The sequence below is a fragment of the Perna viridis genome, chromosome 5 (assembly GCF_037379345.1).
Source record: "Perna viridis isolate PV_CMFRI_1.1 ecotype Kerala chromosome 5, ASM3737934v1, whole genome shotgun sequence".
Classification (NCBI taxonomy): Eukaryota; Metazoa; Mollusca; class Bivalvia; order Mytilida; family Mytilidae; genus Perna; species Perna viridis.
The window spans coordinates 32,670,154-33,170,608 of record NC_142449.1 but is presented as its reverse complement, the minus strand read 5'-3'; the positions used below and the strand labels follow the sequence as shown (position 1 = coordinate 33,170,608).

At 32.3% G+C, this 500,455-nt stretch overlaps 18 protein-coding genes, 1 long non-coding RNA gene and 2 pseudogenes across 44 annotated transcripts; 12 read left to right on the top strand and 9 right to left on the bottom strand.

The window, feature by feature from the left end:
* Positions 1-21,697: 21,697 nt before the first annotated feature.
* Positions 21,698-29,836, bottom strand: LOC148617148 (uncharacterized; annotated as a pseudogene).
* Positions 29,837-36,613: 6,777 nt separating this feature from the next.
* LOC148617147 (uncharacterized) lies at positions 36,614-52,439 on the top strand. Its single transcript, XM_088584495.1, has 12 exons — positions 36,614-36,830; positions 37,642-37,743; positions 42,668-42,931; positions 43,238-43,342; positions 44,537-44,629; positions 45,242-45,361; positions 45,528-45,638; positions 46,527-46,630; positions 47,628-47,706; positions 48,933-49,028; positions 49,345-49,454; positions 51,188-52,439. Exons 1-12 carry the CDS (start codon positions 36,776-36,778, stop codon positions 51,215-51,217), a joined length of 1,269 nt encoding a protein of 422 aa, XP_088440621.1. The 5' UTR covers positions 36,614-36,775; the 3' UTR covers positions 51,218-52,439.
* A 19,989-nt stretch (positions 52,440-72,428) lies between these two features.
* LOC148617146 (uncharacterized) lies at positions 72,429-89,806 on the top strand. The gene is made up of 12 exons (XM_088584496.1): positions 72,429-72,615; positions 73,119-73,196; positions 78,671-78,928; positions 79,906-80,010; positions 81,390-81,482; positions 81,752-81,871; positions 82,021-82,131; positions 82,987-83,090; positions 84,042-84,120; positions 86,033-86,128; positions 86,471-86,580; positions 88,312-89,806. Exons 1-12 carry the CDS (start codon positions 72,561-72,563, stop codon positions 88,333-88,335), a joined length of 1,233 nt encoding a protein of 410 aa, XP_088440622.1. The 5' UTR covers positions 72,429-72,560; the 3' UTR covers positions 88,336-89,806.
* A 9,699-nt stretch (positions 89,807-99,505) lies between these two features.
* LOC148617145 (uncharacterized) lies at positions 99,506-110,510 on the top strand. 2 transcript variants are annotated; one of them, XM_088584493.1, is made up of 12 exons: positions 99,506-99,735; positions 100,543-100,638; positions 101,985-102,209; positions 102,569-102,673; positions 103,132-103,224; positions 103,509-103,628; positions 104,393-104,503; positions 105,586-105,701; positions 107,659-107,737; positions 107,984-108,079; positions 108,739-108,842; positions 110,310-110,510. In XM_088584493.1, the coding sequence occupies exons 1-12, from the start codon at positions 99,681-99,683 to the stop codon at positions 110,328-110,330; spliced, it is 1,221 nt and encodes a 406-aa protein (XP_088440619.1). In that variant the 5' UTR covers positions 99,506-99,680; the 3' UTR covers positions 110,331-110,510. The 2 variants fall into 2 exon arrangements, with proteins under 2 accessions (XP_088440619.1, XP_088440620.1); XM_088584494.1 differs by lacking the exon at positions 101,985-102,209 and having other exon boundaries at positions 99,507-99,735.
* A 2,018-nt stretch (positions 110,511-112,528) lies between these two features.
* LOC148617144 (uncharacterized) lies at positions 112,529-125,335 on the bottom strand. The gene is made up of 11 exons (XM_088584490.1): positions 125,117-125,335; positions 123,590-123,797; positions 123,171-123,289; positions 122,389-122,594; positions 118,582-118,750; positions 117,946-118,114; positions 117,397-117,491; positions 116,969-117,113; positions 114,229-114,311; positions 113,766-113,931; positions 112,529-112,833 (listed from the first exon to the last, which is right to left on the bottom strand). The coding sequence occupies exons 1-11, from the start codon at positions 125,306-125,308 to the stop codon at positions 112,721-112,723; spliced, it is 1,665 nt and encodes a 554-aa protein (XP_088440616.1). The 5' UTR covers positions 125,309-125,335; the 3' UTR covers positions 112,529-112,720.
* Positions 125,336-126,452: 1,117 nt separating this feature from the next.
* LOC148617143 (heat shock 70 kDa protein 12A-like) lies at positions 126,453-133,013 on the top strand. Of its 2 annotated transcripts, none has more exons than XM_088584487.1 (5): positions 126,453-126,597; positions 127,554-127,927; positions 129,394-129,612; positions 131,070-131,223; positions 131,654-133,013. In XM_088584487.1, the coding sequence occupies exons 2-5, from the start codon at positions 127,619-127,621 to the stop codon at positions 132,706-132,708; spliced, it is 1,737 nt and encodes a 578-aa protein (XP_088440613.1). In that variant the 5' UTR covers positions 126,453-126,597; positions 127,554-127,618; the 3' UTR covers positions 132,709-133,013. The 2 variants fall into 2 exon arrangements, with proteins under 2 accessions (XP_088440613.1, XP_088440614.1); XM_088584488.1 differs by having other exon boundaries at positions 126,455-126,597; positions 127,557-127,927.
* A 2,283-nt stretch (positions 133,014-135,296) lies between these two features.
* Positions 135,297-147,723, bottom strand: LOC148617142 (synapse differentiation-inducing gene protein 1-like). 2 transcript variants are annotated; one of them, XM_088584492.1, is made up of 4 exons: positions 147,705-147,723; positions 140,162-140,301; positions 139,070-139,198; positions 135,297-138,190 (listed from the first exon to the last, which is right to left on the bottom strand). In XM_088584492.1, the coding sequence occupies exons 2-4, from the start codon at positions 140,219-140,221 to the stop codon at positions 138,047-138,049; spliced, it is 333 nt and encodes a 110-aa protein (XP_088440618.1). In that variant the 5' UTR covers positions 140,222-140,301; positions 147,705-147,723; the 3' UTR covers positions 135,297-138,046. The 2 variants fall into 2 exon arrangements, with proteins under 2 accessions (XP_088440618.1, XP_088440617.1); XM_088584491.1 differs by lacking the exon at positions 147,705-147,723 and adding an exon at positions 142,377-142,457.
* On the top strand, positions 147,670-166,989 carry LOC148617141 (uncharacterized). Of its 6 annotated transcripts, none has more exons than XM_088584482.1 (12): positions 147,670-147,811; positions 148,930-149,007; positions 152,128-152,242; positions 152,857-153,002; positions 153,928-155,382; positions 157,294-157,407; positions 161,466-161,519; positions 162,158-162,235; positions 163,357-163,565; positions 164,534-164,648; positions 165,034-165,154; positions 166,447-166,989. In XM_088584482.1, exons 2-11 carry the CDS (start codon positions 148,957-148,959, stop codon positions 165,142-165,144), a joined length of 2,448 nt encoding a protein of 815 aa, XP_088440608.1. In that variant the 5' UTR covers positions 147,670-147,811; positions 148,930-148,956; the 3' UTR covers positions 165,145-165,154; positions 166,447-166,989. The 6 variants fall into 6 exon arrangements, with proteins under 6 accessions (XP_088440608.1, XP_088440609.1, XP_088440607.1 ...); XM_088584483.1 differs by lacking the exon at positions 147,670-147,811 and adding an exon at positions 148,079-148,170; XM_088584481.1 differs by lacking the exon at positions 147,670-147,811 and adding an exon at positions 148,487-148,745.
* Positions 166,990-173,811: 6,822 nt separating this feature from the next.
* Positions 173,812-177,765, bottom strand: LOC148617140 (uncharacterized). Its single transcript, XM_088584475.1, has one exon. It carries the CDS (start codon positions 177,350-177,352, stop codon positions 176,840-176,842), a length of 513 nt encoding a protein of 170 aa, XP_088440601.1. The 5' UTR covers positions 177,353-177,765; the 3' UTR covers positions 173,812-176,839.
* Positions 177,766-181,069: 3,304 nt separating this feature from the next.
* On the bottom strand, positions 181,070-207,662 carry LOC148617139 (uncharacterized). Of its 4 annotated transcripts, none has more exons than XR_015922431.1 (4): positions 207,620-207,662; positions 207,166-207,275; positions 191,476-191,521; positions 181,070-183,274 (listed from the first exon to the last, which is right to left on the bottom strand). It is a non-coding gene; the product is annotated as an uncharacterized LOC148617139 (long non-coding RNA). The 4 variants fall into 4 exon arrangements; XR_015922432.1 differs by lacking the exon at positions 207,620-207,662 and having other exon boundaries at positions 181,070-182,661; positions 183,224-183,274; positions 207,166-207,376; XR_015922430.1 differs by lacking the exon at positions 207,620-207,662 and having other exon boundaries at positions 207,166-207,376.
* On the top strand, positions 196,970-213,765 carry LOC148617138 (U6 snRNA phosphodiesterase 1-like). Of its 4 annotated transcripts, none has more exons than XM_088584479.1 (8): positions 196,970-197,164; positions 198,349-198,488; positions 199,096-199,273; positions 200,216-200,269; positions 200,525-200,630; positions 200,945-201,028; positions 202,806-202,949; positions 213,146-213,765. In XM_088584479.1, exons 1-7 carry the CDS (start codon positions 197,028-197,030, stop codon positions 202,917-202,919), a joined length of 813 nt encoding a protein of 270 aa, XP_088440605.1. In that variant the 5' UTR covers positions 196,970-197,027; the 3' UTR covers positions 202,920-202,949; positions 213,146-213,765. The 4 variants fall into 4 exon arrangements, with proteins under 4 accessions (XP_088440605.1, XP_088440603.1, XP_088440604.1 ...); XM_088584477.1 differs by lacking the exon at positions 213,146-213,765 and adding an exon at positions 204,833-205,083 and having other exon boundaries at positions 202,806-202,846; XM_088584478.1 differs by lacking the exon at positions 213,146-213,765 and adding an exon at positions 204,833-204,968.
* A 1,590-nt stretch (positions 213,766-215,355) lies between these two features.
* On the top strand, positions 215,356-314,575 carry LOC148617136 (adenylate cyclase type 2-like). 8 transcript variants are annotated; one of them, XM_088584464.1, is made up of 26 exons: positions 215,356-215,656; positions 230,970-231,793; positions 233,769-233,915; positions 240,886-241,242; positions 257,434-257,583; positions 264,841-264,968; positions 266,729-266,840; positions 268,414-268,541; positions 284,072-284,230; positions 289,072-289,216; positions 291,397-291,549; positions 294,041-294,058; positions 297,564-297,619; positions 298,964-299,044; positions 299,314-299,478; positions 300,510-300,594; positions 301,998-302,114; positions 302,971-303,099; positions 303,836-303,981; positions 305,130-305,211; positions 306,731-306,889; positions 307,515-307,544; positions 310,003-310,149; positions 310,454-310,691; positions 312,113-312,237; positions 312,966-314,575. In XM_088584464.1, the coding sequence occupies exons 2-26, from the start codon at positions 231,011-231,013 to the stop codon at positions 313,092-313,094; spliced, it is 3,969 nt and encodes a 1,322-aa protein (XP_088440590.1). In that variant the 5' UTR covers positions 215,356-215,656; positions 230,970-231,010; the 3' UTR covers positions 313,095-314,575. The 8 variants fall into 8 exon arrangements, with proteins under 8 accessions (XP_088440590.1, XP_088440592.1, XP_088440591.1 ...); XM_088584466.1 differs by lacking the exon at positions 215,356-215,656 and adding an exon at positions 225,338-225,428; XM_088584465.1 differs by lacking the exon at positions 215,356-215,656 and adding an exon at positions 226,807-226,977.
* LOC148617137 (5.8S ribosomal RNA) lies at positions 304,965-305,108 on the bottom strand (annotated as a pseudogene).
* A 6,333-nt stretch (positions 314,576-320,908) lies between the features above and the next one.
* Positions 320,909-326,614, top strand: LOC148617135 (uncharacterized). The gene is made up of 3 exons (XM_088584474.1): positions 320,909-321,029; positions 322,833-322,930; positions 323,339-326,614. Exons 2-3 carry the CDS (start codon positions 322,858-322,860, stop codon positions 324,661-324,663), a joined length of 1,398 nt encoding a protein of 465 aa, XP_088440600.1. The 5' UTR covers positions 320,909-321,029; positions 322,833-322,857; the 3' UTR covers positions 324,664-326,614.
* A 589-nt stretch (positions 326,615-327,203) lies between these two features.
* LOC148617134 (phosphatidylinositol-3-phosphatase SAC1-like) lies at positions 327,204-356,010 on the bottom strand. Of its 2 annotated transcripts, none has more exons than XM_088584473.1 (17): positions 355,916-356,010; positions 347,168-347,265; positions 346,422-346,621; positions 346,055-346,204; positions 344,474-344,567; positions 342,340-342,527; positions 341,379-341,462; positions 340,053-340,121; positions 338,787-338,866; positions 337,371-337,475; positions 336,291-336,429; positions 335,287-335,356; positions 334,647-334,719; positions 333,460-333,553; positions 332,501-332,602; positions 331,414-331,474; positions 327,204-331,043 (listed from the first exon to the last, which is right to left on the bottom strand). In XM_088584473.1, exons 1-17 carry the CDS (start codon positions 355,939-355,941, stop codon positions 330,868-330,870), a joined length of 1,809 nt encoding a protein of 602 aa, XP_088440599.1. In that variant the 5' UTR covers positions 355,942-356,010; the 3' UTR covers positions 327,204-330,867. The 2 variants fall into 2 exon arrangements, with proteins under 2 accessions (XP_088440599.1, XP_088440598.1); XM_088584472.1 differs by lacking the exon at positions 355,916-356,010 and adding an exon at positions 354,721-355,191.
* A 3,147-nt stretch (positions 356,011-359,157) lies between these two features.
* LOC148617133 (abnormal cell migration protein 13-like) lies at positions 359,158-365,801 on the top strand. The gene is made up of 5 exons (XM_088584462.1): positions 359,158-359,259; positions 360,503-360,772; positions 361,474-361,617; positions 364,175-364,413; positions 365,257-365,801. Exons 1-5 carry the CDS (start codon positions 359,202-359,204, stop codon positions 365,482-365,484), a joined length of 939 nt encoding a protein of 312 aa, XP_088440588.1. The 5' UTR covers positions 359,158-359,201; the 3' UTR covers positions 365,485-365,801.
* Positions 365,802-369,086: 3,285 nt separating this feature from the next.
* Positions 369,087-374,017, top strand: LOC148617132 (carbohydrate sulfotransferase 14-like). Its single transcript, XM_088584461.1, has 2 exons — positions 369,087-370,880; positions 371,476-374,017. The coding sequence occupies exons 1-2, from the start codon at positions 370,715-370,717 to the stop codon at positions 372,513-372,515; spliced, it is 1,206 nt and encodes a 401-aa protein (XP_088440587.1). The 5' UTR covers positions 369,087-370,714; the 3' UTR covers positions 372,516-374,017.
* A 113-nt stretch (positions 374,018-374,130) lies between these two features.
* LOC148617131 (protein IMPACT-B-like) lies at positions 374,131-405,130 on the bottom strand. Of its 2 annotated transcripts, XM_088584459.1 has the most exons (10): positions 404,973-405,130; positions 399,188-399,307; positions 398,730-398,782; positions 392,178-392,240; positions 389,084-389,163; positions 387,418-387,540; positions 381,424-381,518; positions 379,452-379,625; positions 377,738-377,872; positions 374,131-376,785 (listed from the first exon to the last, which is right to left on the bottom strand). In XM_088584459.1, exons 1-10 carry the CDS (start codon positions 404,997-404,999, stop codon positions 376,735-376,737), a joined length of 921 nt encoding a protein of 306 aa, XP_088440585.1. In that variant the 5' UTR covers positions 405,000-405,130; the 3' UTR covers positions 374,131-376,734. The 2 variants fall into 2 exon arrangements, with proteins under 2 accessions (XP_088440585.1, XP_088440586.1); XM_088584460.1 differs by lacking the exon at positions 392,178-392,240.
* A 19,607-nt stretch (positions 405,131-424,737) lies between these two features.
* LOC148617130 (putative tyrosinase-like protein tyr-1) lies at positions 424,738-450,305 on the top strand. 3 transcript variants are annotated; one of them, XM_088584456.1, is made up of 4 exons: positions 424,738-424,924; positions 443,426-443,659; positions 448,591-448,703; positions 449,146-450,305. In XM_088584456.1, the coding sequence occupies exons 2-4, from the start codon at positions 443,429-443,431 to the stop codon at positions 449,891-449,893; spliced, it is 1,092 nt and encodes a 363-aa protein (XP_088440582.1). In that variant the 5' UTR covers positions 424,738-424,924; positions 443,426-443,428; the 3' UTR covers positions 449,894-450,305. The 3 variants fall into 3 exon arrangements, with proteins under 3 accessions (XP_088440582.1, XP_088440583.1, XP_088440584.1); XM_088584457.1 differs by lacking the exon at positions 424,738-424,924 and adding an exon at positions 431,592-431,710; XM_088584458.1 differs by lacking the exon at positions 424,738-424,924 and adding an exon at positions 441,907-441,978.
* Positions 450,306-473,943: 23,638 nt separating this feature from the next.
* Positions 473,944-480,863, bottom strand: LOC148617129 (monocarboxylate transporter 12-like). The gene is made up of 5 exons (XM_088585108.1): positions 480,812-480,863; positions 478,837-478,980; positions 477,463-477,606; positions 476,382-477,167; positions 473,944-475,706 (listed from the first exon to the last, which is right to left on the bottom strand). Exons 1-5 carry the CDS (start codon positions 480,861-480,863, stop codon positions 475,510-475,512), a joined length of 1,323 nt encoding a protein of 440 aa, XP_088441234.1. The 3' UTR covers positions 473,944-475,509.
* Positions 480,864-494,252: 13,389 nt separating this feature from the next.
* On the top strand, positions 494,253-499,677 carry LOC148617128 (ileal sodium/bile acid cotransporter-like). Its single transcript, XM_088584455.1, has 4 exons — positions 494,253-494,596; positions 494,945-495,463; positions 496,916-497,120; positions 498,932-499,677. The coding sequence occupies exons 2-4, from the start codon at positions 495,039-495,041 to the stop codon at positions 499,391-499,393; spliced, it is 1,092 nt and encodes a 363-aa protein (XP_088440581.1). The 5' UTR covers positions 494,253-494,596; positions 494,945-495,038; the 3' UTR covers positions 499,394-499,677.
* The last annotated feature ends 778 nt before the right edge of the window (positions 499,678-500,455 follow it).

Genomic DNA, 500,455 nt, shown 5'->3' with positions numbered 1-500,455 from the left:
TTTACTGTTATGTTATACGATGGTTTACTGGAACCACGGGACTGGAACAAAATGAACGCAAGTAAGCCTAGTCTCTCATTGAACGACTCGGTTTGGTAGGCCTAATTATCTTTATCTCTTCCATATATTGCAAGCATGAAATTAAAGACACCACAGACAGACTTTGATGTTCCTATTATTAACTTCGGAGTTCTATTTGCTTCTGTTTGGCAATGTTCCAACTGCCTGGGCGGATTATCATAGCTTATTCATTTTGCAAGACATGTTGTCACTAAGCCGATTTTCTTTGAAATTAAGGCTAAATGGCTAGCACAGAAACTAAGGTACATGCATATGTTGTCCAAAAGACAGAAGCCGATCGCCGTCACCATGGGCTAGTTCATCGTCCTGCCTATATGTTTTAGAATAACTAATGAAATACATTTGTCGTACGTATATTTTCTTTCTCTTTGTGTGACAATAGCTTCATCGGGTTCAAAGGTGGTTGTCTAGTAGGAAACAGAACTTGCTCACCCTTTCCGGGGCACCTGAGACCATCGTGTTTTTGTTTTTTGTTTTTTGTTTTTGTTTTTGTTTTTGTTTTTGTTTTTTGTTTTGTTTTGTTTTGTTTTGTTTTGTTTTTGGGGGGGAGGTGCGGTTTTATGCTGCTTGACTCTGTACACTGAATGTTTTTCTTTTTTTTCTTCTACCAAACAAAGCAACAAGATCTGATGAGATATGTGCGATTAACTATCGAAATAACAGAACTAAGACTAAATAAAAATATTTGAAAACGAACAATAATAACTTTAAACACCGGACTTCCTCACAAACATACGATTATCGTGTATTTTGAACATACGATTATCATGTATTTTGAAGCCAAAATTAACATATGGGAATCATATGATAACTATATGACTATCATATGTGGCATATTTTACTGTGTACATTGATTGAAAAATAAACATTAACAATAACATATTTTCGCGTAATATATAAAAAAAACTGAACTACATACAGCAAACGTCACCAAACAAAAAATTTGTAAAACGAATCTAAGATCAAATAATAATCAGTGAATGAAAACGAATATATTGTACGTGTAAGACCAAATCAAAGCTATATCATGTATGTTTGGAATCACACATCTATCAGCTAGTTTTCTTTGATAAAAAGTTGTTTGATGAATAACCTCGAAAAAAAATTACAACTTTCTGTGACTAATGATCAACCGCACCATGCAATCTAGAATAGCTTTGAAGAACTCAGTCTGATGTTTATAATGTATTATAAATTATAAAATTGCTTTTATAAAGAAATAAAAAGAGAGCAATACTATTATTAGTAATCCTCTTGAAATAAATTAACACTAAACGTCATTTTCTTGTGAGTGAGTTTTGTATTTGTGACATATTCCCATGTCCTTTCTTTTTCTAAAGACATATTTAAAATATTTGTGTCGGTGCCTCATTCAGTATTATTTTTGTTGGGTTCTCTCCTGTTGAAAGTTTTCATGGGGAGGAAACACAAAAAAAATGTTCCTGCCATGGTTGATGTGCTGTGTATTTAATATATCATTTCCCCATATCCTTTCTTTCTCATGATAGTTTTTTTTTTCACCGAACCCGTCTATTAATGTTATCACTAGGAAAACTGTGATGGTAAAAATAAAAAAAAGGTTTTTTATAGGCCTAGTTGCGAATATTTTTATAATCAAAAACTTTCAGCAACATACATGTATATTTAATTTAATGGTTAATCAAGATGTGTGTCTTTTACTATAAGAATGACATTTTCGAAACCGTACTGGTGATTTTTTTCTTAAAAAATACGACAATATCGCATTTTAATTGTTGTTTTGAATAAAATTCTAACTTGATAATTCGAATTGTAACTGTTAAGTGTAAACTCATGCGAAAAAAAATCGCCAACCACACTTACGGAACGTCGCTTTTAGCGTTATTGAAAACATGATTTTTATGGCGTTGTGACAATTTGTAAGATTAGTAAAATATGCTGTTGTAAGAGTAATAAAATCAGAAATTAAAAGTCTAGGACTTAATGAAAAGCTGAGAAAAATAACATTCAGAAAACAGTTGTTGGAAAACGGAATGCAGCAATGATATAAAAATAAGACGTGAACTTCGCATAAATTGCTCTAATGGGAAAAAAGAGCATGTTTGACATTTTGTAAGACTCAATAAAAGTTGCCGTATTTCGTAAAACTCTGTTTTTCTTTTAAAATATGTTGAAATTTATGATTTTGAGTAAAATAATATTACTTAAATGTAAAAAGAATGTACCTCTGTCCATATATGATACTCCTTTGCTTTGTTTGAATATATTGCTACACCCATATTCTTTAAGAATAATTTATAATTCAATAGATTACTACAGGTTAATTTGTTTTGTCGCATTTTTAATGGTCGATTACGCCGCTATTTTGAAACAAGTACGAACAGCGTGCGTTAAGTCTCAAAATTTAAAAAAAACGAAGTCAAAGTCGGAAATATGAAAAAAGTTCTATTGACACCCCAATCTTAATACATTTTGTAGTTACTGGTCTTTTGAGAGAAACCATATCGAAACACAATTTGAATCGAAGATTTAGTTTGTGGTGTACACCTTCATTCTTTTTTATTTTAATTACGTCGTCAAAAAGGTGAATTTAAAATTAGGTTTCTTACGGTATAACAGTTTTCACTTTATATTATGTTTCTAAAATTTTCTTTTATTCTACAGCAATTGTATATCCATGAAGTCTAATGATAAAAAACATATTTTGTTCTAATTTAAAGTGAAACATTGATAAATCACATCATCATTAAGACAGTTAAACAAAAAATGGCACAGTCATTGACCAAATCACCAATACAAAAATCAGCTGCAGACCTCATCCTTGAAGGAATCTCATCTGCATCTGATCTGATAAGGCGACAAAAAAAAGACAGAATCTTACTGATTCATATGCATTCACAGAAAAGGGAAATCAAGGGAACCAGGGTTCGATCAGTTATCAAATGAACTTATTCAAGGACGACGACAACGATACACGAGTTCATGATGACAACCATAAAACTTCTGTAGTGATGAATTCAATCTTGTAGCAGCATAACCCTGTTCCAGAAGCCTAATTGTAAGAAGTCTAGCGCGATACAAAAAGTCTGCGTAGTAACGGCAAGCTCTGGCATAACGTATATGAGTTGTGATATGAAAACTCCATATGCAGGTGCTGAAGGGATGTTGCCACATATGAAAGGAAAGTTGACAATTCTGAATGAAAAATCATCACGTTTGTCATAAAGTTTGGTCAATAGTTTTCCTTTACCATCGATTTCTAAGTGTAGGTAAAGATATGAGGCTGACTTTACTGTGTCTGTAGTATCCTTTATCTTAAGTTCATTGGGGTAGATGCGATGTATAAAATCCCCGAAACTACGATTGTTTAACAATAACACGTCATCAATATAGCGGAAACTGAGATTAAAGGATCTAGCTAAACAATGTTCTTTTTTTTTGCATTAGATCAGCTATAAAGTCAGCCTCACAAGAGTAACTGAATAGGTCAGCAAGTAAAAGAGCACACCTTGTTCCCATTGGCATGCCAACGTTTTTTGAAAAACGCGTCCACTACACTGGACAAATATGTTGTCGATAAAAAAAAATTACAGCATTATCATCCTCTTCTGTATATTAGGAAGATGATTTGGAATTATTTTTTACAAAGTATAAAGAATCTCTAACAAGAACTATATATTTGTATCAAGGTGTAACGATGTATAATGTTTTTGAATCGGGATTTTTAGAAAGGAAAAATATGACACGGTAATAAGTCGGTTCTTATAGTGCAGATGGACATCTAGTTCATGATGTCGACCATAAAACTTTTTGTAGCGATGACTTTAATTTTGTACCAGTAGTTTGGTCATGAGTTTTCTCTTTCCATTGATCTCTAATAATAGGTCAAGATATATGAGGCTGACTTCTCAGTGTCTCTAATTTCCCTGATCTCTTTTAAGTTCCTTGGAGTAGATGAGATGTTAAAAAACCCTCCAGAATCTAGGATAACTTAGATAAAACATCATCTATATAGGGAAACTGAGATAAGCTCGAAGATCTTGTTAAACGATGTTCAATCTTTTTGATAAGATTAGCATTAAGGTCAGCCTCATAAGAGTGGGAAAAATAGTTTAGGGTAGCGGAGCAAAACTAGTTTGTATTTAGTCCATGGGCTGGGAGGGTCCACCGTGCATCCCCCCACTCATCAACTTCATGGTGTTTTTTTAGGTATCTTTATACTTCACACTACCGAATCAATGTGTCGCCAAAGAATATTCTCGGATTCCTTTTCAGTATAAGCTTAAATTTCCCACTGGGCCAAAAAACCAAGATTTTTGTGAGTCAATTATTCGAGCGTCTAAGCCTTCCTGAGATAGCATGTGTGAACAAACTAAACAAACTTAGATATCATCGTGTATCCCAATGTCGCAGCTTTACATTGGTACTAAGAAAATTGCAAAAACACCTAGGATTTAGCGGTCAAATGAAACAAAAATTACCCCATACCCCGCCGAAATATCGCTTCAATTGACATATTTTTCAATGTCAAAACCCCTAGAGTATTAATGCTTCAGTAAAAATTGGGTTATTTGGTATTTTCTGCTTACTATTATCACAATTTATACTTCAGGTGTTCTTTTGATGATTTTGGACTATTTTTGTAATCAGAATTTATCAAGAAATGCGAAAAATGGGATTTTCAATTTTTCGTTCAAAAGTCACATAAATTCGACTCTACAAATTTTGACTCAAATAAAACTTTTTAAATTTGGTATCACTTAATAGATAATTTTATTTCCTACAGAAACAAACCACGAAAAACTAATTTTCAAGAAAGGATTTTCAAATAATGTTGAAAATATTACTCCTACCCCTAGAAAACTGGTCGCAGTATCAAACAGAATTCTTATTCACGACATACTGACACCGTAAAACTCATATTTTTAGGCATTCATAATTAAGATAATGATTTTCCCAATATGTATGATCAATTAAGGCGTTTAGATTTTCTTTTGGGGGTTACAATAACTATAAAATCGTAGAAAGGGGAATTTTCAGACTTTCAGACTTTTTTCTATATCACACGTTATTTTCCTTTTTTTTTCAGAATACCGTAGTTTAATCAAGATGTTGTGTAAACAGTACATTTATATAGTATCTTAGCTTCAAAATGAGCCCAAGTAATAAGTATTTGAACTTTTCAAAGTCAAATGAGGTGAAAAATTGTCATCCCTACCCATGAAAAAATACCTCAACATGAACCAAATGCTAATTATTGATATATATAAACCGTGTACAATAGACATGTTGGGTACTATTGTTTTAATTATCCATGTATCTAACATATCTTATCATTTCAGGCACGTATTTTTCAGTTTCAATATGACAATAATGAGTTTTTCATAGAAAGGGGAATTTCGGACATTCATTATTCCTTCCATTTCACCTATAATTGGCATTTTTTTCAAATACCGTACTTCAAATAAGCTTGTATATAATGAAATACAATTATATAGTGTCTTAGCTTTGTATTGAGCACAAGCAATAAATATATACACTTTTCTAAGTCCAATTAGGTGAAAAATTACTACTCCACCCATCAAAAGAATACCTAAACATGAACCAAAATGTTAATTTTTAGCACATAATTGATGTAAAAAAGACGTTTTTTTACAAGCATTTTTTTGATAAATTTTGACCACGAAAATTGTCAAAAATGAACAAAATAACCCCAGAAGTTTAAATTGTGATAATACTAAACAGAAAATATCAAATAAGCCATTTTTTACCGAAGCATAAATACTCTAGGGGTTTTGACATTGAAAAAAAAATGTCAATTTAAGCGATTTATCGGCGGGCAAGGAGTATTTTTTTCAAGTGTTACTGTAACTTTCTTGGTACCATTGTAAATTGAGACATTGGGCTACACGATGATATCTAAATTCGTTTAGTTTGTTCACACATGCTATTCCAGGAAGGCTTAGACGCTCAAATAATTGAGTCACAAAAATTTGTCGATATATAGAGTCTCCTTCAGTTTCGAGTGGATTAAAATATCGCATTTTATATATTAGTTTTAACTATTTCAAGTGTTGAAATCTTTTAATCCACGACGAAATTATTATGCGACGGTTGTACAAGCTCAAATACGTTAAAACTGGTACTCTAAATACTAGTAGGTGATGGTTGTACAAGTGAAAATCGGTTTTAAGTTTGAACAAGATCCAATCCAGAGGTCCAATAATACAAGTGCTAAATTGGTATGTAGGTAGCTGCATAATTCAATAATTTCATATGGTAGCAGGAAGTCCAAATCAGAACAACTACGTTGTGCTAGATGGTATCATTTCATCAACAATCACTCTATAAAAGACGATATATTTTAACATAATTCCACAATTTTTAAATAGATGCAGCTTTCGTATTAAGAAACCTTTTTTTATATAAAAAAAAACATATACAGGTATAGATAACCAATGTATTGTTGACTTAATACATGATAATTGTTACTGTACATAATGCACTGCAAATCAGCATTCGGGACTGAATGTCTATTGTCGGTTACAACAGTTTCGTAAAACATAAAAGCCAAGGACATGATATGACATGCGGATGATATTACCAGTTGATGTAGAATTTGGGTTAAGCTCTATGATATTTAGTTATTACCTACTTCAACAGCAACGATCGAGTTCGTTGTTTTCATATAATGATTTTTTCTACGATTTAGTTGTATTCAGGAGCGGAGCGAAGTCATAAGACCACCATTTATAATACCCTCTCCTCATTTTTCGGCATTATGAACCCTTTGTTTAGTGCTTAACACTTGCGTTATATTTGTCACCATAGCGAGTATCATTCGTCGGAAACTGGCGCTCTGTTTTAAAACCGTATAAATATATCAATTGATCTGATTAGAATGTTTTAAGATTAATCGTTCTTATTTACTAATCTGCGAAAGGGGGGTTTCATACCACAACCAATCAGCAACACATGTGATAAATTACCTTTGCCTTTTTATGCACGAATCTAAAAACGTACCTGTTGTTCACAAACAAATCTTCTATTAGATGTAGTACAGGCTCTATATTCAAATTTTGTCATTGCTTTTCTGTATTCCACACAGTCTTTTAAAGATGTGTTGCCTAATTTACAAATAAAACGACTTATGTCACACTTCAGACAATGAACAAATGACAAAACACGCGGAAATAAACAGCATTAATCAGAAATATTGTCGTAAATCATGAGAAAAAAAACACGGGAAAGAATTAAGGACCGGGAATGTCCATGAAATACAGTTACTAAAGAGGGCGACAAATGGAAATAATATCCGAAATGTTCAATCTATTTTTTTTTTTTTTTGAGAAATACCAAATGAGAACTTGTTTTATATCAATGTTTTTCCATTGAAAAAAAAATGAATTAAGAAGTAGTCTTCACTGCAAAATAATAAAGAGGTCGATTTGCATGTAAAGAACAACCTAATTATCAAATTTTATTACTTATTCAGGAACAGTTATAAACCACATAACCAGTCTTATTGTGTCATTCGGTATTGTAATTTCAGTCAGAAATCGAATACATTGTACATGAAATAGACCCTTTTGTGCTAACGATGGGCTAGTCGATGAGCATGAGTAGAGCATGCGCCATAAACAATTCTGCAAGGAAAAACTCTTTTTGTTCTACCCAAGCCCCACCTTGCGGAAGTGTATATTTGCATGCTCATCAACTTACCACAAAATGCTCTATTGGCCCATTGCAAGTGGAATCTCTCTTGATTTTATGTTTGGTTGTACAGAATATAACTATAGTTATAATTATATGAGGTATATAAATCTTTAAAAAAGTTTCATTTGTACTAACAAGATGAAAAATATCAACATTTGACAGGAAGTCTCTATTTGATATCTTAAGAGAAAACTTAGTTGTGATCAAATGAAATATGTACTATATGAAATCGTTTTTACAAAATGAGAAACAGATAGATCGAAAGAGAGAGAAATAAAGATCTAACAGACCGTCAGCTGTCAGTGTGAATGGCTGTCCTGAGCTATTCATCAGCGTAGTCCCTTCTGTTGTTGTATCAGAAGCACCTACCCAGTAGTCATGTGATCCTAAAACAGAAATGTCTGGTTGAAGATGGGAACACAAAGTATAAATAAATCATTTTGTCACATTCAATTTTAAATATCGGATATTTAAAAGATAACATGTATTCATTTAATTGATTTTCTGGTAAAAATCTGTGGTTAGAAGGGTATTTTCAATATTTAAGTACACTTTTGGTGAGTGTAAATTTTGTTCTATTGCTCGGGGATGTTTGGGATCCTTTATTGCATTAGAGGTCGAAAAGAGCATGTTTCAATTTGTTTTTGGATTTCCTGTTGAGATTTTTGGGGTATGCCAGTAAGAATGTTTTTGGCTGGGGTGGCTTTTATCAGTTATGACCAAATACGACCGACATGTTTCATTGTAGTCTTTCTTGGACGCTATAACAAGTACTAACTTCCTTGAACGTCATAAATATCTGCGTAACAGACTCCTGAATCAGGGGTATGGAGAAATGCTTCTTAAAGGTCTCTTATTAAATTCTTTTTTAGATATCAGTCCTTGATTTAAAAATACTAAGTTTCTTCTAAAATAATGAGTAATGATTGTTCTTTTTTTGTAAATCAAAAAAGTGTTTTTTGTGCTGATGTGACCGCTGATTTGCTATTTAATCACCACTGGTATATATTTACGCCGCAATGAAAGAGGGATGTTTAGTGCGCTGAAAAACCTAGATCCAATCCATCATTTCGTTTGAAATGCTCGTTTAGGACTATTGCAGTACCAACTGCTCCGGTTGTGTAATATCTATTTTGCAAGATTTGTTTCGGACTTGACTTGATTATATATCGGATTATTGTTCGCTAATTTTATTGTTACCCTTACTAGAAAAGAGACATACTTGTATAAGATGATTCATACTTTTTTATTCATCATGAAATCTACAACACTATAATGCTATTTCTGTTCTAGAAATCATTAAACAAATTAAATCTATCTAATGTGACAGAATTTTATGCTACCCAAGTCGTCAGAGAAGAAAGCTTCCAGTGATATTTACTTTTATTGTGTGCTTAAATTAAACCAATGAAGCCAAAAAATGTCTTGTAAGATTTTCTGAAAAAAATATTTTGGCTAGGAGACTTAACAAATTGGTAAACTTACCCAATAGAACTAATCATATAATTGTCATGAAATAAAAACTATAACAATTGATACCTAGTATCGCCGCAACAGCAGTGACTTCTTCGTTTGTATTTGGTTCCCACAAAACCAATCCCATATCGCTACAAAATTTCTAAAAAAAATAGCAATTATAAATTAATAATTATAATAAACATTTTAGCAAAAGCATAACGAAGACACATTATTTTGAGAACTAAACGTGAAAACCAAAGATCGAGTACATCACTGGAAGTTGATAAAAAATACAACCTATACAAGTTATGAAGTTACAGTAAATCATTCAGAATTTATGTATAAATAATGGTGTTCATATCAAGAACTTGTTTCACACAATAAATTCAAAATATAATGTATACTTGCCGCAGCAGCAGCCCAAGACTCAATTGTATTAGTAGAAATTAAATAGCAATGGTCTCTTCCGGAGTAGGATACTTTTTGGAGCCCAGAGGAACAAGTAACAGCAGCTGAACAATCGACTGTAATAACAAATAACATAACCGCATGAAATACCGTATAGGTGGTAATTTACACAGGGAGTTAGTATAATTATGAATATTTTAGTGATATGTCAAAAAACGCCAAAATAAATTCTGCAAAAGATTAACTCTCAGCATCAGCCAAGATGAGAATCGACAAAAGTTTTGCATACTTTTCTGCCTCAAAATCGTAAAATTTTACATCCTAGAAAATTAGCCGCAATTCGATACTATTATGGAAGAGATTTTTCTATAAACATTTTTTTCACGGCTGGTGCTTCGTACATATTTTTGCAAGTATTTAAGTTTACTCAGTTTAAACATATTTATTTGCTACAATATCAGCAACGGGATTGGACATAAGTTATACAACATTATCAAGGTCCTCTCCCGGTATATACAATGATTATAGTGGTATACATAATGACGACAATTACATATATAAAAACTGCAACAAAAATCAGATCATTCCTTGACCATAATAGACATACAATATTTACAAGGTGACTGGAGAGAGAGAAGTGTTTTTCATCATGAAAACCGGTTCATATTTTTGATATATGAATGAATACATGAGAAAATATAAACATTTTGATTTACAGTTAAATTTTCATCACCAGATAATATCAATTCAATCGAAATGTCATATTGATTATTTGGGCAAACAATGTTCGTCTATGAATTGTTTGATTTTCGCATTCCAAAAAAGAAAGCAATAGCATCTTCAACAGGGTGGCCATGGCTACAGGACGGATCGTTATTTATATAGACTCGACGGAGATCATACATATATTTCTAAGTCTCGTATGAATTATATTTATCTTTCCACAAATCCAAAGTTTCCAAATCGAAATTCAAAATATTTTCGATAATATGAGGATATTGAGAGGAATATGAGAGGGATATGTCGTCTGCAAACAGCCTTGCAAGACTTAAAAGTTCGTCTGCTATATCCTTGACATATATTAGGAACAACAAGGGCTCTAAAACTGTTCCCTGAGGAACTCCTGCATTGGTGTGTAAATTTGACGATCTAGAGTTTCCTATGAAAACACATTGATTTCTGTTAATTAAATAACTCTCAAACCATCTGTGTAAGTTACCATGAAATCCATAAGCTTTTAATTTGACTAAAAGTCCTGCATTCAAAACCCCGTCAAAGGCTTTGAAATGTCACCAAAAAAAAATCCACTACATTTAAACCTTTCTAAGGACATAACAATTATGTGATGAATTTCTATCAGCTTGGGAGCAGTTGAGTGACCTGGTATAAAGCCAGATTGATACTTATATAATACGTTGCTTGCATGTAAATAGTTAAATACATGTTTAAAAACAACTCTTTTCAAATACCTTGCCAACAGATGATAACATTGATATTGGCCTATAATTTTGAACTTCCGATTTATCTCCCTTCTTAAACAGAGGCATTACACGAGATATTTCCACACATTTGGAAAGCTTGCTTGTGATAAAGAAATATTAAATAGTATTGTAAGGGGAAAACTTATTGTATCGTTGGTATTTTTGAGCATATAATGACTGATACCATCAAGACCCGAAGCTTTTCCAAGTTTAGGAGTTTCAAGGATGTCGCAAATTTCAACCTGAGCAATTTGGAGTTCTTCAAAGGAAGCAAAAGTTCTTTTCTGTAATACCGGTAATCTAGTAACCTTATCATCTTAGTTAGACACTGAGCAAAATTACATATTCAAAAGATCTGCTTTTGTACGATCATCAGCAATTAATTCATCATTTGCGTTTTCTAACTGAGTAATCATAGTCGATTCCCCTGAAAATTTTACAAGTTTTTTTTAATAATTGACCAATAAGATTTAAAATTAGAACAAAAAAATTCATCTAATACACTATCAGCGTTAAGATAAAATTGCTCTTTGGCATGCTTTTTAACATTATTAACATGATTGCGCTGGTTTTTGTATTTTCTAATAGCTAATTCTGACTTAGAATTTCTCGCAGTTGTGTGGAGTCTGTGTCTTTTTCTGATCTCGCGTCGCAATTCAGAATTGAACCACACTTTATCATTTGGACGAATGGTAATCTCCCTTTGAGGGACACATTCGGTAATAAATTTTAAAAAAAAATCATTAAAATTCTGACAATTTTGATCAACATCATTATTCACGGATATAACTGATTCCCAATCAAAGTTAGGGATTTAATCATTACAGTTTTGGAGGTCATCATGTTTATAGTCCCAAATCATCCTTTTAAGAAATTTGGTAGGAAAAGCGAGGTCTGTAAGTAAACAATAGTTGCTTCATGATCACAATATTGTCTATCGACTTGAATGACATGAGAATCTAGAACATTACAATCTTCAGTTACAGGTATTGGGTCCAACAACGATTGACGTGTGTCACACACTCTAGTTGGTTTCTTGATTGTATTCGTAAGACCAGTCAATCGCATAATATCATGTATATTGTGATTTTGAACAGAAAGAAAATCAACATTAAGATCACCTACTATCACAACATAATACGAAAAAACTTATTGCATTATTGCATTCTCAACAGAATTTTGAAAATTTGCCCAAAACGGAAAATTATCACTCGGTTGACGATATATAGTGCAAAGTAACATTTTATAATTAGGAAATTCTATCTCAAACCATATAACTTCCCCATTAAAGGATAGATCTTATCTAACTTTAACATGAAGGTTTTGATTGACATACACAATGATGCCTCCTCCTGAGCTATTCCTAACTTGTAAAAGGGTCTTTATCAATTTGAAGATCTTCATTTTCAACTTCAGCCTTTAGATGGGTTTCTGTTAAACATATAATGTCGGCCTCATCACATGCTTTCAATGTAATCCAATTTATTACGCATGCTTCTTGCATTTAAGTGAAAAATTGAAAATTCATGTTCATTTTTGGGACCTGGGTTAGTTTCTTCATCATTACTAAACAAAATCAATAGCAAAATAATCCTGGTGGTTGCTGAATTCATAAAAATAATTAATACTATACAAAGAATAGCAGTTTACTTTACATTTACACATAAGACATTAAATAGCATAAATTAACAGAAACACAGTTGAATAGTTGTTAATGAAACAAAAAAGCTTTACGTGAATACAAATTATGGGTTTTAAAATAATGCTGACCTATCGAAGATCGATATGAAAGCAGCTCATTACCTATTTTCAAATAATTTAACGGTCAATGCAAAATCAGCCGATAGGTCATAATAACTACAAAGTGTAAACAAACACGTCTCTCCTCCAGTAAAGGTAACAGTGGTGAAAACAGAAAATAGAATTGAGACATAAACAAAATAAATTGAAAGGAAAAGTAAAATAAAGAAATAAACAAAGCTCTTTTCTAAATGGGATTGGGTAATCAGAAAACTAGTTTGAACCGAGAATTCCGCATACAAACCGAAGGTTTGAGACATATTGAAATATTTCGTTTTGCATTTAAGTTTGCGTCATATTGAATGTTACCACATGCTAACCGCCATATATACATATTTGCATTTACTTGATTTCTCAAATAGTTACTGATCGTGATATTTGTGGAAATTAAAACACCACCAAAATAGTAAAATTTCATTATTTGTTTTTATTAGAAAATTACTTTGGAAACGCGACATGTTCCTTAACAATTCTTTCATTACACGATGACAATTTGAATTTTGAACTTGTTTGAAGTTTTAAGGTCAATGGATAATCAAAAATAGCATGGGTTGGCTGCTAAATTGATTTAACACATAATAACTGGCAAATCACTTGCATTAATATTGCCATAGTTATTCTTGAAAATCTATAAGTTTATACTACCTATAACATGAATATTTTGCTGAATTATACTATCAAATCATATATACACAGTACTAGTTGTCAACAATTGTTAGTTTATATTCAAAATAAATATAAAATAATTATGATGTTACGTTATTCATTTATGTTTCTTGTCTTCAATAACTAAATATTTTTTTTAAGGAAAGTGGATGCTTAAGACAGTGAAATATCTGAAAATGTCATTGTAAACCAAACGTTTGTAAACAAAGTGAAACATTCCATTAAAATTAATCAAATATATCTTATTATCCTCTCAGGGAAACGCCTGTATGATTCGACTTCACAAAAAAGTAGTGTGTTATTGCAAAAATGAGGACAAACAATTCAGACTACATGTTATCGTCTCAACCTTGACAAGTCGGCCCAGCAAAACCGTTTGCACAGGTGCAAATTGCTTGCCCAGATCCACCTACTGAACAAGCTCCGCCATTTGAACATGGATTATAAGTGCAGGAATCAACTGAAAAAAAAAAAACAATAATAAATGAAATTTATGAAAGTCAGTCCCTGTAAGAATAAGGCAGTAGGTGAAACATGGTATGAAGAAAAACTATCATTTTGATAGAGTAATTTGACTATTTGTACCATCAGAATAAAAGAAAACAGGCATCATTGACCATATCATGCTGGACAATTGAGTTAAAATTTCATTGAAATGCACTGAAAATGAACATTTCAAGGGCAGATAACTCTGTCAAAAACCTTATTTTTCTAAAATTCTTTTGAAAAAATCTCTGCGCAAAACCAGTGATGCAAAGATCAACTGATGGTCTTTTCAAATGGAGAAAGTATCCTTGAGTAATATTACTTTGTCAGATCGGTGGGATTTTGATAGGCATGTTTCTGATTTTTCCCATTTTGCCTGATTCTTACAATCACCTATACTTAAGTGTACAGTGAAAATTATGTTAACCGAACCTCCTTTTGGACTTGTCTGGTTTAGACAGGTGTTCGGTTTATCAAAATTCAATTTACATTAAAAATTAATTTAAAGGAACTTCAAAGGTGTTAAATTTAGACAGATTTTCAGATTATTCATTGTTTGGTTGAACAGGTTTAACTGTACTGTATTTGTTGTTTATAAAAATCAGAGTCGGAATTGAAGTGTTATAGTCAGCATTCAAGTGTTTAGTGAACCAAGGTAAGGTGTGTGTAGTAACACATATAGATATATTCTAAAGTACCCTTTCGCTGAGTTTTCAATAAATAAACAACGTAAGCATTATACCTAATTTGAAATTTATTTTTTTAGTCCATGGGCACCCCCACTCATCAACTTCACGGAGAATTGCAGGTGTTTTTATACTTTCAATTACCGAATCAATTTGTCGCCAAAAGAATATTCCCGGATTCTTTTTCAAGTATAAGCTTATATAAGTTTATATTTATATAAACTAAATATACAAGAGTATCATAATATAACCCAATGTCTTAGCTTTACAATGGTACCCAAAAGGTTGCAGTAACACGTAGGATTTTGGAGTAAAACGATAAAATATGTACCCCTATCCCACCGAAAAATCGTTTAAATTGACATATTTGCAATGTCTAGACCGATAGGGTATTTATGCGTCAGTAAAATTACTTATTTGGTACTGCTTTATTCTGATTATTATTATCATCACAATTAATACTTCTGGAGTTCTTTTGATAATTTGTGGCGTCTCATACATATCAAGTTAACGTTAGAAAAATCAGAAAACATAAAAATATATTTTTGGTATTGATACCATAAATGTAATTTCTGAATAAATTGTGGTTTTTGGTCTTAGGTAGATCAAACCTGATATTTTCTAGCAAATAGATTTTCCAACATTTTCTCAAAAATGACACTGAATGAACATACTTCAGAATTTAAATGAAAAAAAAAATAGATTACCGAACTTGATTTCAAGATGTTTCAGCCCTAATGAAGGCAATCCTTTACAACATTTTATATGGATTATGTAGGTAATTTCACTTTTCTTAAACCAGTATAAACCGGTATATAAAATTTTCAGAACATTTTCCCGCCAATTATCTCCTCAAGAAAAACACTTTTTTTACCATAGAATTTTACAGTAAAAAATTCTTTAAATGAATTAAAAAAAAATTTGTGCATCATTCAAACACTATAAGTCAACTGGAAATGTATATGTCGGTATAATTTTGCTAGATAACAGAAAAGAATGCTCCGTGTAATAGGAAATGTTAGTCGAGAAAACATTCGACACAGTTATCCATCCTTGTATGATTCGTAAGTGAACCTGTATATGGTACAATTATGTTGGTCCTTTTATCCATATTTAAAAGTACTGAACCGGATTTCATGAATAAATCCATTTAGGATTTTCTTCAATAAACTTCTTGAGATGAATTTTCGGCCAATCAGATCGCCTTATATTGAAGATTTGAGGAGTTCCCACATTTGAGATAAAGCCCTGATCTTACAACATGCATTGCTATATGACCCACATGCTTTCGCGCATGCATTGTTTAGTTTTATCTATATTGTTCTCAGATTTACCTATTGTTTCACATCTAATGCCTGTAAAACCTACAGGACAACTGCACTTTTCAGTCGTGCTAGCCAAGTCAACTAAGCATGACCCACCATTTAGACACGTCACACCGGCACAGGGGTTTCCTGAAGATGGAATTATTATGAAGTTTTAGACAATTGTGTCGTAAATTTACTTGTGTTATCTTGTTAATAACCAAGAGCAGAGAATCATGTAACACAAATATATACACATTCAATATTCATAATGTTACAATTGATAGCTGATCCCACAATTACGCGACGCGTCACAGTCGAAAAATTTGCGAAGTAGAAATTTCAAGTACTTACGTGGTGTTGGGCATGTTGTAACTGCAGGAGTACATACTGGACATTCATTTCTGACTATAGATAGCTCATTCGTTACCAATGCCAAGATTCCCACTAACCCCGACAGAGCTAAAGCTAATAAACATATTTAAGACAAAAGAATAAACTAAAGAGTTATTAGAAAGTTAAAGACGTCAATCAATGAAGCAAATAGGAGAAGGCGGTGTCATGAGGACAGATTGAGCATACAAATCAGTCGGAGAATCACAATATTACCGAGAGTACTGTGAAAGTACTTTAACTCGTGGATACCATTTTTCTTGAATTAGGGAAGAAACACAAGTTCGCCGATTCTTAAATTCGTGATTTTGTGGTTTTCAGTATACACTTCAACGGAAATATACTTTTCGATCGGAAACACACCACGAAAACCACGAAAACAAACAAAAATATTTTCATAGTAATCAAAGGAACAAAGGTTCTACCGGAAATCAAAATAATGTAATCCATGGTCAAAAACCAGATATGGAAAACAGACACGCACAACAAAGAACACAAAACTATCAAAATAATATATGCAATGCAACAAAAGTAAATGAGCAACTCGGACTAATGAGTTCATGGACCAGGTACACCGGTAGTGTAAACTAAATCTATTTATAAGAAAAGATCAACTATGAACATAAACTAAATATTGGAAATGAATGTCATCTAATAATGCATTTAAAAAAGGTAAAAATTTTGAATAGAAGGAATTACATCACTTATTGTTAAACAAATCAAACTGAATACTTACATTAAGCTTTATTATCTTCAGGATAAGTAACTCAGAAATTCATTTTATGGATTAGTTTTTTTTTTTAACTGCGACAAACTTACCAGAAGCCAATGTGTCTATCGAATTAAGTGAACTGTCACGAACTAGGGGCTGAAAAAATGACGGTGATGCCATCTGGTTTCTGAAATCGAAAATTTGAAAAATATATATACCTATGCGTCTCAGAATGTAACGACTCTATTCGTTTAACTGCTCCATTGGACCAAATTGATACAGGGAATATAAAGTAAGCATAGAAGGATCTAAAATATTCCCAACAATGTCAGAACTGTCAAATTTGCTAAGTATATTTTTGGTCGTTCCCTCCGCAGGACGCAAACTCGTACCGCTGTGAAATCTGTAGTAACACCGCATGCACAAAGCTCTAGACCAATCGGCTAGCGAGGCTATACACAAATTCAAGTATACGGCTTTTAGGTGAAAATATAAAGAGTGAAGATCTGTATACACTAGATGCGAAGATTATAAAATAAAATAACACACAAAAACTAAAGACCAGGAAAACAAACCACTAAATAAGAGATAAATTACTTTAATCGATCAAAAACACTGAGAGTGACTTCATGTGAACTGGAAGGGTAAGTATGCCATGCTTCCAAAGTGTCACCGGTCACATTGCAAGAGAGTTAAATCCTGAAAGAACTTAGCTGTAATAATGTAGCTTTCCGGTAAACTATGTCAATGGTGAGACGAAAAGAGGTCCCCCATAAACATACTTTGATATAACCTTTCGTTAATTGGAAACAACAAGCGTATAATTTTACCAAATAGAATATATAGAAATCATAAAGGCAAATATTTAATATTTTAAAGATAGCAAATTCCCCAATCCCAGATTCCCATTTGTAGAAGAACTATTGTAGTTTGATAAAACTTTTACTCGAACACGACCTTTATGTTTGTATTTAACAAATTTTAAGAAATACGAAAATGCAAATAGAATAAAATTGCTTATTGCGGAAGCTATACTTGTGTTTCAAGGAGTAGCCTTTCATCAGCAGCATTAAAATATTTAAGAAGTCCAAGATTAATAAAATGGAAAGCCAAATTAAATGCAAGGACCGATGAGTTCTATCAAAGTATGCAGGAGAAGCTACAATATTATATCAACTAATTCAGGTTAAAAATATTCAAAAGAAAAATGTCCCAAATATTGAACATACAGTATACATGTAACATACGAAACAAAATATTTAGTAGGATTTGGTAACAAGCTTATTTGAGTTTTTTTGTGGCACTGGAATCAATAGAAATAAGAATAAAAGATTTACTGTAAGATTCAGATGCGATTTATTATCATTATTTGTTTTACAATATATCATGAAAAAAAAACATACGAAAAACTACATTTATGTAACATCATTTGTTTCTTCTACTGTTTACGCAAGAATCAAATGCTACATTAACGTTTGTTTTTTTTACATTTACACAGTTCCTGCACTATGTGTTCGATTGACTTTGCTCTGAATGCAGCACAGTTAACATACATGCATAATATTCTGATAAACTAACCAGAAAAAAGATATTTTTTAAATTACATGTAATAGATTGTACATTTGTCAAATGGAATAAAACTTCGATATATTCACAAACCAATATTCTCGATAATTTTAAGTAACTCTAATGATAAAATATATAATGAGGTCACAACAATATTACAAATAAAAATACCAATTAGACAGTTATAGCAAATTTTGGAATGCTGCCATGTGTTTCAGAGAATACACCACAATGGTAATTAAGATTCTGTGCTGTGTTTTAATTTTTCAAACATACTGGATGTGAAAAATTGTTGAATCGTAATCGTGGATAAAATTAAGAGACTGTGCGTACAAAAAAAAGACAAATCCTATGATAGGGTGACACATGGTAAATTTTATCCCACTGTTTTTTTCCAATGTAATGTATATATCATACGTATGTCAATTAGTGTAAAGTTTGTTTCAATTCGACAATGGAAGGCTCAGAAAATGATTTTGATTTTCCCTAACAAAGCAACCAAATTGTGCTCAAATTTAAGAATATTCTCCCTTATTAAATGAATCGAAATGCATTCTATGTAATTTATTGCTCTTTAACCGTCACAGTAAACAAAATTTGTCATGTGTTACCAACTGCCTGGTTTTTACATGGACGCACTCTTAATAAATTATGAATAAATACTACTTTACATAACATTGACTTACCAGATATATCAAAGCATAAAACACAATGTCAAAGACAAATATATACACAGTTTCCAAACAATTTGTCAAAAACGTCGTTGATAAAGCGATCTAACGCAATTATGGCAAGATTTGGTCGCTGTATGTTCACGTATATATCTAGAGATAAAATTGGTCCTCTAGGCTACGATTATAAAACATGTAATTGTACATTATAAATATGATATGTGTTTGATTCAGGATAAAAACTGTCGAGACATACCAAAACTCAGCGCAACAGTCTTGTCCATATTTTCTTTTCACTGGTGTATTTTTTAACCAAGTTTATAACTATATTGTGATAAATCAGATGCTTTTAAGTACATTTGTAATTCGGTAAAAATGACTTGTTGGGTTGTACAAAACCAGTACTTGTATGTAATTACTTCTGTCAGTATGAATTCTAAATTCACTACTCTGCGCTGTAGAGAATTGATATATATGTTAAATGGTATATTGTTAACGCATACACAAGTTTGCAACTCCATTAAACACAATATTGACAAATATTTTACTCCACATTTTCTACAAGTACATATAATAGTAAAATATGGCCACACTATTCTGTCATCTTTAGTACACAAATTAACATTTCTAAATGTTTAATTCAATTATACTAGTCTTGGACAAAGTAATACTTGTTCTTTTAGTGTCATTGTGTTTGTTTGTTTGTTTGTCTGTTTGTTGGGGTTTAACGTCCGAGCAGAAATTTTTCAGCTATATTCAGACGATGAACATGAAATTGATGATAAAATGAACCGGAAATGATGATGAAATGAAAAAGGGATGAGACACAAGGACAATGGGGTCGACAAATTTTGATTGCCACTGGAAATAGGGAGAGGTGGGTAGGGTCGGACAATTTAGCCTAATGTGGCGAAGCCCTATGGTTCCTACTCCGGGAGAATACCACAGTAGGGTTCTTTAACGTGTGAGGAACGCGGCATCTTTCCCAACACGGTGCACCTCTATGGTTTGCGGTCAGGTTTTCCGTATTATAGCCTGACAACCCCAGCATGTAACACGCCAGGGGCACCCCATTCCACCACCTTGGGCACACATCCCAGTTGCTCTGTGGGCAGAGTGCCCTAGCCCCCCGGCTAGGGTTCTGAGCACTATTCAGTCGCCTTTTACGACAAGCCAAGCGCTGCTGCAGGCCTATTCTTTTAACACCCGGACCTGCCCGGGGCAGTGTCATTGTGACTGTCCTTGACTCATTTTATTGTTGTTATGTAGATAGGAAACATGTACTACACATTTCACAATTTGAAGTTATCAAATATATAAGTGTTCAACAGACAAAAGCCAATAGCAGAAAGATCAGAATTTTTTTCCTTTATAGAGGAGGGTAGGGACTTTTTTTGGGGTACAAACAAGTAGGTTACGAAAAAGGGTTAACGCGCAATTTTAGTATGAGGCTTACTAAAATTCACCTGAGTTTTGTACACATATTATTCATTAATCTATTTGCGGACACCTTGCAAATTTTCAATCAAAGAGTCGAGACAGGGAGAGAAAAAAATAATATATTATAAGTTTCACAACAAATAACAACTATAATAATTTAACAATTCCAATATCAGTATCAAGTAATTGTGCACTTTAAACAAATCAAATTTAATGCTATCATACAAATGTATATTAATCATCTAATAAATATAAAATCTATATTAACTGTATTGGCTTACATTAAAGTATCAAGGAATCGAACAACATTGTAAACATTCAGGCTATCAATATAATAAATGGAACATGATTGTAGATATAATAAAATTAAATTATAACAAATAACAAATAACAAGATTTCAATTATTAACAGGAAAAAGTTATCACAGATATTGAAATTGTATCACAGATATTGCTTGTATCACAATTCAATCGTATGTGCAAGATGGGCAAATGTATTCATCAAACCAACTGTCCAAAAATTATCCCTTTTCAAGCAGTAGCTGAAGATTAGACAAATGTGTGCTGAGGAAAATCATGTTGAGGTGTACACAAATCAAAAGTTGCAAGCATGTCCACTCTACAGGAGCCTTTGAAGGTTAATAACACATGTCATACATACGTGTACAAAATGTTTTAATTCGTGATTACCTTAGTGCCAAATTATTACTGTTATTTTCAAGCAATAAATAGAATAAAAAAAAATGCTATTTGTATATTGCTTAAGATATGAAAATAAGTATTTTAATCAATTGATAAATTAAATCTAAATAATCTTGTACATGTACAAAAACATGGTTATTGAAATATGTTATTGTTCCATATCTTCTGGTGGCCAAATCAGTGGTTGACTAAGGTCCCTGTGGTTAAGAATGAAAAAGCACCGAAGACATACATTCCGTGAAAGGGCAGGTTTTGTGCTACATCTGTTATGCACCCACCGATCACACATATCACAATGAAACCAGTCGATGTGTTTGTCTTTCCGAATGGACTTAGGTGGCTGAGTCTCATATCTGTCCCAGGTCTGACCATCAAAATGGAACTTGGCCTCCTTGAAAAGCTTTATACAGTCTGATATTTGCAGGTAGTATTTCTACTAGCTACAAAGCCTTTCAAGTTAGACCAAACCATTTCGATTGGATTGAGCTCACAATGATAAGGAGGTAATCGTAAAACCTCATGGCCATAAGCTGATGCAATGCCGTCAATCACATACTTTGGACGAGGCTTGTTTTGACCCACAATATCACTTAACTCAGCCTTTTTCATTTTCGTATCGTAACGGACATTGTTCTTTTCCAGCAATGTCGAGATGTCTAACTTTTTGGCACGTTTTGTTGGTGTTGGCACCCTAAATTCAGGATCCAAGTGGTTGTGATACGAAGCATTGTTCATTACGACCACAGACTGAGGGGGCAATCTTGGGAGGAGGGTGTCTTTGAACCACTCTGTAAAGTGCTCCTCCTTCTTCATCTCCTCATGATAATCCCGACTATTGGTTTTAGATTCAAAGTTCAGACCACACCCAAGGATGAGGCCTTGACCTTTGTAACCAGCATCAAGTATCATCAATTTGGTACCTTTCCCCGTAGGTATTTTACGAGAACTGCCCTTACAGTGTGGCTCAAAAACTGACATGGAGATACTGTGAACATCCAGCAAATCTCCATTGATCACATGATTTGTATTCAGCCAAGACTCATCCAAATATACGATATTGCGGCCTTGTTGCCTAAACTTACGTATCTTGCGAAGGTATGTATGACGCCACAGCACAATGCCAGGATGCTTTGTAATGAATCTCCGTTCTGATGCATTCTTGTCGAACCTGAAAAAGAAAATAAAATTTTGATAATTACATGTATACCCTAATCACTTCTTCGTGGAGCGCACATGTGCTCTGACTTAAGTGAAATGAGATTGTACCGATAAAAATTATAAGAATAGCTAAAGAGTGATTTCCCTTTAGATCTAAGTTTTATCAAAATAGCAATTTCATGCCAAGTACACAGACAAATAGTAGGGTCAAGGGTATGTGAACTACTATCTGTTGAAAAAATTTGTACATTTGTGCAAAACCTTGATCAAAAAGAATGAGTAAATAAAAGCCTTGAACTCCCCTTTTATATTTATAAAAAGATCAAGAACTACAAATCTTGCAAAGTACTATTTCATATACAGATTCTATCTCAGGATCATGCATTATGATCAACTAAATGACAAACTTGGTTATATGATTTTTATAAATCTATCAGAATTAAAATCAAATATCTGGTTTGTATTTATAGATGCACTACGTGTCCTTCTTTACTGCTAATGATTCATTATCTTACTGTCTTTTAATAAAATTACCGGAACCCCAGTTGTTTCACTGTTCTTGCAGTAGATACTGAAACAACATCTTTCTCCTTCAAGGTAGTGCGGGCATGGTCACAGCCTGTGACTTCTGGTGCATCTTATAAACTATTCTCCTGACCACACCTTTGTCAAATTTACACAACTTCTGCCTGCTAGGAACAGGTTTCTGGGCATTGGCCAGATGAATAGACTTCACCACATCTTGCACAGGGTCGTTCCTCTCCTCATTCTTCTTAAGCCATCCAATAATGGTATTTTTATTAATTCCTGAAAAAAGAAGAACATGTAACCTCCCTGATTGGTAAATACTATGAATATGTTAATGTATACCTAGCTAAGAAAATGTTTCTGGGAAAAGAAGTAGCCACTTCCAGGGTTGGACTCCTGAAGAAAATTTTTCAACGGGTCATAGTTTTCCTTTCCTCGTTTGTCTACCCGGACTTGACTTTTTATGAGCAACTCAGCGGGTGTTTCTAGAAAAGCAGAGAACGCTTACCCTACCGGTGCACCTGGTCCATGCTCCCAGTTTTTAGTGGAGTCCGAGTTGCTCATTTACTATTGTTACTTTGTATGTATGATTTTAGTTACTGTATGTTCTTTGTGGTGTAGGTCTGTTTTCACTGTCTGGTCTTTGTCCCTGGATTACATTCTTCTGATTACCGCTATAACCTTGGTTCCCTTGATTACTCATTCAACCAATTTAAATGGTTTGCAGGGCACAGCTTGACATAACCACAAAGTTCAAACATTGAATAATTAAGTCAAGTATGAACTCTATATATTCAGGCTTAATACCTTTCATAAAGGTTTGGTAGCTCATCTCAAAATCTAGCAGCTATAGGCTACTGAGCAAATGCAATTTTTATCTCTTAAGATACGTATTTGACCAAAATCAAAATGACAACTTTCAACTCTAAAATTGTTCCACGAGTCAGAATACCTGAAATCAATCCTTAAGAGAAATGCCAATTTACATTTGATTTAACTTGTTTTTTCATGTCCATTTGTAAAAAAATGTTATTGATGTTGTTAATATTCCATACATGTATATTTTGTAACTGGGTCATAACCATATTTCTTTTATGAGTTTGTGCCAATAAAGTATTTGTATTTAATTGGGGCGGGACTAGGAACAGATTTTAAAGAAAAAGTTAGGATTGAAGTAGCAAGAAAAACAAGAGGCTCACAGGAGCCTGAATCGCTCACCTGGCCAAAGTTTTATCTGTCCAACCCCTATGTTCTCTTTTTAGTAATGATGTAAATGTTTTTAACAATCAAACATTGAAATAGTCATTTTGTTTAGGATACCCTAAGAAACAAAAATACAAACTTTTTTGGAATTCTGTATTATACCTTCTGAGGAAAAAGATTTTTGAAAGTAATAATATCAAAAGCAGCAAAAAATGTCTAAAAAGGTCAATAACTATAAACATATTTTCACCAAATTTTACAACAGATAGCTACAAAAAAAGTAGAAAATGTGATCAAAGCCCACTCTTTCCATAAATTTCAAATTGTTGTTCTCTTAGTGGTGTAGCATTTTATGGTACAATTTCTGGTCCATTTACTGGTTAAAGTTATCATACAGATGTAAGGAAAATGATTGTTTCTCTGGCCCTTTATTCCCCATATAGGTCAATTCACCACCCCTTTATGACAAGAAACAATAATTAAATAATAAAAATTATAAATCCCAGTTTTTCCTTGGTTTTACAAAAAGGTATGAATAGGAAGTACATTTTGTACATTTTGGTTTATAAAAGAGTTAGGATCAAATTTGAAATGAAAAACCGGAATTTAAGTTTGCAAGAAATAAAAAGGTAGTATTTATTATTGTCTTATTTTGTATATATGTTTATATTTATATTTTTAGAGGAAGACATATAAATTTATATAAAAAAAAAAACAAGATAGAAAATTCTATCTTAGCCACATTTAAATTGAATTGTTACTACATGTATGTGGTCATATCAAACTGAACCATGTGAAACTTCTCTTTTCAAGGATTTTTATGGCTTTCTGCGATTAAAATATGAAATTATGGTTTTTATAATCACCACATGGAATAAACATTGAAATGTTCATTATAGACCCACAGTTTTAGTTTTTTTTATTATGTATGGTACATATGTATGATAAAGATATATGGTGGTGAAATTTGACTCTTAGCGAGAAATCCAAACATGTTTATGACCTTGCAAGAACTTCACGGCGGACTTTTGTATTTTTTGGATTGTTGCTCTACAAATTAACAGTTATAATAACTATAATATAAGAATTCATATTCCAAACAAAAAGAGAGGAAGTGCTTGGCTCAATATTTGACATGAGCAGCATTTATGATATAGGGCATGCTTATCAGATTCTCTTTTAAACCTATGCTTGCTCTTCATTTATTATCTATCAGAGTAAGAAGACAGTCTGATGATTTGACAAAACAAAAAGGTTATTTTTGAGAATGATATTTGCAAATTAATATTTAATCACTGCATTGCATTTCGACTTGCAGGTAAGTATCAATATTTACTTTATGGGTTATTTGGTGATCATTTGCTTCTGAGGGCGCTTGCAAATTTTGTGGAGTCAGAATATTTATTTTTGAAAGTTTGCTGGTCATTTTCTACCATATTGTGCAATGATTATTTAATACCTTTTCGGAATATGAAGTAACTTGACTGAGGTCATAAAATATATAATATATTTATTTTCAGCATAGGAGGTTTTAGGCCAGAATATTTATTTCCATCTATAAGTAAGGGCCAGAATTTTTATTTCCAAAACCTGCACCCCTATCTCAGAATGAAATAGGTTTCTCCTTACTGTACTGAAGTTGTACTTTATAGATTTAGTGACATGATAAATATATGAATAATGAAATATCATTTTCAGTCTATACAGTTTTTGTAACTTGTATGAAAAGATTTCATACAGGTCTGTCTTTTAAAATATGACAAGTTCTGCAATGTATGTACTTGTATTATCAATATTTTAACACAGTCTTATTTACAAAGGGGAAAGTTGCATATTGATTTGATATTAATGCCTGTGATTCTTAAGACCAAGTTGTCTGATAAGACTCTCCGTTTTGATTCATTGTTTTGATTTATACTTGATTTGGAAACTGTATTTCCAGTCACTCAGTTACCGAAATATCATCAATATTGTTAATTTGGAGATTCTCTACCTCAAAATTTCTCCTTCTTTAAACCATTTTCATATACTATGAACTATTTTTAGAAAGGAAACTTGCCTGAAAATATGTCAAACGAGATCAACGATCGCCTTAGACAAAATACACGAACTTAATGGACTTGTCATCTTATAATTTTCCAAGTTTCAAAAAACAGTGGATGTTAGTTCTATCCTTACTAACTGCTGCAGACAGGCCTATTGAGATCTTTAAGTTTAATTGTGTTCAAATCTAATATCATTTTACAATCGGATAAAGTCTCTTAAAAACATTCACCTTTCCGAACTTTGCAAGATTCTTGCATTTTCTAAGAGGGACGACGATGGCGTCTACTGTGAATTTTGAACGGCAGACGCTTTGTGGAGCTTCACGATTTTCCAGGTCATCTTTTTTTATGTCTCGTTCCTAAAACAATATCTTTAAAAATTTCATTTAATAACAACAGTAGCATTACAAAATATTTTGTTAATGCAAAATGATTATTGTTTAATTAATTTATAAACGGTTTTTCATTCGATACCTATAAATAGTTTGAAAAATATATATATTTTTTAAATATTGATTAAATTCAATTTATGAAATGAACATGAAAGAGCAAAAAAAAAAATTCTATTTCGTTATCCATTTCATAGCAAGACTATGATATTCCAATACTTATACGTTATTTCAAGGTATTTTCATAAAACCCTCGGCATGAGCCCGAGTCCCAGTTCTATCTGGAAGAATTAAAAAATGTGGATCCAGGACATTTTGAAGTTTTTATATTTATGTCATTATTTGTATTTTAGCAATGTCATAACCTGTTCTTATCACTATTTCAAATTCTTTAAAAAGACATAAAATTCTATTTATATATCAATTTTTGTCCATCAAGAGTATCGTATATATATAAAATGACAGATCTTAACACTTAGTATGTTATTCCATTAATTAGACTACCACAATCAACGTACGTTTTGTAATACTTTTGTTTCTAGACTTAGTCTTTAAAGAAGGAAATGACAAACATTACCAAACAAACTAATCTTACAATTTATATCATTTTAAAACATTAAAGTCTAACGTACGTTCACCTCTTCAGATACAACAATGCAACTGATTAAATCCTTTTCTCATTAAATACTTCTATAATATTTATTTTGTATTTGTTTTCTGGGCACAATTTGAACAGTAGCTACTTCATTGTACACGCATGCCTACTCTAACGATGCATCTGATCTATACTCCTAGTTTTAAGTGGAGTTCGGGGTATGGCCTTTGCTTTTTATTTATCAAAGTCTCAAAACAAATCGAATCAATGGATTATAGATGAAGTAGTATCATCACACGATGTTTATTTACCATAAAAACAAAATGCCAAAAGGTATGATAGTGACTTTCTGTGAGATAAACATAATTCGATTGATAATAATCATGGACTGATTGCGGCAGGTAAAACCGAAAACTAAAAGATGTAATAGCTTGTGTTAATTTTGAACGGATTCGCTACTCCCCATAATCAATCAAGTTAACCTATAATAAAAAAAGAATTAATAAAAATTGACGATTATATTAGAACTGCAAATTTGTTCGTTTAAAGCAGATGTTCATTTTATACAGGTTCAAATAGTATTGAAATCGACATGAAGGCAAATCAGAGAATGTTTTGTATACGCAGGTAACCGGTCTTTTCAACTTTCGATTTAGATAGGATTCTCTTTAATTTATATTGGCTTTATGCGTTATAGCAAAAATTTAGATATTTTAATTCTTTCTTCGTTTTAGATTCTATGTAAGTCGAGACAAAAACATTCAGGAGTATGCCTATTAAATAATGATAGGCTGTCCATATAAAAACAAGGCAGATCCTATAATATACTTGGCATAGGGCACATTTTACTCCACTGATATTTTTGTTGCAATGAAATGTACCATATGTAAGTAAAATGTGACAACATTTGTTTTAAATCGAAAATTCATTTTAAGTCCTTTTTCTGTAAGGACAGGTCATGTTAAGAGCTGTGCAAAAAGTCCAAAATATAGATATTAAAAGTAAAAAAGTTTTAGGCTTGACTTTTAACTTATAAAAAAAAACTTGTATTGAATTTGTAACATAAATATGGATATTCCCTATGATTCTGTTATAGTGAAACTAACTCAAAAACTGTACTCTTTTAGAAAAAAAAACAATGGTCTAACGTAATAAGTTGATGTTATACCGTTTAGAAGTAGGTCATCGTAACATAATGACTTAAACGGTATTTCATAGGTAAAACTCCGCCAATCACAACATGAAAAAAAGGAGAGATTTAATTATATGGACAACATGGAAAAATATCCATTTAGGGCTACTTTATGCATGGTTATTGGTCTGTTGTAACTTAAAAAAAAATCATATCGATTACTCTCGCCGAATATGTACGCATACGCATGTTAGCTGTATACACTAACACGTATTATTCATTCGAAGAAAAATGAAAAATGCCATAATTCTGCTAGAATCTTGGTTCCCTTGGTTACTCTCCCTTCTATGTAAGAAATCCAACAAGCAGAACTTTTCGGTGATGGACATGGTTTCCCCTTTCGATACTTTTGGTTTAATTGCTTCATGTACACAAATATTTTTTGGACTTAGAGTCTCCTGTATGTTTTATTCTAAAGTTGCTAAAAAAGTAATGTTTCGCATTGTTACGCGTGTACAGAATATCGAAATACATATGTTTGGCATTTTTGTAATTCGAATCCATTGCTGGGGACCTAAAGTTCGCGAGGGTATTCACTAACACTGTAGTTAGACTTTTTTATCATATTTATCAGAATTCGCAATAAAAAAAAATCAAAGTATATAAAACTCAGAGGCTTCGACCCTTGTATTTCACAAGGTAGAAACTATCGGTGATTGATTTGTCTACCTATTTCGATAGTTATGGTTTTCAGTACTTCTTGTGTACAATTATTTATTGGATTAAAATAACCCTATGTATTTGATTCTAATGCTGCTGATGAAAGGTTACTTTTTGAAACGGGTGTACAGCATATCGACATTGGCAATACCTATGATTGGTATTTTTTTAAATAGATCAATCTATTTTTGTAACAATGAGACAGGGAGTCGTGTATCAGTTTAAGTTTACATGCTCGCGTATAATTTTTAAAATACAATAGAAATAATTTATATATCGACGGCATTTTCTGTTATGATATTCTTTCCTAATAGCGAAAATGTAAGTCGGAATATTAAGAAGTTAGTTGGTTAAGCCAAATTGATCTTGTATACACACTCCCGAGGTGACTATGTTTTCCAATAATGTCTTTGTTATTCATATTTTCAAATAGGTGAATATACGTTTATATCAAAACAAAATAAGATAAAAAAAAAACTGGCGCTGCGGGGAACTTACCCGCAGGTAATCCCGTCATTCTACTCGGACGCGATATTTGAGATTATGAACCAGTCGTCAATCTATACCATGTGCCTGTTGGAGCAGCAGTAACTACCGATTTTAATGTCTGGTGTGACTTGTTACTCGACCGGGCATCGAATTAACGTTCATGCGCACTTGAGGCGAGCACGTACACTAGGACCACCGAGGTGGTAACGAACTTATAGAGGTTTCTCCTTTCCAACCCCAAAATATCGTGAATACTTTTTCATTACTTACAGTAACTTTTTAAGCTTTAAATTGAGAGTTAAAGCATTCCTTTTGCTTCCGTAATTCAAACTAGGGTTTGATAATTATGACTCCAGCGGAAATAAAATGTAACCCAGGAACAAAGACCAAAAGAGGGACACAAACAACAAAGTACATAAAATAACCAAAATAATACGTACAAAGAAATAAAAGTAAATGAGCAACTCGGACTCGACTTTAATGTTATGTATACATTTAAAAGAAATATTCTATTTAAATATTTTCGCTCTTACCAATACAAAAAAAAACTATCTGAATGAAACGCTGACCAACCTGAATATCTGTCTAAACAATAAAATGTTTTGTGTCCATTTACATCACTTTTAGAGTATTTTGAATATTGAAAACAAAACACCTGTTTAAACCAAACAAATTTTAAAATCTAAATGGGTTCGGTTTACACAGGTTTTACTGTTTAGTTACTGTGGCAGGACGGCCTACCTCAGTTGTAGTAGGTAGTGAGATTTAAATAGTCAGCTAATTGACTTGGCTAAAGAATTAATTCTTTAGCCGAATCGGTTGGTCACTGGCTTGTCACCGAGCAGTCTAGGTTTCGATCCTCGGTGGCGCAGTATAATTTTGTGAGTCAAATCATGCTCTCCCGTTACAGTTACTGATAGAAAGTTAACACTTGAAGTGTAAAATAATGTAAGTATACACTTTTTTTCTTATGTAACTATGGAAGTGTTACATTAAGTGCACTTCTGTTCTATAAGTAATCACTTTTCATTTCCAATTCCGTGCTAAGTACGATTTATGTAAAAAAAACTATTTTTTTATATGAGAAGTATTTATATATAAAACCTGTATAAACCGACAGGTGTTCTGTTCAACCAAAGTTAAAAATGCGTTTAAACTCATAAAAAAGATGAAAGTATATGACATTTTTTTGTGTCGATAGTTTGTTAAATCATTCAGTTTACACAGGTTTCGCTGGATAGAAAACCACCAAAAAATAATACCCGCGAAATTGATTTTAACATTATTTAACGCTATTTTTTTTAAACCGCGTAATACTCGCAAATATGTTCATTTGACAGAATCTGCAAAAAATAGCAACCGTGAAAATTAATACGTTTACAGTATGTCACAAAATTCTCAATTTACTTGATCAGTTGTTGAGATATTTTTTTACGCGTCGTATTTTTAAAATTTAATTAAATTAATTGAGACAAGTCTGATTTCGTCATTTTAAAATGTGTTGCGTATTTTTATGGTATTCGTGCAATTAAATCCAAAGAAAGTTATTCTAATTTCTGCTCTGACTAAAAGGATATTTCTTTTCATTATACCTGTTTCCCCGCTTGATTTACAAACATATCAATATGAATCATGTGGTTAAAATCATATACAGTGAAAGTACTTTAATTCGTGGGTACTAATTTTCGTGAATTAGGAAAGAGATACAAGTTCGTGCATTCTTAAATTCTTGGTTTTGAGGTTTTCCGTGTACACATCAATGGGAATCTCCTTTTAGTTGGGAACCAAAGATCGTAGTTTTTTCTACCCACAAAAACCATGAAAATTGGTACCCCAAAAACTATAGTATTTTCACAGTATTAGGGTTTACGAACACTATATTGCATATCAAACAAATATAACAAACCACAAATCCCGAGAATGATTTCACGCTACTTTTTACAGGAATATTTTCCGGTAGTAGTCAAGCTCTGAAACTGCATCTGACGTTCATAATTCAATCTAGACGCTGCAGCCAGTCCTCTCAGTGATGTCAAGAATCTTGATTAGTCGGGAAAAAGTTAAAGATTTAACACGACTTTATCCGATTGTCAAAATTAAGTTAGAAAAACCTGTCTGTAGTTGATAGTCAGAGAAGAAAACGAACGACTGCCGCATATTACGGACCAATTTCCGACAATGATTCTTAACAGAGAACATTCCAGATATGGTGTAAATCACACTGTATGTAGAAACGAATTCTAAAAAAACAGGCTTCTGGAACAGGGTTATGTTGCTATAAGATTGAAGTCTTCACTACAGAAGTTTATGGTCATCATCCTGAACTCGTGGATCGTTACGGTGTATCCATCTGCGCTATGAAAACTGATTTGTTCAACGTGTCATAGTTTTTCTTTCCTCTTTCGACTACCCCGGACTTGACTTTTTATGAGCAACTTGGCGGGTGTTTCTAGAAAAGCAGAGGGCGCTTTCCCTACCGGTGCACCTGGTCCATGCTCCCATTTTTTAGTGGTGTCCGAGTTGCTCATTTGCTTTTGTTACTTTGTATGTATGATTTTAGTTACTTTATGTCCTTTGTTGTGTATGTTTTCCATGTCTGTTCTTTGTCCCTGGATTACATTCTTTTTGTTTACCGCTATAAAATGGGTTCCCTTGATTACTGTCCCACAGTATCATTTTGGTAGATTGAGTAATAATTCCATTGAATACCATTTCAAGGGCAAATAACTCTGTCAATAACCTGAAGTTTCTAACATTTTATTGAAAACTTTTTAAGCAAATACAGTGAGTCAAATAGTTGCTTTTTGTCAAATAGAGAAAGATAAAGTGAGTAAAATGTCAGATCGGTCGGCTTTTGATATGCATGTTTCTGATTTTTCCCATTTTGCCTGATTCTTACAAAAACTTACACTGAAGTTTTATTTCAATTGTTTATACTTCAGGATGCGTAAAGTGCAATCCAATAAAAATACAGGAAAACCTTTTTTATGTGTAGAATTCGTTCGCTTTAGAAAGGTACCCAGTTTTCCAAGTTTCAAATTACAATTTAAAAACTGATACGCAATGACTTTAAAAGGGTCTGGACTTAACAAGTTTTCGATATACTGTATTCAGGATTCTGTTCAGACACATTTCAATGTATATGTTTTGATTTAAATATTATAAATAGCACAACGACCCTTTAAGAAATAAATTCTCTTACAATAAAATGAAACTCTTTCTAGCTTAGCAACTGTAATCTGTATAGAAAACTAGTATATATTCAGTTTTAAAATTTTAAGTAGCACTCCAGCTAAGGATCATGCAAAATGTGATTCATGGGTAAAAAGGCTACATATTTTTATTTTTGATATTTCGTTTGAAATGTTATAGTAACAGACATGTGGTTTTTCATAAAACCCGTGCTCTTAGGAGATAAAAATTATATAGAATGCACTGTAGATTTCAAAATTAAGGGAGATAACTCTGTAAATGGCGCTCAAATACAATAGAATCTACTGTATTTTCAATGTCGATTATCTCCTAAGAGCAGGCAGATTCAAATGAATAAATACATTTTATAGTATAGATCCATAAAACAACTTAATTACAAAAATAACAATATGTAGCCTTTTTGGGATGTATCACATTTTTCAGATTTTGCATGATTCTTACAAAAACAGCTACTTGAAAGGTAAAACTAATGAGGCAAAAATACCTTAACAGCATATTGATAATTATAATAGCCGAAGTTTCAAAACAATTATTTTCGCAACGGCATAGAATAAAATGCGTTTTCTTTAAACTAAAAATGATAACAAGAGCATAGTTTGATTTAGAACCCAAACCTTATTTAATTTTCACATATATCAATATGATCAGACTAAATACAAGGGAATAGTTTTTTTTTTAGCTATTGACTTATACAATAAAATTATTGAAATGGAACACACCAAAGGACAATTTTCAATTTACATTATTCAGTTGTTTGTACTTTTGTTCGTTTTGCTTTGTTTTGTTTTGATTTAAAATTTGTGTGTGTTTTTTATGTTTTATTCTTAATGTGCGTATGTTTGTGTATGTGTTAATACGTACAAACGGTAGTTTATACGTTAAACCAAAAAAAAGAAATCATGGTACATCTTTTTCTGACCAAAGGTAATTTTTCTGTGCTTAAGGTATAACGACAAACTTTTCGAAACACGTGTACAGCATACCAAAATTTGAAATATAGATATAATCGGAACTTTATTATTTTGTAAGATGCGAAATAACTATGTTTGTGATGCGTGAAGGATGATCTGTTTTTTTTTTCTTCTAACTCATTAATTCATAAGCAATACGAGTAAAGGACTTTTAAGAACGTAATGCTCTATTTAACTTCGCTAACAATTTTTTTTTCATGATCGACCGTTATTTTTAAGTAAAACTCTCTCAGTATTGACTTCACTTTCGGCTGCGTGGTCTGCAAATCAATGTTTATATATATAAAGAATTTATTTTTGAACAATCTTTTTATCTAAAAAGGCCATTTCAAATCTTGTCAGTAGTAATATCAAGCTTCAGTGATTTTTCAATCAAGCTTTGTAAATGTACTTTAATTTCGGATGCGTTCATGCAGTAAGTACAAAAGTCAATTCATATGACATATATGCCAGGGATTTGTTGAAATTTGTGCTTCACATTTGATCGAGCCTTAGCCTATCTACCGTTTTTTTTGTTTTTGTTTTTGTTTTTTTTTGTTTTTTTTTGTAACAGAGAAACAAAATATTCAAGGAGATCCTTTTTTTAGATATGACTAGTATGAAAATAAAAAAAGAATATTATCAGGCTTAAACCTTATACTTAATGCTCAATTGAAACACAAACACAAACCTGCAACCGAAAAAGACTCTAGTTTATTAAAAGATTCCATTTACAAAACGTATGAGCTTTTATTTGCCTAGTATGCAGGCTATGAGTTCTATTAAGTACCTGTCTATATAAAATCCAGACAATGCCTGTAATAGAGGAGATTCATGGTGTCCTAAAACCCATCGAACAAATAATGTTTTTACGGTCTACATATGCTGTACTTTTATCTAACGATAGTCTGTATTTCGATTTGCATTATTCAGAAAACCATACATTTCCAACCAAAACAAGCAAATCAAACAAAATCAGGACGATAACACCTATAAAGTTTCAATTTCATTACTGTCTGATTTGTATAGATACTGTTCCTGATTTGTACTGATTTGTAAAAATACTGTTCCTGATTTGTATAGATACTGTTCCTGATTTGTATAAGACCATTAATGGGACTAAATGATCATTTCCCTACAGCAATTTTTCTTGTAGCACATTGTATGCTATCCCAGCTTAATTAAGCTCTCATTTTCGAACGTTTTGCTAGAAGAGTTATTTTCAGACGCCTTTTCTTTCATAATCAACTCCAAATATTGGAAAATAAAAAGAATGAAAAGTTTGTTATGTCAAAGTGTATGTCCTATTCAAGGCAAACTTATTTTGGATTTTGAAAGACAATTTAAACGACGGTAGGTGTCAATAAAGTCGTAGAAAATATTTTTATTCAAATTTTAACAGTATGTTATTTATGTGACGCCGAGTATAGGAAACAATCAAAACAGTAGTCAATAAATAACAATTGTTTGTTTTTACCCCGATATTTTCATTTTAAAAGTAAAATATTATTTTACTGATTGTTTGGTTGTTTGTTCATTTTGTCCTCGCCTCCTTTTATATGCAGCTATATTCTTCATAGTTTTCATGAGAATGAAACAGTTTGCTATTTTGCTGCTCAGAGTTTCTAATTTGCTCGATGTTTTTAACTCTTTATTGTTTTACCTATTTCATGCGATTGCTTTCGTATTTATACATTTCTTATCACATGTCATTAATATTATTTTATTTTCAGTGTAGATTAAAGCGACCAAATGGGGTTTTAATCGATAAGAATGTGTCTAGTCCATTTTTTTTTCGCCTTAACGTCATTGGTATTGTGAATGATTACTAACGTTACATGCGCAAAAGGCCAAATCCATAACAGTGAAATGTACTATAAGAAATTAAATTTTCAACCGATTCATCTTTGAAATATATTAAGGACGCAAGATATCATAAAAGTATCGAACGTAAATTGATTTATGTAAGAACGAATAGGAGTTCCCTAATTTAATAAGATTTCATAATCAAATGAATTTTTTTTTGATAATATTGTTGAAATACAAATACAAATGTTTTATTACTAACTTTGATCATGTTAAACAATTCAGAATATTAACATTTACATGGCATAACAGCTAGGTAAGTAATCTGTGCTTTGAATGCAATTAATTATATGCCTTTCCTTTATGTCTTTATCGAATGAAAAATAAATCGTGTAAAAAGCATATTCGCCGGATCACTTTCGTGCATATACCAAAAAAAACTAAACTCGCGAAAATAACTATACTTTTTGTACAAGAAATGTCTTACCTCTTCTATGTTTACCAGAAAAAAGGCCGGACCATACAATACTGCAAAACTTAAATTAATTAAAATATAAGTACACAAAAAAGGAACTCTGATTTATATACAACGACAAACAGAGATCAATTTTGTGGTATATTTAGACCACCCACTTGTATTGTAATCATGCTACATTGTTTATGAAAAAGTAACAACGCTGAAGTTAAATTTAATCAATTTTATCAAAATTTACATACATGTTAATATGAAATAAATGCATTGGGTAGGTCATATACTTGTAACATACAATCATAATAAAAAAATGTAGTTTCGTGTAGGATATGATTCAGATGTTTTTACATTAATTTATGGGTGTATATTGGACTCATTTTCTCTCACGTAAGGTTCGTTTCACACGAAGTTGGAAAGTGTACTATTTCTGATTGGTTATTTGGCATTCCACTACATTGCACTGCAGATATAAGCCATAACTGTACCTGGCCTAAACAGACAGCATCATCCCGGGCAATCAGCAACTATGTCGAAATTACTTCAGACCCTTTTCTTCGCACTTTTGTTATCATCAGCTGTAGGTAAGTGAATTAACTTTTATGTTATTATCCTGTATAGATATTCTTTTCTTTTTCTTTTTGACTGTTTGTTAAAGCCATTGTTTCGATGCACGTCATTATTTACAGAGATAAATTGATAATGCAAGAACCTTGTCATATGTAGTCTATGACAAACACTTAGGTTTCAAAGTCTATTGAGTGTGATTTCAGCTTCAATTATATTGTTTAATATACATTTAATTTATTCATGTACTACATATATTTAAGAACTGAACTTTTTAATTTTGTGTGTTTGTTTGTTTGTTTTTGGTTCATATATTTTCCTGTTTATGTTTACTTTATAACCAAATGTATGACCATTTGTATTATCATTTTTACACATATGAAACTTTAGCAAATGAAGTAAGCAAATGATTGTTTTTATACAGTACCTGAACCGATCTGTGCAACAAAAATTGCGATCGTCATCTATCACCGATCAGTTTTTGGTCAGCCATCAATCCGTCAAACCGATCCACCAAACCGCTGATCGCATCACGTGACGACAGCGAAGTCAATGTAGTTTACGGTTTTTGTTGTTTTCTTTGTAAATTTTATACATATTTACACAATGTAATAGATTTAAACATCAATTAATACTATTATTTCACATTTCTTTATTTTAAAACTTCATTTTACATAACAAAACTGCGATCAGATCGGTCATCGGTCATCGATCTGTCTTTTAAAAGAACATCAAACTGATGACTGGTATATCTTTTCGGCAGATAGCGGTCGAATCTAGATACAAAGCCTGCATAAATAACTATTGTTCCAAATTTATTTTTTAAAGTATTTGGAAAGCCGAAAGATAAACATAAAGATAAACATAGTCATGGTGGTGGACATACAGGATCTTCATCGACTTCAAACGAAAACGACGGAATCGGACGTGGTAAGTTCCGATACAGTAAATTCGTAACCAAGATTGTACCCTTAAATACACCATTCACTCAAAGAGAGAAAAACTTTTAAAAATGAATACAGAATGTGTATTTTAAATTTCTATGCCAGCGACACTTTCCTGGTCCATGCTCCCAGTTTTTGGTGGAGTCCGAGTTGCTCATTTGCTTTTGTTGCTTTGTATGTATGATTTTAGTTACTTTGTGTTCTTTGTTGTGTATGTCTGTTTTCCATGTCTGGTCTTTGTCCCTGGATTGCATTCTCTTTTGATAACTGCTATAACCTTGCTTCCCTTGATTACTCTTTCACATAGTGAGTAAAATCTGGTCAGGGTAAAGTTCGGTGGGTTGTTATCCTGAAAGCCGTGAAATCTAACTGAAGATAATTAGTTCCATCTTTGTATACAGAACTTTTATATCGGCCAATCAAATTGTGATGACGACCATGATCATTTGTAGCGATAACAGGAAGAGAGACCGAGTATATCACTTTCTTAAGTGTCAGTCTCTGTAAGAATAAGGCAGTGGATGAAACATGGTATTAAAACCCGTCATTTTGTAATTTGACTATTTGCACAAACAGATTCAAGGAAAATATTTTTCATATCATGTTCGTGCATTGAGTTTTAATTGCATTGAAATACACTGAAATGACCATTTTAAGAGCAGATAACTCTGTCAGAAACATCATTTTTCTAACATTCTATTGAAAAATTTATGAGCAATGCCAGTGATGCAGAGATCAAATAATGGTCTTTCGAAACAGGGAAAGCATCCTTGGATGATATTACATTGTCAGATCGATGGGTTTTTTGACATGCATTCTTCTGATTTTTCCCATTTTGCCTAATTCTTACAAACACTTACACTAAAAGCTTAGTGGATAGTATTCCAGCTATACAAAAGAAAATCATTGTACAAATCACATTCACGACACTGACAAATCAATTGTGAATTACTGGTACATGCTGCTAAGGAAGGTGACGTTTACCATTGGTAGTCAAAGTCACAATTTTTGTAATTTGTTATATATTTATAGGTGAATGTTTAGGTTTTAAATTGACGAAGTGTATCAGTTGTCTCGTTTATTCAAAGTTCCTTTTTGTAGATCAAATTTTTAAAAAAAAATCTGCAAGAACAATATCCACTTTCGCTTTGCATTATATGCTAATGTTTGAAACATTTCGAGGGTTTTGAATCTGGTATGCCTATAATGCCACTAAGCACATTAAGTCCTTATTTTCAACAAATCACATTTTTAGTCTTTAAAATTGAAAGAAATCTCTCAAAATAACCTAACCCTATCACGCATGATACTACCAAGTGTTCTGTCGAATATCATTTTAAATTAGTCAGGGGAGCTGGATGTATCTCTCTGTCTTTTATGTTTTACAGATTGTCATATAAGAAGAAGCTCTTCATAAAATAAATGTAATTATATAAGATTCTGTTCAAACTCAACTGAGAAATATACTTATTACTCTCAATATATCAACAACCTAATTTGAGCGAATCGATTTACATGTAGCAGAAATACTTTTATCTCGGAAACCATTGCGATGTTTTTATTATTGCAAAAAATGCGACTCACCTTAAATCGCAATAACAAAATTTTGCATTTAGAATCTATTAACATTACTGACGTGGGATTTTTTCCTCTAAAAATCGCGATAATTATAATGGCACTTTTTACTAAAATTAACAAAAAACGCTATTATTAATGCTCGCAAAAAATGTCGAATTTGCAATACATAGATTTGAATTAAAAAAAAACACTTTTGGCAGCACCTAATATTGACGTCATCTTAAGAGTATATTTTTTTATTTCCAAAATGATATAAAGTATGCATTATGTGGAGCTTGTATTTTTCTATTTATTGACAAATACAGGTAATACAATGGGGAAAATTTCATTTTTGTAATGCATGTCTGTCAGTTTTTATTGATATTCTTCACGAATGATACGGACAACACTATTAAGGTCTGACTATACTTGTGTATTCAAAATTAGAATTTGTAACCATTGTAACCACTTTAAAATATTTGTTTATCAGTGATTCTTATTTCAATTTCCTCTCTTGAAAAAAATACAAAATCAATCACGTGATGTTTTATATATAGTCAAGAAGTTCAGTACTTACAGTTGGACGTGAAAAATAAAGACTGCAAAAATTAATTACCCCTATACATATAGGTAATCGCAAATTTGACACCCAAGAAGAAAAAAAAAACACTTCACGGTATAAAAATGTAAATACGTGTCAGGGCCTCGTGATAAAATTAGGCGTTTAATATATTTCGTTGCTGCTTTTTTTTCTTCGATTCAATTTGTTAAAAACTGCTGGGCAGCGGTAAAGCAAACTTATGTCTCTATCGATATAAATAAGAACAGAAAGTACATCATAAACAAATCTAATATCCATTTCAGAAGTCTTTTTTGTAGATTTGAATGAGTCGAAACTTACCAAAACGCTTTTATAGAGTTCATTTATAAAACAGATGGGTTTCTGTTTCATTTGTGTTATCGCGTGGGTGTTTAAAGTGCTGTGTTTATTATCAAACTAAATAATTTGTCAACTTTTACAGTGTTTCTTTCTTCTCTGTTGAGATAGAAACTGCACCGTAAATATACGCATGCGTAAAGTATATTGATGTCTAGACAGTACCTAGGCCTAATAAATGTGTAAACCACCAAAACAACTAATATATAGTGGAATATGTCTAACTAAACCACGTATAATCCGTAAACTTGTCTAAATTAGACACTTTCAAAGGTGCTTTGATACTATAGTTGAAATTTATTTTGAACATTTGGAAACCGAACGCCTGTCTAAACTGAACAAATTAGAATTTCCAAAAGGGAACAGTTTTGACAGGTTTCACAGTAGAAAGTCATTTGTTTTTTTTTCTGCTGTTTATGAACATATTTTAAGTGTATCTTAAATTGCGTACAAGTAGGTGCATATTATACTATTCAAGCTTTCTAGTACTAAACATGTGCAATTTTTTTGTAAAAATATATTCTGATATATGTCATGCTTTGTCTATTTAAACAATTTTTGTAACATTTTTTAGTCTATGAAGAAATAACCATGATGTGGTTTACATGAAATAACTTGCGATGCGTATTATTTTCAAGTGTGCACAATATTAGGTAATTTTAAATAGGTCGTAATTATTCTTTCAAATCATTCCTAATAATGTAATATATTTCATCATTTGACCAGGTTATCAATAAACATCGTTTTATGACGTTACAACTACGTGGAAAAATAACGCTGAAAAAAGAAAAAAACAGTGTCAAACAATCAGAAGAAGAGACATAACATTTAAAATTGAATTAGTTCTGAATAAACATGAATGTACTTTCTTTCAAAACATTGTAAGAACTGTCTAATTTGTGGTTTTTGTCGTTCATACTCGTACGGTGACAAAATACTAAAAACGCAAGTGTTTTTAAGACTGAAAACTGGTTGCTAGTACAAAATTGTAATGTTGTGGGTAACAGGGGAAAATGTTTAAAAGACTCCATTATTTTGTTAATTCGAAAAATCGGGAGAATCAGGATTCGAACAATTATTAAAAAAATACAATAATCACGGGATAAACATTAAAGACTAGACATGAAAACAGACATACACAGCAAAGAACATAAAGTAACTAAAATCATACATACAAAGTAACAAAAGCAATTGAGCAACTCGGACTCCACTAAAAACTGGGAGCATGGACCAGGTGCAACTGTAGGGTAAGCGTCCTCTACTTTTCTCGAAACACCAATTATTAACTGGCTTTAAAAGTATGTGATGACTATTAATAAAACATTTTTTACCACAAGTCTATATAATGGTGACGTACACTGTGAAACTGGAATGTTGAGATTGGCTTTTCTAAACAGAGTGTAATGAAGTGAATGGTTTATAGTAGAGTGTAGTGAGAATTTGATGAAGTCAAAGAAGTTTTTGTATGAAATAAAGAAAACCACTCACCGAAACAGCATTTACTGTTTAGATGCAAAAGTCATGCTCCTTGTTCGTTATGGATTGTTGTCGAACCAATTCATCACATTTACGTTGTTGTTGTACTGGCTGAAACGATTTCTATGCATTCACAAGGTATTGCAGTACTAGTCATCGTATCCAGTATTAATCTCTTTCCTTACGGTTGTATTTAGTCGGGGTAGAACTGTTCGTTGAATCGTATATCTTATCAAGAACGCGGACTTGCATTGAAGGATAGAATGGTCTTGTTGATTAAAATGTTGACTACTACGGAAAGTTTGTCGGTGTTAAGTCTCGAACGATTGCACATTCGTTTTTTTATCTTTCTTGTTTCTTGTTTCGCCGACAACACACAAACTTCAAAGACTATCTTAAAAGCTTCCTTTGGACTATTTTGTGTGGTTTTGTCAGAAGTTGGATGTAAAATATTTTAAACACCAAGTATTTTTCAATGTCATTACGATATAATATTAATTGACAATCGTATAGGCAGCCAACTTGTGAAGGAGACTATCAACAAGAGAAAATACAAAGCTGCACTCGCTTCGTCCCGCACTGAGATCACTTGATAAAAAATTTGTACTGCAGTTCAAAGAAATAAAATGTCTATAGATCGAATAAAAAATGTATTTAACAAATACGCCCCACTTGTTTTTGTGTTCTTATAGTGGTCACTTGTTAGAGGACATTGCTCCGTGAAATATAATTCTCGTTCATAATGTAGAACAAAAAACAGTGAAACCTGTTCGAAGGATAAATGTATGTACACAAAATATAACACAGCTACATTCGGCGTCTATGGTACTTTGGAAAAATAGATACCGTTTTGTTACATATATTTTAAACGTTTAAAAACAAACTATGTTGTTGAATTTGATATAGAAAAAAAAATGTTTTTATTTCTTTAACATTTTAGAAGACTTGAAATGTGACTATGATGGCTCTGTAACATTGTCTTGTGAAGAAGGTTACGTCATTGAGTTATCAAACACACAATTAAGTAAAGGTCGGTGGAGATGTTACGATGAAAAATTAGATGAAAGAATCAAAACGAAATGCGATGGAAAAACAGAGTGCACTTTGAGTTGCAGCGATGACGATTTGTATAATGACCTCGACTGCCCTAATTATATTGAAAGCGCAAAACCAAAATTGAAAGGTTCTTATATGTGCAGACCAGGTATGTAAAGCCTTTTAAAAAATATCTAAAAAGGGTAACTCTTCATATTCCTAACTCCACATTCTAAATTCCTATTCGGTAGTTATATATTTTTTTAAACACGTTCTCCTCTCATTAGATTGTGGGCTATATTGCAATCACCTTGTCCAACCATCAGTCTATCTTTTACAATTTTCTCAAACATATTTGTCGGTTTCTATTTGATACATTGCTTTACGCGATCATTACTACCATTTTTCTCCTCCTCGTTTGAGTTGATGGTAATTTTTTATCACGACGTAGCTTGCAACATCTTGTTTTTTACAGATCCATGTAGTAATCACTACTGTGCTAATGGCGGCAGTTGTCTAGCTGTAGGTCTCATACCAACCTGTGAATGTCTTGGTGACTGGAAAGGTGAACGCTGTGATGGTAAGAATACTTTGAAATCAGCATGTTCTAGACTGATTAAAAGTCAGCATGCTTGCAGGTATTGTCTCCACTATACAGTGACAGATCAATAAATTTGCAATGGGGGTTCGATTCAGAAATGTACAAAATGGTTCGAGGTCAAGGCAATTTGAGTCCAGCTTTCTTATTTGCTTTCGTTTCTATGTGCATGTTACCTCATGCTATTGGTTGTTGTAGGTGTGTCTTTTACATTATCTATTTTTGTTATGTTTTTTTTTGTTTTGTTTACTCGCTAACTCTGGCTTATATTCGTTTTAATTAACGTACGAATCCTGGTTCCCACTAACAGAATTTTACAATAAAATTGGGGTTTTCGTAGCTTCGATCCCTCTTTCCCATTTGCGACTGCCGATACTATTTTAAGCATACACAATTTATTTCAGCTTCAACAAATATGTTTTTTGGATTAAAAAGTGTATTTACTGATGTGTTGCATGCGTCTGAAATATTTATAAATGGCATGATGTGACTTCTGAGTATAACCCGGTTCACTTCAATCTTTTTTGCCGATTAAATTACAAGTTTAAGGTTTGCTGTATTTCACCCGGCTACGTTTTTCAAATATTCTAGGTTTGAACATATTTTTCTTTCGAGTGCCAAAAAATTCTTCAAAAAATGAGCAAAGCCTTCACCGTTATCCTAATTTCATTTAGATAAGAAGTTAAGTAATCCATGATTATAACAAATTCATTATCAGCAACTCTCTATAAGGACCTAAATGAGTGTTCTGGGCTATACCACACATTTTCGTAGAACTTGGCAGCAGAAAATTTTAGAAAGTCTAAAAAAAACATACATTTGAGACAGATCTAATTGTTTTATGATAAATGTGAAACCTCTCTAAACCAAACTTATTTCGAACTGTAATATTTTATCGGTTCAAAATATAGTTAAGTTGATGTAAATTGATTTAAATATCGACCGGTTTAGACGGATACTCAGATTATTCAGGGTTAGACTGGTTTCACTGATTTCTGCTGCGTTTTTTGAAACCTTAGGCTACAACACATGTAATATACTTACACGTTAATTATACTTACGTTGTATCTCAATTATTTGATCTTTTTTATTTTGATTAATTGTCATTTTTTTGTGCGGAAATCATCAGAAAAAAATATATCAATTTTTACCATTTTATTTTTTGTTTCGTTTCAGTCAGCCCATGTGAAGGCTTTGACGGATGTGAACCTGGGGAAAGCTGTCGTGTAGATACAGATGATGGGACTCCCAAATGCTGTCCCGGTGAAGGTATAGACAAATTAACTTTTAACAGCTTAAGTTTGATACATCAATGATTCAACATTGATTGAACATCTAATTGACCCATAAGCATACACATGTCTGCGAAAATATATGTTTATCATGTTTTTCATCTGTTTAGGAGCAACATGGAAAGTATATGTTTTCATATGTTTTTGACTAATGAATTAATTCGTGACAAACAGTTAAATACTAATCATATGTTATTTATATTTTTTTTCAATATAATTTCATATGTAAAAAGCATATTTCAAAAGGACAACATTACACATTTACCATACTGGTCCTAAACATGTTTCCATATTTTTTTTAAAACATATGAAAACATACATTGCTATTGTTCCTGTGTATACAAAGTCATACCCATCTGCGGTAACTAAATTTCTTCAATCGTTTGTCCCAAGGTTTGTTACTTCAAATCTTCCCAAAATGCTTCGATATTGTTTTTAAAAATATATTTGGTGAAACACATCGATTCGTGAAATATGAAATGATAATACAAGTACTGTATATTCGCTAAACCGCTGTTTCAAAAATAGCACTTGAATACCAATAAAAATACCCCATAACGAAAGACAAATTTCCTTCTGTCGGTTTCAGTGAACCCATGTGAATCGATTACTTGTGGAAATGGTGGATCATGTTTGCTTGACTGGTCAGATTGGTCTGGCAAATGTTGTTGCACAGACGGATACCGGGGGATAAATTGTGAGATTAAAAGTAAGATCAACCCTAAACTTTTAATTTTGTAACTATGTTTATATGAGTACAAAAGAAATACTGTGGTCTACCATACAAATCTATACATTTTTTTGCATTTGTAATTCACATAGTTAATTCAAGATTTGGAATATATCCATTGACTTGAAAATTTTGTTCATTTCAGTTGATGCGTGCACCGATAATCCATGTAAGAACGATGGGGTTTGTACGGTCGACACGAATGGCGAAGCCAAGTGTTCCTGTGAGGGCGATTTTGCCGGACCAACTTGTGATGGTAAGTAAAGTGTATATTGCAGGAGAAGATGTCATTCACTCTATTATCAAATTTACCCAGAACTCTCAAAAGTATATGAAAGCAAACATTGATTATCATCTTTGTTAATTTCATCTGTTTCCCCTGATATTATCATTCTTGAAAATCCGTCAGTCACAGACAAATGACAAGAAAGATACAGCAAATTAAATACACACAGAGAGACGAAAAGCTCAAACCTTATCACAAAATTGGGAGTAAACTCAGATGCTCTTGAAGGGTGGGCAGTTCTTGTTTCTTGCAGGACGCCCGTCGAGTTGGTTGATGAAGGTCCTGTCTCATAAAAAGGACAAAAAGCTTCGACAAATGTAGTTTATAAGTAATACTATGTAAGCTAATATGTAAAAAAGACACAAAAAATGGGGTCAACGGATGCTGATTAACAATGAATTAAGTTGTCGGAATTAGTTTATTTAAAAGTCGAGTGCAGGAAGGGTCGTACTGTTCAGTTTTTAGTAAAGTATACATGGTTTAACTTTCGACGGGAGCTTACTGTTGCGTATCTAAGCGGACTGTATTAAAACACCAGAACGTGTTAAAGCACTTAATGGACAACCTAGTCAAAAAGGCTTACGATTTTTTTTTTTTTTTTTGTATACATATTCCCTCAATATCGGAAAATTTTACACCCGCAAAACTCACCCTCCATACAGTAAAAATTTGCTTTCATTTTGTCTTTACCCCAATTTTTTTAATTGTTCAAATAATTAATCAAATATTTTCGACTTTGTTTGTCGTAATGAGCAACGTTCATAACAAACAAATTTAATATTGAAATTCAAAGAGATTATATTTAAAACTTAAAATTATATTTACAAAGTAAAAACAAAAGCATCAATATTTTTATAGTCGATTGTACTGAAGCAGTAATCTGTCCTGCTGATACGATAACCATCTCTGGTTATTGTTATCACATATCTACAGATACAGCAGAATCCTGGCTGGCTGCCAAGGTTAGTAGACCAAATCATAATTTAGACAACAAAGCCGAAAAGTCTTGACATAATTCTGATATATAGGGAAGTGGCTTAGATAATAGAATTCTTTGACAAACATCTCCACTGGTTCGAGCCAAAATACAAAGAAAATAATGAAAATAAAATGTCAGTATACTGTCTACTTGTTTCCAGTAGTGACCCATCCAAATAATTTGTTTGAAGACTACAAATCAAATAGCAGTAAACAGCCAAAAGTACCACAGACTTTGGTCATTTGGTTTGAGAAATATGGTTACTATATGCATCAAGTACATTATGATAATTTACATATGATTACTGCATGATTATCATGATAATCATATGTTTACACCAACATGTGATACCATGTCTTTACAAGAAAAAAAAACATGTGATAACCATATGACTACTATTTGTAAACGATAATCATATGTAAATGATCATATGATTATGACATATGATAACATATGTGTAAGATGCAGGAGCAGCCAATCTATTTATTGTATTGTAGTTCGTCCGGCTTGTCTCTGTATGACTGTATTGTTTAGTTTCACTATGATACGTGTGACATGATATTTATCTTATTTTGGTTTCCATGATTAGTTATCGTATTTATTCTTTACATTTTTCAGGAAGAAAACGATCATATTGTTAACCTTGATAATATAATTCTCAAAGTTACGTTTTTTGCAAATACTGAAATTGTATTTCTTTTAAATAAATATTTTTTTGACGGCTCAAATATCAATTTGGTAATGAAATACTAGTTTACCTTTTACATTCAATGAAACCTAAATAACAGGAAATCTATGTAAACCAGAAATCTTATGAATTAGTTTCAAAACGTATTGAATATGTATAAACATAAAACATACCTTAACCGAACGAAACATTTAGTCCAAAAGTGGTCTGGTTTAGTCAAATATACAGGAAAAAAAAGACGCACACTGCAAAAGAAAGTAGTGAAAATACTTTGCTTTTTTTTAATTTAAAGGCTGTATGTGAAAGTAAAGGACTGACATTATGGGAACCAAATCATGATAATGAGAAAAATGCTGTCGCTGCGCAACTTGGTAAGAGTATCATAAATGTTTGGTAATGTTGTCTTTAGAAATTGGTAAAATTATCAGTATGATTTGGTAAAATTATCATTACTATTTGATAAGTTTATCACAGTTACTGATCATATAACCAGTCTTCGTTTTTCATTTGGTTGTATGCTTTTGAAAAAAAAATTATATGTTGTACATGAAATTTGCACATTGGAAGAGTTATCGTTCTTGATTTGGCTTGATTTGATTGAAATTAGTAGGTGATGAATGTATGATATTCTTAAAAGTGCAGATCTGAATGCAGACAAAGATTGCTGTTATATGAAAGTTAAGCATATGTAGACTGAAAAAAAACATCGTTTGTTTCGCTGGTTTTTCTTCACCACGAATCAGGTTACCATGGGCAGTGTCTGAATTTTATGTGGACTGTTACTTATAATTTGTTTATATCAATTTAAAGGTACGTTGAACCTGGGTAATCGGAATACATGTTTAGGCTGAATCAATTTACAGGGGTTTGGCTGAGACAGATTTCACTTTATTGTATGAATCTAAGTAGGATAGAAATCTATTTGTTTTCAATATTTTTGTCATATCTTCTGCGCTTATGATTGACCATTGTCAGATGAAATGTTTTAGGGTAGTAAAATGGACTATTAACAGGGAAATATAAATTATATTTTTATCATTTAATATGTATTTCAATTTAATCTTGATAGAAAGTTTAAATCCATTCGTCAACAAATCTCATCCATCTCAATTATGTTTGTATTTTTTTATCTTCATATAATAATAGGATAATTAATTGGAAAGAGTGAATAACCAAAATATAATCACGAGTGCCGAAGAACGCTTCTATGCGTACTTGGCACGATTGATCATATTTTAGTTATTCCAATAACCAATTGATTATCCTATGTATTATATAGATTTCCTCCATTATTCACGGCTAATCTCAATATGAAATTTATGTTTTGTGAACGGCGGATCTATATTCGCGTTGCGAAGTTTTGGCGGGAGAAAGTGCGATAGTGAAATTATCGAATTTATTTCACACTGTCAGTTATCGATTTTTTTTACAATGAGAACATTCGGTAAATCACTGCTATCTATATAATAACTCAAGCATTCTATCCTTAAACACTGATACTAATCTTATTATTTGTGTTCAATACTTTTTGTAACACAGTTTGTTTAGGAATCCGATAACACAATTGAATTCTAAATATTGAAAGTTTTTTATTCAGAAAACGAAAAATACTGGACTGGCGCAACTGACATGCAGGTAGAAGGAACAACAATATTTACTGGATCCGGAAATCCGATCTTTATAGATATTAACGGTAAAATTAGTTTAACATAATGAAATGAACTGCTACAAATATTGACTTGTATTAAAAGTGTTTGGTATCAAGGACATAGGCGTTTACAAGGCTCATGACCAGACGCACCCAAGGTTGGCGGTTTCCTTTTGTTCTTTTTTGTCAGGCAGAACAAAACTGCAAATTAATTTAATGCAACGACAAAAAATAAAAAAAACAATAATCTTTGACAGTTAAATTGTATATTTGCAGTGTTATGACCACAATAATTACTAATTATGTAGTTATAACACCGTCATTTTAAAAAATGTAGACACGTTTTCTTTAATTATCACAGGTTCCAATACTGCTCAAAAGGACTGCGTTGAACTAATCAAGTCTGGTAGCGGCAATGTCTTTGAGTACCGTGATTGCACTACAGTTAGAAGATATGTTTGTGAACAGCTAGTGAGTATTTTTGTGAAAAAAATGAAATTATTAGTATCACAAACATTTTTTTCATCATTAATATTTTTTTCTATTCAAATAGAAGTACTGTTGTTGTTTTTCATAAAAGTCGTTAAGTTAGTCGTAGGTTATGGCGTCATAAAATATCAAAGTACTGTGACGCCATAACTTACGACTAATTTTAATCTTACGGAAAGGGCTGCAGGAACCGTGTGAGTCATTAAATGTATTTTTAAAATATGCATGACTTGACGTTTGTACAAGAGGTTTTAAGAAATATACCATTAAAGTTTTAAATTCCTTGTTGGCTAACTTTGCCAAATGCCATAGGAACTATTGCCAGAACTTGGCGTCCGTTGTTGTCGTCGTTAAAAATGAGAAAAAAACCTTTTTCCTCCGACACTACCTGATTATTTGGAACAAAACTTGGTATGAATGTTCCATGGGGTATTCGGCATAGAACTGACGTGAAGATTTTTTATCCGTTGAAAAGTATGGCCGCCGTTGCTAAAAAAGAGGTCATGGCGGAAAGATAGTAGTTTTTCTCATATATTTTCAAAACCGTTAGGTTTTGAGTTGTTGTCCTTTTTGATGTTTTATCCCTATTTGATCAGTGGAAAAACATGGCCACTGTAACTAAAAAGAACAAAGGGTTCAATCAGAACTTTTCCCCATATATCTCCAAAACCGTTAGTTTTAGCCGAATTCTTTTATTGGCTAAATAATCCTTATTATAAGACCTACAGAAGTTTGCGATGATCAAAGTTTTCAGACGACTCCCTTAAAAGGTAGTAAAAAAATGATGTTTTAGCAGTTTTCAGCCAAAAACTATAGATAAAAACTTTCAGTGTATGAAATGATCCTTATGATAAGTCCTTCCAGTCTTACTGAGCCAAAATTGACGGACAACTCCTCTTTAGAGTTATTCCCCTTGAAAGGCAATAATGTAACGAGGCGAGCGATTTCAGGCTCTTTGGAGCCTCTTAATGGGATAGCAGAACAATTTTTTTTAAATTAACACGTGTTTAGATACTGACTTGTAAACCACAATTTCCGAATGATTAAAATAAAACTTGGGGAAAAATCATCGCAAGACAATAACACCTGTTATTTGTATCTAATGTCTTCTTTCACTTTGGTGGGAGACTTGTTTTTTTCCCTGTCAGTCTGTTTGTCCGTGATAATTGTTTTAGTGCAACTCATCAAAAACTGCTTCACCGAACTTCATTTGACTTTGTAGGTTATAAGGGCATGATATGCCGGTGTGAACAATTGCAGAAATTAACGATTCATTTAATGTTGTGCGAGCTATTTCCCCTTGAACTTTTGAACCGGAGAGGAATACCTTTTTACAGGCACAATAAACTTTAATTTCCACAGTCTTACATAATTTATAGGAATTTTACAAAATAACAATCAAAGTGGTCACAAGATACCTTTGCCCTCCTTTCTTACAGAATCAAACTGATTGTCCAGTTTCATATGCAATATGCATTTTGACCAATTTAAATCAACCCGATATAAGTAGTTGAAAAATGAAGCACAAAAAATAGAAATTTATTAAATAACAACTGCGGACAAAATCCACTTTCACTATGTGATCGTTCATTTAATTTACACTCGATAATCCTTTATTGAATTTGAACTGAGTGACAATTTAATTTGTTTTATTTAGAAGCGTGTATCAAATAAAAGGAGAAGTGCAATATTTATACTTTGCTTTACTTTAACAGAATCCATGTGACGGTCCACCTACACGCTGAAGAATTTAGTAGTAAGCTGATCATCATCCACATTCTCTGCGCAACAGTTTTTGTTAATACTATTCTTTTAAAGTGTTTGAATCTGTAAGAATCATGCAAAATTGAAAATCAATTATCCATCGTTAGAAAAAACACACAAATTTGACAATGCGGGGATATAGTTTTGGTCTATAGGAGGCAATTTGACAGTTTGTTCGTCTTAGAAGTGTCAGAGAATGCAGAAAAGTGAATTAAAACTTACAATTGTGATTGGGATTGTCTTCCTTTGATAATGAAAGTGCAATCCATTTTTATCATTTCTACTTCCAATTACTGAAACTTAGAATCGAAATGAAAAGAACTGCAAATTCTGGATTTTAGATAACATTCAAAATTAAGATTTCATGTAAAGACGTGTGTGTGTTTTTCACACCATGGTTCACCAGCTACCTGATTCTTTCAGAAACAGCACTTATCTTCATTATATTACAGATTGAAGTAATTGTATATAAGTGTAGACATTTGCTTTGAGTCATCTATCCAGCTCAACTTTGTAACTTTTTTTTCTCACAAATGAACATTAGTGATTCCCGAAGATCAATTTCTTAACATTAATTGTCTGGAGTAAATCACAACTTCCCATTCTATGTATATTTGGGCCTGGAAATCGGGTTAAAAAATAGGAGATAAGGATTCTGAATGCGGAAAGTGAGGAAATCTTTTATTGTTATATTAAAAACAAAAGTTAATTTTTTGAATATAAAAAAAATATGTATAATTTAGTTTAGCAATGTAATAATACGACACACAAGAAAATGCAATGGTGATTTATGTGGAGTGGGGATAAGAAAATGAGAAAAGTGTGTTATAGCGGTTAAAGACTAACATGGTATATTGAATAATCTAGATTATGTAAGATAATTTAGTCATCGAAAATTTCCGATTTGGCCAGTCGATCAATAAAACGATAACAACATTCAAGAGTTTATACTGATTACACATTTTATTATAATATAATATATTTATCATATAAAAGCTAAATTTATTTTAATTCGTTTGATTATTACCATTATTTTATGAGCTCTTCTTAGTTATCAGTATTCTATGTAATGTAAGTCTCCTGTTTATGAGGCAAAGTGTCTTCTGTATCACATTAACCTAATGCCAATAACCTTAATAAATTACTTTCTTTTCTGTAAGAACGTATTACATTTAGTGTCATGAATAAAATGTTTCTTTCAAAGCGTCATTTAGCATTGATGTGGTGGCTCTTAAACTTGTCAAGAAGTCATTGACAGGATGTTCAATTTTTAGATGTGTCCACTGAAAATTTCAAATGATTTTTGAAATAAATCAGTAACAAAATACCAAAACGTCAAACAAGGGTCAATTCAGATACGTCACAATCCACGTACATGGGCTGAACGTAAAAGCGTAAAAATCAAAAACAAAGACGATAAGAATAAAAAAAAAATACATATAAAAATGAAGATAAGGAAACAAGACAGCACGCAAAAGCTTAAAGCACTAACAATATGATCTCCTTCAGAAAAATAAAAGTGGCATTAGGTGCTCCGGAAGGGTAAGATTGTCCTTCGTCGCAAGCGACACTTATCACATCTAAGTACTTTATATTCCAGTAATAGTCCAGCTCTCAAAAATGGCACTCAATTAAAAAGGAAATATATATTGTTCAGCAGTTGAAGCAGTATGCAAACGATAATCCCTGTGTAATGTTATTTTGAAACACTTATGCCCCCACTCTCCCCATGTAAATGACCATATAACGCAATTAAGATATGACCTATTTTTTAAACTAATATCTATAATATTTATGTCCCAAAAGTTTTATAGAACTGATGTGGGGATCGTTGATCCGTCGAAAACATTCCCGCCGTTCATAAATCTAAAACTTAGGGGTCAGACAGCCGTTTTTTTTTTGTTTTTTTTTGGGGGGGGGCATATATCTCCAAAACTGTTAGGTTAGATTTCTGATATGGAATTAATGTGTTTAGCATTAATTGGAACCAAATTTGATATGAACGTTCTTTAGGGTATTTTTTCAATAGGAATATTGTAGACATTTTTGATCCGTGGAAAAACATAGTTGCTGTAACTACAATAGAACAAAGGGGTCAGTTAGAATGTTTTTCTCTATATCTTCAAAACCGTTAGTTTTAGCAAAATTCTTTCAGTTGCTGAAATGATCTTTATTATAAGGCCAACAAAAGTCTCAAAGGGATCAAAAGTCTGACGACCCCATGTAAGAGTTATTGCCATTGAAAGGTGAAAAATGACGGGGTTGTTTTTAGAGTTTTCAGCAAAGATCTCGAAATTAATGATAGATAAAATGAAACTTTCAGTTGATGTAGTAATCCTAATGATAAGGCCTACAAAGGTTTGTAGGGATCAAAGTTTTCGGACGACTCTTTGTTAGAGTTATTGCCCTTGAAAGAAAAAAAAAACACTTAATAAAACTAGATAAACCTTTCACATATTTTTTTTTTGACATGATGCCATTGTGCATTTTCTATTATTGTCATTCATCTGAATTTCTTAAATGGCTTATGTATCTCCTATATATATTTTTTGGGGGGGAGGGGTCGGGTTGTATCGGCAAGTGGGTTTTGTTCACAATTCTCTTAGTCAAAAATTAAATGATCACATTGAGTTCTGGTCCAACACATGTCCACGTTGTCAGATCCCTATCCTAGCCAAAAGGTGTCATCATCTTTCAGGCTGTAATAAAGGGCTTTTTTACCACATGATCCTTTCTAATTTGCGAAGAAAGTCCATTTTAGCTAAATGGTTTCAAATCACGCTGTCGGTGGAAAGGTTCTACAGCGGTTGTGTTAACTGTTAACTTGTACACGCATGTGTTTTCTTCGACGTTAGACGAAACTTACAGGTAGAAACCCACTTTCTTTCTTATGCATATTATCAATAGTTTAACACGCCGAACATGTTAAACTTAATGTACCTAACAATAAACATATCCATTTATCCATTTTTAATTTTCGCTATTTTCGCGATGGTCAGAAAACCGCCAAAAATTGTACCCACGAAATTATTTTTAACACTATAGAACGCCAAACCTTTTTTCTGAAATTGCGAAAATTGATACCCGCAAATACGTTCGCTTGACATAATCTGCGAAAATTAGCAACCGCGAAAATTATTACGTTTACAGTATTCAACAGAGGACCTAGAACAACAAACTACGTAGAGGGTTGGCATAGTAAGCTACCACAATAACTCCTCGAATCACCCCAATTAAATATCTCTTACATGGCAGTAAACTAGATACCCTCAAGACAAGATAACGTAGCCAAGAGATCCGTATATCACTTCTGATACATATTTTCTGAAGTCTTATGAATTTGACCTTAACTGTTTGTTGTTGAAAAAAATAAATTTGTACTTAAAAGACGAAAAATACCATTATTTGATAAGAGGTTTCTATTTTGATATCTTAAGTGAACAACTTAGTTGTGAACAAATGAAATATGTACTATATGAAACCGTATTTACAAAATGGTAAACAGATAAAGATCTAACAGGCCTTCAGCTGTCAGTGTGAATGGCTGTTCTGCGCTATTTATCAGCTTAGTAACTTCTGCTGTTGTATCAGAAGCTCCATCCCAGTAGTCATGTGATCCTAAAACAGAAGTATCAGGTTCAAGATGGGTACACAAAGTGTACATAAAGCCATTTCGTCATATTCAATTTTACATATCGAATATTAAACATATAACAGGTCTTCATTTAATTGATTTTCTTGTAAAAATCTTTGGTTAGAAGGGTATTTTCAATATTTAAGTATACCTTTAGTGAGTGTAATTTGAGTTGTCCTGTTGTTTGGGGATGTTTGGAATCCTTTATTGCAATAGAGGCCGAGGAGAGCATGTTTCAAGTTGTTTTTTGTTTTTTGTTTTTGTTTTTGTTTTTATTTGTTTGGTTTTTTTTTGGAGGGGGTTTCCTGTTGAGATTTTTGGGTATGCCAGTAAGAACCACTTTGGCGGGGATGGATTTTATCAATTGCTATATTCCCTTTAACGCCCTAAATATCTGCATAACAGACTTCTGAATCAGGGTATGAAAAAATGCTTTCTAAAATGTCTCTTACAAAAGTCTATTTTAAGATATCAGTCTTTAGTTGAAAAATATTTAGTATCTTCTAAAATATTTTTTTTTCTTTTTTCTTTCTTTTTTTTTTTTTTTTTGTAAACTATTCTTTGTGCTGATGTGACCGCTGATTTACCGATTATGATGCAATAGCATGTAAATGCTACCACTGGTATATATTTACGCCGCAATGAAAGAGGGGGGTTTAACGCGCAGTAAAACCTAGATCTAATCCACCATTTCGTTTGAAATGCCTGTGACAAGTCAGGAACATTGGGTTCCAGCTGCTTCGGTGGTGTAATATCTATTTTGCAAGACTTATTTTGGACTTGACTTGATTATGGATCGGATTATTGTTCGGTAATTTTGATGTTACCCTTATTGGAAAAGAGACGTAAGTTTGAAAGATTATTCATATTTGTATTCAACATGACATCTATAACACTACAATAATTTTTTTGTTCTTGAAATCATTAAACAAATTCAATCTATCTAATACAACAGAATTTTATGCGTATCTTAGTCGACAAAGAAGAAAGTTTCTAGTAAAATTTACTTTTTTGTGCGCTTAAATGAAGCCAAAATAATTGTTTTCTAAGATTTCTGAAAACAATGTAGCAGGGAGCCTTAATAAATTGGTAAACATACCCAAAAAATAAAAACAATATAAAAAAAAACTACAATAATTATATCATAATATGGTATCATAATAACAGCGGTGACTTCTTCGTTTGTACTTGGTTCCCACAAAACCAATCCCATATCGCTACAAAATTTCTACCCTTCGTTTTAAGTTCTTTAATTGTTTATACATTGTCAAATAACATTTTGATGAATGTAAAATACACTGTGCATGTAGCAATAAAATTACTAATTTGAAAAAAAAAATGTACAAAAAATACAGCCCATTGTTAAACCGATTTTTATTTAACATGTGTCATCAAAATGTTTATTTTTGTTTGTTTGTTTGTTTGTTTGTCATTCGTCGCCATTTTGACAAAGTGTAATCGTTAATCATTAAAATAAACATCATTACAAAAACAAAACGAGGAAGCAAAGAGTACATCACCGGAAGTTCACAAAAAATACAAGCAATACAAGTTATGACGTTACAATAAATACTGTGAAAGGACTTTAATTCGTGGATGCCAATTTTTGTAGATTTGGAAAGATACACAAGTTCTTGGATTCTTTAATTCTTTGTTTTGAGGTTTTCAGTATACACAATATTAGGAATGTCCTTTTCGTTGGGAACTAAATTTCGTGGTCTGGCTCACCCATGAAAATTGTTACCCCAGCAAAAATAAAATTTTCACAGGATTTATATATAAATAATATTGTACATATCAAGAACTTGTTTCACACAATAAATTAAAAAATATAATGTATATTTGCCGCAGCAGCAGCCCAAGACTTAATTGTATTAGTGGAAATTAAATAGCAATGATCTCTTCCTGGTTAGGATACTTTTTGAAACCCAGAGAAACAAGTAACAGCAGCTAAACAACTGCAATAACAAATAATATAACGGCATGAAATATCGTATTGTTGGCAATTTTCACAGGGAGTTAGTTTTTGCATATTTTATTGATCTGTCAAAAAACCCAAAATAAATTCTGAAAAATATTAACTCTTAGCATCAGCCGAACTTTTTGCATGCCTTTCTGCCTCAAAATCGTAAAATTTACATCCTAGAAAATTAGCCGCAATTCGTTACTATTATGGAACAGATTTTTCTAAAAACATTTTTTTTTGGACACCGATGGTTCTCATATATTTTTTACAAATATTTAAGTTTGTGATATATTGAATGTTACCACATGCTAACCGCCATACATGTATATTTGCAATTACTTGATTTCTCGAATATTACTGATCGTGATATTTGTGCAAATTAAAACACCATCAAAACAGTAAAATTGCATTATTTTTTTATTAGAAAATTACTTTGGGAGCGTGACATAGAGATTACATTGATGCATTCTGGGTAACGAACAAATTTATTTTAATTAGTCAAGCTTTTTAACAATTCATTCCATTCACGATGACTATTTGAATGAAAGTTTTTATTTTTTTCTGCAAGAAATCAAGATCACTAGATAATCAAAAACAGCATTGGTTTGCTGCTAAATTGATTTAACACTTCGAATAACTGGCAAATCACTTGCATCAATATTGCAATGATTATTCTTGAAAATCTCTAAGTTTATACTACCTATAACATGAATATTTTGCTGAATTATACCATCAAATAATAAAAGCACAGTACTAGTTGTTAACAATAGTTTATATTCAAAATAAATATAAAAAAATAATGATGTTACGTTATTCATTTATGTTTCCTGACATCAATAACTTCACATTTTTTCAGCGAAAGTAGATGCGTATGACAATATGCTCCAGTGAAATTTATGTGAAAATATCAATATCGAACTAACTGTGAAACATTGCATTAAAATTAATCGAACATATTTCATTATCTTCTCAGGGAAAAACCTGATAAATTCGACTTCAGAAACAAGTAAAATGAGGACACACTATTCAGATTATATATTATCAACTCATCCTTGACAAGTCGGCCAACAAAACCGTAAAATTTATGTTTCTAAACTTAGTCCTTGAAGTTGGAAAGGACAAACCTTAAATACCAAGTTAAAATAACAATTTATATCATTTAAAGACAAATCACACTACTGTATATGCGCATTGCAGGGCTCAAAATATTATTTCGTCGTCTATTTGTGGCGTCGCTTTTTGGGCCAAATTTGTGACTTATCTCCCTTTAACGGTAGAAGCAATATGACGTCGAGATTCAAGGGCTGCTTTGGAAAATTTTCCGCAAATGCTAGGCGTCTGTCCTACAGACTACAATTTCACAACGGATTCCAAGGAAACCTCAAATTTGGTTATCAAACATTTTAGCGAAGGTCGGTAGGAGATATGGAACAATGTTCTTTTCTTTGAGAATGTGAGCTAGTTTTCCCAATCCCCAAAAAAGTGTTGAACTTGGGAATATCAAAGATAGTCCCGTATTATTGCAAATAAAACACAACTTTCCAGTTCATTTGCTGAGGAAAAAATGTAGAAATAGTTTCACGCGGAGTTTGTAATTCAGGCGCGGATGCACAGGGGTAGATCCGGTTAATGCCCCTCCCCAGAATCCGGGGATATATGGTTGTGCGCGAAATCATGATTTTTTAAAAAATATATCCCACCAAATGTTCTTGCTTCGCTTCCTTCGGTCTTTAAGTTTTAGCCCACTTGAATTCTAGATTTCATGCATATGATTGATTGTCATCCATTTGCAAAAAAAATATATGCAGTATCAGGTTAGCAACACCGGAAACTAAATAATATAGCCTTACATCAAGGATGTATGTTTACTGCCAATTTATTCTCTTGATCAAGCTTTTTCGAAAAATCAAAATGGATGATCTAAATTCTTTATTACAGTATAAGGCGGGTCATGTTTTTTTATCATTTTAAACGGTAGGTCATAATTTCCCCCTCCTTTGCAAGGAAGTTTGTTCCTTATACTTAATCAAAACAAAATAAGAAATGGGAATATAGGATTTGCCATTAAATAATAGGGATTCCTAAATCTACTTAGGGAGGGACCATTTATATTTTCGGGGGGGGGGGGTTAGGATCAAATTTTATGTCCTGTCTTTTTGTTTTAAGAAAACTTTTTTCTTCACATATATAGCTATTGCCATCACTTGGCGTCCGCCGTCGTCGTCGTTAACAATTTTCAAAACTCTTCTCCTCTGAAACTACTCGACCATTTTGAACCAAACTTGGTATGAATGTTTCTTTGGGCATCCTGCATAGAATTGATGTGGGGATTTTTGATCCTTCGAAAAACATGGCCGCTAAAAATAGAACGTAGGGGTCAGACAGTAGTTTTTCGCATATATCTCCAAAACCGTTAGGTTTAGCCATTTTCTGACTAAGTAAAAGTGTTCAGCATGATGCGATCTATCTGCGGGCAAATTTTCATTTTAATCTATTAAGCCATGTTGCAGTTATTGCCCTCTTTCAACGTTTTTTACTTTTTTTGAATGTGATTTCTTTCAAAAATTTTCTCCTCTGAAACCATCTGACCAATTGGAACCAAACTTGGTATGAATGTATCTTGGGGTATCGTGCATAGAACTGATGTGAGGAATTATGATCCGTAGAAAAACATGGCAGCTGTTACTAAAAATTGAACATTGGGGTCAGACAGCAGATTTTTGCATATATCTCCAAAACGGTTAGGTAAACGTTTTAAGTAGGTCAATGAGTGCCAAGGCTACATCAGTTTTCAAAGACCTCGATGTAGCAAAAACATTGTCTACTATACATGACAAATATGTAGTCGTACCAGCAGACAAAGCCCAAAACAACATTGTTTTTGTCTGCAAAACGTTTTATATCCAATGTTTATCATCAGAGGTAGACGTAGAAAATAATAGCAGTGATAAGACCGACACTGCTAACACTCTCTCCAAGGAAGAGATTGTGGAAAACCATAATTCTGTGCTATCCTCTTTTGGTCTCTCTACCAAGGACGATGATTGTGATTTACCGTCTATGTACTGGATTCCTAAACTCCACAAGAATCCATACAAACAACGTTTCATAGCTGGATCTGCAAAATGTACCACCAAACCTCTTTCAAAACTTTTCACTTCTATACTCACAACTGTCAAAGAATGTCTACAGTCCTACCACAACACTTGTTACTCCCGTAGTGGCATTAATTCAATGTGGATCCTGAAAAATTCGAAAGATCTTTAGGAGACAATCAGTTCGACTATTATCTGAATATAATAGCATTAAAACCTATGATTTTTCAACGCTGTATACTTCTATTCCCCATACTCAGTTCAAATCTTGACTTAAAAACATTATACATCGTTGTTTTTCCAAAAAAAGACGGTACACCTAGATACACATATATAGTTCTTGGTAGAGATTCCTCATACTTTGTAAGAAATAATTCCAAATCATCTTCCAAATATACAGAGGAAGATGTTTACAAAATGCTGGAATTTTTAATCGACAACTTATTTGTCCAGTGTGGTGGACGTGTTTTTCAACAAACGGTCGGCATTCCAATGGGAACAAATTCTGCTCCTTTACTTGCTGACCTATTCCTTCACTATTATGAAGCTGACTTTATAGCTGATCTGAACAGAAAGAAAGAATATCGTTTGGCTAGATCCTTCAATCTCAGATTCCGCTATATAGATGACGTATTATCTTTAAACAATCCTAATTTCGGGGATTTGATACATCACATCTACCCAAAAGAACTTGAGATAAAGGATACTACAGACACTGTGAAGTCAGCCTCATATCTTTACCTACACTTAGAAATCGATGGTAAAGGAAAACTATTGACCAAACTTTACGACAAAAGTGATGACTTTTCACTCAGAATTGTCAACGTTCCTTTCATCTGTGGCAACATCCCTTCGGCTCCTGCATTTGGACTGTTCATATCACAACTCATACGTTATGCCAGAGCTTGCCGAAACTACGCAGACTTTTTGTATCGCACTAGAACTTTAACAAATAGGCTTCTGTAACAGGGTTATGTTGCTACAAGATTGAAGTCATAACTACAGAAGTTTTATGGTCGTCATCATCGTCATGGTGTATCCATCAGCACCATGAAAACTGATTTATTCAACGGGTCATAGTTTTCCTTTTCTCGTTTGTCTACCCCGGACTTGACTTTTTATGAGCAACTCGGCGGGTGTTTCTAGAAAAGCAGAGGACGCTTTACCTATCGGTGCACCTGGTCCATGATCCCAGTTTTTAGTGGAGTCCGAGTTGCTCATTTGCTTTTGTTACTTTGTATGTATGATTTTAGTTACTTTATGTTCTTTGTTGTGTATGTCTGTTTTCCATGTCTGGTCTTTGTCCCTGAATTACATTATGTTGCTTACCGCTATAACCTTGGTTCTCTGGATTACTCTTTAACCAAACTCTGACATGGGGGTATAATTATTCAGCACGAAGAGATTTATCTGTGGTCAAATTTTGGTGAAAACTTGTTGACCTATGATGGAGTTATTGCCCTATTTGGACATTTTTTTTCTGTTTATGATGTTATTACTTAAAAAAACATCTTCTCCTCAGAAACTGCTGTACAGAATTCAATGAAAGTTGACATTTTTGTTTTATAGGGTATCCTTAACGAAATGATAGAGTTTTGATCGCTGAAAAAAACAAGGCTGCCGTTTCTAAAAATAGAACAATGGGGTCAGACAGCACATGTTTGCATACATCTCCAAATCTGTTAGGTTTAGCCAGTAGCTTTCAATTGCTCTAATGATCCTTATTATAAAGCTTACAAATGTGTCCAATGAATCAAATGGAGTCAATATTGTCTGACAACTCCTTGTTAGAGTCTTTGCCCTTAAAAGGCAAAACATTAACCAGGTGAGCGATTCAGGCTCCTGAGAGTCTCTTATTTCATGAAAATTTCATTTCTGATTTTTTATTTTAAATTTAATACAAAGTACACCACAAGAAGACACAAACTTGTACAAATACAAATAGTAGGTATAATATGTGGACTCTCTTACATGAAAAAAATACTTCACCGGCGGCTGTCGTGCGACATTCTCTTCCTAAAATATTATTATTAACTCTTGAAATGCTCCACGTACATTTGTAAATGTTGAACTTTAGATCCAGATAAATCATTCAAAGTATAAATAAGCATTGTGGTAACTTAAAATATGAATACGAATTATCAAAGGGGTAAAGCGAACGACCGTAACGGCCGTTACGATCATCCCAAGATGGAGGATGGAAATTCGGGTCAGAATGTTTTTCTTTAACAAAGTTGTCTATTCAAGTTATTCAAGTTATTCAACAAACGAAATATGACAAATAGTTAGTCATTCATCAATGCTTGATCTTTGAAGCGGGAATCATATGGGTAAAATGTATGATTTATGAGAAATTACAAGGTAAAATATCGGCGGAATGACCGTAACAGATAAAGAGACTAACGAACGGGATGACCGTAACGGGTTTATTTGATACGAAATACGAAATATTGACCAAAATTTTGTAAAAGATATTTCTATGGGTAAAATAGTTACTGATTTGATCTAATAGGTTTGGTGTTTATCCACAACTAAAAATAGACTGGGAAAACAGAAGAAAACTACATCATTCTTATACTTGTTGAAATTAATATTTGAGAGTTTTTGTGCGTTTAAATTTATTATTAAAAAAATCTTCCTTTTCTGTCTTTTGTTTTGTATTTTTTTTTTACTTTAATTGTGCACAACTAAGACATGATAGTTTAGCGGCATTTAAACAAAAATACCATAACAAATGTACTAGGGTCGGCAAAAAAATATTAAGTCGGTAATGTCACATTTGACAAAGACTTTTTTTCTTGGCCATAAGATGCCATCAAAGTTAATAAAAGTTCGCAATATATAATGTCAATCAGAAAATAATTGGTAGAAAGTCAGCAATTTCAATTTTAATAGCATATTTTGTAACATGCATTCTGACACTTTTACATACAATTATACTAACTTGAACCAATAGATTTGTAGCAAGTACATTGACGACTTGAATCTGTTGAATCACAAAAATCTCTGCTACTTAATATTCTCATATCATTTGATATGAACAAATGTTTACCTCTTGTGTCTATTTTCTTTATTATAGATGTTTCTCATTTCTCTTATATGATCATATTCATAACAGTTCAGATCGCACATGAAATTAAATAATTAAATTAGAAATTATACATGTATGCCACACATACACTCCCTGCCGTATGCAAGCCAACAGTATTGCCTACCGCACGCGGCAGCCATTCATGTACATTATCACAATGTGTCTGCATAACTTAACACGGAGGTACATGTTTTACTTTGCTGTTCGACTGTTAAGTATAGGATTTTTGCTCCACGTGAAGATCAGGAAATTCGGGATCGCCGAATCCATAGATTCAACTTGTTTATTGTTTTCAGTATTTTTTACAAAACACTGCATGTAGTAGAAGCCATTTGGAATGAATTTATCAAGAACATGTATATCAATTTTAACGAAATTCCTAACGTCAGAAGTGGTTATAGTTGTATTTTTCTTGAAATACACTAAAGCGTAACGTACGTTCACTTCTTTACAGCAATGCAACTGATAAATTATTTGTCTTGTTATATACTTCTAGAATATTTACTTTGCATTTGATTTCTGGTTAAAATTTGAACGGTTGCTACTTCTTTGTTCTTAAATGCCTACCCTATCGATGCACTAGATATTTCCTCCTAGTTTTAAATGAAGTCCATGTTGCTCAAATACTTTTTTGATATGTAATTGCTATGTTAGTTATATCATGTTCTAAGTCGTACGTGTCGTCTGTTTTGTTTGTTTAGTTGTTACATAATGTTCCATTTGATAAGAGTTCAATCCTGGCGTCGAATTCACCAAAAAGTCGTAAGAGTGAAGTTGATGGTAAGTAATGACGTCATAAAAGAAAATAGCATTGTGACGTCGTAATTTACGATCAATGTCACACTTACGACTTTTTGTGAATTCGACGCCTGGTTCCTTTGATTTACCTTGGACATCATGTAAATGGCAAATAAAATTTGAATAGATTCCTCAAGCATATTAAGGATGGTTATTATTTTTTTTTCAAAGCTAATTTTTGTATCCGTTATCTATCATTTTTCCACATATAATTATTTATATATAATTGATAATAGTTTAAGTTCAATTAACAACGTGGCAAGTTATTGTGTATTCAATGTTACTAAGGTCTGTTGTCAAGTTCAATTGCACCTCTCTATGGCTAAACTTCTTGTTTTAAATGATAAACTTTATGAATGTTTTGCTAATAACGTTTGAATCTTTTGTATTTTTGATTTTATGATAAGTTCAAATATTTGGGTTTGTAATTAGTTCTTACAATTATGCTTATCGTTCCTTTTTAAGGATGAGAGGTTACTCCTCAAATCAATTGTACATCATAGCAAAATTGGCAATTAGGATATAAGTATCTTTTTTTTTTATTTATTTATATATTTCTGAATGCTCTTTCTTTCACATTTCCTCTATATACAAAAACTAACATGGATGAGTGCCAGAAATGGCTCAAATGCTCGAGACGAGACAGGTTGTTGAGCAAATATTAAAAGGATAAGGTACAACAAGGGCATTTTTAGCACCCGCTTCAAATAACTTTATATTTTCCATATTAAATGCAAGGTATAGAAGTCCTCTAAAATGACCATTTTTTTATTTATGAAATTGGTTGCCTAGTAACGGATTTTAATGTATACCATGATACTTGGGGAAACCCCTTCTTAATTTTAGATATTGGCTAATATCAATGGATCATGTCCTGCTACCATAATATATGGCAACTACCTTAATGTGGAGTAATAATTGGATCTTGTCAACGACATTTACAACAAAGAATCATTTGTCCCCCGAAGACCCGTTCTTTTGCATAGCAACCATTCATTTTCATGGCAACCAACCATCATTTCTTTCATGTTGCCTACATATTTTTATTGAGTGTTAAACACTGAATTTTTATTACATCAGTCTTACTAAGATAGTCTAAACTCCTATTTACTTTGTAAAAAAACTATTCCTATGAACAAGGTGTTCCATATTTACCAAAACGATTGCATAGCAACCATTAATTATCATAGCAACGAACCATTATTGTGGTATATTTTCGCATGTTCTAAGATTGAATAAAGCTTTATGATGTATTCTTATAAGATATCAATATCTGAAGATATAATTCTATTGTTCAAAGCTATACCTAGCAACATTGGTTTCCATGGTGACCAGAAAAAAATCTCCACAGCAACCATGAGTATATTTTCTCAATAATTGTTTTATCTAATCATATGCTGAAAACATTCTTTTTTATTTGGTCAGATAATATCACATGGATTAAAGACCTGCAAATTCTTGAAGATTGTTTTGAAGAGCTATCGGAGACATACAATACATGTATTATATGCATTGCACAGTAAAATTCACGATTCATTAAATGACCAATTCCATTTACAAAACTCCTTGATCATGTTGATACATAACAAGTATCGGTCAATACTTGGTATTTGGTTGATAAAAATATTAAAATTGACTCAATATTTATGGTTGAGTTACATTTTCCCCTGACCGTATGTAACTATGTATTTTGCTAATTTGAAAAAGGAGGTTATGGAGTACATATGCATGTGACAACGACTCACACGATACAGTGATACATAAGAATTATACAACATATCAAAGAACGTCATATTTACATGTATTTGATTAGCTTAGTTAATGGTTGAACACTTGAACAGTTAAATGTATGGAAATAATAACAAAATAGGACAAAATTGTACTATAAGAAACAGACAGACAGACAGAAAAAATATTTGCCCTAAAATTAATTCCTTACAATATCTTTACAGCATGGTAATCTACATGCAACAGAATTGAACAACACAATTCGGACAGACGGACATACAGACTGTTCGATGGATAGACAGATCGGGTGAAACCCATTACTCTCCAAAAGTTCGTTTGCGAGGATAAAGTGATTTGTTTAGAATATTTCAATGACCAAAGATAATCCAATACACGTCTTAGTTTGTATTATCATTCCAAGTCTCAAAGTATTTTTTTAAATACATTACCTGTATTGATAAACCTCAATTTGAAAAAAAAAATAAAAAATGAAAGTCAGGAAGGGTCTTGTTGCCTGAACCCAATATCTTGAAAATGATGGATCGAACAGACCCCCATCAGGGAAATTCACAAGTGTTAATGAACGTATAAGGTGATTACCATTGAGCACGGACTGCAGTCGACGGGGTCTTTAAATTAGATCGCAAAATATACTATTTATGTTCATATAAGACCGAATATAATTTGCCATTTATAGCATCTTCCAATCAAACTTCCAATTGAATTAAACTTCCCACGGTTTTAGCAACATTTGAATTAATCAGGAACAAAATTGTAATGCTTCATATAATTTTTTTTCGGGTGAGGGGGGAGCCAAAGTAACAAAACAAATCGAATAAATGGTTAAAGGATTTCCGATGAACGTATCATTACGTTTATTTACCATAAAAAATAAAATGCCAAAAGGTGTGATCGTGACTTTTTGTAAGACAAAAATAACTTGATTGATAATAACCAGGGGTTGTTTGTGGTAGGTGAAACCAAACACCAAAAGGAATAATCGACAGCCTGACGTGTTAAATTTGGACGGATTCGCTGCTTCTCAAAAATGATCAATCATATTGACCTATAATAATACTGAAATAAACATTGATGGCAATATACGTATTAATCAGGAAAGTAAAGTTTCTTCACTGACAACACTAACATATGCCCGAGAGCTGTTGGTCAATGGTTCTATATGACATTAGTGTTAATCTAAGTTATTTATTTTGACTACAAGGTTGATTAGCATCATTTACTTTTGTTACTTTGTATGTATGATTTTAGTTACTTTATGTTCTTTGTTGTGTATGTCTGTTTTCTATGTCTGGTCTTTGTCCCTGGATTGCAATCTTTTGATTACCGCTATAACCTTGGTTCCCATGATTACTCTTGTATATGCAGGTAACCGGCTTATCCAGGGTTCGGTTCAGGTAGGATTCACTGTAATTTATATTGGATTTGTGCGTTATATCAAAAGCGTAGATATTCATATTCCAACTCCGTTTTAGATACTATGGCAATCGAGACAAAAAAAAAACATTCAAGAGTATGCCTATAAGCTTTTAATAAGATGTCCATGTAAAAATCAGGCAGATCCGTTAATATGGTTGGCCCAAGACAAATTTTATTTCACGATTTTTTTTGGATTTTTTTTTTTGATTTTGATTTTTTTTTTTTGCAATGTGTTGTATATACCATATGTTTGTCAAATAGGACAAAGTTTGAGATAATGGATACTACAGTCACTGTGAAGTAAGCCCCATATCTTGACATATACTAAAAAATCGATGGTAAAGGAAAACTATTGACCAAGCTTTACGGCAAACGTGATGACTTTTCATTCAGAATTGTCAACAAACCTTTCATCTGTTGCCACATTCATTCAACACCTTCGTATGGAGTTTTCATATCTCAACTCATACATTATACCAGTGCTTGCCTTAACTACGCAGAGTTTTTGTATCGCGCTAAACTTCGTAAAATTACGCTTACGGAATAGGTTATGTTGTTGCAAAATAGAAGTCATCACTATAGAAGTTTTATGGTCGTCATCATGAACTGGTGGATGGTTACGGTACCGGTGTATCCATCTGCATCATGAAAACTGATTTGAGCAACTCGTCGGGTGTTCCTAGAAAAGCAGAGGACGCTCACCCTACCGGTGCACCTTATCCATGCTTCCAGTTTTAGTAGAGTCCAAGTTGCTCATTTACTTTAGTTAATTTGTATGTATTATTTCGGTTACTTTATGTTCTTTGTTGTGTTTGTCTGTTTTCCATCTCTGGTCTTTGTCCTTGGATTACATTCTTTTGATTTCGGCTAGAATCTTGGTTCCCTTGATTATTCTTTTAAATCGACAATGGACGGCTCTGAAAATGCATTTAAAGTTCACTAACAAGCAACCTAAATTTGCTCAAATGAAAGAAATATGTCCTTTTCTTCAATGAGTGTCAATGCTTTTTATATAATTTGTTTGTCTTTATTTATAAAACCATGGTCTAACATAATATATTGATGTTATACCATTTAGAACTAGGTAATCGTTTATCATAATGACTTAAACGTTATTTCGTAGCTAAAATTTCGCCATGTAAAAAGGAGATATTTTTAATTATATGGTCAACATGGAAGTACCAACTATTAGAGTTACTTTATGATAATTGATCCGTCGAAACTTTCGTAAAATTAATATCGGTTGGTTTCGCTGAGGAACTCATTAGTGTGGTAATTATTATTTTCAACACAATGATTATATAAAATCATCTAAAATAGTCATGTACATTTAAATTTATTTTTGGCTTACGTCTTCTGTGAATTTACTTTAGATACAATAATAAATATGCAGTAATAAACTCTAGCATTGAACGCCAAGTTTCATTAACAGAACCTTATGTTACAAAACATATATATATACGCCTAACTCATTAATTTATTCATATTTTAGAAAGACCGCATCTGTTATTTCTTTAAAAAAACAAGGACACAAAGGTATCAGTAATTGTTATAGACAAATGAAATAAAAAGTAGTAACAAATAAAAACAATACTGATTATCCCCCCAAAAAATAAATCAGATGCTATAGCAAAAAATATTGGCAATAATATGAATGCATATCATTTAAATTTCAATTCTAATATGACGCCTTCATATCGTCAAACAGTATATGTCGGTACAACCACACCTTTAGCAACTGCGCACTGTCCCTTTTCTTTCGCTGTCGCTTCGAGATTAAACACTCAATTAAAAAAGTTTATGCGATGATTTAACGGCTAAAAGGTTATCTAATAAATTTCAATTATATAAATACACACATTTAACACACAAAAATTATCGTATTTGACATATTAGAAATGAAATAATTCGAGGAGAGGGTAAATGGGTTTGGCATTTATATTCTCATTTAACACCGAGCGATAGCGAGGTGTTGAATAATCGAATATAAATGCCTCACCCATGTTAAAATGAGTAGGTGTGACTTGGCACTCGACCGGGCATTGAATTAACATTCATGCGCACTTGAGGCGAGCACGTACACTGGGACCACCGAGGTGGTACTAAACTTATAGAGGTTTCTCCTTTCCAACCTCAAAATATCGTAAATAATTTTCATTACTTATAGCAACTCTTTAAGCTTTAAATTGAGAGTTAAAGCATTCTTTTCGCTTCCGTAATTCAAACTAGGGTATGATAACCAAGACTCCATCGGAAATCAAAAGAATGTAATCGAGGAACAAAGACTTAAACAGGGAAAACTCACACAAACAACAAAGAACATAAAATAACCAAAATAATACGTACAAAGAAACAACGTAAATGAGCAACTCGGACTCCACTGTAGCGCTATGTATACATTTAGAAGACATATTCTATTTAAATATTCAAGTGAAGATACATTTTAATACATTTCGCACTTACCAAGACAACAAAACCTGTCTGAACTAAACTCAGAATAGTCCGAATATCTGTCTAACCAAAACACGTTTTTCATCAATTTGTACCAATTTTATAGTATTTTGAACCTTGGAAACCAAACAGCTGTTTAAACCAAACAAATTTAAAAATCTAAAAGGGTTCAGTTTACACAGGTTTCACTGTATATTTACAGATCGAAAGTTAACACTTGAAGTGTAAAATTTTAAGTATAAACTTTATTTTCGTTTTGTAACTATGGAAGTGGTACATTAGTACATTAAGTGCACCTTTAATATATATTTAAAGCAATCACGTTTAATATTAAAAATTTCCGATTTTGTGCTAAGGACGATTTATATAGAATAATTACTTTTTGTAATAGAATTTTTGTTATAGGAGAATTGTTTACATTAAACCAGTCATAACTTTAGCCGGCTAGGACAGGTGTTCTGTTCAACCAAAAAAAAATGCTTTGTTTCAAACTAATAAGATGATTATATATGAAGTTTTTTGTGTTGATAGTTTGTCCAATCGTTCAGTTTACACAGGTTTCGCTGTACTAAGAATTGATTGAGTCTTCCGAATGGTATTTATTAATTAACATAATTGTTTATGTTTTGTTCGACCTGGATCACAATACTGTAAACCTACAAATTTTCGCAGTGTGCTAAGTTTAGCTATTTTTCCGATGAACAGAAAACTGCAAAAAAATAATACCCGCGATATTGGTTTTAAAATTATTTAACGCTATTTTTTTCAAACCGCAAAAATTTAAACCCTGCGAATATGTTCATTTGAAGAATTCGCAAAAAATAACAAGCGTGATACTGTAATTAATACGTTTAGAGTATAACGCAAATATTCTCAATTTACCTGTTCATTGTTCAGATAAATTTTTACGCATCGTTTGCATCTTTAAAATAGAAATTAAATTGATTGAGACATATCTGATTTCGCCATTTTAATATGTATTGCTTTTTATGTTTTTTTTCGTGCAATTAAATCCAAAGAAAGTTCCAATTTTGTGTACTGTCAATTATTCTAATTTTCGCTCTGACTAAAATTACTTTCTTTCCTTATACCTCTTTCCCCGCTTGATTTACAAACATGTCAATATGAATCCTGTAGTAAAAACCATACTTTTATTCGTGAATATTAAGTATCGTGGATTCTTAAATTCGTTGTTTATAGATTTTCCATATATACATCAATGGGAATCTCTTATTTGTTGGGAACCAACTTTCTAGGTTTTGCCTACCCGCGAAATCCACGAAAATTAGTACCCCAAGAGCTATAGTACTTTCACAGTACTAGGATTCATGAATACTATTTAGAATATAAAACAGATTAAACAAGCTACAAATTTCTAATTACATTCCTTTTTGAAGTCCCTTTATGTCAGTTTAAATTTATTTTGGACCTTTGTAAACTGAATACCTGTATTCACCGAACATTTTTTTTTAAGTCCGAGGGGGTCGGTTTAGACGCGTTTTACTGTAGTGTGAGATAATAACTTAATAAAACTTTGTTTGAAACTTTCGCTTACCCTACCGGTGCACCTGGTCCATGCTCCCAGTTTTTAGTTGAGTCCAAGTTGCTCATTTGCTTTTGATACTTTGTATGTATGATTTCACGCTACATTTTACGGTAGTAGTCAAGCTCTGAAACAGCGTCTAACGTTCGAAATTTATTCTAGACGCTGCAGCCAGCCCTCTCAAAAATGTCAAGAATCGTGAAAAATAGGGAAAAAGTGAAAGATTTTAACACGACGTAATCCAATTGTCTAATTGAATTTCGAAAAGTCTGTCTGAAGCGGTTAATAAAAAAGGAAAACGAATGAGTGCTGCGTGATTGAAAATAAGGAAGTTCATAATTTATTACGGATCAATTTCCGGAAATGGTGTTTAAACAGATAAAATTCAGGAATATTGAAAATCATACAGTATCCAAGCACGAAGTGGGGTAAAGTTTTCATTTCAAGAAACTGGCACACTTTGCAATGTATGATATGATGAAAAAGTTTATCAAAACCAAAATATACAATTTTAAGGAGGAGATACTCTTGAACAGAATTTCAACGTCATCAAGAAAACGACAATTTATACGCTCCCGATGGGACCGTAAAAGACTGTATTGTCAACTAGGTCCTGAAAACGTTTGGGCAGAAATAGCATCAATATCCGGTTTGTGTAAGTAAAATAGGGAGCTAAAAACAGTATTATGGCAGCTTCATTTTTCGTATACTTTGTAAATGCGATTGAGGACCATACCAGTGTGGGAAACATAAACTAGCTTCGATGATTAAATACAAATCGAATCTAAGCATTTTCTAAGATGAAAATCCCGAATGTTTACGAAAATGGCGTAATTAGCTTATCAATACCGGTCACTTCGACCCAGAGACATTTCGGACCATAACAGCCCACAGTTCCTTACCAAAGCTGGACATTTTGGCCTATCCATATTTCAAAACATGACAATAGGAGAATGCATAAGGACAATAAAAACGTTTATAATGACACAATTTAACAATTTGGAAGTTAATAATAACAAAAATAATGAAAAGACTTAGTTGTTTGAATTCATATGTTTCTTCTGGCGCGAACCATATCAAACTGCAAACAATTGAATTCATTAGAATATAAGTACACAAATAAGTATTCTTACTCATATGCAATGACAGACAGAGATCAATTTAATGTTAGTTAGTGCATCCAAATGTATGGTAATCATGCTACGACAGATTTACCGGCAATATAAAATGTTTATGTTTATAAAGAAGAACAAATGCTGAAGTTTAAATATATCAATTTTATTAGAATTCATATTTCACATAAGTGTAAATATGACGTAAATTCTTTGAGTAGGTCAAATGCTTTTAACATACAACATAAAAAATGTAGTTTCGTGTAGGATATGATTCAGATGTTTTTACATAAATTTACGGTTGTACATTGGACTCATTTTCTTTCAAGTAAGGTTCGTCGCACACGAAGTAGGAAAGTAAGTGCACTTTTTCATTGGTTATTTAGCATTTGACTACATTGCACTTCACATATAAGCTATAATTGTACCTGGCCTAAACAGACAGTATCATCCCGGGCAATCAGCAACTATGTCGAAATTACTTCAGATCCTTGTTTTCGCACTCTTGTTATCATCAGCTGTAGGTAAGAAAATTAATGTTTATGTCATCATTCGGTATAGGTATTCTTTCTTTCCTTTTCTTTTAAGGTTGTTTAAACCTGTGTTGCAAGAACCTTGTTAAAGGTAGTCAACGACAAACACGTAGATTCCAAAGTCTGTAGAGTGTGATTTCAGCTTCAATTATATTGTTTAACCAACTTTTATTACAATCATTATATGTATTTAAGAGATGAATTTCTAATTTAGTTCATTCAATTTATTTAGATATATTTTGGTGCTTATGTTTACTTTATAACCCAATCTGTGTCCATATGTATTATGAGTTTACAAATATGGAACTTTAACAAATGAAGTAAGCAAATGATTGGGTTTTTTTTAAATTCAACGCATCAATGAAGTCTTATGATTACCCCTTTAAACGAACGACGGACTGGTGACTTATATATCATTTTGGCTCATGAAGGACGAATCTATACAATCAAAGCCTGTATAAATATCTATTTTAATCTAATGTGATTTTTTAAAGTATTTGGAAAGAATAGTCATGGTGGTGGACATACCGGATCTTTATCGAGTTCAAAAGAAAACGACGGAATAGGAAAAGGTAAGTTAATTTGTAACTAAGATTTTAAGTAGCTGTCTTTGTAAGAATCATGCAAAATCTGAAAAATGTCATATACCCCAAAAAATTACATATTTTTATTTTTGTAATTAAGTTGTTTTATGGGTCTACATTAAGAAATGTGTAATTATTCATTAAAATCTACTTGCTCTTAGGAGACAATCAACATTGAAAATCCAATAGATTTTATTGTATTTGAGTGTCATTTGCAGAGTTTCTTAAATCTACAGTGCATTCTATATATTTTTTATCTCCTAAAAACACGGGTTATATGAAAGACTGAATGTTAGTTTCTGTCTACTATGGCAATTCGAACAAAATATCAAAAATAAAAATGTGTAGGCTTTTTACCCATGAATCACATTTTGCATGATTCTTAGCTGGAGTGCTACTTAATACACCACTTACTCAAAGAAATAAAACCTTAAAGCTGCATAAGCTCCCAAATTTGTTCAGTTCTGATTCAAATGAATTTTGCAGATACAATGAATAAAGTTTGTAATAATGCAACTGAAGCAATTATACAGAATGTAGTAAAACAACGTTATTTAAATTAAAGAAGATCGATAGCTTTTATATAACTATTTTTTCGCCATTACTTCCGAAGATTGCCGACAGGACAATCACCTGGGTCAAAAATACTGTCGCCTTGGTAAAAAAAAACAGATACTCAGGTAAGCACGTGTCAACTTTTTGTCTTGCAGACAATAAATGTATCGACACCTATTTCATGTATTTAATGCATTTTATTTGTGGATATCAAATAAAATTAAACAGAAATAGTACAATTTTTCAAAAATAATTCAAAGTTTAAGCATTTTTAACAGAAACAAAAAAAAAATACAAAAATGACAGCTAATGCAGCTTTAAAATTGAATACGGAATATGCCAGCGACACCTGTCATAAACAAGTAAAATCCGGTCAGCGTAAAGTTATAAGAATGGTCAATTCTGCAAGCCGTGAAATCGAACTGAAGATAATTTGTTCCATCTATAAAGATAGAACCTTCATATCGGTCAATCAAATTGTGATGACGACGATAAGTATTTGTTGTGATGATAGCAAGAAACACCGAGATACCACTGTCTTAAAAGCATAGTTGACAGAATTCCAGCTTTTCAAAAGAAAGGCATTGTACAAATCACATGCACAGCACTGAAAAACAATTGTAAAGTCACTTGAACATGTCGCTAAGAAATATGCATAATTATATTGATATAATACCATTTAATTGAATTATCACACACATTCCGCGCAATAATATACAATATATTGAATTTTGAGCTGATTTGAATATGTTAGTATACACCTCTTGACCTGCCCTTTATGACATACGATCCACACTCACAAGCCCATGTTCTTCTTTTTAAAAAAGAAATTGTGGATTTGTAGTAACTCCGGACAGATGTTACAATTATAATCTTCTTGATGTAGTTTAAGTAAATTGATTAAGCACAGAGTTTTTAATTCAGAAATCATTGCGATGTTTTTTAATGTTGCAAAAAACGCGACTAACTTAAAATGGCAATAACATAATTTCGCATTTTGAAACTTTTATCATTACTGAAGCGGTTTTTTTTCTAATAATTACTAAAAAGACCTTTTACTAAAATGACAAAATCGCAATTATCAATGCTCGCATAAATTTCTAATTTACACTACATAGATGCTAATAAAAAGACACATTTGGCATCAGTTTAAAATTAACGTCATCTTAAGAGTAGAGCAGGGTGCGTATAAAGCAAGTATATATTTTTGATTCGCCAAATAATATAAAGAGTGCATTAAGTGAAACGTTTTTTTATTCATAGACAAAACCAAATTATGTAATGGGGGAAAGTTCAACTTTGTAATGCATGTCTGTCAGTTTTATTGATATTGTTCACAATTAGTACGCCTGGTACGAATGGTACGGACAACACTATTAAGTTTTCAATTAAAAATTAGAATTTTTAAAATAACGCCTAAAATTGTAGTTCAATGAAATGTGCTATGTTAATTTTACCGCCTTTAAGATATTTTTGCAAGCGTCATCATTAAAATTCCTGAAAAGAAATACAAAATCAATCATGTGAGGTCATATATGTAATCTAGAAGTTCAATACTTACATTTGACTGAAAACGCATGCGTAGGTAAATATCTCAGTAACATTTGGTTAGAAAGAGATTATCGTCAAATATACACATGCTACTAAATTGAAATAAAGCAGTCTTAATTTAACTGAAGAATGAGATCGATTTAATCATGTAAAATTGTTTACGAGTATGAGATGCATTTTGTTTAAAAATGTCCTCTTGGCCAAGTTTCGGGGCGTATTTCGTCAAACCGTACCATGTTTAAACATATTTATATAACTAAGTAATGGGCTTTAGTAAGGTAAAATAATTGAGATAATATGGGTAAATTTATTTCTAATGCAATGGAGTAATGGTTAGACATGCAATAGAATGTATAGAACACTTCTGCTTTATCCTTTAAAGTTTAAACTACTTGTATATATGTATTAACTTGTATGATAATTATGAAACCTGTATGTATAAATATGATTTTTGTGAATTAAAAAAATGATAGTGCTGTCATTCAAATTAAATAATAATTTCATATCCAAATAAAACGATATATCTAGACATTTTCGTAAGGTTTTAATATTCGATATATTCGTGAGGTTCGAGGAGTCGCAATTTAAGGCCAGGTTTTTTTCTAAGTTTACTCCTTTAAACTGTATAGACGCTAAAAATAAAGACCCCGAAAATTTAGTACCCTTGTTCATTAAGGGAATCGCAAAATTTGACAAGAAAACTCAATTTACGGTATTTAAATGTAAAAAATTATCAGGATCTCCTGATAAAATTAGGCATTTAACATTTTTCATTGCTGCCTTGATTGTTCATTTCGACTTGTTAAAACCTTGTGGGCAGTGGTAATGCAAACTTAAATAGGCTTAATCGTAAGAAATATAGTTATGATATAGTTGTCAAGTCGTTAAGGATACCATTTGTTGTAATAACATTGACTCTCTCGTAGGGTCTTTACATAAAAATTAAAACATAATATTTAAAAGCAGATTTTACATGATATGTGTACTTATTGTATGATTTATGATGTATCTTGGTTCTCAACCCCGCACGCCGGAAAGAATTGTGATTGATTTTACATACGGTGGGGACATAACATTTTGTAAATTTAAACTGCTCTGAAACTGGCATGTTTGTTAACTGATAGTAGTCCTTAGTTTGTACATTTGTGTAATTTATATTCAGTTTTTTTTATTTTCGTTTTAACAAGGGACAGACCTTTTTGATCAGATTTATTTAGATGTGTTTAATCGTGTAATATTTTTTCCACAATGACCAGATTTATAAGGGAGAGGATTGTGATCACACCAAAGTACTTTAACCCCGTCGCCAGTTACAATTCAGGAATTTCTTGAGTGTATAAGGCAATCCTTTATCTATACCAGTGCATTATGATTTTTTTTGCCGGCTGGAGTCTGACCTGTTGTGTTAGGGATTCCTCCTCTTCTTGCCTATGGCAGACTTTTTCATCCTGGCGGGATTGTTGTCTCTTTGATATATTCAACATACCGATTATCAATATATTATTTCTCTATCGACATAAACAAGAACAGAAAGTACGTTATAAATTGAACATATCTCATAACTACCATTTTAAATTAGGGATGGTAAGATGTTTTGTAAAGTTAAATGAGTCGAAACTTACTAAAAACGCTTTTAGTCAGTTCATTTATAAAAAAAATATAGATTTTTTGCTTCATTTCATATATGTGTAATCGCATGGGTATTTAAAGTGCTGCGTTTATTATCAACCTTAATTACTTGTCGACTTTAATTTTGTTTTCATCTCTGTTGAGATAGAAACTGCATCGTAAATATACGCATGCGTAATGTACATATATATTTTCTGGGTACGACAAAAAATTTGCATCGCAAATTTGACAGTTCTAACATCGTTGGGAATTTTTCAGACCTTTCTATACGTTTATACATCTTCCCTGTATCAATTTGATCCGATGGAGCAGTGTAGCAAATAGAGTCGTCACATTCTGAGACGATATATATATATATATATATATATCTCAGAATGTGACGACTCTATTCACTACACTGCTCCATCGGATCAGAATTTATGTCGACTTCAATTTTGTTTTCATCTCTGTTGAGATAGAAACTGTGAATAGAGTCGTCACATTCTGAAACGTTGTATAATATTGATTTGTTGTGACATCGTTGGGAATTTTTCAGATCCCCCTATATATATTATATGTCACAGCAGTACGAGTTCGAGTCCCGCGGAGGGAACGACCAAAAATTTGCATCGCAAATTTGACAGTTCTAACATCGTTGGGAATTTTTCAGACCTTTCTATATAGATATATAGATATATAGATATAGATATAGTGGAACCTGTCTTAACCGAACCGCGTATTATCCGAAAATCTCTCTAAATCAGACACTTTTAAAGGTGCTTTGATACTTTAGTTGAAATTTATTTTGAACATTGGTAAACCGAACGCCTGTCTAAGCTGAACAAATTTAAAAGTACAAAAAGGGAACAGTTTTGACAGATTTTGACCATTTATGAAAAAAATACTGGTGACGTAGGCTCTGAAATTGAAGTGTATAGATTTTTTTGGAAACATTGTGTAATAAAGTGAAATATATCTAGTAGACTGTAATGAGAATTTGATAAAGTCGAGAAGTTTTTGTATGAAGTAAAGAAAATCATCCATCGATACTTCATTTATCTTTGACTCTGTGTAGTGGCGATAGTCAAGCTCATTATTCGTCATGGATTGATGTTGAACCAATTCATCACATTTCTTTTGTTATTGTACTGACTTAAATGATTTCCTGTGTATTCACAAGGTCTTTCAGTACTAGTCATCATATCCAGAATTCCGCTATTTCCTTACAGTTGTTTTACTGGGGTAGAACTTTTGGTTGAATCGTATATTTTCTCAAGAAAACGAATTTTCATCGAGATTGCACTTTCGTTTGTTTGATCTTTCTTTCATTTCCCGACAACACACGCAGTTGAAAGGATATCTTAAGACATTCCATGTGGAGTATTTTGTATGGTTTTGTTAGATATTGGATATAAAGTATTTTATGCAACAAGTATGTTTCAAAGTTCCAATATAAGTTCGATGTAGACAAGTTTAACTATGTAAATTTAATTTGCAACATCTGTGAATGCCGGTTAGTGGGATTTCTAAATGTCAAGTTCGAAACTCCCGTGGGGTGTTTCCTTCATGTGAGGAGAATAATCTGGGCATGGCTTTCAAAAAGAATGGAAAATGTATATCTGCACAACAACAAAAAAATAGCTGCATTCAATCCTAGGATACTTAGTGAAAACATATTACGTTTAAGATCGAATTATGTTGTTGCGTTTGATATAGAAAAATAAGTTTTTATTTCTTTAACATTTTAGAAGACTTGAAATGTGACTATGATGGCTCTGTTACATTGTCTTGTGAAGAAGGTTATGTCATTAAGTTAACAAGTACAAGTAAAATTGGAGGGAGGTGTAACAAGGAAAAATTAAATGAAAAAATCAAAACGAAATGCGATGGAAAAACAGAATGCACTTTGAGTTGCAGCGATGACGATTTGTATAATGACCTCGACTGCCCTAATTATATTGCAAGCGCAAAACCAAAATTGGAAGTTTCTTATATGTGTAGACCAGGTATGTAAAGCCTTTCTAAAAATCTTTAAAAAGAGTAATTCTTCGTTTCCCTAACTTTGCATTTTAAAGTCCTATTAAACACTTATATGTTTGTTAGAAAAAAGTGCTTTAGACAAATCTTTCAATTGAAAAGATTTTCAGATATTTAAGTACTTCTCCGTCTAAGAGTCAGGCAAAATGTGTATAAGATGTGGTACATGAAGAAAAAATACACAGACATTTCATTGCATAATCCAACTATTTATACCTCATAACCTCAAGAAATTACTGACTGTCAAATTGTTTGGGATGTTGATAGGTCAAATTTAGCTGAAATGCACTGTAGAAAAATGGCGGGAAAACATTTCCTTTTATAAGCAGTCAAAAAATATCTACATCACCGATCCTTCAGAATAAATTTAAATAGCTGTTCAGTTATTTCTAGATGTGTTGAATGTATTTGAGGCAAAAAAGACCAAATTGAGAAATATGATGTGCCACCCATTGCCTGATTCTTACACAGAATGGTACTTAAACATTTTCAAAATTATCGAAATAACCAACCTTTATTATTGGTTTTGATTCACCATAAATGTTTACGTATTATTTAATATAGACTGATTAAAACAACAAAACAAAAAGAGTAGGCTACCAAAATACATGTAAATATAAAATTGAGTGTATTCCCAGGTCATCACCAAAATTATTTTTGGAAGCATGAAATATCAAAGCTCTGTATTCGAAACAAAGGGTTACTTGAAGAAACAAAAAGAGACTTTGAAGGGATTTACGTGTGATAACCATTTTTAAACATATTTCCTCTCACTAGACAACGGACTATTATGCAATTACTTTGTCAATCCGTCCGTTACACGTTTCTCTAATATATTTGCCGGTTTCTATTAAAACACTGTTTTACACGATAATTAATACTATGTTTCTCCTCCTCGTTTGAGTGTGTTCTTGTCATGATATAGCTTGCAACATCTCTTTTTTAGAACCATGCAGTAATTATTACTGTGCTAATGGCGGTAGTTGCGTAGCTGTAGGTCTCTCACCAGCCTGTGAATGTTTTGGTGACTGGAAAGGAGAACGCTGTGATGGTAAGAATTCACATGGTAATAAAAGTCAACATGCTCTAGACTGATTTTGTTAATTTCCCAAATCATTGGATCTGCCACTGCTGATACAATTTTCATTTTAGCATACACAATGCATTGATACTACCACAGTGGTTGAAATCTGAACAGTTTGGGCAAGTATGAACACACCTTTTAATAGTAACCTTCATATAGGTTTGAATTTTGATTATAAAACAGAACAGGGTTATGTTGCTACAAGATTGAAGTCATCACTACAGAAGTTTTATGGTCGTCATCATGAAGTCGTATGTAAATCGTTACGGTGTATCCATCTGCACCATGAAAACTGATTTGTTCAACGTGTCATAGTTTTCCTTTCCTCTTTCATCTCCCCGGACTTGACTTTTTATGAGCATCTCGGCCGGTGTTTCTCGAAAAGCAAAGGACGCTTAGTCTACTGGTGCACCTGGTCCAACCTGTTTTTAGTTTAGTCCGAGTTGCTCATTTACTTTTGTTTCTTTGTATGCACTGTATGTACTATTTTCGTTGCTTTATGTTCTTTGATGTGTTTGTCTGTTTTCCATGTCTGGTCTTTGTCCCTGGATGACATTCTTTTGATTTTCGCTAGAAGTTTGGTTCCCTTGATTACTCTTTTACTGGTCTATCTTTCATCCTTGGATTATATTATTTTGTACCTATTTTGTACCCGGCGAATCCATATCCTCTTGGTTTTTCTTTTTCTCATACTAGCTGCTGTTATTTGTTTGAAGTATTATCTCTTCATTTTATATAATTTGCAAGAAGATTGCTGGTGGCCTACATCTCACTGAGCAAACCAGGTTATTTTTTTTTAATCATGTTTTGTACTATAGCATCACGAACGTCGTAGATCCACAATCCGCAACAATTTGCAATATTTAGAATCAATTGGAAATTTAATTTTAAAGAATGAAGTAACAAGAGTTAACTGCCGAAAACAAGGTTATTTCGTATAATCTGCCTAGTTTTTTTAAATTTCTGATATAACGTTCTCAGTAATTTTAATACAAGGTTGATACCTGTCTAAACCGAACTAATTTTGAACTTTAAATTGTGTTTGGTTTACCAAGGTTTAGAATACAGTTAAGTTGAAGTTACGTGACTTAAAAACTGACTGGTTTAGACGGGTATTCTAATAATTCAAGGTTAGACTGGTTTCACTGATTTCTGTTACTTGTTTGGAGCTCAATGCTACAATATATATGTATATATATATTATATACTTATACGTAAAATATACTTACGCTGTACCAAAGGTATTCAAATAACATTCTATTTTGATAATTTGTCATTTTGTTGTGCGCAAATTATTAGGTAAAATACATAAATTTTCAGCTGCTTTATTTATTGTTTCGTTTCAGTGAGCCCATGTGAAGGTTTTGACAGATGCGAAACTGGCGAAAGCTGTTTTGTAGATACATATAATGGGACTCGCTTATGCTGCCATGACGAAGGTAAAGACAAATTAGTTTCGAACAGCTTACGTTTGATACATCAGTGATGCAACATTGATTGCAATTTCTTCAATCGGTTGTCCTAAGGTTTGTTACTTCAATTTCGATATTGTTTCTAATAAATACTTGGTGATACACATCGATTCGTGAAGTAAATAATGATAATACTGAATATTCGTTGTACCATTGGATTAAAGGTTAAGCGCTTCCATACCTCAACTAATACCCAAAAAGAAAGACAAAGGCAAGTTTTTTTCTATCGATTGCAGTGAACCCATGTGATTCGATTACTTGTGGAAATGGTGGATCATGTTTGATTGATTACTCAGATTGGACTGGCACTTGTTGTTGCACAGACGAATACAGGGGTGTTAATTGTGAGATTAAAGGTAAGGTCAACCCTACACTTCAATCTTTCTACCAATTTTTTATGAAAAGAAGAGAACTACGATGGTCTACTTTTTGTTATTCTTTTTTTCACTTAGTTAATTCAGGATTATATATCTTGTGATTTGAACATTTTTTTTTCACATTTCAGTTGATGCGTGCATCGATAATCCATGTAAGAACGATGGTGTTTGTTCGGTCGATACTAATGGCGAAGCCAAGTGTTCTTGTGTGGGTGATTTTGCCGGACCAACTTGTGATGGTAAGTAAATGTGTATTGCAGCAGAAGATGGTGACCTTCAATCCGTCAATTTACTAGGAACCCCTAAAAGAATGTTATTGAAAAAATTGATAATTATCACCGTTCTTTTCATCTGTGTCACCTGATATTATCATTCTTGAAAATTCCTTAGTAACGGACAAATAGCAAGAATGACACACACACAAACAAAAATAATAAAATACGCACAAAGAAACGAAAAGCACGAACCTTATCACCAATTTTGGAGTAAACTCAGATGATCTTGAATGCTTGCCAAATCCTGTTTATTGCAAGGCGCCCGTCGTGCTGCTTGTTGTATGTCGTGTCTGCTTAAGAGGACAAAAATTCTATGCAAGCTAATGTCTTACTAAAACAAGAGAAAGGGGGTCACCGGATGCTGATTAACAATAAATATTTTTTTTTGTCGGAATTCAATAAACACATGTAGTTGATTTAAAGGCCGAGTGCAGGAAGGGCCGTACTCTTTAGATTTAGTACAGTATAGCGGGTTTAATCTTCGACGGGAGCTTACCTTTGTCTATCTAAACACAAATACGTGATAATGTACTTAATGTACCACGTAGTATCTGCCAAAATAAAGATCCTTTTCCTATACATTTCCCCTCAATATCGGAAACTTTTCGACAGCAGAAAATAACCCCCCATACGGTATATTTTTCTTCACTCTAAATTTATTGTATTGTTCGAATAATAAATAAAATATTTTCGACGATGTTTCATTTGATGAGCAAGATAATAACAAACATATTTAATATTGTTATTCTAAGAGATCATATTTAAAACGTAAAATTATATCAACAAAGCAAGAATAAAAAACTTAAACATTTTTTATAGTCGATTGTACTGAAGACGTAATCTGTCCTGCTGATACGACAACTATCTCTGGTTCGTGTTATTACATATCTACAGATACCGCAGAATCCTGGTTGGCTGCCAAGGTTAGTAGACCGTGTCATAATTTAGACAATAAAACTGACTAATCTTGACATAATTCTGATATAAACGGAAGTGGCTTACAATTATTAGATAATAGAATTCTTAGACAAGCATCTTCACTGGTTCGAGTGGTGGGGTGGGAGCCAAAATACAAAAATAACAATCCAAAAAATATTGCAAATGTCGGTGTGCTTTATACTTGTTTCCAGTAGTGGGTTATCCAAATAATTTGTTCGAAAATGATCAATCAACTAGCAGTACAGAACCAAAAATACGACAAACTATAGATTTATTGCATGCAACACATGCTTATTATATATATATATATATTATAATCATATATATTCCAATTTACTTGCTTATTTTACTTATTCCAATGATTACTGCATGATTATTACATGATTTTCACATGTTCTTCACAAAAAATGTGATTATCATATTTTCATAAACCAAATTTAGCATATGATAACCATACGCCTATTACATGTAAGTGATCATATTATTATCATATGTGACACATTTGACTGTGTACAATAGATTGTAACAAGAAGCACACTGCTTACCCTTCCGGATAACTTAGGTTCATCCCCACTTATTTTACTGAAATTTGTCCTGCTTGTTTCTGTATGTGATTTTTAGTTTCACTATGATTTGTGACATGATCTGTTTAAACATGCTTCATTGCATGGGAACATAGACGTACATAACAAAGAATATGACATAACAAAAACATGCACGTACAATAAAAAACAAAAGTTAATGAGCTACCCGGATTCCACTAAAAATGAGATAATTGGTCAATAGCATCGGCAGGATGAGCGAAACGAGTTGTCTAAAAGTAACAATTATTGGTAGTGTCAGCAATAAGATGTTAACCATAACAATTTCTTCACTGCAAAAGAAAGTAGTGAAAACATTGTTTTTTTTTTTCTTTTTTTGTTTTCTCTCTAAAGGCTGCATGTGAAAGTAGAGGATTAACATTATGGGAACCAAATAATAATGTTGAAAAAAATGCTGTTGCTGCAGAACTTGGTAAGATCATCATAAGTACAGTCTTAATCAAACTCTCAATGATCTAAAGACCTGTCTAAACAGGCCACTCGATAAAGCTACTCTAAATCATTTTAATTTATTTTTAACTTAAGTATCAGTCTTTATAAAAAATCAGACAGGAGGTGATTTATGCATGTCAAAAATCCAACGAATTCAATTTTATTTCTTATTCAGAATCAATTACAGACCACATAACCAGTCATAGTTGTTCATTTTGGTGTGAGCTTTTGAGATACAATTTATATAGATTGTACATTAAATTAGCACTTGCAAGTGTTATTGTTCTAGATTTTGTTTGGTTTGGTTGATTTTAGTTGGAGACACCCGTATGATTTTCTCAAAGGTACAGATCTGAATATGGAAAGGACAACCGTTACGAAAAAATATAGCATATGTAGATTGAAAAAGCATTGTTTGTTTGGTTGATTTTTTTTCTCACATAAATCACTTTAATATGGATTTTGTCTAAATTTTATATTATATGGACAGGTACTTACGTAAAGCTGATAATCGTCTAAACCGATCCATTTGTAAAAGTCAAAAAATAGTTTGGTGTAGACAAGTTTCACTGTATTTAGTAATTTATCATTAGAAATTTGTATGCTTATCATTAATACTTGGTTAAATTATTTTTAATACGAATCTCATCAAAAAGTGGCGCATTGCTGTTTTTTTAAAAGAAGAAAATAACTCGACAAATCAAAATATCAACCAAACTACCTCTTGTAGATTTTTGAAAGTCAAAACAGTGCCATCATCAAAAGTGCCATGTTCTGATAAATCACGGCTTAAAACAAGACCATAATTATCAAATCCGTGATATATACCGACATATAGATCTGTACGTTTTTTATTATTATTATTATTATTATTATTATTATTATTATTATTATTTTACAAAGCGTCTTATTCCATTGTTTTAAGTTGTCTTGTTTAATTGAAAATGAAAACATGAATATTTTCATCACCTATGCTAATCATGGTTTATTATAAAGACAGCAGTCTTTTACACAATGGCCCAGTGTAATATCGATTTTTCCCACTATAAAATAAATTCGGTTATGTCATTCTCGGACTTTCTTCCGCCAAAACGTCACAACTTTCATATCAATCCGTCAATCACAAAATTCAATATGTATGTTGAAAATATCGATAAACTTTGAAGAAAATGTATGTAATAAATGAGAAAATCAATTGGTTGTTCACTCCGTCCAATTAATCCACCTATTATTATTCATTCTACGTCTACATTATAGTGAAACCTATCTTAACCAAACCACATATGGACTGCAAGTTTTGTTCAAGTAATGAAGGTGTTTAGTTTATGCGCCCCCTAAAATTTGCAAAGCATGAGTTGTCAGGGATATCTACATTGCACCACTCTAGAAACTTATTTTAAATAATTAACCAAAAAACATTTAACTGTGGCTCCATCCCCTAATGTAAACTTCTGGATCCGTCCCTTGATTCTGTTTATACAGGTTTAACTGCATTAAATACTTTTTAATTCTGCTGAATTTTTAGACGAATTTGCTTCCTTCATCTGTATTCGCCTTGAAAATTTTACAAAGTCGTATATAAAACAATTGAAAAAAACAAAGTGATAAAAATTACCAACATCGAAAGTGCAAACTTATTCAGTATTATTCAGATGAGAATCAAATATGAATGTTATACTTACTTCAAAACTTGCTTCACATTAGAATTAGACATAAACGTGTCTGTCTGTACTTAGGTGTGTACTGTACAATATTGTGCAATAATTAAAGCATTCTAGCTTTAAACACTGATACTTATGTTTTCATTATTTGTGTTCAATTCTTCATGTAACACAGTTTGTTTAGGAATCCGATAACACAATTGAATTCTAAATATTGAAAGTTTTTTTCAGAAAACGAAAAATACTGGACTGGCGCAACTGACATGCAGGTAGAAGGAACAACAATATTTAGTGGATCCGGAAATCCGATCTTTGTAAATGTTGACGGTACATTCAAATGTAGTGCACTTGTTTAACATAATGAAATGAAATATTTCAAATATTAACTTGCATAAAAAGTGTTTGGTATCAAGGACATGGGTGTATATAAGACCCATGACCCACGGTCGAAACTTAGCTAGGCTGTTGAAGACCAACACTTAACATTTTCCTTTTGTTCTTTTTGTTCGACAGAACAAAACTGCCAATAAAATGCCAAAAAAAATAAAACAATATTTTTTGATAGTTTAATTATGTATTTGCAGTTCTTTTACCACAACAACTACTGATTAAGCAGTTATTACACCGTCATTTAAAAAAAAATAGGCACATTTTCTTGAATTATCATAGGTTCCAATACGGCTCAAAAGGACTGCGTTGAACTAATCAAGTCTGGTAGCGGCAATGTCTTTGAGTACCGTGACTGCACTACAGTTAGAAGATATGTTTGTGAACAGCTAGTGAGTGTTTTTGTAAATAAAATTTAAATTACTAGTATCACAAACAGTTTATTTTCTAAGTTGAATTTCTTTCTATTAAAATAAAAGTACTGTGGTTGTTTTTTCACAAAAGTCGTGAAATTAGACGTAAGTTATGACGTAATAATTGATCAAAGTATTGTGATGCCATAACGTACGACTAATTTTAATTTTACGATTTCTGTGGAAAGGGCTGCAGGATTCGTATGATTCATAAAATGTATTTTATAAGTATGAATTACTTAACGTTTTTATAAAAAGTTTTAAGAAATATACCATGAAAAGTTTGAACACCCTTCTAGCTCACCTTGCCAAAGGCCATATGAGATATTGCAATCACTTGGCATCCGTTGTCGTTGTTGTCCGTCGTCGTTAACAGTGATGAAAACATCTTCTCCTCTGACACTCCTTTAACTACTAAAAATAGATCAGTCAGAAGTTTTTCTAATACATCTCCAAAACCGTTAGTTTTAGCCAAATTCTTTAATTACCGAAATGATTCTCATTTTAAGATCTACAGACATTTGCAGGAATAAAGTTGTCAGACTACTCCTTGCTAGAGTTATTGCCCTTGAGGGATGAAAAATGGCGGTTTTCTTTTACAGATTTCAGCCAACATCTTAAAAAATTTGATAGATAGAAAGAAACTTTTAAGTGCTAAAGCGATCATTATGATAAGGCCTACAATTTGCAAAAGTCTGCAAGGAATCATTGTCCAACGACTCCCTGTTAAAGTTATTGTCCTTGAAAGGTGAAACATGATGCTTAACAGTTTTCATCTATAATAGAAATTTTCAGTTGATGAAATAATCCTCATGATAAGTCCTACCAAAGTCTTCTTGAGCCGAAATTGTAGGAAAACTCCTTGTAAGAGGTATTCCCCTTTAACCAGGCGAGCGTTTCAGGCTCTTGGTAGTCTCTTAATGGGATAGCAGAACATACATTTTTTTTTAATTAAAACGTATTAAGATATTGACTTGTAAACCACAATTTCTGAATAATTATAACAAAACCTAGGAGAAATCGTCGCAAGAGTTTACACCTGCTATTTGTATTATTGTCTTCCTTCACTTCAGTGGGAGACACTTTGTTTTTTCCCTGTCAGTCTTTTTTGTGATAATTTTGTTAGTGCAACTCAAAACCTACTGCACCAAATTTCATTAAACTTTTCAGGTAATAATGACATGATATGTAGATGTGTGCAATTACAGGAATTTACGATCCATCGAAAGTTTTGGGAGTTATTTCCCTTTGATCTTTTGGACAGGAGAGGAATACATTTTTTAGGCAAAACAAAAAACTTTAATTTTCACAATCTTTTATCTTTTTATGAGTTCACAAAATAACATTCAAAGTAGCCTTAAAATACCTTTGCCCTCTTTTCTTACAAAAGCATACTTTTGCTGTCCAATTTCATATGTTTATTCATGAAATATGCATATTGACTCATTTCAACATAACTGGTTTCAAATCAACCCGGTATAAGTTGTTGAATAAAAGAAGCACAAAAAAAAAGAAATTTATTTATAACAACTGTGGATAAATCCATTTTCACTAAGCGACTTTTCATTTAATTTACACTAGAAGATGGTTATTCGAATTTGAACTGAGTGGAACATCTGTTATATTTGCATTATTTAGAAGCCAGTAGAAAGTAACTGGAGAAGTGCAATGTTTATAATTTGCTAACGTCCATGTTATTTATTTTCACAGAAACCATGTGACGGTCTACCTTGAAGAATCTTGTGGTAAACTGATCATCATCCAAATTATCTCGCAACAGTTTTTTTATATTCTTCTAAAGTGCTGGAATCAGTAGGAATCAATCAAAATTGATACTTAATTAAGTATCCTTAGAAAAAAAACTCGACTTTGACAATGAGGGCATATAGTTTTTATCTATTAAAGAAAATTGACAGTGCGTTTGTCTTAGTAGAATCAAAGGATGCTGAAAATTGAGTCCAAACTAACAATTGGGAAAAGCGAGTTATCTTCTTTTGATGATGAAAGTGTGGTCCATTTCTTATAATTTATACCTCCAATTACTGAAACTTGAAAAAAATATGAACAGAAACGCCAATTCTGCATTTCAGATGACATATAGAATAATATTTTTTTACACCATGATTCATCAGCTACCTAATTCTCACAGAAATATCACTTTACTTCATGATATTAACAGATTTAAGTAATTGTATATTATTTTAGTGTGGACATTTGCTTTGAGTCATCCATCTAGCTCAACTTTGTAACTTTTTTAAGTAATGAATATCAGTTTAACGATCATCAGGAGTTATTCCCAGAGATCAATCACCACATTAATTGCATGGAGTAAATCACAACTTCCCATTCTATATCTATTTGGGCCTGGAATTTGTATTAATGAATTTTTAATACGGAAAAAGTGGAAATCAGTCTGTATTTTTCATATTAAAAACAATAGTTTAAATATTTGACCATTAAAAAAATTATAATGCAGTTTAATGTACTATACTAAAAAGAAATGCAATGGTGAATATGGATAGGATTATGCGGAAGGGGTGGTATATGAAAAGGTTATGACATCAAAGAGTTTGTACTGATTTTATATTTTATCATAATATTATACATTTATCATATACTAGCTTTATTTGTTTAAATTGGAAAGATTGATTAAAAAATACTATCACGAGTGCCGAAGGACGCCTAGATTTAGCGAGTGTGCGATACTTTTTCCGTGCACGTGTTAAATCCTAAAGCGTTCTTTGCAAGAGGGATCATATGTTTGTTATTCACGATAACCAATTGATTATCCACTTTATTATAAAGATTTTCTTCATAGTTTATCGATATCTTCAACATAAATTTTAAATTCTGTGATTGTGATTGGCGGATTTATATCAATGTTGTAACGTTTTGGCGGTAAAAGTTCGAGACTGAAAATACCGATATTTTTCACAAACTCGATAAAACACTGCTTTCAATATAATAACATTGTTTCCTCAGCTCTTCTTAGTTATGAGTTTTTGATAAAAGTCTGCTTTTTATGTCGCAACATGTCTGCTGTATTATATTCAGCTATTGCCAATAAAAGGAAGTAAAAAATAAGGTGATATTTGAGAATGAGTAAAAGTGTATTTCTTATATATATACGTATGTATTATAAACTACTTCCGTTTCTTTACGAGTGTATTAGATGTATTGTCATTAATAAAATGTTTCTTTCAAAGCCTGCATTTAGCATTTATGTTGTGGCATAAAGAAGACATTTACCTGATGCTCAATTTTTAGAAAATTGCAAATGAATTTCTAAATAATTTGGCAACAAATAACCAAAGCATCAAACATGATGCTGGCTTGAACGTATATGAAAATAGCAGAAAACAAAGACGTACACACTGTAGCGAACTTATTAAGAGAAAATATATATGAAGATAAAGAAAACAAGACGTTACGCAATAGCTTAAACACTAGCAATATGAAATCCCACAGAAAAATAAGAATGATGTCAAGTGCTCCAGAAGGGTAAGAGAGAGTAATCAAGGGAACCAAGGTTATAGCGGTAATCAAAAGGATATATTCCAGGGACAAAGACCAGACATGGAAAACAGACACACACAACAAAGAACATAAAGTAACTAAAATCATACATACAAAGTAACAAAAGTAAATGAGCAACTCGGACTCCACTAAAAATTGGGAGCATGGACCAGGTGCACCGGAAGGGTAAGCGTCCTCTGCTGTTCTAGAAACACCCGCCGAGTTGCTCATAAAAAGTCAAGTCCGGGGTAGACAAACGAGGAAAGGTAAACTATGACCCGTTGAATAAATCAGTTTTCATGATGCTGATGGATACATCATAAGGATGTTCTTTTTTTCCAGTGACACTCGTTACATTTCAGTAACTGTATAATCCAGTAATAATCCAGCTACAATATTTCAGCTTAAGACAGAGCCCCAAAGAGGTTCCATCAAAAACAAAGAGGTGATTCGTGTAAGGGCAATATTGTTTGTTCCAATAAAGTATCATGATGTAAATAAAATATATGATATGGATCTTGGAAAAGCTTCCTAAATAGACAAATTTAAAAAAAAATTCCCAAATAAGCAAATTAAATGATCACTTTATAACATGGGACAATAGAAACTACATTCACATGAACGTTACCATATTTAATATTTGAATAAAACATACCTTAATATTAAAAGATACAACTACATAAATATATACATCATATATGGTTGTTGGTAGATTCTTTTTTCAAAAATCATGATGAAAATGTTCACGTTTAAAAACTAAAGGAGATATCATAGTGTGATTGAACTTTTAATTTTGGATGATACCCAGCCATTCTTTTTTTTATTTTCTTACTCTTGTTACCAATGCTTCTAATTGAACTGTTCGTTTAGAGTTCGTTGTTTGGTTGGCCAGTTTCATGAAACAGCATGCATATTTGCAAGCTCCAAAACAGCGTCTGACATTCGAAATTCAGTCTAGACGATGCAGCCAGCACTCTCAGAAAATGCAAGAGTCTTGCAAATATCGGAAAAAAAGTGAATAATTTTACGCGACGTTATCAGATTGTCATTCAACGTTTTATTTGAAAAGTGTCCGAGAATTTCGAAAGGCTTGTCTGCAGCAGTTAGTAAGAAACGGAACAACGAACGTCTGCCCTGCCTGAAGCTGGGCATATTTGGGCCTTTCGCAACATACTGGTGGCATCGAGTTCAGAAGGTCGTGAGTTTGATCTAGGAACAAGTCACACCAAATACTCTTTTTTTAATTTGTAGTCACTGCTTCGCCGCACACAGCGGAAAAAATAACGACTGGTTTGCTTGGAGCCAGAATAATGTGTCTGAGTGGGATAGCATGCCTACATGTGAGCTTTTGCGTCCTTGAACTAGCAAAATAAAAGATCCACTCAGCGTGTCGGACTAGTACAAAGCAGGGTCTGTTCGATTGGTAAACCGTTTTCGTCCTGAAATGCATGAAAAATATGTCATAGGAAGTTAAACCATGATTAATCTTTCAAGCAATCTTAAGTTTACATCAATTGTTTTTGTCTAGATTGGTACATTCTTGTACTCATACAGCGAATCAGATATACATTAATCATCTATTTTTCACAAATGCCACTCGTTTAAAGAGAAATATATAGTGTTCAACAGTTGAAGCAGTATGCAAACGGTGATCCTAGTGTAATGTTCATTTAAAACACTTCAGTCTCATATAAAAGACTATATAACGCAATTAAGATATGACTTATGTTTTTAAACTTATATCTATAATATTTATGTCCCAAAAGTTTCATAAAGAGGGTGTTTTTGCACAGTATTGCAGATTTTCATTTGTCTTTAGAAAGTTATGATATGTAGCCTAACACAACATCTGAATCGTATGCTTACAACATAAAGGGAAGTAAAACAATCGTTTTATTGCAGTTTACCCCAGCTGAAGCCGATATATCAGTAAATTGTACTACTGACTTACATAAATGATAAGTTACTCCATGAAAGGGTGTAACATACCAAAGTTTGCAATATGAATGTAAGATTTGCATTTTTTGTAATAGATAAATGTAATTAAAAGGTATCAATATGAGACAATTATCGATTGTTTAACTGAACATAACAAATTGTATTTAGTTTTGTAATAAAAGGGCAACAATCCTAGCATGCTCTATTGAATAATCAAAATTGTTAGATAAATTAGTCATTGATTTTTTTTTGACCTGTTGATCAATAAGACAATAACAAACTTTAAAATTGTTTGACATATAGCTAAATAAATTTAAAAAATGCGAGATACAATCGACTAAAAGTAAAACAAAAACAAACATAAAGCAAACAAAAAAGCACAAACAGAAACAACAATTTGTTCACGTAGGATGCGCTTATTCAAGAATGTCGTTAAAAGCTCTAAATAATATTGAATAAATGATGTATCATTAAGGAATTATTGTTATAGTTTTTTTGATCAAATATGCTGAAACATGTAACTGTCATTCCTTATGATTTAATTTTCGTATCATCAAAATAGGTTGATGACGTCACAGTCACACTACAAACTTTGGATTATGAGATAATGGATAACACTTTTTATCCAATTAGAAAGTTGTCACGTCTTACATTAAATTCTAAACGATAAGGGATACAACGTAAGTGAACTTTGAACTTGTGTCTGTACTTTTTGTTCGTAAGAGAGATAGCTACACTATATGCACATCGATAATTCTTTTGAAGAATGAAATGTGAGATGAGAACTATGGGGGTTGAATATCATCCAACAAAATTTCAATAAATATCTAATATGCGAGAAGTCCATATTAGCTAGATGATCGTACACGCATTTTTTTTAGTTTAAAATCATTTTATTTGTGATAAACAAAATGGATCTAACACATGTAAAATAACATACCTATGAAGTCTTCACCTAAAATAGAAATAATTACAATAAAGTATAGGCATAAAATTTCAATGATGTTATTTATGTTTTACAGTGTTAAGACGAGACAGTAAAAATATAACATTAGGTGGTGTGGTGAGATGTGATGTGATGTGATGTGATGTGATGTGTATTAATTCACCTCAAGCAATAAGGAGTCTTCTAGTTCATTTAACGAAGAAATATACACGGTCCAACACAACCTAATATTGTTTTTGTGATAGATTTTCTGTAGGACCAACAAGTCGATGTAGGTCTATATTGCAAAATTCTAGAACCCACTGTAGGTCGCTCATTAGTTTGGTTCTTGCATTGTTATCAAGAGGGCATACAAAAAAGTAATGGCGAGAAGTCTCATACATATGACCACAATGACACGACGGACTTTTTTTTATAATATTGACATCATACAGATCAACGTTTAAAAAGGAAGAAGAATTACGAAGTTGAGTAATCAATATATTTAAATTTCTTGGGCTGTGTCAAAAATATTTAGGAACAGTTAATTTATCACTGGTGTTCAGTAAACACGTTTCAAATTTTTTGGGTGCCTGTATATACCTTAATGTTCAGTCTAGTTTATTCCACTCGACTATTGTTGATGGGAAAAAAAGATTCACGAGTCACCGACAGCCTACAAAAGGGAACAATGATACCTTACCATTTCGTAGCGGATATTATGTAGTGGATTGACTTGTTGGTGGCATTAGATCTTGTGCATAATCCAGAGCCATTTACATACATGTATATATTTTTGAAATAAATGTAATTTCTTACGTCTTCCTCGATCTTTTAGTTTTTCCCTGAAGCATATTCAAATAAAGGTCGGTTTTACACTGTGAATAGTTTTTCTAAGTGATTCCGAGAAAGTTTAATTTTAATTTTCGAAGAATACTAAGATGCTTTCTAATCGAGGTAGCTAAATTTTCTATGTGATCGTTCCACTTTGCGTCGTAACTAAAAGAAACTCCTAAATGTTTATGAGTTTAGTTATGCGTAATGTCTTTTCCGTGCAGACTGAAATTTATATTTGAAATATCGGCTTTTGAAAACATCATAATTTCTGTTTTATTTGGGTTAAAGTTCATTAACCATGTTTTTGACCATTTGTCCAACGATAAAAGATCGTGATCAATAACATTTTTTTATTTCTGTTATGTTGTTGCTTGATATATCATCAGCAAAATTCCTACAAAGGGAAAATAGACTATCTGCTATGTAAATTATGAATAAAAGAGGTCCTAATACTGAGCCTTGCAGTACTCCGACCGACGTTACCTATCTTTAAGATAGCTATGAAACCAATCCAGAAGTTTACCTTGGATGCATATGACTTCAATTTATGCAATTACACGGAGGCCATACTTTATCAAAGGCATTGGAGAAACTGCAGCATACAAATATGATTTTTTTTCCATTGTTTTGAGTATATTGTTATACATTTCAATTAACTGATGAACTGTGGATCGTTCTGGTAGAAATCCCTATTGAAACTTATGTAGTAGATTGTTTGAATGAACGTGGTTTTAAATGTATTTATAAACAACCCTTTCCATTACTTTTCTAACACAGCTTATAATAGATATGGGTCTGTAATTAGAGGGTAATGAAGAATCACCTTTCTTGAAAATTGGAATCACGTTTGAAAATTTCCACTGCGAGGGAAATATACCATGCCGTAATGATTTATTGAATATTAATTCTAGTGGCTTAGCAATAATTTCGGGCATATTTTTAACACCCTATGACTAATCAGGTCTGTCCCTGATACCTTATTTAGCCTGAGAGTTTGAATGACGTTGACAAAGTCCTGTAAAATTGCAGTTGATATATCAAGTCTAGCATAAGTTTTAATTGAAAAATCTGAAAAAGATATATGTTGTCATCATCAGTTTTTTATATTGGTGAAAATACTTGTTAAATAGCTTACACTCTCGCCGTTTCATTGATAATGTTAGCAAGGGTGGCAATTCATTGTCTCGCTAACTTGTTCAACTTTATGCACTTAACAATAAACATATCCATTTATCCATTTTTTTTTAATTTATGTTATGTTTTAAGCAAGTAGAGCCAGCAGGCGTAAATAACGCTAAGATTTTGGGATTAACTTTTCAATTTAAAAAAAAATTTAGATGAAAATGCTTTTATGTATACAGCTGTAAAAGTCCTCTAATGATTTTTAAACGGATAATTTTTTTAACATCCCACGTAAAATAATTGCAAGGAAGAAGAGGTGAACGTAGGTGGCAGAATTCGGACAAATATAGACACACAATCATACACACAATAAAAAAACATGAAATTACCAAAAACAGGCATGTACAACAGAAATTAAATGATTAGCTGCACATAAAACTTGGAGCATGGACAGGTAAACCTGTATAGTAGGCATACTCTGCTTATCTAGTAACTACCGCCGAATTCATAAAAATTTACAGGGAAACTATGACACGATAAATAAATCGATTTTTAATGTGCAGATTAATACGCTGTAACATTCTTTTGAAGTGATGACTTTAATCTTATAGTAAAAGCCTGCTATAAAATTCTAATCGTACAGAGCCAAGTACTGTACACAATATCCGCGTATTTACGTCGAGAAGTGGTACGCATGTAACGTATGAGTTGTGATATGATAACTCCATTTTCAATTATGCTGAAGGGATATTGCCACAGATAAGTAGAAAGGGAAGATGACGGTACGTATTTTCCGTATTTTCCAGTCTTGAAATTTCCCTTTCTGTCTTAATCTAAGAGTATGTCAAGTTATGTAAGTCTGCAATAGTTTTTTCTCAAATGTGTTTTGATCCATACAATGTATAAAATCCAAAAATCTAGGATTGTTTAAAGGCAAAAAGACGCCTTCAGAACGACAACTGAGATTAAAGGATCAGGCTTAAAGGAATAAAATCAGCCTAACCAGAGGAAAGGAATGGTCTTTAATAGTTCCTGTGTTTTGCCGTTTTGTCTGATGAAAAACAAAACAAATCCACCTCAAATCTGTTGTAAATAACAAGAGTAATCAAGGGAACCAAGGTTATAGCGGTAATCAAAAGAATGCAATCCAGAGACAAAGACCAGACATGGAAAACAGACATACACAACAAAGGACATAAAGTAACTAAAATCATACATACAAAGTAACAAAAGCAAATGAGCAACTCGGACTCCACTAAAAATTGGGAGCATGGACCAGGTGCACCGGTAGGGTAAGCGTCCTCTGCTTTTCTAGAAACACCCGCCGAGGTGCTCATAAAAAGTAAAGTCCGGGGTAAACAAACGAGGAAAGGAAAACTATGACCCGTTGAATAAATCAGTTTTCATTGTGCTGATGGATACACCGTAACGATCCACAAGTTCATGATGACGACCATAAAACTTCTGTAGTGATGACTTCAATCTTGTAGCAACATAACCCTATTCCAGAAGCCTATTTGTTAGAGTTCTAGTGCGATACAAAAAGTCTGCGTAGTTTCAGCAAGCTCTGGCATAACGTATGAGTTGTGATATGAACACTCCATACGTAGGTGCTGACGGGATGTTGTCACAGAATAAAGGAAAAGTGACAATTTTGAATTTTTTGGAAAAAAAAAGCATTTTGACAACATCAGAGTATAACGAATCTCTGCCGAGTTGTACGTACTTGTATGTGTTCTTCTTAAGTAATGTTCTTATCCTGGTTCCATTGATTTCTCTTTTTTTATGATCCACATTGATTCGGTAACACTATGAGAATAAATATGTCGTAATAAGACTTGATACCCCTTTTACAACTGTAGGCATGGAAATTGTCAGTTTCGAGAGAGGTTTTTCATTATACAGAATGAGATATTAATCATTGTTATTTGTATGAATACTTATAAAGTTTTTTTTAATCAATACATGGACGTACGACCACAATCATCTCCTTGTGGTGTGAGGGTCCCTTAGAGAGTTTATGATTGACAACTATCTCTTCTTAAGCAGTAGCAGAATGATATAACGAGAATGGATATGGTGAATATGTCAAAGGGACAACAACAACTCCATGGAAAGTGACAGCTCAAGGACACCATCGGGGTCTTCAAAAACCGATTAGAAACCATAGCATCACATGGCAGGCTGAAGCTGTGCCTAAAACAACTTTACACAGAGGTTCAGCAAAATAGTTGCCCTTGTGAACTCCAGCAACATAAAGGAAAATTGAAAATGAAAACAAAATAAGACATACACAGACCAGAAATTCCTGACATGTAATTTTAATTCTGCCATGAGTCATCGACTATGAACTAACTATTTGGGTAAAAATGATCATATCTACTTTTTCGTTTTATAGAGAGGAAAATTAAAGGCAACGGCTGGTAAACAAAACAAGATTGTAAACAACATTGACAAAAATAACCTTATTTTCTTGAGCAAATACGTAACAGCAACTGCTACAAACTAAGATAGAATTGTGAAGAATTTTCAAAAAAAAAATAAGTTAAATTATTCAGTGACTAAGTGACGGTAACGGCTGTAACGGAGTTTTAATATTGCACCATTGAAAATACATTCTGCTTTTTTGTATGTATATTTACTAAGGGATGAATATTGTAACTGTTCGGTAACTGTTCGATCATTTCACCTCAAGTGACCCAGTGTTTTGTTCAATTAATTTCGTAAACCTAAACAGAGATGTTACTTAGCATTGTACAAAGAAAGTGTAAACTGATCTTGTTTTATTTTTTTAAGTATTTTCCCAATTTCCCATATAGACAAAAAAAGTTGAAGACGCTAATAATAAAAACCGGTAAGAGTATGGAAAATGGTACAATTTTGCAATAATTCGATGAAAAATTGGCAAAATTTTGCAATATTTTGATGAAAATTTGCAGTAATTCGATGAAAAAAATTGCAAAATTTTGCAAATTTTAATCGAAATATTGCAAAATTTTGCAAATTTTCATTTAAAAAATCAAAAAATTCCAAATCTTCATCGAAATATTGCAAAATTTCGCAAATTTTCATTTAATAATTCAAAAAAATACAATTCTTCATCGAAATATTGCAATTAAAAAATTCTAAATTTGCAAATTTTCATCAAATCATTGCAAAACTGTGCGATTTTTCATCGATTTATTGCAAAATTTTGTAAATTTTTATCGAAATATTGCAAAACTTTGCCCATTTTCATTAAAAAAAAATAAAAACTTTGCAAATTGTTGAAAAATTTTGCAATTTTTCAAAGAAATATTGCAAAATTTAGCAAATTTTCATCAAAATATTGCAAAATGTTGCAAAGTTTCATCAACGTATTGCAAATTTTTATCGAAATATTACAAAATTTACAAATTTTCAATAAAAAATCAAAAATTTTGCAATTTTTCATCAATTTATTGCAAAATTGTGCAATTTTTCATCGAATTATTGCAAAATTTTGCATATTTTCATCCAAATATTGCAAAATTTTGCAAATTTTTATTAAAAATGCTGTAAGTAATATTACAAAAAAATAATGTAGATCTCTATTTTGAGAACAATCAAATATTCATCTGTATCGGGGTCGGACTAACTTTTATTTGTGACGGGGTCGGACTAGAATTTTTCTGTGTCGAGATCGAACTAGATATATTTTTCGATATCAATTACTACATGTTCAACCGGTAAGGCGACAATCTCAATTTCTCGGCCAATCTCGGGATCACTTGATTCCGAGCATAACCGGGATTGGCTGAGGATGTACCGATTGGTAAGGCGAATTTGAAATACAGTAAAACCTGTCAAAACTGAACCGCTTACGTCTTTACAAAAATTGGTTTGTTTATACCGATGTTCAGTTTACTAAGATTCAGATTAAATCGGAACGTAAAATAAATCCAGTTTAGACAATTTTTTGGATTATTTATGTTTCAATTTAGACGGGTATCACTGTACTTTCTAGAAAAACAGAGGACGCTTACCCTACCGGTGCACCTGGTCCATGCTCCCAGTTTTTAGTGGAGTCCGGGTGGCTCATTTGCTTTTGTTACTTTGTAGGCATGATTTTAGTTACTTAATGTTCTTTTTGTGTATGTTTTCCATGTCTGGTATTTGTCCTATATTCTTTTGATTACTGCTGTAACCTTGGTTTTCTTGATTATTCTTTAAAATAATAAAAACGGAGGAAAAGTTCGAATCATATAGAAAACTTGAACAAACGAAATTATTCAAAGTAAATCTTTTTAGTTTCTTTTTTCATATTAGCAGAAAAAAATACTTAGAAGTAGAATTGCACAAAAGGTCCTTAGCGAAACATATAGAAAATAAATCTAAATGGCATGTTGTTATATTGTGGTATGAATGTGTTAAACTGTGCAAGAACCAAGAAGTGTTTCTTTTTTTTTCCAATACCACAAAAACAAAATGCAAGTAAACCAAAACAGCCTTAATGTTATTCTTATTTTTTGAATAAGAAAAGAGTTGTTATAACACAAGTATAAAAATTTATGGAATATATTTTCCTCATCTCTGTATATGTGGTAATTTGTATTGACGTGGCAGTATGTATTGCTTAATGTTTCACACATACGGAGGACGCAGTGTTTACAACTACACTGTAAAATTCTGATATAGATTGGACGAAAAGGACATCAGAAGTAACGCTGCACGGCGTCTTTGTGCCAAATAGAAGGAATCTGTATATCTGTCATCAGCAACTATGAAAAAATTACTTCAGACGGTTTTCTTCGTTCTACTGATAAGTTTGACTCAAGGTTTTGCAAGGTTTTCAAAAAATTGGGAAATCTTTTAAAATCATTCACGCTAGAATAATATAAAAAAATATAGATGAGCCAATGTGTTTGTTTTTGAGATACAAGAATTTGAAATTATGACAGGGAAAGGATTTCAGCATTTCACTAGATTTTTTTGTAGGTTTTGTTTTACTGGAGACAGTTTTATCTGTTTAAAACAATGAAGAAATAACAATAATTTCATTTGAAAAAACTTTCCAAATGACATTTTAGGTGTGTTAAATGAAATTATGAAAAGAAAATTAGGGGTCACTGGGCACATAATATTAATGCTATGAAATGGACAAAACCAGAGGAGCCCGAAAATCTGACAAAAAACGGCTGAAAATTACCTATTGCATTGGGTTTTCATATTTATAATATTTGTTACTTCTTCATTGTAAGCATTTATGATTTATGTTTTTTAAATTGTTCAATGCTAGCCATTTACAAGCAAATACACCATAAGGACAAATAATTCTTTTTATCTTTTGGTACTGTATCTTTCAATTTCAATATTCATGTTTATATTCATGATCTTTTTTTTTAATATACATTTGTGACTATTCTGCATTTAGTATGAAGTTTTATAAAAATCTGAAGATTTAACCTATACCATTTATGATATGATACAATGTAAGTAAAGAGAGAGTGTTTATTGAATATTTTATATCATATTACCGAAAAAGAAGCATCTTCAAACAAAATGCAAATGTACGTATATCATTTAACATTCAAATATTACTGCTAAGTGATGAATTCCAAGTATGACTTTGGTTTGTTTCATAGTTTTTGCGGGACCATTTTGGATAAGACGAGGTCGAATTGGTTATTATGGTACAAACTACGGATATCATGCAGTAAAAATCTACGGAACTAGAACTAGTAGGTTTTGACAAAATTATTTTCAATTTATTTCTTATTATTATAACCTAGCTGCGAAATCGTAGCTCTTGATCTTTTTTTTTTTTTTTTTTTGGGATTTTGCGATCTAACGTTAAGAAAATAAAAAAAATAGCTAGAGCTACGTTTCGCAGCTAATTATAACCCAGCTTAAAAAGCGAAAGGTAAATATTTAACATAGCGTCCTCGTTCTAATCCGCAACTGCTCTGAATCTCAGATAGGAATATAATAAAACCTTAACAGATTCTTTACTATATACTTTGCACCTAGAATTTGGATTTTCCACTGGAACAACTTTTCCGGATTTCCTAATGCAAAAATGGACTTTGTCAATTGTCGACCAAAGGGAGGAGGTTTCTAATCCGCAACTCCTCAGAAACCTTTGAATGGAATAGGATAAAAAAAATCGCAGATATTTTATTACATGACGCCATTGTGCATCTCCTATTGTGTTTTTCCATCTGAATGCTTAAATTATTTACCCTAAATGGTTTCTTTAGAGGAAGCGGGGGAACCACCAAGTGAGCTTTGCTCATTTTTTTTTTTAATTTAATTTTATTTTTGTTTTTGTTGTTGTTGTTGTTGTTTTTTATTATTATTATTTTATTTTACATTTGTTTTGTTTTGTTTTGTTTTGTTTTTCTTTTTGTTATTGATTATAATTGTAGACACGTGTAAGATTGATAGCTCTGCCGTAAATTCTTGCACACTTACGATTATTATGGTATGTCTCAAATTGAAACCTCGTTTCTTAATATATGCATATGCAGTGGTTATATTATTAAGTATTTACACAGATCATATTCAAGTAATTATATAAAATGCACTCTTCATGCACAACATTCATTCAAATGCTTCTCTTGTGGTATTAATGGTAACTTGCCCATAGAAGAAGACTATCATACAGAGTAAAGTTTAACTTTTCGGTCAATAAAAACGCTCAAGAGTGATTACAGCGAAGAAGAAAATTTAGTTTCTTCCTTTGATTGAATTAACATACTCTGACGGACGTCTTTAAGTAGTTCACTGAACAATCAACACGGAGCTTTAAATTTTATATGATTTAAAATATAATATAATTTGTGATAAAACAAATCTATGTGCCAATTTTCCAGTTAACTAATCAGATAGAAGTCAGGTGGGAGTCATTCAACCAAGGGAAGACCAACCCCATATCCAGAAGTTTACTACATTTCTCGATGTAAGATCATAGTATGATTAAGTTTGAATGTCATTGACAATGTGCAGTTTTCTAAAGTATTTTTTTTTTGAGTCGATAACATGCTTGAATTAAGTAGATATTAGCAGTTCTGATTTGACTTTTTAGAAATTGCTAAATGTGGCTACGATGGAGTCGCTCACTTGTCATGCAGAGAAGGATTTGTCATTGCAATAACAAAAATAAGACTAATTAATGGTTGGTATGTGAGTTATGACCATAAGTTGGATGGAAAAATAAAAATTAAATGCGATGGAAAAGAAACCTGCATGCTGAATTGCGAAGATGACGAGTGTTCATCGGAAATGATAATTGCTTACAAGTGTGTACCAGGTATGTTAAGACTTGTTTTACATATTTTCTGTGTCCTTAAACGCAAATATTGATGAAGCAATTTCTCATACACTCCAATACATGGGACTGGTTTGACGCTTGTGTTTTGTTTTTTTGTTTAGTTTTTTTTTGGGTTTTTTTTTTTTTGTTTTGTTTTTTTTTTGTTTTTGTTTTTGTTTTTGTTTTTTGTTTTTTTTTGGTTTTTTTTTCTTTTTTGTTTTTTTTTATTTCGATCTTGTTAGTTTTTTTTTAATAAAGCAACATAAAAATTATATATTAAAACTAAAATTTGATAGAACTTCCTTAAGAAAAAAAGAAAATAATTTATTCTGTTATGATACTCATTATTTTTTTTTCAGAACCATGTAGTGCATATTATTGTTCAAATGGTGGAAGGTGCATGGTTAAAAGTCTAAAACCAACTTGTGAATGTATTGGAGATTGGACTGGTGATCGCTGTAATGGTATGATATACATCAAGTTCGATCACAACAGTCTAGTACAACCTCTCATGGATGTAACATATGACCAGAATTTAATAATACAGTGAATTCTGTGTAAACCGATCCGTGAAAAAACTGGAAACTTGTGTAAACCAGACATCATACGAAGTCCTTTTATACCCATTTATAAGTTTTTGGAAAATATGAGAAATGAACACCTGCCTTAACTGAAAAAAAAAAAACTTTCGTTCAAAAGGGGTTTTGTTAAGACTGTTTTCATTGTACTAAGATCCGGCACATGGGAAATTCATTAAAATTGGTATCAAAGCATGCTTGCTTTATACAATCTCTGCTGCTGATAGTTTTGTATGTAAGTTTAAACTATTGATTGGTAATGTTAAACTTGTGTATGTTAATAGAATTATGTTACCATTAAAGTTTCCTTGGTTAGTTTTTCCTCAGTTGTTTATACTTTTCAGTAAGTCCATGTAAAGGGTTTGAAGGGTGTAGACCTGGACAGAGTTGTCTTGTAGATACTAATGCTGGAACCCGAAAATGTTGTCATAATGAAGGTATGGCAAATTTTAATTTTAACCAACAGATTCACAGGTAATATCGCTTTTGTATCCTTCATTTATTGTTGTAGACTTATCAATAGAAGAAATGATTCTAAATAAGTGTAATTAACTAAACGAATAACTAAAAGAATTGTTAATACCTTTAATGAACTTAAGTTATTAAAAGTATTTTGTTCCTACTGGACCTGTTTTTGACATTTCTCTATTTAAAGGTTATACAAAATACTCATATTCACCTTCCCTTTTTTAGCATGAACTGTTTTATTTCCTATTTTTAGTAAATCCATGCAAGTCAGTCAAATGTCAAAATGGCGGGTCGTGTTTGATTGAGTATTCAAGTTGGACCGGCAGGTGCTGTTGTAAAAAAGGATTCATTGGAGAGATGTGTGAAATAAAAGGTAAGGGTTCAAAGTTGTGCCTTGAAAATTATATATGAAAAAATGTAAAAGATATAAATTCACACCTCTTGTCGATCCCAAACCCAAAGATACCTGGAAATGCAAACCTTCACAGACCTTTAACAGCTTCCTGATTTTACTATGTATCACTCTGTAATAATTTGCAAAAGGCTGACCATAAGTTATTACAAATCGGCGAAGCCGGTACTTATTTACATAAAGATGAGGGTTACCATGGAGAGTAGCAGATGATTAAGCGCTTTTGAATAGCGCTATTACCAACTGCGCAAGAGATTGCAGAACTGCCTGAGAATTTTTTTTACGTTAATCAACTTTTCAATCAGATGTTAACAACATCTGCTTTGAGCGGTCTGTATTGCCAGACTATGTCTCGTAAACACACAAGAAAGGTTATCACAAGAGAAACTGACAAAGTGATAGTTTGATGAATGAAAATTTTCGCTTATAATGTCAATTTTCAAAACGAAAAATCGTCAATTTTATCAGAATATTTTAGCATGTAAGGGGCTAGTCTAGAATATCACATATTAAATATGTTGTAAAATGCATAGACAGCGCAAATTTAAGATTGGAAAAAATTGATATTAAGAAATCATACGGATACAATTGGCTCAAGGGAGAGGACTAACCTGACACATTGAAGATTTAATCACAATTTTTCCTATACATGTACTTACTGCATTGTGAAAAAAATATCGTTCTTCTTAAAGAATCTGATTACCATCAAATCATTGAACTTGTAGTTGATGCATGCACTGATAATCCGTGTGCAAACGGCGGTGAATGTAAGGTTGGAACAAAGGGCGAAGCGCAATGTACTTGTGCACAAAATTATGCAGGACCTACCTGTGACGGTAAGTAATATGTGTAATATAGCAAGATCCTAATTGTCTTATAAAATTTATATTCCAATTCAAAATTTATTGTAACGTCGAATTTAATTTGAAAATATCATTTATTGCGGGATATCGATTCCAGACCGCCTTGAATCTGTCGTAACTATTCTTGACGGTAGCAAATACCCGATTATTTGCTCCTCTGACATATGACAAGTGAACTCAATTTGCGACAGCAAAATCAACGATAGGCGTCTCCAAATTCTTCACATACAATATAATTATATCATTATAAGAGATGTTTGTAAATCTGTAAACACTAATAATTGATCCTAATCGACGAATGAAATTAATCTTGTACACTGCAATTTCTAGAGAAACGACTAATGTCTATATCACTTAACTTAACCTTACCGGTTAGTTTAAGATAATGTATGCTTTTACAAACTGTGATTGTATTCAATTCGCCAACGACGATTAAATCGATTATCTAATGAGAAATTGAATTAAAGGGAGGTTCAAAATCTTTTAATTTAGAAAATTAGATTTCTAATGTCGGAAAAGACGGTCAACACCGCGCGTTTTTATAATTGATGTGATTATATATTGCTGCTTTTTTTTTTTTTTTTTTTTTTTTTTTTCATGCAGTAGTGCCATTCGATTGATGAAAGTTGAATCTTTCTAAACTTTGCATTTTTTAATGTTCGCCTTCTCGTTAAAAGAAAAAAAAACATGCCTGCAAATTAAGTTCAGTTATCATGTATATTAATGTGTTACATTTTGTAGTTATTTCCTATTTTTGTTGTGTGTGTCTATTTTCCCCGTCTAGTTGTATTTTACATATACATGGTAAAGTTCATTCCAAGAAATAGAATAGTGGAAAGCGTAATCAATGGAACCAGTATTTTTGCGAAAAGTAAAAGAATAAAATCCCGGGTTAAAGACCTAGACAGGGAATATAGACACACACAACAAAGATTAAGAAATAAATAACACATTCAAAAAAACAAAAGTAAATCATCAACTTGGACTTCTCTAAAAACTGGCAGCATGGTCCAGGTGCACCGGTAAGATAAAAATGTACGTTTTGAATTTTACAGTCAATTGCACTGAAGAAATAACTTGCCCGGCTGACACGACAACCATTTCGGTATCCGGGAGTAAAAGGTGTTATTTCATTTCTGACGTATCAGCAGAGTCCTTTTTGGCTGCCAAGGTAACTTGTAATACATTAAATGTGGTATATTTTGGTTAACCGGTGACTTTGTGAAACATTATATATCGGTATATGTCGGTTATTCGGTAACCTTGATCTGAATGTATTTGTTTAGTCACTACGGTCTTCAAAATTGTTTTAAGAGTAATCAAGGGAACCAAGGTTTTAGCGATAATCAATAGAATGTAATCCAGGAACAAAGACCTGACATGGAAAACAGACATACCAACAAAGAACATAAAGTAACTAAAGTAATACATACAAAAATACTAAAGCAACACGGACTCTACTAAAAACTGGGAGCATGGACCAGGTGCACCGGTAGGGTAAGCGTCCTCTGCCTTTCTAGAAACACCCGCCGAGTTTGCTCATAAAAGTCCGGAGTAGTCGAAGAGGAAAGGAAAACTATGACACGTTGAACAAATCAGTTTTCATGGCGCAGATGGATACATCCGAACGATCTACGAGTTCATGATGACGACCATTAAACCTCTGTAGTGATGACTTAAATCGTGTAGCAACATAACCCTGTTCCAGAAGCCTATTTGTTAGAGTTCTAGCCCGATACAAAAAGTCTGCGTACTTTCAGCAAGCCCTGGCATAACGTATGAGTTGTGATATGAACACTCCATACGCAGGTGCTATAGGGATATTGCCACAAATGAAAGGACAGTTGACATTACAGAATGAGAAGTCATCATGTTTGTCCTAAAGTTTGGTCAATAGTTTTTCCCTTACCATCGATTTCTAAGTGTAGGTCAAGATATAAGGCTGACTTCACAATGTCTGTAGTATCCTTTATCTCAAGTTCTTTGTGGTAGATGCGATGTATCAAATCCCCGAAATTAGGATTGTTCAAGATAATACGTCTATATAGCGGAAACTGAGATTTAAGGATCTAGCTAAACGATATTCTTTCTTTCGGATCAAATCAGATATAAAGTAAGCCTGATAAGAGTGAAAGAATAGGTCAGCAAGTAGAGGAACACAATTTGTTCCACATTGGAATGCCGCCTTTTTGTTGAAAAACACGTCCACCACGCTGGACAAATATGTTTTCGATTAAAAATTCCAGCATTTTGTAAACATCTTTGTTTGTATATTTGGAAGATGATTTGGAATTATTTCTCTCAAAGTTACAAAATAATTAAAGAACTCATCATTTTTAATTTTCTTATATCATGGGAAACTTATTTTTGTAATTATGTAAAGTGTTATAGACCATTGGGTTTATTAGAGGTTAAATATCATTGTACAGTTATAACTATAAACTAAATAATGTCTGATTCTGCATTCAATGTATTTGTGATTAATTGTAAAACAATCTGAAGTAGACTTCCTGTTTCACAAATCCCTTTCTTTTACCATTCGATTTATCGATTTAATATTTTACCTTGGTGATCATAAGTCTTTTAGACAAATAAATAATTATATGGGTTTCCAGGAAACCAAGATACTACCGGAAATCAAAAGAATGCAACCTAGGGATAAAGACTAAACAGGGAAAACAGACACATACAAAGAACATAAAATAACCAACATAAATACGTACAAAGAAACAAATGTAAATGAGCAACTCGGACTCCACTTATATCTGGGAGCTTAGACCAAGTTCACCAGTAGGGTAATCGTCCTCTGCTTTTCTAGAAACACGCACAGAGTTGCTTGTAAAATGTCAAGTGCAGGATAGACGAAATAAATATCACAATATTTTAAAGTGTGGTATCAGTTACTTCCTATATTACAAAGATTGTCAAGCATCATTTTATCATCATATGTATAAATAAGAGGTTTTAGATTTTAATTTTAAAAGGAGTTTAGTACTCATTATCGACAATTTATGGGACACATGACGAAATTTAAAATCCCTATGATGTATAATCCATAATGTAATGTTGTACGAACCATGATATGTTAAATATGTGATGATGTGTATCTAAAATTGAATTTATCGTAGGCTGAATGTGCAAATAAAGGATATACGTTATGGGAACCTAACACTCTTGCAGAAAAAACGGCTGTTGTCGCAGTACTTGGTAAGATTTTCATTAGAGATTATTTTACATTGAAACTAGTCAAATTGATACAAAACTGGTGCAAGAATGTTTATATGTCTAAAAAATATCATATCATTAGATATTAAGTGGTGTGTCACAGCAAAAAATGAGTACGGAATTTTTTAGTAACTCTCTTGTAACTATTTCCATCAACCCCTTTTTCGATTAACAATTCATATAAAGTAATTAATTTCATTCAACGTATGACATTTACTCGTGTTGTAGGAAACCACGATTACTGGACCGGAGCGACTGATATGCAAACCGAAGGAACTACAGTTTTTGTTGGGTCCGGTGATGTGTTTTCTCTGACTTTTACAAGTAAATAGGGTTAAGACTAGTCAGTATAGTTTTTCTACATAAGTAGAGGTCGCTTAGCTTACTAGCGCAACTGTTCCATGTTTCCAATGTTTAGTGGAGTCCGGGCTGCTCATTAACTTTTGTTTCTTTGTACCGGTTGATTAGATAATTTCATGTTCTTTGTTGTATAGCAACATGAACTTGCATGCACTATCATTCTAGTTTACCCCTACTCATAATGGAACTTGATATGACAATTTCCAAAACCGCTTACAACGTTTGACGTATCTGTATGATGCTACGAATAAAATTTAAAATCAATCCATCTATTGGAAACAGAGATTTTTATTACCAAAGGCATTATCATTCCATAAGGTTAAAAAACGACAGAATTGATATTTAAAAGTTCCAAAATTGCTTACAACGTATTTCCAATCTTTATCAAGCAAAAACCACCACATTTGAAAGCAATACCTCCATTGGGAGCCGAGATAATTGCTACGAAATTCGACGAACGGACTGACGGACCAGTGGACAATGTAATTCTTATTCACTTTGTACACTCGTTGACAGGAGTAATAATTAAACATTGCATCACGTCATTCATGTTAAAGCTCTCCTGATAAGAATAAATTTGCCTATAATAACTTGTGTTGACGCATTTGCTTTATTTATTTAAGGTACTAATACGGCACGAAAAGATTGTGTAGAAATACAAAAATCTGGCAGCATCTTTCAGTACCGTGACTGTACTGTTGTTAGAAGATACATTTGTGAACAGCCGGTAAGGAGTTTTAAATAAAGAGATTTAGTGCTATAAATTTTCATTTTCGACATTTTATCCATGGAAAAGCATCTTATATTAACTCGAAGTTACAGTAAGGGACTTAATTTATTTCAAATCATAATTCAATCTTCTGGTTAATTGTGAAGAGTAATCAAGGGAACCAATGTTATAGCGGTAATCAAAAGAATGCAATCCAGGGACAAAGACCGGACATGGAAAACAGACATACACAACAAACAACATAAAGTAACTAAAATCATACATACAAAGTAACAAAAGTAAATGAGCAACTCGGACTCCACTAAAAACTGGGAGTACAGGTACCGTAAGCGTCCTCTGCTTTTCTAGAAACACCCGCCGAGTTGCTTATAAAAAGTCCGGGGTAGACAAACGAGGAAAGGAAAACTATGACCCGTTGAATAAATCAGTTTTCATGGTGCAGATGGATACACCATAACGATCTGCGAGTTTATGATGACGACCATACAACTTTATAGTGTCTCAAGTTCTTTGTGGTAGATGCGATGTATCAAATACCCGAAATTAGGATTGTTTAAAGATAATACGTCATCTATATAGCGGAAACTGAGATTAAAGGATCTAGCTTAGCGCTATTCTTTCTTTCGAATCAAATCAGCCATAAAGTCAGCCTCATAAGAGTGAAGGAATAAGTCAGCAAGTAAAGGAGCACAATTTTTTCCATTGGAATGCCGCCTTTTTGTTGAAAAACACGTCCACCACACTGGACAAATATTTTGTCGATTAAAAATTCCAGCATTTTGTAAACATATCCAGAGGATTTAAGTACGCACAGTGGAACCTGTCTAAACCGAACAATGAAAAATTCGAAAACCTTTCCTAAAGAGATAGGGTATATGGCGTAAATCTTGAAATAAGTGTTATGCTTGTATCATAGTCAATTTCACCAAAGTCTATCAAGCTTTCATTTGAAACAGAATGAAATCAGTCCAAGCAACTTTGATGCTTACAAGACATTGATGTAAAATGCTGAATACCAACATTCCAATGATTTGTAAGAGTTGGCTCTCTTACCCTATGTCTACCTCCTTAAACAGACACTATTTTAAGTCCTTTTATATAAATTCAAATGTATTTTGAACTTTTTTGGTTAAGACCTGATTAAACTGAACATATTTTAAAGTAAAGGAGAGGAATGGTTTAGACAGGGTGTATTGTTTATTACTTTCGATACATTCTGTGGAAAAAACGTGTTTATACATATCTCAATCAAAAACGATTTATCACAACCCGTCTTAAATTTATAATTTGCCTGACTTTAGAAAAAAAACATGAACTTGAAAATGCTTGATTTTAGAAATTCGGTACATTTGAGTAATTGTTACAATTTTTTATTCAAGAGGGTTTCTTTTAAAATAAGCATCAAAAGATATATATTTTAATATCTAATTCCTTCCAGTGATTATGTTTTTTTTCTGTTCACAGCTACCATGTGACAAGAACTAGTAGTTTCCTGCATTCAACATTTTGACATGAAGATGTAACGCTACGTAGATGTAGATATATTTATCTTGATATTAACGCTTATTCAACTTTGGAATTTCTTAAATGAAGAACTTCGTGTCTGTCAATTATAACAATGACTTGCTTAGTCATGCTTGCTCAATTTACAGCGGGTAAATTAATTCAATTAATCAACAATAACATGATAAAATTCCGTTTTAAAATATTTTAACTTTTGGCGGGAAAAGGATCTCTTTAAATTTTCTTTATGTTTCCTTATGTTTTGTCTTAGTAGGTTTGATCTATTTAAAATGCGGAAGAAATAACAAGACTTTGATATCATGTTTCAAGGGGTGTTGAATTAAGTTGTGAAAAGAGTCCGAAATTCTTACAAAAATGACATTACATGACCAGCAAACATCCGTAAGTAGTTTGAAAATTGACAAAGAAATTGAAACTTTCTACTACATTAAGTTGCAAATAAATATCTATGATATATTAATTCCCTTGTTAATTAAACAGTTAATTCACCACAGACATTTCATCAGGTACTGGTGTGATTCTATCAAGGGAAGACTAACTCTTTTCCCTGAAGTTAATTATATCATTTGCTGTAATACGCATGTATCATGAGTGTGTTATGTTATGCATTATACTCTTTGTCTTATTTATTTAGCTAATTTTTATTAAAAACGGATCTGAAAATTTGTTGTAAATTGTTTTTTTTAAATGACTTTATATACTTTATGTGATATAAATTCAATTAAAGTTTAAACCTCACGTAATGTAGTTTAATAAAAAAAAGCGCTTTTTCCCAATTATATATTGTTTTTTAATTGCTAATGAATGCAAAATTGAAACTAGTTTTGAAAATCGGGGTTTCAGAGATCTCACATCTGAAAAAGTCGGACCTGACCCAATGGCAATTATCATGATTAATGCCAAGATTATATATTTATATCACGAGAATGGGTATGGTGTATATGTCAAAGAGACAACAACTTCACCGAGATTACCATGTCAGCCCAAGGCCACCCATTTATTCATTTCGGGTATTTAAGTTTACACGTATAGTTTTTAGCAGATATTTAAAATGCATGGATTTTGTTCATATTCCGAAAAACAGCTCATGTATTTTGTCCTACAAGCGCTACCGTGTCTGAAATACAACATCGTTTCATTAAATGAATTTAACTGGTTTTTTTTTATCAGTTTTTAGCGTTTCGGGTATGTCAGTTAACCTTTTTTTCAGGATTTGTAACAAAGGGCTACTGACTGATATAAAATTATAAAAGGGTCGTAATTGGATTATAGTTAGAATATATATCATTAGAGACGCTCTACAAAGACAATGAAAGGGAACCGAATAAAACACAATTACATATAAAAACTGAAGACATCACACGTAAAACTAAATCACTAGCAATTTGAACTGCAACAAAATCAGGAGTGACATATGGTATAAGGGTTAGCATGTCCTTCTTCGCCAGTGGCACCCGTTATATTGCAAGTGATTAAATCAGGTAGGAATCTAACTACAATAATGCATCCTCCCAAGCGCTTTATCTTATGTACATTAAAAGACACAATGGTAAATAATAACTTTTTCAATTAACTGGTATATTGCGCCATAGATTTTGAAAAAACAATGTAATTAGCTACTGAGAGAAAATCATTTTTTTTTTACAAAACATTTGTCACTTTCACAATTATAAAAGCGAGATAAGCACTATTCAAACAAAGAATCAATATATATGCACACGATATAGTACAAAACAATAATTATATGTAATGCCGTAAATACATAACTGTCTTGTTTTTTTTTTGTTTATATATATATATATATATATATATATATATATATAAAGAGTAATCAAGGGAACCAAGGTTATAGGGTAATCAAAAGAATGTTATCCAGGGACAAAGACCAGACATGGTAAAAAGACATACACAACAGATAACGTAAATAATACATACAAAGTAACAAAAGCAAATAAGCAATACGGACTCCACTAAAAACTGGGAGCATGGACCAAGTGCACCGGTAGGGTAAGCGTCCTCTGCTTTTCCAGAAACACCCACCGAGTTGCCAATAAAAAGCAAGCATTACTCTTAAAGGGAACGAAATATCATTAATATTCCGTTATGGTTGTCTTTTTGCAATTTCAGTTATGCATTTGTAAAATACACTAAAACAAGAAAAGAATTTGCTCTTTTTATTATAAAAAAATGTTTATACATAACTAAATTAACGGATACTGTAGGGACAACAATATTTGCAACTGAGACAAATACAATAAAGAATTTAAAAATATGATTATTTCTTATTTCCTATTTCGAACAGAGAATTGAATGACTTTTCATCACACCAATGTCCGCAAAAAACATTATTTTCATTTGAATTCATTCTTAAGAATTCTCCTGAGAATTTTTCCACTTGCCGATTTGGGTATTTCGTTGGTTATAACAACGCCACCTCGAAGTCGTTTATAGTCAGCAACTTGATCTAAGTACAAAAGAAAAAAATGAGCTAATGAAAAGGTACAATTTTAAAGTTTTATTGTCGTCATGATGTACTCGTGGATCGCTTCGGTGTATCCATATGCGCCATGAAAACTGATTTGTTCAACGTGTCTTAGTTTTCATTTCCTCTATCGTCTATCCCGGACTCGACTTTTTTTGAGCAACTCGGCGGGTGTTTCTAGAAAAACAGGGGATGCTTACCCTACCGGTGCACCTGGTCCATGCTCGCAGTTTTTAGTGGAGTCCGAGTTGCTCATAAATATAATAATATTTTTTCTCTCGACCAAATCAAAATAACAATATAGATATTGTTTTCACTGTAAAAGGATAAAATCACGATAAACGGGTCGCAAATGCATTTGATGAAATCTCTACAAAAATGGAAATGTTGCTCAGTTTATTATCCTACATATATCATACTCCATGCTCATGTGAGTAAAAAAATGTAGTCCAAACTTCAGAATCAGCAAGAAACAGAAAAGCAATACAGCTTTAAAAAATTGCAGAGCATAAACATGTTGAGATAAAGATATATCAACAAATGACTAAACTTATTCGAATGAAATAAAAAAAACTGATAAAAATAGAAATCAATTTGGACTCGTCGTTAAGATAATGACAGTAAATCAGCAAATTTTAACGACAGTGTAGTTTGTGTTATTTTAGTGGTAATATCTGTAACTAAAAAATAGAAGTTTGTGAGTACCACCGTCAAGAAACGTTCGTGTCATTTAAAACAGAGAAACTACTGTTGATAAAGAATGTCAATTGAAGAGACGGAAACCAAAACACGCTTACACGGAAAAAAATCCAAGCTCACCCACTTTTCGAAAAGAAAATGGTCTGTGACTTATATATTAAGGTTATTATTGGTCGAACTTGATTCTTACACGGACCTATAATACAAATGCTTACATTCGATAAACTTTTGAACCTTCTTCGCATTTAGACTGGAGTTGGGCTTAGGAACAACATATGCCCTCGGAACCTCTCCTGCTTTATCGTCTTGTATACCGATAACGGCGGCATCTTGAATGTCCTCGTGCTTCAACAAAATATGTTCCAACTCAGCTGGTGCCACCTGTAATCGAAAAGATACCAGATGTTTAATGTATAAATTTAAAATGTTCATATTTAAAAATAGTTCCAAAAAGTGAAAGAGGTAAAATATATCTAGGGAACATCATCATCATTCAGTTGAATGATTTGACTTTTGAAAGGAAAATCTATGAATAATCACTTGATTAAGAAAATAAACTCGCACAAAAAAGAACACAACATATCAAAAATAACAAATACTGACCGTCCCATATTATGTTACACCTTTCCATAATGTTTTATATATACAAGTAGATTAAACGTTTGGAATAGAACTCACCTGGTATGCGTTGTACTTTATCAAATCTTTGACTCTATCAGTTATGACTACATTACCATCCTCATTCAAATACCCAACATCTCCTGTTGTGACAAGGTAGTGAAAAACAAGGAATATTAGATAATCAAAGTTTTAAATACCATTCTGTGTAAGAATCAGGCAATGGGTGGCACATTATAATATATATTATTCGGTAATTAAATATACATGTAAATATAAATGCCGGGTTTCTACCAAGAGACTGAAGCTAAAAATCAAAGGATTTAAGCAATGGTTTTAAAAGTAATAATGATTCCATTTTAAATTCATTTCATCTAATTTTAAAAGAACATAATCATAGAGAGGTGATGTATATAACTTTATCGTTACAAAGTCTATGTTGACCCGTTTGTCTTTACCAGTCTCCATAAAATATATGAATCAGTACATGTCTGTTTAATAACCTTCTAATATATCAAAATCGTAAGTGTAAAATTAGTCGTATGTTATGACGTCATAGTAAATCAAAGTATTGTGACGTCATAACTTACGACCAATTTCACTTACGATTTTTTGTGAAAAGGACCACTGTATTTTTGAAAGAAAAAGAAAACTTTATATTCATATCTCACTAAATTCTTAATAAGAAATAAAAGTTAATTCCTTGTTAACGTTTTCACTAAATTCCGTGTTTTTACGTGCATGAATCATCCCCTGACGGAATTTTATATAGACTGCTGCTTAAAAGACATTTCTGTCTGTTTGCCAAAATATAATTGCAATACTAGCTCAAAATTAAGAGGCTTTAAAAAAATACTTGTACTTTTTCTTGATAAACCAAGGATTTTTAAACCCAAAAATACATCTGTCAGTTAATAATTAAAAAAAAAAATTATACACATGTAGTTTTAATGCCGTTTTATCATTAAATTTTGGTAACACAGAAATTTAAGGTAATTTCTCTATATGTGTGTAAAATAGGTCTATCGGGTTTAAGCATTTTATTTTTTTATTACAATTAATAATTAATTAATTATTAGAATAGTAAAGTAGAAGACAATGAATATCATATTGTTTTAAAACTTGTCACATTTTCGAAAAATTGAGACACACGTTCGAGGAAAAGGATTTGAGATGTATGCGCTAACGATTATCATAAAAGACGTAAATTAGTTAAATTTGAGATTTTCCATTATTTTTTAAAGAAATAAATTGCATTTTTTAGCATCAACAAAACAAATTTTCAATAAAAACAGAATTTTTACATAAGTTATCCATGTTATTACTTTCAAAAGTATTCAGTATCCACTGCCGATGTATTGAATTGTAATCCAGTGATTAAGAAGCGTGTCTTCTCAATTATTTGCTTTAAAATATGTTAACTAACCAAGAAATTCTTGGTCGGTGAATGTTATGAAAATTCATTGTCAATTTGATGAGGTTAAGGTTAATAATTGAAAGGAATCATGTTGGATTACATCGGCGTGTATATGTCTTGGAATCAGTTACGCTGTGTTAGAAACATAATTTTATCGTGTAATGTTATATCATATATGTGAATGTAGATGTACTATCATATTTGGTGGCGTGACAAAAAAACTAATCCATTCCACTGCATTTTTATAAGGAAATGAATTGCCTATTTATTACGCCTTTTTGCCCTTCCTAAGGTTATAATAAGGCCTTAACGTATCAGAATCATTCATTTCTGTTCACTTGAGCATATATTAGCCAAATAAGTCAATTTTTTTGGTCCCTGTTAGGCGAATTTTACTGGTTTGGGCTAAAATATTCTCATTCCATTTTCCTATATATTTGATTCTTATGTTGATGAGACGTTACGTGTACAGCATATCAAGATTTCCAATGTATATGATTGGTATGTTTGTATACATTTCAAATAGTTAGCAATAGTTTTACCCTCATAGTAAAAGGGACTACTTTGACTTTCTTTAGATATAATTTTAATACACATGAAGAATATGTTTCACCTTGATGGAAGTAAAATGTTTCAAAGCCATATACTTAGAAATGGGCCCAATGTCTACTTTTGGACTCTGGTTTCTATAACAATTCTGCACATTTTTGACAAACAGTCGAATTTATGTTTTAACACAAATATTTATCAACCAATGTAGGTCAGCAAAATCCCTGTATGGAGGATAACTAAGTACTTCGTAAATGGTTAAATGTTCTAAATTAACCTTGATCGGAACTATAAAGTGAAAACGCTTTTTCTTCAGTGAATTGAAAGCTTTTCATTACCCTTGTTGTATTTCTGCAGATTAAAGACATTTCAAAATGTTTCCAATCAGAAAGACGGTTCTAGGCTACTATTTCTAAATTTTTGCCAATTAAAACTGGAAATTACCACAATTTAAAAAAATGGGGGGGGTTCAAACCGCCCCAAAAGCAAGCATCAAAATCTCTATGAATTCGCTTTATTTAGATCTTGATAGGTCAAACTTAATTAAAATGCACTGTAGAAAAGAGGTGAGAAAACTTTCCCGCACTTCTTTCTGTTACAAACAATTAGCAGTAAAACATACATACATACCTGATGCTTAAAGTTAAATAACTTCTTGGTTGTTTTCTAAATAAAGTAAATTTGATTGTGGCAAAAATGACGAAAAATGTCGTGCCACCCATCGCCTTATTCTTACACAGAATCGTACCTGAAATAAATGGAATGTCTAAATCAAAAACAAATATAACGTATTTTTGAAAATAAGCAGTCTCATATTCTGCTTCGTTTAACAACCTGTGTGTATCCAACCGTCTTTGATAGTACGGTTAGTAGCTTCAATGTCGTTAAGATATCCTTTCATCAATTGTGGGCCTTTCATGCAGATTTCTCCAGAGTCACCGACTGTTTGGACAAGTTCTTTTGTTTCATGGTCTACAATCTGAAATAAATTACAACTTAGACTCATATTTTCAATAAATTTTAGATAAAATTCAACGAAGAACTCCTTCTTCGATTGAATGCTAGACGACTATATCATGATATCCATAAGAGGTAGAAACTTTCTTACAAGAGGATTAATTTCTACAGTGTCGAGAAAATACAGTCGTTTTAAGGGCGCTATAAATGTGTTTGAACAATGTCATAGATTATCTTGAGATATGATAAATTACCACTACCAGATTTACTGACAGTACACGGAATAAAGCTTAAATGATTAATACCTTACAGATACAGTTAGAGACAGGTTTTCCAACCGTTCCCAAAGACAGTGGTTCTTTGTCCACTAATCCAGCTATGAATTCTGTCATACCATAAGCTTTAATAAAATAGATTTATGATGTTTTGAACAGTTCAGACAGGTGATATTGTGATTTTTTTCTTTATAAATATAATACACAAATCAAACCGCGAAGTGTGATCAAAGATGCGTAAGGCTATGAAAATAATATTCCTTAACTGGGAGTAAAAATGTATGAAAAAGAATAAATACTGTGGGTTATTAAGTAACAATAAGTTTAGTTTACCTTTGTGAAAAGGTAAATAACATAAAAAATAAAATGTTTGTTTCTTGAATATGTTTGTTCTGAGCAATTTTTTGCACAAAGGTTTTATATCTCGCTGTTTCAGATGTGTTATATCTCATTAGCTTGCAGAATTACACGGATTAAATTAGGATCCGGTCACTGCGAAAGAGATTGTGTTCACAAATAAATAAGGGATATGAAATTATTAAAAGATACATCCCCAATCTTAAAGAGCAGCTAGCTTACCTTGAAAAAGTGACATGTTATATTTATCTATTAACTCTCGTTGAATTGTAGCTCCAAGAGGTGCAGCTGCACACATTCCGTTTTGGATATTAGACAAGTTGTATCTTTTCGCTAATGGATGTTTAGCTAAGAGTAATGCTATTGGTGGAACCAAGTGCAAAAATGAGATCTACAACATAATAAACTCGTGTCTAACAATAGAACTATTCATCTTCCTTACGGATATATTTACCGATGAAAGAAAATGTAGGGATGAAGGGGGAATCCACAGATTTTTGAAAAGTGGTTCTAGGCTATGTGCTAAATTTTGCCAAAAGTTTAAACAAAATGAACAAAAAATCCCAAGAAAAGGGTTTCCGACCCTGGAACCCCCTATACCCGTCACTGGAGTTCGCATAGTGTGAACTCAAACCGACTGCTTAAATACCCCTAGATGAATAAGAAATTTTCTTGTAAAGGAATTAGTACGTTTGCACCCTCTCTTCGACCTCCTTTTATCCACGTATCGAGGCATTCTAATGCGGCATTATAACTGCAGCACTGTGCCCGGGAATGAATTAATCAAGATAAAGCTAAACTCCATCGCATTTTGTCAAGTTAATTGTGTTTTTCATAGAGTTATTTTGTTGTAGTTACCTTTTCGTCTTGTAGAGACTGCAAAAAGACCTCAAAATCGAAATTTGACATAGTAACAACTTTATTCCCGCCATAAAGTGCATAAAATGAAATCACAACCATTCCAAAACCGTGGAAAAATGGCAGTACTGCTAAAAAATTGTCGTCTGGTGTTACCATATCGAACGAACTACAATGTAAAAAAAATCATTGATAATTGTTTGAGACTAGTAACAACTAATCGATTCCAGCTGAAATGTTGCATGTTATATGTAAGGCCAAATTGAAACCGATTGGTCAAATACTGCTAACTTAGTGGCCTTAAAAAAAACTGTATCGAAAGTTTTATATAGCGTTCGAAAATTTTACTTTGCGTGCCATGTGTTACTTTCTTGAAATATAAGTAGAAACTTAGAAAAAGAACAAAATTTTAATGGGTCTTCTTTCTTTTTTTAAAGATAGTACTTGTTTAACATTAGTATTGAAATACGTAGTGATTGTTTTGCATATAAGATTATAATTTAATTTCAGTAGTAACAAGCTTTCTGATTGAATAAAAAAATGTCCATCACCTCATAGACCAAATTTTGACATGTGATTGTGACGTCCTTAACCTTTTTGCTGATTTATTCCTTAAATGTTGATGAAGAAAATTAAATTATAAAGAATGGCTATTTTTTTTTTTTTTTTTTTTTTTTTTTTTTTTTTTGGTCTATTTGAAATAACCTCAATGCCCGTAGTGCAATCTGGAAAATATCCTGCTACGCAGATAATTTAGTCTGCACCACGTAATTGGGATTATTTCCTCATAGACCGAAAAAAAAATACAGTCATTCCTTACGTATTCGATTATTTTTTTAAATTAAATATGAAATGAATATAATGCTTTTAATTCTAGGCACCTTTTTGATAACGTATTTTATCAACTTATATGTACACATTTTTTTTCGGAATTTTATGATTATATATGCATCTTGTGTTGGTCTAATCACATGGAAAACATTTACTTCAAAATTCCTTGTGTGGCAATTCTCAAGATCCGTCAAAATTTTTTGCTAAAACAAGCCGCCCTGTAGTAGAGAATAATATAAGATTAAATATATTTTATTACTAAAATTCAGCAAATGAATTGGACACAAGTTTTAACGACCTACAAAGGTCCTCTTCGAAAATTGCATATTGAAATTCAGTTTACTTACACCAGCAATAAAAATGTGTACATATAATTTGATTTATTATTACATATACCATCCACGATTGCATACACGAATAAAAATAAATACAAAAATTGTGTGTTACACTGTCTACAAGAAAATGTTTATATGTGATATATATGAACATATCGGACGTAGAAATTTTAAAAGATGACGTTACAAATAATTCTAGTATGACGCCTTCATATCGTCAAACAAACCCACTTTAGCACCTGTGCACTGTCTCTTTTCTTGCGCTGTCGCTTCGAGACAAAACACTCATTTAGAAACGTTTACGCGATGATTTAACGGCTGAGAGGTTATCTAATTGCAATCAATTATATAAATACACACATTTAAAACATACTATGACATAAATATACAAATTTAATCCAACTTCAATACGGGGGAGGTTAAACAGAACAGCCGTTACTTTCGCTTCGCCTAGGGAAATTTTTGTCACAAAAATTACCGTATTTGTCATATTAGAAAAGAAATAATTCCTTCCGGTGGTAGATTTGTACTCATTTTAACATGGCTTTGGCATTTATATTTTCATTTAATACCAGGCTGTGGCTCGGTGTTAAATAATCAAATGTAAATGCCGTACCCATATTAAAATGAGTACAAATATACACCCTCCACGAATCATTTCTTAAGAATAACAAACTCACGAAAATAAAAAAAGGGGAAGAGAGATGGGGAATAGTGTAAGAAAGATAGCAATCAACTCAAGTTGTTTTACGTGCATTACACCTTATTATATATTTTCACATTCTGATCATCGTATAAGGCAGCATCTCCAGATAAAAGTTTTTAGATATCCAGATCATTTAGAAAGTTAAGAGTACTTTTCAATTTAACTCTGGTCTCGTTGTATCTACAGCACTAAATAAAAAGTGAATAGCTTCTTCACTTACCACCCCATAAGCGCAACAAGCGTCATTAACGAAATTAACTCGGAACAGATCTGTATTTTAAAACCTTAATCGATGGCGAAATCTTGTGTGAATTATATTCAAAAAACGATTTCCAACAAAATAATATGATAGTGGTTTTGTATAAAAATCAACAACATTAGCTAGCTTTGAGAGCACTTTTAAAAGATGGTGAAGTTGATAAAGTTCATATATCTAAATCAAGAACTTTAAATTGGCTGATCGACTAGGGAAAATATGAGATCGAATATAACTAAAGTCGTGTTAAAGGAGCACTATAAACGATTGATTGATTGTTGGGGTTTAACGTCCGAACAGCAATATTTCAGCTATATTCAGACGACACTATAAACGAAGTTGCTTCGTAAACTATATTAGTTAATACATGTACCTCACACAAAACTCTCAAGATAATCATGTAGATATGGCATACTTAAACGGTTATGAATTTTGTCAAATGAACTTAACTTTCTCCTTCGTTTTCGAATATATAGGGTCCCAACCAATTTCAAAGTATAAGGAGTCTATACTAGAAAATTTGGGTAATCCTGTAACTAATCTAACAGTTTAATGTTGTATCTGTTCAATTCTAATAAAATCTTGCACCCATCCCATAATTCACATGGACATTCAGTTAACGGATCTCCATAAGTAAAGTAATTTTGAAAATCTACACATATCACTATCAATTGGTATGTTCACCATTAAAAACAGCCTAAGCAGCCGGTTTTGTTTATTGTAACGGTATTTGATATGTTCACCATTAAAAACAGCCTAAGCAGCAGAGCTCGTTTATTGTAACGGTATTTGATATGTTCACCATTAAAAACAGCCTAAGCAGCAGAGCTCGTTTATTGTAACGGTATTCAAACAGTTACTGACCATTAAGGAATGCAATACTGTCTGTTTATAATGAACGCGCGCGTGAAATGGATTAAACACTCACATTTCAAAGCGAAATAAAGTAATCGCCTGATTTCAGTCTGACATGAGGGAACATATTGCAGAACCTCTTATACAGAGCTAGTTTGGTTTTTTCTTCACTATAATGCGTTCATTATATGGTCTTCAATAATTACTTAAAATTAAGGTATTCATTTTTTCGTTTCTTACATGCAATAAAGACAAGCCTTTTTGACTTAAGCAATATAGTCCAAAGTACTTAAACTGAGAACTACTGGTCTCACTAATTAGCAACCAGAAGTGTCAAGAGAACTTTAGAAAAGGCGGTGAAAGGAAGAAAATTGCGCCAAGACTTTTTTTTCAATTAAAGAAGAAATAAAGTAAATGAATTACTATAAAAGTGACATGAAAAAAATGAGTTCAAGATTTTAAAAATACGACTTCGAGCAGAAAAAAAGGGGGAAATAAGTGAAACATCTAATTAACGAAAAAAAAATGTAAAACAAAGAAAAAGTTTTAAAAGGTAAGAAGTATGATACTTCATGAAAATAAAGTTTTAATATCTATTTAACTTCGTCCTATTACAGGTTAAATCTGTCTCACATCAATAAAGTTCTAAAGAGCATGAAGTTGTCTTATTATTTAACTTAAACTATTGTATTGCTTTCTTAGTATTTTTCAACGTTTTAACATACAAAAATATAACATTTAAAATATTTTTTCAACATCATAATAAATTTTTAATAAAACAAAACGAGAACCTAGCCGATTTTTTTTCGAATTTAAAGCCGTACCTATGTAATAACTGTAAATTAGCCACTAGCGATCGGTGATTCAGCATCACGGGCTTAGGAAATCCTGAAGTTCCACTAGAAAACAATAAAGCAGCTATGTCGTTTTCGAGGTCAAAGTTGAAGTCTTTGGGAAAACTACTTCCATCATCGCCCATCAATGATTTGACCGATCTATAGCCGCTGACATCCTCTATGGTCATTATATGCTACGATGAAATGCAATCAAATCAGTTAGCTCATTTGGGCGAAGAAATTACTATTAAAAAAACAAGCTGCTCTTTTCTTAATGCATTGGTATGAGAGCAAAATATAACAACAAAACCATATTTAGCTATATGATAATGAACCAAGAAACCGGAAAAAAATAAACATATGTTTATACTCGAATAATAGTTACACAAACGGATTCAGTGCAAATGTTATGAATACAAAATCGTAATTAAACATCACTACTGACCAATTTGTCCTTAAGCCAACACAGTACCAAACCAGGTAGTTTAAATAACCTGATTCACTCACCCAACCTATTAGAATGAAATTATGCATTTAAAAGAAAACTAACTGAGATAAAACCTCGAAGAAGAAAAGGATGGGGACACCGCCAATGAATAAGCAAACTAGAATCACGTGTTCATCAATAAGCGGCTCGTGTCATGCGTACCAGGGTGGTTAAGTGTTCGAAACATTTCTCAGATCACAATACCTCTTATTTAAAAAAAAAAAAACTTCAGAAAATGAGACGACTTTCCAATCACCTTTGAAAAAAATCAATAATATTATACCTTTATATTTTCTCTAACTTTTTCTGTTGACGTAACTGCTGCGTTTACAACTGGTAAAAACGGTGACATTGTGACAACACATGATGCATCCGTGAGTTCTAGGCACTTTGTCAGCTCTCCTGTTAAAAAGAGGATAGCAGAAATTTTAACAGGATATTGTTATCTGTTTTTTCTCTTATGTAGAAGGATATTGGACAATCACTGACAGCGTAGAAGCTTTTTTTTTCTTCATGGCGATCTTAAGGAATATCGTTGAACAAAAAGGAGGTGTATAAAGGCTTGAATATTTACAGTTAAGCATTTTTTTATGAAATGAAAGAGAAAAAGAGAGTTTATTCTCTGATTTGTTGAAAATATTGACTTCATTTATTTTTTTATATGACTTCTTATTGTTTGAAATTACTGCACAAAAATAATACCCGTTGTGAAAGCTGGATTTGTCCCTGTAATGGTGATGCCATTAGCAATGAGAGCCAACAACAATATTATATATTCTGCACAGTTGGTAGCATGAACAGCAATGACGTCACCTCTCTGGAAACCAAGCTTTCTAAAACCGCTGGCCACTTTTATTGCATAGCTTTTAACTTGAGAAAATGTATACGTCTTCCTGCTGTGTGCATCTATCTGAATATCGAAAGACAAAATGTTTTATTACTGCAGTCATTGAGGAATTATGTGACTTTCTATCAGATTGTGCTTATTACATTGTTTTTGTTAATGTTGCTGTAAAAAAGAAAAACACGGAAAGAATCAAGTTTTTGTAACTTCATTTTGTTCTTAGGTGTAAGTTTAGTGAATAACCTAACACAAATGTTATCTTGTGATACTGGTTAAAGTTACCACGTCGGCAGTTATTTGTTCGACCGGTCTAAGATTGTGGGTCGATGTATGTCACAGATAGGGTATTACATGTAGACAAAAATTGTTGAATAGGTACACTAAAGTTAAAATTTTGTTCGGTCTATTTAAAGTCTTTCGTGATAAGATTGCTTGTTTGTGTAAATAGAGATAACTAGAAAGAGTTATTAAGCAAAACATGATCACGAGTCCCGAAGAACGCCCAGATTTGAACAGTGAGCGCAAGAGTTAGATCTTCAAGCGTTCTTGAAGAATTGCCGTTTTTTGTTGTTGAGTTTGTCATTTTGGTTTGTTTGTTTTTTTTTTTTTGTCTGTTTTGTTTTGTTGGGTTTTTTTTTTTTTTTTGTTCTTCTTTCGTTTTTTTTACAGACAATTGTAAAAATTTGAATAAACTTTAATAATAATATATCAAACCTGTATTTAAACAACTAGAATTCCAAATTTCAAACAACAATAACAAATGTAATAATCATGAAAATAAAACAAACAAGATATATATATTTAAATAACTCGTGACTGTACTATGTTTCCTATTCTGTTGTGAATAAATCAATACATACATTGAAATTTCATTTAAAAAAATGCAGGGGGGTGACTTATTTTGGTACTTGAGAGAGGGGTGTTGAGAATTTTTCTGTGTTTGGAAAAGGGGGGGTCAGTTATTTTTTTCCGGGATCATTTTTCAATTTGCCGGCCCACCCCTGGAGATAAATAATGACCGGTCCCTAAATTGTCAGATCGAGTCATTTAAAGCTTCCTTCCCCAAATTGTACCCCATCTCTTCCAAGTTTGTTCTTTTTATCATTATCACTACATGTATTATTATTATTTTGCAAAATATGAACACTTTTACGCATATCTGCTTCGCGGCAAATAAAACTTGCAACTGTGGTTAACCTTTATAGACTGAAGCAGATAAAAGGGAGATAATATGGAAATCATGTTTTTATATCATTCTTTAAGAAATACCGCTTCAGTTACTCCGTCCGATGACTTACTTACTTACTTACTTATGTACTCTTTTCATTCAGCCATGCAGAAATTGTCCTAAATTTATAGAAAATAAAACGGAAAATTATACTCACCACAGCAATTTTGTTTGGAAATTGATCTAACTTTTTGAACAAAAATCCCGGGAGAGATTCATTAATTATATCCAAATCAGGGTATGGGCTTCTGAATAAATTCCGAGGCGACGAAACAGTCCGGTATGACCTCTCGACGAAACACTTAAATTTAGTTCCATTGCAAATAACACCTCGTATCGCCCGAGCCATAACGTCATAAAAAGAGGTCACCAGATTAAAGAGACTTTTTATCAAACAATACTTTTCTAATACTTTTTGTGAATACACTGTTATTTCAGGGGCGGATCCAGGATTTTAGATTAGGGGAGGGGCGCACAATTAAAATTTCGCCGAGCGGATCGAAACGAAAAATGTTTTGAGGTTAATTTTTTGAAATATTTTTAGAGTGTGTGCAATGTAGATATCTTTTGTGGCCAAATTAGCGAGAAATTAAAGTTTCAACCTAAAACCGCCGAAATCTACCCTTGACAGCCCATGCTTTGCAAATTTTAGAGGGGTGCATGCCCGCCACGCCCGAATCCGCCTCTATAATCTATATTAAATACGACGTGAAAACACAAACTCAAAATAAAAGTATTTGGTCCAATTTACATAATGTGTTTTAAAGTTATTTGCACTTCAAATGACACATGCAGATCGAGTATGCACCACTAGTTATTTGCTTGGTTTACCAAACTTTACGACAAACGTGATGACTTTCCATTCAGAATTCCTTTCATCTGTGGCAACATCCCTTCAGCACCTGCGTATGGAGTGTTCATATCACAACTCATACGTTATGCCAGAGCTTGCCGAAACTACGCAGACTTTTTGTATCGCGCTAGAACTCTAACAAATAGGCTTCTGCAACAGGGTTATGTTGCTACAAGGTTGAAGTCATCACTACAGAAGTTTTATGGTCGTCACCATGAAAACTGATTTATTCAACGGGTCATTGTTTTCCTTTCCTCGTTTGTCTACCCCAGACTTGACTTTTTATGAGCAACTCGGCGGGTGTTTCTAGAAAAGCAGAGGACGCTTACTCTACCGATGCACCTGGTCCATGCTCCCAGTTTTTAGTGGAGTCCGAGTTGCTCATATGCTTTTGTTACTTTGTATGTATGATTTTAGTTACTTTATGTTCTTTGTTGTGTATGTTTGTTTTCCATGTCTGGTCTTTGTCCCTGGATTACATTCTTTTTATGACCGCTATAACCTTGGTTCCCTTAATTACTCTTTAACTTGTATAGTACCACTGTACTGTACAAATTCTCTTTTAGTATTCATACTGTATGGTCGTCTGAATATAGCTGAAATATTACTGCTCGAACGTTAAACCCCAACAAACAAACAAACAAATCATACTGTATGACGATAAGTAAAATGACAGTCGTTTAAATTTGTACAAGACCACATGATCCAGGTATCATTTGTTTATGTACCGATTTTGTACGAGATATTTTCCTTCCGCTTTTGAAAATGGTCCATTCAGAACAAGCGTATGTATATATAACGTGATACTGTGCAATCTACTGCATATTCATGTCTTTTTTATCAAGGGTATTTTTGACAAATCATTACATTCAAGTCAAAAAAGTTGGTCTAAGCAATTTCTACTTTCGATATCAATGTAGCACATTTATTTTATTGTATGCTTATATACGTAAAAAAAAATATTTCGTCAGCATTGCCACCGTGCACCCGTGGCATAAAAACAGTACGTTCTAATGGGGCTGACGAATTTTAAATATTTATTTCACCTAAATTGCTTTTGAACTTTTTTAAAAGAAAATTTTACAAATAATATACTATAGCTATCGATGTGAATAGTTGCACTCTCAACAGCCCACAAACAATGAACGACCGCGCCATAATCAAAGACAAGAAGATTAATTTTATTTTATTTTTGATATTACATTCCTGGTGCATTTGTCTTAAGTTTCGAAGTTTCGACGGTGGAGTCCAAGTGTTAAATTAGCCTTGTAAGTCGTCCAAATTTCCTCTGACCCTGCAACTCTCCACATTTTTATTTGGATATATAGTGATAAATTATGTTTGTTTTGGCATATCAGTATCGAAAAAAGAGAGTTGCAGGGTCAAATGAAATTTGGACTAGCTTATCAGGTAATTTTGTTGATGAGGCCATACTCAGTCATGATGATACCAGCAAAATTTAATATTTTTTTTTAAGTCGAGTAGATTTATACATGTAGAAGATTGTACAATAATACCTATACCTATAAAGATGTTTTAATTAGAAAAGCTAATTTGGCCATTTTTTTTTCTTAGCCTAACAACTTATGATCTCCAGTGTCTTAAATATATTAAAATGAATATGTATAAGATTGAAAGTGTTGTTGTAACAGACTAACAGGGGAGGTTTTGTCAAAAGTGACAGCGAAACTTCAGTTATTTTACATATTTCGTGGCGGTCATATGTCATGTTATTTTTTAGCAGATAAAGGAAGCAGTCATAGATTACACATTCAAGTTCATGTTTTATATCCTCGAACCAGAAAGATGGCTCCCGACAAGTACATGCTAGTTGCTGCTCTTGATTTTGGAACGACCTACAGTGGATATGCCTTCTCTCTTAAACACACGCATGAAAAAGACCCGCTGAAAATCCATTCAAACCAGGCATGGAACGCCGGAGGAAAGCAGCTTATGTCTTTAAAAACACCGACTTGTCTTTTGCTTGACAACGACAAGAAATTTGTGTCCTTTGGCTATGAGGCTGAAAATGAATACGCAAACATTGCAATGGATAACGAGCAATCCAAATATTATTATTTCTACAGGTTTAAAATGAATCTACATAACAATACGGTAGGTTTAAATCCATGTATATTTTTGTATTGCATGCGATCGTTTGAATGAGGATATTCTCACAATGCCAGTCGTATATTAGTATTACATGTATGATGTCGTGGTCAACGTCTCGTCCGTTTTAATTTCATATACGGGCATTGACTTGACTATAAATGTATCTATAAGAAAGAGAGACAAAAAGGAGTCAGAAAGAAGCATTTTTCTTATGTCCGGACAATTTCTGAGTACTTGAGTACTTGAGTCTCTTTACTTTATACCGTAAATGAATTATAAATAATAATAAATAGACTTTTTTTGTCCACTTTTGGCTTGCCATAGTACTGAAAGGTGTCGTACAGCTGACAAAAAAGGCTGGGATTAATTTATCAAGGGCCAAAAATGGGCTTAAACACGCATTTTTCTAAGTACGGATAACAACTTAAGTATTATGGATCTCTTTGGTGTTGTAACAGAAGGTGCTACTATACATCCAAAGAACAACGGCGATTGTTTTGGAGATTGGGACTTAATTCAGTTCAGGATATAAGGACCAATTATGGGCCAAATAGATTCAAGACAAATTATTATGGTGGTCCATATTTGCCCAAACTGTTTGGGATTCGACCTCTGCGGTCGTATCAAGCTGAACCGTGTGAAGCAATTTATTTTTTAGATACTTATGCCATACTTGTTCAAAAGATATGACTTGTTCGCAAACTAATCGAAAAAAAAGCGTGGAATGAAAAACGACGCACATAGAAACATTCTCGAACAACAACCCTAGACGTCCTTTAAAGGAGAACAAAATTAATATAAAATTTTGTTTCATAACATGAGTTATATTCTTTTGTAGAAACCTATTGTTAATTTTAAGGACCTCTTTTTAATTTAAGAATGTGAAAGTGGGAAATTCAATATGATCTTTTCATAGAAACTTGTTTCTGTATCGATGACAGTTTTCGTTACTATCAAGTATGAAATATGTGAATGTTAATTTTTCATAAGAAATAGGTTATCAGATGCCAGTGTTTCATCCAATAAAACATTTATTTTTAATTACCAGTCCATATAAAATTCAGCCACTGTCTATATTAATGTTTTTAATGATGAAGAAAACCCCAACAATCTGACGATGCTTTTTCAATCTACATATGCTCTATTTTTACGTTACATATGTCCTTTCCATATTCAGATCTGTACTTTTGAATAAATCATACATTTATCTCCCACTAAAATCAACCAAATCGAACAAAATCAAGAACGATTACTCTTGCAAAGTGCTAATTTCATGTACAATCTATATAAATTTTATCTCAAAAGCGCAACACCCAAATGAAAAACAAAGACTGGTTATGTGGTCTATAGCGGTTTCTGAACAAGAAATAAATGTGAATTTGATGGGTTTTTGACATGCATGAATCACGTCCTGTCTGATTTTTACAAAGACTGATACTTAAATCATTATGTAACACTTGTTATTATAGCACATCAAAAAAGACATGCCGTTAGAAGATATAACCGGAAGAACGTTACCCGCAATCGACGTCTTTTCCATGTCGATCAAAGCACTGAAGGACCATCTATTGGCGGAATTAGAGAAGCAGGGGACGGGGTTAAAGGCCGACGAAATCAAGTGGGTGTTGACCGTGCCTGCTATCTGGTCAGATTCAGCAAAGCAGTTTATGAGGGCTAGTGCAGAAAAAGTATGTCCGGGAATTTACAATTTTTTTATCATATTATACACTGTTCACCGAAATTTGCTGTAATACAAATTTCAAACCTCTGAAACACTGCTGATTCGTCCCTTTTATTACAATAATGTAGCTCCTTATACGTACTATGGTGTTGGATTTGTCTTCTTATTTCGATATGTTTTGGTTTTGAGTACTGGGTTCTATAATACTGCTGATGAGAGGTTACTCCTCGAAACACATGAACAGCATACGAAATTTGCAATATTCATGTGATTGGTATTTTTCATAAAAATGCTCGAAATTTGAAAAGTGAAAGAGTCATGTTACGTTTCATATTGAATGAGCTTACTTATATTAATAACGTATTATCCATGATTATGAATTTGTTAATTATGTTCAAATGGATTCCTAAATAAAATATGTGATAATGCTTGGGGATTGAATTTGCATTTTTTTTTCGTTTTTAGTGCCCTTTTTTATCTCACCTGACCAAAAGCCATGTGAGCTTTTGCCATCACTTGGCGTCCGACATCGTCGTCGTCCGTCGTCGTTAAAAATTTTCAAACTCTTGAAACTACGTGACCAATTAGAACCAAACTTGGTATGAATGTTCTTTTGGTATTCTGCATAGAACTTATTCGGTGATTTTCGATCCGTCGAAAATTATGACCGTCGTTACTTCAAAAGAAACATAGGGGTCGGACAGAAGTTTTTCGCCTGTATCTCATAAACTGTATGGTTTAGCCAAATTCTGGCTGGGCAAAAGTCTTCAGCATAATGAGATCTATCTCTAGTCAAAGTTTTGTTTTTAATCTGTTTAGCCATATTGGAGTAATTGCCCTTTTTCGACGTTTGTTTCTATATTTTTAATTTTATTTCTTTCAAAAATCTTCTCCTAGCAGACAAATTAAAACCAAAATTGGTATGAATATTCCTTACGGTATTCTGCATAGATCTTGATCTGTCGACAAATATGGCCGCTGTTACTAAAATAGGATATAGGGTCAGACAGAAGTTTTTCTCACATATCTCCATACCGTTAGTTTAGCCAAATTCCTTCAATTAATGAAATGGTCCTTAGTACATGTATAAGGCCTATAAAAGTCTGCATTGGATCAAAGTTGTCAGACGACTCCTTGTTAGAGTTATTGCCATTGAAAGGTGAAAAAAAACATTTTTTACAGTTTTCAGCCAATATCTTGAAAACTATAATAGATAGAAAGAAACTTTCAATTGATATAATGATCCTTGAAATAGATCCTTGTGTCAAAATTGTCGGACAACTCCTTGTTAGAGTTATTGCCCTTGAAAGGCAAAAATTTAACTAGGTGAGCGATGCAGGCTTCAGGGAACATCTTGTTTATTTATATACGTTGTAATGAAACTGCAATGTATTATAATATGCAAGAAACATAACAAATTTCGTTGATCTCAAATAACAGAATGATGGTTCATATTATTTCCAGGCAGAAATACCCGGAGATCGGCTTCTGATTGCCCTTGAACCAGAAGCAGCATCTATTTATTGCCAACACCTTCCTATTGAGAAACTTCAAGGGGCAAGCCAAGGATTTACTATGTCTAGAAAAGGAACAAAGTTCATGATCATAGATTTAGGAGGTAGTTCTTTGCGCTTCCAAAGCGAACAATATCAATTGTCTCATTTTTTGTCTCGTAATTTTTTGCAATGAAAAGCCTTATTGACTATTTACATATGTAGATTCGCCTTCTGAATTATTTCTACGCTCGAGATGCAGGTTTTAGCAAGCATGTTAATATCGAAATTTTACCAGAGAGAGTAGAGAATTAGTTTTAATCAAGAATAGGCTGAAGGAGCATCGGTTTCTTTCATGAAGTCTGTAGAAAACTCTGAAAATGTAAAATGGCCAGATTTGTAATCACCGCCCAGTGATTAAATGGGAGAAAAATTCATAAACATTTTCTTTGTCGTTGTCTTTACGATCATTTTGAAATTCCAATATTCAATAATTTCACGTATAGTATTAATAAGATAATACAACTGCAAAATAATCGTTTTCTCTTATTTCAGGTGGTACTGCCGACATAACAGTTCATGCGAAACAAGATGGTTTCAAACTGAAAGAGTTATGCAAAGCTTCCGGTGACGCATGCGGCGGAACTTCGGTTGACAATGCCTTTTATATGACCTTTTTAAAAATTCTAGGTGGGCCTGTAATGAATACACTTAAGAAGAAATTCACGTCATCTTATATGGATCTTTTCAGAGAATTTGAATCGGTTAAGAGAACCGTGAAACCAGACACCAAGGGAAAAGTTAATTTTACTGTTCCGTATGTCGTCTTGGATCAACTTTGCAAAGAACAGTTGAATGAGGATTTACCTTCGGCCCTTAAATCATCGACTATCGCAGATAAACTCTCTCAGATTGGAGACAAAATTCGATTTGAAGCAGAGTTTATGAAATCTTTGTTTAAAACAACAATAGATAATATCTTAAAACACGTCAAAGACATTTTACAAAAGAAAGAGGCGAGTGATACGTCTATTCTCTTACTGGTTGGTGGTTTTTCGGAATCACCTTTGATACAAGAGGCCATCCGAAAGACCTTCCCAGATAAGAGAGTAATCGTTCCTGAGGATTCTGGCCTTGCTGTTCTAAAAGGTGCAGTGCTTTTCGGACATAGACCAGATTTCATCACGTCGAGAGTGTCCAGATACACGTATGGAGTCAAAGTCACTCCCAAGTTCGACAACAGTAAACATGACCAAAGAAAGCTGCTTCGGATAGGAAATGCAGCACACTGTAATGATGTCTTTAGCGATTTCGTAAAGGCAGATAAATCTATGCTGGCAGGCGAAAAAGTGATGCAAGTTTACAATACTTTACAACCATTCCAAACTCAAATGGGGCTTTCGGTGTACGTTACGCCTCACGGCGAACCAAAATACGTAGATGACGACGGTTGTACTCTTTTAGGGGAATTGAATGTAACAGTACCAAATCCGTCAGCAAATGAGCACCAGCTCGCGGTAGAATTTCATTTTGGTAACACTGAACTTCATGTCACTGCTATAGAAATACCGTCTCTTACTCCTTGCAAAGCTACATTTAAATTATTGTGACATTATTACTATCATCGAAGTTTAGTTTTCTGTGTCTTAAAATAGATTGTGTTTGTTGACATCAGTTGTTGGCATTTGATATCAATATCTTGACATCATCCATAAACACTAATCTACTGTAACAAGTAGAATATGACTTTGAAAATATTCTGCTTCTTGCAATATAAAAAAGTTTTATTGTGGTATCGAACTAAATACATGTATATGTTTGTATATTAATATTTCCAAATCGTATACCACCAAGTCAAATGAAGTTTCATTTTTAGATATGCTGTCTGTTTAAAATAAATTATACAGTGTACAAACTTGAGATTGTATAATAAGGTGAACTATACAGTGTTTTCTTAAAAAAGATGGATTACTATAGGTCTTGAAAGTGCATTAGGAAAACTTTTGATCAAGGTAATGATCGATCATTTCCGTTTACCGATCGTATTAAACAAGTCTGTGATAATTTTCATTGAAAATAACCACTATCTTAAAAGCATTCACCTTTCTTTAAATTTGGCGTAAAGTATTCCCCCAGCAAAAATGGTCATGATCATCTGTTCTCATTGAAATCACAGATCAATCCCATTTGGCGCGAAAGACATTTTTTTAAAGGAGTTTATTTCATTTAATATTTAAGTAGCTGTCTTTGTAAGAATCATGCAAAATCTGAAAAATGTGATACACCCCAAAAAAGGCTACATATTTTTATTTTTGTAATTAAGTTGTTCTATGTGTCTATACTATGAAATGTGTAATTATTCTTTCAAATCTGTCTGCTCTTAGGAGATAATCGACATTGAAAATACAGTAGATTCTACTGCATTTGAGTGCCATTTACAGAGTTATCTCCCTTAATTTTGAAATCTACAGTGCATTCTTTATAATTTTTATCTCCTAAGAGCACGGGTTATATGAAAAACCACATGTTATTTTCTGATTACTATGACATTTCAAACAAATATGAAAAATAAAAATATGTAGGTTTTTTACCCATGAATCACATTTTGCATGATTCTTAACTGGAGCTACTTAAGCTATTGTAAGCGTATTTTTAAATTTGATGGAATCAAAATTATTCGAAAAGAACACATTGCTAATTTTAAAAATAGGGTATCTTATTGGACATTAAATGATACCCCGTCACGTTGCAAAACCATTTTAGGGGAGTAAAGCAGCAAAATAATCGTAACTTTTATGTTAACAATCCGACCGAACTGAAATTCGAACTTGCATTATTAGTATTACATGATATTCAATGACAAAGTTTGAAAAAGACTCTTTATCTTATTTATTTAAAAGTTATCATCTGGAAACCGTCAGAGGGCGAACAGACGGACGAACACTCAACTTCTCTGCGGGTATCACATAATACCTCCCCACTTTGCGTGGCGCGCTTTAAAAGCAAGCGTAAACATTTGGCAAATTCCGAAATGTCGGCTATGGTCTAGTCACCTTGGTCAATATTAAAGTTACAAATAGTTAACATTTAAACTCATTAAGCCAAAATGCAATATGGAACTATTCGACCTGTCTTACTAAATGCTTTTAATATATAGGTGTTACACCTCCATTTGAGTCCTCGTAACTTCCTCGCGTGCTAAGCTGGTTAATAAAGGCTAACAACTAATTCAATATTGGCACAGATGGTGCTGGAGGGATGACTATCAATTTTGAAGTATTCGGAATGAACAGCCGTACCAAAGGTCTATATTTTAATTTGTATTTTTTTATTTGTTTGTTTAGTTTTTTTTTATTATTATTATTTACTAGATATTCAACGTGGTTCTCAACATATAAATACAGAAACTGGTGTGTTTAAACTACTCCTATATCAGTCAGTTTTTCAACTTGTATATCTCTGCTAAGTCTTGAGATGATAAGTAGCCACACTGGTACCACTTTCATGTTTTAACTACATACACTTTCTTGTGTGTAAGGACGACTGATTCCCTTAATAGTGGTATTCAACTTGTAGCGGAAATGACCGAGTACGTCGGATTCGTGGGAAAAGAAACGTTTTTTTTCTTATCCGACAAGGTCTTTAGAATGTACATGTACACAGGCAAATATTTTTCACATGAAATTCATGTTAATCGAGCTTCACATGAAATTAACATGATTTACATGTGAAATTCACTAAACACGAATTTCATATGAACATTTCGTGTGAATTTCACGTGAAGGCAGCATTCACCCGAATTTCACGTGAACTCTGTCACTTACTTTATTTGTTCAATTCAGGTGAAAATCATGTGAAATTCGTGTGAAAATTATGTGAAATAATTGTGCCTGTGTAGCATAAATTTGTACTGTCTCAGCGCAAACACTGTATATCAAAATCTTTAACTGATTTTACCGATAAAATATAGGAAGTACTGTAATTGATTGTGACTGATATAATAGGCGGATCAAGAGATTAACAAAAAGCCCTTTTTGGAGTCCCCAATGATATTCATTTTTTGTTTACTTAAAAAAAAACACGAATGTCTTTTGTCAGCAAATAAACTGTGGACTGTCATCAACAAGGAATTAAGATAGTATGTCAGTTGAATCAACTATAGTGTACTTATAAAAACAGCCTAACAGCAACCAAAGCATTACCAAAATAAAGTTCTTTTTTATTAAAAAAGCAAGACAATATTAAAAATTGTACAGCAACAGAGAATAATAAATAGTAATCAGCACTTCAAGTCTCACAAATTCACTTATAAATACAATCACATCTTTATTTCATCATTCAATATATAGAAATTGCTACGCTATAGCAGAATGAGATAGTTCCTGAATCCCTCACACGAGAATGTATACTAAAATATAATGTTCCTCCCCTCACCTTGAAAAAATAGAAACCTGTCCGCAATCTGAATTTATCAAGCAAAACAAAAAATGGAATATCTGTACAACTCCTTACTTTCATCATACCTGCTAAACTACAGTTTCATGGTTCAGTGTAAGCAGAGACCATGCTGCAAATTGTTTTCAATATCAATTTTATGCAGCTGCCGCAACCGGTTGAGCAACCTGTACTATGCAAAAAGTGAACCATTCGTAGGAAACACTGAGGGCAACAATCCATAGACACCAATAGTTCAGAAACATAGGTCTTAAAACTCAACAAATTTTAATCTTAGATTGCCTCTAGATGTCACCATGTTTCAACTGATGTCACCAAAAGACATTTAATAATAGAGGTACCCTTTTCACCATTCTTATAAAGTTTGGTTAAAATCAATCGAGTCGTTTTCATATATTTGAGCAAAATGTTTAAAAACACAGATGACAGACGCCAAGTGGTGGCATTAGCTCACTTGGACCTTTGGTTCAAGGGAGCTGAAATAGAACGTACTCTGAGATAGCAACTACTGCAAACTATCAGAATTATTTTTTGTCATAAATTATCTAGTACAATGTATGTTTGTACATAAATGCATGAAAACAAAAACGTGGATTTGTACACACTTCTTCAAAAGAGGACAATAATTCAAAAATAAAAGCTGTTCTATGGAGATTTATGAACTAGTAATTTAATCAATGCTTTAGAGCAGCAAACAAGGGTACTATATCAGTATCATTAGCAAGTTAAAGAGGGGATGGCTGTGGTCTTCTTGATTACTCATTCAAGATCATCATATACTTTTACATGTACAAAGTAGCAAAATAAAAAAGTTTATAAATTAAAATGCCCATGAAACAACACTGAATAACCACAATTTCACAAAACAACACAAGGTATTATTAGGATTTTTAGTTCAAACCAATGTATTGAAAAGTAAAGTCATAAGGTAGAAATATTGCTTTACACTTGAATTACTTCCCTTTCTAAGAATCAGGCAAAGTGTGAATAAGGTGTATCATGTAGAGAGAAAAAAATGCAAGGATTTTATTACATTATTCAAGTATTTATAACTCATAATCCTCTAGAACTAAGGTATAAAAGCATTAAGTAAGTTTGCCTTTTTAACATATTGATAGGTCAAATTAAGTTGAAATACACTATGGAAAATTGTTGGAATAATTCCAGTTCTTTTTCCCTATGTAAGCAGTCAAAAATATCTGTATTATAATTTCTGTGAAATTCTGAAAAGTTTAGTGTTATTGAGCATCACCGTCCATTTCATTTTACCTCACTTCGTAGTTAGCCACAATCCTTAACCTAAACAAGTTCCATTGTATCCCAATACACTAAAAACATGCATGTTAATTACAAATGGTGCTATCAATTGATGACAAGGCCAGAATTAATCTGTGTTAAAAAAGATATTTATTTCACATTTATTTACAAAAATAATTTCTTTACCTCACTTCGTAGTTAGCCACTACCCTAACTATGAACAAATTCCATTGTATCCCAATACACTAAAAACATGCATGTTAATTACAAATGGTGCTATCAATTGATGACAACCACAGAATTAATCTGTGTTAAAAAAATGTTGATTTCATATTAGAAAAATAATTTCTTTTATTTCATTTTTCTTTACTGGTGTGTTTGAATTTAAATTAAAGAAGTGTTGTCCTTCAATAGCTTTTAAGTTGTTTTCTAGATGTGCTGAGGCAAAAAGACCAAATTGATAATAAAGAACTGTTCCATGAGTGCATAATATGACCATTGGCTAATATACCAAACATTATGCGTTTCTAAGTCCCTACATGTATATTGTTAATTTTGGGACAATATTTGCTAGACCTTCAAAGCCATTAATACTTAAAGCTAAAAAACCTTTTTAATACTTTTATAATTTATAGATTACTGATAAAGCAGGAAAATAGAACCCCCCTTTTTTATAGAAAAAAAAGTTCCCAAAATCGAAAAAAAACATGAAATCAAAATTTTATAGAAAATGAAAAGTAGCTTGTCACCATGGATACAATTAGAATCTAATGGCATTTGCTGAAAGCATTTTCAATTAGAGCAGAAAAAGGGAACCCCCCCCCTCTTAAATTTTTTTTATGGAAAAGTGCCAAAAATCATCTGCAAGACAACTTAAAAGCATGTTTCTGAGACAGATAATTGGAATGTGCATACACGTACATGTAGAATCTATCTTTGAACAATATCAATATATCTTTGATACATGGGTTAGGTAAAAAAAAAATTAAATCTGTCTAAGACCAGACAAAAAATAAAATAAATAAAACCGTATAAAAAGGAATTGAGGAAAATAACAGTTAATCTGATTACAGAACTATATGAAGACCTTATCCAGATATCAGTCAACTTTGGACAACATGCATATACATGTTGACATACATATAAGTTGTGTCTTTGAGATCATGATATCAGATGTCAATTTTTCTTTTCTCAGTTCATGTAAACACTAAAGAAAAAAGTTTGTTGTGTAAGTTTTTATCCAAAAGAATAAAGTGCTCCAAAGATTCCACCAAACCATACTAAACAGCCTAAAACCACAGTCACTTGTAATAAAAACTTAGTTCTTTCTGAAGCTGTTATGGATTTATTCAGATCTCCTCTTAAATATAACTTGTTCACCTGAAAATAAAAAAAAATATGGTAATGTGTAAATAAAAAATATATATACTTGGTATACTCTTCTAATTAATGTACTTAATTACAAGCTTCATGATATGTAATACACCCTAAAATTCTGAAAAAAGGGGTAATTTTCAGTGTTTCTATATATATATATAGCCTAGATGGCCGATTGGTCTACGACGTTGGACTTATGCTAGCGGTGTTGGCATAGATGTCTCAACCAAATTTTACAGTTCTAACATCATTGGGAATTTTTCAGACCCTTCTATGTTTACATTATCTTCCCTGTATCAATTTGATCCGATGGAGTGGAGCAGTGTAGGCGAATAGACTGGTCACATTCTGAGGCATTTGTATATACGATATATATATATATATAGACATATTATATATAATCAACACGTACGGGGGATAAAATATAAATATCAGTATGTGGCCACATCCTTGACATTACTGACGTATAATTTTAATCAACATGTGTGCCTCCAAGATAAAACAGTATATTTTAATGAAGCAATTAATAAATTAGATGCACATGTACATTTACATCTAATTTTCAACTTCAAGAAATGAGATTAAAAACCTCAGTGTTAAAAAGCAATATGACACACCTCTGCATATGAATAGTCAGTGTTCTACGATTCCCCTTTCCCGTCACCAAGGGCAAGGGAGATTTTGGTGAGGGAAAATTGCTTATTATGCTCCACTTTCCCTTTTGCAAGTAGAAAGCTTGAATTTTTCAAAGGATTTGTAAAGTTTGGAAAGCAGACTTTTAGTTAATCTTCATTTATGGTTTTCCAGTGGAAACCTAAATTTTTTAAAAAATCCTATTACACTGAAAGTGGTTGTGTCTTTATACATGTATATTGTACAAACCTGATAGGAAAAATATATTGCAACCAGTCCAATAGGAAAGAAGCAGAAGATGGAAGCAAGAATGGTCCATGATCTGAAGTCTTTAGGTTGCCTTCTAATATAAGCTACTGAAGGAGCAAGACCAGATGCCTGCAAAATACAATATGGTTTAGGAAGTTTCCTAACAGTATGCTAAACATCATATTTTTTATTTACCAATATATAACTATGTAAATAGTACCTACACAAAAAATATTTCTAAAGCAAATACATAATTTGCATGTATTTCATCTCAAAAACAGCAAAAATACACGTCAGTAACAGCTTATAAATGTATTCCTTAGAGTACACTATTTCTAGCTGAAAAATACATGTACGGTGGGTAAGTAATAGGAAACACATCATTTTGTTTGGCCTAAAAAAATCTGGTTTTATCAAATTCTAAAGATTGCCATACCTGTGAACCAACACTCTTCAGGAAAAAGAGTCTTTTTTTCTCTCTTTGAGAAAGTCTCCCACGTGGGAGACATAAATCTCCCTCTTTCACAAATTTCTCCCCCCACCCCAAAGTCTCCCTCTTTGCAGAAATAATGCACAAATTATGTTCTAAATGGCTTTCATGTATTTATTTGATAAACATATAATTACAATGTTTATGTTACATAATAATCACTGAGATATAATCATGCGTACTACTTATGCACCAATTTTGAAAAATAACAACCTTACATTTGTGCCAAATAAGTAATCCTTTAGTTGTACTAATAACTCAAATTTTTATTAGAAACCCTTAGTAGATTAACGAGATTATCATAGATTTTATATCTTTGTCTTATCTTTGTCCTTAGAATTCTAGCAAATTAGCCATTTTTTCCTCAGAAAATGGTTGACACGCTAAACCTCCCTCTAAGAAAAGCTGAAAAGAGGGCTTGAACATTGAACATTCAAGATTAACAGATACAAGATTACTGATTTGAGATTTTTCAAAAACTGCAAAATACCAATATAGTATTTTAGACATTCAAAATATACTTGAATAAAGAAATCACAATTATAAATGAATGCAATATTACAATTTTCTAGTTTAAAATTCTATATATTTAATTTTTATACCTTAGGATTCAAAAGGGCTGTTTCATCTTCATTCATTGAGCCATATCCTTGATTTCTCATTTTATTTTTACTATCAGATCTATATATAGCAGCACATTTACATCATGAACAATGTAATGGAAAATCACATGTCTAATAATCTGCAAATAAATATGAAGTACATGTACCACATGCATACATGTAGATACACACAACTGGATATACATGTACATGTACATTGTACATACAGGCAAATCAAAATTTTGTGGATATTTATAAGCATACATGTACATGTACATGTACATATGTACATCATGTACCTGTTTTACCAATCTAAACTGATAACATGTACCTGTATTTAACTAAAATGTACTCACAATTTTCAACTGACAAACTTTGAAGCAAAATAAAAAGTAATACAATATGTATTATGAACTGTATGATAACTAAAATTAGTATTTTATATTATAGACCTGTAATCAAAGAGATGCACAACTGTAGCATTAACCAAGCAATTGATTTTGAAACCTCATGGCGGAGTTCAATAACTACTGAAGGTTGCAAATGCATTTTGTGTTGTGATTAGGTGGTAGGAAAAAAAATAATTATACAATAAGTTAATGAATTATATGGAAAGTCAAAAACATCCTTGTCCTGTCATCTGCTGCAATTGTTTTCCACTTTGTAGAATAAATGCATGATGAATAATGTTATTATATATGTCCTAGTGTATCATAATCAAGGGTTATATAGGAAAGTTCTTTGTGATGTCATCAATCACCTGTGATTTGGTTTTGGTTGGCAAAAAATCCATTTAGTGGCATGGGGCATCAACTTTAAATCTTCACAACTTTTTTCATTTTCTAAAATAATTGATATATTCTTTCTGTTTCCTATAGTGCCAATAAAACTCTTTTTATCTATGGAATTTTAAATAAATATTCACTAATTAGACTATATGAGCATAAAATATTAAAAATGATTTTATATGAAAATAGAGTTTACATATAAATATCATTTCAAGTGTATTTTTCAAGTAAAAGAGTTATAAATTCACGTACTAAATATGAATTTCTTTATCTAAATGAAACATTTTACAGAACAAAAATTGGATATAAGATAATGAAGCTATAAAGTTTTGAAAATTGGGATTCTAATCATGAAATTGTTTATCGTTTACTCAGAAGATTATTTGCCAACCAATTTGACACTTAATAATTAGTGAATATGACATCACTACTGAGATATGGGATTAGGTCTTTTATTTCTGATAAAATATAATAAAAGGTCACTTTTTTTAAAATCAAGATACAGTACATGAATATGCATAGGGTGTGGTTACTAAATACATGAATTCGCACTTGTCATTTTGCTCTGATTGAATCACCCCAGGTTTGTCTCTGAATAACCTTTTGACGTCAATGAAACTATGTAATTTTAAATTGTGACGTCATTCATCTTTAAGTTGAAGGATAATTCAACAGGAAAATATATTACTTTCGTCAATGGCAACCACAATTGTAATTACATGTTAATGTACATATACCTCTATCCCAGCGGCATCCCCTATCAATGATTGATTGATTGATTGTTGGGGTTTAACGTCTGAGCAGCAATATTTCAGCTATATTCAGACGATGAACACGAGATGGATGATGAAATGAACATGAAATGATGATGAAATGAAAAAAAAGGATGGAACACGAGGACAGTAGGGTTGACAAATTTTGATTGCCACAAGAAAAAGGGAGGGATGGGTAAGGTTAGACAATTTAGCCTTCTGTGGCGGAACACAAGGTTCCTACTCCTATCAAATACCACAGCAGGGTTCTTTAATGTGCGACGAACGTGGCATCTTTCCCAACACAATGCATGACTATGGTTTGCGGTCAGGTTTTCCGTATCATAGCCTGACAACCCCAGCATGTAACACGCCTTGGCTTGGGTACCCCATTCCACCATGGCAGAGCACCCTAGCCCCCAGCCAGAGTTCTGACCAATATTTAGTCGCCTTTTTCGACAAGCTTAGCGCTGCTGCAGGCCTATTCTTTTAACACCCGGACCTGCACGGGACATCCCCTAAGGCGAGTAAGGGCCTATCCAAGAAATATTGGAGTGGCCTCCGGTTTCTAAAATTTGAAACTGGCCGAGACCTTTGGTTGGCACCGAAACATGCAATATTATTCAAGAAAAGGGCATGTACATGTACAATATAACTTAAACATAAAATACAAACAATTTCTTCCGTCTGCGAATCCTTACGAATGTATATTGCATGAGCCAATGGCAACATAAACAAGGAACCAGAACATTATAAATAAACTGGTTACAAATAATGTCTAATTCCAGTGCAACTGTTTCTAGTTTTATGTCAGAAGGTGTAACGTCCATCCGTACCCGTACCCGTACTAACTTTTCCCCGTACCTAAAAAAAAATATACTTTTTTGTCGATGTCCTCATTATCATGTGATATTTTCACCTAATAATTTGTAAATATTTTACATGATGATATGATGACTGGGCTAAAAACAATGATTTTTAAAATGTTATCGAAAATTTTATTTTTTTCGATTTTCAGTTTTCAAATGTGTAACCCAAAATCCCGTACCCAAAATCAAAGTCCGGTATTTATGTCAATTGTACAATTTCATTATATATTTCATATTAGAACACCATAATATTATTAAACTCCGACATTTCTTTTTTAAAACAATACCAAAATTTTCAAAACATTATCTTAAGTCTTAAAGTCAAATTTAAATCTCTGGATGTTAACAGAAAAACGTTAAATTCGGATTGGAAAGTGAGAAATATTCAATGTTATTGTTTGGTACGGTAATTTCCGACTTTCTGAGGACGTGAACTCGAAAATATAATAAATGTTTCAATAAGTTTTAATTTCAATTGATCAAAACATCATTCAGAACTTTATGACCAAGTGTCAGTATAAAATTCCTTATAATAATAGAAAAATCGGCGAAATAGTAATTTGGGTACAAGGAATTTAGTACGGGTACGGGTACGAGTTACGCATTTTGGAGTCTACCCTGGTTCCAACTTCTTCTGAAATGAGTCATTCAATTTCATAAGTGTAACGCTTTTTATTTACAACCAAAGGCGCAAATCATAGGGTAAAAATTATCAAATGCATGACAGAGGCATGGGCCATCAAGTTCATATCACCACTTCTATTATTTGTCACTGTTTACAGTTGCGGGTCTAAGGGAAAGTTTTAGGGGAGTTTTTTTTCTGTTTTTGCTTGTTTTTGTGAGGGAGGGCGTAATTTAATATTTTGGCACTTATGGTTAATGAAAGCATGGACCCTTATTTATTGATTTTCTGGTAGTTATTTTTTTTTTCATTTGTTTTGTTTTTTTGGGGGGGGGGTTTGTTTTGTTTTTTGTTTTTTTTTTGTTTTTGTTTTGTTTTGTTTTTTGTTTTGTTTTGTTTTGTTTTGTTTGTTTGTTTGTTTTTTATTATTTTTATTTTTTATTTTTTATTTTTTTTTGTTGGTGTTTTTTTTTTAATATGATTAGATTTGTATATAACATGTTAAGTAATTTAAGTTAAATTGAAGTGTTCAACAACTAACTTGAATTAAATTTGATTTGAAATTTTTCAGTTGAATATAAATTCGTATGATGACAATGCATCAATAATGGACAGAAGGTAGTACATGAAAGTATTTCATTGTCGATATTTTCAGTATTCTACATGTCGGATACTTTTTTGTCTACAAACAGAAATTTTAATACAATAGCTTTTAATTTTTCGTTTTGAATCCCCAGTGATCGTGATACCCTATATGTGCAGCACTTTGATGTACAACAAAAATTAATAGTAAAATCCTTATAATTCAAATATGCACATTTATATTCAAACTTTTTTTATTTCTAGTAATTGGCTGATAACTTCAATCCTTACGACAACAAAAAACATCTATAAACTTCCAAATTACGTATTTTTCAACCATCTGCAATATAGTCGTATGTACATGTATCTAATAACAATTTTTGGTTAACTCGTAAAAACAGAAAAAAATCAACATCATAACGAAATACGATCAAAATTTCCTAGTTATGATACATGTATAACATTGTTATGCAGTCAAGTCTGGAACCAAATTTTTTTTAATTACAAAATATCGAAGGCACAAGTGCGAATAATATCGGGTTATATCTCACCGTCCTACACGTATACATCCTCAGACTTACACGTGCACCCCATAAGATAATCAAATACCAACACAGTTTTTGCTTCAAACAGCCAGCGCGTTAGTACAAATACTAAATGATAACTGCTTACTATACAGTACTTATGATGATCCAGAAATAACCAGTATAATATGTTGATATAGCTATGCCAGTTTTGATAGAGCATTAGATACAAACAAATAAATCCAGGAGGAAATCTAATTGCTGTAAACGCGGTGTTATGTGGGAAATGTTACTGCCGACGACAAGTTATTTATTTATCTATGATAATTATTCCTGTTAATACTATAATTCTTTGTACACTTCCGCTTCCAAGGGCATGCCATTTTTATGTGCCCGTCAACATATTACTGTATATTATTTCTATTCTATATATGAAATTGCATCCCTCCAAGTTCAGCTTTGAGTCGATGTTTTTTTTTTAAATACTACCGCTCGAATAGACAACCAGACCAGATCTCGTCAGTTTTTCTTTGAACCACGAAACACATGAAGAGTTCAATTAAGGTGTATGTTTACGCTTATTGCATTTTCTTGCACGAGTAATTGCCTTCCTTACTTCGAAAGTTTTTACAAATTTTAGGTGAAATTTGTAATGTTTCTCCGGCTTTCTATACATTGGAGGATAACATATTATGAATCTTTATGAATTCAAATTGAAAAAAAATTATTTACTTGTATATAGTACAATGTAATTGATCAGTGACTTCGATGCTAAAAAAATTGCTACCGTTCACTTTAAAACTGATAAAGAATTCAGAATCTGGTGGCGGCTTTATAAATACAGACCGTCCATCTTAGTTGACAAAAATATGCATTTTCAGAGCGTATTATGGAACAATCACTTGATAATTATATGTAGATGGGCAACAAGGTGAAACATAGATGCAACTATCTTTGAGACAAAAATAACTCTTATCGAATATGCATAATTATGTAATTCTCCGTCTAAGAATCGGGCAAAATGTATATAAGGGGTGGCACATGAAGAAAAAAAAAACGCAAGAATTTATTACATTAACCAATTAATTATACCTGATAACCACCAGAAATAACCATCAAAATGCACATGTTTGTAAAATTTGCCTTTTTAAGATATTGATTTAAGGTCAAATTTAGTTGAAATGCACTACGGAAAATGGCGGGAAAATGTTCCCGCACTCTTTCCCTATATCAACAGCCAAACAATATCTACATCATAGATCCTTCAGTATAAACATGAATAGCTTTTTGGTTGTTTTCTAGATGTACCGAATATATTTTAGGCAAAAATGACTAAATTTAGGAAAATGATATGCCACCCATTGCCTAATTCTTACACAGAACGGTACTTAAGAGTCAGTCCCTATAAGAATCAGGCAGTAGGTGAAACGTGGTATAAAAAAAAAACAACATCATTTTGATAGTGTAATTTGACTATTTGCACCATCATAAACAAGGAAAACAGACAAGATTTTCCATATCATGCTGAACCATTGAGTAACAATTTGATGGAAATGCACTAAAAATGAACATTTTAAGGGCAGATAACTCTGTCAAAAAACCACATTTTATTAAAAAGTTTCTGAGCCAGTAATGCACAGATCAAATAATGGTCTTTTCAAATAGAGAAAGTACCCTTGAGTTTATATTGCATTGTCAGATCGGTGGGGGTTTTGACATGCATGTTTCTGATATTTCCCATTCTGCCTGATTCTTACAAACACTTAAACTAACATGCAGTATTTTGCACACCCCGTCACCATCATCTATCGAATTGTGTCATATATGAAGCAGTTCAGTGATAGTGTCGGCTTTTCCAGCATTGAAAATAAATCGATGTGTATATAGAAAAAATAATAGTATTCATGAAGGCCGATATTAATATTATGAATTTAAAGCAGTGTGCCATTGAAGTATGCCAGTTTTCTTTTATGCAAGTCGAATACGGTAACTTTTGACTGGAAAGAAGATTGTTTTGTACATTCCTATTTTTCATGGAAACAAATTAAGTACATGTATTCGAAGTATTTAAGTTTTGTATGGATTTCCAAACTGATATTAAAAAAACTCTAAAAGATCGACTGTTTTGTTGGGTTTTAGCCTATGCACGGTTCCACTGTATCTTTGAGTCCCATGAGTTGTAAAACAAAGACGTACCTGGCCCATGCTCACTCATCATATGCATCTGGCTTAAGTTCACCCATAATGCGCATCTAGCCTGATCTCACCAATTATGTGCATCTGGCTTGAGCTCACACATCATGTGCACCTGGCTTATGCTCACCCATCATTTGCATAAGAGTCGTGATCACCCATTATGCATGCGCACCTGGCGCATGCTTAACAATTAAGTAAATCTTACCTATACCCCTAGTCTGGGCTGCTCATTTTTTTTTCATGTTATCTTTTGGATGTCACGTATTGCAAGCCTCTGTATAATTGCCTTGTCTTTGATCCTTGACTTAAACTGTTCATTCTGGTTCATTCAATGATTTACGGTAAGTTTTACATATGAAATAGTTTGTCGATGTCTCAACATCTTATTTAACCAGATTGGGTAATATATGGTGAATATTTCCGAGACAACAACCAAGAAATGTCAGCTCAAAGCCATCCGTGGGTCTTCAATGAACGACGAGGAAACCCTCACACCACAGGGTAGGCTGCAGCCGGCCACAAAACATCATATACAAAGGTACAGCAAAAAGCCTAGGGCTCAAAATAATCCTCATAGAAATTGGTGAAATGTGTGATACATAGCTGAATAACGAATTTGCTTGATTGCATATTGAAATATATTGGACGCTTTCTGAGTATTAACCGAAGTTATCAACATAAAAAAAATTGGTTCTACTGCCGACCCCCCTTTTTTTGTTATTTAATCTGCATATGTCCATAAAAAATTTTTACGTACATTTCGCATTATGATCAGAAACGATCCCGCTTCAGTGAAAGTATGATAGCAAAATAAAGTTGTTAGGAAATGACTCCTTAGAAATGAAATTATCTCTAAATATGACATTTGTTGGAACCAAAAGCAAATCCTAACAAAACGTTTTTACTATTGGTTGACGTAGAAAATACTTAACAACTCAATTTAACCGAAATAGAAGAACAATGAAGAACAATGCGGAAGAGTGCAAAATAATGTAAAAAGATGTGTACACGCACACACATACACACGCACACACACACACACACACACACACGACACACATCAACAAATGCACATCATAATCCCTGAACACAATTCTCAATCGCAACATTCGACGTTATGTGTGAATGATAGAAAACACTCTTTGATTACGTCTATGGTTGCCATCTAATCACACCGGTAACTAAGCAAATCTAACATCAAAAGAGATACCTGAACACGTTCTGCACCACTCTCCATTTTTAGGCAGAAGCAGACGATTGCTCAGGAATCCTCTTTAGACGAGTCTACTTTCGAGGGGCGCGTGTCAAAGGGTAGAGGTAAGATTCTGTACTAAAAACACATTTATTACTAATTGTTTTTGTCATTAGGAATTTAAATATAATTTTTAATAATAATATCAGACAATTATTAAGCATTTAATGTTGAATTGTTAAAATTGCATTTACCATGCAGGCAAAGCAACACATGGAAAAAATTATCGCCGTTTCAATGTAAAATCAATCAATTGCATCACCGGAAATTACCCTAGATAAAATGGAAACTCCCAAAATATCATGTACATGGTAACCAGGTACAGTTTCCTTGTGGTATCGAACTTGTCTCGTCTCTAGACCAGTGTTTGAATTTGTTACTCCGAGCAGTAAAGTTTCGCTTTTCGATTTTCTTACAAAAGTAAGTGAGTGTCTTATGCTTGTCAGCTTAATGTTTCAAGTGCTGTGTGTGTTTTCTTTTCTGATGATAGTGGAATAAATAGCATAATGGGTGTAATTCGAGTGTTAAAAACATGTATACCTGATAGACGTGCAGGTGCTTTAATCAAATTAGCAGGTTATCTCATACAAGAGGAATCTTCCAATTGTCTTAAATAATTTACAATCTTTCATCAGCAGTAAATAATTTTCTCGTTTTGCTATTCGTCAACGCTTTCCAGCCCACGTGCATCAGTATACAATTTTCATGATAAAAGATGATGGTTTAGAATGTATATACTCAGGCATTCTTTAGTGTGTTGTGCGCACACCTTATAAAGATCCTAAGTTAGAGTCAACATTATGTACTAAGTTTTGGACAAAAGGCCTAGCTGGAGTGTGGTTTTCTCCTCTCTTTTTGTGTGGACTGTTCAATATTATTTCCTGCTTTCAGGATAATTTCAAGGAAATAATACTTAAAATTTTCTTGTTTGTCACCAGGAAGTCTTAGAACATAATGTTGTATCCACAAAACTCCAGATGGAATCGGTACCTGATAAGTGTATGTTAATCGTTAGTTTGTAAATTCAGTTTTTTTTTTTTTTTGTTTTTTGTTTTTTTTTGGTTTTTTAGAAAAGATTAGAATTCAAGTTGGATGGGATACAGACCAGAAGCAATATAATTACTATGATATTACAAGCTTGGTTATCTGGTTATAATGTGCTTTTATATTTATCATTATATAGGCAGGAGCTGACCGCTCAGGAAACGAAATGACTGTCAGGAGGAGCAGGTTCCAATCAGTGCCACCAGGATACTTTTCTGTAAGTCTCTCTGTACACAATTATTTGTTTTACGTACCCGTTTGTTTTGTTCAAAACTAACTGTTTTAATACTGGATGACTGTTGTTGTATATTCATTTCTTGTTCTTTTTTGTGTGTGTTTGTTTGTTTAATAGTCTTTCCGTCATTTAATTCAATAATTGCAAAATGCAATGGTTGAGTTGATTTCCCTTTATTCAAGATTAATTGACTTGTGTTTCTGTTTACATGTTGTATTTATTTAAACCCGATGTTACTGATGTTACTGATTAATCGCTGCCTGTTATCGTTGATTGGCATCAATGATGTAATCAATTGGCGATCCGCCCCCGACTTAATCGCTGAAATTGCAAGAAAAGCAAATAAATGATAAGAACAAATGATCATTACCAATATTATGATGACGAGATAACTTCATAGTAGATGAACTCTATCGAACGAACAAACGTGTGTTGGATCTAATTACTTGTTACTAAATGTAGATACGATTGGTGCTTAAGCCAAGATTTCAATTTTAAGACTAAAAAAAAACAACAAAGTTGCTGACTATCATTTTATGAATATTTTGAAATAATACCCATTATAATTTTAAAGAATGTAGAAATCAGATATAATACAATAAACATTCAACAGTTGAACATTGCAATTGCCGGTTTGTCCTATAAAGATGGGCAGAACAGAACTAAAAAGACTCTCCAAAATTGTCGCGCCTCCCCATCGCATTAAGTATCATTTACCATTGAAAGACCAAACTACTTCGATGTATTAAACATTATATCTGGTTTATGGTCTCTGATATACCATATAATAAAAAATATGCCGTTAAATATCCAAGTCTTTAAGAAATAATACATTTTTATACTAGGAAAAAGTGTTTAACCTAATGGATGAAGCCGATATTCACAAACAGTGAAACTTGTCTAAACCGAACCCCCTTTTTACTGTAAGATTTGTCCAGTTTACTCAGATGTTCGGTTTACCCAGGTTCAAAATAAACAGTTCGATGTAGACCAGTTTTATTGTAAAAGATTTAGACTACTTGTATAAAATACCGGATTAACGCTTTTTCTTTGCCATGCTGTTTTATATGTATTCAATATGTTTTGCTGAATTCTGCGTAGGTACATCTGATAAAATCTATGTAAAGTACTTGATAGATAGCTGTTTTATGAAACACACCACAGTTCTTGGCACCGAAGCCAAGTTTAAAGGTGAAAACCTACGCAAACAAAACTTCTTTACGCCCTTGAAACATATTTATATTGACATAGTTTTGGGATAATAAATAGATATTAATTTGACAAATATTTTTATATTGGAGCTTCAGAAACTCAGTGTTTTTTTATCTCTTACTTTGTTGAAGATTTTTTTCTCAAGTAAATCGTAATTTGTATACATTCTTCTTTAATTATATTCACGAAAGTCTTGTAGAAAATGTCCTATAAAAACTTCGTTTTCGAAAGTGGTAGGGAGGGGAACTCCAGTGATTTCCAGTTTTTTATTTCTAAATAATCCATTGGACTTTTCGAGCATAAAGGGGTCGCCCACTTGATCCGCATATGCATTTTCAGTACAAAAACGTGTATGCATCAGAGCCCTAAGAAATGTGAACTGTTTCTGTTTAATCATTAGACCACCCTTTATGAATTTGCATGCAGAGCTGCACAAAATAATAAGACAAGAAGTCATGTTTTAGGTAATTAACAATTAGGTTCGTAATAAACTGAGTCATCATTCGTACAGTTCTGTGACAGATCTTGTTACCTGTTACTAAAAGTAGCAACAATAGCTGATCAGGTCAAGGTCTCTACTCTAACACAAGCAGTTGAACACACTGCTTATTAATGCAGTTGATAATTTATAACAACATGCGCCTTAAGAAGACCGATGGACTTTTGAGGTCATCGCATCAGTTATATTATGCACACCGAGCCACATCCGATAAACTGTAGCATTTTTTATTTGTTGAGATCTGTATTATACTCTAGCTAGTCGTAGAAAGAGACTTTGTTTGTTTGTTTTGTTTTTATTTGACTTATTTTTATTTTGGAAAAGCCAATTTGGCAAATTTTGATTTCAGAAACTTATAACAGCAATCATAATAATAATAAAAAAAGGTCCATGAATATTCACAAGTTGTCAACCGTTTTTAATCACTGTACGTATTCTTCATATCATTACGTGGAATCAGTTGAAGATAAGCCAAGTTTTCAAGGCGAACAACATATGTATAGTGTACCACTGCTTATTACCGTAGGAAATAATTGACGAAGTTATGTGCCAAAAACTTCCTCTGATATATAATAACAAATGAAGGCTACACACCCGGGCCTACATATATAAACTCGAACTTTTACTTTGAATACATGAGTCCATACGACATATCATCGCATGCTCTTCGAAACCTTAAGAAATTCTGGAAAACAACCGAAGTATTGTTTTTTGTTCTTGTTTTTTTATCTTATTTGTTTTTGTTTTCTGTTTTTGTTTTTGTTTTGTTTCATTTGTTTTTGTTTTATTTTTTATTTGTTTTTTGTTTGTTTGTTGTTGTTTAATTTGAATTAAGGAAAGCCTATCTATTTTACTTGTATAGCGATTACAGAAACGACGTATGAGCAATATAATAGTTAAATCTATTTTCAGTCATTCATTTTGTTTTTGTTTTTGTTTTTTTTTTGGTGGGGGGACTAAGAATAAACTATAAAATAATATTTCTAGGTCGACTCGAAATGTACGATGCATAAATATAAATAATAGTACGTAATAAACTCGCCTCCATATTCTTTTTAACAACACATTTTAATGAGTTTCATAAATCGGGCGTCTTTAACAAAATAAGGTTGGTTGCAACTCACTTTGTGTAGTGCATAGTTTTTCGGATATTTTACTTCGCTTAAAGGTTTCCTAGATACCCAGTTGCGGATCCAGAAGGGGTGAATAGGGCGTTCGCCCCCTTAAATTGCATTTAACTTGATTTTCACAAATTTTACCCTAAAAAAATTCTTGACTCGTCGTTGCGCTCGGCATTTAATTCTATTTACGTCCACTAACCTGAAATGATGGATCAACCCCTGAAATTACCACACTGTGATAAAACCTAATTATGATGTTTATCTTTACAGAGCACAAAGGGACACTCGTCATTGAAAAGATGGTACCCTACAACTACCAGAGCATCCTCTTACTTGGATGACATCTACTACCCTGAACCAATCGTCCGATCCAGAGGATTTTATGGTAAGCATCCAAACATGCCTTGAAATAAGCACTTGATCGCCGACTTTAAGACCATTGAAAATCTTTTCGCACCAGTAAAATTAAGGAAAAATGTTTCTTTTTAGTGCATAACTTGGTTATATATAGACTAAGTAATTGTAAACTTTTTAATTAAACAAAACAAGCAATACGATACAAGAATTGCTTTAAAATCTATTTTACGATTGCGTACTAGTAACGCTCATTTAGGTCAAAACTGACTGAAGAGTAAGATCTACAACGTAATGCCATTTTCAAAACACCAATGCTATTTTTTTTTTTAATTTAGGCCTTTCAACTTATGATTATTTCCTTTCTGAAATGAAGGGAAAATTTACCGAAACGATAAAATACATGCAATAGTCAACAGGAATAGTAAAAAATGAAAGTCCGTGAAACAAATGTCAATATCAGAGTAAAAACCGGAAAGTTGGAATCCACGGCAATAGTCCTGACTTGGTACTGCCATTTCTGATAGGATTGGTGGGTTAAGCCTGGTTTTATAGCGCGCTAAACTTCCCCGTTCCATTACTGTTCATTATTTCCGGTATATTTCAACACAAGTTACATTTCATATTCTTTTTTTACATTTATAGACACAACTAGAGAGGAGAACGAGATCAGACGAGATGTTAACCACGAGCTGCTCTACACGTCAAACCTGGTCGATGACACATACGATATTGCTAACAAATCAAGGAACAGAGACCAAATGCTACTGAGGGAAGCCACAAGGGCACTCGTGAGTACCGTTTGTGTTTTCCATTTTTATTAGAAAATGTTTAGTGGAGGAGATTTAGATATTTAACAGTAATAATGAGATACATAACTTCGTCGGAGACTGATATAAAAATTAATAACTGTTGATAACCTTTACAGATAAATCAACTAACTTAATTCTGGTATATTTTAAGTATGCATAAATACAGGTAAAATCGTCGTGTATATCATATGAAGATCACATGAATGTCTGTATCTCCTATCTAGTTTATAATAGAGAAGAATCTACTCTATTTTTAGTAGGACAAATTACGACCATTATGTGCGGTTAATTTTCATTTTTATTTTATCTCTCATTTGAAGATTTCAGTCGCAGATTTGTTTTCGTGGAGTCAATCGGGAAACGTCATTGATAATGAATTTATATTTCCACTTCTCATACACGGTACCATACAATAATCTATAGAAGCAGCATGAGGACTCGCTGGTCTCTGCTAGTTAGAACAAATAGTTTCGCAGCAGATTTGAAAGTCCCTAAACCCATCCTTTTCCCAATAGGCAGGCCTTTTCATTATAAGTTCATGGACCCAGTTGAAACCAAATCCTTTTTATTACATTACCTCATTTATAATTAATTGCTTTGAGTTCACATGATTTTCGCTATTTTTGTAAACCTAAAGTTAGCCTCAAACCACCAAATTATACACACTTTGATTTCTTTTTTTTTGTCTTATATAGTTAAAGTTTTCAATCGTATTTTTTTCTTCGATGTAGTAAAAATAATAGATGTTAAACACTCCTTTTCTACATAAGACATCAAAATTAGCAAATTAATATAAAAGATTTCATTACTTGAATGAACCTATCTTATTTCAAAGGCTAACTTTTTGTGAAATGAAGAAATGAAATTGTCAATTTTTACACAACAAAATTACATATTCATGCAGCCCTCAACAACGACAGAAAACAAGGACGTCGGAAAGAGGACAGTATCTCTCACTCCAGCTAGGCGTTTTCAAGCACCGTTGTCATCTCTCTATTCACGGAATCCCACACCCTATCCAAAACTCACACCACCAATGTATAGAGCAACAACTAATATTCAGCCTTTGGGTATTTTGACGAAGCTAGATTGGACATCTCCTTTGCGAAAATATGAAATGGGAGCAAGTCTTCCTGAGTTAGAAAACGGGGATGATGTATCAGAGTATTCTACATATGCTGCCCCGACAGAAACAGAAAGCGTCCGTTCATCTCCAGAACGAGACTATGAAGAAGGAATAAGACCGAGGACTAGACCTAAGAGGAAGATACGCACTGTTTATAGACGCATGCCTCGACGCACAGTTAGAGCGAGCAAAAACGTGAAATACTACCCTTATTTAGATACGGAATCAGTGGTGTCAGACGACGTCGGTACCATTAATGGTGAGTATATGGACGATGATGATTATCAAAGTACCTATTGTTCTGAAGTCGGCGATGGTGATGATTATTACTATGTAGACAAGGAACGTTCACCATCACCACTTGAGTACGTACCATTTGCACCCCGCCACAAAATAAACCTTGACGATGATGAATACAAGTGTCAGGTTCCAAGCGTGGCTGAGATGGCCGTTTCCCATTTCGTACCTCCTAAGAAAGATCCAGATTTTGATCCTGATAAATCGCGAATAAAAAATGACTTAGTGTTTCACGATGTTGTCTCTCAAACCGCATCAAAAGCAAGAGATGCACTGAAAAACGTAAACTTGGATGAATATGATTCCGCTAGCTTGGTCATTAGCGTTGAAGGTGAATATAAAGATCCCGTAAAAGGCGAAAATATGGGATTTCAGTACATAGCACGTCCACTGGCGTTGAAGGGTCCAATGCTTGCAGGTCCTGCAGTCTATGCCTCGACAGCATCTGACTCTGCATTCAACAGATACATGGATGATATGAGATCATTCAGAGCACAAATAAGACATAGACTTGAAACTGGTTATAAAACTCTTAGTAATGTGTCATCAAATTACCGAGATCATTCTTATCCAATTCTTGCATCCTCACATAGGAGTTACTCCCGAGCACTTTCACCTCCTAAAAGTTCATCTCCTGCTGGAAGGAGTGTATCGCCTGTTCGTGTACCACACACAAGTTATACCGCACATTCATTGCCAATTAGTAATCTTAGAAAAAGATTAGAGGAAATAGAGAGTAAATATAAGACAATGGGGTATGAAAAACGCCTAGACGATATACCCGACCGATTGGTTGTTTACCCGATATCAGAAAGAGCTTCAATCAAGCCAATGACAGCCACTGAAAACTTACCAGGTCACACTAAGACAGTGGAATTGTACGAAGGAAGTGCAAAGGGCAATGAACTTTCAACTTTGGAAAAAATCAACATCAAGGTAACCGGTATGATTGAACCAGTGCCTTGTTTGTTTATATTTGCAGTTACCATAGTGATAGAAATAAACGCACGATTTTTATACTCAGGTTTGAGTGTTTACTCCACCTTTCTCATAGAGCACGTTTAACCTCGATTGAGATTCCAAATACCCCCAGATGACATCCCTCAAAATTCATAGTCTCTTTAGCTAATAGGCTCGTGAGCCATCAATTTTGAGCCAAAATTAATGATTATCCAAATCATCCCTATCAAACCTGTAGTTCGGATTCCCATTGTCGTTTGCACTGTCTTTCTTAACAAAAGTATATATCTTGATATACTCATACCTGTATGCTGTTATTAGAATTCGAAGCCTCATATAAGAGCGGTATTTGATGTTATGTTTAGACTACTTGTATCGTCGTGCTGCTTAATCGACTAGAGGGTTGCTTGAATAAGCAATAATATTTGCCCATGAGAATGAACAATTTTCGAAAGAACGGTTGACTGGGTCCGTGATTTAAATGAAACCTGCCTTAAATAGTAAACTTGAAAAAAATGTACCTAATAGTTTTGTAGTTTCAGCTATATGAATGTTATGTTTTTCTTTTCCCTCATTTTGGTGACAGGTCGACACAGAAACATTTGCATCACCTAGATCCGCAGTGACTTCAAGGCGTGTTCGTCAAACATCAGTAGTTAGAACACCCACACCCGTTACTACATCCCGAGCCGTATCCTGTCCTCCTGTTTCACGGGGTTCCAGCCAGGTAGTTGTAGTTCTCACTAGTCCTGCTTTTAAAGGCGGCTCCCGTGTCTTCTCTGCCAAGTCGGCGGCCATGGCTGTTCGGGAGCGATCTCTACCACCTCCCGTTATTTCTCTCGAGAGATCAAAATCCGTACATCCTCAACTTCTTCCGTCGGATATTCTGGAGAAGCGTATTAACGCCAGAAGGATCATCAATACTGTAGCTGGTCCTTACATGCTTCCGTTGTATCATCCTTACCAGTCAATCTACCAGCCTTATATATCAATGTATCAACCTCTATATGCTCGGCGAAAGTATCTTGCCACTTTAAAAGATGTTCCATCCAGAGGCCGAGTTGCCGTTCTGGCATCTCCTTTGAGACGTAAAAAATATCGAAAGGTGATAAAAAAAATCGACTGGGTTTGGAATCTTGTTTATGTCAAATGAATTCAATTAAGGGTGGACTTGACTTGTAAGTTTGTTACTGGAGCAAGTCAAACCAGCCTTTTCCAGATCTGCAGACCCATTCAGCCGTGGCTTTCTGGCTTTCTATGTTGAGCACATTTTTGTTGTTAATGTAATGTCAATTCGATTTTTGAAAATTATTGATTTTATGTCTTCTGTCAATTGCTTTAAACGTTATGCTACAGTTGATTCTCATGGGAAAGACATGCGCGCGTGTTTTGCATTGCTTATTCAAGCTAACTAACTCAATCCTTCAAAAATTCATTTTTCAGAAGGCATGCTTGTTGTAACAATTGATTGTAAAAGCATGACGAGGCAAAAGTTGAAGCAGTTACGTTCTGGTATGGCATGTAGAAATATGTTGCATGTATCTTCTTTTGTTATATCCCGTCTGTCTCTCTCACAAATTTATATTATTACATAATTTGCAAGTACTCTTTGAAATGTTGAAACACCATAGAAGAATTTTAAACTGCTGATCACAAAAGATAGACATGTAGTCTTAATCATATGACATATTGCACGCATTTGCATTTAGTAAGTTTTCAATCAATTTGATTTGGATCAATTAGTTTTTCACTAGTTTCTTCATCTCTATCAGTTAAAATGTATGGGTAAACTAAATACACTTTCAATGCATTACTAACTTTTTTAAGTGAGGAGACAGAGCACCCTTTAGCTATCCCCCTCCTTCATGATTATATCATTCTAAACAGGCTGCCCTCGTTGGAAATAGAGTTGAAGTCGTAACTCCACGCAAAAGAAAGCCAAGATCCACATATGCTGCTAACAAAATGAGAGAACTTAAAAGAGACGAGAGAGAAATGGAGGTAAATTATTGTCCCGATTTGAAGTTCATCAACTGTCCATGCACAAGATGGCCCTTCTGACATCCTATTTATTCAGTATGCTTAGCAGTTGGAAGTTTATCGATTTTCTATTAACACAATGACTCTTTTTGCACTCTGTCCATTCAGTATACCCCGTTATTAATTAGAACTATTCGACTATGTTTGTCTACCATTTCAGTTGATAAATAATTACGCCATCGTGTAAGACGATAAATATACAGAAACGTTCTGAATTGAATAATCTAATGATGTCAACCTTCCACCTACCCTCTCTATAATTGTTTAAATTATTACAATTCATTTATAAATTTGTTAAATACGCTTTATATTATTTGATAAGACATTCTTCCCATTGCATAGGCAAAGAAAAACAAGCATAGCCAAAGATGCATCAGTACATTTCTTAATTTTCTAGGAAAGAACAATAAATCTGATCTTGGTTTCTACTTCTCATATTTTGGCTGAATAACGTTCTTCAGCAAAATTGTCGTCGCTCACCCCGTTTTTTTTTACCAGTGTTCAATTGTTATCTGAATGTATTTGCATTGTGACGTTCCTTTTTTTATAAATGTATTGTCTACCGTTAAAGCACTAAAAAACTTACTAAATGTTGCTTCATTTCTTCCTTGTGGGAGGCTTTTCATCAATGGTATTTATTTCTAAGTTTTATTTAAATTTCATATAAATAAACTTTTTATTAAATTCAAGCAGGAACTTCAGGAGGTAGTTCTAGGGTAAGGAACACAACTCTTACAAACCATTTGAACGTTTGTATTCAGTAACATCAAAGTAACTTGGACTGATTTCATTCTGTTTCAAACGAAAGCTTGGTAGGCTTCGGTGAAATTGAATATAATACAAACATATCACTGATTTAAAGAGTTATCCCTTACCCTAAGTCTACTTCTTGAGACAATGATAATATCACTTTTGCTGAGGAAAGTAGAAAGGATTAAGGCTAACTTTGAATATTGATCCAATCCATTTATATTTTTGTTTTCATTGATTGACATTAAAAGTCCTTTACTGTTAATCCTACTCTGTAATAAAGTCCTATTTTTAAAAGCACTTAAGTGGTAGTTAAAAAATTATATTCAGATGTCTCAGATCGTTCGGATTTTTTTCTAACATTAACCTACTTCTTTGACCAGAAAATTGAGAAAATTTGCTTTAAAATATCAATGGAAATTAAAATACCTCTGATGGATATTGATCGTATGGCTGATATTCAATGTTGCGCTGCTCATCTCCATACGGTCATTAAAATTAAATAAAGAATTTAGTAAAACAAAAAGGCATAAACAAGGTATCAAACCCCATGTGTCTCTGTGTATGTTATATAGGTGTTCAAATGACCATTGTCTAAACATGGTTCCCTTAAGATAAACAAGATATCAATTCACAGGTGAATCTATGTATGTATTAGAGATGTAAAATGATCAATATCCAAACATGGTTCTCTTAACATGAACAATATTTCAATTCCCAGGTCTATCTGTAAATGTTATATAGCTGTTAAAATGACAAGTGTCTAAACATGGTTCCTTCAAATTTCACTGGCTATGTAATTCCATACTTAAATTTGCAATTTTACAAAGTGATCTTACCTATTCCCCCAACTATGGTCAATTCTCTGAAATAATTTCAACCCATGCTTCCAAGATATTTGAAGTACAGTTCCATGCACTACAATATCAGACTTTCATTTGATTTGACTTTATCTCAAACTGACTTTATACTTATATGCATATGTAAATCGGAATTTAAAAACCTTATACACATGCATTTGTAATTGATTGCAGATATTTAACATACAAACTCATTCCTTATTTACTTGAATGTCTTTGTAAATGACACCAAATTTTTCTTCTTTTATATTAATGTTTAAAAGGGAAAATGAATGTATTTACCATAAATAGTATTAACAATGAAAATTCGACACGAACTCTAGATAATAGAGATTGTACTGCATTTACCAAACGCGATCCATTTTCTGTGTGTTAGCTTGGAACTGTACTGACACAAAACCACTAGTATTTCCTGTTTTTGTCTCAACTTTATTAGGCAGCTTCACATAACGGCTGACGTTCCCTCTAGTTGCTACAGCGGTCCATTTCATAAAAAAACATTAGTCGTAAGTTATGACGTCATAGTAGATCAACGTATTCTGACATCATAACTTACGACTAATTTTATTTTTACATTTTTTTTTGTGAAAATGGCTACTTACCTTTTAAATTTTCAATAATGATTAGAAATTATATAATTGATTGATTGTGCTGATTAACCCATCTATATTTGTCAAAATAATGTAATAAGAGGTTTACGAACGTCTGTCGCTGTTTGGAGCTTCCTATGACATATCTGGTTTTCGACTCCTTTTTGGTAGATTATATAATAGGTTGATATCTCTCGTTTTCCCTTTTGCATGAATCCACAAAAGGCTATGATGGACTAATTACAAAACGTCGACTCGAAAAATGTTTGTCGCAAAATTACGGTAATATCACACGGCATTTTTACTCACAAAATTATAGCTTATACATACATATTTGTTCTTGAAGGTTTGCCATTCTACCAATTATCATCATACTTGTATTTGACTTGAAAATTAATGTCCAAGTTTTATTCTGTTAAAACACCTCATTTAGGCATTTCATTTTCTCGATGTGAGCCATATCAAAGTGTCTTTTTAATACAAGAAAGTTGCCACTAAGTTAGAGGTACTGAAAGTTACATTTTCGTTTGTGCCAAGTTAAATAAAATCAGAATTTTTTATTCATGAAATAAGCATTACACGTTTAACTTAGTGCCTCTGTTTCTCATAGTATTGTCAAGTTTGGTTTGAATAAGGTTACAAAACTGTTTTTTAAACGCCAAAGCCATCTCATTGCTTTCATATACTTCAAAAGACTGCGATTTTAAATAAACTGCTAAATTTGACTTGTTAAATTCAAAATTAGATAAATACAGAAATATATTTAATGTAGTGTTCGTTGACGTGGTGAATGAAACTCGCCATTTTCTAGGAATCTCAGAAATGTGTTTGTTAACCTCATTTATTTACTTACTCCGAGTTTCTGTAATCTTCTCTACTTTCTTCATATCATGTATTAATGAAAAAAACTATTTAGGTAATAATCAACTATGTACTATTATCTTCAAATGTCTTATTAACCTTTGATTTTTGAAAAAAAATAAGAAAATTTTAAGGAACAACATCGAATTCAATACCATTTTGAATTGATTTCGTAACAGAATTATTTGTTTTGTTGATGAAAAAGTAGGATATATCTATTTGAAGAAGAAAGATATTGAGTTTTGAAACTTAATTGGCAATTATTTATTACAATTGGGATGAAAATCAAATCGAAAAGGTTCTTTCATATCAACGAATTTTCATTCATTGTCATTTAAAGTAGATTTAGATTCTTATAACATGTCCACAAAACAAAGTACATATTTGTTGTCTTTGCTATTTCTGATTAAACAAATTAAAATATCGGGCTACCTTTTAAAATATAAAAACCTTAATTGCTTGATATCAAGATGTTACAAACACTTTTAAGGAAACATGTTAGGGCGTTTTAGCACTTAGTATTCACATTGTAATGAGTACGACTCATAATTGTAAAAGTGCACATGCTGAAGAAAAATAAAAACTATTGACCAGTCATGTTTAGTCACAGGAACTAACTACTGTTTCCTGTCATAAATATTAAGCCAGGAACATGTTTGTTTGTTTTAGTGTGACCTTCGTCTTAGTCTAAATTGTACATTTTATTCCATTGACCTTCGTCTTAGTCTAAATTGTACATTTTATTCCATATACCTAAATAGACGTATGTTTTTTTAGATGAAAACAAAAAAACAAAACAAAACAAAACAAAAACATTAGGTCAAAATTTGTGTAAGCATGCCAAACTTTGGAATAACATTGAAATGCAATTAGTCCATCCAGAGCCTATGTAGAGTAACCCACAAGTAGATTAGAATTAGAGTAGCGTTCATAGTAACTGGAGGGTATAATTTTTCAGGTAGAAGCTGTTCCAGTTCAAAGCACAACAAGCTTAAAAGCGTCAACTGTATCAGTGAGTATCCCAGTGTTGTGTATTGTTTCGATTAATGTCAGAATATTGCAAACGTAAACATTTTGGTTTTGTAATCCGCTTTAAATTTAAACACTGTTTGAAACTGTTACTATTTGTCCTTCTCTTTGATGTTTTTGGTTATTTTTGTCGATACTATAAAGACAAAGGTTTTTCCCTGTGCTATTAGTATAAGGGAAAAAATAAGTCAATTTTTTTTCAATTTGTACCTTACAAAATATATTAAAATTAAAACAAAAAGATCAAATGTATATCAGAATATTTGTTTTTGATACAGCAATATATCTGACTATTAATCCAATGGTTTTTTTTCATCATGTAGATATAGTATATATTATCATACAGTGTCGAATCATGGTAGAAACGAAAGCACTTGTACCTGAACATCAGCATGGCTTTGCGATCTAACGGCATTGGTAACGTTAAGTGTTACCTGATCCCATGAGACGCGCTTGCTCTCTGCAACTGTCTTTCCTTATGACTCTCGTTAAATGACACGGGAGCAGAACTTTAGTATGTCTTGTTTGTGATGCTTGCTTGCTTGCATTTGCGCTATACCAACAAGGGAAATTAATTATGCATATTTCTGCAGTGTATTGTTTTAACCACAAATCTTTCAGCCGAATTACAAAGGTGGAAAACTACATTGGGACGAAGATGGAAAAGTAACTCAACCAACAAACCTCATGTCCTGGCAGGTTTGTACTATACTTTATACATCTCCTTAGAGCTTACTCTAAATAGCAAATTGCCTTAGTTTTAAACCTAGTAGATGCATTGCTTTTTTATTGCTTTATAAGGGTAATAAAATGAATGGAAGGTTGGAACACAGGACTGCTAGACATGGAAAGCCATTCTTTTAGGGACATCACTTTTTCTGGTGAAAAGTAAGTGGATTTTTGCTGGAGTTCTTTATCCCTCCATATATTTCACTTGAATAAGCCCCTAAAACATGGCCGAAATGTTCTTAACAAAATTTGTTTAATCTCTTCTTTTCAACCTGTCAAGTGCAACTATCCATTTATATCACAACTGTTTATTGGGGTGTTTTTGTATTTGATGAAAATGTAAAACCCGCATGAGTATTGCAAGTTTTCAAATCATTTGCCCATGGTTTTTCTCTTGTCAGGATGGAAAACTAACTTGAGTAATTCTACATTTATTGTACCAATAATGTCAAACCTGTATTTTATACCATTTTTGGTTTTCCTTGCCTCAAAAATTGTTATTTTTTTATACTTGAATTGTTAATCTCATTTTGCTGCTCAGATTATGATCATTGTAATGGTACTATTTCATTTTCTAATTGGTCAGTTATCTTGCATTTTCTCGGTCCTTTTATTGTCAATAGGGTTCTTAATTATATTTTTTTGCTTGAAGAACGGTGCATGTTTTATTTACTCCAGCTAGTGAAATCCCCCCACTTTTAACTTGGTTTTTTTACAATACTGTTGGGAGATAGTAAACCATTGCGCGTCTTGAAATTAAATGTCGTACTCTTAAAACCAATGATAAAGTACGTCTCAATAGTGAATTTGATATGAAGAGATAAAAATTGTTGAACTGTTTTTGAATTTTCATAAGTTTGGATAAATTGATTTTTATTGAATATATTTTTCATTATTTTGATAAAAATCCAGTTTCCCCTTATTTGTTCGAGATAATATCACCAAATCCTTCTTAATGATGTTGCACGCTGAAAGAAACATATTTTGCATACTTTCACTGAAATTATTCAAAAACGTAGAAAAAAAATCAAATATACATTAAAAATTAGATAAGGCATGTTGTTTGACCCGGGTTTGTTCAATGTTTCCAGTACCGTATTGAGTCCCGTGTCCCTCCTGGTGATCATCTTTTCCCCGTTAAAACAATTGGCCATGTACGAGACAAACTCCTTCACGTCAAAGAGCAGATGGACCGTCACAGACAGCTCATGGATAGATATCTTCCTGACGAAGATTCAAAGACAGATGTAAAAACAAAAATTATGAATATGTATGTAGACATGGAACAACATAATCCGGCGTAAGTCCTGTACAAAAATCAGATATGGTGTGTTGGAGTGGATAGTAGCTAGAATGTCCTTGCCTGGTTTTTGGTTCTGCTCTGCCGAATGCTAAGCTTATATAACTGTGTAGAATTAGCTAGCTTTCTGATTATTAACTTCCATTGACCAGTTTCTGATTATAGGATATGAATAAGAATAGTCTCGCCATGAAGCAAACTGTCAGCTTCGGGTATTGTAAATTGCTGTGAATCCTCAGTTTTTCCTCAGTAAAGCCTCAACATCATTCCATGTATAGTGAATAGTTCCATGTTAACACTTTTTTTATGATAAAAAATTTTCCAGCTACCAATTATCCTTTTTTTCCTGTCGATATATCTTTCAAATTGCGCTCCCTTTTTTCGTCAGAAACAATTTTTGCGCCCATTATATGGCATTTTGATGCGAGATAAAAGAGTAATACACGAACAATAAACTACTTAAATTCTTTCATAAATCATAAATTAAAAATCCATCGATTCGAAATTAAAGAACACGGATTGATTGGACATTTTGTAAGCGACACTGCTGACTAAATATTAAAGAAAAACTATATTATCATTGTTTTAACGGCGTTTATGTCACAAAAGGGTTTATAGCTTTAATTAGAATTTCTGTCAGTTTCTGTTTATTTTACTTTATATAAAGATTATGTTTTTTCAAATGTGTGCTTCTAGTAGATGTAGTTTAGTTTTTCGAAGTGGTAGCATAGATTGTATAATTTTTTTGCTAATTTGAAAATTTTATTTGATGAATATATGATACTTGAATTGATATTTTTTTCATTTATCGTTTAATTGTTGATCAAAAGATTTTTGTCACTGACAAAATGCCTTAATTGAGACTTGTTTCTAACACATATTCATTTCCGCTAGAAGCCCATTATATTAACCAACTGAGTGATATCTATCGCTTTAATGCATGGCTGACGGATTTTCTTGATGTGTAGTTTTTTCAGAAGCAGAGGGGATTTGCTAACAACCAAATCATCAGATAACTCATCAAGTTTGCGTGCTCAGACTCCATCACCCACCTATCGAGCTCGAACTCCATTTAGAGCTGGCGTAAGTTGTGTGTTTCAGTGTCGTAATTAGAATGCCATGTGACCAAGAATAGAGTAGAATGAAATATACTCTTATTTAAAATTCGACTCTGTGTTGAAGGCATTCTTTTAATGTAACAAGTGCACTCACATTTTCAAATATTGCGCATATTCATGTATGATGCTCAGGGCTACAAGTGCTTTCGTGAAAACAAACCACTCGACACAATCGTTTCATATTTCATGTCATTTAGTGTAATATATTTTCATTATAACACAATGTGTTTGTTGTGCTTAAGTCAAAATGTAATGCTTGCTGATTTGAAAATGCTTTATATGTTTAACGCACATTCAGTAAAACAAACAATTTCCACATATATAAATATTAGGAATGCTCTTTTTCAAAGTCCACTGAGGTGAGGGCACAATCGGAAGCTCCAATGTCTGACGTCCGTCGACGAGTCAGGAGAACAATATGTAAAAGTAGAGGAAACCCACGTTATTTCAAGACAGACTGATTTCTTTGTGGTACGGGTGCTATCCTGTATAAATGAATGATGCACCTGTAGATAGATTTCATATATCCATATTCTTAGAATATCTATAGCTAACATCCGTCCATTGGCACATTTTGAAGTGATCCAAGTTCTGTCACCTTGTTTTAATTATTTCCTTCAATCCAATATCTTAATGTCTACACGAAAACAAACCCACTCCTTGTCTTAACTACCATAAACATGTAATGTATGTTCCTTTATCTTCCACTTTGACTTTTAATAACCATCAACAGTGATTGTTGTCATCGTTCCTTGCTGTTTTACATGAAAATGTCTTATTCTGGTATGAATATTTCCAAAACCTCCGGTACATCTTACGCATGGGATTTGAAGTGTCTATTTCTTTCTTTACTAATAACCGTGACAAATTTCTTCGAAATCAATTGATATTCTTTACTTTATTGAATTGACTTAAATACTATTTTTTCCAAAATTAACATCAGTTTGTCAAAATATTTCAGTTTTTACATTTTTTTTGTACATTTTAATTTTTTTAAATGGTCACACAATAATTTACATAATTATGCGTGCCCTTATAGCTAATGGCTTCTCGTACATAAAAAAATAAATTGATGTTTTAAAAAAGTATGCTTGAAGTAATGGAAACTACGCAGTATAAAGACCATGCCATCCAAAAACTCCACGACCGAATTTAACTAATATAGCAAATTTCGATATGTGCCTGAAACGCGTCCAAAAAGTACTAAGCAATTAACATATTAAAATAATGTTATTATTTAAAAACAGAATATTGAATGTAAATGTATCACTTATTAGGCAACTAGATGCACAGCTTAGAAGTAGAATTATGGTAAAGCCAAACAAACAGTTTTCAGGACTGATAGGGACTAACTTAGCGGTAGACTTACACAGTTTTGGAGCAATAAACTAACTCGTATATAAACATCAATGTTCTTCGTTGTTCCTTAATCTACATGACAGCCAAAAGATATATTTTGATCCTTAAACACACATACTAATCTTTAAAGGCATGCAATATAATAATATTAAAATTTAAGGAAATTGTTTTGACTATTGAGTTTAAAAAATCGATATCATGACTATTTTCAACTTGTAAAGTAATCTTAGTAAAGTCGTTAACGATTTCACGTAATAAAAAACCCAGAAATTTCATAAGTCAAATTGTCATTTTGCTTTGCAGTGTTGTGCTTTGTGTTGGTGTTTGAGTTTAACTTATTTTACTTGACTCAATTTTTTTTTATGAATATGAAATTAATTATTTACATTGTGTATTTTTACCAGCTCGTAAGATACTGAGATGGGGAGTAGTAAAGCAGATTTTTTTTTCGATGTTATAAGAAGAAGCCATTCACCTTGGACATTTCATACTGACATCTGATGCAGCAAATTTTCTGAAATTATTTGGATGTAATTTATTTATGCTTTTTCTGTATTGCCCTGTCTTTGTGAAACAAAATGTGTGCTTACGTTGATACACTGTTGATGTTAAAGAGATTGTTTGTGTACAAGGACACATTTCGAAGAGAAGATGGGACAATGTAATTACGTTACGTAACGCACCGCTTCGACAATCTGAACCTCTATGATTTGTTAAGTAGGGGCTTTTATCAAATTAAGTTGAAATAGGATGTACAATTATATATATATTATGTATATTATTTATAAATATATTTATACAAGACATAATGATACTTTTGAATAAATTTAAGTATATTTTCAAACTTCTGTGATAACGTAATACGTTACGGAAATGCGGTTTGTTGGTCGGATGACAACCATTTGTAAGAAAGAATTGCTATTATATTAAAGACGTCTTTGCGTTTATGTTTGTTTTATTCTTAATACACAATGTGTTACTGGGGGTACTCACTTATCTCTTAGAAAGCGCTTCTTAAAAGCCAAGGAGGATAACACTTTCTGTGACTACGAGAAATGATTTATTATATTTGCTCAGATTATTTTACATTTTAAGTCATTGTACATGTGAAAGATGTTTGTTTAGACGACCCTTAAATATTGCGGTCATATTATGATACCATGCTGTTGTCGTCGTCCATAGACATTTCATGTCCAGACAATAACTTGAGAATAAGTGCATATATTTTTTAAAGTATATTCACATTTTATTACAATTAATCCTGTGACAATCTCCCCTAGTAGTCCAGGGAAAAAACTATTAAGGGGTTCTATATAAAAATGATAATCCTCTTTCACAGGGATAATAAGTTGAACTAAACTAAATACAATCCGATCTGAACTCTACTGTTATATAACTGTTAACAACAACTTACAACGTTTTCATTATACATGACATTAAAAAATAAACAGGCACATATACATGAAGTTATTAGCAAGATGAACAAGAACAGGTCACCATACTAGTATATGCGATGATGTAATTTAAAACATGAAAGTCTATGGATAATCCAATGCCATTTTCGTTATGGTTTGAAAATTTGCATCTGTATAATGGATTATTTGAGATACAATCTCCACCGATTAAGTAAAGCAACTGATCGAAATCAATTATTATTTAACATGATTTTATTTCGAAATGGACCATTTACTCAAACAAATGAATAACTTAAATTCTATATGTTTCTCTCTTGGTGCATTTATTCCTTATAAAATGTCTTTTTCTATGAAATCTTGAATTTGAAATTCTTAAATTTTGGGCACCTTTTGAATTTCTTCAATAATTATTGTGTTTTTTTTTCTACATTTGAAGAAAAGATTTGAAACATATCCCCTTCTGATTTTTACATAAATGACAATTGCCATGAGATATACTCATTTACGTAATCTTAACCTCTGCATACAATATATTATTCAAACATTTCCATTGGCATAGTTTTTATCTTATCTTCAATGGACATTGTTTTAAGATTTAACCACAGTTCAGTCCAAACCTAGGAGCCATATACGAATATTTTGTCACTTTAATTGACATTTTGGAGTAACATCTTCGAAAATCATTCTTTGGACTGACTTCAATCTCAACTCTTCCGGTTTTATCGGTCCGTCCTTCATAATTAATTCCAGGTCTGAATTTATTTTGTTGTTGAATTTCTGATCTTTTGTGGATCCACTACGTGTACTTGATTTCCATGATTACCACTTCAATATATTTATAAACACTCGTGGAGTAGCATTTTTTACCTTTGAATATTCAGAAATACAGTTTTATTATAGATGAATATCTGATAAATCACTTGACATTTTGGAAATCATTTTCTTTATTATCTTAAATATCACACAGTTCTATTGTTCCACTCTTAAAAAATGATACCAAATTAACGATTTATTCTACAATTTTATATTTCTTTTGCCAAATAATCGTTGGTTTAAATCATCCTCTCTTGATTTGGATCCGGTTATAATAAAAAGTTTGAATATGATGGTAGCGCTTTCCGATAAAAAGCGGTAACATATTAATGTTATATTTGTCGAATCCGTGCACTTACAAAGTATATTTGGTCAAGGACGTTAAAAAAAACCTTGGTAGTTAGTTCTGTATTCGGATCTGCAGTTTCGAGAAAACATCTATCTCCCATTAAAATCTACCAAATTAAACAAAAACAAGGGCAGTAACTCTTACAAAGATCCGATTTCATGTACAAATTTTTTATATCAAAAGCACAACCACAAATGAAAAACTAAGACTGGTTATGTGATAAGGAACTGTTTGTGAACAAGAAATAAAACTGAATTCGATTTGTTTCGACATGATGAATCACGTTTTGTCTGATTTTTATAAAGACTGACACTTAAGTACCAATCCATATTAAATTCAGACACAACATAATGTTGAGGTTTGAAGGTGCCCCTATTGTTTCTTTTTTCAAAACTACGAAGGGCAATAATCTTGTATATATTTATTAAGTTGTACTACAAGGTGCCGTACAACACTAGAAAAACTTAGATTGATTTTAGGTTTGTGACTTTAACCATTTGAAAGTAGAGACCAAAAAATGGGACAGAAACAATCATTTTCATTTTGTCTGGATAATAATTTAAGGTAAATAGATCTCTTTCTAATTTTACCAGTAATTGCCATACCAAGAAAGGAAGGCTGAGAGTGATTTAAAGGGTTTTGACTTGAGCTTTTCAGGAAAACGAAGCCAGAAACAAGCATTTTCATTTTGTCCGAACATGAACGTGACTGACAGTGAAAGTCTCCGATTATGGTCAATTCTTATCATTTAGCTACATCTTTTGATCTCGGTTTCCGCTATAGATTGCGTATAATTGTTAAACACGCCTAGTTTCGGGGCTTTTGTACATTGCATCAACCCAAAGAACTTAAGATAAAGTATACTACAGACACTGTGAAGTCAGCCTCATATCTTGAACTGCACTTAGAGATCGATGGTATAGGAAAACTATTGATCAAACGATACAACAAACGCGATGACTTTTCATTCAGAATTGTCAACTTTCCTTTCATCTGTGGCAACATCCCTTCAGCACCTGCGCATGGCGTTTTCATATCACAACTCATACGTTGTGCCAGATCTTGTCGTAACTACAGAGACGTTTTGTAACGCAGTAGACAACTTACAATTAGGCTTCTGGAGCAGGTTTATGTTGCTACAAGATTGAAGTCATCACTATAGACGTTTGTGGGTCTTGGAACTCGTGGATCATTACGGTGTATCCATCTGCACCATGACTACCAATTTGTTGAACGTATCATAGTTTGTTTTTCCTCTTTCATCTACCCCGACTTGACTTTTTATGAGCAAATCAGCTGCTGTTTCTAGGAAAGCAGAAGACGCTTACCCTACGGTTGCACCTTGTCCATGCTCCCAGTTTCAATGTTGTCTGAGTTGCTCGTTTACTTTTGCTTTGTACGTATTATTTTGGTAATTTTATGTTCTTTGTTGTTTGTGTCTGTTTTGCATGTCTTGTCTTTGTTCCCTGGATTACATTCTTTTGATTTTACGCTTTAATATTGGTTCCCTTGATTATTCTTTCTGTATTAAGTGCTTAACTACAATAAAATTCTCTGTGTCAATCTTGAATTATGTCCTTACTTGACCTCACTGTTCAAGTTGCGACCTATCTGCGGACGTAGCAAGCTGTGTCAACATGTATACATTTATTTTTAAGATATACATGATAAAATCACCATAGCAAAACAAATAGTTTTATATTCACGTTTAAATGCATTTAACACACACGAAATTCAAATTCGAGTTTTTCATGATTTATACTTTTCTGTTAGTTTCGATTGCAGAATGTATCGAACAGTGTATTGGAGTAAATTATTTCCCTTTCTTTGGTTTTTCAAGGACGGCAACTTGTTGCCCACTTCTACCTGCGTCACCAACGGTAAAATCACGCATCTAGTGGTCATTCGACACCGTTTGTTCGTCAAGTTTAGAGGTTTTGTGTTGTTTTGTTTTTATTTTTATTTGTGTTTTTGTTTTTGTTTTTGTTTTTTTTTATTTATTTTTTGTTATTGTTTTTGTTTTATTTTGTTGTTTTTGTTGTTTTGTTTTGTTTTGTTTTTGTTTTTGTTTTTTTTTTTTTGGAGGGGGGACTGTATAACTAAAAACTGAAACTAAAAAGTGTAGGACCAAAAAGTGTTCTAACTTTGCATAGTGTTTATAATCATTTTGAAGATATGCACCGTCTGTTTAACAGGAAAAAAGAACAGACATGGTAAAAGGCAAAACATGCACCCCTGTATAACCCTTATGAAAATAATAAATACAGAGATCTCTAAAAGGTCGTCAAGTAAGCTCTGAAAGGCTCCGGCAACAAAGGTAATAAAATTCTTTGTAACAGAACGATGACACTTTTTCAAAATAAACTAAAAATCCAGATAACGACATAAAGACATGTTACTGACCAACATAGGCCAAACAAAGGTGACATTAGCGCGAAATCAATTATTTCTAACCAAGTATCATGCTTCAAGCACAACAGACAACTTAGAAATAGAGGACACATATCCTAAATTGACAAAACTAGATTTAGACAACAAACGACCATCATAAAACATGCGATATTTATCATTAATGATCTGAAATTTGTGAATTTGATCTTAAACTTGATATCACAAAGCAATAAATCATGCGAAAAATCATGCAGGGCCAACAATTTACTTGAAGATTTAACAAAAAAAATAAAACTTTAGAACTTTGTGAACGTGATTCCAACATTTAAAGTATTTAAAAAAACATTTTTCATTACTTTGTGTTGCGGACTGTACCGCATGTTACATGTAACCCGTAACTCAAAACAATATCGAATTATGTTATACAAACTATACAAAATATTTATGTATGTAATGAAGATCTGTGTCTCATGAATAGAAATTTGACAAATATTTGATATGGCTTTTACCTATTGAACTCGGACTTTTTTTAACAGAAAATGCTATCATAATTACATACTTTACGTTCCTGGCTAGCTGTACACAAAAAAGGTTTGTATATTATGTTATTACTTTAGCCATGATGAGTGAGGAAAGATGTGGCAATAATGTTTTGTTTACTCTAATATAATATCATGGTATTATCTTTATCCAGACGCGTCATGGTATATATACACCTGCTATCGTGATTGAAATCTAATAAATGTGTTGATCTCTATGATGTTTCATATGTCTGCAAATATTGATTTAAACCAAGTTGCTGTGCCCTATACATAAAACAATTATAACTACCTGAACGTAATTTTTAATCGTGAAAAATTTCTCGAACAAAGAATGTGTTTTTTATTCAACAAATATTACATAGTAATCACCAAACAAACTAAAATGAAAGAAAGGGAATAAAGAGTTCCAGTCTTTTCTACCTACTCGCATCTCTTAAATTCCACAGTGTCAGAGTTATATTTAGGGCAAATTAAAAATAAAAAATAAACGACAATTCATTTTAGCTGTCGAATCTATTACCTCATATATAATTCATTATCATTATTTCCTCCTCCTCATTTTGCAACTTTTATAAGAAAAAAAAGTAGTCTATGAAGTACATATAGACCACTTTAATGACCTTTTTCTATTGTAAATGCGCACTCGAGCGGAAGATCTGTGAGGATCAGTTTTCAACATTGCGGACACCTGGTTGTGCAATGTGATGACTATTGGTCTAGTATCGATCGTCATTCATGACTTAGTTTGACTTTTTGATGACAGCTTGTCTAAGACTAAGTGACCGGGAGATGGTGGGGACCAAAATTAACCAGGGGATAGCGGGAAACTGAAGTGACCGGGAGGGGAGGGGGGTTAAAGTGGACCTTGGGTATGACCGAAAGTGAACCTTTGGGGAACTGGAAGTGGATGGAGGATCATAGGGCCCTTGACCTAGAAAGGGGACCCTTAAAGATTGGGAGGAAAACGACCTCTATTGTTATCCTCATTAAGTGTCCTAATTAGTGTCATTGTATGGTATTGTGTTAACTGGTAAGTATAAAAAGGGGGGTATTATGACGTGTCTTTCTTTGTCTTATTAATACACTTTTATTAATGTTAATTGTGTTTAATTATTTTTGTAAAATTATTTGTAATTTCATTGTCATTGTGTAATAATGTCAAATGGATTGGACACTTTGAATAGATTTTAAATTTTAATTTGATTTTCTTTATGTTCAATGGATTGTGTAATTTGAATAGATGTCTCACGGATTAGACAGATGTTTATAACTTTACATTTTACTGGTGATTTCAATAGCCCATGTATTGACGATCAACATCTTTTTATTGAGCTTTATGAATACATTACAGTAGTAAAGACGTGTTGTACCACTATGATATCAATGTTATCATTGCTTTAATTATTCTTGTCTAATTATGTTTTATATGTTTAGTATTCAGTTTGCGATTTTGACTTATGATTATCCAGACAATTGTAAGGTTTACAATTGATGTTTACAATCGGTACGTTAAGAGCTTTTGAATGGTATTGTTAGATGGACAACAGGGACTGTTTCATAGTGGTGTTGGTTTATAAAGGAATAATGACCTGTCTAAAATTATTTGATTGAGCTTTCCAATCTATAATAGTAATGGTCTTTTTGAATAGTATTGCTGATATGTGTCAATGTACACTCGACCGACCGATGTAATGTCGTTGTGTAATATTCATATTTAAGAGTAATCAAGGGAACCAAGATTATAGCGGTAATCACAAGAATGTAATCCAGGGACAAAGTCCAGATATGGAAAACAGACATACACAACAAAGAACATAAAGTAACTAAAATCATACATACAAAGTAACAAAAGCAAATGAGCAACTCGGACTCCACTAAAAACTGGGAGCATGGACCAGGTGCACCGGTAGGGTAAGCGTCCTCTGTTTTTCTAGAAACACCGCCGAGTTGCTCATAAAAAGTCAGGGGTAGACAAACTAGGAAAGGAAAACTGTGACCCGTTGAATAAATCAATTGTCATGGTGCAGATGGATACACCATAATTATTTAGTTGACTTAATAAACGACTTTGTAAGGGGACAGGTGTCGTTTGCTTGTGTACTTCTATGTCTTATTGATATTCACTGTCGTGTGGTTAGATGTATTTGAAAGGTTAAGTTTGTTTTCGTTCGCGGACATTCATTCGGAGGTTTCGAAGTCGAGTTACCTCCCTTTCAATAACAACGCTTTTTTAACTTTCATATTATTGTCTTTCTCCGTCATAAGAACATTATGGGTCGGAGATCCCACAATGTCTTTACAATTCAATATCCATACGGATAGCTTTGGTTTAAGTCCTTTATACAGCGTTTATCGAAGACGATTCGGTAGTCTCTCGTAGGGTCAATAATTGGTTTTTTTTCCTTCTCATTATTCTGTCGTCTTCTACTGTGGTGCCTTCAGGTCCGTTCACTATCATTTCTCTTAATAATTCATAGTTGATTTGAAGTACATTTTATGATTAAAAGTAATTCCACGCACTTTACAACAGGTCGTCGTTCCATCATCTTGTGGTTTAGTTAATTTGAAGGCATAGTTCTTAGGGCCGCCCGTCACGAATTCTTTGATCTTGTTTCCAGCTACTTCATTCATCAGGTCTCCCAAATAATCTCCAAGAGTCAGTTTCCATTCTCCTTCTTTACTTTTGAATATTATGGAGACGGTATCACAGTAGAGAGCACGGGGTCCAGGCCGTTCCAAGAAGCTGTACAGTTTCAGTCTAGCCTGAGCTGTGTAAAAGCGGCAATGACTACATTTGTTCGATTTGATGTCTCAACAAACTCTCCATCGCATTTCCACCATTTCATCAGTCACAAAGTTGATACCGGTTACGTCGATCTGATCGCTGGTTAATAAGTCAAAGTATTCAGCCGGTTCTGTTACGTATTTAAGTTGACACATGTTCGATCTCTGTCCGAATTTTCCCCAGCTGTTCAATATGAGTTTTCCAAGTTTCTCATACCGGGATTTTTCTTTATATTTTTATACTCCAGTAAGATTCCCTCTTTTTCGTGGTAATCATTAATGTATCTTTCTTTGTCTCCTTTTGTCTCACACCATTCTGGCCAGCCACTCGATTCCTTCTTGAGTTTTAGAAACGTATTCACATAATTCGTAAATAGGCCATCGCTTTTGATTTCAGGATTGTATCTCTCTGTGTGTTCGAAATGCCAGACTTCATAAATCTTTTTAATCTCATACCCTATCTCCAGAGCTTTCTTTACTTCATCGGTTACCCATGTTCCAGTTAATGTCCTTTCGTCGTCGGTATAGTAACACTCGGTTTGATGGTTTTCGGCACACGTCCTATACACTGGAAACATCAGTTTGTTGTTTTTACAGGAAGCACTGGTATGTAAAGTCATCTAGGTGGCAGAATTTTACATTTGATCAATCCTTCGTAGTTCTCGATGCCTTTAAAATTCTCCGTAATTATTTTCGGGTGGCCTAGCGGTACTTTTCCAGTCTTATTAATGAATGAGTATAATGAGGTGACGTCATAATAGTTCTTCTGATGCTTCATGGTATAGCGTAAATGCTTCCGTACGTCCCCCGGCAAATGTGTCTCTTGGTTCGAGGGGGCTTATACATTCTATGGATTCTACTTATTGTTTAACTAAGGGATCCTTTTTTACTTCCCGGTCAAAGTCGCACTCCCATTTGCTAACATACTTGTATCCATTCTCTGGCGAAACATCTAGGGCATCCATGCCAGAAGCATCCATGAAATTCATTAACCGTTCAATCTGCATATCCATCCACTCTATATGGTCCAACTTCTTGTTCTCCTCCATTCTGTGCATGTTGAATATGTATGCCTTTTGATTCGGACATGTATTTGAGCCACTTCATGGCTTTGCTTGGTATGAGTCCAATGATATCTGGTTTCAGAAATTTAGATCTGAAAACGAGGTTGCAGGCAGAAGCAATATTGATACATTGTTCAAATGGATCTATGTATGTTCCGCCAATGGTTTCAGTGGTGTCCATGAATAGCTGACGGAAGGTTAAACAGGCCTTTCGCAAGATGTTTACGTCTGTTTTACAGTACTTCAAAAGCTCGTCTTGAATGTCGAAGGTATCCCCTCTGTGTTCCTCATACCATGTCATAAGGTTGTCTCTCTCAGCTGGTTTCATGATATCTGGATTATAATATCGTATGTCTGGTAAGTGCTGTAGCTTGATATATTTATGTTACTTCTTGTAGTAAAGGTGAGGGAAGATTCCCTTATGAAGTTCTGTGAATCCAAACATCTTCGGAAGCTTAGACAGAGCGGTTGGTAGAAAATTCAGTGAATCGATCATCCTTATCTTACATCTAGGCACTTTTATTGACATGTTCTTTCCACCATTAGGAATAATCGTGGGTTTGACTCCATTTCCGTACAAGTATTGTAGTATGGGGATGGAATCATATCTTTTAAAGTTATGACACAGTTCGGTACCTCCTTTGTTGATACCGGAAAATAACCACGAACAAAATGCTTCTGTTGTATCTACTCCTTTAAATACGAGTACGTTCGCTCCGCAGTTTTCACAGGAACTCTCTTGGTTGACTTCTTTCTCTAAACAGCTCATACAAACTTTATGCACGACCCAAAGATTTGGTCGATGCTCATAAGCGCCACAGGTCGATTTCTTGCAATGTATACATAACCAATTGATCCAGGTCGGAAACCGTCTCTGCACTGCACTTGATCGTCTTGTGTACACTCAAAGTCGAAAAAAAATGTAGGTTTGCAACTTGCTGGGTTCAGCATTATCCACCGTTACAATGTACCATATAACATTGGTGACCATCCTCCACGTAGTTCTTACAGCTTTTACAATACTTTTCTCCACATTAATGGTCACATTTGTGCAACAGGGTGTTGATGGACAAATTTTACTTGTGTAATACGTAATACAAGTAGAATATCCTATCGTCGTCTGCTTCTTGTGAAGATTGGAGCATTCCTTTCCCATAAAGTACCGATCGCAATCGGTACAGTTGATCCATTTCTCTTCTTTGTTGACTTGGTGCATCTTCTTACAGCAACTACATGCATTATTACAACTATATGTCTCGAGGTGGTCGTATCCCTTTTGGCAAATAGTACAGTAGTAACATTTTGCCAAGAATCCTGCCACGGTCGTGATGACTTCAAAATGGTTGTCGTGGTGATATAAGTATAGCTTCTTCTCTGCTTCCGGTCCAGCATAAACGATTCCATTAAAGTGTTGTTTCGAAATCACGTTGATCTGGCACTCATTCAAGTATTTCTGGAATTGTTTGAGTTCTTCGACTCCACACTTTTGTAAAGGAACCCCCCGCACAAGCATGTAATTCTAGAGCTAGCTCTTCCTGTATCCGTCTTCCTTGTCGAATTGAATTCCACTGGGGATGATTGTCTAGTCTGGCTCTAGCGTTCACCATTGCTCGAGCGCAACAGAGGTCGCCTTTGTTTCGAATTCTGATGACTGATCTCTTTTCTTCCGTGAATCTTTCTAAGTCGATAAAACCATATCGCCGACCTACTCCCCCATCTGGCAGTACGACATGTGTTATCTCAAACGCCAACGTCTCATCCAGTAAAAATTCTTCATAAGATTGAAGGACACGTTCAATCTCGCGTAGCAGGAGTTCTCCAGTTGGTCCACTTGAACAAACGGTAGAGTTATGGGAAAATCCAACGATGGATTGTTCATGGTCACCTAAATCAGGTCTATTTGATTGGCGAATCCTGTAAAGGTTTGTAAAATCAAGTCGAACAGCTCTCATGAAACATCTAGTATTGATTCTATATTCCCTTCTTCTACTCCATTAATTTGCCCTTTATATTCCGTAGCCGTCGTGTTGAATTTGGCAATGTGTCTCCGTCCTTTCACGTTGATATCATACATGTCTTCGATTTTGTCTGGTCGTTTTGACTTCAGTACTCCGAATCCACAAATTTGATGATGATTATACTCGTGGTGTCTAAGGTTATTTATCCTATTGAAGACCATACGACAAACAGTACAATGAAATTCAGCTTCATTCCGATGCTGTTGTTGGTGTCTGGTGAGGTTACTACGCATCGTGAACATTTTGCTGCAGATGCTACATCTCATGATGTTATGGATCTTGAGCAGTCTGAAGTGTTCTAATAGCTGATTTTTCTTGGCGAAGGTTGCACTTCTTACAAGTATGCATCTTCTGAGATATATAGAAAATATTGTTTCTTTCATGTATTCGATATAATCAACGCACATATACATGTACATGAACTCGATAACTAACTTATATATGTAGATTAAGTATAGAACGTACCAACGAAGTTGACAGCTTGCAATATTGTTTAAGACTGATGTTTATACTCTTGACCTCTACTATTTATACCTGATGCATCATGGTGTATAAGCTAGAATGGGTGTTAATGCCTCGAGGTGTTTTTCGAAACTGAATTTTTACAGTGGCACCCCCTTATTTATACTTACATCTCGATATTTTAATCTTAATTGATGTTGTTACGGGCGTTCTGATTGGTCGATATGTATACATGTACGAAAAGTTTTAACGAGTGGTTTCTTTGGCCTATATGTACATGTACCAAAATTGTTAACAATTATTTTCAATGATCAGTAAATACATGTAACAATATTTGTGAACGAGTGTTTTCATTGGGAAATATATACATGTACGAAGATTTTAACGAGTGTTTTCATTGGCCTATATATACAATTATCAAAATTTAAACGAGTGATTTCAATGGGACATACATACATGTACCAATATTATTATTCTCCAGGAATCTAATATATTTTTCAAAGGAATGGATCATAAATGTACCTGCATGTAGGTTGCAGAACTTTAAAACATATATCGATTATTGAAGTCATCGTATATAATGATAATACAAATATCAATCACCAATACCATAGTTTTAAAATAAAGATTATTTGTAAAATGCTACAGCTAATTGTTTATTGATGAAAAGGTGACCCCCCCCCCCTTTTTTTTTTATCTCATTCCGTTTGACGATAAACATAGCTAAAGCGTATAACCATAATTGAATAGTGATGCAAATACCTCAATATTGAATTCCTACTCGATCCGGGGATAAAGATATTATCTGAAAAAAGAATATAATACATAAATGTTTTATGGATTCAACCTACACTATATTGGAAGACTCATATTATAAATAATGTGGTCAAGCATAAGACCAGGGCGGCGATTTCTTATTCTTTCTTACGCTTAAAAGTTTAAATGTAAATTAGTTTAGTCAAATGATCTTCAACATCTGATGTCTAATACTGAAGTAAGATCTGTTCTATACGATTCGATAATCAACTAACCATGTATATACTAAAGGTTGTGATCATTTTCAGGGTCATTAACTTCTTGAACAGATGTTGAACATAGCTTGAAGGATGACTCATATTGAAAGTCTCTTAATCGATGAACAAAACTGTTTAAAGATTTTTACATGTTATACAAATGTTTTTTTAATAGTCAAAATGTTCTTTGACAAGTTAAACTTACTAACTTACTCTTTATATTGAATTAAACATCTTTGATGTTTTGTACTGATAATAACAGACAACTTCATGTTGAACCATTTTTAAGAGAATACTTTGCACAATTAGTTTCAAAAGATCCATTTGAATTGAAACTTTTAAATAAAACGAAACATACTTAGGTTAACACATTACCGTATCTAATTTACCGAGAAGTCTTGCTATTCTTTTTGTTCTGTTTTCTTCGAGTGCCGATGTAATAATGTGACGAAATCGTTTCGCAACACATAAATTTAATTGATCTATTTTTGATTTTGATTGGAAGATAAACGCACGTGACATTAAGACAAGTCTAGACTTGCATTAGCAGTCTCCAATATTTTTTTTTCTTTCCCTACTGTTCATTTAGTTCGTAGCACAAAGTGTGTGTTTTATTTTCTTTCAAAAGTTTGAAACAGTAAGGTATTAATATTTTTCACTTAATTATTTGCTATCGAGACAAAATATTTGATGCGTAATTTTCGCGTAAACAAAAGTCTGAACATAGCTTAAATTTTCTTTTCAAAAATAACTGTGAAAGAAACGTCGTGAATAAACATAAGGTATATCTTCGTCTTTCTTGACGGTTTAGTCTATATTTCGCTCCAAGAGCAGAGGGCTTACTCTTCCTTCTGCTTTTATTTGGGAGTATTCGAGCAGCAGCAGATAGAAGCAGCAGGAAGAATTAGAGGTCAGTTAATAAATACTCGCTTTTTTTTAAAGACTGAATATGATAGTTAGGCGTTTGTGTTTGCGTAATTTGTTTAGCTTCTATATGGATGTCTCAGTGTTGAGCTGATATTTAAAAAAAATAACCTGTATACATACATGTATATAAAACAGTGAATTCAGATGTATTTACAAAAAAACATTATGTTTATACACTAAATTTTGTGAGAAGTGCCGCCTTAGAACTTCTAAACTTCCTGAAATATGCTATACTAAAGCTGTTCGTCCATGAACTACTCTTTCATTAAACTTGCTTTGCCCATGTAGTCAGTACACAATATATGTACATGTATACAGTTGTTAGAGATTTCACCTCAGGTAGTACAATACAGTTTCGAATATTTGGTCTCATTTTGTTGAAATAAAGCTGTTTTGGGGCAGTCCGCAAAGAAATTTCTAGTGTTTTGTCATAAAAAAAAATGCATATTTTTGAAATCCTTGGGGTGTGGAGGTTCAAGTCATTTATAAGAATTTAGTAATTATTTAAATCCAGTAAATCCAGTAGCCATGGTAACATTCTGAAAAACATATTACTGAGTTTTAGTACAAATCAGGGGTGCCTTTCCAAAACTAACAGCCAATTACTATGTTTTATAAAATATCAGGCACTTAGACACTACCACAGGATGAAAGCATGCATGGAGTAGTTGGAAAAAGGGTAAAAATAATAAGACCCTTTTCGATTTATTCTCTCACAATTTTAGTTCCAAAAGTTCGTGCGAAATAAGCTATTTTGAAAATCAGCCATCTGATGCTGAGAAGAGAACCTAATACGGCAGGGGACTGAAACATTCCGGATACCATTCTTCCTTTAAATTACACCTGTTTACCATTACATATATTACATCTGTCTATGTATAAATGCTTAACTACATTTAATCAATATATCCACCAAATTTCAACTTTTAATTTTAAGTTTTACAAAATTCGACCGGGGTAACTTGGTGTGCGAAACAATGCGCCTGAATGTAACTGTATAGTTGACCCTCAGGTAATTTGGGGCATATTGTCATGAAATTCGGAACGTAATATTCGTTTTTCCAAACAGTACATACTTTAAAGAAATTTTATTTGTAAATATGTTATATGCAACTTCGTTCGTTTTTCCGGTCATCATATTATTAAATTTCAGCAAGGGAAAAAGTCCAACATTGCAAAATTTAGTGTATTTATTAATAATGTCACACAACAATGTAACACACAATTTATAACGTTTGGTTATATTTGGTCTATTAAAGTAAGAGGAGGAGATAGTTGAAAGAGTAATCAAGGGAACCACGATTCAAACGGAAATTAAAAGAAGGTAATCCAAGGGCAATAACTAGACATAAAAAACAAACACAACAAAGCACATAAAATAAATATAATAATAAATACAAAGTAACAAAAGTAAATCAGCAACTGGGAGCATGGACGAAGTGCAGCGGTAAGATGAGCGTCCTTTGCTTTTCTGGAAAAATTCGCAGATTTGCTCATAAAAAGTCAAGTTTAGGGTAGACAAAAGAGAAAAAGAAAACTAAGGGACGTTGAACAAAGCAGTTCTCATGGTACATCACAAGAAAAATATCTTAACATGAGAAGTATTTGAGATTACTGTGAATATGGTTCAAAAGTTAGTTTTTCTTTTGGCGGGAAACAATAAAAGGTTCTTTTTAGGCGGATAAAACTCATTGTATTTTGTTTTTTAATGTTTTATGAATGAAATACAGACAATTTCCAATCTACTGGTGTATGGCATGTGTCATTCGTAAAAAATATTGGCAAGATCAGACGTCTGAATTGAATTCGGAAAATGACAAAAACTCCCGATTTTACGAATTTTTGAACTGCTATATCTTCGTTCAAAGCACGGTGGCCTATATTTTTAGAAGCTTATATCAAAATGTTCAATGTCTTCATACTTGAGACCATTCCATTAAAATTGCACGAAATTCCTCACATAAGAACTGGTTAGTGTGATTTGTCTTTAATTTGAATCAGTGATCATATATTACAGAAGTAGAGAAAAAAAATTAAATTTTCATTTGAAACATAATTTCAAATGACTTGATAGTAAACACTTGAACTCCAGTCGAATTTCTGGTATTCTCCAAATATACAATATAGGGTTTGATAAAATATTCAAAAAATATGGAAAGAAACACAGAAATTTTGTTTCCGTGGAAACCGGTGTATCTGATAATATATCAATCCAATATACAACAATTATTGGCCCAGTCAGAAGAATAGATTGTACTGCTATCACAACACAAGTAACAAATGCTCGTATCTCCCAAGTACCATCCCTTGTAACATTTGGATTATTCAAATTACATTTATCTTCCGTAAATGTGTTGTTCTCTTCTTTGGAACTTTCGATTTTTTTCGGTTCAAATGCATCATGTGTTTTATACTTCATCGCCTCAAAATCAATGAAGACATTTTCATCACTATCGTCTGAAAACAAGTCCGAGAAAACATCGCATCGTTCGTTTTCTGTTACACTGTTAGTTTTCATTCTGTCAGTAAGACTTGCTCGATACTCATAGGAACTTAATTCATGGATTTGGTTTTCTGTTTGTCTGTTTTCAACATTGACGAGAAAAATATCATACACATTTGAATTGTCTTTGCTGGAATCAATAACATCAAACGAATTGTTCCGATCTTTATCAGTGGCTTTATTCTGATGGATAATTGTCTTGCGTTGGTTTAATCTGCTATCTTCGTCTACCCAACATTCAGTTCTGTCAGCTTGTCCCTGTTTTTTATTCTGAAATATCTTGTTGGTTGAGCATTCATTTTTGTCGGCACTTTCAGCATTGCTTTCCGGACTTACACCTTGAGTAAAAAATGTCTTATATATCAAAACACTTCCAAAGAGATATAAGGCAACCAGTAACATCAAAAGAAAAGTAACGGGTATTACAAATAAAATTAGATAAATAGTCGAATATTTCCCATACAGATTATGTACGGAACATCGTTTTAGTGATTTTTCCCTAGGTGTCATTAACGCAAGCGCCACCTGGTATACTAAACTTACAACAACTACAAAGCAGACAATCGAGTATTTCCTTTTTTCCAGTTTCTTCTGTTGGCCTCCAAAATTGTTTGTTTTTAAAGTTAAAACTCTATTCAAACATAGTAAAAAAAGACAAATATAGCTTAATAACAATCCATACGACATTACAATGACAATGAATGTACACGCTGGAACGTTGTTTTCAAAAAAACGCAAGTGGAATCGTGCTACAGCCGATAAACAAGTCGACAAACTTGTTGTTAAGTCACCAAATAACAAGAATAATATCAATAAATGATGAAACGTTTTTCTTAAAGCTCTAGAACACACTATAATGAATAAAATGTTAATAACGAGACACACGGAAGACCCACTTACGGTCAGTATTCCTGTTATTTTAGTTGTTTTGTTGTCATATTCGTTTGTATCCTGAAACATAAATATAAGAAGAGAGATGGTTATTTTATGAAGATGTTTTTTCAATAATTTAATTTCAGATGTAACACGCTTTCTGATTGGATAACAAATTGTGTTCATCATAGCATAGACCAAATTTTGTGATTGTGACGTCATCAACCCTTTTTGATAATTTACTCGTTAAATTTTCATAATAAAATTAAAATCATAAGTAATGACTGTTATAATTTTTTTTCAGTCTATTTGAAGTAACCTAGTAAATGCCCGTGGTGCACTCTTGAAAATAACCTGTTATGCTATGCAGATTAGTGTGCACCACTTGATTGAGGTAATTTCTTCATAGACCGAAAAAATAAAAAAAGTCATTCTTTAATTACACAAAAGGGGTCGTCGTTAGATGTGAATGCAGATAATTTATATTACCATGTTAATGCAGATAGTTTCACAAAATTAAAAAAAAAAAGAGGAATGGTCGTTAAGATTTATTTACCGACATTTTACATTGCAACAAACTAGGAGTGGTTGCAAGATTTTTATGCAGATATTCGTACTACAAAAAAGTAGTGGTCGCTTAATTGCTTTTACATCATAATAATATGAGCAATCGATTGATTTCAATACAGATACTTTAATGCACATTTTATACATTGCAAAAAGAAGAGTAGTCATTAGAGAATAATGCACATATTCAACATTAAACAAAAAATGGTGGCCATTAGATTTTCATGCACATATTTAAATTACGAAAAAGCATTGATCTTTATATTTTAATACAGAGATTTTAAATTACGATAGATTGTAATCCAGGTGTTTACATTACAAAAAGGGTGTGGTCGTTAGATTTTAATGTACATACATGTATTTTACATTACAAACATGACAGTAGTCGTTAGATTTTAAAGCAAGTATTTACATAAAAAGATGTGGTCTTTAGATTTTAGTGCACATCTTTTACATTACACATATAACAATGGTCGTTCGGCTTTAATGCAGGTATTTACAATACAAAAAATAGCAGTGGTCGTTAATTTCATTACTGATCTGAACTATCTTAGGGAACTATCTTAGATTTATATACAGAAATAAAACTATTGAAAAAGAAGAATAAGTAGCTAAAATTTAAAAAAAAACTAGAAGTGGTCATACGATGTTGTTATACATATTTTAGAACCAAAAAAATCTTGGATATTCTACATTACCAAACTCATGAGTGATCATTAGATGTTAATGCAGATACTTTCACAAAATATAAAGACTAGTTGTCGCTATATAGCACCGATGATTTACATAACAACAAAATAGGAATGGTTGTTAGACCTGAATCTATGAAACATGAGTAATTAATGACCGGGACAAAATAAATAAAGTGACAAACAAGTAATCTTAATGACATTTCTTTTCTCTCTCTTTTATCTTTTTCTTTTTGTTTCTTTTTCTTTTTTTAATTTTATATTTATAATTTTTCCTTACAACAGTGGAAAACAGAAACGATATCGTAAAACGGAACAAATGCAACAGCATAAAATCTTCATCAATATGTTCTTTGTTGTGCGTTTGTGTATGCTTTCCATGTCTGGTATTTGTCCCTGAATTACATTCTTTTTAATTTCCACTAGAATATTGGTTCCCTTGATTACTCTTTCAAAAAGTAGTACCTAAGGTTAAACAGGCGACCATTTTAAAATGGCTGCCAAATATGGAAAAAAAGTTCAAAGTATAGGACATTGCAATATCTTGGACACCCGTGTGGCTAGGAACACGAAATTTGGTACAATGGTAGCATGCTGAACAATATTAATATGCAAAAAATACCTGAAACGATATGTTTAACGTTGTCAAGGCGACCGATTTTTCATGCTAAATTTTCAAAATACTCCATTTTAGAATTTTTTTTTTTTTTTTTGAAAATGTTAATGATATACCAAATCTTAATTTTGAGGTTTAGTGACACTTGAAAAATATCTTTTCCCATAGCGACAGATTTTCCCGCCAATAACTGTTACACTATTAGTTTTCATTCTGTCAGTAAGACTTGCTCGATACTCGTAGGAACTTAATTCATGGATTTGATTTTCTGTTTGTCTGTTTTCAACATTGACGAGAATAATAAAATGCTGCGATCGGGAAGAAATTTGGTTTCAAGGTGAAAATGATACGCCGAGTCAGAAATTTAAGTTTTGAGGCAATGTGCGGGCGGAAGGTGACTTGTCCCACGTTTCCCGAAACGTAAACTTTAAGTTTATTTTGTTTTTGAAGGTTTATTTTATTCTTGGTTTGATTGTTTTGGTTTAAGGGGTATTTTTGTGTTTATTATGTTTTGTCTGCTTTGTTTTGTTTTGTGTTTTGTTTCTTTTTTATTATTATTTTGTTTTTGTTGTTGATCAAAGCAGAAACTGTAAGTATGGTCTATTTACAACAAAAAAAGGAACGTCAAACAGGAAGTTGGCGTTGCTCGAGTCTGACAGCAGATTCCATGTGGTATATCCAACTATCTAAATATCGACTTACAGACGAATGAATAGACGGAAAGTGGTGGTTATAGAAGAAAATGGTATATGAAAAAAAAACAGAAATCGAGAGTATTTACGGATGAATATTTACCGGTATCTGAAATCCCAGTACATTATTATTAAAAGGCCGTATGCTCTACTATGACGAGAAAACGTTTTGTGAAAGCTATTTGTAAAAATAAGTCAAAATGGTTCTTTTAATGCATTTTATGATAGTTTGTACGTAATTAAATTACTCATTTCCTCTAATCTAACTGTTGATACGATATGTGACGTCATATTAAATCTGTTTTGTTTCTAAATAACAAAGTACATCAGGGAGGTTTCTGAAAGACATTTTCAGACTTCTATAAGACGGTTTGTTTTTAATATGAACATAACATTGATTATTCAGGTGTATTTTTTATCAATTCGCTTGTTGCAAAAGCTGATAATTGAAGAATACTAAACATGTGACAGCTTCCTGGAACTACATCTTTGAGAAATGAGTTTGACTAAACGGCACATTCGGCAACTTTTTACAGAACAATGCCTTTATAAGCCATAGTCAGTGACGAATGAAGAAATCTAAAAAGGGGGTTTTCGATCCAGAAGTTTATACTGGGGAGAGGTCAAGGCTATCATTTCCTCATTTGCAATTATTTTTGTTTACATAATAAACGCATGCAAAGGTTCCAACTCTTGAAAACAACCCCTCTCTCGATCCTTCACAGGTATTGATGCAGAATAAAATATACAATGCTGTTAATATGCATAAAGTATAGGTAAAATCTGTAAAGGAGTAAATTGTCAGTTGGTGATTTATTCTTTTTTTTTTAATGTATCTATGTGGCTTCCTTTGAACAAATTCACATTTATTTTTTATTTTTTTAAGCTTTTTATTTTTTTCAGATAAATGTTGACGTAGTAATCTATACAGTCAGACTAACCAATAAAATCAACTGAAAGAACCTTAGACAAACGGAGCAAGTTAAAATATACACACAATACTGGACCAACAGAGTGCTGTGTGGTCAATTGACATTAGGGGAAGCAAGAAGTATAAAAATACCACCTGTAAGATTCCAAGCATAAATGGCAAGTATGTCGTTTTCTAGGGCTCTATCAATTATCTACAGTCCATGAGCAAGGTCAATAAATGATGGAATGACTGCAGTGGCGGGTCCAGAGGGGGTGCAGGAAAATTGCAACCCTTTTTTTAGAAAATATGTCATTTTCAGGTGTAAAAGTGACAAAATATGACAAATTATGTCTTAGCACCACATTTTCGAGGAACCTCGGCTGGCACCCCACCTTTTCAAACCGTTTGGATCCAAACAGTATATAAAACATGTGTGAGGAAGATGATATTCTACGCCTACAAACAGTTCGGGAAGTATCAAATCTGAGCTGATTAAGTAGCATCTGTTAAGGACAAAGTTATTGGAAATCTCATTTTCTATTAAGCAAATAATTGCTTTTGAAAAACAAGATTAAAACAAAAATAAATTTAAATCATGTCATGTTTTTAGAATAGTATTAATTTCTTTCTATTAAAGCTAACAGCAGTCTGATTAAACTTTGTTCTTTCTGTTTCTATTGTGCGAACAGAAAAAAAATGTTTAAATAAACTGGTGTACAAGAATGACAAATTGATATGAAAAAAAAAAATAATGGATTTTTTCCAATGTCATAAATTGTCAGAAGTAAAAACATCCACTACAGTACTGCTGCCGACTCAAACAACTTTCCGACGGAAAAAAAAAGTTCTCATTTTCCTGTATACTGACAAAACAACAGGGGGAAAGCAATAGAAAGCAATGTCCCATTTCGTTCAGCATTGAGACAAATATAAAAAAAGATTTGTCAAGTTCTAGCTTTTAAAGCTATTGAATTACTGATTTTTTTAAAGGCATTGTATGCGAAAAGTAAAAATGGACTAATGCCGATTAACATACAACTCAGGGGTTATGCCAATCGTATGCTCTGCTTTACAGGATTTGACAAAAAATCACAGGGCATGAGCGCTAATCATAACAAATCTGCGAAGCTGAATCCGGTGTTCTTTAAATTGCTAATTTGCATAAGCAATATACCCTCTGTGCAGGGGATTGGTGAAGTTTAAAACATGAGACAACTCGGCCTACAGACTAGTCTCCCCAAGTCAATTAGGACCTCGGAAAACGCATACTTAATTCATAATAAGTGGCATATCTATCCATCGATAAAGCCTTTCTGACGTACAACTATGTCCTCTTACAGGTTATATATGTAGCTCCCTCGTACTAATGTTGCATGCAGTGATAAACAAATGATTGCCCCTCGGTAATAAAGTTGTGTTTAATTACCTTAAATGCGTCCTTATAAGTTGAGTTCCCTTCACTCTTGCAAAGGTGGACTCAAAACCTTGACTTGGGAGGAAGATATCGGGCATTTTAACCTTTTGCGGTAACTGCCGGGCAGTCATGCATTGAGCATGCATGAAGTATGCATCTGTGAGGTAGGCGAGTAGAATAATTACATTTTTTGTATAGGTATGAATATGATAAATGTTCATGATGTCACGAGGACCGCCCTTTTTGTGGAGCCCATCGATTATGAAGTGAAGACCAGTGGCCAAGGGGTTGAATAATATCTATTCAATTTAATATAATTTGAACGATGTTTCATTTTTGCACTTCAGAATATGCCAGTTCTTTATTTTGCTTTTCACAGATTTTTTTTTCACAGCACTTTAAACAGTAGTGGGGGCTAGGGTCAAAATTAAGCACAATGTCATTTTCACATTGTATGTAAACAAGCCATGGAAATGGCCCAAAAAATGCCGCATGACCCTTTGTTTTGAAAGTTTCAAAAGATAACTTGGCTTATGAAGCGTAAAAATTAAATATATAAAACTTCTTGATTTCAAAAGGTTTATTCACAAGAGGCATATCTTAAAACATGCATTTGCATTGGAGGCAGTGGGAGTTTTTTTATTGAATTTATTTCTATAGATTTTTTTCCTCGCGCAGTGTATAAAGCAAGCTTATCGACTACCCCGATGTTAACACGGAAAAATCTATTGGTCAATTCCTTCTTTTGCGGATGTGTTTCTATGGTTACCAGCTGTTGTATTTAATTTAGATTTATTTTGTTTCTTCACAATTATGACGGATTTTTATTATCTGAAACAGACTTCAATTAAGATTTTAGTACACATTGATCAATGCTCTGAGCTATAAATTAACCTTGCTAAAAATGAACTCATTAGGAACATTATATGCCATTGTTGCGAAAAAGAATTTATGTAGCCATGTTAATGTGTCTTAAAAACAGCATCCTGAAGTTTTATTACTTATATGTCTAGTAGTGTTGATTTCTAGTCAAAGTACTGGTGAACTGAGTCAATAAATATCGAAAAGGAAACATATTCGTAAAATAGATCATATCTATCACGTCTTGCGTATAAATTTCCCTAATTAATTCATCGCAGAGATGAAGTTTGATTGGCATATACATGTGTATCACTGCTTTTGAACGTTAAAATTTATCAAAAAATTGAAAGGACTTCGTATTTAACTATCAAAACGTGAAAACAATGCGTTTAGGGTAGATGATGCTTATTTCATCAAGCGTCATTTTTGCAAATTCAAGCAGAATATGTGTTTTAAATTAGCAAAATTGTTGATATAATTTTCTTTCAAATTTTCTAAAAGAATGTTTGACACAAAGCAACGTATAGCCAAAAATAGTCATCTTTTTATCTTTATTTAGTTTATTCGACAGTCAAACTAAATGTAGGTATACAGTAGTCAGAAATCTTGTACATATGGGAATTTTAGAGAATATAAGTATTCAGAATAGGGGGAATATATTTATGAAAACAATTATGAATATTACCTGATTTTTTATCCTATTTTGTCGAAACTATGCCCTTTGAACTTCGAAATTTCTCGAAATATACTATAAAGTGAAGCTGCTTGTGCATGCTTCTGTAAACTTGTTCTAAACATGTACATGTACATGACGTGAGTATAAAATATACTAGTAAACAGAAATATTACCTGTGTAAATTGTGAGAACATTATCATTTTAAAGGGTGGTGTATACGTTTTTGCAAACAAAAGCAAACTTTGATTCAAAACCAATTGTAAGCATGTAATATGCAAAGTCATTCGTGTTACTGCATTCTGACAAGAGAAATAATAGATACACCATAGCAAAATTAAACTTGTATTCATTAAAGGCAGTAGCGGATCCAAGGGGTGTAGGGGGTTGACACCCCTTTTTATTGGAAAATGTGTCACTTCATGTGTACAATTGACAAAAATGGCAAATAATGTCAATTTTTTAAGGTACCCTGGTTGGCTGGCACCCCTCGTTTTCAAAGTGTCTGGTTCCACCCCTGAAAGGTGTCTTAACATTACACACTCGTCAGCCACATTTATTAACAGTATCATGCAGTCCTTATAAAATACAGACACCGTCTAAAGTTGAAGTGATTCATGGTGTCTAAAAATACGACCGAACAAGTGATGCTTTTTTGGGTCTACATATGCTATATGTTTATATTAGGATAGTCATTTCCATCCATTCATTTAACACTAAAATCAATCAAATCAAACCAAATCAAGAACGACAACTCCTCCAAAGTGTCAACATCATACACAATCTACATGATTTTTATCTCGAAAGTGCAGGAACAAAAGACAAACCAAAACTGGTTTTGAGGTCTATTTAGAAATGAAAGTGAATTTTATTTAGTGTTTAGCATGCATGAATCACCTCTTGACTGATTTTATAAAAGCTGCTACTTAAAACATGCAAGTTCCTATCATTCTGTTTCATGCCATGTGTTGTGTATGTTTTGTATGCGTTTACAGTCGCCTCGCTGGGACCTTTATGGAACAATAAAATATTAAAATTATTATTACATGTGTTCTTATTCTTATACAAGTATTTTGTAATATTTTCTATTTAACACCATCCTAAGTTAACTAATACTTCGACCTATAGTTACAAGTACCATGTACACCCTTGATTAAAAAGAGGATATGTTTTAACTTATTTAGATGATTCTCAAACAAAGACACGCCTTCGTCCTATAATAAGTTAGTTAAGTGTAAGTTTTTGTAAGAATCTGGGAAAATAGGAAAAATCAGAAACATGCATGTCAAAAACCCACCCATCTGACAATATGTTTTCACTAGAGTATTATTTGAAAAGACCACTATTTGATCTCTGGATCACTGGGTTTGTTCAAAATTTGTACTATAGAATGTTTGAAGAATGAGGACTTTGACAGAGTTATCTACCTTTGAAATGTTTATTTTAAGCACATTTCAATGCAATTATAACTCAATTTACCAAAATGATATGGGAAATTTTGTATTCTGTCTTTGATTTTGATGATGCAAATAGTCAAAATATATTTTCAAAATGGTGTTTTTCTTCATAGTTTTTTAACCATGTTTCACCCACTACCTGATTCTTGCACAGACTGACACTTAAAAAGACCCCAGACTTTTTTTCTGAATTTAAGACTTACGTGTACATTGTTGGGGTTTTATTAATACAAAGCACTAAGTTTATACAGAACTATAATACAATGTGTTAAACAGAGTCTGAATGAAACTTCTCATTTGAATCCGTGCCTCCCAATCAATGTTATAAGTATTTGGATTTTTTTTACATATTGCAGATTCTATTTTTATCAATAGAAACAAATATAATACAACTTACATTCATGGCCGTAGTTGATCACAGTTTACGTCGCTAAAGTAGGCATCTGGAAAATATTGACATTCATAGATATTATGAAAACAGACAATACTTCTAACTTTTAATTTGACAATGCATGATATAATGGTATAGGGTGTTAATTAATAAACCCAGATGTAATGAAAGGTGGCAAATGATCTTATCGATACAATGTGCCAAAAGTTCAAAATAACCCAATTTATACTACACTGCCTGCTGAGAAATATAATTTGTATGCATTTTTTTATCTGTCACTTAGTTACTTTTAAAATACTGAAACACTTGTACAGCATACCGAAATTTATCTTAAATGGTTTCGTTACATTTCGATACATATTTCCTAGTAAGTATATGGGATTTGTATTTCCTCATCTAAGTGTAAGTGGAAATACACTTTCAACATAGTGGGTTTCTTCATACCATGTTTCACCCACTGCTTGATTCTTACAGAGACTGACACTTAATTAGATTGCATTCTCTGTGTCAACCGTGCACGTTCGTCATAAGAAAGATAAGAAAGAGTACCCAACATTACAGGCGCGGATCGATACTTGATTTTGTACAAATTCTGTCCCACCAGCCTCGATTCACTCGATCTTTTGTTGAATATTTCTCTGTCTAAGAATCAGGCAAAATGTTTATAAGGTGTGGCACTTGATGAAAAAAAAAACGCAGAGATTTGATTGCATAATTCAAGTATATTTATACCTTGTAATTTCCAGATATAACCATCACAGTGTTTACAGAATTTGCCTTTTAAAAATAGTGATAGGTCAAATTTAGTTGAAATGCCCTATGGAAAAATGGCGGGAAAATTTCCCACACATTTTTCCTACTTTAGCGGTTAAAATATCTATGTCGCAGATGCTTCATGTTGAATATCGATAGTTTTTTTTTTCTTTTTTTGTTGTTGTTGTTTTCTAGATTTGTTGAATATTTGTGAGTAAGAAAGCACCCAATTGAATATATTGATGCCTGATTCTTACATAGAATGGTGCTTAATTCTATTTATGCCGTATCTGTTCCTGCACAAAGCACAATTTAATGAGTTTAAAAATCAATAAAAGGGACTTTTACGTTGTGATAAACCAAATCATTATTGCTAATTATTTTTATTTACCTTCTCAGCAGGCACTCAAAATGATTCAATGTTGATTCAACTTTGGTTTTCTATGTTGTTTCAATGTTGAAATTGTGTTAGATTTTGAAATTTTGAATCAACGTTGAACTACCAACGATATTGGTGGAAATGATATTGAATCAATGTTGATTCAAGATTTTTTCAATATCATTTCAACCAATACGAGAAGCTGAATTTTATCATGATTTATCCTTGCACCCCATTCAATGTTAAATGCACGTAATTTGTGCATATATTTCTTGCTGATATCAAGGTTAGAACTTGCATGTGATCAATCCACCGCTAAAAGCGTAAAATAGCAGTTATGGTGTATTTGAGGACGATTTTGTACTTGTTACTGTGTTAATAATCATTTACTTTCATGAGCACTACATAAAATAAAATAAAACAGAAATGAAACTGAAATTTAATTATTCAGAAGACTTTACAATGCATTTATATAAAATGTTACATCAATTTATTATGCGGCACTTAAAAAAAATTGCAACATGTACTTTCGTTTTTTTAGAATATTGAAAGTACAAATCATATTTATGATTAAAACAGAAATGTGAGGTTTTGGGCAAGTACAGACACATATTTAGTGTTTTTTTCTCTTTAAAACATGCAAAACCAATACTCTTTTCACATATGAAGCCATATTGAAAATCATTACCATACTTTCCCTAAAAAGAATATGTCTTTCAAGTTAATATGACACAGGGGCGGATTAGGGAGGCGCAGTTATTTTTTTAGGTTAAATTTTGAAATATTCTTCTAGAGTGGTTGCAATGTAGATATCTTTTGTGGTAAAATTAGAGAGAAATTAAAGTTTCAACCTAAAACCGCCTAAATCTACCCCTGACAAACCATGCTTTTTAAATTTTAGGCGGGGGGGGGCACGCCCGCCACGCCCCCACCTGAAACGTGTTTCAATTTTTCCTGTGTGTTGTAAGGATGTTCTTTTGAAAGCCATACTTTATCTTAACAATAAACTAATAAATTGTCAACTTATATCTTATTCCACGAATTAATTAATTCTAATTACAAATGGCATATTAACATGAATTCATCGTATTATTATTTTTTCACTTGAATCAATTATAATGATATTTTTGTCCGTCTAAGTGGTATTAAAATGCAATAGTTTAATACGAACGCCTATAGCTATGTAAACAAACTGAAGCAACAAAAGGAAAACGACTCGGTCGTACAGGAAAAAGCTGTAAACTACCGAATTTAAATTTTCATAAATATGATCCGAACAAAACCCATCTTACCTTATTCATATGCAAATGATAATAATTCCATGTACTTGTAATATCACTGTCCAAGAAAGATAATACTCGATCTTCTTTGGAAAATACAATAATCTCAACATCCTATTATGATTTCATGACTACATTTCAAGACGTCATGTCTCATTTGTCGAAATATATCAATAGTAGCTCAGAATTCTGTTATTATTAAATTTTCCTTCTTTTTTCTGTGCTTTTCCGATTCTTTTATATCATTAATGCTTTTAATGGGCGTATGCATTTCAGCGTCATTGTCCATTATAAAGTGGCTGTTCCACTCTATCTCTCTGTGTTGGCGTTACCTGTTCTATGTTATTCATATTCCAATCTCAATCTACGTTAACTGTTCGTAGTTTTGTGAGAATAATCACACCAAATGGTATCTCGGTCGTATTTGCGTCGTACGCTTTCAGGGGCAGATCCAGAAATTCATAGACGGAGTTTATATCCAGAAAAGGTTTGGTTTAAGGCTCCTAATTGTGTCGCGGTCAAATTTGCACAAACATAAGCAAAATTTTATTGTAAAAGGAAGAGTTACAACGCTCTAAAATCTACCTCAACTTGGATCTATTACTGAGCTTATGTGAATTATAAAATCTTTTGAACTCACACCCCATTTAAGGTGTTGGAATTAACCTGCGAATGAAAGACGAACGGATGGGCTGGGTAGGGTAAGGATTGAGATCATTGTTTTAATGTAAACACAGGACCACAATTCGTGGTAACAAAATTTGTCTTTATTTGATATAAGAAATACGAGAAATACAATTAAAATATAAATTAGATATATACATGTTTTTAAATTACCATAGAAATCAAATAATTGGTTCACACGATACATTCATACATTTGCCAAACTTGAAAGCTGTTCCCTAAAAAAAACATTCTCCTTCAGTGTCGGATCCATAAATCTATAAAAGGGTGGTTTCCCTCCTTTTTATAGCCCATAACATACAAATTCTGCAATGAAAAGGTGGGGGTTCCAACCCTGAAACCACCTGACTTTGTCATTATCATGATTTTAGACTTATAATCATTTCTGCTCAATTCACAACCTAACAGACATTCATTTTTTTTAACACACGCATATTGACATTTTAAGCAAAATGATCGAGGAATACACTCTCATCTTATAATTTGACAGGACAAATTTAAGTTATATCGTAATACCCAGCGAAAAAAAAAAGATTTACTTAGAGTCTCAGGCAGACTACTACAAGCTTAAGAACCAAAATTATTACATTTAAGAATCATGCAAAAGGTGATTCATGGGTGAAAAGCCTACATATTTTCATTTTTGATAATTGTTTGAATTGCAATAGTAGACAGAAACTGACATTCAGTTTTTCATATAACTCATGCTCTAAGGAGATAAAAATGATATAGAATGCACTGTAAATTTCGAAATTAAGGGAGATAACTCTGTAAATGACACTCGAACACAATGGAATATATTAGATTTTCAATGTTGATTATCTCCTAATAGCAGGCAAATTTGGATGAATAATTACATATTTTATAATTTAGACCCATGAATCAACTTTATATCAAAAATAAAAGTATGTAGCCTTTTTTTGAGGTGTATCACATTTTACAGAATTTGCATGATTCTTACATAGACTGCTACTTAATAGCAATGTAAAATCAGTATTGCTTTAAAGAGCAGAAATATGGGCTCCGAGTCTAACAGTTGGCAGTATGAAGAAACATCTTTCCAATATGGTGGCCAAATAAAATCTCAAATGAAGATCTTCGGGAAAGAGCAGATCAAATACCAATCAAGCATGAAATAAAAAAAAAAAGGAGATGGAAATGGCAAGGACATTCACTGCATAAAAGCAGAAATAACACCACTTGCCAAGTTCGTCAATGAACAATTAGCTCAAGGAAAAAGAAAAAAATTAAGGGGTCAACGAACAGTCACTTGGAGATCTTGCCTACAAATGGATGAAAGTGGCCACAACTGGAACACTATACACCAACTATCAAAGAACAGTATGAGATGGATCGATGAATTGTCAATCAGGGGCGTAGCTCCCTATACACAAAAACGCACTTGCGTACACATAGAAAAATCAGCAAACATAAAAAGAACATCTTTTGCTGTAGAATATCAGTTAAAGTTGCTCATAAACAGTCAAGTCCGGGGCAGGTGGATACACCGTAACGATCCACGAGTTCATGATGACGGCCATTAAACTTCTGTAGTTATGACTTCAAACTTGTACGTAGGAGATAAAGATATTTATTACATGAACGATGTATGTTTGTTTCGTAGGATCTTCAAGTCACGTTCTCGGTTTCGCTGGCGTATATCCTTCTGCCTGTTGCATTTACTTTTTTTTACGCCTGTCCCAAGTCAGGACTGTCTGGTCCCTCTGTTAGTTTTTTTTCTACTAAAGTCTATACTTTCACTTTGCTAATATAGTCTGAAAATGCATGTACAATAAGTACAATGTATTTCGCTGGGTCTGCATGCGATGTTATCCTTTGTCGTGAGCTTTCCTCGGCGGAGCCGCCGTTCATTCAAAGACACGTCATGTCTCTTGTCGTGGATTAATATTTTACTCCCTGGTTGTTCGCAACTACAGGCTATATATCCATGGGTGAAAATGATGAGATGGGTGAGATCGATGAAAAATTGAAAAAAATGAAAAAGCTCATTTGAGCCTCGTGGTAAAAGTAGTCAATGTCATTGAAATTGTGCTTGTCGAAAATAAGACAACATTTTGTTCAGTCAGAGCCTTACATGTAATATACTCATATATCAGTCAAAATTCAAATTGCAGTCTCATGTACATATACATGTATTTTTTTCTTACAGCAATTGAAGTGCCAGAATTCGGTAATCGGCCATAGACCCCATGTCGTAATGCCACCTGTCTTCTTTTTTTCTTTTCGTTTCTTTTCTGTGTGTGTGTGTGTGTGTGTGTGTGTGTGTGTGTGTGTGTGTGTGTGTGTGTGTGTGTGTGTGTGTGTGTTTCGATCAAAACAGGTCGAGTAAGGTGTGGCACGAGTTATCAAGATTTGCTGCATTTAACGAAGTTGCATTCCCCGACACAAAATACACCCTGACGTAAAGATACAAAATTCAACAAATTTAATTGTCAATAGTTATGTTATCTTTAGTTGAATATTCTGACAGTGGAAGTGACGTTGAAACAGAAAAAAATTCGAGTGAGCCTGAATCTAAAATAATCAAACTGTCTGATCATAAATTGCATTCAAAGATCCAAGAAAATAACGGGAAGAGGTACATGTACTTACCAGTGCGATATTTCGCCCCAAGTCGGGTCAAGGGCCCAATATACCACTGGCACATATCTATAAAAATGACCCTTATACCTGATAAAACAGTTATCCAAAGGTATGGGGCAATTTTTTAACTGAGACATGCATGTGCTACATGTACATACACTTTCAACAGAAACAATCTGGTTTACAGTATGTGCGTCTCTTTGGGCACGCTCTCCCCATTCAATTAGAAAAGTACTGAAATCTAGTGTCGAGCAAGAAGCTGCAGAGATCTATCTGTGGTCAAATTTTCTTGTTCATCTGTTAAGCCATGTTAAAGGTATTGCCCTTTTTCCATGCTTTTTTTTTTCTATTTTAAAAACAATGTATTTAAGAAATTTTCTCCTCAGAAACAAACAGAATTTAATCAAAATTGATATGATTGTTCATTAGGTATGAGTGTCTGGAATTTTAATTAAAAAAAAATGGCTGTTTTTACAAAAAATGGAATGTTGCTTATCCAAACAGGTGAGCGATTCAGGCTTTTTAGAGCCTCTAGTTTAATAAAGGGAAGACAAAATCATTTTTGTATTTTATCATGCCTTTTTAGGATTACATGGAGCATCTTTTTCAGTCATCTGGCGAATTTATATAGAAAATTCTGTGAGTAAATAGTATTTAATATGTAGTATAAAAGCTTGCCATCAGACTATATATGAAAAAGTAAACATTTAATCCAAAAGGTCTTTTTCAAGGAAAAGAATGATTGGGAGCTAAAAATATAGAAGGTAATGGGAATTTAAGTTTTTTGTAGATAATACTAAGAAAATATTCTGGTAACCCCCAGTTTTCTTTTTAAAACACGACTGTGTGATATATGTTCTTTTAAAAAAAATTAGAAATTCTGTTGACCTGGCACATACTTTTTTAAATAGTTTACAAAATAGGAATTTCCTAACAATTTATTTAAAATATTGCAAAAAATATGCCAATGTTGTGGCTTAGTTGTAAACAAATCAAGTGTTTTAAAAAAAAAAAAAAGATTCTCAAGAATGTTTATCAAGATTATCTTCGAGAAAAATTCGGAAAATCTTTTGACAGAAAATATAAGATACATGTACATGAATGATCTACAAAGCTATACCTCAATAAACCTATATTTCAGATATCCATTTTTTACATGTACATTGTCATTTTTTGTAGAGATTTGCCATTGCCAGAGTCTATTGTAAAATTGTTTGGCACTAATGCAGATGACGCAGATGACCCAAACAAGCACTGTGGAAAGATGCGCACATTTGCTCATGAGAAAGGCAATTGGGCTACAGCTATACATATTCCTTGTAAGAAGTACCTGTTACAATCCTTTTTTATTGCTATATTTATTGACATGAAATTTTAGACTGAATGAGAAATATCATGCATTTACATGTATAGAGTTCTAGGATTTATGAAAATTTAAGCTTCCACAGGAAAACTCTGAATGAATATTTACCTGTCCACAATGATGGTGTACTTTCATGACTTGTCGAAATTAGCAAATCATTTTCTACTTGAATACAATATACAACTTTCCCACACTGTAATTGCACTTGTCACAGGTGATTGGGAAGTGCAATCTTAGAACAATGATTTTTTAAACACTATGTGAATACAAGACATGCACTTTAAATATATTTATTTCACTGACAATTACTCAAATTAAGCTGTTGTTCTGAAAATTTTCCACTGTGGACGCATTGTAAATACTGTTTATCTTATTTACATTCTTTTATTGATAATATTGTAAAAATTCTGTTAGTTAAAATTAATCTTTCACATTTGTAATTAGTTTATTTTTAGAACTATATAATGAATTAAAAGGTACTACCATATCCCATTTTGACCTGTAATAAATTTGTGCACTTTACATACATGTATGTACATGTACATTTTTTTATATTATCCAAGATGAAGGAGATGACGATTTCAAAGACATGATAGAAGAATTACTTCTGTGCCTAAGACCTTTAGAATTTCACATCATGGATGATTTTCACATCAGTTTATCTAGAACTGTTTCCATCAGGCATCATTGGATAGAGTCTTTAGTTGATTCTCTTCAATCTAGAGTTACTTCCCTTTCCAGGTAATAATAAAAAATAGGAAATGAGATATAGTCATCTACCAAATGCCATGCAACGAACAATTAAACTTTGATAGGTCACAACACAGTTTTAAATGATGGGCTAAACCCATTCCATAATACAAACTGTAAAAGGCCTCAAAATAAATGATGTAAACTATTCATAAGAAGGAGAATAAACCTAATCTATACAAAAAATGAAATACGAATTACAATGAACATAAAAACATAATGACCACCACTGAACTACACGTTCCTTGCTTGGGCCAGGCACATTAATTTTCTGGCAGGGTTAAACATGTAGTTGTAATAGACAAATACGTATTTAATACATTTTTCTCTTGTTATATGGAAAGAAATGTTTAGCAATGGCAAACGTTGTCGATTATAGTGGTAACTTTTTGTTTTTTCCTGTACTTATAGTTGGTTCAGAGACAAGCTACATATTTTTGTGACACAAAATTTGCAAGCTCTTGTAGCAGCATCTCAGTGTACTCCTTTTTTATCAATAATTGACGAGTTGAGGGATGCAGTGGTCCACTTATATCTATTACTCTGTTTCTCTGTAACAATTTACACTTCTGTCAACCTAAATTTTTACTTCTCTGTAATAGAGTAACTATTTTCTCCACTGTAACTCCATCCTGTCTCCACCAAAATAAAAATAGAGCTGTAATAATTTTCATATAAATACTTCTCTATGACTTTTTCTCTACACAGTTGAGAAACATGGCTCTTGTTGTTGAGACCTTCCATTAGGCTTCATCTCTTTGATCCGAGAAATCATTTAAAAATGCATTGTATATCTTGATATTTAGACAGAGGAAGTAAAGCACAGACATATTTAGAAGCAGGTAACATCAGTGTTGGATGGAGACACCGTAACTCTACTCTCTATATCTCCACTGTTTTAGTCTAATACCACAAATACTTTCTTCTTTACAGTTTTCCATGTGAATTGACCAAGCTGAGATTTTATGTGAATGATGAAAAAACTAGGTATGAAAATAAAGTTTTCATTTTTTACTCAGTTTAACCAATATTAAATTTTTAGTCTTACTGTCTCTTCACATACTAATTTTATATGGAGTTTATATGTGTAGATAATGAGTTTCACTTGTCTACCATCAAAATAATGTGATGGTTCATATGCATAAAGAACACAATGTGACCTTCTGGTTCGTGACTTTGTGGTCTGTAAAGACGATGATTGAGTTTTTGTAAAATGTAAATGCGAACTATTATTTCTTTTAGATCCTTTTTAGCCATTGAAGTTATCTCCCCTTCAGAAGATCTGAAGAAATATGTTAGTGTTGTTGACCAGTGTTACAAAGAATTCAAACTGCAAACTTATTATAAGGTAAGTATTATTGAAAATATGCTTAGCTGATCGTGTGTAATTTAAAGATGAGTTATATCACTCAGTCTGGTTAAAACTTGACTGTCTGTCGGTCTGGCTGTCTGTCTGTCTGTCTGAAATATAATAAATTGGTCATCAATGTATTGTTAATTGAATTTTTCATATTATTGTTAAACAGTCCACAACCTTCTGTTTTGAATACCTTGCACATGTCTGTCTATTTGTTTCTCAACCAAAATTGGAATCTGATAACAACTTACTCTAGTAAAATATTTGTCAAGTTTTTAAAAGATACTTATGCTTTCTATTTTCAGGATCCATCATTCCATATTAGTATAGCATGGTGTCTTGGTGATATTACCCCTAAAATTACTGACAGAAAAATGGAAGAACTTCAGGTTGGTTCTTTTGTATTGCATCAAAGTTTAGACTATGTATACTCTAACTCATTATTGTGAGGCTGTTTTGCAATCACTTTGTCTGTCTGTCTGTCTGTTACACTTTCTGTAAGAGATTCTCAGTTTATGTTGAAGGGAATGCTTAGATATTTGGTAAATTGCTTTTGCACATTGACTTCTACTGTAACTTCCCTTTTCAGGTTCCTCACTTGACTTCTTCTAGTTTACTGTATGACTTAAGGAGTAGACCTAGGGTAAGGGACTTAACATGTGAAATCAGTGATATGTTTGTATCAAATTCAATTTCACCAAAGCATACCAAGCTTTCATTTGAAACAGAATGAAATCAGACCAAGTTACTTTGATGCTTACATGGGATTGATGTAAAATGATGAATACAAACGTTCTAATGATTTGTTGTTGTGAGTTGTGTCCCTTACCCTATGTCTACCTTCTTCATTTGACAGACATTGTTGAGTTAGGGTATTCTTAGCACGAGGTAGCATGCAACATCTTGTTTTAGTTCAGATTTTAAAATTATCAAGGATCAAGTATAATTCTTTTCATTGTAACAATTTTGAATTTGTGAGGTAAATGCATTTTGAAGTAGGAATTCTTTTAGAAAGAGTGAAAATCTGTGTCCAATTTGTGTATAATCCATAGCCTCATTGTGATCATTATGGATGAGAACAAAAAGAATCTGTACTTGAGACCCTCTACGCTGGAGAACTTGTGCCAAACAATCTTCTCAATGATTAAGTATAGTAAAATAGTTGACAATTGGTTTTCACACTTGTGACACACTCTTTTGTTAAAATACTTATTAACTGTATCGAATGAGTTGTGATTATTATTCAACAATGTGTCGTTGTGTTAACAACACTTTCTCAATGACATATAAATCAAATTAAAAAGAATGCAAGTTTAAGTAAAAAAAAATAAGTTAAATTAACCAAGATTTTACTAACCAAAACTCTATATATGGTGAAATTAAAGAAGACATGTTCTGAAGAACATAAATATGGTGGATTACTTAGACACCGTACAGCTACAAAAATTTTCCATATCATTTTAAAATGTCATTCCATTGTTTGAAAAATACAGCCATTGCTAACTTTAAAACATTCTGTATTTACATAGCAAGCAAAATTTTTGTGGTATTTAGGAATCTTCTTGTCTGTCTGTCTGTCTATAAATTAGCTTTTTAGCTGGTACATAATACAATAAGGTTTTGCTAAATTTAAGTGCTTTTGCAAACTTTATACCCCCCTCCCCCCTCAAGCAAAGTTTTGGGTACATAGGAATCATCCAGTCTGTCTGTCTGTTCACTCCAAATTCACTTTGAGGGTTACATTTTAAAACTTTGTAGGTTTATAATAACTCCCCCTAAATCAATCAAGAGATTTTGATGGAGTTTAAACAGTTGAGCATCATATGTAGATGTGTATGAAGGAATACAATTACCATTAGACACCTGAAAAAGAAGATAACTTAAGAGTTTTACATGTTTAAAACGTATGAGAACAACTACTAAAGTGCTGTAGGGATTTTGATTAAAATTTAAAAGGTAGTTATTGCCTCATATGTATGAAGGAATTTTATCTTACTCTCAAGGCAGATAATTGGACTGACACATTTTACATTTAACTTTGAATTTCATTTGAAATGGCAGAGAATTGCTGTAAGTTTGTTTATGGTATTTCAATTTTTGATACTGTATGAATGATATTAAATAATAAGATTTTTCATAGAGTAAAACAAGCATTTTCTTTTAAAGGAAATTTGGAAGACTGCATGTGAAGAAAATCCAGAAATAAGGTACTTGTTTGTTAAGCATTTTGTGTGTAAGACAGGAAATAAGCAGTTCCAATTCAACGTAGAAGACACATGACAGTTTCAAAGGATTAAAAAAGTTGATCAGGTATGAATCTTTCCACAATGGCCAGATTTGTGAAGGGAGGGTTTTGATCATGCTATGGTACTTTAACTCTGCCACTTTTTTTTTGCACCTGTTCTAAGTAAGAAATTTCTGGCCTCTGTATGTATTTTTCTGTTTCACTTTCAGTTTACTTTTATGGTGCTGCAGTATATAGGGGCAACTATTTTTCTGTACCTGTGTATAATGTTATTTTGGAGCCAGCTGCAGCCTGCCCTGTAATAAGAGGGTTTCCTCTTCGTTCATTGAAGACCCATGGGTTGCCCTGAGCTGACATTTTTCATCATGTTGGGGTTGTTGTATCTTTGACATATTTACTATATTCATTTTCGTTTTATTGCTATTTCATAATCTTCTTTTAGGGGGCGATCTAGAGATTTTGAAAAGGGGGGAGTGCCTGGCTGTTATTTGCCGACATTTTTAACATTAAAAAAAAAGAGCACAGTTGTATTATTTGCTAAATCACAGTTATTTATTGCATCTGTTGGGAAATTAAAACCTAAGTACTGTAGTTCACAGGGTACCAATTGTCATGGTTTTCGTGGGTAGGCAAAACCACGAAATTTGGTTCCCAATGAAAGGAAGATTTCCATTGATTTGTATACCGAAAACTTCAAACCACAAATTCAAGAATCCACAAACTTTTGTTTCTTCCCTAATTCACGAAAATTGGTATTCAAGAATTTAAGTACTTTTACGGTACATTGTATATGTCCCACTTCTCTATTATGTACAATGGCAGATTGTAATGTTAAAACTATCATTGTGATTGTCTTGGCCTTCATCTGACTGGGAAGTTCTTGACCCATCAGATGTTGGTTACTAAAGAATAATTGCTGAAGTATGATTGATGAAGCTACAATGTATGCTAGAATATACATGTATGTTTTTAATTTTATTTTACATAGTTTGTGTCAAAAATTCATTTGAAATGAATTTAAAAATAAACATTTTTTTTCATTGAAAATGCATATATTTGAATATAAATTTGAAAGAATAATATGTATGATCTACCTATAAAAGTACAGCTCTGCCTTAAAACCAGGCAGAAACTTATTATTAGTTATTCAAACCTTTGTTAATTCCAAATATTTTTTTTATTTGAAATCCTCTAGTAGGCCTCACAGAAACAGTATTAAAAAATAAAAGTATAAATGAAAGTTACTCAATGGAGATATTAACACTTAGAATTTCTACTACAGATAAGTACGGTAAAATTTCCCATCAGACTTATTACACATTAACTAGTCAAAAAAAATTCACGATATATAGCAGATCCAAGGAAATGAGTCGTTTATAGTTTCATTGATTATCTTGAGACAAGATGAATCACCCCTGCCTAGTTTTTAAACAGAACCTTACTTAAAAATGTTCACATGATTTAAAGTACCCTGCTAATGACAACTAAAAGAGTTCTGACATGTTTAAGAAAAAATCGGGTAAACAAAATATTATGATTTACTCACTTTGTTGCTGATACAGTTTTCTTGCATTTGAAGACTATACCTGTCAATCTAGATGTTTTTGTTGTTGTTATTTGAACAAAATATATATTAATATTATAAATATGTTTGAAAAATGTCAACAAGACAAAAATTGTGATACGAAAAAGATAGCAAAAGAGCATATTTTTGCTATTTTTAACGGCAGGTGTCTCTACTAAAACAGAGGATATGTACTCTACTGGTGCATCTGGTCTTGGTGGAGTCCAGGTTGCTCATTTGCTTTTGTTCTGTGTTGTGTATGTTTTCTTCCCTATCTAGCCTATGTCCTTTGAGTGTATTTCATTGATTTTTGCTCAATTCTTGGTTTCCTTGGTTACAAATTAATTTCCTAAATTGTTCATATTTATTCTTTGATATTTTTAGATTTCACCGAAGAAATAAAGAAGAGCTAATTGGAGTTTGGTTTGTGTCCATAGAACTTTTGTACAATGTAACAAGAAAAGACTTGTACCAAGTGAAAATGTCATTAATGATCAAATATTGAAAAATTATATTATAGATTCTCATAGCTACAAATTAAAGTTTCAATCATAATTAAGTATGCACAATTGGGAAATGTACAAATTTGGAACTGCATTTTGATTAAATACTCAATACCCTTTGATTGGACCTCAGCTGATATTTCATTCTTTAGGCATTGGATAGACCTGCTTCCAAAATGTAACCCTAATATAATTGTTATTTCCAAGTAAGGTGAGCCCTGTACTATTGATTAGTTTGTTGAAAAACACTTCGTTCTATATACCAGTCAACTCCCATATATCAGAAAACTTTAAACCCAAGGCATGATTCCTTTTTTTTTTTTTTAATTTCAAAAAAAAAAAATCTGACCCCAAGTATCTGTGGTTGAAATGGGCCATAAATATCAATGCTTAATTTTATTTTGAAAAATCATTATTAAATATGTATTTAAGAGAATTTTAATACTATTAAGAACTACCAGTACTTTCATGTGCTAACAAATGAGCATTTTTACCCCTGTTACATTGTCAAGTGAGAGAAATGACCATGAACAGATTGATAAAAGATATTAAGTATTGAATTGTGATTGGAAGGTGTTATGGATTGTGAACAGCGATTTTTGAAAAAAAAATTTTTTGGCAATTTCAGCAAACTGCAACTTTTACAAACAAGTCAAGAAAGCCTGTCAATTTACTAAATAATTTTTGCTGTTTTTGCACTGGAAAGAAAAATGAGAAAAAAGTACTTGCTAAGTTGATTTTTACCACTATAAAAGTTAATAATTATTTTGAAGCCACGAAAATTGATACCCCCTAATATGTTTGCTCGACAGAATCCATGAAAATAAAAACGTTTGTAGTAGCTTTGGCAATGGACTTGAAAAAAAAAACATATAAAGGAAAATGCAACTAATGCACTAATGTATAACCTAAATTCAAAGCAGTAAATAATGTACCTTCGGAGACCACCATAAGTTCTTTGACAGGTATAAACACACCTTTATTTAAGAAGGTAGACCTAGAGTGTAAAGGACATTACTCTTGAAATCAGTAATATGTTTGTATCATATTCAGTTTCACCATAGCCTATCAAGCTTTCATTTGAAACAGAGTAAAATCAATCCATGTTACTTCGATGCTTACATGAGATTGATTTCAAATGCTGAATACAAACGTTCCAACAATTTGTAAGAGTTGTGTCCCTTACCCTAGGGCTACCTCCTTAATAAACCATTTTTCAGAAAAGTAAAGTGCAACATTTGACCTATATATTTAAACAAATTAGTACCATACAATGTTTTTCTATATAACAAAAAATCAACATGTCCCCCTTTTTATCACCATTTTCTTGTCAGAAAAATTTCGTCAAAAAAAGTTTGTCCTGTCAAGATTTATTTTTTTACTTTTTCTAAAAAAACTGTAAATCAATTAAACGTACTTTAATTCTTCTTTAGAAATCATTTTTGTTCTGTCACACAGAGAAGAAGTTTTGATAATTCTTTAAGCTTTATTGATGAACCAACCTCCGGAGAGGATAAAATAACTTTGGTGCCATGAGCTACTTAGAAGTATATCAAAGTATAAAATACACATAACATGTGAGTTTTGATATGCCGGAACTATTCAAGATATTACGAAAAAATGAATCAACGACGGAACCCGCATGAAAAATATACGTATTACGGAACACTTTTAATTTTTTGAATTCCACTGATTGAAACTAAAGTTATAGTAAAAAATGTATCAAAAAATGCTCATCCTGTTTTTTTTTGTCCTGTTTTTAGATCAACCCATCTAATGGGATATTAAATGATACCTCACCATGTTGCAAAAAAAATTTAGGAGTAAATAACACTTTGAAATGGCCATAGCTTTTTATGTAAAAATTGAACTGTAATTCAAACTTTATTGGAACTTTATGATTCTCAATAACTAAATAAAAATTGAACTGTAATTCAAACTTTATTTGAACTTTATGATTCTCAATAACTATACAAAGTTTAAAAAAGATTCCTTAATATCTTCTAGAGTTATCATCTGGAAACTGTTAGGGGATGGACAGACAGACAGACAGACACGCAACTTTAAAAGAGTTATCACATAATATCTTACCACATCATGTGGTGGGTAATAATAATTGAAATTGTGATATGGTACAGCTATTAATATGATACATGTATAATTTGTAGGGTGAAATGTTTCCTCTTAACATCTGAACAAAATATAAGGACTTACTTGTACTGGATTTCCAAATTTCATAAGAATCCATACAAAGAAAGGTATTTAACTTGATTTTCCATCCTGCTCCACTAACGAGATGCCAATTCAACTTACAAAGATGCTGTCTGCAGTAAAGATTGGATAGTAAGCTAGTTGCAATACCACTTTCTCTCGTAGTGGCCTTAATCATATGTGGATACTTCAAAATTCTAAAGATTTAGTTTACTTTTTTATATATTCAAACCATAGACCTGTAATTTAATTGTAGATCTCTGTTAATACGAGACTGAATTTCTTCAGAATCTCATAAAGAAAAAAATATGAAAGATGCTAAAGTGTACCCTTTATTTATATTATTTCTTCAAAATTTAGGATTGTATCAAATCTAGAACTGTCCCTGATTACAAATATGATACTCAGCTTCATTTTGACTTCTTTTGATCAACATACACACAGATTGTGCACTTACAATGCAAAGATCTAGGTTCAGTGTGTTTTTGGTACTACATTAAGGCTAGAAACCACTAATTCCACTTCCCATAGGCTTCTATGCTTATTTCACAATATTCAATGGCTTCTCTGGACTTTACCTTAACTTTAACCTGCAGAGGACTATATATCAGCATGATTCTACATATGTCAGCTCACAATCCTCAGAATGGCATGTGGGGTTAGCAGACTTGCAGTACTGGTCACCGGAAGTGAAGGGTCTATAAATAGCATGGGAAATCCCAGTGTTTTCACAAGATAGGGGTATATTTAGAAACCATTATGGAGATTAGGCTTCACATCACAAGAAGCAAAATGCACCTATAAAATGTACAGAAATGTTTTTCCTTTCAGAAACTGTTTAAAATTTTTAAATAAGATGACAACTTTTTTCACAGCACTAAGAAGAACAGGGGTAATTTCTGTGTAGGACTTTCTGCGTACGTTCCAAATGCTCATTGGTTGAATTGGTGGTCTGTAACCTAAAAAGATGGTCATTAGACCAGGAAGTGGTAATGAGAACTGACTCATCATTTCACAGTTATCTTTCTTCTATCATTGAGTTCTAAAAATATGAATGTATGTGGACAAGTATGGTCGTTACAATCAGACTATTTTCTTCTCAAGAAGGGCCTTGGATTTATATTTAGTTAATTAAATAATTAGTTTTTTTTTCAGCAGCAGCTGGAGTAAAAAAAATTATTTGGAAATCTCGTTATAAAGTACGATGTAGATATTGAATGAAAATATTTTTTTCATGATCCATTTAAAGTATCTTCAAAATTCCTTATCAGAATAATATTTTTCTATAATCATATTTGTACAGGTGTGTCAAGTTAAGGGATAAATTGAGTTTTTTCCGCTTTTGTATTTCTTTATTATTGAAAGAAACAGTTTCAAGTTGTTGAAACAAGCCATAAATATCAGTTTGAGATATTCTTTAGTCTTATAGCAATACAAAAGCATTATATTGTGATCATGTATTGATGTATGCTCTATGTTTATTAAAAGTATGCTTTTACAAGAAAAGTTATGTGGTAAAATAATGAAAATTGGGGTTGGTACTCCCTTTTTATTAGCTCACCTTGTAAAAGGCCAGGTGAGCTATTGCCATCACTTGGCATCTGTCGTCATTAACAATTATACAACTCTTCTCCTCTGAAACTACTTGACCAATTAGATTAATGTTTCTTGGGGTACCCAGCATAGAACTGATGTAGAGATTTTTGATACGTCGAATCGCTGTTACTAAAAATAGAACATAGGGGTCAGACAGTAGTTTATTGCATATATCTCCAAAACCGTTAGGTTTAGCTATATTCTGATAGGGTTAAAGTTTTTAGCACGATGAGATCTATCTGTGGTCAAATTTTGGGTTGAATCCATTCAGCCATGTTGGAGTTATTGCCCTTTTTCAACGATTTTTGCTATTTTTAATGTTATTTCTTTCAGAAATCTTCTCCTTTGACACTACTTGACCAGTTGAAACCAAACTTGGTCTGAATGTTCCTTGGGGTATCCTGCATAGAACTGATGTGGGGATTTTTGATTTGTCGAAAAACATGGCTGCTGTTACTAAAGATAGAACATTGGGGGTCAGACAGTAGTTTTTCGCTTATATCTCCAAAATCGTTAGTTTTAGCTAAATTCTGATGGGTTAAAAGTGTTCAGCATGGTGAGATCTATTTGTGGTTAAATTTTCATTTTAATCTGTTTAGTCATGTTGAAGATATTGCCCTTTTTCAACGATCTTTGCTATTTTTAATGTTATTTCATTCAAAAATCTTCTCCTCTGACACTCCTGAACCAATTGAAACCAAACTTGTTATGAATGTTCCTTTGTGTTGATTTTTGATTTGTTGAAAAACATGGCTGCTGTTACTAAAAATAGAGCATTGGGGTCAGATAGTAGTTTTTCGCATATATCTCCAAAACCTATTTTTTTCAATAGCTGAAATAACCCTTATTATTAGTACTACAAAAGTCTTCAGGGATAAAAGTTGTCAGACGACTCCTTGTAAGGGTTATTGCCCTTGAAAGGGGAAAAATGACATTTTTTTTCAGTCAGTATCTTGAAAGAGTAACCAAGGGTATAGCGGTAATCAAAAGGATGTAATCCAGGGACAAAGACCAGGCATGGAAAATAGGCATACATACTAAGAACATAAAGTAATCATACATACAAAGCAACAAAGGCAAATGAGCAACGCGGACTCCACTAAAAACTGGGAGCATGGACCAGTTGCACCGGTAGGGTATCCGTCCTCTGCTTTTCTAGAAACACCCGCCGAGTTGCTCATAAATAAAGTCTGGGGTAGACAAACGAGGAAAGGGAAACTATGACCCTTTGAATAAATCAGTTTTCATGGTGCTGATGGATATACCGTAACGATCAACAAGTTCATGATGACGACCATAAAACTTCTGTAGTGATGACCAATCTTGTAGCAACATAACCCTATTCCAGAAGCCTATTTGTTAGAGTTCTAGTGCGATACAAAAAGTCTGCGTAGTTTCGGCAAGCTCTGGCATAACGTATGAGTTGTGGTATGAACACTCCATACGCAGGTGCTGAAGGGATGTTGCCACAGATGAAAGGAAAGTTGTCAATTCTGAATGAAAAGTCATCAGGTTTGTCGTAAAGTTTGGTCAATAGTTTTCCTTTACCATCGATTTCTAAGTGTAGGTCAAGATATAATCCTGACTTCACAGTGTCTGTAGTATCCTTTATCTCAAGTTCTTTGGGGTAAATGCGATGATTCAAATCCCCGAAATTATGATTGTTTAAAGATAATACGTCATCTATATAGCGGAAACTGAGATTAAAGGATATAGCCAAACAATATTCTTTCTTTCGGTTCATATCAGCTGTAAAGTCAGCCTAAGAGTGAAGGAATAGGTCAGCAAGTAAAGGAGCACAATTTGTTCCCATTTGAATGCTGATCGTTTGTTGAAAAACACGTCCACCACACTGGACAAATATGTTGTCGAGTAAAAATTCCAGCATTTTGTAAATATCTTCATCTATACTTGAAAGATGATTTGGAATTATTTCTTACGAAGTATGAGGAATCTCTACCAAGAAATATATATTTGTATCTAGGTGTACCATCTTTTTTGGAAAAACAACGATGTATAATGTTTTTAAGTCGGAATTTTAACTGAGTATGGAGAATAGAGTATACAGTGTTGAAAAATCATAAGTTTTAATGCTATTATATTCAGATAATAGTCTTGAACTGATTGTCTCCAAAAGATCTTTCGAATTTTTCAGGATCCACATTCAATTTGAATTAATACCACTACGGGAGTAACAAGTGTTGTGGTAGGACTGCAGACCCTCTTTGACAGTTATGAGTATAGAAGGTAAAAATTTTGAAAGAGGTTTGGTGGTAATTTTGCAGATCCAGTACGATAGTTTTTACTTAGAACGGGACTGTTCGTATGATGGTAATTTTTTTTCTAAAATACGAACTTTCATAGATGAAAACTATGATAGAAAAAAAAGAAGCTTTCAATTGTTGAACTTCTTGTACAATTTATTACCTTTGAAAATCAAAATTCAACCAAGTGAGCGATTCAGGCTCCTGGGAAAATGAGTAATATTGATAAAAAATGGGAAATAATGTCAAGGCACCCCCTTTTTTTCTGAGGAACCCCTCAGGATCCGCCCCCGAATTGCATTACTGTTCATTGTCATGGAAGGTATAATCGAATGTCATTACATAAAAACAGTTAATTAAAAACGCCATTTTTAAATATTTGGGGAAGAAAAGATGTTTATGAAATTATTAACCCCGTTTTAAGTTCTCATAATAATTTAACATAAAAATATGTTTGATGCCTGTTTGGTTGTCCTTATTGACATAACTCATTAGTAATTGTGACAGGCCCGTAATTTATACTTTTTGGGGTTTTATAAATCGAAGCATGTAAAGTTAAAAATAAAAAATTATATAGGAAAATGGGACAGTCAGTGACCTATATTTTGTGGTTCCTGTTCATCAGGATGTAGCAAGAAATGATAGAACAAAATTTACAAAACTACTAGCTGATAAGATTACAAGGTGGATCCAGGATTTTAGATTAGGGAGTGCACAATTAAAATTTCGGCGAGCGGAGCGAGACGAAAACATTTTTTTAGGTTATTTTTTTTTTAATATTCCCCTAGAGTGGGTGCAATGTAGATATCTTTAGTGGTAAAATTTGCAAGAAATTACATTTCTACCTAAAATCGCCTAAATCTACCCCTGACAACCCATGCTTTGCAAATTTTAGGGTGGGCGCACGCCCTCCCCCCCCACCTGAATCTCCCTCTGGGTCATTAAAAGTAATTTAAATCAGAAAAAGTAATTTTCTGATTTAGTTGTATACAATTTAGTCAAAATTATGTGATCCTTATTTATACATTAAAGTTAAATTTGACATACAAATACTTTTGTAAGTTGCTTCTGTGGACATTCTTTTATTGGCATTTACCCCAAAAACATGTTTACTGTGTTGTGTCCATAATACAATGTTCAATGAAACCTGAATAATCCGAAAACATGTCTAAACCAAACCCTGAATAATCCGAAAACATGTCTAAACCAAATTCTGTCTAATCCGAAAACCTGTCTAAACCAAACCCTGAATAATCCGAAAACATGTCTTAACCAAACTCTGAATAATCTGGAAACCTGTCTAAACAAAACCCAGAATAATATGAAAACAAGTCTAAACCAAACTTTGGATAATCCGAAAACATGTCAAGCAAACCCTGAATAATCTGAAAACATGTTTATGCCAAACGTCAAAAAAATCGTAAATTCAGTAGTATGATAGCATAATGTGATTTTTTTTAAATATCTTTATTTTTTTGTAGTTGAATTAATTTTCATACATTTTCTTATTTTAACTGACCAAGTGGTGACTATTTTAATTAATGTCTCATATTCAATTGCATATACCTTAACTGGGTCAGAATGCAAACACTTCAGTTTCTATGACGTACGTTAACATCATCAATACTTAACTTCAAAAACAAATTTATATTTTTTTTTCATTCTTGACAAAATGCGTCAATATAAGGGATGTGAAATATGGGATATGACAGGGCCGGGCACTTTGAAAAGGAGGAGTGCCAGCCGAGGTTCAATTGAAAAAAGGTGTTCTAGGACATCACTTGCCATTTTTGTCAATTTTACGCATGAAAATGACAAATTGTCCAATAAAAAAGGGGTGACAATCCCCTGCATCCCCCTTTTGGATCCGCCATTGGATTCGGGTTCCTAGAATTCAGCAATTTATCTGCTATGTTACCAATTTGACGACACCCGTAATCAGAACATACATGTATGACCTGCGTCTATTTCATATATTTGTCAGGGCACATAGCAGGTTACATATTACCTTGAGTAATGTACAAATGATCATAGCGTATACTGCTGAAAAATTTATCGACATGCTAAAATGTTGCAAAGTGCAAAGTTTGAATAATACTGGTGAAATAATTTTTGAGTTATAGATTACACCATGTAAGAAACGCCTAAGTGAGACGGACGGAGTCGCCGAGCGGCACCTGCTTTTTACCGTTGGATACACAGGATTTATATGGTTTAACATGTATAAGCACATATGACAGTTGAAAGAAAGTTAATCATTGACACACGCAGCATGAACTTTTAAAGGTGTGTTTAATTATCGAAACTGAAACAAGTAAAAAACCAGCCTGGAATCCAAGATGTTGTATTCTAGATGAAAATTTAAATGTATAATGAATCATAATATATACATGTACTTTCCTGTATCTATTATTGAAAGTAGAAACACGCCTGGTGAATACATGTAATGTGAATCAAATTGAAGATTTTTGCAATAACGTACTATTACTTTTTGTGACATTACGAAAATCAAGGTACAGGCAAAGATGGAAAGTTCGTGTACTGGTGACCAGTACACGAACATATCTTGCTCACTTTACTTGTATATAGATATGAATTAGTAATACAATTCATTATTATTATTATTATTATTATTATTATTTAATATTTCCTATTTGTGTCTTAATTAATTTGTAATTATGTAATTGTAATTCATGTAATCTCTATTTTGAGGAATTAAAGAATGAATGAATGAATGGTATCGAATAAAACATTTCTACACTCTCAATAGTATTTTTCAAAGTTTAAAATGCTCGACAGGCCTTGCGAATTGAATTTTGATATTTGGGTAGATCGAATTGTAGTTCCACACTGGATGCAGTGTACGATTCTATATTTCTGCTATTTATGTACCATTCTGTGTAAGAATCAGGCAATGAGTATAACATCATTTTTCTCAATTTGGTCTTTTTTGCCTCAAATGTATTCACGTACATCTAGAAAACAACTGAAAAGCTATTTGAATTTATCCTGAAGCATTGGTGATGTAGATATTTTTTGACTGCTTATAAAAGGAAAAACTTCGGGAAAACATTCTTGCCATTTTTCCATAGTGCATTTCAACTAAATTTGAACTATCGATATCTTAAAAGGACAAACTTTATAAACACTTTGATAGTAATTTCTTGAGATTTTGAGGTATGAATACTTGGATAATGCAGTAAAATCTCTGTGTATTTTTACTTCATGTGCCACACCTTATACACATTTTGCCTGATTCTTAGACAGAGAAGTTCTTAATTAACGTAGGATTAGAATAGAATAGAAACAGTGGCAAAACAGACGAAGGGCACATGATTTAGATTTTTGGAAAGTATCATTGCATATACATGTTAACAGTGATGATAAGTTTACATTTAACGCACTCTGTGTGTACTTGGAAAGAGACAGACTGAAATCTCACTTAACAACTGAAGTCACTGCCAATTTTGTTGTGATCATTATATAATTTTTTGCGGTTCTCTGGAGTGCTCTATTGCGAGTTTTGTATTCGCATCTTTTACAGCGAATAACATAGTTAACTTCAGCGAATAGAGTTGGTCTTACCTTGATTGAATGACCTTTAACTGATGAAATATCTGAGGTAGTTAACCGAACAAATTACATAGAGATTTATACTTTCAAAAGAACTAAGATTAAAATACCTACGAAAGAGGGTATAATTTTCAAGATTGGAGTGGAAATCAGAAGAATATAATCCAAGGATGAAGACTTGACAGGGATAATAGACAAACTCTACAAAGAACATGAAGTAACCAAAGTAACACATACAAAGAAACAAAAGTACATGAGCATCCCGGACTCAACTAAAAACTATAGGAGGATGAACCAGGTGCACAGGTGGTTAATTATGAAGTTAACTATTTTACACTCTGTAAGCGGTCGGATTAAGTCAAATTTTATCCGTGTCAATTACAAAATGACTTTAGTCTCTTCTAACAGTTTCTTCAATGTTAGTACCCATTCTGGTAGAAAATTAGATAAAATTAATTTACCCACAACGCTTCTTTTGTATCTTGTTAGCTTGACACTGTTGTAATTTGCTTAAATTTTATTGCTTAATTTACTTGGTCTCTTGAAATTTTATTTTTTAATTTAATCAAATTTCTCCTTTTTGGACTTGATCTTTAAATGAAGCAAAGAAAAGTGTTAAGAAATGTGTAATTCAACATGATGGATGGTACAAATTAATGATCATAGGTGCAGTTAATGTTCGGACGACGCAAAAACAATTACTAGTGTTTTATAGGAGTGATTATATAAGGCGACGGCCTCTTTCATAAAACACATGGTCTTAATCACTTCAAAGGGTAAAACGTTTTCATTAGAGCTCGTTTGTTGCAGTGAAATTTAGCTCTGAGATATTTTTGGGATCACGGGCACCCGTAGGACATGATGTAGGATTAGTAAGATCAGCCGAAAATAGACAAACGTAAATGTTTGCATTTTTGTGCATTAGGAAATACGTTGTTTGTGGTGCGTTGTGGTATTTTGTTTTTTTAATCAATCGTGTTTGACATTCTAGTAGTGATAACGAGTGAGATGTTATCGTTTTGTATTTAAAAACATGATACCGAGACGCTTTGCCAAATATGGTAAGCATACTTTATTGAATTTAAGGTGTTGGCATATTTCTATTACTCGATCGAATTCTTAAGGGTTTATATTGCATTGAAGTGACCTTTTCTAACACGCTGCCCGTATAGATGTTGTTTTATTAAAATCTGTCACGAAATTCCACGCTGTCAAAATTTATATAAGATATATAAATATGTCGACTCGATTCGACGTAGACATGTAAGGTAATTTGTTATCTATCAGTAGTTAGTATAGCCTAAACTTTTATCTTCGGGAAATAATTTCGCGGGTTCTCCTTTTCTATTTTGTCGGATTGTTGTAATCTCCCCGTTTTTCAAACCTACCTATAGTAAACACAGGACTTGACACACACACACAAATATATGTATAAATATATATAAGGGCTGAACAATTCCAACGATGTTAGAACTGTTGATTTTGAGAAGCAAATTTTTGGTCGTTTCTTCTCATACGATTAATCTAGGGCTGTATATATATTAAAATGTATCAACCTGTCAGTAAGATGTATAAATATGTTGACTCGATTCGACGTTCACATGTAAACGTAGACATGTAAAGTAATTCGTTATCTATCAATAGTTGGTATATCCTAAACTTTTTTCTTAGGAAATAATACCGCTAGTTCTCCTTTTCTATTTTGTCGGATCTCTCTCTCTCCCTCTCTATCTATATATATATATACAAGGTTCTGAAAAATTCCCAACGATGTTCGAACTGTCAATTTTGCGAATCAAATTTTTGGTCGTTCCCTCCGCGGTACTCGAACTCGTACCGCAGTGATATCTATGGCCTGCACACACTCCAGCGCCTTAGACCACTCGGCCAGCTAGGATGTATAAAAATATAGCTTTCGTTTGCCGGGTCTTTCCTCCTCGTAGGATTAATCTAGGGTTGTATATATGTTAAAATGTATCAACCTGTCAGTGAATATGTTGACATAATTTTGACTAAGTACCATAATGCATTATAAAATGTCCCTTATGGTAACAGGGAAGTCTTTTCAATATTTGCTAAAATGAAAATAAGAAATGTTTTTGAGCTCTTTGCGCATGAAAACGATTTGAAGTACTAAATCTTAATCAAACTAAACAAGAAATATTTTTTTGTACGTCTGGATATCCATTAATGTATCCTTTATACTACGATTTGTCAGTACTCCAAAACCACAGAGATAATTTTTCAGCCTTGTTTGTGATTTATTAGTTAATTTGGTCTCAGACTTGGAAATAAACAAGTGCTCTCTCCTGACATCACAAAATGTTTGCTTGCATTTCAATCCTCAAATACCACTTATTACATGTTTAATTGTCATATAGAGCATGGCAGTTCAATTCACTAAGTTATAAATTCATAAAAGTAAGACAAATATTACAGTTCAATTGATAAGTGTAACATAAAAGTTTTTCAATGTAAATTTTATAATCTGGCAACAGATACCCAGCACTTAAGAGGAGCGTGAAGTACAATTTTATTGGCTACGATCTTTACCAAATAAATCTCGAATAAGGATGCTAAGCGTACATATCAAACAGTGATAGCTGAATTTTCTTCCTAAATATTTGGTTTACTAAAGCACTTGGTCTTTCACTGTAGTATTTGTGTTCTCAATGAGATCTCGCCCGATTCGACGCGAGACCTGCTCCATTTTAATACTACCCTTAGAAGGAGTACGATGGTTATGGAACCCACTTTTTTGCTGAACATTTTGATTCATACATTATGGAGCAAAAAATTGACCAATTGACTATAACACCCTTTTCCTTGGCCCTCCTTTTGAAAATCTGTGAACACGCACATGCTGACTTATGTGCCGACTCCTTTACTCTTTAGAAAGTTGGTAATTAGCGCTTTTTTCGTTATTTACGTGCTTATTGAAAGTACTCGTACTGAATTTTCCTGTCAACCTCGTTACCTTGAATTTTCGATAAATATTTCGTCATAAATAGAACAAAAAATCCTCTGTTTTTTTGGTCCGATATCACACTTTACATGAAATGTCAGCAACTTCAAAGCCATAAAAAGGTTTAGTTTACAACCCTTCATAGGTGGAGGTGATAACGAGTTGTCCTATTTAGCATGCTTAATTTGGATCAAAGGTGCAAATTAGCTCATGTTATCATCCTTTTTTGTCACCAGTGGCCTGTCGTCTGTTAAAACTTAGAGCATTTCGCATAACTACGTGAAGCCATATTACTATATTTAACACAATTTAACATGAAAGGTGAGGAAAAGGATCTCCATAAATTATTAGCTTTTATTTCTTCTCAAATCAACAAGATGGCAACCACATATATTGTACTCTTTTGATTTATACACTCATCAGAAATAACAGATGGCATTATTTTAAAATGTACAGAATTGTTGACAGCAATGTCTATAGAATAAATCGTATGTCAAATAGCTGTCCCGGCCTCTTTTAGGTGCCAACAGTTAAAATGCATACGGAAAACTAGAATATACGAATTCAGACGTCATCCGGGTGAGCGATTCAGGGTAAAACAATACTAAGACGTATACTTTTCCGTACTTACGGAAATGTGTAAGTCTTTCTCATATGGTATTTTCTACTTTTTATTTCTTTATTTTGTTTTTTTTTGTTGTTGTTGTCTTAGATTGTATAAGTAATAATTTACAACCGGACATATTTTAGAGAGATATATTGCCCATGCTTATAGTAATCACGACGCAGACTTGTACACTTTTCTTTAGCTACATCTTTATCCATTGAGGTGTTTTTATGTAGCAGACCAATTTCATGTTATGTTTATTTAGAAATGGTTACAGACAACATAACCATCCTATATCTTTCAGCTGTAGCATTTTTTAGAAAATAGTCTCTTTGCAAGAGCTATTGCTCTTGATTTGGTCGATTGTGTATGGCTATAGATAGTAAAAATTCATGGATCAAACACATGAAATCAAGTCTCCTGAGTTTTCAATTAGCACTCTTTACTATTATCAGTCAGGATATCATACATGCAAGCTAAGACTCTGATTTGTATTTAGAAAACACCAATTCACTTTTATTTCTTATTCAAAACAGTAACTGACCACATAACCAATCATGTCATATAACCAGAAAATAGATTGCATATGGAATAGACTCTTTGCAAGAGTTATTGTTCTTGATTTGGTTGGTTTATATGGGGAATTTATGTATGGCTATGGACAGTAAAATTTTAAACAAAAACGGTTAAACAGCATTTTAGTTTAATTTTGAACAATTTCATGGAATTAACTCATGAACTCAAGACCCCTAGGTTTTCAATTAGCAGTCTTTATAAATATCAGGCAGGATATGATTCATACAAGCTAAGCATCTGATTTGCATGTAAAAAAACAAATTCACTTTTATTTCTTATTGAAACTGTCACTGACCACATAACCAATCATATTATATAATGCGGTTGTTGCAGTTTTGAGAAATCAGATTGCATATGGAATAGACTCTTTGCAGTAGTTATTGTTCTTGATTTTGGTTGGTTTATATGGGAGTTAACGTATTTTTTCTTAAATATGCAGATTTGTTTATAGAATTGGGATACGAACTATTTTCTCAAATATACAGATTTGTATAAAGAAAAAATACAATAGTAACCTTAAATGTTCATAAAGCATAGTGTGTTGGCTAGGTTTTTTTTTTTTACCACGAATCACTTTACAATTAGTTCAGTGTCTGAATTTCATATGTTAGGGATAATACTAAACTCGTTTGTACCCAATGGAGTATAAGAAACATTTTCAATATTTTTGGATTTTGTTGATTAAATGATCATATATGCTTACGTAGCACTCCACATAAGAATCATGCAAAATGGGATTCATGGTTGGAAAGCCTACATATTTTTGATATTTTGTTTAAAATGCCTTGGTAAACAGAAAGTAACATATGGTTTCTCATATAACCCTTGTTCATAGGAGGTAAAAAATATATAGAATGTACTGTAGAATTCGAAAATTAAGGGAAATTACTCTGTTAATGAGACCAAAACGCAATAGAAACTATTGAATTTTCCATGTGGATTATCTCCTAAGAGCAGACAGATTGGAATGAATAATTGTACATTTCATTATATAGACCTATAAAGCAACTTAATAACAAAAATAAAAATATGTAGCCTTTTTTTTTTTAGGTGTATCACATTGTAAGAATTTGCATGATTCTTAAAAAGACTGTTACTTAAAGCCTAATATCTTTCAAAAATGAAACCGAGATTACACTTTTTACAGTTAAACAAGTTTTCTAACACTCTTTTTAATGTGATATGGCAATCTAGTCGGGAAGAAATAGTATAATAACGAAGGTACAAGAAAAGGGAAATCATATAACAATACAACACAGGGAAAGCAGAAATAACAACGCATATAACATTTACAACGAAAAAATAATAAATATACACCAGAAAGTAGACGAAGTTTTAAATACCATTCTGAGTAAAAATCAAGTAAAAGTTGGAACATCATTTTAGCTCATCATGCCTTTGGCCAGGTGAGCAATTGCCATTACTTAGCGTTGTCGTCGTTAACAATTTTCAAAACTCTTCTCCTCTGACACTACTTGAACAATTGTTCCTTGGGGGATTTTTGATTCGTCGAAAAACATGTTCGCCGTCACTTAAAATAGAACATAGGGTTCAGATAGTAGTTTTTTGCATATATCTCCAAAACCGTTAGGTTAAGCCAAATTCTGACGTATGTAAAAGTGTTCAGCATGATGAGATCTATCTGTGGTCAATTTTTCATTTTAATCTCTTAAGCCATGTTGAAGTTGTTGCCCTTTTTCGACGTTTTGTTGCTATTTTGAATATTATTTCTTTAAAAAATCTTCTCCTCTGACACCACTTGACCAATTGGAACCAAACTTGGTATGAATTTTCCTTGGGGTATTCTGTATAAGACTGATATGGGGATTTTTTTTGTTTGTTGTTGTTGTTGTTTTTTTTTTTGTTTTGTTTTGTTTTGTTTTTTGTTTTTGTCAGTTTCTTGAAAACTATAACAGAAAGAAAGAAACTTTCAATCGCTGAAATGATCCTTAAGATAGTCCTGCTAAAGTCTTGTTGAGTCAAAATTGTTGGACAACTCCTTGTTAAATTTATTGCTCTTGAAAGACAAACTTAGACGTGATGAGCGATTCCGGCCCATGGGAACATGGGAACAAAAAGATAACAGACAACACAAATAAGATAAATGTAGCGGAGATTTTGACCGATCTTAGTTCCATAAATTTCTTTATAAAGTCGCCTATTTCTGACAAATATTCAATATTTAAATTAAATGTTTTAGTTGATTTTATGGTTGATCAGTACTAAATAATGTAACAGTATCGAATTAATCGATAATTCCCACGATAAGTATCAAAGCAGTAGCTATATATATATATAGACAGTACATTGTGCACGAATCATGCTCCAAATATCATCTAAGTTCAAAAGATTGGTCTAATCAACTTGGCTACGGAACGAGTATTGCACGGCCCTTTAACAAGTCAGAAGTCATTGAAATTGTAATAATTAAATATTTGAAGCTTTTGTTAATCTGTTGCTTAGCATTCTATGTTCTATCAGGTCATAAACTCTGCGCCTTCCGTGTGCTTTATTTAACCAAAGGATACGTTTTCAATCAAATGCTCATCATCAGCCTTCGTGTTGGTAGTTCTTCTTAAGTACCAACCCATATTAATTTCAAACTGCCAATTAGAGTTGATGTACCACGCGTTATACACGTTTTGCCTGATTCTTAAACAGAGAAGTAATTGATATCTTGAAAATCCAGCTATAGTTTAGTAAAAAAATTGACGGAAAATGACTTCACATTGAATCATACATTATGCATAATTTGATATGTATACAATTGTTATAACATTTATGATCATTCTCGCCCTAGTACTTAACAAAGATGTTGAGTTTTCCTTTGGGAAAGTGAAAGTACATCATTTGAATATTTATGACGCAAAGGGCGGTTTTTATTTTTTCATATTTATTTGACCTCTATTCGAAAATCGTCTACTTGCGTCTATATTTCGTCGTCGATTTTATTTTATATTATTTTACATTATTATATAATATGGTTAATTTTGTTCGTGGGATGTTATTTGCATCATTTTCATATTTCATACGTAAATGAGTGGTTTAATCATTTGTTATGTTTTATAATTTTTTTTTTGTTTTATGTCAATTACACATAACCGATCTTCACTTTTTATAACAAGTGCAGGGATCGTTATAAATGTATTTTGGTATATCCATGTGCACAACTTTATTGATAAAAAGACGACATAATGAAAGACCATGAACAGTGAGTGACACATCATTTTTACATAACATGCAAACACTGTAGTTAAGTACCGTTCTGTGTAAGAATCAGGCAATGAGTGGCACATCATTTTTTTTTCAATTTGGTCTTTTTTGCCTCAAACATATTCAAATACAGCTAGAAAGCAACTGAAAAGCTATTTAAATTTATTCTGAAGCATTGGTGACGTAGATATTTTTTGACTGCTTATATAAGGAAAATGTTCGGGCAAATTTTTCCCGCCATTTTTCCATAGTGCATTTCAACTAAATTTGGCCTTTCAATATTTTAAAATGGCAAACTTTATAAACACTTTGACAGTAATTTCTTGAGGTTATGAGGTATAAATACTTGGATTATTCAATAAAATCTCTGTGTATTTTTTCTTTATGTTCCACACCTTATACACTTTTTACATGAAGAAGTACTTAAAATGTGCAGCTCGAAAAAAAACTCTATCTTCACCATGCACACCATCTAAGTACCATTTCTTAGGTTGAATGCATTTGATTTTTTATCGGGGCTACGGTCAAATTTGGAATAAAAAGGCAGGGCAATGATGTATGGTAAAAAATCCTGAATGAGCTATTTCGTAAAATAAAAAGGCGTGATAAAGGTCAGAAGAGAAAAGAATCAGAATCTTAAAAAATCGCTGACAGGCTAGAGTAATAAAAAAGGAAGGTGAGAAATTGTGCCGAAAAACATCCAGGGCACAAAATTTTATCCTAGCCTCCATAGAAATAGAATGGCTGCTCTCTTAGTAGATGTGACTTATCATTCCGTATTGTCAACTTTCCTTTCATCTGTGGCAACATCCCTTCAGCACCTGCGTATGGAGTGTTCTTATCACAACCCATACGTTATGACAGAGCTTGCCGAAACTACGCAGACTTTTTGTATCGCACTAGAACTCTAACAAATAGGCTTCTGGAATAGGGTTATGTTGCTACAAGATTGAAATCATCACTACAGAAGTTCTATGGTCGTCATCATGAACTCGTGGATCGTTATGGTGTATCCATCTGCACCATGAAAACTGATTTATTCAACGGGTCATAGTTTTCCTTTCCTCGTTTGTCTACCCCGGACTTGACTTTTTATGAGCAACTCGGCGGGTGTTTCTAAAAAAGCCGAGGACCTGGTCCATGCTCCCAGTTTTTAGTGGAGTCCGAGTTGCTCATTTGCTTTTGTTACTTTGTATGTATGATTTTAGTCACTGTATATTCTTTGTTGTGTATGTCTGTTTTCCATGTCGGGTCTTTGGGTTACATTCTTTTGATTACCGCTATAACCTTGGTTCCCTTGATTACTCCTTAGCATTATTTAAACGTTAAAAATAGTGATGCCATTTTTATAGCTTCACTCAACGGGTGGCTGGTATATTGGAATCACATTGTCCTTCCGTCCGAATTTGTCGCAATATTATCTCGTCTCCGGATGTTGTTTTGGGGCCAAGTTCCAGACAGCGGTAGACATTCGTTTCCTCTCTTACTGGTCGCTGCAGACAAGCCTTCCGAAATTCTGGGACATTACTCAAATCAAACGTCGACAACGTCGCATATTTTTCCGATTTTGCAAGATTCTTGCATTTTTTTCAAACTCCGAAACAGAGGGGACGTTGCACAATGCAATCGGTACATCCTCGGTCAATCCCGGAAATGCTTGGATCACGAGATTGGCCGAGAAGTTGCGATTTGTTGCGATGCAAACTGAGTCCCACTTAGCCACAACCGGAACTACTCGGCCATTTCCGCTACACTAAAAAAATTCTTCTGTGTAACTGGAAAGACTGACCGAATGCACACGTAGAAGACGTCACCGCTAATTCGGAGTTAGACACTTTTTTTGGACGGATGGTCGTACCATCTAGAGTGGATTTTGAACGTCAGATGCTGTATGGAGCTTGCATTGGGGCATACGTTGCAACACAAGTTCTTCGCAGTCCGTTGGCATACTTAGCACGAGTACAGTTAACTTCACATATATAAATCCTTGCTTCATGTTAACTTAGATTTGCCAAATTGGACTTTACTTCACATGTATTTCTGAGCATTGCAGAGAGAAAATTTTCATCTGCTTAGATAGTTCAGTAAACCGCTCTAACTAGTTTAAAGTCATGGTCATTGTTTTAGCAATGTTACTATATAGAGTCTTTCAAAACTAACAAGGATCAAAACAAAACGAAACTGTTTGTTCGGAAAAAATGCCTGAAAGATACATATATATATATACACGCGTACGTAACAGCAAACAATAGAATGTTATTTACATTTAGTTCGTAAATTTCATGACAAAACTCCCGGCAGAATCAGTAACATTTATATGACGTTTGTCCTTTATACATGTAGTAGTTTTTCACTTGGCTTGGGGCTTGCTGGCTTATACGTTTTATTTTGGAAAATACAAAACAATTATGGCAAGCGTTTCAAGTATTCGTAATTTTGTATTCGTTGTCACATAAAATAATTTTAAAGTTTATTATCTTTTTCTCGCAAGTTTCGTTCTACAGGTTATGTTATGTGTATATCTTTTCAGTACAGTTTAATGAAGTATTTAAACATGGATCGCTGATATACGTATGAAATAAGACAAACAACTTTGGCGCGGAGATCCATGATTTCAAGTCAGGGGACGTAACTAGAATTAAAGACTGAGCGAAGCGAGGCAAGACATTACAAGGTTTTATGCAAAAAGAAAAATCCAAATTTGTTTTGAAGTGTGGCTACGCCGGTCTGCCCCATGAATCTGCACCTGAACAGAAACGTAATAAGCAATCTCAACCATATTGTAATATAAGTCTCCATTCAAAGCTTTATACTGCATGCTTCGGGCTTTCAAATACTTTTACCCCAGTACTCCAGCAATGCTTAAGTTGTCTAGTAATCTGTTTTCTTACTTGCATGGTGCAATCAAATAGAAGAACGGAATTCAAACAATTTTACTTTATAGTAGTAACTTTAGAATAGAACTGTTCCAAGAAGACACCGTGTAAATGTTCTTCGTTTTAAATTCATCAAGGCGAAGATGTTCACGTGAATTCACGAGAGACCTCGATTCGGGTGTTTTTTCGCGAAAAGTTCACATGAATTTAAATGTAATGCGGAGGAAGTTTTGCTTGTGTGCTGTATGTAGTCTAACTAACTGCCTTTTTAAAATCATTAATTTGAAATGTCAGAGCATGAAACCGAACAGGAAGGCACATGTATACATGCACACATAATGTCAGACAAATTACGATCACTGGTACATTGATATTATGAAATACATCACTAATGTACATGTATGTCCTTATCAATTATCTCTGCAATTTGAGATAATTAAAATTATATCCGTTATAAATTGTATTGTAATGAATAGAACACATTTTAATGAAAATGACCTAAAATAAACGTGAGTTCATTACCAATGACAGATTTGAAATTCTGGTTAAGTCCCGATGTGTCCGTCTTTATAGGATTACTTCCTTTCAATTATAAGGTAGGCCAGATTTTTTCGGTAAATCGGTTTCCTATTAATTTTTTTTTTTCTCGTGAAAATTAAAATGTTTATTCCACTTCCAGATTTCAACAGTGTTGATGATAGTACGCGTGTTTTTATATAGTTTATTTTAAAATTGCCATCATGGTAAACTTTTTTGATTATGGCATTCTGTTTAATGAGACACAGGGAATTACCCTATCAAATATTCGACCAGTATTTCTAGTGTATGCACGTTAACTGCATTGGCGGATTCAAGGGGTGTCGCTGTCCTCTTTATTCTCGAAAATTTTGGTTAATTATAGAAAACTAGAGCAGACCCGCCATTAGGTCAGTAACCCCTCCCCTCGCCTTTCCGGATTTTCTGGTTTCGTACATGTATAGTACATAGTACCCAGAACTTACATATTTATATTGAAAGGAAGTCGTGAACAGAATGAGGTAAAAATAATTTGGGGGTAGAATTTGTGAAAAATCAAAATTTTTATGCTTAAAAAATAATACTCCAATTTGTGGGGGCAAACATTCCCTCTGGTTCCGCCACTGGCAACGGCCTGGATCAACACATTTAGGGAGTGTCCTTAATTCTATCAAGAGTGGGATAAGCGTGTAAAGTCAGATATACATGTAGAAGGATCTCAGGAGCGGATCCAGATATATATGAAAGGTTCCATAAAAAGTGGGCTTCCATGCTTTTATTTGCTCATTTTTTGTACATGTCTAAAATTTGCACGAAATTGACAAATTTCTCCGACAAAAGTGGTGTCAAAACTCCGAATCATTCCACTGGAATCACAACTGGGTTCGCACGAATAGTAATTTGTAAAATTTTCTCACCCTTAAATTACGAATGAAATAACTTCGAAAGGCCATCAACCTTAATTTTCTCCGTTTGTCTGCAGTCAAAACATCGCATGCGTTACTGTTTTAGAAACTCCGCATATTTAGTAACATTCTGTTCCTGTTTTCTGATAAATGCATACTAGTGCACGCGAACGTGACACTAAGCAATGACAGGGTGTCTTCATAAATTTATAAATTTTGACATATCAGTTTTGTAATATATAGGAACAAACTGTAAATCAGTCTATAATCTCTTTTAATCGTTATATTTTGTCTGATTATCAGTTATACGTAATTGAGAACAAAGAGTTTAAAACCATCTTGTCCATTAATATGCCACATGTCCTATAAACTCGGTTTATAATGCCAAATAAATAATATATTTTCTATGTAAATTTCAGATTCGTTAATGAAATTCTTGTATTTATTTTTTAGTGCAAATATTGTTGTTTCCGTGTTTCATAAAATAATATTTTTAGATTTTTTTCTATAGGTTAAAAAGTATGTCGACCTTTAGCGTGTTTTTATGCGTAAACGGGTTTAGTTTAAAGCATTTAATAGTAGTAATTGTGCGATAACATCTCGTTGGAAAACAGGACTATCGATTGTTGTAGAATTGTATGCTTACATGCTCTCGTAACAGGTGGAAAGGCATTCATCAGTTATCTTTGAACGAATGTCCTGTGGCCACTTTGACTATGAGGATGTAAGTTGGGAATAAGGTTAAATATTAATATGATGGAAAATTATTATATTTCCTCATTCATTCGATAAACTGTTGGTATTTTCTGTGACATGTAAGTACTTTACCTAACTATTCGATTATTTTTTTAACTTATAAATTGTTTAAAATTGTAATTGTGCTAAGAGCGAAAAATATTTTGTGTTAATTTTTTGTGTGAAGTTTGAATTCACAACGGTTGTGTATATAAAATACGGAGTTCGTATTATATTTTCAAACTCCTTGACAAATTAAGAAATATATTTACATTTTAATGTTGCATGGTGTATTTAAAAAATGTGTTTAGCATGTATCCCAATGATTATCCACAGCACCGACTGCGCTAAATTACGAAAAGATTGAATCTTAAATTGTTATCAGTTTTATAGACTTCTTAAATATATATAGTCTTATCAAAACTTTGTTAAAATCATTACTATTGGTAAACGACTTCGTGTATTAATTACACTTTAGTCTTCCTAAAGCTTATGCAATAAACATTTTTTATATAACAAATGCAATGAAATACACCTGTGTATAATCTAAATCGTAAATAGTAAATCGGTTGAAGACCTTTTGGTGGTCTCTGAAAGTATTTTCTATTTTGGTACGCTGGTGCATTTGTTAGGTTTCACCAAATAAATATCCGTTCTTTTTTTCCATACAGAAGTTACCATTTAGTCTTCAGCATGTGTTAATTTTAAAACACCTATAAACAGGCTCTAAAAGGCCCAAACAGCAGGAGTTGAATGTAACGGTAACAAAACAAGGAAGTTCATATGAAATGAAAATAGTTTATGGTATTCAACTTGAGTGGCCCTTCTTTCCTCTTCCGGGTATAAATGACATTGTCAAATTGGCGGGTACACGTTTTTTTCGGAAATTATGTGCATCCAGTAAATAAAAAAAGTTTTTTTCTTGTTTTGTTTGTTTTGTTATACCGATTTTTTATATTTTGCTCGTTATTCTAAATATTTTTAGGTTTTGTGTACATGTTTTGCTTTTGCACTCTGACTCGCAGAACCATATAAAGCTTATTTGTGATAACTAACGACATATCTTAAGTGATTAGGACAAGACTGACAAATACGGTCATGTGATCACAGCTCATTTTGAAAGAAAACCTGATAATTGCCAGATATTATTCCAAAATTAGTCCTTCAGGTAAAATGTGCGCAACATCACGCGTCAATGAAAATAATATTTTTGGAAATGACGACCAGTATAGTTGGTTTGACCAAACCAAAGTTGAGAACAAACACGAACGTCCTTACAAACCCTTTTTGTGGTATGTTGGTGAGCATGCTCAATATACACTTCCGCGAGGTAGGGCTTGGGTAGAACAAATTGAAGAATTTTCCTCGCGGAGGTGTTTATGGAACATGCTCTACCCATGCTAGCACAAAAGGGTCTATTTAAGTGTTATTGTTTTAGGCACATATTACAGTAGCGGTATCACTTTCACCGAAGAAATTTTCTCATTCTATACATTTTGCAAAATGTTTACACTAATAGAAATGATAGTATCATGATCGTTGTGTTTTTGACTGAAAGCCAAAGAGAAATGGACTGCGCTATACTGAAAACAGTAGGTATGAACCTTTTACCGATAGTGAAGAAAGGAAAACAGTCTGATAGAATGTGGTAATTGCCAGAAATTATTAAAAAAATAATCCTTTGTAGGATATAAATATCTTTATTAGCATCAGGTAAAAAACGCGTCAATTGAAATAATCACAACCTTGAAAACGCTGTCCAGTATTTTGTTTGACCAAACCAAACTGAGAACAAAATGCAAACATGAGCATCCTTATTTGATTGCTATTGTTTTTTTCTTGTTTTTTTTGCATATATTTGCAGTATCATTTTCATTGCAGAACTATGCGTAAATTTCATTTCTTAGACTATTCATTTTGCAAAATGTGTACTTCAATAGAAATAAAAGTAGTGATCATTTTATTTTCAACTGAATGCCGAAGGAAAATGGACAGCGCTATGATATTAAAGCAGTAATTGATCTTTTCCCGGTAGTTAAAGTAAGAAAGTCTGATACATGTAATCAAGATTACCCCCTTGGCCCCCGCAAAAAAAACAACAGTATGTTGGCAGAGACAACAACAGATTTACTGACCAGTGTAAGTGACCTTCACATTTACAAATCTCAGGAAGTACGTACATTTTTAACAACCAAAAATTTCTGACGTGTGTTTGTGTGTTGTAAGTTAAGGCCAGATAAAAAAGAGGTGCGTTTCCTATTACCCTACCTACATTTTTCAGCAAAAAATAGTATGCCGTAAAATGCTTTGTCATTTTTTAAATAAGCACTGTAAAAGTCAGAAGGTTTCTCCCATAGACCCAATGTAAAAAATATTAAAAAAAAAAAAACTACCTACTTACTCTATTTTTTCATGAAACACGCATTATTATTTTTTGTTTGCCTTAAAAATAATTTGGACGACGAGGATGTATACATGTATTCGCATAACTCGGTCAACATTTAATATAATTAAAAAAAAACAAGGACTATTTCCGGGTCTTTAGTTCAGGTTACAGGAAAACCATTTTAAAGTGACCTTCTAAGAGAGAGCAAAACCCTTGTCGCATGAGACATGTGGTCTTAGTATTCAGGTCAATTTATATTTCCGGGTCTTTAGTTCAGGTAACAGTAAAACCATTTTTAAGTGACCTTCTAAGAGAGAGCAAAATCCTTGTCGCATAAGATATGTGGTCTTAGTATACAGGTCAATTGAATATTTTTAAACGACAATACGGGTGATCGCTAATGCCGATTTCACTGTATTTCATATCATTTTCAATCTTCGTCAAGTTCAAGTTTATTTCCCCCACGTTTAAAATATACAATATCTCTAAAAATCGTTATAAATGTTATCCCCTCTTTTTATGGTATTAAAAATGATGCGTAATAAACAGGGATTTTACTAATCCACAATGTAAAAGTAAATATAACATGTCATCTTCAATGTTAACAAGTAAATAAACTATCAATCAAAGATTATTTACTTGATCAATCTTTTAATGTCAGTTTTATATAACGACATTTTGCAATGGGGATAAGGTAGTTAAATTCCAATTAAATGTAAATTACATGATGAGAGACTCCGTGCGAACGTCAATTTGGGAATTTCATGGATTTATGTGGTAGAGGTTACATTTAGAGCTGTCAAAATAGAGTCATATTGTTTACATGCATTTAAAAAATGTAAGTATTAGGTTTGTTTCGTTTAGCTGTTGTGACTATGCTTCCCTTCAATTATTTTATATTTATAAAACAGTCATGTATGTTAGAATTTCTTTAATAGAAGGGGGAAATTTTGTATGTAGAAAGAATTGCACAGCTTTAATTTCCTTGAAGGGCTTTTTGCTGTGTAGCTAGAGTTTAGATTATCGTATACCATCCCATTTTGATTAAAAAGTGCGGAATATATAATTAAAGGAGAGGAGTTCCGACCCAAAAGTTTTTTTTTTAAAATGGGAGGTCTAGGATGTCATTTGTATCACTTTATTACAATAATCTTTGAACATTAGCTATCAAGTACAACATACCAAGTATCTCATTATTGTGTGCTTTGTATTCTTTGATTAGTGGCGGAGCCAGAAATTCCGAAAAGACCCACTCCTAGCAGTGATTTTCATTATTTATAATATAACCAACCACTTTTCGAGCATAAACAAAAAGCCCCCCCCCCCCCCTGGACCTGCTTATGCATATTTATTTTAATATGTCACTTACACATGGATATACTATGCAGTTGAGAAATCAGATGACATGTTAGCAAGTTCGACTTGGCGATATCATATTTTCATACGTAAATCACAGATTATATGGGAAAATAATAATCTACATTGTTCTTAACCACATGTACATGTATGTATCATTTACATGTAAATGTACGGATGGTCACTGCAGAAACATGTTAATTGTTTAACTAATAACTATTTTCTGTTATAAATTTCAGATTTATGATGTAAACATATTTTGCCGGTAGATATTTTGGAAATGACCAGTGTTCCAATTGAATGTTCTGACATAACGTTCTACATAAGTAGCCCGGAGGATGGCGTGTCGAGCGGTAACAATTTTACAAATACCATACCTGAGATTCATGGGATCGAACGCACCGATCAGACTTCTAGCTTCCTTAAACATAACGATAGCAGCGCTGAGTGTCACAGTATTGAAAATTATAGCGAGAGTGAAAATGAAGTGATCTCTAATATTTTAAACGAAAGTAAAGAAAAGGGAACGATGACTGACTTAAAAATTGATGAAAAAAATGAGAATGGAGATGTTGGGAAAGAAAAGAAAGAGGAAAATCGAAATGGAAGTATTGATTCTGGTTGTAGGAAGGATATTTCTGGAAATGATTTTGAGTGTCAATGTGATGGGCAAACATTAAGCCCATGTAAGGCTTTGCATTCTTCCAATAAATCATCACGTGTGCATTTCAAGGACTTAAACGAGGATGAAAACTCTAACTCGGAGAGTCATGTCAAATATAATAAAAATTCTTTTAATGGGAATTCTGCGACGTTTTCAAATGGAAATGTACATCATAGGCATTTAGATTCTAATAATTGCTCGGCCAACCTTGAAAACGGGAAACATGATTTGCTTCAAAGTGGCGTAAAAAGTAGTAAGGAAGAAGAATTTTCAATAACTAATATCCAAAGGTTGAGCAGAAACAGTCGCTACCGGAAACGCAACCAAAGGGAAGTAATTCCCGTCGAAGAAACAGAAAAAACCTCTTGGTGGAAGGAATTTTCTGTCACGCATATTAAGGTACGTACTGTATAATTATGGATAATATTAAGCCGATTCATTGAATTCTGGGGGCAAGTTCAAGTAAGCAGACAAATTTGTCCAAGTAATTTTTAAAGCATAGTTGCAAGAAAATATAGTTTTTTTTAATTATATATATATAATCTTTTACATTAGTAGTACTAACAGTTCCCTTCATGAATATAACGTTACACTACGTTAACGTTTCTTAAAGGGTGTATGTTAATTGTAAAAATAGTGAAAATATGAAAACTCAAGTTTCTCACGGAATAACCTCCAGTTTGATTTGAATTTTAAGCAAGCTATATATACTGGCGGAACTTCCTTATAGTTATTATTAAAAAAAAACACTACATTTTTAGCTGTAACTTGTATTTGGAAATAAAAAGAATAAGATAATTTTATAGTTTAAGTCGTGTTTATTACCCGGGCAGCCGGGCACCTCCTATTTGTATTAAAGATGATAAGACGTTGGGCTGGAATAGGTGCCATTTTCCATCTTGCAAATATGTGAATATGTGGAGAAAAACGAACATAATATATATATGATAAGTCAGTAAGGATAGTCAAAAACATCCCTGTCATACTTTTTTTTCAAAAGCAAAAAATATGAATAGGGTGGCTTACATAATCCTAGCGGCACCCCACTATCAGTTTATTATAGGAAGACTCTGTTTCCGGTTACTGAACTTTAACCGCTTCTTTCCCTAGCGTTTTCGTTCTCCCAACAAAGTTACTATAAGCATAAAATAGCCCAAATTCTGCCACAGAAGTAGATCCCTAAATATATCCATACTCGTCGAAAGTTAGATTTGGTTGATAATAATATTTCTTTGGTTGAAATCAGTGATACTGTTTGCCTTTCTCAAAAGGGGAAATATGCATAACTTTTTTTTTTTAAATTGTAAATTTTGGAATAACTGTACAAAACCTTGAACTTGTAATGTAGCTTAAATGATATATTTTTTAGAGAATAATTACGAAAAGAATAATCATTTTATAAATGTACACTCTAATTTTGAACAGAAAAGCCATATCCTACTCTTCTACTACCAATTGGGATATAATTTACATCAAGGCCTGTCAAGTTATACACATTTTGCATGAGACTCACAAATTTTGAAGCTGATTTGGTGGCAATTTCATTTAATCTGTTGTGGTCTTTTAATTTTTGGTCAAATCATACACATTTTGGCAGCCCTGGATTTGTCTCATTTGAGATTATTTTAAGTCACTTTTTTACAAATCGGCAAACTTTCTGTAGGGTAAACAGCCTTATTTCCGATGTAATTGAAGGCCAGTAATATCACTGGAAATAGTTTCTGCATTAACTGTAAAATTTCAATTCTTTGTTAAGATATTCTGAATTTTAATTTTTCAACAAATAATTGCTTAATATACAAAAATTCTGACATCCCTGTTTAAAATGAAATTAACCCACTGAGTATATCCATATTCAATGGTGGGTCCACTAGAGGTTATCAGTGTTATAACCCCCTATTGTTGGAAAATTGTGTTAGTTAATTTCATGCAAGATTTGGACAAAAATTAGCAAGTAATAGTTTGAAATTTCCTATTTTTTGTGGGTCATCTCTAGAACCCTCTTTTCAAAATCTTTGCATAAAAAAAGAATCAGTTGGTAGTCATAAAACAACAAAGTAAATGTATCATGCTGAGAAAGCCAGTAGAATTTAACGTGTGAATTTATTGTTATAACTGCATAAATGCAATGCCCCAACTGGCCAAGATTAATCAGCATAGAGTACAAACACAAGTCAAGAATTCTGGAAAGAGTGAATTTCAGAGCAAGAGAGGGGTTATAGGCTATTATGTTCTTTAATGATAGTATTACACACTGAAATTAAACAAAACTTCCAAACAAAAAAGGGGGTTCCAATCCCAGGCACTAATATACACTGATTGTTGTATGTCAGTTTTTTAATAATTATGTGAAAAGTACTGTCAAATGTTTCAGGCAAAATTCCATGCATTAGAAATAGAGAGTCTTTACCAAAGATACTGTGTTCAGCTGAAACATTCCTTAACAGTTGCCCTGGTTGCCATGGCTATGATTATGCTGCTAGGAACATTAGTGTATCATATTGTTGTCAAGGATACTGAGGTAAGAACATCATAATTAATTAAATGCACCTTGTTAATGTTTTTTTTTCTAAATTGTATCTATATTGAAATGCTGTAAAGTTGATGTTTGTCATTTTTATGCCCTTTAATACCATAAAGAGACTGTTTTCTTTTGGTTATCCCTTACAGCTTTGTGTTGAAATTAAGAGAGTGCTACAGAAGTTTACCCTAGGGATTACAATTTACTTACAGAAATGGTAGAACCTTGCCTTTTCAAAGTTTCATATCAATGGAGCACTTCAGGAAAACCTGCAAATTGTGAAAACACCTTGGGAAAATATTTACAGTATAATTTTAATATAAGGCACTGGTACATGTACATGTATAACCTGTAAGAGAACAAAAAATTGAATATATTGGTATGTTATGCATTTTACAGTCTAACAAAATCTGTGATTTATCTTTATTAAATAAATTTCTAATCATCCTTTTTCTGTATTACAATTTAACTTCTTGTGAGACTGAAATTTGTGCTCTCAGTGCTTCTAAGGTCATAGGTTAAATTTGTATTGATTAATGTTATGAGGTCTTCATAATCTATCAGTAGGGATGAGTTTTCATGTTGAATTTGAATTTAAGTTCATAGTTCATAGTTCACAAGTTTATAATTTCCTTTGTGTTGAGTGTGGCTTAATTCGTGTCATTTGCTTTTTTTTTTACATGCTCCTGTTGTGTTTTGTCATCAGATTTCCCAAAGATTGACATACTACCAGTAGTTTTCCAACATTTTCTTTTGCTCCAACTATTGAATCTCCAAGAGTAATAGTTTTTTTTGTTTACTTTATTTGGTTCTCAAAGCAATTGGTGTTAAATTTTGAAGTTTAACATATATTTTTTTGTATTAGAATTTTATACATGTATGTATACTTATATCTGGTATACATGTATGTTGGTTTAAGTGTCAGTCCCAGTAAGAATCAGGCAGTAGGTATCATTTTGATAGTGTAATTTGACTATTTGCATCATCAGAATCAAGGAAAACAGACATGATTTTCCATATCATGGTGATGCACTTAGTTACAGTTTCATTGACATGCACTGAAAATGAACATTGCAAGGGGAGATAACCCTGACAAAAACCTCATTTTTAGAAGTTTCTATTGAAAAATTTCTGAGCAAATCCAATGATGCAAAGATCAAATAATGGTCTTTTCAAATAGAGAAAGCATCCTTGAGTGATATTTTATTTTCAGATTGCTGGGGTTTTGACATGCATGTTTCTGATTTTTCCCATTTCGCCTGATTCTTACAAACACTTACACTTAATCAAGATGCCAGATAATAATTGTTTTTAAAGGAGAGATAATGCAATTTTGGGGTTTTACATGTTGCAAGCAGAGGTATCACAGTTCCAGTTCACATTACAGAAAATACAATGATGAGGTTGAGTGGTTTGAGTTGATCCTTCTTGATTGATGGCAATCAGTCTGATAAACAGCCTTTAGTAATGTACTGGAAAATTGAAATTCTATCAGAGAATTCACCTGTGATTATTAGAACCAATATCTTACCAAATGATTAAAACTCCTTCTCAATTGTCTAGTAGCTTGACATAAGGCAGTTCATCAGGTGAATGGCTGTATAATCTTGAGTTACATACTTCATCCTCTGAACATCATAATTGTATGCGCTGTACTACTGGTAAATATTGACCTTCTCAACTCTTCAATGTTGAAACTTGAAACAACTTCTTATTAATATGGTCTAATAACCTGACTAACATGGTTTAATAACAAGGTAACTGATTCTAGCTACCACAGGTGCTATTTATTCAAGCCATAAAAACTGTAATCAATGAAAACACTTTTCCTAATAGCTGATTCTTTGTAAAGTGAAACATATTTACCAAACCCCTTTTGGATTTTAAGGAGATAGACCTAGGGCAAGGGACATAACTCTTGAAATCAGTGATATGTTTGTATCATATTCAATTTCATCAACGCCTATCAAGCTTTCGTGAGAAATAGAGTAAAATGCTGAATTACAAACGTTTGAATGATTTGTAAGAGTTGTGTCCCCTACCCTAGGTCTACCTCCTTAAAATTGGGTCAGTTTATACAGGTGCTGAGGTAGGTTTACCAAGGTTCAAAAATACAATTAAATTGATATAAAGGGACTTTGAATTTATGCGTTTTTTACAAGTTTTAGATTATTCAAGGTTCAGTTCAAACTGGTTTTACTATATTATAATAAAGATTGGAGATAGTATTTCATTTCATTTGCAGAAAGGATTTTTCATGGGAGGGTGGTATGGTCATGATGGGGATATTATTTAGTTGTCTGATTGAAAAGCCATGTCAATTAGAAAAAAAGGAAAATTACTTACAAGTATTATCTAAAAGATTTTGGCTTGATTGTGTTTTGAAAATCACCATACACAGTATAATCTGTCAAAACGTAACCCTGTTGGACTTTAAAATGAGTTTAATTCAGACATGTGCTCGGTTTATGAAGGTTTAAGTATCAGTCTTTATAAAAATCAGACAGGAGGTGATTCATGCATGTCAAAAACTCACCTAATTCACTTTTATTTCTTGTTCAGAAACAGCTGTAGACCACATAGCCAGTCTTAGTTCATATAGGTGTTGCACTTTTGAAATAAAATTTGTATAGTTGGTACATGAAATTAGAACTTTACAAGAGTTATCGTTCTTAATTTGGTTTGATTGGGTTGATTTTAGTGGGTGATTGAAGTGAAGTTTTCTCAAAAGTACGGATCTAAATGCAGATATGACTATTGTAGCATAAAAGTACAGCAGATGTACACCAGAAAAAAGCATCATCTAATCCATGGGTTTTTCTACACTATGAATCATTTCACCATTGGTAGTATCTGAATTTTATATGGACTGGTACTTAAAATATATTGAAATTGATATAAAGGGAAATTGAAGAGTGTCTGGTTCAGACAGGTTTTCAGATTATTCTGAGTTTGGTTTAGACAGGTTTCAATCTACATTGCATTGTGAATTTTTAAGATTATTATCTTTGTCTGTCTGTCTGTCTGTTTATTAAATAAAATTAATTCTAGAATAAGTTTAAATGAAACTTTCAGCAATGCTTAAGTTTGGCATATGTAGATGTTCATGTACATTACGCAAGTAGTTATTTTTGAATATTTCGGAGACATTTCAAGGAGAGATAATTCAGCTTACCAGTAAACATTCTCATTTTAAGAGCTTCAAAATCTATGAAAATAATCTTAATGTAGGTCATTCTGGTGATATACTTTTCTACTGACAGCTGCAGTATTTTAATAGCAGAATATTATTTGTACACAAATATGAAGTAGACTTGAATTCCAGTATAAGAATGCAAAACTCAAGGTCATTTCAATGTAAAATTATTCCTGTTTCAATTTATGATACAAGTGCCAAGCAGCAAAATTTATCACATTTGTACTTTATAAATATGATTAATCAATAGTTTCATTTGTATGTTTCTATGACATTAATAAATGACAGAATTTTAAGCCTTGATTTATTAAACTGTCTTAAGCCTGTTTGCTTTATTCATGGTACATGTTCTGTGCTGAAATGTTTATTTTTCTCCCTTCTAATTTGTCGGTTATTTAATTACTTTTTGCTCAGGATTTCAGAATATTTTTTTAAAAGTCCATGACAGACTGATGGAGTTTACAAACAAGTGTTGTAGTTGCTTTTGTGCTAACTGTCGGATAGTAGATTTGCGTGCATGGAGCATGCTCAGTTAACACTTCCACATGAGAATAAGTTCTTTTTTCTATCCAAGTATGCTCAGCAACTTAACACAAATGGATCTATACCTCTGGAAATAGGAACAAGAATTTGGCATGATTTTTGTTACACCCCATAACTTGCTGTGCTTGGCAAATACCTTTTTCGTACTTATCAAATTTTGAATTTTTATAATTTGACAAAAGCTAAAAATACCTGAGCATATTTCAAAATGGCTATAGGTGCCCAGAACCTGGCCTTATTAGGCAAAAAAATAATAATAATAATGTGCTTTTAATTATTACAGCTTTGAAAAAAAATAGTGAAGGTAACTAGGGATTAAAAAAAATATTTCTTTCACATTTAGTTTAGGGAGAAACATTCTGTTTAAGTAACACTCCAGATAAGAATCATTAAAGATGTGATTCATGTTTTGAAACCGAACATATTTTTATTTTTGATATTTTGTTTAAAATGGTAAAGTAAACAGAAAGTTACATGTGGTTTTTCACGTAACTCTTGTTTTAAGGAGATAAAAATTACATACATGTATAATGTACTGTAGAATTAAAAGTTATGGGAGATAACTCAGTAAATGATAAAGAAATACAATAGAAACTATTGGAATTTCGAAGAGAATTATTTCCTGAGAACGGACAGATTAGATACACTCTACAATAATTTGACTTTATTACAAAAATAAAAATATGTAGCCTTTTTGGGACGTATCATATATTACAAAATTTGCATGATTCTTTCAAACACTTCTACTTAACCATGCTTATTGAAAAAATAGAATATTATTAGAGTTGGTAGGGTAATAGGAAACATACATCTCTTTTTATTTGGCCTAAGGCATATGACTGAGATATTAAAAACATGATTCAGGTTAGTGAAAAATCATTGAAATTTTGTTTTGAATTGCATGTACAAATTGAAATATACCATAGTCTATTGTTACTGTTTTTGCTAGTAGCTTAAAAACCTTTAAAAATAGATTGAAAGATGGAAAACAGCATTTGTTTTCAATGAAAACCGACACTTGAGCCAGAAAGTAATTCATATTTATATGTTAATTCACATGAAAAATAAAAAAAAACATTCAATTCAAATGTATGTTGTCCAATGAACTTAATTTACTAGGTAAATAAGTACAGAAAAAGAAAGAGAAAATCATTCTACTCTTAGTGAAACAGCCACACTGTATAAATTAAAAAGAATACTGTGAAAGAACTATTGTTTGTGGGATACCAATTTTCGTGGTTTTTCGTGGATAGGCCAGACCACAAAATTTGGTTCCAAACAAAATGGAGAATCCCACTGATATGTACACTGAAACCTCAGAATCACGAAATTCAAGAATCCATGAATTTGTATTTCATCCCTAAACCACGAAAATAGGTATCCACAAATTAAAGTACTTTCACAGTAATACTGTTTTTTTTTATATATACAGTGCATATAATTTTGATTTCACTGGAGTGATTTTGGTATTTTATTATCACAAACTGCTGGTTCAAGTTGCTACAGCATGATAACATAAGTGGGTGTTGTCATTATATTTAAGGAAATGAGTAAATATGTATACATGAACATTTCCTAAACTGTTGATTTAATAGATCAAACTCAAGTTATCTATATTTTTTTCTTGTAAACATACATAGATAAACATGCAATATGGTCAAAAGGGAGTTAAAGATAAAATACATGCGTCTTCATCAATGAAATGCATGCTGCAAATGTTGAAATATTATCATGATTTCCTGGGTCAAAGATTTTGTGTGGGTGATGTTTCATTAAAAGAGGAAATTTTGGCATGGGGGTATTTTATGGGATATTTTCTTATTGCAAATGTCCCCCACAAGAAAAAAGTTTCATGTTAATATTATAGCTTAACATACATTTTATTGTGACTGAGCTCACAAATTATCACACACATTTATCTTTGTATAAAGTTTCATCAAAATCCTTCAAAAAATTTAGAAAAAGGATTAAGATGCAAAGTCCATACATGTAAAAAGACTTGTAAGTTGGTAAAACAAAGGGAAGAAAGTCAAACCACATACTGGGAAAGTACTTGAATTTGTGGATACCAAATTTCTTGGATTGAAGAAGAAACAAAAGTTTGTGGATTCTTGAATTCATGTTTTTGATGTTTTCAGTATACACATCAATGTGATTTTCCTTTTCATTGGGAACCAAATTTCGTGGATTGGCCTTCCCACGAAAACCATGAAAATTCATATCCCTGAAAAGGTAGTACTTTCACAGTAGTGGTATAAGGTCAATAGTTATTTATACTTTATTAAGCTGTCCCTAACACAGTAGAAATGCCCTGCGACTCTATACCTGAACCAAGAAGAATTCTAGGCGATGAAGAACATTTCAGTTTGTTGATAAAACAACACTATATTGTAATACTGCTGATGTCTCAACCAATGGGAATATGTGAGACTTCCTTTAAATATACTGTGCATCTGTGTTTAAAGTTCAAACAATACTGAATATGTCATTTCCAGTACATGTCACTAAAGTATTTGTAAGAATCAGGCAAAATGGAAAAAATCAGAAACATGCATGTCAAAACCCTGTTGATCAGACAATGTAATTTCACTCAAGAATGCTTTCTCTATTTGAAAAGATCATTAGCTGATCGCTGCATCACTGGATTTGCTCAGAAATTTTTTAATTGGATGTTAGAAAAATGAGTTATCTGCCCTTGAAATATTCATTTTCAATGCATTTCAATGAAGTTATAACTCAATGCACCAATATGATATGGAAAATCTGGTCTTTTTTTCTCTATTCTGATGGTGCAAATAGTCAAATTGAACTTCATAAATGATAGGTTTTTTCATACCATTCCTACAGAGACTGAAACTATATATTCGCGAATTTGACTGTCGTTCCCTCCGCCAGACTCGAAGTCGTACCACTATGATATCTATGGCAACCCCGCCTGCACGAAGTCCAGTGCCCTAAACCACTCAGCCATCTAGGTTATATAAATAATGGCTTCCGCTGGCCAGGTCATTCCTCCTTGTAGGATTAATCTAGGGCTGTAACTTAGCTCATGTAGGTGTTGTTATGTAGGATAGAGGATCAAATTAACGATACATGTCACAACAAATCAATATATTACCAACGTTTCAGGATGTGACGGCTCAATTTGCTACACTGCACCATATAAGATGTAACTGATGCTCCATCTCTATGAAAAATAAGTAATTTACATTCTTTTCTTTTCTATTTCAGGGTCTTTCTCCAGGAATTCTCCTCACCATCATCATCACCCTATCGTTAGGATTCATCACATTCTCCATAATTCTCATCTTTATACTTCGACATCAATTCTACTCACGATTTCCAACACTCCTTTCGCTTGTGATATGGATATTGTTGCTCACGGCGGCAAGTATTTATTACAATATTGTACAGACCAAAAAAGTGACGGACAACATTGCCGTAATGTTTTACATTATAATTGTTTGCTATATTATGTTGCCACTGTCGAAGAGACTGTCATTATTCCTGGGAATTTTGACTGTGTTGATAGAAATGGTAACATCAGCTATTTTACACTCTACAGGATCCGATATACAAGTAGAAGAGGTGAGTAATACCATGTTTTAGTCATTGATATTTTCAAAGTGCAAGTTTTCATGGCAATCTAATTCAAATCAGACCTATCAATTGTACTGCATGTAGGATCTAACAACACTCCATTCTACTTTCTGTTCCGATGACCTTCAGCTTTGAATAAAGCTTTCAAAATCATGGAAGATAAAATCTGATTGGCTGATCAGAAAGTCATCAGAACAGGAAGTGGAATGGAATGTTATTAAATCCTACATGCAGTGACTGAATCATTATGGAACAGTTGATAGGTCTTATTTTAATTAGATTGGTTTTCATTGTTGCTATGGTGATACATTAAGTTGGTTGCCTAGCAACGATATTGATGCAGTCTTGTTTAGAAAACACAAGTATAAAAATCAAGGGACGTAATACTAAGGACCAATTTGAAAAAAAAACTAAGTTTTATTTTTAGATAGGAAAAGGACATCAATGCCCCCATACCTGTAACTGCTTCATATGAATCCCTTGATTTGAATGATCTGCCCAAACCTGGTTTCTCACTATCTTTGCTTTAATTTGTATATGTAAATAATAATAGGATAATTTAATTGGAAAGAGTATATTACAAAGTTAAGGTATTGAATGCGGAAGAACACACAGATTGATCATTAACTTTTCAAGTGTTCTTGGCAATTATTTTGGTTATTCATCATCGCCAATCAATTATCCTATTTATTATGTAAGAAACTACTCAGGTAATCTCCATCTTATCATTGTTTTACCACGAGCTGGCCATGTTGCATTGTTGTACCACAAGTGATAGCGAGGGGTTAAATAATGACATAAATGGCGAGCCCATGGTAAAACAATGATACACGGGAATTTCCGGGATTTATTTCGAATCTAAAAGGATTAGTTTCTTCATATTTTTTAATAGACACAGCGTATGTGCTGTATGAAATGTTGGTCATACTTTTGTCATTTTTTTTCCACGACTGTGGTCTAAAGAGCTTTTGAGCAGGTCATTTCAGAAATAGATTTATTATCTCATGACATGATTTTGTTATGTGACAGTGACATCATCAACACTTTTTGATGAATGTTTGATAAGTGTTAGAGCTGTAATATATTTTTGTAGTCTATTCCAATATTAATGATAGAAGATGAACAGGTTTTATATTGCGCTAGACTTTTTTTTTTCTTTACGATTGAAGTCATTACTTCAGAGATTTTATGTTCATCATCATGAACTTGTGGATCATTACGGTGTATCCATCTGCGCCATGAAAACTGATTTGTTCAATATGTCATAATTTTCCTTTCCTCTTTCGTCTACCCTGGATTTGACTTTTTATGACATTACTCATGAGCTAGAAAAGCAGAGGACTCTTACCCTACCAGTACACCTCATCCATGCTACCAGTTTTTAGTGGAGTCCAAGTTGCTCACTTACTTTTACTTTGTATGTTTCATTTTATGTTCTTTGTTGTGTGTGCCTGCTTTCTATTCTGGTCTTTGTCCCTGGACTCCACTAGAATCTCGGTTCCCTTGATTACTCTTTTATCTGTTGAAATTTTTATTTTTAGCAAAAATGGTGCATTTGGCTTCTCAAAACTTAACATCACAAATACATGTACAGAAAAAGACATACCATCACCACAATTTTTTTATCAAAGGGAGATATTCACAATTTTTTTAAAGTTGTTTTGAAAGGTAGGTCATGCCCAATGACTTCTTAAAAAAGAATTTATAAGAAACATTAAGAAATAATAATGATATTGGCTACCACTCTCAGAGTGGTGTGATTAGTCATGGTATGTCGCTTTCTCATCTGAATATAGCTGAAATATTGCTGCTCGGACATTAAACCCCAACAATCAATCAATCATTCAGTACTGTAGATTTGCTATACTGTGAAAGTACTTTAATTCATGGATAATCAATTTTCATGGATCAGGGAAGGAACATAAGTTTGTAGATTCTTGAATTTGTTTTCAAGTTTTCAGTATACACATCAATGGGAATCTACTATTTGTTAGGAACCAAATTTCATGGTTTGACCTACCCAAGAAAAGCAAGAAAATTGGTACCCCACGAACAATAGTACTTTCATAGTATACACACTGATATATACATGTAGGAGCATTATTATAAGATACATGTACATGTAGGATCAAAGCCAATATTAAATACCTGTATATCATTATTATTGGACAGACAATTTTATTACCTTCAAATAAAAGTAGATTAAAGGCAGTATGATAGAAGACAATGCATTGATTTATAGATCAATCACAAAACTCTGTTTGTTCATTATTAGGGATAAAGGTAACCTAGCCTCTATTACACCAACCATAACAATTAACTTCCACTAATCTAGCTGTTAAATACTGTTTGTTTTTCTATCGATGGATGACAACAAGCCTCTTTAAATCATAAAAAAATTCAATACCTGCTGGCAGGATTTACATTTGCAATTAAGCTACTTGAAAAAAGGGAATAAAGTGCCTTAGTTTAGTTGTTAAAATATCATGATTTTTCCTTAGATTTAAGCAAGGGTTAAGAGGATCTCAGGTCTATTTGGACTATATCGTAATCACTGTGTCTGTCCATAAGTTTGATTGTCTGTTACACTTTTCTGTAACAGATTTCTCAGCAACTATTGGAGAAAATACATATTTGCATAGTATTTTTTTTTCCTGATGACTTGTACCATATCTTCTATTTACAATTTTGACAAAAATAGTTGAGTTGGGATATCTTTAGCATGCAACATCTTGTATCGAAAGGAATCTGTGAGAATGTCATATAAAATCATAATCATTTATGCAAAACTAGTAATTTTAACTGGATGCACCTATGGGTTTCAAATATTACCTCACCAATCCTAGACTTTTCTTGGAAGCTAACTTGAATCTCTGATTGAAACATTAAATGATTTGAAATTAGAATTATTTTGGATTTAAAAAAAAAAATAGTAAAAAAGTTTTTGTGAAACTAACAGTAGCAGTGAATGAAATTTATTAGCAAAGTTGTGAGAATGGTATTGACAACAATCCTACTATTGCATTTTAGTACTTATCCGTCTAAGAATCAGGCAAAATGTAAATAAGGTGTGGCACAAAAAAAAAAAAAAAATACAGAGAATTTATTGCATTAACCAATTAATTATACCTGATAACCACCAGAAATGACCATCAAAGTGTGTGTCAAATTTAGTTGAAATGCACTACGAAAAAATGGCGGGAAAATTTTCCTACAATCTTTTCCTATATAAGCAGTCAAAAAATATCTATATCACAGATGCTTCAGGATAAACTGGAATGGCTTTTTCATTGTTTTCTAGATGTACTGAATATATTTTAGGCAAAAATGACTAAATTGGGGAAAATGATGTGCCACCCACTGCCTGATTCTTACACAGAATAGTACATAAGTAGTGAAAAAAAATATGTCATTGTTATAGAATACCACAGTTTTGAAATCAAAACAGAAAATACCACTGTAAGCACGATAGGGGGAGATGTGATATTCTATCGAAACTTTCAAAACTGACATTATTCTGTATAATGGGGAAGTCACAGCAGATTTGACATTACATTGTCATTGGATATTGCAATTATTATTTTTTTTTTATCACAACAGCATCCTGAGATAGAAATTATCAGGCAGTAAAAACAATGGAAAAGCAATAATGTTGTCAATAAAATACACTTACATATACATTGTAATATTGCTAAAGATGTAGCATCTTAAAAAAAAACTACCGATACATGCCTTTGTGGCTTAGGTAACAGGGGTATGTGCCTTTGTGTCTTAGGGTGACAGGGGTATGTGCCTTTGTAGCTTAGGTAACAGGGGTATGTGCCTTTGTGGCTTAGGTAACAGGGGTATGTGCCTTTGTGGCTTAGGTGACAGGGGTATATGCCTTTTTGTCTTAGGGTGACGGTGGGTACATGCATTTGTGGCTTAGAGTGAAAGGGGGACTATGTCTTTGTGGCTAAGGGTGACAAGGGTTACATGCCTTTGTGGCTTAAGGTGACAGAGGCACCCCAGTGTTCTCAAGGATACTCTTGTATAGTTTCTGTGGTGGTTTTCATATGACCACAAATATTGCAGATCTTTTTATTTTCAATTTTCTAAAAGGAAAATTAAATTAAAAAAACCAAAACTGCTCTCTTTTTTTTTCTTTTTGCAAAAAGGCATGTGATAAATGACATCATGTAATAGTACCATGTAATTGTTGCCATATAAAGTTTAATGACTAATTAGATGATACGACCCCTAAGTTGTCTGAGTGTCTTCTTACAATAGCCCTAGTTTATTTTTAGGTCAAGGATTTCATCTTTCCTTATTTTAAGTAACCATTTATGTAGTTTATATTAAGTAATGGCTTTAAACCTTGATTGAAATAAGTCTGAATAAGTTTTGATTGTGTTCTGAATTACTTTGAATATCTGTAAGGCCATTACATGTTATTTTTTTGGTTCTCTGGCCATTTTTCCATGAAATTTAATGAGGGAAAGAAGAATTTCTTGCTTTGGTTTCATCTTCCAGAAAGTGATAAGCTGTTTTAATGTTGTTCACAGAAAAGAAAATAATAAGGGAGATACTATTTTTTGTTTTTTATTTTATTTGCCCCCTGCCACTACCTACATTGTAGAAAGGACATAGAATATGAGTGTTTAGCTGTTCACCTGGTCACACTTCTTGAGGGAGTTTGTTCAAATTTTGTAGGATTGTTAGTAACCATTTTTGTGGTTGATCACAGTGGGCATAAGAACTAAGAAATTATTTTTATTGGCCTTAGATATTTACCACCACTAAACACCAAAAAGACAACAACTGATAATGCACATTTTATAAGGAAGATTGTGAAATGTATTGGCTGTGGTTTAGTCTCAAAGAACTGTCTGTCCATATCCAGCAGTTTCTAGATGATGACCTGAGAATGGATCTTGTTGACACTTTGCACACTTGTTTAGTACCATAATATACAGAATAAGGTCAATTTTTACTAAAATTCAAGCTGTAGTTTTCTAGTTAAGCCATTTAAAACATTTTGACATTCTATTTTTTTCACTATTACATGGCAGTTACATAAATGCCCTATTATATAGCTTTTGAAATTTTCAAGTAAATTTGAAGGCAGTTACATGTTTTAGATATATCTGACTCAAGATTTTGTAAGCATATATCTACCCTGTATGTAAAATTGAAAAACTTAGCAAGAAAAGTTTTTATGGCAAAAATTGGCAAAAAGTTTAAATAGGGTAATTAACCTTGTGAGGGGTCAATAGTGGAAAACAAATATGTATATATTTTTGGCCTGAATCATGTTACTTTCTAGCAGCATAATATTAAGATTTTGAGCTCAGTATCAAATTTGAATTAATTTTCTTCATGCTTGTAGATTTTTTTAAACTAAGCTTCCTTTAAAAGAATGTTTTTATAAAATAACAAATAGCCTGGCAAAATTTAAAACATTTGTACCAGAAAAAAATAATTAGAAAAATATTCCGATTTTTCTTTATTACTTTAAACATGTGATTATTTTTAGAGCTTACTTCCTTATTCTAAATCAATCATATTATTGACAATTAACATAAAAAGTGAAATTTTTCTTTTCATGATAAAATGTAATACCAGTATTATAAAAATTTTGGCTTTATGTTGAAATCATGAATTATTGACAAATCCATGATCAATTTTCATAAATCACAGTTTTTCCTTTTTTTGTCATTAAAATATGTAATCAATAATGTTTTTTTGCTGATGGCAATAATCCATAACATTATACATAAAAGACATTAATGTATATTAAGCGATCAATTCTTGATTAAAAATTGTAGTAATTGTAATTTTAACCTAATGAATTAGATTTAGGTCAAGAAAAAAAATATTTATTGGTGAATATATGAAATACATGTAACTGTGGACAAAAAATATAGTGTGACAAGCATTGAATGAAACAAATATTGAAATAGCCATCATGGCTAAAAACTTGGGACTGTTCAAATTTACAATGTTGCAAGATCCACAAAAATGTGAAATGAAAACTCTGCACAATTTTACTCCATGTATTTCAAATGTCTCATTGTCATCCTTTAACCATAAAATACAGGTTAAGTTCAATTTTCAGGGAAGTCCAAAAAGTAGTTTTTGTGTTAAACAACTTCTAAGTTTGCCATCCCCCCTTTTTTCACCATAACGTGGCAGGATATCACTTAATGTTTCATTAATGCAGTATTTTTCCTATATGCTTTCAAATACATGTACATATACACATCATAGTACATTTCTACTAAAATCAATGGCTTCCAGATTCTTAGGGTACAAATAATTTTTTAAAATTGTTTATGGATTTCTGAATCCATGTCTGCTATTTGATCATCTAGATTTTTGGCTGACTATAAGGTTATGGCTTCATTACAGGACAATTTAAAACTTTCTTTTATTTCTTAAGTATTTTTATTTAAGTTTGATAGAAATCTTTTCAATCAGCTAGTGAACTAACAGTAGACAGATCATCAGATAATGGATACCCTGGAGTTAACAACATTGTGTTTTGTATGTTATTTTCTATCAAGTATAACCCTCATTTGCCAAATCTATTATCACTACTATTGACCAGTTAAATTTTCACAAGCGATTTTATTTCGCTAATTTGGCAGTCAAACGAAATTGTAAAAATAAATTTCTGGGAACAATGGAAAAAGGAAGGGATATGATGAAATGTAACAGATGCACACTTGTATAACCTAAATCCAAAATAGTAAAAGCACTTGTGTAAGAAAATTCTGAAAGTCCCGACAACATAAGTAATAAAATCCATGGTAACAGAACAATGACAATTTTTCAAAATCAGATTAAAAAGTAAATGTAATATACACAGACTCTTGGGACCAGGATTTTTTTTTTTTAATCACAAAAAGATATCATTGAAACATTTTGTTTCCATATTTGAGTTATGTGTGTTCTCAGTCATGTTCGCTTGCTATTTAACATTGTTTATACTATGCCCAATTTCTTGTCTGTCTCCTTCTCTAAGAAGGAGAAAGACGAAAAACTGGACATAAAACTCAAATATGGAAACAAAATGATTTAATGATCTTTTTTTGCAATTAAAAAAAAAATCCTGGTCGCAAGGGTCTGTGGTAATATAATGACACGAAGACACCTTAATGACTGACATTTCCTGATGATGGACAGGCACATGAAATTTGTGGTGTTAAACTCCCCCCCTTTTAAAGTAAGTCTCTTTATTGTGGAATAGATATTATACAGAGCGCAAGTCAGGATAGTTAAAGCCAACGATTTTTAATTGATTTCCTGACAGGCCAAAATAATTTTCTGTGAAAAAAGAAGTTTGTTGAAAATGTACTAAGAGGTTGTTGACTTTATTGTAAAGTTACACAATTTTGAAATTTACATTACCACTTATGCATATTATGTAATATTTCATTTCATATGCCAAGTTTGTTTGTTTTTTTCTTATGATAAAATTTTGTAAATATTATAACGAGGGTTCCCTAAGCATGATGTAGAATAATATTGTTGTAACAGTGTAAAATGTATATAAGTTATGACTTCCTTAAAGAAGAAATGTCTATTTATACACCGGTTGTCATGTTGTAATTTTATGGATGGTTTGAGGTTTGACGACAATTTTTTCACTAAATAAATGCAAGATTATGTTCAGATTTCTGAGAATTTTTAATCCCAATGGTTTAAGCTTTGAAGTATTCATATAATACCAGTAAGGAGAATAACCAGGATTTTAGCAGGAAGTGTCACAAATGTTTTAAAGCATATATAGCTGATACCATTAAATTTTCAGGTTACAGAAAAGTTTTTTTAATAAACGGCAGCTCCCGCAAACAATTATTGAGGGTATATAGAAAAGATCTCGCATCGATTTCACAAGAAGTCATAAGTGTAAAGTTGATTGTAAGTAATGACGTCACAAACTAAAATAGCATTGTGATGTCATAATTTACGATCAATTTCACAGTTACGACTTTTTGTGAAATCGACGCTTTGTCAGTCTGTTGGTTTTTCATTTACTATGTAAGATATTTGTAAGGGAAGATAATCAAGTTTCAAGGATTTATATGTGCAGGTCTCACTATCACTTCTAACTTTTCAATTTCTTTGCATGGTAAAAACATAATTTTCAAAGTTTCACTGTGAATTCCCAGAACAAATGACATCTTAAACTTGCATGCCATTACAAAGCTTGGAAAGTAGGGCTTTCAAAATCATTATGCTAATGTTACAATGATCATAGAAATTCTTCACAAATTTTACTCCAGTAAGAAATACTGAAAATCCACCTTTTTACCTTTTCTGCTAACTGACAGCTTGGAGGCAAATTACTCACACAATAACAATATTCATACATTTTTGTAGTAAATTACAAATATGATTTTAATGTACACATTCTCAGCTTTATTTTGACTACTTTGATCAGAAGACATACTAATAATGCCCTTACAATTCATAGATCTAGGTTCAGTGTGTTTTTGATACTACATAGGGAGGGGGTGACCATTTGACACAGAAGTGGTAAGTGAGACCTCAATATCCAATTTGAATCTTGGGTATTCTTTTGCGAGTCTGTGCACAGTGGGGCTATATTTGAATCACCTTGTCAGTCTGTTACACTTTCAATAACAAATTCTCAAGATATTACCAAGTTTCCCATGCGAGGCAAACGATATAGATCCAGCCAACCAGAATAGGTATCAGATGGGTCATCAGACATTGGTCAGGGAAGTGAATTCAAAGTAAAAGTAGCCTTTAAATTGATTTAAAATTAATAAAAATCAAAATATGCAGTTCATAAACAAAGAAAACAAATATCTATATTTTTTAAATAGACAACTATTTACTTGTCCTTTCTCACCCCTTTCAACTATCATTCCTTTTCAATGACTTTACGAAAATTGGAAAAATGTATAAGCTTGGTGCTCGTTGGTAAGCTGTGCTTAACTCATATTAGAGGGAATGCTTAGATATTTTGTGTAGTGCTTAAAAATTGCATGATGACTTGTACTGTGTTTCCTAATTGCTTATCTATTCCTGTTTACCATTTGTCATCATTAACCAGAATTGGTTGAGTGGTGGTATTCGTGCATTGTCTCGTTTTAATTTAACTAACAAATTTAGGAATAAATTGCTAAAATAAGCAATTTAAAACTAAATAACGTATGAAATTTTAAAATTCAATGTATGCATCAATATTTATCATCACAAACTAAAGATATTCTTTATGGGAGATATATAGTCTATATTTTAATAGAATGTATAGTATATTTACATGTTTATTACTATTTATGCTTAATGAGGAAAAAAATTCATGGCAATCTCTGACAAAATTACTCTAAATCTGTAACTGAATGACATCTTTGATACAGGTCATTTAAAGATTGAATAAAAATTTAGGGGAGTGTAATGGGAAATTTTCTAATAAAATTTGATCAAATTTGATCTTTCAGAATGTATCCTATAGATATATTTATTTTGTTTATGATTAAATTGATCATTACCAACCAGGGGGTTGTCTGATAATCTTTCAAATAGGTTTTTGAATTGAATATTCTTCTTCTTAAGCCCAACATCAAGAAAATAATGCTAATGCCTATAGTCTTATTTAAAATTACAAAATTTTATTAGTGTAATATGACTTTTCTAATTATTATGTTCTATGAATAGTAATGTGCCCATGTATTTCATTGATCATGTCTGTCTGTCTGCCTGTTTTATAGGTCAGCTTTTTAAATTAGATAATGTATTATGTTAACCAAACCAACCAAAATTATCCTTTGCAAGGCAATAGCTATTTACTTACTGGTGCCATGGAAAAATGTTTTCTTAGGCCAAGAAAAAAAATGTCTGTTTAAGGTTACCTTACCTTCCCTATTGTTTCTGCATATATACTGTTATGAAAAGAGGAATCTCGGAGCGGTAGTTCTTTCCATAAGCAAAATCATTATTACGTATATGATAACTATATAAAAAGACTATTTACTAAAACTTCAGGTACAAATAAATATCAAAGCTTGGATCGTCTAAGTATACCACTTCTTTGCTCATAAGAACATGTCATTTTCTGCAATTTTACAAAGTATCCACACTAAGGTCATTGTCCGTTTCGCTTCTGTTCCCTTAGGCAGAAGTTTATGTTATTCTCCATAAAACTTCAGGAAACGTAATAACATCATTTAGGGAACGTTAACATTAGGAAAAGCAGAGTCACAACACTGCCCCTGTTTTTAAAACATTTCATCCTTGAAATATTACATGTATAAATGTGGCTAAACACTGCAAAATCACAAATCATAATATCCAGGTACGTAAGTATATCTCATTTTTCCACCATAAGTTGCATGCATATATTTTCCTGTATTACCTGCAACAGTTTTCTTCCTAGTTTTTCTCATCAAACTGTCTATCCACTCGGTGTAAAATTTCCTGAATGTTACCTTGTATCTGGTTTTTCACACTAAAAACTTATTTAGTTTTGTAGATTTTTTGCATTTCACTAGTCACATGGTCATTGTTCTTACATGTAGTTCGGGAAATCTGTAGAAAAGAATCCATAGGTTTCATTTCTACCGAAACCTTAAGCTTTTTCTTCGGACAAGACTGTCTAATATGACCTCGTAATTTGCGCCGTGAACATTTAATCTTATCAATGGTCTTTGTATTTCAAAGTTCTTTAGACTGTTTATTTTGATGAAAACAGTCATTTGCAGTATGTGTTTGTGTATCAAACTTCTCTTGACAAAGTTCCTGCCACATGATTTCATTGATTAGATCACAAACAGTTTCAGGTTGTTGAACAAGAGTTCGATAAGCAATGTGTTGGTCTTCATAGTCCTCAAATAATGTTAATCCATTAAATAAAGGGTGATTCATTTCATAACTTGAACCATTCATTATGAATGTCAATCTTCCCCCTCCTTTAAAAAATGTGTATACAAAATAAATTGTTACACAAGACAAATTAAAGAAACTTTTCACTGTTTTAAAAAGTTATTTCTCTGCTCAAACCTGCATGCATACCTTGTACTGCGAATCATATGACATAGGTAAGGCCGCTGCTATCAGTTTTATGAAAAGAGGAATGTCCAAGCGGTAGTTCTTTCCATAAACAAAGTCAATACCGCAAACACGATAATTATATAAAAAGACTATTTACTAAAACTTCAGGTACAAATGAATATCAAAGCTTGGATCGTCTAAGTATACCACTTCTCTGCTCATAAGAACATGTCATTTTCTGCAATTTTACAAAGTATCCACCTAAGATCATTGTCCGTTTTGCTTCTGTTCCCTTAGGCAGAAGTTTATGTCATTCTCCATAAAACTTCAGGAAATGTAATGAAGTCATTTTGGGAACCTTAACATTAGGAAAGGCAGAATCACAACAAATGCCATAGCACATTTATTAGTATTTTTATAAAATGCCTCTGAACTATCTTTTTTTAATTCAGCACTATTAAAGAAAAGAAATCATCCCATAAGTGTCTACTGTGTCTAATACAGATTGTGGGATACCAAATTTCATGGTTTTCATGGGTTTGCTAAACCATGACATTAGGTTCCCAATGAAAAAGTGAATCTCATTGATGTGTATACTAAAAACCTCAAAACCCACGAATTCAAGAATCCCCGAACTTGTGTTTCTTTCCAAATCCATAATAATCGGTATCCACGAATTAAAGTACTTTCACAGCATATAAGATAAAAATATAATGATTTTACCTACCTACTTTCCCTATATGTTCTTCCAATGTAACCTTTAACATATTTTTTTCTTGTTTCTCGGCCTTAAAGGAAAAGAGTTGGTCTTCCATCGACTTCTCATCGTTCATGGAAAGTTTTAATCTCCTTGTTACAGCAAGTAACATTGGTAACTTTATGGAATCAAGTTAAGTCTTTATTTGATGGAGTGACCACCTATTTAAGGAAATTCATCAGGTAATGGTCATTCAATCAAGGCAAAACCTGGCCTGGGTTTCAGTAAAAAAATTCAGGTTGAGAATTTCCTCAAATCTTTAGTTTTTCCTTTAATCTTTATTTCAAGTGATCTGATTGGTCAAAATTTGAGGTGAGGACAGATTGAAAAAAATCTCAATCTGAGATTTTTTTGTGAAACTGGGCACTGAACTCTATTCCCTGAAGTTAGCTTTATTACATTACATGTATTACTTGTTATAAAACAGATATGAATTAAAAAGATGTTTGTAAGCAACATAGGCTCTGACATCATACTATGACAACTGAGTCATATTGAAATGGCAATCAGCACACCAAACTCCGAGCATTGTCTGACAATTGAACTCTCTCTAGAAGCTGTGGACAAAAAACCTTTCAGAAAAGGCAACTGTCTTGCAAAGTCAGGAAAAGTGAATGATTTTATATGGTATTAACTGATTGTCAATAGATGTTAGATTTGAATACCGTCTGAGAATTTTAAAAGGCCTGTCTTCAGTGGTGGGGAAAAGAGGATAACAAATGTCTGCTTCTGCAGAGCTTGTCAAGAAATGTGTCTAATGATGTAAATTTTTAAAAAGATATAGGCGCCATGGAAGAAAGTACAGATCTGGTTCAGTGTTGCATTCATACATTTTCTCTTTTACATGTGAATTTTTGTTTTTCATTTTATAAACGATTAAATATATCAAGGCCAACTAATTGACAATTCAGAGAAAGGCCAACTCAATAGACAGTTTGGATACAAGGCCAACTACATAGACAATTTGTTTGGAGACAAGCCCAACTCAATAGACAATTTGGAGACAAGGCCAACTCAGTAGACAATTTGGAGACAAGGCCAACTCAATAGACAGTACAGGGGCAAAGCTAACACAGTAGACAACTTGGAAACAAGGCCAACTCAATTGACAATTCAGAGACAAGCCATCTCGGTAGATAATTCAGAGACAAAGCCAACTCAATAGTCAATTTGGAGACAAGGCCAACTCGAAAGACAAGTTGGAGACAAAGTGACTGACCTGAATATCTTCATTTTTTTACAATTTACATTAGATAAAATAGGAAAAACATCTCTGAATATGGCATTTATTGGAAATTGTACCATTTAAGTTAGAAAAAAAACACCACTAAACAGGGTTTCCAATGGAAATTGTAGCATTTTTATCACATAAACACAATAAATATCTCTGGATTTCAATATTGCAGACAAATAACTGAATTAGTAGTCAGACAATAGGAAACCAGTCAGATTTAACCTGTTTGAATTGGCAGGAAGTGGCCTTGTAGAACTGCCATTAATTTTTCTTACTGAAGTATTCATAAGGACCACTATGATCTAATATACATATAGTTCTTATTCAGAAAGACATGTTGAGAGTAAATTAATTCTGTAACTCAAAATCCTACTTTATTGCATCAATAGTGTCACAAAAGTGTCAAAGTTGAACAATATTGTATTATCCATTGCTTTGTACTTATTGATGTTCAGCATAAAGAGTCTTTTTACACTGTGGCTAGCATATCCGTTAATAGTAATCAATATAGATTTAAACTAATTAGGCAGATTGAAAACAGGTTTATGCTCATATTATGGCAGACAGAACATGTGCTATTTGATATATATCAATCCCATGTTATTGCAGACTTCTGAGAAACTATGAAAATGATTCCTGGTTTCATATTATTAGTTTCAAATAGATGCAAAACAGCATTAAATTTGTAACAGAATGAAAAGTCCATGGTCATTTAAAGTACACAATACATAACCATTGTATGTGGCAATCATTTAATTTTTATTGAATCTTTTATCTTTAGACATTTACGGAAATCACAAGCTTTATAGAGCTTTTTTTTTCCTGCGTCACGGAAGGTGAAAGCGGGTCTAGTAGTTGCTTGACTCGTTCTGTACATCTTTTAAGCTTAGAGTGTATCTATTTTGTGTAATCAGTAAATTGAATAGCGTTGAAGTAATTTTATTCAAACTTTGCTAAGTGTTATTCAAATTGTTTGCTGACTTGAAGCAAAACCATAAGATGGGATATAACTCTGTATCTATTATGCCTATCAATTTACTATAAACATACTAATTTTTGCTATTTTCGTGATGGACAGGAAACAGTGATAAATAGTGCCAGTGTTTTTGAATTTTGACAATATATAATGCTATTTTTGTTTTTGAAACTGCGAAAAAATGATACCCGCGAATATGTTCATTTGACAGATTCCGGGAAATTTAGCAACGGCAAAAATTGATATATTGACAGGTTTCCTTTGACATTTTGTTAGCTTTTCCCCTGTTCCATCATTTTCAAGGAAAACATATATTGCAATATGATAAAATAAATTTAATGTAATTCTGACATGACAAATTTTATACTGTCACATAAATTTTGAATTTCCGCCAAACATGGACTTCCTGTTTGGTAGATACGATCAATTCAAAACAAGTATCGGTTATCTGTATTTTAGTAGGGCATTGCAACCTTGTGCTGAAATTAATTTACTTGGAATGAAAAAAAAAAACTGGAGATTCGATTGTTGGAATTCTAGTCTTGATCTACAAAATTTTGTATTAGGCAAAAAATCTATTTCCTGCTACCCTACCTACACTAGTTTTTGTGCCTATAATAACATTTGATAGCCATTTTGGCTCAAGCATTGTTAAAATCTAGAAGTTTCCCCATTAATTCAATGTAAAATGTTTTTGAAAAATAAAATAGTTTTCATACCTACCAACCCTATTTAATTTTTTCTTGCTGGTAGCAGGAAACAAGACTATTATTTTGTTGGTCTTAAACTCGTTTGCAAGCATCTTTCTTAGGTACATGTATTTAAAAAGTGTACAATTAGTATATTTTTTCGTTTAATTTTTAAAATTAAATTTGTTTATGAGGTTACTTTATATGGTTATAGTCATATACCAAACTCTAAAATCAAAGGACATATACAAGGTCAAGGAAAAGGAGACTCAAAACATAGAGAACAAACAACACAAATATGTGAAATGCAAACAAGCAACCAGGCATGGGTGCAGCTGCTGCAAAACTTTTTAAAAGCTGCTCATAATTATCATGGTCATACTCCAATCATATGCTTTTGATTTTATGATATCTCAAATAGTTAAAAAATAATCTCAGACTAAAATATTTTCAAGTTTAATGGTGGCACATGTTGCCAGGACTTCAGCAAAACCTGAAAGTATGTACTATGGTCTAGGTTCACCAAAAATGGTAGTGATAGACCCACCATTGTACCAATTTCATATATCTCCATTCTTTCACTTGCACCGATTTAAGTATTTCACTGCTTTGCACTTATTTACAGGTAAAGTACATAATTACATATAAATATAATACTGTATCTGTACTAATTTCTACAATGTAGTAATTTTCACTTTTTTTTGCAGAGGACAGAAAATTGTGAAAAATGGTATCTGTGAAATTGATTTTAAACATAATATAATGCTTATTATTTTTCTGTTCATATTTAATTGGAAATTTCATTGTGGCAACATAGACAGATTTTTGTGTTGTGTACAGAGGCTTTTGAAATTGACTTATCCTGTTCAAAATCCTCCTTCAACCTCCCCATGTTAACAGTTATATTCATGTTTTGAAAAACAATAATAAAAACAACATGCACATAACTAGCAAAAGGAAGAGATATATGTTGATATTGATAATTAAATTAAGTGTAAGTGTTTGTAAGAATCAGGCAAAATGGGGAAAAATCAGAATCATGCATGTGTAAACCCCTTCTATCTGACAATATAATATCACTCAAGGATACTTTCTCTGTTCGAAAAGACCATTATTTGATCTATGCATCATTGGCTTTGCTTAAAAATTTTTCAATACAATCTTAGAAAAATGAGTGCATTTCGATGAAATTGTAACTCAATGGTCCAGCACGATATGAAAAATCTTGTCTGTTAACTTTGATTCTGATGGTGCAAATAGTCAAATTACAGTATGAAAATGATGGGTCTTTTCATACCATATTTCACTGACTGCCTGATTCTTACAGGGAAATAAAACATTTTGATAAAAAACCTTAATTAACTGTAATTTACCTGTCACAAAAAGAAATTAATCAGGGAATGAGAAGAAAAAAATTTGCGTAAGTGTAATGCAAATTGGCACAAATGCAAAACACTGCATTATAACACCTTTAGAACTTTTAAAATCATCTTGTAACCTTTTCAAAATTACTTTTCAGCTGATGTCCAATCTTGTGATTCTGATATGTGCCAATATGATTGGCATGTACCACAAGTATCTGACAGATCTCACCCATAGAAGGACATTCCTGGAGGCCAGAGACTCTATACAGTCAATGAAAAAATTAGAAAGGGAGAAAAAACAACAGGTTAGAAAATTAACATTTATGATTTGTTTGAAAGTATTTTGTTCTCATATGAAGACAATGAATTGAATCACCAGCTATTTGGTTATTTGCAAGGAGAAAAAAGAAGAACTGGATTATTACAAAATGTCAGTCTGATTTGGAAAATTCTTATTTTATTGGATACCGCATGAAAATTCATGCCTGCATTTTTCAATTAGATTTCAAATATCGCTTACAGTTTTAAATTTATAAGGGTCAAAGGGGCCACACTAGAAAAAAATTAACTTTTTTATTTTTGGTGTGATTTCTAAAAAAATCTTTTATTGGATTCCTCATTAAAAATCCCTGCCTGTATTTTTAAATCAGATTTTAGATATCTCTTATGGTTTTCAAATTATAATGGGTCAAAGGGACCACATGTGAAAAAATCAACTTTTTAAATTTTTTGTCTGATTTTGAAAATTTTTAATTCAGTTTTAAAATTTTGTGCAATATAGTGTCACAACCATTTGATGTGACCATAAATAAATGTAAGTCCTTATGCTTAAGTGTGTCAAAAACAAATATTGTGTCCACACTAGCCCCAACCGTTCAGGAGTTGAACACTGTCGTCGTATCATGCTGCGCTTGGCAAAGCTTTTTATTCATTATTACATAGCAATATATAATCTTATCTTGTGAAATATGGGATAGGAAGTGATAGGTCAAAGTGTTCAAATATCATGATTGACATTATACTGTGTTACCAAGATTGGTTTTTCCCATCCCTGTTAAATGTGGACAAGCTATGGACTGATGTTTGAAAATGATGTTGGTTAATTGTCTGTAAGTCTGATCGGGAAAATATTGTATTATTGTTCTGTACAGTTTTATGAAATGATTTATCTCTTCTGTGTTTGTAAGTCATGATTGAATCCATTGAAAATAAGGAAATCCAGAATCGAACAGTAATCATAGGAATATAATCATAGAATAACGACTAGATAGAGAAATCTCAACAAAGAACTTGAAATAACCAGAAAAGTATACAAAGAAACAAAAATAAATGACCAACCTGGAATCAACTAAAAATTGGGAGTAAGAAACACATTCTAAAGGGTTCAAGTTAGCTATCAACTGTTATTAAGGTTCAGGACTTTTTAAGAATTTTAAATCAAAGGTCCACTTGAGGAAAATTAAAGGTCCTAAATAAAATTTCAGTATTAGAGATCGAAGATTCAAGATTAAGAAAAAAAGGAATTTAAAAGGTCCTGGTTAAGAAATTGTGGGCCTCAGATATTGGACCACTGCTAATTCAATCCCCTGCAGGCCACTTCCAATTTCACCGATTACTAACTTCAGGATTTTAATTATTGGTAGTACTTCATGCTTGAGCAATTTGCCCACTTGAGAATCACAGACATTTTTACTGTATTATTAGAAGGTAACAAAAGATTATTAGGATAAGTCCAACAATTTATTCATGTCATGAGAACTCTGTCCATAATACAGGTTTCCTACCTTTGAACCATAGAAAAAAAAACAATGGAAAATTAATTAATGGTGTTATTGCCTATTTGTAATTCCGTCATTTTCTAGTGGCTCTAGGCTGTAAAAATATTTCCCAATCAATTTCAGATAAAAGTTAGTTATAATGAATGGAAGGGAGATTTATTAGTTGTGTTTAGAGAATAGCATGTAAAAAATTTATACATGGAAAAGGACCATATTAGTCTCGTAAACAATTAAAACTCAAGTATTGTATGAGCATCGATGAAAAATTAATGTCATATCTGCATGAGTATAATGGCAAATTAAGTATTTACTGTTTCATGGCTTGTAGCTGCCACAGTGGGACAGAATTTGTTATGGTCTTATCTGGATGTCATAAAACATGTATATGATGCTGTATGATTTTACTGGAATCGCTCAATCATTTTAAGTATTGAAATTATTCATTGAGTAAATCTATGAAGGATGCATGTGACATGGACAATGTATGGCTACAAATTGTAATTTCTTATTTGTTTTGAAATCATTGGTCTGTACCTGAATAAATTGCTGCAAGAGTAATCAAGGCAACCAAGATTATAATGGAAGTCAAAAGAATGGAATCCAGGGACGAAGACCAGACATGGAAAACAGACATACACAACAAAGAGCATAAAATAACCTAAATAATACATACAAAGTAACAAAAGTAAATGAGTAACTCGGACTCCAGTAAAAACTGGGAGCATAGACCAGGTACAGCAATAGGGTAAGCATCCTCTGCTTTTCTAGAAACACTTGCCCAGTTGCTCATAAAAAGTCAAGTCCAGGGTAGACTGACATTTTTGTAGCAGTTGTATTTTGCACAATTCTTGTGGTAAGAACTAGCTGTCTTATACAGTCTTTTGAGAACATTAATAAGATTAAGGAACAAACTGCAAGTACTTTCCCCAAGTGGATTGATGGCAGAAACTGTGGAAAAAAGAAGGTGCAAAAGTTTCAAGTTTACTGTACTAGAACACCCGCTGAAAAGAATTTTAAATTCTGGCCCTTTCCCAGATAACCATTGTTAACTGTGCTTTTACTGATGTCTTAATTTGCAACTTGCTTATATATTTTTATTTTTGGTCTCGCTTCATTATTTGAAAAGAAGGAATCCCCATTATTTATACTTGTGTTGCAGAAAACTGTATGTGAAAATCCTTTAACCCATATTGGAGTTATTGCCCTTTTTTGACAATTTTTATTGTTGCCATTTTCTATGTTATTATATTAAAAAATCTCCTCCTTTTAAATTACTGAACAGACTTTAATGGAAGTTGAGATGCTTGTTCCTTGGGGTCTACTGAACAAATTTATATCCATGAAAAAAACATAAAAACTGGATGTAGCTTATCAAGGCAGGTGAGCAATTTAGGTTCTTTAGATTGATCCTCATTTCTTGAAATCTGCAAAATATCTGGATTCACACCTGACTCCCCCCTCCCCCCCCCCCCATATAATTATCCTTATGTAAATGTGTACATGATGCCTTTTTTTTTCAGTTTAGACTGCCTTTCGTACTATATTTATGCTTTCCCACACCAGTATTTTGAATGTCATTGACATGAATTAGTGCAGTGCAGAAGTTAATTATTTGACATGTATGGCTCTGACAGAATTTTTTAACTTTTTTTTTCATTTCTGGTTGCCATTTTGGCTGGTATTTACATGCAACTTCCTAATGCCGTCAATCAACACTTTTGGCCCTTAGCATTTGTTTAGGATGATTCAGTTTATAAATTTGATATTGACATTTGTTACACAGACTTTCTGTAAAATAAACAATATTAAAAACGAATTGTCAAAAAGGATTATGGGGTTTAATATTGCTGCTCCGGCGTTAAACCCCAGTAATCAATCAATCAAACCTTTTTGACAATTACTTTTGACTATTGCTTATTATCCTTCATGTATTGAAACATTTCTCTACCAAGTTTACCTTGTCTTGCAGCGATCAGATAGTGGTCATTTCAAATAGAGAAGACTTCAGGTTTTTTCTCAGATTTTTCCAATTAGCTTGATTCTTACTAAGACTTGTACTCAATCTAAAGCATAAGTAAGTCTTTTACATATAATGAATATTCATTTATTCAAATGAGTAAAGTTTAAAACAGGGATACTTTGAAAATAAACAAATATCAAGAACTTGACTATTTTAAGTACTTCTTTGTCTAAGAATCAGGCAAAATGTGTATGAAGTGTTTTACATGAAGAAAAAAGCACAGGGATTTTATTGCATTATTCAGAGGGACAAAATGTAGGTGAATGAGACATAACATCACTAGAACATGTCATATTTTTGTGCTTGTTTTTTTAGCTGATGATTTTTGCTGAAATTAAGTTTTTTTTCTGTCAAATGGGACCAATATAGAAAAACAATAATTAAAATCAATTTACTATATAAAAAAAGGAATTTATAAATTTATTGATCTGGTTTAATTTTAAACCTCCATTAAAGCATTAATTTCGAAAAAAGGTAACAGATGTATTCCAAGCATCAAATTAATGTAATTCTGTCAAATAATTTGGGACTTATATTGATACCTGGAAATAATCTGGAGTTTCTAGGCATTTTAAACTTGTTGAACTGCAGACAACAATATAAAAAGATTTCTATCAATGGGGTGTCAGCTTTTAATTTCCAGGCATCAATTTTCGGACTTTCAGAGTTTGATTAATTACCACTCCTATATCTATATTTACTGCTAATCAATTTTTTTCACAGATTCTCATTTTTGCAGTTCGGTATGATTATCTAATTTTGTGTCTACCACTGTCTTAAAAATACTGTAATGAAGGGATGTATTTACTGCTATTTATCTTTTTGAAATTTAGGATGATAATCCAATTAAGGGTCTTTCACTCTAGATAGGTACTGTCACGATGAAGAGGCCTATTCGTTTCTATTTATTTTAACATTTTTTGCCTCTTTGCAAAATTAAGGAATTTACTGGTCCGAAAGTAGATCTCACCATTTTGAAGAAATAAGTAATTCTCGTCAATCAGTGCATCAAAATTGTATTCCTTTGTGTAAATTGTTGTATGATAGCTATTTTTGGAAAGTACATTTTCAGCAGTGTGTTTGATGTTTTATCTTAAATTTTGGGCAAGAACTTGTTTCACAGGAGAGGATGAAAAAAGGGGGTCTAGAATTACTTGTTGTTGAGAACTACTCCATGACCAGTAAATCGCTCACAAAAATTTAGTTTACAGATTTGTGGAAGAACTTTTTGTTCATAGCCATGAATTTAAGTGCCAGTCTGCTTTACAATCATGCACAGAGTGATTTACCTCATATTTTAAATTTTAGGAATTTTAACTTTACATAGCTAAAAAAAACTTATTATTGATGATTTAAAAGTTTTCTCCTTCATTATCCCTTCTGTTGTCAAAGAAAATGAGTTTCTTAGCAACAGCAATTTGAATATTTTACTAAAAACTGTATTTTTTTCAATATTTACACATAAAAAAAATTAATTGGATTTCATCTTTAATGTCTGGAAACTATAGAGACTATCTTCAAATCTAAAAGTTTCAAAACTGCACAAACAAAAATTTGGACAAAAAACAAACAAACAAACAAAAAAAACAACAACAAAACAAAACAAAAACAATCAGTAGCAAAGCCTGACATCAGGAGAGTTATTTCTAATGTGCGAAGTCGGAGGATTTCAAGTCCTAAAATGATGTCATTTTTAATGATTTATCAACTAGATAAAAAACCACAATTTCACTTATCATTTTTCCAAAGAAAACAATCAAGGATATCTGAATACTCTAGAATATAAATACCTTCATAGCAAACGGAATATCTGAAGATCAAACTGATTTATATGTATACTTACATTTTTGTTCATAACTACTACTTTTATTACAGTACAAATCTAGGATTTTCTTTAAGCATTATGTCTGAAAACAATAATTAAAAATACTAAAAAAAAAAAAGTTTCTTGCCTTTTAAATGAAAATCTACTCCTAGTGCAGTGTTTGTTTCTTGACCCTTGGAATCAAATTAAATTTGACCCGTTTTGATGTTTAAAATAATTAGTTCTTTTTTAGAATTATCACAAGACACTTCATACATTTTACTTTGAAATCTTATTATTACTTGATTTCTCCTAGAGCCAGAATATTTCATTACTGTAATTAGAATAATCTCTCATGAATTTGAGATCAATTATGACAAATTCATTATGCCAGCAGGCTACTTAGAACTAGTTTCTGACTATGTTGAAATACTGCTCTTGAGAATATTGAATTGTGTTTGGTAATGTGATTTCATTTGTAACCAGTGGATTCATTATGGGAGTACTTGATTAACATTGTATTTATCACTCAAAACTACTTCAGTATGGGTCCACTTGATTTGTTTTCTCATTTAAAGTTCCGGAATTTTCAAATTGGAACTAAGTGAACTGTTGATGTGTTATTTTTTTTTATGGTTTTATATTTTTTCTATTTTTTTTTTATAGTGAATATAATCATATGTATTTTTTTTTTGCTGTATTGAAAATATGAGTATTACTTAGTGATAAAAAATAATTTTCCTGTTTTTGCAATACTGACTCACAGGTCATAGGGTAGCATGCTAGTCTTGAGTTTGGAAGTTTGCAGGTTCAATCCTCAGCTTAATTATACCAAAGACATTATAATTAATTGGTAGTCAATGCTTCTCCATGCTACCAAACATGCACCATATTTGATACTTCTCAATGCCACCATGCAGCATATCAGTGATTTTCCATGCCACCAAATATGCAGGATATCAATATTTCTCCATGCCACTGAACAGGCAGCATATCAATACTTCTCCATGCCACCAAACATGCAGCATATTCAATGCTTCTCTATGCCACCAAACATGCAGCATATTCAATGTATCTCAATGCCACCATGCAGCAAACTAATGCTTCTCCATACAACCAAATATATCAGTGCTTCTCCATGCTACCAAATATATCAGTGCTTCTCCATACAACCAAATATATCAGTGCTTCTCCATGCTACCAAATATATCAGTGCTTCTCCATACAACCAAATATATCAGTGCTTCTCCATGCTACCAAATGTATCAGTGCTTCTCCATACAACCAAATATATCAGTGCTTCTCCATGCTACCAAATGTATCAGTGCTTCTCCATGCTACCAAACATGTGGCCTATAGCAGATACAGTAACGAATGGTTGACTATGAAAATTCTTACAACACATCCGATGATGATGTTTAAGGAGTAAAATTGGTCTTTTTTAGATGGTATGAACATTTCCTGATAAAGTTAATGGGAAAACTGAGAAGGAAATTTAAACTTTTTTGTCAGACAGAGAGTGAGACACATATTTAAATAGAAACAGAAAGGCAGAAAGTTTAAATCTTTTTATTTTATCTTTCAATTGATTATCATTCAAAGTAAGACCAATTCATACCCCCAAAACATCATTCCTGTATGCATTGTAAGAATTTTCTTAGACTCATGTACCATAAATCTAGAAAAGTGTATCTTTCAGTCGTCCCTGACTTTTTTGTAATTATAGATCTTTCAAAACTGTAAGTCACTTTAACTTGATTTCTGCTAATACATACTTTCATAGTGATAAAAATTCTTATCTTGGGGATTTAAATTATTGTATTTATAATCCTCTGAGCTTCCTCTATTGGAATGAATTCCTGATTTTATAGTAATTTCTCTAGTTTTATGATGCTCTGGCTTTCTGAACTTTTACTGTCAAATCATGGAAACTTTTGGTTACATGCTTATTCTTTTATAGGAGGAGCTTCTTAACAGCTGTATACCAGGTGATATTGTTGAAGAAATGAAGGAAGATATCACACAGAAAATGGTCTCACAAAATCATTCCTTTTATGATCTCTATGTACAACAGCACTCAGATGTCAGGTGAGCTTACTCAGTCATTAATGTGCCACATATGATAATCTTATTGTGCTCAATTCATATGATAATCATATGACAATCATATATTTAACATGTGGTAGTCATATGATTATCATATGATTCTCATATGATAATATGGGCTTGAAAACATATAATAACGATATGTTTGTGAAAAACATGTGATTATCATGTGATAACCATGCAATTATCATATGTTAACTGAAACATATGATTATCATATGTTGCTTGATTCATATGATAATCATGTGATGCAAATCATCTGATTCCCATGTATGGCACATTTGCTTGTGTAGGTCAGTGTTTGATAAAAATTTAAATCAGAAATGATTGAATTTGTTAAGGATTGGTCAGTTGTGACTGTGATTCCCAGTATGAGGTTTGTGAAACCAAAGGCAATAATGTTCAGAAATAATTTGGTTTTTAGTTTGCATAAAATTCCAGTATTGTCCGAAATCAGACTCACTTAAAACACCATTGAATTTCATCAATTATGATTGTAGTTGCTTATGTAGAATTTTCATATCGCTAGTAAATTACTGGTTTGAAAGAGGGTACAGAAGTTGATACAAGCTATGAATTACTACTGTAAACCGGGAAATTTTCGCACCATCTTTATTTTGTGATTTCTTTAATCAATCTACTTTCATGTAGCTTTAAATTCATGATTGTTCCCCAAATTGCATTGGAAAATTCTTCGAAGAAAATATTCACGACAGTTTAATTTTAGTGTAACAGGTCTTACTGTGAAAATACTGAAAATAAAACTGCTGTGAACATTTCACAATTTACAGTATACTGTTCCAAGGCTACAACGGTTCAGATATAAAGTTGTTTCTTTGAAGTTTAGGGCAAGAGGGTTGGTAAAATTTAAGATATGCAAAAGGGCACCCTTATTTAGTTGTTTTGAAATAAATATGTTTTAAATAATACCAGTATGTGTCAAAACCATAAGATAATGACTTAAAAACTCTTGTGAAAAACAAATGATACATCTAGAGTTCATTGTTAGATGACACTTTTGTCAAGTCTGTTAATGAAATATGATATAGTGTAATAGAAGTATATATATAATTTATGTTCATATCCCTATAGATACGGATATTTTTTACACCTACAGTACAGAAGTATGCCCTGAGGCGTAGCCAAAGGGTTACAGGGTACTGAAGGTGTAAAAAAATCTCTATATCAACGAATATGAACATATGTAACAAATTTATCACTGGTATTAGTCCAATAATGTCTATTTTAAATTCAGAGGGCCAAAATAAAGGCATTTATTATTTCGATAGTGTTGCCAATTTTAGAAAATGGTGTCAATTTTTTTTTTTTTTTTTTTTAAGGAACTATCTTTGAAAATTCATGTACTAGGTTTTAAATTGTTGTTTCTTTTGAATTTAAAGATTTTTATTTTGGCACCATATTTCATTGTTCATGCTGTCATAACTACATGCTATGAATAAAAGTATTTTGCATGGCTTGGAGATAAATATACATACAGTTCATGAACAAAAGCACAACCCAAGGATAAAAGAAATCATATTTGGTTTGAAGGGATATATTAATCTGATAACAACAGTTAAAAATGATCTATAATTTTTTTTGGATAAAGTCTTTTGAGTTTTATCCGTCATATGATCTGGTTAATATGAGGTCAAAAGTCAAGGTCACTGTCACTATTAATAACCACTCTTTAAACAAATCACTATGTGTCCTCTTATGCATCATTATTTCTGTCTTTATAGTATATTATATGCAGACATAGTAAACTTCACTCCTCTAGCAGCTGAATGTACTGCACCAGAACTGGTCAAGATGTTGAATGAACTGTTTGGGAGGTTTGACCAGTTAGCAAAGGTTTGTTAATGATAACTTTTTTATAAAAAAAAAACTAGGCATGGGATGATACTTGGTGTAAGAAAAAAACAAAAAAGTTCAATAACCTTGATGTTGTTTTCTATTTATAAATCTGATCATAGGAATAAGGCGTCATGAGGGGAAATAACTCTGAAAATTTCAATAGAGAGTATAAAATATTTTTCTAAAATGTTTCAATGGGTACACAACACTTAAGGGAAATAACTCTGTAAAAATCAACAAAACGTTTTATTTTGTGACATTCTGTTGTCAAACTTGAAGCATCTTAGTGATCAAAAGCTACTATATGATCATTTAAATTATTCCCATGAAACGTGATTAAAATTTCTTGAAATTTATATATTTTGTTTTTGTTTTTATCAAAGTTAAACACAGAATAAAATTTGAAGAAAGTTAAATGAGCTAAATAGATTTTAGAGAAGATGTTAGGTACACCCTTAAAACTTTGTCTTACAGACACATGTATTTGTAATCAATAACAGCTTTGTTAAATGATGTACATGTACCATAATGTTGTTTTTGGTGATGTCTTGACCTAGAGGAATATGTGAGACTTCCCTAACCTGCTGCATAATCAAATAATTCCTAATTTCAAACAAAATGACTTCGAGCAATTCATGTTTATGACCTCTAAATATATATAGGATATTTCTATATACACTTCCGTCATCATGAATCTTAATTTCTTAGCTCTACATGGTAAAGATGGAGATAATTGGAGTCACAGTATCACAATCACAGTTGAGTCACCATTTGAAATTTGTTAATAGATTTCTTCATTTGCTGATATTCACAATTATCTTTACATTGGTGTAAGATTTCATTAATTTAAATAAATTAGACAATGTAAATTGAATTTTTTTTATCCCATTTGAATTTTTGGTTTAGTCACCATGGAGTCACCATATTCCTTCACCATGTGGAGTTGAGAGATTAAAATCAATGCTGATGGAAGTTTTCTGAAAATTTGCTAAAAATACTTGGATGTAGAAATTTTAAGTAGCATTCAAGCTAAGAATCATGCAAAAAGTGATACAGGGGTGAAAAGCCTACTTATTTTTATTTTTGATATTTTGTTTAAAATGCTTCAGTAAACAGAAATTAACATTTGGTTTTTCATATAAACCGTGCTCATAGGAGATAAAAATTGTATAAAATGGACTGTAAAATTCAAAATTAAGGGAGATAACTCTGTAAATGCCACTCAAATACAATAGAATCTATAGGATTTTCAATGTTGATTATCTCCTAAGAGCAGGCAGATTTGAATGAATAATTACACATTTCATAGAATAGACCCATAAAACAACTTAATATCAAAAATAAAAATATGTAGCCTTTTTTGGGATGTATCACATTTTTCAGATTTTGCATGATTCTTACAAAGACAGCTACTTAAGTAGAAAGACCAGCTAAAGCAAACAAGCATATCATGCTGTCTATTATTGTTTTGATTGGTTTATTTTTATTTGATCTTTACTAATCGTTTCTTATGTTTCTGAAAAAAAAAGCAAATGTTCAAAGACAATAATGTAACATGTTCTCTTTCTAGAAAAATCAGTGTATGAGAATTAAGATATTAGGAGACTGTTACTATTGTGTGTCAGGCCTGCCTACTCCAACTCCAAACCATGCTGACAACTGTATCAATATGGGTCTTAAGATGATTGAAGCTATCAGGTTAGTTTTTACTATCTTTAAGGGCTTTCAAAGTTAATTTCTTCATTTCTAATATAAAAATAGGAGATGTGGTATGATTGCCAATGAGACTGTCATTCACCAAAATTTATGCAGTGTACAATTCAACATCTACAGGTCACCACATGGTATCCAATGATGGGCAAAACCCATACTATAAAGCAAGCTGTAAATTGCTGTAAAGTGAAACTATTCATAAAAGATGAAAATTAATCTATTAAATCTGTAGAAAAAATGTAAAACAAATAACAATAAACATAAAAACAGCAACAACCACCATTGGACTACAGGTTCCTCGCTTAGGACAGGCACATAAAATGTGTGACAGGGTTAAACATGTTTGTGAGCTCATGCCCTTTTTATATGATTGTAAATAAAAAAAAATGTAGTCGCATTCTGTTGTTGTCATCATGGTCCTAATGATCCTCCGTCCATTCTGTTGTTGTCGTCATTGTCCTAATGATCCTTCGTCCATTCTGTTATTGTTGTCATTGTCCTAATGATCCTCCATCCATTCTGTTTTGTCGTCATTGTCTTAATGATCCTCCGTCCATATTGTTGTTGTCATCATTGTCTTAATGATCCTCCGTCCATTCTGTTGTTGTCGTCATTGTCCTAATGATCCTCTGTCCATTCTGTTGTTGTCCTCATTGTCTTAATGATCCTCCGTCCATATTGTTGTTGTCATCATTGTCCTAATGATCCTCCGTCCATTCTGTTGTTGTCATCATTGTCCTAATGATCCTTCGTCCATTCTTTTGTCGTCATTGTCTTAATGATCCTCCTGCCATATTGTTGTTGTCATCATTGTCCTAACGATCCTCCATCCATTCTGTTTTGTTGTCATTGTCTTAATGATCCTCCGTTCATTCTGTTGTTGTCGTCATTGTCCTAATGATCCTCCATCCATTCTGTTGTTGTCGTCATTGTCCTAATGATCCTCCGTCCATTCTGTTGTTGTCATCATTGTCCTAATGATCCTCCGTCCATTCTGTTTTGTCGTCATTGTCTTAATGATCCTCCGTCCATTCTGTTGTTGTCATCATTGTCCTAATGATCCTTCGTCCATTCTGTTGTTGTCATCATTGTCCTAATGATCCTCCGTCCATTCTGTTTTGTCGTCATTGTCTTAATGATCCTCCGTCCATTCTGTTGTTGTCGTCATTGTCCTAATGATCCTCCGCCCATTCTGTTGTTGTCGTCATTGTCCTAATGATCGTCCGTCCATATTGTTGTTGTCGTCATTGTCTTAATGATCCTCCGTCCATATTTTTGTTGTCGTCATTGTCCTAAAGATCCTCCGTCCATATTGTTGTTGTCATCATTGTCCTAATGATCCTCCGTCCATTCTGTTGTTGTCATCATTGTCCTAATGATCCTCCATCCATTTGCTTGTTTATCTTTTGGTTTTTTTTTTCAATTACAAATTGTTAGGCATCATATTTAGATGTGCATTGAGGAATACTACTACTGTTGGAGGACTCCAAAGGGAGATAATCCAACTTGAAAGTTTATATGTTAAAACATCATAAGCACAACTTCTCCTAAATCACTCAAGAAAATCTGATAATTTTTTTTTAAGTTTATGCATCATATCCAGATATATGCATGAAAGAATGTAATTATTGTTGGAGGACACGAAAGGGAGATAATCCAATGGGATGGTTTAATTGTTTAAACATAAGCCCAACTTCTCCTAAGATACTCAATGGTTTTTGATGAGAATTTATAGGAAGATTATCCATCATTTGAAATTATGCACAAAGGAAAAAAAGGTTCCTACCAGGGAACATCAACAGGAGATAAATGAACTTCAACATTTTACATATAATATTTAATTCCAAATGAAGTGGTAGTGTATTCTCTTTGTGTATATATTATCTAGTTCTATATTTGCCACCATTCTCTTGATTCTTTCTTTGTGGCCTTACATTCAGTACTGTTTTAACTATGGGTTTCCTTTGATACAACTTTTATATCTATAGTTACAGAAAGAACTGCTTTAATATTCATTTTATAAATTAATTATTTCTTGAATGCATTGAAGGCCGATAGATAGCTTTTGACATTTTTCCATTGTCACATTGTATTTTGCCTCTTTGACACACTAATGTTTCCACTCTCTTCTCCTTATATACATATTTAATGTGCACGATGCCTATGGTAAAAGGTATTCTAATTATCAGTAAACATCAGTAATTTAACTCCACTTCATACATATTCAGTAGTTGTTTTATTCTACAAGCCATTGTTCTAGATGAAAGTTTTTCAATGTCATTATGACTTCACTTTATTTAGTACCCATGGGAAGTGATTAATTGTAAGTGTTTGTAAGAATCAGGCAAAATGGGAAAAATTAGAAACATGCATGTCAAAACCCCACCAATCTGACTATGTAATATCACTCAATGATATTTCCTCTATTTGAAAAAGACCATTATTTGATTTCTGCATCAGTGGATTTGTTAAAATTTGTTCAATAGAATTTTAGAAAAATGTGGTTTTCGACAGAGTTATCTGCCCTTGAAATGTTCATTTTTAGTGCATTTTAATGGAACTGTAACTCAGTGGTCCAGCATGATATGGAAAATCTTGTCTGTTTTCCTTGATTCTGATGGTGCAAATAATCAAATTACACTATCAAAATGATGTTTTTTTTCATACCATGTTTCACCTACCGTTTGATTCTTACTAGGACCTACACAATGTTGTAGAGAAAAATTAAAAACATCCCTCATGAAATATACTATGTGAAAGACAATATTTATGGTATTGATTAAAAAGCAAGCAAAAATGAAAATATTAAAATATATTCAATGTCAAGGAAATGCTACAGAGACAAAATGAAAACTTCATAAAATATGTTATGTAAGGACAATACTTATGTTATTGATCAAATAGCATGTAATTTGATAAGTACATCCAGTGTACTTAAATGAGGAAAGCTAAGCTTCCTGCTATTATTAGCTAATTGGGAATTTTACAAAATTTTGTGCATGATGTAGGTTTCTCAAGATTGTATTTATTAAAAATAAACATTTTTAATATTAAAAGAACTGGTATGTGTATGTAGTAAGGCCAAATATAAAAATTCTATGTTTATTGTTTTTAAATGAATAACAATGATAACACTATGTCATTGTATAAAGTAAGGCCAAGAAAAATCAAAGACTGAAGTTTTCAAAGTAGCTAATCGTCAAATATTCACTGTCAATGATTTTGGCTTCCTTTCAGCATACAAAATGGTACAAATGAGATATGCTCTAAAATTGGGTGACTTCCACTAAAATCTTGGTTCACTTGATATATATATAAATCGGGGTCCTGACGTTTATTTAGTCAATTGTAACAAACACCTGTGTTTGAATCAGAAACTGGGTAATATTACATAAATTCAATGCTAACCAATCATTTTATCTAGTAATGTAAACTTCCTGTAATACATGCAAAAAAACATGCATAGACATGTGTATGATATGTTTTAAAAGAGGTATATTGTAGCTATCTTTGGGTTGCTTATGATATTGACCAGGGAACCAGTTTAGGGACCAGATTAAGCAGCTGTCAATGAATATTCATAAATATCGGGGCATGCTAATGTATTTGACCTATATAGTCTTGTAACGAGCCCCAGTGTCTGAATCGAAAACTGGGTAATGTTCACAGCTAACCGATCATTTCATGTAAACTTCCTGTTCTCGTATAAGCAATAAACACATGCAGAACACACATGTGTGATACTTAAGAGGTACATTTTTATCTCATATGAAGTTAGAACTATGATGCTATGGCGCGATAAGCATGGCGAGGATCTGCACTGACTGCAACATTATGTGGCATATAAATGCATATTTATGCAAATCACATGTGAATATTAAGTACTGAAATTACCAGTGTAAGAAGTCACTAACAATATTAGCCACTTAAAAATGTGCATTATATGGTTCCCAAGATTTTAAATTGACAATGATATTATTAGCACTTAGTCTGTCTATGTAGAAAGGCCAAAGAAAAAATGTGTATGATTATGGTTCTCTTAATTGTTAAATCAAAAATTAAATTTACAACATTAAGTCAGGCCAAGTAAAAATGTGTTAGATTGTTGTCTCTAACTCTAAATCAGAGTTTGAATGCAATTTTTTTATATATAAAGTAGGAAATTATTAAATTTTTCATGCATTCATGAATTGTTCCAATGTATCCATCTGCAGTATGAGAACCAATTTGTTCACTGTGTGGTAGTTTTCCTTTCCTCATTTGTCCTCCTGGACCTTTTATGAGCAACTTGGCTGGAGTTTGTACAAAAGCAGAGGACACTTATCCTACCAGTGCACCTGGTCCATGTTCACAGTTTTTAGTGGAGTATGAGTTGCTCATTTACGTCTGTGTCTTTGTATGTGTTATTTTGGTTACCTTTATGTTCTTTGTTGTGTGTGTCTGTTTTCCCTGTCTAGTTTTTATCCCTGGATTGCATTCTTTTGATTTCTGCTAGAATCTTGGTTCTCTTGATTACTCCTCCATGCCATGGTATTTGTTCTAGGGTGGCCTGCTGATTGGCTTGAAAGGGGGCCCACTTATATGATAAATTGTTCTTGTGACTTTTTATGTAATCAACCCTAAATTTCCCTCAGGGCCTATGTGGATCTGCTAATGAATATAATCTAAGTGCTTGACAACGAAAAAAAAGTAAAATATTTTAAACTATTTGCAAATGACCGGGAATGAGGAGTTAAAAAAAAAGTTCATGTATTTTTATATATTTGTTAAAGTGTTTTTAATTTGTTTTAATTTTGGTTTTTTTTTATGTTTTTTTGTTTTTTTTTGTTTTTTTTGGCTTATCATCATTAAATTAGTAATAAAACTGAGCTTGTAAAATTTATGCCTGTAAACTTTTAATATGCAGCTTCCAAGTTACCAATAGCTAGTTTTTCTAACCAATTTAAAAGATGAATAGAAAAACAGCAGGATGTACATGAATTTCTTTGTTAGTATGTATAATTTTGATAAATATAAAAAAAATTGAAACCGCAATTAGTCCTTGAGCTGAGTGCATACACCAAGTAATAAGGAAATCGACACTTTTAGGGCATTAACTTTGATTGTATCTTCTTCTCTGTAAAAGTGGTCTTTATTTCCAAATTAGATACAATCGTTTGATCATTTGATGTTTAAATTTTCAAAGTAATATATCTGAGTTAAATCTTTTGATTTCAGGAATTGATAGCTTTCTATTTTAAACAGGCATTATTTTGTCTAATTCAGAAATACATGTTTAACTCAAAATATACAATGGAACCTGTCTAAACCTGACCCTGGATAAACCAGACCCTGTCTAAACCAGATTTTGGATAAACTGCACAAATGTAAATCAGACATCATATAAGGTCCCAGCATATAAGTTAAATACCCTGTTCATACTACAAAATTAATCTAGTTAATTATACCCCCACAACCAAAGTTTTGTGGGGGTATGTAGGGATTATCCCATTTGTTTGTCTCTTTCATTCTGTCTGTCCGTCCCTCCACATTTCTTTTACAGAAATAATCCAACTGAAGGGCTTTACATGTTTCCTCATCAATGTAACTCCTATTAAACCATTCTAAGGATTTTGATGTAATTTTATGGAAAGAATGGGCATCATATGAGCATGTTCATGAAATAATGTAGTTACTTTTGGAGGATTCTAAAGGGAGATAATCCAACTTAAAGGCTTTACATGTGACCTCATCAGTGCAGGTCCTGCTAAACCACTCAAGGGATTTTGATGAAATTTTATAGGAAGGTTGGGCATCATATATAGATGTGCATGAAGGAATATAGTTAATGTCAGAGGACTCCAAAGGGAGATAATCCAACATAGGGGTTTTACATGTAAGTGCAACTTCTCCTTAACTGCTCAAGGGAGTTTCTTGAAATTTTAAAGCTCTTATCAGAGGATTCCAAAGGGAGATTATTGAACTGACCCATTATATATTTAACTTCCAATTTGAAGCAGGGGGTATTCTCTTTGTGAACTTGCTCACCTTATTTCTAGTTTATCTTGTTCACACTTGGCCTCCTAGCTGTCCCAGTTTAGGATTTTCTCTTTATCAAAAATAAGAATGCCACTGCAGGACATAAAAAGAATTTTAAAGTCAAGGAAATTTTAGGCATGTACACATTGTATAAGTTCATAGATATACGTTATATACCAGAGAATGTAAAATGCTGGCAAACTCTATTTTGAATATTTTAAAACGATTCTCTTTATAACAAAATAGCAATTAGCAATTTCTCACTATAAATTTGTTAAAATGACATCATTAACAGTCACACATCTCCTTGGCAACAAGTGAACTCTCACCCCACTTTTATGTTCACACTATTTCAGGTTATCCTCACTTTTACTCTACCTGAATTTGAGGGTAGTTTTGCTTGGTGGGTGATTCTAGAAAAGCAGAGAATGCTTACCCTACCGGTGCACCTGGTCCATGCTCCCAACTTTTAGTGGAGTCTGAGATGCTCATTTGCTTTTGTTACTTTGTATGTATGATTTTAGTTACTTTATGTTCTTTGTTGTGTATGTCTGTTTTCCATGTCTGGTCTTTGACCCTGGATTACATTCACTATAACCTTGGTTCCCTTGATTACTCTTTAACCAGTGTTTGCCCTAAATTAATGCTTTAATATCACTTAAAACTAATTCAAATAAATTAATTTGGGTCAACCAAGGTTAAATAGCATAGTGTGAATGGGGTATAAGTAATTTTTTTCACCTGTTAAACCCAACACCTGTCTTAACCAAACCAGCCCAGAAAAGACTTTATTTAGACATATTTTGCTTTAATTTGTATATAACAAATGTATTTTTCTTTATTTAGCCCATTGATTTTCCAATTCTTATTTAAGGTCTGGATTTGGGCCCCATTCCCAAAAAGAAATATGCTCAAAATTTCCCAAATTTAAGCAATGAAATTCTATATTGTGACTAAAAATATTGTTTCAAGATTTGTACATGATTAAAATATCCCCTCTCCTATATACTGTATAAAATTTGTCCTCTGAAAAACACATCATGGACTTCAATACAATGTTAACTGTAGTGGTCTTCATCAATGATTTTAAGGAGGTAGACCTAGGGTAAGGGACATAACTCTTGAAATCAGTGATATGTTTGCATCATATTCAATTTCACCAAAGCCTATCAAGCTTTCATTTGAGACAGAATGAAATCAGTCCAAGTTACTTTGATGCTTACATGAGATTGATGTAAAATGCTGAATACAAATGTTCCAATGATTTGTATGATTTGTGTCCGTTACCCTAGGTCAACCTAGGTCTACCTCCTTAATTAGTGTTTAAATATTGTATAAAAATCCTTGCCCTCATTTATTACAGTCACAATTTTAAAATTCTTTCCCCATTTGCATGGGCCCATGGCACCTTCCCTAAAACATTAGAAAAATCACTGTAGCCTATTAGATCTAATTATATAGTAAACTAATGAAAGTGTATTATGTCAATTTCCACCCTGTGATGTCAATTACATAATGCACAAATTAGCCTCAATTTGAAAATAATTGGATATTTCCCATACATGAGAACATCATACTATCATAGAAAAACAGGAAGGAAGGTTGAAAGATCAAAGAGGAGTAGTAATTTCTCTGAGAATGAACTTTTATTCAACACTTTTATTGAAAGCTTGTTATGTATGCTATTTTAGGTGGAGTTTTCAATTAATTTCCTGAAATTTGACATGCGTCAATTAATCTAAACCTATATTTGTTACTCTAGAGCATAGCAAAGTGCTGTTGTAGGTTATAGTCAAAGAAATTGTTCTTATAATCTATACTTAATGCAAGGAATAAAGATTTCACTGTACCTGAGTATAGTGATGTTTTTGGGGCCAGCTGCAGCCTGCCCTGTGGTATTAGGATTTCCTGTCATTCATTGAAGACCAATGGGTGGTCTTGGGCTGACATTTTCATCCAAGTAGGGTTGTTGTTTCTTTGACATAAAATATACCCTACCTATTCTCGTTATATTAAAGTAAATAAAATGTTTTGATATCTTTATTTGCTTATGTATGATCAGTTTTTATGCCCTTATCGCTTCAGGCTTAGACCAACTTTAACTGTATTGTTTTACCTCCCACTTGCAAAGTTTGGGGGTGGTTGTAAAGTTACAGGTGTACCTACCCTTTTTATAGTATAATTACTTCCTTCCATCTCTACTTCTGTTGCACTGAGGGGGTTCCCCCTACATCATTGAACAGAATGTAATTTATTAGATTTTGATGATGTGCAACTTTATTTTTATTTTTATTTGAATAATCTCACATAGCAGAACATGGACATAGTTATTTTCCGATATAGGGGAATTAAAGGTATCAATTTACAGGTTTTTTTTTTCAAGTTAATACATGTGTATATATGTTCATCATATAAATGCTTATAGGAATGCTTATATGTTTGTAAAATTTATAACAGTTTAAACTGGAAATGTGGGATCCAGCTTTAACATATTAGTTATAATACAAAAGATATGATGTATTTATCAAAGAGACAACAACCCCACCAGGATGTAAATGTCAGCCCAAGGTATAAAAGAGTTTCTAATATGATCTGCTTCAAAGCTCTTTAGACCACAACCAAGGTAAAAAAAGTGATAAATACATGACCAACCTTTCATGCAATAATTAGGCTGCATTTATTCAAAAATATGAAGAAGCTTGTCCTATTAGAACTGAAATAAATCAAAGAGACTCCATTTTATCATTTATGTACCACAGATTGGCCATTTATGTCATTATTTAACCTATCGCTGGAGGTATAACAATGTGATCTAAATAGCCAGCCCATGGTAAAACAATTATACAATGGAGTTTCCATGATTTATTTCTTAAATACATTGCTTGCACAATTTATACTAGTCATACACCAAACTTAGTGGTAGGCCATGGCAAAATAAATGGTTGGAAGAAAAAAAATCACTGAAAAAAAAAACAGTGAGGCAGTTTTAATGTGCCGAGAGCCAATTCTCCAATATAAATTCTAGATTTGTGTATAATTAGTATCATAAAGTGCAATATTAACATGAGAAAACTACAGTTATATTGAATGAAGTCAATATAGTAAAATGTCAAACCTGCCCAAAAAATGAGCAATTATAAAAATGCATGTTTGCTGTGAATGTATCATGTTACTACAATAAAATAGTGTTTTGTATTGGATAATGATGAATGACAGACTATAAAGAGATACATGAGTCAACAATAATTGAAAAGTAAACATATCTATGTAGCTAACATTTGATAAATTGAGTAGTGTCCATAATGTATCATTTCTCAGTAGATTAAGTAAAAGACCATTTAAGAATCATGCAGTTGGGGATTTATTCAAAAAAGAAAGCCTGGAATACCGGGTAGAACAGGCGATGGAAAGTGGGGAAAACAAAATTGTGTTCTTTTTATCAGTTGATTGTTGAAAATCATGCCATAATATGGCACAGCAATTAGACGTATACAATAGATGTTTATCTATGTATAGGACATTATCATGGCAAGTTGATCATTCAAGGGACAGTGGTACCTCTTGAAATGTTCATAATACCATTAGGTCACTGGCAAGGGCAATTATCAATATTTAAAGCAATATCATAAGGACAGTACATAAGCAACTGTTGTGTTAAATTTTATCGAAGAATCTGAAACAGACATGAGCATATGGAACAGGGTTATGTTGCTACAAGATTGAAGTCATCATTACGAAGTTTTATGGTTGTCATCATGAACTAGTGGATCTTTGCGGTGTATCCATCTGCACCATGAAAACTGATTTTTTCAATGTGTCATAGTTTTTCTTTCCCTCTTCTTCTACCCCGGGCTTTACCCAGAAATGGGTGTTTCTAGAAAGCAGAGTACGCTTACCCTACCGGTGCACCTGGTCCATGCTCCCAGTTTTTAGTGGAGTCTGAGTTGCTCATTTACTTTTGTTGCTTTGTATGTATGATTTTGGTTATTTTATTTTCTTTGTTGTGTTTATCTGTTTTCCATGTTTGGTCTTTGTCCCAGGATTACATTCTTTTGATTTCTGCTAAAATCTTGGTTCCCTTAATTACTCTTGGTATTTTAACAAAGATCATGTTTTGACTAATACCAGTTAGAATACTGTGCAAATACTTTTATTTGTAAGTACCAATTTTTTGTGGTTTAGGGAAAAAATAAGCAGTTTTTTATTCTTGAATTCATGGCATTGGTAACTCTATCATACAAATTTCCTTTTCATTGGGAACCATATTTCACGGTTTACAGAAACCCGAAAATCACGAAAATTGGTTTCCCACGAAGGATAATACTTTTGCAGTAACTCATTCTTCTTTGATATGAATTAAACAAAACTATTGCATGATCTTTTTGTGGACTGAATAATCTAATGACTTCCTATGTCCTCTGAAACAAGAAAAAAAAACAAAATACAATATCTGTCGGTATGCTTAATGGACAGAAGTGGGAATATTTCAGTTTCATGTCATAATGACAATACCTATTAATAAGCTGATATGATTAAATTTGCATGTTATTAATGTCAGCCTCCAGCTACCGATAGATCTAGTAGTCCACTAAGTTCAGGACAATTTTCAGGGAGAAATCATTTAATTAGATTAAATATAAGGATAATTGATATGGTATGATTCTACTGTCTGTCTGTCTGTCTGTCTGATAACTCAAAAACACTATGTTTTATATTGCATAGCCTATTTGTCAGATAAAAATATGCAATTAACAGAAATTATCATTTTAAGGGAAAAGTCCTAATATTCTCAATGTCAAAGTGGGACATATTCTTTTGTCATGTCTAATTAGACTTATGTCATAGTGTCTAGCTGAAAGAAAATGTTATTTTAGAAACAAATTCCTGTAGAAAACTGAGGTATTTCACCAATGATATACTGTTTTTTTTTTACCCATTATTTATATTTTTTAGTAAATTTTGAAAATTATTTATGCAATTAAGAGGAATTTTCTAATTCTTTGTCTTATGTTATGCAAATACCAGGAATTTTATATATGGATAAGAAGGGAAATGATTTTGTTCTTTGAGTTTCTATCCAATTTTCCATCACACTTTTTTCAGCAACTACTCATCACAGTGGCTTGCAATTTTAACACATTTTTTCTGCAGGTAGGCCATATAAAGTGATTTATTTTTTTAGGAAATTTTAACAACAACTTTCTGTTTAATGACGAAGTTTTAATCATTTTTGTTTGAAAAATAACAATATTGACATTTTCGTCTAAGTAATCTATTACAAAAACTTCTCCCTGTCAAAGTAAACATGAACAGGGAGAAGTTTTGCTTATTTCTCCCTTTATATTAGACCCTAAATTAGTGTATTATACTAGCCAAATTTTCCTGTCCAAGACTTGTTTATTTACAGATTTACAGTGGGACTTGCTCTGCTTTAGATTTTGACACTGGCAAGATTATGTAACATTGTAATGCAGGGCTGGTGGAATTTCTGACATATTTTTTGAGAAATTAAAAAAAAATCTCATAATTTTAAGGACAGTATTAATTCATGCCCTTGTAAGCTAATTTGTCGAAAATTGATATTTTTAATGGACCAATTCAGAACTCTTAAACACCATTTTGCCATCACTGCATTCTTATTAAATAAGTCTTGACCAATCATGAATGCCATAAATAATAGCAATCCCAAAATGCAATAGATGGTCCATAATTTACCGTAGATCCATATCTCTGTTTTGCATTGCTTTTAAGAAAACGAAACTTTAATATAACCGAATCCTATCATCTCTTAGACATTTTTTTTTTTAAATCTTCATTTGTATGTATAAAGCGTGCATAGTAATTGACTTTTATCAACACTTAAAAGTTACTCATCTTTTAATGGCTGTCTTTGATATTATGTCATGCTTACTGGCAATTAATTAGTAAAAAGTGGCACTGTGGACCCAGGGTGGTATTGATAATCAGTAAAAAGAAAGAAAACATTAATAGAAAAAGAAAAATTAATATTGAGTGTCATTATAAAGCCATTGCAAATTGACTTATAAATGTTTGAGCTAGAAATGAAAACTGTGTTTTTCATATACATGTAATTGTAAATTGATTTCTTTCCAATTTTAAATGTTTTGATTTATAATGTATTACCCCTCTCAAACAACCCTTTCTTTTTCTTTTCGACACAGTCGGTATAGTTTTGCTTTTTACTCTTTGACCTTAAAGATGCTCTTCCATGGAAAAGCAAGTCACCTGATTGCAGTTCTGTTTACCGATTGGCCAAATACTGATAACTTAGTGGCGTTTGAAAAAATTGTATCGAAAATTGAAATTGCTTGCCATGTGTTATTTCCTGTATAAGACATAGAAAAGTGTAAGTAAAAATAGCAAATTTTACTGTGTCGGCTATCTTTTTTAAAGATAGTACTTGTTTTCAATCACCTTGATTGTCCATCAGTCTGTCTGTTATACATTTTTGTAACAAATTTCTCAGCTTCAGTTGGAAGAAACACTTAAGTTCTTTGTATGTAACTTTTGCGTGATGACTTGGACTTCGCCTCCCTTTTCAAAGTTCCTTACTTATATACTTCCTGTTAGGGATAAAACAAAGTTATCATTAGATGGAGTGTCAGTTGTTTCCCACTCATCATAGAAACAGATACTGAATTCTATTAGTTGCAGCTTTTCTAAAAATGCATGCTCTTAAAGTTTTTGTTTGTTTCTAGCTCATTTTGAGATAGTTCTGTGAAAACTCCATTTATTTGCAACAATGTGTTAATCAAATTACTTGATGAATTGTTAAAAAAAAGTTGCTACAAGCATTCTAGGAAAAATATGACAACCAGTTTATAACTAATGGAACAAAACTGTTGTCTGCTGACATATATTAGTGAGAGATGAGATGAAATGATCAGGAAAATGGGAATTTGAATTCAATTATGATAGTGCATGTCATACTGAACACAATTTTTATTTTTAAGAGGGTTTATATCCATAGAAGACCCAGGCAGTGGGTGGCCAGTAATTACATGCCAAATTTTGTTTTTAAATAATTTTCAACTATTTCAGATTACAAACTCACAATTTTTTCTCAAAAATGGAAGCTGTTTTTTAATTTACTGAAATGATAAGAATGAAATGAATTACATAGAAAACACTTCCAAATTTAAAATAATTGGAAATAACCTTGACAAGATAAGGAGGTTAACATTACATTGGAACAAAAAAATTGGTGGGTAAAATTTACTCTGTGGCGCCCAAATCATAGGATCTGCCTGGTTTGTACATGAACAGTCTCTTTTGGAATTGACTGTATTATCCCTGATGATCTGCTATACCTGTTGTGCTTAGGTAAAGCAGGTTTGGTAGACTGCTATACATGTAATATACTATATATGGAGTTTGTTTGTTTGTTTGTTGGGGTTTAATGTCCGAGCAGCAACATTTTAGCTATATTCAAACGATCATATATGGAGTACACATGTTGATCAATAAGGGAGAAAATTTGAAAACTAATGGCCTCTACCTGTTTTAAAGTAGCTGGGTCAACAAGTATTTGTATTGCAGTTATTGAAGTACCATTCTGTGTAAGAATCAGGTTATATGTGGCTCCATTTTTTTCTATTTTGTCCTTTTTCCAAATTTATTCAATATATTTAGAAAACAACTGAAAAGCTATTTAAGTTTATCTTGAAGCACCCATAATGTAGATATTTTTTACTGCTTTTTAATAGAAATAGTGCAGGAAAATTTTCCATGAATTTTTGCATTGTGCATGTCAACTAAATTTGACCTATCAATAACTTAAAACTTTAAAGCAAATTTTACAAACACTTTGATGGTTATTTCTGGAGGATATGATGTAAAATTACTTGGATAATACAAAGAAATCTCTGCATTCTTTTCTCTTCATATGCTAGACCTTACACATTTTGCCTGATTCTTAGACAGAGAAGTACTTAAATATTTTTTGTCATCAATTTTCACAACAAATGACAAATTGTTGTTTTTACAACATGACTTCTGATCACTTTTGTTTTGGTTATTGGATGATATTGCTTCATGTCTGTCTTTTTAAAAGTACAAATATGTATTGACATAATACTTAATTGGTTGAAGAGTTGGTAAAAAAAAATCAATGTAAAAGGAGTTGGTTCAGCAAATATCAAAATCAGCCCCTAATACTAAAGTGTTTCAAATGAATTTGAAAATTGCATAATTCACTTGTTGAATGTGTACCTTCATTAAAAAGAAATTTGATTGCTGTTCGTGCATGTTTTGCTCTATAATTGTAGGTGATAATAAAACCAAATAAGAAAATTAAGCTGAATTGTGGAATTTACAGCTTATTTCACGAGACACTTTTATGGAGATAATATAGAGCGCATTTGTCGAAATCTTTGATATTGGTACAAAAACAGCATTCTGTACCATCACAACTCTTGACAAAAGATTTTGTTGTTCATAGCTTGCGCTCTGTTTCTTTTGGATTAAAAAAAGTACCCCTTATCCTCTCATTTTTGTGAAAATTCTTTGAAAACTCTGTAGAAGCTGAGTTTTGTGCCCTCTTGGTGACTAGATTATGACACAACAGCTTGTATTTTCTACATATTAGTATTCATATAGTATTTTAACTTTTTTAACTTTAAAATAGGCAAATGGAAAATTTCAAATAGAACTTTTAAGTTGAAACTTCGGCAAAATAGTTTGTGAGGCCTGAAATTAGTGTTAGTGAATTTATCCCTTTACAGTTACAACAAGATTTATCATTTCTGATTCATTCTGTTGTAAAATTCTTATCTAAGATGAACCTATGATTTGCCATCATCCTAACAAAGTACTGAGTTTCGTAGGTATCAGATTAATTAGAGTTAGGACACTGATATGTTGAAATATTCAAGCTATTAAGTAGTCCGTAGTAGTCTTTATAAGAATCATGCAAATACTGTAATATGTGATACACCCAAAGAAAGGCTACACATTTCTTTTATTATCAAGTTGTTTTATAGGTCTGTATTATGAAATGCATAGTTATTCATTCCATTCTGCCTGCTCTTTGGAGATAATCTGTATTGAAAATTCAACAGTTTCTATTGTATTTAAATGTCATTTACAGAGTTATTTCCCTTAGATTTGAATTTTCACCCCTTAATTTTGAATTCTACAGTACATTCTATATAATTTTTATCTCCTAAAAACAAGGGTCGTATAAAAAGCCACATGTTAATTTCAGTTTACTATAACATTTTAAACAAAATATCAAAATTAAAATATGTAGGCTTTCCAACCATGAATCACATTTTGCATGATCCTTATATGGAGTGCTACTTAATGTGTTCTGAGTTGTAGAATCCAGTTGTCTTCTATTATTCTTCTGCATATGTCCAAGGTTGGATTATTTTCAGTCCAACCATAAAACCTCATTGATGAAATAAACCAAAATTGTACTTTTTTTGTTTCTATATTGTAAATAACAAAAACATATATCTATTTTTTATTTCCAGGGAGGTAAGAGATGCTACTGGTGTGGATGTTGATATGAGGATAGGAGTCCACAGTGGTATGGTCCTCAGTGGTGTACTGGGTCTAAGTAAATGGCAGTATGATGTTTGGTCAGATGACGTTACGATAGCCAATCAGATGGAGTCAGGTGGAGTCCCAGGGTTAGTATGAAGTCCTGATATGTTAGATATAGAATATCATATGGGCTTATTCATACCACATGACATCTCAACCTGGAGACACCCATATTAACACAGGAGGTATTGCATGACGGTTTTTATAGGTCAATGAAGTAGAGGCCTTTCTCTTAGAGGTATTGATGTTTGAACAACTAGACCAATTTTAATGTCAATCAATTTGGATAAGTTAAGTGTTTTTGTCCACTGCCTTTACGCTTAAGGGGACATTGCAATACTGGTATTGGTGTGTCCATGCATCCGTCTGTGTGTCCATCCTTCACACTTGACTTCGTTGATGCACCTCCTCAGAAACTACTCAATGAATTCTTTCGAATTTTGTGTGAGGGTTAGTCACCTTATGTACTTGATCATTTTGTGCAGCCATTTTAATTTGACAAATTTTACAGGAGTTGTCGGACTTTTGCACTTCGTCATTTTTATTTTTTGCGGCAGTGGAGGACATGTGTAGGACATGTGGCTACTCAAAGCAATCTTGTTTTCTTGGCAGCTATGAATGCTTATGGTTCAGTCTGTCTTGTACATGCAGAAAATTTATATCAATTTCATAATTTTAAAATTCATGATTCTGTTGGACTAGTGCATAGCTGGGTCTGTTTGATTAGTCAGACTTTCTTACCATGAAATGCATGAAATATCTGCCAAAGGATGTTAAACCACAATCAGGTGATCAATCAAACCTATATCAGAGTTATTTTAAAATTCATTGTTCTGAATTTTTTTATCAATCAATACATTTTCATGAAAAGTCCTGACAGTTTTATAGGAATAATAGTTTCCTGTTTCAAAAATAGCAAAGCTAAAATGACCATAATTATTTCCCTATATATATATTTTAAGATGAATGATTCCTACATTGTTAAGTATTTAATATAGATCAGGACACATCCAGTTTTTTTTTTACCCTGCAACACAAAGTGGTGAGAAGTTATATGATACCCTATGAAAATTTGCTTGTCCATTTGTCTGTCCCCTAGCATTTCCAGAGGTTGACTTGAAAATAGATCAATTAATTGTATTAAAAATTTGAACAGTTATCTAGTACCATAAAATATGTGTTAAGTTTAATTCAGCAACATCCAAAATATAGTTTTCAAGTTTTGAACATTTTGCCGTCCCCCATTTTATCACCACTACATGGCAGGGTATCACATAAATTTATGTTCCATTTATGCCCTATTTTAGGCCATTGAAACTATTCAATAAGTAATTATGATTCTTGACAATCTCAACACAATCATTACATGATAAAAGTATATTGTTCCCACTGTGGGTGGATATGAACTGCTATTATTTTGATTGTTGTGGTGATGAATACAGCTGCAGAATAAATAGTGACCTTTTTTCTGTGGAGGTCAACCTTTAGTTATTTATTGGACCATTTTTAATTCAGGCATTATTAGACCACTTTGTCCGCATCTCAGTTAGGAGACAATCATTCATTGTTATCTAAGATTGGTGACGTTAACACAGTATTAACGCTATATAGAATTCTAGAATAGTGTGGGAAGGCTTTTATGATTTGTAGGTTTTGGTTTTCTTGTTTTGACACAGTTATGGTTCCTAGGATACATATTTTTTTGTCAAATTTACCTGGCTTGTTTTCCATTAATAATATGAACCAGCTTTCTACTTCCGGTATGTCTGGTTCATCGTCTGAGACAAACTACTTGGTATGATACAGTAATGGAACAGGAATCTGTGGTTCAAGTTTAACAAGATATATAATGGAAACTCCCCATAATTACTTAAACTTTTTTCTCTATCGATTTACAGCAAGGAACAAGGTTAACTTCAGGAAATAGATTTGGTCTTACCTTGATTAAATGATCATTACCTGGTATCTAATTGTATTAGCTTAACACACTATTATCAAGATCCAGTCCAAACTAGAGTAAAGGATATGATTTTAGGTTTGTTTTGTATACCAGCACCACAAGGCATTGGACTTTATAAATTTACTGCTGTCCATTTCATCGGTGTAAACTCTATGCAAAAACGGTGCTGCATGAAATCTCCCTTTTGGGAAAGTTTTGAGAGGGAGATCTCCTTTTTTGGAATCTTTACGTGCAGATTAATTCTACATAGAATGCACTGTATCATACTATTTGAGGACAGATGGTTGTTGAATACAGGTGGTTGCTAAGACAAGTTTAACTGAATGCTTCTGAATTTGTGCTAATTTCTGACTTCCTCCAAAATAAAACTAAAACAAAATGGGAAAAGGAAAAAATCATATACTGAATATTGTAATGAGATATTTTCTAAATAGAATGCATCTCTCATCAAGCAAGAAATTAACTTAAGTACCATTAATACAATCAGATAACCTGTCGTTATTTTAATCATGCATGGTTGGTAAACTCTTAGAGAAAATGATACAGAATCTCTTATGAATGTTTGGAAATAATGCATTTGATATTTACTTTAATGAAACGTATTGGTGCAATTTTTTTTCTTTGATTTCCAGGACAAATGATTTTATTTCATATGTTTCCAGGCAATAAATCTACAATTTACCATATTATCAAATCTTTACAAATGCTTGGATGAATATGGGATGGTTTCTTTAGATATTTTCTTTATTCTTTGAAAATCTCTATAAAATCTGATTCTTTTAATAGAATATTCTAAATTTTTTTATGTAATCTAAATATGCAAGCTTAAGCATATTCAATTGAAAAACTAATGAAATAATTTTTAATACTTAAAAAATAAGATTCAGATTTTGAATTTATTGATTTATTATCAAGTCTCATTCAAGTACTCCTGGCAGATGCAGTAGTTAGTTTTAATAGCAGTCTGTTTAAATATCATGCAAGTGATTCATGCATGTAAAAAAAAAAAACACTGATTCACTTATTTCTGGTTCAAAAACAGTCACACGCCACAAAATCAGTCCTGGTTTTTCTTTCGGTTGATGCACTTTTAAAATAAACAAGTACTGTCTTTAAAAAAAAAATATATAGCTGACGCAATAAAATTTGTTCTTTTTACTTATAATTTTCTTCATTTCATTCGGAATCATGATCAGGTGACTTGCATTGTAATGGAATGAATAGCATCTTTAAGGTCAAAGAGTATTATTATATTGATTGTTTACTGATATTGGCTTTTTGCAAGAGTTATGGTTTTTGGTTTGGTTAATTCAAGTTGTAGATGAAAACATGGTTTTCTCCAAAATATTGATCTATATATTCTAATGAAAATGGTAATGTGAAAATATGGCATGTGGAATATCGGCAAAAAATATGAAAGTGTCAGCAGTGGAATGATATTCAAATACGTCAAAATGCAAAACATGACATAAATATGTACACATGAAACAGACACAATGTAGGGAACTGAATAAAAAATATTACACATAAATAGATTTTCAGACTTAAAAAGCTTCATGTGTTCAATTGGTTTTCTGCACCTTGAATTGCCTCTACCATTGACAGTGTCTGAGATTTATAAGGATTGGTACTTAAAACTCTTCTCTGTTCAAACTATGATGTTTTTTCCCATAGTAAGCTGTAATGTATTGCTCAAGGATAATATTCAGTTTTGAAGCTAACAAAATTACAAGGTATAGTGTCAGAACAAGCTTAATTGTGTTAATGAAATTTGCATGAATCATCCAAGATAGAATTAATTATACAGTTAATAGAGTGAAATCTGTTGAAACCTTTAAACTCTTTATGAACCAGAACCCAGTTTAAAACTGACATCACCTGTAGTCCTGACATATAAGAGTAATCAAGGAAACCAAGATTCTAGCAGAAGTCAAAAGAATGAAATCCAGGGACAAAGACCCACCATGGAAAACAGACACACACAACAATGAACTTAAAATAACCAAAATAATACATACAAAGTAACAAAAGTAAATGAGCAACTCGGACTCCACTAAAAACTGGGAGCATAGATCAGATGCACTAGTAGGGTAAGTATACTCTGCTTTTCCGAGTTGCTCATAAAAAGTCATAATAAATGAATTTTGAACCAGCGTAAACCTAACATAGGCTTAAATTGAACAATTTTTCAGGTCAAGAGGATTAAAAAGGATTCTTTTATATCTATGAAAATTTAACATTTTGAATGTTGAATATGAGAAGAAATATTCCTGTAGATTCTTCTTCAGGAGGGAGGGTTTAGATGATTTCTTCAGTCAAATTGAGCTTATCAAATGATCTTGTTTAAATTTCAATGTTTATTTTATTATTGAGATAGAAGATATATTTTAAAGCATGGCTTGGTTGATATATCGTCTGCTTTTCCTATGAAAGCTGTAAAAAAGGCGTAATTTTATAAAAGGGCGGGTATTTGCTTTTGGAAATTTAATCACTTCCCCAAAAATAGTATTGAGTTTAAAACATATACATTTTTCATCATTCACCAAAAATTAAAGAGGTAGACCTAAGGTAAGGGACACAAGTCTTACAAATCATTGGAATGTTTGTAATCACCATTTTTAATCAATCTCATGTAGGCATCACAGTAACTTGGATTTATTTCATACCGTTTCAAATGAAAGCTTGAAAGGTTTTGGTGAAACTGAATATGATAGAAACATATTACAGATTTTAAGAGTTATGTCCCTTACCATAGATCTACCTCCTTAAAGAAGTACTTTTATTAATAGACTAGAAAGGTTGTGCTTGATCAGTTCAATAATCAAACCTAAGCTTCAACCTTTAGGAATAACTGCAATGAATTTCCATCAAATTCAGTAATTTTTCACAAGGGGAGATAATTTGTATAGACTGCATTATGAAGATTTTTGTTTAAATGTGCAAATAAATTGGTCTAATCAATTTCAGGAAAGTACATGTAACCAAGACAACTCTGGATAAGTTACAGAACCCAGATAGATATGAGATAGAACCTGGAGAGGGGCAATCTAGGAGCCCATATCTTGCCAAACACCAAATAGAGACCTATCTTATTACCACAAAAACAAAACGAGTAAGTATCAGGTACCATACAACTTATAGAGACAAGTCTATTCAACAAAAGCAGGAAATTGCAATGGTTATTGTACCAAAGGAAATGATTTAAAGTCCTTGGATTCTCTGCATTTTCTGTCTTTGCTGAAACTGATAATGCAGCCCTAAGGCTAGGGTAAAATGTATTAACTAAGTCAGTAATTCTGAAGGTTAAAACTGATATCAGAAAATTAACTGTAAGGTGTTTTCTGTAACAAGCTTAATTAATGTCAATTTTGTTTTTTCTGATATCTTTTGTCCAAAAATTTTGTATAAATATTGATTTTCCGATACAGGTTATAAAAGGTGTGAAAAAAAAAGTATATCTATATATAGGATATGAATAAAAAAAGGATTATATTAATATTTATAATGTTTATCGATATCATCCTCCAATATTGTCTCTATTTAATTTATTTAACTTTTTTTGTGGCTGGTAGAATGAAGACTAAATTAATTTGATGTCTAAATCGTCGTCATTAGCGTAATTTAAAGAATCAATCTTAATGTACAGTTATTGATTGTTTTATAATGGAGTAAGTTTAATTGGTTTCTCAAAGGAAAAAACATGGAAATTATTTATCATATTTAACAAGATAAAAGCCTAGTTAATTGGTCCAGGGAATGGCATCACTTTGTAAGGTTGTGTCCTTATTTTAGTTGATTTCACAATCAATTTATAATCTAGCTAATTGAAATACAGCAATATTAAACAGATTTATGATTCTAAATGCAATTTTCTAGCCCAAAAGAAACAATTATTTTTCATGAAAACATATGGATTCCATATAAACTACATATTAAATACAGAAGTACCTAATTACTCATAGATACCAACTAATTAAATGTTGTAGATTTGGCCAAACTTTGATAATTCATGGTTACACGCACTTTTAACCATTGATTACTGTGTAATTACTATTATTCATGGGGTATCAATTTTTCGCGGTTTTCATTGGTATGCATATCCATGAAATTTGGTTCCCAATGAAGAGGAGATTCTCTGTGATGTGTATACTGAAAACCTCAAAACTACAAATTAAAGAATCCGTGAATTTGCATTTCTTCCCTAATCCACGAAATTTGATATCCGAATTATAGTACTTTCACAGTAGTTCAATGAATTTTTTTAAGGAGGTAGACCTAGGGTAAGAGACACAACTGTTACAAATCATTGTAACGTTTGTATTCACAACTTAATATCAATCTTATGTAAGCATCAAAGTAACTCGAACTGATTTCATTCTGTTTCAAAGGAAAGCTTGAAAATCTTTGGTGAAATTGAATATGATACAAACATATCACTGAAAGAGTTATTTCCATTACCCTAGGTCTACCTTGTTAAATGGATCACCAATGACATTGTGATATTTTCCTCATATAAAAAAAACTGCTGTGATGGTTGAAATATTAATTCTACAATAGTTGCTAATGTAGATGGCATTATGTGAAATATTTACTGTCCCGGCAATGCTGATAATGCCTTAAGCTACAGATGTCGATTATTAATATCAAGAGCAATATCACTTCCCTTCTGTATAAGTAACAATTGGGTTTGTTTCATTGATGAATCTGAAGTGGGCATCGCTGTGGGATAATAACCTTTTATCAAGCTTGGAACAGCGTCTGACGTTCAAAATTTACTCTAGACGCTGCAGCCAACCCTCTCAGGAATAGTGTCTGAGAACTTCAAAAGGCTTGTCTGCAGTGGTTAGTAAGAGAGAAAACATGTCTCCTGCTACATGGAGCTTGACTTTGTGTATATTGTGTGGTAATGCCCTCTTGACATTTTACCCCAAATTAATGAAAACCATGTGACTATATAATGAGAATGGATTTGGTGAATATGTCAAAGAGACAACAACCCTACAAAGAATGAAAAATGACAGCTCAAGGCCACCCATGGGTCTAAAATGAATGACAAGGAAACCCTCATACCACAGGGCAGACTGCATCAGGCCCCAAAACAACATTACACACAAGTACAGCGAAATTGTTGCCCCTATATACTCCAGCAACATAACAGTAAACTGAAAATGAAAACAAAACAATATAGAGGCCAGAAATTCCTGACTTGGGACATGTGCAAAAAAATGTGACAGGGTTATCATGTTAAGCTCTGACAGTTCTTCTCTATTATGATTTTTTTTTTATTTTTAGTTTGATGAGAGGAGAAGAATGAGGTCAAGGTTCGAAAGCAGTTTACGAGCATCACTCAGAGTTACTAAATACTTAGAAGAAAGCTGGAATGTTGACAAACCATTTGCTAATTTGCGAGTTAGTACAATGGCAACAAAACTACTTGGATTAACGGTAGGTTATAAATCACTGAAAATATAAAAGATTTCTGCGAATGAGTTAACTTTAGGGAATAGAGTTGGTCTGTATTTATTGAATGACAATCACCTGATGAACTTCTTTAGGTAAAGTGGACAATTTATTCACATGGAGATTTAAACTTTCTATCAAACTTAGATTAAAATACCTATGAAACCAAAGAAAGTTTAAGTAGTATTCCTGCTAAGAATCATGCAAAATGTGATTTATGGTTGGAAAACCTACATATTTTTATTTGTGATATTTTGTTTTAACTGTTATAGTAAACAAAACATGTTGTTTTACTTATCACCCTTGTTTTAAGGAGATCAAAATTGTAGAGAATGCACTGTCGAATCGAAAATTAGGGGAGTCAACTCTGTAAGTGACACATTAATACAAAAGAAACTATTGGATTTTCAATGTGAATTATATCCTTTGAACAGACAGATTTGAAAGAATAATTAAACAATTCTTCATGTAGACCTATAAAGCAATTTAGTAACAAAATAAAAATGTGTAGCCTTCTTTAGGATCTATCACTTATTACAGAATTTGCCTGATTCATACAAAGACTACTACTTAAATCTCCTTGTTGATTTGTCCAGGTGACTACCTAAGGCAATTCATCAGGTAATGGTCATTCAGTCATGGAAGACCAACTTTATTCCCTGAAGTCTACTTTTTTACTCACTGTAAAATTTGTTTGGTATTGATCATTTAGGAAACAATTTAATGCTTTTAAGCAGATAGCATTGTACAGTCTATAACAGTTAGACTGAAAAAAAGAATAAAACTGGCATTTCACATTTTGTTTGTTTTGAAAATCCACATCTTGAAAATTTCACTGGGATTCATCACTACAATTTAGAAACTTGTTTTTGTAGGATGTTTTGTTTGTTTGAATGTTTTTTTTATAACTTACTTAAGGAGGTAGACGATATGTTTGTATTATATTCAATTTCACCAAAGCATCTCAAGCTTTCCTTTGAAACAGAATAAAATGAATCTGAGTTAATTAGATGCTTACATAAGATTGATGTAAAATGCTGAATACAAACGTTCCAAAGATTTTTAAGAGTTGTGTCCCTCACCCTAGGTCTACCTCCTTAATTGCATAGTAGACTTTTGGGAAATGAAAAAAAAGGGCTGACAATTGAGAAATAGTTTCATTTCTGAAATACTCCTTTTGCTGTAGCTGCTAATGTTTAATTTTTATGGTTAGAAACTGCAGATATATGATAGAATCTCTTCTTCACTACTTCCTTTGTACATCCCCATGTGGATAGCAATAAAATATTTCCTGTAATTTTGGCCAAAGATAAAAGCTCAACTGTCATTAATTCTGTTGTTGAGTCTATGTGTAGAAGTGGTATTTTTAAATTATTTGTATAATACCCCAGCTCGAAAAACAGGAAGTATACAGTGATTATGCTGTCCCTCCATTCATACATCCTAAGTTCTAATCTGCAGCTCCTCTCAAACTGCTGAATGGAATTCAATAAAACTTTCACAAATCGTTTATCATATGATGCCTTTGTGCACCCTCTATTTTGTTGTTCCTCCTGATTGACTTTTAGGATTGCCTATATGGTTTCCATGGAGGGGAGGGGATGAGCTTTTCTCACAGTTTTAGTAGTTTCATCAAAGAGGTTGAACAAAGTAAACAGGATGGGCTTTCAATAGAATATAAGTCATAAGCTAAATAAGCCGTACAATGTACTTGAATATAAATGTACTGCAACCATTTTAGCTGAGCATTCAAAATGCACTGATCGAATGTTTACAAGTGATATATTGTCATGGGCTGAAAAAACTTTTTATTGTGATGTCACAAATGTTACATTTTTTGAAGTTGCCAGAATTTTGCCTGCTTCAAATCAAATCATTGTTTTTTTTCTGGCTAAAATAGTTATTTCTACTAAATTTTTTTTGCAGTATAAAGACAATAACAGTTCACTTACAAAACTTTTATGTACGAATTTGGCGGTTCTAAGTCTCCTCAGTTTTTAGTCAGTGCACTGTTCTTATCTACTCGTTAATACAGTGAATAATATTGTTAACTTTAGGGAATAGAGTTGGCCATCCCTTCATTGAATGACCATCGACTAATTAACTTTCCTATATTATTAACTGGACAATCAAGAAGGAGATTTAAACTTTCTATCAGACTTAAATTATCTATATCTATGGAATGATAGGCGGTTTAATCTTTTCGTCAATTGTCCACTTAACTACCTAAGGATGTTCTTCACAAATATTCGTAAGTGTGAAATTGATTGCAAATTATGATGCCACAATGCTATTTTAGGTTGTGACATCATTACTTATGATTAACTTCACTTTAACGACTTTTTGTGACATCGACACCAGGTAATGATCATTAAATAATGTAAAAATCAACTCTATTCTCTGAAGTAAACTATATTACTCGCTGTAAAAAAAAAACACTTGTGTAAAATATCAAAACAAATTCTTTTCTCCTAAGATTATGGAAATAACCAAGGTAATATATGTACTTGTTATCTCACAGATATTGTAACAGGGATCAGCACTCATTCAGTACACAGTTTGCAAGTTCTATGAAATTTGCATTATTATTATTATTTTTTTTGGTTATTTTAATACCCCTACTCACCAGTCAGTGGGTGGCATATTGCAATCACCTTGTCCCTCTGTCCAAACATGTTGCAGTTATCCCAGCTCCTAATGGATTTATTGATTTAAAATTTAGTATGTGCGTGTGGCTTCATATAATCAGAATGTAAGTGATTTTGCTTGCTTTCCAATATCAATTTCCTGTACTTGTATGAGTATACCCTGCACAACTGTGTGTATAACTTCATGTTTAAATGACATTCATTGTATCTGTTTGCCAAACTGTCTGTCCGTCCACATATCATGTCATTCCTCATGGTAGAGTCTCCTCGTCCTCATCCCAATCCCCAACTAAGTTTAAAAGGGATATAGTCATTTTTTTTGTCAATTAAGATATTCATGAACATTCCTGAGAAATTACATCATTTCAAAAACCATTTTTACCCTATTTAACACACCCTTAGTCCTCCAGTTTGTATCTGTAGTATTGATATTCAAGGTCATAGGACGAAGGTCATATTTATCAGAATAATTCTTCTTGTACTTTTTTACCATAAGACCCAATATTGAATAAATTGTGAATAATTTATATTTGTCACATGGAGTTAACAAGTTACCAATCAACATTTTCCCAATTTTGCAGTCATTATTTTTCTTTTATTCTTTTTCCCGTAATCTCAGTTTCAAATTATTTCTTGGTATTCTTGCTACCTAATGCTGTTTGAAATGGTAGTATTGAACTTGCAATCTGTGTTAAAGTCAACTAATACATTTCACACCATGTCTTAACAAAAAGCAACCAGTACTATGCCATCATAGAATGTATTTTAAGGAGGTAGACCTAGGGTAAGGAACATAACTCTTGAAATCAGTGATATGCTTGTATCATTCAATTTTACCAAAGCCTTTCAAGCTTTCATTTGAAACAGAATAAAATCAATTCATTACTTTGATGCTTACATGAGATCGACGTTAAATGCTGATTACAAACATCCCAATTATTTGTTAGAGCTGTGTCCCTTACCCCAGCTCTACCTCCTTAACATCATTTGTAAACCTAATTGCTCTGTTTGTAACTGTATAAAGTGCAGATACAATGTAGTGTTTTTGATTTAGAGATCACAGCTTAATCTTAATGTTAGGCAGTGCAAATAGTTTGTAGTTAACTCCTTGAAAAATGTAACAATTTTATCAGGATACTTAGTGGCTATAAATGTCAAATTGTTGTCTTATATTATATGTTGAAAGCATCGATCTTCCCTTTACATTGTAGTCAAGATTTTTGTTCATTGTTCACTGTTTGTATTATACATAATAGTTCAGTTCACTTTAAAAGATGTTACGGATTAAATTTAAAAGAAGACCTCAACTCCTTGCAGTAACTGAAAAAAGGGGGAGCATTTGCTTTGACCAGATTTTTACCATTGTATTCAGAACAAAATTTTGAAACAAATTTTTTTATACTTTTTATCCATATTTTTATATGAGTTATATACCGAATTATCCCTACCCACACCAATTCAAACACATACACACTAACACATAATTACAGACATTGGCTTAGAATAAAACATCAGCTGAGATCACAGTCGTTTGAATTTTAGTGACAAATAGCGAGAAAAGAGAGTCAAATATTGCTAGATATATATATAATATGGATCTATATGATATATATAAATATATCTAGCAATATTTGACTTTCTTTTCTCGCTATTTGTCACTAAAATTCAAAAGACTGTGCTGAGATGTTTAAGGTCGTAGATTCTCTCGTAGCTGTTTAAGAAATTTGACGCCAAATTATACTATATAGATTATGAATTTTTGAATTGTAATAATTCACAAAGATTTTATGGACTGTTATCACAAAATACTCCCAAAATTATGGATACTTATAATTTAGTACAAACAGGTCTCTTTTGACTACGGTAGTAGTAGAACGCTAACAAAATTGTTTAAATTAAAGAAACACAAGATATAAATCCTTGTACATAATTCTGCATCCATCCCCTTTGTTGCAACCAAGGTTTAGGTTTGCAACTGGGATTGTTTTTTCCTTTAGAAGTGAAATGACAGCCAAAAGTAACCATGCTGGAGTAGGGGTATCAATTTAGTGGTCATTGCTCATATATTTTCTTGTTTATATATTATGTTAATATAACTTTTCAAACATGTATTATTCACAGCTTATACCAGTAAGTTTAACTAATAAACCAAGCAGAATATATTTTAAGCTAGCAATGCCAGAACAAGCATCTCACTAACAAAGCATGCCAGTTAGATTAGAATTGTAGTTCTTCAATAATGAGTTTTTGGGCTTGGGTTTTATTATATTTTATGAAGATAAAAAAAATGAATAATTTTCAACCTGGGTAAAATAAAAAATGATAAATTACTAAATATTATTATTAACACAGGTATTTGTCTGTATTTGTCTATAAATCATATCATGGTAAAACTTTGCTTTCTTATATTTCCTAATATGGTAGAGGTTTTTACTCCTTAAACATTTATTATTTTCTAAACTTTATCAATTTGATCTTCGTCATTCATAGTAATTATATTTCTTATAACAGAAAAAATACTGGAGTAGAGATTTTCATTTCTAAAGTTTAATTATTACTTTGACTTTTTTACCTTTGTGAACCTTATAATGAAAATTACATGATTTTTTTTCTTTTTCTTTATTCTTCCTCCTTTCATTAAGACATTGTCTTTCATTTCTCTGTAATAATTAGAAATAAATTTGATATGTAATGGAGTATCATCATATATTACTTACGGTATGGTTACTTATAATCCACACAGCAAGATAACTTTGTTATTTTCCTCTTAATTGTGTATTAAAACAAGCCCCGTAGATATCATCTTTTGAATGTCTTCTTTGAGTACAATAACCAATTTTGATCAATGGTCTTTGTTGCTGTTCATTATGTTAAGTATGGTTCTGTCTAATAACCAGGCAGGGGGTGATTCATCATCCAAAGATAACTAATGAAACTGTGTTAATACATTTGTAAGGTCCTAAAACAACTCTTCGTATTTTCATGCCCTTGGGTCTGCTACTTTTTGTGAAATATTTTTTGGCTGGTTATAGTGTAAAATTTCTGGCAAAACATTTTCCTGTACTTTTTCTGTAGTAGAGCATAACTGAATTTTAAGCTTTAAAATCTCCAATGGACTACTTTTATTAGTGCTTATATTTTCTAATACAATTTCAAATGGGCTTACAAAAGGATTGGCAATAAAAAAATATTTGGGATTCAGAAATGGATGAATCACATTTTATAAGCCTCTTACTAATTTTAAGGCAGAGCTGTACTTAAAGTCTGAGTAAGGAATCATGACTGTGACTTTGATATTTTATTGTATGTAATAGTTTCCTTATGGGATCATTGCTTTACTGTGTTTTTCAGAGCCTAGCATTCTTAGATTCCAAGTTAGTCTATAATACTGTGTCTAATGACAAAAGGTAGGCCTGTCTTGTCATCACATATATTCTTGTACCAAAAATGGTTTAGGTCATTAGTCACTTGTTAGGTACCAAAGGTCATTTCATCTATGTTTTTTTTTTTTTTTCATAATTTATAGATGGGATTTTCACTGCAAATTACACACTATGGATTGTTAGTCTGAATAAAAAAAAGCTTCATATAAAAACAGTAGCAAATCACACAATTCAAGATTATCAGCGGCTTATACATGTAATTGTCTTGAACTTTGTGATGGTCAAGATTAGGGAATGTTAGGTGATTTTTTCAGTAAATAGATCTTGAATATCTCAATACAATAGAGCAAAGATGTTGGGGAAAAACGGCAGATGAATGCATACGAAAGTCAAGAGGATTTCACATGTATCAAAAATGGTAGTTTCTGTAGATATATTGTACTTACAATATTGAATTCGAAAGTGATTTTTGTTCTGTTTATCTGTAATCCTATTATGTGGCATTTTTAATCTTTTCTCGTGTTAAAAACTAGTAGTGCAACTACACACTGTTGGTGCATGATGTCATTTTCATTCAAAAATCTGAAGAACTGATGATGTCACCATCTCTGCCTATGTTTTCTATGTTTTGATCAATTTTTCGCATATCTTGTCATGACCTAAGTACGAGAGATTAGGAAATATCCATCAACAAGGTCAAAGGAAAAAAGTACAGATTTCCAATAATACATGATATCACCCTCTTCTTACATATCCAGTGTTATAACTTTACAAATTTCAATAATATCTTTTGAGAGAATTAATACATTTGAGTTTTAGTTTTTGTAAGAATCAGGCAAAATAGGAAAAAATCAGAAACAGCCTGTCAAAAACCTACGCATCTGACAATATAATTTTGTTCAAGGATGCTTTCTTTATTTGAAAAGATTATTTTTTTATCCCTTCATCACTGGATTTGCTCAGAAATTTTTCAATAGAATGTTAGCAAAATAAGATTTTTGACAAAGAAATCTGTCCATTTTCATTACATTTCAATGAAAACTAAAATGGTGTGAATTTTTGTGCTTCTTCCTTGATTAGTCAAATTAAACTTCTAAAATGGAGGGGTTTTTTTTATCCCATGTTTCACCCACAGCCTGATTCTTACAGAGACTGACTATAAAAAAAAACAAATTAGAATATTTGTTGATTCCTTATGAATTCTGTAGATAAAAAATGAATTGAACAGTACGTTACTAGTTTTAAGATTTTTCATTTTACTCCTAAAATGAAAACATGAGAAATATCAAAATTTCATTATACTATCTAAATTATGGCAGTTCCTCTTATAATACTATGAAAGCCTATATGAATCTTCTTTTTTTTCAGTATTGCTGCCATGAATGCCCAGTTAAATTCTGAAGTTAATGAAGACCTGGCCAGGAAGTCATTGGATCTTGGAAGAAAATAGTAAGTTCTATTTGAAGTCAAATTTTTTGGCTGCGGTAAATGAGTGTTTAAGCTGCAAATTTCTGATGCCACCATTTATTAAAATCCAGAGTGGATCACCTTTTATAGAGGCCTACCTAAGCTCAGCTTGAATGTATTGTAAGAAGTTCTTACTCTGCATTCAACAGCATCAAGTAAAGATGTGTGCAAACTCACAATGTATTCTTATCAAAATTGAGTTATCTCCCTTTTACTGTAAATAAAAAAAAATTGTATATTATCTTTTTCAGTTCATGGAAGAGAAGCAAAGAGTTTGACACTGTTTTATTAAGATTTTATGATGAACTAGAAGAAGATTATCTCAGTCGTCCAGATGCATCTTTTAAGCTCTGTGTTCTGTGCGCATTCTGTATATTTGTGTGTATATTGGTTGTACAAGCAATTGTCTCAGACAGGTTTGTTTACTTAGTTATTCTATCCCCAATAGAATCACTTTGTCAATCAATCTCTTCATTCGTCCTTTACAGTTTCTGTTCATTTCTGTGTAAATTGGTTGTACGGTGAACTTGTCTATTCTGACCCCCTTCTGGACGTTAGAATTTGTCCTGTTTGAAAGGTGTCTGATTTAATGAGATTCAAAAGACATTAAAAAAAACTGTTTAAACTGACAAAAAGGACTTAAAAAAATGGTCTGGTTTTGACACATTTTTTTCCAGAAAAGCAGTTTGGTGAAAATTCATATTAACTAAGTACAAAAAACTACTGAAACTCTAGTTGACACACAAAATATATATTTATTGTAAACTGTACATTATGATATTTACTTTTTTATAATGTTTCACATTTTAATATTACAATATCAGCACATATTTGAAAAATATTTCCAAGGCACAACCTTTTTCATCTGTTGCAAATAAAAAAATGCCAATGAATACAAAACAGAGACATTATGTTGTTATGGAGATCTTGATGATGTTTTTTTAGGAGTTTCATTCTTCTGAATGTTGGTATATTGCAAATGTCTGGACCAACAGGAATATGTAACTTCTGAAATTACACCCTGTGCATTTGGCTTAAAAGTTCAAACAATCACTTCTTCTCTGCACACGACATTCTGACAGAATGGTTTTGAGTTGTTCTTGTTTCAGTCCATATAAATATAGAGGACGTGACAGATGCTTTGTCCAATCATTAAGATAAATCCTGCATCCATGCATTCAATTTATGTAATTAAGGAGGTAGACCAAGGGTAAGGGATGCAACTCTTACAAATCATTGGAACATTTGTATTCAGCATATTACATCAATCTCGTTTAAGCATCAAAGTAACCTGGACTGATTTCTTTCTTTTTCAAATGAAAGCTTGATAGGCTTTTGTTAGATTGAATATGATACAAACATGTCACTGATTTCAAGAGTTATGTCCTTTACCATAGATCTACCCTCCTTAAAAAGCACAAATATATATGTAATTTTTTTTCTTCAGAGGAGCAGCATTTTTATCCTCTTTGTGTATTGGAATATTTGTGTTTGGAGTAACAATAGTGTTGTGCTTTCTAGCTGGAAATTTTGTAAGTATTTCATATCTTTCATTCAAAAAAGGAGACAAATATGCTGTATTTCAAAATAATGGATTAAATATCCTTGCTATTAATCAAGGTTACATTTTGAATCATGTTTTGAATACATGTCTTCCCCATTAGTGGCCCCCAATAGTGATGCTTGGATAAGAAGTTACGGTATATGTACATATATTATATTATGGGATTGCTGATTTTCATGGATTCTGTTAAGTGAGCATATTTGCTGGTATCATTTTTTACGGATTCAAAAAATGCTTAGTATGATAAAGTAACACAAATCCATTTTTTTGGTATTTTACTTTTTACACACTTTTCTTTCCACCACATTTTTGGGAAAAATTGTGTACAGTAATTCATGCAAGGGTAGGAAAGTAGGCAGAGATTAACCAGTGTTATATTGGCAGTAACGGTATATCATCGATAAATATACTGTCAATGCATTTTTGTTGCACAAAAAGAGGGATTGCAGTAGAAATCAAGATTTTCATATCAAGTCAGATTGGTTAGATTTACATTGATGTTTCAGTTTTTTCCAATTTTGCCTTATTCTTACAAACACATGTACTTTATTACAATAGTGCTTAGAATAAGGTATGTAAGTCTCGTCGTGTGACCCCTTGATTTCACGAGAATGGGTCCTAGTCTACCATTCAAAAGCAGAGATTTGTCATTTAGAGAGCGTTGAATTCAGTGAAAGGCAAAAATATTTCTGTGTAAAAAAATACCGATAAAAATGACAAATAACTATTTCTAAATGATAGATATAGTAAGAAAAAACATAAACTAGAAGATTTTGAACTGTAATACAATATTTCGAGTACCCGGAAGTTAACAATACAATAAAGATCGGTCTTCGGTTTTCAATACCTTCTACATCGGAAATTCCAGTAAAGAAAATGAAATTAGAACAAGACTTACATACCCTATACCCAAGTATACCTTTACAAGGATGGGCTTATTTATAAGTTTTTGATATATCTGATAACTTTCAATTACTGTAAGTTCAGTCAACTTATAATTTAAATAATCATACTTTCAAAACATAAGCATCTAATTTTTCAAAACAAAATGTCTGATACAAAATCTTAACATACCTATTCACCTGTGGAATAGTTCATTTGGAAGGTTCTTCCCAACTGACACTGTCTCATGTAGGAAATTTTTACATAAAAGCAATTTTTTTATGTGAATATTCAATCATTTAGTATTTTCACGGAAGATATAGTAATTTGATCCAAAAACTTCCCACAAATCATACATTCTTATGTGGGAGATTCTTAATTTTTAATTTATTTTGTTGGAGGGTTAAATACAAGTATGATTGGCCATTTTACAAATGTATTTTCACATGTTTATTTATTTCTTTTTTTTTATGATTTGATTTTATACAGAATCCATCCTCACAAATAATGAAGAAGTTACACTTAACGCCGTTGAGTCCACAAGTTAGAGTTATCCTAGCCTTCCTCTGTTTTTCTGTTGCTTGTACATCTGTTCTGGTTTCTGTAGTAAGTATATAAAAACTGATGTTAACACAGAATATTGTTGGTTTTAATGTCAAGGCAGAAAATGTCACTGTTAGCCTGGTAGGGTAAAACATGATGTTTCATTGTGATGCTCAAAACTATCATCATTCTGTTTGTAGTTGAATTTACATAACGTTGCCAATGGAAATCACCCATATTTTTTAGTTTCATGGCAGTAGCATGAGATAGAAAATATTGGGCAGTGAAAAGGATTGAAAATATGATAGCGTCGTGGATAACTCCTTTTAAATAATTGTTTGATTGATTATGATTTAATGTCCAATGGCAGATATTTCATGCATGATTGACCAATCAAACATACCTGCGTGTGAACTAGTTCTACTCCCTCATCTGAAAATAGCCAACAGGTAGGCATGTCACCCCACTCAGACACATTATTATGACTCTGAGCCAACGAGTCATTATTCTATCCCATTAATTACTGCGTGGATGGGGGAGAAGCAGTGACTGCTAATATTAAAATCTTTGTTGTGATTTGGTTGGGATCCAGCCCACTACCTTTAGCACTTGACCTGATCGTTCTGCCTTGAGACCACAGAAAAAGATACTCTACGGGCATATTTTACCTTCTCCTGGCATATATCACTTTGTCTGGGCACTAATTCCAGCTCCAAGCATATGCAGGCATATATTAGTAGGACCCGTTTATCATATATAATGAAATGGGGGTAGGGGGTACTTTAAGTAAGTATCTATGGCATCAGATGGGGATATATGGTGCTTGTAATGTCTGTTTTACTTGCATATGCATATAAAAAACAATATCTTTTTATATGATGATATTTTAATGATCAAAATAAACTCATTATTTTTACAGCATGACTGTGATAATTCAAACCTCAGCAAATCAAATTCCACAAATTTATCTAGAGGAGCCAATCAAAGCAGTAGTAGTATCAACCAATCAAATCTCAATGTATCAGGAGACCATTGTTACAGACCTGTGGTAAGTTGACCAACCACCATACTTTTCAAAATTTGTCAGAAAAAAAGGTAGAATTAAATGACTATCTGTTGTTTGTCCCACAAGAAGAAAGATAAAAATGGAAAGGCTCCAAATATTTTTAACCCCGCTCAAGTAGTGGATGGTATAATGAAATGACCTTGTCTTTTTGTCCATCATTCCATCTGTCCTAATTTTGTCACAATTATTTCAACATCCGACTGATGGATTGATTTCAAATTTAAGATGTGGCTTTGTATATATAGGGCATATGTTGTAAGCCAATTCATTTGTTTTGTGATAATAACTTCTTGTATGAGTGGTGGTATACCTAGCATGACAATGTGTGGATTCCTGGTGCCAATTTCACAAAAAGTTGTTAATGTAAAGGTGATCGTAAGTATAAAAGGTACAACAAAAAATAACATTATAACAACATAACTTACTATCAATTTCACACTTATGACTTTTTGTAAAATTGGCGCCTGTTGACAGAGTTATGAACATCATTTGATTTAACACAAGTTGAAGGTGAGGGGCATGGCCAATTTTTTCTAGGGTACCAGTAAATTTTAAGTACATGTTTTATGTGATAAGTTTCAGTCTGGTGCACTCTACATATAGGACTTGGCAAAAACAGTTTTGGTTTCATGTTTCCTCAAATATTTAGATTTTGTCAGACTTTGGAATTATTTACCAGGTGGATTCTAATGATATTACATTCCATTGTTTATTTCAGTATTTTGTACTGTGCAGTTTACTCTGTCTCTCCAGCAGTAGTGTGTTTCTACAGATAAACTACATGGTGAAGCTTGTATACATGTGTCTGGCCATGGTGGCTTTTAATGTATTGTTCTTTGTCCATCCTGAGTTCAGGCTACCTGAGTAAGTTGATATTTATTGTTTATCTTCAGATAAGAACTACAATAAAACCTGTCCTAGGCCAAAATGGAAAATATCCTTGATTCTCATCCCCATCCAACCCAACTTTCCCAGCTAAAAGTTTTATTTCAATTTTTTTCCAAATTTTTCACTTGAATTATATATATTTTTTTTTAAATTTGCTCGCCCGCCCCTAATTTTGAAAAATGTTGGATGAGAATCTTTTTTATGATGGCCTTATATACAATATTTTAACAAATCATATACTTGTCTGAACTAATAAGGTATTTATACCCCAACACACATAGGGGTGGACTATTATGTGATACCCTCCAAAAAATTAAATGTCCATCCATCTGTTCATCCCCTGACTGTTTCCAGGTGATAACTTTAGAAGAAATCAGAAGATCTTTATCAAGCTTTGTATAATTATTGAATATCATAAAATACAGATCAAATTTGAATTTCAGTGCGATTTGTTTATTTACACAAAAGTTATAGTCATTTTAAGTTGTTTTTACCACCAAAAATATTCAGCAACATTGTGAGGAATCATTTAATGCTGCATTAAACTCCTTATTTCTAAATCTGATCCGTTGAATGCATTGTTTAAGCCTATGATCTTTATAAGTTTTTTTTCTGTCCTTCTTCTGCTAAGTAATACTAGAGTAATTTCAAGATTTGTACTTATTTTCAGCATGATGGTATAATTTTTATATGTACCTGTACTACTTTTGTCTCAAGTTTAATACATGTATCTCATCCTATTTTTCATGTGCCTGCCATTGATGTTTTTGTGATTCCATAGATAAAACAGCACACTTCCAGGAAACACTTCAAAATTTAGTATGAAGTTTCAGGATGAATGGTTCTACAGAATTTATGTATCATTGGTCACAATGTCATATTTGTCTTCAGGAATTGTCTTTAAGTCATAGTGTTCCATCATAGAAGGCATCCATGTCCATTTGATTAAAATGTTTAACTGACCCTCAAACAAGTGTTGCTCCAGGAGTAGACCAAAGCGGCAATGTGTGTTCAAGATATTGATGTTCAATGTGTCCTGCAATTCACATCAATTATCACAACTGTCTGCTTTCTTCGCTGATTTATCCACCCCTATTAAAGTTTACAACTTTGATATATTGTAGCAATGGTATGATGAGTGATGCTATAGCTGGTTCTGTTTACCTTGGTGTTTTATTTGTTACTCTAGTGTTCTTAGACAGACAGGTAAGAGCAATATACAGTCAAAGGTAGATAACTCTAGTCATTTTTATACCCTACACAACAAAGTTGCGAAGGGTATAATGTTTTTGACCCGTATGTTCGTCAGTCCATCAGTCCATCTTCAGTTTTCTGGACTTCTTTTTTAAACGCTTGCAGATATTGACATGGTATTTGGTATAAAAATTCACCATGATAAGTTACAGGTCAAGTGTAATTTTTGTTTGGCTCCAATGATTTTTACCAAAATTATGGGCCTTGAACTTAGCAAAATTCATAGAAATAACAGTTTTCCGGACTTCTTTTCTAAAGGCTTGCAGATATTGACATGATTTTGGTATATAAATTAACCATGATAAGGTACAGGACAAGTTTATGGTTGGTTCCACTCCGATGATTTTTACCAAAATTAAGGGCCTTAAACTTAGCTAAATTTACAGAAATAACCGTTTTTTAAACTTTTTTTTTCTGAACGCTTGCAGATTATGACATGATTTTTGGTATATAAGTTCACCATGATAAGTTACAGGTCAAGTGTTCGTTTTGTTCCACTACGATGATATTTATTTTGGATTAATTACAACTCAAAGAAACCACAGTCTGGAGTTTGAAACTACCATTCTGAGTAATAGAATTTAGTTAGAAGATAAAGGTCTAAAGCCAAAAAAATATTTCTATTCCTCTTTTTATCGAGGTCCTTCTACATGTATTTCTCTTACAAACAAATTTACTAGATGATCCAACATGGGATTTTCTGTTATGGTTCTTTTTATTCTATGTTTACTTTAGATTTCACCAATTTCCCCTTTTTCATTTGACTTCATAAAATCATGTCTTTATTCCTAACAAGGAAACATAAAATTTAAATGTTGGAATAGCTTTTAGGTTTTGCCAATAAGAGGCAGAACTGTTTGTTATAAAATAACATTGTTCATAATGCACAGCACCTTTATATATGTCCCTGATGTCTCAACCATGGGGAACATGAGAGACTTCCTATATCATATGCTATGCATCTCAGTTTGTTAAGTACCAGTCTACATAAAATTCAGACAATGCCAATGGTAAAGTGATACATGGTGAAGAAAAACTCACCAAATAAACGATAATTTTTCAGTCTACATATGCTATACTTTCACATAACCAAAATCTCCCACTAAAATCAACCAAATTAAGCCAAATCAAGAACGATAACTTTTCCAAAGTGCCAATTTCATGTACAATGTACATAATTTTTATCTCAGAAGTGCAACAGCCAAATGAAAAACTAAGACTTGTTATGTGATCAGTAACTTTCTGAACAAGAAATAAAACTGAATTTAGTGGGTTTTTGACATGCATGAATCACCGTCTGTCTGATTTTTAGAAAGACTTCTACTTTAAAGCTCACTTCCTAACCCCATATGCCATTTCTGGTATACAGAACGATTTGGAGCCATTTATGTTCAGAGCATCTATATATTTAGGATGTCACTGACATTCCATCACTTGAAAATTAAATAAAGATCATTTGTTTTTGTTTCAGGTTGAATATACAAATAGGCTAGATTTTGTATGGAGAGAGCAATGCACGAATGAGAAGAAAGAGCTACAGGATACATCAGCCTTGAATGAAAAACTTCTACAAAATATCTTACCGAAACATGTCGCAGAATATTTCCTTAAAGCACCAAAATCACATGATGTAAGAATTGTTATTAATTTGGGTGTTTGTTCCCCAGTATTTGATGTTGTTAATATAGTTAATTTTGTATATATGGCATAGAAGGATCCAGGGCCCCTCCTTAGGTAATATAGTTGATTATATAGGAAAATCACTGAGCCATGGCAGAGCCAGGTTCTCTCTTAGGTCAGTCAAGGGACCTTCACCCTTGAGAATCTGTGGATTTGCTTCTGTGTGGTTCAAATTTTCGTGATTTCTTTAGGTCAGATAAACAGCTGGTTGTTCTAATTATAATTTTATATCTTTTAAACAGTTATAGAAAGCTTGTTACTTGTAAATAAAGATACTTAGTTATATTCCTTGAAAGGAGAATGTGCAATAGGGGGTGCAAGTTACCTTTAAAAAAAGCTGGTTATGTTTTCAAAGATATATAGCAGAACATTATAGATAGGCATTGATATGTTCTTTCACCACTTTCATATTACATACTTCTGCATCAAGAAATAAATTCATGTAAAATAAGAATGTGTCAAGGTCATAAAAGTTTCCATATTTGTATTCAGTTTATGTTTGCATGGCTGAGAATTAATAAATAAATTGTATTTAATCATGCATATTGGCTTGAAATCAGCTATAAATATTTCAGCAAAAGGAAAAACCCTACACAACCTATAGAGTAAGTTCTGTCAATGTTGTAATGTATGGTCTTTAGACTGTCCATTCATCCCTTAAACTGCCCGTAGCCATGTTATGTAACAGTATTGGAAATGTAGCTAGTTACTGACGCTTTATCCTTATAGCTCTTAAAAAGGCAATTTACAGCGAATAAAATAGCTAATTTTAAGAAATAGAACTGATCTGCCCTTGATTAAATGATCATTACCTGATGAAATGTCTTAAGTAGTTTACTTTACAATTAACAAGGATATTTAAACTTTTATCTTTTCATAGATATTTCAATTAAAGTTGGTCTTTTATTTTAATAAAGGGAAGACCAATTCTTATTCCTTGAAGTTAGCTATTTTACTCACTCTAGTATTGTTGAAAACTACACTTAACTTCCATGTTCCTAGAACTTCTGATTGGTAGATCCTGCCAAAGAAGTGTTATGTGTGTATTGTGTTATGTGCTTGATGTTTGTTGTGTTGGTTTTTTACATACCTTTTAGCACACCTATTACTGCACACCCTGATTAATTATAGGATAACTAGATCACCTCTAATTTTCCCCTGCTTCACCTAGAAAATTAGAATGATTGGAGGCATATTAGGATATAATTTTTTCATGATGTAATCTTGTTAAAAAACTTGTATTGATGTAATTTTGAAATAAAACTATAGTCTACTAACCTTTAAATACCATGCTATATGTTAGATTTGACACTAGTATAGAGCCAAATGTGCCACACATGAGAATCATTTGGTTTGCAACATATGTTTATCATATGAATTGAGCATGATATGTTTCAGTTTTCATATGGTCATCGTTTGATTATCGTATGATAGTCATATGTTGTTCATGAACACATGATTATCATCCCAAGCTATAATTAACATACAAGAATCATGCATATCATGATAATCACATAAATACCATATGTAAATTATCATATGATTATCAGATGATTACCATATGTCTAACAATATAATATGAATTGAGCACCATATGATTATCAAACATGTATGTGGCACATTTGCCTGTTTAATTTAGACCACATAAAGACTAAGTACAATCTCCAGCTGATATATTTAGACAAATTTTCTTTTCAAATTTCCTCTTATTTTATTAGGAAATAAAACAAATGATTTACAGTTATAAAAATGTTTTCAGACCTCATAATTAAGTTTTAAAATCATGATTTAAGGTAAAGAGAAAGTACTAATGTTCATGAGGTTCCAATTTTTGTGGTTTTCGTGTGTAGGCCAAACTATGAAATTTGGTTCCCAACGAAAAGGAGATTCTCATTAATGTGTATACTGAAAATCTCAAAACCACAAATTCAAGAATCTACAAACTTACTTTCACAGTATAATAGAAGAGAATAGGTATGGTGAATATGTCAAGCCTACCAGATACATTATTGTACCAAAAATAGTTATTGTAGTAGAGACTTACAAGCCCTAATACAATTGGCATTTTGGTAGTGCTTTTACAATTGGCATTTTGGTAGCACTATTGCAATAGTTATTTTGGTAGCACTATTACAGTTGGCATTTTTGGTAGCACTATTACAATAGGCATTTTGGTAGCACTATTACAATTGGCATTTTGGTAGGGCTATTACAATTGGTATATTGGTAGTGCTATTACAATTGACATTTTGGTAGGGCTATTACAATTGGTATTTTGGTAACACTATTACAATAGGCATTTTGGTAGGGCTATTACAATTGGCATTTTGGTAGCACTATTACAATTGGTATTTTGGTAGGGCTATTACAATTGGTATTTTGGTAGCGCTATTACAATTGGTATTTTGATAGCGCTATTACAATAGGTATTTTTTGCAATAATGTATTTTTACTTTAAATCATGGTTTTAAAGTTTATAATGAGGTCTGATTTAAAGTAAAAATACATCATTGTACCAAAAAATATCATTTGTATTAGGGTTTGTAAGCCTTCTCACATGACCCTGAGAATTCTTAATAACTAGTTCTTTGATCCCATTCAAAAACAGAGGAGGCAGTTGTTTATACATTAAAGACTGTAGTCTAATCAATGAAAACCTCTTTTTCTAAAATATGATATAAAAAATGCTCTTTACTATTTCTACTCTATAATAAATTTGGAAATAATTCCAAACAGAATTATCTGATAACTATGCATGATATTGATAGAGCAGACTACACACAAATGATTTCAACAGTCGAAATTCCAGATAAAAATAAATTTGTGAACAAGACTTGCAAACCCTATTCCTAAATTCAATGAAGAAAAATGAAACAAAAGTCAGCATCAAGTGAGAAAGTTTAAAATTGTTGAATTAAAATTACATGTACATGTACATTAATAAAACCTATTGCAACTTGAAATCAAACGAAGGTAAATTGCACATACCCACTCAAACAAAGTGATGGCTTCACAATTGTCATTGAAAATTTTTTTCATTTACAAGATTAATTGTATTTTCAGGATCTATACAGTGAATACCATCCAGAAGTGTGTGTGATGTTTGCTTCAATACCAAACTTCAAAGACTTTTACCAGCAGAGTTCTTCAAACAAGAATGGAATTGAATGTATCAGGGTACTAAATGAAATTATTATAGAGTTCGATCAGGTTTGTACAACTAATGTTGTCATCCATTTTTTAGATTTTTTTTTAAACCTTACCAAAAGCTTTGACACATGATTAAACTATCCATAAGAAATATTTTGCTTTCTACAGGTAAGTTGAAGTTTTTCTTCACAAAAACCTACCTGATAAAATTACAAATATGACTTTGCTGGGCTAATTTTCAAGTGGCATTGGAAACAGAAAATTTGAATTCTAGGCTCCAGCAACTTTGTACACAATATTCTATCCTTATATAATGCAGAATAAACCTCATTCATTAGTTTTCTTTTTTTTTCTTGTTTTTCAGCTTTTATCCATGAAAGATTTTGTCAGTGTTGAGAAGATCAAGACTATAGGCAGTACTTACATGGCAGTGACGGGACTGAGAACTCCCAAATCTTTCCGTGTCCTAAAGCGGGTCAATAGTAAACCATTCACAGAATTCCGTCGAAATATTGTTACCATGACAAACTTTGCTTTACGCATGATGTCAAGCTTGGATGAAATCAACAAACATTGCTATAATGATTTTAGGTTGAGAGTTGGTAAGTTGAATAATGAGTACTGTGAACATATCTTAAATTTTTGTGATGTACTAATTTTCATTATTTCTGTGATGGACTGATAAGCACACAAAATAGTAAGCATATAACTGATTTTTAACACTTTGAAGCACTTATCTTTTTTTTTTTTAAACCACAAAATGCATACCTGCAACTATGTTCACCTGACAAAAAATCTATACATTTCATAACAAAATAATGGTTTAAACTTAAGGATGTTCACTGCTCTGTTTAGTAATAACAAGTATTTCAAAGGCCTGTGAAACCTTTCAGGACATTTCATACATGAACAAAACGAGAAGAAAAAATAGATGGGTCAGTCTCCTCATTTTTGAGATATAAGCATTTGAAATTTGGGTGGGAAAAGGATTTCTCTAGATTTTCCATAGGTTTTGTCTCAGTAGGTTTTTTCTATTAAAACACTGAACAAATAACAAGGATTTCATAAAAATGTCCCAAATAACATTTTATGGTATGCTTAATGAAATTATGAAAGGAAAAATTAGGGTCACTATGCAAAAAATATTAATGCTATGAAATGAATAAAACCAGAGAAGTTTGAAAATCTGACAAAAATGGCTTGACATTACCAGTGAACATCCTTAAGTGTGAAAATATATATTTAAAATTTGAAATCAAATTGAAATATATGTTAGTGATGAGTTGAAATACAAATTAGAGGATTGCTTTGTTTTTTCTTTTGTTTCATGGCATTGTTTTCATTGGAGTTGATTGATATTTATTGAATTTAACCATAAGCCTATAACTGCAACTATGTCAAAAACCTATGCTGTGTAAAAATTGCAATTTAAAGTTGTTTGAAGTTAAAATATAGGATCCATAATTCCCCCAACTGTTCAGGGTTAACCTCTGCAGACATCAAGCAGCACTCTGCAGTGCCTTTTATTAATATCTTTTTAAATATATCAAGGATAAGTGATACATAATAACAATGCAAGGAAACTACGAAATAAAATGTTTGATTATAACAGTCATTTTCTTAAAGATTCTAATATACACTACTGTCAACACAAATTTTAATTTCTCCATTGATTGTATGAGTGGAGTCACAATGTCACCACCCAACACAGTGGAGTCAACATTCCAAGATAAGTCTATATTTAAGTCCTTCTGCCTTCATACCCAAATATATTAAATGATTCTTAAAGTTTAATAACATTTCATATATATGCAGAAAAAAAATAATTAAAACGGTATTTACATGTAAATGAGTAATTTTATCTTACCGGTAGTTTTTACTTTGGTGGAGACACTGTGGCATCACAGTGGAGTAAATTGGCGACTGGGGAGAGTGGAGAAATTAAAATTTAGGTTGATAGTAGCTTAATTTGATATATTTCTTATCCATAAAAAAGACAACATATACTGCTTTCATTTAACAGGATTAAACCATGGGGCTGTTACAGCAGGTGTTATTGGTGCAAGGAAACCACAATATGATATTTGGGGAGATACTGTTAATGTTGCCAGCCGTATGGACAGTTGTGGACAGTTGTCTAAAATTCAGGTACTGTATATGCTTTGGTTATGTATCTAAAATTAAGGCATGTTTAGAATTACTGTATATGATTGATTGTTCAAGTAACATTCACCAATATTCAGGGTGACATTATCTGAATTTGATTATCCTGTATTTTTATTAAGAACACAATCAAAATCCAGTGTGTGAACTGCAGATCAACATTTCTACTTGTTTTAAATGAACATGGAATTTATGTAAAAAGTATCTGTTATAGGAATGTCCTATTTATGTAGATGGTAAATGGCATAAAATCATTCTGTCAGAAGTGATGTAATTTAGAAATGAGGTATTCAGTTAGAAAGTGATTGTTTGAATTTTTAACACAGACACACTTTAGGAAGTCCCGCATAATCTTGTTGGTGTATGTATCAGCAATTTAACAATATAGCAGTGTTGTTTGATTGCAAATAGCTCCATCCCACGTAGACAGAGTTAAAAATCATATTAAAACACAAAATGTTTTGCTTCTGGAATCGTTTCTTTTTACTTTAATCACAATAATTAAAAAGTTTCATTAGAAATGAAGTTGGGTTTTCCAAAAAAAAACAAATTTAATGACTATAATCACATTTTGGCTTACAATTTTTGCAATGAGTAGGCAAATAATAGTTTCTGATTGACCATATATAATTGGTTTACTTTGCCATATGCCTGCTTTAAAATGTTACAAATTTTTCTGAACATATTTTAAATCTAGTTATCTTCCCTTACAGGTGCCAGAGAAGACAGCTGAAGTGCTGATAGAAGAAGGATTTGATTGTCAATACAAAGGAATAACACATGTCAAAGGGAAAGAACCCATGCCAACCTATTTTGTACCATATGAAACAACTAAGTTGTGACAAAAAGGTCAAAGGTCAATTGAAGGTAGTCCCAGACTTGATGAACCATCAACCAATTAATACAGAGTGATTAGTTAAGTAGGTCAATGATCAAGAGGAACTAATATTTAATATAAATAGGTCAAATCAAAACTGGAGTTTTGTAATTTCTATTCCAGCTGTCCATGTTTATGTCAATGCAATATGCTGATTGAACAATTGATGTCAGAAATCAATTGCTTTTCTTTTTCAAAATGTGTGCATGGAAACAACTTCAGCTTTGGACTTTTCTGCATTCTGCATTGAATTGCAATGTTTTGTTTATTTATGATCTACTGCATCCATTTGAAGAAGGTGTAAGAATGGTTGTGAGTTTTTGATAAGACAGTTACAGCCTTTGGTGCCTGGCCTATGAAAGGTGCTTTCTGTTTTGTGATAACTAATGTCTTACAGAAGTTTTATGGTATGTTTGGTTTGATGAACTGATATGGTACCAACTAAAGATGTAAACAATTTTGGTTATCAGTTGTGGATCTGGAAACAATACCAACATTATCAACTGAACCAGAAAATGGGGAGATTATTCCTTTACTTGCCATGGCAATGCTATAAATTAAGTCATGAATCAAGGACAGTCACTGATAGATACTGTGATGAAAGTTTGATCTGTGATACAGATTCAAGGGCAGATAACTTGTTGTCTTGTCCTACCTTAGTGCCAAATATTTCAAATGATATTATAAATGTGTATTTCATTTATCATTTTTTTTTGTATGTTAGTGTCTTTTTTGTCAATTATTGTAGAAAAAATATCATTATTTTTTTTTCTTTTTTAATATTCATGTTATGGTTTAGATATTTTTGATAAATTACTTGTGTCAATACTTTAAATTGCTTATCTTAATTGCACTGATGAAATCAGATAGGTGATTCCATTAGATAAAATGTTGTAAAGCGTCTTTGCTTTTTTTTTTGTTTTGTTTTTTTTTTTCGTTATGAAGTGCAAAGCTTTCAAAGTGACACCTATCTAAACCAAACCCATTTGAAACTTTAAAACAGTGCAGTTTACAAAGGTTTTAAAAGACATTAAAATTGTTATAAATGGGCTTAAAAAAATGTCTGGTTTTGGTATTATTGAGGGTTCAGTTCAGACAGATTTTACTGTATGTGCAGCTTGGGAAAATTATATTAACATCTTAAGTCTTTGTTTTTTCTGCCTTTACAGTTTATATTTGAATTGCTTGACTGCATGAACAGTGTTATAGGAGAAGATTTCTGCTATGCTAATTGCTGAGCAAGACTGGCTTTTTTTTGTAAAGAGGCTTTTTAAAGGAATCATCATACATAAAATCTCATAATTAATATCAGAATTTACAAGTTTCTGGTTTGGTTATGTTCCTTTCTTAAACATTATCAATACAAAATTACAGAATATTGTCAACAAAATATAGATGAAATTTGTTCTGAAAACAAATTCCGTAATACATTGAAATGTTCCAAAACAAAATCATTTTGGACTGTAGAGCTTTTTCACTTTATTAAATTCCAAGGCTCAGATACATTTTAACTGATTAATAGTGACTTTAAAAAGTGTCTGTTTCAGGCAGGTTACTGGTTTATTCAGTGGCCAATTTATACAAGTTTTACTATAGTAAGATTGCACAAAAATTGTACAGTACTGTAAGTTAGCATTCCACTCATTATAGAATTGTTTAAGTACAAGTCTACATAAAATTCAGACACTACCGATGGTAAAGTGATTCATGGTGAAGAAAAACCCACCAAACAAATGGTTCTTTTTCAGTCTACATATGCTGTACTGTCAAAAAACAACAATATTTTCGGCATTCAGATCTGCACTTTTAAGAAAATCATACATTCATATCCCACTGAAATCAACCAAATGAAGCCAAATCAAGAACGATAACTCTTCCAAAGTGCAAATTTCATGTACAATCTACATGATTTTTATCTCAAAAGCGCAACTACCAAATGAAAAATTAAGACTGGTTATGTGATTAGTAACTGTTTCTGAACAAGAAATAAAACTGAATTTGGTGGGTTTTTAACATCCATGAATCACCTCCTGTCTGATTTTTAGAAATACTGGTACTTAAGTATATAGATATGATGTATAATGTTGTGCAAAGAAATAGATAGTGGTATTCATCCTCTATAGCTCTATAGGTTTATTACATAAGGGAATACATTCTCTTCAAATTCTTCAAATGCTGTTCCATCTTGCAATTTTCAGTTAATGATTTATGAAGTTATGTCTTGAGTTTAGAGACATCTGTTTAGACAAGTTTCAAAGAATTGAACAATTTATAAATGTACAGTTCAGATAAACAAGTGAGAATTTTTTTTTTTTTTTTTTTTTTTTTTTTTTTTGGGGGGGGGGGGATACGAAAAATGCAGGTGATATGTTGACATAAGTTGGAAATGGAAAATAAATTAAGATTAAAAGAATTTAATCCTATTGTTGTTTAGGCATGCCCTTACCTATGAATTGAAGTAAAAATTATTTGGACAATATTCATATATTTTTGCATAAAATTATTTCTCAGTAATTAAGACCTGATAAGACAAGACCATTTGTTGTTTGAACAGGTTTATGCTAAAATACTTTATAGGTACTTACAGGTGTAACTGAATACCATAGAATATTTTGTTGATGTATGATCTTTCCGGTAGCCAGTTAGAAAATATCTCATAAAGTATTTTTGTGATGTATAAACATTACAGTATTTAAGGAAATCTAACCTAATTATGATGCAAAATTAGATATTTCAAAATGTTAATAGGACATAGTGATCAAATTGACAAACATGGATTTTAAAAATTAAGATTGATGAGATGACAGTGATGCATGTTTTTACTAATTAGATTGGCATGTCAACTGTGGAGTTATTTTAAGGATCTTACATCTTGTGTTCTGATTACCTATTATGACATGGAACTAATACCAATAGAACTATTTTATACAGTGAAACCTTCCTAAACCAAACCCTGAAAATACTGAAAACTTGTCTACTCCAAACGGTTTTTTAATCCCTTTCTGTAAATTTAAAAGAATTTTTAACCTGAGTAAACTGAACACCTACCTGTCTAAACTGAACATATTTGAATGGGTTTAGTTTTGACAGTTTTCACTGTACTTAATTGAAAGGTTTCCTCTGGTTGACAATGTCAGGGCGTTAATTTGTAGTCATTTAGCTGGAAATTATGATGAGTGGGTGGGTATTTGGACTGGAAACATGAGATTAAGGCACAGGAAGTGTAGGGTGGAAGCTTTAGAAAAAAAATGAACTCTTTGAAAGAGGAAATTAGTCATGATTGTGTGAAGATGTGGATTGATATTAAAAGGAAAGCTTAAAAGAGTTAGAAACAGCAGTGATAGATGGATTTTTTTTTTTCGTCAATGAACATTTTGTTATTTTTTCTCGGTACATTGGTAACTGTCTATCTGGATTTAATCCTGAACAAAACAGGAATATGTCTAAATTAACCATGTTGTTGAAGCCGCTCTGAATAAGTTTTTTTTTAATTTATAAACCAGAGTACAATGTCTTACAATAAAGACCCTATCAACAATTTATTATAATGAATGATTTACCCTTTTTTTGGGACATGAGAACTATATTTCCTTTCTTCGTTGAACTGGGCTTTTACATACTTTCCACTCCATGTTCTTGTGAATATAAAACTATGCCCCATGCATATCTGCCAACTGGCCAAATTTTTGGTTGGTTCAATATTTAAAAAAACTTTGATAGAAAATTTTATTTACAGGTACATTCCCTTTTTATGTCAGTGTAGAAACCATCTTAATTGAAATATTATTATAGGTAATTTTTTTTACATAATTTGACCATTTGAGCCTTATATTTATACAAATATGTTCCTTAAAATAAATCCAAATCAGTGATCTTTAGAAAATATTTCAAGTTATTTTCATATGAATTTTGTAAATGCACTAAAGTATTTCACAAAAAAAGACACTCTCAATAGACAAATGTTCATTTCTATGAAAAAAGTCATTACTCAAATTTTCTATTTGTTTTGCATATTTAGCTAGTCATATTTTAAATTTTTACACCATGAAATATTTCTTTTTTAATCTCTTATTTTTGTCATGTATTTTACATTTAACAGTACTGCATTATTTTGAAGATAAAGGCATTCCATTTTGTTATAACTTGTGTTGTGTTCTTAAGAATCAGTCTTTGTAAAAATCAGACAGGAGGTGATTCATGCATGTCAAAAACCCATCAAATTCACGTTTATTTCTTGTTCAGAAACCGCTATAGATCACATAACCAGTCTTTGTTTTTCATTTGGGTGTTGCACTTTTGAGATAAAATTTATATAGATTGTACATGAAATTAGAACTTCGCAAGAGTTATCGTTCTTGATTTTGTTCGATTTGGTTGATTTTAGTGGGAGATAAATGTATGATTTTATCAAAAGTACAGATCTGAATATGGAAAGGACAACTGTTACGTAAAAATATAGCATATGTAGATTGAAAAAGCATTGTTTGTTCAGTTGGTTTTTCTTCATCATGAATCACGTTAATATAGACAGTGCCTGAACTTTATATCGACTGGTAATTAATTTGATATATATATATGTTTATATTATGCCATGTTTTCACAAAGAACAATTTGTTAATGATCAAAAGTTCTCAAGAATAAATATATTTTACTTTAATTATTTTGTCTTCCTTTTGTAATTATTTCCAGCCTTTAAACCCTTTCATTCATGAGATTTGGCTGATGTTTCAATTTTTTACACAAGTGATTCCAGACCAAAAAAAATCAAAATGTTCTAGGTCATTCAAATTTAGTCCAGAAAAGCTCAAACTTGGTGAAGTTTTAACTGGAAAAGTGTCTTCAGATTTGCATAAACTGGTTCATGGTTACCATGGAGACAGCAAATGGGAGAAAAATGCATTTTTGGACAATGTGTTCTCTATATTTTCTTTAAATCAGCATTTAATGGTCAGGGGCTCACTTCCTATATATATAAAGTAATAGGACTTGCCGCTTGGTTACATTATGCACCATTTTATAGCTAGCAAGTAAGTGAAAAGGGTAGAGAACAAACATGATATTATGACACGTCAATAAAGTTAACGGTCCGAATAATATGGATAGTAGGAGCATGTTCGTCCGCCTGTTCATCCGTTCCTCCATCCGTCTGATGGTATTCGGGCTCCATTATTTCGTCCACGAACTACTGATCGAATGGATATAAAATTTGGTTTGTAGATTCATTGTGACAAGGCATATCTGTAATGAATTTCTGCCTAATACCAATTCAGGTCATGGATATGCTGGTAAAAAATCAAATTGCAAAATTTGGCTCCCTTTAAAAGAATTTGGTTTGCTCTTCACTTTAAATGTGTTATACGCGATGGTTTCATATAATGGCTTCATATTAAGCAAATTTAAACATTATTTTTTTCAGTACATGTAAATGGTAGTGATTTTTTTTCTGTTTTTGTTTTCTTACAATTATTGGCTCCCTCTGCAATGAGTGATTTGTGATTAAGGTCCAATTGGTTTGCAGCTTTTAATCAGAACTGGATACACTTAAACCTGTCAACCGCACCACAAATAAATCGAAAACCAGAATCCGTTGGAAGTCCCTACTTTAAAATGCAAATGCATCATAACCTGTATAAACCAAACAAATACTTTGGACCCAAATATTGTCACTAACATTGTAACTGCTACATGTTACACATGTAGCAATACTGGCGAAAATAGCACAATGCATATACTAATCAATCCCATTTTCTTAAATAAGAAACTTCAACCTCTTGATATCACAAAATACAAATGAGATGCAGTTCTAACCTCTCAGGGAAGCTTATCCGAAGAACCGGCTCTAGGACAGTTCTACAAGTGCCGTGGATCTGTTCTTGAGACGGATCTTCTAATTGTACTCCCACAGCCAGCCCTGAAACTACTCTCATGCGGCTGGTTGCGCTGGAACTGTCAGCAGAGCCAGCTCTCGGAATGTCAAAAGCGTTCTCATCCGTAATTACTTGGACAACTGTCCTCAGTTTTCAGACACATAAATGTAGAGTAAAAGTAGTACATATCTCTGATATTTTCCGTAACAAACTGCAAAATCAATTTTCATCATCAAGGTTGTTGACCTTTACATACAACCATTTAACTAGATGAACTTGTCAAAGAAAGAGTACTCGTTTCATTATTGTAATTAAGACTTGTCGAGAAGGTGTGGAGACAGTACACTTTAATCCACCTGGTACAGTTACATTGCAGAAACACTTTTGCAGCAGTGATTCAGTACTTCAGGGAAAAACCATGAACAGCTATTTCTACGAAGGTTTACACGAAAAGATAATCACGTGCGTGGTGCATTAAAGTTCACGTCACTCTTTTCCTGAAACTTCTCGGAAACAAATTTCTGAATTAACCTCAGCTTCATGTAAGTCTCAAAATTCCATGCGACTGATCGACTAACAGGCGCACGACTTAGCTTCTTCGATGCTATGTACATTGACTTCTGACCAGAATTAATTAGTAAATGTTTACAAGGTATACCAGGAGCATACACTGTCGAGTTTATTTGACCAATTAAGGGATCGCGAGAAGCAAGTACAGCGCTAGCACTTGCAGTAGTGATTGAAAACATGCATTCAACAAAATGGCAAAAATATCATAGCAGTTTAAATTGAAGCCATATAATATTTCGATAAGTGAATTCAAAATCACCATTCCTTTAACTCCGAAAAAGGGTCTTTTATGATGCAATTGTAAACACTAAGGATCTTTACAGTATTTCCTTTAAAAATATTTTGCAAAAAATTATTTAGTGGATTTCAATCTTTAATACATCAATTTACAGGAACGAGAAACATACTTTAATTTACGATCCAAGGGAAGAACAATGGTAAAAATAAAAAAAGAAAAAAAGAAAAATACCGAAAAAAAATTCAGCAACTCGGGAAAATATTTATTTTGCAGCACCAAGGCATATAATACGCCCGTCAACCTTTTTCTTTGTTTTCAAAGATGATATGAAAGCAATAAAAGCACTCCTTGGAGCGGGGATCTAATATTTCAGATTAGAATAAGAGTTTTTGGAGGTAGATTTTGTGAAAATCAAGATTTCATGCCAACAAATTGTTCCAATTTTACGGGGCGCTAGGTGAGCCCCACTTGAATCAACGCCTATCTCTATCAACATTGTACTGATAAACTGATAATGTCATGATTCCCAAAGTGCGTTTTGGTGTTTTCATAAAGCGTGAGGACCGATGGATAGACAGTGGTATAATACGAATTCTTTGGCGTTAAACAGGAATAAATCACTAACATTCGAATAAAAGTCCAAATAAATCATATATGAAAATTGTTTCTTTCTTAATATGTCCGCCAAAAGACAACCAGAGCGCATCAGACTAGGTGTGCCGGTAAGGTAAGCATTGACCGAAGTCAAAGGAATTCACACCGCAGACAGTTGCTTCTAGAAATTATGACACAACTTCACATGTACTTTAATAATTGCACAAGCACACGTTTACTTAAAACTCCATATCTTTTGCATGTACATGTATATTAATTCATAAGCTGTCAATTACAATGACATTAAGAAGATTAAAAAACAAACAAAACATTCCCCAGTTTGTTGTATATTACACCAGACAATGTGTGCCTTTATCTACTTAGACCACATGTAAACTTATGAGCATGATGCGTACGCCCATACAATTATATGCAAAGGTTGAATCTCATTACGTTTCATTTGGAATACTAATAATTTTAATACTTTTCCAATTCAAATATTCAAATGATCAATTACAGAATCTGAATAATGAAGACCTTAATGAACAATTGATATATGACTTTCACTAACCACGGAAGACTCTTGAATTTTCTGAATTTCCCTAGGATAGAACGGTCCGACAAATTACAGGTAAATACCACTTTTTCTTATCTTAAAAAATCCCGTCAAATTTACAATAGAAAAAAAATACTTAAGTATAAACGATATTTCGTTAGATTTGTTATTTTGTCGTTGAAAAGGTAAAGGATAGTGATCTGAAGGAAACAAATTTTAGAAATAGTTTCGTTAATGAATTGATTTGACTTGTCTTCAAATAGCAAATATCAGTTATCATAAAGAGCTTTCGCTGGGGAAGTGATATTGCAAACCCGATAAAATACTTTGTAGGATAGCAGGGAGTTTATATTGAATACAATCCTTGAGGATAGCAAAGAGCATTCAAGGGAACTTAGATTCGAACAGAAATCAAAAGAATATAATCCAAGGATAAAGACCAGACAAACAAGCCGAAACTACACGCAACAAAGAACATAAAATAACCAAAATAACACGTACAAAGAAAAAAAAGCAAATGAGCAACTCGGACATCACTAAAATTGGATGCAAAAAAGTTGCGTATTCGATCCATGTACAAATAAAACAATTTATGAATGAAACATACCCAACAAATCAAATGATATATAAACGGATAAAAGACAACTAAGAATAGGAACAGAAACCAAATCAAAGCGAACAAACCATATAACATCAACAACAAAAAAAGAGGAAAACCAAACAAAATGGAACGAAATGTTAAACGAAAAGGGAGACTTTTTGAGATTAGAATTGAACACTTTTAATTGGTAAATTTGAAACGAATTCAAGATTAATTTAAAACTTTGTTGGATGTTATGTCTATATCCTTTTTATTTTCCTATTATAATGAAACTATGATGCTGCCAAAACAAGGTACTATTATCGCATTTCTGAACTCTGATATCGTTTTATACTAATTGTACCGATCTAATATGCCGATAACACGTCTCAACGCCGCTCATACCACAAATAAACCTAACAATGGTATTTATAGGCAATGACTTGTTTTAAAGGCGAATATTTCATTGGTTTTATTTCCATCCGCCATAAAACTGCCCAATGGTTGCCTTTCTGGTTTATGCGCGCACATACTGTTCTGTAGTTAAGATTCTGAAATGTATCCCTGTTATCAAGGGAACCAAAATTCTAGTTGAAATCAAAAAGGTATAATTGAGGGATAAAGACCACGGAGAAAACAGAAACACAACAAATAACGTGAAAAAAAAACCTAAAATAACAAAAAAGAATAAAGAAACAAAAGTCCATGAGCAACTTAGACTACACTAAAAACTGGGAGCATGGGCCAGGTCCGTCGGTAGGATTAGTGTTCATTGCTTTTCTAGACATATCCGACGAGTTGCTTCAAAATCAAGTCGGTCTCGATACTCTGAATACTTCACAGCAAATCATGCAGACACTTCTGAAATGAAAATTTTATATCGTTTTGTCCTTTTGTCCTGAACTGTTGATAGAACGTAACAATCAATTTAGCAACCAACATAAATGTTTTTTTTTTTCAAAGAAATATATTACACATATACTTTGAAAGAACCATTGTTCGTGGTGTACCAATTTCGTGGTTTTCGTAGGTAGGTCAAACCACGAAATTTGATTCGCAACGAATAGTAGATTCCGATTGATGTGTGTACTGAAAACTTCAGAACCACGAATTCAAGAATCCACAAACTTGTGTTTCTTCCCTGATCCACGAAAGTACTTTCACAGTAATACACCAGAACACAATTTGGCAATATTGTATTTCAGTAGGTCGTGACCGACTCTCCGTACACATTAAAATTGTTTACAAACTTCAAGATTTCTTTTTCATTTAGACTGAAGTTTTGCTGTTGTTTTCAGCAGGACCTCACAAGCTATCGCCAAAATGTTTAAAGTCGCTGACTACAGTTTGTTTGTTCTGTCATCATTTGTGTTTTACATTAAAACAACAAACGGAGGTAAGTAAAAATGTGTTGAAACTTAAAAAATTGCAACAATAATTGTCACATTTTTTAAATACACCTGTTCTGTAAAGACGCTCGTTGAATATACCGGTATTTATGAAACCTGTTCAAACCGCCCTCCGGGATTACATGGATTCAAAATAATAAGGTTATTTTTTTTTTGGGGGGGGGGTGCTGTATAAGTTCGAATTTCAAGAAATTGATCTATAGGTAACCTCAACTTTTAATTACAACATTTATCAAATTTAATACATTAGATCGTCAGGAAATCCTACAATGGACTCGGATAAAAATAGAAATTACCCATTTTTGTTGCTTCAAACATTAATCAGTAAATACGTTAACAATGTATATGAATCATATTTAGATTTACATTTTCCATTCTCTTTCTTTTTTTTTTAGATTTCTGTGCTGGTGTATACTTTTCACCACTGGAGGATTCATGCTGTCATGGTACACTAACAGGCTTTCCAAACCAACAATGTTGTGGACTCAATGGCTTCAAGTCGCCATTTGATTCTTGCTGTGGTGGTGTTGTGAGTTCTCCCGGTGGAAGCCATTGTTGTGGTACAAAAGCTTACACGCCTCCGTACGAAGCTTGCTGCAATGGAAAGTTTAGCTCGCCAGGTGGCTCGCACTGTTGTGGAGATGAAGCATACACACCACCATTTAAAGTTTGTTGTAATGGCGTCCTAAACACACCCGGTGACCAACTTTGTTGTGGAACCGTAGCATTCGATCCCAAAGTTGAGATTTGTTGCCAAGGTACCTTATTCCCGAAAGATGGACAAGCGTGCTGCGGTGGTGACGTTATTGACACCATAGACGAAATATGCTGCAATGGTATGGTCCATAAGATAGGAAATGTGTGTTGTGGAAGTAATTCGTATGACCCTTTCCAGGAATCGTGTTGCAATGGACATGTTCAAAACAAGGGTGATTACTGCTGGTATAGAACCATGAACATGGGTGCTATGCGTGGCCACATGAACCAACATTCAAATTCGTATAACATGAATCCCAAGACTTTAGGGCTTAACTCCAATTCTTTCGGGTTGAACTCGAAATCTTTTGATCTAAATTCAAAATCTATGGGGCTCAACTCGAAATCTCTAGGACTAAATTCTAATTCTATGGGATTAAATTCGAAATCTTTAGGGCTCAATTCACACTCTCTGGGCCTGAATCCGAAATCTGTTGGGTTGAACTCGAAACCTTCTGACCTTAACTCAAACACATTGGGACTGAATTCGAAATCTTTAGGGCATAATTCAAATTCTTTAGAACCAAGTTCAAATTCTTTAGGACTAAGTTCAAATTCTTTAGGACGAAATTCAAATTCTTTAAGATTAAATTCAAAATCTCTTGGACTAAATCCAAAATCTTTTGGTATAAATGCCAATTCTTTTGGATTGACTTCAAAATCATCTGTAGGGCAGAATTCAAATTCTTTCGGCATAAATCCAAAATCATTCGGGTTGAATTCAAAGTCGTTAGTGCCAAATTCAAATTCAATAGGGCTAAATTCAAAATCTCTAGGAGTTAACCAAAAATCTTTTGGAGCTACCTCGAAATCATCTGTAGGGGTTAGTTCAAATTCACTCGGACTGAATTCAAAATCTGCAGCGCAAAGTTCGAATTATATGCGACCTAATTCCAATAGTCATGGACAAAACTCGAATTCCTTTAACTCCAACTACAATTTTCAAAGAAAATCTTTCCTTTGAAATGTGTCATTGTTTTTGTTTTTCCTTTGAAATGTGTCATTGTTTTTGGTTTTTTTTGTTTTGTTTTGTTTTGTTTTGTTTTTGTTTTTGTTTTTTTTGTTTTGTTTTGTTTTTGTTTTTTTTTTTCGAGAAAAAATGGCCTGGCGTTTAGTGATTGAATCTAACGTTGCCGGGTGTTTTAAGGTTGATATCAAAATCTTTTTTAATCGTGTTAGTCGCCACTTGACGTCCGAGGAGAGAATTTGCAGAACTGTTTAAACAAAACATGTTTAAATAAATGAACACTGAATTAAGTAAGTTCCTCTAAAAGACGAATACAGAATTAACTGTCTAAACCAAACCATAATTAAATTATGAACATGTCTAATCCAAATACTTTATAAACAAAAAAATCAAGACACCGAAACACCAAATAAACAACATGCTGAATAAACTACAAAATTGTCTAAACCAAACACTAAATAAACAAATATACCTTTCTAAACCAAACAACTAAATTAACAAAGTGTATCTTTATAAACCAAAATAACTGGTTATGAATAAACAAAAGTTTTACGACACCAGCATTCTGAGAGTATTGCATGGCAATACAATATCCCCTATCGGAAGAAATTGATGTTTGAAGACAATAGAATGCAAATTTCATGCATCATCTGTTACTGAGAATAGTGTGGTAAATTGAATCTGCACAAATTTTGTAAGTCCAAGGGTCTTAACTCAACAAAAATCCAACAGACCGAAACAAAATTCAAACTTGATCTGTAACTCATCATGGTAAAGCAATGTACCCAATATAAATTGTTAATCTGCAACCATGATGAAACACTTATTTGGCTGACTGAGAGTGCAAACCTGAAGTATCCTTTAGCGAAAGTCACCGACAGGGGACTAATAAAACCAGAACAAGTGACAAGAAACATAACAAAACAAAACAGCCAAACTCATGAAGAACATGTACCCAAGCGTGTTAGGGATACCATTCTTTCATCTGTATGGCATAGATGTTATTTAGGTGTTTGTTCCTTTGCATAAATGCTTGTTTAAAATATAGCATTTAAAAATGAATGCCAATAAAAGATGAAAGGAAAGAAAGTATGTTATTCCGAAAATTATCCTTTTTAGATTAGGTCATTATTGTGACCTTGAAACTGATAATTCAGCCCTTTGAATGAATAGGCATGGTGGATAGATCGATATTTGTAACGAAAGTGCTAAATTGGTCTTTTGTACATGTTTGTTTGTTCAAAAATGAAATTTAAGCATTTTAGTTCATATACCGGTAAGATATTTTTTCAGGGGCAACAATTTTTCATCTATGAAGTTGAAAAGTTCAAATATTTATTACATGGGCTCATTTGAAAGCTAAGACATTATATTAAGGTACTGTAACATATAAAAGCTTTTTTGAACTACGGATTTTCAAAAAATGGACAAAAACAGGTGAAATAGAAGAAAATAAATATTCTGAAAATTCCCCATTTTACCCCAAAAGCAAAAATTTAGTGCCTTAAACTGAGCAGATATGCTGGATTCATTGTTATTTTGAATATAAATGCTAAAAATATTACTTTTACAGTATTGGTATGTTCTGAATAAGCACTTTATTTCAGACCAAAACATCTTTTCTAGGGGAAGGGGTAATATTTTTATTATTCTAGAAAAATTCTTACATGAAAATAATTTTTTTCTTGGTTTCATGATGTAGAAAATTATCCATCACATGACACCAAATTTGAGACATTTTTGTTGTGCAATAACTTGTAGACTTGAATTTATACGACTTGATGTGGAAAAATGGAAAATTGCATTTTTAGTCATTTTTTTATTCATTCTGACTATGAAAATCGCCACAAGAAATCAAAAGAACCCCAAAAGCAACAAGTGTAATAGTACTAAGCAGAAAATACCGAATAAGCCATATTTACTGAAGCATCAATAGACTAGCCCGTTTGACATTGAAACATATGTCAATTTAAGCAGTTTTTTTTTTGGTGTGGTAGTGGTATATTTTTATACATATAACTCAATAATCGTAAGCGTTACCACAATTGTTTTGATACCATTAAAAAGCTGAGATATTGTACTACATGATATACCATTACCTTATAGAATATTCTTTGGCAACAAATTGATTTGTAAATGGGAGGTATAAAGGTACCTGAAAATCATTATGAAGTTGGTGAGTGAATAATGGAGCCTCCCAGCCCATGGACCATAAGGGTGTCCATCTGAGCAAGAATATTAAATAGAAAATACAATAACCCTAGAAGTAGGGTTAGCCAGATTGATGACTATTTATCCTTATTGAAAATGGGACAACTACCACATACATTATCCAAATAACTACAAGGAAACTCCTAAAAGTCATCCAGTTAGAAAAAGGGAATATGAAAGACAGGACATCCTAATCACATGACAAGAACATCCTTATATAAATCATTCCAGTTGTCTTACTATGGGAGAAACTGTGGACTGATGTGCTGGTTAAATCAAAATGAATACCTCTCTAATAATCAAAATTAAGAAAAAAAAACAATGAGTCTCATATATTAAAAATTTAATCTAGACTTCAAACATTTTGTCAAACTTGACACATTCTTTAGTTGTATATCATGTATCATGGATGTTTTTGTAGGTTTAAAGTTCAAGTACAAGTCCACATCAAAATTGTGCAGATTAGAAAACAAAATTGTGAAAATGCATTTACTGGACCTTCAAATCATCTTAGGGTTTAAGGTTATTGATTACTGAAAACTTTGGTAAAAGTGAAATAACAATGATGTGGAATAAACAGTAATCTTGTCAGAAAGCCTTCAAAATATATGATTAATATCCATAACTTTTGTAATTAATATGATAAAGAATGGTAACTTTAAGGTCTATTGAGAGGAGTTGTGCCAGTAACCATTAAAACCACATTGGTGTCCATAAACTAATTAATATCAATTTTGCATGATAATTATGTGGACTAGTATTTAAATTCATGTACAAAATCTTTCTATGAACATGTGAGGTGAGGTAAAGACTAGAGAATATCAAAATAAACTTTTGGAACCAAAACAAAAAAAATGCCACAGCGATATCCTGAGATAGGAAATGAATAAAGCTGAACTGTCAACTTTTGGCAATCAATAAACATCTAAGAAAAACAAAAAGGACAAAAAAAAAAACAAAAAACAAAATAAAATAAACAATTCTACATAAGAAATTAGCAGTACAGGTCCTTGTTTGAATTTGGCAGAACTATTACCACATTTCTCTTCTACTTCTTAAAACTAAACATTAATAAACCACAGGGCTTGATTTTTTCAAATTATAGGAAATTAACATGCAAACAATTCAGACAAAAATGTTGGCATGAACATCCAATCAAACAATTCTTACTTGAATAAAGGAGATAGGTGTTACTTTCCTGTATCTTAAACAAGGCATAGCAATATTTTTTTCGGAAAAAACATAACATTCTTGATACATATCTAAGATATACATTTTGGCTTGTGCCAGAGTCTTAAGTAGCACTCCAGTTAAGAATCATGCAAAATATGATTCATGGGTGAAAAGCTTACATATTTTTATTTTTGATATTTTGTTTAAATTGCCATAGTAACAGAAATTGACATTCAGTTTTTCATATAACTCATGTTCTTAGATAAAAATTATATTGAATGCACTGTAGATTTCAAAATTAAGGGAGATAACTGTAAATGGCACTCAAATACAACAGAATCTATTGGATTTTCAATGTTGATTATCTCCTAAGAGCAGGCAGATTTGAATGAATAATTACACATTTCATAGTATAAATCCATAAAACAAGTTAATTACAAAAATAAAAATATGTAGCCTTTTTTGGGGTGTATCACATTTTTCAGATTTTGCATGATTCTCAGAAAGACTGGTACTTAGTAGTTCATACTAAGATACGACTCCTTCTAATACTGAGGCATGAATAATATTAAAACTTGCACTGACAATAATCAAAGGAAAAATAACAGAATAAATTTTGCATTTTCAAGCGTACACGGAAGAAACAAGAAAATGATATCTCATGGGCTCCTTGTGAGTTTGACTCAAAATACAAATAAATTACTGTACACAGGTATCTATTAATCTTATGTTTTAGTATATCGATCCATTTTTGGTGTCTATATAAATTTTGGGACTTACACTCTCAAATACAAATATTCATTTACAAAGCAATTTAAGTGCAAGTATTTGTAAGAACCAGACAAAATAGAAAAAAAAGAAACATGCAAGTCAAAAACCCACTGATCAGACGATATAATTTCACTCAAAGATGATTTCTCCATTTGAAAAGACAACTATTTGATCTCTGTATCACTGGATTTTTTGTTCAGATATTATTCAGTAGACGGTTAGAAATATGAGGTATTTGACAGAGTTATCTGTACTTGAAATTTTCCTTTTTAGTGCATTTCAATGTTATTATAACTCAATTTACCAAAATGATATGGAATATCATGTCTTTTTTATTCCTTGATTCTCATGGTGCTAATAGTCAAATTAAACTTTCAAAATGGTGGGTTTTTTATACCATGTTTTACCCACTGCCTGATTCTTACAGAGACTGTCACTTAATTGCACAGCTTTTATCTTGCTTGTAAAATTAGTGAAAACAAAATTGCTTAAACAAAACAGTTGGTTTTTTTAGTACAATGACTTTATACAATATTTGGTTTTTAATACCAATTTAGTTATACACATATTGTCAGTAATATTTTTTTTCAAGAATTTTTAATTCATGGTGACAACTGCAGGATCAAATATTCATTCGAGTTTCTATGTTATCAAATTAGTGAGTAAAAAAAATCACTGCAAAAATTTTCAAATTATTCACAAATACAAATTACAATTTTAATATTGCTTAACATTTGTATAGTCATCTTATTTCATAAAATGATATGGGAAACAAACAATATTTGATAACCAAGAAAGAAATTCCAATTTAAAACAAAAATAAGCAAAATTGTCTCTGATTATTTATTTAGCTTAAGAGATCGATCCTGGCCAGATACTTATAAATATGGACTAATTGGTCCCTTTACACTTTTTACATCAAAATACATAATATATTCACATAACACATTATAAATAAACTACAATATTGCACCACAATACAAACAGCAACAGAGAATACAAATTATATCACTCATCTATTTCAATTATACATATCCTGGGTCAAAGGTAGGCACACTTTCTGTCATTTACCAGTGGGGCAGAATACTGTTAAAGTAAGGTCGGCACACTTTCTGTCATTTACCAGTGGGGCAGAATACTGTTAAAGGTCGGCACACTTTCTGTCATTTACCAGTGGGGCAGAATACTGTTAAAGTACTTTATTTCATAGATACCAATTTTTGTGGATAGGGAAAAAAAACAAGTTTGTGGATTCTTAAATTAGTGGTTTTGAAATTTTCAGTATACACATCAATGGAAATCTCCTTTTCAATGGGAACCAAATTTTGTGGATTGGCTTTTGCACGAAAACCATGAAAATTGGTACCCCATGAACAATAGTACTTTCACAGTAGATATTCCCCTCTGAAACAAACTCTGATCAAAACAGGAATCACAAAAGTAACATAGTAACACTTTGTTTATTTTTTTAAATATTTAACCAATTTTTTGTTTAACTTTTATTCAGACTTTCTTAATGAAGCCTTTCAGGATAACCAGATGTACTGGGAAAAAAATTATAAGTGATTTCAATTCCACTTGTCAACAAATACCAAGAAAAAAGTAAAATTTAAATATGCATGAAAAAATTACTTGCACAATAATTTTCGGAATTTATATGTTTCTATTATGGATGCTGACATTCCAAAATTTTATACTGGAGCTGTTTTATTTGGGTAGTCTTTAACCATATATTTACAAGTGTTTTTCTGGCTTTAATTCCTTGTTGCAGTATCAAAATAACAGAGATTTGAGAAAAACTATCATGCTACTGCAGCGGTAGCCTTCCCTGCTCCAGTCCCGTCCGCTACCGGGCTATCTCTGGGGAAGCTTCCCGACTTAGACCAGAGGCTATCGTGCTACCGCAGCGGTAGCCTTCCCCACTCGAGTCCCATGCGCTACTTTTTGAAAGTATACAAATTCTGGCTAAACTGGTAAAAACAATGAACTTCTAATTTTTATTCTTTGATGCTTGGACTGTTCTAATAAATTATGGTTCTATCTTTATCATGAAGTTTTCGTTGTTTTGATGGCGCTGTAAAAATTTACGATTGACAAATCCTTAGCATGAACTAATTTAGGTGAGTCTACAAACTCTGATCCAAATATATAAAAAGCAGCAAGGGAAAGGAAGCTGGCTGTTCCCCAGAACAAAATATACATCAACTGGGTACTCAGGTTTTCTGAAAAAGATAAAAATTATCAAATTACAGCTAGATGAATAGTTAACTTCAGGGAATAGAGTTAGTCTTTCCTTGATTATATGACAAACACCTGATATACCGTATTTTGGTGTGTATTATGCGTACATCCTGAAGTAAAAACTCCTCTTTTGCTGGAAAATTTTAATTTCAAGCAAAATTGTGGCAAAATGAACATACAGTAGTGTGGATCCCCTTTTTAAAAACTCTGGATCTGCTTTGGATTTCTTGTTTAGTAAAATGAAGAATCAATGGAGCTTAGAATAGACCATATATCATTGACAGATGTGTACCATAGTAACTGTCCTATTAGCACAATAAAAATATTAGTTTAAGTTCTAAAATGTCTTACCATCAGGAATCAGAACACAAATTAAGCACATGGCTGTTGCTATCACACATGTAACTGGAATCTGAAAGGTCAAAGGTAAAATATTCTCACAAATCACAATAACAAGAATTATGTATGTACAGTTTAAAGTAACAACTTCATAGGTCTATTGCAGAATTAATTGAGGTGGGGAAGGGGTTGTGAGGCACCTCTATTAAAATTTGATGGGTATTTAAGACAGTTAGACTTAGCAATGAAAGAAAATAATTGTATGCATAGTTGGGTCAACTAAAAATTACCTCCCGATACCCCCATACATTTATTTCTGGAATAGCACTAAGCTTAAACTAGGCCATTAGCAGGATTTCAACCTTGTCAATATTTGAATTAATACATTAACATACCTTGGTATACTTTTGTTATATGATACGCAGGCAAATATTTTTCACGTGAATTTCATGTTAATCAAGCTTCACATGAAATTAACATGATTTTCATGTGAAATTCACTAAACACGAATTCCATGTGAACATTTCATGTGAATTTCACATGAAGGCTCCATTCACCCAAATTTCATGTGAACTCTGTCACTTAATTTCTTTGCTCAACTCAGGTGCAAATCAAGTGAAATTCTTGTGAAAATCATGTGAAATAACTTTGCCTGTGTAAGACAGCCTAAAAATATCAAAATTTGGCGAGCCTTCCAAGATGGTTCATAGTCAATTCATATGATTAAACAATATTGTAACTGTATAATTCCTTACAGTGAAGAAGCAACAGAAAGCAGCTACAAAAAGGATATCAACTGATATGTTCACTTCTAGAATTGGTTGAACCAAGGCAAAACATATACAAAAACATGAAGTTGCGTGTGATGCCGTGCTCTATACTCCTGCTCGTACAGGAAGTAATATCAGACAATAAGCAAATTTACTTATAATGTATGCTCCATCTATATAAAACCGAATTACAATTGCAATGACTTTTGGACAGACAAACAAGGCAATTTCAAAATACAAACCATTTGTTGAGATAAGATATAACAAAAATCTGAATCCTTTAGTCTGGGACAGGTTAAAATCAAACTAAGCTAATGTAGAATACATACAGCATAAAACTTCCAGTCTCTTTCTAATTGTAAAGGTGAGGGTTTAACTACTCCTTCATTTTCTTCCACAACATAATTCCCAAGAAACAAATCCATGGAATCCTGCAATGACAAAGATAAATAATCATATTAGACTATCATTCTTGTATGAGGGAATATCTACATACTCCCCTACTTAAATATTTCAGGGATGATTTTACAAGGTCTACAAACAAAGTGGAAATTCGCAAAATCGGAAGTAAATATACAGTAAAAAAAAGAATTGTAATCGTAAAATCTGGATTTGATATAACGGAAGTCCGTTGAAAAAGGGGAAAAAAATCATCCCTGATATTTTTTTACAATTTGCTAGCTCCATCTTGTTGCTATGTAAAAGTCAAACTTTCAAAAGTGCTTTAGTAAACATGATAAAGTTCACTTTCTAGGACAACTTTGCTTATATTATGTTTAGAAGAAACAAACTAGATACTAGGAACAGTATTTTATTTTAAAAATATTTACGAAACGGCAAAATGCAGTAATTTAATATGAAGAGATTTCTTTTCATTCATTTGTCATTGAGATAATGAAAAGTCACATCATATCATTAAAACTTAATAAGCTTTACTACTAAAAAGAACTTGTTATTTAGCTGTACAGTAAACACCCCCCACTCCAATGACTTGATCACATAGCAGAGTTTACATATAAAAAACCAGTAAATTCCTAAATCACGGTAAAATGAGATAAAACCAACGGAAGTCATCCTCAATTGTTGGCTTGGCTTCAATCTAAAAATAAATCAAGAAGTGAAATATCAGAAATAAAACATAAAATATTACTTCCAAATTTTCTTTCATACTCCCACTTATAAAATTTTTTTTAAACAGTCATCCCCTCCCTATTAATCAATTTTGATGGGTATAAGCTAAGTATGCAACAAGTGTTCAAAACAATGAACCCTTCAACCCTGGACTAACCTGTCTGAATCCATCACTGAAGTTATTTTTGAAGTATCTAATCAGAGAATTCCACCCATCCATCAACAGACCATACTTTGTTCTTTGTCCCTGTCTGTAAATACATGTATAATGAAGTACATGTAGTAATTAATATTTAAAAAGAAAAAAAAACAAAAACAATTAAAAACAAAAAATCTGTGAGCAATGGCTACCTAATGATACCCCAATTTTCAATCACGATACATTGTATTAAAAAAATAAACTAAACCGTAGGTAAACAGGAAGTTGTCAATTTTTTTAGAAAATGAATTCCACCATATAGCATATCTACAAGAAGACAATGTTAAAATTTAAAGCCACTACAACAAAAAATTTAAATTTTCAAAATATAAAGTAAAAAAATAACAAAGTAAACAGAAGGTTAGTGTCGAATTTTTCCAAAAATGAATCCCACCATATAGCATACCTACATGACAAGTGTTAAAATTTCAAGCTGCTATGATAAGTAGCTACTGAGAAAACTGATGGAATAAAGTGTTATGAAAACACAGACACACAGAAAAGAATAAAATAGTATGCCTTCTTCTCCTTCCGAGCGGGTGTATATTGTTGTCTTAACCTTCATACAAATAAGTCGATTACTGTTTTGTTCAGCTTAAGATTAAGATTTGGATTTGGATTTGATCTGATTTCAGGTTTAATAACTTTTTAAAAAATGCTTATCTTATCACGTGATCAAATTTGTCATATTTCAGAGATTTAGGAATATTGCAGAAATGACAGATTAATACATTACTATACAGCCAATAGTTTCCAAATTATTATTAAATAAACAAATAAATATAAAATTGTATCTGTCAATGTATTAGAAGACAAAAACAGTGCCTCCTCACAGGCACAATCGTCTACTTCTGTGTCAACAAATTTTGACTTCCATCAGAATATGTTTTAGCCATTCATTGTTCTGGTCTTACATTCTACATATATAGGATGTTGCTGAACCTCTGTTCATATGTATCATGGATTATCTGTTAAGTTATGGAATATTTTCCCTTGTAATGATGGAACAGACTAAAAATTCTGTACTTTAACAAACAAGATTGATGAAATAAGAAAATTCCCTTGTTACAACTGTAAGACATCTTATTTCTTCTGAGTAAATCAAACTGCTGTACAATTATAAGTAAAACATACACAGATTTTACCTTGTGATATCAGTTTTCAGAGCACCAGTGCCAGCATACTGTTTGGACATAGCATCAGCATTATCTGCCCACACTATAATGTAAAATCATTACAACAGCATTTACATTTTTATAAATATTGCATTGTAACTTACCTTGAAGAATTATAACACTTGAAAAAATATGTGCCATTTCAGATTAGCACTATTCAAATGTCATTTTTATTCATCATTAAAGCACTATGTGGTCTATGAAATGCGAATATTTCTTATTGTTATTGTTAGTAAAATTATTTTGAAAGATCTATGGAAATAAACTATACATATATAAAAAGAACCTAGCAGCATTGAAGTATATTTCTCTATGTATTATTAACCTGGTTTTGTATTCTATTTTCTGACAGCAAATATTATTTCAGAATAAATATTAATTTGATTATAAATGTTATTATACAAAAAAAAAAAATCTCTGCCAGGAAATGCAAGTCTAGTCAATAGTATTCATTCTTGAGTAAGATTTCAATGTTCAACTTGTCTTACACTCTCAACTGAGTTAGATATTTTTACATTTCTTAGCCACTTTGTTAGGATTGGAATAATTAACCTACCATTGCTGTAAGTAAAGATTAACCTAACACAGTTGTGAGTAAAGATTAACCTACCATTGTTGTAAGTAAAGTTGAAAGCTTTACAATCTTTGATATGTTGTCCCTGATCTAGTACACCTAATTTCTGAAATACAAATGATAATACTCCTTAAAATATTCATATCTTTAATAATATAACAAGATCAATTTAATTTATCATATAGATAGCAATGTTTCCAAAAATAAGATCACTCGTGCCAAGAACACATAAAGATTTAACTTGTGTGTTCTGCACACAGTTCTGCACACAGTTCTGCACACTTTTAAATCTATGCATTCTTTGGCACTCTTCATCCTATTTTGGTTATACACTCTTTTCAATTAATTATCCTATTATTAATTAATAAGCTTTTCCTGTGTAATAAAATCAAGATTGAACATTTCATTTACCACAGGACTTTATAAAAAGAAATCTTCAATAATGCACTATTATCATTTCTTATCAAAAGGGATGAAATATTAGAGATGTTCTATATATGTAGATGTTCTGAAACATTAATAGCTCGAAACTGTTCTGTCAGAAGTGATATTTTCAGATAGATGTATGCACTTAAGCAGTGACTGTTCAAACTTTGAATGCAGACACACAGCGTATGTTAAAGGAAGTCTGGCGATATAACAACATTGCGTTGCAGTATCAACGAAGTAAGAACAAATACCTCCGTCCCTCAAAGACATACTCTAAATTCATTTTAATGTGAAAGCACTATTGTTCATGGGGTACCAATTTTTGTGGTTGTTGTAAGAAGGCCAAACCATGAAATTTGGTTCGCAACAAAAAAAGGAGAATCCCATTGATGTGTATACTGAAAACCTCAAAACCATGAATTCAAAAATCCACAAACTTATGTTTCTTCCCTAGTCCACAAAAATTGGTATCCACGAATTGAAGTATTCCCACAATATACAAACTTTGGTCAAAGATCTGCTAATCTTAATGAATATTAAGAATGTATCTTGATAAAAACATGTGCCATCACATTGATAATATGTCTAGTAATTGAGGGGAGATAACTTACTGTTAACTGGCTTTGTAGGACTTCTTTAGCTATAAGACTCTGCACTACATTCGTCCTATCTAAACAATCTATACAATTGGTCCTAAATATACCATCCTGCTGTGATAATACTGTCCCATCTTTCTGCATCATAAAGTATCTATAAAGCATAAAATTTGGAACAAAATTAAAACAATATCTATTTAAACTGCTCATGCTTAATGTGCCTGGGTCTTGAACTATTAAAGTTAGAACAGAATTACAATTTATAAGGATGCAAATCATGTCGGGAGGTTTTTTGTTTGAAACTTTAAACAAGCACAAAGTATTATCTGATGTTCTGTCCTCATAAGGTTTTGGAGATATTGATCAAGGGTTGATACCGCATGTGACACAGATTTAGACATGTTATTTTCATTATATTATATATTTTAAACATACTTCAGGTATGGACTGTAAAGAGGTGTGATATAGGGTATGCGATATAGGTCTAAAGGTGTAAGTATGCCATCTATGGACAGATGGACAGATCAGGTGATTTCAATAAACCACTCATGCATTGTTTGGGGGAATAAAACTCTTCTCCGAAGCTTGTATTAGATACTGTTAATTAAGACTATCTTGAATTTTTACACAAAATGGGATTTTGTCTTTTTAATGAATTCAGGAAACATTCATTCATTAGAAAGTTAAAAAAATATGAGTCCTAATATCTGTGATTTTAACACTGTCACAATTTTGGTAACAATAAAGAAATAACAACACAAATTGCATGCTACAAGTAGTTTAGGGTCATTTATACATTTTACATGAACTCTAAAACTCATTTCATTTCAAAGCAATAGCAATGCACAAAGACTTGGGTAGAAACTCACTCTGTGAAATTGATTTAAGGTTAGGGACATAACTCATGGAATCAGTGATATGTTTGTATTATATTCAATTTCACCAAAGCCTTTCAAGCTTTCATTTGAAGCATAAAATGAATCCAAGTTAATTAGATACTTAGATAAGATTGATGTAAGATGCTGAATACAAACGTTCCAATGATTTTTAAGAGTTGTGTGCCTTACCCTTGGTCTACCTCCTTAATATACTAACCCCTGTTTTTTAATATCATCAGCTATCCTTTCCATAAGTATTGAAAGTCTATCCCATCTCAATCCAGTATTACCACATTCATGATGGAAATCGAAATATTCATATCTAAAAATAGTAAATAAGTCCATAGTATTTTAAAAATACATTTCATGATGTAATAAGTACATGTAATAAACCGGGATGCCTTTTGCAAGAAGGAACAACAGGGAACCAGAACTGGGCAAAATTGAAAGTAAATATACAGTCAGAGTACTGTAAACGTATTAATTTTCGTGATGTACTCATTTTCGCTATTTTCACAGTGGACAGAAAAGCGCGAAAAACAGTACCCGCAAAATTGATTTTTAACACTGTAGAACATTTATAATTTTTTGATACCGCGATAATTGATACTTGCGAATATGTACACTTGACAGAATACGCGAAAATTAGCAACGACAAAAATTAATATGTTTACAGTAAACAGTAAGATGCAGATTTGAAAAAGCAGAGGAAAATCATTCCTGGTTGATATTTAAAATAAATTTACTGGCACCAAGATATGAACCAAGTGTACATGCCTGGCATTACTGGCAGTAAGTACTGGAAACATACTTTAATTTTGATCTACAATATTTGTATGTGTGTCCTTGAGAAAGGACAAGGTATATTAAGGGATGGTTTTTGCCCCCTAAGCAGAATTTCTAAACATATTTACAGAATGTTACCAATCTGCATTTTTGTTTTCAACTTGACATAGGACAACAACTTTACCATATTAGGATTTTTTAATCAGTTTTAGTTGAGAAATGACAAGTTGAACACAGTTAAAAACTCAAGTTTTTACAAAAATGGTTAAAATTTGTTACAAATTGATAATTTTTTTCAAATTTATGATGCCTGTTCCAATGTAGACCCACCAAATCTTCAGGAATTCAGATAAAATAGACAAAAATGCTTAGGAATATCAAGATATTACATGGGTCTCCATTGGCACAGATACATGTCTTTCAAGTGGAATGTGTAATTTACTTCCTGGTCTTGCAAAATTTAAGAAAACCAGCTATTTTGAACAATGATTAAGACTTAAATAAGCAGTACAGATGGGTTATTAATATAGACAATTAAAAATTTAAATTTAACACTTTTGATCAGCAAGTAAAAGTTTGCTCGAACTCAAACATCAATTATCGGGAAATTAAGGGAGCCATTTTCACCCATAAATATACCTCAATCTTTAAAACTATAGAAAAATGGCTGTATATTATGTAGAAAAAAGCTATACATTTTAATGCTCCAACTTACTGTTTTCAGGTATTTAAAAAGTAAAGAGATCAATACACAATAGGAAAAATAGTTTAAGACTGAATTCACTTCGTAACATTTCAACTGCACCTCAAAATTAGAAATTTATCAAAATAATAAGAAATAGCCTACCTTATCCTTTTATTCTGTGAGTTAGTTACAGACTGAGAAAAGGATTTCTCTAGCAGACCCTCAGATCCAGTTTGGTTCACCTACAAAAAATGCTACAATGTTAATTCACTCACATTTAATCAAATTATCTCCGCTTTTCAATTATTTATTCACTACTAATACTACACACACACACACATGTAATGTAGGTGACTATGTCTATGTTTACTTAATAATATACGCTGTCATTTCCTTTGAAGTATTTTTTATTGTTAGCTTCAAAGGCCTTTCAGCAGCAGTCTGTAAAGATATCAAATGCTCTTCACACAACACTTTCTGTGGTATTGTTTTCTGTGTTTCATTGATATTATACTGCAATCGAGCATACAAAAGACATTGACAATATATCTATTGATGATATACAGTCACTGATAGTATATAACACTTTGGCTCTGCCAACTTTCCTACCCTTGCTTGAACTACCTGTTTATCGTAGCATCATTATCAGGGCCACTAGTAGGGTAATAAACATTTCGTATAAAAATTAAACTGATAAAAATGAAAATAACAATATGTTGACAAGAAATAATTAAAACAATACATGAAGTTGGAATGAATCAGAAAAAAACATTCATCACTTCAGGTTTTTATCAGTTCGATAGGATTGCCATGGAATGTGTCATAAAAAAAAAAAGCATATTCATAATTACAGTCCTTAAACCGATCCATGCAACAATTTGATGGATTGATGACCATTGACCGGACTGATCACAGTTTTGTTATGTAAAATGACGTAAGATCTGTTTTAAATAAAAGAAAATAAAAATATAAGCATAAATTGATGTTTAAATCTATTACATTATATAAATATGTATAAAATTAGTAAAAGAAAACAACAAAAACCCTAAAATATGTTGACCGCTCGGTGGTCACGTGATGCAATCACCAGTTAAAAGGATCGGTTTGATGGATCGGAAACTGGTCGATGATTGATGACCGATTGCAATTTTTGTTGCACAGATCAGTTCAGGTACTGTACTACAAGTAACATTTTTAGTCATATTTAATGATAATGATCTGAAAAAATCCCTAATTTTGTGTTTTTTTTTTAGCATAGATAACATGGAAAGATTCACAATCATTATCTGAAGCCAAAATTCATAGAAACTACTTTGATTACATAAAGGTAAACATCTCTTCCTATGATATTCTATATACTAGTGACTTTCTTCTATCATAACCTCAGTAACTTGCTTCCTTGTATGTAAAGCAGACTGTAATACTTACTAAATTAACGATGATTTGTTCTCCATAGTTATAAATCTGGTTGTCAAAGTGTCTTTGGAAAACTTCTGGCTGTAAAATTTGAAACAAAAGGAATAGATAATACATTATGTCATTTCTGACATACCTGTCAATTAACTTTTTCAAATTTTGTTTTATAAATTAAGCCAAAGACATTTAATCAAGTTTTCGGACTAAATTAAAATAAGAGCATCAAAGTCTTGTACAAAAGAATAAGGGCACAATCTAGGTGGCAAAATAGATTTAAGTCACCAAGAATTTTTTTAAAAAAAGCTCCTGTTCTTTTAAGAGAAGTGAAGTCACTGTGAAATTTGACCAAAGAGAGATAACTCTAGCCCTTCCAGGTAATAAACAACATAAATGGCGGCAATTTTTGTAATGTCCTGTATTCACAATAAAATTTACATGTTCAACTCATTAAAAATATTGATCATTGTACAGTTAAACTTGTCTAAACAAAACCTTGAAAAACCAAAAAAATCTAAAAACCAGACATTTCTTTAAATTTTAAATGTAAACTAAAACCCTGTCTAAACTGATCAAACTTAAGGTTCAGATTTACTTTCATCAGTAAAAGGTCCTGGACTACTGCAAGTTTCAAACCCAGGGTCCACTTGAAGAAAATCAAAAGTCCACGGTAAAGAGACAATTAAATGGATTGACAGGTCCAGGACCCATGTAAATAAAATTCTAAAGGTCCAAGGTCAGAAATTGGGGGTCCTGACCTGGGTTTCATAAAAAAATCTCAAACTAAGGACTTCCTCAAATATTTCCTCAACTGTGACCAATCAGATTGCTTGAAATTGGATATTTGAGGAAAACTCAAGGATTTCAGGAAAATCTCATCTTGATATTTTTAAGAAATCAGACCACCACTAATTTGAACCCATGCAAACTACCAGAACATTTTTGCACAAGCTTTCACAGTACATTATACAGACCTTAAGTATGTTAAGTTTTCCACATAATGACAATATTCATCCTACTTAAAATTACACCTATCAATTTTTCCATTCAGTCACTGCATGTATAGGATCTAACAACACTCCATTCTACTTTCTGTTTAGATCACCTTTCTGAGCAGCCAATCAGAACTCATCTGTCATGATTTGGAAACCATTATTCAAAGGGAAAACCTGAGGCTTCTGAAAAGGTCATCTGAACAGGAAGTAGAATGCAGTGTTGCGGGTGACTGAATGGAACAAATTATAGCTCTAATTTAAATTAGAAAATATTATTATGTATTTCATACCGACTCTAAATAAAACTTCTTTATTAATATTTATTTATAATATTCTCAATACTTACATAGTTTGCAGCATTCATCTTCACTTTAGGTTTATATTTTAAGTTAGGTCTCTGTGACCAAAATATAGGAATGGATCCTCTTGTCTGAAAATGATTTACTTTTACTGACCCTTAAAAATTATAGATTAAATAAAAAAAAAAACATGAGGTTGCATGCCTTGTAGTGCTAGGCATACCCCACTCATGCAAATTAATATCAGAAAGTAACAAAAAAAAGTAAATCTAATAAGGAGGTAGACCTAGGGTAAGGGACACAACTGTTAGAAATCATTGGAACATTTGTATTCACCACTTTACATCAACCTTATGTAAGCATCAAAGTAACTTGGACTGCTTTCATTCTGTTTCAAATGAAAGCTTGAAAGTCTTTGGTGAAATTGAATATAAGAGTTACTTCCATTACCCTAGGTCTACCTCCTTAAAGCAACACACCAAATTTAAAATTTAATCCATTAATTGGAACCAAGATTTTTTGTGATGAAAATTATACTATCTTTCAAAAAAGTGAAAATTCCCAAAATCCCACATAACAGGAAGAAGGCATCACACAGTGACCAAAACAACAAATGCCCAACAAAATTTGGATGGACGGACAGAGTAACAAATGGACAAAATGACAAAGTGATTCCAATATACCACCCACTTGTTCAGTGGGGGTATAAAAAAACTTTAGATAATTCAAAAGTTTCTTAAAGTTAATGAATGATTATATTACAAGCAAACCATTGCCTTGTAAACTGAATGTAATAATAGTTCTTTAAAAAAAGAAAAAAGACCCCATGAAAATGTAATTTATATTGATCCAAGTGTTGAACCGTCAATTTTGTTTTAAAAAATACAGAGATTGCTGAATAAGCAATGTTTACATCATTGTACCAAATTAGTTTATACAAAATAACCTATGTTGCCAAAAGGAACCAACCAATTAGAAGGTTCCTCTTTTTACAAAATATAGACCTACCTGCACAAAGGAGCATCTTGTGTTTTCATACTGGGCAATTTGTTCAGTTTCCACAAAATTGGCTACTTGTCCCTCTGTATCTATCCCCCTCACCCAGAACCTGGTCCCTGCTCTATATATACATCTCCTGGACACTATTATATGTTCAAATGATTTGTTGTTTATAAGGGAAGGAGTTATACATATAACTGTATGAAAAGTTAAGGAATTTAGTAATAGTTATATAAGTAGCGGTTTTACATAAGGTTGTAAGAGTAAAACTAATCCTAAGTTTTCTAACCACAATAGAAGAATACTTTTGTGATATCATTACTTCAGATGAATTTAAACCTACAATTTTTGTTAAATTCACTGTGGAGATGTAATGAAATATACACAAACATGTATTTGTGATTCATATGATATATTGTGAGAGTATTCTTGTTCGTTGGGTACCAATTTTCGTGGATTTCGTGGGTTTGGTAAACCACGAAATTTGGTTCCCAACAAAACGAAATTTTCAATTTGTTTGTATGATAGAGTTGTCAAATCAACACATTCAAGAATCCAAGAACTGAATATTTTCCCCTAAACCACGAAAATTGGTAACCATGAGTAAAAGTACCCAAAATTGAACTTTACAGAAAATCTTTTGAATATTCCGATTCAATTTTATGGAATGAAGTACCCAGTACATTATGTAATATTTCAAAGACAAATTGTTTTAAACATAAATCAAGCAGTATTTGAGTGACAAGTGATTTGTATATTAACCAATTCAGCTGTGTTTTTGTATTTTATAACAATAATACATATTTGTATTAGTTACTTTTGTTTTGTTTTGTTTTGTTTGTTTGGTACTATTTTGTCATGTTTGTAAACGTGTGTATATAATTTGTGACTCCATTTGTGTGGCATGAGGGCCTCAGGGAAGATTAGTTCTTGTACACTAACTGTGTTACTCTCTCAAAATGAAGTTTTATTATTATTATTATTATTACTTTCAAAGTACTTATATACATACGAATATAAGAAAACATTTTTTTTTTTCAAGTGTACCCTACTTCACTTATGCTGCCACCATTCATTCACATGGAAACTCCATTTTATCATTGTTGTACCACAGAATGGCCATTTATGTTGCATTATTTTACCCTTAGTGAAAGTAATAAACTTTTTCACAACATCAACAAAGTCCATTTATTATGCTTTACTAAATTAGAATTTGAAGTTCCTTCCTGCTACGGGAATGAATGAAAATGTACTTATGTAGCTTGAAACACATCAGAATAATACCCATGTTTGTTTTACAATTTAGGAATTTGTAGAAGGTAATTTACACAGACACACGCAACACCCCTATGGTCTTCTCAAATAGGGTTTGTAAGTCTCATTATAGCTTCATTTCCGTTAACAGAATTTCCGATGTAGAATGTATTGAAATCAAAAGACTGATCTGCATTTTCTCATTTACTTCCACGATCTTGAAAGATTGTATTACAATGCAAAATCTTCTATTTTATGCTTTTCTTAACACTTTTATCATGTAGAAATAGTTATTTGTCAATTTTCATTGGTATTTCATACAAAAAGATAATTTGCTTTTAATACTGAAATCAACTCTCTGTGAATGAAAAATTCCCATGCTTTAAAAAAGAACAGTATTTTAATGTCCCAAGGAAAAAAAAAAGTGCTGAAAACTTCAAATTCACTTTTAAGTCCAATGGCCATATTTCCATAAAAATCAATCAACCGTAACCAAAGCCGAAATTAATCTGTAACTTCTCATAGTAAGACTATATACAAAAGATAAAATCCATTGGAAAAAGCATTACAAAAAAATAGGTGTGGAAAACTGTAAAGTTACTGAAATTAAGTCAAACTTAATCTGTAACTCTTCATAATAAAGCCACATACCAAAAACAAACTTACTTGGTAGTAGCATAACAAAAAAAAAGTGCAGAAAACACAGATGAACGGACGGCCGCCCGGTATTTCCATGTCCCCTCACGACAAAAACGGTAGATTAGGACCCATTCTCATGAAACCACTGAATCATGTGACAAGTCTTACATACACTATGGCAATAAATGAAAAAGCAACCACGGATGTGGTCTCAAGCCTATTAACGACATCTTATTAAAATTTAGGATACATCCATGTAAAACGGGAAGACAAAATCTACTAAGCTCTGGTTGTTGTGCTAGTTCTTTCATGATATGACCATTCCATGTAAATCTAGGGTCAGCCTAAAATAGAAAGCACAATATATACAAGTAAGGACTTTTAGACAGTCATAAACATTTGGTGCACTTGAATATGACCTTTACCATAATCAAACTTTTTGCAGACATAAGCATACTGAATATGGAAATTTTCATAACACAGCAGTATTTTTTACAGCCAATGAAATAGTTAAGTTCAGGGGATAGAAATGTTCTTCCCTTGTTTAAGAACCCTTATCTGTTTAAATGATTGTTAAAAAAAGTCAACTGGACAATTAATGACTTTCTATCACTTCATAGGCATCTTTATTTAAGTTTGATAGAAAGTTAAAATCTTTTAGTCAATTGCACAGTTCACTACCAAAAGAAATTCATCTGGTGATTGTCATTTAATCAAGGGAAGACCAACTCTATCCTGTGCTGTGAAACAGGTACTACAAAGGAGTCCAATTATATGCACATGTATTTCATTTTCATTTAAATCTTCAGATCAAAAGAGTTCCTATTTAAGGAGTAATTCAGGAAAGTCCTGACAAATCAACCATGATTTCTTTTGGTTTTAAAACCCCTCATGCGTGTGGCTAGCTTACTACATTGTACCACAAGTTGATGAGGACATGGATTTGATTCATGATCTAGCCACACTTATTTAGGGTTAGGGTTAGGATGTCAACACTTTAAAGATTCTGCTTTTCAAGCAAGCAGGTTGCATATAAGAAACAGGAGTGACATCTGGTTTGCTCACAGTCAGTACATGAACAATGTGTCTGTGTGGGATTACATACCCACTTGTGGTCTGCTGCTCCTGTGAGCTAGTACATTAAAATACTGGCCCAGCATGTTGGATTAGAATAAAGCAGGGCAGTTTATTTGATCAAATGTTCTCATCTTGTAATGTATGAAATATCTGTCATAGGAGCTAAATTCACTACCAATCAATCATTTTTTTTTATTTCACAAACCTTGTATTAAGCACTTTACACATGTATATACATGTACATCACAAAATGTTTTCTCCGGGTATGAAAATCAAATTTCAAAAGAAAAATAAACGAGTCCACAATAAAAATTTTTAAGTAAGTAGTCTTTGTAAGAATCATGCAAATTCTGTAAAATGTGATACACCTCAAAAAAGGTTACATATTTTTATTTTTTGATAGTTGATTCATGGGTCTATATTACGAAATGTGTAATTATTCATTCAAATTTGCCTGCTCTTAAGAGATAATCAACATTGAAACTCTAATAGATTCTATTGTATTTGAGTGTCATTTACAGAGTTATCTCCCTTAATTTTGAAATCTACAGTGCATTATATATAATTTTTATCTCCTTAGAGCATGGGTTATATGAAAAACTTAATGTTAATTTCTGTCTACTATTGTAATTCAAACAAAATATCAAAAATAAAAATATGTAGGCTTTTCACCCATGAATCACCTTTTGCATGATTCTTAGCTGGAGTACTACTTAATTAATCAATTTAATCCTAAATACAGTAATATTCTTACCCTTTCATGAAGTGGCATGCTGACAAAGTCAGGACTAGTATTACTTAGTCTCTGTAGACTGTGTGTGAGATCGTATGTAGAAGAGAAATAGTAGCTATCCATCTTCAGACAGTGCTCCACCAGACTGACATACATCTTGTTGTCAGCAGTCTACAAAGAAAATTATGCATTACTGGAACTTTAAGTGATACCTCGCCACGTAATGGTGAGAAAAGGGGGATGGCAAATGTTCAAAATGGCATTACTCAAAAACTATATTTTGGATTTTGCTGAAAATTGAACTCTTCCTGTACTTCATGGAACTGAACTGGAAAAAAAATCACTGATCAAAAAAACAAAAAACAAAAAAATAACAAATCATCCATACCTGTTTTTCCGTCAGATGAAGAGTTGTTCTTTTATAAGATAACATTTCTGTGTCAGTAACTTTCCATATTGTATGACCACATATCTCTCCAACTTTCTCTTTCTTTGTAATAACAATAAGATAGGGACCTGCTGTGAGACGAATAATCCCAAATATTCCCCATATTACTTTTGTCACAGCTGGTGGAATATCAGCATTCTCTGTAAAAATAATTAAATACATGTAAATTTTAAAACAGGTAATAGGCCTTGTGTAGCATACTCATTTGACAAATTTAAGAAGGTAGACCTAGGGTAAGGGACATAACTCTTGAAATCAGTGATATGTTTGTATCATTCAATTTCACCAAAACCTTTCCAGCTTTCCTTTGCTACAGAATGAAATCAGTCCAAGTTACTGTAATGCTTACATGAGATTTAAGTAAATTATAACTCTAATATTGGTCAATAGATTTTCATGAAAATTTGATTACAAATAGATCTCATCATGTTGAAAACTTCTTTACTTTCTGGTTATATGAATTGGTTTGACAGAATGATGACTGATCTAAAACTGATCAATCATAGATGCTTATTGCAATAATAATTGCACACGTTGGACGAGATACTGTAACAAACCCTGAAGATTGATTGAATGATTGTTGGTTTTTAATGCCGTTTCCACAACCAGGGCCATACCACAGCAAGAACATTTAACAAAATGAAAATATTACAAGCAAGATCAAAGTCTCTTCATATAAAACAAACCTTGAAGACTTATATCTTGTGTAACTCTGTCTATAACAAGACTTTCTTTTTCCTTGGAACCCTTTGACTCCACATAGAACTTGTCTGCAGTGATGTGCCTAAAAAGTAAACAAGAAACAATTGATGAATGGAATGAATTGAAAGATGACATGCAATGTTTCCCTAAATCATAATGACTCATTGACAGTAAATTGATATTTGAGATCAGTTTGTTTTAACAAGAATTTGAGTAATTTATTATGATTTAAAGCAAAAAATTCAAAAAGACAGGAGAAATCTATAATTGTGGCTAAATCTCCTATGTATGTCTTGACATAGGCAAGGAAGCAGGAGATTTTTATTTTTATGTATATAATGGGAAATTCCTGTCAAAAGCAGATGATTTAACACATATGTTTTAGACAGAAAAGTAAGGTAAGTAAGTTCAATAAAAATGTTTTGAAATTTTTTAAGCATTGCTGCATGAGATAAAAGTCTGTGTAAAATGGGTATTTTAAGTATCACATCTGGAAAAGTAGGCAAGCCATGCTAAAAAAACACCTAATATACTGTAAACATAATTATTTGAGGTGTACTGATTTTCGCAGTTGCCTCAAGAACGCGAAAGTTTGAACTCACGAAAATATATTCACATTAGCAAGTCCTTTGACCATTATAATCATTAAATTTGAATAGAAACATCGTTTTGTGAAAGGGTCCTATGATTCAATGCAATCAAGTATGAAAATATACTAATTCTTGATCATTAATATATTGAAATATTAACGGTAAAATAAGTCATCAAAAGCAGAATCTCACACTGCTGAGACTATTGAAAAACTTTATTTTCTTCAACTATAAAAACCACCAAAAATTAATACCCGTGATTATGTTGACTTTTCAGAAACCATGAAAATTAGCCTCCGTGAAAATTAATACATTTACAGTAAAGAGTAATTTTTTAAGATAGTTAAATGCTTTACAGGGCCCAGCTTGATATGACCACAGACATCGAACCCTGAATAATTGGAGCACGAATGAATAATTTAAACTTGATACAACTTTGAAGTTAGGTGACAATAAGACACTTGACACTGGAAAAGAGTTTGAATTGGATTGATGTTGCCAGTTTCTGGACATTGAAGTTCCTAAATGATTCCAGTCGGTCAATAAATAGAGCCACTTTCCAGGTGACAAGCCTAAGTCATTGGTGTTCACTAAGTATCCATATGCTATAGTCAAATTCTATGAAATACATGTTTTGGCTCTACTAGGTAAATTTTAATTCCAAAACAGTTGACGTCATTTACCCATTATCAATACCAACTTTCTTTGGTGGTTTGGAACCTTGATGTAAATTTTTAATTGAAATCAATCGATTAATAATTAAGTTTTTGCACGAAAAATGAAGTGTCTAAAAGGATGCCACCACCGCAAACAAAATAGATGACACCAACACCATACCATTGTAAAAATAATTAAAATTTTAGTTCATTGTCATTATCTATTTTTTTTCAATTTTGAAAATGCCAACATAGCAGCATTACAAAAATAAGAAAATTACCCTGAATCATATCTGAATTTTCTTTTTTCAATAGACAATTTTATTTACACAAACACATTTACAGTAAATGGTTATGGCATGAACAAAAACAGAACAGCACTCAAACGAAATTTACTGATGATAGATCTTTCTATTTTAGATTTACATAAATCAATATATGAGGTGTATTAGACAGAATAAATATTTTACGGTAAAAAGTTTTTCTCTCATAGCCAGTGAGCCTACAAATTTTGCTTAAATTGATCATGTAGTCTTTGTTCGATTCTTTTGATATAAAATTGAAGGTTATTAAGTTGTAAATTAAGATGACAGAACCCAAATTTATTTAGTATATTTTTTACATGGGACATTCACAAGTTGTTATTTTTAACTTCTCTGAACATTAATTATACATTTTTAGTTGTTTATTACAAAATATATATTTTTTTTTTATCATTCTTATCATTTATTTTATGTAAATGTACTTTTAATAAAGTATTTTTGCAAGTCAGTAGTACATGTATGTATGTACATGTAAATATTACAAAATACACGAATCATACATGTACATGTATGATTCATCCACTTGAAACCTGATATCCTGAATATGCCATACACTTCAAAAGAAAGACATAACAAAAATGTCTGATCTTTGTCCCTGGATTACATTTTTTTTTTATTTCTGCAAGAATCTTTTAAGCAATTCTTTTTTTATTTCCTTCCGTGGTCATTTAGTGACTTCATAAAATTGAAAATTCAATGTTGAGACTTTTCAGTGAATGTATAAATTGTAATCACAGAAAATAAAATAAAAGAAATTAATTAGACAGAAGGTCAATGAAGATGTCGCAAATATTTATTTTAGAACAAATTGTACGAACAATTACACAAAAAGTTGTAAATGAGATAATTTAGGCTTTGCCTATCGGGACGGAGCTATTTGTACTCAAAATACATTATGTTGTTACATGGCTTATGTCTCGACCAATGGGAATATGAGAGACTTTTGTATAACATTGGCAGTGCATCTGCTTTATAAGTTCAAACAATTACTTTCTAACTGCTGATGTCTCTTCCATTCACATTTTGACAGAATCTACAGAATTGGTAAATGTCACTGATCGTAAAATTCTTGCATCATTCATTTGATTAATTGGTTTGATATTCTTTGGCAGATATTTCATACATTTCAGTAGGGGGATGTTTGATGAATATATGACGCTTTTAGTGGTTATCAAAAGGAATTTCTATACATCATTATGTCACATTTGAACAAAATATCACAAGTGTGGCATTATTGGTAAATGTTTTTATCTCCAACCCTCATTGTCTGTATAGAATAGGGAATATACATTAATCTACAAATAAAAGGACTTTTAATATACAGCAAAACACTTGCAAACAAAGAGAAAGACTGATTATTTACATAGTATTTTAACTGGCAATTTAAAATTACCATCAGTGTTATCAAAACCAAAAACTTCACAAACTATAATAGTGCCATTAGCCAATATGAATTACAGTGAAGGTACTTTTAATCGTAAGTACCAATTTTTGCGGTTCCATGAAAAAGTCCTAGTCTGTGGACTCATAATTTCATGGATTTCCAATTTGAAAAAAAAATTGAAGGAGTTGCTCTAGAATAGTTTTTAGGGGATTTGGCTGCACCGGCAAGATACACTGTGAAGTGTTTATCTAAAAGGTGTTATTTTGTATTACTGCTTAACTAAAGGCTCAAGAGAGCCTGAATTGCTCACCTGGTTAACCACTTGCTTATTTGAAAAACTTGAGGAATGAGACAGTTCCATTTTTAGTATAGGCAGCCATATCTATTCAAGGATTAAAAATCACAACAGTCATTTTGAGCACAATACACTAAAGAACTATTATTCTTATTTTCATTCAATGACCTTAAATGGTTTTAGAAAAGAAGATTTTCAAAGTTGTACATGTGAAAATAAAAAAAACAACAAAAAAACTGTTTCAGGTTACAGACCACCAATTCAACCAATGAGCATTTGGAACGTACGCAAAAATAGTCCTACGCAGAAATTACCCCTGTTCCTCATAGTGCTGTGAAAAAAGTTCTCATCTCATTTAAAAAATTTAAACAGTTTCTGAAAGGAAAAACATTTCTGTACATTTTATAGGTGCATTTTGCTTCTTGTGATGTGAAGCCTAATCTCCATAATGATTTCTAAATATACCCCTATCTCGTGAAAACACTGGGATTTCCCATGCTATTTACAGACACTTCACTTCCGGTGACCAGTACTGCACTGCAAGTCTGCTAACCCCACATGCCATTCTGAGGATTGTGAGCTGACATATGTAGAATCATGCTGATATATAGTCATCTGCAGGTTAAAGTTAAGGTAAAGTCCAGAGAAGCCATTGAATATTGTGAAATTAGCATAGAAGCCTATGGGAAGTGGAATTAGTGGTTTTTAGCCTTAAGCTGAGGCCATGGCGAAATGATAAGTTTCTTGGAATAGCTTTAAACTACTTGAAGATCTTGTAAACTTTGCTATGAGAGGAATACACTACAAAAATCCTTCAAAATATGCATTTTTTTAAGTTATAGGTCCAAATTATGGAAAATTGGTCTTTTTGGCTGAATTTTATGTCCTATCTTGTGAAAAGTGTAGAAAATTTAGTAAAAATATCAAATATTTAACTTTGAGGGCTATATTTACTTAAATATGGTGGTAATCAGCACTTGAAATCAAGTTTTGTGTAAATTTGAGCAAAAATTTGATTAGAAATGAGGAAAAACTCACTTTCATTACTGCGGTTAAGGACATATAAGCATTTCCCTATGGCAACATGGAAAATGCATTTTTGAGTACTTTTTTTGCTTTAGGTGCCCTTTACTTGTCATGTTTTATTGTGAAAACACTGTATTTACAAATTTAAAGCCAAAGATATCACCTTTTGCGAAAATTTAAAGATTTAGGGTTTTTGACATGTAATCAAGAAAAAGGGGAGGCATGTCAGACATAAATTTTTAAAAATAGACCAATTTTTCAGAAAATGACTACTTTTAAAGGCTATCTCTTTATTAATATTGTTAAAAAACAAGTTGTGATTGATTTTTTTTATTTGAATTGTCAGAAAAAGTTCTTTGCAAATATTTAATGCATTTAAGTATGGTAGAATATTGTCACTTTTTTGCTCGCGCAACTTGGTTACCCTATATTTAAAAATCAAATATTTAAAAAAGTGCTTGTCACATTTCACTGAAACTTTGCAAATGCATTCAGTATGTGTATAGGAAGATACTTGTGTAGTTATTTATTTTTTCTAAGACAGAAAGTGACTCTTTAGGTTACAGACCACCAATTCAACCAATGAGCATTTGGAACGTACGCAAAAATAGTCCTACGCAGAAATTACCCCTGTTCCTCATAGTGCTGTGAAAAAAGTTCTCATCTCATTTAAAAAATTTAAACAGTTTCTGAAAGGAAAAACATTTCTGTACATTTTATAGGTGCATTTTGCTTCTTGTGATGTGAAGCCTAATCTCCATAATGATTTCTAAATATACCCCTATCTCGTGAAAACACTGGGATTTCCCATGCTATTTATAGACACTTCACTTCCGGTGACCAGTACTGCACTGCAAGTCTGCTAACCCCACATGCCATTCTGAGGATTGTGAGCTGACATATGTAGAATCATGCTGATATATAGTCATCTGCAGGTTAAAGTTAAGGTAAAGTCCAGAGAAGCCATTGAATATTGTGAAATTAGCATAGAAGCCTATGGGAAGTGGAATTAGTGGTTTTTAGCCTTCAGGGGTCGTAACTCCTACATTAGTCAATGAAAGGTTTTGAAAATTTTGGCATAGGTCCATCTCATGATGCTGAACAATATTAAATGGCCAGAAATTTGCTAAAAGGCAATGGTTTTTGAGTTATTTGAAAAGAACTGCCATATGACCCCTATTTTCTATTTTTAGTAACGGCGGCCACGTTTTTTCATGAATCAACAATCCCAACATTCATTTTGTGTGGGATACCCTAAAAAACATATATTTCAACTTTCATTGAATTCTGTGCAATGGATTTTGGGAAGAAGATTTTCAAAGTTGCACATGCGAAAAATGCAAAAAAAACTGTTTCAGGGGTCGTAACTCTTACATCAGTGGACCAATCGTTTTTAAAATTTTGGCATAGGTCCATCTCATGATGCTGAACAATACTACTCGTGCCAGAAATTTGCTAAAGGCAATGGTTTTTGAGTTATTTGCAAAAAACTGCAATCTGACCCCTATGTTCTATTTTTAGTAACAGCTGCCATGTTTTTTCATGGATCAAAAATCCCAATGGTCATTTTGTGCAGAACACCCTAATGAACAATCATGCCAAGTTTAAAACCTGTCAGTCTAGTAGTTTCAGAGGAGAAGATTTTTAAAAATTTGTCCACGATGATGATATCGACGACAACAACGATGACAATGGACGCCAAATGATGGCATAAGCTCAGTTGGCCTTTGGCCTGGTAAGCTAAAAAAAGTGGTCAAGAGATCAATTACTTGTTATGATTGTAATAATCAACACAGATTAGGTTACTCTTTGTATTTATGATTATGGTGTTAATTATGCCACCAACAAAGATAAATGGACTCAGACTTTACTAAAAAAAATGTACATGTACATTGTATGACGTTACCCAGTGGTACTCAAAGTCCTTTGAAATGAGGCCAGGTAGTTGGAAATTCAAATGTATATCACATGTTAAAATAGCAACCCAGACCACACTTAAATAAAAGAAGATATTTGAGAATAAATATGCAGTTGACATAAAAGACCACTTTAAAGGGTAAGATCACCTTTACATTAAGCTACGCTCTTATGAAAAATCATACCCATGTAGACAAAAATAAATAACTTCGAATGCAAAATGCACTTTTGTAAAATGCACAAGGCTATGCAAAATTCAAAATCTTTGAAATATATATATATCGGAAGGAAGATCGTAAGTAGATTTTATTGATTTTTTCTAATAGCTTGTGATTAGCTCACGACCACTAAGTCAGTTTGGTAGATACAAGTATATTCACTGTATATTAATATATAAACAAAAAATATTCTGTAAATATTTCTATGATCCTGTTTTTCTAATCACCAAAACATGCTGTCTTGTCAAGCTTATGATTGCACAAATGATAAAAGAGAAATATTCTAGAAGTTTTTTAATCGGCAACATGAACACTCCTCAGAAGTAGCCATTAGATTTTAATCAGACATACTAATCTTCTAGCTGCAAATCTAGTTGATCATCAATGTTTGCTAACAAGTTGTGCCTCAATCTTTTCTCCTGTATATTTTGGAAATTGTAGGAGAAAAGTATCAAATTAATGCTTACTTGGGTCATCATAATCAATTACCTATTTATTTTCACTTTTAAAAAAAACGACTACAAAACTTTAAAAAGTTGTTATACATGTAAAACTGGATATGTGATGAATGAATTTTTATAAAAATTCATAAAATTTTAAATAAAAAGTATTAAAAAAATTACACATAAATTGAAGTACAATAGGAATTCTAATCATTATAAATTTTTTGTCATAAAAATGGTTAAATACATGTACGTTGAAATTTTCCATTTCTTAAATTTTACACATAAATCAAAGTAAAATAGAAATTCTAATATTTAAAAACTTATTTACATAAAATATAAATTTTTAATAAGTTGAAATTAAGATTGAAGGATTGATTGTTGGGATTTAATGCCCAAGCAGCAATATTTCAGCTATAGCCAGGCGATGAACATAAAATGGATCATAAAATGAACATGAAATGATTATGAAATGAAAAATGGAAGGGACACAAGGATAATGTGGTCGATTAATTGATTGTTGGGGTTTAACACCTGAGCAGCAATATTCTGGCGATGAACACGAAATGGATGATAAAATGAACATGAAATAATGAGGATAATGTGGTAGACAACTTTTGATTGCCACTAGAAATAAGGAAGAATGGGTAAGGTCGGACAATTTAGCTTCTTATGGTCAGTTTACCGTATTATGGCCAGACGACAAGTAACATACCAGGGGTACTCCATTCCACCGTGGGACCGCCAAAGTTAGGAATAAAAATAGATAAAATTTTACACAAAAATTAAAATACAATAAGAATTTTATGGTCAAATTCGATACTGTCTGTGTTAAGATATAAATCTTTATATCACAAATAGAACTGCAGTTAAAAATTTTATACATTAACATTGTATATAGCTTAAAAGAATACTTCATTTGCAGTTGATACAGAACCAGTATATTGCGCTTTGGGCATTTGCTTAATGCATGTAGGTGTACAAGAGAAAATGCTACCATCCCAAGCATGAATCATACTTTATACTCTTTTCTAGATTACCTGAATATTTTCGTTCCATGTTTAATTTACACATTTATATTATTTATATAGGATGATCAGATTTCTGCTTTAAACTGTTATACTTCTTTTAAAATCATATAAGAAATTGGAATGTACTCAATATACCTTATATATAATTTAAAATATATAAGATATCCTTCCTCAGCATAAAACTCATAAAACTATATGAGCATAAAACTCACAAAACTTAACGAGCATAAAACTCACAAAGTTCAAGATCAAAACAGATTCAGAAGCTGAACGCTATTCATATGTTAAACATATTTAGACGTTTATTTTATTTATTGTTATGTTTAGCATCGTTTTTAACGATCCATCACCCCGTAAGAGTGATTGTTGACTATTATTTAGACGATTATATATATATATATATTTGTATAAACAAATTTGCTCACAATTTCCACATTACTTACGTAAATGAACCATTCCCAACATTATTCCGTGTGTTATTGACTCAAACCAGATGCATGGACGATTAGCCTGTAGAGGCTCCCCGTCCACAAATGTGCGGATAAGCAGCCACTGCCTATACCTAAAGACAATGGGACAGAATACATGTACGTCACCCAAGTAGAAGGTTAATAAATTGACAAAAGACACTATAATAAGTGTCAATCTGGCAAAAACCTACATGTATGTGGAAAAGAGTATTTAACAAGCTTACACGTAGTTCTAACTAATCTCATGAACTACATGTACGTCTACGATCTCAAACAGAAACGTTTAGCATTCAAACAAATACAATTATCAAAGTAAAAGTAAGGTGGTTATTGTCAGCATTACAATAATGGATAAAATTGTAACAAAACCATAAATTACAGAGTAAGAGTTTCGTGAACAGACATAATCACAGCAGGTTAAAAGGTGGTCCGATTCCCTGACGTGACTATTTTTATTACGTCCCTTGTTTAACCAGAAAAAATATGTCTTCTTGTTTCGTTCGCGTCTTTCTAATCAACATAATTTCTGCGAAGATCAACATCAATACAACCTAACTGATTCCACAATCAGGATTCAGGATCTGACATTAAATGCTGTCATATTGACATGGAAAATTGACATTTAGGTTAAAAAGTTAGCCCACTTGCCTATTTAGCTAAGTGACAACCCAAAGTCTTAATAATTTTTTAATTCGGTCGCATTAATAAACCTGCAATACGAAGTTTTTTGATAGGACTTCATAGAACTTCATGAGGATAGTATAAGTGAAATATTTGCCGTTAAAACACATAATTTCGGCGTTTTTTTTTCACAAAAAATATATATAATTAAATCCAGACCCCAAGTACCTGTGGTCAGGGAGTGTATTAGAGCAAGGAGTTAAATATATATAGATCCTTGATTTGAGGGAGAAGCCACGTAATAATCTATATTTAAAACACTGTCGTTGCTATTTGGCTGTTTATTGGCCAATTGTCTCAAATTTCTCTATTGAAATTAGGGTTACTTTGCCAAGGGTGTTTGTGAAAACTACTGGATCGATTTTGATGAATGCTGTCCCAAATTAAAGATAATGTAACGGGAGAGCATGATTTGACTCACAAAATTATACTCCGCCACCGAGGATCGAACCCTAGACCGCTCGGTGAAAAGCCAGCGACAATCCATTAATCGCTTAGTCAAGTCAATTAACTGGTTATTTAAATCTCAGTATACCTACTACAACGTAAGTAGGCCGTCCTGTCACATTTCCCCCACCTAAAGAGTCTTCGTACCACGAACGACACTAACACTAGCTCACCAGCTAACCAAACCCCATGGGTTTTTATTGTTAGGCGCCAAATGTAACTAGAGAGCATGATGATTGGGGGTTTTAAGGTCTTTACTATATGCTTATGGATCTCGCACGACCGCCCCTTAAGGGGATTCTGTTAGTAATGATAGTTAGTAGTAGAAGGTAGCGGAGCCCAGCCTTCGGGATACCTGACCGAAGAACTCAGAGTATGTTCTACTAGCGGCTGGGCTGCTGTGTTGACGCTCTGGCGTACTCCCAGACCCTACCTGGGTCCGAGAGTGTTTCTCCACTCTATTTTGGAGTACGTCAACGTGTAAAGTGAAGGAGAGCATGACGACTCACAAATTTATACTCCGCCACCGAGGATCGAACCCTAGACCGCTCGGTGACAATGCAAGCCAGCGACAAACCAATTAGGCTAAAGAATTATTCCCTCAGCCAATTCAATTAACTTCCATTTAAATCTCACTTTAATTACTACAACGCAGGCAGGCCGCCCTGTCACATTAAAAGAAGGAGAATGGCAAAATGTATTTTTTATCTATTTGAAGTAAGAGAAATATGAATATTTTCCATTTCAAAATTAGGTCTTTTTGGACAATTAAGCAAAAAAATCACTTTTTTAAAGGTTCATAAAGTATGGTTTGTCACTGAATGTTTGTGAAAAATATTTAAAAAATATTAAAGTGAAATTAATATCAAGTAAAAGAGAAAAATCTACTGGACGGCAATGACTATTTTTCAATTATAGTGTGCTTTGAAAAACAATAAATGATGACTATAAATGATTGTGCCTATATCTTGAGAAAGAAACCTAAAAATGCCACTATACCCTAGTGAGCTGTTAATCATTGTACGTGTGTCATTCTGTTTGTTAGACCATATGAATTTACTAGCAATTAAAAATTAATTGAAGAAATTTATTTTATATGATATAATTTATATTACATAATAATGAGTTTGAAATACAAAATTAACAGTTAGAAGTTGACCAATTTCATTAATTTTCCCTGTGACAATTACTGATAAGTAACAAGAAATTATAAATTTTGACATCTTTATTCTGTTTTAGTTTTTTGAGAACACACCCTTCCTTGGTATTATTTTTATCATAACTTTGTCATAATAAATTTATAAATTTTATAACTTATATAACCAAAATACTGAATATTTCTCTCCCCCAGTATGCACATGTCAATAGGCTTTAAGTTTAAGTAGTATAAAGACTGGGGAGGCACAGTTATATTTTACATTATATAGACTTTGTTAACAGTGACCAGTCCCTGTAATGTCTGATTGGAGACAAACCTATAATTTGACTAGTGCCATCAATTTTGAGTTCATAAATGCAAGGAGTTAAGTATCTATATTTAACTTCTTGATAAATGGTAAAGAGAAACCTATGTTTAGTGGAATTGATATGAATGGCGATGGCATGGGATATCAACTTTAAACCATATTTTTTTTAAAGATATTTGAAACAAACCTTTTGGTTCCTTATAGTAAATTTAAATTGCAAATGAACCTTTTCTACCAATGGCATTTGTAGATAGTTTAAAACCTGCAGTAATTAGACCTTTTGAACTTAAAGTGTAGTATAACAATTATTTATATGAAAACTAAGACGTTTGGATGCTCTAGCAGTGCTAAAGGTTGTCTGTCAAGCTATTTTCTAACTTGGTGCCATATCCTAACCTCTAGCATCTGACATGTTGTAAGCCACCGCAAATGTGAATAAGCTAAATGTTGTTTTAAAATATTTAAAGTCTTTTATTTACACGAAAGAAGTTTAACCCACCGGAAATCAAATGATAAAGATCCTAATTTTTTTTCTTAAAAACCTAGAAAACATTTGTATTAAAGACAGTTATGGAGGAAGGGATTTCCAACCGCTTACATTGTAGGAGTGGATGTTTGTATAGAAAATATACATCAATATACAAATTTATTTTTCAAAAAAACAGAAGTATAAATTCACAGACACGTCATGATTTTTTTTAAATGAAAAATTTTACAGAACCAAAATTGGATAAAAAATGATAAGTGTATATAAGGTTTTGAAAATTGGGATTTGAAAATATAGTTGACCTGTTATTATACACAGGTCATGATACAAATGTATATGTAGAGACCGAGTAATGAGGGGGAAATGACTCATCTGTGGCACTATGTATGAGAAAATGAGAAGTTTAAGTACAGTCCTTCACATATATCCTGTTTTAATTTTTTCTATATTTTATTTATATTTAATTTACGTCGCTGTGATCATGAACAATCCGTTTTCATGAACAATCCGTTTTCATCCCGAAATAAAAGGATTGGTTTTAGTACTTTCCATTCATATGCTCTGGAAATATTTCGAAGACGAAGATGAATATTTGTCTGATTTTTCTCGTCTTACCGTGCATTTTTGCGTCCTATGATCGATGTAAGTATAGAAAACTTATTTTTTGACTTTTATAAAAGACGTCCACTTGTAAATATTACATGATTCAGACAGAACAATTCGGTGCATGATGCCATTGATGGTCAACACACTCCAATATAAAATGACATACTGTACGCAGTCCTAATAACACATGCCGTCTTGCCACTCTTTGGAAGCTTATTTATTTTGAGCTTGGTGGCTAAACGTCAGATTTAAAAAATGCCTTCACGAACATCATGATTATCTGAACTACCACTCCAAGATTGGCAAGAAGAACTGCATCACATGGTGTTGTTTTCTGGCAAGGCAGTGTCTCCGCACACACGTTCAGAACTTGTATACTCAGAGGCTCCACATATACAACTTGTATACTCAGCTTCATGAACAACATTGAAATACTGCCATTTCATTGACATTGGTCAAGAGCCTTTTTATATTAAATGTACATGTTCATGGATTGGAGTGTGTACTTCTGTGACAGGCAGGACTTGAGCCAACTGAAACAGAAGCATGTACATATGTTACATTTTATTTCAGCAATGAAAGATATATTTAGATAATTGTTTTGTTAATTTTGTGCTCGGGTACACGAGAACTTCCCCAGGAATTCGGGCGTATTCCATTCTGTTTTATAAACGTACAATATTCTGACACACATTCCTTGATGTAATCTTATTGGAGGTTTTGAATGTCTGATATCAGATGGATTTTTTTTATCAGAAAATTTATTTGAATACATTCCAGACCCATCGAAATACGCCTGTAGGATTAGAAATTTTGTTACTTATCCAGTTTTTGATAAAATTGTTACATTTTATTTTACGAGGTGTTCTTGACCAATGAAATTGCAGTATTTTATTTGTGTATGTGGAGCCTGTAAGGCTCCCAGCAGAGCAAGTTGTGTATACAAAGACACTGCCTTTCAGTAAAGCAGCTATTGGTCTTCTTCAACAGACTCCAAATTTCATACATTTTTACTGTGTACGCTTGTACTTAAAAATTTCATTTTCATATGATTTCAAAATGGGGGTTACAGTAGTAGTTGAATATATAAGACACATGTGCATGTACATGTAGGTGCAATCTTAAATTTAGACAATTATTCATAAAAAAAATATGTTGATAGATTCCCCCTATATTATCTTTAACTGGAACTCTTTGCCAGAGATAATTACAACATTCCAAAGCCTAAAATGCTTCAAAAGTGATACATGTATCTCTACACTAACTTCTATTACTGCAGATTATTACATGGATGAACATTGCGGGAGAACTATAGACATGTCAGTTGAAAGATTTGAAACAGCAAAAGTAAAAACAACTCGACATGGCGATTACAGACATAATATGAACTGTGTTATGAAAGTAAAGGCCCCTATAGGGAAACAGATCATGATTTATTTCACCAAGATTGATATTAAGGAGAAGTCTATTAGAATAGGATATTCCTGTGAAGATTATTTAGAAATGTTTGATGGAAATGGAGCCTCTGGATCTGTGAGAAGAGTTTCAGGTATTATACTTCATTATGTCACTCATTCCTTAAAAAAAACGCTTTTACCTTTCAATAATAACTGATAAGCTGTACTTGTACATGTACAAAACAATTTGGCTCTCTGAGGACGAAATATTCACAAAAAGCAAAATTTAAATAAAATTTAAGAAGTTATATTCTGATAAATAAAATTAATTAAAATTTTCTAAATCAAATAATTTGTTTATAAATGAAGATATTAAATTCAAACATGACTTTAAGTAGTCATCTAGAGTTTTCTTGTAATGATTCAAATTTATGTTACAGAGATTGTGTCATTGCAGTGTTCCAAATCATCCGTTTAATACAATTTCAGGAATCAAACACTTTATAGGAAAATGAATAATAGCAAAACTACGCATGAATTGATACAATTTCAGGAATGAGACACTTTGGTCTATCAGTGTTTTATAGGAAAATGAATAATAACAAGACTATGCATGAATTGATACAATTTCAGGAATGAGACACTTTGGTATGTGTTTTATAGGAAAATGAATAATAACAAAACTATGCATGAATTGATACAATTTCAAGAATGAGACACTTTGGTCTATCAGTGTTTTATATGAAAATGAATAATAGCAAAACTATGCATTTCAGGAATAAGACATTTTGATCAATTTGTGTTTAATATAAAAATAAATTGCAAAACTACACATGAATTGATACAATTTCAGGAATGCGACATGATAAGATTTGTGGAGAGGATGAACCAAAATATGCTGTTTACACCAGTGGTCAGTGGTTAACATTGAGGTTTTACAGCAATAGTTACAGAAATGATGATGGCTTCTCCATGTATGTCACTTCATTCCATAAAGGTAAAGTTCATTAAAAGAAAAAAATGTGACAAAAAATTACCATATTCTGTTTGTAACAACATTTGTACAAAAAGAGAGGAAGATACATTTGTTTGTGTATTTTATTTTTTTAAAGAGTGATTTTTTTTATATGACCACTGGTTTACCAGTTATGACACCGGTATATTCATGACACTATGGAAGAGGGAGGTTTGGCTTGCTGTAAAACCTAGATTTAACCCACCATTTTTTTTTTTAAATGCCTGTACCAAGTCAGAACCATTGCGGTACCAGCTTTTCCAATATTGTAATATCTATTATGTCAGATGTATTTCGCCTTTATTATGGAACAGAAAAGTGTTTTCATTAATTTTGTTACTACCCTCATTTATACAGTGTATATAACATCCATTGGTATCCAGTGTGAAAAAAAAATATTATCAAATTTAATCTGGGGATAAATAGTTGAATACTTTCCATGGCTACTAAATTGTTTTCATACTAAATCTTATGATGAGTAAACATACAAGTATCTGAAAGAGTTTTCTTTGGGGTACTATAAAAAAGTAGGGCTTGATTTTTTGTGGGGTAAAAAGAGTTCATACTGTTAGGTGTTAATGATTTGGATAGTTTTTGATGTTATCCATTATGCTTTTAGATATTAATTAGTATCCAGGATGTTTTCAGGTATTAACCCTTGTCATGCTGCGCCCGGACCTGTTCTGGATTGGCCCTGGTTCCACTTTATTGATTCTGGCAGTGTTAATCTTAGTTAAGGAAAGCACAATTTGTGTCCGTCTGCAAGCAGTGTGACTGCTTTTAAATGAAGCTTTGTTAAAAAAAAAATGACGTGAAAGCTGAAAGAAGAGGTCATGAGTTTCAGCTGCAGAATAAAAATTAGATTTTTAAGGAGTAGGGTTCATTTCTCGGCCCTCCCCATAGCAGAATTAATCTGTAGTGCTCTTTTTTGCCTGGAATCTAAATAAATGTTGTATATTACCACCATTTCTATGTCAACCCCTTGTAACAAGTAAATTCTGTGTTTGATGTCAGTGTGGGGATTGAAATTGCAACATTTTCTGAGAAAACAAACAAAAAATTTCCTGAATATGTGGTCAAAATTGGGACTTTGTTTTTTTTCCTCATTGTTTGCCGTTTAATTGGTGCCAAAATAAGGGTCATCTTAGCGCTTGAAACAGATGTGGTTTTAAAGAGTAATCAAGGGAATCAAGATTCTAGCAGAAATCAATTGAATGTAGTCTATGGACAAAGACCAGGAATGGAAAACAGATACACACAACAAAAAACATAAACACACAAAATAACACATACAAAGTAACAAAAGTAAATAAGCAACTCAGACTCTTTTAAAAACTGGTAGGGTAAGTGTCCTTTGCTTTCCAGAAACACCCGCTGAGTTGCTAATAAAAAGTCAAGTCCAGGGTAGACAAAAGATAAAAGGAAAACTATGACATGTTGAACAAATCAGTTTTCATGGTGCTGATGGATACACTGTAATCCACAAGTTAATGATGACAACTTCTTAAGTGATGACTTCAATCTTGTAGCAGTATAACCCTGTTCAAGAAGCCCAATTGTAAAAAGATACAAAAAGTGTCTGGCATAACGTATGAATTGTGATATGAAAACTCCATACGCAGGTGCTGAAGGGATGTTGCCACAGGTGAAAGGAAAGTTGACAATACGGAATGAAAAGTCATCACATTTGTTATTTATTGGTCAGTAGTTTCCTTTTATCATGGATCTTAAAGTGTATGTCAAGATATAAGGCTGACTTCCTGTATCTCAAGCTCTTTGGAGTAATTGCAATGTATAAAATCCCCAAAGCTAGGATTGTTTAACAATAATATGTCATCTATATAGCAGATGCCGAGATTAACGGATCTAGCCAAAGGATTTCCTTCTTTTGGAACAGAACAGCTATAATATCAGACTTATAAGAGTGGAGGAGTATGTCGGCAAGTAGAGGAGCACAATTTGTTCCCATTAGAATGTTGACTGTTGAAAAACACGTCCACTACACTGGACAAGTATGTTGTCGATAAAAAATTCCAGCATTTTTGAAACATCTTTGATAGAAGATAATTTGGAATTGTTTTTTATGAAGTTTGAGGAATCTCTACCAAGAACTACATATTTGTATCTAGGTGTGAAATTCATTAGATTTATTAAAAGGAACCATCACCTGATTCCAGTGATTACTGAAAATGAATGTGCGATGAACTTGGGTCCTTCCAACAACATTTGTCCAAGGACCAATTTTTTAGACTGTTTTCATACTTGTTTTGTTTATGTTTTTTGTTTATTGTCTGTTTGCCTTATATCCCCCTACATAACAAAAACAGTTGACGTCAGACGAAGAATTAAATTGGTTTGGCCTGATTCTGAATAAGTAATAAAAGTGAGTTTTGTGGGTTTTTTACGTGCATGAATCACCTCCTGTTTGATTTTTTTCGAAGACTGCTACTTTTAAAAGCATTTCATTACAAGATATACACATAGACATTGAAATTGATAAAATCATGTGTCACATTTTCTTATTTTTGTTCATTTTTAGGAGTATGTAATGGTACTGATGAATTCAAGTGTAAACTTGGCCAATGTATATCACGGTCACTGTACAAAGATGGATATAACCAATGTGGGGACAACAGTGATGAATATACTGAAATAGAAGCCAAGACTATGGGAGTTATTGTTGGTGTAATCATTGGTATAATATTTGTAGGCGTACTCATTGGAGGACTGGTTTTCTTCTGTAAAAGAAGACAGGGTACCAGAGGAGCATTCTGGAAAGTAAATATGACAGAGACCTAAATAAATCTTATTTGTTTAATTATCCCAAATTGTACCATTCATGCTCGGAGCATTGCTATATTGATAGAAACATCTATTCAGTTACATGGTTTATTATCAACTAATCTAAAACTTCATAACTGGTGTACATAACAGTGGTCAGATACACTTAAGACATCTACTGACCATTAATGTCATTATAATTTGCAACAGTTCTGCAATGAGTAATAAATCAAGTAATTAACTTTATCTTGAACTATTGAACTTTAAGTAAACACTACACCAAAATAAAAAAATTGTTATAGATATTTTAATAGATTAATGGCTGACACTCCCTAAAGGGTATTAAATATTTTAGTCTGTAATAGATACAATGTGTTTTCCATACCCTTCTACCTGAAGTGGCAAGGTATTATCTATTATGTGATACCATTTGAAAATTTGCATGTCTGTCCGTCTCTCTGTCCCTTGACAGTTTCTATATGATAACTTTAGAAAATATTGAAGGATCTTTTTCAAACTTAATATAATTATTAAGTATCCTTTAAATATAGATCAGTTAAAATTTCAGTTTGATAGATTATTTTTTCAAGGGTATTATTTACAATGGTGTGTTATTGTATACTTGTCTTTCTACATGTACACCGTTGTCTATTGCTATTTCACACAACAACTCTTATATGCATCCAATAATTTTCATGAAATTTTATGAATTTCTATTAATGTAAGCTCCTTTTCAATTTTTATTAATTTTCTATTTTATGTTTTTGAGGTAATGTGGCTGTTTAAAGCTCCTTATCTTTTGTTATTCAATTTCTTAAACCAGTAAATTTCCCATTGTAGAGTGGAGGCAATGCACAGCCAATTCCAATGACCACCCCAGCACCACAGCAATACCCTACAGGACAAGATGGATACCCTCAGCAAGCTGGATACCCACAGCAACCTGGATACCCCCAACAACCTGGATACCCCCAGCAAGGATACCCTCCTGCCCCTCAACAGGCAGGATATCCACAGCCACCTCCCTACAGTGACAATCCCTACCCCTATGGAGCCCCTAAGCAGTAATCAAATAGATTTGTTCTTGGTTGCTTCTCCTTTTGGAATACAATATTTAATAGTATGACAAATTAATCCTTTAACATTCCATTGTTTTTTTAACATTTATTCAGTGTTAGAAACTTAATTTTTGGTCAACATAGACCCATCATAATTTTATGTAGACCGCACTGTACATTTCAAAGGAAATTGAGCCAATTTCATCATAGACCTGCTTGATTTTACAAAAACTTTATCCATAGGTCTACTGCTAATTTCTTTCACTGTTTATTCCTAACCAGCAATCATTTTGGAATCTGAATTGAATTGACCAAAGGCCCTTGACAGGTGATGAAAGCAAACTGTTTTGAATTGACTGTTGTGTAATTCAGGGGCAGATACAGGAATTGAAGAATTAATTTGGGGATTTTGCTTTTGGTCCCCTCCAAAATGTTCTGTACATATAATATTAAAAAAAATTTAAGTACAGTGAAACCTGCCTAAACCAGACACTTTTTAAAGTCCTTTTATATAAGTTTAAATATACACGTATTATGAACCAAATACCTATCTTAACATAACCAGTGTTTAAACTCTAAAAGGGTTTGGTTTAGACAGGATTCACCATGTGGTGAAACCAAAGTACTTGGGTTCCATTGGAATGGTGAAACTCACCTTAAAAGAATGTTGAGTATTTGATTAAGGTTAGTGAAAGTAGCTGTTTTTTTATATGTAATTAAGGGTAAGACAACGTTTACATTTAGTGCAGGTTTGACTGTAATTTGCTTCTTATTAACCAAATGTTATATTCCATTTACTCTATGTTTTAATGCTGGAAAATGAATAATTGTTTTGATTAAATTCTCTTTTACATGTAAAATCAGGTGAATTTAAATTAAGTTGGTATGTAGAGATTCGATTTTGGGTTATGACTCAATTAATGAATAAATTACAATTTCATGCTTTAATCAGTATTTTAGAAATTTGACAGGCCATTATCATACATGTACTATAATCATGGTGTTCTTTCATGGCAAAGTGCATGTAAATTTTGTTTTATTTATAAGAAGATTTGAGCTGCAACATTTTTGAAATTCCTCATCATAATGACATTTAAGTGAATATTTATAAAAAAAAAAAAAAAAAAAAAACTTCTTTTGTTAGAAAAAAAAAATTTTGCTAATCACTAATCTAGTCTCACCTTGCATATTTACATGAACATTATGCTTTTTATATAACCTTCCACCAATTCTACATCCTCTGTTCATTTCATACCAGGCTTGTTTTACACATTGACCAGTACTACGTGGGTACTGGTGTATACGGTACTAATAATTGAACATGAATCTTTAGCTCAAGTGGAACAGATCCCATAATGGAAGTATCACAAATTACCCAAGTTTACCTCTTTTGTTATTTATAATGAATTGTAGGCATTGTGGTTCAGATTAATAATATAATACAAATTTGTAGTTCAAAAAGAATGTACCACACGAAGGAACGTGACCATGTATTATTATTTATATTGGACCACTGATTTGGGTAAAAAATTGGAACATGTACATTGGTATTTCTTGATTCAAGTGGAGCCTAATGTGCAATGGAACAATACAGATTTTGATTTATGAGTGAGGTACATGTAATATGAATAATGTAATGTAACATCTATGCAAAACCAGTTTTATTTTTTTTTTATATGTTTCAAATATATCCCACTAAATTTTTTTGTATTACATTTTCTAAGTTTTTTGCAAAAGGGCATTACCATAAAAAAGTTTAAAAATTTTTACCCCAGGCACACCTTTATTCATATCATTGCTTGACTCGGACTGTCAATTAAAAATGCTTAAAACTATCAAGTCTTTCTATGGTATTTATTGGTGATGTATACTTTCTTTGATACACATGTTGTGGAGTCACTATTTTATAAGTTTTATACGAATTTTTGTGGATTTGCATTATTGAGTGGGTGGACAGGGGATACTTTATCGCTGTTTCCCTCCCCTAGACCACTGCTTCCTGACACCTTCCATTTTACCCCAGGTTATGGTTCCCAACCATAATCCTTGCTTCCCATATTTTTCACTCCCTGTTGCCCACCCCTTCAACCATTGATTCCCGCTCCCTTAACCCCTTAATCCCAATCCCTCTGTCCACCCTCCCATTATTGTGTATGTTTTATATCACATGTATAGGCCACTCTAAATTGATTACTTGTTTTCTGGATATTTTGAAATATTAAAGGAAAATAGGTTTCGAGTATGCAATATTTTATTGGGGCAGTGACTGCAATTTTCAATTTATTTTTTTTTAAATTTGATGGGAAATTCAGGAAAAAATTACAGTAGCAACATTAATTTTTTTTTATTATACAAAAATGTGAAAATGGAACTCTGAATATTCAGGTGCAAACCAGTATAAAAAGTAAGTAAACAGTTTTGAGTGGCCTTACAATATGGTTGTCAGTGTTGGTGTATTCAGAGGTATAGTGAGATGAAATAACTACTGGGGAACATCTTACTTTATTTACAGTAAAATCTTTGTAAACCAGACCAATATATAAACTGAAAACAAGTCTAGTCAGACATTTTTTAAGACACATTATAGCAGATTTAATGTATTCTTGAAACCTAGTGATAAAGGATGAAGTCCTCATAAGGTTATCAATATGAATATAACCTTTGACCTTAGATGCACTGAGAGCCTGATTACAGTCAGTCAGGAAGTTAATCTGTAATACCAAGTATTGATTTTTACTAGTTCATTTCTTCAGCAAAAACAAAATATTTATCTGTTTGTAGCTTACATCTTAAAAGTTTGTTAAATTACGAAAAAATAAACTGTAAAAGACAAGATTATTTTTTAAATTAGAAAATATCAAAGTATTCAACTTTGTTCTTTTGAAAGTTACACCGGGTTCATATTTAAAACACCTGGCTATACTGAACAAATTCTACAGTCTAAGGTGTTTGGTTTAGACAGGTTTTACAGCAATAAAGTTTATATGCTAGTGTAAGTTTTTGTAAGAATCAGTCAAAATAGGAATAATCAGAAACATGCATGTCAAAAACCCACCAATCTAACATCATAATTTTTTTCTATTTAAAAAGACTATTATTTGATCTCTTGGTCAGATGTTTTTCAATAGAATGTTAGTAATATGAGGTTTTTGACAGAGTTATCTGCCCTTTAAATGTTAATTTTCAGTGCATTTCAATGAAATTATAACTCAATTTACCAAGATGATATGGAAAATCTTGCCTTTTTTCTTTACTTTGATAGTGCAAATAATCAAATTAAACTTTGGTTGATTCTTAGAGAGACTGACACTTAAATAATGAAATCAAGTTATAAAGCAAAATCACATGTGCAGTATATATATATTACAGACTGTGCATGTATATAAAGATTTCAGGGTAACTATAATGGGTTAGTAAAAACATGATTTTGAAAAAAAATAATCAAATTATACCAGCTATTTCAGTGTATGTTGATCTTTTTGTGAACTTCATATCTTTTCTATGTTGTGTTTGTTAACATGTTTTAATATCTAATACATGTGTATTTATATTGTTTATTATTGATAAATCATTTTTACTGTTTTCTTCCTTTTAGAATAAAAAAAACCCAAAAAAACTTCAATGTGTTCCATTCATTTTATGGTCTTCACTTCAGGCCTCATATGGTGGCAGAAAAAATGAAGGTTCCATGTCGAAAAATTGGCGTGGAACCACTTAGAAACACCAGAAACAGAGAATCTAAATACTGTACTTAAACCAAAGACTTAAATAAAGCTATTTATAAACCCTTGCTTAAACCAATCCATGTAATTCTGTGATCTAAAACAGGGTGGTGTAGTGATAAAGGCACAAGACTTGTAATCACGAGGTCGACACCGCTATGGGTTCGAACCTCACTTGCGTCCAGGTTTCCAGGCGTACACTATCTCGAGAGTTACCAGTTTTCTAGCCTGGAGTATCGGACTTTCCTCCCCCACAAGCCTGGTGATTACATACGAGAAACTTACGCGGTCAGGGTTTTGATTTGCTATTAAGTTCTGAGTTTAGCCAACGGTCGGTTAAAATGACCTTTACAGATCTTAGGTCAGTTGTTGACTTGTATATATTCGCATGCATGTATTCAACGACGTTAGTAAAATTTGCCGTTACCTTTTACCATGGTTACCGCACCCAAATTGATGCACCGTAAATGTTGTCGTAGTGATACCTCTTGGGAACATACCTTTAGTTAACAGTAGTACATCGACTCATCGTATAGTTAAAGATCTAGAGAGTATATGAGGCAAAGCTATTATGTACATCCATGCAACTATAAAATTGTATGCACAATGACATTATATATAATTAACCGCTACTTATACACAGAAACTTATTTATCCCAGGGGCGGATCCAGGATTTCGGGTGGTCAGTGGGGTGTAAATAGGAATAAAGACACAACCAGAAGGTAACAGAAGCCAGTCAATAACATTTTTTGGGATAAAACTTGTGAAAAATCAAGATTTCAAGCAAAATTTGTTTCCCCTTTTTCAGGGGGCGTACGCGTTTTCTTGGACCCGCGCCTGAATCCATCATTGCCCATGGATTAAGGGAACATAAATTTCATTCCGTTTGTGATATGAAATGTGAAAAGGGGATATTTAAAAGATCATCATTACATGTATGTTGGAGCTTACTTTCATCAGCTAGAAACTTTAACGAAATATTGAAATGTTATTTTTACTGACACAATATATGAACAGATTTATAAGTGGGCATGTACATTTATAAAACCATAAAAGGGGTGTGAGATAACAGAACACTTAGAATACCCTAATAGTTAGATTTTGAGCCACCACCCTATCTCCCTAATCAAAAAGCTTAATGCTGAATACAAAAATTGTCCTGACCCTCATTCCCCTGTAAAGATCCAACGGAGATAACGCTAGAATCCCATTAAGACACTGTCAATCATGGATTCAGAGGCCTACCTATACAGCCTACATGTATATTATATTTAAGTCTGTAATCTTCAGTTACTTATTAGACAAATTGATTTTAATATTTTCGTGTATAGGCAATTTGCAGATAACACTGGTACCCTTTAGAGTCTTAAGTCAAACATGAATTATCTGATTTGTTATTACCTCGTATTATAACAAAAAATCCTTGTACATTTACATGTTTTATCTCGAACTATGAGAATAATCCCTTATCTCCCAGAGCGTCTGAAATATATGAACTTGTTATGATGACTTGAGATATGCGGTGTAGAAATGGGAATTTTCTTGTCCTTCTTTTAGTATTCATACTATCTGTTTTATATTTCTATTCTAAAGTAAGAGACCAAGGCAGGATAGTTAGTGTCAAGAAATATCAGTATAATGATGAAGAGGATAAAAAGGCTGGTTTCATATCTTCAGAACCAGGCAAGTATATTTATTATGGTGGGGAGACGTATTGTTTTTGTCCTGTCCTGTCCGTCCGCCTTTGTTCGTCACACTTTCCTAGTTTCTGCACCGTTTACATTGTAGATATTTTTGACATGATATGCATAGTTGTGCATATTATTGGTTTTCCTGTAAAACTCAGTGGCCAGCAGTCCTGAATGAAGAGATTGACAAATTAGTGTTGATCGCGAAACTTCTTAGGTAATCCGTTCTAGGATTTGTCAAACTTACTCTGAATCATGAAACCTGAGTATTCCGTACCTTTTAAAGACCAGTCGTTTTACATGAGGTAATACAACGGCATGTATAAATATAAGTCTAAAGGAATCTGCCGATCAGATTATATATAATTATATATAATTTGCCTCGCAAATTTGACAGTTATAACATTGTTGGGAATTTTTCAGACCCTTCTATGCTTACGTTGTCTTCCTTGTATCTGTTTGATCCGATGAAGCAGTGTGGCGAATAGAGTCGTCACATTCGGAGACATTTACATATAACGCCGTGCTGTGGTGATGGTTATGTTGGAATTAATATGTCTCTATTAAGTTAAGTTATTCTTTAATTTCAGATTTAAACCAATTCGGAACATTATACGAACATCGCCTGAAAACTTTGAATAGCGCATGCAAACAGAGACTTTACCATCAAAAACCTAAGCTGAAACACACCAAAAAGAAATATCTTCTCTACAGCCAAAGAAATAATTTCCTTTTCTGCTTTGTTCAAAAGATAGGTTGTACATTTTGGAAAAGAGCATTTACAGTATTGGAACAAATGAACATTGAAACACTGCCAGATTTGTCACTTATTCACAAATTAAACTTACCAAGACTTCCCCAAAATCTGAATGATTCCGAAGTTATACAGTTTAGTGAACGGGCATTCACAGTAATGTTTGTGAGGGACCCGTACGAGCGATTATTTTCGGGTTATGTTGATAAATTTGTATATCCTAATTCTCATTACTGGACAACCTACGGAACTCGAATAATCCGAAAGTTCAGACCGAACGTCACTGAACAAAGCATCAGATGTGGACATGATGTTACGTTTCATGAATTCGTAAATTATGTTTTAGACGCAGATGAGTATAAACACAAATTTCTGGATGACCATTTTAGTCCTATTCATTACCATTGCCGACCATGTGAAATAAAATACAAATTTATTGGCAAGATGGAAACCTTTGAAACCGATGTGAATCACGTTCTACACGAATTAAAGGTAGGAAATATAAGCACTAAACGCAACACAACCGGAGAACTTTTGCAAATTGCCCAGGATTTAGAAAGGTATCGCACAAAAAACGAGACTTGTTTAAATAAAAAAGGAATTTCAGATCGTGTTGAGAAGTCTCTGCGCTATAGAGGACTGTTGAGCGATAAACAGGATGTTAGCTATGACTTCCAGCACTTATCGCCAGCAAACGTTAGCAAATATATCCATCTAATCACAAATAGGTCTTCAAAAGATCAAAGACGTGCAGAAATGGTTAATCAATATAAGTCGCTAGGGAAGAAATTACTGAAAAGGGTAGCAGAATACCTAAAACCTGACTGTAAATTATTTGGGTATGAAGATAGACCTAAAGATATTTTCAGTCTATAAAACTGGTTAACCAGATCAGATAATCATATTTATGCACTAAAGTATGGATAGATGTTCTGAACCATTCAAGAAATGCATTTCTAACACGGTTCAAAGTCCATCGATCTTGTCAACAGTGTAATTTTACTGCCGACAGTGTATACTAAATTTAACAGTTCGAAAGCTGAAGTGAAGCAGGATTATTACAGCAAATTAAATAGATAACTTCAGGTAATATAATTGGTCTTCTTTTGATATAATGACCCTTACTGAGTGAATTTTCTAATTACTAGTTTACTGGATAATTGATTAAGATATTGACATTTTCTATCAAACATAGATTAAAATACAAGTACCTAAGAAATAATTGAAAGCTTATTTAAATTTCTTTGTTAATTCTCGAGTTTAGAATTTTGATAAAGCAATGGCCATTTAGTCAAGGGAAGACCAACATTATTACCTGAAGTTAACTGTTTCACTCGATATAACGTCCTATACTGTCCAATGAAGGATCTGACACTGATAGAAAAATAGCTGGAGGTATTACTGAATTGACGTATACAAAATATCTCTTCACAGTTGATATGGTAATTGATATTCAAATGGCAAAACACTTAATAAGGATACTGTTGACAAAAGGAGCATAATTTGTTGAAAAGAGTGATTGCAAATAAAATTGATGGATTCAGTTGTGAGTAGGCTGTAATACATGTACTTTAAGGAGGATGGGTAAGGGACACAACTATTAAAAATCATTGGAATGTTTGTATTCACTAATTAACATCAATCTCATGTAAGCATGAAAGTATCTTGGACTGATTTCATTCTGTTTCAAAATGAAAGCTTGATAGACATTGGTAAAAATTGAGTATGATACAAACATATTTCTGGGATTTGATACATCGCATCTATCCCTAAGAACTTGAGATGAAGGATACTACAAGACACTGTGAAGTCAGCCTCATATCTTGACCTACACTTAGAAATCGATGGTAAAGGAAATTTATTGACCAAACTTGACGACAAACCTGATGAATTTTCATTCAGAATTGTCAACTTTCCTTTTGTCTGTGGCAACATCCCTTCAGCACCTGCGTGTGGTGTTCATATCACAACTCCAGATATTCCAGAGTTTGCCGAAACTACGCAGACTTTTTGTATCGCGATAGCACTCTAATAAATAGGCTTCTGGAACAGGATTATTTTGCTACAAGATTGAAGTCATCACTACATAAGTTTTATGGTCGTCATCATGAACTCGTGGATAGTTATCGTGTATCTATCTGCACCATGAAAACTGATTTCTTCAACGGGGTCATAGTTTTCCTTTCCTCGTTTGTCTACCCCGGACTTGACTTTTTATGAGCAACTCGGCCGGTGTTTCTAGAAAAGCAGAGGACGCTTACCCTACTGGTGCACCTGGTCCATGCTCCCAGTTTTTAGTGGAGTCCAAGTTGTTACTTTGTATTTATGATTTCAGTTACTTTATGTTCTTTGTTGTGTATGTCTGTTTTCCATGTCTAGTCTTTGTCCCTGGATTACATTCTTTTAATTACGGCTATAACCTTGATTCCCTTCACTACTCTTACCCTATGTCTATTACACGTTTGGCATTTCTTTATAAAATAATTTTGGATATGGCTTAAGTTCATTTATTTAAATAAAAATCAAATAATCAATTTAAAATTTTTAACAATAACATCAAATGGCAAATTTTTAAAGACATCAGTAATTTAGTATGATTAACTGAATAACAGGGACAACACAAAAATGGTGGAAATACTTCCTTAAAATAATAATAAAATTACAACTAGAATCATTTATAACACCACTCTTCATACAAGAGTAGGCTAATATAATGCTTCTCAGGGTGCAGCTTAATACAACCATATAGGGCAAATCCTGAGAAGTTGGAACAATTGTGAACACAACATTCTAACTTGGTGCAGCTTTAAATTTGGACTGTGATTAGATTTTGGACACTGTATTAGACACTGACAAGAATGAAAATGCTTAAAGGACTATAAATCTGCAATTGTTGACAAAAGTAGAAATTTATACAAATTTAACTGAATTCAGTTTTAATAAAACACATTTTTGACATCTTATTCTTGGGTCATAACCCTTTAACCTTTCATTTATTGTATGAAACCTTATAGTACTATTTCATAGAGGTAAAAAAATATTTCAAATGTTTCTATCTGGCTCACATTTGGCCCTTTAATCCTAAATGTTAAGTCAAAATCCCCAGGGACAATGCCATCTTATTTTGTGTATTTTGCACAATGAGGTACAATTTAAAAACGGATACAGTTTTACTCAATTGTCTGGACATCATGAAAATGCTTATATCTGTCCACTTTTGGACCCTAATTCCTGAACAGTTCAAGTAACAACCCCAAAATCAATCACAGACTTTCTTTGTGGTATGGCACCTTGTGGTATAATACTCATGTTATTGTGTGTAATTGTTTGTTTGTATGTTGGGGTTTAAGGTCCGACCAGCAATATTTCAGCTATATTCAGACGAGTGTGTAATTGAAGTGTCTATGGGTGATGATGACTACAGCATGATAACATTATACACTGCAAATACTTTGCAGTCGTATAAAAACAATAAAAATAAAAACAAATAAGCTACAGGTATTACATGAAATACTAAAAGCACCATGTAAATATTTTAGGTGTCAGTCCCTGCAAGAATCAGGTAGTAGGTAAAAACATGGTATGAAAAAAAACCATCATTTTGACAGTGTAATTAGACTATTTGCACCATCAGAATCATGGAAAACAGACAAGATTTTCCATATCATGCTGGACCATTGAGTTACAATTTCATTGAAATGCACTGAAAATGAACATTTCAAGGGCAGATAACTCTGTCAAAAACCTCATTTTTCGAAGATTCTATTGAAAAATTTCCGAGAAAAGCCAGTGATGCAGAGATCAAATAACTGTCTTTTCAAATAGAGAAAGTATTCTTGAGTGATATTACATTGTCTGATCGGCAGGGTTTTGACATGCATGTTTCTGATTTTTCCCATTTTGCCTGATTCTTACAAACACTTACACTAAATAAAAACCTCTTCCATTGGGTTTCTGAATATCCATAAGCATTTTTAATAAAGAATATACTCCCATTTAAGGGTGATTTTTTAAATATGATAAAACACAAAAATTAACTACAATGTACACTGCAACAAGTTTACAGTACCCAGTCAACACATATATCATTCATTTGTATGTAACAAAATTATGTACTTAGCTATGCCCAAAACTAAGAAAGATATATGACAAAAGCAAATTGTACTATTAAAAAAATGTGTCATTAAGACCTAGTCTTGGTCCATTATGATACATTTAAGAAATGGTAATCCAAATTTTGTTATATACATGTATCTAATGATAGATATTTTACTACATGTATTACTAAACATATCATATTTGTACTTTATTGAAACTTCGGAATGTTACTTCTGTGAAAGTAAGTAAATTCTGAGACGCCAATTTCCGTTGATAAGGGAAGATATACAAATTCGTGGATTTGAGGTTTTCTGTATAAACCTCAATGGGAATCTCCTTTTCGTTGGGAACCAAATTTCATGGTTCTCCTCACCCAAGAACACCACGAAAATTGGTACCCCAAGAACAATAGTGCTTTCATAGTATGCATAAAATTTTGTGCAGGCACTTTCATTCTGAACAAAATATTGTTTAGATAATAAACATTTTACAGCATTTTCTGACATTTTACAGAAATAAAACATTCTAAACTGATCTAAACATTCAAAATTAATGTGGAACTTACAAATGGCTATTATACTTTCATTTTGTATCATTAATACAGTGGCAGATCCAGATATTTTAAAAAGAGGTCATTAGTGTTCAGTTAAAATTAATTTTTTGAAATGTTGGGTGGTTTTGACTCGTCTTATTGGCAAATTTTAGCTTTCACAAATCCTTACAAATCTACTTAAGATTGGAAAAGGGCATTTTTTTTTGTATTTTCAACCTTATTTCCTTTAAAAAATTTTCAGATTTTGCAATTAACCAATGTCTTAATTATTCTGGTATCAGACTCATAAGTTACCTCCCTTCTCTAGAACTACTCTCCAGTGCAATGTTTTATATATAGCCACTTTTTAAAACTAATAAATATGACTACTATTAATCATCTGGGAAAAACCCACTGTAAATGCCCAGCTGTTTATAAACTGCAAAATCATAAATTCTAATAATATCATTTTTTCTTTTTCTTTCCACCAGAACTTTTTGGTCCTTTCTTCTCTTCCTGAAATAATAGAAAAACATGATTTTAATATATGCAGAATTTTTCCAAATTCCAAACTGTACCTTTAAGACAGTCCCGGCACTGAATGTCAATTCAACAAGTCAAACAAATTCTTCAATGAATTTTCTGATGACAACAGCCACCATTAGGTTACTTTTTGTTCCAACAATTTAGCTATAACTAAAAAATCTTGAAAATGATACCACAATAACATAATAAAGACTTATTTAAATAAAAGATTTCTGTTCCAAAATTAAGTAATAAATAAAACAAGATTGATGGATTGATTGATTGATCATTGTTTAATGTCTTGTGGCAGATAGTTGATGCATTCAGAACATCTGACCAATCAAACAGACCCTGCTTTGTATTAGTTTGACATGGTGAGCCAATCAAACAGACCCTGCTTTGTACTAGTCCAACATGTTGAGCTAATCAAACAGACCCTGCTTTGTACTAGTCAGACATGCTGAGATGAATTTTTACTGTGTGACTTACATAAGTAACAGTCTACCACTTGGACACACACTTATTCTTACTCTGAGCAAACCAGTTGTCATTATATCCCCTAAAATACCCTGACCTTGTCTGATAAGCAGTGACTATCAATTTTAAAGTCTTTGGTCGTGACTTGGTCAGGAATTGACCTCCAGCACTGAGCTAAGCATGCTACTGAACTTTGCGAAACCTCCTTTGTTACTTTTATTGGTCCTCAAATAACTAATGGGACATATCTGATGCATTTACACTAGTTAGAGACTTAACAAAAATTATTGAAACTTTATCTCTGCATGAATCTTAGGTAGCCTGTACTTCAATGTCAATCTAAATAATTTACCTTAGATGCATTTACACTACTAAGAGACAACAAAAAATATTGAAACTTTACCTCTGCATGAATCTTAGGTAGACCTGTACTTCAATGTCTTTTGAAGACATCTATAAGACTGACCTTAGATTTAATGTATCCTTGCTGAACCAGTAGAATTCTTGCACAGTTATTGATATGTTTGAACCTATCAGGACCCAAATGTACTCCACCATACCACCGTGTTACAACTACCATCACATTTCTGGCATCAGTTATCTGACAATGAATGTAAAAGACAAACATTATACTTGCATAAGGAAATTAACGATGAGTGAAACATGTCCATGAGACAACTACTACAATTAAAGTGGCCACTATTAGAGAGGAAACAGAGCTATTTTAATGTCTTGAAATCAAAAGATTTTCATGAATAACATAGAACTGAAGAAAATTCTCAGACTAATGTATTCTCTAAGTTTTGTTGCATCATGTCCAGTTAAAAATGAGAAGATGAGATTTAGTAAATTAACATGGCTCTTTGTATTTACTTTTTAAGTAGCACTCCAGCTAAGAATCATGCAAAATGTGATTTATGGTTTAAAAGCCTACATATTTTTATTTTTGATATTTTGTTCGAATTGCCATAGTAAACAGGAATAAACATTCAATTTTTCATATAACCCGTGTCTCAGGAGATAAAAATTATATAGAATGCACTGTAGATTTCAAAATTAAGGGAGATAACTCTGTAAATGACACTCAAATACAATAGAATCTATTGAATTTTCAATGTTGATTATCTCCTAAGAGCAGGCAGATTTGAATGAATAATTACACATTTCATAGTATAGACCCATAAAACAACTTTACAAAGAAAATTACAAAAATAAAAAATATGTAGCCCTTTTTGGGAGTGTATCACATTTTTCAGTTTTTGCATGATTCTTGCAAAGACAGATACTTAAAATGATATATCAGATAAACCAAGAAGACCAAAAATATTAGTAACTTGTGTTTAGGTACAGACAATTTCTCCAAAATGAAGACCTGAATTTTTCGGTTTTCAGCGATTGAGAAATTAATTAATTTTTTTTCATCAGCAGCCAGAATTAATTTTTATTTATTTCAAGATCTACATTGTAATGAAAGGGCGAAAGAGTATTCAAGGGAACCAAGATTCTAGCAGAAATCAAAAGAATATAATCCAGGGACAGAGACCAAACATGGGAAACAGACAAACACAACAAAGAACATAAAATAACCAAAATAATATATACAAAGTAACAAGTAAATGAGCAACTCAGACTCCAATAAAAACTGGCAGCATGGGCCAGGTGTATTGGTAGGGTGAGCAACTGAGCATCCTCTGCTTTTCTAGAAACACCTGCAGAGTTCCTCATAAATCTTCAAGTCCGAGGTAGACAAAAGGAAAGGAAAACTATGACACGTTGAATAAATCAGTTTTCATGGTGTGGATGGATACACCGTACAGATCAACAAGTTTATGATGAAGACCATTAAACTTTTGTAGTGATGACTTCAATCTTGTAGCAACATAACGCTATTTGTAAGAAGTCTAGCGCGATACAAAAAGTCAGCATAGTTACAGCAAGCCATGACATAAATTATTAGTTGTAATAAATATTGAATCATGATTTTTTTTCTTTCTATGCCTGAGTATAACATTTTTGGGGCTAAATTTGAAATAAATTCATTTAAAAAAAAAAAAAAAAGAAAATCCCAGGACCCCTTGCTAATAAAATGGTTAGTGCCTTATGTTATAGAAAAAAACTCCAAAAAATTGAAAATTCTCAGCATGGAAATCACTAAAGGGGATGGAAAGTATTGTAAATACCTGTAAAAGATGGAGCATTCTTCCACCTGCATGAGTTTCACCGTCGTCTTCACATGATTGATAAAATGAAGGATGCCCAGCGTTCTCATCTTTCAATATTCTGTAGGCATATATATTATGTGTGGCCGCAGCTATCTTTTTATTCTCCTTTAATTTACTCAACATAAGTTTGGTCTGCAAAAGTTAAGTCCTAATTATAAATCATGTTACATTGTATTATATACCAGAGGTGTAACACCAATATTTATATTGGTATGTGAGTCAAATCCATCCTCAACTCAAATTTCAACCGATCAGATCACTTGATATTGAATATTTGAGGAAAAACACAGGACTACGGGAAATTATCAATTTAAGATTTTTTTGTTATGAAACCCAGGCAAGATGACTTACTAAAAGGGGGCTCAGTATACATGCTGTACAAGAATTTAGCAGTTGATGTACCTACATTACTTGCCACAACACCCTTCACAGAAATAAACATCTAGGAGGATAATTTTCTCATACATTATTTCAGTCAAGATCGATAGAAATCTTGCAGATACCTTTCAGGAAAATAATAAACGTTTTGTTAAATAAAAGTACATTAATCCTCTCTATAAAATAATGCAAAATGTAGATTTTACATGTATCTATTTAAGACTGGTTTAAACACACAGAAAACCAAAAAGAATATTATAATCTATTTACTGCATAATACTCTACAGTGAAATCTTTCTAACCCTAACCCTGTTTGAACAATAGAATTTACTTAGTTTAGACATGTGTGTTTAAATATATCTACATAGACACAATGGGATTCAAGAAATGTCTGGTATATACAGGCTTTTGGTTCAATTAGGGCCCAACTTAGATAGGTTTCACTGTTCACGCAGTCGGGCAACGTTTAAAAAAAATTCCCAAGGTCTACTGCATAAATCATTGCAATTTATAACATAAACTACAAAACATCCTGTTCTGTATTTGCAAAAAAAACCAAATAAAAATTGCCATCATGTACTATCCAGTATAAAAAACAAATATCAATAAAGACTGACAAAAAATACTTCTCAGAAAAAATCCTTGATATTTCAACCTAAAAATCTAGGCGACACTTACACACAATTATAACATGTTAAGTCATCAATAAGGTAATGGAGCAGCATAAAATCAATCAAGATTTTTTACCATTACAGTGACCCTTAGTCAACTCTATATCATGTACTTGTAAGCTATACTGAATAATTGCTTAGCTTGGAAAAATCTCTTTAGTTAACATTCTATGAGAAGAAGCGGTGTACTTCGAGATAGGAGAGAATGGAGAGATAACTGAATTACACAGGTAGGTGAAATTTCAGATATTCTTGTTCCATCATTTTTTAGAGATTTATTTCATCAGGGCTTTAATTCATTAGAAAAAATCAAGTTGAGATTTTTTTCAAATTCTTGAGTTACTCCTCAAATCTTCAATTTCAAGTGATTTGATTGGTTGATATTTAAATTGAGGAAGAACTTGAGGAAAGTCTCAATATCAGATTCTTTAAAAAACTGGGCCCTGGCATATCAAGATACAATACTCATATAATATTTTCTGGTACTCTGATAAACGGACAAATTCCATAGTTGCCTTAGTGTACGATTGATATGCCCTCTGATACAAAAATAATTTTTCCATGAAAACGTATTTCTGTCTTATCCTGTTCATCTACTCAACAAATTCTTCAAACCAATTCAACAATACAAATGCAACATTTCCACATACTGTGAAAGTATTTTTGTTTGTTGGGTTCTAATTTTCGTGGTTTTCATAGGTAGGCCAAACCATGAAATTTGGTTCCCAAAGAAAAGGACATTTCCATTGATTTGTATACTGAAAACCTCAAAACCACAAATTCAAGAATCCACGAACTTGTGTTTCTTCCCTAATCCAGGAAAATTGGTATCCATGATTAAAGTATTTTTACAGTATTCAGTAATAACATACAAAATATACCTGCTTTACATGAAACACAGGTGCTATGTGTCCAACAAATCTACTGTTTCTATCAACAATTACCTCCCCTGATGTGATGGGTGGACATTCCCAATCTAAAATAAAAAAAAAAGTGAAATGAGTTAAAATAATCAATATCTAAGGTTGTTCATCAAAATGGAAGTGGAACTCTAATGTTGAGTTATCTCCCCTCGCAATGATTTAATATCAATAATCTTCCTTCATCAGGTATCAACACTGACAGTAGTCGGGTTTTCCTGTACCACCCTGATTTTGGAGAGTACTACTTGAAAATTGTTCATGGCTATTAAAATTTTACCAAATTTTTCATAAGATCTAAGAACAGGACTGTCATTACTGTCTGCATCTATTTCACCTATGAAGTAGTCCTGTTGACCACCAAACAAATGAAGTTAGTGTCAAACCCTGTTCAAGCAAATTTGCATATATGCATAAAAGAATCTTTGTTTTCTGATTCTGAAAAAAAATAAACCTTTTCAAACTATGATGGTGCTTTAAACTGACTTTGGTGTCACTCAAGGTGTCAAGAAGAATGAACTTAAGCACGGTACACAGGAAAGATCTAAAATAAAGAGAACAGTACAATTCTACCTTTTATGTCAAACATTTCTTAACCATTTCATAAAAATCCATTAAAAAATTTTGGGAAGGTTGTTTTTTTTTTTAAAGGTTTTCACATGTAAACCTTTAAGTTTAGAAGGTATCCAGTTGTCAAGATATGTGGATAGACAAACAAACAGACAGACAAGATAAGTCCTATACACCTCATAAACTTTGTTTGTGGGGATAAATTAAACAGCTACACTAAAACTCATGCTATCCTTGACCCCCCCCCCACACCACCCCCCACCCCACTCTTTTGAAATTTCATTTATTCAAAGTTTAATTACTCTTAAAAGGAAAACATTGGGTTGGAAGGTCACTGTAGAGACCGAAGTATTATAGATGATTTAACAAACAGATGAATGAATTGATGGACAGGTAAATCATCTGAAATATAATACTTACTTGTAAAGAGGGGTTGTGAAAAGCAAATGGGGCATTTTTTTATAATAAAAGTGCAGCATTTTGAAAAAGTTGTAACTTTACACTGCATGGACATATACATAACGATGAATCACTAGCAAGAAAACTTCCGTGACTGTAATAGTTTCACTTATTTATTGTTCATATCTTCTGTACCTTTTATTGATTTTGGCTGGTGACTATTTGCTGCCCATTTGTGTTAAAGTATACTGGAAATAATGAATCCTAATAGAAGTGGAGGTTAAAAACCTGGTTTTACCCACCTTTCATTTTGAAATGCCTGTACCACATCAGGACCATTGTTGTGGTTCTTGTCTTTCTGGTTTTTACCCTGATATTGCCATTTTGACTATTGCTTTTGATTACTGCCTAGATTTTATCAGTTCAGAAACTTCGTTAATACCCTATATTGCTTTTAAGTATCAATGAGTTCTTATTGTAGCAAACTTATTTAACATTATTGTAACAATCTAATTATCGGTAAAAGCTGATATTGCAGCTCCCGGTAACAGAAAACCAGGATCTGCAAGACCGGCTTTTAAATAGATTGATTTTTGCAAAGTGTGCTAAATTCTTCATTCATTTCTAAGAATTATATTAAATTTTTGTTGTCAGTAACCTTTCTTTTTACATATTTTTCTAAATATCCTGACTTGGTTTTATCCTTGAAAACTGAAAATATTTAAAAATATTTAGAGAAAAAACAGCACTCATATTTCAACAAAGTTAAAATAAATTGACAATTAAGTTGACTCTTTGTTAACTCTTTAAAAAAGTTAAAGACTTCAAAGCATCAAACAAAGCAAAAATCTGAAGAAAAAAAACCAACAACAGAAAAAATAAAATAAAAACAAGAGAAAAAATACTAGTGAGCAAGCCCATGAAGAGAATATACCTACCCCTGTTTCAAATGCAGTTGAATGTACAACCCGTAAATTTAAACTTTCATCTTTTGTAGTCCCCCAACAGTAACTATATTCATTCATGCACATCTACATATGGTCCCTAATCTTCCTATAAAATTTCATCAAAATCCCTTGAGCAGTTTAGGAATTGAAACATAAAAAACCCTTAAGTCCAATTCTCTCCCTTTGAACTCCCCTGACAGTAATCCTTCAAGCACATCTAAATATGATGCAAAACCATCATATAATGTTTCGTTACAATTCCTTGAACGGGTTTGACGATTTGTGCTTCCACGATCCCATAGGTTGAATTATCTCTCCCTGACAATAACTTCATTCCTTCCTGCACATCTACATACCTGGTATGATGCCACAACCTTTCTATAAAGTGTCAACAAAATTCCTTGAATTATTTTGAGTTGTGCTTATAAGTTTTTAACATGTAAAAGCCTTAAGTTAGTTTGTCTCCCTTTGAAGTTCCCAAACAGTAACTGCATTTCTTTCTACACGTTTACATATGATGCCCAACCTTTTTATAACGATTCAACAAAATCCCTTGAACAATTTGGAAGGAGTTGCACCTACAAGAAATGTGGACAGACAGATGAACAGACAGATAGGGATGATTCCTATATGCCCCAAAACTTTATTTGTTTGAGGTATAATAAAAATAGACATGTCTGCAGAAACATAAAATATTGTCAACTTCTTTTCCTGCAATGGCAAATGTGTTCAAAAATGTAAGTTTTATTTAAGTATCATTTATTTCCTTCTTAACAATATTTATCACAATCAATTTCCTTTTTTAAAATTTCTTTTGAGGATATGGTAAAAACATGATCATTGATTTGGTAGTGTTCCAATATTTTTTCCTACAAAAGGAATAGTACAAGTTTTTTTTCTGAGTCACTACTACGATTTATTACAATTTAAAAACAAGTGAAATTTAAGGTTACCAGTAAAAGTATGGTTTACCTTCCTGCACTACTTTTTTTCCACATTGATTGAGGGTACATTTTCTTTACACTCTACATTTTACAGGCTCGTAGTCAGAATTTATTTTTTCTTGGGGGGATTCAGAGGGGATTATTTAAACAAATTTTCATACTTTAATAGCGCATAAACAATTTAAAGCTTGTTTTTAACATTTTGTTACGCTTTTTTGCTTCCAAAGTGGGAGGGGGGTGTTCATGTAACCCCTGAACATCCATGTTCAGTATATCTTTTATATACTTCATTTATGTGTGGTACATTTCATTCAGACCCATCAATGGATAAAATGCATGCAATTATCTCTGAAGAAAAAGCAATCAAGGATCAATAGGACTACTTTGTTTATATTTTATAAATTATTCTGAAATCTTGTTTGATTCATGACATCTGTACACCATGAGATGGCTATAGCTCACATGGACATTTAATCTAAACGTGAGCCATTTAAACATTTTCATTAAAAAAGTAATACAACAGCAGATATTTCAAATTGTTTGAAAGCAGAGCCAACCATCAATCTCAGAATTACATAATTTTTTTAACTTAGTGCAACAGCGTTATCTACCTTTCCTCGTGATTTTCCTTTTTTTGTATTAAGTATTTGTAAAACTTATGCAGAGTTCACAAAATCAACCATGGCAGTTCAAGGATGAAACCTTGTACTTGAATTTTAGATTTATCGATCGTGTCATACAATGCATATACATTTATACCACTATGAAGGGAAATTTATACCAGGACAACACTATAAATATTATTGGCATATATAAACTGTGTCAACAAGCCAAGGGCTTACACTCTCTAGTTGACATACTTGTAAGTTCAAGAAGGAAAAGGATGGGAAAACTGAAGAACTGCATGGGGTCTTGAAGTAGGCAAGAGCTTAAACACTGTAGCCCAGCCTTTAGTAGGACATACTTTAACCAAGACATTAGGTAATGTAACCCATAGGCTAGGCTCTTCCACCAACATCAACTATTAGATGAAATGTAAGGGGTGGTTATGCAAGATCAGGGAAAGGAATTTATTGGTCAAGACTGTAAAAATTACAATCAGAATCAAGGGCTTCGTTAATTTTGTAAAAATCAATTAGATGATCCATTCTATTAATTAAAACAACCAATTTAATGAGATCCAATTACTGATAGTCAATTTATTGTTTGGACATTAGGAAAATGATTTCTAACCCTTTTTTAAGCCCCTTATTCCTAAACAGTAGAAGACGTAAGCCCCAAAATCAATCCCATATTTCTTTTTGTGATATTAGACCCTGCTTTATACTTTCATAAAGATCTATACATTTATACTTAACTTTATTTACTGGACATGAAATGCCTACAGCTGATGCCAACAACATGGAAGACAGCATTATACAACCACAAACTTTTTATAAACAGGCCATACAGTAAAAACTAAATAAAATCATATAGCATTACCTCCCTTTCATCTTGTTATATTTTTAAACATTATTCATTTAAATTTCAAAAACATGAGCATTTGAAAACATTAAGTACCAGTAGGCAGCAAAGTCATACATCTTTAAAACTGACTTCATCCATTTCCAAAAATTGTATCAGCTTAATATATTGTTTGTACATGTACTAATTATGAAAAGTTCAGTTGATATTGATTACACTGTAGAGTAAAATCTAATCAATCTAAGTTTTCAAGATATATTTACCAGTAAATGTTCTGTTATGTTTTTGCGCTTAAAATTTTAAAACCTTTGGTTATTGCTTGCATTATAAGTACCACAAAATCTGTATAATCACAAAGATGTATCTGCATTTTTATTAAAGTAAGACCGATGAAGATCTATTATCATATAATTATTCACAGTCATATGACCATAAAATTTAATTCATGTGCATAATTAAGTGGGTTAATGTGTTCTTAATTGGTTATAGACAGATGATGATAATTGGATGTAATCAAATTTTAATATAATTGTCTGTATTGTGAAATCCTGCATTTACCAGAACTATGCTATCAATCTACATCAAATACAGGGAAACCTCTCTAAACTGAACTCTGAAAAAAAAAACCTGTCTGAAGCAGACACTTTTTCATTTCCTTTTAAATAATTAGTTTTGAAAGAGAGGAAATCGTAAGGTACTTATGCAAACCAGAGCCAAATCCTTGGGCTTTTCCTGTGTTGGATTACTAATAATTCCCTTCTCCCAATTTGTTGACAAATTTTGTAATTTTTGTGCAAAAGTTTGGCAAATTACTTCACTGTCCCTCCATTTTAATAAAATTATCTGGATTATGCTAGCAGAGCTCGGGGAATGCATTCTAACCAAATCATTTATGGATGTGTGGTTAAGAATAAGATAAAATATATGCATATGTATACATTTTGACTATCACAATTATACACCTTATATATGATGAATGCATGAATGCTTAACAATTATATATTTTTTCTCATTCTTAAAAAATTTAAACTTTTGAAAAATTGCAAATACTGCTCTGTACAAATAAACATGCTTTGTTGCTAAAACACAAATAAACAGAATTCACACAAACAGAAACCTTATATAAAATCTAATTATCTTGATTTCTACAATTGATTTATAACAGAGTATAAAATGTAGAGTCATAAAAAGACAAGTAAAATACATCAAACTATAACTGGTAACTAATGGATCATGGCTTCACTTTTCCTACATTGTAACTCAAACCAAGACCTTCAATCAATTTCCATTAAAAAAAAACATCATAATTGTATGGACTACATATAGAAATAAGGAAACAATGAATAACAAATATATATATACAAAAGGGCGTTTTGTTTTTAAAGCTTTGTTTACTATTGAAGTCCTGAATCGAAACTCGCCGTAGACCGATAGTTATAACATATAGACATACTTTATGTCTACCATTACATGCATAATTTTCAAAAGTGGGACATTAACGTCTCCAAAAAATTATGAAGATGTAATGCATTAAAATGTGATACATCTTTATTGGCAAAGTGACCTGTCTGTGGCACGCATTGTGCTGACATGAAAAGTTTTAATCCATACATGAATAAAAGCATATGTACCTATTACATCATCTTCTTGTTGGAGAACTATTTCAGGGGAGGTAATCTCAAGCTGGGCTAGTCGTATGTCATCATCTCCAAAACTAAATATAGGTTCAGTGTCATCATTGTCAGAATCTTGACCTGCAAAGTTACAGTTATACGTAATTCCACTGAGTTTTGAAGGAGCTACACAAATCAGTGGAAAGACTAAGTGATTTCTATAAAACTACAAAACTTTGCTTGAGCTAAAGCTAGGTTACCAGACAATTTACATCCTTGTACATCTAGTCTGTTGCAACCTTGAATGACCTTGAAAATGCAATGTATCTGTTTTGGTTTTTTTTCGACCGCAATAACACATACATTTAATTCTAATGAACGTCCCATTTATAAATTAAATTGGACTGATTGATAACTTGTACAATTTTATAATGGGCAAAGTCAAGGATGTATTACAGAATGTGGAATATGACCTCTAATAGTGATTCAGCTATACCAGATACATGTATTAAAAAAAAGCAAAAATTTATACTAAAACTAGAGACTCTGAAGTGCCTGAAATTGCTCACCTGGAGGACTGAACTCTTAGTCATTTCATTTGAAACAAAAAGTTCATCAATTGCAGAGGCCTCTGCATACTGATTATTATTGGTACCTGCTGAGTCATTCTAGCAATACAAGCATTGAATAATTTGTAAAAGAGCATTGAGGTCAACATTCCTATAAAGTTTTACAACATTGGCACTTGAGCTTTTAAAGGAATTGATCTTTAAAATTGAAAACATGAAAAAAATAAAAAGAAATGTCAAAAAGGGTATTAATTTTAACAAGAGTGAACAGATTTTCACAAAAGTATCTCAGTGGTAAGATTACAACATGCTGAAAACTTTAATATAAGTCAGAATTTGTCTTTTTTGATGAACAGTTTTTGATTATTTGCAAAAAAAAACTGCTGATTGACCCCTACTGTCATTTTTTAGTAATGGCAGCCATGTTTTTCAATGGATCAAAAATCTTCACGACAGTTCTGTACACAAAACCCTATGTAACTTGTTTACAAAGTTTGGTGAGAATCTGTTTTATAGTTTCGAATTCAGACAGTAGATTCTAGTAATATTAACATGAAAATTAAAAAAAAACACACAAGTTCCAATTAATCCGATGTTACCATTCTTGTATGAATAAAGTCTAATACATTTAATTAACAAAAAAAACCCCAAAAAATCGGAAACTGATAAAAAAAATCAAAAAGGGAGCTCACATCAATAGAAATAAACAATTTGCCAAATTTTCATACCAATGGCACTGGCGGCAGAAATTCTTGTGATGTGTGAAAGACGAACATACAGACAGTCAGTCAGACACTGATATACCATAGTACATCCTGTCTAGAGAGACAGGCATATAAGAACAAGACATACCATCCCATAAAAATGTTAATCAAAAGAAAAGATTAAAGAGGTAGACCTAGGGTAAGGGACATAACTCATCAAATCAGTGATATGTATGTATCATATTCAAATTCATCAAAGCCTATCAAGCATGTATTTGATACAGAATGAAACCAATTCAAGTTACTCTGATGCTTACATTAGATTGATGTTAAATACTTTACACAAACAATCCAATGATTTGTAAGAGTTATGTCCATTACTCTAGGTCTACCTCCTTAAATCAATCAAACCTGCAGATTCTATCTGTCCCTGTATAAACTCTCTGATCTTTTCCACCCACAAGTAAATAATACTTTCTCCAACATTTTCTCTGAAAAAAAAAAAGATTTATTACTTCCATACCTGTAATCTCTGAAACAGTTTATGTGGGAGATTCTCCCCCATTGAAATTCTCACTCATCAACATTTTTTTCATGTGGGAGATTCTCTCCATTGACATTTTCCCATGTGAGAAATTCTCCATTGTTGATATTTTCTCATGTGGGAGATTCTCCCCTACTAACACTGTCTTATGAGGGAGATTCCCTCCCACCCCTATTTATACTGTCTCATATGGGAGAGTCACCTTCTTTGACACTCTCTCATGTGGGAGATTTTCATGTAAAAGCAAATTTTTCAATGTAAAAATTCAATTGTGAAGTACATGTATTTTTCACAGAGAATAAGAGTACTCTAAACCAAAAACCTCCCACAGATCTTACATTTCTATGTATGAGATCCAAAATTTTCATTGATTTTTTGGGGGGTTCTACCCTAATATGGGTGGTTAATAGGTATGCACTTTCTATAAATATTATTGTCCAGAAAAGATATGTATAGATAAGGTGCAACTTCAGTTTAAGAGGGTTTCTTTCAAAAATTTATAAAACATAAATAAATTCAATCTGATTACATTGCAGCTTTGGATGGAATTTGTGGAATTTCATCTTAAACAACTAATAACAATATAGAACACAGAACTAATACATGCAAACAAATCCTTTTTATTCAGCAGTTGCTTACATGGAGGGTATTATCAATACATTGAGTGCCCAAAGGATAGTTGTCAGAAATGTTGATAATGCATTATCAATGCTAAAGGCAATATTAATTTCCAAGGGCATTTAATTAAAAGATAATACCCTATAAATAATGTTTCCTTGATTAATCTGAAGTAGGCATGATCTTGTAGAAATATTCCAGAAATTTTGATGCAGTAATGCCCTCTTGACTTTTTACATCTTAAAACAACTTAAAAAAAGAACTATGAGCATTGCTTAATACAATGTATATTAATTCCCATGCCTTTCAATAACATTGCATCTTTTGACTTCATAATTCATGTTATTTGGATTTTAATACAAAATAAAAAGTGTACAATATGAATATGAAATGAAGATTCTGTGAAAGTTACATTAAATTTCATTCAGTAGTATAAAAGGAGTAAAGCATAAGAGACATTTAAGAGACATATAAGACTCTGTCTCCATTTTCATGAATGACAAAATCTTTGTATTGTTAATGTGAAATTCCCAAATTGATTTAGATTGTGTATTGGAATATGTAATACAAATTCTGTGAATGTTTCATTAAATTCCATATACCAGTAGTGGTGTGGGAATAGTTTTGGATAAGAGATGGGTACCCCTCTGTGTAAAGGACGAAAAGAAGGAATAAAGGAAGGAAGGAAGGACAAACACCCCTATAACCCTATACCCCCACTTTAGAGGGGTATTAAATGATAACCCCACTTTAATTAGTGGGGTATAATGAAGCATCACTTCTAAACCATACCAACAAAAGTTTGATAAACTTCATTTCACTTGGTATGTTAACAACACCAGTTTTGAATTCATATAAATAAGGAAATAAGCTGTCAGTAAAATTTTCTGAGAAAATATTTTACGTAAGCATTGTTTGTTCATTTCTAAAGAAAGACAACACTTGTAAATGGGAGGCAACTCTGATTTCTATATCTGATACTACTATAAAATTCATTGGGTCTCTCATTTTACAAATATATTTACTTACAAGGAATACTGTTGTTTAAACCTACACGTTGACATATTAAGTAAACATAAAAAAGTTCAGATTTGAAAGGAAGAACATTTTTGCATGTTCAAAGACAATTAAACTGTGGTGATACATCATTTAACGGTAGTGTTAACACATGATTTTCTCTAGAAATAGTCCTAGTTAACACAAGGAAACAAGGTGACATTTCAAGTTTTTTTTTTCTGAGAATATCATATGTCTATGACTAATAATCTCGAAAATTGCACTATATGAGATCTGACTTTTATTTTTACCTAAAAGATCTGCAATTAGTTGTTCTAAAATGCTGATTAAACTGCTTTTTAAATAAGCCAATACAGCAGAAGATTCTATATATACTAGGGATACCAGTTTGGAATCAATTAATTGAGTATCACTCAAGAGATCTAAGTACTGAGTACTAAATTTCCACTCAATTACTCATAATTTTTCATATATTCAGTAGTTCATCAGATTTTATACATGTGTGTGTCAATCAGATCAACATTTCAATACCAGACAGACACAACACTTAAAGATTTCAATTAATTTTTCTTTTTTCAATTGAAATAATATACATGTAGCTTAAGTGACCCATTAATGATGACCTTACAGATATTGTGAGCAAGCTAAGCTGTTAGAGCAGAGTTGGGAGTACGAAGTTAAAACATGTAAAACCCTCAACTTGGATTATCTTTCCTGGGATTCGTGTACAAACTATATATGATGCTCAACCACCCTATAACATTCCACCATTTTGAAAGTTTCATTTGACTATTTCCACCATCAAGATCAAGGAGAAAAGGCATGATTTTTCATACTGTTTTGGTAAATTGAATTATAAATACATTGAAATGCACTGAAAATTGAACTTTTCAAGGACAGATAACTCTGTCAAAAACCTCATTTTTCTATGATTCTATTAAAACATTTCAGAGCAAATCCAGTGATATAGATACCAAATAATGGTCTTTTTAAATAAAGAAAACATCCTTGAGAGAAATTATATTGTCAGACTGGAGGGTTTTTGATTTTTCCCATTTTACCTGATTCTTAAAAGAAGTTACACATTAACTGCAATGATCATGCTACTACTAATTGCATTAAAAAGGATTTTCCTCCCATGATAACATACATGTAGTAGATTCACTTTAAAACGGCTGCATGCAATCTGTAAACTTTTTCATTTACCTTGAACTTAAACAAAAGGGCGAGAAGTAAGTCCAATACGGTTACAAAATATAAATTTTTGAGTACTCAAATATGTTCACTTTCTTTTTCAATGAATTTCAATGACATTATAATACTTACAAGTATATATCATTCAAGGCATTTTGTATTTTTAATCGAGCATTCCCTTTCAGCCATGGTGCACTGTAAAAATAATAATGAAGTAAATGAATAAATGAATAGTCTATGTTAATAAACAGAACAAGATATCTGTTAGCGAAGGGTACCCCTGCCTTCAATCACGATACAAGGAAAATATACACAGTCCTTGGTAAACAGGAAGAAGTTGTAATTTTTTTTTCCAAAATGGTGTAAAAATGCTCAAGCAACTGTGATCAGTAGTTGCTGAGAAAACTGTGACATGTAAATTGGAATGGATGGAAACGCAGACAGAAGTAAAACGGGAAACCCCCTCTCCTCCAGAGAGGGGGTATTCTCAAAGCACTTAACTTCATGCACACATCAGATATTTTAAAATCTAACTGTCATGTTGTAATCAAACTAGGTATCAGCATTTACTGTTGGTTGAAGATTAATTGTTTGTAGATCACTCATTTCTGATACCTACAAAAATAAGTACATGGTAACACCACAGACAAATTTAAACATTTCTCAATGTGTTGTCAAGTTAATAAAAAACATATCATAGGGAAGGAATACACATCAGTTACTATAAATATATTGTTAATTTATCAAATTTTCCAAGTGTTATAAGTTTTGTAATAACACAAATGAAATTAATTTTTTTTTTTCAAGCTGGAATATTTTAGCACCAAATTGTCAAAAAACCACAGTGGAGTAAGGTAGTGATCACACCAAAGTACTTTAACCCCGTTTTGCACCTGTCCAAAGTAAGAAGTTTCTGACCTCCAAATGCATTGTTTTGTTTTTACTTTCAGTTTACTTTTATGTTGGAGTATATATGGGCAACTATTTTGCTGTACCTGTGTATAATATTGTTTTGGGGCCAGCTGCAGGCTAAACTGTAGTGTGGGGTTTCCCTTGTCCTTCATTGTAGACACATTTGTGGCCTTGAGGTGAAATTATACATCCTGATGGGTTTGTTGTCTCTGTGACATATTCACCATATCCATTCTCATTATATGTACTTTATTGATGTGTTGTACCTATAAATGGCATCATTCAAAGTTCAGAAAATTTTCAACCATGTATCACATTTTGTATGATTCTTAGCTGGACTGCTACTTAAGTTCAACTAAAACCATTACATGTGAACATCAAAGAAACATGTATATACAGAAACTGAATCATTCATTTGAACTATCAATCAACTGAAATCAAGGGCTAATTTTCAAAAGTTGAAAAAAAACTTGACATTTCTATTCTAGTCCTCCATATAAAATTTCAATCCTTTTGTAAAAAGAGGTAAAATGAGAATAGAAATGTTTTTTTCTTTGTGTGTTATGTTCAGGTTTGAGAACCTCTACTTCATCATATTTAAAATTTGTTTTGAGTTATATAATACAAAAATAAAAACCATGACATGGTTGTTATTTGGATCTCTAAAACAACCATCTCTCAGAAGAATTCAATGTCATCTTTCAGCACTTTCCCGATGCTGAGCTATAGATAGTTTCTTACTGGAAGCCTTTGGTGTTTAGAATGTTAAGTTGTTTTAGTTGAAAACAAGCCGAAATTCCAATCTGCCCCACTCAAAACTAAGCCAATTTAATAATCCCACTGACCATCCCCCTCCCCCCCCCCCAAAAAAAAAAAATCTCATAAAATATCCTAAAAAATCTAGTGTAATGCCAGGGTAAAGATAAGGAAATATGACTTGGTAGTCCAGACTATATTTTTGTTCAATATTTTCTATATGTTTAACTAAATTGGTAGCCCAGCTTAAAATCTAGTTGCCATATGCTACTGGGGGACTGCTAATTTTTATCCCTGGTAATGGATATAATGCCATAAAAATTTCTCATTGAACAAAAATTCAACCATTAACTCATCTTTACTATATCACAAACCAAAATTTTGGCAAAATCCATGTCAATTTCTCAATAATTTCTAAAACTTCTAGTGACAGAAAATTTCATTAAATTAAAAAAATAGACTGACAGACAGACAGGATGATTCCTATATAACCTTGGAACTTTGTTGGGGTATAAAAAGATGCTTATTTGGGAAAATTATCTAGGTCAGTTGATGTACATTTACAATCATGACTGGTACACCATTACAATAAATTTTTGATGTACATTTTTATGCTTCAATATGATAAAACAAACAATATAAAAATTTCCAATTCTTCATTGAGTAATAAATGGACTCTTGTCAAACAAGAAATGCCTTCCATTTTAGCTTTTTTATTACATAACAACTTTATTCCTAAACACTTATACAATGACAAATGTCAGCGTTCTGAAGGTGCACCATATTTTATCATTTTTTACCAAGGGAGGAACGAATCTAATTTTTATAGTGGTGTTTTCGAATTTTTTAACCTGAATTTTTTTGTTGTTATTGTGAAATCTGTCCTGATATTTATTTTGCACTTTTATATGAAACATGATTTAAGCCAAATTCAAGGTCTGGTTATAAATCAGTTTATATAAGTTTATGCTTCAAGCAAATTATATGAGACCTATGGTCCATACTGGCTTCTTTTGTCATAAATTTGGGTGTTTCATAATTTCTAGGAAACAAGTTACATTTTATGAGTGAATCAGCCTTATTTTTAGAAGATAACTAGGACTAAATGATATTTTATGAATGTTTCATGGTTGAAAGATGTCTGAAAATTATGAACTTGCAAAATGATTGTTACCGGTACTTCAATGACAACTGACTAAATGTTTTTAATTTTAAATTGTAAGTAATACTTGTAAAGAAACTAAGCATGTTGTATTCTTGTTAAGGAAAGGGTAATTTAATTTCAGATATTTCTAAAATTCTAGAAAGAGTTGGCTCTTCAAATATTGACAAGCTATGTTTTGTTTCCATTTTCAAGGATGCCCTTTGAACTTTGTATGGATGAAGTCACCGGAATAGTATAATAGAACCTTCAATTCTTCCTAGTATTCATTCTAGAATGTCAATAGTAGAATATTTACATGGATGTTACACCATTTTCCTAAAAATAAAATTAATTCAATATCTTCTAAGTTCTCTTCTTTACCATCAAAGGCTTTAGTCACTGACATCAAAGTGATACATTTAGAAATTGACTCCATCAATTAAACATATCAATCAACTGAAATTGACATCTACCTGGCAAAGGTGAAGACAAGAATCCAGGGTTGTCTATTTCAGACTTTAACAGTTCTAGCAATACACAAACTGCCATTAAAAACTGGGTAAAAATCAAATTTTACACTTAAAACTGCAAATCTTGTCTGTGAAATATCTTCTTTTACAACTAGCTATTTGTTTGTAGGTTTTATCTAGACACCAATTAACCAATTTATATCACGGAAACGAACATTAACATTACTATAAAATCAAATTCAGATATCAATTTTGATACCTTACAACATTGTAATTCTTACATTTATTTTATGACTACTATCAAAACATACAATGCTAAAATTAAAACCCTTTTGATGTGAGTGAATCACTTTTTTATAAATTCTGAAAATTCAGCATTTCATTATACTATGGAAGTACTAACATCATCAAATGCATTACATGTACATGTTCTTGTTTACAGCAGGTCATACCAAAAGTAAACTATAATAATTAATAGCCTCCTTGATATACAAGAAAATCTCGAACATGAAGAATTGTGGAGTCACAGCAGGACAAATTGGTAGCAGTTTCCACATTTCTCTCTTAATCAGAAAAGCAAAAAAGGGGTTTACTCCCAGTTCCTACCCCCTACGTCATGCTTCCCATTATCCCCCCAAATCATGCTTCCCAACCCCCCTCCCTAAGTCATACAACCCTACCCCCTCAGTCATGCTTTCTAACCCCTATGTCATGCTTCCCAACCCCCTAAGTCTTGCTTCACAATCCCCTAAGTCATGCTTCCAACCCCCTCCCAAAGTCATGCTTCCAACATCCCTAAGTCATGCTTCCCAACACCCTGACACCAATTCCCAGCAATGCTTACTTAGTTCATATCCCCACTAATCAAAGACCTACCAATAAATGTACAAGTACACCATTATTTGAAGTCTACTATTATGGTCTGAGGTCTTAGGCCCTGGATTCCTTATCTAGGATCTTTGAAATTTGGTTTCTATGGTTCCTGGACCTTCAACCCTTTTATTGGCACTATATTGAGAACTATTGGTTTTCCTCTAGTAGACCATAGCTTTGAAACTAAGAAAAGTGCAGGACTTTCAATTTTTGAAAGGATACATGAACCTCTTTTCTTCCATTACACGTAATTGCATTTAACTTTTAGAAGTTCCTATTTTTGTTATCTTTTACTTTAAAAGCATTTTGCATGCTCTTTGATGCAGGATGATACAAGTCAGATTAAATGATTTATAATTACAAACCTATTTAACTAGGTCTAGTAGTGTATGAAGGAAAAGATCTATATGACTCCTTGTATGAAGGTCAAGGCCTATATGACCCCTATGTTAGATTCTATGTCTCAATGAAATACTCCATATGATATAGCCTGGTAAGACTGTGGTGGTCAAATTTTCAGCAGTAGCGTCAAGAATTGACACTGTATTTTTAAAGATTAGGAAACTACCAGGCTGTTGATTAAATATTTGATGACTTTTCATTCAGAATTGTCAACTTTCCTTTCATCTGTGGCAACATCCCTTCAGCACCTGCGTATGGATTGTAATTATAAATCATATCACAACTCATACGTTATGCCAGACCTTGCCGAAACTATGCAGACTTTTTGTATTGCGCTAGAACTCTAACAAATAGGCTTCTGGAACAGGGTTATGTTCCTACAAGATTGAAGTCATCACTACAGAAGTTTTATGGTCGTCATCATGAACTCGTGGATCGTTATGGTGTATCCATCTGCACCATGAAAATTGATTTATTCAACGGGTCATAGTTTTCCTTTCCTCGTTTGCCTACCCCGGACTTGACTTTTTATGAGCAACTCAGCAGGTGTTTCTAGAAAAGCAGAGGACGCTTACCCTACCGGTGCACCTGGTCCATGCTCCCAGTTTTTAGTGGAGTCCCAGTTGCTCATTTGCTTTTGTTACTTAGTATGTATGATTTTAGTTACTTCATGTTCTTTGTTGTGTATGTCTGTTTTCCATGTCTGGTCTTTGTCTCTGGATTACATTCTTTTGATTACCGCAATAACCTTAATTCCCTTGATTACTCCTTGACATACCATAGGTTTCTACTTTGCTACCGCATCAGTGCTCCTGTATACACTTGTTTCTCCCTTGTGCAGTTAAAAACATTTAAGTAGTAGTCTTTATAAAAAATCAGACAGTAAGTGATTCAAGCATGTCAAAAACCCACATAATTGAGTTTTATTACTTGTTCTGAAACAGTTATTGACTGCATAACAGGTCTTAGTTTTACATTTGTTTGGTTTCATTTAGAAAAAAATATATATAGATTGTACATGAAATTGGCACTTTGCAAGAGTTATCCTTCTTGATTTGGTTTGATTTGGTTGATTTTACTGGTAGATAAATGAATGATTTTCTAAAAAGTGCAGATCTGAATGCAGAAATGATTACTGTTATGTGAAAGTATAACATAAGTAGATTGAAAAAGCATCATTTGTTTGGCGGGTTTTTCTACACCATGAATTACTTTACCATTGGCAGTGCCTGAATCTTACATGGACTGGTACTTAATACCACATCTCATATTGATACAACAATAAAAAAGAATCTAACATTACTGAGACATGACAAGGAAACCTTTAGGCATTCTTGGGTAATATATCAACCATCTCCACCTCAGCAGAGCCATGCTAGATAACTTAAAATTTTACCCTTGATTGTCAAAGTTTTTTCTAACATGCACTCTCACTGATGTTAGTTTCTTAATAACAGAGTTGGAGTTCACAATTGGATATGAAATCTATTGAATTAAATTGCACAGGTGTTCAAATTAAATTTCAAGGGTGTAAGATCCTGGACTTTTTTGTCTTCTAACTGAAAGGTCCACCAGAAGAAAGTAGAAGGTCCTCAATAAGAGTAAATGCAAAGTATGGAAGGTCCAGGAACTAAGTAAATGAAAATTCAATGGTTCCACCTCAGAAAATGAGGGCCCCGGACCTCCAATCAGCACCGATTTGAATGCCTGTTGCATACTTAATGACAAAAGATACCAACCTACACACAAAGATTAACTGTATATAAATATCTCTGATCATACAGACAAACAGACCCCCCCAAAAAGAGCACATACCTCAACTTCAGGCATCATACATGACAAGAGTGACAGAAAGGCAATTCTACATCTTTACAGACAGACAAAAAAGCACAAACTTTAATAGACATGGTTGACAGAGAAATCGAGGTAAATCAATGTTTAGACAGACAAATCAAAACAAGGCACCAACGAATGATTTTACATAACTTATAGGGAGATAATGGTAGATAACTATAAAATGTACAGACAGATAGACAAAAATATCCCCATGGATAAGAAAAACTGATAATTGAAATTTCTTTGAAGTACATTTTGTAAGCCAAGATAAAAACCTAGTGTGATAAATACCTTAACTGATAATGTGGTGGTCCATCTGTAGGGTAGTCTTCAGTAAATACCACCTGAAAATAAAAATCAACAGAATTCAGAAAAACAAGTCATTCAATTTCATATTTTTGGACTTAAATATATTTTAAATAACATGCGGCAATTTCAAATCAAATGTTTTACATAATATAAGGCAGGTGTAACTAAGCTGTAAGAGGCCTCTCTGATATATAAGTCACTTATCGGTGCTTTCCTTGGTCATAGTAGACGGGATGATGTGACGGCAGATACACAAAGTTGTCCCATATGTTTTAACTTCTATATTTGCACAATGTGATTTACACCAGATCACTTCCTGTCGAGACTGAAATCAGCCCTTAACAGTTTTAATTAAGATGACTGTAATGAGGACTACGTCAGCTCTGAATCTTAATATGAAAATTATTTTGATCACATGTTCAGAAAACAAGAGTACTTACTTCAAAATTAACACCATGAGATTCATCTTTATCTGCTTGTACATGTATATTGTATTCATGGTCACTTATCATTCGCCAATCTTCACCATAAATTGCTGATAGTGCTTCAATTTCATCTTTCTGGAGAATATAAATAAAAATATCTAGATCACTGATTTGAACATTAAACAAATGGTGAAAATAACTGCTCAAATAATGTCCAAGGTAATGCTATGAAGATATACATGTAGATTCTATCATATTCAGCATGCATTCATTCTGAGTAATACATGCAGACAGCGGTGGATCCAAGCACTATGAAAAAGAGGCTGCGGTTCCTCAGAAAAAAGGGGGGTACTAGGACATTACCAGTGTTTACCATTCAATATCAATTTTACAAATGAAAATGACAAATTTTTCAGTAAAAAGATGGGGTGCCAGCCCCCCTCCACTTTGCACCTCTCCTTGGATCCCACACTGATACAGAGGTCTTTGAAGAATAGTTTTAATATTTTTAATTTAAACATACTTCAAATATATTCAAGGTGTGCTAAAACATCAATAGAGTGTCAGTATAATGCTGAGTGTTTTTATTTGTAAAATGGTCACTGGATAATGTTCACAAATAACAGATTGAATATTCATAAATATACAGGTTTAATGTTCCTAAATAACAGGTTGAAGGTTCCTAAATAACAGGTTGAATGTTCCTAAATAATAGGTTGAATGTTCATAAATAACAGGTTGAATGTTCCTTAATAACAGGTTGAATGTTCCTAAATAACAGGTTGAATTTTAAAAAGTGAAAATATTCATACCTTTTTGGCAAAATACAAAACTGTAATAAATTAATACTTTTATTACAAACCATTATATACAGGAGTGAAAAGGTTGAAATCATAACCATGAAATGCATGAAATATTTTTAAAAGAGGCTATCCATGTGAAGATCAGGCAGGTGTTTTATTCCACTAATTTTTTTGTTGCACTGTAATATATCTATACATATAAACCATATGTATGTCAAAAAGGGAAGAGATATATTTTAGTTATTTGTTAAAATCATATGCTTTTTTCAATTAATAATTGGCAACTTAATTTAGAGTGAGATGAGAAAAAAGCCTCCTTCAAATAGAGATAAAATGCAGTGCAAGCCACAGCTTGTTACAACCACATAGGTCAATACCTGAACAATTTGGGCAAGTATGGGCACATCATTCAAGCTTGATGCAGCTATGAATTTTGATTGCAATCTCATAATTGAAATGTGATAAGAATTTGATCAGATCGAAAAAAAGTGGTCCCTTATTTTGAAATTATTCCAATCACAACACCAATAATCAACACCAGCTTTCCTTCTGGGTATTGAAACCTTGTGGTTTTAATTTCAAAAATATCAAATTTTTTTATAGTCAAGTATTATCTGGAAATAATGAAAATCCTTTTTTCTGACACCTTTTTGGTCCCTCATTCCTAAATGGTTCAAGTCACAAACCCAAAAATCAAACCAAGCCTTCCTTTTGTGGTTTGGCAGGATGAGAGCATGATACCATATATATTTACATGCATTTTAGGTCTGCAATTGGTTTTTGGCTTAAAAAAAGCAAAACAAAGGAATATAAACTTTACTTTATCTCTGATACAAACAGTTGATGCAAACTTTAAGTGATGTAATTTAGCATGTACATGCACTTAACAGAATTTTGGTTAAAAATACCACGTAAAAAATGTATAATTTGACTTTTTTAGCATAATTTATGAGGGGAATACTTGAACATCTTTCCATTGACAGCTAAAAAAAAACTCTTTTTGTTTGTCCTTGGGTGTTGACATAGTTTCCTTAGATTACATTTTGTACATGAGTCCATATCTACATCAAAGAAAAATCATTTGGTGATTTGTCTTCATAATTGAGAATAATGTCTTTTTTATTTTAGTTATAGTGCATTAAGTAGGTGGTCAAAATTAAAATGATTGCAGGTTAGAAAATCTAAACAGTATAATGAATTCATTTTGAAAGTTTGTTGACATAAATACTTTTTTACACATGTATATGTCAGAAGATTGAAAAACAAGTTTTTTTTTCCTTTTTTATTACCATAATCACATGGGCTTGTTTACAGTGAGTATTCAAGATCACCAGAAATGATGTCTCTGGCAATCTTGAATACTTACTGTACACAATCCCCTGTGCCAAAATTTTACCTCAAAACACATAATGATAAATATATCATACACAATTCTTAAAAATACATTTAATTCAAAACTTTTCTATATCTAAAAGGCAAAATTCATTTGTTTGTAAATTCTGTTTTAAAGATGAACTTCAAAAATTAACAAGCACTCTGACAGTATTGCTGCTGCAATACAGTGTCCCCTTTCGGCCTTTGAACTCATTGCCTTTATGAGATTTTTTTTATATGTGTTATTTTTTAACAATCAAGAGAAAATAACTCTTAAACAGCAAAAGCAAATTCCATCAAAATCAAACCTGAGCTTCATTTTACAGTAGATAATAACGTTTTTGCATTACAGAAAGCTGCATAAAGACATTCTCTTTCTATCACCTGGAAAGTTGAAAAAAAACTTCGTTATTATGAATTAAAGGGCAAATAACTCTAGAATGACAGCAGCAATTTGCATCAAAATGATGAATAATAAAATTTTATGCAATTTTCTATGTCAAAGGGCCATAAGTTCCATATAAATCATTTTGCCGCAAAAATATTTGAATTTAATTTGTAACTTGTCATGATAAGACTAGCTAACAAATATGAAATCAATTGGATGAGGCATTACAAAGAAAAGTCTGGAAAACATAAAATTTTATGAAATTTTCTATGTCCAAGGGACACAACTGTAAAAATCATTCAACCGTAACATCATTCGAACTTAACTTGTAAATTGTTATGATAAGACTATATACCAAATATGAAATCAATTGGATGTGGCATTACAAAAAAAAGTCCAGAAAACATAAAATTTCATGAAATTTTCTATGTCCAAGGGCCATCACTTCTATAAAAATCATTCAACCGTAAGGTCATTTGAACTTAACTTGTAACTTGTCATGATAAGACTATATCCCAAATATGAAATCAATTGGATGAAGCATTACAAAATAAAGTCCGAAAAACATTAAATTTCATGAAATTTTCTATGTCCAAGGGCCATGACTTCTGTAAAAATCGTTCAACCATAATGTCATTTGAACTTAACTTGTAACTTGTCATGATAAGACTATATACCAAATATATAATCAATTGGATGAGGCATTACTAAAAAAAGTCCTGAAAACCAAGTGTGACTGACGGACTGACAGACTGACTGACAGACTGACGGACGGAGTGCAAACCTAAGTCCCCTTCGGAATTTGCCGAAAGGGGACAATAAAAGAACAGCGTTCCAATGTCCCCCACGTAAAAAGATACATTTCAAACTTTCAAAGTCCAAGGAACTTCTGTAAAAGTCATTCAACCGTAACCAAAGTCGAACTTAATCTGTTACTTCTCATAGTAAGACTACATACAAAAGATAAAATCAATTGGTAAAAGCATTACAAAAAAAAGTGTAGAAAACTTTAAATTCACTGAAAGTCCAAGGATAGGAACTTCTGTAAAAGTCATTCAACCGTAACCAAAGTCGAACTTAATCTGTTACTTCTCATAGTAAGACTACATACAAAAGATAAAATCCATTGGTAAAAGCATTACAAAAAATGTGTAGAAAACTTTAAATTCACTGAAAGTCTAAAGGTCGTAACTTTTTTTTAAAAATCATTCAACCATAACCAAATTTGAACTTAATCTGTAACTCTTCATATAGGCTACATACAAAAAAAACAATCTTATTTAGTAGGAGCATCACTAAAAAAGTGTCCAACATTTCCATACCCCCTTACGACACATCACTGGGGACAAAAAGAGACCAAAACAGTTGTCTAAATTTACTTTCAGGAGTAAAAGGTCCAGGACCTTTTGCATTCTAAAATGAAGGGTCCATTAGACGGAAGTGAAAGGTCCTAAATAAGAGTAAATGTAATGTATATTAGATTCAGGACCTATGTTAGTGAATTTTCAATAGTCCCAAATCAGAAATTTTGGGTCCCTGACCTAGGACCAGAGTTAATAATGCAATTAAAGGGCTAATAAATGAAGAATTTCGACTGATCTAGTGATTTTGAACATTGTCAGGTAACTAGGTTAACTTATAGTTCTATCATCTGTTAAAAAGTACCAGTACATTTATACAGACATTAAAATTGGTTTTTGTTTCCACAAGTGTTCAGTTTATATAAAGGGACTTTAAAATGTTTCTGATTTGGGACTTTACAATGTTTCTGGTTTGGGACTTTACAATGTTTCGTTTGGGACTTTACAATGTTTCTGGTTTGGGACTTAACAATGTTTCTGGTTAGGGACGTTACAATGTTTCTGATTTGGACAGGTTTTGGGATTTTTCAAGGTGCTGGGTTTAAACATGTTTCACTGCAGACCTTTATTCACTAAGTTGTTTAAAATAAAAGTATTTCACTGCCACTCAGCTGTGATTTACCAACTGTTTTGGTGACAGGGGCCCGAGGTCCATATAATTAGGGAAAAGAGCATGTAAATTGCAACTTTTGGAAATGATTTATACACATTGAGGCAAGGAATTTTATACAGTATTTTTGAAACATTTTTTTATTTAAATCTTTGTTTAGGACCATTACAATTTCCATGATATTGAAATTCATGCAGTGACCTCTGGATAACACATTTATAAACAAATGTTCATCTAAAAAATCTCTGTTTTTATCATGTACCAGAATAATAAAAATGAATTAAAGACTATATATCAAATACATTTATCAGTCATATTTTTACAATCTTTAAACACCTGTTTCATTTTTTTTAAGCTATCCTTTGTCAGGAATTTGCCCTAACCCTTTTTGGGATTTGGTGTCCCAATATTTAATGAATTTATCGATTCGTGTAATCAAAAATATGTACACTCAAATTGATGAGTATTAATTCTCTATCTAGATTTATTTTAGATCCAGAATAGCCACTGTTGAAAGCATTCAAAACAAAAGACCAGTTTGCTTCCTGGTATATCCATCAGATACAAATCAATCATAATTTTCTACTTTTTGGTAAAACCCAACTTGTATTAGTGTAAAAGTTAAAGAATCTAACACTCCTGAGAGTGTAATTAATTATTTAATTCAGGGAACAGGGGTCCAAATTATCACAGGTTAGATGTCTGGGACCCTCAATTCTGGATGCAGGACCTTTAAAATGTCCCTTTCTCAGATCTTGGACATACCAATTACCATATGTAGGTCTACTTTTGTTGAGGACTTTTCACTTTCTTGTAAAGAACCTTTCATTTCTGATGCTAAAATGTCAAAGACCTTTCACTCACGAGAGTAAATTTGAACCCCTGAGAGAAAAGTCAGACACACAAGGGTAAGATTTCAGGTGTTAGGATAAATTCTAAAGAATTCATGGGACTTACAAGGCCTATATATGGCATTTCATTCAGTTCAATTCTATTTTCTGTGGACTGTCAAATCAGAAAATGGTCATTTAGACACTGAATTTGATAAGAAAATTCAGAAATTCTAATACAAAAGAATAAAGAAATTTTCAAGATAAGGGACACACTAGCCCCATCATTCCCACAGCACCTTAGTTAGCGAAAGGTCAGATCAAAAACAGAACATCTGAAAAATTATGACGAAACTGAAAGTAAGATACCTGGTGACGTTTCAAAAAATAATATCGACGTTCGTAAAGTAAAATATGCGAAAACGATACACCACCTGTCTTTCTGTATTCGTTTCTGTCATGCTTTCACATTACGAAGCTTGTCTGCGTTCTGTTAACTCTAAAAACACTTCAATATCTATTGAACGTCCACTTCTACTTTCGTTTTATAACCAATTGACAACGTGGTTTCTAATTTTAAGCAATCGGAACTTCTCAAGTTTTATCTTTACACAGAAGAGTATATATTTGTGTATGGGAAATTGCAGAGTAGTTCCGGTTGATGTTAAGAAAATGGCTATTGGAACGTATTTACTTCCAATTTATTGAGTTTGTTGTGTTGTAGTCGGATTCATCTTTCTGTGTGTAACGGGAAAGGTTGGTACTTGTCAAAAATATCGTATTTTAAAATGACAGCATGAGATAACAAACAGTGTGGTTCATGTTCAGAAAATATCCCGGGAAATATGCAAATACAATCAACACACATTTGTTTGTAATTTTTAATGAAAGAAAACATCAAAAACACGATTTTTTATTCCAAAAAGATCGGATTACTCTATGATTGTCATGAAGTTGCTTTTTAAAAACAAATTATTCTATCTAGGCTAATTAGTTAGTCGCTGGTATAACACAGCGTGATTAAAAATTTTGAGTCCCAGTGAATATTGAATTATAATATTTCGATTATTATACATATGACAGTTATGTTCAGTATTTCCACATAAAATGAATAGCAAAACATAGATCGACACGGCTTGTGGTAAACGACAAATTAGTATTGCATGCCTGTGGCATGATCCAGTATAAGATCCACAGAGAGTCCTGTTTTTTTTTCTCTTGCGAACTCTTGTAGGCAAAATGGCCAAATAATAGCATGGAACCCCTCCCCAAAATATTTGGACATGTCCCTATCGATCAAAACCGCTTGATCGGCTAGATTAAAACGACATGCTCACGACCTCCTCTGTATGTAGATGAATACAGTATATTGAGTATTGATACCAGTTTCGCGGATATATTACATGTATGAAACGTAATCACTATGATCACGCTTCTTAGTTGGGATTATACAACCGAGTGATAAGTAGGCACCCTAAGATTTACCCGTTGTAGATAAGAAAGGCCTGCAAAACAGATTGGCAACAGTCTCAGTGGGGGAAAAGTAAATAAAACAGCGATTGTTATATGATAATTAAGTACATATAGACCGACTTTGATGGATTTCCGCAGTATTATTGTACATTTTATATGAAGTTAGGTTTGCCTATGAGGTATGGAGCTATCTGTATAGTTGTCTCGACCAAAGAGAATGTGCGAGACTTCCTACTATCACGTGTACCGAGCGTTTACTTAAAATTTCTCTTAGGTTTATTTTTTTTCTGCATAGGAACTTCAAATTTATAAGTAAACTGTCCTTGACGTCAGAATGTCAAAACCCCTTGAGTATTTAAGCTTCAGTATAAAATGATTTATTTGGTATTTTCTGTTAAGTATTATTACAATTAATTCCTCTGGAGTTCTTTTTATGATTTGTGGTGCTTTTATATAAAAAAGCGAAAACTAGAACTTTTTCCGTGAAAAAGTCGAATAAATTCGACTCTACAAAATATTACTCAACTAAAATGTCTCAAATTTAATATCATTTGATAGAAAATTTAATTTTCTACATAAATAAACCAGAAAAAAAACTAATTTTTAAGATAGAATTTTGAAAGAATGTTAAAAATATTGCCCCTACCCCGAGAAAACTGGTCTCACGATATCAAACAGAATTTTCATTCACAGCATACCGACACTGTAAAACTCATATATTAGGCATGCATGACAGGCCATTTAGGCGAAAGAATGGTATCCGTTTTTTAAATAGATTATATGCTAAAAATTACATTTAGGTATTTTTTCGTGGGTAGTAGTAGGAGGGGAATTTTCACCTAATGTTTATTTTTCTTTTGGGCTTATAAGAAAGCTAATACTCTATACAATTGTAATTGAATATACAAAAGATTGTTTCAGGTATGATATTTGAAAAAAAAAAGCCAATTACCAGTGAAATGGAAGAAAAAGTAATCAAGGGAGCCAATATTCTAGCGGAAATCTGAAGAATGTACATTGTAATCCAGGAACAAAGACCAGACACGGAAAACACACACACACAACAAAGCACATACAATAAACAAAATAATACGTGCAAAGCATCACAAGTAAATGAGCTACTTGGACTCCACTAAAACTAAGAACCGATGGACCAGGTGCACCGGTGGGGCAAAGCGTTCTATGTTTTTCTAGAAACTCCCGCCGATCTGTTCATAAAGAGTCAAGTGCGGGGTAGACGAAAGAGGAAAGGAAAACTACGACACATTGAAAAAGTCGGTTCTCATTGTGCAAATGGATACAGCATAATGATCCACGAGTTTTATGATGACGACCATAAAACTTCTTAATTGATGACTTCAATCTTGTAGCAACATAACCCTGCTCCAGAAGCCTAATTGTAAGATAATATGAAATTCCGAAAATTCCACTTTTTATGAAAAACTCATTATCGTCATATTGAAACTATGCGCCTGTAATGAGCAGATATGTTAAATACATCGATAATTAAAACAATAGTACCCAACATGTGAACTAAGTATATGCTAAAGATGAACATTTTTGTTCTTGTTGAGGTATTTCATTCATGGGTAGGTAGTGGTAATTTTTCCCCTAATTTGACTTTAGGAAGTTAAAATATTTATTACCTGGGCTTGTTTGAAAGCTAAGACACTATATAAATGCACTGTATCACACAAAAGCCTTTTTAAACTACGGTGTATTGAAACAAGAGGCTCCCAGGAGCCTGAATCGCTCATCTGGTTAAATTTTTGCCTTTTAAGGGCAATAACTTTAACAAGGAGTTGTCAGGCAATTTTGACTCCATTTGATTCATTGGACACATTTGTAAGCCTTATAATAAGGATCATTTCAGCAATTGAAAGCTATTGGCTAAACCTAAGAGATTTGGAGATGTATGCAAACATCTGCTGTCTGACCCCATTGTTCTATTTTTACAAATGGCAGCGATCAAAAATCGGTCATTTCGTTAAGGATACCCTATAAAACAAAAACGCCAACTTTCAGGAGCAGATTTTTTAAAGTAATAACATCAAAAACAGCAAAAAAAAAAAAACGTCCAAAAAGGACAATAACTCCAACATGGGTCAACAAATTTTCACCAAAATTTGACCACAAATAGATCTGTTCATGCTGAATAATTTTATCCCAAGTCAGATTTTGGTTAAACCTAACCGTGTTGGTGATATATGCAAAAATCTGCTGTCTGACCCTTATGTTCTATTTCTAGTAACGGCGGTCATGCTTTATACCAGATCAAAAATCCAAACGGTCATTTTGTTAAGGATACCCTTTAAAACAAAAATACCAACTTTCATTAAATTCTTTTAAGAAGTTTCTGAGGAGAAGAATTTAAAAAGAAATAATAACATTGAAAACAGCAAAAAACTGTCCAAAAGGGCAATAACTCCAACATGGGTCTTCAGATTTTCACAAAATTTTGTCCACAGATAGATCTCATCATGCTGACCACTTTTAACCCAATGTCAGAATTGGCTAAACCTAATGGTTTAGGAGATATATGCGAAAAACTACTGTTTGACCCCTTATGTTCTCTTTTTAGTAACGGCGGCCACATTTTTCGAGGGATCAAAAATCCCCACATATGTGTATGCAGGATACCCCAAGAAACATTCATACCAAGTTTGGTTCCAATTGGTCAAGTAATGTCAGAGGAGAAGAGTTTTGAAAAAATGTTAATGACGACGACGGACGACGAAGGACGCCAAGTGATGGCAATAGCTCACATGGCTTTCGGCCAGGTGAGATAAAAATGACAATATCGGGTGATATAGAAGGAATTCTGAAATTCTTATAACTCCCCTTTTTACGATTTTACAATCCTCCAACAACCACCACCTGACTGAGGTGTTGAGAGGTGACCTGTCACACACACTTATAACCCAAGACTACACAATACATTACATATTAGAGTTCAATTAATGATATAATGTAAATAACAATAATAACAATAATAATAATTGAAAAGAAAATAACACACACACACACACACTCTCATGCCCTTTTGATGCATAAACATGTACTATCAAAAACCTGTATTTCACAAAAAATTATTGAATTTATGAATAAACAGGAATGAAAACAAAAAAAGAATACAACAAAATTAATTCAGAAAAATGTTTTGCAAAGGGGCCCAAAATTTATCATAAGTTCTGAAAGTATTCTGTTTATTTGCAATAAATATGTCATAGGATTGGTACTGTTTAATCCTTGATTTCAATCGAATCAGTGTTGGAATAGGGCCTTTCAATTTGCATCGATATAAAAAAAAATTCGCTTTTATAAAAATGAGATTAAACAAATTTTTCTCAGTAAATCCTAGTAGAATCTGTTTGGTTTTTTTGCTGAAGGTAAAATTAGCATCATAATTTCTTATGTTTTGTTGAAAAGACAGCCAAATATTATACGTGATGTGGTAATCATAAAAAAAGATATTCTAAAAGTTTCTTCTTCCATGCCACAGAAAGAACATAGATTTGTGGCTTTAAGTTTGATCTTGAATAGAAAAGAATTTGTTGGCAATATCCTAAGTAAAAAGTTATACTGAAAGTTTTGTTGATAAGTATCTTTACACCATTTTTTCATAATTACAAAATATCTTGACAAATCATAGAGTTCAGCTTCAAGAATATTTTCCCACTTCAATAATTTCTCTTGAAGTTTGACAAATACCTGTTACACAAGATCCTTATATATAAATTTCAACTTTACATTTACTCAATATTTGTAATGAGTGGATCGAATGGTACAAAAACATTTAAATTTATCTCTTGACAATGTACCTTAACATAGTCCTTGATAAATTAAGAAATATTTGACAAAACTTTATTATACAATAAAAAAAGTTATTTGTATTCGTCTTCCGTTTAATTTGCTGAAATGTGAGAAATGTCTTACTATGACAGTCTAAAATATTTTCAAAAACTGTATGCTTGGTTTTTTCCAATTAATATAGTTTAAAACGTCATTCACTGGTACAAAGTTTAAGATGTCCAATGACTTAATTTCTTTTATACAAGATTTAACTATAGGTATTGCCGAAGACAAACTGTACAGTATGTCTTTTCAAAAAGGATTTTTAACACGATTTGACATTTCAATCAGTTTATCTTTCTGGAAATTAAAGACTCTGTCACTACCAAATTTGTTCAGCTCTAATGGTAATAAGGATTGCCTGTTTCATTCAGGATTTGACAAATAACGCTTTACCTGAAATAACTTTAGATAATGATTAAAAGAAGTTAAATGAACCATGTTTAGCCCTCCCTGTGAGATATCTCCAATAAGGTATATTTTCCCCATTTTCATGGCAGTTTTACACGGGATCTAAGAAGTAAACCTTCAACCTTTTGTTCCCTCTTAGTTTCTAACTCTGTTTTTTTTCAAGTTCAAGGATGTTTGTGCAGCCTCACTAGGAGAAGTATTAATTGTATTTCCTAATTTTGTATATCAGACTCAAGATCAGAAACAATCGCCTTTCCTTCCCTAGATCTTGCTATACAATGTGTAATTGACATTGATCTGATTTTTATCCTAGGGAGTTCAAAAAAAAATTGATCATCACAAGTAAATTTTACATGAAAAGGGTTTTCTATATCACCTGAAAGATAAATTCAGATATAGTGTTTTTAATTCGGGTCTTTACTTTTTGTGTATATGCAGCATCTCTCAACAACTGAGAATTAAACTTCCAATAACCCTTCCCCCTCTTTCCAAGACTAGCTGCAAATGTGAAAACAGTGGTGGCTGAATGATCAGTATTGAAGCTAGGTAGTATTTTGGAGTTTTTCATCAGTGAAAACAAGTCTTCACTTACTAAGAAATAGTCAAGTTTACTTGTTTAATAGGAGTGTATTGACGCCAAGTAAACTTTTTATCATGAGGATGACATCTACGCCTTGGATCAAGGAGTTCAAATGGTTCAAAAATTTCTTCAATCCTTTTACAAGAGTGAGGTTTTCTGTTATTCAAAATATTATTTGTATCTAAGTGAAAATCTACATTCCAGTCACCACATGATAATATACTTATTTGTAAAATAAGAATTTTTTTTGTTGTAATAAATCACCGAACAACCATGATTCAACTGTGTTCTATCCATAAACACAAACAAAAGTTACCTTTGCTCACATAAAGATAAATCCAGAACTATGTACCGCCCATTTGGGTCAGTTTTTGAATCATGAATATTAAAATCTAAACCTTGTTTGCACATAACACAAATACCAGCACATTTACTATTACAGTGACTAAAAAAGTATTTGCTACCCCAATTATCATACGTTATGCACGAGCTTGCCAAAACTACGCAGACTTTTTGTATCGCTCTAGAATTCTAACAAACAGGCTTCTGGAACAGGGTTATCTTGCTACAAGATTGAAGTCATCACTACAGACGTTTTATGGTCGTCATCATGAACTCGTGGATCGTTATGGTGTATCCATTAACACCATGAAAACTGATTTATTCAACGGGTCATAGTTTTCCTTTCCTCGTTTGTATACCCTGGACTTGGCGAGTGTTTCTAGAAAAGCAGAGGAGGACGCTTACCCTACCGATGCACCTGGTCCATGCTCCCAGCGTTTTTAAGGAGTCCGAGTTGCTCATGTGCTTTTGTTACTTTGTATGTATGATTTAATTACTTTATGTTCTTTGTTGTGTGTGTCTGTTTTCCATGTCTGGTCTTTGTCCCTGCATTACATTCTTTTGATTACCGCTATAACCTTGGTTCCCTTCATTACTCTTTCTAGAAACACCCGCCGAGTTGCTCATAAAAAGTCTAGCAAAGAAAAGAAAAGCAGAGGACGCTTATCCTACCCTACCCTTGATTACTTTTTCATATCACAACTCATACGTTATGTGTTGCCAGACCTTGCCGTAACTTTTTGGCTTCTGGAACAGGGTTATGTTGCTACAAGATTGACGTAATATCTACAGAAGTTTTATGGTCGTCATCATGAACTCGTGGATTGTTACGGTATATCCATCTGCACCATGAAAACCGATTTGTTCAACGTGTCATAGTTTTCCTTCCCTCTTTCGTCTACTCCGGGCTTGATTTTTTATGAACAACTCGACGGGTGTTTCTAGAAAAGATTATTCTTTCGCTGTACACTATGTCAATTGAAATGTCCGCTAGTGAAACTGCTTTGTATTTTTTATAATGAAGGAAAGGGCGAATTAAGTAGAACGATGTAAGACATGGTAATAATTGTTTGCATTATAAGGTCATAATGTTCACACATGTTTCATTCATTCATGATTGTTATTGACAAATGCTTGTTTTCATACATAATGACGCACGTGGCACGTGGCGAGTTCTACTATGTACATGTGTAAACGACTTTCCTAAAACATAGCGTTTAATATTTTTATTTAAAAATATGAATATGATTTTCGTTCACGCTACTGAAATAAATGAAAACAGCTGGTACACATGGAAATGTTACGTGTATTTGTTTACATGCTTAAGGTGGGCATTAATTTACACACTCATACAACACAAACCACGCCAAATAAGTCGCGTGCTGCTCATTTAGCAATCGAAAATCAACCACAGTTGTGGTCTCAAAGCCTTTTAAGGAAGTCATATTAAAATTTGTGTCTTGCACAGACGGTGGAAAAAAACTGTTTAGATCATATATAATATCATGTAACGGGTTTTACTTCTCTTGTCAAATAAACTAGCCCATCATGTCATGTGCAAACAATACATTTTAATAGCATTTAAAGTAACCAAACAGCTTCTTTAACAACGGCATTGAATCATCCATATACTTTACAATGCATTACTATATAGCTTTTCTTGAACCACACGGATTTGCCCCCCCCCCCCCAATAACATATAAAGTCCTATTAGCATATAAACACGAATAAAAAGTTCCTGTGCCAGTACAATGTGAACTGTTCTTTGTATTGACTGCATATAAAATGAGTGTTACATTTATAAATCTTTAAATAAAAGGATTCAATTGATATATTTATTTCTGTAATTAAATCTCACAAAACAAATTAAAGTCTTTTGTCAGGTTTGTGAGTGATCCAAATAATCCCAAACTTTTTAAATATATATTTTTTCCATGTAGACTCTCATTCAGTGAAATCGACACCTAACACTGACATTGCGAATAGCGACATTCAACAGACAACGTGACATATGGTTGTTCTATATCACAAAGTTTAAAACAGTAGTATATATTTCGACGTCACGAATCTGAACAGATTTGATGTCATTTGAACAGTTAGTTCTCCGCCGTAAAGGGTATATTCGCTATTCAAGGGTTTTACTACTCTGCTCAGTAAACCCATCATCTTTATGCAAATTATTGTTGTATTCCAATTAACAGTTACATGGAGCAAAAAATCTAGCAGATTTTAGGGTGTAGTTATAGACCTTCATAGGAGATTATTATTTTCTAATCGTCACTCTGTATATTTTCATTTTGCATATATTTTCCTACCTATGACTGCTCTTTATAACATACTCATTCTATGTATAAGACAGTCCATATAAAATTTAGACACTTCCCATGGTAGAGGTGATTTATGGTGTTGAAAGACCCAAGGAACAAACTATTCTTTTTTCGGTGTACATGTTTTACATAAAGATAGTCCTTTCTGTATCCATCTGTATTTTTGAAAAACCAAACATCAACTAAAATCAACAAAATGAAACCCAATCATGAACGACAACTCTTGGAAAGTACATTTCATGCACAACCTAAAACAACAGAGTGACAACCTAAAGAAATTTTTCTTGGTCTGTAACTGTTTCTGAAGTAGAAATTAAAGTGAAATAAGTGTTTTTTACATGCATGAATCATCCCTGTCTGATTGTTATATACATTAGTACTGCTTCTTAAATGATTCAATGGATCATTTCCAGATCAAAGCATTAATTTGAATCCACATTTAGGTTCTAGAAATTTGATTATGCAAAGCCTGAATTTTTTGCAGATTGTTTTAAGTTATTTATACATAAAGAAATAATTAATATTCATCTTAACTCTTTCATAACGAATAAAATATAATACTAAAATAGATAATGGACAATTACCCTTAAGATAACAATAAAGATATGATTTATATATGTCAAATGATGGTCAAGATCTATATTCTTCATGTTAAAATAGGCTCATAATAGTTCAAATACAGGTCACATGAACTTAATCATTAAAAAAATAAATAAAAATAAAAAAATAAAAAAAATAAAAATAAATAAAAATAAAAAAACACCGATAACTGGAGTACTCTTAATAGTAAATATATGATCTTTCGATGCAAATGGTAATGTCGAACTAAACAATCAGCCGATGAACGCATTAAGATTGATGAACATTTCCTCAACATATTTATCTTTTCATCTCATGATTAAAGCATGTACATTGTTATTCAACTCCTATTTTTACTTTCATAATTCATAGATGATTAACATGAAACTTTATTTGCCCTTTCAATGCCCTTTGTTTATTTATTGACTAACGCATTGTACCATAAAAATAAAAGTGTCATTTAACCTCTGAGGCGAGCAGACAATTTAGGCCTAAATGTATACAACATAAATTTACATAATACAATTAGATTTTTCCGTTACTCTTGAAGGAGGTAGACTTAGGGTAAGGGACACTACTCTTAAAAATCAATGGGACGGATGTATTCAGCATTTTACATCAATCTTATGTAAGCATCTAATTAACTTGGATTCATTTTATTCCGTTTCAAACGAAAGCTTGAGAGGCTGGTGAAATTGAATATAATACGAACGTATCACTGATATCATGTGTTATGTCCCTTACCTCCTTAATATATATAGTAATAAAGGGTAATAACAAAATTATAAGTAACAACTTTAATCATCAAATGAGCAGTCAGAAGAAAGTCCGTATAACAAATGGCATGTAAAAACAAATAAACAAACAAATAACGGAATCGATGGCCCTGACATGATACAGGAATTTCCGATGGATCATGTCTCAAAACGCGCTAAACAATTCACTCTAGATCTGCTCGTGAATGTATATTTTATGCTCAATGCGATTGTAAACATAATCCCCATACGTATTTGTATGTCAAGACATAATATCAACAAAATAAGGAAGTACAGTTCTTGAACCGGATCGATGACCGTTGACCGATTGATCGCTGACGGATCGATGACCGATGACCGGTGACCAACCTGATCGCAGTTTTGGTATGTAAAATGACGTACGATCTGTTTAAAATAACGAAATGTAAAATAATAGCATAAATTGATAAACCTATTATTATATGTAAATATGTGTAAAATTTACAAAAAAAACAACAAAAACCGTGAAATACATTGACCGCGCTGTGCTCACGTGACGCGATCCGCGGTTTGATGGATCAATTTGACGGATCGATGGCTGACCGGAAATTGATTGGTGATTGATGACCGATCGCAATTTTTGATGCACGGATCGGTTCAGGTATTGTACCAGGATCGAAAATTGAAGTTGTATGAAAACTATTATTTAAGAAGTTGAAAAGAAAATATTACCTGTTGAACCAGGTATTTGAGGTGTAAATGCTGGTCAACCGTTATTATGCATATTTTATTCGTTTTTATATTGGAACAAACTCTCAAAAAGGTTTTACTTTTAACTCTAGATGCGCATGTATTGCAATGACCATACGATTATTTGAAGACCGATTTTTGAATTAACACTAAGTTTGAACACTATGTATGTATATATTTTGTAATATTATAATATCACATTTGTGAATCTTAGTTTTGATCCATGAAATAACCGATGAAAAAACATCACACCTTTCTCTTTGCAAAGGACACAAAGTACAGCTATGTATATAAAGACATTGATGTGTACATTATTGTTACAAATTAAGTGGTTACTTTTTTGTTTAAACCACGTGAATTTCATTTTATGACAATAAGATATATTAGTCTGTAAAATGGTGTGGTAACTCATGTGCAGACATATGGTTAATGTTGAGAAACTAGACCAAATATATTCTTCTCGTATCTCTTGTAGGACATGTTTTTTTTTATACGCGATGATAGTGTTGTAAGTACCAGTCTTTCTCAAAGTCAGACAGAAGGTGATTCATGCCTGTTAAAAACCCACCAAATTCAGATCACATAACCAGTCTTAATTTTTCATTAGGTTGTTGCGCTTTTGAGATAAAAATCATATAGATTGTACATGAAATTTGCACTTTGGAAGAGTTATCGTTCTTGATTTGGCTTCATTTTGTTGATTTCAGTGGGAGATGATTGTATGATTTTCTTAAAAGTGCAGATCTGAATGCAGAACATAATGTTGTTTTGTGAAAGTATAGCATATGTAGATTGAAAAAGCGCCGTTTGTTTGATGGGTTTTTCTGCACCATGAATCACCTTATGTGGACTTGTACTTAAAGTAACATCTCCATTTTTAAAAGCTTTAAGTAATATCACAAACTACAAAATGAATTGAAATTTAATTTCGAAAAGAAATCAAGTGACAAATATACGTTAATAAATTAATCTGAGATAAATACTGTAATCTGATTGGTTGAAATAATTTTGTTATATCTCAATGGATAAAAAATAATATTGACACGCCCCTATTCAGTTAAATTCAGAGCTACTTTTCTCATGTTTAAGATAAAAATATGTTTTAAAATTAATTTAGAAGAATGGCAATAATAAACATTTTGTCTATTGAAAAATAACACAAATTTTCCACTTGCGCAATAAAAAATGTGCAAATGGAAATTTTATTTTATTTTTCAAGACAAATTTTTTATTATTATCAATTCTTAAGTAACAACTCAAATTGCAATAAGGTCACCCAGGAAGAAAGAATTGAGAGGGGTGTACGGGTACTAGTAATGCATGCATTTGTTGAGGAGTTCCAAATATACTGCCACGTGGTCTGCATCAGAAGTTCAGAAACGGGGATAAAAATTAGCACTATCATATGATATTTAGCACTTACAAAATGGGATACTGATGAAGTGTTGGTACTAACATATCCATAAGCTATATTAGCAATTTAAGTAATGGCGAATATTTGCATTGCTAATTTTAATCTGCATGTCGAAATTTAAATTACTTATTTTTCTACGCTTTTATAGGTAAATAAAATATTATTGAAAAAAGATGTTCAGTATATTGTGTGGTCAAATTTTGTTAAATCACCGTGGCATCAGGATAATTAGAGAACGTTCTTCTTCTCTGTGTAAGACACTTGTGCATCAAGTCTATCACGTGAAAAGTACGTTCAATTTGTCAGAAACTCAGGTCTCCATTTACTTTCCAATAACTTCGTGAAGCATAAGGATTTTAGACATTTGAAATAGGAATCACAGGAAAAGAAAACAAAAGGTATTATTTTTGTTTACTTTTTAAAGAAAATTGATCATACCACAAGTAGGTAAAGTTCAACGAAAACACGATAAAAAAAGTCGAATAATGATATTTACTATTCGAGAATTTGGACTTTTTTTTTATCTTTTTGGGCCAACTTCTGAGACTTCAAATGATATCTAAATGCTTTTAATTTACGAACCAATGGTAACTTTATTTCGAACGTTGTGATATTACATTAACAGAATAAGATAACTATGTCGCATGTATGAAATCAACCACCGAATTATACGTCCTTGAATCGCCTTTGTCAATGTAACAGGTCGGAAGGAGCTTCACCACTCTGTTTCGGAAATTAGAATGGAATGAAAAACTTTTATGTTCAAGTGGGTACCATATTGACCGTTATGTCAAAAGATAAGCGGTGAATCCAGTAATTTCCTGTTTTTTTCTATAAAGTCAACACAATTTTGCGAACATGAAGGATGGTGATTTTCTTTCATTAAATTCACCAAAATGTTTCATTATTTCTTATTCTCTGTTGAAATCATGGCACCAGTTTTGGTATTTAGTTATTTTTCACGGATATACTTGAAATACATTGTGCTTAATACCTACTATCATGAAAATGATGTTACTGCCTAGCTTTTCTTGATATTTATTAATAATAAGTATATATCAGCACTAGATGACATCGAACAGACCGTCAAGGCATTGAGTGCTCTATCAGTTTTGTAATAAGGATTGTAGGAATATAACAAGTTTACCAAGTTTTATAGTCTCTATTCCGAAAACTTACACATTAGTCACAATTCTTAAAAAAAAATCTTATTAATCTGCAAATTTTAACACCGTATATCAATCTTAATAACTAGATGTCACGCACAAAATGTTTTGCCATTGTCTTGTACATATATTAATTTTTGCCATAATTATCTGTAAAATCATTGAAACAATATCAATTTGAAACAAAAAGTTAATTTGATAAGCAAATAATAAGTCTTGGGCTACATGATAAACATGTTGACAGACTTTTGTACAACATACTGGTTCTTCATTTCAAATATTAAAAATGTAAAAAAGAAAATAACCAAAATGATATAATATTGTATGACTGATGTAAGGTCAAATCTTGTTTGAACTTTCGTTTTTAAAATACAAATAGCCGACTGTATAATCTAGCTGGTCTATAAACATGCAGAAAAAAAGGAATTTATCGTGACAGGAGATTTTAGTTCAAGCTCGTAAAAGTAAATAAGAAATACCACCAGTTCGTACATGTTCTGAGTTTGACAAGTAAACTTTTACCATTCATAACAGCAGGACCACATAATGATGTATATCGGTTCTATAAAATATGATTTATCATTATATCCAAGGTATAATTTTTTCTTAAAAGTTTTATTTTCCATTGTACTGTACATTTTTATATGCAAGTAAGAAAGAGATAAGATATGTTGCAATAAACAAGGAACAAGAGCAAGAAAATTTTACACTGTTTGAAATTTTGGTGTACATAACATCCCATAATTTAAAAGAAAATGCAACAATATCAAGCAAGGAACAAGTTAGGAGTCTTGAATAAAACAATGCCAGGAACTTCAAAATTCAAAAGAAAGAAAAAAGAATGTATAAAAAAAGAGCTGAAAGAAGGTCATTTGCATGATATTATAAAGCAAAAGGTCTATGGATAAGTTCTCTTGAATTTAATGTATGTATATATAACATGCAGGTGACTTCGTTTACTGATAAATTGTTTGAGACTTTATTCCTTTGGGATATGAACAAGCTGCTTCACGCAGCGACAGACGTTCGTTTCCTTTCTTACTAACTACTGCAGACAGGACTTTCGAAATTCTCGGGTATTATTCAAATCATGCGGCTTTAGACAATCGGATAGCGTGTAAAATCATTCATTTTCTGAGATGTCTGGCTGCAGCGTCTATCGTGAATTCCGAACGTCAGACGCTGTTCGGAGCTTGGGAAATTTAATATTGTACAAATCACAAACATTTGGATTCTATTATTCCTACGGTTATTAAGAAATAAATCACGGAAATTCCATTTCATTATTGTTTTACCACGGGCTGGTCACTTATGTCGCATTGTTTTACTCCGAGCTATAGCGAGGGGTTAAATAATGACAGAAATAGCCAGTGCACGGTACATTGTAAAAAAAGATAAAATAGATTTATTCGATTCTTATAGAACTAGTTCTTTATATTATGGCTCATATCTTGACCTACATTTAGAGATCGATTACTTTTCATTCAGAATTCTCAACCTTCCTTTCATCTGTGGCAACATCCCTTCAGCACCTGCGTATGGAGTTTTCATATCACAACTCATACGGTATGCCAGAGCTTGCCAAACTACGTAGCCTTTTACAGTTAGACTTCTGGAACAGGGTTATTTTGGTAAAGATTGAAGTCATCACTACAGTTTTATGGTCGCCAAAATGAACTCGTGGATAGTTAAGGTGTATCCATCTGCACCATGAACACAAATTTGTTTAACGTGTCATAATTTTCCTTTCCTCTTTCGTCTACCCCGAACTTGACTAGAAAAGTAGAGGACGCTTACCAGACCCGGTGTATCTGGTCCATGCTCCCAGTTTTTAGTGGAATCCGAATTGCTCATTTGCTTTTGTTAATTTGCATGTATTATTTTTGTAACTTAACATTTTTTGTTGTGTTTGTCTGTTTTCCTTGTCTGTTCTTGTCCCTAGTTAACATTCATTTGATTCCCGCTAGAATCTTGGTTCCCATTATTACTCTTTGCATATACGCAGCCTATGTGTTGCACGAAATGTTGGTCATGTGTTTTTTATTTGTTTTACATGGATATGGTCTAAAGAGTTTTGAAGCACGTCATATAAGAATCTCCAATATAGAACAAGTGGTCTAATTGTCGCATTTACCGATTAAGGTTTTACAATATCCAAGAAAATCATACTGTGTCTATTATATAAATAATAAGATATCCCAAAATACCCAAATAAATCATTTCGTGTACTTCGCATTATATGAAAAAATACTGATAGTTTTGAGAACTCTTGTTTACAAACTACTGTTTTACATTCTACTTCTCTGCGTTTTTTTTTGTTTTTTTTTCAAAAGAACATTTGCTATGAAAGATGATGTTGCAGTATTGAACATAGCATTAATTAAAAAAAAAATCAATTTAATTCGTAGCTCTTTAATACAAAATAGAACAACACAACATGCAAAATGAAATATATTAAGGAGGTAGACCTAAGGAAAGGGAAATTACTCTAAAAATCAGTGATATGTTTGTATCAAGTTCAATTCACCAAAGCCTAGCAAGCTTTCATTTTGAAACAGAATGAAATCAATCCAAGTTACTTTGATGCTTACATGAGATTGATGTAAAATGCTGAATACAAACGTTCCAATGATTTTTAAGGGTTGTGTCCCTTACCCTAGGTCTACCTCCTTAAACGATTAACGAAAGTAATCAAAACTACACATAAATGTATCCCCATGGCGAACGTGACGTATGTTTCACATATATCGTGATGTTTTGGTTTACTTTTGGTATTATATTGATTTCTCAGTCAAATGACAGTTTCATACTTCGCGTTATCTGTGTAAGAATATATATAACCCTAAACTCCTTTTCACGATCCTTAATTTTAACTGTTAATATAAAGTTCTTTATAAGATTGTTGTTTCAATTGATTTTTTTATTCGTTTAGCTCTAATATATGGAACCATACTTGTTCTAGCTAGGTTTCAACATTTTGGTTCAATTTTTAGTTATTAACAAAATATAGTCTTTCAATCAATTCGCATATTTTTATTACCATATTTAGTGTGTAAGTATATTCTACAAGAATATCAATTTTATGTAATGTCTTTGAGGAAATTTGGCCGAATTTAAACTTTTAATAGATCGCCTATAAATTTATTTGGTTGAAACTAAACTGCATGTTCCACTATACTCTTTTAAAATTACAATTATGCTGTAAGATGAAATAGAAGAATAAACACGTGTTATTATTATTTTTTTTTTGCGAAAGTCATCGAGACTATCATGAGCGTTTTGTTGTTTTTTTTAAATGTTTTGCAATCAAATGTTGAAGTGAACTCAAACCACGACATTTGTTTCATTTGAATAAATGAATGCGTATCATCAAGATTTATGCATGAAAGATTCTCCGTTTCGAAGTATTTCGATAACATTAGAGTTTTCGTCTATTATCTTGATAAAATGTTGCCATCAGCCTTGACTGATTGTAGCTATTCCACAGCCTACCCTACTATTTGATAAAAAGTAAAATGCCATCTGAATCTAATGAAAATTGCATAACATTAATGTACAAATACTTGTGTATTACCATTTAGAAAATGGTCAATTTATTCTAGAGTATAAAATCCTTCATGACATAACTATACGACAAACACGATGACTTTTCATTCCGTATTTTCAACTTTCCTTTCTTCTGTGACAAAATCTCTACAGCACCTGCGTATGGAGTTTTCATATCACAACTCATACGTTATGCCACAGCTTGCTATAACTACGCAGATTGTTTGTAGACTTCTGGACTGGAACAGGGTTATGTTGCTTTAATATTGAAGTCATTGATACAAAAGTTTTATGGTAGTCATAATGAACTCCTGGATCGTTATACTGTATCCATCTGCACCATAAAACTGATTTGTTCAACGTGTCATAGATTTTCTTTTCTCTTTCGTCTACCCTGGACATGACTTTTTGTGAGCTTCTCCACGGTTGTTTCTAGAAAAGCAGATGACGTTTACCCTACTCGGAGCACCTGATTCATGCTACCAGTTTTAATGGAGGTCCAGTTGCTCATTTACTTTTGTTACCTTGTTTGTATTTTTTTTTTTGGGGGGGGGTACTTTTATTGAAAAAACGTATATTTTAATTAGAATTAAAAATGAATCTTTTTCACTTTGTTGGGAGTGAGTCACTATTTGCATGGTTCTTAAGTGTTGCAATACCAATCAAGAACAATTTAAAATCTCAACACAGATCACTATGCACTTTTAATAAAGTGCTTATTATGATGTAGTATGTGCTTAGAAAAGAAATTCATCAAAATGGTAAAAGCTTTCACTTAACAACGCAATTTGTATACATAATGAACTATATCCTTGTGATCTCTATCTGCATGCATTGTTTTTACGACCTGTTATATTTGCTAATTAGACATGAAATGATAACAATATTACTATTTATTGATCACTTCAGAGAACGCTTACACTATCGGTGCACCTGGTCCATGCTTCCAGTTTGTAGTGGACTCCGGGTGGCTTATTTACTTTTTTCATATTTAAATTCGGTGTTCTTTGTTGTAAATCTTGTCTAGTCGTTATCCTTAGGTTATATTCAATTGATTCTGTCCGAATCCTGGTTCCATTGATTTCTCTTTCATTACTTTTAAACTATACTAGTATAGCTAATGAGCGAGTCATTTTTGATCACATTATAATTCAATAAATTCTCTATTGATACACTGATTGAAATTTGTTTTAATATTATAGAGTAAATACCAGGAACTGTTTTAGAATAACTGCTAAATAAATGAAATTAAGTTTTCTTAATTAGACAATGACTCTTTGTAGTTCTAGATTAGCTATTCATTTGCAGCTAATGTATGTTTCCATTTAAAAGTGTTGATTTCGTGATTTTGTTTGACGGTCATATATTTAATCATTGTTATATTTGCTTGTTTCGGCTCTTTTTTTCGGATTGTAATACATTTTAATTAGATGTTTAGAAGATTGCCTTTGAAAGGAATCGAAAAGAGCTGCTACAAGCCACATTAAAAATTTTATTCTCATATTTCTGACAATTGTAGAAAAATAAACAAAAAGATCAAATTATAATCATAAATGTTACCACCAACACGTGATCATGAACACCACATGTCGGTTGTTTCATTTAGAAATATTGTTTATGATTATTTATTAATTGTTTCTTTTTTTTTCATGAGAGGTATATAGAGAACATGATTTGTCTGAATCTTGTATATTGTCATCAATTAAAAAGACAGGTAACCGTTTTCAGACAAATTGTGTCATTCATACAATCAAACACGCCTTTAATTGAGAGATGGTGACAGAAGTGACACCCTCACAAAATACAACAATGAGAAGAATCATTTCATGACGGCATGTATCCAGGGGCTTGTTTTAAACATAATAATTCACAGCTCACAAAACAGATGACATAAATTGCTGAACCTATGTTTTTCTTAACACCTATTCGTATGTTCACTAAATTCTATCTGTATTTTATTTGACATCAGCAATTTAGAAAACATTCCTGTTAATACTGCATGTGAAATGATTGTTAGATAATAGGCTGCGTGCAAATAAATCATACCATACAAGATACCCTTACCGCAGACCTGCTTTAAATTAAATTTCTATATATCTTTCTCTGTTGACAACGTAATATTTAAAGCAGATGTATTTCATTAGTTAATGATAAGTTGCCTTTTTGATTTATTTAAGTAAGTAATTAAGGAACCAAGATTAATAACTGTTTGCTTTCATATAAACAACACAAACATTACAGAATTAAGGAAAATACATATCTAATACAATATGTTCTTTAAGTTCTCGAAATAGATCTTAAATTTTGGAACGTGCATCATACTACTTTGCTTTTGATAGACAATGATACACATCCAGAAAATAGCTTTCTTCTCAAATTTAACTGGCCACTCTTCTTAATGTCAATAATGCCCTTTCCATCAAGTTTTTACCAAAGGTTTCATTACTAAAAAAGTATTGTGATTCATGGAAGTTATCTTATTGGGTAAACTATTTTGAGAATTTTCAATATTAAAATACTTTATATTATTACTCCTTTTCAACATTATCGATTGTAAATCATTAACGTCAGAAGACAAAAAGATGAAAATGAAAGCATTTTCTGTCAAAATGATGCACGTTATTTGTACACCAATAAATATATGTTTAACAAAGGGGTAGACAACACCAAAGGGAAATAATTGTGTAAAAATCAGCAAAATGTTTTATTTTGTGACATTCTGATATCAAACTCAAAGCTTCTTAGTGATCAAAAGTTTTTGTTGATGAAACATGTGCTTAATTTTTAAAACATTTTTTTATATGTTTTGCTTCTTTCATCAAAGTAAAAGACAAAATAAAATTTCAAGAAATTTAAAGTAGCCAAATAAATTTTAGAGAAGATTCTAGGTACTCCCTTGATTGAACTTTTTTACTCATTTATATTTGTAATCTCTAATAATTCAAGCAACGCTCTGGACAATTCTAGGCCATAAACCGTAATGACATTCATATTTATGCACATAAATAAATCTTGTCCACGGTCTTTGCTTTTGACAAGAGTGATGATAGATTAGTTCTTTGTCACAGGTGAACGCTTGGAACAGTCTTGGTCGGTTGTCCCGGTAGAGTGTAGGCATGTTGCAATAGGAAGGATTTTATTGAAACATTCCTTTAATTTATTCGTTTAAAAACAGTGACGCTTTCTTAATTTTTTGGAGTTACTGTATTTAGGTAAGTTTTTAATTAAATAATACATTTGGTACAAGTATACATATAAATTCTCCCAATTAGTTACGAATGATAACCTACGTCTAAAGGTAGTTTTAACAAGCAAACGCTACCTGTCTTTGAAAGATTGTTGTAGCATTATCATGATGTTGTAGTTAGTACAATTTAACAAAAATGAAATATTAAGCTATAACTATAAAATTATGATTGTGCACTTCTGTGTTGAAAGTTTTGATGATAAGGATACAGAAGCAAATACAAGTGTTCCAAAATATAAGACTGCTTTATTAATCTTTCCGGTCTCTCACACACACACAAATCGGCAAAACGTGAGCATCTCTTGTATTTTCCCTGATTCTGAATCAATGTGTATGCTTTATAACAAAAAATAAAATACATGACAAAATTAAAACAATTTTTGGTTAAACTTTTGTGTCACATTAACAAAAAGCAGAGTATTTGCTGTATCAGCATTTTGTTTCATTTAAATGTAGATTTGCTTGATATACCCTAGATTTAGCGTTTTTTAAGGCTTATCAAATGTTTGTTTATTCAAAAGTATTAATATTTGAGTCTCGGTGACTTTTTCTAAATAGATGCATTAAAGGAAATATTCGTTCCTTATATAGATGCTCCACGAATGCGATGGAAGTTGTTGGCCAAAGAACATCAACAGTATTTTACATTTTACATTCAACGAATAAGAGAAATATAGGGATAACAGAAATGATTGCAAATCCAAATTGACCTTTGTTGTCTTACTTCTGAGGCTGTCGGTATAAAAATCAGGCAGATCCTATGATATGGTTGACACAGGGTAAATTCTATCCCACTGAATGTTTGTTCCAGTGTAATGGATATGTTTATCAAATAGTATAAAGTATTTTTAAATCGACAATGGATGGCTCAGAAAATGATTTTAAAGCTCACTAAAATGCAACCAAATTGTGCTCAAATTAAAGAGTTATCTTCGTTTCTTCAACGAATTTCAATGCTTTCAATGTAATTTGTTTCTCTGAAAATCATATGTAAGTATTATAAATAAGAAGCTTTTTTATTCTTCATTTATATTCATAAAGGCAATTTGCTTAATTTTTCTTCAAAAACTTCATTAAAGTATTAGTCATTATAGACAAGGACCTATTGTTAACATGGAAAATTTCTTGTTTCATGTTCATTTTATTATAGAACATTTGACGGCTCAATGCACAAATTTTACAATTCATCACGTATCTGTATAAGGCATAGTCTAAGATGCATTGCGTGGCGATATCAGGACGAGAGCACGAGATTTAAGGAGGACAAATACAAGCATAATATTTTAAGATATTTTTGCTTTGAAAAAAATCATATCTTTTTAAAATGATTTCTTACATCTTTCATAAGGTTTGATTCAATTTTTTTTCACATTGTAAAACATTATTAATTTTACATTGTTATCAAAATAATAGACATTTACAATTACCCAGACATGTTGTGCAAGTCTTTGTAAATAGCTTTTGGAACAAATTGAATAGAAATACATTTTGTGCTCAAATTGAGATTTGATTAAAGTTGTTTAAAACTATCCCCCTTTTTAACAACGGAAAGCTTGCAAACTGTAATAATGTAGAAAATGTGTCTCATGAATGAAAACATTGTAGTTTGAATGCAAAGAATTGTTCATAAGACAACATGAATACTGGACAAATATCAGTGCATGTCATTTGCATGCCCTGGAGGGAAATGTCCAAATTAGAAAGTTAACAATGATGACATTTGTTGCATATGTGATATTGCTATGTAAGATGTCATGTCTTTGTTTAAACCAGTGAAAAATACACAGACAATTAATTTTTTATAGCCATTGATTTGTTTATTATCAACCAAACGTTTGTGGTTTTGATCTTGCTGAGTCATTTATTCTGCCTGTCGATATATAAATGCTCGTTCGCAGAATTATGTAAAATTTAATTTTAATGAAACTTACAATTTATGTTGGAAGGGTTCACAAATTTCATTTTATTCATTTTCCTGTTTTCTAGAAAAATAATACTGGTGTTTCTAGAAAAGTAAAAGTGCTTGTAAAACGGTTGCAACTGGTCTATGCTTCCAGTTTTTAGTAGAGTCAAGGTTTCTCATATAGTGTTCTTTGTTTTTGCACGTATTACTTTGATTATTTCATGATTTATTTTTGTAAGTGTCTATATTTTTTGTATTGTCTTCATTTTTGGCATATATTCTTTGAATTCCACTCTAATCTAGGTTCCCTCAATTACTATCTCTTATTATTATTATCAAATGGTAAAAACAAATTGCTATGTTATAACTTTGTATATTTAAAGAAAACCATATAATTTGTTCAGAGGTTTGATTACTGCAAATCACAAATGTTTACACTTTTCGATTGAAACAATAAAATTTCGGACAATGACATTTCCAGTTTTTTTATTAATTATTTTAACCTGAAGTATTAACTGTTTGTATTTATAAAGGGTAATGACAAAATTACTGAACCGATGTGCAAATTGAAGGCGATTGTCAAAAAAGGGAAAGTCAATATAGAAAATGGCAACACCGAAGAAATATCCTTATAATTTCATTTTTTCACTTGGGTTACACTCTATCATGAATGTAATAAATTGTGATTGATTTTTACTTTTTTGAAGAACCTTTCTTATATCATTTCCTAGTATTATACAATATAATGCGTTAGTAATACAATTAAACATCTCTACATGTGTTACTGTGCAACCACAGATTCGTCAATTTTTTTGACAAACCACCTTGCATGACCCTTACCATGGCGACAAAAAGACAAATTGATAATGTAATATCATGTCCTGGGTTAAATAGAGCATCTTCTGACATGCAATACATGTGTACCTTGTCACTGGATTAATGATAATGCAGTAACTTACCTTATAGACCTTTTGTTTACAATCCAAAAAGTGGGGCAATGCTCTTGAGTTATCTTATAACAGACAAAAAAAATGATTACCGATAATATCATGCTTCTATAATTCTAAGTGTGTGTAAAAATACTAAATATAATCAGAAAATCTTTTAAAAACTCATTGTAGTGTCATCTAGTAAAATAGATTACTAAAAATACCAATCACAAATATTGTAAATTTTGATATGCTCTACACATGATCTAGGAGTAACCTCTCAACAATAGCATCTGAATCAAATAAATAAGAAGCTCTAAATCCTAACTATGCGATAATGAAAAATATAAGACATTAAAAATGAGATATTTGAATTACACTAACAAATACTTCAATATCCAATTGCAAACATCAGCTTAGGTAATACAAAACAAAATCAATTTAATTTGAATAGACACAAGCTTAATGATTGGTTGGTTCTCTTGGAGCAAACCAGTTTATTTTGTATGACCTGGGTTCTAACTATGACGTCCTTAACGTCGATTAGCCAATTTAAAAAAAATCACAAACGAAATAAGGTTTTGATTACTTCTTAATATTTCGTCTGCCATATATTGAAATTAAATCATGCGAAGTGTTTTGATTTTTCTAACTTATTGCACTTCTGGAATGTATGAACAAATCCATATTAGTTCGTTCATCATTGCAATGTTTTCTCATTGGTTTTGATCACTTCTTGAATACAATTGATTCTTTAACTACCTAAGTATTTGGTTCTAATGATGCTTGTGATAAAAGTTACTCCTTGAAGCATGTTAACTTTTTCTGAGCAACTCGGCGGGTGTTTCTAGAAAAGCAGAGGAAGCTTACCTTACCGGTGCAACTGGTCCATGCTCCCAGTTTTTAGTGGAGTCCGAGTTGCTCATTTGCTTTTGTTACTTTGTATGTATGATTTTAGTTACTTAATGTTTTTTGTTGTGTATGTCTGGTTTCCATGTCTGGTCTTTGTTCCTGGGTTACTTTCTTTTGATTACCGCTATAACCTTGGTTCCTTTGACTGACTATTCTTCCATCATGTCTGGTCTTTGTCCTTGGATGGCATTCTTTTGATTTCTGCTAGAATCTTGGTTCCCTTGATTACTCTTACAGAATACCATTTACTATTTTGTAAATCCAAAATGACCATTGACTTATACTTGTTTGAAGAATACTTGCGTTGTACAATTGAAAAAAAAAGAAATTCACTAGTTTTGCAATCATGAACTAAAATTAAATTTTTTGATAAATCGTTGCTTGAAGTTTTTTTCCAGTACAATGAATGGTAAAATTTGTGTCTAAGTAAATGTTGGAAAGAAATGAAAAGGAAAGGCGAAACCCCGCCAATATGTGACATTTATATATCATAGATTTTGGTTTTTTTTTTTAACTTTTTATGATCAATAGAGGTGACATGGCATTTCAACCACGTAGTCTATCATTTTTCAAAGATTTATAGGACCTTAGAATTTAAACATGATGAATCAAAATTACAAATGAGACAAATCGAGATTACATAGTGGGCAAATATTCATCTGGATTAATCTCTAAATTTAGATCTAGGATAAGGAATTTGATATGCAAGATACTGATGATAATTCATTCTGTTTGATTAATTGGTTGTACTCCATTGATCAAATGCGTTTTCACAAAATATATTCTTACCCCTTCTATATACATTTCTTAAGGGTAACCATATAAATGTTAGAACGAATAGATAATTTTATGTATTTGTAAAATAAGCTACTTAAATCTGGTCAGAACACCATTGTTCAAATTATCGAGGATGAATTACAGCGAGAATTATAGTGGACTTCACGGAACAGATTAGGTCTCCCCTTTATTGAACAAACATTATCTTGTTAACTTCTTCAGTATGTTGACTTGATAATTGACAGGAATATCTAAATTGTCTCTGTTTTCTAATCCGTGTCTGATATGAAATTTAAATTTCTTGTCAATTAATCACCTAAACATTAAATCAAGTAAAAACTTGGGGAAAATCAATACTATTCTCTGAAGTTAAAGATTAATCAAGGGAACCAAGGTTATAGCGGTAATCAAGGAATAATCAAGGGAACCAAGGTTATGGCGGTAATCGGTAATCAAGGAGTAATCAAGGGAACCAAGGTTATAGCGGTAATCAAGGAGTAATCAAGGGAACCAAGGTTATAGAGGTAATCAAAGAGTAATCAAGGGAACCAAGGTTATAGAGGTAATCAAAGAGTAATCAAGGGAACCAAGGTTATAGAGGTAATCAAAGAGTAATGAAGGGAACAAAGGTTATAGTGGTAATCAAATGAATGCAATCCAGGGACAAAGACCAGATATGGAAAATAGACACACACAACAAAGAACATGAAGTAACTAAAATCGTACATACAAAGTAGCAAAAGCAAATGAGCAACTCGGACTCCACTAAAAACCGGGAGCATGGACCAGATGCACCGGTAAGGTAAGCGTCCTCTGCTTTTCTAGAAACACTTGCTGAGTTGCTCATAAAAAGTCAAATCCGGGGTAGACAAAAGAGGAAAAGAAAACTCTTGTTACTTGCTGTGATGTAATACTGAGCATTTTATTATTGAAGTTTATTTATTTTATCAATCACTATAATTATGTTATGATTTGACCTTATAGGTCAGAGTTAAAATAATTGACTTATTGTGTTGCATGAACACAGAAGCTAGGCTTCATAAAAGGTTCCTATTTAAATTGTAACCTTTACTAAAATACTTCAATCAAATATATTTTTGTTTGGTTTATGCAGATGACTTTAGCGCTGATTAATATACATTCTGATACGGTATTGCTGCAACAAATCTAGGATAGGTATTATGCGAATGCAATCTCAAACAACTGATAAAGTTTAATTGCTAAATTTATAGTTTGGAAAGCGAGTGATTTATGGTAGTTTAGAGCTATTGCGATTGTAGACATTTTTGTGTGCATTCTGAACATTTGGTAATATGCTTTATACGACTTTACGCTAGAATTTGTGTTTGGTGTGTTAAAAAACTTAATATTGACAATCTATGAAAACAATAATCTGTAAACGTGTCAATGTTGATTTGAAAGTACAAAAAAATAATCTCACTGGTTATTAGACTGGCTAACTATTGCGAGATAAGTACGTATATTCTGTCCATTGTCATATTTTGCATGATGGATTGGTAAAATAGTACTAAAATAATGGCGTAAAACGTCAAAGAAATGACGAATAGATCACTTATACGACTTTGATCGATAAATGTCATATACTGAAATGCAACAATGACTTATTTGGACGTATTTAACCATACTTTGGTATACACTAATAGAAAAAAATGAAGTGCTGCTTGTATCAAATTGGATTTTGCTGTAAGAAAGAAGGAATTATTCTTAGAATTTTACAAATTCACTTACTTTTGTTAGAAAACGCATAACCAGGTTTTGGTAGCATTTTAAATGAGTCTGAAAAACCTTAACCCAAAGGGTACAACCGCTCAAATATACTCCTAAATGCTCATTGCTTTTTCTTGTTGATATTTGTATTTTCCTGGCTGACTGTCTTTGTGGTGTGGCACTTTTCGTGAAGGTTTTAAAATCCATTCTTTGTAGTTGAAACAATGGATCATCTTTTCAATACCTTTATCTTTTGTTATCTTTAAGAGCCAAACTATGAACAAGCAATTCATCACGCTAAAATTGGTATACCAACTAGTAAAACACCAAACCGTAACTACAAAGGAAATGACAAAAGCAGAAATCTTGGGAATTACCATAAAAAAGTAATATGTTTAAAGCATTTGATTAATCACTGCATGTTGATTATTTGCTAGTGTAGTTATTAACAGAGAATGGTGTAAACTCATTGAATTAAGGAATATTTAACAAAATATTACAGGTAAGGTCAATGTGTTTGAGCTTTTTATACTAAAAAAAGACTATCATGAGTGGGTTGAAAACACTTTTTTTAAAAATCAGAGAGTTAGATCCGTTATACGTTTTGCAAGTGTCTAAGGCCCTTATTTACAAAAAAAAAGAAAACAAAAACAAACAAAAAAAAAAACAACAACAAAAAAAAAACAAAACAAAACAAAATGAATAGAAGCTGTTTGTTAGATACCACATGTCTTACAATACTAATATACTGTACATGACGACAATACCATTTGTCATATTTACAAGAAATAACTTACAACACTTCATTGTTATGTGTAATGATTGCTATATGCCATAGGGGATAATTGTAAATGAACTGTTTGCATCATAATACATATGTTTATAAGACGTCAAACTAAAATGAAATGATTTAACCATACTATTTACAAATAAACATTATGACTAAAACTAATTAGTCAATAAAATAAATAAATTAATTAATTAGTTAATAAAAGATAAATGCTAACATATAACACATTACATATAAGTTGTACGATAGGGTTGTCCATCACTGGATACTGTATATATTTATGTATTCGAAAATAGTAGTACAAATCTTTAATTTTCGTGCACATGTAAGAAACTGGTGTACTGTAATACCTTTATATTATTCATTCTGTTGTCTTGCTTTCTGAGTATTGTAAATTGATGCTTTTATTAAAAAGGTAAGCGAAACTGAATCTGCATTAGACACTAAGTCATCACTACAGAAGTTTTATGGTCGACATCATGAACTCGTGGATCGTATGGTGTGTCCATCTGCACCATGAAAACTGATTTATTCAACGGGTCATAGTTTTCCTTTCCTCCTTTGTATATCCCGGACTATGAGCAACTCGGCGGTTGTTTCTAGAAAAGCAGAGGAATCTTACCCTACCGGTGCACCTGGTCCATGTTCACAGTTTTAAGTGTAGTCCGAGTTGTTCATTGCTTTTTGTTACTTTGTATGTATGATTTTAGTTACTTTATATTCTTTGTTGTGTATGTCTGTTTTCCATATCTGGTTTTGTCCCTGGATTACATTTTTTTGATTACCGCTATAACCTTGGTTCACTTGATTACTCTTTGTAATCAACGAAATAACTATAATAAGAAAAAAATGTTTAGTATTTTTTTTTAAATTAATGTAATGACATTTGATATGATTTTCCTCACCATTTTGCGTTCAAGCATTAGAACAAAATCAAAAGTGGTTAAATGAAAACGCCCGAGGAAGATGTATACTCATCAATCAAACATGCGGATTCATCTTTCTTTAATTACAAATTTTGAGCAAAAACTTAGGCTTATAAAACATGTTTGTTGTGTCTATGAATCGATGTGTTTTCTTGAAAACGAAAAAAGGTAAATGAAAACCCAAAATAAAAGCGATATCTTTATGTTTAATTTCTTCAGAAAATGTTTTTTTAATTGTTCCAAGTAAAGAAAGTAACACAAAAATATTTGGTAACTGAGATTTCTGGTACGTGTTTTGTTTTAGTTTGTTTATTTATTGCAAAAAAGTTATTCCCTGTAAGTCTTGACGTTTTGTAAAAAGAGCGCCTAGATATGAATCAAACGATGCAATGAAAAAATAACATGCATCTCTTTTATTTTTTGAATTTTATCTGCGAACTTTCTAAGCAAAATCCTTAAATCATTTTACCGTTATAACAAATGATACAAACATTTCATGAATCAGTGATTTGGCCAAATGTAACGAAAAGAAATTACAGTACAAGTCCGATAAAGTCACGTTTATCAAAGGAAATGTTTACAACATAATATCCATTTTTTATCTATGTCTGACATGAGCTTTGTTTATTTCCGTTATAAAGTTATTCCACGTAATTGCATACGGAAACATTTTGTAAATTGCAGATTTAGACAACAGTGAAAAACACGTATTTCGCTGTTTGATTTAGCACACACCGATGAAATAGAATTACGTGGTATTTTAACCCAGCTTATTTTGATAAGGGGAAAATAGTTACAATGCTGAATTAAGAAGTGTCAAACCTCTTGGCTTCCGATTCTTGTAGACATGAATTATTAACATCACCCTAATCAAAACATCTGAGGTTTCCATGGTTCTTATTTCACCAGCATTTAAAATTAAGCTGAATTAAACTTTTTTTCTTTTACTCATTTAGTCACAATATGGTTGTAGACCTTTTAATAAATAGACACATATATATTGTCTAAAAAATAGCTTGTGCTGGGTTGATATTTCATACATGAATTAAATCTATGTTTACCGGAATGAATCAGGCGACCTGAATTGTACTGGCCAAAACGACTTATGCAATGCAATTAAATAATGCATCTAAATATATCATAAAATTTGAATTGGTGGTAATTTGGCTTTAGGTACATGTTTACTTGTTCGTAAAACGGTCGATTTTTAACCTTGTCGGTTAAACAAGTGTAGTTTCGAATAGTTTTGTATCATTTGTCCGCAAAATGTCTGTTTAGAATACAATTAAACCATTAATCATTTGTAGTTCTATAGATAAATTGTGTTTGGGTCAGTTTTTGACCCAGACTCTACAGGCCACGTTATTAGAGTTCTACCTACAACCATACAATGATAAATTCAGCATTAAATCAAGAACGTCTCTGTATTGTTTATGATAAATTGGAAAGCCCTCACTTCTTTGAAGTCTACGTACTTTCTCAGATTAACAAGTCGTTATTTTAAACTGATACTTGTTTCATTTGACTAAGATATTTATCTTAATTGATTTTTAACCTCCAGAGATTTAGATGACGAATATTTCTTAGCCATGATATCGAGCACTGCATGCGAAGCTAACGATATACGTCCGGAAATCCGGAATAGGTATCAGATTAGTCTGCAGCAATGGGTCAGGGAAATGAACTCAGAGTGAAAGTAGCCTTTTTGCAATTCACACACCAAGACAAAATACTTAAAATTATTTACAATATCTTGATTTGGTACGGTAAATTATTTTATGTCAAATAAACAAAACCATTTATCTTTCGTAACTCGCCCCTTTCAGCTATCTTTCCTTTTTTCAATGACTTAACAAACGGAGGGGAAATGCATAAGTGCGATGCTCGGCTGAAGGCTGTGCCTTACTCATGTTACTCATATCACTATTATGTTTAGTTGTGCTTGGCATCATCAACACCTATAGGGTTACATGCAGCTGTATAGAACATCGTTTGACAGATCAGTTTCAGAACCTATAAACACATTTTCAATAGCATTTTTTAGTCACTGAAATTATGAAACAGAAGGAATGTACTCTAAAATAATCAAATTGTTAATAATTGTTTCGACCTTATATGTTTAAAGTAATGATACCATACACTGGGAGTAACAAAGTTCTGATTGTTTTTGTTTTCTATAATTTTTCTTACTATTTGTGAGCGTGTTTGTGTTTAACCTAAAATACGAGATATGGTCCAGTTTGGCCACTGATTCAGGTTTCTAACAATGGCAATATTTTAGTCTTCATTGTTTAAAATCTACACGGTGAATTTTCTTAAAAAATTGTTCAAATGATGCGCCACAGTTAGTATACTATCATGTACAAATTCAACGAAAATCGCATTATGTAACAATGTAGGGGTTCCCCAGGTCTACTACCGTAAATTAATTTAATTGGTAAAAAATTGTTAAAATAGCCATATTTTCCTTTTTTGAACCAATGCTATAGCATATCAGTCAATGAGTGGTAATTGAAGAAATGAAACCACAGGAATAAGATCTCACGAGAAGACTTCGGCGTGTACATACAAATAGGACTTTTAATGCTAGAAACCACTAGTGGAGAATGATGTACATCCTCATTTATTCATCTTAATTGTTATAAATGATGATATAGAATCGATCATTACTTAAAGAGAATACCTACAAAAAAGGTATTCCGAAAGAGTTGTAAAATGATCACGATTTAAACATCAAAATACATTGTCAAATCAATTTAAACATACATTTTCACCTGAAACATGAGAAATTTCTGTTCATGTTTGCTATTAGTGTGTTAAAAATGTTTTCATTAACATCTGAAAAAGTGCTTTTATTTTTGAAAGGTACAATTGGGTAGTTAAAGCCAATTTTCTTTTGAAATGATACTATGAAATTTGTATTTGATAAACATTTAATTAGGTTGACCTAGGGTAAGAGACATAACTCTTGAAATCAGTGATGTTTGTGTCATATTCAATTTCATCCAAGCCTTTCAAGCTTTCCTTTGAAACAGAATGAAATAAGTCCAAATTACTTTGATGCTTATACGAGGTTGATGTAAAATGCTGAATACAAACTTTCCGATGATTTTTAAAGAGTTTTGTTCCCTACCCTAGGTGTACCTCCTTAAATATAAAGAAAAATATCTTTTGTATATTCATTTATATAGGAACGAATCTAATGACTTTTATTATTTCGATTATAGTAGGTTATATTTCTCACAATGAGGAGAAAAATGTCGAATCGTTCGCGTTGAAATAAGACTGGTTACCTTTCTCATAGTTAGTTTTCTCAAATCTATGTTGACTTAATTGCTTAATAAATGAAGAACATCTTGATATTTTGATATGAGTTGATAATTTAAGTTGTAGTTTAGTCACATATGATGTCATTGTCCATATTTTGGAAACCATTAGAAGCTGTTATTCAGTACTGGCAATCATATTGATTTCTTAGTTACATGCATTGTTAAACATTATACATTGTGCGAGTGCCAAAATGAGTACTACCGAAAATTTTTCAGTGTCAATAGGGGATATAACCAAATATTTTTTCTTGTACTTTTATACCAGTGTAATTTTTAAGCGGTATATTTCAAAACAAACAATTTAAAAGTCTTTGTTTTATACAACGTGATCAACCCTGATAACAGGAATTATAGATTAAAGTTGCTGAAATTCCATACACTTTTGCCTATTTCCTCGTAGCAATACGAACCCCATCGGTGGTCGCAAGGTAGCGTGTTATCCCCTAGTGCGAGAAGTTGTGGATGTGATCCCGAATCACACCAAAGACTTTAAAATAAGCAGTCACTGTTTTCTTGCCATTCATTGGGTAATTAAGAGAAAAGGGTAATGAGGGGTCGACTCTGAGCCAGTAGAATGCGTCCTAGTGGGTTGGTATGCCTACCTGTAGTATGTTACTTTTTTGTCAGTACAATAAAGATCCGGCTCAATGTGTCGGACGGAACAAAATGCAGAATCTGTTCGAATCAATAGTTCTCGTGATATGCCAGAAAATATCAGAAATGGGGAGTTAAATAACAATCAATCAATTAATCAATTGTACCAATTTCTTCATGTAGTAATTACATTTAATAGGAACAAGTCCAAAATCACTAACCAAAAGCCTTGTAATTTCGTTTTTTTGATAGATATGTCGAATTCTATGAATAGAAAGGCATTTCTAAGATCCTTTTGAGCTACATTGTTCTAGTATGTAAGACTTATAAAAATATAGACTATTCATTTAATAATTATGTTGTAACATACAATGCTATTGTTATAACTAATGTGCGGTTTCGGACAGGATCAATGATAGCTCATAAACATGAGGCAATTAACCCCAAGCTGTCTAGAGATGTTATGATATATTACAATTTGTCGACGTAACAGACACTAGTTTTGATCAATGGTCAGCTATAGAAACATAAACTGCTTTTTAGATTTACTAAACATTGTTAATGAAATTCCTTAAAAGTTAATTAGAAAGTCATTCATTTTAAAATCACACGTGAGGTGATTGGTGGCTCGGAAGAAAACATCTTGTTATCGATGTATGCAATACTTTAGAGTATTATAATTTACAAATTCTTTAATCTTTCTTCTTATGGAATCAGTGGAATGTATATAGGTAGAAATCCACATATACTTTTGATATTTTGTTTCAAATGTCATAGTAAACAGAAAGTAACATGTGGCCTTTCAAATAACCTTTGTTCATAGGAGAAAAAAATGTATAGGATATACTATAGAATTCAAAATTAAGGGTAATAACTTTGTAAATGATACTAAAATACATTAGAAACAATTGGATTTTCAATGTGAATTATCCCTTGAGAGCAGACAGATTGTAATGAGTAATTATACATTCCATAATATAGACCTATAACGTAACTTGATAACAATAATAAAAATATGTAGCCCTTTTTTGAGATGCATCACATTTTACTGAATTTGCATGATTCTTACAAAGACTACCACTTAAAGTGGATATAATGCTTGATATGCCAGTATATTCTATAACTCCTGTCATCTTTTATTTGACAAGTATATACTAGTATGAAAATGTCTATAAGTAAAAATATTAATGCTTACTTACTTGATAAATGTCCTCACATACGTATAACCATTTTATATGATTGACTGAAATGAAGTTTCTATATCACGAATGTGACGAAATATCATCAGACAGATTTAACGTCTTACCAGATTGACTACCTATCGAATAAAATACTTCCAGCTACTGTGGAATAGCTCCTTTGACATTGGACTATAATATAGCGAGTCAAAGGAGCTAGTCGTAAGACTCAAAACTGTATTTCTTAATTACATATTAAATCGGATTATCGCCATTTGAAAGCATTGATATAAGACAGATACAGTTCATTTTCTTTGAAATGTTATATTTGAAATGGTGTCATTTTGTCGCATAATTTATCGTAAACTATGTTACCTCAAATTAAATATCAAACGAATAAGATTTGTATCCTTCCTTGTTTTATGTCATTATTCAATTTATTTACTATATATTACTTTTCACCATTTCTTTACTATTCAAATAATGACACCTTGTTCAGTTAAATGATGTCGTCATCATGAATTCATGGATCGTCAGTGTATCCACCTGCACCATGAAAACTGAGTTGTTCAACGTGTCATAGTTTTCCTTTCATCTTTCGTCAACCCCTGACTTGCTTTTTTATGAACAACTCGACGGGTGTTTCTACAAAAGCAAAGGACGCTTACCCTATCGGTACACCTGGTCCATGATCCCATTTTTAGTGGAGTTCGAGTTGCTCATTTACTTGTGTAACTTTGTGTGTATTATCTTGGTTATTTTATGTTTTTTGTTGTGTTTGTCTGTTTCCCATGTTTGATCTTAGTCCCTGGATTACATTATTAAGATTTCCGCTAGAATCTTGGTTTCCTCGATTACTCTCTATCGCCGAAGTGTGATACATCGGTACTTTGGTGGTATTTTAAATTTTAATTTCCATGATTCATAAAGAACATTTTACATTCAGAGTAAAAAAGAAATAAGAATATTGCTTTTGGTCATAACTCATTGCAAATTTCTGGTTTATGAAAAACAATAAGGTCTTTCAAAGTGCAGTGTGACAAAAATTAACGTAAAAACGTTAACAATAACATATCCTTTTTTACTTCCTATTTTATTGTAAAAACTTGATCATGTTTAACAATGGTCTGTGTCCATTTAACACTGAACATTGATCAACGCTTGGAGTCGTTCACAAGTGTTTAAGCTATATAGCAAGATACATACATCCCCAACTTTCAACAAAAAGTCGACGACCACCATTCTCGTTGTCCTTAAGTCAGCTGACCAGTGTGTAATAAAACGTTTTAAAAAAATCAATATTTTCTAGACCTAGTCTAGACATTGATAACAAGAAAACGTTTTAGAAAATTATTTGAAAAATAACAATATTGACATTTTGTCTATGTAATCTATTAAAAAAACTTCTCCATGTCAAAGTGAGCCCAAACAAGGAGAATATTACGCATTTTTTCCATTAAGATTAGGCCCTGTATTTTTGGAAATGCCGATAATGTTTACAATGCTTTAACTAAACTTTACGAACGTGATGACTTTTCATGCAGAATTGTTAACTTTCCTTTCATCTGTGGTAACCTGCAGCACCTGCGTATAAAGTTTCATATCACAACTCATACGTTATGCTAGAGCTTGCCGAAATTACGCAGGCTTTTTGTATCGAGCTGTGACTCTAAGAAATAGGCTTCTGGAACAGGGTTATGTTGCTACAAGATTGAAGTCATCACTACAGAAGTTTTATGGTCTTCATCATGAACTCATGGATCGTTATGGTGTATCCACCTGCACCATGAAACCTGATTTATTCAACGGGTCATAGTTTTCCTTTCCTCGTTTGTCTACCCCGGACTTGACTTTTTATGACGACTAGGCGGGTGTTTCTAGAAAAGCAGAGGACGCTTACCCACCGGTGCACCTGGTCCATGCTCCCAGTTTTTAGTAAAGTCCGAGTTGCTCATTTGCTTTTGTTACTTTGTATATATGATTTTAGCTACTTTGTGTTCTTTGTTGTCTATTTCTGTTTTCCATGTCTGGTCTTTGTCCCTGGATTACATTTTTTATTACCGCAAAAACCTTGGTTCCCTTGATTTATCTTTTCTTTTGTTTGATATTTTTTGTGAAAATAATACCCCCAAATGCTTTGTTTTTTATATAAGACAGAATGCGATGATGATTGTGGATTTTACTGTCTTGAATATCCTTATGGATCTTGCAGTCAAAACGCAGTCAGCGTATGTCCTACTAACGGCTGGGCTGCTCTGTTGACGCTCCGACCTTCTTCAAGACCCCACGGTGTCCGGGAGCATTTCCCCACTCTAAATAATTTATCTTAAATTCCTTAATCAAATAGTTCTTTGTGTGTGACGTCTTGTTCCCCTTATCTTCGGTTTTTATATGTAATCTATTTTATTCAGTTCATCATTTTATGTATGTAAATTGTCTTTGTTTCCTATTTTTCACGTTGAATCATATTACAAGTGAGTATAATCCGATAATTGTCTAGCAACAATAATGCAGATCCTCGACAGGGTCTCATGAAAGGGTCCCATAAAAATTGTGATCATTGGTCGGAAAAGCATTATAGATGATATATCAAGGAAAATCATCAGAAATGCTGTCAACAGAAGGGGATATAATAATTTGTTTTATAGTTTCATAAAATATATTGGTATATACGAGCCCGTCCAGAATTTAGACTTGCAACACAAATAAAGACCTTTAAGTTACAACCCTAAATTGTCCTCTTTAAGATGAATTTGTCTGGATCTAATTACTTGAATATAAAGGATTGGGAAAATATGTTACAAAAATATTTACAAAAAATTCATATACAATTAATCTAAATTAAATATAAATTACGTGTCAAAATTCAACAATAAATTTTAGGCTTCTACAATTGCTAGGGCAAAAACAACGGATTTTCCAGATATAAAAATGACATAGTGAATAAGCGGAATTTGATTGAAGAATAATTATCTTTTTGACTTGTTACGTCCTTAATTCAAAATACAAAACACAGATCACGTACAGTATATTCAAAGGTTTATCACAATACACATATTATATATTACATTAAAAATTAACATATCGTGTACCAAAAAAATACTTTCCTATTCAATGTTAGGAAAGTATAGGATCTCGGTCAACAAAGCAATTCAGCCATTTTTTGAGTTGCTTTAAAAATGGAGTTGTGGATATTTAATGTTAAAATAATAGAAATTAAATTGTTTTTGCTTCGCTTATTTTGTTATTTCGCCTTTTGCAATAACCAATTTATATATATTATTCAAACCCATGTATTTTATACCATATCATAGCGGAACATCTCGGTGCAAATACTCTAGGTAAAAATCATGCAAAATGTGATTCATTGTTGAATAGGGTTGCATAGTTTTATTTTTGATATTTTGTTTCAAATGTTATAGTAAACAAAAATTAACATGTGGCGTTTAATATAACCCTTGTTCTTACAAGATAAAAATTATATAGAAAGTACTGCAGAATTCAAAATTAAAAGTAATTGCTCTGTAAATAACACTAATATACAATAGAAACTGTTGGATTTTCAATGGATTATCTCAGAAAAGACAGATTGGATTGAATAATTATATATTTCATCATATCGACCTAGAACGCAACATTATAACAAACAAAAAAAAATAAAAATAAGTGCATTTTTTAGGGTTTGCACGATTCTTATTATACCTACTACTTGATAAGGCAACTTTAAAGTTATAACAGACATAATAAGAAATAATCAAAACCATATTTAAAAATAAATATTGGGTTTTTTTTTCATATAAAAGTTTTTAGACAAATATGCACTGTCATTTGCATTGTTTAACCAAACCACAAACCACCAAAACCAATGACGCATATCATCATGTAAATGTCTATAAAATTCCCATATTGGTTCATTATAGAAAATCTGTAGAAATCCATAAAAATTTACACAGGTAAGAACCCTTTTCTTCAATGTTTTTCAAAGTAAAAAAAGAACCGTATAATGCCATGGAAAAATCTTACAAATAGCTACTTACACATAGCCTAAAATGATAATATGTTTTCTGTTATATCGTGTAAGGTTATAAATTTTGCTTTCATTTTAAGACATACATTTTTGTTGTCTAACATTACTGGAAAATTTATTTATGGAACAAATTATAATAATTCGTATTTTTATAAGGGATATTTATAACAGTTTAGTTGCTTTAAATACATTTTAAAGCGAGTAGTTGTAATTTAATTATGGTTTATGTTGTTATCCAATCTTTGTGGTAATTATGTACAAATGAAGATTACTTTCAATGTTAAATTTAACCTGAAATATTCATAAGTATACTGTTTGATAGGGAACATCTGCATAACCTTTAACTTACATTGTTATGGTTGAGCAGTGTTTTTTTATTCAAGAAATTATAAAAAAAAAACCTTATTATTTTTTATTGCATAATTAGTATCACTGTTAGTTAACGTAGACACAGTAAAAATGGGGCTCACAACTTTTTTTAAGCATACTGTTTCCGAGTACATAATGAATATGCGTTGTGAGATATTATTTAGTATATATCGATATACTATACTTAACTTTTAAGTTATCTGTCTGTCACAAGTATATTTTATATGAGTTCAGTCGCTCTGATACCGATAATTCGACGAGTGTTTCAAAAATAGCAGATTGTAAATACCCTACATGTACACCTGGTTATTACTCCAATGAAAGAGGAGTCCGGGTTGCTATTTTACTTTGTTCTTTATGAGTGTTAATTCGGTTAATCCATTCTCTTTGTAGCGTGTGCCAATTTTCTTTGTTTGGTCGTAAGCTATGGATTATGTTCTTTATTGTGCGTGTGTCAATTTTCTTTATCGAGTTGTTATCCATGGATTTTTTTGTTTTTGTTTTTGCTTTTGTGTGTTTTTGTTTTGTTTTTGTTTTGTTTTTGGTTGTTTTTTGTTTTGTTTTAATTATGTTTTAATCCTGGTTCCATTGCACAAACTGTTGGTACAAACTTTTACATTATGTAGAAAACAACATACAATATTATGTATGTGCATTGATAAAAGACTTTTCCGTATTTACTTTTTAAAAATTCGTTCGAAGCCGTCTTCAAAATGTAAGACAATTAACGAATAAACAAAAATCAATTGTTGGCTTGTTTTTAATTAGGCGGATCCTATTAAGCTGCAAAAATCATGCTTAAAATTCAGTGCCAAATAATTGTTGCGTAATTACCACTAGATATGATCAATTGGTTTAAAGCATGCTATCGCATATTATGACTTAAACCTATCCGAAGGAACTATCGGTTCATAGAAAAAAAAAACAGATAAAACAAGAACAGTTTTCAAAAATATGTAAATTACCTGTTTAAATGGTAATACCATGCATTTCTTTCGTTTCAGACGATGCCTTCACTATTCCACGTTTTACTGGTACTGCTAGGAATATTTCCTTTAAGTAGGTTACAGTTCAGGACCCCTAATAATAATTTAAATCCAAGATTCGTTCAGTGGATGAATGGACTTTTCTATTTACCACAGGAGGGACAGTTAAGAGTTCGAAAGGAATATAGAACCTTATCAGACCAAGAAAGAAATGATTTCCACAGAGCTATTGTTCTGTTAAAAAGAGATAGAGTGAGTGTTGACAATTTTTCTTTGCTTTTCAATATATTGTGACATATGACTAATTTGTTATCATTCTCTACAGTCAGACGGAAATGTACTATGTTTATATGGTTGTTTTTATTAAGAATGTAAGTGTATATACCTCCTAAAATTATTATATAAATCGCATGATTCTTTAATATCATTTTTCATCCAATGAAACATTTACAATTTATTTTTGAATTATTAGGCAACAAAGCGAATATGTAAACCAAGACTCATCCTGGTCCCACAAACAAGTTTGATCATATACAGTGAAACCTGTCTAAACTGAACACTAATTAATTCGAAAACCTTTCCAATCCAGGCACTTTAAAAGTCCCTTTATTTCAATCAAAATATATTTCATATCTTGATAAACCGAACAAATCTTAAAACCCAGAAGTGGTTCCGTTTAGACAGGCAACACCTTATTTAATAGTAAACACATCAGTTTTGAATATCTGAAGTATATCTAAAACTTCAAGTGCTTGAGCCGTATCAAGCATTGTGTCCTAAGCATTTTATCACACCCCTGAATCACATAGCTTACCTTTATCACACCCTTTTATCGCACCTTTACTCGATATTCTCATATTCAACACAGTGTCTATCAGAAATTTTGTATTCTGTAATACTCTATTATTAAGTAGCACGCCACATAAAAATCGTGCAAAATGTGATTAATGGTTCGAGAGCTACATATTTTTATTTCCGATATTTTGTTTTTAATGTCATAGTAAACAGAAAGTAACATGTGGCCTTTCAAATAACCTTGTTCATAGGAGATAAAAATGTATAGGATGTACTATATAACTCAAATTTAAGGGTAATAACTCTGTAAATGACACTAAAATACATTGGAAACAATTGGATGTACCATGTGGACTATCTTCAAATACCTATAACGCAACTTAATAACAAAAATAAAAATATGTAGCCTTTTTTAGGTGTATTACATTTTACAGAATTTGCATGATTCCGAAACAACCTCGATGAATATACTCTCTAGAGAGTCTCTCATTCTAATATAGATACCTAGGGGATACGCAGCATATTTACCGCGTATAATTTTCTTTAACATAAATCCAGTCCCTAACTATCATACGCGTCTACATGTTTTCTTACTTACAGACAAATTTTATTACAATGAATGCTATAATTTTGATATATTTTTCACCTACAAATATAAATCTTTAATGTTATTTCTCTCGTTCACCTTCGGTATTATACTTCAAAGTCTAATGATACAAAGTATGTACATTTATTATATGATAACACATATTGTCGATTGAAGATATCATATCTGAACGTTAATGTCAGAGACCCACTAAAGAAATCTAACTTTCAAAGCATGCCGATGGAACATTTTATTATTTGCATTTTTATACCAGCGCACTTGGTAAAAATATACTATCCACCGTTTTTATCAGTCTGCAGAAAATTTCACGAAAAGAGATAATTTTAAAAAAAAGTCTGTCACAATATAAAATAGCATTGTGAAACCATGATCATTTCTAAATGTAAGCTGACAATTTTGCAAAACGACTGATGAATCTTTGCCGCTGTGTTTTTCTTACTTGGTTTATATACTTTAAAATGTACATATACATTTTTTTAACATCGATCAGAGGGTGGTATTAATTTACTTTTAAAATATTAAGAATGAAATTGTTTTTACATGACTTTTTTTTTAATTTCTTTTCACTTTGTTTCCAATTGTCAGTTTTTGAAAACTCTTATACATAAAATAATTGTTGGAGAAGCAAATGTCATTAACATTCCACAGACTGTAGGTTATGTCGGTGCTAATGTAGGAAAAATTCTTTTTATGTCACTATGCATTCATTTTTCTTTGATTCATCAGCACTGCACAAATATTTATAGTTTCTGCAAAGTAAATTAACCAAATGACATTGTTACAAACATAAATTGCAAAGTAAACAAATATTGTTTATTAAAACTAAAAAAAACGAATATACTGCTTTCCTTGCACTTTTGAATATTTTGAGTATTTTTGTCATTTTCGAAGGAATAAATATAATAATTAATGGTAGCAAAGATATTTTAATGAGTAGGAAATGATCAATTAACTATCAATTGACCACACACTGATTTTTATTATTATTGATACTGATGACATTTTCCTGGCATATAAATCGAAGAAAGGAAGCGTTCAATCAGGTTTTCACTATCATTTTGACCCACTGACCTTGAATTAGCTTTTTCGTAGGACATTTTTAAGGATGTAGACCTAATCAAGGGACGGAACTCTTACAAATCATTGGAACGTTTGTCTAAAGTATTTAACATCAATCTCATGTGAGCATCCAAGTAACTTGGATTAATTGATTTCATTCTGTATCAAAAGAATGCTTGATGGGCTTTGGTGAAATTGATTATGAAACAAACAACAAACATATCACTGATTTCAACAATTATGTCCATTACCCTAGGTCTGCTTCCTAAAAAAATTAACAGAGAAAAAAGCGATTCGTGTACAAAAGATATTTGTCTGAAAACACTTCATTAGTCCTGATAGACAGTTTTGTTAGCAATTAAACTGTCAGTAGGTTGGGTAAAATAAATATCTTCATTAAGACTTCAGCTCATTTCTTCTGTAGATTATTACGGGAAAACAGCCTGTCAAATGCTGAAGCTTCAGTCATGATAAAATCTCTCATTGATGGATTTGGCTTTTTTTTCTCTCGGTAATTTGGGTTCTGTGTGCAATATCTTTTATTGAGATCTTCCTATAAATTTGATTCTAATGCTGCTGATGAGAGCTTACTCCTTGGAACACTTGTATAGAATATCAAACTTTCCAGTATATACGATTGCTATTATACACTAAAAGCAGCCATCTTGTAATATACAGAATTTCAGGGTAAACAGACATTACAGATCTTGATATGTTTGAATGCAAATGGAAACAAGTTCTGAGGCCATGGAAATATTCTTCAAATCATATGATATAAAAATTATACAAACCATACTCTTTTCAGATGCAAAGTCCTATGAAAAACAATGACTTTATTTACTTGTTTTTCACGAATCATTTCGTTAGTCATATCTCATATGACAGAATTTGCATGATTCGGACAAAGACTTCTACTTAAAAGGTCATTTATGCGTCTTCAATTTCAATTATGCATCTCTATTTGTCTTGTCTTATAAGATAATTCACATATAGTGTGTTTCAATGTCATTTACAGAGTTATTTTCCTTTATTCAGAAATATTAAATTATATCTGCTAAGACTAAGGGTAATATGAAAAACCATATGTAAATTTCTATTGATAACAATATACTTAACAAATTATTAAAAAGTAAAAACTTTCCAAATATATATATATCACACTTGCATGATTCTTAGTAGGAGTGCCACTCAAGTCAGGAGCGACAAAAAAATACGATGTAATAATGACTTGCTACATAGAAAAGTACTACAAATATTTCAAAACAAATAATTCAATTTTATCGTTTAATAAAAATAAATGATATGAATTTAAGAAAAATCGGAATTTGTTATGACGGTTGCTTTAAAATTAATTAGCGTGAAAAAGTGATTGCATCAGAAATATAAAAAGTTGTCGTTTGTATTATTCTGAACAAATACAAAACAATTACTACTTCAGTATTTGTTGAATAATTCAATCGTGCTAGTCGATTCATCGATTTAAAATATAAGTAATTGGGTAATCAGAAATATGTAGTACACTAGCATTTATACAGGAATTATATTTGAGCGGAGATACGTCCTCATGGGAGTGATCAACCACAATAGTTGGTCACTGCATAACACTTGCATATTTAATCGGAGGAATTTGTGTTTTTATGACACTTCCATGACCAATCTAACATTTATATTGATCATACGGTATAAACTGTCAGATACTTACCTTTATGGTTATCTATGGAGGCATTTAGTGTCAGGACTGTTGATCAGATTACGTCACAATAAAGTATTGGAAAGTCTCGCACATTTCTCATCATTTGCGGAATCAAATTACACCGTACTATATTTACTATGCAAGTTTTTTTTTAATATTTTAATTTCGGAATAAATCAAAGCAGTCGAGTAATTCGCAATTACTACTTCCCATATGGCTCATTATCCGCAAAGTATACCTTAATTTCGAATGTTGAACATTTTAAGATATATTCACCCAAATCGTTCAAAGTTTTAAAGTAATTATATCTAAGTACTGTGATGTCAATGAAATAATTTTTAGAAAGTCTGCAGATATGAGTATTCAATAATGTCAATATTTAACAAAACATAGGTTTGAGTTTTCATTAACGTAGATAATTTAAAAAAAGCATGGGTAGAATTGTTTCAAATAAAAAGATAAAAAACTATTTACAACAACGATTGGTTTCAAATTTCCTTGTTCTTATGTAACAAGACTGATGTGTGTCTTTGAAAAAAAATGTATTTTGAAAAAACAAACTTGAAGTAAATTATCTAAAGAAAATTAACTTGTACTGAATGATTTATTTGAAATTTAACCTTGGAGACGGCAGTGATGCTTTGTCTTATCTCTGCTTTGATATAGGAATAATATACCATTTTTTAGTAAAATATGACTTAAAAGATTGATCACAATCTATAATCGAAGGACACTCTTTTCGCAAGGCAAGAAAACGAGACAAAATAACAAATTAAGGCGAAAAAAGCAAATGAATGGTTTACTCCAAGTAAACTGGTAGTGTGAACCATTGCACCTGTTTTTCGACAAAATCTCATATCTCCTTCTATAGTATTCACTTCGATATTTTCTGAATCGACGTGACAATTGCTGTTATTTTGTAAATATGCACTATCGTATATATGAATAAATCAAATGTCATACTTTAATATTGTGTTAAATGATGGGTAACTTTTCCCTTTCAATGAAAGGTTTGTTTTATTTTTTCAGACTGTATTACCCAACAAATATGATGCTTTGTCATCACTTCATCATTTAAACACAGCATCAGGCGCTCATGGAGGACCAAACTTTTTAGGGTGGCACAGAGTTTATCTTGTATTGTAAGTAAAATTGTCTATTAAGCAAATGAGTAAATGTAAACTTTATGGCCATTAAATTTTGTCAAGAATCTTTAAAACAAACAGGTTTGCATTAATAGAAAAAATCAATCACCAAAATGTAAAGCAAGAGGCTCTATTAAAAAAAACTTGCGACTCAGAAGGTGACATACAGAAATTGACAAAATAAAACAAAATAATACTAATCATGACTGTAAAAACAATTAAAACACTGAACAAATGAGGTGGAATTTTAAAAAAATGAGAAAACAAAACACACACACACAAACATAAACACAGCTTTATGACCAAATGAAAAAAAAAATTAATGAAATTGTGTACAATATGTTCAACAAAGTGTGTACTTCAAAATTTATTCATTTTGTTATCATTTCAAACCTGAATAGTAGAAAGAACATTTTAAATTTAAGAAATTGTTTTTTAGGTTCGAAAATGCCCTTAGAGAAAAAGTACCGAATGTGACTATTCCATACTGGGACAACACTCTAGATGCAAATCTTCCAGATCCAAGACTCAGCATTATGTGGTCTCCACTTTTCATGGGATCCCCTATCGGTGTTGTCAGGAATGGACCATTTTCGGGATGGAACACGCCATACGGAGCTCTAAGACGTAACGTAGGATCGGACAGACGTTTGATGACTTCCACTGACCTTGGCCTTATACTCTCTCGGCGTTGGTTATGGGAAATCAGCAATCCAAGTGCCTCAGATCAATATAACGTAGAACTTCTGCATAACCATGTTCATGTGTACGTCGGTGAGCAAATGAGCAGAATCGAATCGGCCTCATACGATCCGGCTTTCTATACTCACCATACGTTTATTGATTGTCTGTGGGAAGAGTTTCGAGAAAGGCAACGACAACGAGGCATTAATCCAGGTAGAGACTATCCTCGAATAGTAGGCGACAACCAACACCAGCCTTTAGTACCCATGGGCATGGGTAGACTTCTTGTTATCGACGGAATTAATGACATTTTCACCAGGCGAATTTACAGATGCGAACGACGACCGACTTGTGTTCAGGGAACAAACCACTGCGGCTCACAATATCTTAGGTGCAATTGGAATACACAACAATGCTTGCCGTTGATTATGGGACGACGAACTGTAACTCCACCTAGGACAGTTCAACCATGGTGGCAACGGTCTAATTCAATGTTTGGCTAAACATTCAAATTATATTATAAAATCAGTGCCATCTTTATCTTTTGATTGAACAAAATTCCTAATTTGTGGTGGTATGTCTTTGATAAAATATTCATCGGAGTAATGTTTGATTCCGCTTTGAATTGAAAATGTGTCTAATGGAAGCACAAATTGGAATGCATTAGGTCGCCAACCGGTTACTACTGGAAGCGACTGTTATATAAAAATGTAAATTGGAATATTTTCCTGTTTCGGTTCACATTTTTATTAATAACTATTTTGGTGATGTGCGTTGTGATAACGTATAAAAGGGCAGTATAAATAATTCATAACATTTTTAACTGAAGTATTTTTGTAAAATTGTTTTTTTTTAAATCGCTGTTTTTATGAGTAAACTGTCCATCTTATTAATAAAGTCTGTGATAAAATGGCATATTTTGGGTTTTGGTTTTATCAGGCAAAACTATTATTCAGACTTTATTTCGATAATCGATCTACTTATAACTACAAGTGTTTTCTTGCCTAAGAGGTGCATTTTTTTTCTTTTTTTTTTCTTTTTTTCTGTTTTTGTTTGTTTTTGTTTGTTTTTGTTTTGTTTTAAAAGTTGTTTTAAGCATACAACTAAAATACGAAACACTATATTTAAAATTTTTTCCTTAAAAGTAAATACAACTTTTCTTATATCTCAACCTTGTGCTTAAGTAGCACTCCAGTTAAGAATCATGCGAAATGTGATTCATGGTTCGAAAGTCTACATATTTTTATTTTTGATATTTTGTTTAAAATATTATAGTAAACAGAAAGTTACATGTTAAATGTAGAATTCAAAATTAAGTGAGACAATTCTGTAAATGGCACTACAATACAATAGAAACTATTGGATTTGCAATGTGACTTATTCCTTTAGAGCGGACATATTTGCATGAATAATTAATTTGATCGTATAGACCTATAAAGCAACTTATTAACAAAAATAAAAATATGTAGCATTTTTGGGGATGTATCACATATTACAGAATTTGCATGATTCTTACAAAGACTGCTTCTTGATAATTATAGAATACCAGTAAAGTTGAAATACTATAAGAGTTGGCAGTTTGATCGGCCAAACATTTTTTCATGGAATAAATTTCGTTTTAATGGCTTAAACATAGGCAAATTTGTGCGTGGGAGTTATTTTCGTAAATATATGCCAATATAGCAAAAATTACACTGACTTGAAAAGATGCCATGTTTATAGTTTACAGTATTCTTTGTCAGTCATTTTCTAACTCTAAGCTACAAACTGAATAACTAAACGTTGATAAAAATTCAGCGCTTCATGATTGATCACACTATTCGTCATGCGTATAAAATATTTTTAAAATGGATACACCCATTTGTCATCTGAAAAAAGTATGAAAACATTTAAGATTTTTAACACTTTTTTCCTGTGTTACTAGAAACATTTTAGTCTTAGTTTAGTAATCCAAAAGATGAAGTCCCATTTTTAATCTTTTTGGATTTGAAATAGCTATATTTCTGATAAACTAAAGAACCGTCAAATTAATCAGACATTTTACCTTTAAAAGGAATCCATTCAAAAACCAGGCAGTAGGTTGCACGTGACAAATTTCGTTTTTTTTTTTTAAATCATCTATTTCATTTCTCAAACGCATCCTTTTTCAAAGTTAAATGTAAGGTTTTGATTAACTGCAAATGTTAAAGAAAAAAATAAAATAGAAAGCATTGAAAATCATTTTAAAAGTGAGATAACTCTTATATTTTGTGCAAAATATTGTTGCTTTCTGAGGGGTCTTTAAAATCATTTTCTGATTCATCCATTGTCAATTTAAAAAAATGCATACTATTGGGCATAAATATGATATAAACATTACATAAGAACAACAAAAAATCGGTGAGATGAACTTTACCATGTGCCATCCATATAATAGGAAATGCCTGGTTTCTACATGGACCCACTTTTAATGATTTTTATTAAATCGTAATGAGTACATTAATTATGCGACATATAAGGTTTAAACTATTGTATTTAAATGTGATATCATTTTACGTCAACTATGATTTAAATATATCAAATGGTATCCATATAAATATTGAACTATCTACACAAGTTGAAAATAAATATTAAAAATGATAAGTTGTGTTATTATTATGGAGAATCATGACTAATTAGCGTAAACTAACAACTGCTACTGAAACTAAGATGCGCATTTTATGGCAATAGTTTATACTTTTATCTTTCGTACACGGAACAAATCCGTATGTTGATAATTTTCACATTTTCTTGAAAAAGAATTATCATAACATTTCTTTAAACATTATGAAACAATACTAAATTCAACTAATGATTAGTGTTTATTTAAGCAATAGCGACGGGTTAAATGAATGACCAGCCCATGGTAAAACCATGATAACATATAGTTTCCGTTGTTTATTTCGAATCTAATATGACTAGTTTCTTCATATTTTTTAATATTCTCAGTCTATGGGTTTCACGAATGTTGAACATGTGTTTATCACTTTAATTCACGTCAAATAACAATTTAAGTTAATGACCAATTAAGTATTCACGAAATTGTACCGTTTGTTCTAACAGATATTATTATAACAAAAAACATATTCACTGTTAAAATAGTGAGATATATGCAGTATACCTTGTGTATTGATCACATTTTTACCAAACCGTTCTCCGAAAAAAAATAATAAACTATTTTTTTTTAAAGAATAAAGAAAAGTTTGAATATATAAAAGAATTCATGTGGCTACAAGAAAAACATAAGTTTTGTAGAAATTCTTCCGAACAGAAGCCTTCTAAAGATGTCTATGCGGCTGTTCTTCGTAAAAACTAGGAAAGCACGAAACTGACGTTTTGCAGGTTTCCTTTCATAGCCAAATGTGGCACTTTGTATGTTCTTGATAAGCTAATTTCTTTGTAAATAGTAGACATTATATAGTTTCATGGTCAATCTATTTGAAATCTATTGGAATTAAAAAATATATACCCCGTCGAGTTTTGAACGTGGAAACTTCCACAATATTTCAAGCACTTGATAGACATTGTTAATGTTTAACATAGTTCTAAGGGTGGATTCGAATAATCAGTATTACAACATTTTGAAAACGCCAACGCTGATGTTTCATTTTCGATATTGCACTAAGCTTTCTCTTTTAAGTGGTTGATTCAGTTTCCTATTACTCTATTTGTTATGTTTTTATTTACCTCTTCTTGAATACATTTTATATTTAAATTTTGATCTGTCCAAATATTTGGTTTGAATGCTACTTATCAGAGAAACTCTGACTCCATGAAACACATTTACGGCATACCGAAAGGGCAGTTTTGATCAATATTTTCTTTTTCTATTTTTAACAATGGAGAATATAGATATAAGAAAGGGAAAACAACTGTTACATTACGCTTTATTTCAAAGGTAAACCACGTGACTTTTCTTGCAATGTTTATAAATTTGGTCTTTCGGTCACGTCATTTTAACATAATAGAACACGAATCCCTCCGTAAGGTCCGTAAATTGGAATTATAACTTTAAATAAAATTCTTGTGGATGCTGTGGAGGACTTTGTAAGAAAGTGGATAAAACGAGAACAAGACGACACTGATGTGGATATATAACGGAAATAATTATGATTTATATGTCATAGAGACAACAACCTCACCGGGTATGAACATATCAGCCAATGGCCACTAATTTGTCTTCAATGAACGACGATGAAACCCTCATACCACAGGGCAGCCGGCCCCAAAACATCATTATATAAAGGTATAGCTAAATAGTTGCCCCAATATACTCAAGGAACATAAAAAATAACTCAAGATGAAAACGAAACAAATACAGGGACCAGAAATTCTTGACTTGGGACAGGCTTAAAATACGACAGGGTTTTTGTACTTTTGCGTGATCACAACCTCCCTTTAAAAACTGGCTACTGTAGAAAAAATATAACACAATAAAAAAACACCTAAAATCAGTTCAAAAAGGTCTGAATCCCTCGTTACAAAGAAAGTAAAGAAACTAAATATAAATTACACAAATGTACAAAGTAAGGACTCCTAGCAGTTAACTGACATGCGAACGGCAGACCATTTTAAACCTATAACAGTTATGTCCCAATCGTGTGTAAAAGCAATCCCAATTCATCCAATGCGGGGTTGAGAATCATGGTACATCATATTTCATACAATAAGGACACAAACCCTGTCATTCCAAAAACTGCTAATAATTTGTATGTAAAGACCATATGAGCGAATCAAGTTTAATACCAAAACAAAATCCTATTCTTAACGATTTGACAACAATACCATGGTATATCAACGGAAGGTCATTTAGCTCATATAGAAATAGGCTTGAAATTCGACGGTCTTTGTGTGTGTCCGTTTGAGGTATTATTCGTTTGATTGTAAAGCAATGGGTGTTAGTTACGGATCCGATGATAGTTTTATTGCCATTATTGCTATTAGATATATGGAGTTACATAAAAAGCGTTTCTTACCTACGACATTTTGTTCGATTTTGAAGAATTTAAGGAGATAGAACTAGGGTATGGGATATTACTCTTATGAATCACTGGATCGTTTATGTAAAACATTTTATACCAATCTCATCTAAGCATCACAGTAACTTGGAATAATTTCATTCTATATCAAATGAAATCTTGATAGGCTTTTGTGAAATTGAATATGTTGCAAACATATCACTGATTTCAAGAGTTATGTCCCTTACCCCAGGTCTACCCTCTTAAGATAATAACTATAATGCAGAAAGCAGTTCGTTGAAAATTTTTTTATTGTGTTTCTATTGGAGTTTAAATTAATGTATACTAGACATGAAAGAACATCCATTTGGAGGCAATGAAATTGTAAAAGTAAATTTTGAATTTTCTTAGTTTGTGTGATCCGGTTGCAGGTAGATGCCTAAATTATGAAATTGAAATTAATAGGTTAATTATTCACAATCTGAACTTTCATTTCACTTCGTCACAATACATGATATTTTTATCCTGAAGGCTAAATTCTTATTCATTTTTTCCCAATAAGATGAATAGTCTCAAAACCGAGGCTATTAATGCATCATAAAATTAATATATATTTTATACGAAAGTTTTATGTGGTTGCATTGTCATTGTCAGGTGGAAGGTTTTATGTTTTTAATAAATACAACCATGTAAATTGCTAAAGCATCAAGCTCAATAACTAAATGTATCTAACATTCAGGTAAGATCTATAATAGTATAGACTAAAATGATACATAAAAGTAGAATACGCTAGTTTTGCTCTGATTTTCCCGTTTATTAACGTGACAACACATATAATATTAGTTATGGAATGGGCTTTATGATACCATTAATCGATTTCGAAAATTTATCAATTTATTTTATGATCGATTAATCGGAAATAATCAATTTTAACATATAAGTACGATAAAATCGAATATAAATGTCAAGACAAATTTGTGTATCATCACAATACTTAATACTTTATATGTCATCCAAATTTCATTTAATCCTGTCTTTAAACTGTAACGTTTTAATGCATGTGAACATACCAATCTAAATTACGATCAACAAATATATATATTAACGAAAGCTATGTTTATATATGGCCGAGTGGTCTAGAGCGTTGGACTAAATGCAGGTTGTGTTGCCATATATGTCAGAGAAGAGAAGGGGTTCGAATCCCGCTGAGGGAGCGACCAAATTTGCATCGATTATAGAGTTGGGGTGTAGTTTAGACTTGATTATATGTGTGTGTGTGTGTGTTTGTTTGTTTTATTAAAACACTAAAAATTAATCTGATCGGTTGAAAATTGATTTCAGGATAATGTCAATATCAGATTTATTAAGACACCGGGCATTGATTTTAAAACCTTTTTACAAAATGTTTATTTATCAAGTAACTTTATATTGAATGCGTGAAGTTCAATTCGTATCTATTAATTATAGATATTGTTATTTTAAGTAGTTCTGTCATTCGATTTTAAAATAATTTCGATTGCATCATACGACGTTATACAAACGTTATCGAAAGATATGTTTTAGAATGTTTGCCGTTTATAATATTTAGAATTAAACATTCAAAAACTAGTACTAGGATTGTCATAAGCACCATGGCTTAAATTTTTCTTTGCATAGGACCATAACAACCTAGCTCCTCGCCAAGAAAATCCTTGCAATATTAATTGTAAAATTTCAAACTTTTGAACTTTTTAACCAACTGATTGTTATTTATTTTACCAAAATATCAAGAAAATTTTTTTTGGCATAATTAATCTTCTTTGTACAATGTGTAACGTATTCTGTTATTCACTTTGCCAAAGTCCTAGTTGTAAATCAGAAGAATTCATTTTCTTAATTATGATTTTCTAATTCCACGACTTGACCGTTCGCTCATTTTTTTTATCGGTATAGCTATACCCATTCGCTGAAATATAGATAAAATTAATTATTGTTTGTCTGAATATTGCTTAAATTTTTTTTTGTTTAATTTTTTCTGCAGCCTGCCAAGATCGACGTTAGATATGTTTTTGAAAAGGTTGTGATCAGCAAAAGTACTTTAACCCCACCGCATTTTTGCGCCTGTCCTGAGTCAAGAATGAATTTCTGGCCTCTGTATGTCTTTTTTCGCTTTCACTTCCAGTTTACTTCATGTTCTTGGAGTATATAGAAGGCACTTTTTTGCTGTTCATGTGTAAAATGTTGTTTTTGGGGCCAACTGCAGCCTGCCAAGTCGTGTGAGGATTTCTTCGTCATTCATTGAAGTCCGATGGACGACCTTGAGCTGACATCTTTCATTCCATTGTGGTCGTTTTTTCTTTGACATTTTTGCCATATTCATTTTCGTAATGTCATAAGTACACCCAACCTTAAAAGATATTTAAAAAAAAAAAAGAAAACAGCCAAGAATAAAAAGTATTGCATTTTACAAGTTTTTATTTATACTTGCATTGAAAGTGTCCTACATTGCATAAGCGTTATACACCACTCACTTCCAAATGGACGCAAAATTAAGTACCATTTGAAACAAATATAAAATAAACTAAAAGAATCATTAATTTTGTTAAGCTTGATAAATCTAGTTGCTTTTCTTGTATCCAAAGAAAAATAACCAATTAATCTTAAGATCACGTGGTTTATGCATGCATATCACATGTTATTATAAAGTAGCAGTTTGCTCTTAACATTGTTCTTTTTGAAAGAAAAAAGGGAGACTACTGGAGAAACAACGGCGACATTTTAATAGGACGATTCATAAACATGTCAGACAAGTGTGATTTAGTATGAAAAATGGAAAATTTAGCTGATGTAAATATGAAAATGTTTATAACATAAATAAAATTGTCAGTGATGTAAAGGATTTATCATTCAGTAATTACACGAGTCAGCTATGACAGCCAATCACATCTTCACTTTTCTTTTTTTCATTTATTACTTGTCAGTCCTTTCTGGTGGGAGTAACTGATAAATGTTTTTTATTGCTAGTACAGTAAACCCGTCTAAACCGAACCCTTTTTGACTAAAATTTGTTGGTTTAGAAAAGTGCTCGGTTTACTCAGGTTTGAAATACATTAAACCTGACATTACAGGTTTTCGGTTATTTCAGGGTTTGGTTTAGAGGGGTTTTACTGTAAAATGTACTGCACAGATCCTATTTAGATACGTGCTATCTTCCAGTGGAACGCTAAAATATCACGTTTGTCTACAGTACAAGATTGTGTGAAAACAACAATGAAAATCAATACGGTGCAAAAGAAACTCCGGAAAAAAGGAAATAATTTCAAAAGTACTAAAAATACATCACAAAGGAATTCCAGCCAAAAATATAGAATGTTTTGTATAGCACGATAGGCATCGTCATACATCTTTCAAAATGCTGGAATCGATAACATATTTGTCCAGTGTTTTGGACGCGTTTTTCACCATCGGTCGACATTTCAATGGGAACAAATTGTGCTCCTCTACTGGCAGATCTTTTCTTTCACCATTATGAGGCTGATGTTATAGGTTATCTGATCCGAAAGAAAGAACTTCGTTAAGCTAGATCCTTTAAATTCAGCTTCCTCTATATAGATTACGTTTTATCGTTAAACAATCCTAGTTTCAGAAATTTGATATTTCGCATCTACCCCAAAGAATTTGAGATAAAGGATACTACCGACACTGTGACGTCAGCTTCTTATCTTGACCTACACTTAGAGATCGATGGTAAAGGAAAACTATTGACCAAACAATAAGACAAATGCAATTACTTTTCATTCCATATTGTCAACTTTCCGTCCATCTGTGGCAACACCCCTTCAGCACATGCGCATGGAGTATCCATATCACAACTCATACGTTATGCCAGAACTTGCTGTAACTACACAGACTTTTTGTATCGCGCTAGACTTCTTACAATTAGGCTTCTGGAAAAGCGTTATTTTGCTACAAGATTGAAAGAACTCGTGGATCGTTATGGTTTATTCATCTGCACCATGAAAATTTATATGTTCAACGTGCCATAGTTTTCCTTTCCTCTTTCGTCGACCCCAGACTATGAGCAACTCGGCGGGTGTGTCTAGAAAAACACAGAACGCATACCCTACCGGTGCACCTGATCCATGCTCCCAGTTGTCGAGGCTACCTTGTTGCCTTATATGTATTATTTTATTTATTAATGTACATGTTGTGTTTGCCTGTTTTACATGTCTGGTTATTATTCCTGGATAACATTCTTTTGATATCTGCTAGAATCTTTGTTCCCTTGATACCTTTTTGGTTAGTTTTCAAAATATGTTGAAAATATCAATACATAAATCAATTTGCCTGATGAAACTGATATATGAAAGGGTTCTTCCACAGTTAAATTGTCCAGGTTTCTAAAAGAGATCGAATATATTTTAAACGGCAGAAGTTGTGTTTGTTTTATATTTAAAAGAACCATTAGAAAATAAACTTCAAAATCAAATCAGTATGAATATAGCATGCAATAAAATGTGTATATACTTTGCAGACAAAGCCTTATAGCAATTTGTACACGCATAATATGGAAATCGTAGTTCAAAAGTGCTAACATTCTGCCTAATTGAGGGAAAAACACTTTAGTTCATTACCTCTTTCTGTGTAGGAGATTTTACTACATGTTTCATAAACTTTCATCAATTTTCGACCATTAAAGTGTATTGCATCTAGACAACTGTTGACAAGATATTTAGTTTATGGAAGCGTGTTGTCCATCAAAAACACCCGCAAATTTCCAAACGGTGGCTCAGAAACTATATTTGTTGACGTCATTTTGATAACTTGGTGTTGTACAGTTTTTAATTTTAGTCGTGTTCTTACCATGAATGTATGCCAATACGCCGTTTTAATGGGTAAGGTAATCTTTTCAGTAAATAACAGAACCGGAAACCAGTATGAACGAATATCTCCTTTTAAGTTAAAACCCATCCAAATTGTTTGTATAAGCCATCTCCATATCATGAAATAATTTATGCTCGAGTAAACAGCGAAACGAATTAGGTTTGTTTAGTTGAGATTTTTTATGTTAATATGGTTCTTTGGCCATCAATAAGTTTCACAAACGATTTTACTAACGCATCAAGAAAATTCATTCTCTTAATTTAAACTACAAGTCAAACATAATAATAAGCTGTCATAAATGAAATTAATGGGTTGTTAATACAGTTTCATATTTATGAATGTCCATAGCATGGCGTTGGACAGACATCTTATAATGATTTACAAGACACAATTACAATACCCTAAGGCTGTGGATACCAGATGGCCCAGTTTGTGAGAATTTTGATAAAAATAAATAAAAAAAGAATAAAGTCATAATTATTACCAAATAGTCCTTTCGCAAAACACTGTTTGATCAATATGATTTCCCGAATGGCGAATCCACCACAGAGTAATGACCGTTTACTATTTATGAATAAAACCGAGATACAGACCAGGTTTAAACCCGAAGGAAAGATAAGTGCGTGCCAACTATCTTTTTTCCAATTCGAGCCTAATTCGTATGTCAATGTCTTTTTCAAGTAAGTGCACTGTTATTGTCTATAAATTGCAACATAAAATTTAAAAGGGTTTTAGCTTGATAATCAATAATTTGGATTCGAAGCAAACGACATTCTGATTAACTAAACAATGTAACGTTTGTAACGTCACAAAAAATTATAATCAGTAAGTGACAATAAATTTTTTGAAATAAAATATGTGCAAAACATTTTGATTAGTATAACAGAACGGCTGCAGTATATATTCTTCTAATCCATGCAATCGAAGTTTGACAGTAAATTTAGACACCACAGTTTATGCGTTTGTTCTCTGGCTATACAATCTTTCATAAAACTACATTGTTTATCTCATAACTTTTGTTTTATCAGACAAAATCAAGAGTCTTATTTAAGATAATTTTATATATCAGAAATAATAAGGATCAAAATCGAGTATATGGCCGAAACATGAAAAACCAACAAAAAGCAGACAATTTTTAAGCTATTTATATCATTTTAGCTTGATAAATAGAACACTTGCCTAAACTATCCCATATTTAAGCCCGAAAGGATTTTTTAGTCAAAATTGCTCATACAGGAGTCTAAACTTTTGTTTTATCAGACAAAATCAAGAGTCTTATTTAACATAATTTTATATATCAGAAATAATAAGGATCAAAATCGAGTATATGGCCGAAACATGAAAAAAACAGGAAACAATGAAGATCCATGCACACCATACTTGTAATATATTATATATATAATAAACGTTGAAGATAAGCATAACAAGAAAGGACAAAAAAGCACTTGCATACGGATAATTGTTTTGAAATGAAGGTGTTTCAGTAGGGTGAAAACTCCTGCCACATATTTAATGGAGTGAATTGGGTACCTGTTTCTAGAAAGCAGAACGGTCGTTACAGTCACAAGGGCAATTGGTATTAACTTCGGCGACTATGTGATGCAACCAAATCATTTCTAAGTTTTCTGAAGGAATGAACTTTTTTCTGCAAGGAATTAAACATACATTTACATCAGTCATCAGACATGTCCTTAAATACAAATAAATGAAGTATGTAATACGATTACATTTTGTTTTGTAGACAGACAGAATGATCAAACATCATCTGCCTCTACCTTAATGAGCCATGAAAATATCGTTTTTCGTTTAATATGTCTTTTCACACATGAACCACAGACAGTTGCGTTAAAGTGATAGGTGAATATTTTTTTTTGTTTTTAATCACTTGCCGAAACTATATTAAGTACAAAGTTGCAAGTATGGTAAATAGATTTAGTATAACAGTTTTTAATTCTGTTTAAGAAATTTGAAACGATGTTTGGTTCATAAAAGAAAAAAATAATATGTGTTTTGAATTTATTCCCGAGAAACGTTAAGTAGAAGCACAAAACACTGCATTTTGTTTTTATACCACCAATAAGGGGTAATAAACATGTGGTAATGTTACCTCTATGATTGCGTGAGTGCCCATGGTTACCTGAACAATCAATAATTAAAAGATACATCAACAAATCGAACGCATAATCATAAGTCGAATGGAAATATTTTGAAAATAATACATGAACAGGCAAAGCCAAGATATACCGTAAAAACGAAATTAACCAATTTATTCCTATTTCAAAGTGAATTGATGGGTAATGTTATGCAAGTCTGCTCATTGCTTACTTCGCAACCAGTCTATTCAACCAAAAATTACCTATTTACAATTCTAATATGACGTGCATCAAAAATCTTTCAACCACAGCAATGCTAAATGGTAAAATGCTTTAGACACATGAGTCATATCGTGCAACACAAAGGCTGCGTCTATTCAAAAATATGAAAAATCTAGTCCTATTGAAATCGAAATAAATCACGGAAACTCTGTTAGGAAACTTAATTTAAATGAATGGTATTTAATCGCATTTACTCATACATGTTAGATACATATTAGATGAGTGTTACCAACAAAACAAAACAAACAAAACAAAACAAAACAAAAACAACAAAAACAAAAACCAACAAAAAGCAGACAATTTTTAAGCTATTTATATCATTTTAGCTTGATAAATAGAACACTTGCCTAAACTATCCCATATTTAAGCCCGAAAGGATTTTTTGGTCTAAATTGCTCATGCAGGAGTCTAAACCGCTCGGCCACCCACATCTACATATTTTCAGTGGCAATCGAAATTCGTTGACTGTATTATCTTTGTGTCCGATCCCATTTTTTACTCTATCATAATTTCATGCCTATTGAATAATCCATTTCGTGTTCATCACCCGAATATAGCGGCAAAACTACTGCCTGGGTGAAACATATCAACCGAATATAGCGGCAAAACTACTGCCTGGGTGAAACATATCAACCGAATATAGCGGCAAAACTACTGCCTGGGAGAAACATATCAATCAATCAATATGAAACGCCTGTGCCAAGTTAGGACTATTGGCGATTGTTTCCAACCTACCAGTTTTCAGCCTGATATTGTCTTTTGTTATACGGGCTTTCCATTTATTTACTCCTTTTTACTACGTATGCCTTAATTTTAACACTTCGCTTATTTTATTTCCCTTCTCTTCGATGTATGATTTCAATATAATTCTTTTCTTGCCATAAATTTGATTTTGATTCAGCGATTGACAGTCTTTTTCTCCATAGCTCTAATAAAGTGGAAGAAAATCAACTCTATTTTTTTTCTTATAAAAATTTAAGACTGAGTTAGTTCCCTTTAACCAGTTGGTGAAATATTTGTCGACTGTTAACTACAAGTTAATGATAAAAAAGATTCAATATCCTCTAAGTTTTAAAAAGGTATTTGATTTTATATATTGTTTTGACCTTTTTTATGTCATTTCGTTTTGTAGGCTGATCAAAAATGATCTGCCACTACCTTAATGGGTCATTAAAATATCGTTTTCCGTTGAATATGTCTATTCACACACGAATCCCAGACAGTTAGGTTCCAAGAAATATGTGAATATTTGTTATTAACCGCTTGCCAAAAAATTCTCACAAATGAAAACGGACATACAACGGTGCTCCGGAATGGTAATAATATTCAGCGATATCCGTGACATTGCTAGTAACTTAGCTACCACAATATAGCTCTCCCGTCGCGGCGGAGCCGCAATGAGGTCCCATCATAAAACAACAACAGTGCAAACCAAGGTAAAACTCATACCTGGGCGCTAACAGTAAATGTTTTATTGTGTGAATAATGTGGATATCATATAAATAACACATAGCAAAGAGGCTGATAGAACAGCTTGTTACCCCGTTGTCACCCGAGGTGTAACTGAGACTGACAATGTATTTTCAGAGGGTAAAAACTCTCTATCAATCAATATTTCATGGTCATTCTTTTCAGTATAAGCAAAAACAATCAGGTTTTTTTTTATGTTTTCTTTCGTTTTTATTTTCTTCATTATTATTATTTTATTTTCTTTCAACTTTGCATCATTTGAAACTGTCAATGTCACACCTTTTTTGTGATTTTCCCCCGCTCTCAAGCAGAAATGTCAATAAGATTTTTTTTTTATAAATTTTCTTGTTTATAGTTATTTAATCTAACTGTTACCGAAGCAGGGTTAACAACAACAACTAAATAAAAGGTCAAGAATTCAGTGTATTGAAATTAAACAACTATGACACATATTCTCATTTGAACACATTTTTTTTAGTTTTGGTGCCATAAATACAAAAAAAATTACGTCTGTTGATTTCATTATTGATTGATGTTACATCCGTTATTAATATGGAAGTTGCGCATATTAATGTCTTCAAGCGCAAATTTAACTAAGATTGAAATGGTTACTAATATTTACCTTAGTAATTTTAGATTTCACGAGAGGGTAATAGACAATACAAAATCCCTCTGAGACATGTGATAGAGCAGAATATTACCCTCCTATTGAACCAATCAGAATTCATTAAATTGACATGAAATATGATAAAGTGGAATATTGTTAAATGATTTTTTATTTGGCACCCATTATTCTCAATTATTCTTATCCATGATCAGACACTGAGAAAAATATTCATGTTCTCATGTTCTCATATTTTTCCTTTTTGCGGGTGGTCGCAATTACAATGTTTAATTGTCCTATCGACAATCGTCGACCAATAGATGAACAAAACGTATCTGGTGGAACTGAATAAAAAGTATATTTAAAGTTTACCCTTTAAGGTTATGCAAGCAAAAGTGGTGGATATTTTTTTACAATTGATGATGGCCAAAATGAGCAAGTGGTAGCTGTACTATAAAAAATTCAAACAAACTAACAGCAACGTTTTCGGACTATTGTTTCGAATCACCATTTAACAGTCTCTTATCTTAGTTCACGTAAGTTCTATAATAAGCTGTTCCGTTATTAGAATAATGTTTTTGTCCTTGACAATAAAAAATGCGTTTTTACTGTATGAACGATTCATCCCCATATTTATACATGTATGTGCTAAAAGAAACTCTGTGAAATGATCGGTTTTAAAAGATTGGAAAACAATCATGTGAGGAAAAACGTAAGTGTTTCTTAAGAGGGGTGTTTAATGCGTTATATTATTTAGTTTAAGCCAGCATTTCCATCGGAAATATTTGCACCAAATAATGATAATTGCGTTGGTTTCGAATTTATTCAGGTTTTTCCTTGATATTGGTATTTGCTATACGGACTTTCCTTTTTGACTATTCCTTTTTGACTATTCCTTTTGAACATTGCATAGATTAAATCATTTTGGTAATTTTGTTATTACCCGTAAGAACAACGTTGTAGAAGGATTCTCTTATCGACAATTGTCCAAAAATAAGATATCATTTTGAAACATATGAATCGGATCTTTGCAGATGGTTACAAACATTTTAGTCTTTGTATAATATTTTTAATGAAACGTACGTCAAAACACTCCAATAATATTTTTAGACTTATGAGGGAAAAAGGAACTATTTCTTAAGCGGGGGTTACAATAGCGCGCTATAAAACCTGGTTAAAACCCCATTTCCTTATGATATGCCTTCACCAAGGCAGAACCATTTTGGTTGTTTCGGACTTTCGGTTTTTACCTTAATTTTGCCATTTTATTACGGACATTTGCTTCGTCTAAAGATTACTAGTTCAATAGTTTTGCTAATTCTATATCCCTTGTTTTTATCAACTGTAATAACGGTGAGGAAGACAAATAAAAATAAATAATATTTAATATTTCTTTTTTTCACATTTTACAGTTTTTTTTATAACGTAAAAATTGTCATAGAAATTAAAGTCATGGAAATCATTTTGTTATTTTGAAACTTCCAACTGACCGACTTGAATTAGTTATAATTAAACCTTCCACTGCGAGTGTTTTCACATGATTGATGCATTTTTTTCTGTCAAAACCATAAAAACCAAAATCGCATTCCTAGCTTCATTTTCAATTCTGCTATAATTCAAGCAACAATTATTTTTTAATTTACAGTATTTGTTGACCATTTACGTAAGTTTGTAAATTCTTAAGTGAAGATAGATAATAAATACAAAGGTACCGATAATATCAATATTGCAACCTATATCCTACATGGCCAATTGGAAGCTTGTTTGATTAAATGGAACCTCAGGGAGATCATTTGTTAATGCTCTACATCATTACAGCCAAATTTAATTAAATTTGGTCATGAGGTTTTCATGAAGTTCACTTAAAAAGTTAAAAAAGAATATTTTGAATATTTTTTTTCTTTTCTTTTAAGCTTGTCTCCACAGGTGACTTAATTTACTCCAAACTGGTTATTGCTTGATAATATATTTGCTACATGCTGTATACGTTTTTCAATGGGTTACCTCTCATCAGCAACATTAGAATCAAATAAATAGGAAGATCAAAATCCATTGTTTATAAGAAGAGCTTAAAACAAAAACAAAAGTAACCAAGGCAACCAAGATTTGAGCGGGAATCAAAAGAATGTATTCTAAGGATAAAAAACTAGACACACAAAACAAAGAACATGAAATAACCTGAAGAACATCAGCCCATGCTCCCAATAAAAACTGGGAGCATGGGCCAGATGCAACGGTAGATAAGCGTCCTCAGATTTTCTAGAAAAAAAACACCGTGTTGCTAAACAGATGCTACGTTCGGGATAGACGAAGGAGAAAAAGACAATTATGACACGGTAAATTTTCACAAGTACCCTGAAAGGTTTTGATTTGGTGTACTTTTTATATGTAATTAATGTTTGTAACAACATACTAACTTTTGCAATATCAATGGTACATTCCATACTGCTCTGGTACAAGCCCACGGCCAATATTAGCCATCGACAACATCTCGGGTGTGATATGGGAGTATTGACTTGATACAGAGAGCAAAGCTTTGTAATAACCTACATATATTAAGATACCTTCACAAAGGTTGGAGGTTTCGTTATTGTATTGGCACTGACATGTCCAATTCTATAATAAAAAAAATAGAATATTCGCATCTTGCTGAGATTACGTATAAGATTTTGTTTACCTATTGAGCATTTTGTTTTCTGTAATACATGCAGCTAACATTTTGATGAAAAATAGAAAAGAGCGAAAATAGAAACAAACAAACAATTTTACATTATTTTTTGTGTGTGTTTAAGGAGGTAGGATTAGGGACATTACTCTTAAAAATCATTGGAACGTTTGTATGCAGCATTTTACATCAATCTTATGTAAGCATATGATTAACTTGGATTCATTTTATTTTGCTTCAAACGAATGCTTGAGAGCCTTTAGTGAAATTGAATATAATACAAGCATATCACTGATTCCATGAGTTATGTCCCTTACTCTAGGTCTACCTCCTTAAATAACGTACGTATTTTTAACAAATGTATACTCCGCCAGATGGTTTTTATGTGTTGTGCATATGAATTATGAAAATTGTGTAAAAAATAGTGTCAACAAAAGTATAATTGTTTTGAACTTAAATCAATTTTTTCTGGCAGAGAAAAGTCATACCACTTATTATATATAACCTGTACCCTATACTGATGATATAGATCGAGGGTTGATACAGCATGCGATACAGTTTTTAACATGTCATGTTCATTATATCATATATTTTAACCATACTGCAAGTATGTTATGTGAAGGGGTGCTATATAGGGTAGCGATAAAGGTCTCGGGGTGTTATAAAAGGGATGCGATATAGGTCTAGAGGTGTGATATAGGGTATGCGATGATATAGGGTAGACGATATAGAGTTGAAAGAAACTTTTATAATACATATACAAAAAAGCTATATCTTAGTCTAAAATGATATATTGTCATATCATTCACAAAAGAAACTACAAAATGGCAAACATATGATCCTTATTTTCATACGGAGTCGCTACGAAAAACAGAGTGAATATTTGAAATCACCAATATTTCATATATTCATGAATGATTGCCTATGGCTGAGATAATTTCACGATAAGATTTATATTTTACCAGTTTTGACTGGTGGCAATTTTATGTTGCCAACTTGTGTTGAAATATACCGAAAATAATGAAACGTAATGGAAGCGGACGAATTAGCGTGCTTTAAAACCTGGTTTTACCCACGTTTAAATATGAAATGTCTGCACCAAGTCAGGCCCATTACGGTGGTTTCCAACTTTACGGTTTTACCCTGATGGTTCCATTTGTTATACGGACTTTCCTTTTGACTACTCCTTTGATTTTATCAGTTTGGTAATGTTGTTATTTTCTGTCATCAAATAGTCTATTCAACATTTGAATGATCTACGGAAGTGATCTGTATTATTTTTCTATTATAAAACTTGTATGATTATTTTTCTTTCTATTGATATTCTTCCCCTTATCTCCTCTGTATTCCGTAAAGCAATTGGTCGAGGAATGGCACATATAGTATGTGAGGGTGCTAACTTTACAAATACTTTCCTCAAAGTGGAATATAGGAGATGGGCAATAGGGAATTGAGAAATCAAATGGGATAGGGATGTTTAAACGGGAAGAACTGATAATCGGTTTAATGTGATTATATACTTGTTAACTAAACACGTCTCATTCAATAAAAAAATCATGCCACAATTACATGCAATAGGGTATTCTATATTGAACCAGGAATTCGCTTTCCTTAAATATTTCTTACTGTCTCGTTTGTCCCAGGGTAACATGTTCACCTGGAATGCAAGTTATCTAGGGTTCGATTCCCAGCCTGGTCTCTAAAGACTTTTAAATTAGTAGCCACTGTTTCTCACCCTTACTAGCGAAATAAATTATATTGAGTGATAAGTGGTTGTCTCGGAATAATGTATCCAATTAGAATATGTATTTCTACAGGGGTTTAGTTTCCGTGCGCTTACTCAGGTCTCACTAACCACTTCCGGGTCAAATGGCCACCCCCCTACGTAGTACCAAAAACACACTGAACCTAGACATATGCATTGTAAGTGCATTATTTGCGTGTATTATGATTAAAAGTAGTCAAAATAAAGCTAAGAATGTGTACTTTAAAATCATATATGTAATTAACTACAAAAGTGTATGAATATTGTTAACATGTGTGAGTAATTTGCCTCCATGCTGTCAGTTAGCAGAACAGGTAAAAATGTGGATTTTCAGTAATATTTATTCAAGTAAATTTTGTGAAGAATTTCTACTATCATCGTACCATTAGCATAATGATTTTGGAAGCCTTACTTTCCAAGCTTCGCAACGGTATGCAACTATAAGATGTCATTTGTCCTGGGAATTCACAGTGAGACTTTGAAAATTATTTTTTTAATATGTAAAGTAATGGAAACGTTAGAAGTGGTTAGTGAGACCTCAATAAAGATCCTGACATGTCTAGTACAAAACAGGGTTTATTCCATTGGTAAAAACGGCCGATACTTGAATTTACGTAATATCTTCCAATGGACATAGAATAATAATGAATCTATTTATCAATCAATAATTACATGAACAGAATATTTTTGTATGTATAGTTAAATGTAGATATCCATAAGAACATAGAAGAAGGAACTCATGGTAGAAAAAGGAAAAACCAGTTCAGTACCGTTTAGAAAGGGGGATTATTGTTGTAATAAAAGTGCTTTAAATATTTATCAACTAACATCTGTATTGTCCCAATCTATTTTCAGAAAACTTACTTATATTAAGAAAGTACTTTTATATGACAGCATAATTTCCTATTGATATATTATTGCTTATCTGATATTGCTCTGTTAGAGTTGCTAATTCAGACAGATTTTAAAAAATTATTGGCACTTTTTTCATAGGTAAAATGCATATTTAAATTTTCAATTTATGAAACATTAAAAAAACTAATTAAAACATAGAAAAATATTTAAAAAAACCAACATATCTAAAATTTAATAATAAATTATTTTTTGAATCGATTTTAGTACGATCGTAACTACTAAAACTTACAAAATACATATCTAGGAACGTTAGTTACACCTGGTTGTTTTTAAATATAATGGAAAAACCCTGAAAATTTAAACCTGCCAAGTTTCATCTTGCCTTATAATCAATGCCTTTATGCAGAGATATATATCTGTCAAGCAGAAGTGATTTCAAGATTACTCGTCACTGATTTTCGTTACAAACGAAGTAAGTTATTTCTTAATTCGCAGTAGACCTGCTACAAACTTTCCGATAACCAGGGAGCAATTCATTCAATTCAAAATGAAAAATTCCTTAAACATTCGGATGTTTTCTAATAATTCTTGTACTTGACCAAAAGGTACAGACAGGAAAAGGAGCACGCCTTCTGTAGAAACAGATATCGCTCGAAAATGGGAGATAACTCGTGTTTATTATAAACACAGCGCATTCCTTTAAGCGGAAGTCAATTTATCATTGTTCCTTAAAACAAATAAAACAAATATTAAAAATATGATAAGTCTTCCATGAAAGTATTGTCGTGACTAAAAATGAGTAATTTATCTCACAACGATTCAAAGTTAGTTCGTTAAAAGGTCTGTAGACCTTGAAAATGTTTTTTTACATAAAAACATTCATTTCAAGAGTAATAAATAGCTTAGACAAGATGTGAGCAACCTTTAACCTTATTGTAATTTCATTTGCATAAGACAGTAAAAACGACAAACAAATGTCTTCAATTTCATTTATTGAATACACGTTATTACATTACCAATATTTCAAGAATCTTCTTTTATTACCTATTCATCACCTGATTCATCATTTGTATGTTCTTGTCAAAAGGATTTTTTTTTTAATTTTGTTTCGTTGCTTTTTCTTTTTGTAATTTTGTCATAAGCTAATTTTCCCCATATATTCCGTGTAGTTTTATGTACCAGTCCATATAAAATTCAGCCACTGTCAATGGTAAAGTGATTCAAGGTGAAGTATAACTCGCCTGACAAATGATGCTTATCAGTCCACATATGCTATACTTTCACATAACAATAATAATACCTGCACTCAGATCTGCACTTTTTAGAAAATCATACATTCATCTCCCACACTGAAATCAACCGAATGAAAAATTAACACTGGTTATGTGTTATGTTACTGTTTCTGAACAAGAAATAAAACTGAATTCAGTGGGTTTCAGATATGCATGAATCACATCTTGTCTGAGTTTTAGAATGACTGCTACTTAACAACTCAGCGTGTGCCGGTGAACCTACACCATTCAAGAATTACCTTTTTATTGAGTCCAAATCGCTCATTTGCCTTTACCGTAATTTGAAACGGGATTTTGTAATTGGTAGGGTTGAATGAATGAAAACGACGTGGGCGTTGGTTTTAAATGAATTATTTCTTCTTTTAAAAATACATATTTATAAATTTATGTTTTTATTGCCCAATCCATTAACAAAATAGTGAATAGTTTTTTTACGAACCATAAAGAAAATAAAAGTAAGATATATTTTCTTTTTCAAGTAAATCACGGTTGTTCCGGAACATGCATGTTTTTTTTTTTCAGAAATAGCTTTGCTTCAAACTGGTCTACTTGGCGAATGTAGAATTTTAATTTACAATTTTGACTGATACCGGAACATGATTATAATGAAATGCAAATAAGAAAATATAAATAACAATGCAACTCAATACACTCAAATAGGCTTTGCTAGATAAGGACACGTTCAAAGCTTTTATATAGTTATGTGACATGTTTTTATGTATATGTTTTGAGTAATGGTGAAGAAAGAAATTGTCACCTTCTCAACTGTTCAGTAATATCCTAATATGAGGCAAGTGTAACCTGTAGAAGTCATATATATATATATAGATATGTAAAAAAAAATTTCTAGCCCTATATATTTTCCTGTCATGATGTTTGTTTTCTAGACCGCCTGATTCTTGACGCTTCTTGACCCTTCTTGCCGTTAATTAATGAAGCTAAAGCCAGAGAGACCTACTCTTATGGCATATCGCAAACGGAAAAAAATATATGAATTTAAATATCTATTGTAGAACATTTAATAAATACGCTTTTTAGTGAAAAAGATACGAAGATACTGAACTTTGTACGTGAAGCTCCGAAAGACGATACTTTCTGTCAGACTGAAATCAGACTCTAAGCACTTCCAATTATTTGTCCAGTGTTTTTCAACAAACGGTCGGCATTCCAATGGGAACAAATTGTGCTCCTTTACTTGCTAACCTATTCCTTTACTCTTATGAGGCTGACTTTATAGCTGATCTGATCAGAAAGAAAGAATATCGTTTGGCTAGATCCTTCAATCTTAGTTTCCGCTATATAGATGACGTAATATCTTTAAATAATCCTAATTTCGGGGATTTGATACATCGCATCTACCCAAAAGAACTTCAGATAAAGGATACTACAGACACTGTGAAGTCAGCCTCATATCTTGACCTACACTTAGAAATCGATGGTAAAGGAAAACTATTGACCAAACTTTACGACAAACTTTTCATTCAGAATTGTCAACTTTCCTTTCATCTTTGGCAACATCCCTTCGGCTCCTGCGTTTGGAGTGTTCATATCACAACTCATACGGTATGCCAGAGCTTGCCGAAACTATGCAGACTTTTTGTATCGCGCTAGAACTCTAACAAATAGGCTTCTGGAACAGGGTTATGTTGCTACAAGATTGAAGTCATCACTACAGAAGTTTTATGGTCGTGATCATGAACTCGTGGATCGTTATGGTGTATCCATCAGCACCATGAAAACGGATTTATTCAACGGGTCATAGTTTTCCTTTCCTCGTTTGTCTACCCCGGACTTGATTTTTTATGAGCAACTCGGCGGGTGTTTCTAGAAAAGCAGAGGACGCTTACCCTACCGATTCACCTGGTCCATGCTCCCAATTTTTAGTGGAGTCCGAGTTGCTCATTTACTTTTGTTACTTTGTATGTATGATTTTAGTTACTTTATGTTCTTTGTTGTGTATGTCTGTTTTCCATGTCTGGTCTTTGTTCCTGGATTACATTCTTTTGATTACCGCTATAACATTGGTTCCCTTGAATACTCTTCCAAGCTATGGCTTTATCTCACATTACGTACCGTTATGAGGACTTTCTTTTAAATCTAGACACAAATACCAATCATAAAGCCTCCCACTTTTATAGACAAACTAAAGCGAATACTTATGAAAGTAAAAATAACAAAATAACGATAAGTAACTACAAATCTTCAAAATACCATGGTATATAAAGGCAAACGGCAATGTGTACATCGTTTTCAACAAATGTAACAATGTCTTGCTTAAACTTCTTAATTTTTTTACTCTGAAGTATGACTGTTTTTAACGCAGTTTAATTATTTATATTTAAGTTTTTGCAAGTTTATATCAACATGCAATTATAAATAACGATATATGTTACTACAAAGGTACTTTTTGGTGACCTTGGATGAAAAAGTGTTAAAACAATGCAAATATTATTATTAAAATTAAATATCTTTGTCTTTGTCTGCACATTGTAACCTGTGTCATTTTTTATGTGACTTCCCTCTGTTTTCAAAGATTAAATACTTATTTATTCAGTATGAAACTATCATGTGTACTTTAAATACATTATCATATATGACTACAGTTGAATAATGATCTTATATTTTATTTGAAGTAAAATCCTTTTGTTCAATTTACCTTTCATTTGTGGCAACATCCCTTCATATGTATTGAGTTTTCATATCACAACTAATATGTTACACAAGAGCTTGATATAACTACGCAGACTTTTGTATCGCGCTAGATTTCTTACAATTAGGCTTCTAGAACAGGGTTCTGTTTTTACAAGGTTGAAGTAATCACTACAGAAGTTTTATGCTCGTCATCATCTACTCGTGGAACGTTATGGTGTATCCATCTGCACAATGAAAACTTATTTGTTCAACGTGTTCTAGTTTTCCTTCCCTCTTTCGTCTACCCCGATCTGAATTTTTCTGTTTTCCATGTCTGGTCTTTGTCCCTGGACAACATTCTTTTGATTTCCGCTACAATCTTGGTTCCCTTGATCACTCTTTCGATTCCCGAAAAATGTTGAAAGATAATTAGTCGTAAGTCATGTCAGGGCTATTTTGTGCTGCATGTTTGGATTACAATATACTGCAAACAATCAACAGTACTGAAAGCATGAGATTAAGCTGGTTATTGAACCATTCATTCTATCTTGGAGTAACTGCAGCCCATTATAAAAGTTGTTTCTAACTTTCCTGTTTTTGTCTTCATATTGTTTTTTGTTATAAGGTATTGCTTTCTGTTGACAATTGCCTGAAAGTTTGGCCAATCAGCTTGGTAATTTTGTTACTATTCTTCATTCAAGAACAACTTAAACATTGATCATATGACAAAGTACATTTTTGTACTTTATTTCCTACTATGACTTCATGACAAACGTCCAGTACTACATTTACGATATTTTTCAAATACAACACCCGATTCGCAATAGACTATCCATCAAAATGCTCAACATAGATATTAAATTTGGCTTCATTTTAACTAACTTCTAAATTTCTAGATCATACGAAAATTATTGCATCGCATGATATGCTGCAAGTTACGTGTCATACTTTCTAACAATGACAAAATGAGGGTTTAAAAACACAAAGCCATTTGTATTTTAATCCAACATTAGAATGCGTTTTGGAAACTCCGAGTAATTCATACAATGTTCGGTCTTAAAAATATTTTATTGATAATTGTTTATCTTTACATTACATATTTTTCATAACAATAAATAAAACAAAACAAAAGTAAAAACATCAAAACATGTTATTTAATACAAATTTACTTCTATACAGCTATCATTTTCAGTCTAATCATATAATTACACGAGTTAGGCACAGCCTACAACTGAGCATCGGACTTGTGCATTTTTCTTACTTTTGTTAAGGCATTGCGAAAAGGACGACATCTAAAATGGGCGAGATAGAATAAGTAAACGGTTGCCCATTTAAAAAACAAATTATCCAGCGAAGGTACCGGATTTAAATACTGCAAATAATTACTTTTTCATTTATTTATCTTGGTTTTTGAATCACTTATTTTAAACATTAAATCAATTTGAAGGCTACTTTAAGTTTGAATTCTCTTCCCTTGCCCATTTCTGCGGGCCTGTTTGGTACCTATTCCGGTTTGACTAAACGTCTGTCGTTAACCTCGCATGCGGGGCTCTGTATGAAAGGGATAAATATATTACAGTTGTAAATAACCAAATTATGATCACCAGAGCCAACGATTGGATTATAATGCTTTCTTGTCATGAGTAATTATATTTTGAGTATTTACGATGACTAGATTTTGAAATTTTGTGATTGTCGGATTGATATTCATGCTGTGACGGGAGAAAGTCCGAGACCAAAATTACTGAATTGATTTACAATGTGAATAATCGACTTTTTCGCAGAGGGAACATTCGATAATTCATTTTTTGATACTATAAGAAGTAATAGTTTGTAAATCACATCAGTTGGAAAGCAAAACTGGATCTCAGAAAGGGAAATATTTATCAACATTGCTAAGAAGTTTTTGCTTTTATAATAAAAATTAATCATAGTATTATATAGTTAATGCATGTCATATGACATCTGTAAACAAACCACAAACCAGCTAATACGACGTAAAGGTACAAATAACAATTGTGTTAATAGAGTCATAATTAAATATTCAAGACAGTACACGTGTATAAAAATGGTTTTCAAAGAAAACGAATTCTACATAGAAATGAAAACACTTGTTAATGGAACTATAAATTCACATTATTTCCAAAACCTAAGTGACACTGCCACTATATGTGAGTTAACAGCAGGTATCCATAGGTAGCAGGTCTGTATCTTATAACTAGAATGGATATGGTGAATATGTCAAAGAAACAACTACAGAATATCATTCTATAAAGTCGATAATAGAATTGGAGCAAAAAAGATAAAAATATTTATTGGTAACGCGAATAAAGAAGATTCCTAAACACCTTCTCATAGATATCCATGGTATCCAACGGATAATAGGGTGTAGGTGATTGAACATGTAAATTTGGGATATACTATGAAGTCTATAAATGATTCTCAAACACCAAATGCGCGGTCTGTGTATTATTTACAAACCGTAAATATTACTGCATATATTACAAATCATCAGGCGTATCCATGAGCTAAAGACAATGCCTCATTTGAATAAAGGTGTAACTCCGCACTTTTGTTTGTGTTGTAATACACAAAATGTGTAGCATAACACAAATAGCATCTCTTACAATTTAGTTATTTGTATTCCAATTTCGTATGGTGAAGTCTGCTTTTCTATTTTTTCTTCGGTATTGTTTATTGTTTTGTTGCAAAGACGGGAAAATAATGGTTCTGTTGCACAAAGTAGAAAAGATATAAAACTAAATACACCAAGAAGTTGAAACGACATTCCCCAATGGCCTGTTCTGTCTTTCAGCCAGCCTACAAAATCAGGAAAACATTATAAATACGAATAACAATTGAACGTGACTTTCAAAATGCAGGTGATTACATCCTCATGTATTCTGTTTTTCACAAAATGTTTTTTTTTTCTTTCTTTGTTTTTTTTTCTAAGTTTGTTGCAATTTTTGTTTCCATCCTTAACATACCGGATTCGGTGTGCAAGATGTAATATAATCATTCAAAACATGTTGGTATATAGAAACAGATCAAACATCGTACTAACCACAGACTTCGCTATGTTTTTTTTATTTATTTTGTCACGCCACTTTACTAAAGTAATTATTCGTTGTATACACAATTACAAAATGTACCGCTATATTCTTAATTGTTTAATCGAAAGTGCAGGTCATTATAATCAACTTCAATTATGACTAACAGCAATATTTCAGCCTTTAAAAATCGGAACTGCATTTATATGCAGCACTGATAAAATGCTGTATAATTTTACTTTTTCGGTTATTAAATAGATTACAAAGCAAAATATGGATCCATCTTTCTAATGAAGGTCCAATTTATGACAAGAATGATAAAAGAGGAAGTACTTTTATTTGACACCATTATTTTCTTTTCTATATCAAATTTTAAAGTTATTATATGCATTGTACAAGTTGTTTGTTCTGACAATTTTAATTATCTATTGATATTAGTACATACCTACTGGTGGTTGCGCAATAAACACTGTTAATCCTAGCGTTAAAGCAAGTAAACCAAATCCGGGGGAAAAGTCCTGTATTCCCACGCAGTCAAATATTATGATGCCCATTAAACTAGCTACGGTTCCTGAAAACGCTCCCATCAAACCCGCATACACAAGTAAAGAGTCTACATTTAGCACAAGAGGTAAAACAAAGGCTATCAAGGAACTAAAAAGAGAAGATAGCATAAGAATAGTTGTTCTCTTTAGTATTTTTAAATCGGAAAACCATCCAAGAAATGTTCTTGCAATAATTTCAACAGCCCCAAAGATAGACACTGCCAGGGCAATTTCAGTTTTTCCAAGTCCTAACGAATATGCCTGACCGGGCATCGCCACTAAGTTTCCATTGAAGTTGCAAGTTTGAAATACAATAGCTAAAAAATAAATTGTAAATTTTGGATTTTTAAACAAACTTAATTTAAGTATTCTTTTCCGGGCCTGTACCACTGAACTAAAGCAGGATTTGTTGTGTTTATTATTACGCAGTTGTTCTTGTTTAATAAGTAAGTGCGGTTGTCGAAGACATAAACTAGCCGCAGCAGAATGAAAAAATAAGGCTCCAGTAAGCATCAATGCGTTTCGTAGGCCAAATGAATCAAACAGCCACCGGTACATATATGGAAATCCAAATCCACCCATACCACTGAAGGCCACCATCAGGCCGTTAGCCAAACCTCGCTTCTTATCAAAATAGAAACTTATTATCGTTGAACAAGGGGGAAATATTAAACCGAAACCAGTTCCTGTAAAATTAAAGAAATAACATTTTTAATTTAAGACGTGTAACAGGTAACTGTTACATATATTGAGGCAGAGAATTTCATTAACAATTAAGCCCATGCGCAAAGTTTCTGCACTATATGTATCAGTTAAGGTATGTAATATTGAATAAATTGTTTAGATGTTAAATATGTATTTTAAAGACTGCTATATGCACACGTGTATGTATATGTTTGATTTATGTTCAATCATGATGGAGCAAAAAACATTCAATCATATTAATATTCCTTCCCGTATGATATTAATTAAACTACTAACCTACAATCAAACCATATGTCAAAAATAAATACTCCATTCTTGGGACAAATGCGCTTGCTGTGAATCCAAAAAGAACCAAGCAACTTCCTGTTACCATAACGACTCTATAGGTATATTTTTCTCCAAGAAAATTGGAAAATGGTCCTGAAAATATGATGTAATTCATTCAAAAAATGTTCATTGTCTCCTTTTTGTAATTGCCTTGTATTTTTTCCTAATATCATTAACATTCAAATGTTTAGACAATTTCTATAATGATCATAAAATGATATCTTGACCATTTGATATCCGCTAGGATGCTGATTTCCTTGATTACTATTTAAGAAGTATGTTACAGGGATTGGAACTTATTGTATATTACATTGACAAACATTTCAATTATGTAATATACAATGTATAAACATGTCGATTGATGTTTTGCAATGATACCTTTTAATGTAATGAAAAATATGCAACCAAATTCAAAGTCGAATGACAAAACATAAATAAGCGGTTAGATAAGATACAGAAAAAACGTAAAACATTTTGATTGATCGAAAGAAATGCGAAAAATGGAGATACTAAAGCGATTCATCAATGGTTAGATTAAATGTATGGACTTATGGCATTAATGTTCCCTGCTTTTCTAGAAACACCCGTTAGTCGTCAGATCGCCCATGTAATAATTGGTATGTTAAATTGTTAAATCGATACACAGACAGAAATTTCCTTTTTAAAGTAGTTTAGAAAGATTGTTTTAATCCATAACATTCCAAAATGCAATTCAAGAAAACCATATCATGAACAATATATATTGATCGTCATTTATTTCACCGTGATGTTAAATGATAAATTAACATTATGTACGTTAAGACATTGGTAAAAAGTATCAAAAGTCACAGCTGTTATATTCAAAACTTATGAAAAAATTAATGATATTTACTGGCGATTGCTGAAATGCTCCTATTTTAATACCGACTTCATGAAAGGATATACTATCAAGAAAAGTCTTCCAGTCGTGCGACCCAATACTTGATTAAACGACTTGGACTTAACTCTATGATTTTTGATTTCACGAAGATGGCATCATTACTGAAAGCATACTGCTGAATCTGATGTTTGTTGTTGAGCGATTTTTACTGTATGTTAATCAAATATGTTCGAACGTGCCCTCTAATTAGGCTAATAAAATATTTCATTTTCTTTCTTTCTACTTTCTGTATGTATCTTGCATATGTACTTGTATCCATCCCCATTTGCGTATGTACTAGTATACTCAAACTTTTGCGTTTGTACTGGTATACACCCACTTTTGAATGGGTACTGTTAAGCGTACAGTTTGCTGGCATGATAATACTGTGATAAACATTTTACTGATGTTTACGTAACATTTACCAAGACTGAACATTAGACAAATACAAACGCTGGAGATCCATGCTGTGTTTCCTGCACCAGTTCCGAAATAATCCAAAAACTCTGTATACACCACGCCAAACGCTTTAACGCTTCCGACTGTAATCACATAGTTAATGCCGCAACCTATATGAAGAGAAAATTTACATTTTTATAACACTAAGCATTCATTATGATACAAAAACCATTTTAGACCAATCTCTCGAAACACTATTTACTCGATCGTAAGAAATATAGAACATATTGTAAAATTCATATTTTTTACCAAATATGTACAATGAATACGTCATAAACCTTTCAAATGGACCTTGTGTATTAATATGTTCAGAATATATCATCTTTTTATCGCTGATTGTGAACCAATATCACCACGTCTCTTCCGTAATAATTTCATTTTTGTTAACTTAGTTTTAAAAATTTAATTTAGGACGCTTACCCTACCGGTGCACCTAGTCCATGCTCCCAGTTTTTAGTGGAGTCCCAGTTGCTCATTTACTTTTGTTACTTTGTATAATTTTAGTTATTTTATGTTCTTTGTTGTGTATGTCTGTTTTCCATGTCTGGTGGTCTTTGTCCCTGGATTACATTCTTTTGATTACCGCTATAACCTTGGTTCCCTTGATTACTCTTAATTATTACATATTAATTTTGTCTTTCATGTTTTAATGCGTCTCACTGATATACAACTGCGTGTATCATATGGTGTTACGTAATTTATTATGTCTATTCAAAATAAAACGTACGAGCATGGGGTAATCACGCTTTGCTTTAAAAAAGAACAGAAAGTAAAGGGGCAAACACAAGACGTGACAAACAGATAAGAAAAGGAAAACCAAACGCAATGCAACGGTAAAGCATGCGTCGTCTGAGTTTTCTTAAAATAATCACCAGGACCTTATGTAATGTCAATTAAAAAGGAGGGGTGCAATTTACTATAAACTGAACAAATTTGCCTGAAAAGTGTATATAGACAAACCATAACTAAAAATAAAAGACTTAAGTCTGAGAATATTTGAATTGGTTGTGACGTCATAATGTCATAATAGTCGCTTGATTCGAATAACCATAGGCATATTCTTAAACTTAATTAATTTGCAAGGTCTGTAGCGTCGGGGCAATGTCGCGGGTGTATCCGTAGAATTTACGAAACGACAACCTTAATCTCAAGGCTACATGCAGTATCCCTGCTATGAAAGCTTGTTATATGTTTCGACGTTTAATGTGAAATAGAAAGTCCATATTATATAGACTAGCTATTGAGGAGAGCACAAGATTTAGAGATGAGAACTACATTTTTTGGTAGCGGATGAAATATTGCAGCAGGTATGTATAGTCATCCTGTTTATCGTGTGTGATTTTCATACAAAAAAAAAGGAAACATTGAATATTAAACACATGTTTGACGTAAACTTTCTTGCATTTCACTTCACTTCGTCACTTTCAGAAATTTTTCGTATGAAATGATGTTAAAAATATGTAAAATAAGTTTCAATAATGTATATATATGTTCTATACTGTCAATATGTACAAAACAGTAAAAAGGATTCTTAGTCTATCATATACCATATCTAGTTATGGTGTCTCAAAGGGATGCAACCGTCATAGTTATAAGGTCGTAAGATATTGACCTTGCTTCAATTGCAAATAGGCTTGATGTTAAGGGCTCAACGAATAATCATATTTATTGATGGTAGCATAAATATTTACCGGTGGTAGGAACTTGTGACAAAATAAGAGATCAAATTTCTTTTACGTATATTTTTTTCTTGAAAAATTTGACCATGTCTAATTCTTAAAAGCCGAATGTTCTAAACGGGAAATATTCCTTAAAAAAAAATAATACAACCTAATTTGACAGACGATCTGGAGTTGGAGACTGGTGGAGAAAATCGACTAGAAAATTCATGAAAAACGGCGCAAATTCAGTTGCCCGGATCACAATATTATTAGTACTCACAAACTAGAACCACCCAAGAATATCCTCCATCAACACTTTGTGAATATGCCATTTTGTTCCCTTCACTGTTAGTTGAAAAGTGACTGACAAATTTGACTTTATTTTTTTCTGCTTATGATGTTTTGAATCCTTGATCCTTCCACATAATGAAAAAATTTCTGCCAGAAGTACCTATATACTTTATTTTAATATGCATGTCTTGTGGTTAAGCACTTGTAGTGTTACAATTAATTATACTACTAACAACCTGTTTCTCTCTAACCTTTACCTCCACCGCATAATTTAGAGACATAATTTGTAAATGTTTTTTACACATTACAAATTGTTTCATTCCCACATTATTGACAACAGCGTTATTTTTAAAATGAAATGACCTTTCCTGGAGATTTGCAAAGTTTCCCCTTACTATCAAGTTCTCTCCACGTTAGATATCCTGTTGTTTGCTTCCGGTACAACTTAAAAACTCAACTATAAATGTATCTATAAATATAATAAAAGCGAATAATGTTCTTCGCGGTTGACATTTTTTGGTTTACAACAATTTGGAAATTATGAAAATAATAATAATGTTCATTATTTCAAAGGGATATATTTAATATAAGGGCAAGTAACTCTGTAGGTCTTAAATGCATTCAATGCAAATTTGAAATTTAAAGCTTAAACCATAAAATATTCATAAAAGAAACATAATAATCTGAAACGTCATTGAAATATTAATATAAAATATTAATGTTTGTTCATATGTCAAAAATACATATTATATCACATCTGAAGTTGTCAAAGATCATTTGGAATTTTTTTTTATTGTGTCTGCTTTTACTTCATGAAAACTCATCATCGTTACTTGAAAAAAAATTGTTGGATTAAGTCCTAACATAAATTCTAAACTCTTTAAGTTTTGCTTTTGTGAAGTCATTGGAGTTTATGTGTGTCAAACCGATTTCTGCAATAAAAAAATAATTAACGAATTTATAATTTATACATGAAGTGGTAGGATCAGTTTATAAAATATATGACCAATGCTGTCAAAATTCTGAAATAATGACCTAAATTTGTCAAAAATATGGATCGGCTACAGGTTAATTAGTCTTATTTTAACCATTACAGCGAGAAATATAGTTAATTTCATGTGAAGAGTTTGTCTTCCACTAAATGAATGAACATTATATGATGACTTTTCTTAGGTAAATAACTAATTAAATTAAAGCAAATATTTAACTATTCTACAGGTATTTTAACGTAAGTTAAATATGAGGTGCAATTGTCCAATCAACTACCACTGGATGTGCATGGAGTAATTGGTATTTAATAAGTGAAAGACAAACTCTATTCCGTGAAATTAACTAATTACCTGCTGTAATTGCTTTATTTGATAAATGTTTTCGAAAACATTTCAAAAGTTCAGCATTTTACAAGGACTTTACCAGCAATGTTTCTACAAATAGATGACAGTTACATTTATCATCAGGTAAAATCCTGGTTTTTGCCTCTGGATTTAACAAATTGTATTTTTGTATGTTAACATGTCATTTTATATAATATATTGAACATCTGTACATACATATTTTACTTTAACTTTCATACTTTGAATTGAAACACAAAAGCTCAGTTGTATCTTTAGAATTTGATGTAAAACAATGTAAATGCATTTTGGTTCCTCCAAAATTTTCCCATAATTCAATTTTCTAAAATTTTGTGCATAATATATCACTAACTATTGTATATCTACTACCATTTTTTTAAATTATACCACGCAGATTTTAAACAAAAAGAACTAAGAAATTGCTATTTTTAGAAATCCGAATTACTGGCCAAACTAAATCATACATGTATCTGATATTTTAGGGTCATTTTGTACTGAATATTTAAATAAAATAAACAACTGAATATCAAGTCAATTTCAATTTAAAAAGGATTAATATATATAAGGTTAGATATGAAATTTTTATTCTATTTACGTAGTATAAGAGTAACTGTTTTACCGGAATAACAAAAAGAGGGCAATTTTCTGCTAATTGCCTAAATAAAAACCTGTATTTTGCAAAAAATCTGTAATTAAATTTTCGAACAAAAATATATTTTATGGATTATGTAAAAAGAAATAAGCAAAGTTTAAGGAAGTTCACTGTGCAGTTTTCCTTTAAGTTTAAATGATCTTGAGGTACAGAATTAGAAGAGTAATCAAGGGAACCAGGATTCTAGCGGAAATTAAAAACAAATGTAATCCAGGGACAGAGACCAGACATGGAAAAAAGAAAGTTTCTGAAGAATCACTTCATGTTTCATTTTATGTTCATCAACAGATCCTATGTTTCCGGGTATTAAGCTACTAATCATCGAAGACAGCTGAAATTGTTAAAGGTCATTTGTAAACGTTCAAATTCGTCTTGTTTTACTTCATGAAAGAGTAATCAAGGGAACCAAATTTATAGTGGTAATCAAAAGAATGTAACCCAGGAACAAAGACCAGACATGGAAAACAGACATACACAACAAAGAACACAAAGCAACCAAAATCATACATACAAAGTAACAAAAGTAAATGAGCAACTCGGACTCCACTAAAAACTGGGAGCATGGACCAGGTGCACCGGCAGGGTAAGCGTCCTCTGCTTTTCTAGAAACACCCGCCGAGTTGCTCATAAAAAGTCAAGTCCGGGGTAGACAAACGAGGAAAGGTAAACTATAACCCGTTGAATAAATCAGTTTTCATGGTGCTGATGGATACATCATAACGATCCACGAGTTTATGATGACGACCATAAAACGTCTGTAGTGATGACTTCAATCTTGTACAACATAACCCTGTTCCAGAAGCCTATTTGTTAGAGTTCTAGCGCGATACAAAAAGTCTGCGTAGTTTCATGAAAATGTATCGTCATTATTTGGGAAAATTTTTGTAGAGTATTGTCCTTTGTTTAAAAAAAACGGAACAAACCATCTTAATTGCTCATTTATAGTTACAGACCGAAGGTTCGGTCTTGGTTTGTCATCCGGTTGTTGCAGTTTTGAAATAAAAACTTATTTCACAAGAACGTTGCACTTTGCATGAGTTTGTGGTGTTTTTTTTCTGGTTTGTGGGAGGGAGATGAATGTATGGATTGCACAAAAAAACAAATATGTATACAGAAAGGAGGTTAGTAACGTAGTAAAATAGCGTTTGTAGAGCTTGAATCAGGTACATATCATATAATAAAGATAATAGGTGATAATATAGTCCAAAGTCAACGACATTGGGTACCTATCATAATTTGAGGAGGTAAATCTAAGGTAAAGGATGCAACTCATATAAATCATCTGCGTGTTTGTATTCTGAATTTTACATCAATTTCATTTAAGCATCGACGTAACTTGGATTGATTTCATTCTGTTTCAAATGAAAGCTTGACATGCTTTGGTGATATAGTAATGCAAAAATATCTCTGATTTCAAGAGTAACGTCCCTTACACTAGGTCTACCTCCTTAAGCAAAACTTTAGAAATAATGAGAAAATGACTGCTAAGTTGTTTTTCTTATAATGAGGAAATGGTACAAGGAAGACATTTATAAGGTAAGAAAATTAATAAATGATTGGACAAATATGATTTCACAGACATTGCATTACCAATAAAGGATTGCGCATAAAGGATAGCAAAAAGACATGCTTTACATCCAATTAAAGAACTCGACATGTGTTGAAATTTAATTCGTTCGACAAAATATGCAATATACATGTAGCACTCAGATGACACTTGTACTGAATATTCTTTCCACTGTAGGGTCGTTCATTCACCTGGCATTTTCAACGCAGATATGAATTAGTGAACAGCATTTGAATTCATGGACATGACCTTTTATATATAGAAAATGACATACATACAAAGATATGATGCACTGTTTGTTTGTTCAACATACAAAGAGAAAAGTTTACCTTAATAATTTAAAATCAAATATGTAATTGCAGCTGAATGCAGTCTTTTAAAACATTTGTTTTTATTTATTCTACTAAATATTACGAATTAATAATTATTGGATATAATTATAAAGAGAAGAAACATATCACATAAATATCCCATCAAGTTGACACACACAAAAAAGTTTAAACAGAAAACAGGCATACAGCATACCAAAACTTGTAATATTTATATGATTGTCATTTTTGAATTTTGATGTAATAATTGTTGTGTAATACCTGAAAAAATCGACAGGCACGTTAATGAAAAATGTTCAGCCTTTTCCATGATAACTTATTTGAGTATCTTTGAACTGATAAACTAACATGCACTACATTAGCTGGATATCTAAATCTTATCATCATTAATCAAGAGAAACAAAAATAATTCGTATTGCAAATAACGTGTCTAAGGTGTATTGCAACCAGGATATATTTACATAGTTCTGAGAAGACCTTAAATTACAGTACTGTTAAGACATTATTTTCTAATAGTTTTAAAAATACCATCATTTAAAAGACAATAATTAAAACGTGCAATAGTATTTGCAAAGAGACAAAAGGATAAAAACCGCCGAGAAAAAAAATAGGCCAACGATTAACAATTTCCACTTGAAGCAGTGATAATGAACGTTCCTCCTTGTAAAAGAGGTAGTTTGTCATTAAACACGTTACCCCATATAACATAATGACCCACCTCTCATTTTGCCAATAAAGCATGTAACACGTCAACAGCTATACAAAAAAATACGATAAAGCTTTTATAAATTCACCAAACATAATTTGCTTTCATTTTCATCGATACTAATAGCTCCCAAATTTTCATACTGTCGCTTCGGTGTCAATTTGGATATGTAATTTTTCATTTGATGAATCCAATGCTATGTTAATGATAAAAAGCTGAAAAAAATATGTCTGGCAATCAAAGTACGTATTACAAATAAGATTGCAAAACCTATGACCACACAAACGCAAACAACGCCGTAAATCCTAAATTTAAAGCATTACATGGGACAAAACCACATTGTTACTGCAGCGACAGTAGTTATTTATAATCAAGCACAGGGAATTTTGGAAGCTATCAGTATCGAAGACGGCACGATTACTCTTCCACAATTGAAGATTGTTCGTTAGCAGTATCTCTTGCAAATTTGATAAAATTTTCGAAAAATGTGCGTCCATATTATCTTGAACTTTAGCTGGATATATAAACTATGTGCTGTGTACTATAGATTTATGACATTCTTAATTAAGTTAGGTTTCGAAAACGAGCAAATATTATCAGAGTGCAATTGAAAGATTCGCTGAATTTGAACTAAATCTAAAAATCTCAAACTTGTAAGCACTGATTCATTTCATACGGGTATTTTTGTAGTCAGATTCTTATTTTTTCTTGCAAGTTTGATTTTTGTTATGAATGGCGTTCTTCAGATCTGACCACTTATAGGTAGAATTGTACTATTTTTTTTTAGCATAGGCGACAATAGTGAAACTTTTTACAGAAATCTACCACTTTAAAATAGTGACAGTACCACAAACTGACTTTTTTCCTAATTAAAATTGTAAGTACAGACATGACTCTTTTTCTAATTGAATCAGTTGATATTTGGGACCAAAGTTCCCCTTTTTCAAATAATGACATACAGATTTAAAAAAAAATATTAATAAGTATATTAGTACGTGGGTTGAGATTACCCCCTGTGCACACACACCCCGTAATCAATACACGATTTACTGGTACCCTTATACCTCCCATTTACGAATATTTTTTGTCGCCAAAAAATAAACTGAAGCATTTTTGTATTTTTTTTTTGGCTGCTTTTTATACCTCGTTGAGACAAAAATCATTTTTAAAGTTTTTCTATTCTACCAACTTCTTCTTTCTTAAGAACAAACATGACATTTGTATATATCATCAGGTAGCCCAATGTCTCAGCTTTACAATGATACCACAAAAGTGGCTGTAACACCTCGAATTTTGTGGTAAAATAAAAAAACCATACCCCCTACCCCGACGAAAAATCGCTTAAATTGACATATTTTTCAATGTCAAAAGCCCTAGAGTATTAATTCTTCAGTCAAAAATGGCTTATATGGTACATTCTGTTTAGTATTATCCCAATTTATACTTCTGGGTTCCTTGCAAATTTCGTAGTCAGAATTTATCCAAAAAATGCCAAAAAATGGGATTTTCGATTTTTCGGCCAAAATTCACATAAATTCGACTCTACCAGTTATTGCTCAACTAAAACGTCTCAAATTTTATATCATTCGATAGATAATTTAATGTTCTACATAAATAAACCACGAAAAACTAATTTTCAAGAAATGATTTTCAAAAAAATTTAAAAATATTACCCCTACCCCTCAAAAACTGGTCTCAATATCAAACAGAATTCTCATACCGACATCGTAGAACTCATATTTTAGGCATTCATAATTTTGATAATGATGTTCCAAAAATATCTGATCAATTAAGGCGCTTAGATTTTTCTTTTGGGGTTACAATTTCTAAAAAATCGGAAAAAGTGGAATTTTCAGAATTTCCGAATTTTCTTCAATATCAACCGATATTGTCTTTATTTAGATTACCGCAGTTCAAATAATCTTATGTGTGATACGGTATATTAATATAGTGTTTTAGCTTAAAAATGAGCCTACAAAATAAATATTCGAACACCCCAAATCAAGTTAGGTAGAAAATCGCCACCCCTGTCCATGAAAAAAATGCCTCAACATGAACTAAAATGTTAAAAAAAGGGAATTTTCAAATACCGTACTTCAAATAAGCTTTTGTATATTCAACTACACTTATATAGGATCATAGCTTTGTAATAAACCCAAGCAATAACTTTTCTTAGTCCAAATAGGGGGGAAATTGCCACCCCTACCCATGAAAAGAATACCTGAACATGAACCAAAATGTTAATTTTTAGCACATAATCGATGTTAAAAGGACATGTTTGGTACTATTGTTTTAATTATCGATGTACTCAACATATATTCTCATTTCAGGCAAGTTTTTCATAAAATGAGGAATTTTCGGATTTTTGTATTTTCTTCCATTTCACCTGTAATCTCTACTTCAAACCAGCTTTTGTATATTCAAACACATTTATATACCTTACCTTTCCAATGAGCCAAGGCAATGCACAATTAAACGTATTCCAGGCTATTTGGGCAAAAGAATGGTATACCCCTACCAACTAAAGTATGTCCCAATGTGAAAGATAATGATCGTTTATAACATACTAAATATACGAAATGTCTGTCTGGCATTTATTATATTGAGTTCGTCTTGTATCAATCACATTGTCAAGAAAAATTATGCTTTATTGTCCTGAAGTCGACAAAAAATTAAAAAGGGAAATTTAAGAGTAAAACAGATTATCACGCATTTTAGCACGTAAATTGTGTATTTTTAGCTCACCTAGCCAACGGCCATGTGAGCTATTGCCATCACTCGTCGTCCGTCGTCGTCGTCGTTAACAATTATACAAAACTCTTCTCCCCTGAAACTACTTGACCAATTGAACCCAAACGTGGTTTGAATATTCCTTGGGGTATCCTGCATAGAACTGATATAAGGATTTTTGATTCGTCGAAATACATGGCAGCCGTTACTAAAAATAGAACATAGGGTCAGACGGTAGTTTTTGCATTTATCTCCAAAACCGTTAGGTTTAGCAAAATTCTTTCAATAGCTGAAATGATCCATATTATTAGGACTACAAAAGTCTTCAGGGATACAAGTTGTCAGATGATTCCTTGTAAGAGTTATTGCCCTTGAAATGGGAAAATGACTCCTTTTTAACAGTTTTCAGTCAATATCTTGAAAACTATGATAGATTAAAAGAAACTTTCAAGTGTTGAAAAGATCTTAAGTCCTACCAAAGACTTCTTGAGACAACTTGTAAAATTGCCGTTGAAAAGCAAAATTTAACCAAGTGAGCGATTCAGGCTCATGGGAGCCTCTTGTTTGTTTAAAATATCAGTTTTAACGTGAGTTGATTTTGTTTGCTAATATTATTTTTTTATACATATAAGGTTCCAAAGAAGCAACTACGATGAATGATTGATATACATGTATCCAACGCTATTTAAAAATGCTAATCTACCACATACGAGTTCTGTGTTTTCACGGAAATTTTAGTGGGTATGGGGTACCATTCCTTCGTCTATATGGCTTGGAATACGTTAAAGTATGCATTCCCTTGGCTCATTAGAAATCTTAGACGCTACATAGATGTGTTTTTTATGCAAAAGCTTATTCGAAGTAGAGTACTTCCAATTCCAATTACCGTTCAAATGAAAAAAAATATGAAAATCTGAAAATTCATCTTTTTATGAAAAAGTCATTATTGTCATATTGAAACTGAAAAATATGCACCTGAAATGAGCAGGTATGTTGAATACATCGATAATTAAAACACTAGAACCCAACTTGTTTTTTTACATCAATTATATGCTAAAAATTAACATTTGGGTTCATGTTGACTTACTTGTTAATGGATGGGGGTGGCAATTTTTCACCTATTTGAAAAGTTCAAATATTTATTACATGAGCTCGTTAGAAGGCAGAAATCTAAGACACTATATAATTTTAGTCGAATATACAAAAGCTTGTTTGAAGTAGAGTACTTCCAATTCCAATTACCGTTCAAATGAAAGAAAATATGAAAATCCGGAAATTCATCTTTTTATGAAAAACTCATTATTGTCAAATTGAAACTGAAAAATATGCACCTGAAATGAGCAGGTATGTTGAATACATCGATAATTAGAACACTAAAACCCAACTTGTTTTTTTACATCAATTATATGCTAAAAATTAACATTTGGGTTCATGTTGGCTTACTTTTTTTATAGATAGGGGTGGCAATTTTTCACCTATTTGAAAAGTTCAAATATTTATTACATGGACTCGTTAGAAATCTAAGACACTATATAATTGTAGTTGAATATACAAAAGCTTGTTTGAAGTAGAGTACTTGAAAAAAATTCCTATTACCGTTCAAATAAAAGAAAATATGAAAATCCGAAAATTCCACTTTTTATGAAAAAACTCATCATTGTCACATTGAAACTGAAAATTACGCGCCTACGATGTCGGTAATTCTGTTTGATACTGAGACCAGTTTTCTAGGGGTAGGGATAATATTTTTAACATTTTTTTAAAATGCTTTCTTGAAAATTAGTTTTTCGTGGTTCATTTATGTAAAACATGGAATTATCTACCGAATGATACCAAATTTGAGACGTTTTAGTTGAGCAATAACTTGTAGAGTCGAATTTATGTGACTTTTGGCCGAAAAATCGAAAATCCCATTTTTTGCATTTTTTGATAAATTCTGACTACGAAAATCCCCAAAATTCATCAAAAGAACCCCAGAAGAATAAATTGTGATAATACTTAACAGAAAATACCAAATAAGCCATTTTTACTGAAGCATTGATACTCCAGGGGTTTTTACATGGAAAAATATATCAATTTAAGGGATTTTTACGGCTGAGACACTAGGCTATACGTTGATATCCAAAACTATTTAGTTTGTTTACACTTGCTATCCGAGGAAGGCTTAGACTCTCATACAATTGAGTCGCAAAAATCTTAGCTTTTTGACACAGTGGGGTACAAATATAGGCTTATACTGAAAAAGAATCCGAGAATATTCTTTGGCGACAAATTGATTCGGTAATGGGAGGTATAAAGGTACCAAAAAATCACCATGAAGTTGATGCGTGGGGGTGAACGGTGGACCCTCCCAGCCCATGGACTTTATTAAATGGGTTTTTAATCTTGTAGCAACATTACCTTACCCTTTTTCAGAAGCCATGTTGTAAGGAGTCAAGCGAGATACAAAAAGTCTGTATAGTTACGCAAAGCTCTGGCATAACGTATGAGTTGTGATATGAAAACCCCATACGCAGGTGCTGAAGGAAAGTTAACCCGGAATCACTATGTAATTGATTTTTTTTAAATATCTTTTGCTTTGTCATTCATTCATTCATCGGAAAGCCAGTGATCACTTTACTCGTTTGAAAACAGAGAAGATCATTTGAGGAAGGTTTCGTGTTGGAATTTTCCCCAAAAAAGAGTAATTAAGGGAACCAAGGTTATAGCGGTAATCAAAAGAATTAATCCAGGTACAAAGACCAGACATGGAAAAAAGACATACACAACAAAGAACATAAAGTAACTAAAATCATACATACAAAATAACAAAAGCAAATGAGCAACTCGGACTCAACTAAAAACTGGGAGCATGGACCAAGTGCACCGGTAGGGTAAGCGTCCTCTGCTTTTCTAGAAACACTGGCCGAATTGCTCATAAAAAGCCAAGTCCGGGGTAGACAAAAGAGGAAAGAAAAACTATGACACGTTGAACAAATCAGTTTTCATGGCGCAGATGAATACACCGTAGCAATCCACGAGTTCATAATGACGACTATAAATCTTTTGTAGTGATGACTTCAATCTTGTAGCAACATAATCCTATTCCAGAAGCCTATTTGTTAGATTTCTAGCATAACGTATGAGTTGTAATATGAACATTCATACGCAGGTGCTGAAGGGATGTTGCCATAGATGAAAGGAAATTCTGAATGAAAAGAAACCTCATCATTTATAAAGATATTTTCAAGAAAACTACATTAATGCTTACGCTTTTACCATAGAATAATACAGATAGAATAATAGAGATGTACAATGCCAAAAACACAATTCTTAATATTTCATTAGAAACAGAGAGAAGTCAACATTCAGCCTTATCCATTCGCTTAACAATATATCGGACTAAATTAGGCGTAAACGTAAGTGTTGCTTGTAGATAAAAATAAACTAATTCAATTGTTAACACAATAACAGATGTCAAATGTTAAAATTTATCCCACAGTGTAGTTAACGCGAAAAAGTACACCGGATTTGGTTACAGTCAAAAGGAAAAAAACGTTTTTTGTATAATTGCTTGTGACGTCTCATATTTCAAAAGTTGTGTTATAAAAACACTTAAGGCTGAATACTTTAAATATTTTCGCGAAAATTTTATTTTCCTCCATATCCGCTGTGAAACTTGTAACGCAAAAAAAGAATATCATAAAATATGAGTAATTACGCATTGTTTTAATATATAAAACGGCGATGTACCTTATTTCTATTTTTTTCTGTCCAAATTTATATTTAGATTTTTACTTTTTTTAATTTTTCAAACAGAAAATTGTATTAACCAAAACAAACATAACTTCCGTCTTTATGTAGGGTTTACTTAACACTATATTTACCGGTTCTTTTAACTAGGTGTTCTGCGAAAAGAAATCATTTTTAGTTTTTTCTTCTTCTTCTTCTTCTTCTTCTTCTTCTTCTTAAGATTGGGAAACATAACCATAGCTTCTTCACCATTACTCCTTTTTACTGAACAAAAAAACAGAGAGAGAGAGTATGCATTTCTAGATATTAATATGGATGTTTCTCATTCTACCAAATCATGTATGATTACTAGAAGTTACCAAAACCATTGACCTCTAAAATGGAATCCGGGTTATAAAAAATTGCCTTTGGCAACCTTGACAACACGATTAACAAGTACTCTATGTATCCTAAACATTGACCTTTCTGTAATATAAGGAAAATGTTCTGGAATACAACGACGTAAGTTTTAGTTTCATTTTTTTAATGGGTGTAAAATATATTTATACGGGAAGAGAAATTAAGTATAGGAAGGACGGAAAAAGAAGAATTACACTACGTTGTTACAATTTCAAAGATATATTAAAATTACAAACATATATTGTTATAATGTTTGGAAATTTTATTTAGTCTCGTTCATTTTTACTACATTTTCATTATTTTCTATAAACCATTTACTATACACTAGTATTTATACCATATGCACAATGTCACTATGATAAAGGGCACTACAGTTCTTGGTACAAATTAAACGTAATCTATGAAGAACAAATGACCATAACGATAATTTGACACTTAGTATTAACCATAACTGTTTTAAAATTGATTTATATTTGGGAACTGTCCAATTTTCCGAACGAGTTTAAGAGTTTCCTATAGATAAGTACATGTAAAATTATTATACATAAGATAAATATTGTGTGAATATTTTTTTTGTTATATTTTCAAATCGATTTTGTGTAATAACATGCATTTATTTCCTTTTTATTTCTTGCATTGAACTAATGTGGGGATTTTTGATCCGTCGAGAAACATGGCCGCCGCTACTAAAATATGACATAGGGGTCAGACAGTAGTTGTTTGCTTATATCTACAAAACCGTTAGGTCTAGCTAAATTCTTTAAATGATTCTCATTATTAGAACTACAAAAGTCGTCAGGGATGCAAGTTGTCAGACTCCTTGTAAGAGTTATTGCCCTTGAAAGGGTAAAAATTACCGGTTTTTTTATCAGTTTTCAACCATTGTCTTGAAAACTATGATAGATAGAAAGAAAGTTTCAATTTCTGAAATGATCCTTATAATAAGTCTTACCAACGACTTCTTGAGTCAAAATTGTTGAACAACTTCTTGTTAAATTTATTGCCTTTGAAATGCAAAATTCAACCAAGCGATTTAGGCTCCTGGGAGCCTCTTGTTAGACTTTTTAAAACAATTGACAGATGAACTTTGCTTTTTTTTTTAGAAAATTATACTTATAGGACTATTCGAATGTAAAAATTACCCTGAAATACTGGTTAAGATAAGGTTTCATAACAGCCTACTACCTCCGACTAGAAAATTTATCACTCTCAAGACTTAAGTAGCACTCCAGCTAAGAATCATGCAAATTCTATAATATGTGATACACCCCAAAAAAGCTACACATTTTTATTTTTGTGATTAAGTTGCTTTATAGGTTTAATGATAAAATGTATAATCATTCCTTCCAGCCTGTCTGCTCTTACGAGATAATTCAATTTGAAAACCCAAAAGTTTCACACCATCCGTGGAGAATTGTAATATTTCCGGTATCTGTACAGATTGATTTAACCGACCAAAACTAGATGGCCAAAACTGAAAAGAACGTTGCTAGAGATGCTCTTAAGGGTTAAAAATGTGAAGTATTGCGAAGTGCTATAAAGTTATCGACCATTTTGAAAGCAAGGGAAAGGGGAGTATGGGGTTGGGATTTTGGGAAAACATTTCTGTTTTCAAGTTACTTATTCATCGAAAAAAAACTCCCCCATTATTTAACAAGACAGATTTACTAATAAAAATATTTATTTCGCTTGCTAAAAGATAATAAAACAAAATATTGCACATGCGAAGCAAAAATTTCCATTCGACCCCCCCCCCCTTTTTGCGATGTCCTTTATTATTTTTACGAGTCTCGCACAGACGGCACATATATAGTAAAGCTCACGGTGCTCGCTGATTTAGGCATTGCCTACTCCATATTAAATTAGATAAAATTTGTAAGAAAATATTCCCAGTCCCCCTTTTCCCGTAAGATTGCGGTGGAAGTATTAATATCCAATTTCTCAAATATGCAAAATAAAACAGCTGTCGAGATGATAGTAATTTGCACAAGAAACATCAAAAAGTAAATGATCATCTTACATTCAGGTAGCTGAAGCTTTACCATGTCGATGAATTCAATTGTAACATAATTTTCTCCGTTTTCATACTTGAGGAACTGAAAACATGGATTTAAGATCCGTTGAACCTTTATCAAGGTCAGAGTAGTAAAGCTATAGGAAACATGTGTATGTTAGTATGATAAAATAGAACATACACAACATTAATTCAACTTCATGTTTGGTAGTATTATTATAACATTTGTTATGGTTTAACAGTTTTACCGTCAACAGATGTTGTATCTACTTTGGAAGGTTATTGCACTTAAGGTAAGATTTTTTTATGAGTCTGCATAAGTATACGCATCATTTTTTTGTTTTTGTTTCAATGCGTAAAATAAGAATACAAATATTAAGAGTAAACAATCTAAAATATCTGAGTTAGACGTGTCGAAACCAAAACGTATGATAAACAAACTATTGATAGTGTATTTTTTTTATAAATAATGATTAAAACATATTGACGTTTTCTCTTCTTTTTTGTAGAAATAAAATCGTCTAAAACAAGACATGTTTTATAGTATTGTTTTTCTTTCGTTTAGGATAAATTAATCCGTATTTTTGACTTACAAATAAGGTTTCACATTGAATTTACAGTATCGTTTTTCTTTCATTTAGGACAAAATAACCCGTATTTTCGACTAATCAATAACGTTTAACATTGAGTGACCTCCATATTGTATTGTGATATCGTGCAGCAGATGTGAAAGATATGGATAACACAACATACGTAAACAACTTAGACTCGTCCATCGGGGACTCGTCGACTTTGGAAATCATGAACACAACTATGAATATTACAACAACTACAGGTAGTCCAGTTGAAAGTGATCCTACAAAAGTAGCTCTGAAAGAAGTAATGAGCGTGCTCCTCGTTGTTCTCCTGGCAGTGATAATGATGTCCTTGGGCTGTACTATTGAACTTAATGCTCTGAAAAAACAGATAAAGAAACCTTTACCTCCTATTATTGGAATGTTACTTCAGTTTGTAGCCTATCCATTGGTTGTATTTGGTATGGCACACGCATTCCAGTTGAATAGCTATGATGCAATAGGAATGTTGTTGATAGGAACATGTCCTGGGGGAAGTCTTTCCAATTTGATAACATTCTGGAGCCATGGAGACGTTGTATTAAGGTATCCCTAGAAAAAACGAAAAAAATAAAACATTTATTCTCGTTTCTTTCAATATCAGATAAAAATGAGCTTGAATAAGACATTCATAATCCGGAGCCAAAAACTAAACAAACAAAACATTATTTGGTAAAACTAAGGCAAAGTAGCACGGTGCTTTCATTTGGTTTTAGTGCAGTGTGTATACTTGTGTATTCTTACTATATCGTTTAGAGGCTTTTCATATAAAAATCAGGCAGATACTATGATATGATTAGCACAGGGTAAATTTTATACTACTGATTTTATTAAAGAGACAATGGATGGCTTAGAAACTGATTTTAAAGTTCCCAAACAAGACAAAACCAAATTTTTGCACAAAAATAAAGAGTTATCTCCCTATTTCAAATAATTTCAATGCTTTCTATGTATGTGTTTCTCTTTAATCGTTGCAGTTAATAAAAAAAACTAACATTCAACTTTGAAAAAGGATGCATTTGTGATACGAAATGGTTGAAAATTATTTAAAAACAAAATATGTGCTGGTTTTGCATAGACACACTCTTTAAGCTACAAATTATTGAACGGATGCATTAATTAAATGATTGCACGCATCAAAAGATTTATTTTCCTTTCAGCAAGTCGTTATTCAAGAAATGTAAAACATGTAGCCATTCGGTAGTTACCGAAGAAACAAATAATATGCAACAGATGCCTTACAAATTATAAGGCGTTCACCAACTATTTTCAAGGTGACTCTTACAAGTACAGGTAACACTGTACAGGTTTTGGTTATCAGTGTGTATCTTGTAGCCGGAACTACTCTATTTGAATTTAATAGTAATATTGTGTAGTACAATTCATATTTATCTCAAAAATTCTTTCATACCAATTACATTCATTTATACAGTTAAAACTGTATAAACTGAACCCCTTCTGAATATAAAATTAACTCGATTTAGACAGGTGTTGGTTAACCGAGGAAAGGAAAAATCATAACTTTATAAGCTCAACGCAGCAACAGACGTTCGTTTCCACTCTTACTTCCAACTGCAGGCAGACCTTCCGAAATTCCCGGGTGTTATTCAAATCATACGTCGTTTGACAATAGGAAAACGTCGCGAAATATCATTCACTTTTTCCCCGACTTTGTAAGATTCTTGCATTTTCTGAGAGGGCTGGCGGCAGCGACTACATTGAATTTCGAACGCCAGACGCTGTTCGGAGCTTGATAAATTCATATAAAGGGACTAAAATGTCAGTTAAGATAAGTTTGCGGGATTTATTTTATTTCACATTTTGTCTTTTCAGTAATTAAGTACGCGCCCTTTTTAGCTGATACTATTTAAGGAAGTCAAGAGCGTAAACCTTTTGAAAAACAGAAATTCAAGTTGAAAAAGCATACAACTGGATGAAATAGGTAAATAATACATTTTAGCTCAGGAAAAATAAAAATGCATTTGTTGTATTTTTCAGCGTTTGTATGACGTCATTTTCTACTGCAATAGCAATAGGAATGATGCCTTTAAACCTTTTCATCTATACCAGAAGTTTTACTAAAACTACACTGACAGTCCCGTACGTTAAAATCATCATAGCACTGGTTCTTATACTTATTCCTGTTTCGATAGGGATGCTCATAATGAGGAAGTTCCCCAAAGTTGCTAAAATTGTAGTTAAAGTAAGTACCATTATGATTTTTTCAACATAAATTTTCAATGTATCGTTAATATTTGGATCCGGTTTCATAGTTATCTCGAGTGTTTCCTCAAATCAACCCACTAAAAATGTGAGGAAAAAACTATATTCAAGATGTTTATAAAACAAGACATGATTTCTGTCAAAGATATTTAGAAAAAATAAAAATATTTATCATAAAAATAAACAGCGAGTACAAATTAGAAACTCAACATTTCTAAAACAAATCTTTACTTTTTTAAAATATTGTTAAAAAAAGTTTTCTGTCACACTTATCATCCTACATTTTTATACAATATGATTGGTCAGAAAATGTTATTCATTTTAGCAGATCAATTTATATTGACTTCCTGCATAACAAGGTCATGATGAATTGATCTTGTCATTTCGATTGGAATGTTATTACTGTAAAATATGATATACATCGTTACTTGGCGGGCTTATTTCATCTTAATATTTGTCTAACATTACTATTAGTTCGACAAGTTTGAACTTTAATACAAGTATATTTTTTTAAAATTTTTTCTTAACAGTAATTATATTTGTACTCATTTGCTGTAAACTTATTGATGTCAGTTGCTTAACTATTAAGTACTTTCTGTCTAAGAATCAGGCAAAATATGTTAAGGTTTGGCACATGAAAAAAACAAGTGTAGATATTGTTGCCTTATCCAAGTGTTCTTAAAAATTGCAAGATGGAAAAATGGCGGGAAAATTTGTCTACACATTTTTCATATATAAACAGTCAAACAATATCTAGATCACAGATGTTTAAGGATTAATTTAAATAGTTTTCAGTTGTTTTCTAGATGTACTGAATACATATTTTATGCAAAAAATACAAAATTAATGTAAAACCCATTGACTGATTCTTACACAGAATAGCTTTTAAAGGAGAAGACCATGTTATTGTGCAAGTCATAAATATCGAAACTAATCTGTTTAATGTTCATGAAAATTAAATTGAAACAAAATAATATCCTTTTCTTAACTAATTAATCACGATTTATAATTAGCAAATTTGAATTTCCCGCGCATTTGGGCGCCCCCATGATCGGTTAAGCTGTGACGTCACGAAGTCGGTTTGTAAAGTGAAAAGTAGATAGTAAATTGATTATGAAGTCCGAAGAATGCGCAAATTTGGGACTTTTCCTCTATAATGTCAGCCCAAAATATACAGAAGTGATTGAGGCGCAACGTGTAAGAAATTTTCAGATTACATTGATGAACAACGGAATTAGCAGCCAGAAAGACTAGTATATCTGAGGAAAATCTAATGACTACTTCCGAAGAAAGTTCGTATTGCCGGTAAAAACACCTTTTTGAACAGTTCTTTTTTATCATTTGTGTAATCGTAAGCTTGACAAGACAGCATGTTTTGGTGATTAGATAAACAGGATCATAGAAATATTTACAGAATATTCTTTGTTTACATTGTTATATGCAGTACTTGTATCAGTACCAAATCGACTTAGTGACGTCACGAGATAATCGGAAGCTATCGGATAAAATCAATAAAGTATGCTAATGATCTTCCTTCAGATAGGAGTGTTCTGCAAGATGGCTATCCGCATACATTTCAAAGATTTCGAATTTTGCATAGCCTTGAGCATTTTATAAAAGCGCATTTTGCATTAAATATTATTTACTTTTGTTTACATGGGTATGATTTTTCAAAAGAGCCTAACTTGATGCAGAGGTGGTCTTCCCCTTTAACCCATAATTTATACTTTTTATAAAATTGCCATGTCGTTTTTAAATACCAATTTCACCACAGCATTTAATTTTTTTCAGGTAGGCGGAGCAATAGGATTTCTATTCATTTTGCTTGTAATTAGTATTCAATTCTATCTGTATCCTCAGATGTTCAAAGCTGATTGGAAATTATGGTTTGCTGCTATCTTGTTGCCGATTTTTGGATTAGTAGTTGGATATATCGGCTCGTTAGTCACGTGTTTAAGTCATAAACAATGTCGGACAGTCGCCATTGAAGTGTCATCCCAGAACGTTGCTTTATGCATGACAATCATTTTCATTTCTTTCAAACTAAATGAAGCGACAAAAATAATAATGTTTCCTTTAATATTTGGAGTTTTTAACGTACTTGTTTTAGTAATAGTCGCCATTATATGTATGGTTACTTTTTATTTCCGAAAGAAAAATATAAGTGTAGAAACAAATGACGGAAGGGATATAAAAATGACAAATATATCGTCCTCGTCAAATGACCTTCAAGACACAAAGCAACAATTATAACCTTGTGCAAATATTTACAGAAATGCTTGAACAAGTTTGTTTTCTTTCCTTTTTGTAAGATAGAATGATGACCTTGCTATTTCTATTTGTGTAACAAAGGCGTCTGTTCGTAACTGACATTAACTATCTAATTAACAAACGTATATGTCACCGAAAGTATCTTCCGGATGTGTTCATTTGTATATGTGGTGTTAATGTGTAAATAGGAAGTTTATACCATTATATAAGATTTTATTTTCAGAAGCAATATATATTCTTTAAATAAATATTAAGTTGATCAATAATATCAATCAACCAGTCAATCAATCAATCAATTATAATGATTTAAGAATTGGAGGTTACACTTAACTAGTACAATACATTAAGAGCATTATATACAACTTAAAGAAATAAGCCTCGATACTTGTATTTTTCTCTTTAATTTTATACGTATCAAAAGCAGATTCCTGCTGAAATATGCGACGTATAAAAAGTTGATAATGTTTTACTCCGCTTATTTGATTCTATCTAGAGAGGGAAATCAAGAGAATCAGGATTCTAATGGTAATCAAAAGAATGTTTATTAAGGATAAAGACAAGACAGGAAAAATAAACATATACAACAACGAACCTAAAGATTCATCACCAAAAGAACAAGTACAAAGAAAAAATGTAAATGAGAAATTCGCATTTCACTGTTAACTAGGAGCATGGACCAGGTGTACAGATAGGTTAAGCGTCCTCTGCTTTTCAAGAAAAACCCGCCGTGCGGCTAGTAAAATGCCGTAACGGGGTAGAGGAAAGATGAAATGAAAATTATAATACGTGTAAAGCATATGGAAGTTATATGGATATATGAATGATATTTTGGCATTTTCTACAATTCATTTAGAATATTTGGCTGGTTGACATTCGACATTTTACATGACGAAATTCCTCAGTTTGTGCCTTCATGCACTAGTTTTTACGGGAGAACAACGTTAAAAAATCCCATAACGTCGCTTCCGATCAATCACGTCTTTTAGTTCGACACTATCACACAATGACCAATCTTAATGACGAATTAAAATACCACATCGTTCA

Bases quoted from the DNA above. Each gene is read 5' to 3' on its own strand.
- LOC148617145 (XM_088584493.1), top strand. From the start codon at position 99,681: ATGAAAAAATTACTTCAGACGGTTTTCTTCGTTCTACTGATAAGTTTG. The intron at 107,738-107,983 runs GTAAGATTTTCA...CTCGTGTTGTAG, and splicing joins GGCTGTTGTCGCAGTACTTG to GAAACCACGATTACTGGACC. The intron at 108,843-110,309 runs GTAAGGAGTTTT...TTCTGTTCACAG, and splicing joins GATACATTTGTGAACAGCCG to CTACCATGTGACAAGAACTA.
- LOC148617129 (XM_088585108.1), bottom strand. From the start codon at position 480,863: ATGGCATATTCACAAAGTGTTGATGGAGGATATTCTTGGGTGGTTCTA. The intron at 478,981-480,811 runs GTGAGTACTAAT...CTCTTCATATAG, and splicing joins TTCTTGGGTGGTTCTAGTTT to GTTGCGGCATTAACTATGTG. The intron at 477,168-477,462 runs GTTAGTAGTTTA...TTAATTTTACAG, and splicing joins GACATATGGTTTGATTGTAG to GAACTGGTTTCGGTTTAATA.
- LOC148617136 (XM_088584464.1), top strand. From the start codon at position 231,011: ATGACCAGTGTTCCAATTGAATGTTCTGACATAACGTTCTACATAAGT. The intron at 264,969-266,728 runs GTGAGCTTACTC...CTGTCTTTATAG, and splicing joins CAACAGCACTCAGATGTCAG to TATATTATATGCAGACATAG. The intron at 266,841-268,413 runs GTTTGTTAATGA...TTCTCTTTCTAG, and splicing joins GGTTTGACCAGTTAGCAAAG to AAAAATCAGTGTATGAGAAT.
- LOC148617138 (XM_088584477.1), top strand. From the start codon at position 197,028: ATGTTATCTTTAGTTGAATATTCTGACAGTGGAAGTGACGTTGAAACA. The intron at 198,489-199,095 runs GTAAGAAGTACC...ATATTATCCAAG, and splicing joins TACAGCTATACATATTCCTT to ATGAAGGAGATGACGATTTC. The intron at 202,847-204,832 runs GTACTTGTTTGT...TGATATTTTTAG, and splicing joins GAAGAAAATCCAGAAATAAG to ATTTCACCGAAGAAATAAAG.
- LOC148617134 (XM_088584472.1), bottom strand. From the start codon at position 354,764: ATGGAGTACCCCTGGTATGTTACTTGTCGTCTGGCCATAATACG. The intron at 336,430-337,370 runs GTTAGTATATTA...TATGCTTTATAG, and splicing joins GATGATATTAAAAAACAGGG to ATACTTTATGATGCAGAAAG. The intron at 331,044-331,413 runs GTAAGACATTTT...TATCTTTTTCAG, and splicing joins TTGTGTTCTGATTCCTGATG to AAAACCTGAGTACCCAGTTG.
- LOC148617131 (XM_088584459.1), bottom strand. From the start codon at position 404,999: ATGACAGAAACGAATACAGAAAGACAG. The intron at 399,308-404,972 runs GTGGTGTATCGT...TATATTCTCCAG, and splicing joins AAACGAATACAGAAAGACAG to AAAGATGAAATTGAAGCACT. The intron at 387,541-389,083 runs GTTTGATTGATT...GTAACTTTGCAG, and splicing joins GGGACAGATAGAATCTGCAG to GTCAAGATTCTGACAATGAT.
- LOC148617146 (XM_088584496.1), top strand. From the start codon at position 72,561: ATGTCGAAATTACTTCAGATCCTTGTTTTCGCACTCTTGTTATCATCA. The intron at 78,929-79,905 runs GTATGTAAAGCC...TCTCTTTTTTAG, and splicing joins TTCTTATATGTGTAGACCAG to AACCATGCAGTAATTATTAC. The intron at 82,132-82,986 runs GTAAGTAAATGT...CATTTTTTATAG, and splicing joins TGCCGGACCAACTTGTGATG to TCGATTGTACTGAAGACGTA.
- LOC148617147 (XM_088584495.1), top strand. From the start codon at position 36,776: ATGTCGAAATTACTTCAGACCCTTTTCTTCGCACTTTTGTTATCATCA. The intron at 37,744-42,667 runs GTAAGTTCCGAT...TTAACATTTTAG, and splicing joins AAACGACGGAATCGGACGTG to AAGACTTGAAATGTGACTAT. The intron at 43,343-44,536 runs GTAAGAATACTT...GTTTCGTTTCAG, and splicing joins GAAAGGTGAACGCTGTGATG to TCAGCCCATGTGAAGGCTTT.
- LOC148617133 (XM_088584462.1), top strand. From the start codon at position 359,202: ATGAATATTTGTCTGATTTTTCTCGTCTTACCGTGCATTTTTGCGTCC. The intron at 360,773-361,473 runs GTATTATACTTC...ATACAATTTCAG, and splicing joins ATCTGTGAGAAGAGTTTCAG to GAATGCGACATGATAAGATT. The intron at 361,618-364,174 runs GTAAAGTTCATT...GTTCATTTTTAG, and splicing joins TGTCACTTCATTCCATAAAG to GAGTATGTAATGGTACTGAT.
- LOC148617142 (XM_088584492.1), bottom strand. From the start codon at position 140,221: ATGAGAAATCAAGGATATGGCTCAATGAATGAAGATGAAACAGCCCTT. The intron at 139,199-140,161 runs GTATAAAAATTA...TGTATTTTGCAG, and splicing joins CAGCCCTTTTGAATCCTAAG to GCATCTGGTCTTGCTCCTTC. The intron at 138,191-139,069 runs GTTTGTACAATA...TTTTATTTTCAG, and splicing joins CAATATATTTTTCCTATCAG to GTGAACAAGTTATATTTAAG.
- LOC148617144 (XM_088584490.1), bottom strand. From the start codon at position 125,308: ATGGCTCGGGCGATACGAGGTGTTATTTGCAATGGAACTAAATTTAAG. The intron at 122,595-123,170 runs GTATAATATTAT...ATTTCATCGTAG, and splicing joins AAGTTAGAGAAAATATAAAG to CATATAATGACCATAGAGGA. The intron at 117,114-117,396 runs GTATTAATCATT...AATTTATTTCAG, and splicing joins TCTCTAACTGTATCTGTAAG to ATTGTAGACCATGAAACAAA.
- LOC148617141 (XM_088584481.1), top strand. From the start codon at position 148,701: ATGTTGTATCCACAAAACTCCAGATGGAATCGGTACCTGATAAGT. The intron at 149,008-152,127 runs GTAAGTCTCTCT...TTATCTTTACAG, and splicing joins TGCCACCAGGATACTTTTCT to AGCACAAAGGGACACTCGTC. The intron at 164,649-165,033 runs GTAAGTTGTGTG...TCTTTTTCAAAG, and splicing joins GAACTCCATTTAGAGCTGGC to TCCACTGAGGTGAGGGCACA.
- LOC148617128 (XM_088584455.1), top strand. From the start codon at position 495,039: ATGGATAACACAACATACGTAAACAACTTAGACTCGTCCATCGGGGAC. The intron at 495,464-496,915 runs GTATCCCTAGAA...TGTATTTTTCAG, and splicing joins CATGGAGACGTTGTATTAAG to CGTTTGTATGACGTCATTTT. The intron at 497,121-498,931 runs GTAAGTACCATT...AATTTTTTTCAG, and splicing joins TTGCTAAAATTGTAGTTAAA to GTAGGCGGAGCAATAGGATT.
- LOC148617143 (XM_088584487.1), top strand. From the start codon at position 127,619: ATGGCTCCCGACAAGTACATGCTAGTTGCTGCTCTTGATTTTGGAACG. The intron at 129,613-131,069 runs GTATGTCCGGGA...TATTATTTCCAG, and splicing joins TGAGGGCTAGTGCAGAAAAA to GCAGAAATACCCGGAGATCG. The intron at 131,224-131,653 runs GTAGTTCTTTGC...CTCTTATTTCAG, and splicing joins CATGATCATAGATTTAGGAG to GTGGTACTGCCGACATAACA.
- LOC148617130 (XM_088584456.1), top strand. From the start codon at position 443,429: ATGCCTTCACTATTCCACGTTTTACTGGTACTGCTAGGAATATTTCCT. The intron at 443,660-448,590 runs GTGAGTGTTGAC...TTATTTTTTCAG, and splicing joins TTCTGTTAAAAAGAGATAGA to ACTGTATTACCCAACAAATA. The intron at 448,704-449,145 runs GTAAGTAAAATT...ATTGTTTTTTAG, and splicing joins CACAGAGTTTATCTTGTATT to GTTCGAAAATGCCCTTAGAG.
- LOC148617135 (XM_088584474.1), top strand. From the start codon at position 322,858: ATGTTTAAAGTCGCTGACTACAGTTTGTTTGTTCTGTCATCATTTGTG. The intron at 322,931-323,338 runs GTAAGTAAAAAT...TTTTTTTTTTAG, and splicing joins CATTAAAACAACAAACGGAG to ATTTCTGTGCTGGTGTATAC.
- LOC148617140 (XM_088584475.1), bottom strand. From the start codon at position 177,352: ATGAGAGCTGTTCGACTTGATTTTACAAACCTTTACAGGATTCGCCAA.
- LOC148617132 (XM_088584461.1), top strand. From the start codon at position 370,715: ATGCGGTGTAGAAATGGGAATTTTCTTGTCCTTCTTTTAGTATTCATA. The intron at 370,881-371,475 runs GCAAGTATATTT...CTTTAATTTCAG, and splicing joins TTTCATATCTTCAGAACCAG to ATTTAAACCAATTCGGAACA.